Here is a 552,237-nt window from a genome sequence, read left to right as displayed (position 1 = left end):
TTCTTAGCAATATACTGACACCTCACAGCCTTAGCTATTTTGGCACTTAATGCACTAACGTAACCATTCTATTACTTCTCTAGATATCTTGAAATGTGTAGTTTACATTGATCAATTTCATTTCTAATTTACATTGATAGAATCCATCTTCTCAGCTCGGTTCCAGCCTAAACAAGTGTTCTTTAGAAGTCTTATACAAAACGCGTTATCATTTAATATAAAAAAATATATATTAGCAGGTAACAGTTATCTTTGGAATTTGCCGGTTGCCGGACGGCGTGCGCCCTAAGCATGGTCGATGCTAGTAAACTTAACCTCCACCAATAGATGCGAGATTTTTTTTTGCTGTTGTTGTTGTTTTTTTTATTCTCCTCCTCCTCGTGCTAGAAGCGGGATTTTTCTGGTAACGGGGTTGGGGTTCCTGGGCACAGGATTGCCACCCACTGATTTGCACCGACGGACGTTTTTTATTTATTTATTTATTTTATTTTATTTATTATTTTTTTTTTTTTTTTTGCTGGCCTTTAATGTTTTGCTAGAGGCGGTGTCTTGCTATTCCCTCGTTTGGCTTCCTGGGGACTTTTTTTTTTTTTTTTTTTTGATTGATCTCAAACTCGTTTTGGGCTTTCAGTACGGGACAGCTAGGGTCCACAAGAATTACACTTAGTTGTGGCCCACCTCCTCGTGGTATAGACGGACACTTGGCAAGCTTTCCAGGTAATCGCCTTCCTGGTGGCCAAGTGGCCAGAAACAACTAAACAACACAACACACGTACTGAACAGACATTTCAAGCGGTTTTACAGAGTCCTGTATCACCACAGCCTACATCCTCCATATTTCTAGCTATACCCTCCTTTCTTGCGTACATTCTGTACTTCCCCGACTCTACTTTTTTTTTTTTTTTTTTTTTTTGTCTCCGTCCAGGAAGCTCTGGCGACCCTGGCGGAGACAAGCCAGAGAATAATGGGCAGACTGGCTACCTCCTAGTGGTGTGTGCGGGCAACGTGGAGTCCCACTAGGGGCCCTGCGGCCAAATGCCAGGACACACAACAGAACCTAACGCAATATGTCATATACAACACACAACACTTTTCTGGCATTTACAGTAGTACTGTATTCCTTCACAGCGAACATATGGCGCAGATGTGGGAAACCACAGGTGGCGCCTGACCCTAATACTATGCACACTATACACTATGTACTACGGAGGAGTTGACCTAGCGTTCCGAGGCCGCCCTATGTACACTCTCGCCAAAAAAAAGTTTGGAATAACAGAGTATGACAACGATTTTAGGTATTCTTTTATTATTTTTTATTTTATTTTATTTTATTTATGTTTTTGAAATTAGGCGCACAAGTCTCCTTGAATCGTCATGATAATGTGCGGTGCAATCTTAAAAAAAATCTTAAAATACTTTGTAGTGTGTTTTTTATATCAAACAATATAAAAAACACAATACAAAGTATTTTAAGATTTTTTTATTAAGTATTGAAAAATGCTTAGCAAAAAATATTGAAATGATTAATTTTATAATAGTGTTTTTACTAACATTATTTCAAGCGATCTGCAAGGCTTCCCATAAATTTTGTGAATATGAGCAGACCAGGACACTTCCTGACAGTCTAGATCGGGGGTCACCAAACTACGGCCCGCGGATATTTCAATTAGATTGTGAAAATTAATGTTTATATTATATCACAATAAAATTTATGAGAAACACATTTTACAGATTATTTTAACATTCGTCGGTTGATTAATAGTGTTGACGCATCTGTTTTGTCCGCTTAGTCTTGTTAGATATTAATTCTGTTATTTCCACTCAAAGCTATTCTTTGAAACATCGTTAAAATAATTTGTTAATCTTAACCCTGTCATTAAATAGCAACAGTCATTAGAGACAGTAATTAGGGATTTGCACACCAACCGTGATGTTCACAGTATGGGAGTAAAGGTCTCCCTGGGCTTCCACTACACAAGAATCCATAATCCAGGATAAAACCTAGCACCAGCAGCATGGTCTGATGATGGATATCAGTAAGATACCCGAAACGTCACCTTATTAAACTATATTATAATTAATAATATAGTTTTATATTATAATATAAAACTTATAGTTTTATATTATAATAATGTAGTTTATTAGACAAACAGCCTAATAAACTATATTATTAATTCATGTGATATAAGAGTGATATGAATATAATAATAACCTTTGTTAAAATAGTTCATAAAATTTTAAGACACGTCAGTGCTTACTTACTTTAGTATTCACGAGTATTTTTTTTTTTTTTTTTAATTCCAGTGACCCCATAAAAATCGTGTCGAAGTTGATATCGAAAAAAAGAAAAGTTGATGTTGAATGTCCCGTTTTTAATGAGTGACGGCCAATTAATTACTTTTTTGCACTGCTCAATGATATTTGCACTGTCTTATTTGCAATGAAGCCTTGTCGGTCTTCAAGGAATATAATGTGAAACGTCACTACACCACAAAACGTGCCTCAGATTACGATAAATTTCAAGGAGCTTTGCGGCAGAAAAAACTCCAAGAACTAATCCAAACTTTTCAAAGTCAACAGCAGAAGATTAGAACTTTTACTCATCAAAATTTATCTGCAGTCAGAGCTAGTTTTCGAGCCTCCCAAATCATTGCCGAAGAATTCGAGCCTTTACGGTGGAGAATTTGTAAAACGAATTTGTTTGGCAATTTCAGAAGAAGTATGTCCTGAGAAAGTAAAGAATTTTGCGTCTGTAAGTTTATCTTCATCAACTGTAACGAGAAGAATTGAAGATTTAGGAGCCGATGTTCAAAATCAACTCGTAGAAAAAGTTAGTGAATTCACACATTTTTCAACAGCAACTGATGATAGTGAAGATACAAGTTCAATTACTAATTTATATCCGAGGTGTAAACAAAATTTTGTAGTAACTGAAGAGCTAGTTACATTACAAAAATTAAAAGATGCAACAACAGGTGAAAATATATTTTTGAATGTGTCAGAAGCAATTGATGGCCTCAAATTGAAATGGGATTTGCTATCAGCAGTTGCGACGGATGGCGCTAAAACTATGGTCGGTACTAAAATTGGGTTCATGGGTCAGCTTCATAAATATTTTGAGAGTAAAAACATTAAAAAAAAACCAATGCAATTTCATTGTATAATTCACCAGCAGTCTTTGTGCGGAAAATATATTTGGGCGTAGATTCAGTAATGTGAATTGTAATATCAACAGTAAATTTTATTCAAAAGACTGGTCTGAATCGTCGGCAATTTAAAATTTCTATTGGAACTATTTAGGCTGAATACGGTGATTTCTTGTACCACACTGAAGTGCGATGGTTGAGTCGCGGTAACGTATTGAAGCGATTTTTCGAACTTAGGATCGAAATAGATCTATTTATGAACGAAAAATTGAAACCTCTTCCGGAACTGTCAGATCTCAAATGGTTGTGGAACCTTGCGTTTTTAGCAGATATATCTCAATACCTGAATTTTCTTAATATGAAACTACAAGGACAAGAGAAAATTGTCAATAAATTGTATTATACTGTCAAGGCATTTTACATTATAATACAATTACTATAAAACTGGAGTTATTTAAAAGTCAACTACTTCGGAATAATTTTTTACATTTTCCATATTGCAATAATTTATCTAAAAATATGCCCCAGTTGTAATTTTTCCACTGAAAATTTTGTTGAAAACGTTAGTTTGTTGCAGGAAAATGTTGCGACTAGATTTCTGACTTTAAAAATAATTCAAATGTGTTTGAACTTTTTCAAAATCTGTTTGACGAACCCATCAACGATATTGATAAGAATTTACGATTAGAGTTGGTAGATCTTCAATCTAATGATGCACTGAATACAATATTTAAAAATGAAAATCTAATTCAATTTTATTCATTATCCAAAAATTAAAAATTTTGCACGGAAGGTTACATAAATTTTCGGAAGTACATATATATGTGAGCAGATCTTTTCAAAAATGAAATATGCAAAATCAAAAATACGATCACGTCTAACTGATCCGCATTTACATGACTTTTTAAGAATTGGAACTAGTACTTTAAAACCCGATATTACGAAACTTAGTCGCACTCTACAACCACATTCATCGCATTAATTATAATTTTGTTGTATTACTAACTGTATTTTTGTAATTAGTTCAATAAATAAGTAATAATTAATTTTCTTGTATTACTAATTGTATTTTGTGGTTAGTACAATAAATAAGTAATAATTAAAATTTGATATAAACAAACTGGTATATTTTATATTACATATCCATCGATTTATTTTTGAATCTGTAGATATAGGTAGGTATACAATTTGTTTCTCTGCATAACATTAAAGTTATGCAGAGAATGTAGTTTTCAGTAATTATGAATTTTCTCCGACTCCCCAAAGATTCCAAAAATTCATATGTGGCCCGCTTCTCTAAAAGTTTGGGGAAAGACTCTAGATGATCCCATAAAAGCTCTATTGAGTTTAAGTCAGGCGAATGGGATGGTCACACCATAATTTGAAATACCCCCTCCTGTTGTTTAGTTGATAGAAAAGTCCCTGTACTGTACTTTTAGAGCTGCAATTCGCGTCACTGTCTTCTAATATAAAATTTCTTCCACAAAGTCGAAGTCCAGAGGATACTGCATTATGTTCAAGAATATTTTCATAGCCTTCTTTTCTTAAAACGCCTTCAATTCTGACGATGTCAGCAACTCCAGAAAAACAAAAGCAACCCCAGATAATAACAGAACCACCACCATGCTTGACCATAGTCACTACACAATGTGGTACCATTTTTTCTTCAGTTTCACGTCTGACATAAACTCTACGTTTGGATCGAAAAGTTCAAATTTGGATTTATCCGTCCACAGTATGTTTTTCCACTCTTCAGTTATCCAATGTTAATGATCCTTAGTCGAAGCCAACCGTTTCTTTCGATTTTCCGGTTTTAATAAGGGGTTGTCGGACTGCTACGCCAAACAGTCTTGCTTGTTTACGATGAAGTTTTACAGTGAATGTAGACAAGGGAGTTTCTCTGTTCCTATTGAACTCAGCTCGGATTTCAGGTGCAGTAAATCGTTGACTGCGTTTAGAAATCAGTGTTATGGTCTTATCCTGTGCTTCCGTTGTTATGTGCGGTCGTCCTGATCATAGTTTGTCCTTAAACTGCCAGTCTCCTTAAATGGTCGAATGGTAGTTTGTACTCCTTTAAATGAAACACAATTTTTTGTCAATACTTTTCATGGAATAACTTACTTTCTTTATACAGAGTAATAATGGCACTTCTTTCTTCAACACTCAATTCCTTATTTCTTGCCATATTTATCACGAAAGACACAAAAGTTACACCAAATACTCTCTGAATGACGGGTGATCGATTTTTGAAGTTTCTCCTTTTACTCCTCAATTTATATTATTGCAAAACACTAGAATCATCTAAAATCTTCTGTAATATTGAAACAATAACTCCCACTTTCTAGAATATTCTAGAAACATCTACAACGTTCTACCACATTCAGGAATCTTCAACACCTTTCTGGAATTTTCCCCAATATTCTAGAAATTTCTTAAATATGTTTTCAGTTTTTTGATTTTTATACATAATAGAAAATATTTTAATAAAAATTGGTAAACAAGTTGGTAGTATTTAAAAAAACACTTAGAAAATTAAGAAAAATGAAACGTGATTCCAAACTTTTAGCGGGAGTATAAGATATATATACAACGTCTACATGCCAGCAAAGTGTCTAACAGAAGCCACCTATTTTTTTTTTTTTTAATCAGGAAATAAAATCAAATGTACCTTTGATTCTCCTGTGTACCTTTGCCACCAATACTCCTAACTAGCTAGGCTGTATGTTCTGTTTTCATTTCGATATACTATGAATTACGAGACATTAAATTTTGTTTGGCGTTTTAACAGACGCCAGGTGAGCAAAGGCGGCAGGTGAGCTTCTAGGCAGCTCCCGTTCCCACGTGGTGTCAGTGACACCCCAGCGACAGGTGTCTAAACTTGCCGTAATGCTTTGATTTCGCCAGCTAAACGCAAGCAGCTGACAAAAATACAAACGTTCACGTTGCGTCTGCCAGACACCAAGCGATTCTGAGTTTCAATCTAGGGTGTCATTGATCTTGAAAATTCTAAAAAATTACGATTAAAACTTTCTTTATTATTATGATTATTGGTTTCTCTCATTTATTCTCGTTCAATATTTTTAAATGGGTTTAGCAAATCATAATTAATTGATTACCGTTTTCAAATAAGTAAAAAAAGCTAAAAATTATTTTTTTTATAATTAAAACTAAACAGGAGAGTTAAATAGACGCCACGCGAGTGTCCTTGTTACAACTAAGGGTGCGAGTGAGTAAAAGTTAAAAATTTCTTATGGGAGATATCTTAGATTGGAAGTTTTTTTTCTTTTTAGGCTGATAGGAGAACACAGTAAAAATCGGTTGCTAGAAAACAACAATACAGTCAAAAATAAATTGCTAGGAAAAGAACAACACACAGTCAAGAATAAGTTGCTAGGAAAAGAACAACACACAGTCAAGAATAAGTTGCTAGGAAAAGAACAACACATGCAGTCAGGAATAAGTTGCTAGGAAACGAACAACACACGCAGTCAGGAATAAGTTGCTAGGAAATGAACAACACAGTCAAAAATAAGTTGCTGTGAAATGAACAGTGTTGCCATTTTAGCGGTTTTCCCGCTAGATTTAGCGGAATTGCTTCAGGTTTAGCGGATTAAAATATGTAATAGCGGATAGCGGATTTTTTAGCGGGAAGAGTATAAATGTTTAGCATTTTATATATTTTGGCAATGTAACATTTAAATTAAGAAATATTTATTTAACGAATATTAAATTAATTGTTCAATTAATTATTTAATTAACAATAAAAATATTTCATAATTGAAATGTTTTATTGATATACGTCGTAAACATAGTAGGGATATCATATTTCATAGGTTTTTTTGTTTTTTTTTTATAAAGCGAAGAATCGGTTTTATATTATTCTGGAATTTCCCTGAGGAGAACCACAACAATTTTACGTAGTTACGCCCGCGGTCAAACGACCTGACCGTTGGGTCATAGCTTTAATTGTTGAATCAAATCTAAAAATGTGGGAAAAATTCTAATGACGCCTTTTTTTGAAACCGCGAAGAAATGGCATTGAATAATTTTTATTCGTCGTATTTGATTGGCTTCCAAGAAATGCGATCCGAATTACCGACATAACATTAAAAGTCATTTAAAAACTTTCAAACATATTAAGTCAGTAGAAGAACCATTTTCACCTAATAGATCAGGCAACCATTCTAAATTAAATTTTCCCACCAAGAATTTACAAACAGTGGAAGCTGAAGCAAAGTTAAGTTTGTTTGTTTGTGCTCACTCGTCAATACTGGCAATAGACCACCTTGGTGAATTATGAAAGAATGCATTCCAAGATCAAACAGCCAAACCTTTAAAAATGCATCGAACAAAATGCAACGGCGTTATAAAATATATCCTGCACCCCCACTTTCAGAAAGATTTATTATAGTCAGTGCTCAATGGCTTTTCAAATTATAGTTTGTTACTAGATGAATCAAACGATATTAGTGTAACAAAACTATTAGGTATTGCAATTGTGTATTATGATGAGCAATTCGATAAAAGAGTTTCTATATTCTTAGCTCTTGTAGAATTAGTATGTAACGCTGAAAATATTTCAAATTCAATTAAAATAACGCTGGAAAATTTTAAATTTACTTTAAATAAATAAATGAATTTTCTGTTTATACTCCCTGACGACCAAACGGTCAGAGGAGTTAACAAGATACACAGAATACAAGAAACAGTACCGTATTCAGCAGTCCCGGTCATTCAAGGCACTTATGCACCCGCGCGCCTGACCACTAGGCTACGGCATCAGAGCCAGTCTGTTTTCAGTATCATTTAATCTACCTTCCATAATTACAATATACCAAAAATAATATGAAGAATTAGCTGAAACGATTTAAACCAGAATTTAAATAATTTGTGGGCATTGGGACAGATAATGCTAGCGTTATGATTGGAGTTAATGACAGCGTTTATACACATTTGAAGTCCGATGTACCGAAATTGATATTAATTAAATGCGTATGTCATTCTTTCCAATTAGCAGTATCTCATGCAACCTGCGAAACATTCCCTAGAAGTCTAGAATTCATGATCGCTGAAACTTATAATTGGTTTAGTAAATCCACTAGCTGACAAAATCAATTCAAATATTTATACAGTGCCATAAACGATGGTGCAGATCCGAAAAAGATAGTTCATTCGTGTCAAACAATGTGATTATCCATTGAAGTTGCTATAACAAGAATTTTAGAACAGTATATTGAAATAAAAGCCCATTTTGAAATAACTCGTTTGACTGACAAACGTTATACTGCACAACTTCTTTATTCAATGTTCAAAGATGAAAGTAATTTAGCGTATATTTTATTTTTAAAACCTATCTTATCTGAAGTACAAAGAGTAAACAAATCTTTTGAATCAAATTGAAAAAAATGAGCAACAGTATATAAACATTACTCTTGTTAAATGGGAAAACATCAACAATACAATGAAGTTTTGGTCAGAAGTTTAGAAATATCCAGATGCAAGCGGTGAAAATCCATTTAAAGAAATTAGCCAATTTGCATTGGGTATTTTAATTTTGCCATTATCCAATGCAGATGTGGAAAGAATATTCAGCAACTTAAATCTAGTAAAAAACAAAACACGCAACAGAATGAGTGCTGGCATGGTTAATGCAATCTTATCAGTACGATAGGGGCTCAAAAGAGTTGAAAAGTGTTGTAAAAATTGTTTTGCCTGAAGAAGTACTTCGCAAAATAGGTACACAAGAAGCATATGATGAGGAGATATTGAATTTCGAAATTAATTTAGATTTTTAGATATTGATTTCATATTAAAAACAGAAAATAAATAACTATTTATATATACTATTTGTTTGTTTGTTTTTATTCACTACAAAGTACAAACAAATGAAAATTTTAAAAATTTGGCGGGTTAAGTGTTAAAAATAGCGGATTTTGAGTATGCGGCTAGCGGGAAATATTATTAATATTTCCCTTAATAAAATAGGGTGAGCTTGATATCATTTCAAATGAACAACATACACAGTCAAAAATAAGTTGCTAGGAAATGAACAACACAGTCAAAAATCAGTTGCTAAGAAAACAAGAACGTAGGTCAAAAATGTTTATTTCTACATTACAATATTCTTTTATTTTAATATTTTAGGAATTGCTGTGACGCGTACAATTACGATATCTTGCTATTATAGCTCTGTTATCTCTTTACAGATAGTAAGGAAATTGTTTTATTTTGATTCACTGTGATAAGCTTCACGTAATGCAAAAACAGTAGTTGTATGTATGACGAATGGACGTTTATTTTCTGCACGTACAGCATCGTTTAGAAGAAATGCTGTAGTCAAAAAAGATTTTAATTTAAAGCGTGATACTGATAAATGACAAAAGAGAATTATAATGCAACTTTTTTTGTGCTGCAATACGTAAATATCAGCCACGTTTTTAGAACTAGTTATCATTTATTATTTTTGTATTACAATCGCTTTTTTCCATCTCAATTACTGAAATATGCAAATCGTTCATTATTTAGCTGATGCATCATAAATTGGAATGATAACGTCTAACAAAAAGACGCATTCGTTTTCCAACCGGAAGTTGAGAAACAAAAAGTAAAATTGACAAATTGCCTATTCACTGAACGTTGACAAAGAAAATTCTTAGAAAAAGAGCAGCTCCACCCACTTTCTGTGCTAAATTGGATGCCTCGATGTCCATCTCAGCGGTGTTTGTTAATTACGTGCAAATAAAACTTTTTCAAAATAAATAAATAAATAAAAATAAATTTGAACAAAAGGGAAATTATGATATGTATTGTAAATAAATGCAGTTAGTAGAAAAAACTTCGACGGAGGGCATTTGTAAAAATTCATTTCTACTGAACTAAAGCCCTTTTATTATTATTGCTCTTAAATTGATTCTCTCTGATTGGGGATTATTATTATTATTACTCTTATATTAATTCTCTCAATACCCGTTCCACCACGGGACGGGTATTGCTACCAAGTATACAGGGTGGTTGTCGTTATGTCTGGTGTTACTATTGGTCGAGGAACTCTCTGACTATCCTACAAGTGTTCAGGATTGCAACTTTCTGGGGTTCCTTGTAGGTGTTCGTTAGGAGACCTATTGCTGCTAGGCTGTTATGTAGGGTCTTTGGCACCATACCTGTGGTTGACACGATGATCGGGATGGTCGTTACTTGTTGCATATGCCACATCTCTTTGATCTCCTGTCTTAGGTTCGTGTACTTCCTGATTTTTTCCCCAAGGGTGTTCTGCAGGTTGCCAGTGTTGGGTACCGCTATGTCAATCAGATAGGTAGCCTTTTCCTCCTTGTCTACAAGGGTTATGTCCGGTCTGTTGTGCGGGATTGTACTATCCGTTATTATGGCGCGGTCCCAGTACAGCTTGTGGGTTGGGGTCTCTAGTACTGCCTGGGGTTTGTACTTGTAGTACGGTACACGTTCTTCGATCAACTGGTATTTCCTTGCTAGTTTCTGATGTATTATCCTTGCTACATGGTCGTGTCTATGAGTGTACTCAGTCTGGGTGATTACCATGCATCCCGCAGTGATGTGTTGGGTCGTTTCTGAGGCCAGGTGGCATCGTCGACATGTGTCATCGAACACTCCGGGCTCCTTGGCGATGTATTTTCTATAGTTCCTGGTGTTGATTACCTGGTCTTGGATGGCGATCATGAATATTTCAGGAGAGCGTCCCGCTCGTTAGCCATGCATTGGAAGAAATTTTATCTATGTGATCTTGATGGAGATCACTGTAGGTGTCTGCCATGAAGTGTCTTCTCTGCCCTTCTTTCTAGCTTCGTTTGTACCTCCTGGTTGGGAGGGGACTCCTCGCTTAGGTTGAGTGGGTATACCGTTTTTCTATCTTCCTTATGGCCTGGTGGAGTGCTGCTGTGTGTTTCTGGAAATAATCCTTCAGGTTAACTATCGCTGTCTTCTGTTGCTCAATGAGGTCTGTCAAGCCCCTTCCTCCTTCTTCCCTGACAATTGTCAGTCTCTCCACAGCAGATTTCGGGTGGTGTTGGCGGCTCTTGGTCATCATTGTCCTTGTCTTTCTCATGATATCCTCCAGTTCGGTGTTAGTCCAATCTATCACCTCGAAGGAGTATGTTAGCACTGGGACTGCATAGGTGTTTATGGCTCTAATTGTGTTCCCTCCGTTCAGATTTGCTTTCAGTAAGCTTCTGAGTCTCTCATATTATTTTTCGGTCAGGCAAGCCTTAATTTCCTTGTGCTGTAACTGCTGAGCCTGCATCATCCCCAAATATTTGTAGGCCTCTCCCTCTGCCATGGCTTCGATCTCTTTACCAGTCTGCAGCTGGTAGTTTCGGTTGACTAATTTTCCCTGGTGCAATCCGTGGGTCTTGCATTTGTCTAGACCAAATTCCATCCTAATATCATTGCTGAATTCTTCGGTGATCTGGATTGAAGCTTCTGCTGGAGGTGCTTCTCGGTTCCCGCGTAGAGCTTGATGTCATCCATGTACATCAGGTGGGTGAGGGTGTACAGGTTCTTCCTTCCTTCTTTGAGGTTATATCCGTACTTGCTACTGTTGAGCATAGTGGATAGCGGATTATTATTATTATTATTATTAACATCTTTTTATTTCCACATCAGTGGGCACCCCGGAACAGCCTCCTGGTTCGGCTAGAGGGGTGTACATAATAAATATTCAAGGCGATTACAGATTACACTGAGTTAAAAAAATTATGAAAACACATTGTATTTACAAGCAAGCTGAAATAATATAACACTGAAGTTTCAAAGCTGTGAAGGTGGTACAGTCAATAGTTCTACTTTGTACAGTTCTTTCAGGGTATCCTGTCTGTAGCGCTTCGAGCTGCAGAAAGCTGGGGCATCGATTCCAGGGGAGTTATATGGTCCGATCGTATTTGCCGGAAACACTGATCCTAGGTATTGCACGGTTTGTAGTGAAGATCGTGGACAAGGTGTTGCACTGCACCTGGTTCGTTGGATGGTCCGAAAGTTTTTCGTCACTTACCAGATGTCGAGTCAATCCATTCGGCCACAAAGGAGTTGAGCCAATGTGTGCAGATTCCTCTCATTGATGATGGTTTCCCATGGTTTCAGGCCGAGGTTTGCACAGAGCACGCTCCGAGAGATTGTAAAAGGGTAGCCCATCACCCTGTTTAACCATCTCAGGAGACAATACTCTGTTCCAAGGAATCTTTTGAGTTGAGCAGGGGAGGCCCCTGACCAAAGCACAGAGCGGTATAGAGATCAAATTTCTTTGGACGTAATCGAAAAGGAACCCTCGAGGCGTAAGACCGATCAGCTCCTGCCGGATTGTCCAGAGAACAGCAAGCGTTTTCTGCCTGGCCATATTGAGGTGGTCTTTGAAGGTTAGTCTGTCATCTCACTTCAACCCCAAATCGGTGCGAGAGTTAACCTTTTCAATGACGGTCCCGTTGATTTTGAGTGTAAGTTCATTCTTTGTCTTCCTTTTTGTGAAGGTCACCTGAGCTGCTTTCTGAAGATTCAACTTTAGCCCGAGACATCGCAGATATCCTGATGTTCCACCAGGACGTTCTGTGTTTTAAAGGCGACTGCATCTACTTTTGCTTGATCATCTAATGTGACGAGCATCTTGAGATCGTCAGCATATGAGAGGAAGTTTGGGTGCTTCGCAAGGAAGGACTCTAAAGCAGTGGCAAAAAACATGAGAAAAGAACTCCCCCTTGTGGGATGCCGACAGAGGTCGTGATGGTGCACTCCAATGTATGGTTATATTTGATAATAATTTCCTGTTGTTAAGAAGTTGGTTTAGGATAACAAGTAGGTTTCCTTCGATTCTGAAGTAATATTTCAAAATTTTCACCAGCTCTCTTGTGCAAAGTGTGTCAAAAGCTGCTTGTATATCCAGGAATACAATTTCGAGTTGTTTCTTAGCGTTTAGGGCTTTTTGGATTGCTCAGCTAGTCATTAAGAGATTAGACAGTGTGGACCTTCTAGGAATAACTATATGGAAATGCTGTGGTCATCCGTTGAAACAGTGTTCGACTAAGATGGGCTGGATCGTTTTTTCAAAAACTTTTAGCAGCCCGCAGGACATGGAGCCTCTTTAGCCTTTTAGGACATTCGGCTTGTTAGTTTTCGGTACTGGTAGGGAGTGATAGATATTCCACATTGTCGGTGTGAAACCAGACTGGAGAATATGATTGAATATGTTATGCAAAGGGTCGATCACTTAGGCACTACAAATTTTGAGAATAAAGTGTTTTGCTTTTGTATCTGTGCTTTGTATTTTGAGAATAAAGTGTTTTTAAGTGTTTTGCTGAAACAAAGTTCTGCGTTACATAAAAGTTTGGATGCAAGCTAGATTTCCGTGAATTTAAATGCCTTACACTGCTTCGCAGTAATACTTTTATCTACATTTACTTGGAGTAAAGTCGCCGCCAGGAAAGTACTGCTCACACGCTATCATCTGCACACATACACACACAGCCATTAGAAATATGATGAATAGCCCGGTGTTTATAACTATGCGGAACTGCGTGCTTACTTGATGGATTATAAGGAATCCAACTTAGTTGTTTGTAGCATTAAGAACGATTTGAGTCATTACGAGATATGCTATATTTCAATTTCATTTAACAGCGATGTATTGCCAACATCTAAAACTGTTCAGCTAACCTATTTAGAGAATTAATTTCGAACTCTTAACCCACAGTTGGAGTAATTCTGGAAACTCCATCATTTTCTGCTTCTGAAATAGTCTTAAATGATGAAAATGGAATGGCACTTGAAAGGCCACATATCCAGATAAACTAATTCTAGTTTTCATCATCTCTGGAGCATTATGAGCCGGAGATAATGACTCTTTCCTTTTTGCTTTACACCTTGGTAATACCTATTCTTTAGAACTTAGTGACCTAAGAGATACTAATTACTGAAATGTGTTATTGAAAGCATGGTTAAACAAACATGCCAAGTCTGGCAGTATATAAAGAAATAGGCGTATATTCGCATTATAATTAACAATGTACTTTATTTAATTTCCACAATACATATTCATAACTTAACCTGCGTTTTCTAGAAAAATACAGTGCCCTACCAAAATAGTAGAGCATTATATGCAAGCGCTACCTGTCCAATTTAAATGGAATACACCACTTAGAAATGTATAGAAATGTGCTTATCTATAAGTAAATCTGCATAACCATGATGTCACCCTTAATAATATACAATATATTGCCAAAATTGTCTGAACACTCCCAGGATCTGGGAAAAATCAGTCACACCCGCCATTCGCGCGTCATGAACAAATATAAAAGCATCTATATTCACAATAGAATTAAGCAAATCAAAGAAATAAAGTAGATGGGTCGAGGAGTTGACCTTAGAGACTTCCAAAAAGATAGTCAAAGTCATATTAGCAATTAATTTTTTCGTTACATTGCAGCAAAATTACAATATTCTAGATCTAGGGAGACTCGTCTCCCTAGGACAGGTGAAAAGGCCCCCCCAAACTTAAATTTTGTGACAATGCATTTCATTTACAAATTTTGAAACTAGAATAAGGAGTGAGGTAGCAGGGCAAAACTGAAAGGGAGACTATACAAAAAGGTTAAGAAGCCTCTGCCCCATTGGGCGCCGCCAGGATATTTTTCAAATTGGTGCATTTGGGAATAAATTTTTTGCCCACCAAATTTTAATTACTTAATCAAATTTAATTATTTAATTAAAATAAGCTATTTTAATTTTGTTCTTGTTTTGATAAATTATTGGAATTAATATTTTAGGGGGGGGGGGATTGTAGAATTTGCATTGTTTTATTGTTTCAATAAATTAATGAAAATACTAAAAATTGTGTATTACTTCGAAATCCAAATGTGGTGCATTTTCACCAACTTTCACCACGCTGTCGGCGCCCATGATCTACCCTATATCTGATGTAATCGCCAATGGAAACGTCATGGTACTACGGCAGGAGGCATTCGGATACACGGACTTGAAGGCATGGGTATAGCAAAATCTTCATTAGTTTAACCAGGACCAAACATTAACCCCATTGGGATAAACTGGAACGCTAGCTTTGGGACAAGCCAACACCGACAATAGGTAACTAAATTTGAAGGAAGAATGAACAAAAGTACAGCCTTCTGTTATCAACTTACCGACAAGGATAGTATGTAATTAAGGATAGAGTGGGATGACAATTAAATACTGTACCAATGAAAGATTCTTTGAAGAATTCACGTGTCCAGTTACTTTTGATAATACAGTGTACGTCAATATACAAGTTCAAAAGAGGAGTAAGATTGTCGCTGACCGTGAGTTAGGAACATCCCTAAGGCAACAGCGGGGGTGATATCTATCAGTGTAAACTGTATCGATGGTTTATAATCAGCGGCTATCGACCGGAAAAATACCGGCAACAAACACAAGTAGCTGGAAGAGAATTTTCCATGGTCGGAGCCAATGCCTTCTTCCAACACTGGAAAAGCCGTACTCATATCTAGGAATGGCGCAAACTTTTGCAAGGCCAGAAAGAAAATATATTTTGCGAGATAAAAATTGAAAAGCAAAGCAAGCAGGGCGCCCTAGTTTCCAGCCACCTCTGTCCACATTAACTAGTGTCCCATGATGGAAGCTATGGTCACTGCATCTATGCAGTTATACTGGGTTTCAGTAACAGCCACATCCATTTCAGTGGTGCTATGAATGGCGACTGTGGTCGATGGAGCAGTGGAAACTATAATGTGGTCTGACAAATTCTGTTTAACGCTGTTTACCAATTATGTGAAGCGGGAAACACTGGAGCAAAATCGGATTAAAAATAAAAGGTCCTCGAGAAAGAAAAAAAAAAGTATTTTTGTTTGATTCTATGAAAGTACTAAGAGCCTTGGTGTGGTCCCCACAATTTTCTCCGTGATGGACCTTTCTGGTCCAGTTTGACTTATATATAAGTGAGAAAGAAACCACACAAAGAATATCAGCAAGATCGAAAGCCCGATGAAATAATAGCCTAACGATTTTGTTTAAACAAAAAAAAAAAGCTTCCCGAAACATTGAAAATATCCAGGACAGAATTAATAACTAAATAACTACACAGAAAACATATTAGCCAAGTGAGAGCTAACCCGTAGTACAGACAATACTGCTAGTTACCGCGGATTTGATGATAAAGCAGAGACAGGTCATATTGACAGATTCTCCGACATCCATCATAAAGCCCGAACAGTGGAGTCTGAATGGACCGTGATATGATATGATAGAATCAATGTGATAGAATTAGTCAATATCAGTAAAGAATCAGTAATGCTGATGGAACTGATATTGATACTCCAGTCAAGTGGACCTAATTTCGGCAAAGTCCAGTCGGTCTGTGACAGTCAAATCCTCTGCTTGCACCTTCACGATGGTGGGACTTTTAGTAACCCTGGGTATAACCCCCATGTGCAAGTACTGAAAAAAATATTTTTTTTCCGTTTTTTTTTTCTTTTAATATATACATTGCTTTTATATGTTACGCGACGTGTTGTTGGATATTGCTTACGCAGCCACTTATGTTCGTGGTCATCTTATTCTTTTTTTTTTGTCTTTCCTTCTTTCTCCTAGCATTATTTTTACAGTTTTATTTCAAATGGTTGTAGTGAGTGCTAGTTGCTTTGCGCTGCTCGTACTGCCCTCTATAATCTGGTTTTATTTTCTGTTATCAACTTCATTCTTTCTTTCTGGCGGTAGTCAGGTCTAGCGCTGAGTGCTTAAGCTTTTCTGGTCCTATTGTTACTGCATTAGGGCCTATTAGTTAGTGCCTGCCTTCGCCTGTTGCAATAATTTGCATTACGCGTGAAATGCAGTAATGTTCACGGGTGTTGTGTCCAGGGGCCCTCTGAAGAAATTGGGTGCAACGGCCGTCTGTTCTTGTTCCTTGTTTTGTTTATCTTATATCTATTTTCTTTTTGTGGTTGGTGTATTTATGACATTTCAGTGCAGTGGTTTTCAACCGGGGTGCTGCGGCACCTTAGAGTGCCACAACAACATTCCAGGGATGCCACGCAATTTGGGTTTAATTCCTTGAACTTTTTTTTTTAATTTATATACAGTATTTTTTTATATAAATATTTATTTATATATATATATATATACACATATATATATATATACAGGGTGTCTCAAAAATACACGGCATAACTTCAGGAATGAGTTCCTCATATGTTTCCTCAGAAGGCCTGACGTAGCCCAGTGGTCAGGAGCGAGAGTGCATAGCACGCGTTCCTTGAGTGGACCGGGGTTCAAGCCCGTGACTACTAAAATACGATAAATATTTGTATTGACGATTTATTGTAAACTCTACTGACTTGGTTGTCGTGCCGGAGTATAAACAGAAAATTTATTTATTTATTTATTTATTTTATGTAGACAAAAATATTTTATATCAACATAGTTCCGGAAATGCTTGGTTTCCGAGTTTTGAAGTGTCTGTCTAAGACACTTAACTGTTCACATCACCTTATACTAATTGTTCAAAATGTCCACCTTCTGCCTGAATACAGGCCTCACATCGACGTCTCATAGACTCGCGAAGACGATGCCAAATTCCTGGCATGTTTCGTATTGTCTCACAACCTGCCACAATTCGATTACGGAGAGCTTCCACATCAGCTACCGGAGTCGAATACACCAATGACTTTAAATGGCCCCACAAGAAGAAATCTAGTGGATTTAAATCAGTTGAGCATGGAGGCCAGGCAGTTGGTCCACCTCTTTACACCACGGGGTGTAAAGGTCCCATGTTCACAAAGGCGTCGATGGATACCTTCAAACGTTTTCCTGTCTGGACATCTTCGTTCTGGGAACCTTTCGTGGTACAAACGACGAGCCTCCACAGAATTTCCATCTGCCAAACCGTACATAAAGTGCATATCCGCTTGCTCCTGATTTGAGTACATGGTCGGAATGGAAAACCACCAGATTCTGTGAGTACCTTGTGATGAAGGAAATCACCTGCGAGAGATAAGACATTCCGGTTAATAACTCGGGAACCAAGCATTTCCGGAACTATGTTGATATCAAATATTTTTATTGTCTACATATGAGGAACTCATTCCTGAAGTTATGCCGTGTATTTTTGAGACTCTCACACACACACACACACACACACACACACACACACAGAGTGTGTGTGTGTGTGTGTGTGTGTGTGTGTGTGTGTGTGTGTGTGTGTGTGTGTGTGTGTGTGTGTGTGTGTGTGTGTGTGTGTGTGTGTGTCGTTCACTTTCTTATTATACTTTCGGTTTCGTTTTAGGTTCATTTCTCGGCATGTTTCAACTTACATATTTTTATGACTGCCTTTTTCTTGCAATACAAGTTTGATATTAGCTCCCCTTTTTATATTAACGCTTACAAAGCCAGATTTTTCTTTGCTTTTTATCTTTCTGCTACTTATTTCTACCTTTCTTCCCGTTTGTAAAACTATTAGTCTACACGAAGGTAATACGAACGTTCCTACTATCCTATTTCTATCGCTATTTTTCGTCTTTATTTATTTAAATACTCCTTTTTCCCTTCCCTATCCTCAATTTAAAACATCACCCTATACCATGTTTGTTCCAAATTATTGTATTCCAATCTCGACAAAATTACAACTTTTAAATCCTACACTAAACTCTACATATTTATATAAAACACCTTTTCACATTCTGTAAACACTTAACTATATTTTATTCTAACTTGATCCTTATTTTTACCTTAATAATTAACACTACGTTGGGACTACATTTTTAATACTGTATAAAAATGTGCTAATTACATTTTTGTTGCTTTTTGGCCTTTCACCTTTCTTCTACTACTATGGACAAGTATAGAAACGCAGTTCCTGATACATAGTCAGGTGTAGTCCCCTGATGAAATACCTGACCATGTATCAATATTTGCTTCAGTTGACATCAGATTCTGCACATTTGTCTTACTTGTATTCGACCTTTATCTAATTATGTTTCCCCCATACCTGATGACAGCTGTACCACTTTTTATTTATTTTTTATATTTGTTTTATTTGTATTTTACTGTATTAATTTTACTTTACAGCATATACTTTTAGGATATTAACTTTCTTTCACCTTTCACATACATCCATTTACGCATACTTTATTCAATATATTAATACAAACTTATATATATATATACTATATAATCGGATCTAACAGGCAGAAAATTGAGTAGGGGTGCGCCACAAAATAAAATAAATTAAATTGAATTACTAAGGGTACCATTATTAAAAAAACGTTGAAAACCACTGTTTTGGTGATAGCTCACATTTTTTGGCCTCGACATTATCTCAAGTCGGCGCTGGTCTAAATTTATTATTTATTGGCTTATAATTTTGACTATATTTGCCCTATACTTAATATTTTTCTAAAAAATTTTCGACACATATTCCTCCACGTATCTTCCATTTCCACTTTTGTCTTCATTATTTATTTGCTTCTTCGCTCATTTTCCACTTATATTCAGCTCATTTTCCACTTGTGTACTGTATGTATAATATATATATATATTTTTTTATTTTATTTTTATTCTGTGTACACGTTGTGTATTGTGGTTATAGGCAATTGTATAGCTGTTTAGCTAAATTGAAGGCGAAATTAGGAAAGTAATTAGGATAGAAATAGACACACCTGCCCTCGTATCGCTACAGTTACCTGTACATATTTAACGAAATACACAAAAATTTCATTTCGTTTAAAATTAAATTAAGTTTTTTGGCTACAAAGATATATGTACGGGAACTACTGAAACGTTATAGGCTGTATATATGGACTATTTAAGCATATTTTGCTGAAATAGTGAAACGGTGTGGCATTCTGAAAAGATACCGTTTCACGTATATCAGCCAGTTACCTAAAAGTTTAAGATTATAACAGCAAAAGTTTAAGAATAAGGCAATATTGTTAAGTAGAAGCTTAATTATAATTATAAGAATGTTGCATATTGGTATACAAAGAACTGCTTACGGAAATATATGTCTACCATGTCCAGGCCATTACTTACACGAACGGGAAATCGCGCTTCCGGATAACCCGAACACCAACTTTATATTTTTCAATCACATACTGTTTACTTTCCTACAACTAAAATTTTCCACACTCTGGGCTATTAGTGTAATACGATGGCAGGAGTGTTTATTTCTATCCTAATTACTTTTCAAATTTCGCCTCCTATTAGCTAAACAGCTATACAATTGCCTATAACCACAATACACAACGTGTACACAAAATATAAAAATATATACTGTATGTACTTACAAGCTCTGTCTTTGCAGCCAGTCGCAAGATAGGCGAGTAGTTTCACGAAAATACAGAAAACACTGATACAGAAACCTCTCAAATAATATATATATGTGATCACCAGGAAGGCTGCACCCCAGGACCCGTCTACACCACGAGAAGATTGGCCACAACTATTTATGTCTCGTATTATCCTATGCGAGATTTGGTACATTTAATATGTACTGTCCGATGCACTTTCCCTGAGTCAGAAGGGGTATCCCAATACTTTTAATAGGTAAAAGTATCTTCTTTAATTTTCACAGCCCCGAATTTGAATCCTGAAACTATGAAATCATCAAGAAGTAAACATATTCATTCTCGAAGAGAATATTCCTAGTTTCTATAGGACTACGTTCTCTCATATTTTGAGCAGGCCAGTATAATCAAAAGAAATAAAGAAGTTTCTTGAGAAACTACGGATGCAGTAATATACTAGTTAAGCCTGGCACAGGAAGTCAATATAATCCAATAAGTGTCTCTGAGCAGAGAAAAAAGAAAAAGAGAAAAAATGAATTTATTGAGGAAATTGAAATAAGACTTTTGAGCTCCCTCCTCACAGACGTTCTTTCACATTTCTAAACTTTTATTTGTAAATGTATTTCTATAATTTTTGTGAAAGAAAAACTCAAATAGATGAAAGCTTAAGTTGTCATAAGCACAATTTTTTCGAAGTTCGCAAATCTGACGTAACTGGGATTTTCAATGAAACAGTTTACTACAAACAGAAGCACGCGTTGCAACAATGAAAGAAATCGCCTAACCAAACGAACAGAAAGAAAGCAGACGATTCCCTCTGAAATTCATTTGTAAACTGGAAACTGATTAAATATTTAAGATTCGCAATCTTTTTTCTTTTGCCACACAGGAAACAGTATGAAATATGTATTTTTTTATTCGCTTCTCTCGTTTAACATCAAATTCTATAGAGCGAAACACCATCTCAATTTTCCTGTCGCTGGATTTATGTCATAAGTCTTCGTTTAGAAAAAAGAAAGCCTCAAAAAAAAAAAAAAAATGCGGTCATAGATATTTGTTCAATAAATTGTCTTTCCATTTTCTCAAATTAAAATCTTAATAGACAGGAAAATTAAACTATTTTTTTCAGTAAGATGTCCTATCTATCTTATTATTTTGTACAAAAAAAAATTTCACTTAATCACTGTCTCTTTTCTTCTTTGGAAACAACAAACCCACAGTTAGGAAGAGTGAAAAATGTATCGTCCACATTCTCTACAGGCACAAGAACGAAAGAGATTACAAAAGAAATCGATACCATGAACTGTTTCTCTTTGATTGTGTTCTATATTTCAGGAAAAACAAAGAATATTTCTAAGAAATGGATTTTTTTTTCTCCCGAAGTTATTCTTTGCATATAAAATACGGAGTTTCGCTATTAAAGTTGAAAAGGGTGCAATATTTATTAACCTGTATTTTCGACAGGCCTCGCTTTTTATGAATAGCATTACACATAATGCTTCCTATTGCTTCCAGGCTGGGTTATTCAGAATTCACAAACCATCCCTTTTATCATCGAAGATAGTTTCATGTTTATTCGCCTTATCTCTGCCTGCAGTAAGCATATCAATATCCAGAGAAATTACCTTAAGTTATCTTGAACTTTGTTAAATATGTTCTAGTTTACAACATTACTTTAGATTACGTAGAAAACGTGCTGGTGGTCTTTGCCATATAAAGTAGTGGATACTTTAGGAAAGCTATTTCTTTTTGTGGATCGCAATTTATCATCAAAGTGAACTCGCTTAGCTAAAGTTGTCGAGTGCTGTCTTTTGCTTGGGAGAGAAGAGATCCTTTTTATGTTTCAATTCATAAAATATGACAATGGACGATTTGTAAGTGAACTTCATTTGTAAAAGAGAAAACTGATTAAATTTTTAATGCTCTCATTTTTTGTTTGTCTCTTATCTCGGAGGAAGAAGTAGAAAACATTAAAATTTTTCTTTCTGTTGTTTAACGTCCATTTCTATAGAGAAATCGTATTTCAATTTTCTTGTCGTACATTTGTTATGAAATGGGAATTTTTATTTAATGACAAAAAAAAATTTTTTATGATATTGTCAATAACGTAGCGAAATTCAATATGATAACTTTTTTTTTTTTTTTTTTTTTAAGAGAGAAAGTTATTCCTTCTTAGAAAACGCAAAACGACAATCAGTAGCTTATGAATTTCAACTAGCAATAATTGTTTGCACAGTTGTCAGAAGAGGCCAATGAAAATTTTCCTTATAAAATAAGGAACATCTCTTTTAATAAGAAGACAAACATTCTCAATAAGCAAGCTAGCAACTGATAACTGCGCTCACGGTAACCAGATAACGACCTCTGTTCGAAAAGGTTTGGAAATTGTAAAGGGCTTTTCAAACAGTGACTGAGTTAGTTTGTCTCAGAAGGTGGTGTCAATACGTCTCCTCTCGGCAACTGCGGTCTTCATCGCGAAAAATAGGTTGACCATGCAATTTACAGTCGTAATACATGGTACCCACAAGCCAGCTTTATAAATATAAAACGTTATTATGTTTGCTACATGATGCAAAGTTGAAACCACTTCCAGTGCCCCCCTGGCAGGTGATATAGGATATCTTCAAGAATTTCCTTATGGCCCAACTGCATGACGACAATGATTGCGACTTGATTTACCATGTTACCACAAAGAAGTTCGTGTATACCTGAATAGTATTTCCTGGGTAGTAGATTGAAGAAGCCCGATTTTGTGCCCCTCCTCAAGATCCCCTGATCTGGCTTTAGATTTTACTCTCTGTGGATTCCTGAATGACCAGGTGTATATTCCAGCTATGTCAAGAACCGTTATGGAACTTAAACAACGCATTTGAGAAGCAATCGGCAGTATTGACAAGGTTATGTTGTGCCGAATATGGGAGGAATTGGATCATAGGTGGGACACCTTCAAGGCATCCACATCGAACATCTCCACTTAAAACTTGAAAGTATCCTCTATCATCTGGACGTGGTTTCTGGTTTTCATCATTACTATTCACAAAATAATATTTCTGGTTCGTAAAGGAGGTTTTGGACACCAGTTCAATCGTTAAATCACAAATGGATCTTTAAAATAAATTATAAATAAATTAATTAAATCTCTGCACATACAGTCTATAAAAATGTGATAGTTGATAAATTAAGAAATTGATCATGGGGCGGAACTCCCATGATATTTTTCAGATCTTTTAGACTTCTGTTCTTTCATCTCAAGTTAGATTGGTTATTTGTAACCAGTAATTATTATTATTAGCCATATGGTGCAAGCAAGCCTTTTGCTGCACCATCCAAAAAAATTTCTTGGTTACCCTGAGATAGAAAGAGAGATAAAGAGAAAAAACAAAAGTCAGAAGTAGAAGGGAATCACCAAGAAAGAGAAGAATGATGGTATCCAGCTTAGGCCCTGGGTGTGCCAGACCCATACTCACTAGATGTGAGTAATTTTTAATAAAAACCAAAAAAATTTTAAAATATGATATTGTAATCTGTTTTAATGTAACGGACTGATGAAAATAATAATATTTTATGGAAATTAAAAGTATTATTTCAATTATTAATTAAACTAAAAATTAAAGAAAAATAATTTTAAATTTAATATAGCTTGCTAGTAATAAACAGCAGATAAAATACATACAGAATACTTAATACTAATATACACTGAAAGGGCAGAATTTATGGGATTCCTGGGCAACGCGATGCTGCCACCCCCTCTCGCTAGTGGACGAACTCGCCTCTTGGCAGATACAGTACTGTATATATGTACACTGCATTCTGCATTCACGTAGGGTAATTCGGTGTCAGTGTGGATAAACGCCGTGAGTTAACCGACTTTGAAAGAGGGATGACAGTGGGTCATCCCGACGCATGGGTTACTCTATCACGGAGGTGGTAAAGAAACTGCACTATCCTCGTTCGACAGTATCAAGAGTGTATCGGGAATATGCCATTTCCAGAATAACATCTCATCGCGGACAGCGCTGTGGGCGGAAAAAGGTGGTGGATCAACGTGGCCGTCGATGTCTATCTCGCATTGTTTCAGCCAACTGGAGAAAGACAATGGCACAAATCACCGCCGACTTCAACGAAGGAGGTGCCAGAAATGTCTCCACCAAGACCATCAGGCGATCATTAGCCGCAATAAGTTATGAGAGCCGCCGACCCACCAGAGTCTCATTGCTAACACACCACGACACAGGACTCTACGCCTCAACTGGGCGAATGAACATCGGCACTGGACCTTGGATGATTGGAGACGGTTGTTGTTGTTATTTGGTTTTAGGAGCATTAGCAACTAAGGCCATATTGCTCCGGGATATGCGGTGGTCATTCCCTGAATGACCTTTCCGCATCCTCCGTATTTGGTGGTGACGGGCTCGAACCCCGGTCTAATCAAGAAGCGTGTGCTACGCACTGCTGCTCCTTCCCACCTGGCTACGGAGGCGCCGATTGGAGACGGGTCTCCTGGTCCGATGAGTCTCGTTTCCAGTTATTTGAGCGGACGGGAGGGTGCGTATCTGGCGGGAACTTCGCGAAGCTATGCACCCGTCATGGCAACAAGGAAATGTTCAGGCAGGTGGACGGTCGGTAATGGTCTGGGGCGTGTTCAAGTGGCACACGTTGGGACCTCTGGTACGTCTAGACGCATCTCTGAACGGTCCAGCTTACGTGTCCATCCTTGCAGACCATCTGCATTCCTTATGATCATTGTACACCCACAGAGTAATGGACTCTTCCAGCAGGACAATGCGCCTCCCCACAGAACCGTAGTGACTAGAACATGGTTCGAAGAGCATTCCGCAGATTTTACCATGATGGAATGGCTTCCCCGTTCAGCGGACATGAACTCTGTGGTGCATCTTTGGGATGCTGTGGGGGGAAAGGTCCGTTTGAGCTTTGGATCCTCCACCCAGGAATGCAAGGAAATTATGAACAGCGGTGCAGCAAGCATGGATGGAAATACCTGTGGAACACTTTCGTGAACTACTGGACTCAATGCCTAGCCGTGTGACTGCCCTTATCCGGGCGAAAGGTGAGCCTGTGATCCGATGATTTCTGTCCACTCAGTATATATACTTAATATCAACTTTTGATGATTGGATTATCAAACTTAATCACTATTTTTTTTTAATGTATGTATAACATAAAAGTTATATGACAAATCTATTTAACTTAGACACGTGTGTGAAGTATCTATGACTGCTTTTTAAGAGTATTTTACCTGTGAACATATGAAGAGAGTGCAAAATTTAGTATAGCATCATTTAATACTTAGTTTTCTGGAATAAATATTTTAAAGAAATGATTCTTTTAATTCTGTTAAAAGGCCCAAATATAAGATTTCATGAAAATATCCATCAACTGGGAGTCATGTCCGGACGGATACACTGACAACATACGCTTACGCATATATACTAATGCGCCTAAAAACCAGAAGGTTACACTTACACAAACTCATCCATATCGGTTTGTTCGTGATGAAGCTGTCATGACATATTTCCTGTCTGAATGTATATTTGTATCCGAGCAATCCTTTTGTTCAAAATCTTATGTGAACGACAAAACAAAATTTCAAGAAAAATATCCCGATTCACCAGTACCAAATAAATCAGCAAATTTCACATTTTCATGAAACAGGTAACGTTCTTGACAAAAAAAAAAAAAAAAAAAAAACTGGATGCCCTTCGTTGCCAGCTTCATTATATAAATTATGGTTAATAATTACTTTATAATTTAATTAATGTCATAATACAATATTTATTAATTATTATTTAAGTATTAAATTTATTTATTAAATTTATTAAATTTATTTAATAATTAAATAATAATATAATTAAAAGTTAAAAGAAAGGACACATTTTTGATATTTAAAACACAACCATGCACGCAAAAATCCTAGTTACGCTAATCCTTCCGGGTAGGAGTAAAATTACTGCCTTACATATTTATTGTATTAAAAGAATATTAAGATACCATAATATTAACTCCTAAAACATTTATCAGAACATATTTTAAAATCTTTTTGATTATTTTAATTTTCAAAAATATTTTATTACTAAATATGTCAATAATTATTACTGATCAAATAAATATGAACAGCTAAAAATAATATTTAATAATAAAAATAAAAAATGTACATTCATCTTCGGGAATATTGCTTGAATTTCAGTTTAATTTCATTACTAGCTACACCTTTTCACTAAAATACTTTACTTTATAAAGTTTACCAGTCTTTTTTTAAAAAATATTTTCATCGTGTACTTTTCTAAAGGGAGGTTTCAATTTTCAAAACTTTGATACCATTTCTTGAAATTGCTGTAGAAAATTAAAAATAAAGTTGACTATAAGCAAAGACTGAGTTAGGCAGATAAATTACAATTTTATTGAATGACTGACCCAGCGATTGATGAATAATATCACATGCAAATGCTAAACGTTCCACTTCAACAAACCCCTGCTCAGTACAAACAGCTACAATTTTTAATATTCACCACCAATTCCTTTACAGCTGGATCTCAAGCAGAGACAAGAAAACTTAACTTCAGTCGTTCTAAAACTCAGTCCTCTCTACTGCTCGCAAAAAACAGACTGCTGCTTCCATGCCCATCTTCAACAACAACAAAATCACACGCTGGGACTAACCATGTGTTCTAATCGTCCTTGGCATAAACATATCACAAATATTGCTTCCTCTACATCAAAAAACTAAGTTTACTCTTTCGCGCTCAGTGTATCTTTTCTTCTGAATAGCTACTGACTTTGTACAAATCTGCCCTATCATGCAGTATTGTTTCGACATTTGGGGTGGTTCTCCGGAAACTCTTAGATTCCATCCAAAAGAAGGCTGTCAAGTTGATTGATGATTCCTCACTTACAAAATCACTCCACTCCCTATCTGCTGCATGTCTTTTCTACAGCTATTTACGTGGCACTGTTATTCTGAATTAGCATCTGTAATTCCAACTCTTTCTTTCAAACTGATCGGAACATGTGCCTCGATATTCACCGAATATAGTGCATATAAGCACCGTCCTCCGCCCAGCGAGTGGAAGAGGACCGGGTTCGAATCCAGTCAATGTAATTGTTTTTATGTACTTTTATTACAGCGTGCTGAGTTAGTCGGTTTCAAATGAGGGTCGCATGGTTTTTTCTCTAGGAAATTCGGGTTTTCTGTCACGCAAACAGCCATTACCCGCTTGTACCCTCTGGCCAAAAGATCGCGGATAACACTATCCGAATTTTCGTTCATTTTTAAATATAAATTTTTAAATTTTATCCTAAAAATGCGCATGAACTTTTTTGGCCATCTGATATTAGTCGGGGGGGGGGAACTGTATAAGCATACAGAACACATGCAGATAATAAAGGCAGATTACAAAATCACTCCACTCCCTATTTGCTGCATGCCTTTTCTACAGATTAAATTTCCTATAATTTTTCTTTTCCTACTTCCCTTTTATACGCAAAGTGAATTTAAAATGGATTATCCGAAAAAATCGATCATCCGAAATAACCAGGATTCTATTCTACTTGTATTTATTTATGCGAACTTTTCCACAACAAAAATAAATTTACACAAAATAATAAATAAAAACTTTGTTAAGAATCATTGGAAATACATTCAAAGAGAATATAAGAACGAGCGATATTTAAGTAAAAAAGAAAATACGTCTACAATTGTCTTAAATAACAAAGAGATCTGAAATACCACACATTTTTGCCCATTGCTGCACATTTAAGTGACCATTGTGAAGGAGTTTTGCAATGATGTTCCTAACCTTCCCTTAAATCTTAAACACTAAGTTCTTTCCATCAACATAATGTAAGAACTTATGCGATTCTTTAGACTTCAACATATCACTTTAATCCCACAAAGAAAAAAGTTTTCCAGAGGATATGGTGACTGCTATTACGCTTAGGAAAAATCAATGCAGCTTTCTCCTGCGTGCTCAGAAAAGATTACTAATACTTTCTTTTTCGCTTATCGCTGCTGTTTCTAATGCAAAGCATCTCAATAAATAGCGGTTTTCCAGTAATCGGAATTTCGTCTGATGCTGGAGTTATGTCTCAGTTAATCATTCAATGAAGGTGGGATTCGATGCAAATTTTATTAACCAAATGCAAAAATAAGCATGGACCAAAAATAAAGAGATTTATTTTAATCAAGAAATATGACTCTTTAGAAAAATATACTGATGGAAAATAATTAGGCTTATTAAAGGAAAAATCTGATTAACGAAAGGGCAAGCTCTCCATAAACTATTACTGGGAAGCAAATCCTCATGAGTTGCTTCGGTATTGCATCTGCACTTAAAATACAAAATATTGTTCTCTTAGAAGAAGCACGATGCTATTAATATGAATTGTGTACCATTATCCAGGCCATTCCAGTGTTCATAGCCCAGGCTCATCTATTGGTAATTTAGCCACAGCCAGAGAAAGTCAAATAGACTCTAGATGGAGCTGACAAAGATTTTTGTGGTAAGATGTTTCTTTGAACGACATATCCTAAAAAAAGATTGCCAAGAATTACAGTATTTCAATTTTATATTTGCACATTTTTAATATTTTATTTTAAATTTGAAAAAATTTAAATTTTAATACTTCGCAATTTTATTTTAAATTAAAAGTTTAAAGCATTTAATTTAACATTTTTACTTTAAATTTAGATTAATTCGAATTAAAGTTTATATTTTTAAATTAAAATTTTCAGAAATGCATATAAATTTATCGAAATTTCCAATATAAAAACAATTTCTGTTTTGTTTTTAAATTTAAAAACGAATTCGGTAGTTGAAAATTTAGACATTTAATTTTTACATTATTTTATTTAAAATTACGAATTATAATTCATAAAAATTCCGTATTTTTACCACTTCCAGTTGATTGCATAAATCACTTTCTAGCTGGATTTCTTTAAAGATATAAAAGGCACCATTTATTTCAATGCTCTCTCAAGTAATTAAACTTCATAGCTTATCGAAATTCATGGGGTGGTCTTCGAGTAAATGCAAAAAATGCAAGCAATGGCAGTTTATATTCGCGTAATAGCACTACGATACTGTTACTAGTAGCTGCCTAGTCATCTTTTCCATCATTAAAGTGCTGTGTGCCGAATATTTTCTACCGACAACACTACGTGGGGGATACGTGTTCGCTCGTGCGTGCGCTACACGGGAATTCTATTGCTCAATACACTCGAGTTTTTCCGAGAATATCTTCAATACACGGTGCCCATTCCCACGGAGCGGGCGAATCTCCTGCAGAAATGCCTGGGCCCGAACAAAACACACTAGCCCGATTGCTTGGTCAGATATTTACCATTGACACTGCTGATAAATGGAGATATGGTCTGACAAGCTAATATTCGGATTCTGGAAGACGCTGTAGACACCAACAGTTTTAGAAAAATGATGGTAGCATGCGTGCTTGAATCGCTCCTCAGACAATGCACCTCCTCTCTCTCTCTCTCCCCAATTCGCAGGTGCTGTAAGCCCGAAAAACATCGATAAGTCGTCGCGAGGATTTTGATCATCCCGTTCTCCATAAACCAAAATTCACTTAAACTTGCCTTCCATTGCTGAAACACTTGTGTTGTTAGCATGACTGCGCCCTGACAGATTACACTGTTAACAGCGCGCGCTGTGAAAAAACACTCATTACCCATTGACGGATTATACTGTTCGCACATTATAATGGTGTGGGGGTAAAAAATGTCTACGCGTTGACAGAATACATTATTGGCAGATTTTATCGTGACGATAAAAGTTAATGTACACTGACAGATTGGACTTTTGCCCGATTATATCTCTACAATGGAGCTGCTGTGCTCTTACAGATTACATTGTTACCATAAAAAATATCCACTCGCAAATTACCGGCTTGGAATAAAATTTATTACGCTCTAACGTTACACTGCACAGGTTTGTTGGCAGAGTAAAAACTAATGCGTGGCCACGTATTTTCTAAGGTTATGCTGGCGCCGTAAAAATTAATGAGCGTTAAAAATTACTTAGCTGGTGATTAAATTTTGATGTCAACGCGAGAGCATCGATATATTATCTTCTTAGTGGATTATACTGTTAGTGGCACTGTTAAAAATGAAAGCTCAAAAATCAGTTTGTAAGCCACTCCACCAGACGGCGTTGGCAGTTGTTCCGCTTTCTGATTGAATATCGGTTGAAACTGCTCTTAATTTTTTTTCTATCTTCCAAACGCTTCTTTATGGCTTCTGAAAGCAACTGAAAAATCAGGGCCCCCGCCTTTTTTTTCTTTTACCTCGAATTTCTTCTAAATCCCATCCATAAAAGCTCGCCTTCCTAATTCATGTTAGCAGCTCCAGGAGATATGACAAAATAATCAGTTACATTATTCGTTTTTTCAGTCGGTTGCTATGGCAACTGAAAGGCCCTTCGAAAAATTAACATTTATTTACTATCGTCCTATCTATACTTCCGACGTGTTTGTCAGCTGATATATCTCTATATAACAGTCTCCTTTTATCGAAGCCATCTAGTTTATAATCCTCTACCGGTCGAACAAAGAGACTGATACAATTTCAGGTTGAGATATTTTCTGTTTTCTAGAAGCATAAACTTCTTTTTCTCTAAAGAAACCGCTTCGTCTATCGATTTGTTTTGTAGTCTCTCTCTCTCTCTCTCTTTGTTTCCCTGGAGCTTGGTGTACCGGCACTACTGGATGGGAGAGAATAGAATTTTACAACATAACGGTCACACATGCTATCATAAACACACAATTAACTTGGATGCTTTTTACCTCGGCTTGCAGAAGTTGATTGTATTTGAAAGCTGTACCCGGACTTTCATTATTTGCATAAGTGTTTTATTTTTTCCGAAAATTTTATTACTACAGGTAGATTGGATAAGTACTTTTCTTCGGTAAAGATCAGGTTGCTGTCTTTCTTTCTTGAGATAAAATGCAATCTTTATTTTCTTCCTTATATATTTAAAGAGTTGTTGTTTAAAAGAAAAATCTATTCTTTAACTTTGGCGAAAATAAGTACCCAGTGTTTGTTTTTATCTAAACCAATTAGTGCCAGGCCAATTTTGTTGTATTTTTGAAATTTAAGTTCACTTAAAAATTATAACTCGGTAAAAATTCAGATAAATAGTACGCTAATATATGCTTTTCACTGATTATACTTGACTGAGAGAATGCGAAGTCGATCACCAAGTGAGCTTTGAAATATTGGTTAAAAAATATAGAATTTCATTTATCCGGAAATTCGATTATCCGAAAAAAAATTGCTTTTTTTACCCTTGTTCTTTAAATTTTCTTCTGTATAGTCTCTCGATTTAACTTTCCATGAGCATGGATTTCTCTGTGCAGCTCAGTGAATTTTATAATAATTTTTTTAAATATTTTAGTATTAGAATGGCAAATTTGCAAGATAGGACTTCAGCTGCACCCGCAAAAAAACAAAAAAAAATTTTCCCTATTATTAATACTTTCGCCATCGCTAAAAAATTACTGCCCAATTTTGCTTTGAACTTTACCAATCTCTCCGCCTCAACCACTGCAGCAGATAATTATTCCAATGATCTATAACACGCTATCCGAAGGTACACTTCATTAGATTCAGCCTTTTGCTAATCACTAAGATTTTATATTTATAACCCATAGTTCTATGTTCTCTATCAGTGAAAATATATTTTCCTCGTTCATTTTACTGATTATTTCAGTGTCTTATATAACTCAAACAGGTTCCCCTTAAGATGTCTAACTGTCAAGCTTTGCAGTCCGCATCGTCTAAGCTGTTCTTGATGTGGCATTTACATGATGATCAAAACTTAATATTTCCCGAACATTGCTTTAGGTCCCCCCCCCCCCCGACTTTAGAAAATCCAGTAATTGCCACTATCATTCTCTGAACTTTAAAAGCGATGCACAAAACAAAGAATGAACTAATGTAAGCTGTAATTTATTTTCATAATCACCCAGGGTTACCACTTTTTTGATAGAAAATGTGGTGCAACTCGTGCAGCTTTCGATGAAGCGGGACAAAATTTGGTATGACGGTGTACCACATAATAACGATAAAATGAGCAGAAGAGAGAGAGAGAGAAAAACTTCGGACAAGTATAAGGGACATTTATAGGAGTTGTATAAGAATTACCAAAAGATGCTCGAAAATATGGTCACATGGCATCAGTACGGCTTATCATCCCCTCAAAAGGCTAAACACGCCTGATAGCGGTGAGCCATGCTCGATATAAGGGTGCCATTCTATGGCAACAAATCCCACTCTTCCACCAGCGCTAGATCTCCAGATCTTCATTACTATACTGTGTGTATAATAATGAAGATCATTCATCCGCATGGAAGAAGGTTATTCCATCAAGTGACTAAGGAGTTGGCTTTCAAGGTATTCCTCCACCACTTGAGCTCTATGTGGAGTGACGTTGTCGTGCATGAAAAGAAAATCTAAACAAATAACACACCCCCATAAAAGGTCGCATATAGCGTTCAAGGATCTGTTCTCGGTACCTCTGCACAGTTCTGAGTAGTGTGCCTGCGGGGGGAATTGTCGAGGCCACCTTATGTCATGGATCTGGGCATATTCTCACCACATCCAAAAATTTCATACAACATGTCCCCCCCCCCCAACTTTTTCTTACTATTGAATACACCATGAATTGTCAAATTAATAGCGCAAGCTTATCTGTAAAAAGATCTAAACCTCCCAAACGCTTCCTAGTTCATTTCACAAATATACGTGGTCTCAGTTCTAATCTCAACGATATCCATTTCCACTCCAGTCTGCCAAACCCCATGTACTTTTTCTGACACAATCTCAGTTATCGGTTGATTCGACCACTGCTCATCTCAGATGCCCAAATTATTCGCTGTATGATTCCTTTCGCCTCAAAGGCGGTACTTGTGAATATGTCCGTTCCGATATTCCCTGTCAGAGACTTGGTAATTTGGAATCTTCTCTTTTCGATCTTCTCTGGCTCAGAATCTCTCTACCTCATTCTATCAAATTCATCCGTTGTCTCTACCGTTCTCCCAATTCTCCTAATCACTTGGAGCTCTTTGACTTCCTCTCTTTGCAACTTGACTTTCTCCAGTCCAACTTTCCTAACAGTCAGGTAATTTTCCTTGGTGATTTTAATGTTCACAACTCCAGCTGGCTTCCGTTTTCTAGTCACACCGACCCAGCTGGTCGAGATGCTGAGGCTTTTGCAATTACTCATTATTCATTTACCTACAAGAATACTGGACAATCCTAACCATACAGCCAACACGCTTGATCTTTTTCTCACAAACAACCCTTCTAAGTACACGGTCGAAGTGAGAGGTCCTTTAGGCACCTCAGATCACAACTTGGTGATTGTCTCTTCTCCAATGGAGCCTTTATCTCATGGCTATTCCAAACCTCGTGTTGTTTGGCATCACAAGAATACAAAATGTGATGACCTGCGAGATTTCTTTTCTTTTCCTTGGTCGGATTATTGTTTCAAAACTTCTGATGTCAACGTTTGCTCAGATCGTGTCAGTAAAATTATTCTTGTAAGAATGGATTTTTTATTCCATACTCCACGTTAAAATCTCATCCTTTATCTAAACCTTGGTTTTCCTAATACAAATATCTTCTTTCGTCTTCTCAACCTCCAACCGAAGCACGGTACTAAGTACTATAGGTTCTAATACCTCTCGTGTTTGGGGTTTACATTAAAAAAAAGAAAAGAAAAGAAAAGAAAAAAATTTGAAGCAGCAGAACACAGGCATTGGTGAGAGGTGATTTTCTGTCAAGCATTTTTTCCCTGATTCCCTTTTATATGTAGATATACTGAATTTATAATCGATTATCCGAAATATCCTCAGACCCAATTGTTTCGGATAATCTGTATTCTACTGTATCATTAATGTGACATTTATAACTCAGGATTTTGAAAATTACGCCCGTGGGCCGAATTAATCGTATCAAAAACGTAACGTTTATATTTTAGTGAAATATTGGGTTATGTCGGTGTGACTTCGTTATTATCTCATCATTTTTTGTTTTATTTCAAATTTCATATCAAACAGGGAAAACCCCAATTACACAACAACAGATGATTTACAAACGAAAGCCTCTCAATAAATGTTATAATTTATAAAACTTTTACGTAATACTAAATAATTATTTTAAACTGTTTAAAAAGGTATATATATATATATATCGTTCATAAAATAATTTAAAATATATACTGTATTAACAATAAAACATACTGCCGTAGTCGAGTGGTGAAATGGCAGGGATATTTGTACGCGCGTTTCAGTTGAACATTATTCAAACCAGCGTGATTGCTAATACGGTGATGTTCTTGTATTCTTTCTCTATCTATCTATCCTGTAGATTCCTCTGGCCCAATGTGGCTGCCCCAGAGTAAAAACGCAACATTTTTTTAATTAAAATTACTTTTTTTTTTTTTTCATTTGAAAGCTGGGGGCAAAATGAAATAATAATTATTAAATAAAATGAAATTATAATTGATTTAATTAATAATTACACATTTTATTATATAATTATAACGCTAATTAATAATTTAATTAATATTAATTAGATTATAAATAAAACAGTATAAAAATAAAATAAGTATTATACATGGAATTACAGGATTAACCTAGCCTTTCTTATGGTTTCTTTTCTTTGGCAACCAGTAGAATTTAAACTGTTCATTTAATGTAATGGTCTTAATGCTGACAGCAGATCAAACAGCAAATTTTGCTTTCATAAAGAGTTGCACTGATACTGTACTAGTTTCGCGAAAATGACATATAGATTAACCTCTTTGTGTCATTTATGTCAAGAAAATAACACAAAGAGGTTAATCTATCATTTAAAAGATAAGACAGTGGTTAAATAGGAGATTAACCTTTGACAATGTCTTGTCTTTAAGGGACTAATGCTCATATGGACTCCATATGGTAGTCCATATGAGCCGATTACTAACTAGTTTCAAACAAATATGTTTGAGAGAGGGGTAATACCAGGAAAATTCGCTGTGAAGGCAAAGTTTATTCTGAGGTTCGAAGCCAAATTTTCTATAACCTACTTATGCCACGTTCACACTAATGCAGCCATAGTAATAATAAGGGGATCGTTAATCATGTCGAGAGAGCTCGTTCATAATACTGATTGGAAAGAGAGTCTCGAGTATCAAGCACATGATAATTTGCAAATCACTTTTCGGGACGCACATTCTGAAAATCGGAAACATTTCTGGGACAAATAATTTCAGAGGTGGGTAGTCAAATCCAGGAACTGTCTCTAAAATTGAGGCCATGTGGCAATCTTGCCCTACAGTTGTTGCTGTAGGGTTTTAGTAGCATCAGCGATTAAGGCCATTGTAAGATTTGAAAATCTTACAAAAATAAAATATTTTTATTAAGACTTTGAAAGTTAGTTTTCCTTTGATTCTTGCCATTATTAGGATAAAAGGGTAATATATGCAGTTTCAGAAATAAGAATTATTCTGGTAAGAGGTATAAAAATTAAAAGAGTAGTAGGAACGAAAACAGAGCCATTAGCTTTACTTCCGTTAAGACAGGGAACTGACACTATGACAAACCCAGCAGGGGGTCCGACGCTACAAAAACAACTTAAGGTTTATGAGGGGTCACACACCGGAAACGTATTCGGAACAACACACACTAGTTTCTAAAAATAGACGCTATGTCTCCAGTGTCACGATTTGTGGTTTTTTTTGAGTGCAATAGAGACAAGCTGTTATGAGACAGAAAGAGTTGTTTTGAAGTATTCGGCCGACATCAAAGAACACAACGGATGTCAACAGGTTGTAAAGAAAGGGGTATAGAGAATCACGTGCTACTGGGCAGGCTGAACTAGGCCTTCCAACAAATGAAAAGAGAAAAAAGATGGAAAAGAAAGAGTGATTGGAAGAAAACACTTTGAAGAGGCGTGGCGAACTCCGGAGCAAATTGTGGATGGATACGGACACAAGAGGACAGGGAGTGAAAAAAAAGGAAGAGAACGAGAGGAGAATTTTTTTTTTTTGAGCGGTGCTAGTGGAAGGGTGAGTCGGGTAGAGTTGCTTGAAAGATGATGAAGAAATAGCCGACGAAAAAAGTCGAAGTGGGGTTATCAGTAATGTAGTGAGTGAGAAATTAGAAGATGAACTGGAAAGGGGTAGTAAAAGGAAGTTCTGCAAACAGTGAGAATGAGAGAAGAAGATTCCCTTAGAACACCCAGTCCACCGAGGAAGGCGATAATATCCTGATATAGTCTTGAGAGGCAAAGTAACAGCCCTGGAACAGAAGGTAGCCGTCCTGACAGGAAAAATAGCAGATCCTGAAAGCGGAGTAGCAGTTGCGAACGCCATATGATGTTGCCCTGGAAGCTGTAAGATGTTGCCCTGGAAGCTGTAAGATGTTGCCCTGGATAGCAGAAGATAGCAGCTCTGGATAAGGATAGGATAGAAGGCCCTTATGAAGACACCGGATCACAGAAATTAAGTAAGTGAAAGTTAATTTGAGAATACTGTAAGTTAACTGCTAGAGAAAGGACTGTAGGGCGATATTTGGGGAATTCAATAATAAGAGAAAGTTATTTTGAAAATACTGTAAGTTAAATACTAGTGAAAGGACTGTAGTGCGATATTGGGGAATTTAATGATAAAGATAAGATTAGATGGGTGAGCCAAATAGGAGTAAATTCTACTCTAAGGCAATTATGGTTGGTTTAGGCAGTAATTTGGAATAAGGAGGATAGTAATGTAGATGAGAAAGTTAACGGAAGGAATTGTAGTAAAACTAGAAATATTAAATGTGTGGAGATAAAACTTATGTATATTGCCAACCCTTAAAGGTGTGTTTGAATGTGACATTGTATTTTGGTGATCAAGTTCTGTAACTGACAATGGGTAAAAGAAATATATAAGAAAGAGGAATAGGGAATTAAAGAATAAATTGGTAGTTATGATGATACATAAAAGTAATATGATCAATGATATATTTAACTTTAATGATAAAACATGTTATTGACACCTATGAGGTATGATTTGATTGTATTGTAATAGGAACAGAAATAAGGTGAGCATATAAAGAGTGTAACTATTTAACCTGTGTATGCGTAATGAGAAAGGTGAGATAAAAAAAAGTCAAGTCTGTAAAGGAGCCTGTTAGATAGGAAGAGACTGGATATGTTTTAAGTACCTTGGTGTTGAAACAGTGAAATTTTATTCTTAATGAGATTTGTTATGATTTAACTGTAAATATGCATAATAAACTTGTTTTTTTGTATAACATTTGTGTGTGTGTAATTGTTGTACTGGACACAAGCCTAACCAATGGGAATTAAACATATAAGAGTTTCTCCCCTATGAACTTAGAATTTTCTGAGAAGTAAAGTCAGATGCGCAAGTGGGGAGATATTATAAAGGGGAGTTGTTTAAATAGGGGAATAAAATAATATAATATATATACACAACACTTAAACCCCCCCCCCCCCACTCCATATATACTGTCTTTAAATTGCGTGGGTTTTGTGGTCGATTTTCTCTTTACTGGACGAAAAACCCTAGTTTCCGGTGGAAAAAACCATACTACCCTCGCCTGAGATCGAATAACTCAGCCACGTCGTTAAAAAGGCCCATAAAAATTCCTCACGTCATCGACAGGACTAAAGTCTTTTCCACCCAGTGTGGGGAGGATGGCGATTCAACCAACTGCACTACCCACGAGGGCATTCCCTACAGAAACCGTGCTATAAATCTAAACAGCAGCTCCTATCCTTTTCAAAATTTTAACACCTGTTTGTTAATAATGTTCAGTATTTTAAATATTGGATTAGAACATACTACCAGCCTCAAAGAGCACTAAAATTTAATTTGCAGAAAATGCTGTAAACAGAACCTTTAATTTACAAGATTCATCGTTGGACCAAAAGGAAAAAGCGCTAAAAGCTTGATGAGAGCTATAATCAGGAGCGTTATAGTTATCATTTGCAATTGAGTGCTGAATACGCTACTAAGATTAACTAATTAATAATGAACGATGGCCTAATTATTAATAATAACCAGAAAATTTTGAAACCTGGAAACAGAATTTTAATATCGACCCAAACTTTGTCACTCAATTTTCAAATTTTCAATTTTCAAATAATTGCTCTTTCCTTGACTGATACCACAAGAGGGCAGCACGGTATCTGCTCCAACAAGGACAATGATTATGGGGGATGTTATAATGATGTTTTATTGCATGACAGTAAAATCCTTCATAGTGATACAATCCGCTCAGTTCGTGCACATAAATTTAACACACGTAATATCAGCACAGATATATCACAGACTTTGCGGAATTGCAAATGCCGGCTGGATATTCCTTATTTAATCGAGTATTGTAATTGATAACAAATGGCCGAAATAATGTCTAAAGTGATTAAATTATAACGCATACATTCACTGTTTGCGGAATTCTATGGTCAATTAAAAATGGTTCTCGGCGCCATCTAGCGGCTGGCGTTAATCTGCTTATGGGAAAAGGATATTATTAAAGACTAATATTTCTTTGCCACTATGAGCATTAAGCAACTAAATAGATTAAAAGGAACACGAAACGTTATGCGTGGATAAGAATTTTTTAATTCGTATAGATGCACTTAATTCTCAATTTATATTCCATAAAATAGTTCGTTTGAGAAGACGAAAAAAGAAATCGATTTCAGACAAAAGCTTTAAAAAAGCAGAAAGGAAAAATTATTTTAATTGCAATACTGCAGAAGTTATTTGCTTATAGAAAAGCTCATTAATTTTGTATAAAGAACTTCAAGAAAGCAAGAGGCCGACGAAAAATTCTATAACTTAATTAACGTGCAGGCAAAGATTTTGTCTCGAAGTCTCTTCAACCATTCGTAATAGAAATCAGCTCTCAAGGAGAACTTAACGAAGGTAATTCTCACTTGCGAGAATTTTCCCATTTTAAATAACGATGTTGGGATTCTCAAACGGCCAGCCTTTGTTATCAACGCTGAATGCAGTTACTAGATAAGGTAGCTGTTAGACAGTTAAACCTGCCACAAAGTAAACTACCTTTGTCTATTCATACAAGTGATGTTGTACTGGATTAAGCTAGCTTTTGCCATCGCTCCGACCTTTAAACTTACTGCGATTAAAAGCACCGACTTTATATACGATTTTGCCATTATCCACGCAGGTATGTTCCTAATAATATAACAAAAAACAATTATTTTAAGAAATATAATTTTGATGCAGGACTGTGATGATCTTAAATGTCGAATGCATGGTAGGTTTATAGAATCCCTATCTTTGGTCAAAACAATGTTATATAGCTTTGAGGTATGCCTTCTGTGCGAGGTTTGGGTTCTGTGCACCCACTATTCCCCTTCCCCCTTTAGCATGGCTCTGACTGTCTGAATGCACATACAGTACCTTGATTTGGCTTTGCATTAGCAACATAACCCCCTCCCCATGTAAGAATGGGCTGGTGTGTTACTCTGGTAAGGCTCAAAGTTGGGAACCGCTATCGTAGTTCGCGCACGTGGTGGTTAGTTCCGACTTCGAACGAGGAATGATTGTGGGGGAAAGACGTTCAGATACTAGTATTTCAGCCAACATTGTTAAGCGCTCCCGTTCTGTAGTGTCACGGGTTGACCGTGACTGGCTCAACAACTATCCAAATGTCACACGTGTGTGACAACCACGTATGGACTACACCGCCTATGGCCACTGTGAACATCACAGCAGCGCAGTGGTTTCCAAAGTGGAGTGCACGAGATGATCAGCAATAAATCAATATTTATTAATTATGAAAACTTTAGTTTTTCGAAACGTAATTGAAAATAAAAATTATAAATAAATGTTTTTTTAATACTTCGATATGCGCTTTATTTGATCGCGTGGCTTTGATCATGCACGTTCAAGTACATGCATTTTGTACTTGAACTTCAATTTAATTTTGTTTTGTATTTTTTTATTTGTGATCTTTTAAAATTATATGTGATTTTATATATAATGCCTTCCATGTAAATGAGTTATAAATAAAAATATATATATTAAACTTATATATTTAATTTTTTATTCCAGGGTGCGCGCTAGTCCTTTTAAGGAAAATAAGGGTGAGCGACCAAAAAAGTTTGGAGACCACTCGTCTACCCAACCACCCAATACAACATAGGAATAGCGAGACCAAAATCCAATGGGCTATGGCGCCGGACATTAGCTTGTATAGGCTGTGGTAGTCGATGGCTGTCACGATACCCATGCTCAATGTAAAACACAAGAAACTACGCTTTGCATGGGCATGTCAGCACCAACAGTGAACCATGACATATGGAAGTCTGTCGCCTGATTTGATGAATCCCGTTTCCAACTCTATCATGCCGATGGGCGTATCCGCATTTGGAGAAAGAAAACATAAGGCCAAGACACCTAGATGAACTGTTGGTGTTTATCAGACTGAAGGCGGTGGTGCTATGATTTGGGGCGCTGCTTTCGTGCCATGTCCTGGGTCCTCTGATCACCGTTAATCAACGGTTCAATGGGACGGTCTACCTTTCTATGGTCGCCGACCAAGTACATCCCCTTCATTATGACAGTGCATCCGGAGAACTCCAGCGTCTATGAATACACAACGCACCATGCCACAAGGTCCGTCAGGCTACTAACTGATTTCAGGAACATGACAATGAATTGTTCACTCTCCCATGACCGATCTCAACCCAATTCACCATGTTTGTGACCTACCGGAAAAGGTCATGCAATGCTACGACCATCCATCTGCCAATGGATGTCAAACGTGTCCTAACATACGGATTATTTCATAACTGTACTAGTATTATTCTAATGATAACGTAATAAGACCATTATTTTGAAGAATGAATCTCGATAAATCATATCATTTAGGATTAACTTTAATTATTTCTTGTAATAATCTTTCATAAGGCTAAAGTGTTTTCTCCTACGTAACATAGGAGAAAACACTTTCGCTGAATTTGAAAATTTGTCTTGTATTCGACGCAATTTAAAGTTTTTTCGAAAATGGCCAGATTTTGCTGATGTAACTACAAATACGAACGGAAATTTTGTTATACGCTGATTGAGAGACTGATGTCATTAATCTCACTTTAATTGAAGACACTAAATTAGTATTGTTTCTAACTAGTACACCAATTAAATTACACAAAATCACACAACAATAATAATAACAACTACGGAAGACATTAAAAAAATAAAAGTAATTTGCATATTTAGTACTGATAGTATTGCCAGAAAGCACGCCTGTGAACACCAAACTTATAGGATACTGAGATAAATTTAACACGACATTGAGTTTCAATAGGTTCAGAGCAGCTCTTGCTGCTGCGGACTGAACACTTTGACTCCGCTTGCAGATTACACCGTTGTTGGGCAACATGCAGTAGTTCGATTTTTATAACCTAAGGCAGTGAACTCCTTCGAGATTCACAGGAGAATCTCAGCTTATTACAAGCAAACTCTACTTCACAACGAAAGTAGAGAAGAAACCACAGCACTGCCGACCAAGGAATTCAAAACTGTGCCTTCTGTTGACAAAGTAATGTTGAGTTTTCTTTGGGACTTTCAGGTACCCATCTTGGAACACACTACCAAGATCATCAGAAAACTGTTAACAGTGGGCGGTTTTTTGCTCATTAAAAACCTGTTATGCTCATGACACACTGAGAATTGTTCTCAAGAGGAGCTTTTTTTTTTTTATAACGACCAGGTACTTAAAGGGTGGAAGATCAGGCTGCCCCTTGTACGAACCTCGATAGAGAGCCCAGAACACTGCCATACGTAATAGATTGTTGTAGTAGTAGGGTTTTAGGAGCATCAGCGACTAAGGTCATATTGCTCCGTGTATAGTGGAAATTGCGTGTTTTCTGAGGTCGATTTTCTGTTTGTTGGATGAAAAACCCGAGTTTCCTGGAGAAAAAACCATGCTACCTTCGCCTGAAACCGACTAACTGAGCCACATTGTGAAAAACTCTGGTCTTTTCCACCGGTGTGGGAAGGACGGCGATTCTACCAACTATGCCACGAGGACCCATGGTCCCTCAAAACACAGGCTGAAACCATCGCCTCAGATGAAAGGGATTTCAGGGCCATGACCGCTAAACACGGTTTAATAATGATATTCTTATCGATATGATTATTTGTAAATGTCTCTGACCTGCGAAGTTGCGGCAGAGTATAGATAAAGCTTTTTCTGGGCGGGCAGGGAGGAATAATCAAACAATTCACTCATTGGCTTATATCCAAAAACTGGACCGATAAAGATATAGCTCAGAAAAAAATTAATTTTAATTTAAGTATAACAGTATATACTTCAATATTAATTAATCTTGTGTCCGCTTACACTAGCAACACAATCTGGATAAAGTGTAGAGGATGTCTCAAAGGGACCTTATTTTGCTTTTTTTCCATTTCGTTAAAACAATAAATTGCCTTTATTTTACGAACTGCACTTGTAATTTATTCTCTGAAGAATTACACAGTATTTTGTACGTAATTTTAGATGCTCTTCGTTTTATTTATTTATTTTTTGGGTGGAGGGTTTAGCATTGGAGAAAAAACAATTGTATTTTTAGCTTATTAACACTTTTTGTTAGATTGTTCGGACTTTTTTCTTTATGATTATTATTATTTCTAGAACTCTGCAACAACGTGGCCTCCAATTTATAAGAATTACAGTGCATTTTTCTACTTTTTAAGATGTGTAATGGCGATGTTCTTCTTCCTAGCTTTTTATATTTTTATTTTTAATAGTTAGTTAAAGTGAATAGTTGACTAGAGTTATTTAAGTTAGAATTAAAGACAGATACGGGATTCAGTTTATTCTCCTTGTATAGAATATGCAAGTTGAAAAATTAGATTTTGGACGTTTCATGGATTATCAGTGAGTATTGCGGAGGATACACACAAAGGGACCCAGCTGTGGACGGGCAATTTGCTCTCCTCTCCCGAGTTGTAAACCTCCGAATTGGGAAAAGAAATGATCAAAACATCTGGAAGGGGAGAAACCCAAAAATTAGTAAGCATCGGGACCTAGAAATTCATGGCTATATCCTGCACAAACGCATACACAAAAGTCTTAAATCTTAATAAGTATCGATTCAGAGCAATTCGTTATGAATAATATTGACAACATGGGAGGGAATATCAAGCAGAAATTAAATATTTACAAAGATTACTTATGCTGATTTAATTTGTCACTTATAAATAGAATATGCAAATACGATAAGTCATTAAAAATCTAAATACTTGACCTAAATTATAACGATGTCAACTGGGAACGAAGGATAAACTTACGAAACAAGTAATAAACATAAGTTTAGGAAATGAAGAAGAAGATGTTAATTATTTAATGCATTAATGGAAATCTGTTTAGGAATTCACGTCTTGTTTTATGGTGGGCGTTTCCGACTATCAGATAACTTAGTGATATCAGTATCCTAGAAGTCGCATATTTCAATGTACTAAAATAGAAATATCTGGTTGACAGATTTCCTAAGCAGATAATTAGTTTGTTCATATAATTATATCCACTGTGCTATCAGCGAGGGTGAATAATGTGAATCTGTTAGAACGAGTGAAAAAAAAAAAAAGAAAAGAAAAAGAAAAGCACTGGCATTAAGTTAACTGTAACAGCCTGAGGAATGAATATATTTATATAAGCTCTTAATTAACTATTTCAGTGAATAATAATTCTAAATTTTTTTCAATGATAAATTTACTGTTTTGATGATAACGGGAACAATAATTTAAAATGTGAATTGTAAATAGTTTCACCTATGGCCAAGAGAGGGCACCACTCAAATGTTATATATTTGCTATTATTAAATGCAAACAGTAATTAGACTTTGTCAAAAAAAATAGCTTATAACAAAATGCTTTCGGCAAAATTATTTAATTGCTTACCGTTATAATCTTAAAAGAAATGACTTCATGATAAATGGGTTGTTTTGCTTCTCCCTAGTCCTCATGATACAATTCCCGCTTTTTAGTTCAGAAACGAGGATGGCATGCTCTCGTCCACAACCTGAGCAAATAAAAATAAAATACGTTCTATAATATTATACAATTTAAATTATATATATCAATAAATTGATGTTTTATAAAATTTTAGATTGAGAATATACCCTACTTATATCATTAATCATTTTTTAAAAAAACTTTACTACTAGAAAATTGGTTTGTTTTTGCCTAGAATTTTCAACGAATCTCTTAAACGAAAAATCAATAAAGGAAATAATAGCTGCTCCGATATTATTCAGTTTCAGACAGGATATTAAAATTTAGTCCAGTGCAAACAGGATATTAAGGCAGCTTCAGTCCAAGACAGTTAAACATCTCATTTTAATAAAATCCAGAAGACTTTCGACATTGAAATAGTTACAATTTATAAATTCTACGAACTCGCATTTTTTTGATCAAATTTAAGCAGTTGTAACAGAAGCAGCCACTCTTTAGACCCAATGCTTTCAACGAAATTAAGTAACAACTTAATTTTCTACTAGATGAAAAGAAACTGTTTCTTTACAAGAATAATATCTGCTTCAGTGCAAAGAAAGCTTAATTCACAAATTAAGATAATGAATACGAGGAAACTTACTTCAAACGGGATATTTAGAAAACCTTCATGGTATCGTAATTTGTTTATTTATTTACAGAGTTGAAAAGAAGCTCAAGAATTCAGTTTGTCTTCCCCATGCAGTCTTGAAATGTAGAATTTAAGTCAATAAGCATCTCAATACATAATCACGTGGTTTATTTCAGTATTATTAATACCTCAATTCCTTCTGTAACCTAACCTAATACTTATAGATAGAAGATGGATAACATGACAAAATGCGTACTCTGTCATATAATAAAGATAGTGAAGATATACATACATAAAAGAAGAGCTAAAAAAAAATTCTGTGTATATTATAAATGGATAAAATGCCGAGGTCTCGTTTATAAAAACTTTCTCTCTAAGGCCAACTAACCCAAAATGAATATAAATAAATGGTTGTTCCAATCACTGAATATATTAGAATCCTGATCCGACTATTAATTTATGGATGTGATTATTGTCCCAGTTTGGTCAAGACCATTCAGCACCTTAATATTCATAATAAAATCAAAAAGGACTCAAGGTTTATAAACCAGTAACTTCAAATGCAAAATATATGAATAGTTCTGAAAGAAAAATAATAATTATCTATATATCAATACCGTAACTAGCCATTCTTGCACCCTGTTCAGTATTTTCTTTTTGGATATTTTTATTAAAATAAGGCAACGAATCAGATATCAAACCATTTTATTAATATTGAAAACAAGCAAAAATCATAGACATAATCACTATATACAGTAGTATATTTAATTATATTAATGTTACTTTTCGTAATTTATCAAAAATTATTTCAATTTTTTTCTTAATTATTTAATTATTGAAATTATTCTTTATTAGTTGAAGTACAGTATTGAATTTTGCGCCCTTGCCACGATGTGCCCTGTGCTTGTTGCATCTATTAGTTTTGGTACTGATATACGTAGTGTTTCTAATAAACATTTTTGGATACAACCTGTTTTTATGAAAATATATTTGAATCAAACAAAAATTATTTCAAATTTGGTTATCTCTAACAGATCATATAAGCATACATAACGAACAAAATCATTAACAATTACTGCAAATGAACTCAAGGATGAACTGGACAAACTTTTAGTGGGAATGGATGTGTAAAACTGGAGTTTTTTTTTTTTTTTTTTTTGCTGACGCTACTTCTTGCATCATATGCCTCCATTACTACTACTACTACTACTATTATTATTATTATTATTATTATTATCTGTTTATTTCTCTTTCGAGACACCCATAGACAGCACGTGGCTAGAGGGTGTGGTTACATTATAGTATTTACAAGCATGTTTACATGAACTTATTTACAAAATTTGGAGATGAAAAAACACAGAATATGTGGTTAATGAATTAATTGTTAAGTTGGTTTAATTAATTGCAAATGTTAAATGCTAAATATTATTATATAAATTATTAAATTAGTCTTCTTATTATATTTATACTTGCCGATACACATTACCAAAGATTTCTGTCCTATACATTTTGTCTGTACATAGTTTCTCTGGATCTATATTTAAATTATTAAAATAATTCACAGTATTTGCTGGGAAAAATCTCCCCAGAGAGTCCAATTGAGTCAGTTGGCACTTGAGACTTGGTTCTTCCCTCTTTATTCTCGGTCGTATCATCCGGGAGCGAGTGATCACGTTTCCCACTTTCGGCGAATCTATTCTCTCCGTTAGTAGCTTTGCCAGAGTTAAGATGTTTCTGGTTGTGATGATATACTTCCAGGGTGTGATGTCCAGATTGGCAGACAAGACCGCTCTTGAGATGGTAAACGGTTTCCCGGCAATCTTGTTTAGCCATCTCAGGAGCCAGTATTCTACTCCTAGGAAGGCCTTGATGTTGCTCTCAGGGGCTGATGACCAGATAGTCGATGCGTACAACGGAATCGGTGTAACGCATTTAAGGATGTATTGAATTATAAGATGAGGGCTTCGGAGACCGGTGAGTTCTTGTCTAGTGCTCCACAGTGCTGCGTATGTCTTTTTCCTAATGTGTTCGAAGTGAGGTATGAAGTTTAATCCTTCATCCCACTTAAGGCCAAGGTCAACATGTGCGGGGCAATTTTGGATTCTGGTATTGTTCACAAAAATCGTAATTTCATTTTTCTTCTTTTTGTTGGTGAAGGTCATTTGGGCAGTTTTCTTTTCATTAAGTTTCAGGCCAATATAGTGCAGATATTCTTCTAGCTTCTTGATTGCCTTGTTTGCTTCCTCTGATAGATGGGGTACAGTTTCTTGTTCTTTAGATGTTACAAAAAATTTCAAATCGTCAGCATATGTAATAAATTGCTGACTACTACTACTACTTCATTCATAACAATAACCAAAAGTTAATTGGTTAAGATTCTATCTCATTCCAGTTCGCGTCATTTAATTAAAACCCCAATCAGTAGTGGCGCCCTCTTATGGAATTTTTTTTTTTTTTTTTTAAAGCTCTGAAACATACTCTGAAGAAGTGGTTCACAACCGGTGTTTCCCGACCTTCTTGAAGTGTGCCGCAAGATTGGAAAAACTCCATTAAGTTCAAAACACGTGTGAACTATGAATAAAACTTACAGCCCTGCATGAAAAAAAATAATAATAAAAAATTTAAAAAATAAAATAAATTATATAAAAGCATGAACACTACGAACAGTACATTATTGGGAGCTAGTATCATTCAACCATAAGCTATACCTATCTATCTCTGATTGCTACCTACCAATAATAGCTAAGCCAAGAGATTGGCTATACTGCTAGCTAGGTCTACGAGTATATTATATTAGAAACAATTTAAAAGCTTATTGGTGGAAAAACAACTAGCCCAACAGACAAAAAGGCTATATAAGAGCAACCATAATCTATCTATAAAAGGGAGGGGGGGATTTAACAGGGACAAGTATATGCTAACATTAGGCAAAATAAGATGCAGAAATAAGGTAGAAATTGCACCATACTTGCTCGAGTACTCTAATAGATTGTGAGGTATTAAAATTAGGAAGAGAAAGCCAAAAGTATAAAATGCAAGAGATACAATTATTAAAAATAGTACTCGGAGTAATAATACAATTATTAACAATAGTATAATATTACCGAAGTACCAATACCCCATCCCATAAGATGGGGTATTGGTATTTCAGTTAAGAATAGCAGATAAAATAGAATTCTGACCTATACTATTAATGCAGGCTTAATTAACAGTTAATAAAACCTATGAGTGAAATCGGAAGTAAGCTGGTTATGAAATCCAATAGCTTAGCTGTTAAAGTGCTGCTCAATATAGGGCTAAATTACATCGACGTCCTATCAATAGATATCATGGGAAGATCAAGTATCATATGCTATACTGTACTATAACCTAAAAGCATTATGTTATAGCAAAACTAGTTTTCATGTGTATATATAATTTATTATTTTTTTAAATTATTTTTATTTGTATTTATTATTTTTAAGCAGTGTTTCAGAGCATTGTTTAGGCTCATGGCATGCATATCTGGCTGCTCATATGGGAGGTTACTTCTCTATTAGTTTTATACACGTAAACGCAAAATTCAGAGGGAGCTAGCTCCTCTGAGTATGGAGGGCTGACAGAGTGTTTCGCAAGAAATTCTTCAGCGCCGAGTGAACAGCAGCATTGTCATGATGCAAGCACCCTTTCCTGAAGCCTATTTTCTCCAAAAAGAATCACGCAATCGCAGTAGAACTGTTTTGTAATAATTTTTTGACTAGTCAAAAAATATGGTAAACATGATTCTCACGTTTCATCCAAATAGTCTTGCTTTTCTGTGCCTTGAAGAAAGCGAAGAGTCTTCCATTGAGGGAACCTGAACCTCTGTTTCCGGATCATAATCACATATCCGGAATTCGTCACCAATAATGATGGAAGAAACAAAGTGTAGGTGTGGAACCAGTACGTTAACGAAGATCTTGCAGTGCTAGGTGATCACCAGTGAGGGTGATGCGAGGCGCAAACTTTGTTGAAAAGCGTCGCATTCTCAACTGATTGATATGTCACATAAGAAATACCAATTTCACTAACAACTTGGTGGTTGGTAAAGCGTCGATCGCGCCTGATCAGATTACGAACACGAGCAATGTAAACAAATGTTAAAGTGGCAGAAAATGTTGTCATTACTGCTGTTGTTGTAATAGGAGCATCAGCAACTAAAGGCATATTGCTTCGTGTATATTGTGTGTTCTGAGGTCGATTTTCTGTTATGCTGGATGAAAAACCCGAGTTTCGGGAGGAAAAACCATGCTACCCTCGCCTGAGACTGACTAACTCAGCCACGATGTGAAAAAAGCCCATAAAAATTCTTCACATCAACATTGGGACTCGAATTCAGGTCTTTTCCACACGGTGTGGGGGAGTACAGCGATTCTATCAACGTTTGCTACCCATGAGGGCTGTCATTACTGTAACGTCAATTTTAAATACATGCCGAGTACAGACAATATCAAAGAGAATAACAAGGACAAGGAATGTGCATCGAATAAAATATACTTTCGCGTTGGAGGATAAAAAAAAAAAATTTAACTACTGTATTTCTTAAGAAATAATTATAATCAGGTGTGTACAGTCTTTATCAACTTACATGACATCTTAATTTTTAATATTGTACCGTGAAAAAAAAAAAAAAAATCAAGCAATTTCGCACACGTATTGAAAAAGATCAGGAAGTTAGTCTTTGTCACCATTATATAATTAGCCGTGCGGCTGACGAGTTGTATGGCTAGTCATAATGGCTACCAAAAAAAAAAAAAAATGGTCGTGTGGAATTAAACCTATTGTTTGTGCATGTCTGTAAGCCGCTGTTTATGGAAGCATACATTTTTCTAGCTGTACCCACACTGGGCATTTTCTATTGGTCTTCACTACTAAAGTGATGCCAAACTGGCCATTGACTTACTAAGCCACATGGTTGTAATTTGCATCAGCAATTTGATGCTACAGTAATGAAATAAGCGATGGCACTAAAAGAGAGAATTTCATCCGCTTTTTGCATGGATTCTCAAAGACAAATAGGATCGTTGATACGAATGCTGGATTACTACTTCATGATTATATAAATTATTATTTTTTTATTTATTTTGTGAAATGTGTAGATTTTTAAAGAATTCGGGATTTTACAGTTTCCTGTACAAGGTCAGTCCCCGAACTTTTTCATCACACCTGGTATAATACCATGATGATACATTAAACGAAAATATACATTAGGTTGCATTTAAATATTTGCGCTATTTGTTATATTCAAAATATTTATTAATTTAAATATTAATCATTATTCAAAAAGAATTTCCCTTGGCAACATAACGGAAATGACGTGTTTGAAGTTTTCATGATCATTCGATCATAACGGGGAAGAATGTTGGTGAGTCATGGTAAATTCTGCGAATAAACAAAACCACACGGACGCTACTCTGATAGATGTCGTGCCATGCAGTCGTGCTGAATTTTAATTCTCGTGATATACTTACTGTATTTTCAGCCATATGATTAATCTCTATTCTACTAACTGAATGAGTTTCGTGTCGTTCCCAAGCTTTATTTTTTTAATTAATTTATTTTTAATATTGGTATCGCATTATAATTTTCTTATCTTATGTATCTTCTAATTTTATTTATTTATTTTTCCCTATTTTTATTATTATTTTACATGCAAAACATAATGGATACATTAAAAATAGTTTATCATTTAAAAAATTTATTCAGTACCTCGCGATTAAATTTTAAAAAAATAAGACATTTTTAAATATTGTAATAAAACATAAAAATATTTAAAAATATATTACATAGGAAGTAACTATTTAACTGGGCGTAACATAACACACTATTAATTACCACTTGCAATTAAGAGGTTTAGGGCGATTGTTTAATAAACTATATTATTAATTTGAGTGGTTTTAATAAAAATATAGTAATAATCTTAATGGGAAACAACCACGTAACGTCCTTCCCTAACTATATAACACACTGGCCAAAAAAATACGAATCTTTATTCAGTATCCAAACTTTGTTTCGAATAACAGCAAGTGAGCAGCGTGGTATGGATTCTATAAGATGTTTTAGTGCGTTTTGGTCTAATTGTAACCATTCTTCCAGAAAAATATCGCGTAGCTGCGACAAAGTTGAAGGAAGAGGACTTTGTTGCCGAATAGCTCTCTCCAGTATATCCCCATACATTCTCAATAGCATTGAGATCAGGTGAATGTGGGGAACAGGAAAGATGGTAGAAATCGGGGAACGTTCCCGAATGATTCTGGCACGATGCGTTGCTGCATTGCATTGTCATCCATAAAGTGGTCATCACCTTCTAAGTGTAACACTGCAGGGCACAATAGATTTGATACAAAATTCAGGTACCCCATGGATGACATTCGACCTTCTACCGGCATCAACGGACCCAGTCGTGCCAACAAAACATTTCTCCATACCATGATACCACCTCCAGATGCTTGGGTTGACAAGGCAAGCAGGGTCCATCGCTTCGTGAGGCTCTCGCCACACTCTCTGCCTACCACGACGTTCTCGGCACCACTTGCAAGTAGATTTTTTTGTTTTTCTCTGAAATAAGTGGCTTCCGAATAGGCAGGAGACTGCCAATACCCACTTTCTTTAATTTCCTGAGCATGGTATGGGTTGAAATAGGGCAGTTCTGGGCTTGGTTCAGTTTCTTTGCATCTATTTGCATTTCTTCTGTCTGTCTTAGTACAACGGTTCGTATTTTTTTATTTATTTATTTTTTTTTTTTTTTGGCCAGTGTACGTATAAACTAACTTTAAACTTAAAAATGGGGTATAAAGAGACACTTGGGTGTATATAAGTTCACATACTCTCCATTAAGAGTTCGATGTCATCCGGGTTTGAAGAGAACTAGAAAAGGTGACCTCTAATTGCCATGAGCATTGCCAGAATTTTTTTATAGATCAGGGATTTATTATTATTAATAATTTTATTTTATTGCCAAAAGCATATTATTGTTAATATTAGCCATATAGTTCACAGGCCTTTCTTGCACCTAACTAAACTAAAATAATAAAAAATAAATAAAACGATTTACGTAAGGGAAGAAATGTTCCTCCTCTATCTCCTTTCTATGGTTAATGATATCATCAGAGAGAGAGTCTGACTGTAACTCCATTAGTGGCAAGCAGTACATACCTTGGGTGAGTCTGAAAATGCCCTGTGGCTAGAATAGCTGAAGGCAATAAGAATGAGCATTCTTTGGCAAACTAAATGATGTAATTTACACATAACTGCTTCGTAATTTTAGGAACTGTAAAGATGAAATCTTTGGGTGACAGATGTCAGAGTCATTGATTTTATAATCTGTTTGAATACAAGTAGAGTGATCCAACTAGGAGTTATTAAAGCAATTGAGTTTATGTTGATCACGTTGGCTTTGCGTGTTTGAATTATACGACTTCTAGTCTTACAAGTGCTATATATTTTATATAGGAGAGAAACAGGAAGATATATTATTATCGTTATCATAAAAAAATATATATATTAGTATATCGAATTATGCTGGAGATAATTAAATTTCCATAAAAGTAAACAACCAAAGTACTATAGAGGCAAGTTTAAACTTAAAAGAGAAACACAAAGGTTTAAGTAGCAAACAGCAGCGGTTTACATTAAAAAGGCTCTTAAGGTAGAACAGGTAGCTTGATGAAGATCGAAGGGTGGCTTGAATACAGAGTGGGAAGTAAATAAACATTACAAAAGACTTTTGGTACACAAAAGAAGCTGTAAACAAAAAAATTTCAATACTCATAAAACTGAAGGGTAAGAAGAATAGGAAAGGGGAGTCGTTCTGTAGTGACAGTTCTTAGGTTCAAATTTCCGTGAAATAGAGGGGTGTGGAATATGTGTAGAACCCAGAGTTGTGTGGAAGAGAGAAGGCAGACTGATTTTGAGTAGTGAATACGTAATTTTAAAGTTTGCATATCATGCCTATGGTAGGCCCATTCAGTCTTGCCTCAGGATTACAGATAGAAATTAAATTTCAAAGTGAAAGATGCAGTTTTAAGGCACAATTATCCTGTTTCGGCGGCCCTTGAAGTAAAGTTGATAATAAATATAAAGGTTAATATGAAGTTATCGTTGAATAGTGGATCGTCGAGCTTGATGTGATGCAGTGGGAAGATAAGTTTACGTGGGTAGAACAGTGGTATCGTCACCGTTCCCACACCGGGTGGAAAAGGCCCAGGTTCGAATCCCGTCGATGACGCGAGGAACTTTAATGGGGTTTTTGCACTCTGTGGCTGAGTTAGTCGGTTTCAGGCGACTAACTAATCTCTGCTAACTCTTTTCTTAAAAGAGTTAGCAGAGATTTTAATCAATTGACATTATTTATGTTTCTTTACAACATTTATGTTAGGCCAGCTCCAGAATATCCCTCACAGGTCTAGTCTCTCCATGCAGCCTATCAAAAATTATAAATAGAAAATATCCAAAAAAGAGTGTTTGTTTTAAGATTGGATTACAGTATGTTGTTGCTGTAATAGGATTTTAGGAGCATCAGCGACTAAGGCCATATTTCTCCGTGTATATTGCCTGTAAATTGCGGGTGTTCTGAGGTCGATTTTCTGTTTGCTGGACGAAAAACCATGCTACCCACGCCTGAGATCGACTAACTCAGTCACGTTGTGAAAAAGTCCCGTAAAAATTCCTCACATCATCGACGGGACTCAAACTCAGGTCTTTTCCACCTGGTGTGGGGAAGACGGCGATCCTACCAACTATGCTACCCACGAGGGCGGATTATGCTATAATGAGAAATTATATCGAGAGTAGTATGAATTCTTTGGGCTTGAAACACTTGAAGAAAGAAGAGATAACTTCAATTTACTCTTATTTAATAAGTTGTTAAATGGTAATATTAATAGCCCCAACTTAGTCTCAAAAATAAACTTCCGACCAGAGCTTTAAGAAACATCCACTGCTAAAACCATCCTAATGAAAGACAAATTTCAACTACTATAACAGATTAATCAACAAAGCAAATTTGGAGATATTTGATGCCCCTGGACATTTCAAGAAGCAACTTAAATCTAAATACATCTGTTACCTGAGCTTTGAAATTTATTTTAATTTAATTTTCTAATGCGAGTGAATCAAATCAACCGTATAATTATATTCCTCTCTGTACATGTCAGTCAGACTGACACCTCCTTTTCTTTTAAGATTTAAGAGATAGAGAAATACAGCAGAAAGCCTTAAATAAGCAATTAGCAAAGATGAAGTTGTGAAGGTAAAATAAATGTCGAAAATAAATATCAACGTAAGATAAGTTGTAAATGCTGTAAATTTTGTAAGTAAAGATACTGTATTATGCATTCAATACTTTTCGTGCGAAAAGTATTGTGGATGACAGGTTTATGGAATGCAGATATTTCCTAAGATAGTTATTACCTATAATTCATAGATAATTGCAGGTTTATGAATAATAAGTATGTTAAATTTAATAAAAACTTGAAAAGAATTAAGTGTGCAAGTTTAGTGTGAATTGATTCATATTTATTTAGAAAGCATTTTTTTTTCTGAAATGATTAGAGTGAATTTCATATTGGCAATATTTTGCGTTGTACAGTTATAGGAAGAACTGAATTTTAAGCTGGAGAAATACTGTTAGTAATTATAATTTTTTTTTCATAAAGCATTATAGGTATTTTTAAATGAAGTCATGAAAGCTTGAACGGTAGGTATCGATATTATAGGCTTGATTGTAGTGATCAACATTTGATAGTAAAAAACAATCTTACATGTTTGGTTGAATTCAGGAACAGAGGTAGGTGATAATATGAGTGATAATATAAAATAGAGGCGAATTTTGAGAATGATCATTAATTACTAATGGTTGCCCTTTATGTGTTTATATATGTTTAAATATACTCGTCGTATAATAAATGTTTGTTATTCTTTTCAGTTGCTCACGAGATGTACACAATCCTGCCCAACGTGAAATTTGTGAAGAGAATAACCCTCAGCTAATTCTCTTTTGTTAATAGAGAATTAATATAGCTTAGTGCTTTGAAGAGAGTTGTTGTCTCGGATAGACAATTTCCAGAGAACAACGTAACGGGTACAGAAGGATAAATAGAAAGGTAGTAAACGAAAAGATAATATGCAAATAAATCAAAAATAAATAATAAAAAAGTGCCTTATTTAAATACACCTCCCCCTCCCACAGAATAAGTAGACATTTTGTTTTTCCGGATATAATAGCAGAACTTCAAATTAAAAGTTCTTAGTCAAACCAGGACGATGTATTTCGCACCAGAGGCAACTATGTACTCGAAAGTGCGCCCCCTACTCCAAAAGTAATTATATCATATGAACTTAGATCATTAAATCTCTCCTGGTGCCCCTTTCAGTCTTGCACTCTCATCCCGGCTTTGGTTTCCAAACATGGATACCGAGTTGCAGTTTATCGAGTATTACCGAGATGGAATTTTCACACGACAGCTGAATTAACTGACGCAAGATTTTTCACATTTATGAAACACTATAAATAAACCTATAATCGAGGCAAAGGATGTTTTGACATTACACCTTTTCTTGATACCAGTTACGTTTTCTTAAAATCGATTTATGTTTGAGAAGTGGGGTAGTGATGGGCATAATAGAATGATTCATAATCGATATTTCCATTATTAAAATAATCAATTATGAAATTCAAAAAGAAAATTTTAAAATGCCAATGCTTAAGTTCTGCATTACTTTATGCTTGTGTGCGTGTTCCCGCATCTGGTTATCCCTTTATTTGTTTATTGAAACTCCAAAATCCATAGTGGATTATACAAATACCGTAATCGATTATTGGCCATAACTGATTATTCGATGTTTGTGGTTAGCATTATTTCTAGTTAAATAAAATAAAATTAAGAAGACAACGGTTCAAGTGTCTTACTTAAGTAATCATAATACGCAATGCGCTATTTCTAACAAAAACAACTCGGGTAATGTCCATTGATTACCACTCTCTGCTGTATCCCACTCAACGATCCCTTTATCTATAGCAGAAACTTGCCCTTAATGCCACACTGCTCCAATTTGTACAGCAGTCTTTTATGTGCAACAGAGTATTAAAAGCTTTCCTGAAATCCAAGTATGTGATATCAAAAGTAGTTTTTGCATCCAGTTCCTTTGTGACCACTTCGTAGTATCCAATCAAATTGTTTAGATAAGATAGCCCCTTAACAAATCCATGCTGTGACTGCAGTATAATTGCATTCCTGTCCAGATGGTCCGGTATTACTTATTTTTCCAGTGATTCTAGTATTTCCTCTGGAAGAGATGTTAAAGTAACAGGTCTGTAAATACTCATATCACCTTTTGATCCCCCTTTACCAATTGGGGAAGGCCTCCGTAGCCGAGTGGTCAGGGGCGGGATGCAGTAGCACACGCTCCTTGAGTAAACCGAGGTTCAAGCCTCTGACTGCTAAATACGGTCGATCGGCCAATCCGCACTGGACTAGCGTGGCAGATTATGGTCCATTTCCCTCAACATGAATTGTTGAGGAGGCTTCCATCCTGCAGTGGGTTGATAATGGCTGCACTTTTTACGAATTGGGGATATATTCGTACATCTCCAGTCCGCGGGGACCTCCCCTGAATCCAAGGATGCTCTCATAATTATGGCTAAGGATTTGCTTACTTCCTTTGCTGCCTCTCTTAATATATTTTTTTAATTAAATATGAGCAAATCATGTAGCTATCCATTTATTTCGGTCCTTGAAATAAAATGTATTGAAGTATATATTTTATAGAAGTAAGTATTGTATACTCATATCTAAATTTTATGCAAGATGTTTTATTTGCACTTGTTCTGAAACATTGGGAATGCGAAATTTATGAAATATTTTAAGGAGACACAAGGTATAAAAATTTGGAAACCTCTGCAATGTATACATTATAAAATAATTACAATAAAAATAATAATAATTATAATAAAATAAAAAATGTGGCGCATAATGGTCGGTCTATTTTATTTGTTTATAATTATTTGTTGGTCAAGTGTTGTAGTTGGTTTTTGCCTCCGTTTTTAGTGATTTATAAATTGTATATAGACGTTGAGGGCACGTTAACGCCCTCAATGAATGCTTGAAGCGCCTACTGTTTTCACTATGTCAGACTGTCCATCCGCCCGTCTGCATGTAATAACTCGATTCATAGTGGATGGATTTTCATATAAAATTTTACGTTTGTTGGTGATTTCTTGTGACGACGAAAAACTCGAAAATTAAAATCAAAATATTTAACAAAATACAGTATTTAAAATAATAAAACGCTAAATAGAATAAAAAGAAATAAAATTTAAAAAAAAGAACAAAACTCATAAAAGTCGATGAATAAAATCACTAAAATAAAATAAAACAACAAATAGCTTTTGAGGTGGTGTGGTGCCCCTTTATCAACTTAGTATAAATAGTAAAGTTCGTGTGATATGGGATTTTCATAGATTATGAATGACTGGGCACGATAGTGCTTAACATAATATAACATAACAAAACAAAACAAAAAAGAAGAAGAAGAAGAAAGAGCTAATCATGTTTCCGGCCGCCCATTGCTTTTTCTTTCTGATAAAATTTTATACAACCCAAATTTCATTAAAATCGGACGAATATAATCCGGCAGTTATTATTTCTATGTCCGTCCGTCCGTCCGCATGTAATAACTTGACTGCCAGTGAATGGATTGTCATGAAATTTTAATATGTTTTTTTTTTTTTTTTTTTAGAACGATTGTCACGCCTTCCCAATTTTCAAAATCAAACCAATAGAAAGCTGACAATTATTATTAAACTACTCTTAATTAATATCAGTAGTGTGCAAAGTTATAGTGATTACTATAACTTTACTTTGAAAACAACCCAGCATATTCAAATGCACTACTCATACAAGTATATGCTTGTTAAAGAGGAATATTACTTTTTTGCCTCTATTTCTTTTTTTTTTTCTGTACTCTCAATGAGAATACAAAAAAAAAAAAAAAAAAAAATTGCCGCTTATCAAAAACTGCTTGAAAACAATTAGACGATTCCCAGAGCCAAATCAAATCCCGGCAGATCTTAAATTCGTGGTGTGAGATGACTAGCGGTAAAGGAAAGATGATAGCGAGGAGTGTGTTACAGGCCAAGTGGTTCCGAAGAGTGCGATAAAAAATCTCCTTAAGCAACTTGAGTGGACAAGAAAGCGCGAGAACATCATTATTGGCGACTTTAATTTCCCTCTTATAGACTGAAAATCGTAGACATGAAGTATATATAGAGAAAGTAGTTTCTTAAATCATCTAGGTAACTGCGATTTATTTCAACACGTTTAAGAAATCACAACGAGGTCAAATATCCTCGACTTAGTTCTCACAAAGCAGTATTGGATTTTCCGATGACAGTTCCTGACCTGCCATATTTTTGATATTACAATCTAATAATTTTGTGATCTCCTTGTATTAATGATGGTAATCTATTGATACTAATAGTGATCATAATGTCATAAAACTATGACATTATAATCATTAATAAGAAGTACCGCAAAAAGGTTTTTGGGCCCTTTTCAGTCCTGGGCCAGGGCACACAAAAACGTCCCCTCTCCAAAAGAACGGCCCTAATTGTACTGACTGTTAAGATCACTACTTTAGGGCCGTTTATTAGAAAGTCTCCGTTTAAATTTGTTTTTATTTCCATCTTGTAACGTGTTGTGGACACTTTGCAAATCCTTACTACACACTTATACCATTTTGGATTTGGATTCTCAATTGTTTCTTATTTGGATTGTCTCTTGCTTTTTTGTTTTACAGTGGCACAATGAAAGGCAAGAAATTATCCGAATGTGAAACCTAGCAAAATTCATGATTATGGATTTCACTGATAATAACGAACTGCTTCGCTGAAGCACACAGTTTTAAAAAAAGTCCAACATCTTTTAGTACTGTGTCTTCACTTTTCTTCTCTGCTTAATACCGAATGTTCAAAATAAAATTTAAAATCCTTGCAAACTTACGAACGACCACGTTCACCCATAATTTGCTTTATTTCTGATATCACTACTTGTAACTGCACTTGGTACGAGACGTGCTGTTGTTTCTTTGGTTTTACTGGAATTTAGTACTCCGGTCGCCAAAATATTTACAAGGTCTCAACTGTTAGAGGAATTTACACTCTTTTAGGGGAGTTTACATCTGCCCATTGAAGCCACATTAGTACCAGGAAGGAGGGTGGATATAGTGAAGCCGAGTTGAACTGTTGTAATATATGTGACATAACAGCAGTATCAGAGATGCGCCTATCTGTAAAACTAAGACCAAGAGAGAGAGTAAAGCTCTAGGGACGGATGGTTATACTGGAAAAGGAGGTAAGTGAGTGCATCCTACCATTAGCAATCAACAATAAGGTTACTTGAAAAGATGTACTGAACTATTTTAGAATAAATATACACCTCTTCGTCAAAAAAACAGTGCATATAAATAACAAGTTTGCCATGTGATAGAGGAATGAAGACACGATGATGCTCACAAAAAATAAATAAATAAAATAATCAGGATCACGCAGTCTATGACTAACGAATAGGTGCGTCACCTTGAAAGCTACGAAGTTGCAATTGATTTTACCTTCACTTAGGCGATTTTAAAATATTTTATCCCGTATTTAGAGATTACTCTCTTGGCCTGGAGAGGTGCCAATGTCTCCCCTCTCCATAAGGGAGGAGCTAGAGCTAAAGACAAAGGCGGGTAAAACCTTCACTTATGTGATTTGAAAGAACGGACAAGCAATTATAGACTAGTGAGTTTGAATTCTGTGGTTGGTAAGTTTATGGAAGCCATGATTAAATGCGCAATGCAAGACCGTCTTGAAAGAAACAACTTTGATATTCTAGATTTTAGGAAGGCTTTTGATACAGTTCCACATGAGAGATTGTTGTATAAATTAGAGCAGGTCGGGATAATGGGGAAAGTCCATCACTGGATTAAAGATAGGCTTTGTGTATACTATCACAGTTGCTGTAGAGATTATAAAAAATTAATTTAATTCATAATTAATACTAATTTAACTAACAACAATTAAGAATAATATAAACATAAGTTCAAAAAAAAATTTAAAAAGAACCTTAGAATCTAGAATTAAATAAAATAGCAGAGCTGTGATAGATACAAACAGAAACGAGTAAGTAAAAAATGCATTACATCGAATGGGCCGTCAATCCACTCAAAGCCCCCGATGAAGTAGGGGATTGACGTCCACGTGATGTAATACAAAAATGTATAAAAATGTATAAATAATATTATATAGTTATAAAATAGTATTGATAATTGCATATTGCTACAGATATATTAAAAAAAAATTTCATCAATAATTATCATGAAAATTTCTTTAGCAATACGCAATAAGCTTCTAAATCCTAAATGTATAGGCCATGGGAAATTAAGATAACCGAGATAAGGCTAGCTTAAAGACCAGCATTGTATTAACAATAATACCTATATGTAAAAAACACCAGTATTTAAGAAAATCGAACTATTGGAAACGAATATACACTGGCACGTATAATGTTCAATTGGCCAACATGGCGAAAAACAATGGCATTAACGATGCACAAAAGACGGATTAAACCACAATAGAATGATAATACAAAAGAATAATAATAATAATATATATATATGCATGTTATAATATAAAAATTTCCACTGTTTTTAACTCATTGGTACTATATTTGATATTATATATATTATTATTATTAGCTATATGGTGCAAAGAAGCCTGAGGCTTATGCTGCACAAGCCAAAAAACAAATTCCCGAGTTACTCTGAGAGAGAGAGAGAGAAGTAAAAGGGAATCACCAAGAAAGAGAAGAATGATGATATCCTCAGGATCCTGGGTGTGCCAAGCCCATACTCACCAGATGTGACCCCTGGGATATATATATATATATATATATTATTGTAATAACTATCATATATATATATATATAATAGTTATTACAATAATATAATTATAAACAAAATTACGATTCATAATACAAATTATACATATACTGTATATATATAATTTTATTCTTTATATAGAGGTACTAAATAAACATCAATTATTGATCACCACAAAATTAAAAAGATACCGTACACCTTTTTATAATTAAATAAATATATAAATTTTAAAAAAAATAAGTTTAAGTAACTTAAACCCAAATTACGTGGCACCCCTCGAATATTGTTGCGCCACCCCGGTTGAAAACCACTGGTTGTAGCTGATGTGGTCATTCAATTGGCCCACCGCAACAAATCCAGCTATTTGGGAAAACGGTACCAAGAGTATTATGGAGAGCAGAATATCAATGAGGCGAGACCGACCCTATTGAGAAAAAAAAAAAAAAAAAAGGAACGATAAACTGATCATGATGAAGCCCGTATCACACATTGGCCTTCGGACTATTACGCATTTCTTCGGGTGCTATATGAAGGTTCCCAGACCTCCATGTACAAATATTCCTAGACCCCCATATGCGAATATTCTGCCGATTTACATATCCTGAAACATGAAAAGCTGCTTCATCAGAAAAGCACATCTTTTGTAGGAAGCTGTTGTCTTCTTCAATTAACTTCAGTACTGCTGGCCTTTCTGTTGGTAATAACTGCTGCACCACTGTTTATAGGCAAATAATCAAAGCCTTTTATGAACAACATATACTGTTGATTTTGGAATTTGAAATTCTCTGAAGAGCATCGAACTGACTTTCTTGGGCTTCGATGGAATGCATTACGAACGTACAGACGTTCGAAGCCGTCTGCTATCTTTGCCATGCACTAAACTTCCAGTTTTCCGAACACGCATAAAAGGCTGGAACACTTTGTGGATCCTTCCTAAACATCCAACGATAATTACGTTGAATCTGGATCGGTGACTTGTAGCAACAAGCCACAAAATACACTGCACTTTGTCTTGAACAGTAGCCATGTTGTTTTATGGCCTACTGTGGCGCCGCCTTCGAACTAATGATGTATGAAGTAAATGGAAAACAAACTTTTTGAGTTACTCTTTGTAATGGTCGAATATATTATTTCATAACACATCAAAAATTATTGATATTTAAAGGTTTTTCTCGGACCAGCAGACATGACCTTATGAAGTTTACCTTTGGGCAACAAAATAATTGGATAGGCACGTTTTGACTACGGAAATGATATGAGAAATTTTTTATTTATTTATTATTATTTTTATTTTTGGCAGATGCATCATAGTAAGGTTGCTTACTTTCACTGTCATGCCATTTTAATATAAATATCAATGTGCCTTGAATTTGCAATAATATATGATATCGCTAAAAATAATTTCAAAACTTCACTGAAGATGTCGCTCTTTCTCTCCGACAAGAATTATTTCACTTTCTATTAAATACGTATTTGACTGCTGCTGCTCAAACTCAAACCTTGACAGTGATCTGATAATACGTATAATGCCATTAATAAGTAGAAGCAACATGTTACACAATCAAGTAGGTACGCTAAAAATCAAAAATCATCCAATAACACTACATTAAATTTATGATTTAATGTGCATATATTTAACACAACAGGCCGATATTTGTAAGAGATTATTTATTACAATGTGCCTTTTAAATTTCTATAAAAACAATCTTACTCGCAGCAACCGAAATTTTAAAAATCGAAGGGATATCTGATGCAGCAAACTGTGTAAAATAATGAGACGATATTTTGCCACTTTCCTTGGAAAACAATCAATTGTCCCTCGTTGCTATGGTAATTACGAGATAACTAGCGACATCATTTAGATATTCTTGGCCTGTTTTGGAGTGCATTATATTACTTGACATTCGAGATTAGGTATCACACGAAGACTAAGATAAGAGGGCTGTTGATTACAAATGTGACTAGTATGGTATGACAGTTTTACTTTTTATTTTCTAGCCTTCGCCGTGATTTATCTGCCTGATAACAGCAGGGATGGTAGTGATATTTTGCATGAATAGATGCATATGTTTGAAGAAAAGACTTTGAAATTATGGCTCTATACAGAATGGGATGATTAGTTTACGCCAAACAATATAAGCTAATTGCTAGATTTATCTGAAATGCTCCGTCGAACCTTGTGGGATTGACGGTCACAAAGCAGCAAACGAATGAACAAAGATTGCAAAACGAGGTCCTAGAACTTGGTCATCTTCTTTGTGCAGAGAGAAACGCATTAATAAAGTACATAAAAAATTTCAAAAAGCCTGTAAAAATCCAACTTTTTTTTTTTTTTTGTTAAAAAAAGTAACTGAAAACAAAATGTTTACGCTTGAATGTTATTATTATTAAAATACTCTCTTTTTCGTTAATTTATTCAGCTCTGTACGCGTTTCTTCGAACACAATTACTCTTTGCAGAAAGAAAAATAAAATAAATGCTTCTAAAAAGTTCATAATAAACGAATTTTCCATTTAAAAGTAATTTTCCCTACTTATCCTGACATCTGGTGTTAAGCTTTCAAATTAGTTTCGTGACGTTTCTGAAAGCAAACTACGTGCTTGGCACGTGATGTCATTGTTCAGAAGCCATTACATGTACTCTCTTTTGTACAATTTTTATGCGCTTTACTATAAATAAACTATTGCTTAATATTTTGAAAATATATTTAGCTTTATTTTATTGCTTTTTAAGCAATTAAATATGTCAGAAACGTTTTAATAAAGAATTTATTACAGATGTTTTTAACTCAAACTGAACAGCAGCCAGCAATGAATATTGGAAGGATAAACACCCGATTTTTCACATCCAGCAATGTCTGGGTCAAGATATACCCCCACTGACAGGAACACCGCAAAGAGCGGTTCAATGGGCGTACATATCTGCTCTCTGCCCTCCTCTCCCTCTGTCGAAGTCGTCAAAATGTGGTACACTGTGTTTTGAAGTCGGAACGCAAGCTCCCCGCCTCTAGGGTATTCTTATACCCGTAAAAACGGGGAAATCCTGTTGTACACAACACTGCATCTAATAAAACCAGGATTTCAGCAACGGTCTCGCTCTGGAGAGGACCTCGCGTGTTTTAATTTTTAATGAGGTTGTATAGCACAATGGAAAGCAGAAATTACAGCTTAGCAAGTCTGTTACTGTCATGCGCAGATATTTAAAAACTAGCACTGGTAATTATTACTGTTTTTCACTAGTTCGATAAAACTTTATCATTAATTTTAACATTTACAGAACCATTTTTTTTTTCATGTTCTGTTATTTATTAAAAATAAATAAAAAAGAAAGAAAGAAAAAATGGGAGGAAATATTTAATTTTAAACTATAGAACATAAGAACAACGGAAGTAACACACATGTTTTTTTTTTTAATCTGCAATTTGGAAGGGCTCCTAAATTAGTGTCCCAATCATTTATATATATAAAAACTCGATGACTCTCCCTATAGGAGTGAATTTTGAACGTTGGTTTCTGTCAGCAAAATCATTTCCAATGTAATCAAAGTTCGTATTGTGGGTAAGTTAGAGCCGGAATAAGTGTTGTGTAACATCAATACCAAATTTATGGAGACGCTTTCGAAATTCTTTAAAAAACAAAAAATTAGATTTAACGCGGGGCGAGCCATTTTAATGCGTTTGATATAATATAGTGAGGCCGCGGAATAAAGAGCACCTATGGTCTACAAACAGCAAATGAGGAGTACCCAGGACCTACAGAATACAAAAGAAGGCCCGGAGTACTGAAGAATTTTTAAAATTAATAATGCGCGTAATGTAAGTGTTTTTTTTTTTTTTTATATACAAAATAACATTATAGAAAAATGAACTCAATATCGAGAATGCCTTAGAATTTCGGATCCTCTAAATTCTAAGCTCAAGAGGGCTGTTTGCCTGACTTATGCTTAAATTCATTATTGGGCCTATATACCGATATTTTGCCTGCGGCTAACAAACTTATAAATTTAAATTCGCCCCTGATCGCATAATGACAGATCTGGGCTTCGTAGAAGCCAGTGAAGAGGGACAAATTCAAATTATTATTTTAATTATTAAATTATTTCAAATTATTATTTTGATTATTTTGAATTCAAATTTCGAAATTATTATTTTGAAATTTAAATTATTATTAACAGAACTTGTCATATTCGTATGTATGTATTTGTCTGTAGAAGTTCACGAGCAGCTTTACATTTTACAGGCTTAAAAAAACAGGAGAAACCCTACATAGACAAAACCCTACGCTCTCTCTGTCTTGACTGAAGGTTTTATAAATTTCTCCAGTCCTTGATCCGAGTACTTCATTTACTAACTGCTTATCCCAAAATCACATTCGATATTAAACATTTAGTTTCTACTGTACACGTTCAGCATTCAAATTTGTTAGATATTTATTATATTTCAAATTTTATTTTATTTATCTTCAACAATAAAAATCAGAGGTCTGTTTATAAAATCTGACTTAGCCGAGTGGTTAACGCGTGGGTACAACAGTACATGCGTTTAAGTTTCCTCATAGTTCGAGCCAATATAGCTGCTAAATATGGTAATGTTCTTGTTTCTAACCTGTAAACTCCTGTGACCTGATGGAGCCGTCCCAGAGTGTAAGCAGAAAATTTATTTATCTGTACAAGAAATATTTATGTCAAATGTGTTTTTACAACAGAAAAAAAAAAAAAAAAAATATATATATATATATATATATATCTTTCTAAATTATCTATCAGGCCACGGTTCATTGTCACAGGATTTTGTGCACATACATATATAAATATCTCATCCTAATACACGCACGCACAAACACATATAAACACCTTTGCTCCTTTTTAAGAAACTTGAATATCCACGGTCCTAAAGCAAGATTTCGAATGTGCTTGCCAAACCATTTGAGACAAAAATTATGTTTCTTGTTATAGTTATGTAATTTATAAACATTTTCTTCATCATTTTTCGCTGTTCTGAAGTACCAAATTATCTGTCTTCCCCCAATCCTACAGAAATCCGTACTGCATATTCCTTTGAACATTATTTTTCCATAGCTTTCTTTGATGGACTCTTTCTTCCCTATCACGCGGATAGGTAACGTTTTTCCTTGTGATGACAGTTTTGTTCATTACAATAATAATAAAAATCCTCTTAAGTACACCTAAGCAATTCGAATATGCACTGCTGTGTCGCAGAAAAATTTCCCGCGTACTTAGGGTGGCCGATGCTTCTTTTAGACCATCCCTCATCATTCATTTCCTTAAGTACTGATACCACTCTGACTGCTTGCTGTCCATTTTATCCGTAACTAGCTTTTAACTTCAATTTGCTTCCTCATTCCTGAATCCATTTCTACCTGTCATGTTTCTTTCTAAATTCTCTGAGAGGGACCAGCTTGTTTCATTCATACAAGAAGATACTCTCAACAGTGATTCCGAACAACTTTTCTGTCCCTTTAAGTTAATTATCCCACGTGTCCCAAAGGATTCAACTGATACGGACAGATGCTTGACAAACCTAGCTGTCAATTACTCCATTACATTTTTCAAGTTCAATGGGGATTCCACCTACAGAGTTTTTACAAAAAGACAATTTTAAATAAAAAAATAAAATAAAATTATTTTTCCTGTTTATACACTTTTGTTTTTCGGTTTATAAGATCATGATAATTATTACTTACAAGTAAATATTGTTTATATCACGTCTAACCTAAAGAAGTATAATATTATGGTATTTTTATTATGAAAAAGCCTTTTAAATATAGGATACTCTGATTTCTGTTGCCTTTTGTGAAAAGTCCTCACGATTAGCACAGTGAGTAGAATCATTATTCCTCAATACCGTGTAAAAAAGATCCTGAGTTAGAACTCCATAAGGACGAGAAAGCTTTTTATTGACATTTTTTCACGTTGTGACTGACTGGGTTGTTGAGGACGAGAATTGCATGATTTGCTTAAGAAACTTAAGTTTTTCATCCCGCAAAACAAACGCGTAACTTACAAATGCGACAAACTGACACCTCATGATTGTAACTTTTAGGTACCAGTGTTTTCCATGTCTCTTGAAAATATAAGAAATAGCTCGTCTCATTCTGGGTACCAAAGTTGTAAGTACGTAAAAAGCACCGTATGTTCATTCTCAAAAGTTTAAGAAAAATTGTATTTCCGGTAGACCCTCTCCTAATCTTAAAAAATGCGAAACAATACGTTTCGGGAATATTCATTAATCACATAATTCGTTTTTCATTATATTGATGCTTTAATGAAAAGAAGTTTTGTTTCCTTAGGTTAAATGCGAATAAAGAAATTTAAGTTTGCTTTCTTAATTTTAACAGTGACTAAACATAAGCAGTATTGTAATTAACACAGGTTCGCCACTATTTGCTAAAGGACAGCTGTATGTAATGTTAATTAACTATGGAAGGTCGGCAAATATAGTCTTAATTGAATGAGCTCTTTCAAAGCTAACAGAAAGGTATATTAAATACTGACGCTTTTGTTCATAATTTAATAAGCACCAATTATTATTAAAAAATAAAAACCAGCATCAGTTTTTATCGTGACAATTTTGTTATTGAGGATTTTTTAGTTTGAAAAGAGATACTAAAGAATTGAAAAAGACTACTTATAATTACAATAGTATTATAGGTAAACTTAATTAATATTTCTTAATTAGATGTTTAAATTACACATTACAATTTTTGGTATAGTACTTTGTTTTATTATATAAACATAATATTTAATCGGAATTATGAGCATTGTAATCTCATAAAGAAAAATAGGAGTATAAAGAGAAATTTTATTTATTTTATTATTGTAACAAAGAAAAACCAAAACTTAAGCAATTAATTTGAAAATAAGAAATTTGCTCATTTCTTATTTTCATTTTCTTTAGAACTAATTAGTATAGACATAAGTTACAAAACAAGCCCCTCCCCTCCCCTCCCCTCTGAATGTATGTGGTATTTAACCCTTCGGCGAAAAAAATGAGTGATCGTAATTTTGAGCAAAGAATTGTTAATAAATTTTTGGATTCGGTGATAACTGGAGATGAATCCTGGATCTTTATGTATGATCCACAAACCAAGCAGTGGCAAACTCCCTCTAATCCCCGTTTAAGGAAAATAAGAATGTCTCGATTGAAGATCAAGTCCATGCTTTTTGTTTTCTTTGATTGTCGTGGTGTTGTTCATCATGAATTTGTCCAGCCAAATCAGACATTGTACATTGAGATTTTAAGAAGACTTTGTGAAAAACGAAATTTCGAAAGATACTGCCCAATGTATGGCCGGATAAATGGTTTTTCATCATGACAATGCGCCGTGTTATTTTCCTGTTGGAGTGAGGAGTTTTTAACGAAAAACAAGAACACGACATTAGAGCACCCGCCTTATTCTTCAGATCTGGCGCCGTGCGACTTTTTTCTGTTCCCGAAAATTAAAATCCAGCTCAAATGAAAAGGTTACGATTTGAGGACTTAGCAGACATTCAAGCAATTAAAGGCGGTATTTTCCGATGACTTCCGTTGCTGTTTTAGATCCTGGAAATCACCAATGGAGCCCTGAATATGCGTGGCTGGAGAGTACTTTGCAGGGAATAAACATTGAAATTGTTGTATTTAAAATATTTCTCGTTTCTTTTTAGCTGCATCTTGTATAATTGCCAGAATGCTGTACTGTAAAAATAAAAAAGGATTAAATACTATGATATGTACTGTATTTTGCTGCACTCATTGTGGGGAGTAGAAGAGAAATGTTGCATCGTATACTAGCAGTAGAAACTTTGACTAAAGCTTATTCAGTCTGAACAGTCCTCGATACTTTCGTAGGTCCGATTACCCGTTAATGACACCTTAAAAGCTCAGCAAGCTGATAAAACGAGCGAGGAAAGTCATAATATCCGAGCACTCTACTTTTTTGTGAAAATATTTCAGCTGATGGAAAATGCCATCAGATTGTGACATTTATGTCAATGGGTCCCACAGACGAAAAGCCTAGGACAATGAGGTCCGTTGAAGCGGTAGTTTACTGTATAGTATATGAATGTGGGAAAATATTTAATTTGAAAGTAGAATTTAAAGACCACCTTTAATTTACATATTGCGTTTCATTAATTACTTTCTTTTCTATTAAATAAATAATTCAATTAAAAAGGCTAAAAAAATTAATGTTCCGATAATACCTTCTTGGACCTCGAAGACTTTTACATTTTCATTGTAAATGCTTATGTCAGTCAGAAAACGTTCAGCCATATAAGTTTGTTAGTTCACTAAAATTATGAAATTGGTTGGTAATTTTCTAAAACATTATTTTGCCTTTTTATAAATAGATAGCAGTTTATTTTAAATAATTCAGGTATTTATCCACACGCATAATTTTTGATACCGGTTTACTAAATTATTTATTAATAAAACTGAAATCAATTTAATTATTTTTACTTGTTTAACAGAAAGTAGTTGGACTTTCTTACTTTTTATCTTTTAAATTGTTAATGTATTACTTAAATAAGTGTTTTTTCTGTGATGCATCTAGCTCAGAAGATTATTTACGATTTTTTTCTATATTTTGTTACCTGTCGCTTAAGTACACTCGCAAAATTTAAAATCTAAAATTTTAATTCCCAATCAACGTACAAAACAGAATGTTCTTTATGATATGTTTTTTTTTTAAATTTAACCTGCTCTAAAATTAATTATTCAACTTCTGCAATAATACATTATCTTTTCTGTTGGAAGTCTCATTAATAATTAGTGTTTTAGTAACTTTTATGTTTCGATTTAAGTCTAGACTTAATGTAGCCTTAGCAATGTCATGGACTTCATCGCTAGCTACATCTAAAATAAATGAGTGGAAATAACCTGTTGAAGACAATTGGGATTTCTGAAAGTACGCAATGTAGAGAAATAAGAGATGGCAGTTGTTAGCGATCTTTTCTTATTATTATATATCTTCTGCTGTGTATGTGATCTGTGATCAAACTTCGAGCACTATTGTAATACTATTGCTGTATTACAATAGTGTAAAAATCGCCGTAATCCCTACCTATCTTTTCATCCATTAGTGTAGAGGGACCTAAAAATACACGTGTCACATCTCAATGTCCCTCACAACACAGAGAAGACATTGTAAGATCGTATGTAAGACCAAAGCTGTACTGACTCAGGTCTATTATGAATTCGCCTATAGATAACCGTGATGGTTCTCTGGAAGTCTTTCCTACAACAATTCTGCAAGGCCCTGTCTTTTATTACGACCATATCCTTTCATTTGTTTGTTTTAGAATTAGCGTCAAGAAAACTAAGGTCATGAAGCGTCAGTGTATCGTGTCTATTAATTGTTTGTGTTTTATGGTCAGTTTGTTTTTCCATTGCCATATCATGTACATCTTGTTGGGTTTCATTGAGGGAAAGTGACAGCCGGTAGACAGAAAAATGTGCTGCTTTCGTCTATCTTGCATCTAATACTGTAGTGGATGTCATAAAAGACCTCGCAAAGATTCCAGAGCTGTTTGGACCATGGCGATACGCACTTGAATACGTCGAATCCACAGATATTACGGGATACTGCAACTTTTCTACCACTGTGCAATTAAAAACATTTGTTCATTATCTTTATATTATACACGTTTGTTCTCAAGCTGAGACAGTTTCCATATCTGCAGATTTCAGCCAAAATAAAACATATTATGATATTGATAATTCACAACCAACACCTATATTAAGTAATCAATATAATATATTACAAATTGCTGCTTCCAAAGAGTAAAGGTAGCTTACTCCGCCTTCATGAAGAGTTGCATAATGGAGATCTCAGAAAAAGAGTGACTCTTACGAGCTTTTACACACATACATTCAGAGTTTATTAACTCGATGATGCTATCAGTGAAACCTGCACGTCATGACTATCTGGATAACTTATCTAAGGTAACGCATAAAAGAAGTTCAAGTACGGATTTACTACTTTTCTGTTGTTTTACTACTTAAATTAAAGTTCAGGAATTCGTCAGCTCACTAGTTCATTCTTTTGCTTACTGTATGCAACGACTGACAACCGCAGTCAAATGAACATCGCTGTGACACCATCTGAAGATGACGAATAACTTATGATGAGTGAAGTGCCATCAAGTCCTAACTAAGCAACATCCAGAAACACTTCACTCAAAGGAAGAGGAATTATAAAGACACTCTCAATCAGCGACTACTTGAAGTACATTCCTGATATTTGCTAATTACCTTTGTCAAGCATTGAGACTAAAAGGTAGCTTACAAATTCTGCTCCGACTTATCTTGTTAACTCATTTACAAAAAAAATTTCATAAATTTTTAAACACTATTTAAATATTTTTTATTTTAAAATACAGTTATAATTTGACTTAAATTTTATGGAATTTATATTGATCGATATCTATAAGAAATAACAAAAACTAAAACCATGATGAGTATCTCAATTTGCAGGTCGATTACTTCAATTTACAGAGCGTCAAACAAAAAAAAAAAAAAAAAAACCTTGCCTCGTGGGCCTGGGCCTCTTCCTGTTTATGGATCATAAACCACTAGGGCTGTGGCATTTTTTATTTTGCTGAAGGCTAGTGTTTTTTCAAGCTACTTTAAGAAAAAAAAAATAATAAGATGCAATTCCAAGAAACTGAACTCAGCATGAAGTACATTCACGTCTCAGACATACCCAAAACATTCTTTATCCCTAATACCAGCTAGTTAGTTATTTGGTTTTTAGGAGCATTAGCAACTAAGGCCATATTGCTCCGGGAATATGCGGTGGTCATTCGCTGACCTTTCCGCATCCTCCGTATTTGGTGGTGACGGGCTCGAACCCCGGTCTAATCAAGAAGCGTGTGCTACGCACTGCTGCTCCTTCCCACCTGGCTACGGAGGCGCCCCCTAATACCAGCAAATAAACAGAATGTTTGGGACTTTAAAGAGTTTCTTGACAAGATTGCAGAACGAAGCTAAATTTCGCATTTCAAAACTTTTACTTTTGGAAATAGCACGAGAAGATGAAAAAGAAATTACCACCCATGAATCAAATCTTCAGAGAAAACATCAGACTATTAAAGATTACATTTGCGATATCTAAGAAAATATGGCTGAGACGATACATTGCTGCTATCTAAGGAAACATGTGTAGACAAGGAAAGAAATATTTACGGCGAAAACGAATTGCCCAGACACTCTGTCAATGAGTGACAACATAATACTCGAACAAATCATCAGGCAGTCAACTGCATCGAGGAAAATTCGAGGGTAAAAAAGAAAGGGGAAATTCGGGAGAAAAGCAATACACACAATACAAGGAATATGTTAAGTATTTGATTGGAAACGCTAAAAAATAGCAACTTATGATCAAACAGGGATAAAAGTTGCCTACCAGATCGTAAAATTATTCTAATTAGATAGTAGCTCTTTCTTCGCTCTAGGTGTTTCTGGATTTTCTTTCTATCTACAGAAAAAAATTAAGGTCGGCCACTTATTTTTGTTGATATCGTTTGCATAGGTCCAGTTGGATCCCCTGTTCTCCGCTTGATATCAATGTTTGGCTGAGTTTTGAACTTTTAGAACAGTGTGAGATTTCAGACAACGGAAAAGCAACCAATTTCTATCATTCATTTCTATCGGATCTGATTATCAAAATTACAATGTTAAATTGAGAAGTGAACCTGAACTAAAGGGTAACTGAATATTAAAATAAAATATATGAGTTTGATAGGTGTGTATTATTAAATATGCTTATTTAATATAACTTCATTTGACGAATCGGGACTGATGGACACAGCCACACAGTACGCTATTGTCAGTGAGACTTCGGTCCCTGGAACTTTACTGATCTGAAAGTTTGGGAATTACTGATAAATTGTTAATTTAATTATAAGTAATATGATAATAAAAAAAAATAATAATACCTCTTGTTATGGAATACCCTGTACGATCATTCGCTGTACGCACTGTCTGCATACTGTAGTCCTGTTTGTGAAGATCTCCACAACTGGAAGACTGTGGAGAAGAATAATGAATTTTAAATATAGAACTATCCAGAAAAATAAGGTGATACAAAATAAAAACATTACTGTAATTCATTAATTGTATCGGAAGAATATGTTGAAAAAATAATAATACGGTTACATTAAAAAAAATTAACCAGTATATACACTATTAGAAAAAAAAATGATACAGGAAAATTGGATTTTACGATGTAGTCATAAAATGGAAATACATCAGTAATGAAAAAACGAAGTCGATAATTATTTTCCTTTTTAATTTGAATTAATTAATAATTTATATATAATCATTTAATTAATAATTAACAGCAATTAATTAATTAATTAATTAATTATTAACAACTTTTAAAAACCTTTCTGTAGTTGATTAAAAGGTGTGCACAGTGGATTTTAATCATTGCCCTTCCCACACGGGGAGGAAAAGACTCGGATTAAAATCCCGTCAATGACGTGAGGAACTTTTATGGATTTTTTCATTAAGTGGCTAAGTTAGTCTGTCTCAGGAATGGAGAGCAACGCCCACCCCCATAAACTTGGTTTTTCAATCAGCAAAATAGGCAAAACCGACTAGAGAAGACATAATACACACGGTTGATGAGGTATTTCTCGGGTTGTGTTTTTGGATTGAAATATTTTCATGCGAGGGGTTAAGTCTTAAAAGGAAAAGATGTAAAAAAATATTCTTGGAACATTTTCTAGAGATTTCCGCGTAGCATCCACATTGAGAATTCCGATGCAGTAGAGTAACTATCCACCGGTGGTTCAAGTAAAGCAAAGAACTCAAAAATGTTTATACTTTCTAGCTAAGCAACCTTAAAACTGAGCTAAAGCATGGCACCGTAGACGCAGTGAGTTGGTGACTAATTATTGACAGGTAGTTGTGTTCTATCGACCATTCTATGAAACCAGTAGTGTTCTTTGCAGGAAACTTTTCCTAAGGGGAATCGGCACAGTGCTGTTAACATTTCGCCACCCAGTAGTTTATCTTGTTGCTCTACTCATTGCAATAATACCTATTTCATTATGATGCTATACATGCTGTAGCACAGGGACCCCAAGCTCTTTCGGGGTCCAAACTGCGATTTTTTTTTTATTTACTTATACATACCACATAGACCACAAAACTGTTAAAAGTTCTGACTGCACATTTTTATTTGACGAACTGCACACCCGTAGGTTAACTTAGTTTCTAGACACGCTTCAGATTTCTTGGCCATATCACGTGACCACGTGTGAGAGAGTGCGAGGTCCCGTTCTCTAACTATGTGTCAGCGACAGATGTGCGGTTTTTGAATCGCTACCGTTTTTCAACGGTTCTTGTATATCTGCCACACTTCGATATTTTTTTCCCTCGAAAATATAAAATAAATCCCTTTCTTATTTTAAATGCAGTGAATTGTTCACATAGTAATCGAATCAATGTGCTTATTTTCAAAAATTGTCATGCCAAATGAAGAAGCAAAGGTCCTCCGAAACTGTTTCGAGAAAGACTACGAATGTCCAGAAAGCTGACAAGGTAAAGGGACTGTAAGACATAGATCATTAACATTCAATAATAAAACACATGTCCTCCCCATTTTAACGCCATTAATTTCAACAGTAGAAAGAAAACAAAGCAGCTAATAAATGCGGAATTTAAACCCTAATTATAAAAAAAAAAAAAACTGGAGCAGTCAAATATAAATGTATTATTGTACAAAGTACAATAAAATAAACAAACGCTTTGCTCTTGAAATTGTTTTCTTACATGACTGGCATTCTTTCGTGCGGAAAGCAATCTTCAGGAAAACTAACTATGTTTAAAATATTTTTAATGGCTCTGTTTATTGAGCTACATGTAAACTTTAACAGAGCGGACAATGACAATAACTTTTTCTTAAAAAGTATTTGGTGTCTCACCAATTAAGACACCAATTACAAAATTGTAATTGGTGTCTTAAGAGATTACAAAACTTGGTGTGTCTTAAAGTTGTGTTTTTACAACTTTAAGAGACGCCAATTACAGAATTCAGTGGTGGTATCTTTATAAAATCACAATATACAATTATATGATGTAGTCAGGGTGAAAATCGCCGCGAAAGTTCAGGTGAACATGAATGAGGCGGAAATGAGCAGGAGCATTGTTATGGTGTATTTTACTATAGTGCCTTAACCACAGATCAGCCTTCTTCCCTCTAACTGCATCTCACAATAATTTAAAGATTTCTAAATACATAGTCTTCTTAACCGTATAACTTTCTAGTAAATTCATACTGAATTATTACATAACGTTCTAAACATAATTTTACCTTTAGGCCTTGTCGCTCTTAATTTTTCTCCCTTCTTTGAAGATATGGAAGACTTCTGTTCTTGAGGAGAACGCCACATTTCATTTTGAACTGTATACATATTCTTTATTTATAATTATGGAGCCCGGGACAAGAAGCCTATTGAACTTTATTTCATTTTTGTGTTACTATTACATTCAGAAATCCAGGATCGCGATCACAAATTTCAACTAGTTCGTTTGACAGTTCAACTCCTGTTTCAACCTGATATTCTCTTAAAATTTTCGAAACAAAGACGTTGCATAATCTCTTCATGTTTAAAATATCAGACATGATGACGACAACTACCATGTGATATTCCAACCTGACAGGCTGTCTTGAATTGTTATGTGACGAGCAGCACGAATACTGTTCGTAATTTGTTGACGTGTAAGATCTCTCACACCTTGCATCATCTTCAGTTCGTATTCATCTTTGAAGCATTCAAGTATGATACTTCTTGTTAAGCTTCTTTTCACGGTAGCTTCAACAACTATTTCTATAGTCTCTTGTAGCTAATTTCCTCAATAAACAGAAAATTTTACAGATCTTTGTTCTTTGTGTGGTATTATTTACCCTAAAATTTTAAAAATTTTAGGGTAAATAATTTACCCTAAATTTTCTATAGATAAACAATAGAAAATTTACCCTAAACAATAGATAAAAATAAATCTTAGCACATATGCAACCAAAACGACACTTAATATAAAAATTCTACACATTCTGAGTTACAAAACAAAATCAAAATCTTTTCTTATTCGATGTTTAGATATTTTTTATTAAATTTAGTCCTGAAACCTTCTCAATTCTATTTTAAATTTCTTATTTTACATACCATTGATCTGTTATAATATTATTTCCTGTTATACATTAAACTAATCATGTTTTGTGATTACAATATTGCCTTCCATAATAACGTAATGGTTTTGCCAATTGTTACTCTTTTGGAGAGGTCTGGGTTCGAACCCCATCGGAAATTTGGAGGAATTCTTAAATGGGGCTGTAGTCAGCTGATATCAAGTGGAAGGAGTAAAGTTTTTCCAGTGGACTTGTAAAAGCATAAAACACAACAAACTGTATGAACTAAAATACCATAAGAACTGCTGCAGTAGTCGATGAGACAAAAATGATTTGTTTGTTTTATTTATTTGTATTATTATATTTTTTGATAATTCTATAGATCTTTGCACTTGTTACTATACTGTATGATATTTATTTATTTAAATAAATTAGATATATACAGGGGCGGTCCCGGGCAGAGAATAAAGGGGTTATAGTCCCCCCCCCCCTTATAAAATCATGGGACTGCTCCTATTATTTACATAAATAAAAAAAAATAAATAGCCGCACTAATACAATTTACAATTACAATTTTACCATATTGTAGTAATATATTATCACATTAAGATTAAAATATCTCATTCGTTTTCATATATGAAAATACAAAAAATTAAGCTCAATAATAAAACCATTGGTAAAGATAAATGCATATACATTTACATACTTGAAAATTCCACTTCCGAAGGAAAATCACAAACGAATGTAATCTAATCCTGGCAAACTCAGACCCGTGTACACAAAATAATGCAATAAATCAATATCTTCATGCGCATATTCGGGCCACGGTAAGCACAGAAACCGTGATCTCCGCTGTATTACAACGTAATGTAAGTCTCGTTTCCGAAGTATAATTTATCTTAAAAGACTTCCGAATTAGATTAAAAATTACAAGAAAGAGAAATGGGGAAAGGTATCCTGCCTCCGAGTAACTAATTTCATCTATTATGCTTCGCATTTAATAGAAAAGCCACTTAACTTGATACAATGAAAAGAAATTAAGAACTGTAGAAAATATTTAAACATATTATCGCAATAATAATATCACGAATCCCTATTTAGAAGTTTAAACTGCAATTGACCTTCCTGTTCGTACTATCAGCATATTCAACGCGGTGGGGCCCCTTTGAACTCAGGGCCCGCGCTCTTTCTCTATCACCAGCTAATCCTGTGCCGACTCGGATATTAGTTTCGATATTACTCTAACAACAGCAAAAGTCACAACTTATGACGTATTAATATCTATATTAATTAATAACTGCAACAATACTGTGATGTGCTTACGTCACAGTTTCCAGAAATCGATTTTTATTTCGATATTTTTAGTAACTCTCAACGTCAATATTTTAAATATTTCGTTATTATTTTATTTTTTTTATTAAATTAATTAATCAACCGCTTAATTAATCGCCTATATTAATATTCCGACGTGCCTTTGATACGCTAATAAAAATTGCCCCACTTTCAGACCGGTCCTCCGAAGTAGATTACAGAGACATCATCCATTCCGTTTTAAATGTCACAACTAAATATCCGCATGGAAAATAAAATCTTCACTATTAAATAACTATATTCAAACAAATTTGCGCATGGCCGAATGTAGAACAACACTTGTTGCACACGCCAGTGTATTTTATCCATTGATAGTGGAGCGGAGACGCGGGGAATGGAGCGGAGGGGGGGTCGGCCTTAGGGCTGTAGGTGTACTAGCGTTGCGATCTGGTAAGCACTAGTAGCATGTGCGCTCTCGTGTTGTGAGCAGTGGCTGGCTGATCGCGGGCGGTGTGAATTGATTTCTAAATGACGTTTCCACAGTTTGTAGGAGCTCCTTGTGGCCACCATGGCCCTTACACATTTTACAAAGCCTTCAAATATTTCAAAAACGGAAAATACAAGATCTTGACACTAGGAGAATTTTTCTTTATTCGGATATCACCTACGGAAGACCCGTGTATCGGAGAACTGCAGTTACTGTGGGACGACCAAAACAGCGATCAACTGCTATCAAGTATGCGTCTTTATTTCTTACCGGAACAAACACCAGAGGGTCGACAATCGCATCACGGTGAAGTAAGTATTTTAAAATGTTCAATTAATTGAATTTCTTAGCTCTTATTTGACGAGTAGGGGGAAACGATTTCTTGTGGTGCGTTATTATTTTAATGTTTATGATTCGTACAGCGCTTGGGTTTGTTTATTTAGCAACGATATCAAGGCTCAGTGTTACTGCCCTCATTCTCCCAGATAAGCTTGCATATGTATTGCTTTTTATTCGCTCGATATAGTTCACTTAAAATAAGTCGCGTTTCTCCAAATTGGACGTTTTTTGGGGGAAATCTCGATTGATTTATAGATATACGAATCTATTACCCTATTATGTAATTTAAAATTACGATATTGGATGATTTGGATAAAATTAAAGTTAATATTATGTCATATAACTCTTACGCTGCATCGTTATTGAATATAAAATTATTATTATTTGTAAATAATGTTGAAAATTTTAGTAAAATTGACTATTAATAATTTTATCAAATTTTTAATTGTGCTGTTTGTATTAGATTTTAATTTAAACAATTACCGATTTTACCTCTATTCATTTTTTATCAAATTTATTTTTAATAAATTCGATTAATAATTTTAAAATCATAGAAAATGATTTTAATTAAAATCATTCATTATTAAAATTACAGTCGGCCACATAATATAGTATTGAAAATAAACAAGATTCTCTTTTGATTTGCTATTTTACCTCTATTATTTTTTTATCGAATTCAATTAATTTCAAAATCATAGAAAATAATTTCATTATTAAAATTGCAGTCGGCCACAAATTATTGAAATGCAAATTAAAATTAATATTAAAAATAACGCGAATAATTTGATTATTAATATTTCCCAATAGAAATTATTATAATCCAGCTTGCTTGAAAATGTTATGATTAATATAACGCACTGTGATATATTGTATTAAATTTCACAATTAATATTCGAGTGACAGATTGAGATCATCAATGATCTTAATTTCCATAACTTTGTTTGTCATTTATTTTTCTCGAAGCATGTTTAGAAAATTAAATTCAACAATTTTGTCAACAATTCCATCTGAAATCAGCTAAATTTTGATTAATGATGGATAATATTAATTTTAGGTATAATATTATTGATACGCGCGTATTTTTCTCATCACGACGGTAAAATTATGCTAATTCAGTTTGGCAGCTGCATTAATATCTGTGATTACTGCTCATGAATTAAATTGGCATGTTTTGTGTACAGTGATGACGTCATGCAACGTATTCCTAATCCGAGTCTTTTCTGTTATTTCTTAGAATGATTTAGTAAGCAAAGTATAGTTGCTATAAATCAACGAAATATAAGTTGATGCTTAATTAAAATTTTAATTAAATTTGATTCAAAATTAATGAGTTGATAAATAAAAAAAATAATGCCCCATTTATTAATGATAAATGTATTAAAATGTTAATATCGAGGTGTTTGGAATATCAGAACTTGTTCAGCAGTTACTGGTTATGATAATTTTGGACAGGAAGGAAACAGCAGATTATAATGTGTGAAGAGGAAAGAAAGGCGACGCGGGCGAATGGCTGACAGCATGCCGTGCATAGGTTCAACTGAACGTAGCGTTCCTCTGACTCTAACAAATCGTGTACTGGTATATGACATGGGGGGAAAGAGGGGTGCTCGCTGGCTGAGCGGCGCGTTCCTGCTGTTAGCGTTCCACATTGCGCGTCTCTTTAGCTACGCAATTACCCCCAAGGGATTGAATGTCATCCCTTTTACTGTATCCCGTAAGCACAGAATACTTGTCATTGTAACAAATTGACAAGAACACGCTAAAATTTCCTAATCCGAACAGTATTCTCGAAAAGTTTCTATGTTGTATATGCATTTGCCAGCGGTTAACAGATTAAGTGCTTCTGCCCGTGTTTGTGTTTTAAATCTTTGTCGGCTGGTGCACTCTTACCTGCGCCGACATTATCCAATAAGCTATTTCCTTAGATAACTGCTGGCGATTACAGAACAAACAGTCAAAACCCGACTGAGCGAGCGCACGGCTTTTACTTTGACAACTGAGTAGCATACGAGTTACGCTCAATGCTACCCACTACTTTTTTTTATGTGTATGTTTTTTTAGATAACGTTTTCTACTGTTATTGAATTTCTGGGAGGAATTACAGATTATAAAAGGAGACGCGAATAAAATATTGTAATTATTAATGGAGAATGTTTTTGTTAATGTTGTCTCGCGAAAGAGTAAAAATAAAGTCAATTATCCGCCCCCTCTTTTTTTAGGTGTTTTAGTTACGATATAGGCTTAGCGATGAAACATTGTTTACACTTTCTTTCAGCCTACTGTTATTGATAGGTGGCGCCCTGCGTCAACAATACGATGTCGTAATAATAACATTAATATGCAAATTTTCGCTTGGCTATTTGAAATTCTTTTGCAGCCATTTTCAAGCAAATTAACGAGTTCGTGAGTATTAAATGATAAAATGACAGTTAACGCAGATATTTTCTCATATTATTAAGTCTATTGTTCTCTTCGAAAAGGGTTGCAAAATTTTATCTAACATTTCCAGGTAATAATCCGCATTTCCTTAAACTACGTTATTTTACCTTCTCCGTTCTCCTTTAATGTATTCTTATTGTGGAAAATTTCATAATGGCGCAGATGGGAAGTTCACAGAGATGATATGTTTCTGTAATGGTATAGATTACCAGAACGTTAGTTGTCGTGTACAGCTGGTTCTCAGAAATTCGCTCCTCCCTTGCAGCCTTGGAATTATTCCAGCACTTAATGCAGCTATCAGATGGTTTGGAATGCAAGAGAGGGGAAAAAAAAGAAAAAAACGTTAACTTGAATTTGAAAATAATAATAATAAATAAATAAAAACAGTTGCACAAAGCACTGGAGTGGCTGGTTGATGGAAGGTGCAGGTTGGGCGAAATAATTAGAGTAACGTAAAATCGGATTTCGGTGCAATTAAGTCAGGCCAGAGAGCTTTATTCGCACAACGAAATGTAATGCGCCTGAATTACAGGCGCAATTTACGTCACACGCTGGTTGTGTACTTTATATTTGAATAATAAATAAATAGTAATTATTGAAAATAATGATTATGTTATTTAATAACCGTTTAAAATTAACAGAAAACCGTCATTCTAGCAATAACTGATAAATATTTATGTGTTAAATATGCCTTTTCAAATATTTGCATTCTAATTAAATTTTTGCAAATGGTTTGATGTTTGAATTTAAAATAAAGTATTCATTTTGCAGGAAGCGGTATCTTTCTCCTAATTCATTCCACATTTTAATTTTATCTAGATAGAGCAATATGTCGCCGTGTTTATAATAATTTATCTAATTACTTGAAAGCATTCGGATTATTTTATTGATCTATGATCGGTTTTTATCTGTAGTTATGTGCGCATTAAACTTTTAGTTGTTATATAAACTTGCATTTTTCTTTCTTATTTTTTTTTTCTAGTTTTACATTTTCGTCCTCTAACATGTCTTGCTTCTCTTTCCAAGTACGTATTACCTAGCATATTACCCTATTACGAGTTACTTTCCTCTTAATCCCCCCCCCGTCAATGTCAATCAATTGCGTACATATTTCTCAAGTGAGTTCATTTATTATTTATTATTTTATCAAAGGCCAGCAACCGGCATCTATTATGTAATCTTCCATATAATTTGATTTCTAGTACTTGTCTTTGTAATATTTTATATTTTTCCTCTGTATTTGTATATTTAGGATTTTAATGTGTAATAAAAGCATTGGTTACTTCAAAAACGAGATAGTTACAAAAATAATTAAAAATCTATGTAATAATTAAAATTACAGAGGAGTCAGGGGCAGAAGCTCAATAAAAATTTCCGAACCTTCCAAATATATCTATTTTTAATCGATTTTATGCATAAAATAATATTTTATACTTGAATATAAAATCTATCCCTTAAAATATGCAGCTGATTTCATAACATTATTTTGTTACTTAGTGGCAATGATAAAAATATTAACATGTTATTAAAAATCACGTACGTCCGGTGGTTAGCTTTAGCCCCTTTGAATTTTAAAATTAAACGCACTCATCTTTAAATTACACATGTTATCCGCATTTAAATATGTACCTAAATCCCATAATCGTTTTTGAATGTTAAATTTTAAGGTCATTTCATAACTGTTCACTAGCAGAATCAATAATCTTGGACCATCCTCAGAAAAATACGGGTCTTCAAGGTGATGAATAATAATTACTATTATCCATCAAACTGTATTAAGCAAATGCTTGTATAAAAGAAATAAAGTAGATAATTAGTATCTTAATTTTTAATTATAAAATTTATTCAAAAATAAGCAATGGATAATCAATATACTGTATTTTGTAGGACAGCTGAAATAAATAACTGATATTGAATAATTCAATTACTTTAGTTTTATAATTAACTATACGGTACATCTACTATCCTCATAAAGCGAAAAATGCTAATACAAAGTACAGTATTAGAATAAACTTTACCAGTTCTTATCTTTTATTTACTTTACCATTTGTGATCCGTATTGTTAAAAATGATAATTGTCAGTGATAAGCTTGTATATGATTTTGGTTCAAGGCAACGTTCATTATATAGGAAATATATATATATCTTTTTGTTTTGTGTTAGTTAATAATTTTTAATAAGCATCCAACTGACTAAAAAAATTTGTCCCCCACCCTTAAGCAAGCAATATAGAATCGTGAACAGCTTCACGGTGTGTGTGAGAGGAATCAGATGGTGTTTCTTCTAATATGCATATTTTTATATATACTCAGGGCAAGGCTACATGGGGCAGTTACAACTTTTGGGGGGGAAAGCATATTTTTTCTCCAAATAAAAAAGCAAAACAGGAGGAGACATGAAATTTAAGGTTTGCCTCAAGCACCGGGATCATTTTTGTGTATCAATCGTGCGCTGTGTACACGGAAGATTATTTGTTATGGTAGGATTCCATCGCCCCCCCCCCTACCCGACTTGAAGCATACTGTAGCTTTAGGAGACACCACTTAGCAAATGCTATAAGTCTATATATATCGTCGTAAACTATTGACAAAGAAACCAAAAACATCCTTGTCATATCACCATGGAAACGTGAATATGCAATGAAAACTTGTAATACATGTGAGTATTCAAGTAGAACATCAAAGTGGAACTTGGCCATATTGAGGTCTAAATAATGCACAACAACAGAACTGGATAATCCGAGAATGATGCATATTGCTCAGCACTGATCAATAGAAATGCCACCTCACTATTGCTTTCCGTTCTTGTAATGCATGCAGACTTTCATTATATAGTACCTAGAGCGATCCGAAATGCAGCAGGATTATTTGATAATACTTGTATAGTAGGAATATGCTAGTAATATCTAGAAGGCATTCATTGTATAAAAATAATATCAGTATTCTAAGAAAATAGTTTCACCCACTCGCATACACAAATAGAGTACATTTTCTTCCTCTTATATTTATTATTTCCTGTAATTTCAGTTGCTACAAATTGTAGAAATTCAAAATAATTTTATTCATAGAAATTCAAAGTTTAAATTTCGCTTCTCCTTCTCTAGAGAAAAAAACCTGCTGTTTTCAAAATAACTGAATGTGTGTGTTTGTTTTTAGAAACAGAAAACGAGAATATTAAACAAACCAAAAAAAAAAAAAAAAATTAAAGTAATTATTCAAAAGGTTTTAGCGAAAGACATCCAACTCTTTAATGCGTATTGCTTAAAAAAATGTTTAAGCATTTATTTTTCTTAGAAATACTGTATATACATATGTAGGCTGCTACTTCTGTTTTGCAATAAACTTCGATTATCCGTGTGTTTACGTTTCTGAGTTAATCGCTCCTCTTGTTACTCTGAATAATTGCGTCTACAGAACAAAGTTCGTCGAGTTATGAAATAGCTCCAGGACAAGAAAGATCTGGCTTTGTTAGTTTTTGGATAGTTAAATACATATGTTTACTCCTCGATTTCATTTTTAACTTTTTTTTTTTTGTATTTTTATTTTCTATTACTTTTTTTTTTTTTTTTACATTTAGCTTTCGATGGTTTACTTTTTACTTTGAATTTATAATCTTGAACTTTGATTGCTAAACTGGTAAACAGTTCTTCGTCATCTTAAAATTTGTTTCTCTGTGCCGACTAAATTTATTTCTCGCTCCCGATACGAAGAAGAACAGATAAACGCAACTGATTTCCGACTTACTGCATCCAAAGTACACCGCAATATCTAGATTACAATGGAATCTCAGTATTTCCAATTTAAATGTAATCTGTAGTTCCAAAATATAGTTTGCAAATTTTCTCCAATACCTGTTACCCTATCTTTTTAGCGTTTAAAGGTCATACAATTTTCTCTTTCTGCTTTCTTTACCACCTGGCTGCTGCCATAATTCGGTATTTTGATGTTTCTGAGTCATCTTTATTGTTCATTGTTTGCTTTGCCGACCCTATGTTGTGTATTTGGTTTCTTCTTAATTGCCATTCCCCAAAGTTTCCTGCTTTGGGACCATCTGGAAATTATTTCACTGCGACGTTTACTGGTGTAAAAGAACCCAGCTTTCATTGTGTGTGCGTAACACTCCCTGCTATGGAGTCTATTTTTGGTTTCGATTAACTAACCTACTCGATTCGTCGTGCAAGTTTAAATATTCAAAAATGTTGCTGAATGATCCGAAAACCATATGGTTATATAAGGCTTTAAACCAGCTACAAAAAAAAAAAAAAGAAAAGAAAAGAAAAGAGCAAAAATTTAATAATAATAATAGCCATTATTATTATTATTTCAAAACATTTATTCTGACGGTTTGCAAAGTTAGTCCTCAAAGGCTGATGAAGCTTGATCATAAATAAATGGGTAGAGTTTATGGTGCTTAAACCCTCCCCCCCACCATGACATTCCATCAGTAAAAAAAAAATTTCCCTTTTAAACCTGTTTTTGAGCAATTTAATTTCTGTTTTACTGTTTATCACCATGTCTGTCTGCGCATTTATAAAAAGTTTTAAATCATTTATTATTGTTATAACTAATATTTATCTCTTTGGCTGATAAAATTACTATTCAAAAAGAATTTAAATTTATTACAACTTAGAAAAATAATTTAAGAAACACTTATCTAGAACATCTATTGGCCCAACTGTCCATCCCACAAAAATAAATAAATAATATTAGCATTCTGCACTAAAGCTTTTAACATTTTAATCCATTCAAACTAGGTTGAAACCCACTGGTATACTGTGCACACAATTCACTATTTTCATGAATAATACAAATTATCAGACTTAACCAATATCACACAAATTTTTGCCTCAGAACACCGCACTGGACAAAAGTTTTAATAACAGGTATTCTACCGATTGAATTATATAAAAATAATTACGCGATATCGTTAAGATAGAGTAGTAATAATAATAATTAGTGTATTTCTAAGAGTTCTTATTATAATGTAATTCCCATATAAAGAAATAATATAATGAATTTTAATTTTTATATACTATATTTATTCGTGGTAGGTTTTAAAAACTGTAATTATTATTTTTTAATTAATAATTTAAACCAGACCCTGCTAATCACAGAAATGTGAAAATTATGATAATAAATTAAGTGGCCTATTAATATCCTTATTTGAGATTCATGAAAATTAATTATAATCAGCTAATTTCAGCTAAAAAAAAATATATATATATATATATATATATATATATATATACAAATGTGTATATATATATATTTAAATTAAATCATATAAATTAAATGAGAAGATTGGGAGGAGCATAGAATATAAACGGCGATAATAAGAAAGTACTCAGTGCTGTATAACTCATAAGTTCAATGTCGTCATCAAGGGTCAACCATCGAAATCGTAAGAAAAATAGCAATAAGTGGGCCTCTGTTTCTGACATGAATATACGCTCAGAATACGTTGGTGGAGGTATGGAAATTTGAAATTGGCGGTTAAGAGATTAGATGAGCGCATATTTCATGGCCGATTCTATTACATATTACAATTCTTTAATACACCTTTTTAATTTCTTATATATATACTGTATAATTTCAGTCCTCTAAAATGATAAAGGATCTGTGCAACTGAAATCCCTCCCCCATAAATAAAACTAATGATTTCATTTCAGTTAGGTTTAAGAATATATAGATATATCACTTATTTTAATAATTAAATTGTAATTTATATAATGAAATAAAACAGTGCTTAGTGCCTCATAATCGTATAAAATAAAACTGTTGCATTGGAAATAAACAAAAAACAAACACATTTAAAAGCTAAAGTAAATTTAAAAAAAAAATTGTGATACAGCTTTTGAAATGTTATACTTGATTCATTATCTGAGCAGAATTTATGGAATAGCTTTCGAGCTCAATGAAATTATACCACCTTACAGTTAGCTATACATATTCATTGCTAATTAACATTAATTATTGATGGTGCAGGAAAAAATATAATAGTTTCTGATTTACTTGAATTCCTGTTAGACATAATATAGTATTCCAGAATTAGCATAATTTTGTTTTAGATCGATTAGCTTATACTAGCCGCACAGCAGAAGACAATGTTCTAATTGTCTTCTGCTGTATTTATCCAGGTGTTACGGTCTGACTTATTGGACCATTGGCTCTATCTTGTTCATTTTCAGGTTCAGGCTATTGTATCATTTTTGTCATATTTGGGCTAAAATTTTTGAATTTGATATTAAAGTTGGACTAAAGTATTACCTTTAACATTTCTAAATTTAAAATTAACTTAATCAATTGAAATTGTAAAATCTAATCTAAGTGTGTGCGTGTACGTGCGCGCGTAAGGAATTAACTTATTTCCAGGATTTTCTAAATTGCCATTAGAATAAGAATGAGTCAACCGTAATGCAACCATTACCGCTTTTAATGTTATTACTTGTGTTGTATCTCTGGGTGTAGTCCCTACCCACACTCTCTCTCACTCTCTCTCTCCCCGCCCCCTGTTTTCGGGCTCCAATTACCAATAATACGACGATTATGTTGGTATTATAATATAAAGTAAACATGACGATTGTATTATATTGGTATTATAATAAATTCTAATTTGTTACTTTAAAATTTGCTTTATATACAACAACGTTCCTGTTCTCACTACGTAATGTGGGAGCGTTGCCAACTTGTGGATGTAATTGCAGACCAAAACGGGGTGAGGGGGAGGGACTGCACCCTGAGGAACAACACAGGTAACAGGCAAATAACATTAGAAGAGGTCATGGTTGCATTACAGATGACTCATTGTTGATCTAATGGCAAGTTAGAAAATGCTACCTCAAAACAAGTCGATTCCTCGATTTCAACGTAAAGAAGCAATTATGTTGTATATAAATATCAGTTATATATAACGATAGACTGGAGTGGAGATTTTTAATGAGTGCTTAGAATTTTTTTTTGATTCCCAGTAATTTATTTCAGGATACAGTAACATTATCAGTTGACTGTTTGTGCTACAAAATGACTTCAGAAAGGAAACCAGGATTTGAGGGGAGAGGGAGAAAAATTAGCACGATTTCTTCATCGCATTCTAAATTCAGATGTGAGAAATTCCCCGCCATCCCCCAGTTAATGAATTAAAGGAATTATTGCACAGAGTCAGCATTTGAAATAGATAAGAACATTACCGTTAATTCATAGTATCACGTGGATTCGAATAAGCGGGATGGGTACCCTGTACTTTCAAAGGGACTATTTGGCTACGGTCTGGTTTCTGTAAGAGTGATGGGTAAATTCTGATTCCGATCCCAGCTCCAACTATTATGTCGAAATGATACAATTCAAAGGAATTGAACCACTTCAATGATAAACAATTAAACTTTTTATGACCACGTTTCGGGAACCCAATGTTTCCGTCTTCAGGCCTGTTAACGTTACCTGGGAGTGGAGTCTCTTGGTTCGGTTGGGAAATATCCCAGTCTTCCCCAACCGGACCAAGAGCCTCTACCCCCCAGATCACGTTAACAGGCCTGAAGACAGAAAACTGAGTTCCCGAAACGTAGCCATAAATAGTTTAAGTGTTTGGCATTGGGGTGGTTCTATTCCTTTAAATTGTATAATTTTGTTAATAAATTACTTAATATAAAGGATGATATAGTATCTTATCAATTCATTAATATAATTATGAACAATCACGTGGACCCGCACCTATTCCAAGTGTTTATATATATTCCAATTTATAATCTTCATAAATATGGCAAGAATTTCATCCACTGTGAGCGCATCATTTTTTATTATTTCCCGGTGTGTGAATTTATTTAATTTAGCATTTAGAAGATCAGTCAACTTATAGCGCCCAATAACTCGTGGGTTGAGCTAGAACATGGTTGCCGATCATGTTCCAGCTCAGCAAACAAGCAACACTTTTTTAGTTTTGTGGTTGCTAATAGAATATAATTTCAAAGCATTTTTTTTTTTAATACTCCATAGCGTACAGAATGAGCTACACTCATTCTTTATTTCAGTATTAGGAAAAATACAATTCTTTTTTAACTTTCGTAGAAGGTGAATGGAAGAAACTGGAAAAGAGGGAATTTATAACAGTGATTCTCCCCAGCCCCTAGGGTTGATAATTTACGAAATGCATCGACAAATGTGCCAAAGTATAGTCCGTTAACCGGCATTACAGAACAGCCAAAGTAGATTTTTTTCCCTTGTGAAAATATTAAAAAAAAAAAAAAAAAAAAGATACAGTACTTGCTTTTTTTAAACATATTTAAATTGCCATCAACAATATCAGTGTTTGTAAGTCGGCTCCTAAGGTCTATGACGCTGTTCCCTGCTTTATCACTAAACAATACGTGAATGGAAAGTCAGTGACAATTTGAATTCATCCTGCTTTGTGACTCCCCGTCTAGTGATGGTGATCGTCGGCCCCTAGTGTTCAGAACACCTTCACTCTCTCTTTCTCCTTCCCTTCCCCCGCCTCCGGGGAGATTCGGTGCTAGCAGCTGTGAAAGCGTGGTTACGGTACAAGCAAGACCAATCGAACACAAATAGAAAGTGTATTTGTAGGTGTACATTGATAACTGGTGAATGGTGTCCGATGTATTTCAAATGATTATTTCTAATACCTGTTTTCTCTCCTCCCACCGTTCTCTGTAGAAAACGCCATAAAAAATCTTTAAAGTATAAAATGGATCTTGATCTTCACTGATCATTCACTTCCGGGATTGCTATACACAATGACGTAATGGTAAGTTGCCATTATTGTATTGAATATCAATATACTTTGTTGTAAAACAGCCGGGACGCAGATTAAATTAACAAAAATGAAAGACTTCTTTGTTAGATTTTTAATTTAATGACAGTATTCTATATTAACAAGAACATCAAAAAAATAAAATAAAATATCTGAACAACTTAGCCATAGTGTAGATATGTAATATCAAGTTCCACATTCTGATTACGCGGATAATAGTTTGATGGTAGGATTTCTGTTCTCCCCCGTTCGTGTGTCTCCCACTCCTTTTCCCTATTAATAAACTTGCGGAGTTGTTAAAGCAACGCAGTATATAAATATATTGCGTTTTATCGATTTGCGCGTCAGTCTCCGTTTTCAGAGAACGCGCGCCACATTGGCTGTGGCTGACTGCTATTTTATTACATGACATCACCGTTAATATTTTAAAACAGATCAATCCATCGAACATTCTCGGCTGTTCGTAGAATAACAGAATTTACCCAGCCAGAACAAATAAATACAATGGACTCCAATCCTATAAATTGTTACCTAATATCCTCTGGAAAATGCCATTTTCTTAGTATATTTTTGATCTTAGAAAATGCACGGAATCTTGAACATACAAGATGGGATTTAATATTACCCATTTTGTTGCATTAACAGCGCCCTCTCGACGCGAAAGTGGCAATTAATTTGTCAAACCTTACAGGACTGAATTTTAAATATTAATCAATCAACACAAGAGCGCGCTATAATTTTAAGCTGTGAGTAGGACAATCAATCATCAGCACTCTTGACGCATCAATCTGTCAGTCAATCTACCTTAAATTAGCAAATTTTACGTGTATACAGCCGTCCGATGTATACAAAAATAATAAAATTAAAAAATGCGTCTTTTTTTTTTTTTTTTTTTACTTCTACATCAAAAGAAGCTTGCCCCCTAACGACTGCAGGTCCCGCAGCTGATGGACATAACCTAGGAGACACTCACCTTGCACTGAGAAATGCTGCTTTGAAGAGGTTTATGAAAAGTTTTTCTTGAATACTCAAAATGCATTATTGAAATTAAAGTTCCTGGAAATAAGCAACTGAATATCTCTCTGCAGTCTACATAAATACAAATCAAAGTCTTACTCAGAAATAGTAGCAATTTAGTGCGAAGCTATTATCATATGTCACGCAGTATATTTCGAACTTCTACCAGAACATCCCAGATTAATATAGAATTCTTTATGACAAATAATTCATGGATTTTATCGACAAATCATTACGTCGGATATTTTAAGACTCTAATAAAATGAGTTTATTTCCCAACGTCACTAGAAAGCGCTCTCTAATGAATATTGATTGAATCGCCTTGTGGGCACTCGTTTCCAAGAGAGCTCAAAATTACTTAACGACCAAAATAGTTTATTGCAAAACTGGCTTATTTGTTTCTGGCAGTGACTAAGTCACCTTTGCACAGATTCAGAGTGAAGTATTAATGCTCATAAATGAACACTTTCAGTCAGTTCATCGTTAACATAATAAAAGTCTTTGGTACGTAATAAAAGCGTTAGGCTAAATATTTTGCAGCATGAACGTTCAAAACAAATTATAACAACTCATTTCATTTTTAATTGTAATAAGTTCTTTTTATTACGTAATTTAATCGTTTAAATATGATTAATAGATATAATTTAATTTTACACATACTGACAAAAGCGAATCTTTTTGATTTCAATGAGATTGAGATGATTTTAAAGTAATCAGAAACCGATAATAAATCGGATGAGAATACATAATGTTATTCGTTCTTTTTTTTTTTTTTTTTTTTGCAATTATTTCAAAATATTCATGATTAATTTTTTTTTTATATTTAATTTTAATGATTATTTTGACAAAATCGTGCAAAGTATAATCAAGAGATAATAAACGTCAATTCTGGATAATAGTTTAACTAGAATATATGTAATTAATCTATAGAATATCTGAATAAATAAAACGTAAGTCTAAAGTAGAAAACCAAGTGAAATAAATAAAAAATCCTTCCTTTATTATGTACCGCTGTCGGAAAAAGCTATATGGATTACACAATAGACCACTTACGATACACTTTCTTAACCACATACATGAAGAGCTAGCGCAGGATTACAAGTAACTCCCGAGATACTGAGACTGCCCCAGGAAAAAACTGAGATGTCTGGACATCGAAACGTACAATGAAGAGACTGTGCTTCTCGAAGATAAGACTTTCGTCAGCCTCGCGTGATCATGTGTTCCTCGACGTTCTAGGAGTTCTTTGACTCAGCATTCATTTATTGTTTAGTGTTTACTATCAGAGTTTGCTAAAACGACCAGCTGAGATTGCTGCCAGAGCATCGATGTCGATTTTGCAATTAAAACTATCCGTTTTAATTCAATCATACTTATCAAGGAATTATGTAGCAGTGAATATTAATAATAAGTGGAGGACCAAAGTCGAACTAACCATGGTGATGGAGTTAAATTTTCCATTGACGACTGGTATGTGCACTTTTTTTCATAGCCCTCTCTGTTGATGGTGTTCACGTCCCCATAGAAACACTGTACGAATTGAGCGTTTAGTTTAAGCAATACAGGATTCAATTTCAGTTGCTAAATCTCATTTAGACAAGAATTAAATTCTCATTAAAAGATTCAATCTGAAATGAAAATGCTTCCATAAAAAATGAGTGGCCAGATATTTTGTCGAAACTTCAGCAGTTAGGCATATTTAGTTTAAAAAAAAAAATGAGTAAAACTGGCTTAAAACCATGATCTTCTTAAGCTCCTGGTGTAATATTTTATTATTCTAAAGCATGATTAAAAATAATAAAGAAGGCTTATTATCAGAATATGAGCCATAAGAGAAATAAGTTCCTCTGAATGATAGTACAGCTCGAAAGCAGTGGCGGATCCAGAAAAAAATGACAAGGGGGGGCACCATTTTGTGCACTAGAATGGCGATCACATTAGCATCAATGCTGCCAACTGTAGTCAGTTAAAAATAGCTGAGCCACAATGCAAAAATAGATAAAATCCTATGTTAACATTAAAAAATAAAAATTGTAGCTAAAGAGAATTTAAATGATTGTTGTATATTTTCTGAAAAACGACAGGGGGGCACGTGCCCCTACCCCGAATCCGCTACTGCTCGTACGTAATACAAGTGAAGCATTTTTCATGACAAGATGCTTGTTGGCAATTGTTTTTGGCTTCCATTGTAGCACCTCCGCTGCGTATTTATCAATATGAATTATCTAACGAGCATTATTTACCATACGGTATTTTTCATGAAAGGGAAAGGAGTGTTTGATGTAGTTCCATTGACAAAAAAAAGCTCAGCTAATGAACTGCTTCATCTAACACTGGGCCGGAAACTTGGCTGTGCCCAACTATGTGCAATGATGGTAACGATTTTGGCTTTCCAAAGACAGGACATTATCGAGAGCGCAATGCGATTTATCATATTACAAAATTGTATTTGTTCATTATGAAGGTTCGCTGTAGCTTCACATCACTGTAACTTACCGCGATTAATAGCTCTCTGGCGATAATAATTAATCATCGGCCGTGAATTTCTCGCTAGTTTTAATGGCTCCAAAATGGTCGACGCCCTCCGCCTCACATTCCCCTCCGCTGCTGCTCCACGTTTCCCTACGGCATTTTCATTCTTTGGGAAAGGCTTGGCATTCTCCAAACATGGCTTGGAGAGCAGACTCATGAATGTCAGACCCGCATTGTGCACAAACACTGAACATTGCAATGGAATTAATAGCACTCATTCAGATAACCCCCTAGATGTCGTTTGATGACAGCGCCAGCACAATTCATAATGTGCTTTTATTTTATTAAGGCAAAAACAAAACCTTTTATGTATGGTTTTAAAAAAATTGTAAAAATAGGAATTATATTTAATGATGTTTGGTGATGGACTTATATGACAAACAAAACAGTTGAACTGTTCATGTCAATACAGTGAAACTATGCAGACTACTCCAGTGCAGGAGGGGTTCAAAACCTTTTTTTTCGTAGTTTCTAATTTTTTTTTTAATTTTCCTAATTTTTCCCTGCCACCTTACCCTCCCATATTCTATTTCAAATTTAGCAAATGAAACACAGGGTTAGAAAATAAAATTTTTAAAAGTTTTTTTTAATTAAAATTTTTAAAAATTAAAAAAATTTAAATTTTTATAGCCACATTCTGCACATTATAATTACTTGAAAATGAGGTCACCGTTTCAATTTTAAAAACGCAACAACAGCAAAACAAAACAAAAAAAAAATAACTAAATAAATCTTCCAATTCGGGTTCCAAATTTCTCGATTATATTCTAATAATTCTGTTGTACTGTATTAATAATTATAATTAATACAGATGTGTTTTATTCATGAATAAAAAACAAATAATTTAAATTCAAAATAATTTATTCATAAAGTTAGCTACCGACTTGGCTTTCTTTAAATTATTTCTTGTCTACTTTCGTGTTAAACTTCTAAAATTATTTGTAAGTCATTTTTCTTTTTAAACATCCAGTTAGCCTTCAAATTTGATAAAATCAATTTGCTTCTTTTTTTTTTGGCACCAAGTTTTACTTATTAACTTTAACTTGGGTATTCTACAGCTACCGAAAAAAAATGAAAATATCACATTTCTTTTTCTCTTTTTTTACACCCAATTTTTTTTCTCTCCTTTTTATTTTTTGTGACTAGTGTAAATATTACTTAATTTTCCAGCATATCAGTACGTAAGAGTAACGCTATCTATTAATTAAGGATCTCCTCATTATCAGAAATAGGAAATCAAGATGCATTAAGAATTCTAAATAAGCTAGATAAATGATACTCATCAAGTAAATGGTGTACGCAGAATGGGAGTGGTGTATAAAACCCCGAAATATGAAAAAAAATGAAAAGTTTTATACATTAATCACAAAGTATTTGCCTACAGTTTTGAAGGGAAGTTTTGATAGAATAATTGCCAATTTGTTATATCCGTATTCTTCTATGTTTTTCTCAGTCAGTGTATATTTATTTAAACCCCCTTCGAATTAAATTTCCACGTACGCAAAAATTTAATAAATATCAAAGCCGTTAAAATATGATTATTTAAAAAATGCAGTTGAAAACTAGAGCTTCGTTGCTGGATTCATTTTAGTGCGATAGGAGGGAAAAACAGGCGTTCGTGTTGATCCCTCTATCTTATTAAAAGAAAGAGGAGATTGCTGCGATGTTTTTTTTTTCTTTTTTTTTTCTAATCACTGCCGGAGTTTCACTCTGGTAGTTTTTATATTTCTATATTAAAATGTGTTATAAATTCCTGTGTTGCAAGCGAATATCTCTTTAAGTCTATTTTTGTAATACAAGTCTAATTATGTCAAAAATAAAAATGAGGGATATGTAGCTGGCTGTCGTGCTTTAAAAAGAAAAAAAAATAAATAAAACAAAATAAATGTAACTATGCAGGGTAACCATAGAAACACCGGATTTAGTTTCTTTCCATCCTTTCTTTTTTTCCCTACTAAATCGCCCCCCCTTCCCCCATTTTAGCTTTATTCATTATGCTGTGACTCACTAAAAACTACCAAATATATTACGCTGGGCCGTGCTCCCTTATTTATAACCAGTTATTATTTTCGCCACTGATATCAGGCGACCTTTTTAATTTATTTCATGCATTGGCAACAAATGCTACAATATCTAATACGAGAGAATTGAAATTACCATCGGCCATTTCCAAAAAACACACACAAACCTTCCATTCTCACGATTCCTGCCAGCAATGAAGGTCTACCGGTTGTGGCAGATTGCAGTACGATTTGGTGGGAATCAAAAAATCGTGACAAACAGTCCAGTACTTGAAAATGGTTTCCTGCATGAGCGCATTATTGCTGCTTTAGCTTTCTTGTCCTGTTTAAGCCTGTGGGGGTTGTTATGACCTCATTTACTGACCTTGTTTCTCTGTTCATCGCCTGCTCACTGAGACGAAACACATAATTTGTATAATATTTTTTAAACCACCAATTATTCTGTTTTTGGAAAAAAATACTCGTCATAGATATTAGAATTTTATTTATAAATTTATTCGTTATATATTCGACTGTTTTCGTACTATAGGTTATGTTCGGAAATGTGTAATGTCATTATGTGAGAGCAAATTAAAAAAAATAAATAAATAAACAACTATGTTGATCGTTAGTCCAAGGATACTATTTATTTACAATAGCTCCATTAAATTGTTTTGTTTTCCTTTTCTTTTTTAATTCTCTCACCAATTATTTTCCGAAAAAAATCCGGTCTTAAAAAATATAGTTATTAAATGGGTTATTTATTTCGTATACTGTATGTGTTATTTAGCACATTCTATTTCGGGAATCATTTTAAAATATGACTTCGATAAACCTTCATTACGTACAGAACAAATGCAATTGTTGATTTAAGCTTGGATAAATTGTAGTTCGCATTTAATCAGACAATGGAACTTGATAAAATATTCAAAATCTGCAAGCTGAGTTCGCCTAAATGGCCTTGAATAGAAAATCAACATATGAATATTAATATCGAGAAACGGGGTAGGCGAATGCAATATTCATTGCTATTAAGGAATCGGAGTGCATGATCCGACATTACTTTCTCCCCATGTTTCATTTATGAACACACGCTTAACCCCAAGTAATAAACCCAAACATGAAATGCGTTTACCATTCATTTTTCGCATAACCAGTGATTGCCATACGTTACCAGGTGTAACGCTTTGTTAGGGCCATATGTGCGTGTGAATTGTGGTAGAAAAATTCAATTCATTCACCATTGGGAGCTTCGTAATAGAGAATGGGTTCAATGCATCACGCATGTCTCTTGAGCTACCGATAAGGGAAAAAGGAAATTGAAATTATTTCAAGACTACTTTTCTTGAATCTATTTGTAACGAAGTTGCTGGTCCACATTCTTATGGCAGTAAGAGTCATTGCCTTTGAGATGAGTTACACTTGATTCTTCATTGTTAATATTGTGGGATCAGTTGAACATTAATGTTTTTTTTTTCCTACTTAGTAAAGCGTCTCAATAAATACAAAATTTTAATATTCCAAACTTTTTAGTTTTATATGTGAAAATCTAAATTTTAATGAAAAATTTCATTAAAATTTTAATAATTTTAACATCCCATTTTAAAATTTTAATAATAATTTTAACATCCCATTTTAAAATTTTAATGATAATTTTAACATCCCATTTTAGACTTAAATTTTAATCTAAATTTTCACAAATATTCAATGAAATTTACATTCGTCCTAAACTTTTACCTGAATTCTATTATGTACGAAGTTATTTTAATTAAGTTATTATTATTATATTAAATAGTGTTAACTATAGATAAATATATATTAAATTGTCTCAGGTAGTATATAAATGCAGTAAATTATTAATTATACAGAGGAACTGTATAATTTAAGTTAAAAATTATATTGAAATTAATCCTTGTTAATATGCAAATATTAATTATCAGTATACATGTATAATTAATATTGATATATAATTGATTTATAATTTGCTTTTAAATTTCGATAAATAACAAGCAATTTTCAAATCGAAGCATTGGAAATATTTTAAACTGTTTAAAAATTAAGCGTATGCGAATTAAATTGCTAATTATTACTTTGGGAATCGCAATATCTTTTGAATACTTGGAAGTATTTGATCTGATCGTTGAACGAAAAGAGGTTTTAAGGTGAAGTTGGCGTTTCCAATGATCCAGTTCCTTATTCACATGCAAACCTGCCGATATTTGACTGGTTCTGCTTGAAGTGTAGCTGCGAAAACAAATGCCAGGTAATGCTGAGAGTTTAAATAAACTGAGTACTGTTTAATGACCTATAAATCACATTTGTGGGTTTATCAAGAAAAGCTGGCAAGAAAAGCTCATCTTTCATCTCGACCTTCACTCTGTGCTGTTGTGTTCACTAGAATCAGCTTAGTATAACAATAAAATTCTCGTCCGTGGCCTCCTAAAGTTATCAAATATCTCTCAGTGATACGGACAAGCCTACTGAGATGTGTTGGAATGATGTGATCCAATTTGGGTGCGACGTCTTAAATTCATGTTCTTCAAAATCGAACTCTTTGTTGAGATGGTATTATTTAGTGCTTACTGAGGGAGCATTTTGTGCACGCGGGGTCCAGATCTCCTTTCCTTCCACATGAAGCGGAGTATTGTGATGGAAATGTAGGATCGTGAGACGCATTTAACGATGACTGTCCTGCGAGCATTCTGTTTCCATGTCATACTGACGAACGTGCCTTGCGCGCGACGTTCGGTTGAGTTCTATGTAATTTCGAGTCGTTCGTATCCGTTGAAAGTAACCCAAACCTATATTGATTTATTGATCGTGAGCACGAGGGAGGAATGGAGGGGGAGTAAAGGGTATGGGGGAAGAGTGTGTGTGTGTGCGCGCGCGAAGACGAACGCTGGCAAAAAAAAAAAAGAAAACGGCCTTCCAAGAATGGTGCTAAGAGGATTTCCGCCAAACAGTTTCTGTTGGTGATAGGTGGTTGCATTCTTTAGATGGATTTTGAAATTGCCAATACAGACTAGCTTTGTATCCACGTGCTGCGTCTGCGCAAACTCAGTGCTACGTAGGTAACTAGTGAAGATGAACCGAAATGACGTCAAATTAGTATCGAGGCTGAGGAGTAAAATAATGAATGCTTCATCGTCTTAAGATGCGTGTCGCGTGTAGTTTAGACGGATTGATGATCGCGCTATTATCAGCTGGCTCGCTAATATTTCGTTAGCACCATAATGGACGATAAAAGGACACTGGTAGTTAAATTATTGGTGATATCGCTTTTGTGTTCTCAAGATTTGATGCATCGTAGCTCAGCTCGTGATTTAGTTGCCGTAAATATTACTTAAGAAAGCCGATAAAACTTACGACGTAGTTTTGTGCTAAATAAAACCGAGTAATTTCGCTATAGGGTATGAATCGATTGAATTTTATTTTAAAAAACACTAATTTATTGATAAATACTAGGAATATAGTCGATATTAAAAATAAAATTACACGTACGGGGAAAAATGTGAAAATGAACTTTTTTTTCTTTCTTTTTTTTTCCCATACCATCTGTGACTCCAGATGTGAAGTATAACCTGGCATTTGTCAACCTTCTTAAGTTCATTCACACTACACTGCCAGTCAGTTTTGTTAACTTATTGCTTATTCTAATAGCGCATGATACAGCTGTTCATGAAGGTTTCTATTTTCCATAGTTATTCTATCGTTCCTTCATGCGAAGTACGAAACAATATGAGAACAGGAAATCGTAACTTCCTATTGGATTGCATGCTGCACGTACACTTAACACAAATGAGCATGACTGACATATTTTATATGGTTGCAGCTTTTTAAAGCCAATAATGCCGGGACACTATATTGTTGCGCAACAATATTTTTATTTAACAAAGACTTACAACAACGTAACAATTATATTTTTAAGAATTATGTAAATTTTAATCAAATATATATAATTCTTAAAAATATAATGTATAATTGTTACATTTTTAAACAATTATAAAAATATAATTGTTACATTTTTTAAACAATTATAAAATATAATTGTTACATTTTTAACATAAAAATATTTGTTAAAAATATAATCCAAAATATAGATATTTTATAATATTCAGTTTATATTTTATGTTATAATAAGTACGTTTTAGTGTAATCAGATTACACAGTTTTTATTATCAGGGTTACCGGAATTGAGGAACTATAATAAATGAACTGTAACTTATCTAGCAATAAAGCAATTTTGTTTTTCTTTTACGAACACATAAGAAAACATACAGGTGCTGTAAAGTATATTTAGAATACCTCCAGCAGCATGTGTCAAGCAGTGATATGAAATGGGCGCATAATCTAGAATAAAGATAGCTCTGTTTCCGTTGCTGTGAATTTGCGATAAAATCTATTATCTTGTGCAACTAAGTACCTGTACACAGCTATCTCTGGACGACACTCATTATATTATGAATGCATTAAACTAACAGAAATCGTTACTTTTTAATGATAAATATCTTTCGCAACAAGTACACATTGTATAGTAGATGGACAAAATATTAAGAGCGCCACTCTTGAGAAAGTGTAACCCAATGCTAAATTTTAAACATATTTAAGCGATTTGTAAGTCTTGCGCATAGAATAAATAAAGGCCCATTATTTCATTTTCCTTTCCTCTTCCTTTTTTTTTTTTTTTTTTAAAGAGAAATGGAGCATTTTTTTTTCTTCTTCCTTTATTTTTGGAAAATGTCCTCGCATGAAAGTGTTTTTTCGTGAAAAGAGGCATTATGCGATGATATTGAAACACACAGCGCCATCTTTGCAGAGTCTGGCCCGATGCACCACTATATATAGTAACAGACAAGCCTCGCGCTGAGATTAATGACTCATAACTCTCTTGTAGCATCCGTTAATAAACTACCATTTTAACTGCAGCTGTCAGCCACCACTTTTTACGTTATGAATATTCGCGACTGCATTTGAAATATCGGTTCGTAAGGACTTGGGGATAAATGGTTTTTCTTAATTACTTCGGTGACAATAACATTAGAAAATTTAGTGAAGAATCTAATATCACTGCTGAACTTTCTAGTCAGATTTGTATGCTAGGCCGAGAAACGCAACTTACCTAAATTATTGTTTTTCTTTTATTAGAACCTCAGCATTTTAAAGAAGAGAATTATAAAATCGAACACTTAATCGCGTTTTTAAAAAACAAAATCTATGCGCATGTCTCGTAAAGTCACGATAATGGAATATCAAAGGTTCGAAAGAGTTAACCCAAACAACCCCTTTTTCAAAGACGCGTACAATGGCGTTGACAGCAGTGCTTTCGTAGATATAAACACATACTTGTCTCCATATCTGATTGTGATGTCACACATTCTACTATTTGTAGCTCAACTACAGAATCAGTTATTATATGAGAAGTCTTACCAGCTTATGGATATCAGCGATTTGGAGTTACTGATGTACGCTTATGTATTTCAGGTCATGGCCAGATTCACTGAAATACAAGTCCTTGGAATTAAGGATATTTCTTCTCATTTATATATTTATTTGTTTTATTTTTTCTTAGTGCGTGTGGTTTCGAGGTAATTCCTTTTCATGGTTATAGTTGTTTGCGAATTGCTTTGCTAACTGCATTATGGATTTTTATTTTCATATGACATTGTGAATGCTCTAGACATTTTTTAATCATACTGTTCAGCGCGGATTTTTCAGTATTTCTTCGTGTTTGTTATTTAAGTTTAACCACAATAACGGTTGTTGTTCATTAGCATTTTTATCGAAAGAGGAAAGAAAATAAGGTTAGTTATTATAAAAACTATTTTCGGTGGGCAGAGGAAGATAATTATTGGCAAATATAAAACCTCAAGCAAGTGTAAACATATATGGGCTGTTTTCAAGACAGCCCGTCATCAACTGATCACATAAAACAAACAAACAAAACATTATATAAATTTTAGTTGGGATCGAAATCCCTGTTGGGTATGTTTAAACAAATTTAGTTAATACTATTAAGCATTTTGAAAAGAATAAAAAATATTATTAATACTCCTGGCAAAATTTTAAAGGCCGCCATAGCCGAGTGGTCACACACGAGGGCACATCAGTACACGCGTTTGTGGTGCCAGTTTCAAACCCACTTGCCCTCCAAATATGGTGATGTTCTCGTATTCTCTTTACCTTGTGAACTTCTCTGGCCCTATGTGACCATTCAGGAGTATATACAGAAATTTTTATTTTTATTTTTTGCCTTTATAAAAAGTTTATAACGCTTTGAGTTTTATAAAAAAGAAATCCATACATTGCATTATAAAGGATATTTCTTTTTTTATAACTTGTGTATATTTATTGATAATGCCTGCATTTGAATTTTTACTCTCAAGACGATGTCAAGCCTTTTAAGCGCCAGGATGCAAACAGGAAAATGTTGCCCTTTACTGCCCGAAACGATCCCACTTATACTATCATTTTTCCACCCCCGACAGCTCGCGCTTGGATGCGGTCGCTTCCAGGTTTCCATGAACATATACGGTTTAGCCTCCGCGTACAGTGGCCAACTGAAAAAAATCTGTCCCACCTCAAAAATAAATCACTGGTCTCTGGTCTTTAGACGGAAACCAAATGTGTTTTTTTTTTTTTTTTTTTGGCTTCAGGCTCTCTTTTGGATGAAAGTTCTACTGCAAACGGAGTGACTTAGGTTCAAAGTACAAATTCAAATGGAAATTATTATTTTAACGACGCCCGAGCTTGGTGCTCATATCCGTATTCTGTATTTATCTGTCGAAGGGTGTGATGTACGGGCTGAAACACTAGGAATAACTTACGGGGGGTTGAGGGAGATCGGCTAATTACGACTCAGATTAAAGAAACTTTTAAGAATTCCTTCAGTTTCCCATGGAATTAGAACCCGGACCTTTCAGACTATGACAAGTGGCGAAATTTGTAGTGTCAGGGAGGGAATTGGTGAAATAAGATGAGATCCCAGCTTTGCTATACTGTGCATTATTGAACAGTGAAAGTGTAAGTGTATTTTAGGATTTGAAGAACATAAGTAGCAGATCTGTTCGGACTAAAATTCAATATTTATTCAAAATATAATTAGAAAGGCTAGGACCATTTCATTGCAACTTAGACGTTAACAGATCGATTTCAAATTGTTTATGATTTCCATTTATTTTAATTTTTTCAATAAAAACGTAATCACACACGAAACATCATCACAATAATCATTTCCAAATCATCAAGAGACACCAAAAATAGGATTATAAAGCTAATTAATCTTAAACGACACCAATTCAATTGAATATTATTTTTTTAATATATTAGCAAGCAATTCGCTAACAATTTGAACCTCCCTACACCTTCCCATTCTAAATCTTCTATAGTTAATAATTAGGCCTATACAGTACTTAGATTTCTTTTACTTAGATAAAACCACGTCCTGGCAAAGGAAGTTCAATATCAGTCTATTTTTTTTCTTTTTTTTACCTTTGCTTATAAAATGTTTAAAAATTAAAATTGAAATAATTTTATTTTAAATTTAAATTTCTTTAATACATTTTTTGTATAAACTAAACAGAAAAAATCGAAGAAAAAGACTATTTCACATTTTTTACAGAATGATTACTACACCTATTTTAGATCCTTTTGAAGACTTTAAAAGTTTTAACCGTAAGTTAAAATTTATCAGTTTTATAATGTTAAAAGATGGTAATGATATGCTTTTATAGATATAAATAACAAATATAAATAAAATATATTCTCTGAATGATACAGAATTAATTATAACAATTTGTGAGTTATTGTAAGCATTCTTATTTCAATTTTTTATATATATAAATAAAAATCATTATTTAATTTAATTCATTTCGAGGTATAGTTTCCCTCCTAGACAGTGAATGGTAATGGAGAGCCTATTATAACAAATACACTATATTATATTCGTATTTTATAAGGTCATGCCAATTTTAATATGCATATAACATTGTACGTGCAGACATGGAAATTGACATTAAAAACAAAGGGAGTGCGGACATGAAAATTGACATTAAAAACAAAGGGAGTGCGGACATGGAAATTGACATTAAAAACAAAGGGAGTGCAGACATGGAAATTGACATTAAAAACAAAGGGAGTGCTGACATGGAAACTGCATCCAGTTGTATATGTTTAAACCAATAATTACAGCAAATATTACAGAAATATTTTTCTCTTTTTTCCCTTTGTTGTCATATTTTGCATTTGAAGGAAATAGCAGAGAGGTCCCAGACAGAATTCAAAACTATTCTGAATATTAGGAATTGGGATAATTACGACATACTGAAATAGGAATTATCAGAACAGTTACCTTCGTGTGACTGCTTTCTTCATATTTTACTAACCTGTTACAGACACGTTGAAAATAATATTAAACAGTTGCTTAATTAGAAGTTTATAAAATGTTATAAAACGCTAGACGTTATTTATTTATTTAAGAATTTATTATTATTATTTTTTTTTTTTTTCTCCAGCAGATCACTCATGAGTGTTGCTAATGTCGAAACACAAAACCAGTTCATTGCTGAACTTGTCTTCTGATAGCGTGCTCGTTATGCACGAACGAGTTTTTCCATTTCTGCGCTTGTTGGGGAAAAAAAAGGCAATTCTGTGGAGAGAACCAGCTGCCTACAGATACATCACTATTAAAATTATTAATAAATAACAACCGGATGGGTGATGTACTTACAATACAGTGGACAAATGCCTTTGTCCACCAGCAATAAATTATGTGATTCAGTCGAAACTAACCGGGACAGCTAAATACATACGTAATGCATGAATTTGTGTCAAATTGCAAACCAACAACGCATTTAATCGACGCTTATTAAGGGAAGAACAGAGCACGAAACTTCAGAAAGAATTATATGATTGGATGACGAATTAGTTCATCTTATAATCGTATACAAATCCAGTAGAGAGAGTGTTTTATTTATTTGTGCTTTCCTAGCATGAACATTAGCTCTCACCCGTTTCCTTAACCTGATTTTCCAGAATATCAAGTTAGAATTCGAGGAATTTATCGTAATTTACTTCTCAGCATTTAAGAACAAAATATTCCGCATCTATAATAATATAATGCCAAATAATTGTTCCTTAGTTAACACATCAATTAATATTATATTAATATCAGTTATTAAATGTATCCGGCTTAAAATGCTAACCATTTATTTAATGTCAGCAGACATGCCAACATCATAAAATTATTTCCTTTAACTAGTCGCTATCTTTACAGCGCCAATTCCAAAACGTATCAGGATATTCGTTGTACGATGATAGATAATGGGAAAATGCTTTATGTGCTTTTTGGTATTAGAAGCCAAGGCCTTCGGTATGACACAGGCCACAAAATATCTCATGTGCGGTTAAAATCTCTTAAGTGAATGCGAACAAATTGTTATATTTGGCACATGTACAAGCTCCTGTCAACGACGGACTTCGAAATAGCAGCATTTGGTGACGCGACGCAGTAAAATTTCATAGCCGAAGACAAGTGAAGAAAATAATCGAGAAAAACATCATCTTGGAAACCCGAGGGTCTGCTTAGTAACAAATTAAATCCACACCCGACCTTCAACAAGACGAAACCATGTCGCAATCCCATATTACATTTTTCATTTTAGTTCTCTCGTTTGTTTGCAAACATCCTGGTCCGAAAACTATCACTAAGATATATATTCACTATTTTCGAGAGGTTGGAGATTATCTTTTCTATCGGGATCCGCTGTCCCCTTAAAACTTCATCTAACTGTTTTGGTTTTATTCTGGTGGTTACCTAAAAGAATTGCTTCCTTTTGTGAGTCCCCCGTGTATCAGTTCATTACCATTGACTCGGTGCAAGTGGGCTACTTGGTTGAATCCTGATAAAGCTACCTGCGTGCTGTCCTAACTGTAATACTGTATACTGCTGTTCTCCCAGTGTTTATTATGTTGTCAACGCGTTATCTCTAATACAGCGCTGGCACGTAACGTTGGCATATCGTTGTCCACTGCATCTTCATTAGTCTTTTACTATTGAGGTGTCTAATACCTCTTTAGTATTTCTGATGTAGTTTAAGGTATTAGTCGCATCTCTAGTTTATTCTTGCCCATAGTTGAATTTATTGTTCACTGGAGCTGTTTTTGTAATAAATTGCATTTTTTAAACTTCTTTACTCGCAAAGTTAGCCGTATACCCATTTATTCTAAGGTTTATTCATGATAATAATCCTTATACCGTTATTATCAGCTGAATCCTGAATATATTATTGTCTCTAGAATTTATCATCATCATCGGAAAAATCTTGAATTCATCGGGATCTTGTTTTTATAGCTATGTATAATTTTTTTTTTAAATTTAAAAATAAAATCTTCTCGATATGAATATACAATTGTACACATTTATCAGAATACTATTCGTTCATTGAATAATGGGGTAACAGGGGATACATGCAAGAACTTAGAAATTAGCTTATTCGAAAACGATGTTAAAAATTTTTTAAAATTGTTATTATTATCCATCGGATCTCGTTTTTATTATATTATATATCGGATCGTATTTGTATACATACGAGAATACATAACTTTTCTCGTGTCCCAATACTTGTAAAGAACCACGTTGTATTTAATCAACAAATAGTTCTCAAAAGCAGTTTGACAGGTGGCGCTCGTTACTAAATTGAATATAGATCCATCAACTTGTACAGGCCTACCGGAGCAAGTAATTCATACCCATAAGGGTATGAATTATGGGCTAATAAAAAAAAATAATAATAAAAAAGCAGAGAAAAACTAGTGCAGCTTACTGGTGACCTCATAGAATCAGTAAAGATGCGAAGTGGAAGCGAAACAGTAAGTTCTAAAGGGTTGGGAGGGGAGGGGGGTTTAATGTAGGTCACAGCGATGATAATTATGGAGCTGGTTTTGTAAAACGAATTACCATTTGCTAAATACAAAAACAAATAAAAAAAAAAAAGTTGCAATCTTCATTACACGATATTGGCATTGACAGACCGACCGAAGGCTGCATGTGTCATTTACATGTTTTAAAACATAACAAGATTAAGAGATATTCTTCACCCGATGCTTCTCTATAAAATGGCTTTTGAAAAAGGTTTTTACATAAACCACTTCACACGATAATCGTTTTTGAGGGCTCTGAGATCGTCCGTGCATGCATCCAATTCTTTTTCCATTACAGTATTCTAAAGTCTATCAAACATGGTTCGTGAGTACTCTCCCCGCGTGTTTGTGGGAAAGGGAGGATGGTTACGGCGGAAAAATAAGACAGCCGATGTCAGCAGCGTTCTCTCCCTAGTGGTGGGTTCCGGAGTTATTATTTAAGCCCTTTGGTTATAGGGAGTCTTTAAACATGACACGCCGTACTAGTGTTGGACGATGGGGCTACATGATCACTCAAATTTACTGGTGAACTGGGAGATAGAGCGCGTGGCCACACAGGAAGAATACATCGCATATTTCCTAACGGGCTCTCGTGGGAGTTGGATGAGCGTGTAGGAGCATGCTCTTCTACACAATGGCCAGCTGTACGTCAGCTGCTTAATTATTGGTCAACTGTTCTCTTCTAGTGTGCGATGGTTTAACGGATGGGAAATTAAGATTAAAACTATGATTAGGCAGCTAAATTCACAAAAGAAAACACTGATGTTAGTTATAGCTTTATGCATCAATTGAGTCTGTAATTTGCACTAATAAACGTTAGCAAATCCGCCTTAGCGAGGCGTAACTAGAATAGCAGCAGAATAAACAAATTTTAATTTAATTTATTTTTTAAATCAATCAATCAATATTTATTGTTTGAACAAAACAAAAAATGTACATCAGTCTTTCTTTCATTCCTCCAATACAATTGGAATTGGTTGCCGCATTTTCTCCTAAAAGAAGTATCCCCTGCATTACCCATTAAAATTCCAAAGCAATTTCAAACTTTTTTTATATTAATTTTAAAATTTGTCCAGTTTTGTTTCATTAAATTCAAATTGAATATTGCCATAAAGTTGGTGAAACCATAACCTAAAGAAACCATAACTAAAAAACATTTTTTGTCAACGACTGTATATTTTTGAATTATTATCTGTTTTATTAATTATTAATATTGATTTGTTAGGTAATTGCTATTTTTGTTAATTATTATTTAATTTTCGAATTATTAACTATAAATCACAATGCTCCTCAATATGAAAGGAAGGAATTTGGGAAAATTGTAATTACATCAATTTCTTTCTATTCGATCTTAAAAATTAAATGTACACACTTGTAAACAAATTAGTGCGAACTTTATATAAAACTAGAATAACAAAATTTAAATCGTTACAAATCACTTAACTATAATTATTATTTTTTTGGAATTTATCACAGTTCTCAGCTCATTAAAAATAAAAATTTCAAACAGAATTTTTATTTTTTCTCATGCGAACCTACATAATGAGATCATAAAATGTGTGGGATGAGCCTGCCAAAACCCATGAAAACTTATTTTAGAATTTGGTGGAAAAACTATTTATATATGTTATTTATACACAGCCTACGATGGACTGGCCGAACTTTGTCAGATATTTCAAACATTGTATACAAAAATGAGATGGCCTTTGCAAGCATCGGCAACCTAGAAGATTTATATTAATTTTTAATGTAATACAAAACAAATTGTTATAAAAAATATTCCAAATATCTAAGGATATAGATAAGAGGGTTTGCATACGACATAAAATAAAATTACATTTAACTGTATAATTAAATTATATATTGTGGAATTAAAGAGTACACCAAATTTAGTGGCAATTATCACAGAGTATAAAAATAAAATACAGCAGGTATTACTGTAAGATAAATAGACATGTAATTAAAACGTACCTTCAGCTGCTCACAAAGAGAAAACTCGATGGAAACATCCTCTCCAATATTCTTAGTCTACTGAACTGGAAATCAAAATTACTTTACCTCCCATGGGAACATTATGAAGTCTCCTATGTAATAAGTTCAAAATGTGAAGATAATCAACCTTAGTGAATAGAATTTTAATCTTAAGTAATCTGAAAAATTTAATAACAAAGTAAAGACCGATATTGAAAGGAAAATCTTTAAAATTCCACCATCCAGTGAACCAATATTCTGAAACATAATCTTATTAGGTTTGTAAAACTGAAAAACTAAATCAGTGACATATTTTCTTGTAATACATTAATAAATCGTAACCATTAAAGAAAATAGCTATTGTAAAATATATCCACGAAAGAAATAGAAAGGTAGAAGGAAGTTTTAATTGAAATATTTATTTCCAGGAAGTTTAGAATTCAAGTTAATGTTCAAAAGCGAAAAATGTAAGATAGAACGTTTAAAATATATATTTATTACTATACGAAGTGATTCAGCGTTGCATGTCAAAAATTCTACAATAGGCAGATTCATTACAACAACTGAAGTGGCAATGCCCTTAGTTTTTTTAAATAAACGATGTAACTTCCGGCGCTATGCAACACGTCCGATTACACTAGAATTCAGCAAAACACTCTCATGACACACTTGACCTGAATTCAGAAAATAAGATTTATTAAAAAAAACACGAAATGCATATTGATATACAGGACATTGCGTCTCATACATTGTTCCCCATACACGATTGGGAGGAGGGGATAGAGACAATGTATGAAAAGATGGCGCAGATTTCAGCAAAAACTTGCCTAATAATACAATCATTCACAATGGAATGCAGTGGGGAAACATTAGCAAACGCAAGAGTTATGCAAATTAGAAAGAAAAAGTTGTTTGGAAGGATTGCCATTAATGATCCATTTAAAAAAAAGAAAAAATTCAACTGTATGAATTAAGGCAACATCCGGATCTTTAAAGCTTAATTCTGTTTTTTTATTCCCTTATAAACATTCTTTTTAATTTTTAACGCAATTTTTGTTTCCTTCTTATTACATGAAATAAGAGGATTGCTGTCATTCAAATGCATGACTTTTTCGACTAAAGGACCTGCGCCATCTTTCTGAATTCGCATCGATTGTGCCACATGTATTTTATGTTATTTACTGAAGTCCAGTGTAATCGAATCATTCCATATACATTTCTCTAGTACCGGAAGTTACGTCACGAAACATTTTAAACAGATTTATTTTTTAAGTATGCAATTTTGAAAACAAAAAATATCAATTCTTAAGATCATTTTCGATTCCTTTTGTTCTCGGGAATCCACTGTAGAATTTATTACATGCAGTTGTGAATATGAAAGTGGTAATTTCCCTTTTTATACTTGAAGATGCTGATGAAGGCCAAACAAGTGCAAGTTGGTGTAGGCGGATTTCAATTAAATTTGTCAGTGATAAGTTACCGCTTACAAACAATTTTTAAAATAAGAAAGACGAAATTTTACGCTTCACAAACGACTATAAATATTCATAACGTTAAATATAAGCGAAACTTGTGCGAATATTATAGCGACACGAAGCCAAACAATCCATCAGCGATCCATAATTCTTAAGTCCAAACTTTCTATTTTTTCCCCTTCAGCAGCGAAAAATATTTCATTAAGAACGCCTTTTAAAACTGTTTGACGTGTACTTTATTTTTGTTGAAGTCGACGCAGTGTTGTCGAAGTAATAACATTTCCATTCATCTGTTCGATGCACTTGTGCCGCCGATCACTGTGACAGAACATGATTAATCAATCCACTGCTTCGGAAGCTGACACAAAATCAATCTCCACGTCTCTCTACTGCTCCCCCCCCCCCTCACAAAACGCACATCTTACGGAATAAAAACTCAAGCGTGAATTTATCCTGTATCCTTGTACAGTCGCTGTATTTGCCTTCACGGATATCTCTTTGAAATTCCAAATTACATCTATTGTTCAGATGAACAGTCTATCAGTTGTAGCCTGTTAGCTTAAACAAATACAGTGAAAATATTATGCTTTTATTTTTTTTGTTTCAAATAACTGACTATTATTTAGACTTCATTTTCCTTTTACGCACAAGTGAGTAAATATTGATCAAACTACTATGGAACTTTACACAGCTAAAAGCATGAATTGCAGATATTCGTTATTAGAGTATTTTAAATTCTAGATTAAGCTGGTCTACGTCAGAGCTTTGATGTTAGTAATTCCAAAAGGCGTTTATCATTACACGGTATCATTTACTGAATTAGTGAAGTATATAATTATCTTTTCCAAGGAAATATATCTTTTTTTTTTTTTGTTGTTTAAAGTAAAATCAATGATAATTTCCCCTTCTTTTCACGGTTTCGTAAAAGAAACCGTTTGCTTTACGTTTACTAATAAAAATATAAACCCAAGGGAAATTCTTGTCTACATAAATTAAGTGCATTAAATCGTGTTCATTAGAGATCTCGTCTAGTCTCGCCTCTAGGAGATCACACGAGTAAGCTATCGTAATTACCGAAATGGTGAAAACTTGCTCGATTCATCGTGAAATTTCACTTAAATCAAGGATAATTATCATTTACGCATTTTTGGAGTTTTGTTAAAATGCGAAATTTTTTAAGTAGAATTCTATAAACTGTTCGGATTCAATCCAAAGTTAACAAGTGATCTCCACCCTTCTGTAGGCACAGTTTAACACATACTGGGATGCTGAAAAATTTATGTTCAACTTTAGCATTGATCCAAGGGATAGTACATGAATTTGTAATGCAGCTGCTGGACCTTTTGATTTCCTAATAGTTGCCACGTATGATTTGTGGTCCTCTCCATGTAGTTCTATCAATTCTCTAACAGTGGATACCCTTATATATCAAACAGAGAGGTTAAAAGTCCATTTTTAGCCCTGAAATATTAAGTTATATTAACAATATAACTATATAACAATAGTTATATTTATAAGATAGAGAATACAAGAGCATTATCTTATTTTTCGGTCTAAAGTGAGATTTGGACCAATTTGACCAAACTCATCATCACTGGTGGTTTTTTTTCTATTATACCAACGCAATATAACTTATCCAACTGTTTCTTCTATCAACATTAAAGCATTTTGATGATGTAAATTTAAATCCTGTTTACACCATAATTTTTATTTTATTCACACATTTATTTTATTTTGTTTACGTGAGCAAAATTTCATCTTCTAGCCCACGTTCCTTTATGTTGAATTGGCTAAGGATCGCTTCCTATCAACACCGCATGTGGTTTAAATAGGTCCAAGATTTATTAGAGTAGTTGAACCTGGTGTGGTGATAAATGTTTTTCTTTCCTCTTTACCGGGAAATGCTGAACGTAATAATAAACACAAGAATTCATTGCACAATATGTTCTCTTATCTACCCCGGTTTGTGGCTGCTAGTCGTTGCTGGATACTTAATTATCCCCCCTTCCAGTGACGTCACCATCTTTATAATGACCTTGTATTGTGCCGATTCACTAACCATTTGCAAGCTTCTAAAGAAATAATAAGGAACACCTGCTATAATATACGTATTGGTGATAAGCATTTCCTGTATCAACTTGGTCTGGAGTAGAATTTCAGCTTTAAAAATCGGTAATGACAATAGACACGACGATTTAAGGGTAACTGTTCCCCCCCCCGTACACGATAGAAAATTATGACAATTGACATAAATACATATTATGCAATGAAGGAAATATTTTAAACAATTATTTTAATATTAATTTATTACAGTTCATTACTTATTAAATATAGCGAAATCTGTAGTTTTTGGTGTGTTCCTGCACGACGTTACAAAATACGTATTCCTTTGGGGTTACCACAAAGATTATAGTTATAACTTTCTCTTGTTATGTATGGCTCTCTTGGAGTATTAAAATAAATAGTCTTTATTACAATTCAAAATTTTCATAAACGTAACCAGATATGATCAATTAATAAATAGATTAATTAGTAAACTGATTAAATATTTAATTAAATAGCAAAAAGGAAACTGCAAATAATAAATACAATTAATATATCTAGTATAAAATGAATTTATATAAATATCAAATCAAAAGGCAGTTAATAGTTTCCAACTATAATAAGAAGTATTTTTTAATAAAAATGATACTTGAAAGGTTAATGGTATTATATTACTTTCAAGAGACGATTAACAACTACATCATTGTTTTCGTTAAATACGGATCAATGATAACTTAAAAATTACGGTTATTGAATAGAATTGTAATAAATATGTAGTGAATGTGATTATATTCTAAACATAGATGTAGCAGCGTATGCGGGAATTAATAGACACGCAAAGTATTCCATTCACCTCAACTGACCCAAAAAATTGGGTGTAGAAACGTCAAGCATGATGGACTTCAGGAATGCACTACATCGGATACGCCTCACATAACAGTTAGTGGGAGTTGAAGAACGCAGCACAAATACAATTAAGAGCTTCTTGTACAAAATGCTACGTTGTAAGTAATGGCCCTTAATAGCATGCCATAACACTGTCTGTTTACTGTTAGTCTGTATTATGGATAAATATAGACTATGAAGAACCCACTAAAGATTTTATATCAGAATCTCTATTACTACATAAGATAAAATATTTTATAATTCCTTTAACATTCTGTTCTGTTCCATTTTAATTAACTTTAGTTTTAATTATAAATAAAATAAACATAAAAAAGGCATAAACTAGTAGCTTGGGTACGTTTTTAAAGCCCATATATTTCAGATATTCTGTGTATACTTGTTTTATTTTTTAACCATGGTTTCCAAGGTTACACTGACTTCCGGTTGTGTATAGCACAATATTATAGATTATATTAGCATGGCCAATAAGGCACTGGGTCTCGGCCACTAATAAAGAATATGAGGAATACGAAAATATTTCTCATATTTGCTTATTGTTTTACACTGAGTTTTTCCATACGAATTATGTCAAATTCAAACATTTTCCGGAAATGATCACTGTACCACTTTTCCTGTTTGGTCCCCACTCAGCAATCAGATCCCAAAACAACAATGAAAAATACTTTAAAAGGAATTGTAGCAAATGGTGTCTGTCCTAAAGGAAAAATACCTGGAGCCACCAATAAATATTAAAAGGAATCGATATATTAATAATTAAGAATATTGTGAACTTTGTTTGCTGGAGATCCTCAGACTTTCTGAAGTTTCAAAATATCGATCAAATTTAATTTCTTGAATTTGAATATTGCTATAACAACAACACTCGAACGTCCTTAATATCGCTTTATTGCATGCAGTTATTTCGATTACAAGTCATCCAAATCTATCCAAAAATATCTGACAGATGTGTCATAACAAGAAATCTTGACATCCAAGACTTTACAGTACGTGGGCGTCCCCGTGACAGCTTACCCAGCATAATTCGTCGTCTGGCAATAGTTTAGAGAAGTCTGGGTTCGGTTCCTGTCAACTACTGGAGGAATTTCTAAAATCCTTTTCAATCGACGCTGACTACAACCTCGATTGAAAAGGATGAGCCGATCTCAGGAGGAAGGAGTAGAGGTTTCTAGCCCACAGAACGGAATCGACCCATGGACACATGCTTCCACAGACAAAATACACATATACGGATAGAAGCAATGAGATTCAGCGAAAAGAATCCGGTTATAGTACCACTCATTATATTGGGTAAACTTAGGAAATGGCTAAAACTTTTGTTTATGTTCAATTTATTCCCCCCCCCATTAGGAAGAAATTGCCCAAATTTGAGCAAACATCTTTATCAATAAATCCCTTTTGTGCTTTATTCAATAAAAAGAAAATAATAATAATAATTCTATTTTCAACAATACTATTGAAAGTAATATTATTGAAATATTATTCATTCCGGAACAATGTGCACAGCAATGAATCGCCGTTATGTTGTCTAAGAAATTTCAATAATCACCAAGATAAGAAAAAGCGTGTTTTTATGACAATCAGAACATCCCAAAATGATATTTTCTAACAGATAAAAACAGTGAGCTTATTATTTGGTTATTTGTTTTATGATAAATCATTTTATGCAGGATTTGGAGAGATATTCAATGTGATATTAGGAATGGTCTTTTTTTTCTTTCTTGGACTGTCAGCTTAGTAATGACGTGCTTTTATTTGTAGCATTATTATGTGCTCCTTGCGATCTTCAGATTTTTTGGAGTTCCAAATGCGTTCAATGGTCGTTGACTGGAGTTCCCAACTTTGAAACTGTGGTATGTCGCAGACTTTTTTTCCTCGTGTCTTTCTCTCCAGGCTTTGACCCTAATGGCATACATCGTTACAGAACATTATTATGTCGAAAATTTTCGATATTCACGAGTATTCTCTTTTCATCCCTAGGTCTGCTGTACTCTACAATAATAATGTTTTATTTTTCTATACAAATTACCCCTGGTAAAAAAAAAAAAAAAAATGTACTGGACGTAAGAGGAACATTTTCCAAAATAAAAGAAAAATGCATCCATCTCCGTTCCAGTGACTCTCTCTCTAACAGTAGATCCATATAAAAGCCTGGCATTTTTAGTGGGCTGTTTAAAACATTATCATTAAATCTTTCGATTGTTATTTATTTCCGAAATACAATTAAATTCGTTATTAGTTTTATTTGTACACTCAAAAGATAAATCAAGCGATGCAGAATAATCACTCTGGAGTAATTTCCTTTAAATTTATTAAAGATATAACGGATTACGAGAGGTCTCATCTTTTGTCAATATATCTGTAGAGTGTTAGCTTTTTATTACTTGGAAATTTCAAGAAAACAAATCAATTGAGCAATTTTTCTTCCCAAAAAAGGGGGAGGGACAAATTAAAAGAATTTAAGAATTAATTTCTTTAATCAATATCGTGACCAAGTGTGAATAATACTGTCTATTATTTATCGGGCAATCAATATGTTTTGTCAATACAGCGACGCTGTCGTGTTTGTAGGAGTGGTGAAGCTGATTAATGTTTAGACAATTTATTACCGATTACTACAACAAGGTTGTTTCAGTTCGTTATTTTTTGTTTTGGATCGATTAGGGACTTTTATAGTTTCCATTTATCAAAGCTGGTCAAATATATACTCTGGTTTTGCTGGGTTTTTGAGTACAAAAACTGATTTTGGTTGTTAGTTGAAGGATAAGAGTACTTTTTTTTTTTTTTTTTGGTAGTTGTTGGCGCATCAGCTTCTGTGGCCATAATGCACCTCCCAAGGTTTTTGCAGTACAGTACTGTACTTTGATCCAAGCCCGAGGCGGGATTCAAACCCGCGACCTTTGGAAATAATTACCAACATTTCTTTGATTTTTTTAAGATAGCTTACTAAAATAGGTCTTGTTTTTCTTTTATTATTTTTAAGCTGCATATACACACACAAAAATAAATTTCTAGCTTTAATTTCTTGGCTCTGTGTCAATATAAAATTTTAAAAAAATAATAATAAATGAAACTGTGATAATTTTCTTATACCGAAACAAAGCCAGGTCATAATTTTTTTTTTTTTTTCCTACTTCGTGAATGCTGTTATGCCAGAATATCTGAATGTAGGACAATTGAAATCGCTTAACAATGTTATGAGACCCCGGAGGCAATGCATGGGCGTGGCAACATTCTACAAGCACACAAGTAACGATCATCCACTCTAATATTCATCTCCCCCCCAATTCCCTTTTCTCTCTCTCTCTCGAACAGCTTTTACAAAATGACACTTATCGCTAACATAGAAATCCAGATAGCTATTCAGCTCAACTGTCGAAAATGGTGCATTTAAAACATCGAACAAACATTTCAATTGGACACGGTTTAGAATTTAACTGATAAATCCGTTGCTACAGCAACAGCAATTGAACATCCTTATTAGATAAGAGCACAATAAAATAGTAAAATTTCCTTTAAGTCTCTCAGAATCATTAACATGATAATTAGACGTCAACTGTGCGTGCCTTAGTGTTAACTATTGGCAGAATTGAGTTTCCTATTTTCATTCAACTTTTGTTTACATCTTTATACACTTTTTTTTTTTTTTTTCCGGCATTGGGAATAAATGCAATGCTACTGCGCATAACTGTATTAAAATAAATTTTATCAGTATCATTGAAATATCACAACTAACTGTAAATTTTCCCAATGGACCAAAAAATAAAGTAGAATGAAAAACTATGATAGAATTCATAATGAATAAATTATTAAACTATTCCAGAAAAATCCATTAATCGAATTTTTCTCGGCGTGTACATCAACAAAGAAATTAGTAATGAATCAGCGGCGCCACTGTCGTTTTATGATTATATCGAATACCAAACGACATGAATATTAAGTCGGTGATCTCATACTTTTCCTGCATTTTGATTGGAGGCTATTTTTATTGGATACACTTTGTAATTTCCATTTGCAGCAACATTCTCATTGGTTTGTTCGTTTTGGAAGAATTTCCACTTTAGATGATCAATTTAAAGCTTAATTCTGTTCTGTAAATTGATAACATGTCAGAAGAATTGCCATGTCAAAATCTAAGCAGATGATTGCTGTTAGAAAGGACAGTTCACCTGTTACGAGGGAGTTTTTGTATTAAATTAACCTTGTTAGGAAAAATGCTTGTTTATTTAGCTGCAGGTTATTTCCCCACTACGATCGTATCGATTTGCTCAGCGTTAGGTTTGCAGTAAGTCGGCATACGATCGACATAGTCTCTGTTAAAGGAAACAGAATCCAGCCGGGGGTTATCATTAGAGAGCCGCAAGAAAGTAAACTTAAAGGTGCCATTGCTGAGAATCGCACAGATTCCGTGCAGCGGACGAAATAGCCTGCTGCACGAACTGGGATGGAAGTCTGAGATGAAATGATCGCATGAATAAGAAGTAACATCCGCGTAACTTTCCTCAATAGCTTTGTTTACATTACGAGTTAATTAAGATTCGAGGATTATTTTTATCTCAGCTTTGATATTAATAATATAAAACTGATATTAATCGTAATATCAGCAGCTGAAATTGATATCATTTTACGTATTTTATTATCTAAAGTTTTCATAACAGACTTTCTAAGAAATGTCTGCTCGTGCGCCCTCTATAGGGCATCATATCAAGCTTGTAACAATACACTGATTTGGAAATTTATATCTTAATATAACTTAGAGAATCTCTTCTTCGGGATTCTATCCCGTCATTAGACTTTTACCCTGGCATTATTTGATATGAAATTCTGTTTAGATATTCTACACGAAATACCAAAGGTTATCTGATAGAATGCCACTAACTGCCTACAAAATATTTTAATATATTTATTTATTCGTATTTTAGTAGTCGGTGTGAAATAAGCGAGAACCCTTTGAGAATTGTCTTAATAAAAAATTCTTGGTTTTTACTCTCTAAAAAACCCTACAAGCAAAAATAAATAAATAAAACCATAACAAACCCTGTAATGAAACTATGTCGAGAAATAGGTCGCTAGACCTTTCTTGTAATGTTTGTTTTTTATTATTTTTTTTTGTATGTTTTAACCAGTATTCTCTCTGTCTCTTAAATAAACTTTTCTTTTATTTTTTATTCAATATGCTACATTGTAATTTTCAGAGTTTTTTGTCGCTAGGCGGCCAGCCTTTCCTGTGACGTTTATTTCAGTCCATTGTTAGAACTTCCGGTCTTTTGCATAAAGCAAAAGTCGTATGTAGTGAAGTTGATACAACTTTGCCTTTTAACTAGTGGGTGTCTCTGAAGAAAGTAAAAAAAAATGTATATATAAATGAATAAAAAAGGAAAAGAAAGAAGAAAAAAAGCAATAACGTCTGTTGGTTAAATGCACTTTGTTATTTGCGTTGAGTACAACGACTACTCCTTATCGTGTAACAGTTTATCATGTTCCTTTGCAACCATAAATCTCTTTTTATAGGAGTAATGTAATGTGTTTTCACTAGTTGGTTATGACATGTTATCTTTAGCTGTTCCTTTCCGGCGTGGTATTCACAATAAGCGTCTGATGAGACTCTTTCTTCTTCCATTTTGCTGTAAAGCTTGCATCTTATTCCTACCATTGTCACTATCGATCAGGCTACACTGTGTTTTACATTTTGAAGGAAGAAAGGATGAAGACAACGGTTAATTTTGCGTAGAACGTGTCGGAAAGAAAAGAAAAAAAAAAAGCGTTACTCTGTTATGTTTAAAAGAATGAAGAAGTTTTTCAACTACTTCGAAAAGGTTAATTGTTAGGGGGAAAAAAAGATATTCAGAGAATAGAACCAAGAAAGATCTGCCCGTATTCGAGGAAGTGTGGCCACGTTTTAACTAAGCTATTATTATACAAAGCAATTCACATTTTTAATATTATAATGTATAGTCTATAACTCTAAACCTAATAATACTTAATTAATTTATTAAAGCATCTATATTTAAATGCAATAATTATTTTGAGGCTAGTCGTATAACTTATTATTAAATAAACAATTATTTCATAAACAGAATAAATATCACTCTCTCATACTGAATTACAAATCCCACAAAATTTAGAAAATTTCGCAGTACTGCCCTTTCTATTGAATATCAGAAATGGGTTTTATGATGCTGCCGAGCACTGTTTCGCAAACTGTGTACCGCGGCACAAAGGTCTGCCGATGTGAAGAATTATAATCTATATTTTACCTCTTTCTTATTTATTTTGTTTTTTTAATGAACACACTGCGTTTGATATTTATTACTAATATTTTTTCATAATTTTTCGAATAGACTGATCGTTTATTGATAGCTTTATTGTCATTAGCTAATGCGTAGTTGCTTAAAAGTGGAAAAACTAATTTTACGATTTCGTTTTTTGTTAAACAAAAAGTAAGTTGTAATGTTTTAAATTTGGAAAATTAGGCCATACAAAAAAAAAACGAAAAAGAAAAAGAAAAAAGGTGGTGGGGTTCGAAAATAAGATAAAAATAATAATAATAAATTAAATAAGTCATAATCAAATTATTTTCGTTACTTATAGGTTAAAAATTTTTAAATGATTGTTTTTCTCCTTGTCATTATAGATTTTTGATTGTTCAGAGTGGTTGGAAAATAAATTTGTTCGGATAATCGAAACCCTCAATAATCGGCACAATGAAAGAAAAACTCATAAATGTGATAAAAATGTAAATAGTAAATTCATATTTATTAAATTGTACTACAGCGTGAGAAAATTTTGATATAAAATTTAATACAAACATGAAAAATAAAAGTTAAAAATTCTGTTTTTCTCAAGTAATAATTAGCATCATCTTGTCAGTGAGAGTGGCATGTTATAGGTCCATTTGATCGAGTAGCCCTTTACCATCTTTTTTTTTTTTTTTCCCGAAAACGATGCTAAATTGCTATTTAAAAAAATATTGATAAGCTGAAGTTTTTGTTGAGTAAAAAGAAAAACATGTCGGATACACACACAAAAAAAAAAAAAAAAAAACCGAAAAAATGTTAAAATTAACATTCTTTTCCGATTTTTTTTCAAAAACTGAAGCATTACTGAAATATAGAGTGGTAGGCAGAATTGGGATAAAGTTTCTGACTTATTCATTGATCTTTGAACATAAACGAACACTCGTAAACTGATACGACACTTTTTTTTTTTTCTTTTTTTTTTTTTATTATTATTATTTATTTTACAACTCTTCTTATAGTTACACCTTAGAAGTGTCACCTAAAATGGCACTTCCTAAGGTATAAGTTTTTTCATTGTTAATTCTTTTTTTTTTTAATAAAAATTGTTATATAATGAAAATATGGTCTTCTTTCTTGGTCTGCGACAAGAAAGAAGCCATACATGCAAGCAAGCACGATTTATCTCTTATCCTCTCTCTCTCTCTCTCTCTCTCTCTCTCTCTTGTTTAAAAAAAAAAAAAACGATAGTTAGTAGTCGATTTTCTCATCGAAATCAGAAATGTCTTGCATCGGGCCAGAATACGTTTACACCAAATAAACAAACAAAAAAATGACCTTGCTAAAATAAGAAATAATTCTTCCTTTGAACCCTTTGTGTTAGTTCACTTACAACCTGGGTGGCAGAAGATTTGAATGTAACACACGAGAAACCGGAGTGGTTATAGTTTTGCATTGTGTAGTGTGTTTTTTATGAGCTTTAAAAGCCCTGTGCACTTTTACACCTGACCCCCTGACGAAACGTTTTTTATTAAGTAGCCACAAGGCTAAATTATAATCCTCGAGCCTGTTTCAACTACTTAACTTTTGGGGCACCTCCCCTTTAAAGAATAACCCAGGCTCCAGCACAATAACAGTAATTACGATGCCTTCTAGGTCTAAGGGGCATTTCACAAGAATACGTCGATACGATTTTTCCTCAGGGTTTGACGAAACCCTGAGGAAGAAAAACGTCCAAAAATGTATTTCCCAAATCGTACCTGAATAAAACTATATAAAATTAACGTTAAAATAATTGACAATCTAGACTGATTTTAAAATAAATACATAACTCAACAAATTCTGCAGTAATACATCAGTAGAGTAATGGTCCCATGGGTTAACCCCCCCCCCCTCACACACACAGATGATCGAAGGACAGATGATACGAAGTTCATAAAAATGCTGAAACAAAAAAAATATATATATAAATTCAGAGACCTAAACCCGATAATGTTTTTAATTATAAGTACAGCAGAGGATTGTAAAGTGGGGAAGGAACAAGCTAAAATAACATTAGCTATTTTATAATTTCGAAGATTAGATTTTAAAAAAAAAAGTTAAAATAAGCAGGTTTAGTAGTACTGAAACAAATAGTGTTAGTTAGTTGTTTGATATTACCGCCAAGGTATCTGAGATCATGCGGAGCAATATTCTTGTATATGTTTGTCTAGCAAAATAATGTGATCAAAAGCGCGAAATATAGTTTATATATAAATCATATTATATAGTAGCAAATCCATTACCTATAAAATAAAAACATCCGATGTTATTAGTCTCTTTCGAAGCTGATATGAGAATTAAATGTTTTGTAACTTATAATAATAATAATTAATAATAATAAACAGACAATAATAATAATAATTATTATTATTGTCTGTTTATTATTATTAATTATTATTATTAACTGTCTGTTTATTATTATTATTAAATATAATATAATAATAATAAATAATACAGCCCACAACCTGCACAACAGACCGGACATAACCCTGTTGACAAGAAAGAAAAGGTTACCTATCTGATGTAGGTAGGCTACCTACCTACCTATCAGCAGTGCTCAACACTGGTAACCTCCAGAAAATCCACGAAGATCAGGATTTACACCGACCTACAACAGAGATCAAAGAGATGTGTTATATACAACAAGTAGCGACCATCCAGATCATCGTGTCAACCACCGGTATAATGCCAAAAACCCTACATAACAACCTAACAGCAATAGGTCTCCTAGAGAACACATACAAGGAACTCCAGAAAGTCGCAATCCTGAACACCTTTAGGTTCAGAGAGTTCATCGACTAACAGTAACGCCAGACATAACCACCATGTGCACTTGGTACCAGTACCCATCACGGGGTGGAACCCCATCAGGGAGAATTAATAATAATACAATACAGATCTTTATTGTATTGTAATAACAATAATAAAACCTTTAAATGCGGAGCGTTTCCTTTTCTCCATCCACCTCTCAGTATGCATCGGAGACCTTGATTCAATTAGTGTAACGAGACCCGTCACGATAAACCCAAAAACATTTAATCTTCCTTTCATATATATATTTTATTATTATTATTATTACCCTCACTCTGGATTCAGATATTTCTGTGCCAACATTTAACATAAATATAAAATAGTTATGTTACACTGACCACGTGATCAATCTTGTTGGCAACTGCTACGACGTAATCTGGTTGCTTTGCAGATCTTTTCAAACGGCAGGGACGACATATTTCTGGCGGGATGTTGCTTGAAGTCATGTGACTATATGTACAGCAAAGCGTAATGTCAATTGAAAAACGTAATTTAAATGTCACTTGAAATTAAAGCTATCCCCCCCCACCAATGAACTAGAAAGGAACTGGAAGGGGAAAAGAGAGATGTCTTAAGTTTAAAATTAATCCCTGATAAGGAGAATAATGACAATCTCACAGTTCCTGCTGAGTGACATTAATCTCTACAGTTCGCCTGATGTAAGGAGCTTACATCATGAGCGGTGACAATGTATGTGCGTTTGCGCATTGCATGAGAGCAGGACGAGAACGCATTTCCTGAGCAAACAAAAGACTATATTTTTAGCTGGCGAACGAAATAAATCCAAGAAAAATATGCTTAGCTGTCGTTTTGTGTGGTGGCGTTGGCAAGACCCCGGTTCTGGTTGTCTAGTTTGTGGGGGTGGGTGGGGGAATATAACAGAATGAAAGAAATGTTTAAACTAAATATGCCACGCCATGCGCGTATTAAATAACAAAACAGTTTTAATAAGCTACACGAAATATTGTACTTATAATATTAGGATTATTATTTTTGTTCTGTGCGATTGGTTTACTAGCTAAGATTAGATGTTTCAAAAAACTAGTTGACTTGAAAATAATCGGAGCTGCTGTTTCAAATTTATTATGTCTGTGGGGTGTTATGGAATCGGAAATTGGACCTAAACTTTACCAGAGATTAAAAAAAAAGAAGGAAAAAAATGAGCTGAAAATTTTGTGTCAAGCGGACTTTTCCTGTGTGTTTATGAAAATACTTTCGTTAATATATACGATCATCAGGAAATGACTCAGCAATTTTTAATGCCCACATTTTTTTGATGTATTGGTTTGGAATTAATGAGTTTGGTGTCATTAAATGCGTAAGAAAAAGGAGTTTATTATTCAATGTGTGATTCCCTATGCACACAAGACCATTCACAGACCTTGACTTAACCAATGTTTCTCCAGAGATGACCTCCAAAGCAGCTTGGATTTCACCTTTAATTCCTTCAACGATATGCGAATTAGTCCTATAGACATTATCCTTTAGAAATCCCTATAGGAAATAATCACAGGGATTCAGATCCGTCCAGTACAGTCGTCGAGACCATCCAATACCATATCATCCAGGATATCTATTAGAGATGACTCTGTCATTAAAATGTTCCTGAGGAAAATGAAAAACCACAAGACTAATCAAACTTTTTTATTAACCTGGAAATTGGTCTTTCTGGACTTTTTCTACAACCGAATGAATAAAATAAAGTTATATATATATATATTTTTTTTTATACTTCGGTCGGCTAAAGGAATACAAGTACACAAGCCGTAATTGGCAGTTACGTGAGGTCGAAACGCGTTAACTACTCGGCTGCGTCAAGCCTGCCTCACTTTAAACATACGCTGCTCTTTAATAAAACTTAGTTTGATAAAAACTTTTTCACACAAAAAAAAAAAAAAAACCGCTTCTTAGTAGTCTACTCCATCTTTACAGAATTTTCCCACTAGAGTGTATCACTAACTGGCAAAAAATCCTCTAGTGTCTTACAAGATTAATGGCATAAGAGTACCAATGCCAGGTCCCAACAAACACACAAAAGGGCATAAAAAACTGTTGTCTTTTCTTGACGATTCTGTACCTATATAAATTTTATATACTTTCATTTATATATATTTTTTATAATTAGAAATTTTATAAGAAAAAACTGTCAAAATTCTATTGGTCTTAAATTTAGAATTACAGTAAATTCTGGTACAGTATACACACAAAATCTTTAATTTCTTTTGAAACTAATTATATTATTTAATTATCAGATTATATTATTATCATTATATTAAGCTGAAATAACAACCGTTAAATTAATATCCTAAATAATTTTAATTTATCGAGAATTAAAAAATGCTTCTTGTTTATACGTATTACACTGATATTTATAAACAAAGAGGGTACTTTTCATATCTGTTGACACCCAGTATATGAATGCAATTACAGGATAGAGAAAAATGTATTTGTAGGTAATGTAGAAATGTATTTCAACATTAACCTCGCTCGACTTGCCTTGATATCACTCTATTGACAGATGACACTGATGGCGCAACATCCGGTATTATATCTGAATAACGTAAACTATGTGGTAAGTTTTATAATGATAGATTGAAAAGGAAGCTGATACATCGGTATACAATGCCATCATTGCATACGATGAAGATGACAAGACGTTGGCACAATTTATTTTCAAATTTAATAAAGTCTGCGGAAAGTTAATTATAATGGTCGTACGTTATGTGCCATGCAGTATAAAGATCTTTAAAACCTTTTATCGAAGAAAGCACACAGCGCGACCTACCTTCCTACGTGGCAAACACCCTCGCAAATCCATATAATTTCAAATAAAACAGCATCTAATGCGTGCTACTAGTAGTTAAAAGTCTGCATCCATAAGGTATCTTAAGCTAACAATAATGAAAATACAGACTCTCATTACTGATATAAGGGAGCTTATTTTACATCAACCATGCTTCACTTGATTCGTAGCCATCATAGCTATACGCTTCACCGAGAGAGATTTGCATTTATATCTCCGACTGTAGCTATGTTGCAACTGTTTACGGGTTGCAGTTCTGAAGGGGTAATGCGCCATGAAACGCGAATACGAAATCTGGGATGTAAACTCATATGCTACATGAAATCACGGACAAGAAAGAAAAGAAGGGGGGAAAAACAAGATGATATTTGCAAGGCCAAGTTAGTTATGTTTCTCGTGCTTCAATTAAACTTTATTTCCAAGCATGCTCTACACGGCTAACTAGCTATAAAAATTCCACACAAGGAGCGTAACATTTATTTAAAAAATAAATGAATGCAGTAATTGTACCAAATGAAGGCCAGCAGTACGCCTGCGTATTAAGGATTCGATACTAAAGTTATCTTTGCACTCCAGTGGAAAAATAAAAATCTTACTTGTGTTTAAAAGATACGGATATCGGTATCATCATTCACTGTAAACAAAGAAATTGCTCCAATCGCATCACTGAATTCATTCTTGTAGGAAAGTCCAGGAGCAGAAAGCACATTTTTCTTCCATAGCTTCTGTCCTATCTTATTTCTACCTCTTTTAGACAAAATGAGGTGGAAATCTAAACAATATCTATTTGGAATAACCTAAATTTCTAACCTTTATTGGCATATATTACATCTAAGGTTTCCTCAACAAGAAAACCAGGCCTTCGTTATTTTTCCTTGAGAATCTTAGACAAATTCGCACTGTCATAAAATACTTTTCCCACCCCTGTGACGGTGCCCTTTAAATCGTTCCTAAAAGCTCTCGACTCTTAAAAAATAGCAGTTAAGTTAAACAGTGACCCTTCCCTTGTCAATTCGTCAACCAAATCAGAAACTGGTTTTGGATGGGAGCGTGTTGTTGTGGGGGGGGGGGGGGGGGTTAGAAATCGAGTTCAGGTAATGGTGAGTGGAAGGATATGATATAATAAGGCAGTGGTGGCCAACGAGTCGATCGCGGATTTAATTTCGGTCGATCACGACGAATTTTAAATATACAGTCATCCCTCGATTTGTGCAACTTGTGCAATGTAATTTTTGAGATGGTAGATCGCGGCACATTTTGAAGGAAAAAAGTAGATCGCATCACAAATTAAGTAGGCCACTCCTGTAATAAGGTATATTTTTAACATCATATTTTCTGGAGTGACATTTTTCCCCCCCCACGGACTTTTTTTCTACTGTACGCTTATTGTGTCTTAACCTCGTATTTGTAGTTTCCGCGCTTTGAACTTAGCAACGTTTGCGAAGACATCACTTTTCAAAATGGCGTTAGAAACTGTTGGAAATGGAAAATCAAGTGTAATGGACGAGCATCGACCTGGAGACTTGTTCCGCAATTAATAACATCTGATACAATTCAACGTACTGATGAATTTATTCAGAAAGATCGATACATTAATTTGGATGAATTATGTGATAAACGATAGCTAGTAATTAGTGCACAATACGATTGCTTGTCATGTTGCTAGAAGACCAGTGCTGGAATGCATTTAGTAATTTAAATCTGAGACTCTGCCGTCTCTCATACGTTTCTAAAATATCCGATTTCTGATTTTTACATGTTTGTAATCCTTAAAGAAGCTCTTCAAGAGCGAGCGGAAGCACAAAGATGATTTTGAACAACCAAATTATTCTGTAATTGTATTGAAAGATGGTCTACCCATGTTTTTGGAATATGTTTTAAAGCTATTACTGAAATTAATTCATTATTTATTGTCTCGTCTTCGTGTATACGAGAAAAGCATTGTAACCAATTAAATAATACGAATATATTTATTAGTAATATTACTTTGTGTATAAGACCAAACTTTCTTTACATCTGTATTGCTAGCATTACTGCATCCACATAATTTCCATCCTAATCCAAACAGCCCAACTCATTAATTGTTTGCTAACTTGGTTTAGCATCTCTACCAAAACGTCTGGTCACTAATTACTTTAATTCGTATTTTATATTCTTTAATTCCCAAGAAAGAAGAAACATTATTAAATTCGATGGAATTTTGAAATAAAATGAAAACGCATTCATGAACAACAGGGACAGCATGTTGCTCAGAAAGACAGGGAATTAATTTTGAAACGATGTTTTAAGTATGAAATCTAACTAATTTTTCCAGATAAGGATTATAAATTAATTTAAAGGGTTATAAATAAACAAATTTCAAGATAACTTGGGTTATAAATTAATACGATATACCCAAGCAGAAATAAATACAGTATTACCAATGTACTAACCGCGTTTCTTTCTTTTTTTTGCCTTCTCTTTGCAAGCGAATATGAACGAAGCTTTGAGCTGCTCCTTGATTTTTAATATAGCATGAATATGTAATGTTCAAGGCGTCCTCATGCGCGCCCAATCGAATGGGAACGAAAAAGCCGCGGTGCAATGTGTTATGATCGATATCCCGTTTTCATTTTTGCTAGCTTTGCTAATGGTTATTTTTATAGCCTTATTTAAGGGCATAGGACGCAATCAAATTGGAGAAATAAGGTTGTTATTTTAACAAGTCTCCATAGGAAGGTGTGTTTTTTTGCAGTAAAGTGGTACAGATCTTCTCCCAGTGTTACATTTTAGGAAGACTTGAATAATATGTTTGGCTTAGAATGAAACGAGAACTGATTTTGAGGAAAGTCATTTCGATTTCTGTATTTTGCTCACTTCTTTTTAAAGAAAGCAAATCGGTTTGGCATTTTATGCAAGGACTTTTAGGAATATATCATGTATATATATGAAATTAAAATTTTCAAAAATTACAGTTCTGTTTCTGAAGCGCTTTTCAGCTGTATTACAATACGTTTCGATTAAATTTATAAAATATTTATGCAATAAATTTAATGATTTTTAATATCAGCAGTAGTGTCCCTTATCACCAGTTCTTGTATCAGTTATTATAATAAAGATACATATTTAATTGTTGATTTTTTTTTGTAAAATTAAGAAAATTAGTTTTTAAATATTTTATCTTTACTAAATTTTTGTTTTTTAAATCGTTTAAGCAAATTAAATGACTCGTATCATTTTTACTATGGCTAGAACTAAATTATTAGCTGATAAAAATCCTTTACGATAGTTCTTAATAGCTGAATTTTTATTTTTTTTGTTAATTCTGTTAATTTGAATAAGACTATTAATAATTATGTTTCCTTTAATGTCTTAGGCTCTAATACTTTGCAAATACAGTAAACCTCGCTTTAAACGCACAATATGGGTGGTAAGGCACGCTCGCTAAATGTGATTGTCCATTAAATTCCAAATAAATATATATAGTCACCAAAATTGCTAGAATGTTATGAAAAGTGTTGCAATATAAAACAATAACAAACAAAAAAAAACGTTAGATGGTATAATACTGTATTTTACTGCACATGTTAGGCGAAGTAGAAAAGCGTGAAATTTTGATGTCATATATATAGTGGCAGTGGAAACGTTGACTGAAAGCCTATTCAGAGTCTGTTAGAGCTCTCAAGTACCTTCTCTAGAAGTTCAGATGACTCCCTACTGATGTCTGACACGCTCGGCAGGGTGATGGCATGATGAGAGAAATTCTGACTCTCTGACAGTCTACTTTATTGTGAAAATATTTTAATTGATGGTAAATACCATCAGGCTGAGGCGCTTATGTCATTCAGTCCTGTATGGATGAAAGGCCTGTTCAGTGGACGCTATCCGTTATTTCCAAAGTCCTAGGGTGTACCATATACATATTTTACAATGTTAATATAATGCAGTAGAAGTTATTTTAATTTGAATATACGAATAATTTATTTTTATCTATAGACTTGTTATTTTCTTGTAGATAGTATTTTAAATGCTACCTATTTTATTTTGTATTTTCATTCCAAGACTTTGTATCAGTAGAAGCGTCACGACTCGGCACTAGTTCTAATATTAGTTATAATAATAAAGATATATATATTTTTGATTATATTTAATGCAAAACTATTGAAGTTTTAAGTTGAAATAAATAAAAAATAATAAATAAATAAATCTTCAAAGTCATTAAGATGGAATGATTTTTCCAAGGGATATTTCAAGACCTACTTAAAACAAGAGTATTTTTCTGAGCTAATTAATCAGTTATATGATATCTAGGAAATTATCTATAAACCAAAATTGAGTTCAAATTTCATTTCCGAATCAACTCATATAAATATTAAATTTCAGCTTTTGTAGGATGTGTTATAAATAAATATTGGAAAGAAGAAGTACAGAGGAGGGAGGAAACTGAAAAGATGCCTACATTCAGGAAATTACGTTCATGTAGATAAAGCAAGATAAAGATTACGAAATAGAGTAGAGGAGAGGAGAAGGAAATTGGAAACACATTAATGTTGCGCATGAACCACTAGTACACGTACAGTCGGTACTGGATAAAATCCATGCACAGTTTGTAAATAAAATGGAAACGATGAAATAAAATCTCCCTTCAAAATAAGCCTTTAATTTTCAACGCTTTAATATCCTGTAAAGTGACCCGGCAAGAGAGTGGTGTCGTTTTAAATAGCTTAGTAACAGTTTAAATAGATTCCATGTACAGTCTTTCATTGATTCTTTTTGCTCGCTAGTTATTTTCATTTAAGTGCTACGTGAGTAGCAACTTGGTCATGTGACTACACTATCAAATTTCAGCCACCAACTTTTCTCTGGCAGAATTAGCCCTTGGTTGTCAGTGGCCTGATAATGTGAAATGACTTTATTCTCGTAACCTGCAAACAGCTTTTGTGAAGTATAGTGTCCCTTACTGGAATCACAATCTATAAATACCATCAGTGTTTTGTAACCACAGAACAAGTGAGGCTAGTAGCCGTCTTACAAAACATGCCTGTTTACCTAACCTAGTGAAATATTCCTCGTTGCCTAATTTCCAAAGACGCCACGAGAATATATTGTGTAAAAAAAATAAAAAAAGAAGAGAAAAAACTGCGTATATGGAGCTCTTTGAAAGAAGAAATAAAACATCTAGTACTCTTCAGCATTAATTTCTTTTTTTGAGAAATGTCATCTTTCTCAAAATGATTCAACAATGAAAAATAATATTTGACCAAAAGATCTTGAAAGAATAAAGTTAATTGTTGCCTCTATTATTTTGAGAAATGTCATCTTTCTCAAAATGATTCAACAATGAAAAATAATATTTGACCAAAAGATCTTGAAAGAATAAAGTTAATTGTTGCCTCTATTATTAGCTCGAAAATTTATGACCCGTTCTGTGGGCCTCTCGCAAAGTCACAGTTGTTCGGGTGATGATATGTGACTCCATTTGGGATGTATTTACATAATTACTCTCTTGTGCAAAGGTACAAAAGGTACAACAAAGCCTATATTATTTTAAACATTTCCTTATATACCTGGATGCTATTTTCGGCTCTCAAATGAGAATGGGAGGGTATTTTTCATGCACAAACAGACGCATCGTCCTTGATAAACTGCACTCTCTGATAACATATTTGTTTATTCGCGTGCACTGTGAATAAATTGACGGTAAATATGTTTTAAGTGTTGAAAGGTAATTTTAAAATGTCCATATTTTTCAGAACCTCTGAATGTATACATTAGAAGACGCGGCATCTGTACTGTCTGAAGAGTCATTTATTGCAATTAGGGTTTAAAAATGTTAGGAACGGTGTTGTATTGAAAAGGAAGACATTCGAGGAAGTTATTGACAAAACATTCAAAATAATTAGACAATCATCCATCCAAGGATTTCAACAAAAACTAAAGTAGAACAGATGCCTTAGAGCGAATTCACTGTTTATATTCCTCAAAAGGTAAAAATTAGATCTACAGAAGTGAAACCGCATCAAAACAGTGGAACGAGACCTTAAGTACGATAGAAAAACAGTTCCATCTGTACCGGCCCCCAGAGACCTAATTACTCACTATGATTTTAACATTGTTAATATTAGCTAATATTGGCATGTTCTATTTTTTGAGGAATGGGGAAGACAAACACCTCCATACTCTGCCAATCTGGGGAATAAAAGTATTGTTTAAAACTTTAATAAATACTGCTGAGAACTGCGGCGCCACCTAGCGGAATAAGTCAAGAAGTTCGCTTGGCAAATTTTATTTCAGTTTATGGAATTTGAAATTACACGCAGAACACGTATACTTCAGAACGGTGAGTGCAGATAACAACCGCGTGCCACTCTTTCACTTCTAGTTCCGCCACCGAAATTTCCCGCTATGAATTCACCCATCCTATCTGACACATCTCCGGGCTCGCGTCACTGCAGCGTCACACCAATTCCCCCCCAACGCCACCATCCTCCTGAGCGAACTGCTTCTTGGACACGTGCAACGAAATATCAGACCACAGAGACGTCAGACGCTCCATCAGTATGTTATTGTGCGTGTGTGTGTTATTGTGCAACTTACATGTTTCAAACAAGAAATGTTTTTCTTTTTTCCTTTTTTTAGTAGCGAGGGCAATGACCTTAATACTGCGTCTGACATTTAATTTCTCTAAAACATGCTGATATGGACGTTATAAGTAACCATTGAAAGTTCCTGTCTGCCCTTGAAAATTCAATGACTTGATTCTTCCACCCGTCTGATGTACTGGTGTCAATTTTATGAAACAAATATACGAAAAATTTTCAAAAATAAAATAAAATTTAAATTCTCTATATACAGTATTATTCTTCCTATTGGCTAACTTTTTATTTTCGTTTCATGTGCTTGCTCGCCTTCTTTTGTAAAATTAATGTTGTTTTTTCCAAGTGCAGACAGCCCAACATCCGCAATTTCTTTCATAGCTACAAAATCTTTGAGCCGAGCAATAAAATTGCGTTATTTTGCCTTTCATGTATGGCCTCTTTCCGAACGTGTTCAGTCATTGTAAATGTTTGTAATATGTGCGCATGCGCGTACTGCTGCTCTAATTTTAGTTCTTTTGCTATTTTTTTTTTTTTTTTTTATTGACAATCGTCATGTTTGACCATTGATTCATTTTAATTACTAATCTCTTATAAATAACCATGTTTTTAAAAATAGATTTAGCACACATTATAAATTTTAGCAAAAACAGACTCTATTCAGTTATCGGTGAAGTAATATTACTGTTTAATAATTAAATAGGTAAATATTAAAAAAATGATTAATTTTAAAATCATGCGAGATAATATTTAAGCAGACGATTCATAACAATAAAGCGGGTTATTTAATAATTTTTGCAACAATACTACTTATATTGAAAATTTTATCGTACTTATAGCGGACTATAAAAATAGCCAAACGATGTTGAAATCTACAAATAGAAGGCTTTTTTTTAGATGGCAGACGAGAGCGCGCGCTGCATTCATTATATCAAAAGAACGAGGTACGTGCGGTGGCATTTATTAATTTAAAAAGAAGATTGCGCTTCTCTTTCTGTATATATTACACACTCCCTACATTGCTGTATTTGAAAATAATGCTTTTTTTCTCTACAATCATAGTTTGGAATTTAATGTTTGTACATAGCGATTAAAATTCTATGCGTCAGCTTCGCAATATCAGCCGGGGAAATCTGAGCGAAAGTTACGGTTCGCCATTGGAAACATAATGAGCAAGCGTGGCTATTTCCTACAGGAGGTGCTTTGTTACTGATATTAGTGGAGTGAATTAGGGAATAATTTATGCTTATATCAACACTGTGACAGTTAGATTGATACAGCTTTACAGGTAAACGCTTCCTTTCTCCAAGCTTTGCTGGCCGAAATAAGAACTGCGCAAATGGTTGCTTTTGAAGTGAATGCGCAACGCTTTTCATGCACGGCCATCGCTCCATAGCCTCTACATCATTACTCTCTGACCTTGTACAGCCTATCGACAAACAGGAAATGTAAATCGCAAAGTGTTCGCTCATTGGTCGGTTTATTCTTTTTAGGTGGAGTGAAAAATAATTCGCCATTACGTTGAAAATGTGCATGCAATTCATATCACGTGACTCGAGCCACGTCAGCAATTGTTAAAAGGCGAGCTGTTTTGGATATTCTTGATATCCACACAGCCTATGTTGTTTCATATTAAATTACTGGTCGATATATGGGACTGTACGTGTGTGTGTTAGTGGCCCCGCGCGCGCGTTCGCTTCCAATGTAACGGACTCGAAACGTTGAACGTGCTCACCATAAAATTGTAGCATGCATATTAATAAGCTTTAAAAGGACACGTTTCATTTCACGAAGTGGCTTATTGTAATAAAGCTAAGATGCGAATGCATTTTTGGCACACTGCTTTCAATGATTATTTGTCTTCGTTACTTCTGCTCTGAATGCAATTTTTGTAATAGATTTTTCTTGATATCGGAGTTAGATAACACTGTTGAATATTTCCTTTACATTATATTTTACATAAAACTGTTATGTAAAATATAAAACTGTTAAATTTTTATCCCTGTTTTCTCACATCGTTTCCTTTCCTTTCCTTTTACAAATTACAAACAAAACAATAGTTTGTTTCGTATATAAATTCCTTATCCACCGACCGACTTGAATGAAGTTTATTATAAAATATACAAATGAAAATACAGCTGTAGATAAAAGCAATAAAAATAATGACATATTTAATTAAAATAAATTTGTTAAAATATAATGTCTGATATAAAGCTATATGGAACCTTTCTCAACTGGAAAACCAGTTACCATTATTTTAATTGGTACATTTTAATAAAATTACAATTAATTTAAAAATAAAATTAATTCGTACAATGCCTGAACTAATATTAATATGATATTCAAACCTAAATATCTAATTATTTTTATGAAAACAGAGGGCACTATCCATCCCCTAAAATGAATTATGAATATTTTTTATAATAAAATGTCACTGAAAGTGGACTGCGAATAAAAATAATCACAGTAAATAAATTGTACGCAGCAACTGAACTTCATTTAATAACTTGTACTACATTTTTAATTAGTATAAATAATTCATTTTTAAGAATTAAGTTCGGAGATCGGCAGAAATTCTCAGCTATTTTTTAGACTGGGGAAAAATAATACATGAATATTTCGATTTCTTGTTGATAAAGGAGAAATTTTGCTTTTATAGAAAGTGTAGAAAAATCATTAGACCTTTCCAGATAACACAGTATTTCGCTTATTTAGAAGTTAGATGCTACTTTATGTAGTCAACCCCCTTAACTAGCCAAGGTGGTTTTTTTTTTTTTTTTTTACAGTGATATGCAGAAATGCCTGCTAACAACCATCATTTATTGTGAGAGAAAGGGGGGAAGAAAATACAACTTTCCCCCACAGATTTCTCGTTTTCCTCATTTGGAAATTACAAGGTTGCCTACACAACTTGATTATAATGCATACATCGCATATACTGGAAAATCTTGAAATGGCTCATTTGATATCTACTTTTGTTGTTCTAATTCATTTAACTGCTATCGTACTAGCTTGTAGCTTGTCTCTCGTAATTTTTTACTTCTTGTTTTTTTTTTTTTTTTTTTGCAAATGTATCTTTAGTAGCTTCTTAGACCAACTACATTGACTCAAGGATAATATATTAATCGGAATTAGTACAGTGTTCAAATGCAAGCAGGGAATAATTAAAACGTGATGGTGTCCGATGTAGTTTGTGAGGTCATATTACCACATAGCCGAAACTTATTACTGAAAAAAAGGAGGTCATATGCCTCATTTTTACATCCACACAATACTTCCTTATTTGAGATTACACACAATTAGGTCGTTCTTATATTAAAGCGAAACGAATTACAGGTTTTTCTCTATTTCACTGAAATAATGATAAAGAGAAGTTTAATCTTGCACTGCTAATTCAGACATCGATAAAATAAACTAGTCTTCCCCCCCCCCCCCCCCCCACACACACAGACACACACCAGCCTCCTTCGGGTTCGGACTTTATGATACATCACCTCTATAGGTCAAGGTCAATATTAATACCAAACATGGCACAAGCTACATAGAAAACAAGTAACCTTCCACTACACAGAAGTTGCTATGAATGGTGGGAACTTTCCACATTAAAGGTCTTGGATATCCCGGCCTTCCGGTTATATAAATGGTTGATTTGGGAATTATCAGAATCGTTATATAGTTGTGGATGAATTCCATTTTAGAATGAGATGTATTTGGGGAATTTTAGTTGGATAAGGCTTGGCATATTCGAGCGGTTAATACGAAAGTAACTGCTAAATAAGGTGATATTCTTGTGCTCTCTGTTCTTGTTGAACTCTTCCGACCCGCTGGAGTCGTCCCGGAGTATAAAGAAAGTATTTATTTATTTATTTATTTTAAGATTCTTGACCAGTGGATCTGAAATTTTTCTCATTTGCAGCAATCTTAGAGATTAAAATATCATAAAACTATCTGAATGGTGAGGCCCGCAGCGTATAACTGATTCCCTGTGGTATAGTTTCGATTTAGATGATTTGTACTCTCGGATCACGATTTAAACTTGTTTACCCAGTCACTGTTTTAAATTTGGGGTTAGACCACGAAGAGCCCTGGTGAAGGCTTGTATTCAGCAAAAACACTAATTGTACGAGGGTATATAAAATGCCAACCTTATTAAGTTATTAACTGAATTTCTACTTCCTAACGAATTGAAAAATTCTGTAGCCACCTCCCTAAGAAAAGTTCTCAATAATATTCCAATAAGGACTGGTAACAAAAGCAATTTATTACTTCTCTATTAAAGTGCCTTCCAGTTAACGAGTGATATCCGTTTACTCATAAAATTCGCATTGCCAATTAAATTTCATTAAATAATCATATAAAAATGTAGGGAAGGATAAAGAAGTCCTTGACAATCTCGTCAATTGTCAAACTCTTCAGACGAAGCGTTCTTTTATTAAAATTATTAAATCTTTCGAGGTGTCCATTGTATCCGTGCGACAGTCATGAAATGCTTTCGTGTTTCTTATAGAAAACACATTCATTAAGTGTATCTGTCCAAACCTTTGCTAGGTAGAGTATGGTATTATTTCTAGCATTAATCAGCTGCTCAGTTCAATCTGGCGTCTCTAGGGGATCCTGCCAGGCTCCCTCTAAAGAACCCATTAACTGCAAGGGGCCCTTAGGCTATATTCTTCACCGACTTAATAGTATTATGCCAGAGCAGGAACTCACAAGCTTTTTATTTTATTTTTCTTTCTTTCTTTCTTTCTGACGTTGCGTTCTTTTTAAAACGCGAGTGTAGCCTAGCAACAGGATATCCCGAAATTAACTACATTAATTTTTTTTTTTTATTTGTCAGCAATTTCATGTTGATACCAAGCAGGTGACAGCGCTTCTTTTAATTCCAAAAAAAAGATATTTGTTCTTCAAGAGAATTTTTTCTATTATTATTAATTATTTGTGTTCGTTCTTCCGTAAAAGCAAAAATTATTACTGCAGGCAGAGACAGCGATGGATATTTACTGGAATATGTGAACCATTCATTAATATAGATCACGGCACAAAGTCACTGAGAAGAAAATATAAGTGATGTAACTTCTACATAGGGTCACTGATGTTCATTTATCATTTTTTAATTATATACTTCCCACTTACACCCCTACCCCTAAATAACCTCAGAAATATTCAGGAATTTTGATAATTAAACTTGCTGTCTTGACAACCACTGTTATGTTAAGCCTACCTCATGTTAATTCGTTATTTTAATGATATCAGATTTCGTAGCCGTAAACATTAAATAATAATAATAAAAAAAAAATAATAAAATAAAAAAACTCGGCATGGTCGACCAGGTATGACAGTAGTCACTGGAAGATAGTGAGAAAGTTTTATGGCATCAGTTAATTCTTGCAGAGTTCGAATACTTCAGATTCTTAAGATACACTCAAGGGTAGTTCCTTGAACTTTTTAATTTAAGTTTCAATTTATTTTTTAAATAATTCATAAATTTTAGGAATATTAGCCAATTGAGAAGCATTGATTTAGATTTATCAAATCCTTTGTTAAATTTTACAGCGGTGGAGGGAAAGGGGGGGATTCAGTTTTATCCCGGGCTTTGTAGGTCTTAATCTAATAACATTCTGTTTATGAATTTTCTTTCAAATGAATCACAACTTTTAAATTGCAAAGTCATTGTTATCTGAATGAATTACATGACACAGTGAAAACGGGTAATCGCAAAGCGCTGAAATTTAAAAAGGACAATCTGTTCTTTGTAATGAAATTATTTATCCTCCCAAATAGTTTATTTATTATTATTATTTTCTGACAGAGTCATAAATTTACGAGCGGTTGTATTAATGCCCATTTATCGATAATGTTCTAGGATTAAGGTCAGATATTTAATATTATGTTCACTGATATCATAATATGCTTGGATGACAGTACTGTACCACATTACCAATTGTCATTCGTAACATATCATTGGAATGTTTTTAACATGCTTTACCATAAGTATGTCCACATCGGTTCCAGTGTTGCCTCGGTACACTTCATCATTCAAATAATCCCACAAACAAAAATTGCATGGAATGAGGTCAGATGCGCAAGGTCGCAAAGCAATTCCGAGCAGACAGGAAACTGTGGTTTTCGGAAAACATGTCAAGCAGCAGCAGTCCCCAACCGTGGCCAAAAATCGAAGAGCAAAATCTGATAGTTTCTTGGGATCATTTGGAGTCAACTGCTGCACCATGTGCAGTTTGTACAGGTACAAATTCTGCAAGCTTCACAAAACCACGAGGAAAGTTGACTATTAAAAGTTAAAGTAAATGTTCTGCCACTAGCGGACGAATATGAATTACTTCATGCGCTCTCGCCCATTAACGGTTTCGTTAACAAAGCCTACAGAATTCTACTGATCGCCTTCCCCTACCATGGTATACAGACAGACTACTCTACTCATCTTCAAATTTCTGTATCATGTTGCGTAACACAGAGTCAGAGGACCGGATCTCAATGTTTTCTGTCGACACGGTATTTGCGGAGAAGAAATTGCTATCATTTGGCGACAGAGGTTACCCAACAACGATCCTTCAATACAAGTCTCATAATGAGTTTCTGTAACCTTTCTGTTATCAATTATTCTTATAGCGCTTCCACTGGCACACTATCGGAGTATAATTTGCACAATTATCTTTTACAGTTCCTTTTCTCTGGTGGCACTTTACAGAACTTTTACGGACTATTCCTGTCGAAGTTAGCTGATCTTAGGCGGAGGAAGTAGGGTTTATCCCATGCAGCAGCATATTATGACTCTCTGGAGCGTCTAGGTACTAAGATTCTGGAGTAACATCAACAGCGGGCGCATCCCCCCACTTCCTGTAGGGATGGTACCTCTATTATTGAAAGCAAAAATACCCCAGGTACGTGATTACTGTGCCGATTGGGTAATCGGACACTGCCTCCCGGTTATTGTGTTTTTTTTTTTTCAGTCTGCACAACATACGAATCGATTTGTAAACACATACACACTGAAAAACACAACTAAATAATACAGGCGTTTAAGCAACAGGAAATTATCGTATCTTAAACCACCTAAATTTGCGATCCAAGTGCAAATCTGAGAATTTGTCTCGGATCTCAAATTCTCTGTGAAGAAGACGCAACAAGTCACCATATAACCCATCATAAAATAAATAAAATAGTACTAGTGATACAATATCGAGGCAACTCGTTGTGAACTTGGCAAGAAACGAATGAATGCTTTGCTTTTAAGTCACAAAATCAGAAATTATAACCCGTAAGTGACTTAAAAAAACTGAAAATGTATTTAGTTGGTATTAAATACATGCCACATATTAGATAATGTTAATTTGTTTTAATATTAATTTTTCGCTAATGTAATAAGTTGTTAATTTATTATTGTGAGTTTGGAAGACAAAAATACTAAACTGCACATCAATCAATGAGAAGATAAGAATGGTTAAAAAAAAAAAAAATAGCAATTAAAAAAAGCCAATCACAAAAACACAAAATAGTACCGGCAAGACGTTTACCTTTAAAATCCAAAAATGTTGGAGAAGGAGATCATTACTCGGCACGTTGGCTCTCTTTACTCTTGCTTTTGTAATGTGTTGAAATTTTTATATTTTACGTACACTAATATATTCTCAGCACGCTCTTGCGTTAATTCGATTGACTACTGCATTAATGTTATTGCTGTGACATAGTTACTTTTCATTGTGAAATTCATAGAACTCCTTGGGCTTTAGAAGGCAGTTTGTATAATTATAAAAATCTCTACAGCCCTTTCTTATAGTATGAGTAAGTGTACTTGTACAGTGAGCGTGCTGTATGAATTCACATCTGCCAGCTGGGGAACGGACGCGATTTATAATTTCCACCTGAGGGTGTAAAAATATCTAACTATAACACTGTTATTTAAGTAATTCCTATGGAAACGTGTGTATATATATATTTTATTTTTTCTAAAAAATACTGTTTAAAACAGACTGCGTGTATCGGTTTTAGATATCAATGGGCTCTAGTCATATGCTCATTATCCGAAATGTTTACAAGCACACAACAGCAGAATCTATAAAATTGGATTCTGGTATATCTGACTTTTTATGAAACTCTGTCCAATGAAATGCCATTACTATCAAGGGAAGTTCTAAATACAATAGTAGACATCCAAAGTTAAAAGCAATTTTTTCTACTCCTAAGATAACGTTTTAGAACAGAGTACTAAATAAATAAATTCATTTCAATATCTATAAAATGCATGCCACTATCAGTAAAGAGACGAGGGGAATCAAATGTGATAGTGCCGCATTTGGTTTTTTCCTTTATTTATCTTGTTTCCCTTAATTTACAGACAGACAATCAAATTTTATGATCCGAAGGCCATCCGTCCTAAGGAAAATCCACAATATTCATTAAGTCTGTAACCATGGCCTCTTGAGAAAAAGGCGAGTAGTTTATTCTGGTATGAAAAAGTACAATGTCTCTGAAGGAGAAAGCGGCGTCTGTCATAAATGAATAAAGCGTATCTTACATTAAGCGTTGTCTGTCATTTGCCACAATCCCATCTTGGAAAAAGGCATCGAGTCTATCGAGAAATGAATAATTTTAAAGAAGGGGGAATTGTCAAAAATTCCTTAGTGATCCAGTGATTCGGGAATAGAATTTGCGCTTATATGAGTACCAGCAAGAGCTGGTTTGAAAATTTTAAGATTCGGTCTTCAGAGTGTCAGGTTGGTAGGAAAACTGGCGTTAGTTAATCATGAAATTGAGAAAGAGTTTTCTTTTAAATACTCGAGGAGAGACGCTGCTAGTCGGGGAAGGTCTAACTCCAAAGAGACTGCAGTATTCTAGAAAAGGGAATTTACGTGGTTGTTTTCCATTAAGATTATTACTTAATATAATACCACTCTTATACCACGTGAAATTAATAATATAGTTTATTAAGCTATTCATCTAAACTACCATACATTAAGGTAACATTTCAGATATCTTACCGATATCCATCTGATGATGGGTATCGTTAAGTGCTACTGACTGACTCCTCTTGTCAATGATCCCAGAAACCTGATGTGCATACATTACCTTAATATATAGTAGTTTAGGCGAATAGCTTAATAAACTATATCATTAATTTCAAGTAGTATAAGAGTGGTATTATATTTAGTAATAGTCTGAATAAAGGGAATGTTAAATACCACCAGCTAGAACATCACTCTCGAAGACGGAGACATCAACCAGCGTCAAAGTAGCTAAGATCGGAAAAATATTAATTTTTGTCGTAATACTTCAGGAAATTTCATGGTGAAATCCATGCTGATTATTGCTTCTTTAATCTCTGTAAATTGAAAGGGTTAAAAAAAAACAAAAAAAAAACTATAAATAATAATAATAAATAAGTAAAATTGCCAGTCTTTTCAGGGAGATCAGGAATCATTCTAACTTTTTGTGGGCCGATTCAATAAACTGCTTTGGCATTATTATTATTATATCCGGCACAAAAGTTTGCAACTAATTATTCTGACAAGAAAATTAGCATTAATAGCATTTGGTCACGTCACTCTAACCTTGCATAGCTCAGCTCAAACGCTTGTATTACTACAATCCCGCGATGACCGCTGGGCTACATACATTTCTACGTAAAGTAGAAAAATTCAGCTTTCAAGTGGTTTTCCTCATCCTTGAGATAATGCAGAAAGTTACCCAGTATGCTCATCCTCATGTTGAAGTGCTGTTCTTGGCACCATTAAACCAGGGACCTTGCAGCCACTAGACCGCAGGGAGAGGAGATTGAGACATTCTTGGTAGCACACCAGATGTAGGCCTACTTTCTGTCGCATCTTGAATACCGTGGAAAGTTTTTATTCTGCATCCGTCAGCGAGTGTTACATATAGTCCAGCATAATACTTTGCATCACTAAGGTCAAGGAACCAGCAGAAGAAATAACACCTTCTACCGTTAATACAAGTTGAAGAAAAGTATTGCAGGATGTTGTCAGCAGTATCGTGAGAATGGTCAAGAACCTGTGGGGAAGGATAGGAAGGTGGCCGAGATTGGGAAACTCCCTGAGTTGCATACAGAGGAGAGAAACTGGCACAGCTTAATTACCATAAGGAGAGAGCGAAGTGGTAAACTTTCCTTGCTACTATCTTTCTCTAAAACTCTCCAATTGAGATTATAAGGAGACAACGCCGACCAAATATTTAAGATAAACCTTTTCACGGAGAGGAACCAAAGTTCAAGCGACAGCGTCAAGCTGCAATGAATCCCATAAAGAAAAGTTATATAATACCTTACTGGAAAAAATAAAAGTAACGCCATCACTAGATTCCTTCATCCCTTAGCAATTCAGCCAAGACCATGGTAAGACAATTCCCGTCTCCTCTAGAGTATTGGTGAATCTGCCCAATATCATATTTAAGGACCGATGCAGAATTTTATGGGCGCCTCCGTAGCCAGGTGGGAAGGAGCAGCAGTGCTTAGCACACGCTTCTTGATTCTAATGCTCCTAAAAACCAAATAACAACAACAAGCAGAATATTATAAAACTTTTACCAGTGTTTGCAGCGTTTGGAGTAGGCAAAATAAAATAACTCCGAGCACTTCAGTATTAAAAGAGACATTGAAAAGCAAGAATAGTCAAACACAAATATAATCAGCTTGAGAGAGAACACTAGCTACACAACTGTGTCCGGCAAAACACAGATCAAGATGGCACTTACTTAAAAGTGTCATCTTGATCTTCTTAAAAGATCTTTATCTTAGAGAGAGAGAGAGAGAGAGAGAGAGAGAGAGAGAGAGAGAGAGAGAGAGAGAGAAGTCGTGTTCGTAAAAATATTTCATGTAATAATTACATCTTTCGCTCAATCTACAAAAAGATTTCAGAAAAAGCATTTCTGATATGTACGTAGGCTTCAAAATACTCATGTGAGCAGACATTCCTCTGAGATCATTAGCACTCGTGAGGGAAATATTCCACTGCATATTCATGTGTTTGCAGAAGAATTACAAGTATAAACAACACTTGATCTAGAATCTCATGAGATCTTATTATGCAGAGAAATAACGAACTTGTGAAACATTTTATTTTTAAATACCAGTATGAATGTATTGTTTAATGCAATTTTCAAGGAAAGTCGCAGAGGAATAAAATATAATGGGATGTCAGATTTTACTTGCGACATAGGTGATCATAAAAGTAACATAATTATTAGTCACCAAAATATACATAGCACACTTAAACATTCTTAACCTGAAGGATGGTGTAAAATATATACGCGATTAATTGAAGCAATTTATATTTTCGCGTACAGATTCCTGATTCAAAAGCACAGAATAAACCTTAACTCTCTATCATGAGATCTGAAGCACAGAAATGCGGCGATTGTCCAGAATAAGTTTCTAAACTTTAATGGTCATGCAATTGATCAACCCCCATACTGCAGAATTACGGTCAATGCAAGATGGAAAAAAATATGAAATGAATGAGCAAGAATGATAACGATACACATTGTTTACGAGAGAGAGAAAAGGTTCAGATTTGAACTATTCATACGTGATCACCATCACTACAGAGATGTGCTTCAAAAAGCCCATTTATATAGATTAAAGAATCCACGATAAGAATGAAGTGTGCCAACAGTGCCTTGCAGTGCACAATCAAAGTCGTAGTCGTGCAATAATCATTTCGATCAAATCAAGTGGTAACTAATTAACAATCGATCAACAATCAGAGGCGGCTGACTGTTGTAGTTCCAACAATTAAGTTACATAAGCTCAGAGCGCTTATCACGTAATTTGATAAATGGAAAGCAACCATCAAATTTGATAAATGGATTATTTGAAAGTAAAGTTTCGCTGGATCACGAAGCAAACTTTTAAGTTTTATTAGTACAAGCAATAATATTATAACGCAAATAAAATTCCCAGAAGACAAATAAATTATCTGCGAGACTACTGTCCTGGATCTTATACTTAAAAATATATTAAATTCTGTGATAGTCGCAGATGAGGTCTTAAAAAGCTGAATTTAACTAGAACGTCAGGCACAAATTTTAGTCTATTTAGAATTTGAATAAGTAATAAATGTACCAGTTAAACTATTAAAACCTTGCATCTCGAGAATGATAATTAAAAATACTCCCACCTGGGAATTGCGCTAGTCACAAGAAAATGTTTACCCCGTTAATTTAATCTTAAAGAATTCTCCAGTGCAAACTGGTCTATTTTAGTTAAACGGCAGACATGACCATATACATTTGATCTAATATAGAACATCAACAATTTGAACAGACTGTGTCGTTAAGCGCTCTTACTAAATGGCTCTGTTGATGGAGGCGACTGTCCTCCTGACGTGACAAGCCCGAACTTCAATTACGGCCGAGTCGCTTGAGGGAAAGAAGCGAGCTTAAAGAAAGAAGAAACGATAAAAAAAGAAAAAAAAAAATCTCCCCTCAGCAGTTGTTATGGAGACGAGGCAAAGGGCCCCACAAGTGTGCTGGATTACTTCACGTTGCAATAATGCAAGCGAAAGGGAAAAGAGAGAGAGAAAGAAAAAAAAAAAAGACAGCTGAATGTGTTTATTTAAAACAGCATTGTTTTAATTATTAAAATGAGTCTTGTAGACTCAGCGAAAGAAATTCATTAAAATGGCGGTTAAATGAGAAAATGTACAAGAAATGAGAATGCGCGTGCACAAATTGGTATGAAACAAATTAAAATTGCACGATTTTCATGACGTTAATTCAATAAAAAAAAGTATGAAATAGCAGTTAATTGTGAAAATTACCGTATTTTATCGAATACCCAACGCCCTTGAATACGCTGCGCATCCCATTTTTTTAATATATATTTATATATTGTCAGCATAATTTCCGATTATTTTCTGCCTTTTGAATTATTTTCAGTTTTTCACTAATCAGGAAAAACCGCAACTTCATGTCTTTATTTAAGCAGAACATATACGTCGCGTTTTAGGACAAAAGCCTCAAGTTGGGTAGTGAGTTAACATGTCTGCCCATCCACCGAAGAGAAGCCAAGCAGCTCCGAAACGGTGCCGTCTGGGTGGTGGCATCCGCTGAGAATAAGTAACAATAGTCTTCTCTTATGGTGAAGAGTTACTTATTCGAGGTAGTGCAATATCGTGGCAACTCATTGTGAAGGTATTCACAATATGAGATATACATAATGATGCCAATCTTATAACTATTTAGTAGTTAGCTGAAAGCTAACTACTAAATAGTTTTTGGTTCCATATTTAAAAAAAAAAAAGTGTCTGGGTAGTCTGGGACCTTGTTAGGTAAACAATTACATACAAACCGTATGGAAAAAATAAATAATAACTAGCGGATTTATATTTGTCCGATTTTAATGAAATTTGGAGTGGCTCGACAAATCTTTCTAAAAGAACTAAATATAAAATTTCGTGAAAATCTGTCCACTAGTATTCGAGTTTTTACATGTGAGCGCGCCTAATAAATATGAACTGAAAGTAACAATATTTAAAAATTAAACGATATTTATTTAATGCATCAAATAAATTAAGAAATTTCATACACTTTGATGATAATAATTGATATTTTCATGACTATAATACTGCACTGTATTTGAATGAGATTGCCATTCATTAACACGGAGATCTGTAAGAGTATCTTTTGTTTGTTACCTCCAGAGAAGATCAATTACATCATTTTTCCTCAAGATGTGCTCCAGAGGAGAGGTTTCAAACAAACAGCATAAAAGAGAGAAATTCTTGAAATACTTTGAGCGAATTCCTCGCAATCGCTTCAATTCAATTCCCTTGTTACTGTAACAGACTTACTTCTATCAGTGATAGTCGATAGAGGGAGTGAAATGAGGTTTCACTGAAACTGTTATGTTATGGTTTTAATTTCGCAGTGGCTTTCGGTCTAACAAAGAAAGCTGATTGAGTTATCGAATGCGTTTCAAACGAATTTGATGTCAGTGTTTAATTGCAAAGACGGGTGCTCCTTATTAGTATCGACAAGCTAGCCGAATGGAGAAAATGAAGTGGTTTTATTGCATAAAGGCGTGCAATTGGAATACGTCTATAATTCAGAGAGTGAAGAGGTAGTGAGCGAACTGTGTACAGCTGCACTTAATGGGCCTACATATTTCCTCACTATTCCCCCTTCACTGTCTAATTACTTTGACATATTCAAACTAACCCTGATCTTCAAGTGTAATGCATGGCATCCGCATGTCCTGTCGACATCATTTCCATTTGTTCGAGGCCGGCGAGCGATATTTCCATTGTAATCTTATTTATCAAAAGGAAACCAGACAATTATGGAATTCGAACAATTAGCTTGCCAGACGCACAACATTGTTAACAGAACATGCAAACGCATCAAAAATCAAAACTGTTTTAAATGATTTATCAACAATTGTTAGGATATTATTAGTTGTTGGTAATTGGGCATCGCATTTTGCCTTTGTTCCCCCAAAATGACACTCTGTTCTGGTCTTCTGTAATTCAGATATTCTTTGCTCCCTCTTTTGGATGAATAAAGCCACAAAAAACATTTTTGTGACTTTAGTGAGATTTTAACAAGAACATCTGATTAAAAACAAACAAACAAACAAAACACTTATTTGGTGGCCTCAGCGTGCCAAATAAAACATTTCCAATAAATTTCCCTGTCTAAATAGTTTGATCTTATTTCGTCACACAGCAGATCTCTGTCTCATACTCGGCTACAAGACCAAATGCGATCTGTGGACTTGCTGAAGTGTTTACTGGACTTTATCCTATTTCTTTCGGTTCCCCTTTTTGTGTGTTTGTACGTGTGTTTGTGTGCGCGCGCGCAAATTACTTTTAAGCAATAGCAATTGAAATGGGTTTCACGTTTCCTTTCTCTTCCAAAGAGGGTGCGTGACATGAGTAAGTAAACGGAATTTTACAAAGCTGTAGTAGTGATTTTAATAAACAATATCAAAATTAGTCTGGGGAAATTTCATTACGATTCGAATATATATTTTTTTAAATTTTAGAAATTGTTCAAAAAAAATTAATTTGCTCAAATAAGATTGTTCGCTGTGAGCGATTTATCTTTTCGGATTTTTGTTTTATTATCTTGTTTTTGGTCTTCCTAAATGAAAATAACTGAAAATGGATTATTTTATTTAACAACATAAAGCAATTTCCCTTTATATTTATCACAATTTGACCAATCGCATTTTATTAATTTATAAAAATTACATATTTCTATCAAAATTAGACAAAATTTGGAATTTAATAATATTCTTATAGTCGTATATTATCCTCTGAGATGGCACGTTCTATAAAGTTCACTTATAAGCATTTTGATGACCACAAAGAGTCATTTTCTTCTCGTATTTTTGACCACATGGACTCGACTTTTCCCTTAGGGAGGACACCACAATGTATATTCTTGTGTTCGGTTGTTTCAAATCCTTATACCGTTATGTGTGAGGTGTTTCAATGTATCATTTGATTTATTCCGTAGGTTATTTTTGTGACTGTGAGAGTCAATAAACCGAATTCTCCCGATGCCAGAAATTGTGCATACGCTACTGATTGGGATGCGATACAGCACCTTACGTTTAGTATCGACTCGGAACTCGTTATATTGATTTACGATAGAATCCTCTTCTAGTCAACAATTTCGCTTCTCCCGAAAAAGCCTCTCCAATCTTCTTTTTTTGTACAAATGAAGAGAAGTCAGACGGATGTCTGTTTAGTTGGAGTTTAACCCACCCTTAAAAGGTGAACAAACTGCACCTTTCGCACATAGTTCAGAAATTCTCAACTGAAAAACGAGAACTTAAAAAAAAAAAATGTTTCTCGCAAAAGAGGTTATTTGGGAGAGCCACTTGCACTGTTTTCAATTTTGCAGATGCAACAGTACTACTCTGTGGTACTCATTCCTTCTCTATTAACACGGAATAACAAATCATTAGTACTAATTTAATGTGAATAGTATACATCCCCTGTTTATTAGCTGTTATTTTCCATAACGTGTATATTATTAGAATTGTATTTTAAGTTTATTGGAAACATTACTAACAAAGATTATTAAATTCGAAAGATGTCGTCCCGTTTGATGAAGTATATGAACCCATACTCACATGCTTAGTCACGTGCATATAAAGTGAACTGGTTAACAAACCAGTTTACTTTATATCTTAAAGTTAATTTGAATGGTAGTTATAGGGGTTCTCAACCTATTAAACAGTATGTAATTGCCAAATCAGAAACACACGCAAAAAAACTCAGATTGGTAATAAACTCCGTTAATGTGATTTTTTGTTAAAATTCAAATATGCCATAAAGATTCATCATACATTGCTTTATTTAGTTTTGTTTTTTATGACGAATCTTAGTTATAGGGGTTCTCAACCTATTAAACATTAGTAATTGCAAAATCAGAAACAAAACAAAAAGAAAGCAAAGCCAGATTGGCAATAAACTCCGTTAATGTGATTTTTTTTGTAAAATTCAAATATGCTGTAAATATTCATCATACATTACTTTATTTAGTTTTGTTTTTTTATGACGAATCTTTGGCACGACCCCAAGTGTTGGAATAAATAAGAAGTTGAAAATTAGAAGCAGACGTCTATGGCTCCTGTGTCCGATGCTGGGAGGTCCACAAATTCTGAACAAACTTCTTTAAAATTACGTAATCTAAGTAAAAATAAGACTTGCTTTTTTAACAGCCGGTTTAAAAAAAAAAATCATAGCTGAGGAAATGTTTTAAAACAACAGTATTTTGCTCTTACATTAGCTTATCAAAACTTATTAGAGGCGCAAATGTAAGGCTTGTCGAGGGCGCCGAATACCTTTGCGTCGACTCCGAGAGTGTATCAAGGCAACTAAGGCTATCACGCGTTATTATATCGCGCCTGTAAATTGCGCGCATTCCATGGTTGGTTTTTCTTATTTATGGGATGAAAATTCCCCTGCGCTACTGCAATGGTATACAGTACTTGAAAACTCACAAAGAACTGTATTTACTGTAGCTTATTCAAGACATGTTTTACCATGGGAGTCAGGGGGCAGGGAACAGCGTGTTGCCTGCCCCCTGGCTGCGAAATGCCAGACGCAAGCACACACACTCAACAGAACACACATACTCTAACACACCCACATATACACACACTTGGCTCTATGCCCTTACATGGAGATTTCATGACTAATATTAGTCATAAACTAAGCAGTATATTGACCCTATAGAATACCATACTAAATGTGTATTTTAATATTTTGAATAAAAGATCTGAATGACGTCCCAATGTTGGAAAATGGAATCTTAGAAGCACACTGGAAGAGACAAGAGAAAATGTAAAATGATGGGGCTTTTGGAATTCGAAGGATATAACCGGAGGAGGGAGAGCGGTATAGTTAAAATCTTGGCTGCTTCACCACGATAATGAGCCTGCTCACTCAGCACTGCTTGTGAAGCAATTTCTTACTAAACAACATCAAGTGTCCCAACTTCCTTATTCATCTAATATTGCCATATGTAATATATTTGAAATTTCTTATTATTCATTTCAGATCAAAAACACAGGACGCAGGGGTTTTGATGGTCGTTGTTCGACAACAGGGAAACATTTTTATAACGAGATTATCAAGTCGTACCTTTAATTACGCTATACATTAGATAAAATCATATCTAATAATGCAGTTGTTTTACAAATATTGATTTAATTTAAAGCATCATTAAATCTTAATGAGGATGCAGTATATATACATTTTATATCATAAGGAAAATAATTTGGTTGTGTTCATAAGTTCATACTTCGTGTCGTCATAAATGTACATTTGAAAAATGAAGATTACTTTTTGTTTCAGAGCCCTGTAATTATCATCTTTATAACGTAGTGTTACGCACAAACTTAATTATATATGTAAATTGCATTTTTTATATACAGTGCTGCAATGAAAGATAAGTTTCTTTAATCCAGGTAACTATTTCGCGCTTGCATTACTAACATAACCATATCAATTCTTAGGACCTTAATGATCGCTGTAAAAAATAATTATATTTAGAGATTAGCACAGCATTTCTTGAACTTTTAGCCCACCTCGCTCCGTGAATTAAATGCATATCTTTCGTGTGCTCTCTTCGGTTTAAATATTATCTGCATAATTTTTATAGAAGTATAAAAATAATTTCATAAAATTTAATTCGTGACATCATATTAAAAAGTAAAACACTGCCACAGCCATTACTGTTGGAGATGTAAAGTATAAACACTGGTTTAACGTTGTCTAAAACGTCCAATTACATTCATTAATAAAAACGAATTATTTATTTTTTTTCCTCATAACATTTCCCTTTTTCCTAAATAATCACCCCAACCCTTCCAAGGGTGAGCGTTCCATAGTTTGGAAATACTGAACCAGCAAATGAATTCGCAGAGAAGAAATGCTTAGGTTACGTTAACGAGGAGGTTCTGAAATTCTGTGCCTCGGTACTCTCGTGTGCCGCAAGAATAAGAAAAATTCCACTGAATGGCAGCGAGTGGTCAGTCGTCTGGCTTTGATATGGCGTAGGAATACAACCTATGTGATAAGGTTTTGCTAAGATAGGTTGTCTTCATGTGTGGTCGCTATTGTTCTGTAAATCTGCATAATTTTCTTTTGAATCCAAATGCTATTGTAAATGGCATTTGGATTCAAATTCTTTGTTCAGATAAATTCTGTTCAATTTATTTTGAACAAAATTTATCTGAAAAAAAGAGTAGGAAATAATCTTGGTTTTCTTTCAGATACTGACTAAGAATCCCTTCAATGCAGGAAGGGAAAAAAAAGACGAAAGTTTAACCAAACTTTGTCTAAATTATCGAAAATTTCTTTTTTTGACGTGAAATAAAAGTTGTGATCTTCACGGCGACACTGCCAACATTTTTCGTCTGTTGAAGAATGCGAAACAGGAACGTGGTCAGTAAATTATTTGAGTAAAGGAAGTAATGCATCATTAAGATCAAGAAGCAACATTTTGAAGTCGCGCAACCACTGACTTGACGTCCCATATGACCTACTTACATAGATTTGTTTATTTGATGTTGTATTTAAAATACGGGTTCCTCCCTTATGAATATGTCGTGTACTTCGAAAAAACGAAACACATAAAGCAGATTTTTTGGGCAGTTCTCTTTAAGAGCCCTCTTTTGAAACAAGTGCAAAAATGAGCTGGAATTTTAAATTTATTCTCCCGGTAATGCATTCTACTGCGAGTTAACGTTCATGACATTTATGCTGTTTCTTCAAAAAAGCTGAGTTGATTTTCAAAACGTACTTACAAGAATGATTTCAACTAGTAAAAACTATTACATCGTAATGACACTGTCTCTGCTACTGGTTCTCTTCAGCAGTAGACTACCCTTATGGGCATTCTAGATTTCCAATAGAATTCTGGGGGCCCAGAACATCACATAATTCTAAAATTTAGCTGGTTCATTTTTCTAATATTAAAAATAATTTTCCACGTTAGCTTTAACATTAAAATATTCGTGTAAAAGAAAATTTCTATCGAGAGCGTGTTTAGACATGGTGTAGTTTCTAGTTACTTGTAATTTGAATAATTAAATTTTATATTTGTAGTAACTTAAAAGTTCGGTTTATATTCAGTTGCAACCTATGGAAAGCAGAGTATTAACAACTTTATTAAGGAAGTCATTACTGCACTCAGTTAATAAATATGAACAGTTAATATATAAACACATATTGAAGGCAGACTGAGTTCTCCATCAAGGAAAGTCTATCAAGAGGTTTTTATTAAGCAATTCATCCTAGAGAGTTCCGTATAAGATGTTGATGGATCCAGGAGGTCCAAAATGAACCAGAAATTTGACCATCTTATTCAAAGTAGGGACATCGTCAGCTTTCTGAAGACTCTTGCCTGGCTGGGGTATGGTATAATGGAAACCTATTGAGAGGAGGGCGAGAAGAAGACCACGAAAAATATGGATGGATGAAGCAGAAAAGGACTTAAAGACCATGAGAATAAGAACTTGGAGAAGTTTGACTTCTGGGAGAACTTATTGGTGGAACATCGTCCAGAAGGCTAAGACCCACCCTGGGTTATAACGCCAAAAGAGAAAGAATAATTCATTCTAGGGAAAGATGTTGCCAATAACGAAACTACACTAAAATTCAAGTATTGTGCATAAAGGTATTGCTAATTCTATTTAAATAACTTGCATTATTAATTAATAATAATTACTCATATATCTTTAATTTGGTAATAACATATTTTTGAAAAATTGGCTTCATTAAAAAGTTTAAAAATATTTTAAAAACGGAAAGATATCGATTTTAATGTATTACACTTCGACGTAAATTATAACCACGATAAAAATATTCATCCTGATCATTTTAAAAGTGAAAGAGCCCTTTTAATTCGCAAAACAGAGCAAGATTTATGAGGAATAGAAATCTATTAGTGTAAATGTATCTCCTTCCTGTTTCATCATTTTAAATGGTTGCCCGGCAGTGTATATATTGCTGACTCAGTGTCTTCTCTGTGTAGTTACGTAAGCAAACAATTGTTAAGTTAAAAGTAGCTACATAGTCGTGGGTCACATCTAGTTTTCTAGTCGTTAAGGAAATTGAGAGTGCGATGAAGATGTTGCGCTTCCTCTGTTGTCATGGTTACTGTAGTCATTCTCTTATCGACAACGCCGACTTTCCATTGTTTGTTTGCTAGTGCTAATAGGGACGTGACAGTGTTCCCCTAACTTAGATTCTAGTGAGAAGCGATGACTTCAACTCTTGTAAGTTTTAGTCCGTTTGAGTTAAGTTTGTCCATTTACTTTTCACAATTTATTATGAAAAGTTTGTTTTCAATGTCATTTAGTTCATTTTTGTGTCAGAGACAGGATTCAATATAATCACGATCATCACTGATGGGGTCGGGTTATTTATTTACGGATAATATATTTAAGAGGTTCATAGCTTGTGACAGAAGTCTCATTCTTCCCCCCCCCCCCAATTCCGTTTATTGGTGGCGACTGAAGGCACTATAATTTTATCTCTACGACCTAACAGCCCTTTGGAATGTGGTAGGGTAGTTCACCTCTATATTGAACCACTGTAGCGTCGAAAATGAAAATCAATTTCCCGTCTGGAGAAATTCCGTACTGCACAGGTTTTCCGATAACAGAGAGTAGTTGGAATATAAACATCGAAACAGTTTTTAACAGCTGCACGTGAACACACTTACGTGAGCGTTGATAGGGAAAGTCATAACCCAGTTAACAAGATCTCGTATTAAGCGAGCGTAGTGGGCATTCTAAGGTCAATGTCTTAGCTAGCTCTGCGTGCCGAAGTCTTTTTAGATGCATAATAATGCATCTAAAAGTAGAAGCAAGTCTGACAATGTATTCATTATGTTTGCTTAAATCACACTGGAGGGCATGTGGACCGATTGAATTGATGTGATTATTCTAAAATTTATATGATATTTGTATACATGGAGGTTATGATAACTTTCTAGTTTTTAACTGAGTTCGTCACTTGTTAAAGGGCAGCAGGAGCCATTTGTAATGCAGGATGAATTCTGTAGAGTATCTAAAGTCACCCTGAGAGATTAATGGACTCGTGTGCGAGATTAACGTTATGGAAAAGGACAGCAAGGAAGAGTTCTTGTCTCGATTGAGAATCCTTCACTTTTGTTGAGATTTCGGGCCCTTTTTTAGTCCGGGTACGTTGCACCTGCTGCACTCCCTTATATAAGGGCCGATCTTGAGCATATGCAATCATGAGCTACAGTAATTCAGTAGACATTACTGCACGTGTTATTGGTCAATCTGCATTGATGTTATCATTAACACTCCCCCGTTCATTCCAATTTCAGTATGAGGTTCTGTATACTGTATTTGGAAATCTGACCTTGAAGCCAATTGCAGAGCATTTTCTTATTTATTTCATTATTAACCAGGGGTTGGCACCTTTTCCACCATATGAGCTACTTTAAAAGTGAACAAGATTTCGCAGTCAACCAATAAGTTTTGTGCAAGCGTATCTCTTTCTTAAATACCCTAGTTACAGAATTTTTTTAGTATAAAAAGCACAGTAGGTTAAGTCACAAATATTTAAAATTTTGTAAGTCAAATTAAATCAGGCAATTAAGTAATCAAATTTCTGGCATTTGTGTTTGCCAGGAAATTCTATTTTTATTTCTATGCACTGCGATCGATCCAACAAATATGCTTTGAGATCGACCAGTCAGTCGTAATCAACTCCTTGCCGGCCCTGCGTGTTTTTTTAACTCGCGGTCCATGGAACCGTATTGTTCTGCGAAATGGTGCCTCTATATTAAAATAAATAATTTTGTTTCCAGTCATGAAGACATTTTTTTTTTTTCTTTCTGTTTTGCACCAAAAGTGAATGAACGAAATGAAATTTGTAATAAATTTGGTTCCGCCAGTTTCTTACCCATTCCAAAAGAGGGTGGGGAAGAGACGCGTGCTACGGACTTTAGCTGTATAAGGTTGCAGTTTTATTTTGCACCAAAGCAACTAAAGCTATGAGGCGTCAGCGTATTGTGCCTGTAAATTGTGGTTGATTTGCTTGTTTTGTTGGGTGAAAAACCCAAATTTCCGACAGGGGGGGGGGGATTACAATCCTCGCTGGAGACCGGCTAAAAATTCCTCTCGTCTTAACTAGATTCGAAACCACACGGTCTTTAGGGCTTATTAGTTTTAGGTCTTTCCCTCACAACAAAGGGAGATCAAGTGACAGGTTAGTAATGAATAACTTGTCAAATGTTATCTGGTGGTCTAAAAATTTTAATACCCAGACTCCCTGTTTGTCGTTTTCAATAATATGTGGAATTACTGCGAAGTTGGGGCCCTGCAGTCTTTTTGTCCAGTTTTATTTTTCGCATGCCTCACGAATTAACATTTCGTAACTCACTCCACTATGCTGTATCTCACTTTCATCAACGTTCTTTCTTACCTTTAACATACGAGGGCGCTGCAGTCAGCTTCCTGGCTCATTTACATATCATGCATGCACGGAGAAACTGAAGTTAGAGTGGATAAACGTTTTTAAGACCAAGGTCGTGGCAGGCTGGAAGAAATTCATGTCCGGGCCGCATTCTGGCTCGTATCGTAAGTTGCTGGCCCACAGTGAGCAGCGTGTCCGTGAAACTACCGTAAACAATGAGGGGCTTTCGATTGTTGCCGTAATGAATTGTCAGTTTCATCTTCTCCGATCGTATGCTGCATAATTGCTTTATTTAACTAGGCTAAAAAGGTAGTGGGTAGACGAGAGAAGAGGGGTCACGAGTTCAAATTTTATCCTTGGTGGATTTTCCTGTTGCTTACCAACTAACGCAACAAACAAGAAAGCTGTAATGGCCTTTACGCTGCATGGTATTGTTCCATGGCTTCGCGATGGCTAAGGTGTGTTGCAGAACGAGTTCTACATCTGGAGTTACACCGCGGTCATATCAAGATTACTTATGGTGTTGTCATGTCGTTACTTAACGTGGGTGGAGAGCCTTCCGTCAGTCGAAATGCCAGGTCGTGATTCGAGGGACGGGATCATTTAGACGCCTCTGATTCATTTGGAAACTTGACACTTCTCATTCTCTGCATACGTTAAACACGTGATCATTTAACGCTGTGTATTTATTTTCGTGGCTATCTGTAAATTTTCTTTTAAGATCTCCAAACGGTGTCACTTCAGGCCTTCAGAGAGACTGCGCTGCGTTAATTATTGATAATTATTACAATAGTAGGTGGCGCTGCTGTAGTAAATCTGATAATGAATTAAGGAAAAACACCGTGTACGTATGGTCGGTGAATAATAATTTGTATACAATGATGTAAAAATAAATATTTCATATTTTTTAATGGTTGAATTTTAATCCTTTTGGAAGATTCTTTACAGCAGCTGAATACTGCGCCTGCATATCGTTTGTAGAGCGACTACAGTTTCTTAGATAATCTCCAAGTCTCCGGTGTCATTGATTTTATGTCAACCATAAGTCAAGATTAGGATCTTTCTTGACTGGATGGGATCATGCACGGTGGGCGTTTTGTTTTCTCTAACAGAACTAACTAAACTTAAGTCTCGTTGATTAATTTTGTCCATTTTAGTGTTGCCTTGTTTAATATTTAATAATGTTGCGTATAATCAGTGATTAAAAATCCCCGCTGAATGTCGCATTCTCAAACTGTCGTCTGCAAACCTTCTCAACATATCGACTGTTTGATATTTTATTGTTGCTAAAGTGTACATTCTAACAATAGATTTCTCTGTTGTTTTTGATCTTTAGCTAAACTGTCGCGCCCTCTGGCGTCACTTATCTGTAAGTAAACAAAATGCGTCCAAAGTACGTTGAATTAAACAGATGATTTTAGAAACAGATTGTGGGATTTTGTACTTTAAAAACACCATATCTTAACTTTATTGCAAAACAGATAATATGATAAACATGCCTCAACTTAATCCCCCCCCCCGCTATGAAAATCATCCCAGATATGCAAATCACATAACTGTAGTAGAAAAGTGATAATTCAGTAAGATTAGTTTGTTTTGATAATCGCGACAGCTCTCGGGTGCTAAACAACGATTTTTGATGGCTGCCATTTCTCTGGAGTGTCTTTTACAGATTATAGCTTTAAGTAAATTGGTTGGACTTTATGTAAATAATGTGCAAGTAGCAATGCTCCTGTAAAATACACTGTAATGAAGATAAGGAAGTCACCTGCAGCCAATCTCTGTAACTATGATAAGAGAGATTGCCGTCAACGATGTTTATATTGTAAACAACACTATAACCTCGCCAATTCGTCCATTGATTAGAGGCCACACATATAACATGGGTGGGCTTGTGCGCACGTGCAGGGTGCGCAGTGAAGGGTAAACACTGGTCCTTTGTTACAGTTACTATTTAAACACAAAAGGAGCTGTGTATGTGAATCAAGTTTCAATACAATGGAAATCCATACACCGATTTCTATTTTCCCATAAATGTGTGAATAGGCAAAAATATGAAAAGCCTAATAAGATGAATGAAATATTTTAATAGACGCTAAAAAAGGAGTAAAACGTAGCGAAAGGAAGGGGAAGAATAATGATAGCAATATTATTTTTAAGTTAAATATAAACTCAGATGTTGGATGTATTTAATAACCGACGTTTCGGGCAGTTCTTGTTTTAATATGAGCAATAATTGCATTTATGGCGCAGTTATTAACTTTGATTTTTTTATATATAAATTATCTTTCAAGGAAGTAACTGGTGTGGCCAATATAAACATTAGTACAGTTCTCTTGACACAGAATCAAAGAGATCAGTGCCGTCTACCCACTGGGCTAAATACACTATAATCCAGAGGCGCCAGCATTTTAGAGCACCCCTCTTTTGTTTTTTATATTTTCCATTTTGTTGTTTTAATAAGAATTTCTATTGCTTTTATTTATCAATAATAAAATCTATATTTATTTTTAAAATTTAGTATTACTCACTCAAAATATGTATTCTACCGACTATATGGGGGGGATGCATCATGTTATTAAATGGGTATCAAAATTTCTTAAGATGGCCCTGTGTAAAGTGATATGCACTCTTGAAAGTAGTTTTACGTTTTATTCAAGAGACTAAATATGACAGAAGAGGAAAAGGACAGTGTGAATTTTTTTTTTTTTTTTTTTGCAAGCTTAAGGGACATGCCGAATCGTTTAATATACAATATCAAGGAACCATGATTCAGCCATGTACAACCATGATTCAGAGGTCTTTGGTTAACTGAATTTTAAGGGACAATTATTAACCTGGATAACATCGTTTTAAGAAGCGGCATTTAAATAAATGCATTTCAATGTTTAAATCATTCTGGTAGGAGGAAAATCTATAGGTACTATTAAATTAGGGTTTTTTTAATTAGTGGCCTATGGTTATGGAAATAAATATCACTTTCCATGCTGTGTTGACTTATGCAAAAACCTTGGTTTTTCACGTTCTTGTTATAAACATTTGAACGTCTCATTATCCACTTAAATTTAACAAACTTGTTTTTCTTTTTTTTTTTAATATCACATAATGAAAATAGTTATTAGTTCTTTATTCATTGCAGAGATTGTAATCTGCGCTTTCGTTACGTTATAAGGTGTGAAAATGTGTATCGTTTATGAATTTTTAAAATTAGGAGGAAATTTTTAGATTTAAAGACATCCTACTGCTAAAAACAATTTATCAGATACACGTATTGTGGAATCTTTTAAAAGTTTTATTGAGTTTCTGTCACAAAATGAGAAGAACTATTTAGCCAGACGATAGATCTCAATACTACAGAATAAGAGATGTAATATATAAGATTGTTCGTTGGGTGAACTAAAACTCCAAATTTGATAGTTGTGCCTGTTTACAGCTCCCCCCCCACCCTCACCTCACCAAGTGGAATGTGGCTTCGTCAGCGAATACGACTTTGCTCAGTCGCTTGAAGATACGACATCCATCTTTATTTTTCTTTTTCATGCACGTCAGCGTAGTAAACTCAAAGAAAGATTGTCTATCAGCTTCGCTATGTGTTGTACAACCTGCAGTTTATGAGGCTTGTATCGCAATACTTTCAGAACCTTATAAAGGCGCTTCTGAAACTCTTCATAAGCGTAAACTGAGGAATATCCATTTATAAATCTGTACGGGTAATTGACTTCTTGGGACTTGAAGAATTTCAAGGTTATACCCTCCCCTCTCCCTTTTTATTTAAACACTTAACTACCCGTTTTTTATGCGTTTTTAAATAGTTTACTAAGTCCCAAAAATTAAAGAAAATATAAATTTTATATATAAAATCTCTTTCCTACCAACAGGCATATTCAGTATACTAAATAAAAATGTAACTAATGTCGACGTTTCAGATCCAACTTTGGTTATCCATTATCAAAACAAACTTTCGAAAGTGACTGCAACTTGAAGACACCAATGATCTTCAAAATGACTTTATAATGAATATCCAAAGCTGTATCCGAAATGTCTACATAAGTAGCATTATTATTTGGTATATTGAACACGCCTGTAGATAAGAAAGAAGTTCAAGACAATAAACATTTTAAAATTGCATAAAAAGCTTTAGTCAAGTCTATTAAAAAATGACTGTCATCTCACGTCATGCCTTTCACACAGTGTACTCATGATTACAATTAACAGCTTCCTCAGATGTTCCTGGACATCGCCAAGATGGCCAAGAAGAGACTTGGCTAACGTTCTCGGCCATCTTTAAATGTACATGAACGCTGGTCAACACATCTAGTCTCCTTAAAATAAGCCCAGAATTGCTTGACAGATTTATCATAAAATGTATTGGCTTGATACGTACAACCAAATTTAAGAAGCTTTTGGATCAGTGGCTCAAATTTAGTGTAATACAAAACACCGCGTTTTTCCGTTGAACTTTCCCTATTTTGAGGCTAACTACCCAAAACGCCTAACTGCACAGGCTGTCAGATGTTGCCCGCATGCGCATAAATCTGTTTCAATGGAAAGTACAAGTCTGAATCTACGACGGTGGGACAGATATTTAAGTCTGAAATATCATTATTTTATTTTATTTTTTTAAGGAATGCCCTTGCAAATATAATTTTCTATAGTTAATGCAGCCTTAACTAAACAATACCACTCAGCTACGAGATTTTTTGGTACGGCTTTGCATTTTGAATCAAATATTTTTGGTTAAAGTTAGCAAATGTCGCATTTCCATATGCACTATACTTGATCGCTGTTTAAAGATTTGATGGAATTTCCTACTTCTAACTTAGCATCAGCAGCCATTGTTGGGAATTTTTACTGTTAGAAACATTGCACGTGTCAGCAACAATAAGCTAGGTCCATTGTTAGTCTGGTGCCGTGGTGTGTAGAAGGCGCTTCCACTAAAGCCTTTTATATGAATAGAGGCGAAGCAGTAAGATACTAAAGCCATTTCTGATGCATTCTTCCTGTTTCGTATATCAGCGATATCAAACCATGCTTACTTCTCAAGTTCTTGTTGCTATAACGTCTTCGCTTCCTTCTCCTCTTAGTCACAGATAAGTAACTATCGATGAGTGAAGTACCGGAAAACTGTGGCACACGCGAAGCAAAAGCCTGGAAAGCTATCAAGGAAGAAACTTGGAAGTTTCTATGTGGATGTTGAAGAAGTGTTTTTGAGGATTCTGCAGAAGCATAAAGTCCAGCAAATATAAAAGTTAAATGAACACAGCGTCAGATATCTAATCCCAAACGATGGAGGACTTGTGCCCAATTTATACGCACCTCAGTGAACCGTTTGACGAAATGGAGTTGATTTTACTTCCTGCATCTCTAAATTAGTGGGACGGGACGTCTGAGACGGTTCTTTCTCTCGAAGGTCGTGTTTCTTATAAGCCCAGCTTTGTTATGCAAATTTGACCAAAACATGGTGAATGTTTTCGGAATGTGCCTGCAAATTCAACATGCTTAATAAGTTTCGGTGAGACCGATTTAAATTCATATCGAAGTTGTTGCGGCCATTGAAAAATAATTTCGATCAATCATTGCTTGTTAAGTGCTATTTATTGGAAACAGCATAGCGGGAAGATAACACCTACTTATTTTTCTGCCTGTATTTCATTAGAAGGATGCCCGGTTTATAAATGAATGATGAAAGCTACTGAACAAATAACGGTGATGAATCTTCCAAAAAAAAAAAAAAAAAAAGAAGAAGATATTAAAGGTAACAGACAAATAAGAGCAAGGGAAACAAGAGACCTTGGATGTCGCTTTTTGGAGTGACTACGAACTGGCAGAGGACATACAACATATAGGAGAGTAGTTTTGCATTAAGAATATCTACCAATAACTGGTTGCGCCACCTTTACTTCGATGCATCGCAGCATCGAGGTGCTAGAGGATGTCCATGGTGTGGTAACTCATGCCAACCACATACTTGACTATCCCACGGGGCTGAGACTGGGAGAGTTTGATGGCCACGGTAGTTCGGAGAACTAGCCGTCGAATCCTGTTGCACGTACTCTGTCTTGTTGAAAGATGCCTTGGTAGTCCGAGAAGCCGGTTATACGATAAACGGGTGCACATGGTCAGAAATGATCGACCTGTACAAGTCTCTAGTGAAGCGCTGATCGATAGGTAGCAGGGTTCGCAGGGTCTTCCATCAAACGTTCCCAAAATAAACATGCTGCCTTCGCCAGCCTGTACAACCCTTCCCTTGCGCAGAGGGGTTTAAGGGCATGTTGAGTTCGTACCCCTCCTTCCGCAGGATGCCGTTGGAAACGCGATTTGTAGGACAATAAAATCTATTTCCAGTCATCCGCCATTCAATGGCTCCCCACCCTTGTCCACTGTAGTCACATCTGCTTGTAATTGGCTGTCATACGAGTACTTGGTGCACAACGCGCAGCTGACTTGCATGAGACCTCTGGCTGGTGGTTCTTCCATGGCTGGTCCACTCCTGATATATATGGTATACGGCTATAAGGGAATATAATTCTAGCCCCTACTCAACAAACTGTTGTAGGTGGTGACTTCGATATGCCAGTCCCAAGACATGTAAAAGCTCTACAAGACTTAACGTTAACCTTGAATTCTTTAGACCTCAGGAGACATATCACACCGCCAACGAGAAATGGTCAAGCTTTAGTTAGACCTAGTATTCCACAACTTCCCCAACTGTAATAACATGCCCAACCCTTTCACATTCTCATCAGATCACTCACCTATCACCTGTACCTTTTTCATACCAACGTTATCGGGAAAGAAAATTAGAAATTACTATTCGGATACTCACTCTGATCTGATTTTTTTTCTCCAAAATTCCTGAAACAGCTATCAACCATCTCTCCACTATTAATTGGGATAATTTATCTTCACTATCTGTTGAAGAGGCAATCCAGACCCTAGCTGAGCAGTTGAGATTGCCACGATCGGAGCGTCTAAACAAGTCAGAATTACTAGAGAACCCAGCGGTGGTCCCATTCGGATATGAAAATTGCCTTTAGAAGTAAGCAGAGGGCATATAGAAAATGGTTAAAATCGAGAAGCAGTACAGACCACGAAACCTTTGAAAGAGAGAGAGCTCGTTTCCTTCGCTTCAAGAGAGGGGCACATCAACAGTATATATTATCCCAAATTACAAAAACCAGAAAAATTTTTCCAAAGCGCAACAACCATCTCAACATGGATGAAAATCTATTTGAGGAGTGGACTCGCATATCTTTCGATCATCAAGATGCGACCATTGAAGTTTCAACCCTACCTAGTGTAAACCAGAACACTATTTTCTGCCATGGATGATGTTATTATCACTAAGCAGCAGCTCATTGAAGTGATAAATGGCCTGCCCAATAAAGCTACTAAGGGCCCTGACGGTATACCACTATTTATAGTTAAGGTGTGCTCTGTGTACATTGTGGATCTTCTCTTAAACATCTTCTAGAAGATTCTAAAGACAGGCACCATACCGGAAATCTGGAAATCTTATTATGTAAAACCAGTCCCTAAAATTGGAAATCCCAAGATGCCTAAGGACTTCCGCCCAATCTCCATAGGATGCACATTATTAAAGATATTTGAAAAACTCATACACCCAGTGATTATTCAACACTGTTTTTCTGACCGACCACCCTACCTCCACACAGTCCTGCACCATAAGTCCACAACCTCTAATCTCCTCGATACTCTCTTCAGAGCACAAAAAGCCTTGAATGACAGAGCCCAATTGGACATAATCTTCTTCGATATCAAATCTGTCTTCGATACTGTCTCTATTCCTACTCTTATAGGCATCTTAATAGAATATTTCAAAATATCTAACGAAATTGTCAGCATTCTGAAGTCCTTACTACAGCGGAGACACTTAATTATAGCCAACGGAAGTCACCAGAAAACAACCTATGCAACAAGGGGTGTACCTCAAGGTGGGGTGATGTCGACAACCCTCTTTTGCAATCCTACTTGAACCATTCCTCGCAAAAAATATAAATTTTAGTTCCTTCGCCGATGATCTAAAATTCTTTATCAATTCAAAAGACCCCAAACAGATACAAAAAATTAATAATGAAATCTCCAAGTAAATTCAACAGTTAATTGACTTTTTACAGCGAGCTGGACTCCAACTCAACAATGCCAAGTCAGCCCACATGACAATCACGAAGAGGAAGGTCAAGAATGACATTCGAGTTACGGTTATTGGTGAGTCAGTCCCCAAAGTTTCATCTCATACTGACGTGGGACTAACGTGGGATGAAGACTTGAACTTCAAGGAACACTTCCTAAAGGCAAAGAAGAAGACCTATGCTGCTTTCTGGGGTATCCGCCAGGAGCTCGCAGACTGTTACAACACCAAACTGATTGGACAATACATTAATAGATGTCTCACACCCATATCACTATATGCCTCAGAAATCTGGTCCTCTGCATCTACTTCTCGATGTAATAAATTTCTGTCAATGGAATATTGGATTCTGCGGTGGCTGAACCGTCTGGGAGGGAACCGCCTCACCATCTCGAAATCCATTCTTCTAGTCAACCTAGGCATGACCTCCTGGAAGCTCATTGTCCTCAAAAAAAAATCTGTCAACGCTTACCAAGCTGCTAACTCGCCATATTGATGCCCCAACAATAGAAGATATCATCGCACTAACAAGAGGAAGAAATAGAAGCCATCACCCACTTAGGATGAAGTTATCTAGCTAGGACTCCCTAAAAGGAATGTTCCAATGTAACACCAGTGAACACTTCAACACCTTCTCCATTGATCCGATAAAGATTGAAGTCAATAAAACCTACAGAAGCCAAATTATAGACCAAATCTAGATTAAATCACCAGGATTGCTGTGAAACCTGAGTAGTTTTTATTAGAAATTTGATGATATGAACAATTAAATGCAATAATGTAATGAATATAAATAAATCTGCTAAGTTGCTCATAAAGAAGTCAACCTATGTATTTAACTCTTCAGTTATCAAGATCTATGTATTTCAAAGTGAATACAATTAAGCAAATGTATATATCTATTTAATAATTATTATTATACAATAATTATATTGTAAAGATCTGAAAATTTGTATAAAAGTGTATAATGTATATTTTAAAATTTCTGTACACCCTCCTACCCACTTGCTGTACAGAGGATGAACCTTGTGTTAATAAACTGATAGTAAGTAAGTAAGAATACTAGATAAAGGTAGCCGTGTTCGCGTACTTGTCCCGCTGATCAGCCTCAACGATCATCCCCCGTTGGCACTTGGTTAAGTTAAGTCTCCGACGCATTCATCTTGCAAAATACCAGTATACTAAATGCTGTAACACCAAGCTATGCCTTATATATTGTACATATACTGAACTATGTGGAGGCAAACCGCGCATGAAGTCACCGTTGGGAGCATTCGAATGCAAAGATATCTCAGTGTAATTTTCCGCTGGTATTCAAACGTCTATCATGCCAGAGAAAGAAAGTCCAGTGACTGCGAAGCTCTTTCATTCAAAAAGGTTCTTGCATCATCCTTGAACTTCTTTTCCCGAAGTGCATCTTCAGGTGGCCAAAATATGTGAAAATCGGAAAAGAGGCAAGACTGGCGTGACGTGCCTTGCTTTTTTCCCTCTAACTGTTAGCAAGCATTCAATGATCATAAATTTTACACAAACTGATGCATTTGATGATTTCTGAATAAATTAATAAATTTAAAAGCATGCTGAATAGCATCAGGCGTTATGGCTCCAACTGGTCTTTACCAGGACGCTTTCCCACTTCACAAGTTGAGCTGCGATTTCTAATCATTTTGAGCCATTCGTAGACGTTTCATGATACAAATGGCATAGTGTGTACGCATTCTGTCGAAAATTAACTTAATTTTTCTGCTCCAGATAGTAATGATCGAATGACTTCGTTGCTCAGGAACAATGAAATCTAAAAGAGCAGCTGCCATTTTGAACACCGACTTTCAGCACTAATATTGCGGAAATGACGTAATAAGGTATCCAAATAGGACTTTTGTCAGGAAAAATTTATATTCATCTTACTGACTTACAACCCTCTTATTACAAGTACCACTGATTGCGGAGTTAATTACAGCATTACCAGTAACACTGAATATGGTTGGATTGGGTTACTTAAAGTAAGCGCTGTGGAAATCTAGACGAGGTGTCAGTAAACTGACCGTATTCTAAACAAGTCTGCATGTAGTAAATAAATAAATAAAACAGAGGTTTATGTGTCTTACGTATTTATTAAGGGAAAAAAATCAACACTTCCGCCTGAAATAGTTTTTTTTTTTTTTTTTTTGGAAACATTTATAGAAACTTTCTTAGTCCCTGACAGGAATCGAACCACATTTCCCCTAACGGGTAAAAGATTTGCATATTGATAATTATATTCAATTATTTCTCATACCATTCGACTATGCCTATCACTACTCAGAACAGCCCGAGTCATCGGGTATGGACTCCACGGGTTGCTGAAGGTATTCCACAGAGGTGCTGGTCCATTCAGACGCGATCGCATCCCGCAATTACCTCGGATTGGACGATGACGGATCTCTACCCGAAAAGCTTGGTCCACCAAACGCCGCAGACGCTCAATTCGGTCGATGTACTGCCGTAACCATTCTCGAATGATTCGTGCCTTGTGACATGGTACATTATTCTGCTGTAAGTAACCGTTACCAAAAGGATATATTAAGAGCGTGAAGGGATGCACCTAGTCGGCAACAGCGTTCAAGTAGGCCGTAATATCCAGACACTAATCCATCGGTATCAGAGGATGTAACGTGTGCTACGAAACCACTCCTCAAATTCCTACCACCCTGCACTGTTGACACAGGGCACTATGGGTACGTTGATTCATGTACCGTGGTTCTGTTGTGAGCATGAAACAAGTAGAATCGGAGTTCGTAGGACCAGACAACTTTTCCCCCCACTCTTATGTCCACTGTCTGTGTTCTTCTGCCTTTAGCTGCTTGGTGGGATTGTCTGCTGCTATTATCTTATCCTTGATAGGGTCAGATGCATTGTGTATCCCAGTGTACCTCTTTACACTGTTATTTGACCGACTGTGGCCCGTTTCTGTTGGAATGCATGATTCTTTTCACCATCAAAAAATATTATCATATTGTAAAATTGCTCACATGACGTTTTCGGGTAATTTTTAAGTTCCTTTTAGCTTGCATGCTGCTCTCTCGAGGAAATCTTGTTATATTCATACACAGAGCCAAATTCCCCCATATCTAACTACCTGCTTTGTATAACCTGGCACGGACACGTAACACTGTCTCTGGGGAAGCAGTGGATTCAATAGGTGACGGGAGTGTACCTAATAAACTGCCCACTCAGTGCAGCTCTGCATATTACTGAAAACTATGACATAATTTAATCTCATATGTACAAGGATTAAAAGAGTGTATGAGTTATGAAATTCGATGACTCTGATTAAAGTCAACATTAAAATTTAAGGTTTTTTTTTTTTTTTTTTTAATTAATTCTAACCTAAAACTCGAGGCTTTGGCGAATCTGAAACTTCCGGCCCAAACCGGGAAGTAAATAAAATTTTGCTTCCGTTTTGAAGACTTCCGGTTCTGTTCTGCACTGAAAAGTAAACTAAATTGATTTTCCTCATTAAAAGAAAAATATCGATATGGCAAAACCATTAGGCTTTCTTTGCCAAACTCAGGTTCTGAACCTACCTCAATCATGAAAACATCGTTGGCATAAAAACATCCTACCGTCATATGCAGATAACTTTTTTTTTTAGTTGGTTACTCGCAATCTTCGCGAACTTTAAAACCCGTATTATTTTCTTGCTTTTCTCTCGGCAAGAAGGAATGAAAAAAAGAGTTATTTAAACAGTTTGCCGTAATCCCGTAGTTCCTGAAAATTACATCCCTTCTCGCCACATTAAAGTAATTACAGACAAACAGGTGTTTTGGAGGTTCCTACTACTCCCGAGAGATGGGTCTTGGGGAAAAACTATGGAAAGCTAGTTACATTTAAATACGGAGTTAATAAATTCTGTATTAACATGTTCACTAGAGCAAATTTCGTTCTTGGAAGGCACCAAGTAAAATATTATTAATTTCTTCTGTGGAAAATGAAGGCGGTTACAGACAGTGAAGTCGTTAATAAAATTAAATGGAGTTTCTGGATCGTGACTGAACACGCTAATGTCTTTGGCTGATATTCGGTTCGCATAATTATCTCTCTCAGCCCCTCTTTTCTCTCTCTTTCGCTCCCCCCCCCATTTCTCTTTTAGCTAATTATTATTTTCTTATGTTTTCAAAGAGACAGAAGTTTTAAGAACAGGTCTTATCTCACAAAACTTTATATGTATAATTTAAGCTGCTTTAAAAACAGCTGAATTGCCAAATTTTTGTATAATTAAAAACTGTAAGCATTTTAATGAGTATCTCATCATTAATATTTGCTCATTTTACGTTATAAGGCATCGATATATCATATTTACAAACAATTTTGTTCGGGAGTTGGAAAACAAATTATTTACTCTCTGGAGAGGTAAGAAAAAAAAAAAAAAAAAATATATATATATATATATATATACAATGACACCTGTGGCAGTTGAAACGGATAATGAGAAGAAATCAAAAAGCACCCGGTACAGAGCTAAATCGAGAGACAGCTGATAGAATTGAGATATAAAGGTTGGCCCCACGGCTATCAGAAAAGTACTCAAGCAGAACGGTACACCATTTCACCCAAGTTGTATCCCAGAAATGCATAGCACTGCCTGGACTAGTGAGAGCGGTAAGTATTGGGCATCGCAGCAGTGATGGAAATCACACAACACAGTCCAGGCATGGAATGGACGCACCAGGTTATGCCGCATATCTAAAGAGCGTTTCACTAAGATTTGAATGCAAGAATTATGAAGTTCGGTAGTGGTAATGTGATGGTATAGGTCTTTCTTCGGTGGTAAGGATTTTTTTCCATGGTTGTCATCGATGAAACCATGAATGCAGCTCGTATATCGCAGCTTTATTCATAGTATACCTAAAGAATAACTACCACTGAACTCAAGAGCTTTTCCTAATCTCGCGGCACTCCCAAGTACTAGGACGCAGTTTGGGAACCACTAGTATGCTCTAACATTCTGGACAATTTTGTCTTATTTGCACTGTGGCAGTTCTTCGGCGAGGGGACATATTTGTTTCGGCTCCGTGCCACAAAGCATGGTCAGTACAACAGTGGTTTGATAATAATGTGGCGAAACTGCCATTTCTAGTCCAAAGCGCAGATCTGAATCCAATTGGATACCATTCGGTTTAACCTTCTAACCTAAGATACCTGTATGCGCTTTTATATATCTTCTACTATAAGTTCTTGGCACTTCGCTTTAACTGGTATTATATACTAAGTTCCTGTATCCTTTCTTCAGTTCATAATAAAGATCATAAATTCATTCTGGAACAACAATCAAGAACCGTAACAAACCATCCTAGTTTAAGTAGAGAACTATCTGCGGCCTTACAGGAGCTAGACAAAATTCTAGTCTCGACATATAAAAAACTGGTAGAAAGTAGCCCCAAAAGGTTACTAATGTCAATAAAATTCATAGGTGCCATAATCGATATTAAAATTATATTTTTCCGAAATGTTTTTCATTTAGCATATCAGTATACGTTGAATGACTGTGGATGTCAGCACGATAACAAGCAGTTTATTTAAATATTATCTCTATCAAACACCTTAAAATAATATCATAAAGATAATCGATAAACCATCTAATTTTTAATTTTCTAATCAGTGAAGAAGAGGAGGAGGAAGAGGAAAAAATCTGCAAACCATATGAGAGTTAAGAATAGATTCTTAGAAAAAAAAAATTGCACAGGTGACGTATTCAAGTATTCCAGAGTGTTCACAGTTAAATTAGCTTAAAAGTGCAGAACGTACCTTACAGTTTATAGATGAATTAAAAAATCAGCTACGTTTTCAACTTGTTTTTCAGTATATATAAAGCGTTCTTTCGTATAAGACGGTTGCTCTTCCTTAAACAGAAACCCTTTAAACAAACAGATAAAAAGGAAATAGCCTGTTGATTTGTCACTTCCAACTTAATAACACTAAGGTAACATTTTCACTTGGGTTGCGCTTACCTACTGTAGATATAACTGGATTTGCACAGAAACGAATTTCCTGTTTTTCTTTTTATAGTTTTTCTAGCGGCGTTTATGGATCCGAAAAGAATAAAAAATAATTATATTTTCTACTTCGAAGGAACAAGTGTATATTTAAGTTCTTCAACGAGAAATTTTAAACAACTAAATATGTGAGAAATGTAGACCATTCCTGTGTTGTTTGCTGTTAGTCAGCTTCTCAAGGGATCGCTTATTATTTTTTTTTTTTACATTAGCTTTCATAATTTTTAAGTGAATAATATTCGCGTTTGTTAAAATGTATAGTGTCGTTTTTATTATTCCTGCGACGATACTGTGTACACTCTGATAAATAAGTATCTATATTTGCATAATAAAATCTTTGCAAAGAATTCATCATTAAAGATTCTTTGGGGCAAAAAAAAAAAAAAAGAAAGAAAAAACCTACGCGATATTGTCGTAAAATTTCTTGAAAGAACCAAATGAACTTAATTTTATTATGCTGTTAGTTCTGTTTTCTAACCCTTTTGGAATTCTTATTATATATTTCAAAAATGCTCTAGAATATATTTTTATTTTACTTTCAATACGAGAAAGAGTATAAAGGAATTATCAATTCCTAAAGGTAATTTAAAAGCGAAGCATATTTATAATGGGAAGAGAAGACCTTGGATGGATTTTCAAGATAGCAAAATTTTTCTGTTTTATTTAATAAAGTAATTTCTGTTAATCAGCAATATTTGGTTATATGTGTTATATTATTCTCACTGCAGGTAACTGTGGAATTGGGAAACTTCAGAATTGAAGTAAAGTTTAGAAAGTTTTTTACTTTTTAACATATCTTTAATCACGACTTAAGTACAATGCTACTTCAAAAAATAAAAAGGATCACATTTTCTTGAAATGTACTGTATATTTATTTCTTATTAAAAATAATTTTAGTTGAAATTTAAAATTTTTAAAACTTAATTTGAAATAAAATAAAAATTTTAAATTACAATTTAAAGCTGATATTTTTTAATAAAGTCAGAAACCATTTTGAAAGAAGAAATTCGCTCTGCATCTAAATGAATTTTAATTATTAATGATTAATTAATTATTCTCTTTTGTGTGGCATGGAGAAGTTCACATTGCCACAAGCTTAATTAAAGACGCTTATATTATCAGAAAAAGTCGGGTTACTTCGAAATAAACAAATTCTTCGTATTTAATCAGAATTAAATCGAACTCTTGTTGGAGCTGTAAAGGAAAAGACACTGAAATATCGCAGAAAACACACAAAAAACAAAACAATCCAATTAAATATTCCGCAGTTTATCGTTACAGTACGTTGGTTAACTAATTATCAGAAATATCTTGGGGTTTGCTGCTCGTCTCCAAGTAATCTAAAGTATTCGGCTACACTTAAGTGAAGCAGTGGTTCTCAAGCAGTACGAAATTATATATACATTTTTTGTTTGCGTTTTTATCTTAATAAATGAAGCGTGCAAAAAGCAATCACGTACTGAGTCTCATTTTTTTTCTCCCAAGAAAATATTATACAAAAATATTATAGAACCCCGTTAGCTATCGTGTACGTGATAGCAGATGCTGCCGAATGTCCGTCACGCAGTCTTCCATGACACAGTGAGTTTGCCAACTGTTGGAGAGGTCTGGATTCGAATCCTGTAGGAGAGTGGAGGAATTCTAAAATGTCTTTTAAATCGGGGATGTAGTTGGCCGATCTTAGGTAAGAGTGGGGTTTTCCTCGTGAGTTATACCGTATTTTTCATCCTATACAACATAACTGGTTAATGAATAAATTAAAAATAAAACATTGACAAAATTGAGGCTTATGCCATATAATAATAATACACTGTTTTTTTTTTTTTTTTTAACCCCGAATTGCAACGAGTTTTACTGCGTACGTGGCTAGTATTCGAAAAATAAAAATTGAAATAAGAAACTGAATTGAAACCTGTAAGAAAATCTAACTACATCCAGCAATTCCAGAGTATCTCTTCTAAATACTAAGCAAGGTAAATGCCCTCCGTCGCATCCAACTAAGGAGGTGTATCGGATGCGACGCACTCTGATCCCCGACACAGAAGAGGACCCTAAAACGTTTCCTAAATGGTTATAATACAGCTTTATCAAAACAAAGGATCGCCAAAACTAACATGCATACGGATCACCATTGCACAGTCCTGATCATGAGAGGTAGTCATTTATTCCAATTCTAAATGGTTTTGTTTACGATGAGGCTCTTATCGTAACGATTTAATTTCTTTTCTGGACTCGATTCCGTTCACTTTTTGAAAAATATGAACATATCCAGGCTGGATTTCAAAATGGCTGATGAAAGAATCATCATGTTTGATCCACTTTATCGAACTGCAAATAGCGTCAAACGAATAAAGTTAAATCAGAGATTGATAGCTTTTACTAACAGATTTTAATATACAAACATATTAAAGAGTTGCCAACATAACGAACTGTACGTTTACTATTTGCAATTGGAAACAAGCCAATATGTAATTGTTTATTGCCAATTCAGATAATGTGTCATTTTATAATTTAAAAAAATAAAGCGTCATTAAATCACTGCGATTCCTGTGCGGCACTAAACGAAACTAGCCAAAAATGGCCTACACCTTGACAAGTGTTCTTGACCTCTTTCACGATAGGAATACTTCGATGCCCTTCTTTTGTAGAGGTTATTAGACCATCAGATAAACGACCACTGGCATGAAACGTAGAATACGAATTTTAAGGGTGTAGAAGATCAGCCTTAGATTGCAGTATTTTTACATAAAGCTGCATCAGCACTAAAAATAAGTAACCACTATACGAACATTCAAAATTATTAGAAAATATGAATTTATAACAAAGGTCAATTTCGAGAGAAGAGCCAAATACAGACTTTCCCGTGAAATAATGATCTTTTCGGGTTTTTGAGACAAATATAAAAGCCGACCGGGCTAGCCGGGTGGGTAAAGTGCCTGCCTGGCAACCCAAAGGTCGCGGGTTCAAATCCCGCCTCAGTACTTAGATCAAAGTACTGCAAAAACCTTGGGAGGTGCATTAAGGCCACAGAAGCCGATGGGCCAACAACTACAAAAAAAAAAATATATATATATAAAAATACATTGAATATATACTTGCAGTGAAAAAAGGATAAATAAAATGAGATAATAAATCAAATATGTAAACTACATGAAGCAAATTAACTGGAATAAATTTAATTAATTAATTGAAATAATTAAAATATCGGTTTCAACCCAAAGTAATAGTATTTCGTTCGCGCACTCTTTAGAGTTTAGAAGACGGAAACTAATTTCCTATTTCGTATTATTCATCACTTTCTTAGTTAATGTTACTTCATTGAAAATTTATCATTTAGCATTGCTTAACTGTCAATATAAAATGTAAATTAAAAATTAAATTTAATTGTCAAATTTCATTAAATTTAATTCGTTAATTTCTCATTAAATTTAATTTGTCAATTTATCTTTAATTTTAAGCATAAATTTTTAGTTATTACTTATGGAAAATTTCTCATTTAGTGTTATTTAATTGTCAATGTCTCATTAAATTAGAACAGTGACCAGTAAGAACGAAATTCAGTGACCAAGAAGTCAGTGAATGTCTAACGAATAGCAACCTTTTGGTCACTGTTATTTAACCAAACTAAAAATAAATAAATAAAATAAAATAAAATAAAATAAAACAATATTTATCCTCTCCCCGACAAGAATATATATATATAAAAACAGCGCTTGTCTGTTTGCTAGGGACATTGCTAATGTTTACTGATGCAGAACATCGATAACAGCTGAAGAAAAATAACAGGAACATTATTATTTATAAAAATTGCCTTTTCTCAGCTTTAAAAAATCGTAATTCTAGTTATTTCATTTTGCGATTCTTGTTGGATACAAAAATCCTCTTTCTTGCTACTGATAACGGGGTATAGCAGTTATGAATATAAAACAAACCTTCTCTTTACGTTATCAAGAAAATGGGCTCTCTCTCTCTAAGTATGTAAATAAATTCTCGAAGATAAATAGCAGTTATTTTTCCTCTGCACAAGCTGTTATCTTCGTCTAGATACAAATGATTAATGTTCGCCCTGCCATTAATGATGTTTTCCCAGATAAAACTAGGCACCTCTTTAGCTCTTCGCGGGGCGCCATATTCCCTTATCATATTCGACACTGTTCTTCTAGCAACTTTCAGCTAGTCGCTATTGATCGCGAGCTCAATGAAAGCACACTGCATTACAGATGTGTAAACCACATCTCTTTGCTAGGATGAAACTAAAGTCCACTCCCCATTTTCTCTCTCTCTCTCCTTTTCCCCATCCCCTCCGTTCTTGTGAAAGAAAGAAAGAAATACATTCATTGCCTCACCGAATACTGCGGATTGGATCGTTCGATTTAGAATTTTATTACGCTGACTGTATTGTGTCCTGAAGATACAAAATATAATATGAGGATTTCCAAGTGTCTTCCTTCTTTCGAATCGACTTTTGTGTATATACAAATCACAGTCGCTTTTGTAATCTGTTTGTATTATTTAAATAGCTGCATAGTTTTCACCGGAGGACTGCGTTGTGTAACTATAATTTTTGTACTTGCTCGGGAGCGAGCTGAAAGCTAAAGATTAAAAACTAAACTGTCAGCATCGCACACGTTTTTATGTGTGCGTTATCCTCAGAGGACACTTGTTTTGCGATGCGAGATTTTCGCGTTACTTAAATTTCGAGGAAGATGAAACTTGTACTGCATTATGCATGCACGACATTTTTAAATAGGGCTAACTGCTTTCTATATTAACTATTTGTTGGAAATTTAAGTTTGTTTTCCAGCTTTACCCATTAATATTAAAGTATTTTTATTTTATTTTATTTTTTTATTATTTAATGAAAGAAAAATCAAGATAATGGCGTGGATATTAAAGGTGAAGACTAAGACAGGTGGCTAACTTTTAAGGATGATTAAAATGAGCTAAATATAATTATTAAAATTATTTTACTACAAAATGATTTTTTTTAATTAAAATTAAGTTTCTTAGTAAAAGTTGACAAAATTTTTCGCACAGTTTTGCTAAAACAGCAAAAAAAATAATAATTTAACAAGCATCACATTTTAACTGAGACTGTGAATCTTGTTTAATTAAACTGAAAAATGGAAAAGCTTTCTTTAGCCCATAATTAAAATCATGATACGCTAATAAAAAAATCATGGAATTATGTACTGATCATAAAGTTCGATAATCAATCGAACATTAATGTAATTTATCTAATTTAACAAATAAAGAAAAAATAATAAAATAAGAGAAAAATATAATAATGACAACATTAAAAAGGACAACAGTGATAGACGAGTACTCAAGCGGTTAGAATAAGCCTCCCTCCCAGTGAATTTTTCTGGTTTTACAGTCAGCACAACGTACAAATCGGTCATACAAGTATGAATGCGTCACATTATAACCATAGAATCAACTTTTGTATTGAAAACACTCATAAAGCCAGTTTCTGTAAAATCACTCTAATGAACAATTCTATCCTCAGAATATAAATAAACCAAACACATGACGATGTGACAACAAATCAGACTTGACTTTGCAACTTTCGTTGCCAAGCAAGTCAGCTAAAAATTATATAAATTTCTGAAACTTCGCAACTATTTTAATTTACAGAAAGTTTTATTAAAATTACAGAATTTTTTAAAATTAAATAAAAAAAATTCCATCGTCCCCCCTAAAATTAATTACAGAACTAACGGTATGCATAAAAACTTTTTAAAATAGACATAAACAGAATGTAGAAATATTTTTACTTTTGTGTGTGCAGTTTTTTATTTAAAATTTTATTGTAATGTTCTATTGTATTATATATAATATTGAGCATATGTTAATATGACAATGTCATTCTTTTCAGGATATCTAAGTCGTTTTTTTTTTTTTTAATAGCATAATCTTTATGTTCATGTCAATGCAATTACGTAGTCTCTAAGAATATAAGATTGAAATAAAATGGATTATAGATGCACTAGCAAACAATGTTCGTAATTTAGGATGTAATTCGATTTTAAGGGGGGAGGGAAGGATATTCTACTGTGGTTCCAACTAAAGCAAAAAGTTGCCGTAAGGGAAAAAAATGAAATGCAGTATTTTAATTGATTACTTGTCAAACCGGGCAACGATAAAATTAAGGCTGGAAAAAATTTACGTCAAATGTTACACCAGCCGGAGGTTAGAGTAGAAATGTCAGAATTCACAAAGAAAATCGTATTTAAAGCATAATAAAATTATACTAGTCAGAAAGTATTTCTCGATGAACAGTTATTTGTATATGTAAATAGTGCGGTAATTTAATCAAATAGTAATTTGGCAGGTGTTGGGATTATATGCGAACCATTCCTTGTTAAAATTCAATAACTTCAAAAGTACTCAAGGAGTAAAAACACAGAAAATCGATATAGAATATTTATTTTTGTATATATTTATTTTGCGTTTTCTTTTAAATAAATGTATAAAATTTTAAGGATATTGAAAACGTTATTTAAATATCGTAAACTGGAGGACGAATCTTTAAAAAAAAGGAGACTTCTAATAATCTCTTTGAATCAAATTTTATCTACATGAACTTTTCAATCATTTTCGCATCTCGTGTTTTTCTCCTTTATACAACCCGTAAGCGATCCCTCATTAGAGCTACTTGCTTCCTTAGAAAATTAGTTTTCGGAATACAAAATGGTGCTTTTTTTAAAAAAAAAAATATTAAACTGCAACATTAAAAGAAACGTTTCATTATATTTTTAATGAAATTGACCGATTATTCTTTCTAGTGCCATCAACAACACTTTTAAGTGCTCACGTTCGTATCCATGGAAACGCAGATGCTGTGGGTGAAATTAAATTAGTGGAACGTGAGCAAATATTTTGGCTGAATTCGTGTTTTCCGCGAAAGCAATTTATTTAAACATGAACGTTGATTTAAATTGTAAAAAATCTGATTATACACACTTCTAGTTTACTGTTTTAAAGTGAGGGAGATGCTGCAAATCAGAGGGCACTATCGATTTCTATGAGCATTTGTTTTGTTGTTGCTGGAAAGAAATTAAGTCGAACCATTTTAAAAATTTATTATTAAACAAGCTGTGTGTGTTCGTAAATATTAATTTAATTCGATGGAGTGAACCTTGCTTCGTTTATTAAGCTAAAACTCAAAAATTAATTTTACTTTTAATTTTTAAGCAGATTTAGTCGTTTATTAGACGATCCAAAAGCTCTTATTAATGAACTTATCTCTGGATATATTGTTACACTTGGAGTTAAAATCGTCCAAAATTTCGCTCTCATATTGATCTAGGGATGACTTAGAATTAACCATTCAGTTTATATATAAAGTAGCTGCAGAAATACAGTGTGAGTCAAGTGTTTGAAACCAATGTGAAAGACGCTCCTGGATAGCCTCGAGGTTAGAAGGGTGTCGGGTAGAGTTACCGTAGTTTTAAATTTTGAATCGGGATCCACAGCGGAACTCTGAGAAACATTACATCAAGGAAGGGTTGTAGCATGCGGTGTTAACGTCAAACATGAGTATTGTGAGCCAAATCAAGAGAAATCTTACAATCCAATCCCCCCCCACCCTTCCAAAATAAAATAAAGGAAAAAGTCTGTTATATTTTATAAATATTATTTATTTTCGACATGTATTATACGTATTATCATTAGCAAAATTGACAAATATAAATTTACCAAAATTCGTCCTTTAATTTAATTTGAAACACACACAAATTTGAGCAATTCCCCCCCTTCCCCCACCATCGTGCGTGTCAAGATAAAATCGAAATTGTTTCACTATTAATTCCGCTTCTAACGTATTAAGAATCAGCGTATTTCTTCGCTTCGCCATGCGTTTTTAATCAAGCTAACGATTCGCTGAGTCAGAGCATTAAAATGTGGAGCTGACAGAATGAATTTTTTTAATTTAATCAAATTAATTGATAATGTGTCAATCAGTTAAAAAAAAAAACTGAAAGCAGGATTTTCACTGTTCCTGCTTAACAAAAAGCAAGACGCGGAATTTGTATTTATAAATCGGGACGGTTGGCAACCCTAGAATGGGGTTACATTAATTACAGTCCACAATAATTGACACATTATTACTGACATTAACTGACATAATGTTATTGACATTGCACATGCTATTGACATTATTTATATTGTCATGTTGACTAATATTAATTTATATTAGTTGACTTACTGTTAATGACATAAATTTACATATTGACACTACGTTAGCACTAGTATTGGCAGGTGGCATTTTCACAAAAACCAGATAGTAGATATCCGGTTTCACATATGGGCAATTCCGGTTTTGCGTATTCACGTCAATTACACCTTACTCTCCGTATTCACAAATCATGAAATATTTGTCAAACTCCAATATGGAGTTTGACAAATCTATAGTGAATACGAGGGAAAACAGTAGCAACACTGTGCAGGAGTTCTCGAACTTTGCTATACCTCTACCCGCAAAAATGATAAATGAATTTGTTCGATCCCATCCCTATGAATAAAACTAATGACTTCATTTGGTTTAAGAGTTGTGTAAGAAATAAATATACAACTTACTTTTAATAATTACATTTTAATCTATATATCAAATAAACTAAATAATAGAACCTTACTTCATAAAACTTTCATCAGAAATAAAAAAATAATAATAAAATAAAATAAAAGAGGCCAGATTAAATTAAGAAAGACTAATCTAAAATATAATAATGAACTTACTTTAAACTCTTTGAATTTTGATTTTGATTGCGCAATTTTTTAATTTTTTTTTATTTTAGAGAGAACATCTTTTACATCCAAACGAATTAAAAGTATATTCACTTCCTTCAGAATTCAAAGCCAGTAAAGATGCCATCAGCATTTAGTTTACTTAGCTATTTAAAACCCCTTATATACTTCAATTAGGTCACCACACAGATACCTAATTATATTTATTAATTTTCTGCTTATACTCCGGGATAACCGCACGGTCAGAGGAGCTCACAAGATAGAGAGATTACAAGAAACAGCGCCGTATTTAGCAGTCGCGGATTTGATCCCCGGTCACTCAAGGCATGTGTACTTATGTACCCTAGCGCTTGACCACTCGGCTACGGCGGCCTTCGTTTCCAGAGACTGCGAGTTACTGAACCGTAGTCTTTCTTGGCTGCTGACTCGATGGGAAAGTTGTCTTTAACTGCTCTTGTTTAATTCAACAATTTGCCTTTGGGTTACTTACACCCACATGTAATTATTAATTGTATTGGTTGCAGATACAGTAATGAATGCGAAAGAACCAGTTTCTTGCAAAGGCAGATTCAGCTAGATGGAATAGTTATACTGAAGTTGCTCCTGATACTATCAAATCTTAAATAACTTCACCGGTCTTTTCTGTTGTAGTTACGTTTCGGGTGGCATTACTGGCAGAATTACAGCATCTTGTTTTGACGTTGCATGTATACTGGCAGAATTACAGTATCTTGTTTTGACGTTGCATGTGTATACCCGAGAGCGGTGATTCGGAAACAAAAGAGGAATGCAGTTACCGTCTGAGAACTGGAATAGGGAAATTTCTGACTCTATTCATAATTTAGTGATCAATATAGTTTTTTTTTTTTTTTTTTTTTCCACGCACGCGGGACTAGAATACACACGCAATCCTACAGATGCTATTATATATATAGTCTGAAGCTTCGTGGCCTGAGTTGCCTACTTGCTGCCCTTAAACTCATCATGGTGCAGCTGAATTGAATGAAGGTGAAATCATGGAATTACTCTCAACTTCTGTTTTAAGTTAACGTTTTGCTCGTATTTATCCATCTGTCATTAAAAATTCATTTCAGAAATTATACCGCCACATCAGGCGAACTATTCATTATTATTCTATCTTTTCGACCTTCGTGCAAAAAACACTGGAGGGGAATCCATTACGATGTTTGTACGTGTCACGTGAGCATTTTCCTTTTACTTTTGTTAAGTTTTAATAAATTTATTGAACCTCTTGCTTGTTAACTTAGATATTTCCAAATTTCTGCCACACATTTCAGTATAATCTTTTATAGTCTAATTAGGGAATAAATATTTATTTAATGCTTTGATACTTCACTCTAAGAGGATTATTTTCTGCTGAAAATCACTGAAGAGTAAAAAGAACAGACGGGAACAATGAAAAACTCTGAATAGATTAGTACCGAAATGAAGTTCCAAAGAGGCATCTACACAAGAGAGACAATTAGAGCTGTTTAGTTTAGCCAACCATTCATTTCTGGAAGATTAATAATGTTCTTGCTTTTACCTGCTGTCACAATCGTAGCTATAATTATGTTACGTAACGTGGATTCAACTGGCGTCGAACACATGGAAATAACAATGGCAAAGGCCATGATGGGATGTCTTTCCACCTAACCGCAGACCGATGCAATGGGCTTTGACAGCCGCTACGAAGATAAATCTGTCATTTACACAAATAAAATCTCTCTCTGTTTCACCTAGCCTGATTTTATTTCTTAAATTATCTTGTCGCTAAGCTGTATGAAATTGGATTAGTGGACATGGTGTGTCGTTTTCGAGTCTCTATGTTGATGCACTACCGAGTTATTCCACTAGCAACGTTCTGTCTCTTTCCCTAATACAGAGAAAAAGAAGCGCGAATTATCTGTGGTGCTCCTTCAAATCAGAGTTAAAAATTCACACTGTCTTTGGTTCCATCTTCACGAACAAATATATAATTAGGTTATGTTAGGTCCCAGTATATTGTATCCATAATTGCATGTATTCTTCGATCGATTTGTTGTTTACTGACGAAAGACTCGAGTTTCGAGTGGAAAAAACCATTGAATTCTCGCCTGAGACCTACTAACTGAGCCACGATGTGAGGAAGAAAAAAAAAGCCTATAAAAATTCCTTGCGCCATTTATGGATTCAAAATTAGGTTTTCCCACCCGGTGTGCTACCGCGAGGGCCCATGAACTAACGACAGTGAATTGTCGGGGTTTTTCAGCTTTTATAAACATTTTTTTTTTAAAATAAGAACCATTATCGTAATGATTTTCAATTTACAGTGTAAATTAATCGAAATTATAATTTACGTATTATTTCAAATTAGTGATAGATATTAGTATGTGGTCACTTAAAAATTACCTGTGCTTTAGTTTGTAATTAAGGTGTGTGAGCCAGTTATACCCTCACTACGAATTAATGTAGATTGGATATAAGCTGGAAACTGTCGGTCTGGTTTAAATGAGGCAATCTGAATCCCCCCCAAACAAAAAACAACAGTTTACCAACAAAATTTTTTAAACATTGCACTATAAATTGCAAAGAAAAATTTTGGCACAGAAAAAGCATTTTGGTAACTTTTTTTTTTGTCAGCCCAAGGACAATCGACCATGCAGAATTTATAATGTAAACTGCTTTGCGACGAGAGAGAAACAAGATTTTTATATTTTGTTCATGTTGCCCCAGAAAAAAAAAACCTACTGATGATTTCACCTGCTCTAGCCTCTAAGAATTCTAATTAATAAATAATTGTGACTACAAAAGTTTTAAATTACTGTTTTTTTTTGTTTATTAAGCTTCCTTTTATGATTTTATCAATAACTTCTCTCAGCCCAGACCTAAATGAATTATCGTATCTCTAAATAGCATACACAAAGAAATTGAATCCATTTTTCTAACTCAGTAATATATGCACACATAATGAATAGAATAGTTAACCTGTACGCTAGTTTGCTATTTGAAAATGCGAGTTGGATCCCTTTGCAGTAAAAATACCATTCATAGCTTAAATGGAGGGCTAAGCGGATAGGGCACACGTTTTGCCTATTGTTTTCGCCCAACCCACTTTTTTTTTTTTTTTTTTGCCCTCTGTCATACGGGATGGATAATCGGATTCACAGTTCGGTTAATTAAAGAAGTGCAGAACAAAGTGTTAAATGTTCGACTAGGCAGGAAGCAAGAAATTTCGTACGTCAATAGTACCGATCACGAGTGACTTACGCGACACTACTGTGGGTCAATGAGCATGTCATTCTCAACCAATGTTCGAATTGGAAAACAACCCGAACGACAATATCTGGCAACTGAAACCAGGTCAGATATCTTTTGTCAAAAGTTTATCCAACACTCGAAAATATTATACGATTACTTTCTTTGATTCTGAGATACCGATGTCACGATTAATTACAAATGTCCTCGAACTTCTAATCGACAATGCCCATCCTAACATTTTGGAATTTTTTTGAAAGAAGTGTAACAAACGGTCTGTGCTTAATTTAAAACGTAAACTTATCACAATTGGATATCACCCAGTGAACTTTGTTTAAAAATAATAACAAAAATATTAAGCGTTGGTTGAAAACGTGAGAATAATCACTGCGTAGAACTGGTGCCAAAGCGAAAGGAATCTAGCAAACAATGAATTCACACATGAACTTCGAAATATAGATTGAACTGACTCTACAGGAACTAAACTTTTGTGAGCCTATTAAGTGAATATAAGAAAAGTGAAAAGAACTCCGCCTAGTGGCAGAAGGTGTAATTAATCTTTATTTACTAGTACGGTTGAGTTGGTTTGCGGAAAGTTTCTAGTAAGAATGCTAATTGCTACAATAACTAGCTAAAATTCTTGCTTTTATCTAATTAGGCAAAACATTGGAGAAGCTTAATTTTATCTCAATAGCACCAGTCCAGTAAGAACAAACTCCCGTCGCCATTCCGGCACCAATTTAACGCGTTCTCTAGATATTCTTCTAATTTACCTAATTAAAGTGTGCTATTTATTGTGTTGCTTCACTATTCTCTGTGATCACCTCCATCGTTAATTTTTACGCCATCTTTTTGTTGCTTATCAGGAGGATTCTTTACTGCTAATAGTGTGTATGCCAAGATATATACGAAGGCCACGGCAGCTGCCGCCTCTTTTTGCTGCTACTTAAAGTGGTTTTTTTTTTTTTTTTTTTAAACATACGTCATTCGTCTTCTCACTTTCTGTGTTTCCCTGTTCAAAGACTGCTTTTTTGCTATTTATTCCACTTGTCTAATCTAATTCTCTCTTTCCTTCTGTAATTCTTTCACTAATTATCTTTAATGTTGTCCATTTGCTGTAAGAGTGTTTGGTATGTCCACATTTTATAAATCAATTTTTAGAGCCCGATAAATCGATATAAACTTAATAAATAAAAACAGTACCATTAATCTTTATCTGATTATTCTTTTTAAAAAAATAATTACTGTTATCATTTAACTTTTAGAAATCGTACTCTTACTCTGGAAACTTTCTCTAGTGTCTCAGTGTTTCTTTTAGATATTATTAATAATAAGCAAATATTGATTAATATGACAATAAATAATTAATGCGTATTAATAATTAATGTATATTACATAACAGGAAAATTACGCATGTTCTTATGAAGTAAATTCCGTTTATGTTCTTTGATCCCCATCTCTCTGTCAATTATATAGTTCGAGTAAAAGTTTTAATCTTATCTTATCTTGGATTTAATTGCGGTTTTAATAAAGTAAATTCTTTAAAATCCGGCACCTTTGGAGATTGAGAGGTATATCTCGTGGTTGAGTACTTTTAATTAAAGGAACACAGTTCAATAAATGCAATAAGCACAAATAATTGAACTTATTTGTCTGTGAATATTTATAATGACTAAAAGAAGCACTAAGGCCATATCCCGGAGCAATATGGCCTTAGTTGCTAATGCTCCTAAAAAAACCAAAAAGCAACAACAACCTAATTCTGTTTCAATCCATATTACTTCTCTTGCGGTAGTGGCTAAATTATCACTCTTCTCAACTTTAACACGACGCCATCCATTTCGCTTGGCCACAACTTTAAGTACGAAATAAAAGTTATTTTATATATATATTTTTTTCATTTCAAAGTATTGTTCTGTTTTCTTCATTTTTAAAGTTTTATTATGGAGAAAACAGAATATATAGAAAATAAATCAATCTTCAGGTGAGCTGCACGTTTCCAAAATCATTTTAAAAGGAAATAATTAAGAAATTTCCTTAAAACATTTCAGATAAACTATACAAGTATACAAAGGGCAAATGAATCGCAGACTTGGAAACGCTGCTACTGTCCGAAACAAAATCAAAATCGAAACCACAGTAATCACATTTTCTCCATGCACTGTGCTCTGCGATAAAGATTAGCAGAGCCACGCCACCTAACACGGTTTTGAAGTCCTTATCGGTAAATTCTTTAGATCCTTTTTTTGGAAAATATAGCACATACGTATTTAAAAAAAAAACAAACAAACCATAAATGAAATCCGGGATTTCAGTAAAGTAAACCTTAGTAAAACTTTCTGTTACATCCAGTTCAAGATGTTTCCCAAGGGTAATGTATATACAGTACTGTAATGGATTGGAGTTCCGGGGAAGTTAGCCGACGTAATATGAAGCACTCGTAAGTAATGAAACTAAAGATTTATGTTTGCAAACAGATATGAAAAGATATGACAACTACAGTCCATCAGAGATACAATTAGGTCCTATCAAACAGTGGCACACGGACTCCCTCCCCCCTTTGGGTTAGGCTGATTATCGGAGCAGCTGCTTTGACCTAGAGAAATAATTTCATTTTATTTTATTATTTTTACGTTTGTTTGTTTTGATAGAATCTCTCTGGAGGTAACTGAAGCCTGCCAGCCTTGGTGCGCCCCTTTAGTGTAAGATGTACTGTTTTGTTATCGGCGAAGGGTTAACATGATTACAAAGATCAAGTTGAATTAGTTCTAAGTATTATTGGATTGAAAAAATTGGAAAAGAATACCAAAAACTCAGTAAATCAATTTGTTCGAAATAAAATTTTAAAAATGTTTCCTTTTCTTTTATTTTAATGGTCGAAATTGCTGATTTATCTTCACTATATTCAATCGCAAAATTGGCATCATTAACGGCTTTCTTCAGTTTTCAAATGATGCCAATTTTGTCATTGATGGATAGCTCTACGCGTTTACGTTTTACAGACACTCCTACAACACAATGGATAACACGACGCCATCCTTTCACTTGGCCACAATATAAATTGTAGAATAAAGTAGCGTGAATTTTCGATTAACGTCACTTTAGTTAAAAATATATATTTACATTTTAGAAATCCTAAACGCAACTATTTTTGTGTACGATACTGAATGCATAAGCCATTTCCGAGAAAATACGAGAAAGTTTTCATTCCGCACACGATTTCACCACACCTTTATAAAGTTAAATCATTGATTGGTCTTAGAAGAGAATAAAAATACTTCGCGTTTAGCACTTCATATTGCTAAATGAAACAAGCGAATGTTGTTGACTGTCTTGCTGGTTCTCTGATTATTCGGATAATCGATGCTTTAGAAGTTTAGATAATGTTCAGATAGTCCTCGTTCCACTGTAACTAATAATTTCTGAAACGAAGCCTGATCAAATGAGCGTTGCAAGTTCTTTATCTTTTCGAAAAAGAAATTAAGTGATGAGGAAAGTACAGTAGTGCGATACCTGCAATTAATTCATCCGACTTCTTCAATCGATTGCAGTGTGTATAGCAACCTTCCTGCTCTCAGTCCTACTTACTCTAGTATTTACCCCGAAGGCCCAAACGTCACTATTTTTTGGGGTGGGGGTGAGAAACTAGAGGAGCAATGCCACCACAATTCTGGTTTTCACGAACTATGCTACATAATTGGCTGCCAAGCTTTATTTGTTGAGACGGGTGGTTCGATAGGGGTTTACGATAAATCACGTAACAGTCGATCCGCTAACAAGATTGGATGTCGAAAGAATCTCGATCGAAAATATCCATATGGTAAATGCGGACATAATATTCGCTTATCGCTGCCAGATACTTTCCCCTTTCTATTTTTTTATCCTTATATGTAGTTCTGCATTTCTTTTATCCCGTACCGGATACTGTTACGACACAGCACACCTTGAACTGCATATTATTTTCGGAGCCATTTTCTTTCTTATCATTAAGCCGCCAGAACAGTGCACAGACGCCAATGGTCTAATACACTCAGACAGTCACAATACTTAGAATAATTCTGCCCATCCCTATTCTTATCTCTAATCCCATTACGTACCGCTCAGTTTACCCGATATTATTTGGTTTAATGTATTTTCCTCGTTGAAAACAGACATAAAAAAATTGAAGCGTAAATTCATATGTAGAAAAACCTGAAATTTCAGCATTGTAAAAAGATCAATATGGAGGGGTGGGGACGGGAAATACCATTAAAAAATCGAGTGAGTGTTGATATTTGATTTAAATCTGATTGATTTTAATTTGATTAAAACGCTATGCATATGTTTCAATAATGGTCATATTACTGAAATATGTTTAAATATAAATCATTATTTAATTCAATTTCTAATTAAGTATTTTAGAGACGATCAGAGAGATTTTATTGGATTACTTTTCGAAAATGTTTTATTATTTTTTTTAATATCAAATAAATAAAATATCAAACTTCTTTTTTTTTTTTAAAGAAGTTTGATATTTTATTTTAAGTTTAGTTTAAAGAAGTCAATGTATCTAATTTATATTTTATATGTGAATTTTTTTATATATAAAAATTAAAAACAAAAAAAATGTGTATATTGTTTCTAGGGGGGTTGAACAAGCTAAAGTTATTTTAGGTAGGTGAAAAAAACAAAAGCAAAAAAAAAAAAAAAATCGTACTGGTTTAATAGCTAGAAATCATTCACAATGAACATATTTTGTGCTACTTCGAGCAGCCTTAAGAACTTTGGCATTATTTTTGATTTTCTCAGAAAAATCGAAACAATTATCTTTAAAATTGAAGTCTATCATTAGTTCGCCTTTTATGAGTGAAGCTGAACATCTATTTCGCCCATCCCTCCACTTCGAGTCCATAACACTAAAAATCCTTTCTGAATTTGCCGAAGTCCCCGGCACTGAAAAAAACATACGAAATGACCTTGAAAATATTTGAAAGCTCGCAACACGTAGAAAAATTAAATGCCATTGACTCGAAGTACTCGAACAAGTTTTAAACTTTTCAGAGGTTGACACAATTTCATTATTTGTTTTCAGTACTGAAACCTCATCAAATAAATCATTCATATCCAACTTTAGTTTTTCTATTAATTTAAAATATTCTGCTACTTCAACAAATGAATCATAGTTAGGACAACCATTTTTAAAGCTTAATTTGCTGAGATTCAAAAAAAGTGCTTTAAAATTAAATTTCTTTCCTAAATATTTCAACGAAGCATTATAAAATTCTTTGAAATAATTTATTACTGTACTTTTAACTGCAGGGTCTAATTTCTGAAAATGCTGATGAACTTGATACCCAAAAAATTCTTGATCAAGACGATTCTTCAGTGAATTTTTTAGATCATTCATTATATAAAAAATATCACTGGCACACGTTTCATTCTTTTCAAATTGCTTTGCAATTTGCTTGACAAACAGTTTGACGGGGTTTTTTTTGTTTTTTTTTTTAGCATTCCACGATTTTTAAAATTACTAAAATAGTGTATATTGAAAAAAATTGTCATAATCGGTTTTATGATATTTATTGTAATATTCATACTTGCATATAATTAATTTTAATAATAAGTAAAACGAAATACAAATTCAAGATAAAATTACAAAAATACAATAACAAAATACAAACACAACTCCAGTAACAAAAATCGCAATATTTTATTTTTATAATATTTAATGAGAGATTTGAGTTGATTTAAATTTACGTCAGAAATTCTATTAATTCAAAACTATTTATAATAAACGGCGGGATAATTACGCACGTTCGCGGGACGGAGGTTGCCCACCCCCTGCTTTAGACTAAGAACATGTATAGACTGATGATTTGAGTTTCCTCACCACTGGTGTAAGTAAAACCATCACTACTACTATTAGACAGTTTATATTAAGCGACTTTGTTGGAAAACTGAATATTAAGGAACAAGTAACTTATCAATTAATTCAAAATAACAGAAAACAAAAAGATAAATGTAAATTAATTTGCATGGAAGCAATAAATGTTGGAAGTGACTTGATTCCAGTGCTCCATCCTTGTGATCTAGCGAGATCTTGTCACCTATGCCTGAATCGGATATTGTGAGTAGGATCATTAGCTGTGATACGTGATAATGGGACATTTACCCATTATACTGCATGCACATGCCTCGACAAGGTATGTTTCATATAAAATGACGAAATCCGATATCGACTGTACTAATATCAATATTTCATAGCATTATCACGCGATCCTATAAACGTCAACGGCAAGCTATTTATAATCTTTCGTTGTATTTTTTATTTGGTCTTTTTTTATACGTTGTCGTGTAGTCATTGTTCCCTGCGTGCAGTAGATTGGGCGCGTCTTGCTTAGCCATTATAGGAAATTAGTTCAATGCAGCTGCTTTTCGTAATTAAACAAGTGAAAATGCCAACAGGACAAGTCTCACGCGTACAATTGAAACTCGCTTTATTTGTACAGAAGTACGTAATTGTTTAAATAATGTGCCACTGTTTTCAAAATGCTGTCACGTGCCATGGTCCTGTTTTCTAATCCGTTTTTCGCTATTTAGAAAATTCTTGTTAATCTGGGAAAGTTTAAAAGAAAAACATAAAAAGGAAAAACTACATCCAATAAGAATTCCAAAAAGGACGCGTGTTTGTACTTTTTGGCATTGCGCACTACTGAATATTAATTTCACCTCGCGAACTAAAATGTAATGGGCATTAGAAAAGGCGGAAGATCCATATTGTCAAAGCAAATGCTATTTTGATTTCATATAATGAGCTTTCCTTTCCTATTATGGATGCAAATATTTCTACTTTTTTATAATTACCGAAGGATTTAATGTTAGGTACATAACATTCCTGAAGGAACACTTACACGTAAATTTAGGTAATTCACGTTTTTCCCCTTGCGCCCTCTACCGGAATTTGAGCTTATCGCACATATAGTAGAAAATAGCATTCCTTGCCTGGTAGTTGTAATTAAAAGACATTGAGGAGTTTTCTCTCGTAAAGATAGTATACGCACGGAACACAGGTTATGTACCAAGAGAAAAGAGGGACATAGTTGCCACGCGCGCAAGCTGCAAAATTACTTTGGTATCTTAACTATTTTCATCGTTGCTGCTAGCACAAGCTAAATTTAGTAAAGGTTACAACGATTTTCCCGACATGCGGCAACTTATGTCAGAACTGCATTCAGAGGTAGTCACAATATTTCCTTAAATGTTACGATCTTCATATCAAAGAAATGGAATGCATTCCCGGTTGATAGCAACAAAGTGGAGCCATAATCCTTATTGGTACACGCGAATTAATGGCTGATTCACAGCCACAATGGTACTACAATTATAATAAAGATCCATGACGTCACTATCGCTTCAAATAGACAAGAAAATTGTACACATCGACAATTACAGCCTGGAATAGAGAAGATTTGTTAATTGTTATCTCATTTAAATTGTTTTTTAATTTTTTGTTATTTAAGGTTTTAAGTTGACTGTTCTACTCATGTTATGTTTTTAAAGAATTGTCCTCCTCTAAAGTCGATTGCTACAAACGGAATACAGTAAAACGCGTACAATCTTTTAAAGGCCTTAGAAACTAAAAAATGCAAGCCATTTATACATCACGCAAGAGCTGATACACACATACAGATTACAGGAAATCCCCACTTTTTTTTTTTTTTTGCATCCTCTGAAAAATATTTGTTCCATCGAAATACATTATGCGCAGTCTACATCTAGAAAGAAGCGATTGGCGTCAGACTGACACTTAGAAGCGAAGTGCGGACGTGACTGAACTATCAACATAACCCTATGATGTCTGTCGAACGTTCTTGTAGCCTCGAGAAAGTGACTGACTGCCTGACCTACACAGAGTTGATGGCAACAAAGCTCCCATCAACTCTTCACGTAAACTGTGAGCAATACATAGTTATTATTAATTTATGATAAGCGTAATATACATAAGTAACAACCAGTGTGCAGTTCTCAATTTATCAATAATCACCAGAATTATATTTATATATATATATATACTGTATATACAAAATAAATTTAAAATAAATCCTCAGAATTTACTGTTTAGGCCTAAGTTTCACTGACGCTACAGAGGGCGCTGATGATTTGGGCGGTTGGATTGTTCTAAACGGTGTCATTAATTAAAATTCTCCGCGTTTTTCATAATTATATGTTTGGTATGGTGTAATATATTTCTTTAAAAATGAAGTATCTGGAATTAACTTTGAAACACCACTTTTACAATTGACGGCTGTGTAGAAGAAACTAGATGGGAGTCGCCCTTTATGACAACAAAGTAAGCACCCTCAATACCTGTGACGCCCCTTATTGTTAGGGAAACCTTGTCAGAAATTAGTAACAAACTACATTAACATTTTATCGCCAATGCCAAGTGTTGGGTGGAACGTGTTTTTGTTTGATTTGTTGATGTACTTTTTCGCATTTCTAATGTTTATCAAAATCAACGAACTCTGCAAACAGTACTTCGCTGATCTTGGAGATTAAAAATAATAATAGTTTAATAAAAAAAAAAAAACATATCTGGGGTCAACAGACATGTTAACAAAACAATCAAAAAAAAGTTATTATGCAGGTGTCGCCAAATAATAATAATAAATAACAACACTAGTCAGAATAACAAAAAAACAAGTTTTCATCATCACGAAATGGCTGCTGTTGATTCGTACTGATAAAACCTAATCAGGAAGGATAAATGTTCGCGGTTTTCGGAAATTATTTGGTTCACCCATCAATTTTTATCTTCTCCAATTGCAAGAATCCATTTTTAGTCTCAAATTAGACCTACCACATAATGGTCAGAGGAGTTCACAAAATAGAGAAAATTAAAGAAACAAATAAAGCTTTATTAAGGTGTTCGCGTTTCTAGTGTTGGAAAACCCACTCATGCGAGTAAGAGAATAAAGATGATAGCTGAGCATACGTTTCCCTTCCTTCTTTCCTATTTACAATATAAGCGTTCTTAGTGGTGTAGATTTTCAGTGTATCCGTTGTGCCATCCTGCAGAGGCACTCTCCTGTGGGCTAAAAGACAGAATACCACGTGCGCAGTGGATAGACAATCTGTTTTGTGCGATGGGACAAGCTGCCTTGAAGTTTCCATTGATTTTGTTCAAAGATGCAATGTTATTTTCATTACTAGTTCGTGGAACGTGGTTATTTTTAAAACTTTGTTCTTTAGATGTATAACAAGTTAACACATTCAAAAAATCGTTGGTTAAGTTTATACTAAGCAATTGCATATTAAAAAGTTTCGAAATATTGAGGCATTTTTATCTCGCAGAAGAAAAACCCCTGAAAATTAGTGCAAAATTTTTTGAATCATCATTAAATGAAGGGTACTTTCATGTTATGCATAGTGCGCTTGGCATATTCAATAAGCAATTACGAAAAACTGAATGCTCTGAAAACTGCATAATGGTGGTCACGGGATATGAGACGAAAGAAATACTTAAATCACGCATTGAAGAAAAAATTTTTCCCTTAAGAGCTTGAAAAAAATTCAAGTCGTCACAAATTTATGGTGGAGAAATTATATCATGTACACCAGTTTGGTGAATTTTCAAAGTCACCATACCGTTCTTTCAGAATATCTGAAAGAACGGTATGGTGACTAGTTTAATAGATCATGTTAAGGTTGGGGTCAATGTTTGTATTTCAGGAGCAGACCTCAAAAGTGAAAAAAATATCTGGCTTTTTATTTTCCATTCCGGCACATAATGGAAACGTTAAATGTATATTTCGGAATTTCATGAATTTCCGGTTTGAATTCACAATTATTGTAATTGACCATATCGAGATCTTGATTAGATTTGAGAAAAATGTCATTTATAACCTACTATCTACTAAAAGCTGTTTATATTTTCTTAGAAAATAAATTTTTCCAAGAAATTGTAATTATTTTCCTGAATGCTGCCTAGTGTGCAGGGCCGGCCCTAGCACATGTGAGTTCCAATTTCGACCATTGTCTAGTTCTTCAAGGAAGAACAAAAACTATTGGAGGGGACGGATAGGTGAAACTAGACATACTACTTGTAATATGTTATGTAAATTTAACATAAGTATAACATGATATTGGTGCCTTAGGGAAGATTTTTAACCAAAATAAAAAATCTTTTGATGTTATTAATCTTCCCTAAAGCACCATATCATCATGATACCTTGGAAAATTTTTATTGACTGGTCTCTGTACCACCTTCCCCCACAGATTGAACCGCGGAATCGGCATAAAAATGGAGTCTATTTCTACACCATGCAACGGATACTACCATTTTAAAATTGGATGTAATAAGTATGGGCCCGCGCCCTATATCCTTTCTCATTGCTAGTTGTGGTCTTGTTAATTGTAGGTTAACTTTTACTATGAAATTATTCTGGAGCTACTGAAGCAATGTTCTGACACAGAATTGCTTCAGTGACAGTATGCAGGCAAAATAAAAAAAATATATATATATATAATAAATAAAAAACAGTTTGAAAACCGCTGTTAAGGATTATTATAAATTAACGTAATTTTATTTTATGTCTGAACGTTATAATTAGTACTTCTCAGCATCTGAGATGGCAAGTAACTGCAAATTAAGAATGCAATGAAACTCCGATAAGGGAAATTGTTAAATAACAATAGCAAGCGCATGAGCAAAAAAATGTATAATTAATGATTGGGTTTACATCTTGATAACCATTTGATGAAACACTTCAATTGGAATTACCTGGCTGATCCTGCATGAAACTGGCCACAGAATCCTAAAATTATCGTCCACATTCTGAATTGAAAAACAGTGTTTCTTTTATTATATAACTTTTTTTTTCTTTAAGGAGAAATTCAAACTGAAGCAGATTTTTTAAACTTTTTATTTATTTTTTTATATGGTGGGGGGTTGGTCAATGCGCGACTATTTCACGAATTGAATTATAGAACTGACTGTAAATCTATAGCCTATGTACGGACTGTGTAAACGTTCTGCAACCAAATTAAACGATTAGACTTCCAATCAACATTTTAAAACTGGTCCCAACTTGCAAGTATTAAATGTAAATTTTTAACCTATCCAAAGAAATATCTGATATTTCTAACGTAATGATATCGTGACTTGTCTGAATCATGCGTAACCTGTCATTATTCTGCAAGTACCCAACCCGTAATGGATGTAGTTATTCCTCAGAGTCATTAACTCTGCACGCTATGAGCGCCACACTGGAGTTAGGGACAGATTTTATTGCCTGCAATAACAACTGCATTTTATTAAAGCATCTATTTAGGTTCCTTTTGTTTGGAATTTTATTCTTATTCGAGCGTGTGAGTCAGGAATATCTACCAATCTTTTATAGAAGAGTTAAATCTAAATTGGAAAATCGATGATAAATGTAAAATATTCGGTCTTTTGAAAATAAATATTTAAATGAAAACAAAAAACTTGAATATTTTCACAAATCTTTTTAAAAATATATTTTATAGAAGCAGGAAAATCTGCAGTTTTTTTAGATAATTCAAACCGCCACCCGACATATTTCTTCATGGGATGTTTCAATCACTTGTATATTTTCTTCTCTTTGCTCCAAAATTGTGTAATGCTGCGCTGTGATATGGATTTCGCAATTTATGTGTGATGGAAGTATAATATTATCCACAGTGTCAATATGTGCTTCGCGTCGATACGATATAGCCAATCTTAATGGGTTATACGCACCGAACGATTGTAGTCAAAATATTGTCACAGCTATTTACGCACACTGCTGTTTCAACAGAATGACCCATTTTCGTGGAAATTACACTATAGTCTTGGTGGACAACGCGACGTTCTTATATTGCAGCCTTTCCCACTAACAGCGTCTCCTTCTGCTTGTCGTTTTGTATTTGAAGAGGAGTCAGGTGCAATTTTACTTGTTGTGGACCAGCACAATGTCTTTTTCTGCCTTTATTTCTCTCTTTTCTTGGAGAAACTAAAGTGCTTCATTTCTTCTCTATACAGGCAAAAAAAAAAAGAGAGAGAGGGAAAGAAAACTATTCTAGAAATGTTGATATGTTTATAATATATTTTTAGAAAGGACATGTCTCCATCTTATTTGGGGAAAGAGGAGGGAGGAGCTGAAAACTCAGTAAAGCATATCTCGATTCGTTTGTTGTTTTATAGTGTACTGACCGTTACTTAGGATCATGCACGCGGTCGCGCTGTCATCCGTTATAACTGGTCATGTTTCATCTCATGTCATGGTCTCGTGCGCACGCTATAACAGAGAAATGTGAAAGATGCCAGTTAATATGTTATTTTATCCATGACGTTATTCAATTATTACTTATCCAACCAATTGCTATACTGTACGCTCAGATTAAATGAAAATAAATAATTAAAATCAGAAATACAAGTTTCTGCTAAATATGCAGAAATTATTGTAATAATACTTGAATTTCTGATGCCGGTAATATAAAGAAGCGAACTTTTATACTTACTTGATTATTTAAACATATAACTTTGTACTTTTAATATTCATACACGTGTGTATACTGAAATTTACAATTTTCATTTCATGTCACGCTCTCGCGCGCACACTATAACAGAGAAATGTACAAGATGCCAGTCAATATTATTGTATGTATGACGTCATCCTATTATTACATATACGCCCAGAATAATAAGAAATAACTCAGAAATAAATACAACTGCGCACAAATATCTGCTCATTATATATATTGTAACGTTCTGTTTCAGGTAATATAACGCATTGAATGAATTTATCTATTTGTGTTTACATAACACGTTATTTTAAATGCGCATGCGTGTTCGGCACTCGTCCTTGCTGTTTGGAATTTAGTGCTTATTTGTGCGCATTCTTTCCTAAATGACAAACCATTGACTGTATACTGAATAAATGTATTGCGTATTTTTCGACATTCCACGCTTAATTTATAGACATAATTTAATCGCTATTGTCGCTTGAAAATATTAATGGCGCCCGCTTTCTCGCAACAATCTGGAGAGTTAAAAACATGCAGGTTTTATTTGAGTCATTGCGGTAAAAATGAAGTGTTGTGGTGGTATAAATCACAGATATGACTAACCTCTTGGCCATGCACTTCTAGCCTCCCCCCAGAATGTATACTCTCTAACCACCACTAGTATGTATGTCTGTTGTGTGTGCTTGGCGTCTACCGAACTATTGAAAAAAGGATGTGGGCCGTTAAGGTCGAAATACATAATAAATTAATGGCAACATAGTTTGCCTCCGGCCTCCACACACGCCAAGATAAATGAAAGACCAGAAAAATCGTAAGTAGTTTTCTAAGTAAGGAAAAGCGGAAACCCTTCCTAAATGTTCTTTTGGCAAATACCTTCTTACCGAAAATTACTTAGTGATTTATTAAACTTTTCCCTATTTTTTTCTTATGCTATGCAGAAAAATATATTTGATTAAATTTTAAATGTATTTTATCCATTACGTTAATAAAAATTCAGATTTCGCCTTAACAATTTTTTATACCTTATGATTTATAATTCTGCATTAAGAATTATTCGATAATATTCCATTTATAACGACCCTAATGTTTCATTTGCAAGAGAGAAAGAATTAGCATAAAACATCAGTCATAAAACAGTAGTAATACATTGTATGGAATGCGCTTTTTATTATTATTTTTTGTCTCTTTTTTACTGCAGCGTTTATTAATTCATCCCATTTGAACCCCCTGCTGTGTACATATTTATACGAAACGAAAGCAGTTTTTTTTTTTTTCCCTGATGACGGCTTAATGCAAAATACCATTAGACAATTTCTTCGAAAGGAACACGCATGCGCTAATGCCTTCCACGCTAGTATTGGCAAAAAGCTAATTTCTTTTAGGGGCCCTAAATGCTTCACTCGTGTCGTACAGGAGAATATTTTACTCTGCACACAAATTTTCTGTAACAAGGAATTTTCTTTAAATAATTATTACCACCCCATTGTCAGGAACTTATGCTGATTATTTGCTGTTACAAATTACTGTGCAAATACAAATTGCCTTTAGCTGCGCGGATATTTATTATTGTAGGCAAACTGTTGTACAGACTTGCAACACTTAAACGAATGAAGATCGATTACCCTGGGTAGCCTTTGTGCCTGTGTGGCTAGCTTCCTTTGCTATATATCCAATTGTTAAGCGTGTCCTTCTATCGTGATTCTGATGGATATTTACCTTGGTCTTTTCCGTGTTCAGTCAAGCCGGCAATTGTAAATGGGCTATATGAATCGCTTCTATTGTAAAAGCTTTCGATAGTTCATTTAAAATAAGAGATTTAGAAATACGTTTAATTTCAAATAAGTGGTCTAATGATTACATTTAAATTTTATAGGAATTGTTTACATTTTATTTAGAATTGTAATAACGTTTCCTGCAGAGAGTAAATATATTTGCAACATTCACTTTAAAGAAATTATAAATTTAAAAATCGGTAAAACTCCAGAACACGGTGCCCCTTTGAAAACGACGAGCCTAACCTGTTATGGTTGGCGTTAGTTAGAGTGTTTATCCCGCTCTTTCCGCTGTTTTAAAATCGGGAACTCGTTTTCCTATTTTAAAACAGCTGGAAAGGGGGGAATAAACACCCCAAGACCATGGCAGGCTGAAGGTGCACCATGTTCTGGAGAATACCGGAAATTCCTAAATGAGTAAAAATACTATATTAAATTTCCAAATTAATAATTTCGGGTTGTTAGCTAACCAATTAAGATAACATAATCGGCTATTAATTATTTGATTAGGCTTTTTTTAAAAATAAATTACAATAAATGGATATAAATAAATATTTTATTTATTTATTTTTAAAATGACTATCCAAAATCTCAGCTAACAAAGATTACTAGATATTTCTATCTTCCACTAAACTTAATTGCTTTTGCTAAATTTTCAGTATTTCGTTTAGTAAATTCAAAGAGCGTAGTCACATTTACTTTTGGATTATGTCCAACATCCTACTCACTTATGTTTACTGTTTCTTCTGACTCCATCTACAAATCTATAAAGAATGTTAAATCTCTGCTTGCATCCGTAATAGCTTTACGACAAACCATTTTTGTTCCACTTACGGATTTTATATTCTGCTCTAAAACAACTCCAAAGTTTTAAAACGTTTATTATATTATTGTGTATCTTCATGGAATTTAAATCTTCCCATTTGAAATTTTCAAACTTTATCCCATTATTACGTTAATCTTCTTTTTTTTCCTTTTTTGTTGCTTTATGATATAAAATGCAATTTCAACTTTTAAATTAAGAGCTGAATGATTCGATTGTAAAAATACGAAGCAGTAATAAAAAAAAAAAATAATAAAAATGTGAGCCGTTTTCTCGTATAACACTGAGCTTCTTCCCCCCCTTTATTATTCTTTTTTTTAAGATGCAAGTTTATTTCTTGGAATCATTTCCTTTTCATTGTATAGACGAGCCTTCTTCACCTTGCAAGGAAAACGTTAGACTCTTCTTGCATAACTGTATTTCGATTACGTTCTTTTTGATGATAAGATAAAAATAATCAGAAAAAGGAGTGCGGGGAGGAAAGGGGGGGGTTGCGACAGAGAGAACTTGCTGGGATCAATCCTATTCTGTTTTTCGTTTCTGCTATGTTTTTAAGGTAAGGTGCGTTCAAAGGAGAGAGTAAAGTTGGAAGTTTGCCAACAAAATTGAGGCCCGTACAGAATCAGGTGGCTATTCAGAAAAAAAAATAATAATAACAGTAATAAAAAAGCGTTGGCAAAGTAACTACAAAGAGAAGAAATAATCTGTTAATGTTCTTTCCTATTCGGAAATTGATATTTGTATCCAATGCATGAGTCATGAAGGAGTAGGAGGGGGGGGGGGGGGAAGAGAACCCTGGCATCGAGATTACCGTTTCGTCTGCCACGAAAAAATCGTCTGCCACGAAAAAAGACAGTGATGGACAAATCAACAATATGACACTTTATCTAAAGTAACAATGCCAAGAAAATCCTTGTAACTTTTATTAAGCAGCTGTCGTCTTCTCCGAAGGGGGAGAGGGGTGAGAAAATCATGTTTTATTAATGTATTTCTTTCAAAATATCCTACAGTAGTTACGAGGTAAGGAGCCACCGATATGATAATGTCACAAGGAAAGAAAATAATGGCGTCCACACCATTTCAAGAATTCATTATAAAAAAATAATGTGGCATATGGAAGAAGATAAGCCTACGAATGAGGGTTGTAGCGGGTCATTAGCCGGGAATGTTAACGGAGATTCGACAAAATAATTTGCTTCCGCTGAAGCGAAGATGTAATGAAGCCCAGGTCTGAAATGCTAAGCTAAAATACTGCTTCCGTTTTGTCATTAAGTAAGAAATCGAATAGCAAATGATGCAAGCTTCGTTAAATCTACATTATGATATATTTATTGTCATTTGATTACTATTTATGTAGTAAAAATATATAGTTACGACATTATTAAAATATAGTTTCAACACCGCTCTAAATTTTCATTCGTATTAATGCTACGCAACTTTTGAAGACAGCATCTTAGCGATATATAAACAAAAATATATCTCATAAGTAGTAGTGAATATTAATATCCCAATAAAGAGAATCCATTTGAATTTCCAGTACACATTGGCTTATATCCTCCAAGCCATTGTTCATTCTTGAAGGGCGTGGCTAGTCATCGCTCCAAAACATTGTTGCTATACCAGTTTGAGGCGAACGAGCTGTGTGTATGTGTGTAATAGATGCCAAGCACGTCAGAGGCCGGTCTGTTAGATAATTAGGTTGTTCGGTGGGAAATGATACACTTGGCAATATACTGTAGTAGCGCTCGGCCGAACAGAGATAGTGGTCTTAACCCACGTGACATTACTTTTTTTTCTTCTCTTTTTATTTCCCTTTTGTGCGGTTAAATATTAATATTTTCTTAGTTGATAGTAACATATTTCTGACGTGTGCATATTTTAATTCTGTTACGTTGGGAGATAAATTCTTGGAATTTGTGGTTGTTATTCTGATTCGATTTCGTTTGGAATTAATTTATTCGATAATTTATTTTGCGTTATGATAATGCTATTTACTAATTCAAATCGCGTATACTGCAAGTCACAATCATATTTCTAGGTAGGCAGAGCCATCCAGCATATTTTGTTTGCCTGTATTATATCGTCTCTGTTCCACATGTATGCTAGAAAAGCGTCGGATTTATTTTATTTTTTATTTTACGATTGGGTGTCTGCAGTTGATTATTAACAAATTATTCAACCGCGACTGTCGTTCAGTTTAATGAGCATAGTAACTGCACTTCACCGTTAGAGGGCGAGCGAATACTTTTTTTTTTTTTAATGAACCGGATTAAATACTGCCATTACTGTATACCATGAAAGTAAATCACAAAGGCTTACTATGAAATTAGAACACACTAAAAGCGAGAAATTCTTAAAATAAAAAAAAATCGCCTGTGTACCCCGTACGCACGAAATATGTTTTATTTTATGTGAAAACATGTTTGACGAAGATCAAAACCGTTTATATTTTTAAAATCGAACAGCTAAAACCGAAGTTATGAGAGATGTAACGTTTTATGCTCACACCCGCAACTTACTCTCCCGCATTAACGTTAGTAATTGAGTTTAGGGTAATTTTGGAAGTGGCGTCAATTCCGTCTAGCATTTTCGTTACCAATCAGGGTTTTTTTTTTTTTTTTTATTCTGAAATATTTAGTATGAACGATATAAGGTTTTATGCTGACGCCTACTATTTACTCTACAGAATCAACGTTAGTGACTGAGTTAGCGTAATTTTGGTCGTGACGTCACTTCCGTCTCTCATTTGCGTTACCAATCGGTTTTACTTCAGTCCAAAGAATGTAGGTGTCGCCAAAGATGTCTTCACATCAAAAATGAATATGGTAAAATAAAATTAGAAATAAAAAAACGAAAATCATACGTAATATAAAAGGTTGTAGCGAGATGCTAATAATTTCGTCAAGGTGACTGGCATCACAATAATCCATTATGATTGTTTCCGTCCACTGAAGGCCAATAACAACAGGAACCTCGTTGTGCTACCCCTATAATCCAACAACAAAAAAGTACCGTACACGGTCACCACTGCACGAAACAAGGAAAGGCAGAGAAAAACAGAAATTACTCATATCGGATGAAAACTTTGTCTTCATTTTATTTAATTTAAACTTTTTATACACGTACGGAGTATTTTACCATAAATTTTATTATTTTTGTGTTGCAATTTTTATATTCAGTCTGTGATATTTTTTTATATACGTCAAGTAGCTGCAGGAAGCTGCTCTCATATGGATTTTTACTAACGTATAATTAATTAATTAATTTTATTTTGGTTTTTACTTGAAATCTGAAGGCGTGTAATGAATAGTTGAACTACATATATAAAATGGGTGAGAAAAGGAAAGAAACTAAGACCAGACAATGTGCAGAGTAAATTGTTGAACATCCGTATTGTCAGGGATACCGGAATTCGATCTAAAGGCAAAGAAAAAATCCATTGAGTTCAATGGCAATCACTATTTCGGTGTGCCGTTAATATCCGTCTTTTAACTTAAAGTGTGACGAGTGACAAAAGATTGGGAACCACTGCCTTACCCACGTTCACCACGTACTCAATAAATGAAATTGTTCAATCATATTAATCAGAGATACAGGCTATAAATTAGCTATTAATCCAGAAGTTTAAGTTATTTTGGACTGATACCTTCTATTAGACGGAGGGCAATTGGTTATGGCAGTTGGTACCTTGCTATAACAAGGTGGGGGAGTACGTCCTCGAAATTCCACTAAGTTTAAATCTTGTATTTTGTAGACGTTATTATGTTATCTTTAATACGGATAACTCTAGTCACTACTATTATCTGAAGCAAAACACTGAAACGAATGATTGGCAATGCACTGAAATAATGAATTCATTACTGACAACGTGCTTAGCTTTCCAGTAAAAACTTGTCCACTTTGAGAGGTGATACTAGTTTCTTTGTTGGAATCGCCCGGGGGAGGCTAAAACCGGTAATAATTAGCTGGAAGCAATTCACGTTGAATAAATCATTATGTAATTAATTTTAATTCCATTTCCATACACTTAATTTCGAACTATAAACAACCATAGACTTTTTCTTCGAAATATAAATTCTGTTGTAAATTATCTGATGGAAAATCGCACTATTAAATCCATCAAAAATCGGACTATCTGATGACTTTTTGTCAATCAGGCCGTTTGATCACAGAAACAGGACTTGTATGAACCCATGATGATAAAGGGTCACTATAAATCACTTCAGGAAGTAGAGCGCAAATGGATGCGTATGAGAGCGTATTGATGACCCTTAAGGCAGCTTATGTTTATACGTTTTTTTTTTTTTTTTTTCAGGGCATGTTTTCATCCATGATAAATCGAAATGAGTAAGACATTGGATAAGATGGAGATTAATTTCAAACAACAGACAAGCAATTGGTTAAGCTACAAAATAACAATGGAAAGACAGCTTAATAAATGATAAAAATTTAACAAATTGACACTTTGATTAAAATCATCTGCGATTTTAATAAAAAAAATTATATAATTCAAAATAATAAAAGTATAAGATTTTACCAAGTAAATTTTTTTAAAATAATTATTACACCTTACAAAAATCTAGATTTTACCGGCCTCCTTTTATTTATTTTTTTAATAAAAATTCTCATTTTCCCCATTTTAAAATATTTATGATTTATTTTTGCATATAACATTATGGTGAAATGGCACGATTGCTAAGTTAATTAGGTCCATTGCCGCCAGGGAAAGCTAAGAGTTTGCGAAACAGGATATATTTAGCAGCTGTTAGCGTCGTAAACGGGTTGATTAGAATACGCGAGTGCGGATAGCCCGTAGTTCATACACCTGCTGTTGCTGCTGCCTTTGAGACAACCAGCTGAAACCATAATAGATCAGCTGGTAATGTCAATAAATACAACTTAAAATAACATTCACTCGCTCGTTAATATTTACTTGAAAATAAAGACGAGCGGGAAACGTTTAAAAAATGTAAAGGCTTTTAAAGAATAGATGCTATTTACTTATTTTTAAAAACTCCTTTCCTTACCTTATGCTGACAGAACTGGTTTTTGTAGGTAGGTATTATTTTCAGAACTGGACTTCGCATGCTAATTTCGCCCGTTGTTGACCCAAGAGCCAGATATTCGCATTCAAGTTCTTAGGAATGCCACTAGAGGGCGATCACTGTCGAAATATCTCGGCCAAGCTGAACATGCACAAAGGAAATATCAAAGCTTATCTGCACACCACTCTTTTGGCTTTTTCTTATAAGCTCACCTTAGCTCTATTTCTTCGACAGAGATGAATAAAAATGCCCGCACAGAAAAACTTAGCTCCATGAATAATGGAATTTCTGAATTCTTTTGGAATATTTCCCACTTTTAGTCTAAATGTGATATATGTATTGCGTTTTAATTTTATATACCTATCCATCTTCTGTAGGTAATGTTCCAGCTTCTGGAATATTTCTTTTGATGTTTTCATCCGTTTCTAAAAATAATAAGATTGATTATAAATAATCTAAACTTATAAACGAATTAATAATATATTTATAAAAATAATTAATAAAATGAAATTTGGTTTTCTGTTTAAATGAAAGAAGTTTTAAATATATACTGATAGCCTTTTCATATTAAATTCGCATTTTCTTCGTTTATTTAATGTTAGCAGTTATCTATTACCTGTAACAGTACAATCAAAATTCTTTTTATTTTATTAATTTTTTATATAAAAATATCCATCCATCAAATACGCCGACCCAGAGCAGTTATTGTTCACTTTGCTCTTAAGCTCTAAGAACTGAGATTAAATTTTAAGTATTGTTTTTAAGCCACCTTCACTATACTTTAAAAAAAATTATATATATAATAATAATAATAACACTTTATCAAATTAAAATGCCAACACGAGGATGGAAATATTTATATTATGAACCTACGTCATGCTCCTCCGTGAGTAGTGCAGCATTGTCTAATATTTTCCAGTACAGGGGCCATATTCAAAGTTAAGATTTGTTTCGGGGGCCACACTGAATAATTCGAGTAAAATTAGTCTGTTACATATAAAAGGAAGTTTCTATTTTCATGTTACCGTTTTTTATTTTCAGGCTATATATAAAAAATTCAAATTCCCAACACTTATGTGCAACAAATCTGTCAGTGATTTATTTTTTAGATTTTATTAAAATTATGAAAATATGACTTACTTTTTTTTTTTTAATACCTTAGTTTTGCTTTTAAATTATCACTTTAGAAAATTTATAACCTGAAAACGATCACTGCTTTTCAATATTAAGGTGAATAAATAAATATAATTATACACCTAAAAATGAAAATATTCGAAAACTTTGTACAATACACAATAACATTTACTGTTATTTGATAATTGAAAATGCTGTTTTAGTTCCCTTTCCGCGCGGGCCGCATTCGGCCCGCTCCACCGTAATAATATTATTACCATGGTGACGATTCAGCCCACAGGTTGGACACCATTGGTATAGTGGGTTTACCACAGAAAGATCAGTTTTCCACAACATATAAAACGGCCCGTGAAGATACTTTGTACCGACATAATGTACACGATAAAGTATCTGTCCAAAACTCGCCAAGCCCATTTCTTTTGTAATGGAATACTTGACGAATTTTGAATCTCAACTAGTGTTCGACTTAGAGATAGATTTTTGCATTTAAACTAAAATTTTGCATTAGATTTTATACTGGACTTGAATTTTCCAGCTTTTCAAGTAACATTTAATATATTTTAACCAACGATTCATGTGACACTGATAACACAATTACAAAAGAAATGGATTTGGCAAGTTTTGCATCTAGATACTTCAAATAATGATTAATGTACTGTAACCAAGGTGCTCCCACCTCCCTCTCATCTAAAAAAACCTAAAGTCTAACCCCCCCGCCCCAAATTCCTTGGCTTCGGGTGATTTCCCGGTTTGTACATGTGAAAATAAGTTGAACTTTCATCAGATACATCCATCTAGGCATTTTATGATTTTGCGCTATTTCATATTTTATTATATTTAAAAAATAATTAAACTATTTTTCAAATCTATTATTATATATTTTTTTAAATTCATTTAAGTTATAATCTCATTCCTGAAGAGTATGTATTTTTGGGACATTTCAGTTGTTTATTCCTTGGATGTTCTAGAACTGATGTTTCAAGTCCTAATAAAATAACACCAGCAATCCTTAAACTGAGTTTTGTTACTGTTTGTAACTACAAACTTGGCTGTTTGCCAAATTTCACGTAGCGTATAGATGGCTCTGCATGTTTGTTTGATTTTTATAAAGTGAAATACAACTCAGACTCTTTTTTTCCCTTCAATTCTTCATTTCATCACATCAAATAAAAATGAAACATTCATTTGATATTTATTGCGATTTTTTATATTTATTGTGTGCGAGTTCGATTTATTATTTTAATAATAGGAAAGCGAACTCTCAAACAATAAATCTCGTGAACCAAACAATCATATCAATTATTTTAATTGTGCCAACAACAACAAATATTTTAACAAAAAAAGCCTCATTAAAAATGAACTCATGTTTTCTGTTTTACCTTAAACGATTCAGTCAAAATCGGATAGGTTTTGATAACGGTTCAATTAAATTTAGAAAAGACATTCCCGTTTGTTAAACTACTTCCTAAAATATGTTAGCTATTATGTAGGTCACGCAAGGGGGGATGAATCACAATAGGCTCTTCCACTAGAAGCTCATAGGAGACGGTGGGTAATGGCAAGCTGTTCTGACTCTGTAGTTGATGTTTTTCCGATACCCCCACCCCTCCTTTTAGAGTACCGTAAAATAAACATTAAAACGCCTGTTCCAGAGCATTTTTTTTTTTTTAAATAGATGTCAGCGTTTTTATTTCATTATTTCCCCCCCCCCTTTTTTTTTGTTGCATTCGGTTTAAAAATATTAGCTTCTATAGACTGCAAAACAGCTGTAGTTGAACCGTTAGAAATTCCTAAATGCTTGTAAGCGTATAACTTCTAATAATAGCTATTAGTTTTTCTACATTTGATACATGTATTAGCAAGTTTGACAGTTGCTTAAATGTTTTTATTCTTCACTACCCCCCCCCCCCCCCGTATTTCGGCAAAGCACTTATTTAGGTAATCATTTTAGTTTGAAACGCTAAGTCACGTCCACCAGAACGATAATGTCTCAGGCTGTATTTTGCCCTTTCCTGTCCATAGGTTTGTATGCCACATGTTCGTGTTTCAAACCTTTAATCAAATGTATGACAGAGAATGGAATTGGCTTCTTTTTTTTTTTTTTTTTTTTTTATTATGTTCTGTGCGTGCACATGAGTTTTAACATCGATGCAGCATTCATTGTAGCTAAACCAAACACGAGCCGCGTGCCTAAAATTTTTTAGGGGAATATTTTGTGCAATATTCTCGTATATTTTAAATTTTAGCGAAAAATAGCTACCCAGATTACATAGAAGTACACATTTTTGTAAACGAAACTGCATTTGTAGTATACATTATTTTATTTTTTGGGGAATTAAAATACGAAACTAAATTGGGATACGAAATTAAAATTTAATTGTGACAACGAAATAAAAATGTCTTTAATATTTGGTGTGTAATGTTGAAAAGCAAAACATTCCTCATAACTAATAATATAATAAAATCCTAGTAATGCATGTGCTTATATTTAGCTCTAAGCAAACAGTGTACTAACCGGTTTTATCTTTCCATCATTTCTTTCACTTTTATTAGCCTTCGCTCTGAAATCTTAAAACCTTTGAACTGTTGGCAGTAGTAGAATTGGCAAGAGACCAGTTCTGGCAAGCAGTGAAGTATCTTCAGGTGTGTTGTGTTGTGTTTATATAAGCGTCGGGGTTTCACAACTCGGCTGTCAAAATATGGTACTACGGTGGCTGTATTTCTAATATAATACATCTGAGAGGAATTCAAGAAAAAAAAAAAAGTTAATATTTAACATACGGCTAAAAAAAAAGGTAATTAATCTCCGGTATAAATTTTACGTATTCCTCTGCCAATAAAACAAAAGTTTACAAGGAAAATGTTAAAGACCACTCTTGATTAATTATTGATCGTGTGGAAAGTCCTGAATGAATTCTTACCAAAGCCTTTAGGTAGATTTTTTTTTTTTTAGCTAAAAAAAACTGTTCAAAAGCTTTTTCAGGGGGTTACAATTACAAGTACGAGCAAAGATGCAGTATCGGGGTCTGTACGTTTCTGATTTCTGAAGTGTCCAATATGTCATGCGCATTATGAGTGTTATTAGTTTCCTCTCCATTTTTTTTTTTTTTTTTCTCTGTTACCATCTGCGAATGAGTGTTTTTTTAGAAGACTGGAAAGTTTACGCAGTTATTCAATCTGTTATGAATAAAGCTGTTTTTGCCTCTTTGCTTAGTAATCGATTTTTTTTTTTTTTTTTTTTTTTGAAACGTGAAATAATTGTTGGTCTTTACATTTTTACTTGACCTCTGCTCAATGGCGTGTACAGAAAAAGTGCGGGCCCTCCGCAAAATTTATAAGAATATATTTTAAAAATTTCAAAACGGCAAACAATATTGGTATGGAAGTTTTACAACTAGCTTATTTACTTTCTCCTTCACCCTTTTCGGACTTGGTTTCTTTTGTTGTTGTTTCTTCGCATCTCCGCGTCTTCTCCGTCTCCTTTACGTGTTACACGTATTTCGTTCGCATTTGTAGCGGAGTGTAACGCTGGTTAACACATTAAAACCGTAAGTCTAAAGTCCAATATGTCCCTCCTGTGAACTGTGATAAACAACAGAAAACAGCTGCTGGTATTGCAGCTGAACTAATGGGAAGCTTGACGTTTCTTCATTGTGTAAACATCGCTCGTGGCACGAGACATCGATGCATTCACTTTGTATGAGCTGACAGCAGGCGGCGCTCGAAGCTCGTTTATTGAACAATTCGTTGGCTAACGCAGCGAGCGATATTGCGGACTAACGTTTATTCGCTTGTAAATTCCGTTTACGATTACGGCGTTCGCTTTATCAGAGCGCTTGCAATTCATTAACTCGAAGCCACACCTAGTTTAATAAATCATCAGGAATAATACAGTTGATATTATCCGGAATCCAAGACTAATATTTGTGCTGCATTAACCTCAAGGAACAGCTATTTCGTTATTCGTGTCTTTTTAGTTACGTCACTCTAAACCCCCCCCCCCACTTCACTCACCCCGTACGAAACCAATTCAGATGGATAATTTTAGACTTCCGGTTTAAGGTGTGCAATGTTTCCACAACTTTAAAGCGAATTGCAAGTAAAATGTATACCAGATGGTCCCTATTTCTTAATTAATGTTTCAGAAATCGTTGCTGAGAGATTTATTGTCGATAAAATTCCATTATTCCGGGTTACTGTAAGCAGACATTTCTCGTTCAACGGATATTTATTAATGGCAGATGAGTGTGGTCTCGTTTCCTGTAAACTTCCTACGTTTGTAACCGAAAAAGGTGTCTCGAAGGAAGATAAATTTTTTTTGGTATTGCTGACTTTGTGCGTAATAAAGTAGGTGTATTTAAAAATGCCAGAACAATAAGAAAAAATAATGCTATTTGTATGTCCTTCCGGGGATTAATGGGGCTTGACCTTTCTTCTGGATTTCTTATTCATAACTGTTTTTGGATTCGTATCGGGGTTTTAAGATAACAATCAAAAATAAATAATTCCATTCAGAGCAGAAGAAAGCCAGTAATCCTAATGGATATTTACTATGGGTTTAATTAAACCAAATATTCTTTTAAATTTTTTTATAATTTGTTCAGTTATAATTTCTCCCTCCTCTGGTTTTATAAATGCCACAGCCAACCCTACTTTTGAAAAGACTTAAAACAATTCCCATAGAAGGTTTTATAGGCTTTTAAAATAAATATCTGAATATATAATTTTTATATTGTTGTTTTGTTTTTATTACCAAGTCAGAGATAACAAACACTCAAATACAATAATAATATATAAATATACACTAAAATGAGAATTGTATTACATATACAGTATTTAAGGGTAAAACGAAAAATTATACTTATCAACGTTTAATAATACGCATAATATCAATATTTTAAATTCGTAGTTTACTGTTTGATTACTATTATGATCAAATAGTATGGAGCCAAAGTGGAACACTGCACAAAAGAAAAGTTCATTATTCTATATGTACATACAACGAAAAGCGAAATTGTATATTGTCTTAAAAACGTATATTAAAAATTTAAATAAATTATTTAAAAAAAAAATTATACTCTTAACTCGTTAAAAAATTATTAAAGCAACATGAACTTCCAGAATTTAAAAACGTAGTCTTGTAATAACATCGTGGTATTCGAGGGGGGGGGGGAATAAAAAAGGTCGACTGTATTAATTAAAATTTTATCTATGTCAAAGGGTCAACCGCGATTTTGTTTTAAAGGTTCTGCGAATTTCTGTAAACCGAAGAGTTGTATTTATTATTATCATTAAAAATCTTCACGTGAGAAATTAATACTGCCGTATGGATTTGATTAAACTGCACTGTACTAAACAATTTATCTTTTGTGTTTCAAAAATAGAAAAAACAATATGAAACAGTGCTTTATATAAAAAAGTAATAAGTATTTTTTTAGTTTATCTTTAAACGATATATAATTGAACCACCATGTCTCTGATAATAAAAAAATCATAGTAATTTCTTACTTAGTTTTTCATCACTTTGTGTAAGAAAAAAAAATGGAAAAGACTAAATTCAGCAGTATATTACTTATATGGTTCCTGGAACAAAAAAAGATTTGACTGTAGTGCTTTTCAACCCTTTTACAAACTCAAATTTTCTGTGGAATTTCAACGTTAAAAAGAGCAACGAATATATGAACACATTAAATAAAAAAATCAATAATTAAAAAATTGAGGAACCGCCTAGAAACCTTTTGACGTACGTAACTCTAGAGTTCACTGAGACGCAGGTTGAAAATCCACTGGATTAGAGACCGCTAGTTTACATAATTAAAATAATAGTTATCGTCGTAATTAGTTTCTAAGGATGGAACAACCATCTCTGTATTACAAGTGCTTACAACAAAAGAAATTTTTGCTAGAATTTCAAATTATTAATATGAATTGTCGTATTTAGAAATTGGCAATTCACTGTTACTGAATTTTAATAAATTCTTATTTAATTAAATAGAGAATACAAAAAAAAATTGCAACAGCGAAAGGTCATATTTAGATATTTAAACAGCACTAGTTTACTATTGTGATATGATAATACAGATTCCATAAAATGCCCTAAACCCATAGACTTTATTATCTTCATAGAACATTCTGTATATTCTCAACTGCAGCGTTATCCTGTAAATATTTTCCGTTATGACGACTTGGTAATATCTTACGCCTAAGGAAGTATTTTCTGATAATTTTGTAGGCCAATCGGTATTAAAATCGATTACTATTTCTGATTTCAAATGTTTTCTTTATTAACAGCACGAAGTTCTAGCGGCTTCCGAGAAAGCTATTCTTCGGTTAGAAGACTTAGTGGAGTGGATCACGGATGAGGTGGAATGGGCGCACGGACTATTAGGTGTATGTACAGATGACGTCAGTCCACCTCCCTCCGGTTCTCCATTGAATTCCGAATCTTTACCGGATGACAAGGAAAACAATGGTGCTACTACTGGGGTCGATGCGTATGTAGATAAGAGTGGATTGGATGTCAAGGACATCAAGAAAGAGAAAGAAATCATTGGTGAGTTGCAGCAAGTCTGTAATTTACGATTTAGTGTAACTTGATGCTTGCGTACGTACTAATACTTTTGACACTGATTGTGAATAATAACGTGAAATACCTCGTAGCCAAAAGGGATTTAATTTCTTAATCTCATATAGTGGTTTCTGTTTAAAAATTAATAGGTCCAAGCACATTGTTATTTATTAATAGGCCTTATCTAAGTAATCCCCAAGAGAGTTATCACATTAAGTGCGGAAGCGATTGCTAGGCAACCCATAGATGGAAGATGCAGAGAATTTGTGGAACATATGTTAAAATAATCCTTGCAGAGCGTAAATGTAGCAATATTTGCAGCTACGCAGGTTTTCAAAATACGCAGTGCTTTTTAGAATTTTTCAGAGTATTTAATATCATATCTTTAGTTTTAGTTAAAAGGAATAAAATTACAGCGAATTTTATTCGTATTGCACCTATTAAAAATGGACTTAACTAATTCAGTTTTAGATTAGGCCTACTGCTGAAGAAGATAAAAATATAAGTTACAGTACAGTAAACAATTATCAATATTTCAGTTTTCTGATTTAAAAGTTTATAATATAAAAGACATTACATTACAGTACTTCGTGCCAAAAACAAAGCTCAAATTAAATTAAACACCATTATAAGTGTGGCTTAATTCACCACGAAAAAAAAAAGGGGGGAGAAAAAGTTATTGAATCATGACTTGTTTAGTTACAAAATACTGTGAACCTTGCTCGAGAAGTAACCAGTTTTCTTCACCCGCCCTCGCATCTTTTCTGGTCTTTAATCTATTTTTATCTCTCCCGAAGATTCCCAAAGCTTTGATATCTGTAACATTTACACGTGGATCTGTGGCTGTTGTAGCAGCCGACAAATCGTTTGTCCATCTTGAAAGTAGAGTGTGTGTGTGTTCAGTGACAGCCCGAAATAGCCACAGCTTAGCTTCCCCATCACAAATCCCCTGCGCATGTTTTTTTTTTTTCTTCTTTCAGTTTAACAAATTGAGTTTTTTCACTGCTTTAGGCATTGAATTTTCCAGACAGGATTCCGCATTATTTGTAGTGTTTATTTTAATTTTAACTGGGAAATCACTTGTGAGTTCGCTGAATTCTGAGAGATGGGAGTTATAATACTGTGTTCTTTTTTTCGTTTATTTCAAGGTGCCGATGCAGTATCTATCCATGCTTTAAATAGGTTTTTCAAATTCAGCTGTGAAGGTCTCTGACGTTGGAGTAGCTGTAAAAGGAATTTATATCTCTAGCATCGCTGTCAATTTATATTCTTTCTTATCATGCTTCTCAGCTGTATGAAGTGTCTGACATACCACAATCCTTCGGGCGCCTTCAAAGCTGTTCTATTCAAAACGGAAGACATGCAAAAATCTATTGGTTGTTGTCTAGACTGCCTATTGATTTGTACCATTCTGTGGGCAAAAGGCATCAGTTCGTTTTGCAAATCATATATTCATCCACTTGAATGTATGTATATTAAATAATACGCACATCTTTGCTTAATGAACTCATTATTCTTAATTAATGCGGGTAGAACACTTGTTTTCACAGGGCTAGATGATTATCAAAAATTTACAGCGGGCACCAGATGGGAGAGAAGTGGAAGCTAGCAGAAAATGAACAATCTGCAAAGTGTGTGAAGACGCCAGCGAACGTTATAAAAATTCTCCCTACATGCAGTATTAATTAAAACCGAAATAATTTGACCAAACCGTAAAAATACTGCATTCTAAATGAAGTTCGAAGAGAGAGAGAGAGGAAAGTAATTTTATCCTACCCGTAAAAATCGTTAAATTGAATGAGAAAACCAACTTTGCTTCTTTGGATCGTGTTACCGACAAGTTGCCTGTTCAAACGGCTCTTTTACATCCGCTATCAGTAATTAGAGCGTGATTGATAATGGCCGCCATTGTTTAACTTGTAGTATTTCTATAGAACTTGTGACATTTTGAGGCCTTGCTTGTTTTCGATTGCATTTGCAACGAATACAGGACAATCAGGGTTCAATTAATTTTTTTTTTAAATTAGATTGCTATTGTTATAAGACCGGTCTTTGTATAGTTTAGGAGTTATTTGTCCCAGCTGATTGTGCTTGCGCTTTCCGTGAATCTTTTTTTTTTCCCTTTAATGTTTTTAAATATTTAGTTTTTTTTTATGTGAGGCGCCACCTATGATTAGAAACATTACTGAAAAGTAACGGAAGCATTGCTAAAAAAAAAAAAAATTAAATAATCAATTTTATTATGGAACACGTGTAATGATTATAAATTAGTAAATCTGTCAACCAGAGCAGGGTCGATTTAATTTTTAGATTTCGATCCGCTATACATAATGTGTCTTCAACAAACATTGTTGAATTAAAATTTTCCAGGAGAATTTAAATTGAATTAGAATTTAAATAATGGTTAGGGAAAACATTGTTCTGGCTACCATGTTACTCTTTAAATCTGTGGATAAAAAGGCTACTTTGAAGATATTCAAACGAAGTACACTAAATGAAATTAAGAAGAAGCAAAATAAATAAAAAATTTATAAGATTAAATATAATGCATGATCTTCAAAAACCTTTATGCTGTTACAAGAAAGCTTTTTTTTTTCTTTTATTTCTTTTGTTTTTAACTTCACTCGGTTAAGGTGTGCAACTTCAGTACGAAGCCAAAGGTGTGCTAAGTGCTGTTGTAAAACCACTAGAAATTGGAGCATCGAAGGGAAATAATAAAAGTCAGATGACTTAGGACAAGGTAATAACTTGGAAAGTAGTTTGTATGCCGGTGAGAGCTGCTGTGTTTCTAATGGGCCATTACATCAGTGGAGGAGTTTCTGCTCACTGAAAGGAGACAGGCATTTTCGTGAACTCCCCTAATCCAATTTGGTACTTGTGCATTAATATCACATGAAGGAACTTTCTCCTCATTTTACTAAAATCACTATAACAGTGCATGTTTAGAGACAATCTGATGCTTTTGCCAAGAATATCGGAGGAAGGATATCAGCCAAGTTCACATTCCTGCTTATTTGGTGTTTAGTACTACCTCATTGTCTCTGCTTTTGTGAACAGGGTTCCAGCAGACTGGTTTAGTTAATCAAAAATGAAACAACACACAGAAGTTTCATAAAAGGAAAGACCAAATAACTGCATCCATTAGTTTTTATTTTACGTCTCCATTACGACACTTGTTATATCTGTGATGGCTACAGTGAATATTTGATAGCGTTAGCCACCAACATCTGAAACAAAGCATGAGTTGGGGGCCTACGGGAGAGTTGATCCATGGAAAACATAACTCTGATGGCCAGAAAGATTAAACGTTCAACAGTGGGCCATGTAACAGTAGACAACAGTAATAAAAAAACAGTCTCTATAGTCCCATATAGATGTAATGAGTGTACAGTAGAGACGACATGATACCGGAAGTAATCAATAAACAGGAAGTAATCACTAAGATTCTGGATAACGACACTCCCATCTGAGAAATACCAGTGGCGATTTTCACTCTTATTTCTAGGCTAGTCATTTATGATATCTGTAGACTTTATTCCCTCGATTATTGCGCTCACTATTCGGAATTGCAAAAAATATTTAAAGATTGTTTCCGGCAACGAAATTTTAAGAGATAATTTTAGGTTCTTTGATTGACTTAAAGATAACAAGAACAAAAGCATTCCTTATATGAATTTTATTTTATTTTGGCTCATTCCCTAGTGTTATTTAAACAGACATGGATTGGATCTATTTTTCTGTGCTGAGAAAAAAAAATCTTTAAAGATACTGTATATAATACTTATTATATAATACTCGCATTTAGGGCAAAAGCCTCAAGTTGCGTAGTGAGTTAACATGCATATGCACTAACTTGTAAGCTTATTACATAATAGTAATTCATTGTGTCAAGCAAAAAAAAAAAAAAAAACGAACGCAATCTATCCTGTGAACAACTTTTTTTTTTAAATATTCGTATAACATAATATTCTTATAAAATGTTATTGAAATATGGTACCGAACAAAACATATACAGAAATATAACCTTTACTACTACGCGTTACTATTACAGTGTACACAAATGAGACAGCCAAAAACTTTCCGAAAATCATCCATATCTGTCAGAAGACGAAAGATTGTTTATGAAATTTAGCTGATGAGAATACACTTCAATCGTGAGCACAACTTATGCAAACTTAATAATTAGAAAATAATAATACTTAAGATAGAAAAATTGTTAAAAAAAACGACACGCCTATTTTTTCATTTAGGAGGATGTCAGGATATTATGCCAAAAACAGGAAGAGAAGAATGTAAGCTACCTTAGAATTACGCCTTTTCGATCAAATTGAGGCACCGTTCCTCCTGAATAAGTTCAATAGCACATTGAACAATAAAGATATCAGGTGTTACAACTCCAATAGGACAAGCTGCATCCACTATACTTTAAAATAATCATTCTGAAGAGTTTGCGTTATTTGTACACGTATATTTTCTATTTGGGGAGCGTTACTTTATTCCAAGTGTAAGACTAGGCAAATCGTTGTGAAGGATTCCAAAATATGAAATGTAGTAATGATGCTGTTTTGAAAACTTTGTTTTCTTTATTTTTGTTATATAGTATGAATCAGAGCTGTACTACTCAATATGTTCTACGTTGATAATAATATTAGTAAAATAATAAGAGGAGTTTACCTCAATATAGTACGTAGAACACTTCCGTATGATACCCTCCAGAAATTAAAACGGAAAAAGCGAAAAAAATCGACAACTTACCGGTACATTAGAGTAAAATATAAATAATTAAATAATAAATTTAACACAATTCAAATCAATTTAAAACAATTAAAAATAAAATTAACGCAATTAAAAGAATCTAACGAAAATATTCAAAATATTCAGGAATGAAAATACATTCAGGTATTTTCATTCCTGTGATCACGACATACGGTCGAAAAGCGTTGTCAGCTTCAGGAAGGAAAATCGTTTTGAATATTTTCGTTAGATTCTTTTAATTGCGTTAATTTTATTTTTAATTGTTTTAAATTGATGTACCGGTAAGTTGTCGGTTTTTTCCGTTTTAATTTCTGTAGGGTATCATACGGAAGTGTTCTACGTACTATATTGAGGTAAACTCCTCTTATTATTTTACTAATATTATTTTTGTTATGTAAATTCCGAAGTCAGAAGCCTTAAAGGCTGTGAATGCTATGTTACACCTTCTAACAACAAAAATCGAGCATGACTTCTCTGTTCGACAGCAGTGCGATTTGTGAGAGTGGCTGTCATTTTGAAAAGTGACTGCCAGCGCGAATATTGCCAATTTTATATCACGAAAACTATACGCTGAGACACGAAATAATTACAAATAATATCTGTGTTAAATAAATAAAATTGTATGGTAATAACAAGGTTTTATGAAACAATTCGGTTAGTGATCTTATATATAATTCTAGAACGCATAGCGATGGCTAAAAGATTGTGAGCAAAGCTTACGAAACAGCTTTTGAGCATGTGCACACAAGTTTTAGCTTGTTATGTGACAGTCTAGTGAAAATCTGCTTGGAATGATGCTTGTTTTTCTCATTTGACTCGTGTACTAAAAATGAAATCTGGACAATGCCCCTTAAATTCAGATAATTTCACCTCGAGATCAAAGACAGTATCGAGGTCCTCGTTTCATATGAGTTCCTCGAGCAAGCTGTGTAGGATTCTGCATTTCTTTTAACAAAAATTATAACAGTTGATGAGGCTTGAGTGTATGAATGAGTCAGAGACCAAAGAGTCAACGCTCTCAATGGAAAACGTTGTCACCAAGGCTATAAAAAGGCATGGCAGTTAGATCAATGTGTGAAGGTGCTAATTCGGCGATTGTAAATTCCCGTAACAGAGTAAGGAGAGGCTCCCCTAATCTTAAACAAGTACCACGTTGTACTGTTGTAAATTTCCCTAATTTTAAATTTCAGAACCATTTCATGTTACCTAGATGATTTTTTTTTTAAATTTTTATCTTCATTTATATATAGTACTATATTAAATATTTTTTCTTCATTTACTTTTTATTTTGTTGTACTACTTTTTACTTCATCTGTTTTTATTTTAAGTCTTTATTACTTTTCCAGTTAGAATAGTCAAGACGTGACATTTCTCCAAAATTGTATTTTTCTATCAACTAAGTCAGTAATTCGTGTTGCTTTTAGGATTTGAGATCTTGAAGTTTATGATTTTTTAATACTGTTTAATTTTACATAAATTTCTCTTTTTAAAAATATCCAGGAAAGCGTGTATAATGGGATGGCTGTGGTTACAATTCGCATTGGAATGGGAATGAAATAACTAGCGTTTTAAGAAAAGTCAGCAGAAACTTCAGCCCATTCTCAGAGTTTTCTTCTGCCTCGTCGATAAAAGTAATGATGACATAATCGCAGCTTGGTTACTTTGACCTGATGCATGAATGCTGGGGCAAAAGGCAGCAAGGAGAAGTTCTCCTTGCCCGAATTGAGCTCCCTCTCCTCTTTGTTTAGATTCGGGACTTTTTTCCCAGACCCGGGTGCATTGTATCCTATTAAAAAATGCCCCCCCCCGAATAACGGAAGTACCTTACTGTAAATACATAATTTAGGTTTTTCACAAGCATTCAAGTTGTTTTACTTGAAAAAAATTACTAATCTGAAGTTCGCATCGCTAATCATTAAAAAGTCTTCTTTCGATTTGTTTTTATTTTCATATGTTGCAGCATGGTGTGAGCACTTCCGAAACCTTACTAGAGGAAACAAATTTTACGACTTGCGTTATATGCATTTATTTTCAAGCACTCGATACACAAGTTCCAAGTTACTCCTTCTCGACTCACTTAAACAAGCATGTAGGAGTTTACTAGTTTTCACATTCAGATCGTCTCTTTGCTATTGCATACATTTTCTGCCGTTTCGAAAGTCGCTGAATGCAAGGTTCATATTTATGCGTGTCATTGCTAATAACGAAATGTTTCTGCACACCCCACACTTATAAAAAACAGAATACTTTCTAATTCAGTATCTCCTTCTTTCTTCTCCACTTAATCCTGAATGTTCAAAATAAAATTTAAAATCTTTGTAAACTAATTACGAACGACCTCGTTCATTTATAATTTTCCTTATTTTGTTTATTTATTTGACAACGAGAGGTTGGTATTATCAGAATTCGTTCAGCACCTGTCTTATTCGTCTGATATGGTACCTTGCGACTTTTTGGCTATCCCAAAAATTAAAGCAAAACGTGAAAGGAAAACTATTTGAGTCGATTCAAGGAATCCAATAAAACGCGACGCACCGTTAAGAAGCATTCACAAAATACTTCCAAAAATGTATTGATCAGTGGCAAACACGCTGGAACAAGTGTGTACGGTTGTACAAACAGGTGACGAATATTAACTATGTGAATATTTATCACTGAATAAAATGAATTTCTTGCAACATTCACTTTATATCCATTATTATGAATAATAGATATTTCATTTATATCCATTATTTTGGATATAAAAACAAAGGATTGAAATTTTCCAACGAAGAAAATACACAAGCACCAATTTTTGGCATCATCAAAATAAGTAATTTCACTTTAAATTAATCGTATATCAGAATTTCATTATTTATAAAGAATAAAAAACAAAATATACAAAACGCTTTTTTTTTTTGAAGATTGATATGCCATTTAATTGAAATTTATTTGATAGTTCAGTTGGCAACTTTTATTTAGACAGTTAAAAAAAAAAAAAAAAGGAAGAAAAAGAAAGAAAAACTCAAGTAAACTAAAAATGCGAAATATATGAAACTTTCTACTATGGAGGCTGCGTTGCAGGTTTTTTTTATTTTTTTTATTGGAAGTGCATCTAAACGAAGACAGGCGAATGAATATTCTTAATTATGCATAACAACGGAACTGTAAAAATTTAACTTAGTAACGGCTTTTATTGTGTGCTTCATCATTACGAAAGGAGTTTTTCTTTTTATCTTTATTTTTTTCGTGAATTAGCAAGATGGATTGAGTTAAGAAATATTTACCGAAAGCAAATGTACAGTGGATAATGCACCAGGGAATTACATGCGCTAAAAAGAACGATGTTTACAGAAAATTCACTCTATAGAAGTAAGTGGATGTTAAAATTGGAAAAGAGAGACGGGAAATAATGAAAAGATTTCCTATCCAAACAAATTAAAACACGCTATGATAATGTAGTATAAAGAAGTCAGGCAGAGGGGGGAAAGGCATGCTAATGAAGCATTACATACGGAGAAAGGTCATTATGGACTGAATATTCATGAACGAAGAATTAGCGTTCGAGGAAAAAGAAATATTCAGAGCAGTTACTGATTGTGCAATCCCACGAATTTCAACTAACTCTTGAAGTTAATTGATTAGTGAAAAATCAAACTCATAATAAGACATCTGATGGAAATAAACTTTTAATGCTTTTCCTGCATCGAATTAGCACGAAAAGGTTTTTTATCATTATTTTATTAATTATCTATTTTTTGTTTGCTGAAGAGCTTCCAGTATTGGAATTTTTTTCTTTTCTTTTATTGTAGAAAAGATAAAACTCCTACAGGAATTCAACTCTTTTTGGATAGCACGCAATATGCTCTTTTAACGATAATGCGTTGCTGCCATATACTTTTATCGCAGATGCACCTCTGCGCCACCTAGTGACAGCATTATGACAGGGTGTTATTGTGTGTGTAAAACAATTGAATGTTGTTTTGATTAATTCAAAATTGCACAGTTTATGCCATATCCGATGTAGGAAACTCTATAAGGACGATAATATATGGAAGATTCATATAAATCGCAAGCTTACATATTCAACAACACCTTGAAAAGAACATTTATTCGTAGCACATATTTCTGCAATTTTTCTATTTCAGCCTTATTAAGTGGGAAGAAAAATGAGAGATGACGTAAGTGGGGCGGACAACAGAGATATTGGTCATTTATTATTGATGCCGACTAGAAGAGAGGATAAAGTTTCTATTTATTTCATTGATCATATATCACATAAATGGCATGCTATTTCTTTTCATGGGCACTGAGATAATAACTTTGTATTCTTTTAACGGAGGATTTGGGATCTGTTTGATGTAGCAGAGTTATTTCCTTGCTTGCTCTTATCTTTCATTATTAATATCGGGCGCAATTTCTTCCGATTACCTTTTGTGGGGGAGCGACAATAGATGCGGGAGTGATTTGTTAGTTCCATTCGTATCGTCGGAGTAAAAAAAAAAGTGCATGATTAGGGAAAGACAGAGGAACCACTTTCTGGAGACCTGCGAGGGATTTCTCACTTACAAAGAAGCAAATTAAGACTGATGGCTTTGAATGTTACAGCCAACGAAATCATCAAAAAAAAGCAAAACATATTATAGAAACCAACCTCTCGGCAACTTAGTCCTGAAGCGGAGCGATTTCATGTTTATTCCAATCTCGTGTGTATCAAGGTTTTTATTTTAATTCTGTAGTCAAGATAAATGCAGGTTTTTTTTTTTTTGTTTTTTTTTAATTCTTGCATATTAAGCAACACACTCACTAAATTTAGTTTTGGGTTTTATTTATTTATTTTTGCCCGAATGCTTTGAATAAACCCATTTCGGTTTTCATTAGATTGTTCCGAGGCAAGAACATAAGTGTCTGGTGGCTGGATAAAAAAAAAAAAAAAAAAAAAAAACCCGATTTTTTGAAAGGGAATGGGGTAAGAGCTACACTGCTGTCGAGGATTGGCTAAGTACATCTTCTGACTGGGGGGGAGAACCTTTCTAGAAAATTTCTTTGACCTGCACCAGAATCGAACCTGAGATCTTTTCAAACGAGCAAAGAATTGTATCTAATACAGCCTTTTTGTTTCATTGAAATCTTAAAGCTGTTTCCTTTTTTCATGGCTGTTTTTGACTGATGGATAACTAAGCTTATCAAGAGGTCAAGAACATGAAACGTCGCAGGACATTTACATGGGGCGACGAACTTTATAACGCGGGGAAACAGCCGTGCGTTATAAAGTTCAGTGTCTGTCTATGTCTAGTAAACGGTATGAAGTACTATAATGTAAAAAGGTAATATTGTCTTACATTACATTTTACATAAATGGAGGGGGGGGGGAGGGATTCCCATTCTGACAACGCTCTTAGCAAAGAAGCTAAGTAATTTATTTACTAAGCAGTTATATGAGAGAGTGAGAGCGGTAACTTATTTTAACTTTAAATATTTTATATTTAATGATATAATTTTAATAAAAGAATTAAATAAAATATTTAAAATATAACATATATTATATATTAAATATTTTTGGATATAAGAAAAAATAAACATTTTATCTTCAAGTTTTCAGATTGAATTTTCCAACAAAGAAAGCAGACAAGCAATAAATTTGAGTATCATTAAAATAATAAGTTAATTATTTCATTACTTATAAGGAATAAAAAAAATATATACGACCCCCCCCCCTGTTTTTGGCTTCATCATTTGGCTTTACTGTCTGATTTATACTATCACCAAGACCTTAAGCAAAAAGAATTTTCACGGCCCTTAAAATTATTTACTAAAAATATAGTTCCATCTAGTTGGGCGGTTAATAAAATTAAATACTGTATGCTTTCTAACCAATAAATAAAACAAAACTGGTTTCGTTATTCACATGATTCGTTTTTTCTTTTTTTTTAAACTAATAAATTTAATAATTTAATTTTAAATTATTAAAAATTTAATAAATAAATTCATCTAGAAATAAATACCAGAAATTAATATAAATACCGCAATACAAAATAGGAAAAAATAAATCAAAAAGAGATATAATCATTCTGTTTGTTTACTCCACGACAGCGAAATTCGGATGATGGACGACCGGGTTAATCGGTCCTTGCACTAGGAATGAATGGTTTCCCCTCCCTGAAATTCAGGTTGTTTTATCCAACAAAAAAATAAAACTGACCACCGAATACACACAATTTACAGACAAAATGAGGCACTTATGGTCTTCACGCTTAATTTAAAACAACCAAATCCAACTCCTGAATATTTGGTAGATAACGGATGTTCTACGGACGCGCAGTTAATCTCGTGCACTACAAAATTTCAAGACCTCCCATTTCAAATATATAAAAATAAATCTATTTATTGAACTTTGACCAAAGCGTGGATCATTGGTCAAAGAAACTGTAAATTATATCTGTAATAAATTTCAGAAAACATTATAATAAACATTAGAAATCCAAATTAATAGGAAATCAAATTTTTCAAAAAGAAATCCTTAAGAAGCTTACAAAATTTTCTGGGCGACTAACGTACTGATATAACAAGCACTACAGAGGAGGAGGAAACTATAACAGCACAAAGAGAAAAAAGTTGAGATCTTTTACGAAGTGGAAACACCAGATCATTTTACAATAACAAATTTTATATTTAAAAATTAAAACTTGAATGTTCTATCGATTAAATGAATAAAGTCGCCTAAGTTAATGATTTAGATAGATAAAAAGTTAATTAAAAAAAAAAAAGAAGTGAAAGGTGTATCTAAGGCTTTTCAAAATGTTAGTTTTAAACAGCGTTGATGTGATGCCTTACGTGATGCATAATCTAGCCTTCAAGGATTCATATGATGATTACAAAGGATTATCCGATTAAAATGCAATCCAGTTATAACACAGCAACATTTTATCAAAAAACGAATACAAAATTTTATTAAAATTATCCTTTTTATATGTTTGATGCAAACGCTGCAAAAAAGATGTTCATGAATGGCGCAAAGAGCCTGCTTGGACATTTATTATTGAATAGCTCTTGGCATTGCAAAAATTATTTGGATGCAAGGTAATTAATTCCAGCACGTGTAATAATTATCATAATTATTCTGTTAATGATATAGCAGGTATTTAACGCCAACCAGACATACACACCTGTAGGTTATAACTAGTTTTGGGAATGGCCATCCTGGAATCTCACTGACATCAGCAGGAGCTGTATATTAGGTCACGAGATATTAGCTTAGAATATTGCTATCGATAACTTTGATAATTTTCTTAGTTCTCTGTTAGAATGAATCGAAGTACGGATGGGGGGGGGGTCGATAGCAGCCAATTACGAAGAATCGTGGAAATATCAAAAACCTGGCAAAATTAAATTAAGAAAACACGCAGCTCTTGTTGAATTCATTTCTGCAATATTTTGATAGGTCAGTGCACGGTAAAATAAAAGAAATCTGGTGTAAAATTTTTTTTCATCTGTAATTATTTTATTCGAAGAAAATGAAAAAAAGCAGAAACATTGTGAGTTAATTAAGTATTTTCCCCATTCGGTTTTAAAAATTACGGATGTTTAACATGCTGTTGTTCAGCCATATTTTAGTTTTTGTTTAGTGCACAAAAATTATCAATTACTACTGGTCGGCCACAATTTAGTTTTAGTTTGTTTGTTTTCTTTTTGTATCTACTTTATTTGTTCCTGTGCTGTTAAGTATTGGAAACAGACGAAGTGAAGATGTCAAAAATAGCTGAGACATATCCAAGAAAAAGTGACAAAGACGTATAGTATTTGGGGATCGTTAACTGGGCGAGTGGGGAAGGTATTAGCATGAAGCGGTCGGGCTTCAGTGAATGGAAACTAATAGCATTCGTAGCTTAGCGTACATTGCAGACAAAATAAGTCATTATGGCTGCATCTTCTCCACACGACGGAGGGACGGCGAGCGATGCGTGACAGGAGACCGAGGATGTTTGACGTCAAAGAATCGATGTGTACTACCTTTGTAGGGAAGGCTCATAAATGAATTAAAGAAGTGCTCTAATACCTGACAAATGTACTCGACAAATTAATAAGCTGTACGCGATTATTTATGAAATATATTTGGTGACTTATTTATTTTTCAATAATTCATGTAAAGAATGAGAATTTTGTGACTGGACGATACTATGAAAGACAGTTAAGAGAAACTTCATCTTGATTCGGACCCAACTGTAGTAAATAGACTATACTAGGAAAGAAAATATCTTTGCAACAGAAAAAATCGTGTTTCAAAAGGGGGAAACACAATAAAATAAAAATTATATTTGCGCGCATTCGTCATATAAGTTCAGCTACTGAAATTATTGCAAAGAGAAAAATTTCATCGTGGCCTACTTTTCAGCTTGGCAGAATGCCCGCTTTAAACTTATATGTATGGGTTGAATCGATCTCGTACAAAGAAATTATACAGGCTGATCGGAAAGTAACGGCTCACCATTGATCCTTAGATGTGTGATTACCTTTTGGATCATAACAGGTGCTGTCAAGGATCGCCCGTATATCCAGACTTTTAAGAATTGAGAAGAATTTCAGTAGAATGCAATATTCTTTGAATTCTTCTGAAATTGGTATTCCTCCTGGAGTTCTTTGAACTTGTCAGCACGTGGAAATAAACAAGTTCTTTTTTTAACTTGTATTTATTTTTATAAACCTGACCTTTCCAACTCCCTCCCCCTTATCTAAGAGGGATAATACAGTGATTATATGTGGTTGACAGTAATTGAAAATTAAATTCACAGATTTCCTACAATTTCATTAGCCTCTGGGGGGCATCGCACCTCCTGGATTCGCCACTAATATGTGACTCCATTCTGTCAGAGGTTTATGTGGGTAATATTTGTTTCTTGCAGTGACGGAGTTCACTGTCCCCAAAACATTGAGAAACTTTACAATGTTAAACAGTGGTTCTCAACTGGTCTTCTGAAATCTCTGGAAATCGAATTATTAATGCTTAATATTGCAGAGATGCATACAGTGGAACTATAAATTCCGAGTGTCTTAAATCTTAAAAGCCTCTAAGCCGATTTCGGGTGAAGGGAATAGGTTTTTAGTCTTAAATAAATCTGAGTTTTTCATTTCGCACAACGTGCAAAGCGGCCCATGAACACACACACACTCCTACAAACCTGATACAATACGGTATGGCCTAAAAATCAACAACCAACCTTCTAAGTGGCTAACAAGCTAGATTTGACAGCTATCTGCGTAGCATAACTCCCATGACCAGTGTTTCTTTTATAAATGTTTTATAAAAGAAACATTTTGTTTTTGTCTACTATGCGTTCACCAGCCTGTTTGTATGTTTTGTATGATCAAAACACACACTCTCTCTTTCTCTCTATTCCATGTGAGGTCTTTACGAAATTCCAGTCATCGACGGGATTTGGCAACTGTTTCAAAAGAGTGAACAGCGGTGAAACTACTGTACTGTCACGGAAGTAAACATCCGACAGCACGCTTAATGCCCAGAATCGTGTTAACATGGAAACTTGGAAGGAACCAGTTCTCAGGGGCGGCAAAATTAATACCTTTTACGTCTGGGAGGAAGGGATGCCATTTTCTTATTTACATACAGGTGCTTAGAAACCTGTAGAGGGCTCTACTTTTATATTTGTGGGATATTTTGAAGGATACGGTAAGTAACCAGCTATATTTCAAGAAGGTGTGAACTCAAAGAGGTCTACTATCAGCGGTGCTTGAATGTTAAATAGTGAACACGTAATGATAGTGAATTATTGCTTCTCTACAAGCTAAACTTATTTTTCTGAGTTCTATAATGTACATACAGTAGATAGACTCTTGATAACTCAAATGTCGACAAGTCGAATTGCCTGATATCTCGACAATCTCCTCTCAAAACTTCAATAGGAATATAATGCTTTAAAAAATCTTAACTCTCAGTGTATCTAATGCTATTGTCGATAACTCGACATATTTGTGATTGTCCCATAAAAATGGGTCAACACAATGTTTTTGTGTCGGCTAAATTCAAACAGAAGCGGCAGGAAGTACGTAAGCGCCACGTCCATTACATCAATTTACGAGACGTTCACGTATTATTTCTCTTATTGAATCACTTTGAAAAAAAAAAAATAATAATAATAAAATAAAAATCATATAATTTTTTTGTCAGCAAGTCTAACGTGTAGTATACATCTGCAGTAATTCTGCTTGTTCATAATTAACTTTTTTTTTTAGCAGTTTTCGAGTGTTACATAAAGATCAAAGTTAAAAGTACTGTACATATGTACAGGAGAAGGATCACATGATTTTATCATGTGAATTGACGCATTCCTCTAAGCGGGATACTTATTCAGAATTAGTTATAGCCGAGTGGGCATGTCAAAGGATACAAAATACACGTGCTTTGAGAGACCGGAGTTCAAGCCGGTGACTGCTAAATATGCTACTGTTTCTTGTATTCTTTCTATCTTGTGAACTCCGTGTGATCGATCGTCTTGGAGTATAAATAGAAAATTTATTTAATTATTCGAATAAAGCTGAACAAAATTCTAAAAATCTTAATCATAAAGAATTTACGGCAAATAGTATATGGCTAATAAAAAAACTCGCATTATATCGTTTTTCCTAAATATTTGTGAAGAAATGAAGCTGTAATGAATGGCGCAAAAATTCTGCCCAAGTGATGTATTGAACATAGGTGAGACATCCCTGATAACACTTATAAAACAAACCCCGGAATACGGTTATTTTTACAAGTGCTCGTCTGAAAGAGCAACCATATAGTAAAATCCTCTCACAACGAATACCGTTTTAAAGAAAATTTCACTATATCGACAATATTTTGAATATAGTGAATATTTTCCTAACTTCTCTTATTATTAGTGCTTTGCCAGTCTCGTTTTGAAGAAAACTTTAATACGAATTTTTAGTACAAAAAAACTATTTTTTTAGATAAAAAATATAAATCTAAATTTTAACCACTTAATTTTAACTAATAAATGATAAAAAAAAAACGTGGGTACAGGCATGCTTATTCCTGTTTATTATTTTTATCGCTGAACTCCAATGGTAAAAAAATAAACTCCACAGTTTTTTTTTTTTTTATTATTAATTCAAACAGCCATATCTCCATACCCATTTAGAATCGAACACATGTTTATATGACTTCTTTCTCTTATTTTGTACCGTAATATACGTCCTGAAAATTTTTGTACATATTTTTGAAATCTTTAATTTTCAGTTTGTATACCAGAATATGTTAAGAATAGCTTACAAGAACTTTACTGTATTTTGTAGTATTCGTGGATTCTAATATGCAAAGTGATAACTTTATACTTTTAAACTAACCATTCGACTATACTACCCAGTCATTTTTTTAATAAGCTTCCATACAATACGTAACTCGAAATAAATTTCAAAAATGAAGTTATAAAATCAATAACAAAGACATTTTCGTGTAAAGTTTAATTCACACTTCAATAACAACTTCACCATCCCGCATATGATTTCTTAATGTGAAAATAATGCAATGCTCGATTTAAAATTCTTTAACGTCACGTCTGTTTTTTGTGACTATTTTTTATTATTATTTCAGTAACTGCCACACCTAATAGACCCAATGAGAAGAACACGGTAATTCGTAGCAAAACCGGTTTTTGTATATTTAAACGCACCAAAAAGTGTGCCATTGTCTCGCTCACTTAAGGACATATTATGTACGTGGTGCGAGCTACACTTATTTTCACAATGGACAACGTCAGATCCGCCATGTTAAATGGCGCAACTGTGTTTGTATTGATTGACTACTGCGAGAAATGTTACCAGATGAATAAGTTTAGTCTCCAGTGTTTCCTAAGATTAATACAATAGATATCGATCCGCGAAGCCTGTGAGTGCAGAGGAGTATGGAAATGGCTAGACTCAATGTAAGTGTTATCTGCCGGTGATGCAGTGCGGTAAAGTGAGGGGGGGGGGGTTGAAAAAAAAAAAAAAAGAAGCAGCAGCAAAGACCACCGCTTCTCTTAAGTGATATTAAATTATTACGACGTTGCTATTGTAATTAAAAATAAAAAATGAATCTACAGTGGACTAAAGAAACACACCACTTTTTTATTTTTTTGAATAATCGCACTTTTTTTTTTTTTTTAACTTTTCTTTCCAGGCGTTTATCGACTTTTTGTGCAGCCTTTGCGAGAGAATAATTTTTGCAAATAAAACTAGGGCATTTCTTTTATTTTAAAAAGAATTGTATTACCAACGCAGGCATTTATTTGATTCATTTGTTGTTTTTACGTCGACGTGCAGTGAAAGAAACCAGCAGAATCAATTTATATTGTATCCAGAAGGTTTTTTCAGGAGTTGTTTTTGGATAGCTTTTTAATTCAATTTCTTTCTCTTCTTTGCCAGCTATTTTAAACTGATGAAAGCAATTATTTTTTCCATTCCGAGTGTATTTATTTCTTTATTTAATTAAACTGAGATATTAGACTCCCCAAGGTCAAGAAATCCTTACAATTTCTGTCTTATGAAAATAATAATAATACTTCAATTTCAAACTTGTCGACTCTTTTTTTACATTTCGATATCTTTAATAAAAAACTTGTCGCCGGAATATTATTTTATATAACACTTAAGGAACTTGAAGAAGAACGGAAATTACGAACTAGTGTTTCTTGTATTTTTGAATTTAAAAATCTTTTTATTTTTAAATTCTAAAAAAAAAAAAATAATAATAATCAATAAATAAAAATAGGCTACAATTGAAACTTTTATTTATTTATTTTTAATTCTGTTAATAGGCCTATAATAAGTAATCACAGCTAAACTTTACCAGAGAGCAAAAAAGATTTTTTTTTTTTAATTACTGATTTATTTGCTTGTATATATGTCGTCTTGTCTTTGTCTAATTGGAGAAATAGTAGTTCATTAAGAAAAAAAGTTGTAAAACACCCATTCAAGTTACGCTTATTTATTACCGAAACACCATGTTTAGTCATACGCTTATAAAATCTAGCAAATTTCTTATAATTCTAAAAAGTTAATTAATAATATACCCCTGGGAGTTCATACCTCATTATACAGAGTTGATCAAAAGCCAGGACAAACTAAATTTTTAAGATTTTTACTTTTTAATTTGGCCAGATCCATTTACTGATGATAATCCAGCAACGACACTCAACTAAAACAAAACCATAAATTTAAAAAAATAATAATTATAATAATATTTAATTAATAAATAATTTGGCTCGCTGTTGATTTTAGCTATGCGATTATTTTTATGAACAGAATTTTGGATTCTTTCAGATTGTGAACAATAAAATAATAAACCCAAACAACGCTGTTATTAACTTAGGTTCGTCAGTTAAATACTGGAAAGCGAGCTTCGCTGAATTACATTATTCGAAGTCTTAAAAATAAAAATTATATTTAATATTTATGTTTTCAGTTTTTAAAACATATTACTTTTTAGCTTTAAAGATATCCAGACTTATTATAATTAAAACTACATATATCTACAAAAGTATTATTGAATCCTTTTTAAAAGGATGCACATACGCATACTCTTAAAATAAAATAATCGGGAAATTTTGAGTAGCTATAAAAAAATTAATGTTATATCAACATGGATAAAGGAAAAAAGTATGTTTTGAAGAAGAAAACGAGACGATTTTAGCGCCATGATAGAAATCATGGCTAGTCCTCTCTCACTATTCTATTCACTCGGAGAAGTCTTTTTGCACGAAGATAGTTATGGAGAGCACCAAGAAGAACTACAATGATGAATGATGGGTAGCGAGAATACAGGTGCGATAAAAGACTTCAAGAATCCCGTCTGGGCAAACAAGAAGAATAGCGGTGACACGAGAAGCATATAAAATACTAGTGAGCTAAGACATACGCCTTCAGTGCGGGAACAACGTTCAGTTAGAGACATCAATAAAGCGCCCGAACCCGCTTTCAGATTCTTCATAACCACTTTACTATTAAACGTAAAGAACGTATCACTCCACCGTGATAGAGATATGCAATTCGTTTTCTTCTTCTTTTTATCGTCCTTGAATTTGGCATTGGATTGTTGCTTAACTCATGTAGCAATGGTCGATTGGTGTGTATAGAATAGGGCTTGAAATACGAGTACATGCGACAGGTGTGGGAGTATGTCGCTGGGAAAGGGATTTTTCGAGGTATGATGGTTAATGATCGGAAGGTTTATAGCTGGCTAGTTTATGACACTTAAGGAAACAACTCTATACCTATATTTCATCTATTCCTATTGCATTGCATGAACTAGAACTGAACTGAACATTCAGTGTTGTGCAGGAAGTTAATCGGCTCGCCACAGCTCTGATTATTCCTAGGAAGGAAGACAAATCTTTGCAAGCCAATTATCATTCAGTTGCACTTAATTTCAACCGCTTTCAAAGTAATGGCGAAGTCGATTAACTGCCGCCTCTTTACATTATCTCGAAATCTGTTTGATTAATGGTCAACAATATGGATTCCATCAATGTCGATCTACAGGCCTACAATTCTTGGCCTCATAGCGCTCATCCCTGGATAAATTCTACAGAAAAATACTGAAAATTAAAGCAGTTGTTTATGACACTTCAAAGACAGTTTGAATAGATTTCGCATGAAGAGCTAAGCAAACTCTTTGCTCGCTATATACGAGCGCTCTCCTTTTTTCTAAATCAATGCCGGAATACCTCAAAATTCTGTCTTTTTACTTATCAGTATGTACACCACACATTACTTTTCAATTTGACAAACCTAGCTATGCGCAAAGAATGGCAACTACTTTTCATATACAGTATTTTCATATCTTCCTATAGTTTCTTAAATTATCTCCAGTTCATTTTCCATTGGGATGTGGAGTGGACTAAGTAAACTTCAATTCTTCTAAATCTTAAACTTACCTTTCTTCTCTCAAAGAAACCATCTGTTTACCAAGTCCGACAAATTTCTAGACAAAAAAGTCTCTTTACATAAATTTTTCTTAACATAAACATATCACAAGTATTGCATCTTAAAACTAGATTTTTCCCTTTCGCTCCAGGCTTTATTTTTATTTCTAAACAGTTAAATCTTTACAAATCCATCTTACACTGGAATATTGCATCTCACATTTAGAGTAGTGTTTTTCATCCCTGCTCTAAAGATTAACCAGTGATTCCCCACACACAAACTCATTTCTCCCTCCATCAGGCAAACATTCAATTTCTATAATATTCCTTTCCACAGATATTTTCATTCATTTAATACATAAATAACTAATACAATAAAATTATGCTATATTTCATTACTTTATAATTTTAATTATAAAATATAATAAAATTATTATCGAAAATCCAATTACTTTTATACATATATAACAACAATCGTTGTCATGACCACTAGGCGCTACCCTTGATGGTAGCACAGTGCTCTCAAAAGTTCTGTCACATCGCCCATTCATTCTTCCAAGCAGAGCAATATACTACAGTATATTGTAGCTGAATTGCCGGATTTCTATTAGTCCTATTTTAATGAACTTTGGGAAGGATAGCCAAATCGTTCTTTTCCGGATTGTTATTGGTCCGATTTTAATGAAATTTGAAATGGCTCGACAAATCTTTCTGAAGGAGTCAAAAATAAAATTTTTTGAGGATCCATCTATTCACCAATAGTGGAATTATTACATGCGTAAGGACGGACAGACACCGTACTGATTCCTCATAGTCTTAGTTTCTTTGGTGCCCGTGCAGAAGGCCATATTAGTCGTACTGTAGTTACATTGGTATTCTGATTTGGAAGCTCTGGCTCCATGCTTCAACGGCATTACAAATACTAATGTTAGAAATATTTTAGACTGATACAGCGAAAAATTAAGACTTATTTTTCCCTTCCAACTTCAGTGGCCTCATGAGAGTCCGAGAATTACTCGAACAAGTTTATAAACTTAACCTCACGAAAAGGAACCAAGAATGTTGAGTCATCTGAATTTAATTTCCTTCAGTTTTTTATTAGATGGAAGTCCTCTGTGACAGTATACAGTAGTGGTTTCGCCACTTGTCACCCGTTTTGAAAGGTCTGAATTCGAATAAAGTCGGACTGGAGGAATCTCAATTCTGATGCCCCATAAAATCGATAAACATAAGGTGAAGGATTAGGAACACTTTTAAGTATTGTTATGTTGGACTGAGATTATATTTGGTTGGACAGAAGAAAAGAGAATTATCAATTATATGAATTGAAGAATTTAAAATGATTTTCCCCCCTCAACAAACTCGTAAAGAATCTCTATTTCTTTTGTATAAAGAAGACATTGTCCACACAGCACCTTCTGCTATTCTCTGACATGTTTCCCTATCCTGTGTTAATTTGAAAGCACCACGATTATAGTTCCAAAAAAGTTCCATTAGCGAGTCATGAACGCGCGATTTGACGTTATCTTAAGATTGCTAATGACAAAGGTTAGGGAATTAATAAGATTTTCATTCCTTTTCATCCTTAATACGAGTATTAAATTCAAACAGCTGGGCGGAGTTTTTATTCAGTACTTTATAAATAAAACCTTTCTTCCAATAGTCACGGTAATCCTTTAAAACCTGAAGGCTTTCTCAGTGAAATCTGGCCGGTACAACCAATCAATGTTGGTCTGCGTGAGTGTGTGCGTGTGTGTGCATGCGCCAGCTCTTCTCTCCGCTGATTTCTACACTCCTATTTCGATATTCGCATTAGGCAAGAGACATTCTCAGGTAAATTGCATGCGTTCTTAAAATAACTACGTCAATAGAAATGAGAGATTATCGATCGATTATGTCTGGAATCGATGGTACTGTCATCGATTTCCTGCCTCGTTTTAACATTTTGTGCAAGACATCGTCTTTCTTGAAATATGTCTTCAACGATTACACACAAAGTTGAATGTTTATGCTCAAAAAACATAAGGTGTGCTTGTTGAAGCATCCTCGTAATTAAAAATGGGTTTTTGATGCGAGAGACTGACGTATATTTATGGAATTATTTCATCTGGAATTATTTCATTAATTAATTTATTTCCATTATTATTTCTCATTGCTTGCAAAAAGCTAATAAAAATAATTCCTAAATTAAATAAAAACCATTATTATTTTTCAGTTAATAAAGAAACAAACACTCAAATAGAATTGCAAGTTTTTCCAGTTATCAGTATGAATAATTTCTATGATAAAAGCCAGTTCTGCTTTCTAAGTACATATGAGAGACCTTTGCTCTTTTGGTATACGTTCTTTCCGAAAGAGGGCGCATGTGACTCTGTATCATGAAAATATTGCCTTGCTTAGCCAGTTTAGGGCATCTCCAGCTGAATTTATATATACGCGTATTTTTTGTTTTCAGTTGTACATTATCATCAGACATAAATGGCTCTGTCGTCAACTGCATTTGTTAACATTTAAAAAGACCGGTTTCATTTTATAATTTACGATCTCTCTCTCTCTCTCTCTCTCTCTCTCTCTGTTTTCCAAAGGCGAATACTTTGAGTAAGATTATCTGTGTTATATTTAGTAGTTCTGTCGACTGATGGATTCATTCAAATGTAACTTGAAATACATGCCTCTTGAAACAGCAATAGTATAATACCCTGCCAAAATATTACAGAATCACACATACCTATATGTTACCTTCTGTCGAATCTAAATTGCCCATTATTTATACAGTAAGATATTGTAGCAGCCCATACAAACTGTGTGTGTGTCGGGGGGTTCTAAGGGCAACAGCAGGGTATTTGCGGATTTTTAAATTTAGAATTTAGAAAATATAATTTAAATAGGATTACTCCACAAAAAACAGGGTTGTTTTTTGTGGAGTAACGCCATTCCTTGTTTATTAAAGAAACATCAGACCCTATAACGAAATATGCGTATACATTCCGATGAAATTTAATGATCATATAATAAAATATATTGACCCTCATTAACAGATATCAATGTTACTATTTATTAAAGTGCTAATTATTCACTGGATTTTATTAAATAAAACAGCGAATCCCTAACAAATTAAATTGAAATAATTAAGGAAAGCAGGGATCTAATATAAATAGAGAGGGATCGTGAGAATTGGGAGTGTTCCGGAGCTTCTTTTTTTATTTATAAAAAATAGCACTGTCTATGCGCAACCTAAGTTTTAGTCCCTATGTCAGAATTACTATTTTCCCTCTTTTAGAAAACTTAGTCATATTGGAAATAGTATTACTAAGTTTACTCCTCTCCCTAATTGTGCTGCAGTATTGTATTTACATAAGCGTAAATGTGAAAAGAAAATAATATTCGGTTTTATATTATTACGTTTTCCCCTCTCAAATTGGTACAAGATACGCCACTGAATACCAAGTTTCTTTTTGTCATTTCAGCGGCGCTGGTGACTCCAATTTTGAGACGGAAAAGAGTAAAATACCTAACGCAGATAAATTATGTACAGTGGCATACCCATACTATTATGTGGTTTCAAAGTCATAATATAACTAATGCTCAGAATGAACACACGTTTAGCGTTGTACCTAGCAGCTGTAGTGCTTTCATAGCTGGCTGAGTAATTTGGTAAAATAAAGAAACGTGGCATTTATTCTATTTAAAAAATAATAATAGAAAAATAAATAATAATAATAACAATGATTACAAAAAATGTACATTTTTTTTCGATAACGATATTTAATCAGATTGGTTATTTTTGATCATGTGAAAAAAAAAAAATAATAATAAAAATCAGCACAATCTTCATTTCTTTTATAAGCTTTCTTGTTTCCTGTTCAGATAAAATCATTATTTACAAATTACGGTTTATATTATTATACACGAAATAAATAGATTTAACTCTTTTATTATATAATTTTTTCTTTTTCTTTTAAATTCATAGAATCGATTAGTTGTATATCGTTTGCTAACAGAAAGATAGTTGGCGCATGCGTGTTATGACGAAAGATATAGATAACAATTGACTCAAAATTTATCAAACAATACAAATACTAAAACAATCATTTTACTTTGCTGTGTAGTTAGCTAAAAGAGGTAGTCGGTAGTAAAACACTGTTTTATAATTAGGTTATTTAGTATTCAATTATTTTAATCCTGAATGCGCGAGTAGTTTATGACTCATCTGATCGAAGTTATCGATCGTTTGTATTTCAGTTACACTTTATTTGATCGTAAAGTTTTTTTCCTTTTTTTGTTTCCTATCAAACGGAATTTTATTTTCCGATTTTTTATTTATTTTATTTTTTTATTTCTTTTTCTGTGTGTATGCATGTAGTCGTTTACAGATTTTCTTTCCTTCCCATCCACTCTATAGTGTACTATAAATTCGATATTCCAGGCACGGAACCGTCAAATAAAACCTTCCGTTTAATGGGCTTATTTCTGATCGTGAATTCTACGTTACGTGTTTGTAGTGTTAGAAGCCGTCTTTTAGCTGGCTTGACAAATGGGATTTGCTTCGGGCACTTTCGTCTTGCCTTTGCTATTCTCGTTTGCCCAGAAAACGAAATAGCCAAAAAAAAAAAGTCAGAGCAACTTGTAAGGAGAATAGGCTTGCCAACTGATAGCAGAAATGTAATTCAAGGATGATAACAACACTAGTGGAAAAAGTTTCATTTTCCAGTTGTTTGGATTAGCAGATACAAGCAGTATTGTTTTTGTAAAGTCACTCAGATCAATGACATTTGTTGGCGCTGGCAGAATACTCTGGTATGGAAGGATGTCTAGAAACGAATAGAGAGCATTCAATTCTCGCTGGGCGGAACGAATTTTGAGATGTGGTGCACACGGAATATTATTCATCGTAGAATTTACTAAGCTGCGTTGTCTATCCCGTAAAATAAATTCAGTTCAACTTCATATTTATTATCAGACTTATAATAATAATAATAACCGCGATCCTGAACACCTGTAGACTAGTCAGAGAGTTCCTCGACCAGAGTAATAATCATAATATTAACCGGACATAACTAACCACCCCATGCAATTAGTTGTCAGTAGTTCGCGTCTATAAATGTGTCTACGGTTGGTTTTTGTTCGTTGAATGAAATATATTTAGATTAAAGTGACCAACCAGACATCCCGGATTTAAGTTTTTTGAATTATTAAGAAATTTTCACTTCGCGGAAAAATTATTTAATTTCTGTTGTTTTTATTGTTAAAAGAAGCATGTATGTATGTTTTATTATTATTATTATTATTTCACAGAAATACCTATATTGTATAGGTATTTCTGTGAAATAAAACAAATATATGTTAAAAAAACATACAAACAAAACAAATGTAAAATCGATGCCCGCATTGGAATACTAAGGATCTGGTCACTTTAACTTAACTAGACCATCTGAGTTCCATTCAGTTGTGCACGATTCCCCAAACTCAGTCTTATATAATAAGACTAGGAGGATTATCCTGTAAAGCTGTACCACAAACAGATAATTATATTATTAATTACATAAGCCTACCTCAATAATAACAGAATACAATACAATACAATACAATACAATTTATTCATCAAAAGAGTTGTTTCCAATAAACAAACTTGTTAAGAAAATTAAATTTATTGACAAGTTATATAATTCATCACACCTTGAAATTAATCTGCGATGGTTTACTTAGGAAGCGTGGTTAATGTTTAAGTTGAATTGTTGAATTGAAAATTAAAAGGGAGGGAAGTAGATAAAAGTTGACTGAGTTAAATAGGCGCAAGGAAATAGAAGTGTACACATCCAATCCTTGGTTGTCATCGAAATAAAGCTTTATTTCGATGACAACCAAGGATTGGATGTGTACACTTCTATTTCCTTGCGCCTATTTAACTCAGTCAACTTTTATCTACTTCCCTCCCTTTTAATTTTCAATTCAACAATTCAACTTAAACATTAACCACGCTTCCTAAGTAAACCATCGCAGATTAATTTCAAGGTGAGTACCGCTTTTTAAGCTTTCGCTATTCCTTTCTAGTCCATTAACACGGTACTTGAAGATTTCTAAAAATTTCGTATAATTCATCACATTAAACAGTTTTCCAAACAAATTTGTTATAAAAAAAAAAGAAAAAAAAAAAAAGGAAATTACTACAGATAATACATTCCACACTGTAAACAAATAAAAAAAAAACTGCTATGGTGGGCCTCTGTGTATAATCTGGAGGAGGGAATAAACTAAACAAAAAAAATAAATACCACTAAATAAAAAATCGCGATACTGTAATACAGATCACCTTCCATAATAAAACAATAAGAATTCTTCTCATATTCTCTGGAATTATTACACGCGCTGCTAATAGTGAAAAAACTCAGGTGAGAAAATGAATTGAACCGAGAGAGAGGAATAAATCTACTGCACTTATAAAAGTGGCCGGTCGCCTTCCCTCGGTATGCTGTTAAACTTTAGCGATTCAAAAAAAAAAAAAAAAAAACACGAACAAACTCTGTTCAGAGTTAGTAAGAGATGTATGTACCGAAATTCGAAAGATCTTGCTCGCTTTTTTTTAGTATTTACGGTTTTATTTCCTTTTATTTATTTATTTCATAGACTCGAATAATTTTCTGGGAAGCCTGTGCTGAATTTTAAAACGACTTGTGAAAGAATCGACATTCTAGTGTGATTCCGACAAAGACATAAATAACATGTATGGCTGGCTGGACACAGAGGGATTTTAGTGTAGCGATAGTCAGGCATGTCTTGAATTGGCATCAGTACGAACATGTGCTGCAACCAGTCAGCATCCATTCACTGTCCAACTCCATAATCACTGAACCAACTTTTACTCATTTTCATTTATCCCTTCTACTTCTGTTTTCTGGAACAATCTTCCTTCACATGTATTTCCTGAAAATTATAATCTACAGAAATTCAAAACTATGTCAACAGGTATCTTCTGTCTTCTCAGCCTTCAACCCATGCACAATACTAAGTACAGTACTATACGTTCTAATGCCTTTTATTTATTTATTTTTTTTTTTGGAGTTTTCATTAAAAAACAGTTAGGAGAATATGATTTTTTTTTTTTTTTTTTTTTTATATACAAACCAAAAATAGGCATAGAATCTGACTAAAAATTTTCTTTCTTTATAGCATTGAATACGAGTATAATGTCGACCAGGAAACAGTGTACAGTGAAAATTTTCTATGTGTAGCCTTCACAGTAGGATTTTTTTAATACAAAACAGTATCCATTTTAAGTAACGAAAGAGAAGTATTTTCAACATACTACATGAAGGCTTATATGAAAATACTTCTAGTGGTCATCGTACTGCTGAAGGTATTTTAATTTTTAAATATTCATTTACATATTAACATTAGTAGATATCCATTTATTTTCTTGCAAATACTAGTACAGTATGTCTGTTCCTCTCTAATCTGCTTTGAACACAAGGACACGCTCCCTGTTGCGAGCTCGTGACGTATTTTATTCAAGCTTTCCAGCTTTTTTTTTTTTTTTTTTTTGATAAAATGCAGGAAACAGTTGAAATGGTCCACTTTATAATATTGTTATTATTATTTTAAATTCCAACACCATATTGGATAATAAGAACAAATACCTTCACTAACAAGTCTTGTATCCAAAAATATTATATATACATGTATTTCCCGACTACCTTAAGTTCAAATCTCGGGGTAGTGAAATTTGAATGAAAGGAGACAAAAACTCTATGGAATATTAAATATTATCATAAATTCTTCATCTGTTCTCCTTCCCCTTGTCAACAACAGCAACCAAAATGCATCCTATAATGCTATTCTCAGACAGTTTTGAACTGCACTGACACCGGAAAAAAAGTTTCAAAACAGGGCTTATCGATCAGTTGAAAAGGGAATCGGGGAATTAATCTGAAAAGAATCTGAGGTGGTACTCGGAAAAGTTTTCAGACTGGTTAAAAATTACTTTAACTGATTAAAAAAATAAATAAATAATACGCAGTTTTATAAAAGTTGATACTGTATGAAATGTTTATTATTTTGGAATTTATTCACTTTCCCGAAAAAAAAAAAAAAAAGTTTCAGCTTTCCTTTATTTACATGCCAAATATATTTATAACCAACTTTTATTGTGTGCTAAAGGTAGTGACTTATTTGGATTAAGCAAGCACGCTTAATCCTCATTATTGACGGTTTTGTGCAACGAATTAGCAATTTAAATAAGAAACTATTTTAAGCACTGGAATTTTGGTGGACTATGGACGAAGTATAATTTAATGTGAAAGCACTTAGCTACTTCATTGGCTAGAAATAGGATTGTGGGTTTGTTGCTATAGCAGTTGGCAGATTGCCAACAATCCTGTAACAGCATTACTACCTGTTTTGTTCACTATTTTTATGTTGCTATTTTGTATAATGTTCAATTCAGGCACTCACTGCAACCGTTTCGTTACTGAATGATGCCCGCTAGCGATCCTTCCTAACTCACTTTCAAAAAAAAAAAAAAAAAGTGTCACTAAAGTTGGGTAGACCTTCCCACACACCTGTCTCACGGCCTTCTGGTGCCACATCTTAGCAGACGATCAACTAATCGGTTGCTCAGAATAACATTGAATGTTTAATTACTACTGCGCAGAAAAAAAATGTTTTTTTTATGTATGCCAACACCTAAATTTGCTTGTCAACTGTCGCCATGTTGTAGTAAAAACGATAATATTGCTTAAGTTACGACATTTTCACTGAATAAAATGCAATTATGCCTACCGATTTATGTATCATAAATCCGATTGTTTTTTTTATATTTTAAAATTAAGTAAATAAAGCAAATTTAATTAAAAACACATTTTAAACGGATTAATTAGTTATTTCATCTATTGATATTATTATAAAATGTAAAAAGACTTAGAAATTATAAAATCCGTTTTTTTTTTCTTGAGATTAAAATAAAATACAAGATTGTTTTTGATTTCATTTAATATTTTCGTATTTTTCAAAGTTTTAGTAACTTTTTTTTTTTTTTTTTGTAAGATATATTATAATAGTTGGGGAATATTCTCTCACGTGAACCAGCAGAATACACTGACAAAATACAATTTTTATAACTAACGTAATGCTTCTGTTGAAAGGTATAAATAGCTTTATTTATACTAGTACCGCCCTAATTCAGTACTAAATTAGTACCGAATGTAACATTTTCTTAAAATGATCTAACGTAAATAAGTCCGTGTAGTTGTCACATTAGATCTCTAAGGATAAAGGACTGAAAAGAAAGAATTTCTTGGTGTCTGCAGCCAATCTGACAGTCCTGACTGCGTTCATTTACTTCCTGGAAGATATGTGTTTTCTGATTCCAGCTATTTGTGTGCCGTAGTTTCGGTGCTATGAGCTACTATACAATATGTTTTCATCAACTGGCTATGTGATAGCAGTTGCTATTGCGAAATGTGCCTTAAATCTGACCTGACTTAAAACTCTATCAAAGACTACGGTATTGACTGAAAACACCATTAAGCGCATCATTGACCAATGAGATAAACGAAATCACATGGTGAGGTTCCTTTGTACCGTGAGAACGGCACCATTGGCATCAAATTTGATCAATCATACTCAGCAGCTCAGAAACCCATTTATTCGCGCCATTCAAAATTGATAACTCATCGGCTTCACCCCACTTGAGGTTCGTATTATCGATTACCAAATTTTTCCTTCCAGGTTCCCCATTTCTGTCAATAACACATATGGGCTGAATAAATAAAAAACAATTTTGTTTAATTCACCAATGATTCTCATGTCAACCATTTAGTTAACTCATCCATCCACTATTTAGAGAACAACGGTTGTTTTTATTGTCTGTAATGAGTCTAGACACCACAGTGTTGGATCTGAATGTATTTTTTTTTTTTAGGTTAATAATTTCGAACATTTTTTTTAGAAGATTTAAATATCATTAACTTGTAAAACATTACGTAAACACTAGTTACTTTAAACAGTAAATACTATATTAAATTCAATCCGGTTGAAACTCATGTGAGGAAACCGGCATTCCCGTGTGTGTGTGTGGAGGGTATATTTTGAATCTTACTATGAAAAATCGTTTTTTTTTTTTTATTCAGAAAAAAAAAAAAAATAAATAAATAATAATAATGAGGTCACTTCTAAACATTAAAATATGATCATTACATAGCACTATACTCGTATATTTTGCTTCTATATTATGTACAGAGTGCTTCAAAATTGTACCGAACAAATGTTGGCCCATATTCTACAGATAAAAATATAATTAAAAAATCCTATAAATATGTTTGTCTTTATTTCCGAGATAACAAACGTAAATAATCGTAAATTACAATACATAAAAAGAAACTGAAATGAATCTCTGAAAGGAAAAACACCTAATGCAAGTTCGTAGAGAGATTCAGCGAGCCAAATCCGCGATTCCCTGTCGCATATTATCGTTTTAGAACTATTCGTTAATTAATAGTAGCAGCAGCTTCCAAAATGCGATTTCTAAGTTCGTCGTGAGAAGAAATACGCATAGAGTAAACTATGGATTTCGTATGACCAACACAAATTAATCTAAGGGTATGAGGTCAGGTGATCGTGGTGGCCATTTATAAAGGGCTGTTCCAACCACCCCGAGAAAGTGGGCTGTTGCATAAACCACATCCTCTGCCGATTTATTTTCAAAGGGCATGTCTTCCAATAGTTACCACAAATCGTTCCTCCGAAAATATAAACATGCGGTTCCTGAAAACCTTGTTGGTAAAAAGAATAATAAAAATAACATCAAAGGAAAAGGTATACTGTACTGATAATGACTACTGACAATCGCATGTGATTCTTTTTGGCATATGTATGTATTCTCAAGAGTCAAGAATTCCATTTCATCTATAACGCTGGCTCAAAAATTGAGGTTTTCAAGTGTACACTGCAAAATGAGTCACTGACAAACGTTTCCGCGTTTATTGATATCTTTTGGCAACACTTGTACAGGCGTACTGTGAAATGGCTATAATTGCTGTTCATGTAATGGCCTCCATATGCTTGCAGACAAAACATTTTTCAATCTGACAACCTTCTGGTATTCATGGTAAGAGATACTTATACAGCACGAAGTATTTGCAATGAAACATTTGTAGTTCGTCGAAATCTTTCTCTGCAGCGTTTACTCGTAATGGTTAAGCGTATCTGTTTTTCTAAGTCATTTCTCCATAGCAGCAAATGTTTTGCGATTTGGCACTCGTCGAGTTCGAAAATTTTCAGCTTATCTGCTTCTGCAAACAGAAGCTATGGAATTCTTATGACCTTACCATAAATTAAAATCATATGTACGATTTTAATTTATGGTAAGGTCAGTTAACTCGACAAAAGTAAACAAATGCCGTATTGTAAACAAAGTGGCAGTCATCATAGAACCTGTAACTCAAGTAAGAGACATGTTGACAGTGCAAGTATGTACTGTGCCACTCTGGTTACTCACCATTGAGTAACTGTTTTGACTCTTGTAGTAAACACTGACACGAGTCATACTCATGTGTGACTCGTGTCAGTGTTGGTATATGTTCAGTATTGTTTAAATTCCATTTTATAATTATATTTTTGACATATTTGAACATAAAAATATTTTGCCGCTTTACATGGTTTTGTAAGATATTGTTTAATACCTCAGAAACAAAGACTTTAGAGATAGATATATGTTTATAGGAACTTTTCTTTACAACTTATACAGTTTTACAGCCGTTTACAACTTATACAGCCCTAGTTGTCAGCTCGGTTTATTAAATAATGTAAAACAAACCTTTTTAATACATATGCAAATATGAGTTCATCGAAAGCTCCCTCTTTATTGAAAAGGTATTCATTTGTGAGATTGCGAGGATTATGTTTATCATGGATTAATTTCAACTGTTTGCTGCTGCTTAGCTGCGGATATAAAATGTCTGCATATGTAATATATTTATACGCATAATAACATTTTTAATATACTGTATTTTTCATTAGGGTCGCGCCCAATTTAATAGGAAAAATGTAACTCACCCTGTCCTTCAATAAAATATTATTTTCATTCAACACCACAACCCAGTAGTTTCCATTTTGTCGTTCTAGCTGGAATAATCCATTCCAGTTAGTCATGAACGCTACCATGGCCCTTGAGTATAGAGAAAGGAGCGTTTTATTACACATGACTACTCCTGTAGATTTGATTATTTTGGCTTCCGAAACCTTTAGCAACGATAAAAAAATAATAATAATTAAAAAAATAAAAGGGTCTGCATTGCATTTAAAGCGATTATGGTGTTCCAACTACCTTCTGATCTCATTAGCATATTGTAGGCTACTTTAACCTAGATATAATATAGCCCTTTTACAGGAGGGACGGGGGGAGACGTCACTAACAACTGAAAACAGTTTGTCCCCTGATAGGGTAAAAAAAATAATAAAATAAATAAATTAAAAAAAATAATAAAATAAAAAGTTTACTTATATTTTGAAAGAGTCATACAAGAGAAGGGTACAATATTGATAATTCATTGTATAAAATTCATAAAAAAAAAAAAAAAAAACAATTTCAAACTGACCTGTGCTCTTTTAATAATATTAAACTTAAACGAGATAATTTTATTTAAGCTGAAATCCATAATACTTTTACGAAATAATTGTTGGGATGAAATACAAACATGCATCCTACTGTTCTATCGTGTTATACTGTGTTTTTTTTTTTTGGCCGATGCTGTATAAGCTTTCTTGCATCATTAATTGCCATTACCACTACTGCTACAAGGTATGTGAAAATACTATTGCACATACCTTGTAGCAGTAGTAGCAGTTCATGCAATTATAAAAACAGAATTAAGTTAACTATTACCCTGAAATATTATTAAGTGCAAACTTATTAAGCCGAGCGTTAAAAATTAATTTTAAAATCTAAAGACATTAAAATCTTTTTAACTTCTTTCATTGTTATTTAAAATTTTTGTAAACTCCTATTTTTACTAGGCAGTATGTTTAAATCAACATTTTTGAAAGGAATGAATTAACTTCTAAAATTTAGCAAATACAGTTAATTCAGTACTCATATAAAACCAAAAGAAACCGCTGGTGAATGAAACTGGTCGGTGCTGCCCTCTATCACGTGGCGTTCAGCTGCTTTTAAACGCGTTTGTCAGATTTAAAAATATACTCCGATAAAAAGTATAATAATAATCTGCGCAGGTTGTCAAGGTAGAATCATTATCGAAATAAACGGACGGAGTTGTTATTACGGACAAAATACGGAATCGTAGTTTTCTCCCCTCCTTTTACATCTTCCACATCTTTGTGCAGAGCGTTCCGTCAGCAACTCTTGGAGGCGCCACGGGCACTTCATAATAGAAGAATGACTTATTTAATGATCCCTTTATCGGAAAGAATTACTGAGTATTCTAGTTGAAGCTCTCTCTCTCTCTCTCTCTCTCTCTCTCTCTCTCTCTCTCTCTCTCGTGAGCTAGGGCGCACTCTACTGACATTTCTACGCGTTCGGAAATCTGCTCGCTTTCTTACTTAATACGTATCATTGGAATGAAGAGAGAGAGAGAGAGAGAGAGAGAGAGAGAGAGAGAGAGACGCAGCCCGCTGGAGTCGATCGATTTTAATAATGGCTGTAGTAAGGTACAATATCGTTTGGCACACAGAGTGGGTGTAACATGCTCTTCAATATCTTAGATGTTGCAGTAAGAAAGTAAAAATGTGTATTTGAAATCTTAAGTAAGTCGCTTTTGACAAGATAAGTTTTGTTTACTCTAAATTGTAACCAGATACGGGATGAACGATGGAAAGAATAAAGAAAAAAAAAAAAAAAAGATATTTATCACGGCCTAAACTGCCGAATCTCTAGGGATAGTCAGCTAGCGTAAGTTTTCCTTCCGCTAATGAAATTGGCTTAAATTTTATTTTAGAAAACAGATCGCACGATTCTGCACAGCATTAATATTAATCAGTAACAATAACAGGCGTCACATTCTAAACGCAATTGAGCTTGTAAGGGAAAGAGTTTGCGTGGTTCTCCTGATAATGTTATTACTCTGATGAAAGATTATTTCTGAGTGAATCTCTCAGACCACTGTTTATGATGCTCAACTACACCTTAAAATATTACGCTGTATTGGGTGTTATTTTAATGTTCCCATTTCTACTAACGACCAATAAATCTTTCTTTCTTGCTAGTAACAGCGTACGTCCGTTGAGACACCTGGTGTCCGTTTTAAAACTAAACTGGACCCTATATAGCAAAGCAGAAATTAGATTCGGAAACTCGTCCCTACTGAACCAGAAATAAGAGAAGGGGAGGGTAAACTTATAAGCATAAAAAATTGTATGCAAAATGTATTTTCCGATCTATTTTTAATCGGATTACTAAAATTAATGTTAAATTACTCTTTTTAGTTCCGCTTAAATCAGGACACTAATTCAGTTAAAACGAAATATTTAATGTGCAAATTAAATTCATAATAAAATATAAGCTTAAGAATAGTGCCGCTAATTTCTAACATAATGGAGATTAATATTTGCATGTTTAAGCAAGAGTTTAAATCAAACTAGTTTATTTTCATTAAAAAAGCGCTTTCTTTTATATAAAAAGTATGCTCTTTTATTTGGCCAGTTTGGTTCTTTTTAAAATTTCCAATTATACAATATTAATTTATTAAAAAAATAATACAATTACTTTGTTCTACAGTCAGTCACTCACTCTCTTTTAAATATCGTTCTTTCTCCCTCATTAAATTCCCAGCAACTCCTTCCTTTTCCGGTTTTACAGTAGGCTACAAGTATTATCCTTCCGTAACAGTTTTGCGGAACTTCTGTCAAGTGGTTGTATTTCTTCTTCGATTCAGAGAACAGTATTCCTAACCTGTTTACAGTTACTCTTTCTTATGCCAAAGGATGTTGAAATTGGATAATAACACATAATTAGAAATGAAAGATATTCTGGTTTTAAGTGCGCACGTAATAAATTAAATATGAGTACAGCGATATGAAACTGATTTGCACTGTCTTGTGGACATCGAAGTTGTGAATAAAACTCCCAAAGCTGTTATTTTAGTTAATCTTGAGTCAAGTATAAACATTGGTATTTGGTTACAGCAAGTAGTTTGGCAGTAACAGTGGAACGTTGATCTGACTTCTCCCATATGCAAAGAACGGTAAAGGTCAAATAATAATAATAACAACTTCAGTGAGAGCACTGATATTTAAACAAAAAAACAATGCATATATTTTTCCATTTCCCGTTTAGGCAAAAAAAAAAAAAAAAAAAAAAAGTGAGAAAACTTCATCAGGCAGAAAGAGCTGCCAGTCGGTATACAACAGGATAAGGAGCGCACATGACAGCAGGTTTCACGGCCAAAAAACCTGAGTCATGATTCGCTAAGAAGACAAAGCTGAATAACACACTAACGACAGTCTACAAGAAGGCTCCATCCCTACATAAGTAATAATTGTCAGCGTTTGTCACAGTCAATAAGGCCAGTTCTTTTTTAATAAGCGATATCGTTGCTGTTTGCATTACAGATAGGAAAAACAGGTAAGAATAAATGTTTCCACTTTAGCGATAGTTACTTTTATTTACTTTATTTGGAAATATATACAATGAAGGAAAACGTAATTTAAGAACATGTAGATTAAAGCGATAAAAAATTACTGCATTTCATAACCAAAATGAATATTAAAATTAATTATTTATGAAGCTACAGTTTTTATATTGCCTTCTGTAATGAATGATCTTCAAACCAATCTAACTCCCCCCCCCCAACTAAAAAAAAAACAAAAAAACTCACTGCCTTGTTACAAAATTAAAAGTCGCTAAATAATTGGATCAAGTTGAGATGTTTTATTATTATTATTATTATTATTATTATGATTTAATTTCTTTATTATTACTTTTTTCTTTAATCAAAATACACACTATACTGTTTAGTGTCCAAAATTTAGGTGACGTACGGAAGGGTAATTAAAATAGTTTGCAAAAATCAGGAAGAATGTAAACCTCGTGAGGAATTTTAGGCCCAATAGTTTGTTATACCTGTGTATACAGAAGAATAAAGTTAAATAAAATAAATCAAAACAATAAAGGGGAAAAAATTAAATTCTGATATCGTCCGTATATCGTTTTTAACTCTGGCAAGTATGGCGAAGCTGCCAAGGAAAAGACACCATGGAATTTATACATATAGAGTTAGGGAAAATTGTAAAATTACAACGCTAGACAGCTCTGTCACAAATCATTCAAAGAATCTTTAATGAAATTACATATTGTGACATTTTATTGCCAGGGGATGGTTGCCATGACGACAGCAATGAAGTTTCAGATCTACAGGATTCTCCTCTCTTTCTCCCTCTTTTTTTTTTATTTTCTTTTTTCTTCTCTAAGGAATTTATCATGTTTCAATGTGACGCCATATTGGGTGTGTTTTTCGTTGCTTATTTCTCATTTGGTCGCATGCAGCGAGTAAAAATATTGGAAGCGGAGTGCAATATCTCAAATGTTGCTGTTTGACGCACCAGAAATCTCTCGTTTAAAATTCCTTACGAAATAAGACGGAACATCTATGACTGTCGTTTTCTTTACAGCTAGTTTGAATTCAGAGAAGCTATAAACTGTTGGCGCACGAGAGGACGCGAGATTTATTGAAGTATTATAAACGACGAGCACTCCTTTACGGAACTTACGTGCGTTTGGGTCGTTAAAGTTTATCGAAGTTTACTAAACCATGTATCTGTGCTCGTTTTATACTCCAGGTACATCTGAGGCCCTGGAAAATACTTTTCTTTAGAGCAGTGTTTCTTAGAATTTCAATGCCTACATATTTGTGTGTGGGGGAAATATTTCTTACGAACATAAAAATAACTTCTCTTTCGTCTTTTTTCGTATGTGGGAAATGGCGATGTTTATCATTTAAGAAACAGCATAATCGCTTCTTTGCTGGCATCGTAGACATTATTTTACACAATTTCACATGTGCACATATAAAGATATAAATCTGGGCAAGATGTTTCTTAAATTACCAGCTATGGGGGTTAAATGGTGGTAGAACCTCATTCTCTTTACATAAACATCAAGATGGATGTCTCAATATTAGCTCAAAGGTTCATTCCAGTTACGAAAATAACCCATTGTGTTCCGCATGTGAGTCAAACCAACATCTGTGTATAGAAATGTTTTAAATGGATAAGATGAAAACAAGAAAATCGCTATACATTAATGGGTAGTAGTTTTTCTTAGAATTGAGGGGAACTCCTCGGATATTTGCAGAAATTTCCTCTGAAAATCGCATTTTTTGATATTACTACCAAACAGTTAAACAAAGAAAAAATTAGACTTTAATAAATTTTAAAATTGAAAAGTATATTAATAAAAACAACAAGTTAGTGCGCGCAGTGATTTACATTTCAGACGCGTTATATTTTTCTTTCTTAAATTAATTGAATTTCTTCCTTTTCCTGTGAAAGAAGTGAAAAGTAAATAACTGATTATCTTGTTGCCGATTAATTACTAATTTATTAACTAATAATATGTAAAAGTAATTGAATTCAATCCACGTTTTGTAACACCGAAATCAACAGTGCATGAAATTCAACAAGAATTTCAGGCTTAGTGACGTAATTAAATTAAACAATTATAGTATACTGTTAACAGCAGTTCCTAATTCATTTCACAAAAATATATGTGGTCTCAATTCTAATCTCAACGATGTCCATTTCCACTTGCAGTCTGCCAAACCCCATGTACTTTTTCTGACAAAACTTCAGTTATCGGTTGATTCAACTACTGCTCACATCAGATGCCCAAATTATTCGTTGTATGATTCCTTTCGCCTCAACGGTGCACATGTCCGTTCTGATATTCCCTGTCAGAGACTTGGCAATTTGGAATCTCCTCTCTTCGATCTTCTCTGCCTTAAAATCTCTCTACCTCATTGTGTCAAATTCATCTATTGTCTCTACCGTTCTCCCAACTCCACTAATCACTTGAAGCTCTTTGACTTCCACTCTTTGCAACTTGACTTGCTCCTGTCCAACTTTCCTAACAGTGAGGTAATTTTCATTGGTGATTTTAATGTTCACAACTCCAGCTGGCTTCCGTTTTCTAGTCACACCGACCCAGCTGGTCGAGATGTTGAGGCTTTTGCAATTACTAATGACCTTGCACAGATTGTTAATTTACCTACTAGAACACCGGACAATTCTAATCATACAGCCAACACGCTTGATCTGTTTCTCACAAACAACCCTTCTAAGTACACGCTCCAAGTGAGAGGTCCTTTAGGCACTTCAGATCACAACTTGGTGATTGTCTCTTCTCCAATGGAACCTTTACCTCATGGCTGTTCCCAACCTCGTGTTGTTTGGCATTACAAGAATGCAAAATGGGATGACCTGCGAGATTTCTTTTTTCTTCTTTTCCTTGGTCGGATTACTGTTTCAAAACTTCTGATGTCAACATTTGCTCAGATCGTGTCAGGGAAATTATTCTTGCAAGAATGGAATCCTTCATCCTATACGCCACTTTAAAATCTCGTCCTTTATCTAAACCTTGGTTTTCCAATAAATGTGCTAAGGCTGTTCAAGAGAAGAACATTGCATATTGTAATTGGCTTGTTCTAATTCTTCAGTTTCATTTTCTGCCTATACCAAAGCTCGCATAAATTGTAAAACAGTTATTAATCAGTATAAACTAGAGTTTGAACAGGCTAAGAGTAGAAAACTTGCTTCTTGCCCTAATGGTAGCCGAGCATTCTGGTCTCTTGCCAAAGCTATTGGCCACAACTTTTGCCCATCTCTGCTCCCACCTCTGTCCAAACCAGATGGTTCTGTTGTCACTTCAGCCAAGGATAAAGCTGACCTGGTAGCATCCCATTTTTCTTCCAACTCATGTATTAATGATCTTCGTGAAACACCTCCCACAATTCCCAACACGCTCCTTTCAATGCCTCCTGTGGTCTTCCGTCAAAAGGAATGTCAGAAGAATTTTGACGAATCTTGATGCTAAGAAAGCTCCAGGTCCCGATGGTATTTCTCCGCTTGTTCTCAAAACTTGTGCTCCTGAACTTACTCCTATTCTTTGCCGCCCTTTTTCACTTTCTTATTCCAAAGGTGTTTTTCCTTCTGCTTGGAAATTTGCTCATATCCAGCCAGTTCCTAAAAAGGGTGACAAATCCCTCCCATCCAATTATCGTCCCATTGCAATTACTTCCACTCTTTCTAAAGTAATGGAGAAATCAATTAACCGCCAACTCTTAAACTACGTAGAAAACTTCCGTCTGATCAATGATCGCCAGTATGGATTCCGTCAGTGTCGATCCACTGGTGATATTCTGGCTTATGTTACCCGTTTATGGACTAATTCAATGGAAATATTCGGTAAAACACAAGTAGTTGCTCTTGACACCTCAAAGGCTTTCGATCGTGTTTGGCATAAAGGTCTTCTAAACAAGCTTCCATCTTATGGTTTTCCAAATTTTTTTTTTGTAATTGGTTATCCAGTTTTCTCTCTGATCGCTCACTGAGGGTGATGGTAATTGGTTCTGTGTTTTTAACTTCTCCACTAATACCGGTGTCCCCCAAGGTTCAGTTCTTTCCCCCACTCTTTTCCTCTTGTATATTAATGACCTTCTTCCATTGACTGGAAATCCTATCCATAGTTTTGAGAATGATAGCACATTGCATTCCACTTTCCATTTTGAGAAACCTTGCCCTGCTCAATCAGCTCCAACTTCTCGATTTCTTAAATGCCGATCTTCAGGTAATTCTCCAGTGGGGCAAAGACAACTTAGTTGATTTCAAACCTTCTAAAACTCAATCTTGTCTTATATCTCGCAAAAAGGATTCTTCTACTCATATGCTTATCTTTGGCGGCACTCTGATTTCTAAGCAAAATGATATATCTCTTTTGGGGATTACCCTGACTTCTAATCTCTCTTGGCACAAGCACATTACAAATATTGCTTCCTCTGCATCTAAAAAACTTGGTTTTCTTTTTCGCTCTCGGCGTTACTTTTCTTCCAAACAGCTGCTCACTCTGTATAAATCGAAAATCCGCCCCACCATGGAATATTGTTCCCACATCTGGGGTGGTGCCCCCAAAACCTCTCTCAGGCTTCTTGATTCCATTCAGAAGAGGGCAGTTAGATTAATTAATGATTCATCTCTAACAGAGTCTCTCCACTCGCTGTCTCATAGACGTACTGTTTATGATGCATGCCTCTTCTACAGATACTTCCATGGGCACTGTTCTTCTGAATTGGCTTCTATAATTCCCGCTCTCTCTTTCAAAACAGTTCGAACACGTGCAGCCACCAGCCAACATCCATTTACTGTTCAACGTCTCATCTTCCTCGTTTATTCATTCAACTGCCGTTTCCTGGAACAATCTTCATTCATACGTATTTCCTGAAAATTACAGTCTACAGAAGTTCAAGTCCAAGTTCAATGTCAACAAATATCTTCTTTCGTCTTCCCAACGTCCAACCCAAACACGGTACTAAGTACTATAGGTTCTAATACCTCTCGTGTTTGGGGTTTACATAAAAAAAAAAAAAAAAAACGCTTTCGCGATGCAGTTCATCTATTCTTCCTGAATTTTAATAACAATTGAAATTTAACACGTATTTAACATTTCTGCTCTCATTAACATAATAAGCATTCAGATCTCTGTATTTAGTAAATTGATAACAAAAAATGTTAATTTTTTGTTAAAGAATGGAAACAAACATATTATGCGGTGGTTCAATTAAACATACAATATATGGATAGCCGATGTGACATGTATGAAATAAGGAAATAAGAATTGCCGGTATCCCATTTTTCTGATTTCAATGAAATTTAGGACAGCTCGACAAATCTCTATGAAAGGATCAAATATAAAATTTCATGAAAATCCACCCAATGGGAGCTGAAGTATTACATGCGTTCGGACAGACGGACAAACATGGTGAAGATAATAGGCGCTTACGCCTAAGAATATTACAAACGGGTATAGAAAAGGGTTTAAGATAAAAAAAAAAAAAAAAAAAAAAAGAAAGTACAATTAAACAGAAATATTGCTGTTTAATTTTGCAATATTGTTATTTAACAAAGGGCTATTTAAAAAGATTATATACAAGCATTTGTATAGATTCTATTAGGCAGTGTAAAATAATCAAGAAAAGGTGTACGCTTAAATTTTCACTTGACTGTTAAATTAGCAAAGGATATGAGCAAGTTGATAATGTCGCATTTAAAAATCTCTGTCCAATCAAAGTAAAATAAATGTCAGTTTAAATACTAAATGGATCTCCACCAGAGGTTAAGGTGTTTCTGTAAGGATGTTATTCTTACGGGAATAAGAATACGTAAACGTGGTGATCGTAAAATTCAGGTTTTTCTGTAAAGAATATATATGAGAGAGAGAGAGAGAGAGAGAAGAGCTACGAGAAGTCCGAATAGACACTGGTCGGTGTTACCCGTCTTATCATGCACAAAATCAGGGAATTGCATCGTTTAGATAAGTTCCATTTTCTGATAAATAATAGAAACTGGATCGACAGACAATACAATGATGTACAATAATACAGACACTGGACAAATTAGAAAATTATGAATAATTAAGGGCAGTGGTTAGATTTTTTTTAATTACGGAAACCAGAAAAACGCAGACAATGGAAAATTATTAACATTACCAATGCAAAAAGTTAAAAAATTATAAAGTTTTTTTTTTTTTTTAAAGAAGTGAATAAAAACGAATATTAAAGGAGAAAAAATAGCTAAGTAAAATATTGAAGAAAATGTATTCCTAAAAAGCAGTACTGATGAAATTCTTTTTAATTCAAAATGCCAGAATTTTTGCTAATTATTTTTTTTCCCTTCTCCCAATTCATAATCATTTGAACGTGTTCGTATTTTTAGTTTCGATTGTTGACTGAAATTCTCTGGTCAAATAAAAAGAAATGCTTGCTCAGATATCGTGTTTGCTTTTTCTTTCCAATACCTTCTAAGTCTTCTTGTGATGGACGTTAATGTTTTTCTTCATTTGTTAGAACTTTGCTGAAGTAATTTCGCTTTACCTATCGCACATTCATTTCGTAATTCTGTTTTGCCTGCTATCCATTCAAATTACTCGGTGCATTTCTGTTAGTCGAGCAAATGTAATTAAGTTCGAATCGTGAGGGGAAGGAGATTCTTTAATTTTTCTATGCTAGTTGGATATCGTCAATTTAGTAGTTTAATTTTTGCCCTATAACAAATTCTGCTTTTGGCGAGATTGCATTTGGCCTTTCCATTGACAATCATATTTCTTCATTTTTATCCAAAGTGTGTATACGAGAGGGGGGTGGAGGCGATTTGAAGAGCCAAAAGTGACATTACACAGACGGTGATGACTTACCTCTTTGTTGAAGAATGCACGTCACCAAACTTAAGAGGAATGCGCAGTAAAGAAATAAAATATATTAAGTGATCCCGTCCAGCATTTTTATTTTGTGTGGGAACGATAAAAAAATCCCTAAAAGTATCAATGTTGGGAAGCATTCATCTGGTTGCGCTGATTTATTAAAAGGCGCTTTGAGGATATCGAGGAAATGGTACCACTCTAATGGAAGATGCAGGTAAGTCTGAACGAGAAGGGAGAGAAAAATTTCGTATAGAGAAAGAAAGTGAAAAAAAAAAAAAAAAGAAAAAGGAAAAGAAAAGAAAAGCGGAGATGTGAAATTTGAGCAGAAGGATGGGAGGGGAAGAGGTATTCAAATGTAGGAAGCTGGGACAAAAACTTAAGATATAAACCAAGTTTACACTAACTTTTTGGTATTTAGCTTATGAATCCCCCCCCCAAATAAAATAAAAGATACCAAAATGAAGCGACATAGAATATTTAATACGATTTACCATTTTTATGATTTTTAATACGAATATTTAATACACAGAATATTAAATTTTAATATCTAATTTAATTAATTTAATTTAATAATCAACCAAATTAAATTTTTACTTTTATTTCAATTTTTACTGTATAACCCCCATACTATAATAACTGAGCACTGCAATTTTCGCTAGTATCCTTAAATTTTTCGCTGCACGGGTTTTGTCCATTTTTGATCTCTGAATTTGTGTCATGACCCAATTTTTAAATATTAAGTTTACATTCAAACATTGTCGTTCGCGAAGTTTCTTTCGAAGAAAATCAAATACAGTAGGAATAAATGCTTATTTATTTTTATTTGTTTATAAATTTCTTATTACGTTTCCGTAATTTATCCCTTAATTTAGTTTTTTTTTTTTTAAATTAAAACACTACAAAACAAACAAAAAAAACTATAATGCACTTGAACTTTGTCAGATATTTCATCTTGTTTCTCCAATATGGCGTATTGAATTGGTGTACAATATTTCAAACGTGAATTGCGCTGGTATTCGCATACTAGCATATATTTGCATACTTTTTCCTGAGGAAAATTGCATTTTTTTAACTTCATAAAACAAGCAAATATTAAAATAAATACACATTACCGTACGTTTATTTCAAGTAAATGTTATAATATTATTTGTTATATTATCGTACTATAATTTCACTCTTTTAAAACAGCCATCTTATATCTCGCAAAAAGAAGTTTACCTTTGATGACACAGATCTCTAGACAAGATAAAGATTACCCAGACGTCTCAAGAAAATCTCACTTAACATAAGCACATCACGAATATTGTCCAGCATCTGATAAACTAGGCTCTCTTCCGCTTTTAGAGTTACTTTTCTTCTAAACAACTACTCACTCTCAAATTTCAAATCCGTCCTGCCATGGAATATTGTTCCCACATCTGAGGTGGTGCACCGAAAGCCCCCTTAGATTTCTCTACTCTATTCAAAAGAGGGCAGTCAGGTTAATTAATGATCCATCTCTTTACAAAATCTCCACTCTGTCAAATAGACGTGCTGTCTCTGCTGCATGCCTTTTCATAGATACTTTCATGGGCACTGTTCTTATGAATTGGCATCTATAATTCCTCCTCTTTCTTTTCCAAACCAGTCCAAACACGTGCAGGAACCAGTGTGAATCCATTTACTGTCCAACTTCGGACTCACAGAACTAACTTTTCCTCGTCTATCCCTTACTTCTGTTTTCTGGAACAACTTTCCTTCACATGTATTTCCTGTAAACTACAATCTACAAAATTTCAAGTCTAATGTCACAAAAGGTATCAGAACCTATAGCACAGTACTAAGTACTATAGGTTCTGATACCTTTTGTGTTTGGAGTTTTCATTAAAAAAAAAAAGAAGGAACACTGAACTTTTCTAAAAAAGACAATACAATTAAATTCCGGTTATCCGAAAATTTTCGCTTTTTTATTTCACTTCAATAAATTGACGCATTTAATATTTAACTGTAAGAAACAAAAGTATCTTTGTAAGGGGAACTAAATATTCTGATTATACAGACCGGGAGTAACTGAAACATTTAATCAGTTCTACAGAAAGAGGCTATTACGATTCCTGCCAAAAAAAAAAAAAAAAAATTAATCGATAAAGTATAATAAAATATAGTATCCAATAATATAATGTAACAATATAGTATTCAATATAAAGTATCTAATCTAACTATCTAAAAAGCATCGATAAAGAAGAAATGATAAGCATTTTTCAAAAGAAATTGATTTTGAGGAGTATACTTTTGCACAAGTGAAGACAACTTGGAGAAAACTTATTGAAAATACCAATGCTGGTCAAACTGAAACAGAAGAAGCATAATCTCTTGAAGTTTTTGCAGTTGGGCAAGAAAATTATGTTTCCAAGAATGACACGGATGATATTGAAATATAGCTGAACAAAAATGTAAACAGTCTAGATCAGTGTTTCCCAACCTTTTTTTTACCATGCCCCACCTAAGTCTTTCTAAAATTCTGATGCCCCCTATGTAACGTTGGGAAACACCGATATACATATTTTTTATATTCAAAAATTGAATTATTTCCTAAATGAAGCCTAATTACAACTTGTTCAGGACACAAAACTTAGGTTTTAGGAAGAAATCATTAGGAAATTATTAAGAAAAAAACAGTAAGTAAATTTTCAAAACATATAATGGACAACTAAAATTCAAGTACAAAATAATTTATATGAAAGATTTTTTTATAATATTTTAATTTTTAGTAATTATTATTTAATTGTTTAATAATTTCAACATTCCATGTGAAGTCACTTCTAGATGAGTGCACTAAATTTAGTGAGACCCTTGTGCTTGATGCTTGCCGCAGAGAGATTTTATATTGGGCTCCAATTTAGTCAGCTTCAGTCTCAAAGCCGACCGGGCTAGCCGAGTGGGTAAAGTACCTGCCCAGCAACCCAAAGGTCGCGGGTTCGATTCTCGCCTCGGGCTTGGATCAAAGTACTGCAAAAAGCTTGGGAGGTGCAATATGGCCACAGAAGCCGATGCGCCAATAACTACCAAATCAAAAAAAAAAAAAAAAAAAAAAAAAATCAGTCTCAAGTCTCCCCGTTTTGTGATATCCAGTCGATTTCTTTTCTTTAGGAACAAATCATGTATGGCACTAAATCCACATTCAGCTAAATATGAAGATGGAAACGGTAACAATAGCTCTCTTGCAAAGTTGGTTGAATTTGGGTATTTAATTTCTGTTTCATCACAAAGCCATGCCATCGCTCCTTTTATATTGAATAAAGTTTTAACTGACTCATCATTTTGCATTTCTGAGAGTTCTTCTTGGTACTGCATTGATACATCAGACAAATCCACTAACATTGGTTGCATAGGTTGGAAAATCAATTTGTTTTAAATCAGAAAACCTTTCTTTTAAATCAGCGGACAGAATTTTCAGATGATCGACAATAACAAGTACAGCGGTATCAGTCACTTCACATTTTTGCAGCCAACGAAACTGTTCAAAATTTTTGTTACAAATATATTTTTGACATAATTCAATAAATGTAATGAAACCAAATATCTTCGCTTTTGCATCGACGAGAGTTTTATTTGTTCCTTGAAGTTGTTTATTTAATATATTTAGTTTTTCAAAGATATCGGCTAAATAACTCACAAATGCTTTACCATCGACCGTTAACAGATGCTTCATTTCAGGTTTGTCACTTAAAAAGTCACTAATAGTATCAAATAGTTCCATGAATCTTTTCAAGCAGTTCCCTTTCGAGAGCCACCTTACTTCAGTGTGAAGTAAAAGTCTCACATGGTCTCCATTTTGTTCTTCACAAAAAAGCTTGAAGAGACGCTCACATTTGGCATTAGCTTTAATAGCATTGACACATTTTATAACTGATTTTAGTACTTCATGAAGAACAGGCGAAATATTTTTAGCTACCAAGTTTTCCCTATGAATAACACAATGCACAAGAAGCATTTCTGGATTCTCATCTTTCATCAATTTTAAGCAGCCATTTTTCTTGCCCATCATATTAGGAGCACCATCTGAAGCGCAAGATGTTATATTTTTCATTGGTATATTATTGTCATCTAAGTAATTTTTTAGCTTATTATATATATCTTTGGAGGTAGTGGTGCTCTCTAATGACTTACAGAATAACATTTCTTCAGCAAAATTACCTTTATCAATATATCTCACATAAGTTATCAGTACGGCTTCACTGTCTCTCAAAGTTGATTCATCCATTTGCACTGAGAATTTTCTTGTTTTCAGCTTTCCAACAAGTTGTATTTCAATATCTTCACTCATTTCATCTATTCTTCTGCTAACAGTATTGTTATTGAGTGGCATAGCTTTCACGTCTTTGTCATCTTTTTCCAGAACTGTTTTAAGAAATGCTGATATTGATGGTTTGATTAAATTCTCTCCTATAGTATGATTTTTCCCAGATTTAGCAATGAGTAAAGAAATTTCATAACTAGCCTCAAGAGTACGATTGACAGTTGCAGTATGAGCAATAAACAGAGACTTTAATGTTGCTCTTTTTTCAAAATTCTTCTTTAAAGTTTGAAAGTAATCTAAATCTGAATTTACATGAGCATTATGTTTCGCCTTCAAATGCGCCTCAAGACGACCTCGCTTCATTGATTCGTTGGTCAAGCATTGTTGGCATAAAAGACAAAAAGGTGACCTTTGATCGTGGATAGTGGGTATGAAACCAAATTTTAAGTATTCCTCTGAATACTGACGAACTTTTTTTTTTACTTGCACTACTCATTTTACTGCGCAACTGAAAGAAATAAATATAAGATAAATCAAAAACTAAAAATAAACTATGCATTAAAGTTAATTTAATTTTATTTTAATATATCAAAATTAATTATTAGTACGCTTTTTGAATGAATAAATCACACGAATTACTGAATTCGGGCTATTAAATCTGTGGTCTCTGTGAACAAGCAGATAAGTCTAATTTGTCAAAAATGAGATAAGTGCACTATAATAAAGTATTTATTATTTACTATTATGTGACACGCAGCTATCTTCGTTATTGTAGTTTTAGCGTGAGTAATAAATATTTGTATATTCGAATATATGCGTGTTTATATGAGTGTGAAGTTTATTTTTCCTCTCCTGCAAATTCGAGTTTTTGGACTTATTTGCTTATTTACTGAGACCACAGAAATACATATATGACAAATACATACCATTGTATATCACGGTTCTTCATTAATAATAATTCTGTGCGTGGACAAAGTAATTTTTATTTTAATCTGAGATCGTCAAACCTATCCAAATGTACAGTCACGATGCCCAAACGAGCGTTTGTATGAAAGGAATTACCTATTTCATATAACATGCTGAGTTTGCGGTAGGCTACAGTAGACAACCACTTTGCTTGCACATTGCATATGCCATAAGCAATCGTCCAATACAGTATGTACTATTCCTTCACTAGGCATAGTAAGCAATACTCTCCGAGCAAACTGTAGTTGATATTACTCCAAACTTTCAAGTGCAGCTCTATAGAAAGTACAACATTTAACGAATGCTTATTTAAAATTGAGATACCAACAATTCTTCTTTTGTACAAGTTAAATCATAGTAGGCGGTTGTTTTAAACTCTAGACGAGCAATTTTTGAATTGCCCCCCTGAACAATCAAATTGCCCCCATGTGGGGCGTGGGACCCACGTTGGGAAACACTGGTCTAGATTATCGTTGTTTGACAGATGAGGAAACAGTTTTGTCATTCAATTCTAATCCGAATTGAAATCAATGATGAATATTTTTAAAAACTATTATTTTAAATCTATGAGCATGGTGTGTAAACAATACATGCAAATTACTGTAGTTTTATCTCATTAAATTATTCTCTTTACTCCTTTTCTTTTACATTGTAGATGTACTGTACTGTATTTAAAATCGATTATTCGAAAATATCGACCATCCGAAAGACTTTTGGTCCCAACTGTTTCGGATAACACGATTCTACTGTATATGTAAGTGCAGCCAAGAAACATATATACGATCTCCCCCTTATTCTAATTTTCTCTAATAACAATGTTTTCATATGCGTTTTATTCGATAACAATTGTATTTCGATATCAAACTCTGACTGAACCAAGTTCAGTCTAAGGAAATTAAGGAAAACCCCCAAACAGTTTACTACGTCATTTCAACTTTAGATTTTTATTTTTATTTTTATTATTTCGTAAACAAAATGTAAGGCTGAAATTGGCTGCAATTTAAGGTTTTATTCATTCGCTTCTATATGCAGGTAGCTTGTTCCGAATTCTTGTTCCATTTGGGTATTTATAGGAGGCGCTCGTAATTGATCACGTCTTGCGTGCGAGAAAAACTAACACCACTTCAGACGGTAAAAAAAAGAGAGCGAGCAAACAGATAACAGAACATACCGATAAAAAACTTTCTACAGAATTAGATATAAAAGAAAACGTCAATTTGAATTCCATTTTCAAAGCAGCGCTGATTTTTTTAAACTGTAATTTTAGAATAACACAGTGATGAATTTTTTAACTGTAGTTTTAGAATAACACAGAATATCCTCTAGTTAAAAGAACGTTGAACTATCATTGCAGTTAATATTTGTTTTGTTTATGCAGTGTCAGTGTTGCTTTGTTTCCTGAAAATAATATCAAGAGAGTAACCGGTGTGGATGGCACAATCCTGCGCCTACTTTTCTAGAGCGTATTATCTACAGGAAGTATTTACATTATGTAGAAATGTGTTGCTGAATTAATAATAACAGAATTATTTAGTTAAGTTATGAATTGTCACGTATGTGTGGACACCTTAAAAAGAGATTTCCAAATTCTGATCTAATCATTTTCTTACTTCAAATGTGAACTGATGGATATTTTGATGCCTAAAATTTAGGAAAGACGATTATTTAGCTGTCATGCGAACTTATATTTACTTCGGATTATAAAAACAATGCAGTACAGTTTCTATAATCCGAGATAAACGGGACCAGAATTAATTCTGATTATACAGAATTATATAGTGTATTATCATTCTAGTTTGTAATTTTATTTACGACTAAAGTTTACTATCTTTTCTTAGAAGAGAAAAGATAATAAATTCTTTCCTATATAACTTTCCTAATGAAAGAACTGAAATTCCTTCCTAATGAAAGAAAAGATAATAAAATTGTGTAATTAAAGAAAACACGTTCAAAAAAATTCATACTTTACTCCTGCTTTAAAAGTTATGTAAAGTGCTTCATATTTTTTCAGAAGGTTTAAGCAGTTTTTAATGAAAAAATTTAATTTTCATTGCCTTCGAACCCACGAAGCTATTACATATGTATAACTTTTTATTTTTTTTTCGCTGCTACAGTTGACCTCGGTTTAAACGTAACTTCTATTCCATTTTAATATATTTATTTCGCTGCCTTTTAATTTATTATATTGAATTATTATATTTAATCACGAAGGCCAAAAAAATCCTTATTAAAAATCTTCCTTTTCTTGCTTGAAATTACAATCAGCTTCATTTTAGGAAATGTGTTTACAATTTCTGTAATTTATTCTGCTTCCATTTTCTTCATTAATTTTTCTGTATTTTGTTTCTATTTTCTTTACTTTATTTTTATAAATAAAAATAAATAAATAAAATAAAAAATAAGATTTCGGGGATTCTAAAAACAGTGGCGCTGACAAAGCATTATTGGATAGATCAGCCATCCGCAATTTCTTTCACTGGCAGCATACTATTTGCAATCAATTTTTTGTGACACCCTACTTGGCAAATATTTTCTTTTCTCCATTGTATAAGACAGATAGCATACTTATTTTGTATTTTTTTTAAAGTGTGTGTCATTTTTTTACCTTCCGGTTATTTAAAATAGCTTTGTGTGTCACTTTGGTCCATTTTTCAGAATTGTTACGTCAACTTTGAAAATGCTGGAGTATATAAACAGAGGAAGATCAGAGGTATAAATAGAATTTAAAATGTATTTTCACAAACAAAACAGAACAACAATATGATTAAAATATTAAAAAAATATATTTTTTAAGTACACTATAGTTTTTATTTTCTTTATTTTTTTTCTAAATAAAAAATTAAGATTTGGGGATTCAAACACGGTGAGAAGGGAACACAAATTTTTGTATTATTTTTTATATATTGATTTTTAAATTTTTTTATTTATTCATTATTATTATTATTTATTTATTTTTTTGGCTAGTGCAGAAAAAGCCTCTGGATGGCCTGCACCTAATGGCTAATAATACATATTAATTAATCAATAACAAATCATATTCTTTAAGATTATAGGATATTTAATTAATATATACATATATTCAAAGAAATTTGGGGATAAAAAAAAAGTAACATTACAGTACTGCATACGTGTGAGTTTTTTTTTTTTTTTTTTTTACGAATAGATGCCTTTGCAGATGAATCAATGCAGACACAATTTTCCCCCATCCCCAAACAATGTTGGAAGTCCCGTACAACAGACCAGTAAGCCGTCGTACACCACCTTCCGACCACTAGTTTTACTGGGCCTCAACCTACTAAACGCATTTATTAAAATCCTCAAAAGCGAAAAAGAAGTTAATTGCTGTGCAGATTTGTGAACACCAGCAAAGGCAGGTTGTTCGTTTACTTGCTTTAAGTCGGTTCTCTATATGAGTAGGTTTGCGATTGCCGCGTCGCGTGTGGCTTCTTGAGGTTTACGACCTCTTTATCAACCTGTTGAAGTAATATAATGGTTATTAAGGGCAGGTTGCGGGTCAGAACTGTATCAGAGAACAACCTATATTTCTAGCAGGCATCTACCAGAAGGGCGGATGTGCGAGCGGCAGAAATAACTGTAGACTGACATCAATTAAATGTCTTTTGTTAGTTGGACGACCTCGCCCTAAACACTGCTTCAAGAAAGCCTTCAGTGAAATAATTACAAATTACAGATGCAATTTACAAACATTGCATTGTACCACGGAGGCCAAATACCTGTATTAAAATATGGCTGCACAGCCAATAATTTAACTAAACATGACTCAGTTATGGATTAGAACTCTGCCTTTACTAAAATACTGTAGGCGTTTCTTCTTATTTCATTCCGATGACCTTGAAACAAGGCATCTCCCTTTTGTATTGTATCTACTTTCCTTGTTTTGATCGTTTGCAACTCCTGGCGGCAAAATGAAATATTAAAATATTCTGAGGAACACAATTGCTTACTTTGTTTCGCTTCTAAAGTATCCTGACTGTATCCACCTGGTGTCACAATAAAATAAACACAAATGTAATTTTAAAATGATTAAAACGTAACATATTTATGTTATTGTATCTTATTAAGACTAAAAAGTAATTATACTTTAAACTACAGTCGGGGTTGTTTTTATCTCTAATAGCCTGTTTAACAAGTAACAAAAAAAGAAGGGGAAGGGGGAACAGTTCATGCTTCATTCTGGTGAAACTGCACGCAATGACGCTATTTGAAATTAGGGTTAAAAAACTGGCAAATGCATATGTAGGACATCTATAAAGATGTTCAGCTTCTCGAAGAAAGGAAGGAGTCTAGAAGAGCGATAATGCTTACATAATAATGTTGTTATTGATTTGCAAGATGTTTTGTTGTGCTTTGTTATTTCTTTTGTTCAAAATCAGGTGGAGCTGCTGACAACTGGCGTAATATGATTCACTGTTCTTTTCAAAACCGATTTTCGTAGGGTGGAGAGGGAGAAAAAATCAAATCAGATTTAGTCAGGAGTGCGTTGGAACTAGTTTCAGGACACTTTACAGGTTAACCTCGATATATAGTATTTATTCCATTCTTATGTTTAGTACTTTATTCAGACTGCTGTTTTTCATTTAATTTCGTGCTTAATTTAAATAGTGATATTTTAAATTTAATTTCGTACTAAATTTAAACATTTCCGTGTTTCACATTGAAGTACTTTTGGAACGGTGGGTTGAAAAAATACTCCAGGAAAAGCCCCCAGAAAAAAAAAAAATAATAATAAATAAAAAAAAAATTGGAATAGCTCTTCCCAAAGAAATAATAAATGAAAATTGTAATAAGCAATAATAAAAGAGTTTTGAATTTCTATGTTTATGGTACTTTTTGATGTTTGTGTCACAGTATTTTATACTTTTGTCCTGTACAATTATTAAAGTTTGAAGAGACTATAAAATTATGCACAAACGTATTTAATGTGCGAAATAGTTATTTTATAGAGATATTAATATAACACGAATATTTATCGACGATGTTATAAGTTATACATTTATTAGAGTATTGCTATTGCGATGGTAACATACAGTATGTCATACATTGTACGACAAAGTACAACTGAAGAGAAGGAAAGTTAATATTTGCACTATTTTAATGGTTAATATGACCAGTTTGGTTATGGTATATCTATTTAGGTTAGAGTATATATATTTTATTTTGTTTTTTTAGAAGTGCCACTGCGTTAAAGCTATGTGGCTGCCTGCCATTTTGTAAATAAAAAAAAAAAGGAAATAAGTATTTATTTACTGCTAAAACTGCAAAGTTTTAACAGTAAATAAAAAGCATTAAAAAATTCATTTGGCGTTGCTACATTCTGGTGCGAACTTCTTATTCCTATTAATGTGCATATAGTTACAAAATTAAAAAAAAAAAAAAAAAAAAAATCTGTCACAGTTTCACACAAAAGCTGACACAACAAATCCAATAAAAGCAGTTAAGATTGAAATTTCTACGGTCCCTGCGAGCTACCACCACAAGTATTGACCAATGCCGTGGTTTCAAACCGGGGTACCGCAACAACATTCCAGGGGTGCCACGTAATTTCAGTTTCAGTTACTTAAACTTATTATTATTTTTTAATTTATATGTTTATTTAATTATAAAAAGGTGTACAGTATCTTTTTAATTTTTTGGTAATTGCTGTTTGCTTAGTACATAAAGAATAAAATTATATACTGTATATATATATAATTTGTGTTATGAAATGTAATTTTTATAATTATATTATTGTAATAAATATCATATAACATACATTTTTTTAATATTATATATATATATACACTGAGAGGGAATCGGATCTAACAGGCTGTTGTTGTTATTTGGTTTTTAGGAGCATTAGCAACTAAGGCCATATTGCTCCGGGGATATGCGGTGGTCATTCCCTGACCTTTCCGCATCCTCCGTATTTGGTAGTCACGGGCTCGAACCTCGGTCTGATCAAGAAGCGTGTGCTACGCACTGCTGCTCCTGCCCACCTGGCTATGGAGGCGCCAATCTAACAGGCAGAAAATTGAGTAGAGGTGCCGAAAAATAAAATAAATTACTTAGGGATGCCGTTATTATAAAAAGGTTGAAAACTACTGGACCAATGTATCACTGACAGAATCATTTGTATAAATTGTAAAATGAGATGTGAATCAAAAATATTAAACCAGTAAAAAATCATTATAATAAAATAGTTTATTGTTAACGTTAATATGGCAATGATTTTATTCATTGTCAATATAGTTAATTTTAAACTTCTTTGACATAGTGGTCGTGCCGGAGTATAATTTTTTTTTTTTTTTTGATGAAGTGCCACTTCTAGAAGGCAAAATGTATCATAACTATTGTTACATTATCACTCAGCATATTAACAATTAAAATAGTGTCAATGTTCACTTTTCACATCATAAAAAATGCATCACACAAACATAATTTGATAGAGAAAAAAAAACCACGCTTTCTTCCCTTACGTTGTACTTGTCATACAAAGTACAGTGCCACTGCGATACATTTATTATAGTATGTTGCCACTCAAGTGGCAACATACTCTAATAAATGTATAAGTTTTATGACACCGCCGATAAATATTCGTGTTAAATTAATATTAGTCTTTTTTTGGATACAGCTATTTTACTCATTAAATGTGTTTGCGCATCATTTTATAACCTGTTCAAACTGTACAGGACAAAAGCGTAAAATACTGTAACGCAACATGGAAAAATATCGTAAACATAGAAATTCAAAACTTTTTATTTATTTATTATAATTACAATTTTCATTTGTTATTTCTTTGAGAAGGGTTATTCCTGAGTATTTTTGTTTTCTTGGGGTATTTCTTCAGGGATTCGTTTGAAACCTCAAGCATACTATGAAACTTGGCCCTCACCGTCTGTGTGCACCCCATCCCATTTGAGGAATGATAAAATGATTTGAATCTAGCTGTTTATAGCATACCATCACAGTAATGTAAATTTATATACATATTTAAAAAATCATCTGTTTGCACATGGAGTGTAGTCTTGATCTCTCCATCGATCTGCTTACTCCATGGTTGAATCTAGTTGCTTAGACTTCTGCAACCAAGAAAAGAACTATCACTACAAGAACAAACTGGTGGACTCCGCAATTATTTTATTTATTCAGGCTTAAGCAACACCTTCACTTATTATGGAAGGCCTCAAATAATTCACAGAATAGATCGGCATACGCCAAAGCAAGGGTGGTCTTCAACAGAAAAAGCATGAGCCATCAAAAACTACCTTTAGCAAAACTCTGCACAAAGGGAAACCACCTTATACACAGGCTTCAATGGAACTCCCCACCTAAGCTAATCCTTAGCCTATCTTAAACATATTACTAGATTCCAAGCAACGTTAATTCTTAAAATTCACAATTGGAGAATGACGTGGACATTCTCCAATTGTGAATAAACATAAACATTCATATCTCGAAGAAAACAACTCATAATTGCCATCAACTACGGAGAGGATTTTTTTTTTTTTTTTTTAGTTGTTTGCGCATCGGCTTCTGTGGCCATAATGCACCTCCCAAATCTTTGGATTGCCAAGCAGGCACTTTACCCACCTGGCTAGCCCGGTCGGCGGAGAAGATAATGTCAGGCCACGCTGAAGTTCTGCAAATTGCAGTGTCTGGAGACTAGGCATCTTGGAGGTTATCTGATTGAGGTGCATAAGGCCTTGAATGGGTTGAGCACGCTGAATTCTGATGGGATTTTTCCGCTTACTCGGATTACGAACCTGAGGAGGCACAAATTCAAATTGAGGAAAGACAGTTGTAGAATAGATTTGCGGAAATTTGCCTTTACCGAGCGGGTGGTTAATTGCTGGAACAAACTTCCATCTGTCGTTGAGGAAGCTGATAGCTTATAAATTCAAGAAGGAACTGGACAAACTTTTAGGGAGAATGGATGTATGAAATTTGTTTTTTTTTTTGCTGATGCTACATAGCTCATACGATTGCTTTCTTGCATGGCATGTCTCCATTGCTATTTCCTCAGTTTCTTTTTAAATGTCAGAGCCATTTTATAATAGCTGGTCTTCTGAACATTTATCATTATCAGCTATATGGTGCAAGGAAGCCTGAGGCTTTTGATGCACCAGGCAAAAAAAAAAAAAAAAAAAATTCTGAGTTACCCTGAGAGAGAGAGAGAGAGACCAAAAAAAAAAAAACAAACAAAAGAATGATGAAATCTAGCTGAGGACCCTGGGTATGCCAAATCCATACTCACCAGATATAATATAATAGCATTTAAAAAACTATTTTCCTGCTCAATGGAGTATGTACTGAGTCACACCAGTTCCAAATGTTAGTATGCACCAAATGTCATAAATCATTTTAGGCCAACTCTCAAAATCTCAGCAAGTTTTACTCCCAATTTATTGAACCAGATCTTTCCTTAGGTTATAACGGTTTTGGTTCGAAAATTCAGTGAACCCAGGAATATTTGATGGCATTTTCACTCCAGCTTGAGTTAGCTGCTTCAAATGGCGGAGTGTTCCCTCGACAAACAAGCAAACGCTCTTTTCACATACAGCTCAAGGACTGCACGCACGGCGTGGAAGGCATTGGAAAAAATTACTAAATTACTTTGTATTAATTGCAGAACACTCATAGTAAATGAATATTTACTTTGTTATATGTGGAAACTCGGAATTTAATGGCAACAATGGCGCATATCTGGCGCCAGATGTTGGCGAGACTTCATTATTATTTAATTATGAACTTGACTTGTTCAATTTAATAAATAAATAAAAGAGAAACAATAAAAAAACTAATCATTATTTATTTATTTGAGAAAGTTAATAAATAAATAATAAAGATACTATGTCTGAATTCGAATATTAACTTCGTTTGTATGTGGATATGTATATATGCAGGTACGCTTACCTTATTTCAATAAACATTACCACAACTGACGCCATATGTTGGCTAAACTATTCATTACTTAACTTGAGCAGAGTAATGTTAATTTTGTTTTTAATCGCATAAATAATTTTGTAGAAGATAAAAAAAAATTCAAATATTGTTTATATTTATTAACTGAAAGTCAAAAAATAAATTTAATAAAAACCCTAAATTTATACGTTATTTATATTCTGTCATTAAAATGGAATGCAGTATATGAATTTTACTGATTGTTTTAAATGTGATAATTTACTAGTGATCAAAAGTTTTCATTGTTTGATCACTAGCACACTTCGAGTATGGCAGTGATCAAAAGTAAATTTTACTCAGTAAAATTTCTTTTTGTTTACTTTTTATATGGCGAAAGCCATTTCTACTGATCTAAAACAATTCAAAACAACTCTTAGCCTCTTTCTAATACATCATCCTTGATGCATGCATAAGTTTAGAAAAAAAAAAAAAAAAAACAATATAAAAATGTTCTCTGTATATGCCTTTGAATATCTACAGTTGGCAACTGCATGTCTTATTGCCAAACTATAGAATCCTGTACTATGCTAGTCGCATGCGAAATTGTACAGGCTCGTTCTCACTAAAGGGAACTACAGCCACATGGGGAATCACTCACCAACCTGAAGGAAAAATCAAAATTCTACTACACTGAGAAAGCAACGGAAATTCAATGTTTGTTTCGTGTGCGCCACCTTGGGGAAAATCGAGCTGGTAAATGGAAAGCGGCGACTTCGGAACAGCGAATCAGTTTATTGCGGTCACTTTAGTTGAATGAACTCAACAGCTGACAGATGACACCTAATAATCCAAAGTCTGTATACATATCGTACTGTTTAGTTCTGGCAAAATCTGTTTAATTATTAATAAAAGTAATTCATCCTTTTTTATGACTAAATACACAGAAAATTTACATAAAAACTTGTTTAAAAGAAACCGTGTATTTTTGTTTCTCGTCAGTAATCACAACCTGACTTGAGAAGGCACGGGCTGAAAGTTTAATGTTTTCCTACGGGAACTCCTTTCTCTAAACAATAGACATCTTTTTGCCTTTCTTAAAAGATCGCTTGCACAAATGAGAGTTCAAACAGCAGAACTGACTGAAAAACAGTTAAACAAACTCCTCATTAAAAAGAAAAAAAAAAAAAAGCTGCTTGGCATAACGTAATATTATCAGTATCCTCACCAATGTAACTTCTCTATTAATATCCTTTCTACCGATATTAAATTTACGAAAGCGACACGGTAAATGCGTTTAATTTACCTTCCTTCTATATTTATCATACATCCAAATATTTAAATTGTCCTTCAAAAAACAAACATCTTAAAATAATTCTGAATTTTAATTTACGGTGCCCCCTTGCGGCAAATTCCACGAAACTGTCTTTGCATAATTCAAATCATTGTTTACTCAACTGAAACGCTAAAAATAATAAAATATGAAAGTAATTAAAAAGAGAGAGAAAAGGGATGGGGAGGAGGGGGGGAAGAAACGAACGTGGAATAGCTGCGTTTAAAGATAAGTACGGCAAAGTGTGCTGTAGTTTGAAAATGAAAGAATAATAACTAATGATGGTAATTTATCTGACGATGAGCACCGGGCGTTCTGTTTTTCCGTACTGTAATTACGAACTCAGAGCACGCGCATACAGACGGATGAACGATGAAGAATAACAAGTAATATGCTAGGATGAAGTATGTGTAGCCTTTAATTAAGTTGATATGACAAAAAGGTTTAATAAAATTCCTTATCATTAAAGAAGAAAAAAAAATTAAATTATGCAGTGAAATACTGCAGTTGACTTACAGGTAACAAATACAAAACTACGTTCAAAATTGCTCATTAAATTGGAATGAAAGAGAAAATTACACATGCTGGTCAATTAATTTTTTTTTTCCCTTCCAAGGACGATAGAGGGCTCTGTCTCTTAGGATTTCTGCTTACGAAATTAGTTTCAATTTAAACGAATATAAAATGTCTCCATTTCCCTTAGCAGATGATTATACATTGGATGGCAGTGTGACGTCATTATTCTGTAGCCTCCAACTCAGTAAATGCCAATTTCAATAGGGAAGCACTGCACACAGCAGACAAAATCCTGATATCTTCCGAAACATGATAATCATACTGAGTTGAGGATTCTGCGTAATCTTCCATCCATTTCGGTTTTTTTCCCTCCCTCTATTTAACACTAAGAGCATATATGAAATTCAAAGTATATATTATATAAATTAATCATTATTTTGAGAAAGGAAAAATAGACTAGAGGTATGAGAAATTTTACTATGTTGAAGACTAAATTCACAAGGCATATGTTATGGGTTGAAATTAACTATATAATATCGGTCTAAATACACCATAGTTTACCCATAAGTTTAATAAAAAAGTAGTGTAACGACATCATTTAATATTATCTCATACTGTGGCTACCTTCACAACGAGATACCAGGTATTGAACTACTTCGAATAAATAACGCTTTTCTAGTAGAGGAAGCTACTGTTATTTATTCTCAGTGGGCACCACCACCCAGACGCGTTTCGGAGATTGTTTGCATATGTGTGTGATAATAACTCTACTATCCACTTGTCCCTATTAGACTTAAAAAAGCAAAAAGGAGAGGGAAAGTTATAGTAGGGGTGAAGAAGAAAAGAAACGGTGTAAAAGATGAAAAGGACAGTAACTCCTTCAACTCACACCACTCAAAAACTCATAAATTCCTCGAATAGGCAAGCTCCCCCAGTAGAGAAGGCTGTTGTTACCTATTCACGGAAACTCCGTGAATATCAGGCTTACCCTCCCCCCTGGTGACCGTTTCAAGGATCGGTGGGTGGGCAGGTACCCTGATAATACAGACATGCCATCACGGTTGCCAAGTTAATTCCACAATATGAGAGATGCCAAATGCGTGAAGGTAACCACAATACGAGATAATATCAAACGATGCCGTTACACTATTTATATAGTTAAACTATGGTGTATTTACACCGATATTATATAGAGAAATTTTACGTTTATAAACATGGTACATACACACAGACTGGGTTATGACCATCCCATCCGTAATGGACTATACCAGCAGGTCACTATGCGACAGTTGGCATCACAATACAATATGGGGACATGCAAGAACAATATCCCAAATGACGATGCACCGCACACTCAGACGTATGGGGTTCCACAGCAGACGATCCAAGAGACACCCTATCCTCACCGCTGATCATCATCGAAGGCAAATGCTGTGCTGTCAACAACATGCTGGTTGGACACTGGAAATGAGTATACTGGTCGGATGAGACCAAATACGCCGACAGCCGGCGTGTATGGCGCAAGCAACACGAGTTCATGGACCCATCGTACATGGGTCCATTGGCTCCTGATTGTTCAATACGGGACATGTTTTGCTGGCAAGAATTAGGACCTCTGGTGCGTATGGAGCAATGTTTTACTGGTCAGAGCTGAGGACATGTATTGTGTCCTATGTACGGTGGCACCTAAATGTTAGTTCAACTCCGCCATGGTACACTGTGGTGAATACAAAACTCTAAAATGGCCAGATATGAGTATATTATTATATCTCCGATGTGTGTATCTTGTCCTGTTGTTTCTGGCCACTTAGCTACTAGGGAGCAGCGCTTTCACCAGGATGGCTGTTCTCTAGTCTACCTGCAGCTCTTAAGAGACCATGTGTACCCTTCCATGTTGCATTTTTTTCTCGGACAGAAATGGGATCTTCCAAGATGATAATGCGCCATCTCATCGTGCCCGCACTGTGCACGGGTGGTTTGAGGAACAGTGAATATATCTTGAGTGGCCTCCAAATTCGCCTGACCTCAATCCAACTGAACACCTGTGGAATGTTTTGGAACGGGAAGTGAGGCGTATGGACACGCAACCGTCATCTATTATGACACCGTGGAAAGCCTTGCAGGCAGCATGGCTGCAGATCCCTACGGACGTCTTCAGACGTCTAGCGGGGTCAATGGCTAGGCGACTAGCGGCTGTTATCAATGCGAACGGTGGCCCAACACGGTATTAGGCAGGTGGTCATAATTCAGTGATCATTCAGCCTATATGTACTGTGTTTATAAATGTAGTTATTTATGAAGTGGCGTACACGTAGTATACGGAACCTGCAGTGATACTATGAGAAAATTCAGGAATCGGTACATTCACAAACTGTATAATATTGGTGTAAACACACCATAGACAACTCTTAAACAAAAAACTACGTTAGTAACTTAGCAGTGTGAAGGGCATCATTTTATCTGTACATATCTCATATTGTGCTCTTCCTTCCCAACGAGTTTCCATGTATTGCACTACCTCGAAAAAGTAACGCTTCACTAAAAGAGAAGACTATAGTTACTTATTCTCAGTGGCCACCACCACCCTGGCGGATGAAAGGCCAGCAAGCCTTGAAACGGTGCTGTATAATAATCTATATAATATTGTTTACACCAATATTATATAGATTATTATACTCTTAAAGATATGATGCCTTGTTGCATTTAATTTTACTTAAATATTCAGAAACTGTTTATTACAGTATATATTGATTGATTTATTGGTAAAATGCACACTTGATGTAGATATAAGAAAAGAAAGGAAAAAACCGACTCGAGTAAATAATACGAAGGTCTTTGAGATAACAGAAGAGGAGAAAAAGCAGTATGAACTGGAACTTAAGAACAAGTTTGAGCTTCTGTAGACTGCTCAGGACCAAGATATCGACAAGGAATATTACAACTTTCTGAAGGTATAAAGCCCAAGAAACCTATAGGTAAAAAGAAATCCAAAGAAGAAAAAATTTGTCAAGAAACACTTGTCATGATGAACCGAAGACGACAAATGAAGAGCAAGATAAACACTGACAAGGAGAAAATTGAGTATACTGAGTTATGCAAAGCCATTAGAAAGAGACTCAGAGAGGACATAAGAAGATTTAACACAAGAAAAGTAGAACAAGCATTAAGGAAAAACAAAGGACTTAAATCAGCAGCCATGAGCAGTTATACAGAAAGACAAATGATACTGAAACTGAAGGATATTAGCAGAGGGGAAGATGGATCGCAAATTAGTAACATACGACATACCCGATATCCTTCCTGATGAGGTAGAATATGCGTTGAAGAAAATGAAGAATCAGAAAGCCCCGGGGGAATATGAAGTTACTGTAGAGTTGTTAAAATTGGGAGGAAGAGACATGGCACAAAAACTGGCAAGACTCTTCACAAAATTCATTAGAAAAGGTGTGACGCCTAAGGAGTGGAATAATGCAATCATAGTTTTGCTGCATAAGAAAGGAGATAAATCAGAAATCGGAAATTATAGACCAATTAGCTTGTTATCCCACATCTACAAGTTGTTCACAAGGGTCATCACTAACGGATTAGAAAGAATACTTGATGAGAATCAACTGAAAGAGCAAGCTGACTTTAGGACAGGATTCTCAACTATGGATCACCTTCATGTAATATCACAGCTAATGGAGAAAGCAAATGAATATAAAACACCATTATGCCTGGCATTTGTGGATTATGAAAAGGCATTTGACTCCATACAGAATAAGGCAATGTTTCGGGCACTGGAAAGACAAGGCATAGATACCCCATATATTATGATTTTGAAGAAAATATATGAGAACACTTCCTCCTTTATTAGACTAGACAAAGACAGTAGCAAATTTAAAATTGAGAAAGGAGTTCGACAAGGAAACACAATATCTCCGAAGTTGTTTACTGCTGCCCTTGAAGAAGCTTTCAGAAGATTGGACTGGTCGCAGAAAGGAGTCAATGTGAATGGAGAGTACCTAAACCATTTACGATTTGCAGATGACATTGTGGTCATAAGCCATGATCCCAAAGAATTAGAGGAAAATCTTAATCAGTTATGCACAGTTAGTAAGGATTTTGGCCTAAAGATGAATATGGCTAAAACAAAAGTAATGATGAACAAGTATGCCATAGAAAGGGATATAATGATTGAACGAGCAGTAATTGAAAAGGTGGAGTCATATACTTATCTCGGACAAGTCATTAGCTGTAATAATGATAAATGGCTGGAAGTCAAGAGAAAAATAGATTTTGGATGGATAGCATTCAGGAAATATAGTCACATACTGAGGAGCAATATCCCAATTTGTCTGAAACGTTAAAAAATGAACCAGGGTATACTGCCCACCATGACATATAGAAGTGAAACTTGGGCACTCACCAAAAGAATGGAAGAGAAGCTGAGAACTACACAGCGAAGAATGGAACAAATTATATTGGGAATCAGACTGCTAGATAAGAAGAGAAACACATGGATTAGGCAGCAAACTCAAGTAAAGGACATTCTTATCAAAACTAAAGAACTAAAATGGTCTTGGGCAGGACACATAGCGCGAAGACAAGATGGACTAAGAAAATAACTGAATGGTATCCAAGAGGAGCTAGAATAAAACCTGGAAGAAAACGACGGAGATGGACAGATGAAATTCATGAGTTTGTGGGTAGTAAATGGATGGCCATTGCACAAAACAGAAGGAACTGGAAAGTTGTTGGAGAGGCCTTCATCCTGCAGTTGATTGAAAATGGCTGACGATGATGATTTATTGAATTTTTATAGAGTATGAAAGCAATATTAGTTCTGTGAACGGATTGAATAATTGTTTATATTCAAATACTGCGCGCCCGGCATGATGCATTTTTCAAAAGACAATATTTTAATATGGTATTGTGCTGATATAAATCCTCCTTAAAGAGCTACAGAGGTTTTAAATATTAATAATTATTATTAAATATTAATTTTTTAAAATAAATATTTAAATTTTTGTAAAAAAAATACGCCTATGATATTTTAAATAAGTTCGATATTTGCATTTATATAGCACAACATATTATCGTATGTCCTAAAAAAAATTATTTTTAAGTGACACTCACTCATCTTGGAATCATTTTTGTACCATTTTTTTCCCTTTTCCTACCTTGTAAATACCTCCAACAACCGTTATTATTTTTTTTTTTAAGAGCATTAGCAACTAAGGCCATATTGCTACGGGGATATGCGGTGATCATTCCCTGACCTTTCCGCATCCTCCGTATTTGGTGGTTACGGGCTCGAACCCCGGTCTAATCAAGAAGCGTGTGCTACGCACTGCTCCTCCTGCCCACCTGGCTACGGAGAAGCCTTTCCAACAATTATGTGGCCGTCCAAAATACAAAAAAAGAAAATTTAAATTTTTATAAAATGACAAATTTCTCACTAACTGGTATATAAAAAATACCATAAAATAATGTAATGGTAAAATTGATAATAAAAGTAGAATTCATAATAAATATTGTAAGTAAAACATAGTAAAATTGGAATCAATAATAAAAATTAAATAAAATTGATAACTGAAATTAGTAATAAATTGAAAATGATATAAAATATGCTAGGATAAATATTTCTGGATTCGAACCCATACGATTTTTTTTAATGCATGAAACTTGCATGTAATTTGAAATTGACCGCCGTTTTAGTCGTCTCTGGCCTAATTACTAAAGGATTTTCCAGAAAAAAATTTTCAAACACTTGATAGTTGCCGACACCAGCAGAAATGATTTTTTTTTAAATAAGAAAAAAAAATAATAAATAAAGTAATAATTCACACGCACCCATCAACTTTTTTTCCCTTCCTTATTTTTATTTTCGCCTTATCCGACAACTATTAACTCCGCACAACCTCTCACATCCAATAGTCCTTATTCGTTAGGCAATGTTTCTAAATTTTATTTTCACATCCATTAAGTTAGTTCCACGTCACCTCTCCTCCCGCAACTCACAAATCCTTATCTCTGTAGTCTTTTGGGTTCTCTAAAAATTTGCCACACTTCTCCCACACCTTCTCCTCTTGCTTTTTCTTTAAATGTTAACTTTTAATGCTTTTCCTGAGAAGTTGTCTTTCCTGCATGAATGGGGAAAGAGTACTGTTTGGTATGTTACTTTTGACTGAGTAACTTGCTTGTTTTTCTATACCAGATGTTGTTCGGACAATTTTTAATGTTAGAAAAACTATAGATGTTATAAAATTGTATAAAAGAGGTCTCATTAAGTAAAGTCGTTCAATGGGTTATTTCTGAAGAAAATTTTTTCAAGGGTCACACACACACACACCAAAAGCAAAAAAAAAAATCCTTTGCTTAACATTTATTTAAAGTAATTAATGGTAGGTTTGCTTGTGTCTACGTTATGATTTCCAAATTAGTATCTACCAACAAACTTCGACTTACTTAACAAATTTCATTTTGGAAAACGGTGGGGGGGGCGGATTCTACCATTCTTGCAAAATTCATCTGTAGGCCACGAAGGTCTGCATAGTAGCACAGTCACCGTCCTCCCCACAAGGGTGGAAAAGGCCCGGGTTTGAATCTTGTCGATGACGCCAGGAACTTTAATGTTTGTTTTTTTCACTGCGTGGCCGAGTTAGTCGGTCTCAGGCGTGGATAGCAAGATTTTTCGGTCCAGCAAAACGACCAGAGAACACACGCAATTTACAGACATAATACATATATGGGCATATTAAGAAATTATGGGTGGCGCTAATATAATTGTGTGAGTTGTTTTTTTTTTTTTTTTTTTTTTGTAGGCTGCGAAGAGAAAATCCGAAAATAAGCAATGAATAGTTATATTAACTTGAAATCATTAAAATTTTAAATTTCCATTCCCATTTGTATCGTTAAAATTGTCCCATTCCTTAAAATTAAGTTCTTATGAACTATTTCTCTGGGTCATTGTCCTTCATTAACGTCGCTGATTCTACTTCTAATACTGGTGAACCACATTGTGTAGCACACCATTACTTCTACCGCATTTTAAAAACGAATTTATTAGAATTTTGCTTTAACAATTGTATTCAAAGAGAACATTTCTCTTTTCTCTGCTGTCGAAATAAAATTAAGCGCATTATTATAATCTCATTTAATTCCTGTTACTGAAAGTGTTATTCTTCAAATTGTATTATTGGACTCTCATGACTGCAAATCGCATTCCCCAATTCTTATTGTTGCAAACACTTTTTCCCCTCTCTGCTAAAGGGCAATTTGATTCTACAAATTTATGCTGTGTTTTGCTTTATGCGCAGGATAACACGTTGCTGATGCATTTATCGTTTCTATCACTTTGCCTTAGTCACTTAATATAATTAAGTAACGCAGCTGAAAAAAAAAAAAGAAAAGAAAAGAAAAAAACTCGTCTGACCTCTTTTTCTGAGGATGTTGTAAAACCTACATAATACAGCTACACTGCAGCTTTTTCCATGAAGCACTGACTAATGAGATTTTAAGTCATAAAAACCTGAAAATGGCGTTGTACGTTAAGTCCATTATTCTTTCTCGTGCTTTTAGCCGGGCCACTTGATGAATTATGACACTTGGTACTTTCTCGGAATTTTCTTGCCTTTTATAACTGGTCATTGTTTTTATGGAGATAAAAATGAGCGATACGTCTGTGGATTTACACGAAAATTAATTTGTTTCTTAAAAATGACGTCCTTAATTATTTCGTGGTTGTTTTTTGGAACATAATCGTACTGTGTACGCAAAAATCCTCTTGTGTGCACGCGTCATTATTTTAATTGTACGTCATTATTTTAATGATTTTGGTTTGTAATTTGAAAAATGTTTGTAATTTCCTATTATCTTAAAACTGTTCTAAGAAACAGTGGAGTACATATTAATATTAATCAGGCAGTAAAATTGATTATTATTTTTTTTAACTCACTATGGACAGAATTTGATAATTTGCCATTAATATGGAGTCAGAGTTTTTTTAAAAATTATATTTAGTTATTTTTTTAAATATTAATTCAAAAAATAAATTAAAAAATCAGGATTAAATGCTGCAGATCGATTGATTTCAATTTTATTTAATTTTCTGTGAAAAAACTTTTCCTGTAATGCTTTGAGCATTTGATTATCTGTCCTATTACCAGAATAAATTATTCCAATTGAAAAAAATAAAATAAAAAACAAATGCTTACAGAAAATTCAGATGGTCTCATGTGATTTTTTTTTTAAATTTCATAAATACAGAAAATAATAATGAAAATTTTAAACATTATTAATAAATCCGCCATCAATTAAAAAAAAAAAAAAAGCACGAAGTGAAAAAGAGCCAGTAAGGATTTAGGAATTATAACATTAATTCGATTAAACAACAAAAAATAACAAACCTGAAAAAATGTGATCGCCAATACTCACAGTGGTTTTTTTTTATGAACTTTGTAAATCCATCACACAGTAAGAGGGCGCTACGATCTATTGGGAAAAAGATTTACAATAAGATTTACGTATTGCAACTAAATTCAACAATGTATTTGTATCTTAAATATTTTTATAGGGAACTCTTTCGTGCTTTCCTCAAAATATTTGAAATATATTTCTAGCATATTCTATTCGGGTATAAATAAAGGAAACTTCTGCGTAGGTCAGTGGACTTTTCAAGCTGATCAAGTGCAAACGGAAAAGAAAAATAAATACAGTACGAGGAAATTTTTACTCACAGTGCTATTTATCAACAGTACTTCGAATAACAAATGTGATATTTATTTAATAAAAGCTAGAATAAAATTTAAGCTTCTCAAAAATTCAACTAGTTTTCATTCTCCTCCCCTTTACCGTATTTACAGCATTTTCCGGTCATTTTATGATTATTTATATGTAATGTATTGGTTATATTTAATAATTTTTCCAGAGAAATCAGAACCAAAGTGCAAAATTTATTAATTTATTACAAGGATGCAAGAAACTGTAACGCTTTTTTTTTTTTTTTTTATTTAAATAGATTTTAAGGATCCTCGTAATCTCGGCACCTAACTCTTTAAGTACAGCTTGATTTATTTCGAAGCTCTTTCTACCTGTGCACAGGTATTTTCACCTGGGCGATCCCCGACAGTTTATGGACATAATTTGAACACCATTGTGGCTGCTTTACAATGTAACATGACAATCTTACGTTCTGATTAGATGAATAAGTTTACAGGACCGCTAGTTAATCTAATTAGGGCTGCTCAAGAGTTTCTCTTACCACTGGTTTAACCTATTCACCAAGTTAACAGTGAAAACGATTACTAGCACAATACAGAGGAGACTGTGACATAATAATTCTCCACATTGTATCAGACCAAGGATTACTTAAACAATTAAAAGCACATTTGGGGAAAAAAAAAAAAAAAACAACTACGTTTGATAAGTACATTTTTAATAATTTGGTAAAATAAGTTAACACATTTAATAAATTAAAAAACACGTATCTTAATTTATTAAACTTTAATGATAAAAAATTGTTGTAATAGGCATTTTTCCTAATCTCAAAAATTAAAATTTAATGCAATGGAACTTTGGTAAACGGCCATACCGTTAAATAAGTGTTCAAAAATCGGAATGGCTGACTAAATGTGGGGACATTTGTTTCTTACAGATTTTTATTTGATTTTATGTGGAAAGTATTTTATTGCATAATTTATAATTGCACGATATAAAAAATCGAATTATGCATATATTTAACGAGCTGCTTAATATTTAGTATTTACTGCACTCCGAATTCCAAGATAAACTCAAACGAACCGAAGGTCTGCACACTTTCAATTATAGGAATATGTATTTGCACGATACAAGCAGAACGTCGCTATGTTAATTAGTCATATTTACAATCTGAATGGATTTATAGCGCTATTTTCTAAGCAGATGCCGAAAAGCATTTGGAAGACATTAAAATTCTAGAAGTTCGGTAAATGGACTGTTTTAACGCTCAAACCTCCCTCTCATCGATCGGGCCATTAAATAGCATGGCATTCACGGTGATTCACCTCGTAAGCCTGCAAGTGGCCAAAGAAACATTTAAGTAGCTTAGATGTAACCGATGAAGAGTACTTGAGAGGTATCTAGTAAAATTCTCTGCCATACACATCCATTTTCTTAATTCCATTTTCAGTAAAGTTTCTCCCTGTTTTCGGGCGTTTGTATGTGTGATGCGTTCTACAAATACTTTTGTTAGTATACTCTGCGGTATTGGGGGTTATCAAAATAAATCACTTAGAAGAGATCCTTTGAGAATTTTAACACTTGTTCGCTTTGTGTTGGACACACTTATGGTTAGTAACATGGTTAAACTTCATTACCATATAGACTACGGTTGTTTCAGCCACCGTACTTCTGATTTCGAACTATGTTATTTGTTCGACCTAGTTCGAACATGCAATATGAATAAAAACATTAAATATGAAATATTATTATGATGTAGTTCGGGTGTACTATTTTTCATCATTCCCTTAGGATAATTCTATGATAATCTGTTAGTATCTTTTGGAAGAGTTGTCGAAATTATGCAAACCGTTGGTGATTTGTTGTTGAAATGACATTTTGAAAATCTGCGTGAACAATGGAAACTGTGTTTTCATGATATTGTTGAAATGATGTTATTCAAACAATGCAAAATGATTTGTCGATTTGAACTGTTAAAATTAGAATTGCAAATTTTATATCTGTTGCAATTTTTCGTGCAGTTACCACTCCAACACATGCTAAATTCGGTTGTTCCAGTTAATATTAAAATTTTTATATATTGCAGGTCGTTACGTATACGATAGCGAAGTCCAGTCGTTTAATGGATAATTCAATTTTATATGCCGTTCATTCAATGTAGTTCACTTATGTAGAAAGCCACTTTCCGAGACCAAAATCACTTTCTTTTCGTGGTATATGGACCAAAAATTTGTAAAAATAATTACGTAATAATAATGACACGTTTTTTGTACGTCTTTATTATTGGCTAAGGATCACCATGTTTCTAGATAAGCAATTGCTTATGTATTTTATGATATCACAGAATACAGGTAAAAATATAAGTGAATGCAATATTTTTATCTTTATATGGTTTCCATTTTGAGCATCAAAAGATAACAAGTGTAAATATTATATCATTAGATATGGAGTGAAATTCTGATTGGAAAGTTTCTAGCGCTGTGGTTTTTGACCTTTTTTTTAATAACGGCACCCCATACTCAATTCTGCTTGTTAGATCCAATTCGCTCTCTGTATATATATATAATTTTATTCTTTATATAGAGGTACTAAATAAACAGCAATTATAGATCACCACAAAATTAAAAAGATACCGTACACCTTTCTTTTTATAATGAAATAAATATATAAATTTTAAAAAATAAGTTTAAGTAACTTAAACCCAAATTACGTGACACCCCTGGAATGTTGTTGCGGCATCCCGGCTGAAAACCGCTGTTCTAGCGGTTTCAATTTTATACTGTCATCACTGATCCTGATTCTAAATTTCACGCTGTTCTTTCTAATTTTTTGTAATTATAAAAAAAAACATGAATTAAATACTCCGGTTCTCACGAAGTAATTCCCTTAATAAAACAAGACAAACATTCATTTCATTTTGAAAATGTAATACTTCTAATTGCATCTGATGTTCAATTGTTCACTTTCAGTTTGAACAATATTTTGTAACGTAAAATTTTGGTAGTTCAAGATCAGAGAAAAAGTGATGACTTAAATGTTATGGTCATTATCTAAATTAGATATACAATGTCCTTTTAATGACTATATTTAAAAGTCGAATTATCCACATTTAGATAGAATAAGTTCCACTAGTGTAGGTTGTTGGATTTATATATAAAGAACCAGCTGCTTTCTGCAGCACTTGACCTGCAAACGAATGCACAAAGAATGTTATTAAAGCTTTAACTTTCATTTCTTCACCGAATCTACTTTAAAATTCATTGTAAAGAATTAGTGGGCCGGAAATGCTATCACCTGTTCATTCTACTAAGAACCAGGTAAATCACGTGCAAGAGAGGTTTTGCCTGTCTCTTCTTGATGACGAATCGCTACGTTGCTGTCAGACCTGTCACTCTTGAACATTCCGTGGACACCCCACTCACACAAAAACCAGCAAAGATAATGAAAGCATCGAGTCGGACTGCAAATCCCAGTTTCTGTGTGACAGCTCCGTGCGAGAAGCACATCAAAGGTGGGGTGGAGCAGTGACAACAGATATGCACTTCCCGATTGGTGTCTATAGCGTTTTCGATGCGATTTTAAACCGCCCCGTTACTTGCGATGCAACGATGGAAAACTTTGCGCTGTGTTAGCTTCAATTATAGTCAGAAATGAAACACCAGAATTCTCTAGTAACAAGATTCTCCTCCATAATCACATTACGCTGTAGTTTCCATGGCGATTTTCAATGAGGAGATGCAGATCACTGTGTGCCCAGCACGTAATTGAGATATGTTTAATCCCAAAAGACTTATCGATCAAAAAAGAAACGGTTGTAAAAACTCTATTTACTAGAGCTTGCATCACTGTCGAGACATAATTATTAATAACGTCAAAATGCGAACCGGCGTCTACTAGAGAGAGAGAGAGAGAGAGAGAGAGAGAGAGAGCGTTCTACTCTGTTTCTTGCTCTCCATGGAGACCAGAATGTACACTGCCTTGCTAAAATAATTCGAATGTAAATTACAACTGACCGAACGCTTCTGTTAGTTTAGCTTTTGTTGCTGTGTAGTGAGATAAATACGAACAAATGAAATATGAACAACTGAATTGCGCAACACGCCATCTTTTCAAAATCTGTGAATTATAATTGTACCTGATGAGTTCTGCCCAACCTCCTTGGATTTTCCAGTTTCGCCCTCTTACAGAGCTCAATTTAAAAGTAAACCAATGGAATGTTGAACCAGTCCGCTTCCCTCCTAACAAGGGGGTGTCGAAATGGTGAAATAAAATAGCTCTAGTTTTTTTATCAGCTGCCTTTCACCATATACAGTGGTTGCCAAAAGCATCACTGAGGTCAAAGTTCACCTTATTGTGAACTCTGATGGTAATACTCTGTGTGAAATCTAAAACGAAAAGTGATTTATACCGTGAGTACAAGTGCCTTATGAAGATGATGAGATATTCTAGGGGAGGAGTCTGCAGTGTGCGTGACCTAAGGTCTGACGGCAGAATAGGTTTGTATCTGTCTTCTTCCGTGCACACTTAGAAACCATGAGTACCCATGAGGAAAATAAAACTCGTTTTTATTTCACTTCACATCTATGTATTTGTGAAAGAGCAGGTAGACGAACTAGGAATTGACAGACAAAATAAGTTCATGAAATGTTATTTGAAGTGTGGGCTTATCTATCTTATATTTTTTAAGACTTCGATAAATAGTCATGCACTAGTGACACAAATGCCAATAAAATCGTTCATTTTAAAATAAAACAAAAGTAAAATTCATAAAAATATCAGTTAACAAAATAATTAGCATAACTAATTATTAAGAAAATATTTGACAAAAACAAGGTTAAATTTGAAAGAAATGCACTAAGTAGGTTTAAACATATTCGTAAGGATGAAAAATTATTACTTTTGTATCATTTTCAATTAATATTTTGTGATTATTTAGAAATATCATTTTGATTTCTGGAATCAAAATGGCTACTCCAAATCAATCATCATATACAGCAGGAGGTGCACAACATATGGCAACGGGCCTGACGTGGTCCCTTGCTATTTTGTGTTGCCCATTGCTTCTGCTGTATTTTTATTTCCTAATTTTACGTAATTAATAGATGCCAGAGCTGCAATGGCTTTTCTTAACTAATTTCTAATTTTACGAATTAATTTTTTACTTTTAAAATGAAAATATCGAAGCGCAAAATTTGATATGTTAAAACATGAGGAAGCAACTAGACGTAATTTTAAATTATAAAATAATGCTTACCGTGGCTTCTCCGGTTAAATGTGTGGCTCGCGAGCCCAACCTCGGGATCAATTTTGGCCCACAAGTGACTTTATACACCACCCCGATATACCGGGTACTCTGCGGTTTAATGTTATTTAACCTTCAGGAGGTTGTTAATTAGGTGATTTTGGGTCTGAAATATTATATTAACATGTATCATATTCTCAGGCATTATAAAGCATTTAAAGTTCGCACATAGTTTTTACTGCCAAAAATGGATATATTAAAGGAAATACAGAAATCCATATGAATTTATAATTCTTTTTAATAGTTTATAGTAGTTAAGAGCAGTAGATGACAATAAGTTTTGTTATACAGCATTGTTTAAAGAAAATTAATACATTTTATTTTGTTAAATAAACTTCTGTGATTTCTCTTCCATTTATCCACTTTTTTGCAACCACGTTTACAACTTTAGTTTGCATCTCTTGAAAATGGGATGTATTTCCGTAAAACATTTTAGATTCAAAATTGCTTAATGATCTCTTGAAGTTGGATGTCGTTTCTAGGAACAACCCCCCCCCCCCATAATACATGTATTATTTGAAGCCCTTGCATGTTTGTTCATGCATTATTTGAAAGATAAATTTTAATTTTCTGTTTATACTATGGGACAGTTACACAGGGTGAGAGGAGTTCACAAGATAGAGAATACACGAACATCACCATATTAAGCAGTCACGTGACTTGAACACTACGGAACGAATGTGCAAACGTACCCGCGCCTTTGTCCACTCGATTGCGGCAGCTATCGCGACGAGGAATGCAGTTTATGATATTATCCAGAACTAAAGTCAATAGTAGTGCGTTCCCCCCATCATAATCATATCAACCTTTTAGTGTACTGTTGGTGGTCGGTTTGTCTCTTTTGCTGGATGATCCCCCCCCAACCCGAATTTTCGCTGAAGAATACCACGGAACACTCGCCCGAGACTGACTAACTGGCCTACGGTAGACACCTGTACTTGTAGTGGGTTCAGTGTTGCTCAACTTCTTTTTCAGAAACTGACCACATTTATATTTGAAGTGAAATACACAGTCCACTTTTATATTTGAGGAAGAGACTAAGGGCCACAAAAAATATACAGCATATGCAAATATATTAATAACTATTTTTTAAATAGAGCATGTATTCACTGATAGTATATATTAGGTTTTTATAGGCATACCTATGTTTTCCATCACTGTTAATGGGATTATTGCTTCCCCCTCCCAAAATTCCCTGATCTATTATTAAGTCCCACGGACCACAGGTTGAGAAACGCTGCTTTAGTCCTTGCGAGAAGTACTGTATAGTGTGGCGTAGTGGGTAAGGGAGTTTCGTTCATTGCTGTCGTCTCTTGATATACATAATGAAATCCAACTGTGTTCCCCGTTTTTTTTTTTTTTTTAATCTTTTTGCAAAAAGTTCAAAGGAAGCTTTTGATACTGTTGCACATGGAAGAGTGAATTGGAGATGTATGGCATTAAAGGTAAGTTGCTACAATGGATAAAGGGATGGTTGAGTGGGGGACGACAAAGAGTGGTAATCAATGGACACTAGCAAACGTGAAAGATAGCAAGTCCAACCTTCTTTCCTTTTATTTTTATTACTTTACTCCAGCTGGATCTAGACAAATTGGGCAAATGGGCCGAGAAGTGGCAACTGATGTTTAACATTGACAAATGCAAAGTACTGCATATGGTAGCAATAACCGAAGAGAACCGTACCAACTTTGTCGTACTACACTCAGGGAATTGTAAAGTGAAAAAGACCTGGGGGTAATTGTGCAGTCAAATATGAAGTTCGCTGAGCAGTGCAGACGGGCTACCAGGGCAGGTCATGGAGTCTTGTCAATGATATATAGGAATTTTGCTAGCAGGGACAGGGAGGTGATTATCCCGTTATAGAAGGCAATGGCCAGGCCACACCTAGAGTACTGTGTACAGGTCTGGAGGCCTCGTTTTAGGAAGGATGTAGAGTTGCTAGAACAAGTACAAAGAAGGGCAACAAGATTGGTGAGGTGAACAAAGGGGTGCTCTTACCAAGAAAGGCTTAAGTTCTGCAAATTGCAGCGCCTAGAGTGTAGGCACTGCGAGGTGATCTGATTGAGGTGTATAAGGCCTTGAATGGGTTGAGCAAGCTGAATGCTGATGGGATTCTTCCTCTTGCTCGGATTAAGAATCTGAGGGGGACACAGTTTCAAATTGAGGAAAGACAGTTGCAGAACAGATGTGCAGAAATTTGCCTTTAGTCAGCGGGTAGTAGATTGGTGGACTAGACTTCCATCTTTTATTGTGGAAGTTGATAGCTTAAATAAATTTAAGGCTAAGCTGGACAGGCATTTGGAACGAATGGAGGGATGAAATGGGAGGGTTTTTTTTTTTTTTTTTTTGGCTGATACTTGATAAGCTTGCTTTCTTGCATCGTATGCCTCTGCTAATGCTAAGTCATACAAAGGATAAATACTTGAATAAATGAGAAAGACTGTCATCGAAACCAGCATTTATGGATTAAAGAAGTTAACCACTGAGTCACAATACACATAAAAAGAAATCTAGAAAGCAGGTTTATTTATTTTTTGTTTGTCAGGAAAAAAGTAAAGTTATATGCTTTCAGGTTAGCTGAAAATACCGCAATGTTCATTGGGAAAAATTTTAAGAAGATTCGAGATACAAGATTTACATTCCAAAATTGCATCACGCATTTAATGAAGATAATCCATACAGTAGAGTTCAATATGTACGAAAGTTTCCCAATATGTGATAAAATAATGAAAATTTGCCCAATGAAACCCTATGGTCAGATGAAGCGATTTTCAAGATCAGTGAACATGTTAGTCGATATAGTTGGATGCACTGAGAACCATAATATAAAAAGTTGAAAGGGAGTTAAACTTTCAAATGTGTTTGTGCGGAATTTGCTCTGATGAGACTTTTGGATCTCCCCCTCATCCCAATTTCAGGTAGCTATTTATAAATGTTACAACACTTTTCTTATCTTGTAAATTTGAAAGAAAAGGCCTCTTTTGCTTGAAAGATAGTACTCGTTCACGCTATTCCTCCGAATTTGGAAATTCCTAAATATGTAGTGTGAGTATGTATTACATTTTACTGCATATAAATATTATATCACTATAAAATGATCCAGAAAATAAGCTAATGAGCACAGACAATATTTGTAAATAATTTATATAAAAATGTATTCCTCAGCAAGTGATGTTATTGGTTTTTAAGTGCATTATGACTTAGACTACATTGCTCTGTTGTGTATTATGTCTGTGCAAATCTGTGTACAGGCTGAAAATCCCAAAATAACTTATGGGAAAAAATTGCCTCCACATGAGATCGCCTAACTACGCTCTCCATTAAAAAGACTTTCAGAAATTCCTCCAGTCATCGACGGGATTTGAACCCAGATCTATCCAAAAGAGTGAAAAGTGGCAAAACCGCTATAATGTCACGGATGACAAAAATAAATAAAAGTTTGGTTTCTATTATAATGTTTGTATAGTTTTCCAGACAAATAGAAATAAAAGTGAAATCCACACTTTTGCCTCACTTTTTACTGCTTGCAGTCTAATAACAAACCTCACAAAAATTATGGAAATTTTGTGAGCAGCCCAGTGCATCCAATTAACTCCAACAAAAAAATAATTATATTCATATCCAAGCACATAACAAATATGTAGCAAATAAAAATTATCTGATTTCTTTTTGTATCTAAGAGTCAATAAATATAGCTTTCAAAATTTCTTAGAATTATATTGTTGAAATTACAAATTATATTGTTTAAATATGCATGAAATAATGCCGAAGTAGTCATCTCTGTTGAAATGCGAGTTTTACCACCGCGTAGACGATTTCTATTGTCTACGTAATTTACTTGAAATAATTTTAGATATTCATGCTTTTTCTTCTTTTTTTTCCTGTTAATATTAAAATTGTCTTATTGACGAAGCATTCTACAAAGGGACTTAGATCAGTCACGTACAGTCGGCTCTTGATTATGCTACTGACAAAAAATTTAGTTTATTCTCGAAACGCTCAGGTGAGAAGACGAATGAATCAATTAATAATCTAAATTTTATACATGCTGTTTAGTGGAAATAGCCTGTGTGGTTATATAAGAAGTTATTCATAATACTGTACACTTAATCAGTAACATTATAATAAAATTATATTAATGTTGGATTTCAAAGATCGAATTTATTATTATTACAAAATGGCAAATTTAAATAATAAATAAATTGTTATGAGAATTAATTTTTATTCTGTAAAAGTTACACATCTAATGTGCGATATATACAAAAATTAAATGTCGTTAATTAGGAAGGTATGTGAACATTTTCATCACAGTTTCATTAATATTTATTAGTTAATGAGCATCACCACCAAAAAAAAAAAAAAAATAATAATAATAATAATAATAAATAAATAAAATTATTATGTGAAATTAATTTGACATGCTAAATATGCACAAAAAATTATTTTGTTAATTAGGAAAGGGAGTATGTGAATCCTCCTCATTACAGTTGCATTAATATTTGCCAGTTAATAAGCATCAGTAAAAAGTAAGATATAAAAGAGTCTAATTAAAGTCTTGAACTCCTGTGCAAAGTAGAAAAATACAGCGATGTATAACAGAGATGAGCAACCTGCATGAAGCCAGCGTATATAATTCCACTAAGCACAAATTAAAACATTAAACTAAAAAGTATTTTCAAAATATTTAAAAATGAAAATTCTCTGAAGCAGTGATCGTTAACCTTTCCTCGACGCTGCGGACCAGCCTTCAGTTGAAGAAATTTTATGTGGGTTGCCAATATCTTTTACAGATTTGGTTTTTATTAAATAATAACAATACTATTAATATATTATTATGGAATATCATTATTAAGAACTGTAATAGATACTGGCCAAGGAAACATGTATGCAATCAAAATAAATAAAGAAACCTAGCCTATTTTTTAAAAAAAATAGGCTAGCTTTACTGATATTTTAATTAGTTTAATTATTCAGTATATAAAAAGATTAAAAAAATAAATAAATAAACACAAATTCCAGATTTCATTGACTTGTGTCAAATATTTTGATAACTATTGCACTTTTTGTCAATCACTCTGTATAGCTGAAGATAGTTTATTTCTGCCACACTTTTTTTGGATGAGGCAAGCGTTTCCAGGCTCTTCAACAAAGTCATGCGAGTCTTTCCACGCACGCTTTAATTGCACATTTTTATACGTCACATCCCTAGTTATACCAGTTTGTAGAAATATTTAAACAAGACCAAAGAGACAGTTACATTAAACAACAAAACATATCCATATCGATGCAAAATAGATTGGGGGGAAAAATTAATCAAAAATAAAACAATATCAGACTTCGAAGGAAACAAAATCAGATTACAAAATGAAATATATATTAAAAAAAAAAAAGAATTTGTTCAAATATCTTCTTATTGCATATGCAAAGATTATTATTATAAAATATAATATCTTATTATTTCTATCATTATTTTGTATTATATATTTTCAAAGAATAATAAAGTATTTCAAAAATTATCCAATCTGCGTTGAAACAAGAAAGAATGAAATTGTATTGCCAAGCAGGAGGCAGCCCTGCTTGGCAATACAATTTCATTCTTTCTTGTTTTCTTAGAGATGGAGATTTTTCATGTAGAAATATTTTTCTAAAAATACAATGTTTGATAACTTTAAATGAAAGAAATGTTAATGAAACAAATAAAAGGTATATCAAAGTGTAACTTAAAATACTATTAAAATAAGGAAGCGGTAGAGATCCTCAGCGTGCATAGTTTAAATTTCAATCCTTTTGGATTTCTACAAGTATAATAACGTGTAGAAATCTTGTATATATCACTGTGGTCCCACAAGCAAAAAAAAAAAAAAAGTTCTCCACTGAAATAGATTAAAGGAAATATACAGGGTGTCTCAAAAATATTGGTACAAACGTTTAGGGGAGGTAGGTAACATCTAAAGGAATGTGAATCGCATAGGAACCCATAACCGGAAACGTCACCGTAAGTCGGTAGTCGCCGCACGAAGAGCATGCATCGGTATACGAACTGTGAGCTGGCAGACATGCACCTAGTGTATGGATTAGCTTGTTATTTGGTTTTAGGAGCATTAGCAGCTAAGGCCATATTGCTCCGGAAATATGCGGTGGTCATTCCCTGAACTTTCCGCATCCTCCGTATTTGGTGGTGACGGGCTCGAACCCCGGTCTAATCAAGAAGCGTGTGCTACGCACTGCTGCTCCTTCCCATCTGGCTACGGAGGCGCCCATATGGATTATCAGAGGGCAATGGACGAGCCGCTCAACGAATTTATGGAGAACGCTTCCCACACAGACATGTACCAGACCACCGTTTGTTTGCGCGTGTGCATCAAAATTTGTGCGATTATGGGTCATTTAAAGGTAACATGAGTAGTGCGGGCAGACCACGTGCGACGCGAACTCCCGCCATGGAAGAAAGTGTGTTGAATGCCGTCCAGAATAATCCTACTACCAGCACACATGCCGTTGCCTCAGGAGTGTCTCGTTGCAGTGTACAGCGTGTCTGGCGCGACGATTCCTTACACCCATTTCATCTCCAAAGGGTTCAATTACTGCTCCTCCAAGATCATCCTGCACGTGTAGCTTTTACGCAGTGGTTTCTCCAAGAAAGTGTTCAAGACTTGAATTTTCCAGCCTATGTTTTGTTCACGGATGAGATTTATTTCACTCGGGAAGGCTTATTCAATCAGCACAATGCTCATGTGTGGGCACACGACAACCCACACGGTGTGCGCCCCCATGCGGCACAACATCGCTTCGCAATAAATGTGTGGGCAGGTATGGTCGGTGACTGCTTAGTCGGCCCACACCTGTTACCATCCCACATGAACTCCGCTAAATATTGGACCTTTCTTGAACAAGTTCTACCAGGGTTACTTGACGATGTTCCACCAAATGTGAGACCCAACATTTCGTTTCAATATGGCGGGGCGCCTGCCCATTACGGAAGGTGTGTTCGCGACCATTTGAACAGGCGTTTTGGGCGTCGATGATTGGCCGTGGTGGACCCGTTGTCTGGCCCCCATGCTCACCTGATTTATCGAGCCTTGATTTCTTTCTGTGAGGACCCTCAAATCTGTCGTGTATCAATCGCCTGTAGAGACTCGTCTGCGCTGCTGCTACTGTCAAAGAAACTCCAGGTGTGTTCGACCGTGTCTGCCAATCCATGCTGCGTCGGTGTCACGCATGCATCGCGTCTCATGGTGGAACCTTCGAGCAGCTGTTTTAACATCATGAAATGCATCTATCTCGTACTCCATTGTTAATATTATGTCAAATAAATGTTTGCCACTAATTAGTCTTGTGTCGCTGCTACTACTTTCCCGTGACGTTTCCGGTTATGGGTTCCTATGCGATTCACATTCTTTTAGATGTTACCTACCTCCCCTAAACGTTTGTACCAATATTTTTGAGACACCCTGTGTATATATATATATATATATATATATATATATATATATATATATATATATATATATATATATATTCCTTTATTTCAGTGGAGAACAGTCTTTTTTTTTTGTATGTATATATATACACCGATGAGCCAAAACATTATGACCACCTACCTAATATGAAGTTGGTCCTCTACGTCCAGCCAAAACAGCTCGTACCCAGTGAGGCATGGATGCTACAAGATTTCTGTGTCTTGTGGTATCTGTTACCAACACATAACCAGCAGATCTTTTAACTCCTGTAAGGTTCGTGGTTGAGACGTCGCAGATCGGAGTTGCTGTTCCAACACAAACCAAAGATGCTCGATGGGATTGTCTGGGGAATTTCGAGGCAGGGCAACCGGGCGGTGTGGCATGTCGCATTATCCTGCTGAAAGACGGCACCGCCAGAGGGGAAGACTGTTGCCATGAAAGGATGTACCTGGTCAGCAATGATGTTTAGCGAGCTGATAGACGTCAGAGTGGCCGGCACATGGATGACTGGACCCAGGGTATCCCAGCAGAACATCGCATGACATCGCCACCACCGGCTTGTTTTCGTCCCATGGTGCATCCAGGCGCCATCACTTTCCCAGGTAAACGACGCACAATGCGCGGCCGTCCACATGGTACAACAGGAAACGTGATTCATCGGACCAGACGACCTTCTTCCAATCACTCAAGATCCAATTTCGATGCTCGTGTGCCCATTGTAGGCGCTATCGCCGGTGAACCGTTGTTAGCATGGACACTCGGAGCGACCTGGGGGTATGCAGCCCCATTTTCAGCAGAGTTCGATGTGCTGTCTGTCGTGACACGTTACTTCCGTCACCAGCATTCCAATTACCGGCGAGTTGCGCCACAGTCGCCCTTCTGTTGCCACATACCATCCGGGTGAGTCTTCGCTCACCTGGAGCATCGATGAGCCGTGGTCGTCCAACACCGTGCCTGCGGTTTGTGGGTTTTCCCTCCTTGGACCACTTTTGGTCGGTAACTAACCACGGCTGACCGTGAACATCCCACCAGCCGTGCCGTTTCGGATATGCTCTGATCCAGTTATCTGGCCATTACAATTTGGCCTTTGTCAAACTCGCTGCTTTTCCCATCTGAAGAACAAGAGTAACACTGATTAACGGAGCTCAGTATCAGGTGTTTTTTTATACCGTGTCCCGACCCGCGCACGCGCCGGAGTTCACCTGCAGTTGCTTCGATTTGCATAACGACTCGCTGGTCATAATGTTTTGGCTCATCGGCGTATATATATCCACCTACGCTAGTATTAAGGTAATTAAGACTATGCACTCCACAAGCTAAGGTAAAATTATGGTTGGTTATTCAATTATGTTCTTTTGTTAGTACAAGCGGTTGCATACAGCAGGAACAGATTGTCAGATTGCGTTACCAGCTTTGTCTAATGCATAATCGATTTCATATTTTAGTTTTGCACAGCTGAAAAATATCCCGTCACTTTGTGGTTTGTAGTCCTTACTGCCAACGGTTTGTTAATGAGAAAGATGAAAGCAGAATACCAACCAAATTATCGTGAAAATTCATTTCTCGAACACCACGCTCCAAAAACTAATATTGAAAATCTCCCTTATAAAAACCACTATTTTTATTAATCTTTTTTGCTTCATTTTATTTTAAAATTTTACATCTAATACGTGTGCATGGTTGTGTTTTATATATATATATATAAATCAGCTTCTATTGCCAGTTCTGGTTATTTTATTTCACTGCATATAATTTTTCGCATATGAACTTAGGTTTTTAATATTACCATAGTATTCGAAATTTACAAATTATTGTATGATTTTTAAAAGATTTAAGGTAATCTTTAGATTACCTAAAATGCACCATGTTTTGTGCAACGTGGATTACCTATATTTCTTAAGTTATTTTTTTTATCGTATGATATGAGCAATACACGAAGGAACTAGTTTTTTCCTGCTTCATTCGTGTATCGGGGCCGTGAAGTCCAACCGGACAGTGCGGCACCATCGTAATATCCAAGCCCGAGACCTTTGGGTTGCCAGGCAGGCACTTTACCCACCCGGCTAGCCATACGTTGTCTATTATGTACTAGGACACACATCGCAGAAAAGGAGCGATATGATACAGGTACACAATGTATGCACACCTCTTTTAATGTGTCTCTTTCAGGAAAGAGGCCTCCGTAGCCGAGTGGTCAGGAACGGGAGTGCAGTAAATAAATAAATAAATTTTCTGTTTATACTCCGGGACGACCAAACGGTCAGAGGAGTTCACAAGATAGACAGAATACAAGAAACAGCACCGTATTCAGTGGTCACGGGCTTGAACCCCGGTCACTCAAGGCACGTGTACTTATGCACCCGCGCGCCTAACCACTAGGCTACGGCGGCCTTAGCACACGCTTTTTGAGTAGACCGGGGTTCAAACCCCTGACTGCTAAATACGGTCTGTCAACCCGCACTGGACAAGCGTGGCAGATTATGGTCCATTCCCTCAGCATGAATTGTTGAGGAGGCTTCCATCCTGCAGTGAGTTGATAATGGCTGCAGTTTACCGGTTTTTTTTTTTTTTTTTACCCTTCCAAGAATTCCCGTAGCTCAGTTAGTTTTGGGTGGGGTGTCATTAAACGAGTCGTTCTCTTAGGCACTCCGGTTTTTCATCCTATAAACAGGTAAATCAACAAGAGAATATATGCAATTTGCGAGAGACTCCTGGCGCAAAATCAAAAACAACAATTCTAGAAATCAAATAGTATTATGTGGAGACTGGCCGAGTCTTATTAGGGAATTTCTATTGAGGTCCTGCAGTACTCTTTTGTTTAAAGGTACTTTCCTATTCCCATATGTGGACAACAAAAAATATTTTAACTTGTTTCATTAACTGATATATGCACAGCGCGTGCGAGTGGATTCATCTGTGAGTTCCTTGATTTGTTCGGATAATTGACTCTTTGGATGATCTAGCTGGGCCCACTTGGCAATAACCGGCTGTTCGAGAAGCACATGCCTTGTAATCTTCCGATATATGTACTGTAGCTTGAACAAGTCTGCTCACACCTCACTAGCCCTCTTTGAATATCTAACATTACGTTAAGTAGCTTAAAATAATATTTTCTTTTTATGAAACGACTGTGTAAAACGCTGGGGTTTCTGATAAGTTGTCCTGTACAATTAGCCTCAGCTAAAGGATGTCAGGTATGATTTTTTGATGGAAAACTTGGGTAGCTGCGTGGGCCTCTTGAAATTTTTATCGTTCTTTTTTCTGTAAAGCGAACACAGAAAGTGGCCTTATTTGGATTCATATCTAAGGTGAACTCGTATTATATATTAATACGCAGGAGCGACGATGTTCTGTAAATAATTCAGCTTGCACACGTTAAAATGCAGATGGCAGAGGAAAGGAAAAACAAATTAAAAACTTTGGTGCGGAATTTTTACTGAAAGTGGAACGAAGTTTTCATTTTCTTTTCTTTCTTTTTTTTTTTCTTTTTCAAAATTATTTTATGGAACTTTGTTCGATTTTTGGTCAATATTTACAAAATACCGACAATAGTGTCCCCGCACATATTAATAGGGATCTTGTTTATTATTATGGCAATTTAAATAAAGTAATTTATACACCAACATCTGGTTCGTATTACCTAATTCTCTCTTCTGGGATTGTAATATATTTTAATAACAATCGTTGTGGGGGGGGGTCCATTTTAATTAATTTTTGCTTCCTAAGTTTTGTAATTTTATAGCTGGAAATCTCATATGTACAACATAACTGTTGTTTGCTTTAGAAAAGCGTTCTGTTAATGGGATTTGCGTTTATAATTACTCTCTCTTTTCCCCCCTTCCCGCTCGCATTTAATATATCAAACTTTAATACTATAAGCATGTTTTCCTTAAGGGTAAATTAAGAAATGCACTAAGGTAAACATATTCGTAATGATGAAAAATTAGTAACAAAATGCTAAAATATTCTGTCTGAATATTCTCATTAATTCATTAAATTAAAACCTAACTGATGCAATGGTTATAATATTTAATTAGCCTTCGCTGTAGTGATACAAAATTTTTTTTCTCCCATTTTCGTTATTTTCGAAATATTTTATATTTGCATCCGATTTTATTTTTTAAGAGTTGCCTTTTTTTTTTTTTTTTTGAATAAAAATAACTTTCATTCTCAACTGAATTAAGCTAAATTCAAATAAGCTAAAGTTACAGCCGAGAAAATCATTTCCATTGATTTTCTGAACTACATTGTCAGTTTCACTTGCGGCTGGCTAGCAATTGTTGACAAATCTATTGTTGATAATTCAATTGTTACCAAAATTAAACAAGACTATGTTTAATGTAATGTGCATAATGCAACTAGTTATATTCCATAGACATCTTAAATTTTATTTATTTATATATTTAAATATAGAGTATATCAAATTAGTGTTGGATTATTTGCCTGCGAGTAAAAAATAGCTTAATAAATCGCACTGACGTATATAGGCTATTTTCTAAAATACAATCCTAATTTATTTTGTTAGGCATATCACGACTTTTGACATTTTATCAAAGATTTATTTGAGTTTCGATCATGGACATTTCCTTAAAATTTCGCTACGTGGAACACATAAAATCGCGCTTGTTTTATTTAACGGAGATTGCTCTAATTCCGAACAGAAGTTGCATGTTATTTCACTTTTGAAACTTAGTGTCAGCTATGCACCGAGATTATACCGAAAGCAAGATGAATGTTCTATGTAGGTTTTTAAGTATATTTCTGCTTTTCCATTTCTTTTCAAATATTGATAAGCTATTTAAATTGGAGATGTTTTATTTTCGTCGGCAATTCTGTGTATCTTTTCATTCGCGACTGACAGCTATACCGGGATGAATCGCATATTGGCTATCATTTCTAGGAAAATTCCTTCCGCTCAATCCTGCTCTCTGTACACTGATCGATAAAAGCGATGGATGAAGCGTTATCGTAAAGAGGCTTGATGTCCATAGACTCGACAAACAGCCGGCTTTTTTTCGTTCTTTCTTTCCTTCTTTTTTTTTTTTTTTTTTTAAATTCTGAAACGTAATCTGGATGATTGCACATTAGAGGAGCTAGCCGAACTTGCAGTGACGTAATCGCCAGTAGGAGCAAGCTATTTATTGCGTTTAGTAGTAAACGTGAAAGATAGCATGTCCAACCTTCTTTACTTTTATTTTTATCTTTTTTTATTATATATATATATATATATATATATATATATACACTATTGCAAAAAAAATATGCAGCAGATAGTGGTTTTTATTCCTTACAATACTGATTAAGCTCATGTTATCAGTATACTCTTAAAAATTTGGGTTTCTTTTAAGTTTCTGTCAGCATTGTTGTCTATAAAAAGTGCGGCCACGATCGTTTCCCGAGAACACAATAAATGAATGTTTTCTATTACAGCCCAAACGACAAAACCATTTACCATTAACCAGACGAAACTGGCATTATTGCCCTTGTAAGCTCTGAATTAAATGTTGTCTATACAAACAATGAACCAGCTGTAATTAAACTTCAAACTATGAACTGTTTTACTGTTTTTTAGAAACTGAAAGTAGGATTGTTAACATTATTTATTGTTATTGACATTTTCTTAACGATAAAATTTTAATTCTTATTTAAAAGTGGACAAATTCGATTTGCACGCACAGTTCCAAACACCGAAAGGTTTTTCACTTGTTCCTTGGAAATAGGATTAGTTTCTTGTGTTTAGGGGTCTATACAAGGAACTAATCCTATTTAAATTGTATTTAGGAGTCTAAATTACACTCGTAATTATCCGTAGTAAAAAAAACTTTGGCGTAAAAAAAAAAAAGCTTAAGAACAGGAGGGAGAAAAAAAAAAAAAACGTAGAGCTCAGCGTAAGAAACTCATTTACTGAGAGACCACTGTGTTGTATCAGTACACAGTTTGCGCTCGCTGGTGTGAGAACGATACACAATCATGTTTTTATTCGTTGATTTATTAATGTTTATTTTTCGTATATACACACAACTGTTTAATGTTCTTTTATAATCTTTTATAATGCATAAGTAACTGTTGTGAAATAAGTATAGTGTAACCTTACTCTTTTTTTTTCCCCCCAGATTTTGTAATTACATGGATTTACTACGTGCAGTGACTTGTTTTATGTTCTTATCTGCTGATAAAAATTATCAATTTCCTACACGTTTCAACGTAACTGAAAGCTGAGAACAGCAACACTTATCAACCAATTATTAACATATTTGAGAACGAGAAAATTGTTTCAACATGAAATGAAACAGGCTTTGCATTCGCGTAGTCGAGAAGTACGAGTACATTAGAAATATATATATATATATTTACCGGTTAATAGAATGCTATATGTTTCACTGAAGTAAAGTTTTTACTGTAGGAAAGGCTATTTGAGAAATTTTCTTTATATATTACATTCTGATATTTTTAATTTTTTCATAAATTTCAAGTTTTCACTTATTTTTCTCCTTTCAACCGAAAATGTTAATTACGAGTATTTGGAACGAACCTAATTTTGCTTTAGGCTTTTGTAACTGTGTTCCGTTGCATGATCTCTTAAAAAAATAGTTGTTGCCTTTGATCGGTCACAGTTCGTGATCATGTGGGTTGCTGACAACAATCATATTACATTACACAACAAGAGTTGATCAAAGGACTCAACAAGTCCGTAAACCTTGAAAATATTTGAATAAACTAGAAAGGCTTATTAAAGGAAAAATAAAAACGCAATCGTTAATTTATTCAAAAAATACAATGAAAAAAAATTTCAATAGAAATGTGAAGTTAGTGTATTTTTTAACTCTGATTTTAAATGTGCAGCCCGTTTTTTCCCAGCACCCTCAGTACGCAAGATTTTAGTTTACACGTGATTAGATTTTGGACTATTTGTTCATATTAGTTGGATTATTGATTAGTTTAGAATTAGTTTAAATTAGTTTAGATTATTGATTAGTTGGAATTCTGGAGTCAGTCTGCAGTGGTCAGCTTCTGGCAGTTTCGTGACTATTCTACCCCACCTATATGGGAGGTTTACTTTATATATCCGTCTGCAATGCGGATGGATATATAAAGTAAACCACCCATATAAGTTAATCAGTCGGAGCTTTGTGTGAATTGACATTGTTACATATTAGTAAATTTGTTTTTATAATTTTTGTCAGCACTTGCAATTAAATATGCTTTTAAAATGTCACGTCAGTGAGTAAATTCAATAGATAGCTTTTATGTTTGCAGTAATTACATCTTATATACCGTATAATCCATAAAGCCCCTAAAAAGGATATGAACGTTATTTTGGCTGCAAATTAGGTGGTCAGGACAAGAAATGCAGCATAATGAGGAACATCAAGAAACTTTGTGAACATTGTTTGGACAACAGAAGAGCAGAGAATTATAAACCTTGAGAATTTAGTACAAAACTACAAAAAAATCGTGTTTTTCAATGTTTCTAAAAATACATTTCCTCCAATCCCGTTTAAACTTTTCTCCGATAACACGGACATGTTAGTGAAGAACAGGGAGAACGTTTTCGTCAAGATACTGCTACAATGAAGACTACAGAGAATAATTACCTAGGAAAACGGAAATCCCAGTTGCTGGTGGACTACTGATGGATATTGATCAGAGAAGCTCCTGATCATTACAAAATAAAAAATAAAAAATTAAAAATGACTATTTTAATGTTTATTGTAACGCTTGTTAAAATTTCAAGAAGCGTAACCTGCTTTCTTATCTAAATTTATGGGTGCTATAGGCGATATCTGGCTTCATATTTTAGTTTCACCTCAAAATCCACGATACATACCATATTTCGGGGGGAGGGATAATCAAAGGCTAAATTTGTGTCCAGTGTTATCATTTGTTATATATACAGCAATACCTCGCATAGCACTGATAATTGGTACCGAAACTGTTCCGTGTTATGTGAAACCGTGCTGATTGAGGTATAATTATAATGGGTTTTAATTGAATGCGTACCAGAGAAACAGTCTATAAACAAATTATAATAAATCTATAAACAATTTGCGGTTGATAGCCAATTAAAAATATTGCAAAAATTTTATTAATGAAAGGTAACATCATTAGAGATGAGAAAAAAGCTTTATTGTTTATCTAGGTATTTCAATAATAAAGTCCGGTGAAGTCGTCTCTTCTCTTTCTCGGTGTACAAGTTTTTGAGTGAAGCAGTTTTGTGGCATCAAAACCCATCTTGTAAAATTTTCCGTAACTTAATGCTACGTTCAGCATCCGAATCTCCATTCATAATTGCCTTGCAGGCCATGTCACCCCCCCCCCCGAAAAACTTTCTTCAATTCTTCTGTTGAAATTTTTTTTGGTGCCACTTCAGTGTTATCCACTTCAGAATTGTTTTCCTCTTTTTCATATGCAGTTTTCTCGTCAATTTCAAGGAGTTGCATCGTCTAAGTCATTTGCATGTGAGTCAATGCAGTCACGTACATTGACAGTGTCAAAAAGTTTAAAATCACAAGTCTTTTCCGATCTTCACAATGTCTTTGGCAATTGTCTGAATTCCTAATTCAAAACCAGTGAAATAATTTGTCAAATGGGGCAAAACATGCTGCCAAACAGAATGCATGTTGTTGGCTGCGATTTCTAGCCAAGATGCAAATATATTTTCAATCGTATTTAAAGGAGTATAAAATAAATTGTGAAATGAAAAGCTATCATGTCGTCTTGTCAGGATGGAATCAAGAATACTGAACACTTGCACTTTGCTAGTGACTGCCCGAGGGAAGCTACTGGTGCATGTGAGCCAACAGGGTTGGCACTGCAGCATATATGTACGCGTTCATAGGCTACAACAATACAACATATATATAGAGTACATGTCTAGACTATTGAATGAGTTTTAATATGTACAGTAAATTTTTGACTTAAACTTAATTGAAAACCGTGTTATAGTGAAACCCGTTCTAAGCGAGGTATTGTTGTATAGCGCTCGTCGGAGTGCGGGTCCCATACGTTCTATGTATGGGACCCGTCCAAAACCATCCCACCTGTTTGTTAGCCGTAATTTTGTTTTCCCAATTTCGTAATAAAGCCCTCCTTAGGCCTTTTGCCCACCTCACACCACAGTTCTTTACAATGAGGCAGGTACACTGGTGTCTGTCTCTATTGTAACGGTAACACTTTTCACCATCCTGAACCTATAAATGCTATCTAAAAATTCTTATACCACTACAACAGCTAAAACAGTAGCGTGTGTGTTAATAATGGCCGTATGTGATAAGTGAATTTATTCCAAACGTAACAGGACTGTACAAATGACTCTGATCTCTTTTGAATAAGATTATCAATTAAATTGGCTATATATTTAATTCCCATGTCAGATCTGTTTACACGGGAGTCATTTTGAGATATTTTTAAAAACGACTCATTTGAAATGCATTTTTTAATTCATGAATTAATTTTTTTTTTCATATTTAATCACTCCATAACCTGTTTGTCTTATCTGCTTGCGTATCTGTCCGTAGTCTCATTATGGAGTCTGTGTGGGTAGCAAAGGGTCATTACTTAGTTGAAGTCGTAACAAACACACCGATGTGATGTGCATATCTATCATTGGGTTTTGTGACCGGGCAGCTGGCTTGAAGAATACATGAAATATACCCTCGAGCAAATACATGTCTAATCCTTCCAACTTGGCATATTTTTAAAGCCAATCATAATGTGTTTCGGTTGAAATTAAAAAGTTGGCATCTAATGACTCACTTGCGATTGAAGAAGAAGAAAGAAAAAAAAATTCTAAACCAACACCATATTTTTCTAGCTTACTGAAATGTCAAAGTAATAATTTATAAAAGTATGTATTTAGGAGAATAATAAATATTAAACGCCAGTTTGAATGATTAAATCATCACATGTTTGAAGTACATGAACTAAAAATGACATTGAGTAAATTTTTAATCAAACTTGGTTAGATCATGCACATACAGTAAGCACGTTACTGTAAATATGCTGTTATTTTTATAACACACACACGTAATATGCATATCCCTAGCAGAACACAAAGTATTATTCAAATATGAAAATTAAGCTGGAAATTTGGAAAATCAATACAGGGAAAAAAGTTAATTAAACAAAAACAAAATTAAACCGACGTTTTAATATGTGAAAAGTAACAATAAGTTGACTATATTTCTGAATGTGTGGTATTTTTTATAAATAAAATATTCTCTAAAACATTCTCTGAACGAAGTTTTACTTTTGTAGTACAGGTTTTTTTTTTTAATTTATATATTATTGGTTTTAAAGTCAATGTTTAATAATAACATAAAACTGCAAAGCTTCTTTTTTCTTTTATTTAGTAGGATGCAGCTTTATTTTGCTACTAATTTATATCTACTAATTAGCACAACAGTTAAGTAAAATAAAGTAGAAATTACTACTGATAAATATTAGAAAGACGCAGCAGAATTTATTTATATAAATAATGATTCTTTTAAAATAATTTTCAGCGATATTGATTAGAAAGAAATTTCAGTGCAACGAAATAATTCCTACACCTCCGTGAATTGAATTTTATTGTATTATGTTAATGATTCTCGCCATCCTCTACAAATATAAAAAAAAAAAAAAAAAAGAAAGAAAGAATTACTGTATACAAAATAAAAACGAGCGTGTGCGCACACACACACATACTGCGAGACTCAGCTAATCGATTAGTTGATTAGCTTAATTAAGGCTAAGAAAAAACAGGATCAGAAGCGCAGAAGACATGGCTGAAATCACGAAGCCCTTGTAAAATATTTTACATAATAAACGTCGCAGTGCACTGTTACTTCGAATAATTATACACTGTATATTTAGAATCACTGTTTCAACTTTAACATTTCCAAACAAATGGAAACTTTGGTGCATTTTCTTTTATGCTCTGTCCTCTGAGTACATTTCACCATGTGTTGTATAAAATCCAAGTGCCACTTTCTGTTTCTTATGTAGCTGGATATCCCTGAAACTGCAAGAGCGGCAAGCAGTTTAAAAAGAATCTGCATTCTTTATATGTTTTTGTTTATTTTAGCGTCATTTTATTTGCAAATTTTCTTTTCTAAAAAGACAGAGTTTTATGCTTCAAAAGTCTGTTTTACGGGCACTTATTATTAGTGCTACACTCTTTAACACTCCGGATAACGTAGTCTAATTTTATGTAAGAAAAGCCTTGCATTCTAAGATTTTGTAATCAGTTTTTACCAAGCATAAACACTGTACGTTTCTTTCGCGAATAGAAGCGTGCATGCTAAAACGCCTCTGGAAGAAACCTTGAGATCTCTCATAAACATTTCTTTTCAAGCGTGCAACTCTGCAACTTGTTTCAGCTTTATTATTAGAGAGAGTAACGCTGAAAATCAATATTCTGAGCACACAACCCCCGTGCGCTGTTCTAATAATAATGGATGTGCGCAAACTGCGATTCTTATTTATTTCACGAGCGAATTACATGGTGAATATATTTTTTTTTTACCTCTTCGCTTTCAGTTGCCGAGAAAATAACAAAGCATTACTTGTAAGTGTAGACTTCGTTAAAAGTTGGCATTATAAGTGAAGCCTACAATCTTCAAGATTATAATCTTAAGTTAATTTGCGTCACATTTTTTTTTTCTTGCATTTTTTTCCTATTCATTGATCAGAATAATATTTACAGTGTACAAAAAAATTGATATCCTTAGGCGCTTAATGAATGTACAATTTGTTTTTTAAACTTAAAACATTTTAATTATCTATACTGTCAATTTTTACAGGGTGGAAAAGCTATATATTTTAACTTTGGCATCGTTTTTTAAAAAATTAAATATATTTTTTAATTCGCTATAAAATAAAATTAGTAATAATAGGAGTAAATTACGAGCAGAAAAATTAATTTAGCTTTTTACTTAACTATTACAGCAAGCAGGGTAGGAATTTACGATAAAGTCAGTTACTTTTTATTATCTTATTAGATATTTGTAAATCAAATATTTATTATACGCAAGCAATTAAATTTGTATATGTTTTTATAATTACGAACATAAATTGCACCATAAGTTTAATATTAATACAGTACAATACCAGTATTTTCTAAACGGCTTGCAGATACATTCGCATTTGGGCACGTGCGCGACATCTACCGACCAGCTGGGTTACATACAGATTATATCAGCAGAGAAATTTGTTATTTCAAATAAAATCCTTCTTTTAAGAATGAGGAATGTAGAGATATGACTATATAAACTTTTTTTATGATTAAATTTTTATTATTTCCACCAAACTTCAGATCCTGTGCATACTGTAGGTAAGTTCTTTTGAAATATTGATTTTTTATTTTTATTTTTATTTTTATAAAAATTATCTTCTCATATTTTTGTGCATCGACATAAAATTAAGACTTCAAAAGGCGTGGGCGTTAGTAGTTCTAAAGGATAAAAAGAAAGAATACTCAATAAAATAAATTAATTAAATAAAAGTAGAATGAAGCACCACATGCTCAGCATTATAATCACCTTTGAGTCATAACTTATTTAGATAAGGAATGGATTAATAATAATACAACGCAAGCTTTCATCCTCTTGGGAAATTTGTATTTTTAATATGAATGAATCAATCCAAAGTAGTTCGCTACGAGCAAAAGTAAGCTTCGTTAATACCAGTATTATGAATTGGAAGACTACAAGGTAAGAAAAGAAAGTAAGAAAGAAAAATACATCCTGTTACTGTTTTAAATGATATACGAAACCAGAGCCGGTCTCTCTCTTAACTCTATCAGTGGGAAAAAAGCGATGTTACCACAGATTTCTACACTTGATATTCTACCTTTAAATAAAGGTGAGAATTTTTTCTTTAGTAGCAAACACAAAGCAATTATTATTATATTTTTTATATATATAACAAAGCGTGCTCTGCCACGTAAGAAAACAGGTTTTCGGGACTGAAAGGAGAATACACCCTAAGTTTGTAGATAAAAGATTAGACTGACCTATGAACTTCCGTCAGGATTTTATAAATGCAAGCAAAGGGTTGTGAACAAGTGTAGAACAATTTGAAGCAAAGCGATTTTTTTTTTTTTTTTTTAGGTAGTAACACTGTTTTAAGTAACCTTTGCTCACTTCCTATGGTATCAACAAACGTTTAGAACTTAAAATTCTTTTAAGTGGAAAAATATGTAGGAATTGCATGATACTGGCAAAGATAATGAATTTTGTCTTTTTATCACGGAAGAAATAATAAATTCTAAATGGGAAATTTTTCTAACGGCCTCTGCACATCTTCAAATCGGATATTAAATATGATAAAAATTAAAAACATCTCACGTTAAAAATTACAAATGATAAGCAAAATTATGATTAAAAAAAAACATTTATTGAACGTGAGTTTAAATATTGTTTGATACACATTGTTTGAAAATACTAGAAACAGTAAATGGGTGACATAATTAGTTCAAAACTTAAATATAATCAGCGCATAAAAAATTAAATCATATCATAATAGTTTGCATAGATTTATATATTTTTGTAGGGATGTTTTCAGTTATTGCTTCGTTTTTTTAAATTTATTTTTCGTCGATCAGTAGGTATTACTAGCCTCACTAACAGAGAAATCCACTGGGATAACTACCCGCGGTGTCAGTAAGGGCAGTCCGATTCTGCTTTTTATACAGCACATAGTTCTAAGACGACTAACTTAAGAATATTCAGGGAGCCAGTTTTAGGGGCATTATGCGTAAAGCGCCTGTTGTCTTCGCCATGTCCATCCGTCCGCATGTAATAACTCGACTATCAGTAGATAGATTTTTCACGAAATTTAATATTTGATTCTTTTAGAGTGATTTGTCAAGTCACCCCAAATTTCATTAAGATCGAGCAAAAAAAAAAAAAAAAAATCAAGTAATTATTATTTATTTTTTGTATACCCCATAAGGATGGAAAAAATTAAAAGTAATTTTTTTAATTTTAAGTTTGTAGAACTTTTTAACCGATTATTAAAAATTGATTTAATTACTTAAAAATGCAATATTAAGGTCTCTGCCGAAGCCCTCTTGAAGAACTGCGGCACAGATACTGTGTACCCTTTAAGATCCCCCTCATATTGCATCGTGCAGACATCAATTAGTTTTCATCGCGGTCCGTATTAGAAAAAAATATCTTAACGTGGTCCGCATGCTTGAAATTAAAATAAAATTAATAAAACGTCTAAATATACGTCGCTATAAATATATATATATTTTTTTTTATGAAAACCCCAACACGTAAGGTATCAAAACCTATAGTACTTAGTACCGTGCATGGGTTGAAGGAGAAGTATGGGGGGAGGGGGATGCCGGAAACTTTGCTCTAGAGACTAAACATGGGTTTTACCACTTCAAGCCTCCAATAAGCAAAGTGGTGGTATTTCACCGGTTGATGAAAGTCATCTACCACCTTAAATATTAGGTGATATTTGTATTTATTTATGCAATTACTATGGATACAATGTTAAAATTTATGTACATATACATATTAATGAGAAAAATGACATTTTTTTCTAAAACAATTTTTGTAAAATCTGGAACACACCTTGTACTTTATATTTGAAGCAAATTTCGCAGATGATCGTTTGTTAGCCGAGATCGAAACTTGTTCTTAATATGCTCATTTTTGAAAACGTTGATTCACATATACGAGTATAGGTTGGCCTGAACATTTTACAAAATTGAGTACACAGTTTCCTTATTTCATGATATTTTTCACGTTGCACATATTTTCTCCCAAAATGTTGCAAATCACTCAATCATTCATTTTTTCTTTCGAAGAAAAATCTTGAAAATCGGTCATTTCTAACTACAGTGCAGTTTTATTACTTTTAAACCATTTTGTTGCCTCATTATTTCTAGTCCATTCTCCATTTGGTTCAAGTGAAAATGGATATATGAGGAATTGTGTTAATTTTCCTATTTTTTTTTTTTTTAATTTACAAACCTTTCGTCGAATTCATGTTTTAGTTTTTCTAGAAAATTATTGTATTCGCCTTTATCGAATTGTATAATAAGGCCGCCGTAGCCTAGTTGTCAGACGCGCGGGTGCATAAGTACACGTGCCTTGAGTGACCGGAGTTCAAGCCCGTGACTGCTGAAGACGGTGCTGTTTCTTGTATTCAATCTATCATGTGAACGCCTCTGACCATTTGGTCGTCCTGGAGTATAAACAAAAAATTTATTATTTATAATAAGTTTCTCAATCAATTCTTCCATGCACGGAAAGTGCAGGGCCTCATTTAAATCAGAGGAAAATACGTCGAGTTTCTTACGAAATGATTATACAACTTACAGCAATTCAGATATAATAGAAAAATTCGCTATAAATAAGTTCGTTAAACAGAGGTCCGACTGTACATTTAAATTAATGATTTAGGTTCATTTACCTCGCGGTCCGCAAAAAAAAAAATTTTAAGGGTCCGGGGATGAGGACCGCTAATTGGTGATCCCTGGTATAGTGTAGCCGAAGCACTGGAATTACACATATAAATCCAGCGCTTAGTGCCACTGGGTATTGCGCTGTTTTGCGCAGAAACGAAATGTTCTTGGCGCACAACAGTCGTTATTTTTTGTTATAAATCATATACAATTACTGTAATAACTGAATTATAATTCAGTAATAATTATTACTATTTGCTAACGCGCCTGAAATGGAAACGCATTGCGTACGTTAACTAACATGTTCTCATCATAGCGGCTGGACTGACTAAACTGAAAGCATTTCAACATAAGATTTTAAATTATAAAAAAAAAAAAAAATCCATGCTGATTATAACTCAGATTTTATGGCCTATTTTACTATACCCAAACCTTCGTATAATCCATGTAATATAATTTATTTTTAAATAAACTGAGATGTTGAAAATTTTTATAACATTTACGTAACTCATAGCACTATCATGGGCATTTCCTATGTATAGTATTTGATTATTGATAATTGAATCCATCTTTTAACTCTTATGTAGCTGACTATTAATATAAATGAAAATTTATAAAATCTAAAGTACCCGGAATCGCGCAGCTTTGAATAAAAATTTTATGTAGGTTTATATTTATAGTAAATAACCTGCCTTAACTCTGAATCATAGGTAAACCCCGAGCTATTAACTAAGCCAAAAAAAAAAAAAAAAAAAATGATGAAAGTTAAACATTTAAATGTATTAAAAAAACTAAAATTGCAAATAAAGTATTTATTATGACGTTGAAAAATATTAACGTTCTTCTTTATAGGCAATGTTGCCGGTTTTCCAGTTTGAGGTCAAGATGAAAAGGCTTTTGCTCTTAACGTCTTTTTTTTTTTTTTATTTATTTAGAAACATAGAGCTCGAATGATGGAAAAAAACCAAAAAAAAAAAAAACCATGTGTTTTGCAGGATGATGGCAACAACTCTGTTTATCCATGTGCTTTATTGATGCTCATGCAAAAACTTCGTCAAGGCACTGGAGTCACTTAAATTGAAATGTCAGATTAGAGTTCTGTAATGCGTAGAACGAATACATTCTGACCTGCTGCATGGCGATGATGGTGGCTTCAAAGACATGTAGTAAGAACTTCTTGACAGCCAATCGTGTTGGTGATAGATCCTTATGAATCACAATGGGAGCACCAATCTTGAACCTAACTTTTATGGAAAGCACACACCCGACAGCTGCATAAAATTATGATATTCTGTTGGTAGTTGGCAACTAACAACAGAATAAGTGGCCTTAACGATGTTTGGTACAATGTCTGTAATTTCGCACAGTACCCGGCAAATGAGAATGCTCTTTGTTTGTGGCATCGGTTGCATCTTTTTTGGCGCTAGGACAGCACTTTGGCAGAGGCACTTGTGGACACAGAAGTCATTTGCAATACAGTACAATATATCATACTTCAGTTTGTGTATTTTCTCAAAAGTTTCTATTGAAGTCGTATTTTATGAGATGCGATTACTATTTTTCGGGATAAAAAAAAAACCCGGATTAAGTCCTGAGAGGGGCAGACCAAAACCTAGACAAACGAGAGTGACGTCGCAAACGACTATACCACCACGGAGAGCACTAGTTAGATGCACTTGCATGTTTGTTTTTAGGTAAGCTGCTGAATGTTCTTCTATATATACGAAGCTTTAAGTAGTATGCAGAATGATTGGCAGTCTTTGGCAAAGTCACTAGCCAACACCAGAGACACTCCTCCAGTTCTTTTGTTATCATATGGAGGGGTCTTGATCGCACTATGAAATGGAGCCTGTAAGGCAGCTTTATCAGAAAGTGACACTCATCCCAGGCAGCTGGCACTCCAGAAGGACCTTTGCTTCCCCCACGGAAATGTTGCAAATTGATGCAACATTTCAGCAATGCTGACGATACCGATGGAAGACCAATCATTTCCCAAAGAAATTCGTTTGACGCATTCTTTTATTTACCTTAGTAAATTTGTAGTATTAGAGAAGTTGCTGAACTAGATTGACCTGTTCGTACATCTAACACGAGTAATCAATCAAATTAAAGTTTTCGTTCATTTACGTTATGGAATCTTTTTTTTTTTTTTTTCATTTATAACACTGACATAATTAATATCACAACATTTCCAAGTTCCATTTAAAGCTTCTATCTCATTGGATGCATATTTGGTTAATTTATAAAATTGACATTAATATCGCAGATTTTCCAAGCAAATTATTTAAAGTTTTCTTTCAATTACGAAAGTGAAAGAAAGCAAGCTGGAAAAGTGACATTTATGACGCGTTCTTTCGTTCATAACATGGTGACTTTTAATTAATATTGACATCGATTACGGTGCCAATTACAAATGAAAAATTTTAATAACTCAGAAAAATTTAATGCCTTTAAAAATAATAAGGTGCACAGTCCTTCAGCAGACATGAAAAGCTTCACAGGCTTCGAGCTAAGACCTATCCAAACACGCATTCTATTATTATAGAATAGTTTAAGCGCCGATTACGTCATGATGGATGCATTTACATTATGCTTAATACACTACATGACGTTGAAGACGTTTCTCCCTGTAATGGGGTTATGATGATTATATGATTTGTACATAACATCGGTACTCTAGTAAATCCCTGGCCCGGCTCCACATGCCAGGGATGGAAACTAGCTTGCTACGGCAAGCTAAGCTAAATGGCCAGTCACTCAACACAACACTGATTGGCAGTACAGTAGCCAAACATATAACACGCGGAGTTTCCATAGTTTTGTTGGGGACGCATACCACAATAAATAAACAAATAAAATGCTTAATACAAATGGACCCACGCATCCTCATTCCTTCATTTCATGTTAGAACCTTTTCTCATGCTGCTGCTGCCGCCGATTTTCGTGAGCACATTACCCCTTTTACAAAAACGGGGAATTTAAGAATGATGATATGGCATTTCTTTGACAGTTAACGTTTGGAAATACCCTCGTTATAAAGAGATTGTTAGAGGATTTTTTTTTTTTTTTTTTTTTTTTTAAATAGCATTAACAGATTCACCACCTTCACACACTCATATAACTGGAAATTTACGAAACGTAAAGGACATAAATGACAGAGTTTAAATTACTTTCACTGAATAGAAATATCATTGTCTCCGTTGTGGATGACAATGATATTTCTATTCAGTGTAGGTTAATTTTATACATGAAATTTTAATAAGAGGAAATTACTAACCTTACACCATTAAACACGACTTCAAGAAGAACTTATCAAAATAGGAATAAAGCACTTTTAACCTACGTAAGGTCGAAATGCAATATCTATTTTTCGATTGGAAATTATATACAGATGGAAATCAGACATTTCTTGATATTTTATTACACTTCATCAGCGAATGCTGTCGTTGATACTTCATTGTTACAAAGAGCAGAATGGTGAAAGGTTTGACTTACATAGTCTCATGAGACCAACTTTCACATGGGTTGAAAGTTGTTCATTCCTCTTTTAATAACTGAATTGTTTGAATAAAAAATTGAAATGGAGGAAAAGAGTAAAACTCGGAAAACGTTCTTTAGGGACATTGCTCTCTTACAAGTATTACTCAAAGATCGAAAAAACGAAAGGAAATCGGCTTCCAGTTGATCCAACCCACGGCCTGTCCACCAGATTTAGCTTCCAGAGGCGATTTTTTCCCCACAACCGCAAAAATGTTTGAAGAGACCAAATTTCAGTCTGATAATGGCGGCATTACAGCAAAAAGAGAACTGGATTGCAGGATAAGATTCAGACCTAGCCTAAAAAATTGGAGGAATGATATTACAGGTGCACTTGTCTTCGGAAAAAGATTATTTTGGATAAAGTACAGTTTTAGTTACCTAGCTTGTTTCTTTATAGGGCACACTTAAAATGTATTAATATATATTTATATGAGAGTACAGTATTGGCATTTTAAGCATATATTTTTTTGAAATAGAGTACTAACTGAAGATTTTTTTTTTTTTTTAGGCGCATATGTCTATGCTAAACGCTTATTGTCTTCACTAGGTCCGACCTCATGTAGGGACTCTCAGTGGATGGATTTTCATTAAATTTTGAATTCGAGCTTGTTAAAAATATTTGTTGAGCCAAACCAAGTTTCATTAAAATCGGACGAATAAAAATTCGGCAATTATTATTATTTTTTTTGAAAATGGAAAAAAGAAATTTAAAAAGAAATAAAAAAAGTATAACGGGCACTGTTATACAAGACTCATGAACGTGGTGTCGCTTTTGAAGAGATACATATACAGAGAGAAAAGGGACCTAAAAAAAAAAGAGTAATACGGGAGGAGAGTAATAAATATTATACAGTTGTAATTAAACTAAATGACTAAGTTTAGAGAACGTAAACCAGAAGAATTTTATTAAATGTGCTATAAAGTTATCTCAGTAATTATTGATAAGGCGATAACTATATTTACTTTTTTTATTACTCACAGAAAAAGAAAACATTTTAAAAAACGCACCTGAAATGTAACGCTGTGCGTACATTAACTTGTTTAAACTTTAAATATGCATTACTTCGTTTGCTTTTTATTTTTAACATAAACGAATCAAATATTTATCCAACTACTCTACGTTAATAACTGCATCGAAATTAATTTTATCAATAAAGTCGGACTGATAGAAGTCACATATTTTATTATCGGTTTATGTAACATGATCCAAGATCCATCTTAATGTAAGAGTTATGTTCGCCTAATTGTAGTGTACTTTGTGTTTCACTTTCAAACTAATTTCTGCCAAGCCAATGCACTCATTGACAGAACCCGAATACGGAAACAGGCTTTAATGGTTTATCCAATGTTTCGTTGTTTTTATGATCGTGTTAATATTTGTTACTATAATAGATACTCAGCTGGTATGAGTTTTCCGTTGAACATAGCAATTCTTGATTCATGAAATTCAACACACTACCCACTTATATTCTTGTTAACAAGTTCTATTGTCTGAGCAAGATTAATCGTACACACGAAGTATGATTGTTTTGGCTCGTTTAGTTTAGTTATGGCAGAAAAAGAAAGTGACTAAAACGCAAAGGTGTAGGTCAGTATACTGACCTTCAACGCAACAGCTAGGCCACGCGGCCAACTTTTCATGATTTTTGGCACGCTTCACTAGAAATATTTTGACATTCCTCACACAGGAAATTTTTTAACACTGCTTGTGAAGTTGTCTCCATTTCTATTTACTAAACGCCTCTATACATCCTACAGATGTTCAGTAAGATGACGATTAGAGCTGCGAACCGGTATTAATCTAAATGGAAGAAACGGAACGATCGTCAGGGTAAAAAAAAAAAAAAAAAAAAGAAGCCAGTTATCGCATACACCGATGACCCAAAACATTATGACCACCTACCTAATATGATGTTGGTCCTCCACGTGCAGCCAAAACAACTCGTACTCGGCGAGGCATGGACGTTACAAGATTTCTAAATGTGTCTTGTGGTATCTGCTACCAACACGTAACCAGCAGATCCTTTAACTCCTGTAAGGTCAGTTTGCGTTGGAACAGCAACTCCGCAGATCGGAATTGCTATTTCAACACAAACCACAGATGCTCGATGGGATTAATGTCTGGAGAATTTGGAGGCCAGGGCAATACCTGGAAGTCTTCCTCATGTTCCGCGAACCAGTCTCGAACAATCCGGGCGGGGTGGCATGGCGCATTATCCTGCTGAAAGACACCACCGCCAGAGGGGAAGACTGTTGCCACGAAAGGGTGTACCTGGTCAGCAATGATGTTTAGGTAGCTGGTAGACGTCAGAGTGCCCGGCACATGGATGACTGGACCCAGGGTATCCCAGCAGAACATCGGATGACACCACCGCCACCGGCTTGTTTTCGTCCCACGGGGCATCCAGGCGCCATCACTTCCCCAGATAAACGACGCACAAGTACCAGGCCGTCCACATGGTGCAACGGGAAACGTCATTAATCGGACCAGACGACCTTCTTCCAATCACTCAAGGTCTAGTTTCGATTCTCGCGTGTCCATTGTAGGCGCTGTCGCCAGTGAACCGTGGTTAGCATGGGCACTCGGAGCGGCCTGCGGCTATGCAACCCCATTTTCAGCAGGGTTCGATGTACTGTGTGTCGTGACACGTTACTCCCGTCACCAGCATTCCATTTACCGGCGAGTTGCGCCACAGTCGCCCTTCTGTTGCCATGTACCATCCGGGTGAGTCTTCGCTCACATCGAGCATCGATGAGCCGTGGTCGTCCAACACCGTGCCGGCGGTTCGTGGGTTTTCCCTCCTCGGACCACTTTCGGTAGGTGCTAACCACGGCTGACCATGAGCATCCCACCAGCCATGCCGTTTCGGATATGCTCTGACCCAGTCGTCTGGCCATTACAATTTGGCCTTTGTCAAACTCGCTGAAGTCCGCTGCCTTCCCATCTGAAGAACAAGAGTAACACTGATTAACGGAACTCAGTATCAGGTGTTTTGTTATACCGTGTCCCGACCCCCGCACGCACCGTAGTTCACCTGCAGTTGCTTCGATTTGCATAACGACTCGCTGGTCATAATGTTTTGGCTCATCGGTGTATAATGCATCATAACCGATGTGTATGAAGAACTAGAATGGAGTTTCGGCATCCATTCCGAGTCCTGAAGAAAAACCATACTATGTAGACCAGGGTCGGCAACCTGCGGCTCTTTGAACATGTAACTGGCCCTTTAACTTTTAGCCCACATGTAGCATAATATGAAATGGAATTAGATGACTTAAAAATCAGGGAGTTGTGGATTGCAAGATTAAATGCCTTAAAACTGAAATTGAGGGTTTGGAAAGGCAAAAGGCTGCCCTTGCAAGCGCAAATATTTGAACTTCTCTTAGTTTTTGGTTTGACGTATTTCTGCGAGCAAATATTTTCGAACATTAACTATGTTAAAAATAAATCAAGAAATCGTCTGAAATACGAGTATCCCAGCATGTTTCAAGATGAAAATTTCGGTATACTCGCCTGATGTTGAGAGACTCGCTCAAGAAGTTCAGCAGCAAAAGTCATATTAATTCGTACCTAATTGGATGTTTGTTACGTTTTTTCAGTATTAATAAATATTTTTTATATAAAACACCTTTTTATGTATATTTTTTTAATAAAACACCTTCCATTTTTTGAAAAAAAACTCCCCACCCCCCAGCTTGAGCTGAGGTGCGGCTCTTCGGATTCTCTCTCTTTTTTAATTAGATCAAAAATGGATCTTCACACAGATGACATGGACATGAGTGTTTGTAAAGGGCGGCTCCTAGAATGTCTGTTCAACTCCGCCTCGTATCTCTGAAGAACAGTATCACTACAAATGGGCAAGATGTGTGTGTGACGTAGGTTTGTGTGTATGGCCGCTTGGCTACCCAGAAGCATCAGTCACCTGGACAGATGATTCTGGATATTTGTCCACATCACGGGAAAGTGGGCCAGTCCAAGTAAAACACGTGCCGTCTCAAAAGAGACTCTGACTCACCTGATGTTGTCAAAAGGTGGGCCAAGTTCCTCTGAGGGCCAATTCCAGAGGAAGAGAAAAAAAATCCGTGGTGTAATAATAATAATAAAAAAAAAAAAAGAGAGAGAGAGAGAGAAGCTGCACTAGTGGAGAGCGGGGTGGGGAAGAAAAAAAAGTACGTAGTGCAGAGCGCGAAGAGAAAATGAGAAAAATTTAAAAAAATAATAATAAATAAATAAATAAAATAAAAATTAAATTAAAAAAATAATTAATAAAATAAAAACAAATATAGATAATTAAAATTTTTAGATCAGTCAAATAAAAATTTTAAGCTGTTGTCTGGGGATCCCCATTTGTAGCCTGTGTTATTCTGTAGGAGGCTTTCCTGTGCGTGAATACATGCGTCGAGAAGTTCTGGAATGCAGCCAGGTTCTCTGGTGTCTGTAGCAGAATGTCCAGTTGATTTTCAGTGAGAGGGATGGTATTTGCTAGGTCTTGCCTCAGGTCCTCGTAGAGAGCGCACTCGAAGAGATTCTCCTTGGCACCGCAGTAGCAAACGTCTATGGGTATTAGGCCTAGTTGGAAGAGCTTCTCGTTCAATGAGCCATGCCCAGTGACTAGGAATGATGTCTCAAGAGTTAGAGAGAGCCACTTCTGCACTGACTTAGAGGAGGGGAAAGTTACATCCGGCAGGAATCTCCTTGTAACTGCTCCCTTGGTGGAAGTGCCCCATCTTGTCTGCCAGATGTTTATCATCACAGCGTGTTTTCTCTGCCTTAGGGTCAGTGTCCAGGTTTAGCTCAATGTCCAAGACCTTGGTCGAAATTTTCTTGTTGATTCTAAAAGTCAGGCCACAGCAGGTTGCCGACCCCTGATGTAGACCATCGCCATACCATCAAACTTCCATCAACACCGTACTTCACAGTACAGAGATGAGTAATCACGCCGACAAGTCTCTCCTGAACTTCTTGATTGATTTCGCTGCAGCTGTAGTGTTTATTTAGTTTGGTGTTCGATCGGATTTAAGTCTGGTCATCGTGCTGGTTATCCAAGGCAGTCGTTGGATATCTTCAGTTTCAAGATATTCCTCCACCACTTGAGCTCATTGTGCCGTAGCGTTGTCGTGCATGAAAAGATAATGTGGGCCAACCGCACCTCTAAAAACGTTGCACACAGGGTTCGGGGATCTGTTCTTAGTACCTCTGCGGTTAGAGTTTGTTAGTTTGTTATTTGGTTTTTAGGAGCATTAGCAACTAAGGCCATATTGCTCCGGGATATGCGGTGGTCATTCCTTGACCTTTCCGCATACTCCGTATTTGGTGGTGACGGGCTCGAACCCCGGTCTAATCAAGAAGCATGTGCTACGCACTGCTGCTCCTTCCCACCTGGCTACGGAGGCGCCGTACGGTTAGAGTACCCCTGTCAAAAACATGAAGCGGGGTGCGGTAGTTGATCATTATTCCGCCTCCGTAAGTGTCCCTTTCTCTGATGTTGAAGGGATGGTAACGAATTCCTCGTTGTTTCCAAATGAAATAACGTCTAGAATCTGTTTGTAGGCTAAAACGGAACTGTACCCCATTTATCAGGGCTCCAAGTCACATGATCATGGCACTAGTTTCGACGAACTCTGCAGTGGTTTGGGGTTAATGAGATACAAACCACTAGCTTCCTTGCATAGAGTCCTCTTGAATTAAGCCTTCTTAACACAGTACGGTTGGAAGTATTCACCAGTGGCCGTAGCAACTTCAAGAGACAGTTGATGGTAGGACAACTAGGGTGACCCTGGCTAGCTCTTCTTGTAATGGTTCCTGTCTCTTAAAACTGCTTCCATATTGCCGAGACGACACTGCGTGACACATTAAGCCAACGTGTTTCCTCTGCCTACGACTGCCCGGCTCCAAGTCGTCCAACGGCTCGCCACCTCAAAGAATCATCTAAACGATGATGACTTGCCATCCTGAGTACTGGAGATGTCGCTATCCACTGAGCAAGCCAAAAAAAAAAACAAAAAAACAAACGAACAAACACGAATGAAATTATGAGGTCGCAATCCATGTTTTCACAGGCATGAAAATTTTCATTATGTGCAGTTCTATATGATAATAGATTAACTTCTATTGGACACTCGGCATTTGCATGCCAGGGTGCCTATTATATCAAATATTCGCCTTCAGCGACAACTGTTCATAATAAAATATTCATGAAAAACATTTTGCTCTGTTAATTTTGTCGAGCAATGTATTTGTGCCAGTGTGTATATACACATGTGAACATTTTTCAAGGGACAAAAGTCTACATAAAAAAAAGAAAAGTAACGTGACACGTGAACGTTTCAGATCCACTGAAATACGCAGAACAGTGGAGTAAATTCTGATCACAAACTACAAGAAATCACTTGCGTTAGGGATCAACGTTAGGGGTCAACAGGTTTCAGTGAGTGAAACCTGTTGGAGTCGGATTCCAAGCTTGTCATATTTATTAATGACAGCGAATAGCTGGATAATAATATCCAAATTTGCATTTCAACCTGGCATGATTCTTTGTTTCCAGTTACAATGAAATAATTAATGATAACGTTACATTGATTTGTAGCCCATGTTGCTGAATAATAAATATATATAATCGAAGCTAGTATTGTGTTGAGGTTTTCTACAGTAATATGCATTGTTTATCTAATTACAGTTTTCAGTGACGTACCTTATGCTGCATTTTATCCGAAATATTGCTGGTTGGCAAAATATCAAAGGCAGTAATAAATTTATCTCAGGTCTTTCTAGCATCAATAGACAACCAGGGTGCATTCAGATTGTTTTTCTAGGGGAAGGAAGTAATATTAAAAGGGTAATATATTTCTTGGGGGGAGGGGTATTAACAATGATGATATACGTGATTTATTATAATTGAAAATTAAGCTTGAATTTATACACGAATTTTATTCTAGCATAACATTATGCTTGAACTCGAATTTTTAACCAGCCGAATTATGATTATAATAAAATTATAATCATAATTTTAACCGCGCGTTCATAACCGTAAGTGTTATGTCTCTAGAAATATGTATTCACGGCTCAATTTACAATGTTATGCGGGCTGAAAAACCCGGAATAACTTACAATAAAACCAAATACCCTTCGCCTGAGATCTGCTAACGAATGATCAGTCTCGAATTAAAAGGACTTCAGAAATTCCTCCAGTCGTCAGCGCGAACCGAAAACTAGTGATAGGCGTAATCATGGTATTTTTCATAATCGATTACATGCAAATTAGGTGATTACGAAATCGATAAGAATAATAATAAAAAAAAAAAAAAAAAAACACGACAGCGGAGGGATTCGATTTGATATTATCAATATTAAAGATAAAATGGTTACCACCAATAATTCCGTCCTGCGCAAATTTCATATATAGAAATCCGATATTTCATAATCGATTATTAATCATTCGATTATACCCATCGATACTCCAAATAAGTAGCAAATGGCGATGTATCGTGCCGACCAGGTTACCAGAGGGCTTTATATAACATTACTATATAATTTTTATATAACATATAGATACAGGACATGTACCACCACATACAACTGTAGAAGTTTCCTGATTGTCTCCTTCAGGATGGAATCTTCGTTGACTCTACTTTGCTGAAGAATTAATTTGTTTTAAATTATTATTATTTTTTGGATGTATAAGTGTTAGTTGTATATATTACGATACGTATGCATTTATATGTCTCTACCGTTTGCTTGTGTCACTGTATATATGTGTATGTGCTTTATTTGTTCGTATTGGATGTTATTTGTAGTATTACTGTATAGAAACTAATGTTTACATATGCGTAATTTATGTACGACTTCTATGTCTGCTGTCTAAGTTATAATGTACAAATGTATATAGGCTCCCTCCTAGCTGAAGGCTGTTCAGGGGTGAAGCATATACAATAAATTGAATGCTCAGGTGGTCTTATTTTTATCCCATGCCAGAAAAACGTCTGAGTTTTGTTTTTTTTTTTTTTTTTAATATAGATTTCTGTTCATTTTGGAGTGGGTTATGCCGTTCACGTAATCTTCCCCACGGTCAACTCAAGCGTGTGTACTACTGTACCCTCTCGTTTAACCCCTCGGATACGGCGGCCTCCGGCACTAAATGATATTTTAAGGTTTCATTGAGAATGCTTTTAAAAGATAAAAAAAAATCTTTTTCTCATAAGTACTTTAAGTCCAAATTACAGTATTTAGAAAGTATTGAAAACGTTATTTCCTAAGCATTTAATAACAAAAAAAAAAAAAAAAAAATATTAAAAAGGGAGGGTCCGGGAACGCTTTTGGGAAAATCAAGATTTTCCAGGTATTATAGCTAATCATGTATCGGTTTTCAGATACATTAAAAATTATACTTTCAGAGAGAAATCCCCCTTTTACGGTTTTTTTTTTTTTTTTTATATCGCATGCAATTTTGTCACTTTCATTATCTAAGGTTATTTTCAAGTTGATAAAATTATGTTCATGAATTAAATGTGCGACGCATAATTTCATAGCAAGAACAAGAATTTGTATAAGAAAAACTGCATTCAATTTTGAAAACTATTTCAAAGGAAATCGAAGTGGAAGCATCATAAACAGAACGTGTGTATTAACTCCACTGAACATCGCCTTAATCCTACTGCTAGACATTACGTCTGGTGCAGTCTTCCTTCATCTTTATCAAGTTTTATAAGAGTGACTCCTGAGAGATTTTCTACTTTCCTAAGCATTTAATTCATCACCCAACTGAATGAAAGAACGAAGAGAGAGAGAGAGATTACGGGGAGCTGCACATAGTTTATTCGCTATAAATGTAACCTTTGTATCTAATGGGCTACAAATCAACAGTGAAAGAGGGAGGAAGAAGAAAGAGATATGAGTTAAGGGGGAGAGGGAAAGAACACAATTCGTTCCATCGCATTATCGTTTAACAGTTTCTTCATCGTGATTTTATTAAGACTAATAAATAACCTAGGCTATACAATAATTACTTATCTCTGCCTCAATTACTGATCGCCTCAGTTCCATTGCAGTTAACCTTATCGGCACACAAAAATATTTTCGAAGTACAGTTTAGTTTTGTAGTTGCGCTTTCGTCTATTTATAAATACATGTAAAGAAATAAATTGTACAGTGCGCTTCCGTACTATATTATGATAACGCTATCTGTACTGGAGCCTCGACGGTAAATTAAAACATTGCGTTGCACAAGTGTTTTCTTTAAGATCTAATTAAAGAGAAAAGAGAATAAATGATTTACATTTATGTGACGAACGCTGTGTTCTCCATCCTTCATCGACGCGATCAATAAGTTCGTATCTCAGTGTCCCCCTACCCCTTCCTTTTGCCCCGTCTCTCACAAGAACAACATCGTTACCATGCTCCTTACTTGCCACGGTAATTCGCCTGCAACGTTAATCAAATATGAACAATGAAGGAATGAATTCCAAGAAAATGGAAACTCTTCGCATTACGGGAGGAGCAGAATTAATCTTTCAAAGAAATGTTACTGAGAAAATAGCTTTTCTTTTAAAAGGGGCAGAGGGGGAAAATAACGGAATTTAAAGTTTATTAATGGAAAACTGCCATTCGCTTTATTCCGGAGGCCCAGTCATCTAAAACCTTTTATTATTCTAATATTTGCTCAGTTAAATTTCTCTAGCATTAAGGGATGCAAATCCTTTTCTACGATTGAAAAAAAAGGGAGGGGGGAAACTTGCCCTTTTAATGATACTAGAATATTTATCTCTGAAATGCTCCTCGGGGATAGCTTCACTGCAGTGCATTCTTATTACGTCAGAGAAAAAAATGAAATGCGACAAATATTTTAATTCATGCTCTCGTGCGCTTTTTTAATTTATTATACTGAAAGTTGAATTGATTATCTAGGCTGCCATTATATGCATTCAAAAGAAGTCGTATTTAAAAAAAAAAAACTTTTCTGTATAAAAAATGGGCAATATTTTCTTTAAAAAAATATCATTTTTTTTTTCCAGTGCCCTTTCGAATAGTGCCCTTCATAAAAAATCGCTTGACAATTTCAAAATACGAATTTGATCCCCGTTTTATAAATCCGGTCGATCTATTGATCGAGAGAAACCGTTTTCGTCAACTCTCTCGCAATAACACGGAAAACTTGCGCAGTTCATAAGCTGCAATTACCCATTTGTCATCTTGGCAGTATCATTTTATTTCTCGCTACTCCTGTTGTTAAGACTGAATAGTGTATCTTTATTTGAAATTGCATTCGCATTATGACTAATATCACGCAATATAATTATCAAGTAACTGGCAACGTTCACTTTGTGAGGCTCAGCTCCTTTTCTCATTGTTCGAATTAACTATGGCGACCGGTTTGTTTGTTTGTCTGATAACGAAAATCATCCGAGTAATGTCTTTTATGTCGTAATGTAATATAATAACCTGGAATTTCATATATGGAATATCTGTTTAAATTATCTCCAAAACGCTTTGTTTATTTCCCGCTGCGCGTGAAGATTACTTAGTACATAATGCAGGAGATTACCCATGTTACTCTAATTAAGGCTCCTTAAATTACAGCTACCATTCTCAGTAAAGAAGGACGTGATGGGGGGGGGGGATGTGACACGAACTTGTTTCATTCTATCGATCTACCTCTTCAGCAGTTGGATAAAGCATGAGAGTTATTTTATTGAATGTTGCGCGGACTTTTATTTTCAAATGCTATATTGCGGACGTTTTACCAGACAAGCTTAGTGAAACAGAGCGAAGAATGGTTACGTCCCGAGTCTCTGCCTTCCCCCCTCTTAAGATTGACGTGTCGGTTTCCAAGGAAATGGCGCTTTATCCTTTTCACATATACCGGTCTTGATCTCTAGTTTTGAGTGACGTATATTAGCATCATTATTGAATAGTGTATAGTCTATGGCAAGAATTTAATGAAAGAATTGTTGTTAGAATTCGATTGTAATTGCAAACCCATGACATTATACTTTGGGAAGATTGTAAAATGAACGATAAGCGACTTTCATGTTTTGATTTTTAAAGTATAATTCTCGCCAAAGTTGAAATTGTTGCGCAGATCGAATATATTGACAAATGCTATTTTCTACAGATATGTGACGGTGAAGCCATTGCGCATCTACCGTTACTGGAATTATGTAAAACATGTTTTGAACGATGGGGAAAGATAAAAGGACAAGAATACAGTTATTTTCCAGTATATGTAACACAAAGCTGGGGACACAAAAACAGTATTCAAATATAGTAAATATATAAATAAAAAACAAACTTAAAATGGCTAAATAAATACATTTAAAAACCATTTCTCATTATTCAAAGTACTTCTCGATAAACAATACTAAATTCGGGGAGGGGGGAGGCATTTTTACTACTGGGGCATTGTGTCACGTAATTAACTTTTTAATCCCTCCTAAAGGTATGTAATACTTTATTTACTCCCCTACAAACTCCTTTATTATTAAATTAAATTAAATTAGTGTCAGTTCATTCAGAAATCGCAAATAACGTTATTAATTCTCTACAGCTTAATGTAAGAGCGCTACGGATATCGATAACTCCGCGAAGTTTTATCAAATTAATTTAGAAAAATGATTCTCCACTGCAAAAACTACTGATAAGTAATTTTATGCAGTGGAAATAAGAAGATAAAACATTATTTTAAGGAATAAATATTTTTAAGGTTAAATATTCTGAAGAGTAAAGAGATTAGCGCCATTTCATTAACTCATCAACCGAAGCGTTTTTCTCGGTCGATCTTAGCTTGTTAGGCGCCTCCGTAGCCAGGAGCAGCAGACCGGGGTTCGAGCCCGTGAACCACCAAATACGGAGGATGCGGAAAGGTCAGGGAATGACTACCGCATATCCCCGGAGCAATATGGCCTAAGCTAATGCTCCTAAAAAATAAAAACCAAATAATAATAATTACCTTGTTACAGTTCTAGTATGAGTTTAACAATTAATTCTAGCATAACAATACCAGCTTAAATAGAATTCATTTATTTTTACATAAACTGTAGTTATGTTTATATATTTTTGTTGTTTATGTATGTTTATGTATTGTATAAATAAAGATAAAAGGAAATAAATTACTGTTATAACAAATTTATCTTCTCGAGTTACGGCCAATTAGGGTTATGAGTTCAGGCCTGTGTAGAAATTTGACTGTGTGAGGAAGGGGAGATAATTCATCTAAAATACTTTTCCAAAATTTCTGGAGGCGGATTTAATTCTAATTATATTGTTATTATATGTATAATTAATTTTAATTTAATGTTTAAATTAGTAAAAACGCATTCCTTATATGTTAAAACATAAATATAAACATATATATAATACATATACCATCGAAAGCTACTATATTCTAATATGGAACGGAAAGTCTAAGCCAAGATCATGGCTCAGAAATCGCTCAGATCAAGGTAAGGATATAAAATGCTACATGGGGGGGAATCGGCAGACGTGGATAGCTTTTTAGCCTATGATAATTCCAACTTTGCCAGTAGTCACAAGAATGTTTTACATTACTATTACTAGAATAACCCTCTAGATGGCGCCACAAGTAACCACATACATTACAAGGATAAATTATCGTTTTTAATTTAATATATTTGAGCTTTCAAGTATCGTATTATGAATATAATTAATTAATAATTTTTGGATCCCTCTGCAAGAGAGGAGGATCAAACGTGTGTGTGTGTGTGGGGGGGGGGGGTGAATTGTGTATAAAATATACTAAAAATATGCCTAATCCATTTCAGATAGACGTTAAAAAGTACTGTATTTAAAATTTTGAACATTACTAGATATTTTCGTGTCTTTTATTTACAGAAAAGGTGCTTTTTTCCTCTTTTTTTTTTTTTAAACAAATTCAAGAATAATACAATGAACGTTGAGATGCTTCGCCCATAAATATTGCAAAAAGTATTTAAAATTCACCAAAACATGAGAATGAAATGTCAATTTTAATTATACTACTTCATTATGTATATATGCAACATTTTTTTTTTTTTTTTTGCAACATTTCGTGCAATGCTGTGTTTGTTCTTTTTTGTTTGTTTTTAATGATAATTAATTTTTTTTTTGTTTTCGTGTTGAACAATAAATAAGTTATTGTGTTTTTTGTGTCTTAAACCTAAAAATGCTATAAAAGTAATATTTTGTAGGCTCAAAAACTCGTTTTTTGATGTTTGTTATCTTGTTTCATTTGTTATTTTTATTATTTAAAAATATAATGCATGTATAAATGAGTAGGTTATAAGAAAAAATCTCGAAATTAATTAAAAAATACTGTTTAATATTTATGTTAAATATCGTTTAAATACACGCATATCAAATATTTCTTACTATGCGAATACTATATAACTCACAATTATACGTTGATTCTCAATTATTTATCAAATTTCTCGACTAACATTAAATAAATAAATGAATCGAATCAGATAACTGATATTTTTAAAAAAGTAAGAAATGAACTCAGATCTAAAGCTTCTTTTTACTTTCGTACCTTTCTTTTTTTTTTTTTCACGTTTGATTATTATTGTTATATTTAATTTCCAAGTGGAAATTATAAAAGCACGAATATAAATATGGATTCATTACGATACTTGTATCGTCATTATACACAATCTTATCCTCAGCGCTTGCACTTGGAATAATATTGTCCGTGACAATTGCCTTCATATTTCCATTTTCAGAATCTTTTGTTACCTCCGAGAATTTATTAATTAGAAACACAATGGTGCCTTCCTTTAGTTGACAACTGTTTGAATACAAATCGAATTGCCCGCAATCAAACGTAAACCTCCATAAGAGATAATGGGATTAGCTTCCACTTTCATGCACATAAACGCATACAACGTTTATGTATGTGCATATTTGATGCGCATTTTATTCAAGAAAATAACATATGTACATATTAAAATGTTGCTGTGTATGGTGTGCAATCTGTCTGGTCACTGGGAGCGTGCTTGCAAACTTGCACATTTTATGGTTTGCTTCTTGAAACCGATCTAATGTGATATTTCCTTTTAAAAAATGACAAAGTCCAGATGTACTTGAAAAGGGATAGAATTTTCACATTTCTTTTCAGCAGCGCAACAGAAACGTCTTATACTGGCTGATTCAACTGAATACAAAAGGAAAGAAATAGGTTACGAGAATGATAAGAATCCCAAGCGCAAGAGGAAAAAATCGATACGTTCTATATTTATATATAAATAACACAAGCCTCGAAAATCAATAATATTGTACTATGTATATATGTATAATAAATTATGTGGCATTTATTCCTTCCTGGGAGGGAAGGGAATATTGGATTTGCGCGCTTGTTTTCTGCAAAATGGATTTCGAAATTCGACGAAATGCCCAAGAAAATGTAAGGAGCTCAAGTAGTGTTATTACATTCGACTCCTACGTACACTTATGATGGAAACTTCGTTGTAACGATTCCATAGATTAAAAAGAAAAAAAGAAAAGAAAAAGAGAACCTCTTCCAATCGATATTGGAATATCTTTCTTATTGATACCTTTTTAAATTTATCTGAGATTTTTTTTTTTTTCTTTCTCACCGAACAGATTTTTGAAGGTCCAAATAAAATCATGAGAAATGTTATTACAATTTTTCTGATAAAAAATAAAAGCATTTTTGGTTACGGATAAAAAGTTCCGCTATTATTACCGAAAGTACAAGTAACTTCGCAATTTATGATTTGTCGTTTTTATGATAATCATTTTTATTTCCTTTTATAGATCGCGATCTTCATATGACAAAATTAAAACTATTTTATTTTTACAATTTTTACATGAATTTTTTCACATTTAAGTTTTTTTTTTTTTTTTTACTTACGTAATAATCTACTTGGATTTTCTAATGAAAAATGGCTGGCGTTTCTAATAACCTATTGGCTCTCAAGCTGTTTGTTGCGATGGAACCCGGATCCTTTCTTTTATAAAATTTTGGCGAAACCCTAAGAATTAAAAATTCTATATCTCGTGGAACTCCAATATTATAATTTTTAATGGAGATTAATTACTGGAGGATTAATTAATTAATTAATTCTGGTTGTAAAATAACCGAAAAGTGTGGATTTTTGATAACGAAAATTGACTTGATTTAAGTTCACATTACATTATTTGCTATCAACTTTACATCGATAAGAGAAATGCCGGGTCGAGGGAGCATGGCCAGAAGAGGCACAAGAGTTAATCAGTTTAATGATGAATGTTCATAGGATGCAGATGGTTGTGTAGTATTCATCATCATCATCACGTCATATGAACATATGATGTGACGGTTGTGTAAATGCCTCATGTATCTCTATGAAGAATAAGTTCTCATTAGTGACGCGAACGTAGATCTCAGAATATTTATTAATGAATGTCATTTGCCATTGCAAAAATGATTTGGATGCATGCAGTGTTCCAAAATAAGCACTAACAGATGCTTAACCGCAAATCAAACACTACTGCTGTCACAATGAAACTGCCTTCTGCCACCACTTCCAAAAATATCTCGCCATATCAGATGACAACGTATGCTCTTTGCCATAGTTACTTAGGTACACATACATAACTAATGATTTGGACAAGAAATTAATAGCGTCGTCTATGAAAACAGCTGACTTCAAATATTGATAATAATTTCATCCAGTTCTAACAGGCAATTCCATACTATTGAAAGACTAGCTTTTAACACAATGGAAAACTATCTGTTGGAATCGGAGAAAACTGCTCACCTACTTGCAGTTTCACACAAAGTTTGAGATTCTAAGTGTGGCACGTTTCACATCCTTTCTTATACTGTGGTCCCTGCGATGTCTTAAATACAAAATTTTCTTGAGGTAGTTGCTCAGTTATAGCTTGCCTAATGCTAATTTCAGAGCCCATTATTATTTGTTGGTTCTGATCCGTTATTCTTTGGAGCAGAACAATAAAGAAAAATTTAGCTGATCGAATGAAATGTTAAAAAATATAGAAATCATATTCCCATATTTTTCGAAAAATCAAACTACACGTTTATGGTAATTCGTCTATAACTGATGGATTTCTATTTTTAATTTACCTGTAGAAGCTGGGACTCCTTAAAGTCGCCCTTGTGGGTAGCACAGTTGGAAGGATCGTCGTCCTCCCCACACCGGATGGAAAAGACCTGAGTCCGAATCCCGTTGATGACGGGTGGAATTATTATGGGTCTTTTTCACAACGTGGCTGAGTTAGTCGGTCTCAGGCGAGGGTAGCATGGTTTTTTTCTTCCAGAAACTCGGGTTTTTCGTCCAGAAAAACAGAAAATCGACCTCAGAACACACGCAATTTACAAACAAAAAGCGGAGCAACATAGCCTTAGTTGCCGATGCTCCTAAAACCCAACAACAACCAACCAATCCTTAAAGTTGAAGACTGTGGGCTCATTCTTACATACAGCCCTGTTTTTGTCTCTTTCTTTAATTAAATTAAATTTTCTTTTAAATCATAACCAAACCTATATTGGGAAAAATCATTCTTAACATCTCTTATTAAGATATTTCTACAAAGCAGTAACATTAAATTGGGTCGTGTATTTCAAAACGTAACATACGAATGTTTCTGTAATTACAATTGCAGAAGATTAAATCAATTCCAGTTTTCTGCCGAAATTACGACCAAAATCCGCATTTTGAAAAGTGATTTATACGTCTCTAAAGAGAGAGTATATTAAAGTTATAATCTCGGCGTGTTTAACTATGCACACGAAGCAGCAACGCGGTCTCTAGGGATCAAGATTACCCTTATGGAGAGAGAGATGCTAAGCATCACCAGAAATGGCAAAGGTACAGAGGAAACAGCTAGCATCATATATTAATTGCTACAACAATCATTTGCTGAATATTAATTTATATATACAGCGAGAAATAGATGCATATACAGTTTAGCAAGATGTATTCTTGTATTTGAATGATGCGCTTAATTGCCATCTGTGACGTCTAATACCATTGAAATATGAAGGATGATCTAAATGAAAGCACCTCTTGGAGTCGTTAAGAATTCAGGTCAATTTCCCCATTTATGCTGTACGCATCAACTCCTTTCTGTTTGGACTGGCATTCCTGTCATTTATGCCTGTTTTCGCGTTATTAATGGGATGTCTTTTAAGAAAGTGCACACTACATCAAAGCTGTAATCAGGCCGTGCCATTTTCCTCACTCAATAATGACGAATCTATTGTGTCTTTAGCCTTTTGCTCACTTTCAAAAGTGACTTGTTTAAGTAACAGCAATTCGCCGATTGCTATTATTGAATTATGAAATGCGAATTAAATTTGAAGTATCATTTTCTAATTACGAAGTTACAAATAATGCTGAGAAAGGTTGCTATGACAAAATAAAATGGAGAATTTACATGATGAATATAATTAGATTAATTAAATTGCGATCATTGCCGTAAAATTTAATTAAATTTATACCACATGCCCACCAAGGAATCTCATAATCTGAGCCTTTAATCGTTGTATATATAATAAATGCACGGTTTATCTATTTATCAGTTACTCAATATATGAAGTGGACCGTCCCTCTGAGCTTCTTGGATTAAAATTTAGAATTCAGATTTTCAGCTCCCATTCATTTTTAAATACTGGTTAATGTTACCTTCGCTACCTTAACATTTCTAAAATTATCGTTAGACATATTAAACGTTTTTTTGAGAAAAAAATCAAAAGAAAATATCTTTCCTTCTCTTACTGCAATGAGCAGTAAGAGAAGGAAGGATTCGATTTTTTTCCGTTTTTTATTTTTCTTTTTTTTAAAGAAAAAGAGGCAAATAACGTAATCTGGGATAAAAGTTTTTGAGATAAAATTGACGATATTTTGATATGGATAAAAAAAAATAAATAAAAATACACAGGATCCAGAACTCTATAGAGTAGTGGTTTTCAAAGTGTGTTCTACGGAAATCGCGACTTCTGAAAAATGTTCTTTTAATTTTTTTATTTATTTTATATGTGTATTACTGCAAAGATTCTGCGGCCAAAACAGAATTAAAAAAAAAAAAAAAAACCGTAATTCAAATTGGCCTTATTAAAGTTTTATTTATTTCACAAAATTAAACGTTTTGAAATAGCTTCAAAACTGAAAAGAACATTAAATGGTTGAATAAAAAACGTAATTTCTGCTTTGGCGATGAAGTTTCAACCCCCCCCCCCCAACTTCCCGTGCCTGATATACAAACAGCGTGTAATTATAGATCTAATTACAGCATTGCAAATCACAGAGGAGGATAATCTTTTCAGACATGCGTAAAGGCTTGTAATCAAGGTGAATTGTAAAGAAAAAGTGGAAAGATATCAGAGCTAAACACAATTATAAACAATAGCTGGAAACAACAATGCACGAATGTTATTAATATTAAAAACACTAATATTAAAGGCCGTAAACTGCTGCTATCTGCCAAGTCTGGATTAGAATTCTGCAGCAGTTATCTTATTTTACTTTTTATGGCATATCCAAACTTTAAATATACAGTGACCAGACTTCGGGAGCTCACTAATAAGGAAAGGTGCCATTGCTTATTTGTTTGTTAATTAATTGATTAATATTTTCACGTAAGTAATGCTCGAAATCAGCAGGATGTTGCAGTGAGAGTTTAGATCAGTTAGGGCCCTAAGACAATGCGAACTTTGTTGCTCCCTACTGCAACAAAATTTTGTCTATTTAGATGTAGGTTTCAATTTTGGGGGTCTTAGCTGCGCACCTAGTGCGCCTTTGCGTAAATATGCTACTGCCGTGTTGTATATTAGAGTTTACAGGTGCACTATCGTTTAATTTATCAAAAAAAAAAAAAAGACATTTTCGTGTCGATTCTCTAGCACGCCACCGAAGTTTGGCAGGGCAGTCAGAACCCCCCCCCCCTCTCTATATGAACCCCGCGTAGTAAATACCATATTTCTCATTTTCGCTTTTTTTTTTTTTTTGCTTCTGACGAGCCAAAAATTATGGATATTTTCTGCATATTAGACATATTAGTTATAATAAATACAAAAGAGACATTAATTTAGCATGAAAAGTAAAACAATTACCAGCACTCGAACTGTAAAAATATAGTTATAAAAGGTGAACATATCGAAAGAAAAATGGAAAGTCACGCTTGTTAATGAAGTAGCTTATATTTATTCATTCTCATCGCAATGCGTTAGATTTCCCGCATTTTTCAAATAATTCCCTAGTTGATGAAACAACCGAAAAACATTAGGAATTCTTTTGCGTGTCCTATATTTTTCAGAAACCTCATTTGCGCATAAAATGCATAGATAGCATAACTTCCGACCGAAATAAAATTGTCACAGCTGGCGCTAAACTTTAGATTCCATTGTTTTATATATGTCATTTTATCTTTTTGGATATTATTACCAAAGAAATTCTTAGTTAGTGCTTGTTCAGCGCATTTAATATCGCGATAAGTATTTAAAGCACTTGAAAAATGCGCAGTAGTTGCAAACGAAAAGAAGTTTTAAAAAATTGAAAGAAAGAGGGCCCATTAATGTAATTGCAACTTGACTCTCTCTCAGTTTATTACTCCCTTCGACAATTCATTTCGTCCCTGTTCTCGCTAATAATTCGGCAAGCTCAAAGATTAATCAAAAATTGCGGACTACAAATATAACATGATGCTTCGGAACACGATTTATCGATAGGAGAATTCTACGTAATTAACAAATAAATAAATAAAACGGTTTTCTTTAGCAACTGTAGATGGTAAAAGAGAAATTTTAGCAGTAATAGACGAAAAAATTTTAAAATTTTTTCGTCTATTACTGCTTCATTTTATTTTAGGGTCATAAAAATGCTCTAATTATTTAACTCGGTAATTAATTTTGTGTTAGGTGATATGTAAAACCTGTGTTTGCTACTAGCCCGTGGTGCCCTCTGGAGGGATATTCTGTAAGTAGTCACAAAAAAAAGCCCGACACTACTAAGCGGCGTGTGTTTTGTGTAAAAAAGATTTATCAAGATCCAACCGCAGAGAATGTTCATGAAGCTCGGCAATTAATGAGTTGGTTAATGTTTGAAGTGACTCGTTGCACGTAAGGAAAATTCTGTACTCGTTTCTTTAGCGAACACTTTCTGCATTGGATCATCTGAAACTGGTGTCCTGGACGCCTTACAGTTGGAGGGCCTAGCCCTGCATTGACTAGATTTCAATCTGTGATTGTTTCTTTAGGGGATTTGTTAAGATACAAGGTGGTTAGAAAATTTGATAATTTTTCAAAAAAAAAAAAAAAAAAAAAATTAAGCCCCATAAATACAGTATATGATTTCCAACATAATTATACAATTATATGTAGTTAGTACTGGAATTTATTATTATTTATTTTATATATTTTTAGGCGAAAAAAAGTCACTAAAGGGCCAAGACTTATATTTATCAAATCCAGTACACATATCGACATTTTAAAACGTTCACTGTGCCCACCAGGCTGGATGGAGAACGACGTTGACACTCTCCAAAGGAACGTCTGTGTGTGTGTGTGTGGTGATCAAGTTTTACGAATGTGGACTCCAGGGATTGGAAAAATTCCTGGCGATTATCGAATGTTGCTATACAAACATCAATGCTTGCGTCATTACGTATATTTTTACTCCCTAGTGGTAAAAATATATGTAGTTTTATTTATTTATTTTTTTTGCTGGCTCCCAGGTACACTGGGGGCGGGATCTGGTACCCACCAGTATAGCACTTTTTCCGGTGGCTGCAGGCTTTTTTTTATATTATTATTATATTTTTAAATTAAATTATATTATATTTATTTATTTTTTTTAATGTGGGCTCCCAGGTTGGACTCCAGGGATTGGAAAAACCAGCCCTGGGGCGGGCTGGTAGCGCCCACCGATATAGCACTTCCTCCGGTGGGTGCGTTTCTTTTTTCTTTTCTGGAGGTTTTATCCAAATACAGTATATACAGGTGGAGTTACGCGAGAGCCACGGACACATATACCCCTGGTGGTGAAATTTGTAACTTTTTTTTTTTTCTCATAGATTTGAAGTAAGATTAAAATTTAGATATTATTATGCATACAGATTACCATCAAAGAAAAATGTCAATAAAAGCTGACAAAGGAGGGAGGGTGCGTTTCTTTTTTCAACATCGCTCTTGTTTAAAAGTTGCGATGTTCGTGCGGCTTTTGATATCACGTGATTTGAATATGCGGAGTGAGTAACTCTGACCCTGACCATTCGGTTATGGTAATTTGTAGAAATACCTACATGGTGACTTCTCAACGAGGCAATGAACCATAAAACATAGCTTTAGCAATCAGAAGTCACTGTATTTAATTAGCAAATACATGTATTTAGTTAAGCGACAAGGGGGTGGGAGGGAAAGGTTTTTAAGTTTTTTTCAGACATCAAGCATATTCGTTATATATATGCTTGATGTCAGTTAAAGCATTTTTCAAGGCAGCGTATGGATAAAAAAAAATAAAATAAATCGATAGATAGTACAACCTCCCCCCCTTTTTAATATAAATGTCCAAATGTCTAGATCCATCCCTTCAAAAATTTATTAATACACATTAAACAACTACAGTATTTTACCCGTGTGTGTGTGTGTGTGTGTGTGTGTGTGTTGTACTGTGAAATCAACGATAAATTCATACATACACCATTTTATGAGTGAGAATTCAATTTCGAATTCTCTCTAATCCATGGCGTTGTGCAAATTTACTCGAATATCTTGATGTGTGTGATAAATGCCATCATACGGAAGCATATCGTGATGAATTTCGGCTGATTGAATAGACATGCTTCCATAAATATGTACATGATCAAAATGCTGCGTACGTTGGCAAAGTTTTAATATAATATTCGATAGACAAAGCGGAGGAGTTGAGGAAGAGTGGAATTTTAAACAAAACGATGCAAAGCGAATGTGAAAATTAAAAGCGAAACCAGAACAATTGCAATCGATTAAGAATTTAGAAATAAGCAAAATTTTACAAGAAAATACAAAAAGAGACAAAATATAACTGCAGTTAGAAATATTTTCACGTTTAGTGGTTCTCTAAACTATGGATTGCTAAATATTTTATTGGGATTAAATAATGAAAATGCAATTTATACTTACAGTTTTTTTTTCCTATCGAAAGCTTTGAGAACCAGTGAGTATTGAAATGCACTATTACAAACATCTTACCACAGCTGGAATAAAACATACCAATTAATTTATGCCCAAATTATATACAATTTATATTAACTAACAAGTTTTATATCAGTTTATATTATTACAGGAATAACTGCATTTCAGTTAAACTATTAGTCAACAGATAGTAGTAATAATAATAATAGCAATAGTTTATAGAATTATTGCCAAAGCAGTTCAGGCTATATGATGTCATCTACAGTGTTTGTAAAATGTGTGTGTTCTAAAAGCCGGTTTGTCAGTTTACACGCTGTGGAGGAAAGAAATATCCGGAATAAAACCTGCACATTGATAAAAATAAATAAAATAAAGACCTTCAATAAGCTCTGCATGTTACAGTGGAATTCGAATACAAATAGGGGCATAAAGATAAATTTAATGGATAGGGGGGGGGAGATATCAATTTATCAAAGAAATAGCGTTGTTTTTTTTTTTAACAAACGTATTTATAAACTATTTTTTTTAAGTAACGAAGAGGAGATCATCCCATATTTTTTCTATAAATCAAATCGCACTGCGCACGAATAAGGTTCCATTTGAAATCCATCTATTCACATATAACAGTCAGCACTTAACATATAACAGTGAGTGCGAAATTATTTTAATTCCTCTTCAATCTTCTCGGAGGTTGGAATATTTTCTTTCCTTTTAGGCAATAAGAAGTTTTTTGACCGATCTGGTTATCCCCCCCCCCCAAGAGAAGAGTAGGAAGTTGTAGCTTCTCGTCTTTCGGAACTGTCAAGTTGTGTTTTATTTTAAACTGCAATACTGTTTTGTCACTATCGTTACTAAATACACTCTCACTTTCTCTTCAATCATTCCAACTACGATGGGAGATGCCACTCAGTTTCACAAATTCAGACAGACTGCTGTTTACTTCAATTTCTTTCCTGTGTTGAGTTCGCTTATCCGCGTTGTCCAAAGGGAAGGACAGAGTCCCAGTAGGAATTTGAGAGAGTAACAATTAAACAAGGAAAAACTACTTTATTTTATATAACATTTAAGATTATTAAAATTAATACTTATCAGTAAATGAAGATTTTAAATACGCGAAACTTTAATAATATATATATTTTTAGACGCTGCAAGATGCTACTGAAAATTGGTTTATTCCTCCTCCTTAGATAATTTTTTTGCGGATACGCCTGGTTTTTTGGCCACAAATTTTTGAAGTTTATTATGTAAGTAATTTCCCTGCAACAACAGCAATCATCGAGGCAACACTGGTTTTTTTTTTTTTTTTTTTCAGCTAAGATTTTTTCGTGTAAAAATAAAAAAATGGAGGGTTCATTAGTATGCAGCAAATTGGTCAAACTTTGTTTTGCGACGTCTTCCTACTGAGCTCCAAAATCTAGCAAATAACACGATGAAGGACTGGTGAAACTCGTAGGCAAACCTTTAATTTGAATAACTAACATTCGCCACTCTACTGCTCCATGTTCAAAATAATTATTTATTACGGAATTGTATTTACGTTTTTAATTTTCCATTTCAGAAAGTAGATGATGACATCTGGTGAGTAAGACCAGATATTCCCTGCTGCAGTTTTAATCTTGCTCTTTAATAGTAGTAGTTAATTTGATCGTTTGCAGACAGAAGCAGAACTCGTACACGATACAGCTTCTGATTAATTCATTTTCCCGAACAAACGTCTTGCGAATCGTAGAATTATATCTGGGATGTTAACAAACCAAATGTTATTCTACAGTCTCTGAGGTCAAATATTTGAATCCTAATTTACATATTCTAATCTATAAATAGTTTGCAGTAAATTATTCCTTTCATTTTCGAAGTCATCGATAAACGCTTTTATTTGCGAATCAATCCAAACACAGAAAATGTTTGGGGGAAAAGCGGGACGGGGAGAGCAAAAGGTCAAATTTGAACTAAGTACCTATGTATTCAGTTCAAGAATGAAAGAAAATATAAGCGCTGCCATTTTTTTTTTAAGCGAAGCATGATCAATACAATTTTAGTTTTTGTGTCTACAAAGGAATATTTGCGTTCCCACATTATTTATGGAATATGTGGACTATTTTTAAAAGTTGTACGCAATATGATTAACTGTACAGAATACATGCAGACCTAATATTAACCTAATTTGGGTTCCCATACTGCCTGTACATGACAAATTATATTTAAAAGCAAGATTGCAGATTAGAAAAAAAAGCTTAATTTTGTCTCTCATTTAAATAATGTAACAACAAAGATTAAAAGATTCACTTGTGCTACTGTAAAAATTTCTCGTTCAGACTGGGGACTTTCAAGACGTACCATGAGACTATTATAACGCCGTATTCCTTCCTATGATTGGAAGATCTAGTCCCGGGAGGAAAATCCCTTCCCAATTTTAAACCAGCGCCAAAAAGGGATAATTGGGAAAAATCCCCCCTTTGCCGCTGGTTTTAAATCGGGAAACGAAATTTCGCGAAAGAATAGGTAGCAAAACGGCATTCACTCAAACTCTGTGAAGAAGTGGGAGAAACTAGATCTGCCACCACTCACTGTCGCAAAGATCCATGGGTAAGAACCTTGTACTGACGACGAACTGAAAACATAAGTACTGTATATTCCGGCATATAAGTCGACTCCTTTTTCTAGTTGTCTTTGAATCTCGCGAAGTGTTGTATTACAGTATAATCTGTATTAAGAATCAGTCCGTTTTTTTTTTTCATTCCTGATAATTCGTTTTTTAATTAACAATATGTTAAAATATGAATGCTGTTCTTGGCATTGTATTTCATTTGAATTCGCAAAGAATTACTAATTCAGTATTAAGTTTTTATATATCAGCGCATTTTTTTAAAACTACTTTTTTTCGCAAAAAAAAAGAGACACTGGTTGTCAGATTTTCTTGGCGTATCAGCTACTCCGATCATATTGCGCGGGTTCCAACTATCTTTATCTTTCCTTTTCCTTTCTTTACTTATTTAATTAATGTGTTATACCTTCCTTTTTCTTTAATTTTTACGTCAAGTATCAAAGAAAAATATAATATAAATATTGGAGTATTATCTCATGTATATGGTTATAAATAAAATAAAAAAAGCTATATATAAACCCTAAAAATAAGAAAAGTTTAGTATAGTAATTTGCCTTTCTGCTATAGTGAAGATGATACTTGGTAAAGACCAAGAATTAACGGTATTGCAAAATTTAAGTCATTAAAGTCAAGAATGCGAACACAGTTTCAATAACTAAAATAAATACGTTTAGTAAAACTTGGTACGAACATATTGACGTCTCATAAGATACACAATTACCGCAGGATAAAATATCTTAATACATGCTGTATTTAATTATACCTCCCCCTCCCAACTGTAAAATTTTAAAGATTTTAAAGTCGAAACATTTCTACCAGCTCAACTTTTTTTTCAGAAACCTTTCAACATAAGCAGTTACTGCAAATTTAAACGTAGCAATTATTTTTCTAATTGTGAGTGCAATTAGATTTCTAATTGCACTCAATAAATTTTGGGATGGTTGAGCCTCCAGTTTAGAACATTAGAACACAAAAAAAAAAAAAAAAATCCTACCTGCCATTTTCTTTGATAGTGAAGAAAATTGGATAAAATTATTTTCTTACCAATCCATCCAAAAACGAAAACTAGCTACGCTGGTATTCATATTTAAATAAGAAACAGAAATTCGCAGAGGAATATGCCATTTTAACTTCCGAATGTTGTAGCGTTAAAGCTTTTGACCTTCAGTAAAGTCAATTAAAGCAGACAATCCATACGCTAGAAAGTAATACGTTCCAACGAATATAATTTCCAACTTCACAAGGAGTCGTAAATATAACTGCAATTTGCGTGGAGGATAACTATGTTTAACAACTAAAGTATAATATAAAGCAGCATAAAAGATAATTACCATTAAAATCCAAAAAACTTTTAGTTTTGAAATTACCGCCCTATGCATACTGTATACAAAATTCCCGGCATAACCATTTTAGCTTTCACTGTGTTAACACGCAAAAGCTGCTGCTTCGCGCTCAACGTAAACGCAAGTGGCGTCCACAGCGGCCAAAACTTTAAACATGTTCTATGTATAATTATATTAATTAATTAAATTATAAAGTGATTATCAATAAATTATTATCTACGAAATGGCACTTTTATATAAAAAAGAGAAGATTTTAAAATAATTGATTTAGATAATAACAATGTCATATTTTTAAAATAAATTATATATTCAGCTATTCTATTAGATATTCAGCTTTGCTTTAACTCTATTCGGCATATCCTAGTTATGCCTCCGCTCATTGGTAATAAATAATGGATAACGAGTGTCTTGGTTTCACGATTCATATTGAATCATTAAACTGAGGTAACGATACTGTAAACACGTTTATTAGTTAGTAAATGTTTTCGGAATTTTTAGATTGTCAGTTGAACAACATCAACACAACAGCTCTCATCCACTTGTATATGTCTATATGCTGGCTTAAAAAGAATGGGGGAGGGGAGGGGAGGAACCATACTCGCCTAAGTTGTTATTGTGGAAAACGTATCGTCTCAAACGCCCGACATTGGGACTTCAGTGAAGCAATCAGTGGAACTTTTCACTTTTCCCCTTCCAAAATATACCGTATTGTGTGCAGTACATTTTGGAAGGGTGGGGAACAGAAACATTTTACTGTGAAAGGCAAAGGTGCATTTCTGATGTTTGATGAACTTCTGCTGATGTTCATAAGAGAAAAAATCATAGTTACATCAAGCAACAGTTATTTCATTTTCCAAAATACACCTTACTGTGCAATGTGTATGATTGTACTGTACAATGTGCCGTATATTTACTGCACGTACCATACGTTACCCCCCTCCCCTCTCTCTCTCATACACAAAGCTATATTTGTATTAAGTAATTTTTTTTTTTTTTTTTTTTAATACGTGACTATAATATAATAACCCAAAACCAGAAAAATTCCAAGGTCCGGCGATGATGGGATTCTGACGTTGCTAATTATATCGTTTTTATGCTTCACCATTACTGATTATTTTTTATTTTTACTGAACCCCGCACTTGAACGCGGGGTTCAGTAGCACACGCGTTTCAATTGACCGTCGTTACAGTCTTATGTGACTACTAAAACAGTAATAATTGTAAAAATAATTGTATTGGCATTAGCTGTAAGCTTCTTTGACTTGCGACAGAGTATAAACAGAACATTTTTATTTTTAAATGTACAAAATACATGGAATAAAAGGTTAAATAAATAAAGTATAAATAATACACCCCTACATATTGTGCTGTCAATTTGTTAAAAGGGGTACGCTCGAGGAGAAAAATGGGCCATTCCTGGTTAAAATAGTCTGTTATTAAGCTTTATATCATTTTTTTTTTTAAACAAGGAGGTTCAGATAATCCCCAAAAATTTAACGAGGTGTTCGCGCGAGGCGATCTCCCTGCAGTACACCCGATATTATCTGTTTGGTTGTTATTTGGTTTTTAGGAGCGTTAGCAACTAAGGCCATATTGCTCCGGGATATGCGGTGGTCATTCCCTAACCTTTCCGCATCCTCCGTATTTAGTGGTCACGGGGTCGAACCCCAGTCTAATCAAGAAGCGTGTGCTATGCACTGCTGCTCCTGCCCACCCGACTACGGAGGCGCCGTTTGTGTGGGCTAAAAAATTCAGAATAACTCACGATGGGGAACCATACTCCCTCTGCTAATATATAGGTAGGCTTTGAATCCAAACTTATTTAAAAACCTTTTATTTTTTATTTATCCATTTGAGGAAAGGGAGGGGTGCCTCGCTCACCTGTCTTCCGCACCTAATAATAACTATGTTCCAGTTAATTAAAACTAATTAAGCAGTCGTATTCAGGTACAGACAAACCACAAGCCAGCAAACGAAGACTAGAAAGCAGGAAGGGGGGAAACACGCAAAAAACGAGAATACGAAAATTTTCAATTAATAAAAATGAGAAATAAATAAATAAATTTCGTAGCTCATTATACATTTTCTTGTCGTCATGGTTATATTAACTTCTGAGAAAAAATGTTTTCGTAACTTTCGTTAAAATTGAATTATTTTGTGTCAAAATTTGTAAAAAAAAAAAAAAATTATAATAAGATAAATTATAAATATATATAATTATAATTTGTTTACAAATGGGGTGATCATAACTTTAGATATTTTCCTGATGAGAAGGAAAACATTATAATAATATAATTATACTCTCTTATTATTATTATTACTACTATAATATAGATAATATAAGAATATTGCGATGAATTTAAAATCTTGTCAAGAAATATGTACGAAAGTATAATCTCACGGGGAATGAGTTTTGTAATGCACATTACTCTTTTGTATTATTTAAAGATTTGAATTCTTAGATTAATCAGCCAGCTCGAAAAATGCAAATACAAGTTGTGATTTCAATTTGAATAAACGTATCTTGGAAGAGAAAAATCTAAATCAATATTTTATACGAGCCATTTTAATTAATAATTAGTTACAGCTTTACGATTCGCTTTAATACGTAATGCGTTAAAGGTCATAAAAGTCTTGGAAACTTCTGCATTTAAAATACGTCAGCTAAAATTACTTTCAAAATTATTACAACCACGCTATCTACCGTATAAATAAATTTTATATGAAAATTAGATACATATTTTAGTCTTTAAACCGAGGCCTGGAAGATGTGTGATCATAAGTCTTGGATAAATAGTAATGCAGAAGAGAGCTGCGTAAGTTCTTTTCCGCTTGCTCGAAATAGAAAACGATAATGAGCACATAAGCTTGTTGTTTGAATATCGTGCTAAGAGGCATTAGAATGGCAATTTCTCCTCCTGCACCGTTTTCCATCACATTAAAAGCACTTCCAAATGTTTATGCAACAAAGTATGGACTTGGTACTTTACCTGGATAGCGCTGGTGCTCTGGGCCACTAAGGATTACTTACTGTAATTTTGGCTTGCGTTGTGTCGTTGCTGAAGCATGAACACCAAAGTTAACGCGCTCCTTCACTTTGACGGTTGAAGTGTTCGAAAGGAAGAAATAACGACATTCGTAATACGCGCCGTGTGTTTCAAACGTTAATCACGAAATATGTATAAACCATTTTATTAATCGGATTAACAAATATTTTCGAAACCGAAGTTATAATAATAGACATCAAGCTTAAATCCCGTTATTAGCTGGATTGTTTAACGGTTTCCATAATGAATCTGTGACAATTGCTCGTGTTGGAGAGTTAAAATAAGTTTCATTTTAATGTGAATTTAATTAAAAAAGTTTGCCTAAAAAAAACAACTTAAACTTAACTATCGATTTAGTTCCATTACCGGGGATGGGGATGTCTTTAACGGCTAAAGATTAAATAGCAAAGCATGAATTCTTCATGAAATTTAATATTTTCTTTATTTAATTCGATTTCGATTTTACGCAAGTTAACCCTCATAATTCTGAAATGACGGAGGGAAATCGTGGACTCGTCGAAGTTCCAAAACTTTAATGTTTACATCGATCATTTATTTTCCTACTTTAATCTTCATTATGAGGGGAGGAATTGACCTCCAATGCAATTATTTTTAATGAAAATATGATTTATGGCGATCTTCGAAATTGACAAGGAGTGTGTTGGAGAGTAATGAAATAGTGTTAGGTGAACATGAACTTCTTTGATTAACCCATTTGATTGTTTCTAATATTTTCGTAAACATTCTGAAATAAAAGAATATTATCGACATTATCTTTAACGAAAATCTGCTGTTAGCGTTTGATAAAATGATAAATATCCTTACTAGATCTTAACTGGCAAACTTATCAATTAATGATATGCTACCTGACCCAGTCATCTTTCATATCTGATGATTTTCATAAAGCTATAATTGAAGTTATTGATCAAAGAGTAGAATCTAATAATGCCCATGGCATTATTAGATTAGATAACTTCCTTTAGCCACCAGTTAATAACAATAACAGATGAATTTTATATTAAACAATAACAAAAATAAAGATTGCTGAGAGAGAGAAAAGAATTATGAGAGGCATAATTTATTTCCTGTTTTTACTAATGATTCTAATGTAATCGACTTCACATAAATGATTTTTATGTTGATATGTTTTTTCTCCTTCCTTTCATCTAAAGTTCAAATATATTTTTCCTGGAAATTCGGATTTTAATTTTATATTCTACCATTATGTAGAAAATGTATGGGAGACCACAAAACTTAGTGGATGTAGTGGATTATTAGCTGAGAGAGTTTCATAGCATTACAAAAGTAGAATGCGCAAGAATTTTATATAGAATGAGGAAAGATAAAAATACATAATTTACTGCAGAATGAAGGAATGGATATGGAGAAAATTTCCAAATGGGAAGAGTGGATGTATATATATGTACCTACACATGAACATACAAAACTTGCACATTATAAAAAAAAAAAAAAAGACATGAAGTCAGTTTTATGTGATATAGTATTTAATATATGCTTGAATATATTTATGCTTTGTTGTCAGCTGTCCTGGCCGCAAAGAAATAAAAATATATATATATTTTACATGAAATCAATATTATTAGTCTTTGGATAGAAAGACTGGCATAAATGCAGTATGCCACATGGTTATCAACAGAAGTGTATCAGTAGGGGAGGGCAGCTATATGGGGTCTTTGGGGTTTTCTGGCATTAAATTTCTTCTGGAAAAGGGAAGGGAAACAGAAATTATTATTTGATCCTATTTACTACGATTTTCTGTGCAACTGATTTTCATTTAAAGGTGCCACAATTATTGTTTAATACCAAATTATTTTTCTCCGTTAGTTTAGAAATTGTTCATGATATAATTTTATTTACATATTTATTTTTGTTCTTTTCATTAGGGGACCAGAAAGATCCAAGTGCTCCTGATGTTATAGTTCTCTCTTATCCTCGCTACTGTCGCTACAGGAGTATACTAAAACGATTAGATGGCATGGCAAAACTCTGGCTAAGGAATGCCCTTGTAGTAGCATTAGGTGGTTTCACATTGTCTGGTCACAATACATGCATTCTGTTTTGTAGAGAAACATTTGATCATGAAGCACTTGCACATAATGATCTCAACTGTGAACATTTAGGTGTGTGTGCATTTTGTATACTCCAGTTTTTAAATTTTTTTTTTTGTTTTTTTCTATTGAGAACTTTCTGCAAGAATATGTTGTACACCAGTTTTGTTGGATGAAACAGTAAAATCATTGTTATAGTTTATATAAAATTCTCTATAACTGCTAAAGTTTCACAGATAAGAAGTGTTTATAGATTACAATTATAATTAAAATTAAAATACAAAGATGAAAAAAATGATGGTATGAATTTTGGCAGAAGTATTTTTTAAATAAAGGTGGTGCTTTGTTCATCAAAGTATGAAGAAGAATGTTGGCTAATTTATAAATGTGGTTGAGATAATTTCCTTGTGAATGATTAAGTCAGCATTTAAATACTATTTAAACTATGCATTATTTTTGCATTCGGAAATTATCAGTGGGGTAAGCAAGGAAGTTACAGTTTGTATTATTATACAGTATACCTGGTGGGGATATGTTATTCACTACTTTACATACTGCCATGAAAAGAAAAGTGCATCAAAGAATTAGAAATTTATTTTATTAGAAAGAACAATGCAAAAAGTTTTTATTAAGACATTATTATGTTTTCATATGGGCACTGTTTTCAGCCCGAAGAATGTTGAATCGATAGTAAATTTCACAACTGCTGTTATCCAGCTTCTGTGACAACACAGATGCTGGATAATAGTTGGTGTGAAATGAACTTTGTACACATGAACAGTTGGAATGAATGAGTGCACATATCAACACAGTTGATTTCTTTTTGAACTCCAACATGTGTGGCTAGTTACTAATTTTGCTTCATATGTTTTGTATGGTTGTCAGTGTCATTACTCTGTGAAAGAAAGTACTGTATCTGTCTGACTGTTTTACAGCAGAGCATTAACCCTTTTCTAATTCTTGATTTTAATCAATTATTATATGGATTTCTAGAAACATTATGACAGTTTAACTTGGAGGCCATCAAAATAACATTGGGAGGTAGAAGAACTAGAAGTTAAGAAACATTGGTCTTCTGATATTAAAAAAGTAATGCAAATTTTCATGTCAGGATTAGCCTTCTTCTTGATATTGGTTGTAATGAAAGGGTTTTATGTGGGGCAGAACTCCTTGATCTGTTTAGTGCTACACCAGAGTATATTTTGGGGTAACATTGCAATAGCTCTGTACTATACCCAGTTATACTCATAGTAGTACTTTTTTTGACTAAGCAATGACACTGCCTGTTCTTACTGCCAAAAAAAAAAAAAAAAAAAAATTAAAGAGGAGGAGGAATTCTGCTCTCTTAAAATGGCCTCAGAAAAATTGATATGTCTGCTTTTACTTAAAATTTGTAAGCAGGTTGGGATGTAGGCTGCACTTCAAAATATCAAGTACTCTTCTGTGGGGGCATTACAGTTATATTTTGCATATTAGCATTAGTAGTGGCATATGATGCAAGAAAGCAAACTTTATAGCATCAGCCAAAAAACCACACTTCCTATCTCACCCATCCATTCCCTTCAATAGTTTGTCTACTTCTTCCTTGAATTTATTTAAGCTGTCAACTTCCACAACAACAGATGGGAGTTTGTTTCAGCATATCAATCACCTGCTGGCTAAAGGGTAAACTTCTGCACATCTCTTCTGCAACCATCCTTCCTTAATTTGAATTTATGCCCCCTCGTGTGCATAGTCTGAGCAAGAGGTTGCTGAATCCATTCAAAGCCTTAAACACCTCAATCAGATCACCTCGCAGGTGCCTAGTCTCCAGATCCCACAATTTGCAGAACTGAAGCCTTTCTTGGTAAGAGCACCCTTTTGTTCTCCCACTCACCAATCTCATTGCCCCTTTTTTTTACTTGTTCCAGCAGCTCTACATCCTTCCTAAAATTAAGCCTCCAGACCTATATGTAGTATACTCAAGATGTGGCTTGACTATTGCCTTATACAATGAGATAATCACTTCCTTATTCCCACTAGTAAAATTCCTGTATATCATTAACAAATCCCCATGAAGTAGAACTTGATAGTTCCTGATCAGAAGAGGTGCAGAACGTTCTGAATAGTTGTGTTACGTGCTTTGAAAATCGAAATGGAATTCCAAACAAAGTTGGACTTCCATTTCAGTTTTCTTTTATATTTTCAGCAAAATGCATTATTTTTTGTATATTTTAAATCTTCTCGCTCTCTCTTGACTTTCATCTGCTTAAAAAAAATACCATTACTTCATAAAGTTTCTGAAGTTTTTTAAAAGTGTTTTCATAAAGAATAAGGCTTATCTTCTAAAAATAACTGCTATCAGGAAAAAAGCTTTAGTATTAAACAGGTTAAAGTTAAAGGTAACAAGGCTGTTTTGAGAACAACCCTTCTACTTTTGTTTCACACAGTGAAGTCAGTGATTAGAGTCCAATTAGAATTTTTTAAGAAACATGAAAAATGGAGTTCCAAGTGGTATCTATTCATATATTGTATTACTCATTTATAGACACTGGTTATAATAGCAAGAGAAAAAACACAGGATGGCCTGCTGCTATTACAGCAGTAATTGAGTGTATTTTGTGATTCTTTTGTTTGTGGTAAAAAAAAATCTGTCTCACTAGTTGTGAACCGAAATGTTCCTCAACCAACTGTTTGAAGTGAGGTTATGCTTCATTCTTTGTCCTTAGAAACAATAATTGGTGCAGTATATCATAATGGATGCCATATTGTAGCATTGTTGTTGTTGTTATGGGAGTTTAATGGCGCATAAGCTACTATGGCTATAATGCACCTGTGTAGCATTGTCAGTTTTGTTGTCTGATAATAGACTTGCTTATGATTACCTACTTGTCTAAATAAATGCTCGAAATGGAAAATTTTATGAAACTGAATGCTTGGCAGGATAATATGTGCAGAAGGCAATTAATATGTGTACACAATGTTACCAATATGTTTGTCATTCAAATCTCTGGTCTAAATTTTATTTTAGTGATGAAGCAACATTTATATCTTATTGGAAAAATAAACAGATATGATGTTTAAATGAAAATCTGCAGACTTATGTTAAATATCTCTGAGGTAGCCCTAAGTGAATGTGTTTTGTGGTGTCATTGCTGATAAAGTGATAGGAGACACTTGCTTTTGCTGAGTAGACAATCACTGCTATTAACTTGACATGTTGAAAGACATTTTTACAATATGTGAATACTGTACCTATTTGCTGTTTCTAGCTATAATGGAAATGTCAAAAGAATATTTTCTTTAATGGAAATACAGTGAACTGGTGAAAAAAATCGTCTTGCCACCAGTATCCTTGAATGTGTTGTAAATTTTGATTACAAGTACTGCAAAACATTGGATTACATAATGAAAGATCAAACAAGACAGGAATGCTATGTCTATTAGAAAGTATGAGTAGATATTTTCTCTTTTTATTATTAATTTGTTAAAATTTTTTTTGTTTTATTTTGTTTGTCCAAAAAGGAAATGTTTGTTAATTTTATGCTAAATGATAAATAATAAGATAAACTCATTTTGCTTTATTAAAATGAATACAGTATGTACAAATTTTATATACATTTATGTGTATTGATCTTGAAATAAAAATAAATATATATTCGGCCAGTTAGTCCATCAAAAAATTTGGCAGATATGGTCGCAACCTTGTATTAGGATGGTGTACTACCATATTTTCTGAGGCATTTTCAACATTCCTAAATGAGCAGCTTCCTGTAGATATCTTATATCTGTAATTGCTGGTATATATTTTATATTTAAGGATATATAAAGTTACTGAGAGCTCAGCATAATGCATGGCAGGATACCAAATGTCACTTGACATCTGCAGAGCCATAAAATAAATATAACTTGCTTTATTGCTTTAGTCACAATAAACTTGTGAAATCAGGAAGATTGTTTTTAATTATGCTATAATTCAAAACATTTGTATTGGAATTACTCTGTATTTTAGTAATCGTGCTTTTTTACAGCCTGTTTCTTGAAGTGAAACTTATCATACTTCCCAGGATCAGAGCTGTTTGAAAAAAGGAAGACAGTTTCTTTCTGAAGTTTTTAAATTATTTTATTTAAAGAAGGAAAACAAATGTTGGTGTGATTTTAATTCTCGTAAAGTATTTTTGTTGATTGCTGCATGTCTTAGTGTACTTTCAAGTAACTTTTAAACTGCTTAAGATTCTTTTTATTTATTTCTTTGGAATGTTATCAAGTTAATATAGGGAAAGTAAAAAGGAAAAAAAATCAAATTTCAAGAAAATGAGATTTATGGTTTCTATAGTTTTTTTTTTTTTTTTTTTATATTTCTTTGGCACGCTCTCTAGTTAATCTAGGGAAATTAAAAAGGGGAAAAAAAAAAAAAAACTCTACTTTAAAAAAAATTAGGGTTATGGTTCCTATTATTGTTCAGAAGCTGTATTACTGTTTGACTGTGTATTTTCTCTCCAAGGAAAACAAGTTTTTTAACATCATTCTTAGAAAGAGAGAGAGAAAGACAAGGAAAGGTTAAAATTGCCTAAGCTTAAAATTTTTAATTACTCTAATTGCAAGAACTTATCATGCACTTCTAACTATTTCTGATTAAGCATGCAACTGTGTAATTTTTATTTCCAAGAATACAAATTATTTCCCAAAAAATTTCAATTACCAAGGTTGAATTTCAAAAAGGTAATTTAATGTTTCTGATTTCACCAGAATCCAGAAGTATTATAAGAAACTGCAGACAAATGCAGTTAAGTAATTAATTAACAGTTACTGATATTTATATTAGCTAATTTCTGTTAATGACTATTAATTAATAAGTTAATCTTTAATAGACTAATGCAAGTATTATAAAATATTATATTATAAAGCTAATATTATAAGGTTTAGTAATGGTGCTGATTTAAATCAGTTGATTTCAATATAACAGTATTTATGCACCCCTATCCCCTCATAAATAAACATAAATTAACAAGGAATAAATAAATAATGAAATACACTGTAAAATGCATGTTTCAAAGTTAAAAAAAATTAAATAAATAAATAAAATAAATAAAAATAAAATAAATCATACCAACAATTTATAATTTTGTTATCAGATTTAGTTAGCAATATGTAGTTTTATTGCTATTGCAAATCAATTAGCCATTATTGTATCTATATCTTTTCTCTTTATTTGGTATCTAACAGTACCCTGAATTATGGTTATTTGCACTGGGACATAGCACTGGGGGTTCCAGTGCACTGTAACCTGTAGGAATCCACCTTATCCAAAAATTAAGAATATCCAAATTACAGTGTAAAATTATAAACAATAGATTAATTGAATTTAAAGTGATTTCCTTCTGTACGTTATAGGTACACTTAGATTTAGTTGGAAGATGTAAATAGATTACTTTTTTGCACTATTGAGGGCTGTTGTAAGAAAGGTTATATTGCCTTTGCTCAGTTGTAACATTTAATAGTAAAGTATGTTTTAGATTATTTTACATAGGCATCATTAGGTTACAATTAGCAACAGTTTAATTGTATTAATATTAATAGCTGTATTGTTATTTATGTTAGACTACAAAAATTTTTCCTAATTATTATTAATCATGATTTAACCTTATTAAGGTAGAGAGAGAGAGAGAGAGAGAGAGAGAGAGAGAGAGAGATGACCATTTTACTAAAATAATTTATTTGGTCACTAATTAACTCTCAAAACAGTAATATATAGTCCCCATTAGCCACCACTCCAAATTTATAAGTAAAACTAATATGGGTATGCATGAGCTATTTATTTTGATTGGACATTTGTCTGTGTAAAGCCCATGTTGAATAATAGAGGAGTGTTCATATAAGATGAACAGAATTATTAAAGTAGTTATTAGGTAGCAATTTAATATATACATGGCATATAATGCTCATAATGTACTAAACAACTCTACATCATTAGTTAGCAAAAATTGGCGTAAATCAACTGGAATGCAACTGTTAACCATTAGATATCACACACAATTAAACAGATATCTAGTTATAAATCTACTGAAAATCTAATAAATATATGTGTATATAAAAAATAAAATAAATCTGCAGCCATTGTCAATCCACTGTAGGATGGAGGCCTCAACAAGTCATGTCGAGGAAATGGACCATAATCTGACACACTGGTCGTTCAGTGTGGGTTAGCAGATTGACCATATTTAGTAGTCAGGGGCTTGAACTCTGGTCTCACTCAAGGAGTGTGTGCTATTGCATTTCCACTCCTGACCACTCAGGTACGGAGGCCATATGTATATATATATCATTTAAATCCTGCATTTTTGAATCTCTGGTTTTGTGTGTTCTGGGGAAAGTGTCTTGCTTGCCCCTTTCTATTTATGACTTTGAATTACAAACAACAGAATCTAAATGAGACATGCAAAAAACGTGAATAATATTTTCAATTATCAAGGATTTTGAAAGAGTTATTTATAGTTTTTCATACAGTCAACCACTTCAGCATCATATTTCATTGAAAGGCTGCAATATAATGATTAGTTAGCTGATCTTTAAAATTCGAATAATATCAGCAAAATTGAAATGGTTTTTCTCCTTTTTTTTTTTTAATATATGACTTTTCCTTACAGCACCTAACTTGAAAGGACGACCAAGGAAAAAACGCATCAAAACAAAACGAAGTCTTTCACCTAGTTCAGAATCTAATGCATCCGAAGAAAACAAAGAAATCATAGGAAAGGTAATGTTCATAAAGTCACATAAAAATGATTTAATATTTCTTTTATTAATTTTTAAAAATTTCACATGGTATTAAATAACATATAATCTAATATATGTAAACAGTATCAGAAATTTAAAGGACGTCCAAAAATACATTCACAGCTGTGAATGTATTTTCCTATTCTTTTGAATGAAACTTGTAAAAATTACCAGTTCTATAATTAATCCTTTAAGAAATGAGTGTTATTGTTATTTTTTATTTTATTTTTTTTTACTTTTCAAGCTCCTGGAAGCCAATTGTTTTCAGAAAACAATTTGCTGGAAGCAAATTGTAGAATTTTAAAAAAGAACAGTTCTGATGATCTGATTTTTAACATGAAATATACTGATATATTTGTTCTAATCACCAGAAAATTCAAAATACATTGACACACTACAGATTTTTAAGAATGGCTATAGCATAGAAAGTGAGCATAGGCCTTTGTATAAACAGCCTTTCCAGGTCCCTCCCCCTTTTTATAACTTTTAAATAATAGATAAGACCTGTGCCTCACCCAATGCAATTGCCAGTACCTGCTGATATATTTGTGCTCTATATGACTCTTGCCAATGGTTTATGTTGCTCAAGGATTACTGTAATATGCATTGATTAAGTGATGTTTACATTTCAAAAAGCATTTTGCATTCTTTTGTATTATTTAGCTTTTATTCATTATACTACAAATTTGATCCTTTTTTTAAAGTTATTATCATATTTATTTTCTATTCTCTATTGATGTATATTAGATTATTGCATTTTATATAATATATTGTCATTATTTGAGGACTTAGTTACAGAACACAAGTCTGATCTAGAATCTCTTTAATATATTCTAAGTTTAAAAAAAAAAAATGCTGCATTTAAAATTGTGATTGTGAACTTGTGCAAAATGTTTTAAAATGACTTTTTTTTTTGTTGCCTTTCTATGTTGAGCTGCGTCATGTAAAATACACTTTGGATTTAGAACAGTTATTAGCTGGATGAACTGAGCTGATCACATTGTTGCAGATTTAGTTGAGCTGAAAGACATAACTCATAAATAATGGATTTCTCTGAAATAAAGGAAGTGAATAGAAATGAGATGCAGTCTCTTGCAGCTGCTGCAGCTGAGTGATAAAATTAAAGAACCTTGTGTGCTGTATTGAGAATTTGTTTCTAAATGAGGCAAACTTTACTCTATGTGTTTCATACAGTTTCTTTCAATCCACAAATTCAATTTTGTGTCAAGTAAAGGTGGAAAATCATTTTCATACCTTTGAGAGATGGAAGAGGAAGTAAAGAGGAAAAACTGAGTTAGAGTGACTAAATATGTTTTTTTCTGAATAAATTTCACTATTTATCCTAAGGAAATTTGTACAAACCTGCATTTTTATCATTGCTATCTGTAGAAAGCTTACCTTTATATAATTTTTCTTTCAAAGAAAGAGTTATTTCTGGAAATGGACATTTTTATGTGTAAATTTTAGTACAGCATATTGAGTTATAATTTATTTTAGAATTAAAATGGAGAGTAATATTGAAGTTATGTTAGAAAACTAATATTAAGCAAGCAGATATCTGTGGAATGCTGACAGCAAATTTATTTCAAGATTAATTTATATGAAAATTTTTTATGTGGTATTTACCAAAAGTCGAGATTCACAGAAGGTGTTTCTTGCGGGAAGATTTATTTTTATTTTGATTTGATGTTTAAAATTGCTTGCTGCAAACTTTCTCACATGTTAATTTTGGCATGCAGTCTCTTTTTGAATATTTTTTATACCTCTGTTTAAAATTTACACTAGATTTCATTATTTAAATGAATTAAAAATAAAAAATATTATTTAACATTAAATTTAATCAGAGGCTTCAGGCATATGAGCTGTAAAATATTAATCTACATGTTGGTAAAAAGCCTCGCTAAGAGCAATATTGCTGTAGTATGACATAGTCTAAATAAATAGCAACATATCTCTCCTTAGGAGTATATTACTGTTTACTTGAAGTAGTTTATTAGGGAGCAGTTTATTTGAAGTACAATACCAAGCAATTGTGGTGATTTGTTTTTTAATATGAGTTGGATGCATTTTGTAGCAACTTAGTTGAAACGCACATATGCATGCATGCACACAAATGAGGCTTTTGCCAACGCATGTTGCTGCTATGTTCCACTTAGTCAAATCTTTTGTTGTATTCTCTTGTAAGAATCCTAGTTGTCTCTTTGATCCCATCCAATCATAGCCATTTCTTCCTCATCCTCTTCTGCTTCCCTATGTCTTGCCAAGCATAATTCACCTTCTCTGCATTGTCGGTGTACATTACATATCCAAAGCATAATAGCTTTTGCTTTTTTTTTTGTTATTATTGTAATTTATTATTTTTTTGTTTGTTCTTTTGCCTCAAGGTTACAGGCAGTATTTTGATCCAGGCCTGAACCATTAGTTTTTTCACTGTTAGTAGTATCTCAAGCAGTCTTCTCCAGTTTGTTAATTCAGAGAACTGTCTTTTTCTTTTGTTCTTTCTCCATGTCCAGCTTTCATGCTTGTATATTACTACAGGAAAAACCAATACTTGTACTGTTCCGATCTTAGTTAAAAAACATCTTTTGTGATATTGGTCAGGTCTATCATTGCTTTTCTGCCCAAAATAGTCTTCTCTTAATTTTTTCCATCTTTATCTATTCTGAAGCCCATGGAAAAAAAGAAGAAAAAAAAGGAGATATCTGCTACTTCCACTTGATCTGCATCAATGCTACCTATGCCCAATTCATTTATATAAACATTACATTTAGTTTAAATTAACATTTAATGTTATTAACAGTTATTATATTTAACAATTAATAAAATTTAATTACTTGAAAAATATCCATGAATCTTTATTTTAAAAAAAGTAATGTAATGCTTGTGCACAAATACTATAATGAAATAGAAAAAAAATATTAAAGATAAATATTGAAATTTTTTTAGTCCATGTATTTATTGTATATGATCCTGTATTTAGATATGTATTATATTAGTATCAGTATTAATAGTAGCAAATTATGCAAGAAAGCAAGCTTATACAGCCAAAAAAAAAGCTAGCACATTCCATAATACCTGTCCATCCCATCTAACAGTTTATCTAGTAGTTCTCCCTTGAATTTCAAATGTACCCCCCCCCTCTGCAACATCAGATGTGGATTTGTTTTAACACACTACCACCTGCTGGCTAAAGGCAAATTTTTGCACACTTACTCTGCAACCATACTTCCTCAGTTTGATTTATGTCCCCCCCCCACTTTCATGTGGGTAGTCTGAGCAAGAGGAAGGATTCCGTCAGTATTGAGCTTACTCAATCTATTCAAAGCCTGTCAAATCTATTCAGGATAGTCCAGTTTGTAGAACTGAAGCCTTTCCTTAAGAGTAGCCTTTTGTTACTCTCTTTAATCTTGTTGCTCTTCTCTGCATCTGTTCCAACAGATCTATAACAAAAGTTAAAATTAAACTATGTATTACCATTTAGACTTTAAGATTTCTAAATTTAAATTTTGCTTAATCAACTGCCTTTTTCACTTTTCAAGTTTTTATGGTTGTTTGAATAAATAACTGTCGGTCAACTAAGAGCAATCAATGATCAACTGTCAATCAACTAAGAGCAATAACATAAGCAAACCATGGAAAAGTTTCCAGTGGTTATATATAATTTATAATAGCTGAAAAAACAATAATACTCAAAACACAGGAATTTGAAGTGATTGCTAGATCATTATTTTTTTTTTTTAGTAGAATTTAAAAAAAAAGTGACAGATTGAGGTTTCACTGAGTATAACTAGGACACTGGCCCACAGCAGTTTATGAAATTTTCATCTGGCATACACTTGTCTCTCATTTTGCCTACAATTGAACAAAGGTTGTTCAACTGTACTTGTTAACAGGAGAGATTGCTTCTACAGGGATGGGATACACTTAAATAGAAAGGGTGCAAGAATATTTGCTGATGCTATCGAGGCAGTGTTAGGTGGGTCGGAAAACTGCTAGCTTGGGGGAGACAAAGACTAATGGATTAACAGTAGCCACGGGCAGAGGTGAAAAAGATTCTTGCACTGCTTCTATTGGAATGAGCAGAAGCCTGAAAAACAAGATGCAGGATATTTCAGAGACTGCTGGAAGTCATTGCGGTACAAGTAAACACATGGGTTGTGTTAGGGTAGCTAAGAATAGAAACAGGTGCATGTATACTTGCGTGTACACTAATGCTAGGAGTTTAGTAAATAAATTTGATGAATTTGAGGTATTACTCAAAACATCAAAGGCAGATATTGTTGGGATATCAGAGACGTGGTGTCACACAGATATAAGGAATGCAGAACTGGAATTTGGGGAGTACAACGTCTACAGAAAGGATAGACAGGATAGGAAGGGAGGAGGGGTTATGCTATTAGTTAAAAAACACATAAAATCCAAGGAAGTGAAGCCAGTTGACATCGCTGGACAGTGCAGTGTTGAGTCAGTTTGGTGTGACATAAGCATAGGTAAATCAAAATTGAGAGTAGGAGTGTGCTATAGGCCTAATGACTCTGATGAGTATAATAAGATACTGTACAGGGAAATAGAATGGGCCAGTAAATCAGAGAGTCTTATAATGGGGGATTTTAATTTCCCAGATATTGACTGGAATTTGTGGGTTGGTCACTCACACACTAGCAAGGCTTTTGTGGATTTACTGGATGATTGTTTTCTACACCAGCATGTTCGGGAGGCAACTAGAGGGAGTAATACTCTTGATCTGATTATCAGTAGTGATTCTTCATGCATTAGGAATCTGCAGATAAATGAACCACTGGGTGGCAGTGATCACAGTGTGTTGAAGTGGGATTTACTCAAGGAGGTAACTACCATCAGAGGTAAAGGGAAGGGTTTTTGCTTTCGTAAAGGCGACTATGCTGGTCTGAGACAGTATTTAAATTCTATACAGTGGGACCAACTGATGATGTTACCAACAGCAAATTCAAAATGGGAAGCATTCAAGGAACTAATCTTGGAAGCTACCAGGCTTTACATACCAACCAAGAAATATTGTTCAAGGTTCAGGCCTAAATGGTTGTCAGATGAACTAATGAGACATATGGCAGAGAAGAAAAATGCATGGGATACATACAAATTAATGGGTGACGTGGAAGCCTATGATAGATATAAGTTGGTCTGTAACCAAGTCACAAAGGAGATTAGGCAGGCAAAGGCAGATTATGAGAAATCCTTGGCAAAGGATGCAAAGAAAAACAGAAAAGAGTTCTTTACCTATTTAAACTCAAGAAGGAAAGGGATGAATCAGATTGGTCCACTGGATGTTGATGGTTCAACAGTTGAGGATCCAGCTCAGGTGGCTAACAATCTAAACGAGTATTTTGCATCTACATTCACACATGAGGAGTTATTCAGGAAGGGGAATGTCGTAGGTGAAGTAAACATTGGCAGTGAGCTAGATGATTTTCTAATAACTGAGAGGAAAGTGGAGGAGAAATTGTTGAGGATAAACATAAAAAAGGCACCCGGGGTGGATGGGATCTATCCAGTTATATTAAAGGAGGCAGCAAAGGAAGTAAGCAAACCCCTAGCCATAATTATGAGAGCTTCTTTGGACTCAGGGGAGGTACCCATGGACTGAAGATGTGCAAATGTAACCCCAATTCACAAAGGAGGATCAAAGGCTGACACAGGTAATTATAGACCTGTTAGTTTAACTTCGGTTCCAGGTAAATTAATGGAGGCACTGGTTAAAGAAGCACTGCAGGATCATCTGGACAAGAATTCAGTTATAGCTCAGACACAGCATGGGTTTGTTAAGGGCAGGTCTTGTCTGACCAATTTGATTGGATACTATGATGTAGTCACAAAAGAACTGGATGCAGGGAATAACTTTGATATTATATATTTGGATCTTAGAAAGGCTTTTGATACTGTTGCGCATGGAAGACTGCTGCACAAATTGGAGAAGTGTGGCATTCGAGGCAAATTGCTGCTATGGATAAAGGGATGGTTGAGTGGCAGAAGACAGAGAGTGGTAATCAATGGATACTGCTCAACGTGGACTAATGTTATTAGTGGAGTTCCTCAGGGTTCAGTGTTGGGTCCATTGTTGTTTTCTGTATTTATAAATGATATTGATGATGGTGTATCAGGCTTAATGTCCAAGTTTGCAGACGATACAAAGGTTGGCAGGGTTGTTAAGGACACTACTGATACTATGCTGCTGCAACAGGATCTGGAAAGGTTGAGCAGATGGGCTGAGAGGTGGCAAATGAAGTTTAACATTGACAAATGTAAAGTACTACATATGGGAAACAGTAACCCCAGATCAACGTATCAACTCTGTGGTACTACGCTGACAGTGGTAGAGAATGAAAAGGACCTGGGGGTAATTGTGCAGGCAGATATGAAGTTCTCTGAGCAGTGCAGACGAGCTGCAAGAGTAGCTCATGGTGTCTTGTCAATGATATACAGGAATTTTTCTAGCAGGGACAGGGATGTGATTATTCCCTTGTATAAGGCATTGGTCAGGCCACACCTTGAGTACTGTATACAGGTCTGGAGGCCTCATTTCAAGAAGGATGTAGAGCTGCTGGAACGAGTACAGAGAAGGGCAACAAGATTAGTGAATGGAACAAAGGGTTGCTCTTATGAAGAAAGGCTTAAGTTTTGCAAATTACAGAGCCTGGAGACTAGGCATCGCCGAGGTGATCTGATAGAGGTGTACAAGGCTTTGAATGGCTTGAGCATGCTCAATGCCGATGGGATTCTTCCTCTTGCTCAGAATAATCACCTGAGAGGGCATAAATTCAAATTGAGGAAGGACGGATGTCGGATAGATGCGCGGAAATTCGCCTTTAGCCAGCGGGCAGTTGGTTTGTGGAATAGACTTCCATCGCTTGTTGTTGAAGTTGATAGCCTAAACAAATTTAAGGCTCAGCTGGACAGGTATTTGGAACGAATTGAGAGGTGAAATGGGAGTATTGGTTGTTTTTTTTTTTTTTTTTTGGCTGATGCTGAATAAGCATGCTTTCTTGCATCATATGCCTCTACTAATGCTAATGCTAATGCTAACTGCAGGCAAAAAAAAAAAAAAAAAAGATATTTTTAAATAGGAGTAATTTTCATTTGAATATAGAGTTGAACTACCATTAAATTACCATCTAGGATTAATCTTTTTTTACTAATAATTTTTATTTATTTATTTTTTAGCTTTCAACTGTAAAGCTAATTAAGAATGGGTTGAAGAAACCAGCATGTAAAGATGAACAAGAATTTCTTCAGAAACTCTTCAAATTCATGAAAGAGAGAAATACACCTATTCACAGAGTGCCTCATTTAGGCTTTAAGCAGAGTAAGAGCAGAGTTCATATTCTACTAAAATGCAGTTTCAGTAGAATAAGTTATTTATTTAAAAATAAGTGATTTTATTATAAATTAGTGAATCTTTCTAATAAGCTATCATTATTCATCTCCTGTCAAAAGTCTCTTAGTTTATCAAAAGCCATTCAGACTTCATTTACATTTTCATCTTTCTACTGAAATGCACATAGTATGCATACAGTTATGAAAAGCAGGGGGACCTGTCTTATGCATTTTGTAGCCATCAGTATTTAAAATGGCATGTTAGAAAAATAAAATGAAGATTGAGATTAAATCTTTTATCCAAACCGTACATAACTTAATACATTATTGGCTTATGCTCTGGGTAATCGAAAACCAACTTGAAAGTTTTTGTTGAATGTCCTCAGAAAATTGGTGCAGGAATGTACAGGAATCAAAACAATATTATTTTTGAATTTCTCATTTTCACAGTGGATGCATAATCATCATCAGCCATTTTCAATCCACTGCAAGATGAAGGCCTCTCCAGCAACTTTCCAGTTTCTTCTGTTTTGTGCAATGGCCATCCATTTACTGCTCAAGAACTCTTGAATTTCATCTGTACATCTCCGTTGCTGTCTTCCAGTTTTCTTTTACCTCCTCTTGGGTACCATTCTGTTATTTTTTTAGTCCATCTGCCATCATGTCTTTGAGCTATGTGTCCTGCCCAAGTATATGCAACAGTTCTTTAGTTTTGATAAGAATGTCCTTCACTTGAGTTTGCTGCCTAATCCATGTGTTTCTCTTCTTCTCCAACAGTGTTATTCCTAATATAATTCATTCCATTCTTCACCACATAGCTTTCTTCTTCTCCTCCATTCTTTTGGTGAGTTCCCAAGTTTCACTTCCTTAACACAAAATTGTACTTTTTTATTTTTATAAAATAAAATAATATCAGGCTATGATATGACATTCCAGATTCAAATTATGATCTCTTGCTACAATTTCCCAAACTTTTGCAACTGTCCTCATTTTGAGAGGTTGACGGATGCTCACTTCTTGGGTCATAGTGAACATACCCACACCCATCTTTTAACTGCTTATACCATTTAAACATACTGGTATGACTTAACATTTAATCACCATAAACAGTTTTTAACATTTCATATGTTTCTGTTGCAGATTTTCTCAGATGAAAGCAAAATTTGATATTTGTTCATTGCTCCATTGCAAAATCATGGCATGAACATTAATGCTACAAAAAAAACTGGTTGTTACTTGTAACCTGTCAGCTTAGACAATCTCTGTACCACTATCTGTTGAAGGAAGTATGAATTTCAACACGTCGCTTTGTTTATTTTCATACCCATCAACCAAGATTGCAATGGCACCAGTCAAAGAATTTTATTGCCATACCTCATATATGCCCCAATAATATTATACATACTATAAGTTAGGAACTGCTGTACTAATTAAGTTGGTTCCAGCATTCATGTGATAATTACAAACTTGAAGTTTGAATTTGTTGTTTTTCATTATTAAAAAAATTAACAAGAGTAATTAAGCATGTATGCACGAGAGAGAATTTTGTATGTAAATCTTATTTGTCCTAACGTTCCAAATGTGATTCTAAACATAGTTTCGAGAACTTTGAATTTCGTAGATGACAAGATCGTGATGAATGCTAAAAAATTGATTATCTAAGGATGGAAGTTGTAGCTGGAAATGTTGCTAGATAAAATGGCTTCTTTGGACAAGGGTTGCTCTTCTATCCCTTTGAGAAATATGGTTATGTACCTTTAATCATTTGTACATGTGCCACATGTCATATATTAGTAAAACTTTATTGATCACTCAAAAACAGTTGCATTTGAAGATTAATCTCTATATCTCCATATGTGTTTCATGGAATGTGCACAATAAATATTTTATGAGGCATAACTATAAATTTCAAATGTATTAATTGTAATGAGAATAATAAACCAAGTTACTGAAATTGTATTGCTGAAACTGTAAACTAGCCACTTAGTGGCACAAATAGATTGATTGCTAATATGGTATCCAATGGTGATTCCTCATTGCAGTTTGCTAAGTTCAGTACCTTGACCAGTCTATTGAATTTCATTGATATTCTTGCTTCTAGTGTGAATGAGTTTCTTTTATATCTGTTCCTGACACATGGATGGCAAGTATGGGACATTTTTCTGAAATCCCAGGCATGTCCAGATACTTTTGGCATTATAGTGTAATAACAAAACCTTGAAGGCTAGGATTGGATATGATATAAATTTAAACATAGACATTCTTTTAAGAAAAATAATAACTGATTTTGAATTTAATTTATCTATTTCATTTGAAATAGATGATTTATCTCTTAATAAACATATGAAATTTTTCTTGCAGTTGATCTTTACTTTTTCTACACGTATGCTCAGAAATTAGGAGGCTATGAAAAGGTGAGTTATTATAAAATACAGAATTTTTAGGAAATTTCATTGTTCTTCTTTTAATGGAAACTGTATTTGTAAAGGAACACAACCATTGAGGTATAGTAAAACTCTCTGTATTTGTATTTTTCTGGGGACTGGTGAAAATATGTGCAAATGTGGGAAAGTGTAAATTCTGGGAAATGAAAACAAAGTTGATTTTTTGCTGTAATTCTTTTAATACACTAAACATTATGAGAGCTTAGAAACATTATTTAAAAGGAGTTAAATCATATTTGCTCACTTATAAGAAATATAAATATATGTTTTCAGATTTTAAAGTAAAATACAATATACTGAAAACACAAATATATTCAGTGTAATTAGAAATTGTGAATAGTGAAAAAAAAGAAGAAGAAGAAGAAGATATTATATGTTGTTGTTATTTGGTTTTAATGAGCATTAGCAACTAAGGCCATATTGCTCTGGGAATATGTGGGTCATTCCCTGACCTTTCCACATCCTCCGTATTTGGTGGTGACTGCTCGAACACCAGTCTAATCAAGAAGTGTGTGCTATGCACTGCCACTCCTGGCTACGGAGGCACCAAGATATTATATGCTTAATTATATCAAGTTAAGAGGACTAACTTGTCCTTTAGGTGTTTTGAAGCCAGCATAATTCTAACCTGCATAGTTAATTCAATGGCCTAATTGCTCACAATAGAACAAACTTTGCTTTCACAATGAGTTCACAACTGCAAATGTATGTCATAGAAGTCAGTACTCCCAACTTTGGGTAATTCAATAAAGCCAAATAAAATTAGCCCATGTATTGCCTAAAAGTTAATCTGCCATTTATTTAAAAGTTGAGAGATACTGCTGTGGCAGTATCTCTCAACTTTTAGAGGTAAAAAGCTCAAAATATCAAAAAGGTCTCAAATAGAGAGTAGAAAACAACAAAGGAAAGTCTGAAATAGAATGCTTTGCCTTTTGGTATTGCACTAATTTCAAACAAATCTTTTAAGTAAATGGCACATTAACCTTTTGGCAATGCTTTTTTTTTTTTTTTTTTTTTTTCTGAAAGTAGTGCAATACCAAAAAATCAGTATCAAATGTTTGAAAGTAGTACAATACTAGGAAAACCTGCTTGAAGGTAGTTTGTTCTGCTGTGAGCAATAAGACTACTGTATTAACAAGGCAGTTAAAATCCTGCGGACTGCAAATGTATGCTATAGAAGCAGTCAATACTCTCAACTGCGTAATTCAGTAAAGCTCATTATCTTTGTACAGTCAGATATGAAGTTTTCTCATCAGTGCAGACAGGCTGCAAGACTGCAATAATTAAAGTCAAACACCAGCCAAGGAATTAAAATTTTACTATAAAAATAAAAATATACAGAAATAAAATATATTAAAATACTGTGATACACTATTGGAAGACTAAAATATTACAATAAATTACGATAAAATAAACTACAATAAAACAATTAAAAGCAAGGCTAAAATAGTTAAAAATATACCGAAGCTTTCGGAGACTGCCGTCTCCTTCTTCAACAGTGTACTATTATTGTAATGACACATCCTTAAGTAGCAGGCCCATGGCACTCATGCACGTGATCCATCAGACACATGGTCGGCATTCCCCACGTGTGCGCATCGGAAACGGAAGTGGCTCGGGAGCGTGTCAAACAGAACCAGTCATCCCGTCTGAGGACAACCGCCTCAAACAGGGGGTGTAAACATATCCCCCTGTCCCTGTTAATAGTATTACGACTGGATGAACCGATTCGCAAGCTCCTGAGCCACTTGTATTCCCAAAATCCATGGGCACGGTCCGTGATGACTGCGTTTTCAGGGGAGATCCAATGCTGCTTCTCCCAGAAATGCTCTGCCACAAGACGCAGTCATCATAGACCATGCCCATGGATTTTGGGAACGCAAGTGGCTCGGGAGCTTGCGAATCGGTTCATCCAGTCATAATACTATTAACATGGACAGGGGATACGTTTACACCCCCTGTTTGAGGCGGTTGCCCTCAGACGAGATGACCGGTTCTGTTTGACACGTTCCCGAGCCACTTCTGTTTCCGATGCGCGTGTGGGGAATGCCAACCATGTGTCTGATGGATCACGTGTATGAGTGCCATGGGCCTGCTACTTAAGGATGTGTCATTGCAGTAATAGTACACTGTTGAAGAAGGAGACAGCAGTCTCCGAAAGCTTCGGTATATTTTTAACTATTTTTAACAATTTTAGCCTTGCTTTTAATTGTTTTATCGTAGTTTATTTTATCATAATTTATTGTAATATTTTAGTCTTCCGATAGTGTATCACAGTATTTTAATATATTTTATTATATTTTATTTCTGTATATTTTTATTTTTATAGTAAAATTTTAATTCCTTGGCTGGTGTTTGACTTTAATTATTGCAGTATGGAATTTCCCAGCCCCATAGGCCTGTTTGAAGATATAGGCTGCAAGAGTAGCTCTTGGTGTCTTGTCAATGATATTCAGGAATTTTGCTAGAAGGGATAAGGAGGTGATTGTCCCCTTGTATAAGACAATGGTCAGGCCTCATCTTGAATACTGCCTGCAGGTCTAAAGGCCTCATTTTAGGAAGGATGTAGAGTTGCTGAAATGAGTATAGAGAAGGGCAACAAGATTGGTGAGTGGAACAAAGGATTGCTGTTACCAAGAAAGGCTGAAGTTCTGCAAATTGCAGCATCTGGAGATTAGGCACCTGTGAGGTGATCAAATTGAGGTGTATAAGGCCTTGAATGGTATGAGCAAGCTCAGTTCTGATAGGATTCTTCCTCTTGCTCAGATTATGCACTTGAGAGGACATATATTCAAATTGAGGACAGACAATTGTAGAATAGATGTGTGGAAATTTGTCTTTAGCCAGTGGGTGGTTGGTAGTTGGAACAAACTTTCATCTGTCATAGTGGAGGTTAACAACTTAAATAAGTTCAGTACAGAACTGGAGAAGCATTTGGAGTGAATGGATGGGTGAAATGGGAAGGTATTTTTACCAATAACATATATAAAGGTAGTAACTATATTAAATAAGCTTGCTTTCTTGCATATGCCTCTACTAATGCTAATGCTAAATAGAATTAACTATTTTATAATTTTGAAAAAGTTTAAATTATGCTTGCTTTTCACAAAGCAGTAAAAATGCAGTACCACAGAAACAATAGACCCAGCTTCCTACAAATCAACCAACTTTTATTACGTGGTTGTAGATATTGAATTGAAGATGATGAAATTAGCATTAGCATTAGCATTAGTAGAGGCATATGATGCAAGAAAGCAAGCTTATTCAGCATCAGCCAAAAAAAAAAAAAAAACCCCACTCCCATTTCACCCCTCTGTTCGTTCGAAATACCTGTCCAGTTGAGCTTTAAATTTGTTTAGGCTATGAACTTCAACAACAAGTGATGGAAGTCGGTTCCACCAACCAACCACCCGCTGGCCAAAGGCAAATTTCCGCACATCTATCCGACATCCGTCCTTCCTCAATTTGAATTTATGCCCTCTGAGGTGATTATTCTGAGCCAGATGAAGAATCCCATTGGCATTGAGCATGCTCAAACCATTCAAAGCCTTATACATCTCTATCAGATCACCTCGCCGGTGCCTAGTCTCCAGACTCTGTAATTTGCAAAACTTAAGCCTTTCTTCGTAAGAGCAACCCTTTGTTCCATTCACTAATCTTGTTGCCCTTCTCTGTACCCGTTCCAGCAGTTCTACATCCTTCTTGAAATGTGGCCTCCAGACCTGTATACAGTACTCAAGATGTGGCCTAACCATTGCCTTATACAAGGGAATAATCACCTCCTTATCCCTGCTAGAAAAATTCCTGTATATCATTGACAAGACACCATGAGCTACTCTTGCAGCTCGTCTGCACTGCTCAGAGAACTTCATATCTGCCTGCACAATTACCCCCAGGTCCTTTTCATTCTCCAGCACTGTCAGTGTAGTACCGCAGAATTGATACGTTGCTCTGGGGTTACTGTTTCCCATATGTAGTACTTTACATTTGTCAATGTTAAACTTCATTTGCCACCTCTCAGCCCATCTGTTCAACCTTTCCAGATCCTGTTGCAGCAGCATAGCGTCAGTAGTGTCCTTAACGACCCTGCCAACCTTTGTATCATCTGCAAACTTGGACATTAAACTTGATATCCCATCATCAATATCATTCATAAACACCGAAAACAACAACGGACCCAACACTGAACCTTGAGGAACTCCACTAATAACATTAGTCCACGTTGAGCAGTGTCCATTGATTACCACTCTCTGTCTTCTGCCACTCAACCAACCCCTTATCCATAGCAGCAATTTGCCTCCAATGCCACACTGCTCCAATTTGTGCAGCAGTCTTCCATGTGCAACAGTATCAAAAGCCTTTCTAAGATCCAAATATATAATATCAAAGTTATTCCCTGCATCCAGTTCTTTTGTGACTACATCATAGTATCCAATCAAATTGGTCAGGCAAGACCTGCCCTTAACAAAACCATGCTGCGTCTGAGCTATAACTGAATTCTTGTCTAGATGATCCTGCAGTGCTTCTTTAACAAGTGCCTCCATTAATTTACCTGGAACAGAAGTTAAACTAACAGGTCTATAATTACTTGTGTCAGCCTTTGATCCTCCTTTGTGGATTGGGGTTACATTTGCACATCTCCAGTCTATGGGTACCTCCCCTGAGTCCAAAGAAGCTCTCATAATTATGGCTAGGGGTTTGCATACTTCCTTTGCTGCCTCCTTTAATATAACTGGATAGATCCCATCCACCCCAGGTGCCTTTTTTATGTTTATCCTCAACAATCTCTCCTCCACTTTCCTCTCAGTTATTACAAAATCATCCAGCTCACTGCCAATGTTTACTTTACCTACATCATTCTCCTTCCTGAATAACTCCTCATGTGTGAATGTAGATGCAAAATACTCGTTTAGATTGTTAGCCACCTGAGCAGGATCCTCAACTGTTGAACCATCAATATCCAGTGGACCAATCTGATTCATCCCTTTCCTTCTCGATTTCAAATATGTAAAGAACTCTTTTCTGTTTTTCTTTGCATCCTTTGCCAAGGATTTTTCGTAGTCTGCCTTTGCCTGCCTAATCTCCTTTGTGACTTGGTTACAGACCAACTTATATCTATCATAGGCTTCCATGTCACCCATTAATTTGTATGTATCCCATGCATTTTTCTTCTCTGCCACATGTCTCATTAATTCATCTGACAACCATTTAGGCCTAAACCTTGAACAATATTTCTTAGTTGGTATGTAAAGCCTGGTAGCCTCCAAGATTAGTTCCTTGAATGCTTCCCATTTTGAGTTTGCTGTTGGTAACATCATCAGTTGGTCCCACTGTATAGAATTTAAAAACTGTCTCAGACCATCATAGTCGCCTTTACGAAAACAAAAACCCTTCCCTTTACCTCTGATGGTAGTTACCTCCTTGAGTAAATCCCACTTCAACACACTGTGATCACTGCCACCTAGTGGTTCATTTATCTGCAGATTCTTAATGCATGAAGAATCACTACTGATAATCAGATCAAGAGTATTGCTCCCTCTTGTTGCCTCACGAACATGCTGATGTAGAAAACAATCATCCAATAAATCCACAAAAGCCTTGCTAGTGTGCGAGTGACCAACCCACAAATTCCAGTCAATATCTGGGAAATTAAAATCCCCCATTATAAGACTCTCTGATTTACTGGTCCACTCTATTTCCCTGTACAATATCTTATTATACTCATCAGAGTCATTAGGCCTATAGCACACTCCTACTCTCAATTTTGATTTCCCTATGCTTATGTCACACCAAACTGACTCGACACTGCCCTGTCCATCGATGTCGACTGGCTTCACTTCCTTGGACTTTGTGTTTCTTAATTAATAGCATAACCCCTCCTCCCCTCCTGTCCTGTCTATCCTTTCTATACACATTGTATTCCCCAAATTCCAGTTCCGCATTACTTATATCTGTGTGACACCACGTCTCTGATATCCCAACAATATCTGCCTTTGATGTTTTGAGCAATACCTCAAATTCATCAAATTTATTTACCAAACTCCTAGCATTGGTGTACACGCAGGTATACATGCACCTGTTTCTATTCTTAGCTACCCTAACACAACCCATGTGTTTACTTGTACCGCAATGACTACCAGCAGTCTCTGAAATATCCTGCATCTTGTTTTCCAGGCTTCTGCTCATTTCAATAGAAGCAGTGCAAGAAATAAACACACATGATCAAAATATGAGAAAGTTGGCTAACAAGCACATTTTATTCACTAGTAGAAATTTTAACACACACAAAAAAAAAAAAAAAAAAAATAGGAAACTTGGTTTTTCAAAGGCATTTTGAGAGGAAAAGTATACTTAGAAATTAGAGGAAAATAAATGGGAACAAAATAGAATGTTATAAATAGTGGGAAAATGTAAATACCAATAATAAATATAAAGGGAGTTACTATATTAAATAAGAAAGCAAACTGCATATTGCTGGAAGAGAAATTTCATTTGTAATATATGGTAATTATGTAATATTTTTTAGCGTGAGAAAATAATGCCACACTGTGTTAGTCTTGGCTGTCTGGGGACACTTTTGTACCCCTGTGACAGTGACAGAGCTTGGACTTATGCTCTTTAAAATAACCATGTTTATCCCTAAGGCCAACCAGTAGTAACCAATATCATTTTTAATTGATTAACATCACCAGTTGGTAAATCTGTTATTATAAAAACCTTGAAGGCATAATTTGATTATATCATTCGTGTGATTTTCCATTATCGAATGAAATAATTGAATGATATAATTTGATTATATCATTCAAATGATTTTCCTTAATCGAAAAATCATTTGAATGATGTGAATATAATCAAAATAATCAAATGATTTTCTGTAATTGATGTAATTGATTATGACTTCTCAGTTATGTCCATCACTACGTATATAATATAATTCCTATTACTGAGCTGCATTGGCTCAGTGCATCATTCAGTAAAGAAGCAAGGTACAATTTCAGTAGTACTTTGCTCCCACGACAGTGGCAGTTTGGAGTGTATACTATTTAGAAATGGTTACGTTTAACCATGAGTCAATCTAAAGTAAATAATATCTTTTTTTAATTGAATAACATCACCCATTAGAGGAATCCATTATTCGTTAAACATTTGAAGGCACTTGTGGCCAGGTTCAGACCTATTTGGGTCACTCATCAGACAAGTAGCTTCAGTTAGCAACTTTTTGTTAAGCTCAAAAAACATAACATGTGGTATTATTTTTTTTAAACTATTTCAATATCTGTATTGATAAAGTACACTGCTTCTTTACTGAAATAAGATTTTGCGGACTGGTGCCTTTCATGCTGAAAAGATTTTATATATAATTGCCACATATATGTTGTTTATGGAACCTAATATTCATTAGCCAACCCCTTTGTTTTATTTTTATTTTTTTAGAACAAGCATGCATTACTTTGGCTTAATGAGAACTAATTTTTCTTAGTGTTGCATTCTCAAAAAATGATATTAAGCATAGATAATGCAAAATGCAGAACCAAAGTTGAGTGACTAAAAGAATTTCAGCAGCTCAACTTTGGTTCTGCAATGTCCATACTTAAAATACTTAAAGTATTTTAAGTATGTAAAATACTTAAATTCTACATTTAGCCAACTGTAGACTTGGTGTGGACATTGATGTTTCTTATCCTCTACATTTTGTAGACTAACTTTTTATGTAATTTAAATAATTGATTTAAATCTACATGAAATTTCAAATTTGCATTCAATTATGTTCTACAAGGGTCGCTTTTCAATTTATCTTTCAATTTATTATGAAATAATATTAGAATTTGTAAATTCTTATCAGGTGGAAAAATAAAGCAAAATTTTGCTTTTATTACTACTTCAAACTTTTTTTATGATAAGGATTCTGCTTTTTAAGAAATTTAAATTCTGAAAAATTTAAATACTGTATTTTGTTTTTTTCCTTATGATTTTATGCCACATAAAAACACTTTTTTATGCTACATAAAAAAGAATAGCTATATTATAATATTATATACACACAAATTAATTAATTGCAAAGATGTTTTCACTAATCTAGTAGAATTAAATGTTTTTTTTTTTTTTTAAACTCCAAAAATTAGTTTTCATCAGCAAGCATCATGAATAAATGATATAATAGCAGCTAATAAAAAAAACAAACTTTCTACAACTATTAATTAAAAAATAAGGTAAATGAACAGGGACTATTTTTTCATGGTACAATAATTAAATGAATAATGATAGCTCTTTTAGGAGTTCCAGAAGGCTAGAAAAGATTATAATTTGCCTACATTAATATTTTATTATTCTTCTGCTATCAATCACTCTGTGCTTGCCTTTCTGACATAAAAGTTAATTTAACTTTCAAAACTTGACCTGCATGAAACAAAAGCAGGAGTAAAAAGGAAATTTTCATTAATATATAATATGCTTAATGTTCTTTATTTATGCTTCATGTGATGCTACTGAAAGTTAGTTTCCATTATAAAATACTTCTGTTCCTAATGGAGAGCACTCATGCACAAATTCAATAAAGACTGCAGTACTATTTACGATATGCAGCAAGCTGTTTCTTTCTTTATTGCTCACAAAGTTTTGTATATAATGAGCCTGTTGTTGTTTTTTTGCTTTTTTTGTAAATATTTAGCTTTATTAGCCTCAAAATTTTATTGATATTATTTTGCTGTTCTTATTTTGAAGTGGTAGATAAATAATCTGATGTCTTCTACCATGAAGCATGTTTTTTTTTACTCAAATAAGTGATTATTTTCTTCATAAATATATTGTTTAATTGGTAAAAGAGATCTCTATCATTCTGCTCCACCCCACCTTTTTTTTTTTAGTTGTAATATTTTATGGCTTACTATTTTTTGAGTGTTATCACCTGTGGAATAGAAGAAACAAAAGAAGCAAAGTTAGGGTGGGAGTGGTTGAAAAGTTTTAATAAGAGGAATTTAAGTTCTAGTTTGCTATAAAGGAATAGAATAATTTATATATATATATATTATATATATATATATATATATATATATATTTGCTTATTTTAATGTGGTCAATTGGAAAAATATATCAACTCTATAAATTTATAGAGGGGTGGCTGGAGACAAGGTTGATATTCTGTTTGACGACAATTTTCTGAGAAACTCTTGAAACTGTTCTGTGGTATTTTCTGATAATGTAGTATAATATTGATTTTTTTTTTCATGTTTTGATTTGAGCACTTTAAATTAAACTTAAAGGAGAATTATAAAGGTTTGAAACTATAAAGATAATTTTAAAACAGCTGTAATTTCATCCAACTTTGATATATTCATTATCTCTTCTTGCTGTAAATTTCATTTTATAGTGTTATAGAGACCTCCATGTTAAACAGTCTATGGTTTGTAATTGGTACAGATTCTGGCAAACATCTGATTTAATCTAAATGTATGTAGTATGGCAAAAACACATTTTTATAATATTAAATGATGTATTGTTATGTTTTATTTATATTATTATATTATTTCCAGATAACATGTAAAAAACTTTGGAAACATGTATATGATGAAATGGGTGGTAATCCTGGAAGCACAAGTGCAGCTACATGTACTAGAAGGCATTACGAAAGGTAAGGATACTTTAAAATAATATACCCCCACCAACTATTTTCAATGCGACTCTTGTTATTTTAGTCTCTGCTTTAATCTAGACTCTTTACTTTTAAATGTATAGATCAAGAAATAATTACTATATTTGAAAATAACAATTTATTTGTTGATATTTACAGAATGATATAACAATAGATAAATAAATGAACGTTATATAAAGTTATTCTGAGGTTCAGTGCTGTAGCAAGGAATATTGATACTTAGTGCAAAGCTTAACAAGTTAGTCACAATTCACATGTGCAATTAAAAAATATAAACATCTGGAGTTGCCTTCCATGTGCAAAGAAAACTATTTATGTATTCTTTTTTTACAGCAAAATCCATTATATTACAGATTTAAATATTAAGAAGACTAAAAGTAAAAGAATTTGTTTTTACACTTATCCATATAATAATAGACATATTATTCAAATGTGGTACAAATTAAATATATTATTTTACAAAAGTTGAGTAACTGGGTAATCATGAACATTTAAAATAAGTATGTTCATGAAATTAAATTTATGTCATTTCCTTGAAAATGACATAAATTTAAATATCTTATGAAAAGCAGCCTGAGTGCGACGAAAGCTTTCCTGGATTCAGACATTTTGCATGCTAGTGTAGAATCTGTATAGTGTGAGATTGTTGAAAGCAAAGGTATAATGAGAGTGGGAGTAATCTACAGACCAGGTGATTGCAAAGATTATGATGAGAGCCTCTACATGCAAATGGAATGGGCAAGTAAGCGTGAATGTCTTATTATGGGTGATTTTAATTTGCCTCTAATTGATTGGAACAAATGGAAAGGAAACTACACATGGGGGACAAAATTTTAAAATCAACTAGATGATTGCTATTTGTATCCACTTGTAAGGAAAAGTACTAGGGAAAAGAATACTCCAGACCTCATCATCACCCATGAACCAGATGACATAATAGGGCTGACAGTAGAGGAACCAGTAGCAGGAAGTGATCACAGAGTTCTATGGTGGACGATGAAGAGAGAGGTAGCAGTAGTTAAAGGCAAAGGAATGGGTTTTAATTTCAGGAAAGGAAATTACGACAGCTTAAGATGCTACATGGCCTCTATTAACTGGGTAGATATCTCATAGAGAGCAAATACAATTGAATTATGGTATACCTTTAAAACATTAATCACAGAAGCCATGAATGCGTATATACCATTAAAAAAAAAACTCCGCGAGGAGGATCCAAGTTGAATGTATAATGAAGTTGCTAGATTACTTGAGCAGAAAAAGACGGCATGGAAAAGTTACAGAGCAATAAAAAGTACTGAAGACTATAACAGCTACAAAGTGATCTGTAATAGTGCCACAGAAAAGGTTAGACTGGCAAAGACAGATTATGAGAAATTGCTGACAAAGAGAGCAAAGAAAGGGGGATATGGAATTCTTCACATATATAAATGCAAAGAAAAGGACAAACCAGATCGGACTCTTATGTAATGGATGTGGGATAGTATTAGATACCCCAGCTGAAATTGCAGATGAACTCAACAGTTACTTTGCATTGATATTTACAGAAGGAAAACCCTTTATGTCAATGAGAAATTGTCAAAGTAAAGTTGAAAAAAATGTAATTAATGATGTTGAAATTTCACAAAAGTTTTAATGAAAAACATTTTGAGCCTACAGGCTGGTAAGGCTTCTGCAGTTGATGGCATATACCCTATAATCTTAAGGCAGGCGGCAAGTGAGTGCATTGAACCATTGAGGCTAATTATGAGAGCATCGCTGGACTTGGGAGTGATTCCGTTGGATTGGAAAAGTGCCAATGTATCTCCAATACATAAGGGCGATTCTAAGAGTGAAGTGGAAAATTACTAGCTGGTTAGTCTAACTGCAGTATTTGGGAAAATCATGGAGACAATGATCAAGGGTGGAATTCAGGATTATTTAGATAGAAATGGAATTTTAAAGGATACTCAGCATGGTTTTGTAAAGGGAAACTCATATTTAACTAATCAGGTTAGCTATTTTGACAGGGTAACTCAAAAGCTGGACTTAGGGAATAATTTCAACATTGTTCATTTGGATTTTAGCAAAGCATTTGACTCAGTCCCACATGAGCAGTTACTTTATAAGCCGGAACAGGTTGGAATCCCAAGGAAAATCCTTATATCCTGTGACAGCCAAATCCTCTGCTTGCACCTTCACGATGGTGGGACTGTTAGTAATCCTGGGTATAACCTCCATGCACAAGTACGTGGTGGGTGACCATCCAGGTGTGAACCAACGTAAGCAGGGGTCGAGGTGTGGCACCCACACCACATGGAGGAATGCTGCCCCTCTATGTTACCAGGCAGTACTAGGTGGTAGATGACTCTCATCAACCGGAACCCATGTTTAGACTCTAGAGCTAAGTTCTGGTCAACCCTTCCCCATCTCTTCCTCATGCAGTATGATTGATGACTTTTGAGGTTATGATCAACATCGTGGTGAGATCCAATATTCCTTACATTTCGAGGGTACAGCTTTAAAACGGTGTTCGCAGGCCGGCCGCTAGTTAGTGCACCGGACCGAACCTATTGGTAACTCTCTAGGAGGCTTCCGGATCAGCTAGTGTATAATCTTGCTACCTCTACTCTGCCAGATAGTGACTGGAGGGAATCCAAGTAGTGTGTATGTGGGAAGCATTGTTGAGGCCACGTTATGTCAAGGATCTGGGCATATTCTCACCATGTGTACGCACTATCCAAAAATTTCATTACTTTATACAGCATGTCCCATACACTTTTTCTTACTATTGAATACACCATGAATTGCAAAACTAATAGAGCAAGCTTATCTGCGATAAGATCTAAACCTCCCAAGCACTTCCAAATTCATTTCACAAATATACGTGGTCTCAATTCTAATCTCAACGATGTCCATTTCCACTTGCAGTCTGCCAAACCCCATGTACTTTTTCTGACAGAATTTCAGTTATCGGATGATTCAACTACTGCTCATCTCAGATGCCCAAATTATTCGCTGTATGATTCTTTTTGCCTCAAAGGTGGTACTTGTGCATATGTATGTTCTGATATTCCCTGTCAGAGACTTGGCAATTTGGAATCTCCCCTCTTTGATTTTCTCTGGCCTAAAATTTCTCTACCTCATTGTGTCAAATTCATCTGTTGTCTCTACCGTTCTCCTAACTCCACTAATCACTTGGAGCTCTTTGACTTCCTCTCTTTGCAACTTGACTTTCTCCAGTCCAACTTTCCTAAAAGTGAGGTAATTTTCTTTGTGATTTTAATGTTCACAACTCCAGCTGGCTTCCGTTTTCTAGTCACATCGACCCAGCTGGTCGAGATGCTGAGGCTTTTGTAATTACTAATGATCTTGCACAGATTGTTCAATTTACCTACAAGAATGCTGGACAATCCTAATCATACAGCCAATACGCTTGATCTTTTTCTCACAAACAACCCTTCTAGGTACACGATCGAAGTGAGAGGTCCTTTAGGGCTTCAGATCCCAACTTGGTGATTGTCTCTTCTCCAATGGAACCGTTATCTCATGGCTATTCCCAACCTCGTGTTGTTTGGCATTACAAGAATGCAAAATGGGATGACCTGCGAGACTTCTTTTCATCTTTTCCATGGTTGGATTACTATTTCAAAAGTTTTGATGTCAACATTTGCACAGATTGTGTCAGTGAAATTATTCTTGCAGGAATGGAATCCTTTATCCCACACTCCACTTTAAAATATCGTCCTGTATCTAAAGCTTGGTTTTCCAATAAATGTGCTAAGGCTGTTCAAGAGAAGAATGTCGCTTATCGTAATTGGCTTGTTTCTAATTCTTCAGTTTCATTTTCTGCCTGCACCAAAGCTCGCAACAATTCTAAAGCAGTTATTAACCAGTCCAAACTAGAGTTTGAACAGGCTAAGAGTAGAAAACTTGCTTCTTGCCCTAATGGTAGCCGAGCATTCTGGTCTCTTGCCAAAGCTATTGGCTGCAACTTTTGCCCATCTCTGCTCCCACCTCTGTCCAAACCAGATGGTTCTGTTGTCACTTCAGCCAAGGATAAAGCTGACCTGGTAGCATCCCATTTTTCTTTCAACTCATGCATTAATGATCTTGGTAAAACACCTCCCACTATTCCCAACATGCTCCATTCAATGCCTCCTGTGGTCTTCCGTCAAAAGGATGTCAGAAGGATTTTGATGAATCTTGATGCTAAGAAAGCTCCAGGTCCCGATGGTATTTCTCCACTTGTTCTCAAAACCTGCGCTGCTGAACTTACTCCTATTCTTTGCCGCCTTTTTTCACTTTCTTATTCCAAAGGTGTTTTTTCTTCTGCTTGGAAATTTGCTCATATCCAGCCTGTTCCTAAAAAGGGTGACAAATCCCTCCCATCCAATTATCGTCCCATTGCAATTACTTCTACTCTTTCTAAAGTAATGGAGAAATCAATTAACCACCAAATTTTAAACTACCTAGAAACCTTCCGTCTGATCAACGATTGCCAGTATGGATTCCGTCAGTGTCGATCCACTGGTGATATTCTGGCTTATGTTACCCATTTATGGGCTAATTCAATGGAACGGTTCGGTGAAACATAAGTAGTTGCTCTTGACATTTCAAAGGCTTTTGATTGTGTTTGGCATAAAGTCTTCTAAACAAGCTTCCATCTTATGGTTTGCCAACTGTTTTTAGTAATTGGTTATCCAGTTTTCTCTCTGATCGCTTACTGAGGGTGATGGTAGATGGCTCTCTGTCTTCTAACTTCTCCACTAATGCTGGTGTCCCCCTAAGGTTCAGTTCTTTCCCCCACTATTTTCCTCTTGTATATTAATGACCTTCTTCCATTGACTGGAAATCCTATCCATAGTTTTGCCGATGATAGCACATTGCATTCCACTTTCCATTTTGAGAAACCTTGTCCTGCTCAATCAGCTTCAACTTCTCGAAAATCTGCTACCAATTCCTTAAATGCCAATCTTCAGGTAATTCTCCAGTGGGGCAAAGACAACTTAGTTGATTTCAACCCTTCTAAAACTCAGTCTTGTCTTATATCTCACAAAAAGGATTCTTCCGCTCCTATGCTTATCTTTAATAACACTCCGATTTCTAGGCAGAATGATATATCTCTTTTGGGGATTACCCTGACTTCTAATCTCTCTTGGCATAAGCACATTACAAATATTGCTTCTTCTGCATCTAAAAAACTTGGTTTTCTCTTTCGCTGTCGGTGTTACTTTTCTTCCAAACAGGGCGCCTCTGTAGCCAGGTGGGAAGGAGCAGCAGTGCATAGCACACGCTTCTTGATTAGACCGGGGTTCGAGTCCGTCACCACCAAATACGGAGGATGCGGAAAGGTCAGAGAATGACCACCACATTTCCCGGAGCAATATGGCCTTAGATGTTAATGCTCCTAAAAACCAAACAACAAACAAACAAACAATCTTGCAAACAGCTGCTCACTCTGTATAAATTGCAAATCCGCCCTGCCATGGAATATTATTCCCACATCTGGGGTGGTGTCCCCAAAGCCTCTCTCAGGCTTCTTGATTCCATTCAGAAGAGGACAGTTAGGTTAATTAATGACTCATCTCTAACAGAGTCTCTGCACTCGCTGTCTCATAGAAGTACTGTGTCTGCTGCATGCCTCTTCTACAGATACTTCCATGGGCACTGTTCTTCTGAACTCTCTTCTATAATTCCCGCTGTCTCTTTCAAAACAGTCCAAACACGTGCCGCCACCAGCCAACATCTATTTACTGTCCAACTTCAAACCCACAGAACCAACTTTTCATCTTCCTCATTTATTCATTCAACTGCCGTTTTCTGGAACAGCCTTCCTTCATACGTATTTCCTGAAAATTACAATCTACAGAAGTTCAAGTCCAATGTCAACAAATATCTTCTTTCGTCTCCTCAACCTCCAACCCAAGCACGGTACTAAGTACTATAGGTTCTAACACCTCTCGTGTTTGAGGTTTACATAAAAAAAAAAAAATATATATATATATATATATATATATATATGGGTAGCTGAATGGCTTCAGGGCAGGAGGCAGAGGGTTGTGATAAATGGTTATTCCTCAGATTGGATTGATGTAAGAAGTAGGGTTCTCCAAGGATCAGTATTAGGACCACTGTTGTTTTTGATTTTCAGAAATGACATCGATGAAAGGATAGAGGGCATGATGCCTAAATTTTCAGATTATGTGCTTTAAGGCAGCTATGCTTTAATCCAGCAAAGTGTAAGGTATTGCACCTGGGGAACAGTAACCTCAAAATAACTTATACACTTGGCAGAGTTGAACTAAAGCCAGTAGTGAAGGAAAGGGACTTGTATATTACGATACGGTCAGACTTGAAGTTCTCCAAGCATTGTAGAGTGGTTGCAAGGAAGGCCTATCGATCATTTATTGAACAATTGCGAGTAGAGATAAGGATATCGTAATCCCATTATATAAGGTTATTGTTAGACCACGCTTGGAATACTGTGTTCAAGTATGGAGACTAAAGAAAGGCATTGTGCTTCTTGAGAGGTTCCAAAGATGGGTAACTCGCCTGGTGAGATTGTCAATAAGGTGTCCATATGAGGAAAGACTTCGAATATATGGGTTGCAGAGCTTGAAAACTAGGCACCATAGAGGAGACTTGATTGAGGTGTTTAAGGCATAAGCAAAATGGATAAGGATGAAATTTTCATGGTTATAAATGATTCTAGAACAAGAGGCCATAATTTCAAATTATGAAGGGAAAAAATGTTTAGACTGGATTGCAAGAAGTTTTATTTTAGCCAGCGAGTTATAAATTACTGGAATAAGTTACCTACATGGATGGTAGAGGCTGACAGTTTGGAGTAATTCAAAGGTCAGCTGGATAATTACCTACAGGAGGAGGGAAACACATAGATTGTCTATTTCCTTTTCTTTTTACCTTTTGTGATTACTACCTACTGGTAATTATTACCTACAGGAGGAGGGAAACACATAGGTTGTCTATTTCCTTTTCTCTTATTATTATTTATTATTATATTTTTTTGTTATTTTATTATTATTTTTTTTGGCTGGTGCAGCATAAGCCATATGCAGCATAGGCCATTGCTAATACTAATACTAATATCATAACCAGATAGGTTGTTTGAATGTGTGGCAAATGTGTTGTACTAGTGTAGAGGTATACCCTTGAGAGTGATATCAGTAGGTTTCGTGTTGTTCCATGTTTTTAGAGTCCATGATACCACAAAAAAAAAAAAAAAAAGCCTGAGCCATTTGGTAACTTCCTGTCGGTTGATACACATAAATATTTCTCACAAAATATCTATAAAATGTCTAGTTCTGTTTTCATTTACACTGCATTATAGTTCACACTACAATTCCCTTTCTAAAATGCTACTGTGCAATTATTTTATTTCATACTACATCATGCTTTTCACAGCTAGAATGAGCTGAAGTAAAATGAGTAGCTTTCCTTCCTGTACATGGAGAAATATAAGATATATCTCGTGTTACTTTCTTGGCCTCTTCCTTTCCTTACATACACAGTGCATTTGCATCAACCAGTTAACCTGTCTTCAGCCTTTGCCAACACTAGTTTTGATTTTTCCTTTTTATTCTCTTTTCCTTTTTTCCCCTTTTCTTTACTTCCTTCTGTCTCTGGTGAGCAACTTCAACCTCAACACTCATCCTCAAAGAATTTCAGTGCTCTAAACTGGCTGTTATATGTTCATGGCACAGTTCTTCCAATCAGTGAAACTTGTAATAGGAGTGATAAGATGAAATTTTGTGTTGGTGATGTATACATATTCAAATGATACGGTTAAAGAAACAATGCGAATATGTTACTTGCAATAGATGATAAGAGGGCATGGTGTGAAATAGGAAAGAACATCCTTGTGCTCTTTCATGTTTTACTTCGCCTCATAGTAGATTAAGCTTGAAATTTTAAAGGAAATTTTAGAAATGCTCTAATTTTATCCAACTTCTTTTATAGTACTCTTTTTTTTCTATAAATTTCATTTTATGATGCTACAGACTCCCATTTAAAACAGTTTACCGTTTGTGGCTTTATGAACAATACATAACCATGCATAATTGTACACATTCACTGATACAACTTTAAAAGTTTAGATTAATCTGGTATGTATACATATTGGAATTAATATAAATGGATTTTAGGAAAAACTTGTTTATTAATTTTGTAATCATAAATGATATTTTGGAATTATACATTTATTTCTATTGATATAACAAAATATTTATTCTTTTAAAACAAAATTTTTAGGCTTCTGCTGCCATTTGAACATCATATGAATGGTGAAGATGATAAGCCACTTCCGCCACTCCCCTCTCATTGTACAAAATCTAGGAAAAGTATTTTAATGAAAAAAATGAATAAAGCTAATAATGTTCTTTCATCTGGTAGTCCTGTTTGTGGTGATGCAGCTGAAGAAAGTATTGAAGGAGATTTGAAAGGTAATGGCATAAAGGAAGAAAAGGAGGAAGAAGAGGAGGCTGAAGAGGAAGATGAGGAAGAGGAGGAGGAAGAAGAAGAGGATGACGATGATGATGAAGAGGAGGAGGAGGAGCTTTCTGATGGTGATGCCATTTCAGCTCATGTCATAGTGAAGGAAATCTCATCAAAAGAAGAAGAGCCATTAACTCTCAAAGTTAAATTAGAGAAATTACCAATTATGGATAAGAGAAATGAAAATAGGGACTACTATCAGCAGAAAGCAATTGAAGTAAAAAAGGCAAGTAAATTTTCTCATAAAACATAAATGCTTCTAACTTTATTTTCAAGTTTCTTATGCATTCTCATCAAATACCTGAAACCTGCTATTTGTGAGAAGATATATCTAATTAAGCTAAATGATTATACATTTATCCTGCTCCTACTGAAATTTCTAATGAAACTTTTAACTCATTTTCCTAACAAATATTATAAACATTAAATTTTTAAGTTTTGAAAGTTTCTTTAGGTGCTTTTTTGACACTATAATCATTTTATATCATTAAATAAACTTTATATTTGTTTAGTGTTAGTGTTTAGATCTAAGGTTATCAATACAGAAGACTCTCCCCCCCCCTTAAGTCTCAGTATGCTCTCATTTTTCAAAATGTCTATTATCCATGATGTGTTGCATTGGTTTTTAATTTGAACATATGCCCTTTTAATTGTATCCAGTTTCATTTTTGAGATCAGTTTGGAGATTTTGATATTATTCCCTTTTTTATTTCTTTTCCTTTTTGATTTAAATTAATGTTTAGAAATATAATACAGGTAGCCCTTGTATAACACAATAGTTTGGTTCCTACAAAATCTTGTGTAATGTGAAACCGTGTTATACGAGACTAAGAACCAGTACAAAAAGAGGGGTTGTGTTCAAAAAGCTAACAAAAATACACCATTTTTTTTATAACTATCAGGAACTTAATTTTTATAGTAATAATAACTTAATATTTTGACTTTATTTCTATAATAGTAGTAACTTAAATAGTAATAACTGTACAAACATCTTACCTTAAAAACTGTGATACTTATATGTCAGTTAATGTACGTTCATTTAATTTTCTTCCTCTTCATCACTGCTAAGCACAATCTGTTCTGCAGCATCTGGATTTCATGTACCTTCTGCTCTCTTTAAAAGTCATAAACTGCACGCTTTGAAGGCGCAATTTTTTATGGACTCAAACAAGGACAAGTTCAATAGCACAGAACCTGACCCAGGGATCTCCCAAAAAAATACAGTGGACCCCTGTTTAGATATAAAGCACAAATTTAACTTCATTACCTTACCAATTAACAAAGTTAAATGGCAGGTGAAAATTGGAAGAATATTTTCCAGTTAGCAAAATAAAAATAATTTTATACTTATGTACATACCTTAATTAATACGCACTGTATTAATACATACTAACTAATTGATATTTCTGTTCACTGGCTTTTTTTTTTTTTTTTTTTTTGGTTGTAACATTTAAAACAGTAAAAATGATAAGCAATTAATAACAAAGAACACAATACGCACAAGTGAGATATGGAGTAATGAGTTTCTGAATGTTTATTTATGTTTTTTATATGATTGAATATTTCATGGAAGGGGAAACACATTTCACCATAGTAATGCGAAAACCCACAGAATTCCAGCTATCGATACAATAGCAAATGCAAGAAGATCGAGTTGACTACCCATTTATAATTGATTACACTAACAGAAAAGACCAATAAACTGGAAACTCCAAATTGTTTTTATTGTTTTATGGTCGTGATCTCCAGAAATGTGCTTTAGAAAAATATCACGACAACAATAATGACCAGAGAGGCAACAACAGGGATTCACAAAAAAGGAATGGAAATATTGAAAATTACATCTAACATAATAACCATAATAGTTCAAAAATATCGTGTTATGTGAAATTTCCCGCAATTCTCTAACCATGTTATTCAAGTACCACTGTGTTGTGTGAGGATTACCGCAATTTATCAATCGTGTTAGAGTGAAACCGAGTTGTAGAAGTACTGTGTTATACGGGGGTTACCTAGTTTAGTTCTAATGTTATCTGAATGCACTTTCACGATGGTGGGACTGTTAGTAATCCTGAGTATAACTCCCATGTGCAAGCACACTGTGGGTCACCACTCGGGTATGAACCAACGTAAGCAGGGGTCGAGATGTGGCATCCATACCACATGGAGGAATGCCATCCCTCTGTGTTATCAGGCAATAAATACTAGGTGGTAGATGACTCTCATGAACCGATGCAATACCACCACTTTGCTTATTGGAGGCTCGAAGTGGTAAAACCTATGTTTAGTTTCTAGAGCTAAGTTCCGGTCAACCCTATCCCATTACTTCCATCATGAAGTATGACTGATGACTTTTGAGGTTATGATGGACATCGTAGCGAGATCCAATCTCCCTTACATTTCAAGGGTACAGCTCTAAAATGGTGTTCGCAGGCCAGCCACCAGTTAATATACCGGACCGAACCTATTGGTAACTCTCTAGGAGGCTTCCGGATCAGCTAGTGTATAATCTTGCTACCTCTACTGTGCCAGATAGCGACTGGAGGGAGTCCAAGTAGTGTGCATGCAGGGGGCATTGTCAAGGCCACATTATGTCAAGGATCTGGATATATTCTTACCATGTGTATGGCATATCCAAAAATTTCATTACTTCATACAGTATGTCTCCCCCACTTTTTCTTACTATTGAATACACCATGAATTGTCAAACTAATAGAATAAGCTTATCTGCAAAAAGATCTGAACCTCTCAAACACTTCCTAGTTCATTTCACAAATATACGTGGTCTCAGTTCTAATCTCAGCAATGTCCATTTCCACTTGCAGTCTGCCAAACCCCATGTACTTTATCTGACAGAATCTCAGTTATCAGTTGATTCAACTACTGCTCATCTCACTTGCCCAAATTATTCGCTGTAAGATTCCTTTCATCTCAAAGGTGGTACTTGTACATATGTCCATTCTGATATTCCCTATCAGAGACTTGGTAATTTGGAATTTCCTCTTTTTGATCTTCTCTGGCTTAAAATCTCTCTACCTCATTCTATCAAATTCATTTGTTGTCTCTACCATCCTCCCAACTCCACTAATCACTTGGAGCGCTTTGATTTTCTCTCCTTGCAACTTGACTTTCTACAGTCCAACTTTCCTAACAGTAAGGTAATTTTCTTTGGTGATTTTAATGTTCACAACTCCAGCTGGCTTCAGTTTTCTAGTCGCACAGAGCCAGCTGGTTGAGATGCTGAGGCTTTTGAAATTACTAATGACCTCGCACAGATTGCTCATTTACCTACCAGAATACTGGACAATCCTAAACATACAGCCAACATGCTTGATCTTTTTCTCACAAACAACCCTTTTAAGTACACGGTCACAGTAAGTGGTCCTTTAAGCATCTCAGATCACAAGTTGGTGATTATCTCTTCCACAATGGAGCCTTTATCTCATGGATATTCCCAAATTTGTGTTGTTCGGCATCACAAGAATCCAAAATGGGATGACCTGCGAGATTTCTTTTCTTCTTTTCCTTGGTTGGATTACTGTTTCAAAACTTCTGATGTCACTATTTGCTCAGATTGTGTCAGTGAAATTATTCTTGTAGGAATGGAATCCTTTATTCCACACTCCACTTTAAAATCTCATCCTTTATATAAACCTTGGTTTTCCAATAAATGTGCTAAGGCTGTTCAAGAGAAGAATGTTGCATATTGTAATTGGCTTGTTTCCAATTCTTCAGTTTCATTTTCTGCCTACATCAGAGCTCACAACAATTGTAAAATAGTTATTAATCAGTCCAAACTAGATTTTGAACAGGCTAAGAGTAGAAAACTTGCTTCTTGCTCTAATGGTATCCGAGCATTCTGGTCTCTTGGCAAAGCAATTGGCCGCAACTTTTGCCCATCTCTGCTCCCACCTCTGTCAAAACTAGATGGTTCTAGTTTTGAACCATCTAGTTTTGACAGAGGTGGGATAAAGCTTTATCCTTAATGGTGGAATATACCATTAAGGATAAAGCTGACTTGGTAGCATTCCATTTTACTTCCAACTCACGTATTAATGATCTTGATAAAACACATCCCACCATTCCCAACACGTTCCATTCAATGTCTCCTGTGGTCTCCCATTAAAAGGATGTCAGAAGGATTTTGATGAATCTTGATGCTAAGAAAGCTCCAGGTAGGTGCTGATGGTATTTCTCCACTTATTCTCAAAACTGAACTTACTTCTGAACTTACTCCTGTTCTAGAACCATCTAGTTTTGACAGAGGTGGGAGCAGAGATGGGCAAAAGTTGCGGCCAATTGCTTTGCCAAGAGACCAGAATGCTCGGATACCATTAGAGCAAGAAGCAAGTTTTCTACTCTTAGCCTGTTCAAAACTATATCCAGTTTTGCCGCCTTTTTTCACTTTCTTGTTCTAAAGTTGTTTTTCCTTCTGCTTGGAAATTTGCTGCTATCCAGCCAGTTCCTAAAAAAAGGGTGAGAAATTCCTCCCATTGCAGTTACTTGTACTCTTTCTAAAGTAATGGAGAAATCAATTAACTGCCAACTCTTAAACTACCTAGAATCCTTCTGTCTGATCAATGCGTGCCAGTATGGATTCCGTCAGTGTCGATCCACTGGTGATATTCTGGCCTATGTTACCCATTTATGGACAAATTCAATGGAAAAGTTCAGTGAAACACACGCAGTTGCTCTTAACATCCGAAAGGCTTTTGATTGTGTATGGCATAAAGGTCTTCTAACAAGCTTCTATCTTATGGTTTGCCAACTGTTTTTTGTAATTGGTTATCGAGTTTTCTCTCTGATCGCTCACTGAGGGTGATGATAGATGGTGCTCTGTATTCTAACTTCTCCACTAATTCTGGTGTCCCCCCAAGGTTCAGTTCTTTCCCCCCACTCTTTTCCTCTTGTATATTAATGACCTTCTTCCATTGACTGGAAAGCTTATCCATAGTTTTGCTGATGACTGCACATTGTATTCCACTTTCCAGTTCGAGAAACCATGCCTTGCTCAATCAGCTTCAACTTCTCAAATATCTGCTACCAATTCCTTAATTGCCGATCTCCAGGTTATTCTCCAGTGGGGCAAAGACAATTTAGTTGATTTTAATCCTTCTAAAACTCAGTCTTGTCTTATATCTTGCAAAAAGAATTCTTCTGCTCCTATGCTTATCTTTGGTGACACTCTGATTTCTAGGCAAGATGATATCTCTCTTTTGGGGATTAATCTGACTTGAATCTCTCTTGGCACATGCACATTACAAATATTGCTTCCTCTGCATCTGAAAAATTTGGTTTTCTCTTTGGCTCTCAATGTTACTTTTATTCCAAACAGCTGTTCACTCTGTACAAATCGCAAATCCTCCCTACCTACCATGGATTATTGTTCCCACATTTGGGGTGGTGCCCCAAAAACCTCTCTCGGGCTTCTAGATTCCATTCAGAAGAGGGCAGTTAGGTTAATTAATGACTCATATCTAACAGAATCTCTCCACTCGGCATCTCATAGACGTACTGTTTCTGTTGCATGCCTTTTCTACAGATACTTCCATGGACACTATTCTTCTAAATTGGCTTCTATTGTTTCCGCTCTCTCTTTAAAAACAGTCTGAATATGTGCCACCACCAGCTAACATCCATTTACTGTTCAACTTGAAACTCATAGAACCAACTTTTTATCTTTCTCGTTTATTCATTCAATTGCCATTTTCTGGAACAACCTTCCTTCATATGTATTTCCTTAAAATTACAATCTACAGAAGTTCAAGTCTAATATCAACAAATATCTTCTTTCGTCTTCTCAGCCTCCACCCCAAGCATGGTACTATGTACTATAGGTTCTAATACTTCTTGTGTTTGGGGTTTTCATAAAAAAATAAAAATAAAAATAAAAATAAAAAATTAGGTGTTCATGAAAAGATTTATTAATTAATTGAAAATTAGTAATTATTAATATATTAAATTAATGCAAATAACAGAAAAATTTATCTGTTATTTTAATTACAGTTCTAAATTTTTACATAAATAAAAAAGATTAAAGTTATTTAAATGCTTTTATTATATTCTTAAGTATCTCATAGTGGTATTCTGGTTAAAGTTGTGTATTTTGGATTAGTGCAAAAGACAGTTCAATCAGCATGCCAGACAGTTCAATCTGTGAACCGTACACGTTCTAAAGTCCATCTGTCTTATTTGCAAAGTGAATAAACCAATGCCCTATCTGTATATAATGTTTATAATTTAGTTTATAGGTAAAATTAGCTTTTCTGGAATTAAGAATTTTCAGTGGTGTTGAACAGGTTAGTGGATAATTGATTACACGAAACAGCTTTTACAATATTTTGAATTAATGTTTTTTTTTTTTTTTTTTTCTGTTAAGAAGTGGCATACTTCTTACAGGGAACCAGGAGTAAATTTTTAATAGATATAATGCAAATAACAAACCTTTTAAAATGGTTTAAGCGAAAGATTCTCAAGCTTTGTGATATCATGTTGCTCTGAAATGATCAATTAATTTGTGTGACTCCATAAGTAAAACAAATAATTTCATTTGGGTTAAAGTTTGCAAAAAAAATAAATATACCACTCACTCTCAATAGTAAAATTTAATATATATATATATATATATCAAATAAAATAATGATAGAACTATATAGAATAAAACTTGGAAATATAAACATTGGCATTGGAAATATAAACACATTGGAAACAAAAAAAAAAAAAAAAAAAAAATCATATTTCTAACCTGTGGTAAAATTTATAAAAAATAGCAACCCCTTGGTGGGGTTATGACACACAGTTTAAGCAGTTTCAGTTTTTGTTATAATCTTCATTTAAAATTTGATTTGATTTTATGTCAGATTTACAGCCATTCAGTGTAACCATTATCACTAACGTAACAGAAAGGTTATTAATAGTGAAATTTAAAAACAAATCTATTTTTAGGTTGCACCTGGTAATGTTTTGTCAGAAAAGGAGCACAAGTGGAATGAAATACGGAAAAAGAATGCTCTAGCAAGAAGCTGGGTAAGCAATATTTAAATAACTGCAATAATAGAGTTCCATTATACTTATAAAGTTATTCTAGCTCTAGTTGTCTGAATCTTCTCTTCATTCCTATTCCCTTAATACAATGGTGAAGGGACCAATAGAAAGAGCAAGTGCTGGCAGTGCTAAAAAACAAAACAAAAGTGATTTAAAAATGAAGATGATTAATTAAGAAGTACGAAGCAGGGCAAAGTTTGTCATCTATTGCATGGAATTAGGTCTCACTGCTTCAACAGTGAATACTATTTTAAGGGACAGTGCACGTATAAATGAACATGTTAAAGGACCAATGCTTTTAAGATCAACAGTGATCACAAAACAGTGTTCGGGTGCTATATTGAAGATGGAAAAGCTATTTATTATATGGATGGAAAATCAGATTCAGAAGTGAGTGCCCCTGAGTCCAATGGCCATTCAAGCAAAAGCAAGAAGTATTTATGAAGATATTAGGGATAAGTACTTCGAACCCCAAGCCAAGTTTGTAGCGAGCAAAGGGTGGGTGGTTTAATAGGTTCAAGCATCACGCTGTGAAGTCGCCAGTGCCGATTCTGCAGCTGCAGAGAAATTTTGTGATGTGTTGGAAAGAAAAAAAAAATCCTTATAAATCTCCTCAGCCCTCAACTTCTGCAGTGGCGTGCTTATCAGCTGGAGAATTAATTCTGGTAATGACGCTCGTAAAGTAAAACTTGCTGACATAACGTCAGCAAGTCTCCTCTCTCTTTTTGTAATTTTATATTTTGAAATTTTTGTAATTTTGTACACATTTGTGATTTTTCCTGCACGTGAGATAAAAAAATTTAATAAATAATTCTATTTACATGTTTGTTGAACATTTATTTTTTATTTCAATCAAATTTGCGAGTGCTGCATAAGCATTTAGGGAATTTCTGACTTACGTAAAATATTGATTTGCGTAGAGTTCCACAGAACCCAACCCTTGCATAAGTCGGGGAGTGGCTGTAATACATTAGAAAGCATTAAATATATTAAATTAGATAGCATACAGATTCATTTAATGTGTTTTGTACTTATTGTATGTAATAATGTATTTTAATAGCTGATTACACAAAAATAATAATTATAATTTCAAGAAGAACACTTAGAGCACTTAAAAATTCATGATTAATATAAGAACGTGATACAAATTAATAAATAGAAAAAGGATAAAATTTCAGTGTGTGTGAGTGAGTGTGCATTCCACAATGGCAAAACTCAGCTGATGCTTAAACAGGGTAAATGTGAACTACTCTGTGGATGCTTGGCTGATCTGATAAAGAGGTAATCACATGAAGACATTTTATGGTGGCAGGGTGTTTTTTTTTTTTTTTTTAGGTGCAGTTCTATGCAATATATGTTATTCAAAAAAATGTGCACCTAGCTTTAATTATTTAAATATATCCAGAATATTTTGCATCAATATAAAAATCCCATAAAAATGTTTTGTACAGCTTGTGCAGTACTCAGAATTCCTTGAAAAATAGTCCCAGTAATGGGTGAATTACAGATTTTCATTAACTTTAAATGCATGGTATTTTTTGAGTATTATTCCAAGAATGAAATTAATTAGTCCTTTGAGATATGCATTTATGTATACATAAAAATGCTTATCTTAAACTTGTGTGACTTAAGGGTTACTTATATTTAAGTTAAAATGCTGAAAATCAGAACCAGATGAAATTGCTGAGGGGCATACTTGTATTACATACAAGTAAATAAAACACCACAGTTATTGATGTTGTTCTTGGTTTCTTAAAGAAGGTGCATTTTCAGCAGAAATGGAATAAAAAAAAACATTAGAGAAGGGTCAGTCAAATTTTCATTTTTATTAGTCTTTTAGATAAAAATCTCAGCATATTCATTTCTCTCAGGCTCATCATCATTTAGAGGCATTATTCCAAGAATGAAAAATGTTTGATTCAGTTCAAATGATAGTTATTTTGCTGAATTTTGAGGATTGTTCTAGAACTTTAGAACTTCATTAACTCATATGGCAATTAGTAATCTAAGAATTACAGAAATTAGGATCTAGAATATTCTCAGTATTTTCATCTTGTAAACTGTTTAGTAAATTATTGGTTTTGATGGTGGGGCTGAGTCAAAATGTGTTGGGTGTTCTCTTCAGATAAGGGTCACAATACCAAATTTGTATAAAAGCTTTATTATTAGAATTCTGTTTTTCTTATCTACTTACTGAATATTTTTAAGAAATTTTAAAAGATTAAAAAAGAAAAAATTATTATACCCTGTGAATTAAATATTTAGTGATATTCAATTTTAAAAATATAAAGTAGCTTATGACTCTCACCCTATATATGTATGTGTATATATATATATAAAAATTTTTATTTCTTTTTGTGGATTCCATATATCCCTGTTAAGATGTTAATTTGCCTTTTCAATTTTTTAGGCAAGACAGCTGCGGTCCGCAAAACCAGTTTCAAAGACCACAATAACGCCACCTCCACCACCGTTACCACCACCTCCACCAGATGTAGAAATAATTTCTCAAAAGCAGATTGTGTCCAAGAAGGAGCAGGAGAATGAGTTGTTGCAGCAACCTGTTTCTGTAGTTTCTTTACCTTCATCATCATCTGTTGCTGTATTTAGTGTTTGTGATTCCCCAAGGAAATTGGTCACTGGTAGAAACAGTTACCAACAGATAAATTCTTTGCCTGTGCCAAATACAGGCAGAGCAAATTTGACAACAACAGCAACCACAACAGTGTTTTCTACATGTGCTGATCGTCCATTGACAGCGACCCTTGGCATTAGAGGTGTTGCCTCTGGCAACACTCATAACTTGTATATAGATAAACTTTCTACTAAGCACCAACCTATAAATAAATCAAACCAGGAAAAGAAATATCCTGATACTACTTCATCAAACTTAGCTACATTTGCCAAGAATTCATCTCTTAATACTTGTGCAGTTAGTGTTAACAGTATAAACAGGAACATAAGTCAGCATGAGAAGCCTAATTTAATACCAGTTACATTTTCACAACCAGTCACACCAAGCAGGGTAAAATGTGAAATGAAAGATGAAAAGACTCCTGTAAGATCCACATTATCTACATGGTTGCCAAGAACAAATCATATGGTATCTGCTTCACCATCTCCAGCATATAACTTTAGTTCTTCAACTACATGGAATGGTGAAAGTAGAACCCCAGTTCAATTTCTAAAAACAAGTGGTGGTGCCAGTATGCTACCAAACAGCAAAATGTCTGAAAACATTCCCATAATACCAGATAAGGATGCAAAGCAGTGTGTTCCATGTGGACAAGAAAAAGCACAACGAAGACCCTCTGTGATTCTACATACAGAGCAAATGCGCTCTCCACCACAGTCCAATACTCTTCCATTACAGTCCACAAAATCTGAATCTGTGTGCATCCCTGCAGTACCGCATGTTGCTTCTACCATGTCAGATGAAAGGTTTTTGCAAATGCTAGGACTTAGGCAAAATAGGTCATTAGTAGATGCTTCAGTTGGTAAAATGAACAACCCTCCTCTTAGAAGGACATTAGAACCACCTGTTGGCAAGACTTCAGATATAGTCAATTGCAAAGTGCCAAGAGTTATCCCTGAAAAATCACACTTTCCTCAGAATATGATGACAAGAGTTAGGGAACCATTAGGTGGGAAAACTCCTGATATGCTTTATGGTAAAATGCCGTATGCTGAATGTGCTAGAGGAATGGATTTGGCAGCTATTAGAGTCGAGGATATTTCTAATAGAAATGGACAAGCTGTAGCTGAGAGTGTGCCACTTCATCCATTACCCACATACAAACACCAAAAGAGGTCTTCTCATTCCAGTAATATGTATATTCCATCCCAATTTGGTGTTCCTTCTGAACACAAATCTACCCCCTTGCCACAAACTACAGTGAGGAGAAATGTAGTGGATAGTAAAGAGCCATACTTTGAACATTCTAAACGTCCAAAGCACAATATTTCTGTTCCAATACTTAACCCTCATTCACGAAATTCATCGCTTCCATTAAGGCCGCCTATATCCAGTTATGTTGCTCCCTTCCACCCAGATTTTCCTAAAATGTCTATATCTGCATATTCCCATAATTATGAGGAGGAAGTGTTAGACTTGAGCATGAAAAAGAAACCACAACAGGAAATCAATGGCAGGACATTGCCAAACCCAGTCCTGGTATCTGATATTCCTGTGGATGGTGAATGCTTAGATCTTTCTATAAAGAAGAAGCCATCTGTAGATTCAGTTGACTTACCAAGTGGGATAGAGAATATTACGCCACCTCCTCCTCCAACATGTGAAAACAGTATTCAGTCACCTGTAACATCATTATCAGGAGCATCATTAACACCATTAGGGAACACTAAATTTTTTAGTGATTTAGCAGCAGACAGGCTTTTAGATAACAAGAGTTCATCACCTCATTTAATATCAATTCTGGACCCTAAATTATCAGCCACACCATCCCAGGAGTTATCTGGAGTTCAAATGTATAATTCTCATATGCCATATAGTGTGAATGGAACGTCGAAGACTATATGTGTGACAGATTACAATCCCCAGCTGCCAGCTTTCTTAGGACATCATCAATTTCATCCAGTGAATTCACAGTTATGGACATCAGCAATCAATCCAAACACCCAATGTCCATCCACCCGGCCCTCCAGTCCACCATACAAAGAACTTGTTGATCGAAGAGTCTTTCCAGATTGTCACTCACAGTCATTTCCACCACACCTGTATCCATACTTGTACAACGATGGACATTTTTATTCATCATACACCAAATAAGCTATTACTGTAAATTACATGTAACTTAAAAACATCACTGTATAAAGTTCTGTGTGCATGTTGGCATTATAAATGTTGTTCCTTGTGTGCATGATGTGACCCAGCTGCCATAGTCAGAGAACAAACTGTTCACAGATATTATTTTCTCAGGTTAAACACAGTTTCCTGTTCTTGTGGTTGTAATGCATTCACCTTTGGTGTCTCTAATCGTGTACCAAAGAATTGTTTTATACACCATTTTAAGGCACTAGTATTTAAAATAATGCAGAAACAGAAATGAAAAACAGTGGATTTTATATAAGGAATTTCATTTCCCATGTTGTGCACATAGTTTTCAATTAAGCCAATTTAGCTTGGAAGGAGGTTTGAAAGTTCAAGAACTAAAAGTTCTCTAAATCTTCTCAACTTGTTAACATTCCCATGGGAGCTGTGCAGTAACAGTTGTAAATATTGTCAATATTGTAATTTTTTCATGAGTAGTTGAACAAATGGTAATCTTCAAAGCTACCTTCATAGAAGGATATTGACTGAACTCTGAAGTAAAATGTTAGCTACAAAGCCTTCTATTAAACTGTACAAAATAATCAAATACCTGTAAGGCAATAGTAACTTTTAAAGTTTGTTTGGCAGAATATTTGTGAGACCTCATATGGGTTAAGGAGTTTTTAATTTCATTGTGAATTTTTTATAAATTTGTTGGCTGTTTGCTCTTATTATTATTATTATTTTTATTATTTATACTCAGTGGTCCAAAGTTAGCTGTTTATGTTATATTTAATGGAACATGTGAAACAAACCAGTGCAACCTGCTTAGGAAGAGAGAAATTTTAGCACTTTTCACTAATGCATAAGGTATAGATAATCATTTTAGGTTGGTTTTTTTTAGTAATTGGCAAGAGCAAATGTTTTATTAAGAAAATTAAGCACACTGTATATTTTAAGTTGAATTGCTCTAATTTATTAGTTGAGATGGCAAGCTGCACAGTTTTTATGCTCATCTTGTTAAAAACCATAATTTATTTGTCCTCTACTTGAATTTTTTATCTGCATAATTTTTTTATATTTTTCAAAGAGAATTTTCTTTTAGTTGAATGTACTTGATAGATGCTAAACTTGTTGTTAGCTCTCATTGAAAACCGACATGGCATTTTCAATTTGTTTTATTAATATTTAAGGTATTAAGAAACTATTCTTATGAAAAAATAATTTATACTGTAACATTCCACACATCTGTGTAACTATTTTTTGGAACTCTTCATTAATAGCAGTATGTATTCATTTCAGAAGCATCTTTTTTGTCTTTCGTCATAACGTGACAGATGAGACTATTCCACATTTCTTGCACTAAATGGTGATACAGATTCATAAGAATGAGTTAAAATTGGATGTCACTTTTTGGGAGGATAATAAGTGTCTTTATCATGATTTGAAAATTGTTTTGTATTTCTTAACTATTCCCCCCACCCAAACTTACACATTTTTTGTTTCATTTCTCTCTTTGCCTTTAGAAATGCATATACCATTGTTTGACAACTATCTTTAGATAATCATTTATGAATTTGATTTAATAATTCTAGTAAAGAATAATAAGAGAAAAGTGACTAGTATTCATGTTGTTTAACAAAAATTCAAGGGTTAAACTATGTTCTATGTGAAAGGTAATGAGTAATCAGGATTATAAATAACTTAGAACAGTAAAAGTCAACTAATGCTCATAGCCACATTTACTCAGTTTGGTCAGGGACCAGACTTGGATGTGAAGTAACAATGCACAATAATAAAATATTTAAATATAATGAATGTGTGATCTACTTAAAGTTCAATGACATCAGTCTACAAGATTGAAAAATTTAAACCTATATAAATAAAAATAAATAAATATTTTTATTTATTTATTAATAAATTTACTAATAAATAAAAATTAAATTGTCTTATAAAATATACAAAAAAATTTTTTTAATTTTTTTTGTGGTGAATAAAAAAACAATTCATTTATTTTTTTGTAGTAAAACAAAATAAATAAAATTAAATGAAATAAATACAAAATATAAAAATTATAGTTAATAGCTTTCTAATATAAAATAAATGTGAATTTTTATAAAAATTATAAAATTCAACAGTTAGTATTAATTTTGGGGTTGCTTTGATTCAGTTATTGAAATTAACCTCACTCTCAGTTGATACTATGTGCATAATATGAAATTATGTCTCATCTGGTTGAATTTTGTTCTCTGATTTTACATTTTGTTGCTGAGAAATTACTCTCATAGTGCTTATTTATCTCATAGTGCTTAAATAGCATATTTACAATGACTGATGCATACTGGAAGCATTTTGGAATGAAATAGTGTTATGGATCTGATACAGACTGATTTGGGAACAAAAACAATCTGCTAGTTGGCCATCACTGATTAAAAACATTAAATATCTCAGATTAGAATATAATATCAATATATGTGAGCATTGTTATAATCCTGAATAAATTTTTAAGTTTTTTTTTTTAAGTTTTTATATTACATATTTTAAAAAAATCCTCATTTTATTCCCTTTAGAATGACATTTAATTTTTTTTCTTTAAATGACCTGTCATTATTTTTTTTTTTTGGAGGGGATGTGGAATAGTCTCAACTGCCAGCATAGAATAAACAGAACATATATGTTTACAAAGAGAAACATATTGCTTTAACTTCTAATTCCTATTATAAAAATAAGTGAACTACTTATAAAGATGAAGTGTTTATCGATGTAATAACTGTTGTTTGTTTCACTAAATTATTTTCAGGCTCTTCCTTCAAAGATTTCATTTCATATTTCATGAGCAGTTTCATTAAATTTTATCTAATAATAATGTGTTAGGACTTAATTTACACAACAAGTTTTCTGAAATGAATTTATAAATATTTGGATTATTTAAAAGAGTTACTGTACTTCATAATAAATAAATTTCCATTTATTCTGATATGGTTTGGACCAGAAGAGTTTACACATTCGTTGTGAATGCAAACATATTGAATTAATTATTAACGGCAGCCATGTTTTTGGCACCACAGTAAACAGTGGACTGCATATTTTTCATGGCAATGGATAATTTTTTAGTTGTGTCTATGTATGCTAACTTGCTGGATCATGACTGGCCCATATAATTAATAACACATTTTGAAACTTTGCACAAAATACAAGTTTTGATGCCATTTTCAATAGGAATGTAAATGTTCCAATCATTTCACTATACATCTTACTTTTTTGTGACTAATGCACTGCAGCAATAACAACAAAAATAAAAAAAATGAAAAAATGTATCATTGAAATTAGAAATACAAAGTATTTATAATTTCAGTGATACATTTGTGTTACAAATGGAGATTAATTTCTCTCAGTTATTCCCTTAATCACACTTGTTTATTGTGCTTTTGATAGTACCTCACCCCAGAAGCATAACCACAAATTTTGTACTCCAATATGAAATTTTAAAATGGGTTCCCCTACTATTTAAAACCCAAACATTCGAACCATCAAGCACCTCTTGACTCTTTACTCCACCCCACAATGGTGGATCTGTTGGCATTTTGCATGAGATATATTAAAATATAAATAAGAGTCAAAGGGTAACACCGGATGGAAAATTTAAACTTATTTTTGTCATTTTTTAAATGAAATGTGGTGTTCTTTATACATTTTTCTATGCTGAATATGAATTCAACATTTTCTAGAACCTGTGGCTTTTGAGATGTATCATACATCAATTTATACAATGTACACAATTGGAAAATGATATATGTGAACACATTTTACTTTAATATTTAAATTCCTTGAATGATTGGTGTTTTTAAACATGTTTCTCTCATCAATATCCAGCAATAGTCAGATAACATATTTGGGTTGCTTTCTCTTACAATGTTTTTCATTATTTACAATGTCCTGTTGTAATCTTTCCCTGTGCTTATCATTAATATTTCTGAGACGTACTGGGAAGAAATCTAGGTGAGAGTTAAGGAAATAAACCAGCAGTGACATGTTGCACCCTAGATTTTGATGTCTGTAGTATTGTTCAATCATAATTTTACAATTTGCATCCATTTTGTTTCCTAAGAAATTTTCTGTAGTGTACTTGAAATATTTTCAAGTTTCTAGTTCCTGGGAAGCCCAAGTTGTTTTGAAACATAAGTTTTAAATAGTTCCCTAATTTTTGGGCCAATAAATATACCTTCTTTCAGTTTCATCTAACATACTGCAGAAAAAAATAATTGCCCTTTATTATCTTTTATCCATGGCTTTACAGAATTCTTCATTAAGCCCAACTTTATATGAAGGAGATCTTTGTTGCAAACCCAAGATAAGTCCTATTAATTTGATATCTCTGCATATTTTCTGTTTGTGTTTTTCATTCAGTTCTTTAGATAAGAAAATCCATATTTATGTATGTTTCCTTCAAATGTAGAGCATGTCCATTTGGTATAGAACAGGGGTAGCCAACTCATGGCACACATTATACAACCAATTTGAAAAATCAGAAGTGAAGCTAAATACATACAATTTAAAATCCACTTTTATGCCAGAAATTATGAACTGGGTTTCAACTCATCAGGAACCTATGGTTCATACTTATTGCCTTTTAGCATTAATTTAGTGCTGCAGGTAAGTAGAGTTGTGCCAATGAGCTCTTGTTGATTTTTGTGAGGGTGAACATTTTACTCATTCACCTTTATTAAATTTTGTCGTAAACATAAAAAATGTTTTATTTTTTTTTTTTATTACAAGCGCTTAGCATAAATTTTTTTACTTAGTAAGCAAAAAACATTTGGTGGCATCAGGTGTTAACTAGTAAGGGGAGTGGAGAGTTATTAAATCTGGTAATTCTGAATCTGCCCCTAGGTAGCATATGGCGCATTTCCAACATGAAAAAATTAGCTATTTGTGGTATAGAAAGATATATTCCCAATATATGGCAATATAGACTTTAAACTGTTTGAAGAATAAATAGTCCCCATCCTTCTGGTTTGTCCCATATCTTTCAATTAATCCATTCACTTCATTACAATAATAAAACATTTTGCTTGTAGAAAAGAATTTTGAATACACTTTGTCACCTTCAATATATTGAAATATTTGTATTTTTCTTAAGTAAATTCCAGCATTTCAGTCTAGATCCCAAAAGACAACGTTTGATAAATTCAAATCACAGGCAAGATCCTTTGTCACACCAGATGTGTTTCCTTCATACCATATTCTACCTCATTGTCCACATTTATGAACAATGAGGTAGAAAGTGTTTGGCTGCATAGTGGAAAGAAGGCTTAGATCTTCAGTTGTTTTCCACTTTCTAGTTTTTGTCTTATTACATTTATTAGGCAGAAGTAGCAGAATCCTTTGGCTCTCTCAAGATCATCGGGATTGTGAATAGCAATTTTTTTTTTCTACTATTCAACCAACCTCTCAAGTTTACAGTAACCCATACACTCTGACATCCCGTACATATCAAAACAGCATTTATGAAGGGGTTCTGTTCTCTTAAAGCTCATCTAAAATATAAACTGTTATACATTTTTTTAATATAAGAAATGATTACTTTCTTCTCTGACTTAATAGAACCACTCCACTAACTGAGTGCATCCAGATAATCACATTTTTAAATGATGACATAATGAAAGAACGAAATAAAAAGTATAGCTGGTGTACCAAGTCCTAATCAAGTTTTCAATTACTGGTTTGTTTCTGAGTTATTCCATCACTAGCTTTAATGCAGTTCTATTTGTAATTCAGTTTTAATTTCAATTCTTTGCCTGTTTTTGTACTTTTTTTTTCTGTCATCTTGGTGGAAATTTTTCATGCGTTTTGTAGAAGATGAGTCTGATTCTTTTGCCCCCCCTTCAGTATTTAAATGCAATCCATCTGGATGAGCAGAATTTTTCAACCATTGGACAGTCTCATTAATCGTGTAAGCACTATCGTTGGCACCTTTCCTGCTTCCTTTACAGCTTTTAATCCAGTTCAAACCTTGTTCAAGCCTTATCCCCATAAACTTGGCTTAACGTTTGAATTGTTTTACATATTTCCTCAAATTTGTGAAAAATTTTTATGTTAAGTCTTTATTTTTTAAACATAAAAAATGTGGCTCATTTTTACATGTATTGCTTTCACTCTGACAGAAGTGGACAATCCAACATTTGGTAATGCAAAATAAAACATGTACAATCATCCTGTAGAAGCTGCACATTAAAACTGGTCTCACTGTTTTATGGTCACACCTCTTAATATTCACATTTTTTAGCAACTTACCTTCAATTCTGTAATTACCAGACACTGTCCTTCACAAATATCTGTTGTTGTTATTTGGTTTTTAGGAGCATTAGCAACTAAGGCCATATTGCTCTGGGGATATGCGGTGGTCATTCCCTGACCTTTCCGCATCCTCCGTATTTGGTGGCTCACGGGCTCGAACCCCAGTCTAATCAAGAAGCATGTGCTATGCACTGCTGCTCCTGCCCACCTGGCTACGGAGGCGCCTTCACAAATAGTACAGGATGCTATCACCTAACACTGGGTGGAAAAGGCCTGGGTTCAATTCCTGTCGACAATGTGAGAAATTTTTTATGGGCTAATTTTTGCAACGTAGCTGAGTTAGTCTATCTCAAAAGAGAGTTGCATGGGCTTTTCTGCAGGAAATTTTAGTTTTTCATACAGAAAACAGGAAAATCAACCACCAGAACACATGCAGTTTACAGACAATATATACGGTGCATATGGTCTAAGTCGCTGATGTGCCTAAAATCCTAAACAACAACAACCAGACACTGATCTAATGTGTTCTATGGTTAATATCAACACTGACTATAACTTCTAATGAAAATTCGTTACTGTATCAGTACTCCATTTTGGTCACATTGCTTGTAAACTACATGAAATATAACCTGCTTGATATATTAACAGCAAATAATAGTGGAAAAGAACTACAGCTACAGTGATTTCACTTCCTACCCCACCTGTTATAGGAATCTTTAATTTCTGTTTATTTGTACTTGTTTCATCTTTGGTCAAATTAGTATTCTGCCTTTTTTCAAGATTTCCATTTTTTTAAATTAACCGTGGGCTCTAAAATCTAAATACTTTATAAATAAAATAATCTTACTGGTTTCATTAGTTACTGAATTGCAACCAAATGTAATGCTAGCTATTAGCCAATTTCCCAGAATTGTGTTTTCTGCTGTTAATGCGTGGAAAAAAAAAAAAAAAAAAGATTCATACTGTTTCATGCAGCAAAGTTTGGGTGCCCATAAATTTTTTCCATAAGGTTGGTAAAAATATTTTCACAGATTGGTAGCTCTGGGGATGATTTTTGTCATAAACTGCAGTCACAGTTATCAGTCTATTGTATTTTTAATTTGAAACATAAACTATTGCATTATTTTCATGTAATTATGCAAGTAAAATGTGTCTGAAATAAAATTATGAATTTTATTTCAGACACATTATTTACCTTCTTCTTAGCAACATTACAAAAAAGAAAAAGAAAATTTATTCAAATATATGGTCTAGCTCATTTTTTATTTTTGTACATGTCATTTTAATTTTAAAGCTACCTAGGTAGCCCTATATATTTTTTTTTTTTTTTTTTTTTTTACTTTCTGTGTATATTAAATATAGCATATAATTTTACAAAGTGAATTCTTTGTTAGTGGTTCCTCATATTATCTGAGTACATCCAGTGATCAAGGAAAATGGGTCCAGGGTTTTTTTTTTAATATAAAACCAAGAAAGGGTCTTCAAAATTTATTTGGATATCAAAATAATTTCTCAAGCTAGAAAAAATATTGGAAACTCATACTTTAAGTGTATGTTATTAAGTCATACAATTAGATATATTGATCTCCCTGTGGTGCGTGTGCTAGAAAACTATTCAATATCAAAATTAAGAAATATTAATGTACCAATCACCTGCAGCTGAAGCAGGGTCAGTTTTTCACAGAGGTCTAAAGTGGTCAGGTAATTAAAGCAGAAGTTATTTTGTTATGCTTGTATTGGTTATCCCAAATGTATCAAAGTATATATCTGTTTCTTCAGTATGTATATATGTTTTCTTTTCCTCCCAAAGTGCAGTTTTAGCACAATGTAGTAATAAAGAATAATTCTGAATCAATTGCATTTGGCATATGAGTGCTAAAACTGTTGTTAAATTTTGATAGAAAAAGAATAAAAATGCAGTTCTAAGCATTTACTGAGCTGTTATGTATATATAATGAAATTTTGTACTGTGATTTCTGTTAAAGCTGTTTTAGAATACTATCAAAGTTTAATGATTTGTGTTGAGATTTTTTTTCCGTGTTGGCCCTTATTTATGCCAGATGTATAATCATGAATGAGCTGCAAATCAGTAAGTTGACTAAAAAAAAAAAAAAGTAGACTCAAGGTTTTTGTGGCTTTGTTAGCTTCGCCAGGACACAGTTCTGAATCACGCACAAATAAGTAATTCAAAATTGCTCCCTTTCCTGATGAAAGCTGATGCTGTTAAAACTATTTGGTGGAATTCTGCCACATATCTGTAGCAATGCACTGAAGCTAAAGCTTGGAACTTCCTGTAAAGTTAACATATTCAACAAATGATTTGTGCACCTTTGCAACAAAAAAAAAAAAAAATAATATTCCGTTGTAAATAGCAAATGAGTGAGAGAGAGAGAGAGAGAAAGGGAACTTTATTTCATTCACAAATGTATGGATTAAGTGTATTTTGTTACTTTTTTATTATTGTTTCCTTCATATTTTTAAAGTAGGTGATGGCATGTAGATATTCATATTTGCAGAAAAATATTTCCTGCTGCATAAGATGGATGTAATAGTTTTTTAACATTTACATCTACTGGTGCAAAGGTATTGCTGGATAGAATATATTAGAAATACTTTTAATAATCTTGTGTGCCTGCCTAGCTTTCTGTAAATTTTTCTAACCTTGCCATTTCTGTAATATAACTGCTGTGACACTCATTTATCTGCTCAGAGGACTTCTTCAGTTACCAAGATGTGAAATGTTGTACAATCATTATCTCCTTGCCATCTCTAAACAGTTTGTTTTTAAAATGTTGCCACAGTTTTTCTTAGTTATTTTACAACTCCAGCTAGTCACTGTGAAATAAAAATGCAAAAAAAAAAGAAAAAATAATAAAAAAACTGCCTAAGATTTAGTGAAGTCTTGTTATCCAGTTTACAAATGCTTGTCTGGAAAATAGTTTTTGATGTTTTTTTTTTTGACAGCAACAGTAATGCAGCTACTTTGTTTTAATAAAATGCATTTAATTGTTTTATTGTGTCACACAACCAGATATTAAATGAAAAGCATAGATCTCTTCTTCTCATTAGGCTTTACTGGTGTATTGCATCTGGTATTATGGGTGTTTTTCTATGTCACCACCACTAATACTGACAGTATTGTGTACTGCAGTGATGATAATGTGAAAACGTGTACACTAGCATCCCATTTGTTTTATTTGTAAATAACTGTGTTTCATACTCTTCATTTTGAGGGCCGACTTGCCTCAGAATGGCTACCTCTCATTTCTCCAAAGCAACTGTCATATGTAAAATTATCAGTTTGTCATGTTTGTAAACTTGCAAAAGAAAGTATCGAGTGGAAATAAAGAAACTTTCAGGTTCTTTTGTTTAGCATGCTTTACTGTTAGGTTACTCTCAGTTAAAAATCTTTTTAATCAAGCAGAAATGAAAATAGTAAATCGCTATATAGTATGATATGTCACATTAGAAATTACCGTTATTTTCCTGTGCTAGGTGAAGTGGTAAATATTTGGCAAATGTTTTTTTGTTATTCCCTGATTGTGGTTTTATCTTCAGCAATTTTTCCATGACAGACTAAGTCTATATGGTAATTTTTTAAATCATGAAAACTGTCATACTTCACAGTGGATGCCAAGGTTTATTTTACCATGTTTTCACTTGGCAAAACACAAAACAGTCACTACACAATATTGCCATATAGGTGTTCTACTGTTCCATGTTGCTTTTACTAAGAAGCATGGCATGTCGTAACTGCTTGCTACATTATCTTCACTCATCAAAGGCTGTCCTATTAATTCTAATTAATGCAATGTGCATTTTTACACCTCTCACTCTGAATAGTTTTTTCCAGTACAGAATTACTATAAGGAAATATCCATTGAAGTTAAGTCTAGTATTTCACTTTAATGTTTAAAAAAATGTCCATAGCTTAGTTATTCTTCTGTTTGTCACTCTAGGTATATCAGAATTTTAGGAAAATTTCCTTAATATATTTCTCTAGGTATTATAAATATTTCTAATTTCACTACTCATTACCAATTATATTATAAACCATAGCAGATAAATTTATTGCATCATCAATAATTTTTATCTTTCTATGCTAAGTTGCTCTGTTTGCTTGAAATTAATATAAAATTATGTACAACTATAGCAATTTTTAATATACATATCAAAGACATTTTTTCACTTATTATTGATTTCTTCAAACCAATAACAGGATAAATATAGGTCTGTAGCATATCTCTATGTAAGTGAATTCCTTCTGCAGCAAAAATGTCAGACAAGTTATCATGGAAGAAATTCAGAAGACTGCTGCCCATAGAGGATAAACAATGAGGTTCTCAGTGGTATTTAGGTATTGATAATGCTTTTGTATGCACTGTGAAAAAGTTCACAATTTCACTTTCTTTTTTTATCATCTTGTTTCTCTGCCATCAATAACTTTCCAGCAATTTTTAATTAGTGTAAACTTTGGAATGTTTCCAGGTTATATCAGAACTTCAACTTTCTTATCCTTTTAATATTATATAAATAAATATTGATATTAATGGACTCCAAGCATGCACTCATAACCAGAAGTGTATTATTTTTGTAGAAGTGTGGGTGTTCATGGACCAGTTGGCATGTTGGGCAACTGAAAAACCCTTGGGTAAAACTCATACATCCTCTGCCTGAGATTGGCTACCTTTGGCCCTGAATAAATAGGACATTAGAAATTCCTCCAGTCATTAACAATAACTGAACCTAGACCTCTCTAAACAAGCAGAAGATGGCAAGGTATTGTGCTGACCAGGCTGCCACAGAGCAGTTCTGTTATGAACAGGTTAACCTATATTAAAAAAAAAAAACGTGGAAAAATGAATTAATATATGATGCTCAGCTAATGTGGTACAAAGGAAATTTCAAGCCCACAAATACTGAATCACTGTTTTAGATATGTAGTAAAGATACATAAGAAACTGGAATCTGATATATAGTTAACACAGATTCATCTTTCAGCGGAAATGTCATGGATTGTTTCTTACGATATTTTTTTTGTTTTTTGTTTTTATGAAAACCCCAAACATGAGAGGTATTAGAACCTATAGTACTTAGTACCATGCATGGGTTGGAGGTTAAGAAAACAAAATAAGATTAACATTAGACAAGAAGGTTAACATTAGACTTGAATTTTTGTAGACTGTAATTTTCAGGAAATGCGTATTAAGGAAGGTTGTTCCAGAAAACGGCAGTTGTATGAATAAATGAGGAAGATGAAAAGTTGGTTCTGTGAGTTTGAAGTTGGATAGTAAATGGATGTTGGCGGCACGTGTTCGGACTGTTTTGAAAGAGAGAACAGGAATTTAGAAGACAATTCAGAAGAACAGTGCCCACGGAAGTATCTGTAGAAAAGGCATGCAGCAGAAACAGTACGGCTACACCGAGTGGAGAGATTCTGTTAGACAGGAATCATTAATTAACCTAACTGCCCTCTTCTGAATGGAATCAAGAAGCCTGAGAGAGGTTTTGCGGGCACCGCCACAGATGTGAGAACAATATTCCATGATAGGAAGGTTTGCGATTTGTACAGAGTAAACAGCTGTTTGGAAGAAAAGTAATGCTGAGAGTGAAAGAGAAACCCAAGTTCTTTAGATGCAGAGGAAGCAATATTTGTAATGTGCTTGTGCTAAGAGAGATTAGTTAATTTAATCTCCAAAAGAGATATATCATCTTGCCTAGAAATCAGAGTGTTACCAAAGATAAGCATAGGAGCAGAAGAATCCTTTTTGTGAGATATAACACAAGACTCAGTTTTAGAAGGATTGAAATCAACCAAGTTGACTTTGCCCCACTGGAGAATTACCTAGAGAACAACATTTATGGAATTGGTAGCAGATTTTCGAGAAGTTGAAGCTGATTGAGCAGGACAAAGTTTCTCAAAATGGAAAGTTTAATGCAATGTGCTATCATCGGTAAAACTAAGCATAGGATTTCCAGTCAACAGAAGAAGGTCATTAATATACAAGAGGAAAAGAGTGGGGGAAAGAATGGAACCTTGGGGGATACCAGTACTAGTGGGGAAGTTAGAAGACAGAGAGCCATCTACCATCACCCTCAGTGAGTGATCAGAGAGAAAACTGGATAACCAATTACAAAAAAATAGTTAGCAAACCATAAGATGGAAGCTTGTTTAGACCTTTATGCCAAACACGATCGAAAGCGTTTGAGATGTCAAGAGCAACTGCTTGTGTTTCACTGAACTTTTCCATTGAATTTGCCCATAAATGGGTAACATAAGCCAGAATATCACTAGTGGTTGACACTGACAGAATACATACTGGCGATCTTTGATCAGATGGAAGGTTTCTAGGTAGTTTAAGAGATGGCAGTTAATTGATTTTTCCATTACTTTAGAAAGAATAGAAGTAATTGCAATGGGATGATAGTTGGATGGAATGGGTTTGTCACCCTTTTTAGGAACTGGCTGGATACGAGCAAATTTTCAAGCTGAAGGAAAAACACCTTTAGAATAAAGTGAAAAAAGGTGGCATGGCAGAGAACAGGAGTAAGTTCAGGAGCACAGATTTTGAGAACAAGTGCAGAAATATCATCAGCACCTGGAGCTTTCTTAGCATCAAGATTTGTCAAAATCCTTCTGACATTCTTTTAATGGGAGACCACAGGAAGCATTGAATACAGTGTGTTTTACCAAGATCATTAATACATGAGTTGGAAGAAAAATGGGATGTTAGCCCATCAGCTTTATCCTTGGCTGAAGTGACAACAGAACCATCTGATTTTGACAGAGGTAGGAGCAGAGATGGACAAAAGTTGCGGCCAATAGCTTTGGCAAGAGACTAGAATGCTCGGCTACCATTAGGGCAAGAAGCAAGTTTTCTACTCTTAGCCTGTTCAAAATCTAATTTGGACTGATTAATAACTACTTTACAATTATTGTGAGCTTTGGTGTGGGCAGAAAATGAAACTAAATAATTGGAAACAAGCCAATTACGATATGCAACATTCTTCTCTTGAACAGCCTTGGCACATTCATTGGAAAACCAAGGTTTAGATAATGGAGAAGAGACCATCACCAAGTTGTGATCTGAGATGCCTAAAGGACCACTCACTTCGACCGTGTACTTAGAAGGGTTGTTTGTGAGAAAAAGATCAAGTGTGTTGGCTGTATGGTTAGGATTGTCCGGTATTCTGGTAGGTAAATTAATAATCTGTGCAAGGTCATTAGTAATTGCAAAAGTCTCGGCATCTCGACCAGTTGGGTCTGTGTGACTAAAAAATGGAAGCCAGCTGGAGTTGTGAACATTAAAATCACCAAGGAAACCTCACTGTTAGGAAAGTTGGACTGGAGAAAGACAAGTCGCAAAGAGAAGAAGTCAAAGAGCTCCAAGTGATTAGTGAATTTGGGATAAAGTTGAGGTAGAGAGATTTTAAGCCAGAGAAGATCGAAAAGAGGAGATTCTAAATTATCAAGCCTGACGGAATATTGGAATGGACATGCATAAGTACCACCTTTGAGGTGAAAGGAATCATACAGCGAATAATTTTGCAGCAGTTGAATCAACTGATAACTGAGTTTGTCAGAAAAATTAGATGGGGTTTGGCAGACTGCAAGTGGAAATGGACATCATTGAGATTAGAATTGAGACCACATATATTTATTAAATGAACTGGGAAGTGTACATCTTTTCGCAGATCAGCTTACTGTTAGTTTGACAATTCATGGTGTATTGAATAGTAAGAAAAAGTGTGGGGGGGACATGCTATATGAAGTAATGAAATTTTTGGATATGGAGTATACATGGTAAGAATATACCCAGATTCTTGACATAACGTGGCCTCAACAATGCCCCCCCCCCATATACACTACTTGAACTCCCTCCAGTCACTATCTAGCAGAGTAGAGATAGCAAGATTATACACTAGCTGATTCGGAAGTCTCCTAAAGAACTACCAAGGGTTTGGCCCAATGTACTAACTAGCGGGTGGCCTGCGAACACCGTTTTAGAGCTGTACCCTCGAAATGTAAGGAAGATTGGATCTCACCATGATGTCTATTATAACCTCAAAAGTCATGCTCTCCCTATCTCTTCCATCATGCAAGATGGAAGAGATGGGGAAGGGTTGACCATAACTTAGCTCTGGAGACTAAACATGGGTTCCACCACTTCATGCCTCTGATAAGCAAAGTGGGGGAATTGCACCGGTTGATGAGAGTCATCTACCACCTAGTATTGCCTGGTAACACAGAGGAGCTGTATTGCTCCATGTGGTGTGGGCACCACACCTCGACCGTTAGGTTAACAAGTTGATTTACTAGTGGTTCAAATCGGGGAAGATCTCAAGATTGATGCGTTAGCAGCTGCATGCCATGCACTGCCAACTCCCGCAATTTTACAGCCTGCCAAAAGTGCATAAGCCAGACATCTCTCTCCATCCATTGTCTCCTGTTGCAATTCGCTAACCTACAAGCTATCAAAACATGTCGCACGTCTTCTAACGCCCCTAGTGGGAAATACGGTCCACACTGTCTCCAATAACGAGTTCCTTCGTCTCATCACCTTACAGTTCCTGCCGACGAGATCATGGTGTCCTTGGATGTTGTCTCCATATTTACCTCCATTCCTTTTTCTTGGCACAGTATAACCGTAGTCGTTTTTGCGCCAGTAAAATCAAAATCAAACAATCAACCTCCGTTCCAGTCCATTCTAACAGGCCATTGTATGTGCCAGCCAGCTTTTATAGAATGACCGCAGCCTATCGGATAGAACATCACTATCTACGGAAGATATCTGTGCGTCCTTTAACCTGTGTTTGTTAGTAGTGTCATCACATTTGGCGATTCTCTCTACAAACATATACGGTACGGCTATGGGTGCCCCTGTCAACTCTATGCGTGCCCCTGCCAACATCGCAATGGAGCAACTAGAGGAACATATATGTTGCTGATCCCACGGTACCAATCACCATGTGGTGCAGCTATCTGGACCATATTTTCAACGTCATCCCTGCCGACCGGGCTAGCCGAGTGGGTAAAGCACCTACCCAGCAACCCAAAGGTCGCGGGTTCGATTCCCGCCTCGGGCTTGGATCAAAGTACTGCAAAAACCTTGGGAGGTGCAATATGGCCACAGAAGCCGATGCGCCAACAACTACCAAATCAAAAAAAAAAAAAAAACGTCATCCCTCGATGACAGTGCGCCTCTGTTAGAGTACAGATGCGCCTCTGTTAGAGTACCTCAACTCTCTATCCCCCTTCCTCCAGTTCTCTTTGGAATTGGAAGTAAACGGGACACTTCCTTTCCTAGATGTTTTGGTAAGGCGGGTGGGCTCTTGTCTGGAAACCAATGTGCTGCAGGCCCATTCACGTACTACAGGTCAGCCAATGCACCTTGTAATTTAAATAGCACTGCACGCGCTCTATTCTCTCGAGCTTGCAGCCATTCCACCTCAGAGGAAGCCAGGCGAACCAAGATTTCTAGAGTAAAATCTGACCTCACCAATTGTGGATACCCAGCTCGTGTGTTAGACAGGTGCTTATTACAAGCACAAGAATTTGCAACTCATCCGAGGCCCTCGTCGCCTCGCAACAGTGACAGTGTACCTATTGCTTATATTCCGTATTATCTGGGCATCTCAGACCAGATTTCTAAGATCCTGCGTGAGTACTGCATGAAATGTATACAACTTCCTAGTAGGAGTCTACGATCTCTGGTCTCGAGATTAAAAAACGCCCATCGCCCCTCTCTTACGCAGTGGTAATGTATACCAGATTATTTTCCACAATTGTGGCAACTGCTATGTAGGGGAAAGTTCCAGACGTCTTTAGGACCGCCCAGCGGAACAAGACAGGTCCATCCGCCTGAGTGACTCTGAGCACTCTGCAATCACAGAACATTTTTGGTCAACTAATCATGACCTCAACCCCAGGTGCGATAGTGAGGTGATCGACCAATCAGGACACTATTATCACTGCGTATGGTTAGATTCCTAAATATATCCAGCTGACACAAAGTTTTAAATCACAGTAGAGGTACAAGACTACACCCAATTTTGGAGTCAGTAGTTTTGAAACCCAGCAAACGCTAGCAGCAATCCCATATGCGCACTAACAACAATCGCCTGATCTGGCCAAGTGAATGACTGAACACTCTCGTGTTCATGTATATGCTCTCCCAGTCATCTGATCACACACAGCATATCTAGTATAATTTATTCCATTCCTAACGTTTTATGTTATGTTTGCATTTCTGTGTGTATGTACCTTTCTTGCTGAAGAAGGAGTTCGTTACCCCGAAACTTCATATTTGACTGCACAATTACCCTCAGGTTTTTTTCACTTTCCACTTCCCTGAGTGTAGTACCACACAGTTGGTACGTTTCTCTTCGGTTATTGCTACCCATATGCAGTACTTTGCATTTGTCAATGTTAAACTTCAGCTGCCACATCTCAGGCAATTTGCCCAACTTATCTGCATCCAGTTGGAGTAGCATACTGTCTTTACTGTCGTTAACAACCTTGCCAACCTTTGGATCATCTGCAAACTTGGACATTAAACCTGATATACCTTCATCAATATCATTGATAAATATACAAAACAACAATGGACCCAACGCCAAACCCTGGGGAACTCCACTAATATTTGTCTACAAAGAGCAGTGTCTATTGATTACCACTCTGCCTTCTCCCACTCATCCATCCGTTTATCCATTGTAGCAACTTGCCCCATCGCCCCTCTCTTACGCAGTGGTATTGTATACCAGATTACTGCTATGTAGGGGGAAACTCCAGACGTCTTTAGGACCGCCTAGCGGAACATGACAGATCCATCCGCCTGAGTGACTCTGAGCACTCTGCAATCGCAGAACATTTTTACTATACTGTTCCAATTTTTACAGTAGCCTTCCGTGTGCAACATAACAAAAGGTTTCATGAAATCCAAGCATATGATGCAATTAAATCGGTTAACAAACCCAGTATGTGCCTCAACTATTACTGCAGTCTTGTCTAGGTGATCATGCAATGCTTCTTTAACCAATGACTCCGTTATTTTCCACGGAACAGAAGTTAAACTAAAAGGTCTATAGTTACCTGTGTCACCTTTTGAACCCCATTTTTGAATTGGTGATACATTCGCGCACCTCCAGTCCATGGAGACCTCCCCTGAGTCCAAGGAAGCTCTCATAATTATGGTTAAGGGTTTGCTTACTTCCTTTGCTGCCTTTAATATAATTGGATAGATACCGTCCACCCTAGTTGCCTTCCTTTGTTTTAACTTCAACAATTTCTCCTTTACTTTGCTCTCAGTTATTACAAAATCACTCAACTTCCTGTTAGAGTTTGATAAGCTTCTGGAATTCCCCTTATTGAATAACTCCTCATGTGTTAATGTAAATGCAAAATACTCATTCAGTTTATCAGCTACCTGAGCATGATCATCAATAGTCAACCCATTTATGTTAAGTGGTCCAATCCAATTAGTACAGCAAAAGACAATAAAAAACTTAGAACACAAATAAATGGAAAATTTAATGATATAGGTAGTGCTGATGAAAATAAAAAAAAATATCACTGTAGAGCCTTTATTTAAAAACTATAAAAAGACAATACATTTATCCATTGATAGACGACTCAGTTGTACTTGTTTTTGAACATAATAACGTAGGTTTGAAGAAACTGACAAGTTTTGTGTGAACAGACCTCTGTTGAACAGATCTCCTTCACAGTTCTTAACGCCTTCACAAAATGCGTTGCAATTTTTGATTTGTTGAAGAGTTCACATAATTGATTACTGCATCAATGCCATCTCTTGCAGAGCTAAGAAGCTTCTTCTTAATTTCAGATTCTTTTAGTTCATCTAGTTCATTATCTGATTCTTCTTCCTTAGCAGAATCCTTAATAATATCTGCAGCAATTTCTTCCTGTCTGAAGCTGAAATCCAGGATTTCCTTTCAGTTCAAGCAAATGTTAGATACTTTCTTGCATTACTTCACTCAGTTAAGGCAGTTGTGTTTGGCGGCAAAACCAAGCACTTTATTTTACCATCCATACTGGACATATTTTCAATATTTGGATGTGCGGGGGCATTGTCAGGGATTAGAAGTGCTTTAATCTGGTAATCTCAAAATTTCAACGCTTCTTTTTGGTATGAAGTGGTTTTGAAACCAGTTCTTTGTAATTTATTGTGTGAACCAAGCATTTTGCAAGTTGTAGTAGACAATAGGCAATATGCAAATAGTCTTTTAATGCCCTTGGATTCTTAGCCTTGCCGACCACAACAGACTTTAGCCGATGAAGCCCATTTGCATTGGCACAAAGTGCTGAAAACTTCTCCTTCCTCTTTTTCTGCCCTGGTGTTGTACGAGTGGTTTGTGTATTTTCTGGTAGACCACACCAAAAAAATCCCATTTCATCAGCATTATAATTTGAGAATAACAAAGAACTGATTGTATTATTATTTCATTTAATTTTTTTTATAATTTGCCTAACATTTTCAACATCACAAAATTTTCAATTCCTGATGTTGTGCTTTTCTAAATCGCCGCAGCCATCCTGAACGGCAAGTAAAATTGTGCAACTTCAAATGCTTTGCAAACTTTTCTGCTGCCGCCTTTAGCTCAACACTATGCACGCCAACGCCACTTGATCGTTGTTGTGAATACCACTAAAATACATCTTCTTTTGGCTTTTTTAATTCCTGTCTATTTGATACACTGCTTTTATCACTCACCACATCGAATTTTAAAGCAAATGCCTTTAAAACTTCGAGCATTTTTAAGTTTGTTTTCGCAATATCTTGAAAACTATAAAATGTTAGACAAAAACAGGAAGCAACAAAATTGTTGCCCTTTGAGAGCTCTATAAGGATATGTATAACTAATTTCAAACACGGTTTTTAGTTTTCGAGAGTTGAACAACTCGTGAAAGTAACTGCTTCCTTCAGTTACTTCGCATTTGTCGAACAGTGCGGTTGTGTTTCATTTAGTTAGTTGCGACAATGCCGAAAGTTACATCAACTAAACGTGTTCAAAGATTTCGACAAAATCATAAATCTAACGTTGAAAAGCAAGCACCAAAGTCGGCGGCGGAACGCAAGAGAGAGAGAGAGAGAGAGTCATAAGCAAGATCAATTAGAGGGTCAAGATCAATTAGAGAGTCATAAGCAAGATCAATCCGGCCATCAACATCGAAAAGAACAGTGCACAGTGAATGAAGATCGTCAAAAGTGTTATACGTTAGCTTCAAAAGAATTTGAAAGAACGTTTTTGAATAACTAGTTCGGATATGTCTGCAGTGTTTGCTCCAGACTATGGTTTCAGAATGATTTGAGATTACCAAAGCCAAACCATATACAAATTCTTGAAGATGAATTTCCAGAAGTAGAGAACGTGGCATCGTTTATGCTTTGCAATGCATGTTTCACAAGCTTAGAATCGGGAAATATATTGTAATTATCCAAGTCCAACGGCTTCAAATAATCATCTATTTCCATCAAATTTACCGCTGCTCGATTGTATAAGCGAACGGTTGGTTTCGGCTAGATTGCCATTCATGCAGTTTCGACTTTGATATATGAAACTGGCAGTTATGGTATCGTCGGACAAGCCATAAATGTTCCAGTCGATGTGAATAATATGGTTAGAGTTGCTTCGTGCTTTAGACGACGATTATGCATTAAACGTTCACATCAAGAAACATTTGATTCATAAATCGACTTACTTGCAAGGATATGTGAGAAAAGAAACGGTCAAATCGTGGTTAAGGTATTTAATCAATACTCCTCTGTACAAACGTATTAACATCACAGTCGATCGTCAGTTGCTTGCTACAGTTTCATCGAGAGTTACCAATAGCAAACAAGTAGACAATATAGAGATCACGTCGTCTGAAAATGACATCGAATTACTTATGGCACAGCAACACAGTTTACTTTGGAATGAAGACAAATATCTTGCAATTGCTCCTGGACAACACAATCAACCGACGTCGATAGTTTACGATGAACATGCTGAAGAACTGTTGGTTATAGCGATATACTTAGGCCATCCACGAAACTTTAAAGATGGATTACACGTTAGTCTGTTTATGATGGCAACTAGGAAAATAAGACGAAAAGATCACCGAGGAGTAACGCCACATCATATTCTGTACATGGCGATGAAGATTTTATGCTTAAGAATAACTGACGGTTTATATTCCACTTTCAAATGCGTCGGAGAAACTTCCAACATAACAAAACGTATGATAGAAAACCAAAGATTTGGTTTTTAAAAAGATTTACGACACACTCCAAAAAGATTTACAGTCCTTTTGAAGAAGGCGTCGAACGCAACTTGTCGTACCTCAATTCCATTCCAAATTCTGTATACTACTAGTCACAATGCAAGAAAGATGTCTTTGCTATGATCAGACAACTTGGTAAACCCACCATGTTTCTGACATTGAATGGGATGGAGGTTTGCTGTCCACATCACTTGAAAAATCCACAGACTAAACAGTAGCAAAGATACAGAAGTTGACGATCCAATGAAAGAATTGACAGCATTGCAGCGTACGAAGCTAGTCAACGAGGATCCAGCCACATGCGTAATATACTTCAAATAAGCTATTTGACGTTATGCTTATATTGCAATCGAAAAGGTACAATTCTTTTGGGAAATTCAAAGTAATCGATTTCTTCAAACGTATAGAGTTCCAGCATCGTGGCAGTCCGCATGTCACATTTTGCTGTGGCTACAAAGCGATCCTAAAGAATTGGTTTCGGAAGATAAGCCAAAGCCTGTAGAAATAAAAGATGAATCGTGCAGCATCAATGCTTCGGATCTTGCAACGTCTTACTCATATCAAATGCACAAGTATACATTTACTTGTTTCAAGAATGATCGATGCAGATTCAATATTCCATATTGGCCTATGGATCAAACTCGAGTTTTAATACCGATGAACATACAAGACAATCGACGTTCGAGTTTCAAACGGCGTTTTCAACAATATAAGAAAGATTTTGAAGAGTAACATTACGATACACTCGAGCAGTTTCTATAAGAGCACAAGTTGGATATGAAAACGATGTTATTCGATCAGGATTGACGAGCCCTACCGTTCTAATGAAAAGAAATGACGGATGAATACCTTCAATCCATGGATAGCTGGTATATTAAATTCGGACATGGATTTGCAGTTCATATCTCGAGGAACATTCACGCGCATCATACGGTGTAGAATGTTAACAAAACCAACAGAGGCATAAGCCATTTGCATCGAGAGTTGATCAAATTGCAAGAAGAGTATCTGGATCAAGACTACCCCGACTTGTCAACACGCCTTAGATGAAGATATATCAGGCTTAGCATTAAAATGTTGAACAGCGTTGAAATGAGCTCGCAAGAGGAAGTTTGGTATTTGCTTCGCCAGCCAATGTCTGAGGCTAGTAGAGAAGTTGTGTACATTCCAACTATTGGCCTCACGAGCGTCAGAACAGTAAGAAGAGCAAGGAGCGAATGGATGAAGAAAATCTCGATGATGATTCTATCAACATATGGAATGAAAATATATAGAAATATGAGAAGAGACCAAAAGACGGAGAGCTCGGTCAGCTTTGCTTCGCTGATTTTGCAGCAAATTACAATGTTGTGAAGGGATAATGTAAACCTAGAAAACAGATGCGAGTCATAAATGACTCGTGAAATGTCAAAAGCCACTATGAAAAGTCTGAATTGGCAGAATATAAACGTGAGATGGTTTAACTTTACTGGCCTTTCGAAAATGAAATGGTTGAGGTCTTAGATTCAAACAAGTTTCTTCAGATATACGATGAAAATGAAGAGTAATTTATGAATTGCCGCAAAAAGTGCGAGTCGGACATCGATATTGACAAAACATTAGAGTATTGTAGAAAACTTTGCATCGAAACGGATGATAAAGAGAATGCTCAAGTTAAATGCGAGGAATATGTTCAAAGTCGAATCGCAGAGGATGCTAGTAAGACTTCAAGAGAACAATGATGATATTGAAATGATTTCGGCAAACTCGCTATCTGCTGTGGTATGTCGGCGAGATAATGTCATGACCAGCAACGATTAGTGCAAGTTGGTTCGAATGACGAATAGAGAACAACGAGAGTTGATTCTTGAAGTTATACATCGAATAACAGATCGAGCTAACACCGCTTCAAATATTCTTTACTGGTCCAGCAGGTTGTGGCAAGACCTTGAAAATTATGATGGAAACTTACAATCGCTTAAGTCAGGCGCACAACTCGCTTAACAATGTATTCGTCGTCTGCTTATCAACGGGGAAGGTGGCCGTAGCAATCAACGGTACTACAGTTCATTCGATGACGCGAATACATGGTCTTGCTCGAGAAACTTTGCACCTCTATCGCAACACGTTTCAAAACGTTCAAGCAGTATTCATCGATGAAGTTAGCATGATCGGAGCTGACATTTTGCATACGATCAACGCCAGACTGCAAGAGATCACCGGAGAATTTGATTGAGAGTTTGGTTTAGATATATTTTGGGGAGATTTTCGTCAGTTGCCACCAGTGAATGCAAGGCAAATATTCAAGCCTCATAAGAATTCCGTCGTTGGTGTAATTTTGTGGCAGTCTCAGTTTCTTTCTACTGGTTCAAGTAATGAGACAGAGTGACAAAGTGTATTCTCTGGCATATTAACTAAAATTGGAAACGGCAAAACGTTAAAGAAGTTAATCGAAAGTCGGTTTAGAACACGAGACTTTGTCATGGAACAAGCACCAAATGCTGTTCGCTTGTTTCTCAGAAACTGGGGTTTTTCGTCCAGCAAACAGACAAATCGACCATAGAACAAACGCAATTAACAGACATAAGACACAGCACGGAAGGTGAATTTAATTATTCGGGTGGCCTAAATATAATAGTTTCTTTCATCGTAACAACGATGTTGTTCAATGTAATGCTGAAGCGTTGGAAGGAAATACCACCATCGATTGTACAGCCGAAAATCACTTCATCGGTTACAAGAGTCATGAACAATTGACTAGTATGGGAACAAAACTCCATCAAATGAGCATAGCAGAGACTGGAGGTTTGCCATACATATTGCATCTGTCGTCTGTAAAACTTTACGTGATCACTACAAAGATCGATGTTGAAGATGGTTTGGTCAATAAAGCGATTGGAACTTTATAGCACGTTGAGATGGAAGAGTCGTTTCAAGTCTCGCCCGCACATATTGTCGCATCGTGGCATATTAAAATCTGGCGGGACTCCGATTACGAGACGTTACATCATAGTATCTTTCAAAAGCAAAATAATCCAATTTCCTTTGGTTGAAGTTTGTGCCATGACGGTTCATAAATCTCAGGGTGGAACTTTCAAAGAAATCATATTCGATTATGATAAGTCTCGAACAGCAACTGGTTTACGTTGCATTGTCGAGGGTTAGAAGCAGATGGCCTGGACATCAGAAATCAGAAAGACGACTTTACATTCTACCATGCTCACGGTTGTAATGCACCTAAGATGCAAGATCTTCGAACTGAATTGAAACGTTTAAATAACCATCGTTTGGAAACACTACAACCGCATTACAATTTTGGGATCAAGTTGAATACAGTTTGAAACTTCATAGTGAAGACATTGCAACCGATCCAATTCCCATGGAATTGAATATCTTGGCATTAAATTAAACATGGCTTGAAAACGATGAAAATGTTGTTGTTCGAGGATACAAACGTACACAATTCAAAAGACCTGTGTGATCTGGTGGTGTTGTGATATACAATAAAATCGAATCAACAATATGTACGCCACATATTCTCATTACCGTAGATGCAGACTCGCTATGGCAAATGACTGATACAGATAATTGTGGAGAGATTTGTGCAGCTGAAGTTGACATAAATGGACAGAAGACTTTACTAGTAACATTCTACATCTCATCTCATTCAACATTGGAGTTTTAAATTAAAGTTTTAACATTAGTATTAGTAGAGGCATATGATGCAAGAAAGCCAGCTTATGCAGCATCAGCCAAAAAAAAAAAACTCCAATTTCACCCTTCCATTCGTTCCAAATACCTGCCCAGCTGAGCCTTAAATTTATTTAGGCTATCAACTTCCTTCCACAAGGGATGGAAGTCTGTTCCACCAACCAACTACCCGCTGGCTATTGGACATACAGGCTGCCTTTGATGCAGTTGATGTAACTCAGCCTCTGTAAAGAATACAAGGCAAATTTCCGCACATCTATCCTACATGTCTTTCCTCAATCTGAATTTATGCCCCCTCAGGTGATTATTCTGAGAAAGAGGAAGAATCCCATCGGCACCGAGCATGCTCAAACCATTCAAGGGTTTATACACCTATATCAGATCACCTCGCCAGTGCCTAGTCTCCACACTGTAATTGGCAAAACTTAAGCCTTTCTTCTTAAGAACAACCCTTTGTTCCATTCACTAATCTTGTTGCCCTTCTCTGCTATCCTTATCCTCCTTATCCCTGCTAGAAAAATTCCTGCATATCATTGACAAGACACCATGAGCTACTCTTGCTGCCCGTCTGCACTGCTCAGAGAACTTCATATCTGCATGCACAATTACCCCCAGGTCCTTTTCATTCTCTATCACTGTCAGCATAGTACCACACAGTTAATACGTTGCTATGGGGTTGCTGTTTCTGATATGTAGTACTTTACATTTGTCAATGTTAAACTTCATTTGCCACCTATCAGCACATCTGCTCAATCTTTCCAGATCCTGTTGCAGCAGCATAGCGTCAGTAGTGTCCTTAACAACCCTGCCAACCTTTGTATCGTCTGCAAACTTGGACATTAAGCTTGATATACCATCATGAATGTCATTTATAAATACAGAAAACAACAATGGACCCAACATTGAACCCTGAGGGACTCCATTAATAACATTAGTCCACGATGAGCAGTGTCCATTGATTACCACTCTCTGTCTTCTCCCCCTCAACTATCCCTTTATCCATAGCAGCAATTTGCCTCCAATGCCACACTGCTCCAATTCGTGTAGCAGTCTTACATGTGCAACAGTATCAAAAGCCTTTCTAAGATCCAAATATATAATATCAAAGTTATTCCCTGCATCCAGTTCTTTTGTGACTGCATCATAGTATCCAATCAAATTGGTCAGGCAAAACTTTCCCTTAACAAAACCATGCTGTGTCCGAGCTGTAACTGAAGTCGTCTAGATGATCCTGCAGTGCTTCTTTAATCAATGCCTCCATTAATTTATAAGCCCAAAGTTTGGGCTTATAAATTAATATAAATTCAACTTTCAAAGGATCCCAATAATTTTAGTGGGCGATTTCAACATTGACGTTAAGGAACCTGAAAATGCTCCAATACTCGACTTCATGGAATCAACATTCGATCTTAAACTCGCATCAGATCCTACAAAATCTACTACACATAGTCAATCATGTATTGACTCAGTCTTCAATTGCAATGTTAATAGTTTGAATTGTTTCAACTATGTATCCTACTTTAGTTACCACAAACTTTTATTATTGATTGTAAATGAAAATACCAAATAAAATAAAACTGATTTTATTAAGCTTAAATTGTATTTTTCGTTTCACATGGCATTATTCACGGATCCACCTTCAGCTCCATGGAGTCAACGTTGATTTTTATATACATAATATATAAAATATGTTAACTTATGTACATATATACATATAAAGTATGCAAATGAAATGATATAAGTGATAACACCCATTCGACTCAGAGTCAACAATACTGAACAACACACAAGATAATGTATGTTCCAGTGTGCAGTCAGAGTGATTTATCTGCCTTTTCTAATCAGTGTCTTTCAAAATACTCAACTGTGAATAGAATTTTTCATATTTCGTTCCGGATTAATTGGATTAGTGACGGATTACTATACTTGGATTTCAGGAAAGCATTTGATACTGTTACATATAAAAATCTGCTGTATACATTGGAGCAATGTGGCATTAAGGGACGTCACTGCTTTGGATAAAGGGATGGTTGAGTGTGAGAAGACAGATAGTGACTATTAATGGGCACTGCTCTTCTTGGACTATCATTATTAATGGAATCCCACAGGGTTGAGTGCTGGGCCCATTTTTGCTTTCTGCATTTATTAATGATATTGATGAAGATATATCAGGCTTAATATCTAAGTTTGCAGATGATACAAAAGTTGGTAGCGTGGTTAATGACAATAATCAAGGTAAGGGGCGGTGAGGACTCCACTCCATCAGGAAAGTAAGCTATTTCTATTTACTTCAGTTTAATCTTATTTAATTTCACACTAACCTTAATCTTATTAAGCTACTGCAACAAGATCTAGAAAAATTGCCAATAGGCTGAGAAATGGCAGTTGAAGTTTTAACATTGAAAAATGCAATGTACTGCATATGGGTATCAGTAATCCCAGATAAAAAAGACCTGGGGTTACTTGTGCAGTCAGATCAATCTGAAGTTCCTTGAGCAGTGCAGACAGTTCTTGGGATTTTGTCAATGATATACAGAAACTTTGCTAGCAGGGATATGGTGATTATTATTTTCTATAAGGTCAATGTTAAGCTGCATCTTGAACACCGTATACAGGTATGGTTAGGAAGAATATAGATCTGGTGGAATGGATGCAGAGAAGGGCAATACCAAGAAAGGTTTCAGTTCTGCAAACTGCAGTGCCTGGAGACTAGGCTCCTCTAAGGAGATCTGATTGAGGCATTTAAAGCCTTAAATGAATTGAGTAAGCTCAATGTTGATGGGATTCTTCCTCTTGCCGAGACTATACACACGAGGGACCATAAATTCAAATTGAAGGATGATAATTGCAGGACAGATATGCAGAAGTTTGCTTTCAGCCAGTGGGTCATTTGTTGGGACAACTTCCATCTGTTTTTGTGGAAGTGGTAATTTGAATAAACTGAAGGAAGAACTAGATAAATTCTTGGAGATGGATGGGTGGGTGGGTATTAAAAAAAATTTTTTTTTTTTTGGAGGATGTACTATTGGTCAGACAAGCCTGCTTTCTCGCCTCATTTGCCACTAATAATATAAATACAATGAAAAGGCATTCATATGGTTTGTAGTTTATTTCTGTGATTTGTAAATATTTCTAAACATCAATGCACAACAAATTGGAGCCTATATTTGCAATTTTGGGAGAAAATTTAAAGTGATGCAATTTATGTGGCCACTACTTTATATACATATTGATTGATTTGGTTACAACTTCTGGATCTGAATTCCAGGATCTTTAATTTCAGCTTGTGTAAACCCACGTCATCTTGAATCTCGTATTGCAAACCTTCCTGCAGTGACTTCCAAATCTATCAAAAATATAAAAATGGCTGCTATTACTTGTAAACACAGTTAAGAAATGGTAGCAATCTCTGTAAAATTTCAAGACAACCTGTACATTTACAGATGTAATTTGTTGTTGTTAATGGATGAAACAATTCAAAACACACACAAAGGTCATTCAAATGCAATCTGCAAAAGTTAAATAAAAGTCATATTAAGAGATTTAAAAAAAAAAAAAAAAACACGACATAATCAAATATTATTATAAAATAAACACTATTATACTACACTGGAGAGATAGCTGCAACTGCATCAGTAATACTAATGAGATGCCAACTGACATCTACATGCAAGTAAAAATTAAAATAAAAATAAAAATAAGAATCAGAAATAAACAGATGTAGGTGTACTCCTCAGGAGATTTTTTTGATTTTGATTTGGTAGTTATTGGCGCATCGGCTTCTGTGGCCATATTGCACCTCCCAAGGTTTTTGCAGTACTTTGATCCAAGCCCGAGGCGGGAATCGAACCCGCGACCTTTGGGTTGCCGGGTAGGTACTTTACCCACTCGGCTAGCCCGGTCGGCTTTCTCTCCTCAGGAGAGCAAAGCAACAAGGTTACTTGTAGTCGCAAATGTCTCTTCAACATGGGATAATAAGAATATTATTTTGATTTCATAAAAATTATTAAAAGTTTATTTCACAAACAATATTGAATTTATGCATGACAATCTTCAATATAAGCTTTACATTTGATACACTTCCCTCTAGTGCTTCACTAATGCATCACTTTAAGAAGTGTGTCAGCACTGGATCCGTCAATAGAAGTTTTGTGTTCAGTATTGAAGCCATTCATTCAACAGTCTTTTAACCTCTTCTTCTGACGAGATGTGATGTCCTCGAAGTGTATCTTTTAGTAGCCAAGAAAGGTGATAATTACACGATGTTTTATGAATATGGAGGATGGGGTTAAATACCTCAAACTTCATCTCCTGTATCTGATTCACTGTAGAATGGATGTGAAGAGATCATTATCATGCTAGACACACTCAAGGGCAGCAAACTATTTATTTTGAATTGCTAGCTTTAATTAATTAAGTTTCACATTACAGTATTTGTCACTCACCAATACAGTGGACCTCCACTTTACAACTGGTTCACTGTACGATCAAATCACCTTACGATGGACTCTCCATAATAAGATACCGTTCACTATACAATATGTAGTAAGTGGCAGTCATTGTGATCACCTTTGTGAATTGAATTTTAATTCTATTAAACAGCAATTTTAATAAGCAAAAATACGAGGAATATTATCCACAGGATATAAAAGTAAAGATATAAAGCACAAATTTACACTTTATTGCCTTATCAATTAAACAAAATTAAAAAATAAATTTTATGCACAGCTTAATTAATACTGTAATGTACATGCTAATTGATATTTCTGTTCACTGACTTTTTTTTGGTTGCAAAATTTAAAACAGTAAAAAAGATAAGCAATCAATAACAAAGGGCACAGCACGCACAAATTGCACAAGATACGTAGAAGTGATATACACAGTAACAAGTTTATGAAGCTTAAAAAATAGAAATGAAGAGAAGATTCTGAAAATTTCATGGAAGGGGAAACACATTTCACCATAATAATGTAAAAACTCACAGAATTCCAGCTATCGGTATTATTGCAAATGCAATAAGATTGAGTTTACTACCTATTTATAATAGATTGCACTAACAGAAAAGCCCAATAAACTGGAAACTGTAAATTGTTTTTATTGCTTTATGGTAGTCTCTAAAAATGTGCTTTAATAAAATATCACAAAGGCATTCAAAAATTGATTCTTATAACTGAATATATAACAATAAAAGTGTAGTGCATTATGTTCAGCTATAAGAATCAATAACTGTGTAGTGCATTTTAATGATTTGATTTAGTTTTTTGAAATTTGATTCTATCAAGTGGCTGATTCTACTAATCAGTGATCATGTTAACTGGTGCCTACTTATTTCTTTATGATTTGCTCCGACTGGACCACGTGGTCCTTCCTCTCAATCAATAGCAGAGTTTTTAAATGTGTTGGCTGCGTTTTGTTTTGCATCCTTTAGTCAAAGTGATATTTTCAATTGTGCTTCTTTGACATAAATTTACTGTATTGAATTCGTGTATGTATGTTGTGCAAACTGATAATATGGCCACCAAAGAGTGCAGTAAGAAGAAAATTTCAACTTCTGAGGTCTTGGAACGAATAATCAAAAAACAATATGTTATTTGGTTCACATTATGATATTTCTGCGATACAATGGTGTCTCTGGAACAGATTAATATCAAAAAGTGGGAGGAGGAGGCACTATTTTTATTCTCTCCAGATGTTCCAGAATCAATCCTTTATGATCCCAGAACAGTGAATAACACTTGTCTAGCTATTGCTTGTGTATGGACTTTCTTTAGTTAAGGGGTGGGTCTGTAAGGGGCCACTCTGAACTCAGTGTTTGTTTAATGGCATGTAATACTGCACCATTATTTTGTGTTCTAAGAAGCATCTCCTTTACAGTTATAACATCCAAAGAAGCACAGAACACAAACTAAGTTTGGAAATTTCAAATACCAATTGACAAAAGGTGCTAATTTCTCGGTTCTCATGTTAGTTGCAAGGAATCCATCAAGCACACTTTTTTTTTTTTTTTGAAAATGGAAGTCCTTGATAATGACAGTATACATTAAACGAACACCAATCTTGCACACCATGGCAATTCCTTCAAAAGTAATGCAACAGTTTGCTCATATGTTCTTCACTGCCACTATCACGACATAGGCTAATCCTTGTTGAGGAGAATCTTCAACACGCAATATTGTTCATAAACTTATTTCAACCAGTCATAGACTTGCCATTCGTGCTGCAGTTCCCAAACTGTGTAGTGCTGCACCCTGGGATATTTTATATTTTCAAGGAAAAATAAGTTAGTAAGTGACTGTGGTTATTTAAGAATGAAATAAAAATATTTTTCCTTTCAATTTATGTGTATTATTTTTTCAAACAGCTACTAAGTTGTTAGGACCTAACTAATGAATAAATGGAACTGTTCGGTATTTCTTTTGGCCTAGAGGTGCTGAAAAATTTACTGAGAAATTAAGGTTGCTGTGAACCGAAAAAGTTTGGGAACCTCTGCATTAGTGCATGCATTCCTCACTGTACTGAGCCAACATTCTTAGATAAATTTTAGCAGATTTTATTCCTTCTGTATTCAGAAATCAGATTATGAATTGTTGTATCTCTACCTTGGTGCATAACTACAAGGGAGCTGCCATCTTGAAAATGGAATATTTCCAAATAATATCAGCTGATAGTGCCATGTGGACGCTCAGTGTTGCCAAAAGACTCTGTTCAATAATCGGATACAATATTAACTTCAAGTTTTCATTCAAATGCCCTCTGTATATAAAGACTTGCTCCACAATGCCAACACACACAAACTCTTGAAAGGGTTAAAGCCCATCAATTAAATATAAAATTATTGTTCAAGTCATGTAGTTTCTAACATGACTTGAACAATTTTGTTATACATGTTATTACCTACAAGAACTATGTTAGTTAAGTACATTATGTACACATCTTGCCAAACTAAACACAGGCTCCATATGTGATTAAATGTAGTGTTAAGCTGTCATAGGTGTGAAAATTTATTGATCTAAGTGTATGCCACACACTGCCTAAATCTGTTTCAACATGATGTACATACAATACTTTAATAAAGTACACTGTATCTTAAAACTAATTGTATGTGTAAAAGATTGAATTATAAGATTGTACAGTTAAAATGTAAGTTTAGTTTAGTGTTTTATATTATTCCATTTCATTTAAGTTTGATTTCTAGAAAAGTTTCATAAACCATAGTACAGATCTCATATAACTGGCACCACTCATTTCCTCATGGATGCCAAATTATGCCATATTTAGTAGTGCAAATATAATCAACTGTCTGTTATAGTCCAATAATACAGCGAGGTATATAAATACACAATTCAAAATAATACAAAATGGATATGTTAACCATAATATTTTAATTACTGATCTGAATACACAAAGTGCTATTTACAAGTGGGAAGAATGAGGTTAGGATAATAAGAATTATTACACGATGCATTAAAAATTATTTCATACAGTCAAAAAATATATTTTGTTCTGAAGTGACCATAAACCACAAATTGACAAATTTTAAAACCATTTGGTTTGAAGAAATTTACACATTTCTTGAAAGAACATGGTACAGTTACTGGCAAGGCTTTAAATGGACAAGCCATTATGCACGTTTATAGGGCTTTATGTTGTAATATTTTCTACAAAAGATGGCAGTTTAACTTTAGCTTAGATTTAGAGGACACTTCATGAAAATTCTGACAGCCGATGTAAAACTTTTAATTAACCGTGCACTTCGTGCCACTTTTAAACTGATCTGAATATTCAGCTTACTGATCAGAACAATAGGACTGCTATGATACAAACATATAACTAAGATATTCCATAATTGGGCTAAATATTGAGAAAAATATTAAAATGATTGTAGGTTGTCTCTAATACACACAAAGCAAGGGTTGAGGATAAACTTTGGTTAATGAAGTAATTCATCTTAAATATAAAGTAAGGCTATGAATTGCACAATGTACAAATACTTATATAAGATGTAAGAGAATGCTTAAATAAAATACTTATCTGTAAAAAACACTCCAAGTACATGGAAATATACGAAGAAAGAAAAGTTTAAAACATGCATCTGATTACCTGTGAGACATTTCTATCATGTAACTTAATAAGATTAATCATTTGAATACCACAATGTTTCATGTGATACACAAGTTAAAAATTTGAAGTTTTTCTCAGGATGAAAAGAGGTGACCAACTGAAAAATTTCGAATGTATTCTATAAATGTTTCAACATAGATATGAAATTAATACTAATATATAAAATTCAACGCAAAACATTACATGGAGTGAAAATACAGTTTATCTGAAGCCAGTTCTAAGCATTTGATAGGGAAAGGCAATCAAAGATGAAAAAAGGAATCGACAGAAAACACTAGTGCAGAATGGAAGGGGTATTTGGTGACAAAGAAATGACAAGCTACTGAATAAAATCCCAAGCCAAATGATGTTTTCCATGCATGCATGGATCTTCATTTTTCCTCACTGGAAAGCTATGAACATCAACAGTAATCAAAGAATATTCAACTGATTTGAATTTTTTTGTTATTATTAGTTTGGTATAAGTGCATAACTTGCCACTGATGACAAAGGAGAAAGATACTTGGAAACAATATCTACCTTGCAGCTTTTACCCAACAGAATAGTAGTTCCATTAAATACTGTTTCACCCTGAATTAGTGTATTTTAATCTCTACCAGCTGTCAGCTACTAATTACTGGAATTAAAATCTCATATTTTCCTTCCATATAGTGTTCTGCATTGCATTTTATGCAAAATAATTTCTTATATACATTTCATTGATTATTATAGGACAAATTTTGGAACAGTTAAAAGTCATGTATGGATAAAATGAATATGAAAAACAATGGTACTCTGAAAACACTATAAGAACCTGGAAAATTTTTTTGTGCTTTTCACACTGTTCCATAAGTATATGGAATCAATAAAATTAAATATTTGTGAAAAACACTAGTTACAATTGTAAAGAAATAAGAAACATGAGCAGTCTTTAAACTTTTAGGGAATTAAAACTTTTAAGGAATTTAAGGAAGACTCAAAAATATATAAAAACTTATTAATTATAGAAATTAAAAAATGAACTCACATGATTGCAAAGCACTTAATATTATGACATATTATGTAAAAGATTTCAAAGCATAATTTGAAACTTCAAATTGATAAAAATTATATGATCGCCTACCAAGCACACAAAGTGATGTGCACAATTTAACTTCACAAAGGCTTTTGCAAGCAACAATCTTTAATTATAAAAAAATAAGACAAAGGAAAAATTGAAGAAATAATAATAATAATAATAATAAAAAAACTAGTAAAAATGATATTTTGGAGGGGGAAGGGGCTAAATTTCAAAGAATGAATAAGGCAGTTATGGAAATATTCTGTACCAGCTTAAATGTATTTTCTTTTTTTATGTGAATAAATAATAAAGTCCAGTCACTATATATAGGACTAGAATCAATCTCTTCCAAACAATATCCTATACTACAGGGAATCAGTCAGTATATACTGGTAAAGCAAAATAATGGAATAAACAAAGAGAAGGAAAACAAAAAAAATTTCTCAACACAGGAAATACAAAAAAAGGTTAATAAAAAGGGAAAGTTTTCGTAAAAAGTTGTGCTTATATAAGTTCCATCAATTTCTTTTGTTATTTTAAACTAAAATATATCTGACTAAAATCTAGGAAAAGAAAAGAACCTAACCAACTATACTTCTCTGCACAGTGGTCGGGAGGGGGAGATAATGGAGCCATCATTAATGAAATGGACAAAGACATTTTCACTAAAATTTCAAATTATTGCACATGCTAACAAAAATGCCGAAGATGATCTCTGTTTAATTTTTTTCATGTGCGTACAAATTCCTGCAGTAATTTCTCAAGTAGTCTCAAAAGTGATAAATATACTTCTACAGTTTTGCCGAATTTGTTTTATAAAATTTCTATAAAAATACTTTCAGCATCAAAAAAAAAAAAAAAAAAAAAAAAAAAAAGAAATAAAAAGTGATGCTGACCATTTTACATATACATTTAAAAGAAGTGACAGGTACTTTATAATGTATATTACCAACAACACCGGTCACTGCAAATATTTGAAAACAATATTCATGTAAGTGCTATACAGATGGTTTTGTATTTTAAACTAATTAATCAAACCGGAATAATGAAATGTTTGCCACACTGTTGGAATTCACCATAAGCACATTTTGTGATTTAACAAAAATAAATAAAAAAATTCCAATTGCTTTTAATGAACAATGTTGGCTCTAAATCAGATGATAACAAGGGATAAGAGGCACACATATACAGCTTGGATTCTGTTGAAAAATGTACATTCAGAACTTGAGGATTAGTCACAATTTCTGTGAAGAGTCAATATAGCAGTTCATAAAACTTATTAAAACCAACAGGCCTAAATATTATATATAAAATATGAACAGTATGAAATGATAATATGACACGAACTCTGTGAACTATGAAGTTTTGATACACACAAAAATTGTGCAGATAATTTTACAAGAAATGTTAGATGATGTTTCATCAATGAGGTGTGAATGGCACACTATTCTTCTATGATCTTCTGTTGAAGAAGGGGAATCTCATTTCCTTTTGTTTTCTTTTGTTCTAAGAGATCATAAAGAAAATACAAAAATTAGTGTAAGAAACTAAGATTATACAAATTACATAATTAACGCAAAATAAAACTTTATAATAGTGGTCTCATTTATAACTTTTCTTTTTCACAACTCCCCAACCAAAAAAAAGACCACACCATTTCTCTGGTTGTTTAAATTTTCTGGTCATTGGGATTATACTATCAGGAGCAGTGGTTTTCAAAACTCTAGTGACATTACGACCGCCCTCCCACACTCTTTAGCTTAAACCTTCTCATGGAATTCCAAGCTTAACAAAATTTTTTTATGCTCTATATTTTTTCACTTTTTAAATATTTATAAAAAATTTCATATATTATTCATGGATCCTCTGAAGTATTTCTATGGACCACAGTTTGAGCAATGCTGGCCAAGAAGTTTTATGGTATCTAAAATACATTCTCCTCCAATATGTATTGGGACACCTCACCCTTGGGAAGTAATGGTTAATTCCAGATTGAAAAAAAATTCTTATAATTTTTAATGAACTACACTGGTTGTACATTTCACCTATGTTAAAACTGGTATTGCTGTCTATCCCTTATCCCAGTTTTAAAGTAGGGATATAAAAGGCACTATCTACCTTAATGACAGACAGATGCAAAATTTCCATTATTATAATTTGGGCTTATAACTACATCCAAGTTATAATAAAAATACTCTATACAGCAGATCAAACACAAAAAACATATTAGCAAATGTTGTTTATGCAAATCTGCACATCACTGAAAAAGGCAACAGAAAAATGTTATCAGTTTGCACTGGATTTGTGATTTGTCCAAAGGTATTGAAAACAAACTATATCACTTTGCTGCTCAACAAGAATCAGTGCAGCTTTTAAATGACCATTAAGTGTTTACAAACTGATAACTGATAATCTGTTCATAAAAATCCATATTTGGATTTTTTGAAAATCCAACATAAAATAAAAATTTTCTAAATAAATATTACATCCACTATATTAGTGTTCCTTAACCTTTAGTAAATCTTGGAGCATCAGAACAAATATGTATGTGTGTATAATAACAATACTAAAATATAAAGTGTAAAAAATATAAAAAGTTTTAAGGATGTGAACAATATTAATGATTTTAACAATGTAATAATATACAGGGTCATCGAAAAAAAGGTGTCCGTGATTTCCCTTTTAATTATCTTCGGAAATATTTGATCGATTGCAGCAGCAAACAGTGTTCTAACTCACTAAGTTTTATTTGACACCTCAACAATGACCTTGGCTGCACCGTGAGTGTGTGCAGAATGACTCCTACGTGCACTGTCTCAGTCAGTGTCAGTAAGATGGCCACCGCCAATTTCCTTAAACCGATTAAACCATCATATTATAGTCTTGTCTGTAAATACGTCAGTATTAACATTGCACTGTTATGATAGGTTTAAATTCAGTGTACCACGGCACATTTTCTGTTGCATGGTCGCCATCTTACTGACACTGACTGAGGAGGTGCATGTAGGAGTCATTCTGCACACACTCATGGTGCAGCCAAGGTCACTGTTGAGGTGTCAAATAAAACTTAGTGAGTTACCACACTGTTTGCTGCTACGATCACAGCAATTGATCAAATATTTCCGAAAATAATTAAAAGGGAAATCATGGACACCTTTTTCGATGACCCAGTATAAAATATTTGCAAATTTTTACAAATAATGAGCAAGTATTCTTATGCAAGGCTTGGGGTGAGTGTTAATAAATTACAAAACATCAATACTGGAAGGACAGTAAAGTAAAATAGAACGTCACAGCAAACTTTGTTAGGGGACTAACCATAAAATTTTTTACATCTCTGTCAAATGCAAGACAAATTTGGAAAAACACGATTGCAAAATATTTATAAATTTAGAGTATTCATTGGCAAAAAACAAATAAATAAAAAAACTGTAAATAAATAACACTTCATAACACATGCTATTAAGCTACTAGGCAAGTTGAGGAGACCATGCAATTTTCAGTATGTGGCATAAAAAGTAGGACAAAAGGTTCCATTTGGCATATTAACATAAAGCTGCATTACTTTGTTGTTTTTCTTTACTAGTTTTTACTTACTATTTATATCCTCCCATGAAGTATGTTTTATTTTGTTATGCAATAAATCATACATAATGTACAGCATTTAACCCTTTGTTACTTGAGTGCAATCCTTAATTTAACTTTTGAGTAAAAATGCAGGACTCGCATAACAATTACAGTGACATGCTATAACATCTGGTGAATATACAGTCTGCTAAAAAAACTTAGCAGATATCTTCCACCAGCAAATTAGTTACAAAGAGAAAAGAATGGATTTAGTTATTCCCAGAGAATTATGCTTCCTTATTAGAATGTGAATAAAATGATGAAAAAACTGCACAATGCATGAAATCAACAATCATTTATTGGTTTATGATAGTTAATAAGTATCCTGTTATAAAGACAGGATACTTATATAAATCTTCATGAAATAAATATAAGAATATGCCGTGTTTTGGACCGAAACATATATGCTTTACCATCTGCATGATTAAAGTTTTAAAAAATATCCCCTAAAATAATTAACGAGATAAAGATTCAACTTCCAAATCAAAATTACATATTTAATAGAAATGGCTCATTTTATTCAATAAATAAGTCCAGTGATCTTCAGACACAAATTCTTCAGTTTAGACATTTTGCTCAATGTATTTCTTAGTTTTTCAACATTTGCAAGTTTGAATGATACATTCTCACATGAATCCTTTATTAGTTATCTGGTCATCATCATCAGCCATTTTCAATCCACTGCAGGATTAAGGCCTCTCCAGCAACTTTCCAGTTCCTTCTGTTTTGTGCGATGGCCATCCATTTACTACCCACAAATTCATGAATTTCATCTATCCATCTCTGCCGTTGTCTTCCAGGTTTTCTCCTAGCTCCTCTTGGGTACCATTCTGTTATTTTCTTAGTCCATCTGTCATCATGTCTTCAAGCTATGTGTCCTGCCCAAGACCATTTTAGTTCTTTAGTTTTGATAAGAATGTCCTTTACTTGAGTTTGCTGCTTAATCCACGTGTTTCTCTTCTTATCTAGCAGTCAGATTCCCAATATAATTTGTTCCATTCTTCGCTGTGTAGTTCTCAGCTTCTCTTCCATTCTTTTGGTGAGTGCCCAAGTATCACTTCCATAGGTCATGGTGGGGAGTATACATTGGTTCATTATTTTACGTTTCAGACAAACTGGGATATTTCTCTTCAGTATGTGACTATATTTCCTGAATGCTATCCATCCAAAATTTAGTCTTCTCTTGACTTCCAGCCATTTATCATTATTACAGCTAATAACTTGTCCCAGATAAGTATATGACTCCACATTTTCAACTACTGCTCCTTCAATCATTATGTCCCTTTCTGTGTCACACTTGTTCATTATTACTTCTGTTTTAGCCATATGCATCTTTAGTCCAAAATCCTTACTAACTGTGCATAACTGATTAAGATTTTCCTCTAATTCTTTGGGATCGTTGTTTATGACCACAGTGTCATCTGCAAATCATAAATGGTTTAGGTACTCTCCATTCACATTGCCTCCTTTCTGCGACAAGTCTAATCTTCTGAAAGTTTCCTCAAGGGCAGCAGTAAACAGCTTCGGAGATATTGTGTCTCCTTGTCGAACTCCTTTCTCGATTTTAAATTTGCTACTGTCTTTGTCTAGTCTAATAAAGGAGGTAGCGTTCTCATATATTTTCTCCAAAATCATAATATATGGGGTATCTGTGCCTGAAACATTGCCTTATGCTGTATGGAGTCAAAAGCCATTTCATAATCCAGAAATGCCAGGCATAATGGTGTTTTATATTCATTTGCTTTCTCCATTAGCTGTGATATTACGTGAAGGTGATCCACAGTTGAGAATCCTGTCCTAAAGCCAGCTTGCTCTTTTGGTTGATTCTCATCAAGTATTCTTTCTAATCTGTTAGTAATGACCCTTGTGAACAACTTGTAGATGTGGGATAACAAGCTAATTGGTCTATAATTTCCAATTTCTGATTTATCTCCTTTCTTATGCAGCAAAACAACTATTGCATTATTCCACTGCTTAGGCATAACACCTTTTCTAATGCACTTTGTGAAGAGCCTTGCCATTTTTGTGTTATGTCTCTTCAGTAACTTCATCTTCCCCTGGGGCTTTTTGATTCTTCATTTTCTTCAATGCATGTTCTTCCTCATCAGGAAGAATATTGGGTATGTTGTATATGTTGATAATTTGTGATCCATCTTCCCCACTGCTGGCATCATTCCCTTGCTCTTTGTATAATTCTCTATAGCTGCGGTCGCCAACCTTTCGGACCTCACGGACCACTAAACTCAAAATTTTGAATCCCGCGGACCACTACCATGATTTTTTCCATAAAAGTAACATTCTAAATATGAAATGGTACTTACACTTGTTTTTGCACTCCAAGTTATTTGCAAAAAACTGGATATCATTAATGTTAATATAATTAATAATATAATGACCTTATAATGATAAAAAAAAGTATAACAAATTATGCAGATATATTCATTATGAAAAATGCAAAAAAACATTTTAAATTTCATTTTATTAAAAAAAGAATTAACAGAAACAATTAATATTAACAATTATCAAATATCGGTGCACCTCGACATAGAGGTGTATAAAGGATTAATTATAGCAAAATAATCAGTGTGACGTTTGTTGCTGCTTGTTTGAAATAAGCCGTTGGATTCTTGGCTCCAGTGACGTCACTGCAACACGGAGAGCCGTTTGTATTTCTAGCCGACAGCGGTACTTGTTTTTAATTGCCGTAACTGATGAAAATGTCTTTTCAAACATATATGTAGTTGCGAATGGAATTAAAATTTTGATGGCCTTTTCACTCAACACTCAGTAGTCACTTTTTACAGAAAGCCAAAAATGAGATCTTGTTAGGGACGAGTGGAATTTACCTTTGAGACTCGTCGGATGATAGATCGATTAGGCTTTCTTTTTATTTCATGTTCAAATTACTATACTCGATTTTCACCGAAAATGGATCTATTATCCACGTATTTCCGTGTCTGGGGTCCTCTTCCTTTGGGTAATAACGACCAAAAGAGTCAGTGAGCGACTGTAAGTGCAATCGAACAAGAGTTATTACCTGTCGGTTGACATCCTCCTGTTTCATATAATCATCAAAATTTGGGAACATCTGCAGATCTTCTTCAGCCAGCCGCATTTGCCACAGCAATATCTTCCTTTGAAATGCATCCATTTTGCCTCGCAGCGTGAACACGTCGGTAAGCTGTCCTTGCAAGGACGTGTTCAGCTCGTTTAACAGAGAAAAAATATCTGCCAGGTATGCAAGCTTGGCTAGCCAATCACTGTCGGACAAGAGATCATGGAACCTCGAATTATTTTGCTGCTGTAAGAAAAACTTGACTTCGTGGTGTAGGTCAAACAATCAGGTTAGTACTTTGTCCCTTGACAGCCATCTCACCTGAGCGTGAAGAAGAACACGAGTATGCTGACATCCCATTTCTTCACAAAGTGCCACAAATATTCGAGAATTGAGCGTTTTGTGGCGAATTTCGTTTACAAATTTAATTACATTAGAGAATACTTTGTGCTGTTCTGGAGATAATCTTTTCGCCACAAGTTGCTCACGATGTATAATACAATAAGTAAACAAGATGTCTGGGTGTTCAACGTCTTTCACTTTTGCAACAACTCCTGAACAATGTCGAGTCATGCTTGGGGCACCGTTTGTGCATATCCCAACACATTTCTTCCATTCAATACTGTGTTTCAGGAAATAACCATTAATTGCACTGAAAATTTCAGAGCTTGTTGTTCTACCCGACAAGATTAGCGAACAGAGGAATTCTTCCTTTAATTCTCCTTGGCAATCAAACCTCACAAAACAAAGAAGAACTGCCTTGTTAGTTATGTCTGTTGATTCGTCAAGTTTAATTGAATAAAACATAGAATTTCTCACAAGTGCAATCACTTTATTTTCAATATCTTAGGCCATGTCTCCAATTCTGCACTTCACAGTGTTAGCGGACATAGGAATAATGGCCTTATAATGACAGGCTGTCCAGAAACTGAAAGGTCAGTTTCTGGACAGCCTGTTTAACCAAAACCTCTTCACAGGCTTGTAACAAGCAAGGCTTAATTAATTCTTCTCCAATTGTATACGGCATTTTACATCTTGCGATTTGAAGTGCTATCAAATAAGATTTTACTAAGGACTTATCTTCAACAATCATTGTTGCTAATGAACTTTTTTTGCTTTTGCAAATTTTCACGCATCCTTTGGAAGTATGCGTGGCTTTTTAGCTAAATCTGGGTGTTTTGACTGCAAAGTGCCTGGCAAGTTTCGAAGGTTTCATGGCATCGTTGGATAAACGCTCAGAACATATAATACAAAGCGGCCGTGGATCCAGTTCACTTCCAGGTTCTTGAATGAATCCAAACTTCAAGTAGTCCGCATCATATTTTGAAACTTTGAACTTTTTCTTCTCTCTGCCTCCAGTTCTAATGTCCTTCCTGATGTCCTAGCAGTGGCTGCGGAGGCTCTGATTCATTAATCAACTCATGACAACGCAATGTATTACCTAAGAAGCGCAAAATGCTTGCTTGTTTTTTCTCACTCATCAGGGTTATTTTATTTGAATCTAAAACCAAACAAGAAATAAGATAGTTACCAAACTCAAGCTCTTTGATGCCATTAAATATCACACTGTGCACAGTTAAAATAAAAATATCACTGGTCACTTACCCAAGAACTGAGAACCGTGCCGTGCCCAGGCTAGGCCATCGATAAGAAATAGAAATAGCTTTCTATATTTTTTTACAATAAAAGCATCGCTAATACCGGATATTGCACTGGGCCTTTTATAAACATGCAACGTAATAAGGCGAAAATTGCAAATATATTCAGATTACTCTGCGGCCCACCAAAATTCTCTCATGGACCACTACTCTAGAGTAGTGGTCCATGAGAGATCTGTATTACTGCTCATGGCTGCTGATTTAAGTCCTTTGTTTTCCCTTAATGCTTGTTCTACTTTTCTTGTGTTAAATCTTCTTATGTCCTCTCTGAGTCTCTTTCTAATGGCTTTGCATAATTCAGTATACTCAATTTTCTCCTTGTCAGTGTTTATCTTGCTCTTCATTTGTCGCCTTCAGTTCATCATAACAAGTGTTTCTTCACTAATTTTTTCTTCTTTGGATTTCTTTTTCCCTGTAGATTTCTTGGGCTTTATCACTTTCAGAAAGTTGTAATATTTCTCGTCGATATTTTGGTCCTGAGCAGTCTGGAGAAGCTCAAACTTGTTCTTAAGTTCCAGTACATACTGCCTTTTCTCCTCTTCTGTTATCTGAAAGACCTTTGTATTATTTACTCGAGTCAGTTTTTTCCTTTCCTTTCCTACATCTATATCAAATGTACATCTTACCATGCTGTGATCACTTCCAACATTTACCTTATTCAGGACGGTAACATCATTCACGATATATCTTCTGTTAGTGAGGATGAAGTCGATTTCATTAGTTGTTAATCCATTTGGACTCTTCCATGTCCACTTTCTGTTCACCCTTTTCTTGAAAAAAAAAGTGTTCATTATTGACAATCCTTGAGATTCTGCAAATTCCACAAGTCTTTCACCTCTTTCATTTCTTTCACCAATTCCAAAATTTCCTATAGTTCCCCTTTCTGCGCTGTTTTGTCTTTTTCCAACCTTAGCATTGAAGTTCCCCATAATAATAGTGTAGTGGGTTTTCTGCTCATCTAGAAGACTCTCATTTCGGTGTACATTTCTTCAACCTCTTCATCATCATGGCTTGATGTTGGTGCATAAATCATTATAACCTTTAGCTTGTACCTCTTAGAAATCTTGAGTATCATTCTTGACACCCTTGGTGATGTACTTTTGAATTCCAAAATGTTTTTTTTTTAAATCTTTATGGACCAGAAACCCATCTGGTCGCCAGACTCAAATACTATGGAATTATTCCTCTTCATTTGCTGACTGCCTTTGCATGTTATGGATGCTCCTGTAAACTGTTGAATTTATTAATTCAGTTGCAAGACAGCTTTTCTATAAGAGAATAATCAATATTCACTTTCCTTTATCTGTTATGAATTATTTATTTCGTTTATTTACAGCTTTAATTATCTTAAAAAACACTATACACCAGATCAGTGTTTCTTAACCACCAGTCTGCAGAAAGGTTCTGCCAGTCCAGAGAATTTTCTATTGCATGTGCCCCACCTATAATACATCTTGAGTTCAGATGCACTGTTTGTTTGTTTGTTTGGTTTTTAGGAGCATTAGCAGCTAAGGCCATATTGCTCCGGGAAATGCAGTGGTCATTCCCTGACCTTTCCGCATCCTCCGTATTTGGTGGTGACGGGCTCGAACCCCGGTCTAATCAAGAAGCGTGTGCTACGCACTGCTGCTCCTTCCCACCTGGCTATGGAGGCACCTTTCAGATGCACTGACCTAGACAATGACATCACTCTATGCTTCTATAACAACTCCCAGCAATTATATATTTCTGTTGCAAAACTCAGTGTACACATTAACACTCACAACTAAGGTTATATATAAAATTTTTTCACTATAAGAGTAACAGAACAATTCCTTCATTTTCCCTTTAGGTTGGTGGCTGGTGACAGTCAGTGATGTCTCTGTAATAACACCTTTGCTGAAAGGTAGGAATGCCCTGACAAATGCGGAATGTTGGCAACTCCAAACCCCCATTAGTGTAGTACAGTAAAGCAGTGATAAATACATGATAAGTCAAACAGTGGCTAATTTGCAAATTTAAAAGCTCCATGTCTATGCTAAGATAGTTTTTTTGGTTTTGGTTTGGGTTTTATTGGCGCATCATGCTAAGATAGTACTATATAAGTAACAGAGTAAAAAGAATTTACACAAGACTTACTTTTGAGTAGGAAGTTTTTTGGAGGCACGGGTTTGTCTCTTGTTAGGTGAAATCACATTCTCCTATTAAAATATGTAAATACTGTATTGAAGCCACTAATAATTTTTTTTAGCTATTTAGTATTAATGAAATTTAACTTAAAGCACAACAGAAAGTTTGAAATTTCTTATAAGATACAACTAAATCTTGCCAGCTGTGGAAAAATTTTTTTGAGACCATACATCAGCATTAACAGATTAAATGCATAATCATTCACCAACACCAAAACTACTTTTCCTAACAGATTAGATATGTATACACATGTATAGGTATATGCAGCATTTACTATATCATTATTCTTTCTATATTAAAAATTACATTGCTGTTTTATTTTGTGATAGAAGAAATAATACTGCTGTGTGCTAGGATTAATAGTATTTTATTCAAAAACAACTTGAATTATAACTGACCATTTCTCACTGAAACTAATGCCTGAAGCAAAAGGAACCATTTGCTTGCACAAACTGCTAGAAAATCGAAAAGCGATTTTTTGTTATGCTGATTGGAGCAGAATCACTATTTGGATTAAACGGAGAGATGTGTCTGGATTTGGGTTCTGATTAGCTGGACTGGTTTATCTCTCAAATTTATCTATCAGCCCTTCCCAAAATTAGCCCCAGGAGCTAATTGGGGAAGCACTGATAAAATGAGTGATTGTAGAATCTAATTTTGTGATTGTTTACAAATTTTTGAAATTTCTATTTCACTTACAAATTTTGTTACATGAGTTGTACTAATCAGTTGTTAAGGTTAGCCCTACTTTCTCGAAGTCTGGGGTGGCCAGTCAGGGTGAATCCCCTGGCTGGCTAAATGGGTATTGAGAAGCAGAAGGTTTTTTTTTTTTTTTTTTTAACCCTATTTCTGTGCCCTCGAGTTTTTGGCTCCCGGAACCCTCAAACGTTAAATATGGGCAGGGAGGTTTTAGTGGTTTCAAATACAAATTTTTAAAGCATTTTAGTTTCCATTCGAAGTACGCTGTGCGGGCTCTTGATCTTTGAAATTGTAAAGTTGCAAATACAGTCAGTCCTCGTATAGCACGATAGTTGTGTTCCTAGAAACCCTCGTGCAATGCAAAATCGTGCAACATAAACAACAGGCCCTATGGAAAAAATAGGGTTAGGTGCCGACCACCCAAGATTGAACACACATTTGTAACCAAAACATTACCAAACACAATAAACAATCGTAACAAAACACTTACGCTATTTAGCGTAAGTGTTTTGTTACGATTTTGCTAGGCATTAGCAATATTTTATTACGACCATGACGTAATAAAATATTGCTAATGCTTTTGCTTCTATCGTAAGCAAACTTGTTTTTTGTTTGATTTTCTATCCAAACAGATGACAGCCGTTCCATCTCTTCCAATTCTTTGTGTCTTAATCTAATGGATTTTAATTACAATTTGATTTGTTCCTGCTATGAAAGTTGTTTTAATTTTCTCTGCATTCTTTGTAATTCTCTGCGTTGCCTCATTTAGGTCTGTAGAACGTGCAATACCACATGGTCTTTCATTTTGCTCAAAGCGTTTCACAATTTTTCTCTATCGACAGACTGGCCATTCTGTCGATAGAGAAAAATTGCATTCAAGCCTTACTGGGGAAACCACGGTGGGCCAGAGGCCGGTGTGATTTTGGTCATAAACCAGAGTATGAGGCCACTATAAATTTTCCCGGGTAAGAATTTTTGATCCAGTCCGCCTCTGTTTATTGATATTGCTTTTCTTTTTCTCTCTGAATCTGTAGTGTCTTCACCAGGACGCTTCCTTTTCACACCTTTTAAGTATTTTACTCATTTTTAGGGAACAAAGCACAATTACAAAACGAGGAGGCACACTTGATACACGTAAACAAAGCTGCGCGCGTGTAGCAACTGAATAAACAACACCGTAAAGGCAGAGACACACTATTAACACCTCACTGGCTCACATTTTACTAAAGCACATTTCTGGGGGTTACTACCAAAAAACAATAAAAACAATTTCCAGTTGCGTTCCTGCTAGTGGATTCTGTTATAAACTGGTAATAAACTCGATCTAATTGCATTTGCGATTATACCGATAGCTGGAATTGTGTTGATTTTTACGTTATTATGGTGAAATGTGTTTCCCCTTCACTGATATAAAAAACATAAATACATTTTCAGAATCTTCTCTTCATTCCTATCGTGTTGCATTCGGTTGGGGTGATTCTGTGTTCGACTGCCATTTCTTGTAAACACAAAGGCGAATCGTGCATAAGCGAATCGGTTCGTGTTATATAAGATATCGTTCCCCTATTTATAAATCGTGTAGTGTAAACACGTGTTATACGAGGACTGACTGTAGTTGTTTGTTTCTCATTGTTTTGAGATACAACTTTTAGTTGTACATAGTATTTATTGTTTTTTTATATATTGTATATGAAGATGGCAGAAAGTACTGAACCTGAAGAAACAACATGTGAAGAGGAGCTACAAGAAGCAACCTAAGATGTTACCAACGATGAATGGGAAAAAATTGATAGGGAGATATTGTCAGAAGTATAGGACTTAACTGAGATAGTGGTTTTCCCAGGAAGAACTTTGCAAAGAATTCCCCCTCAAGGTCCTGGGTCATCGTCATCATAATCTCTCTCTCTCTCTCTCTCTTGAGGGTTGGAAATAGTGCTAAGAAAGATTGGTCTGATAGTAGAAGTTCAGGTGGATCAATAAAAAGGAAAAGAATGGATCACAGTAAAGAAAGATCAAGATTCCAAGAATTCAAACATGTACAGGAAATAAGAAGTAGGCTGAAGGCATATATTTGTTTGATACGCATAGCAAAATTCCAACTGCTGGAATGCAGATAATCTTTGAATTATGGGATGTGTTGGAAACTAAAGCAGTTGATGTGTATATGGAAAATCTATTGTTGAAAGGAAGATTGCAAGAAAAAACGTGGATGTGGTTTCTTATGCCAATGTAGTGAAAGAAAAGCCAAAGGAGAAGAAAAGGGGTTCTAAAGTTGTCTTGATCAAGTCCATAGGCAAAAAGTTTAAAACCAGTGAAGAAGTAAAAAGAACTGAATTAAAAGAAGTGAAGAATGTTACTAAAGAATATAAAAGTGAGGAACATTAGGACTATTAAAGATTGTGGTGTTCTAGTGGAGGCAGAGGGAGATAAGCAAGATCAGGGGTTGTTCACGAATTCAACACGTTGGACTTAAATTTAGCATACCAAGAACAATATATCATAGAATTGTTATTTTTGATGTGGAAAAGGAAATTGAGCAAAAAGAATTCCCAGACCAGTTATGGGTTAAAAACTGTAAAGAATATGGTATATCCAAAAAAGGAGTTTATGAAAATATTGAAGTTGTATCTATAAATAAGTCTAAGAATTCAGAAATGATGAATTGGGTGCTGGAGGTCAGGTCGAAGGTATGGGATGAAATTAAGAATAAAGATCGATTGTATGCCTTTTGGATGGCGTATAAATATCGCGAGATTTTCTCTGTAACTCAGTGCTATAAATGTGAATTATGGTCATATATCAAATTATTGTCAAAGGGATCTCGTATGTGGACACTGTGCCAACAGTGGGCACTCTTATAAAGTCTGTACATATAAAAGTGAGAATCCATCTTGTATTAAATGCAAGTTACGAAATAGGCCAATGAACAATGCTGTAGTGGACAGGAATTGTCAAGATTTTAAGAGAGTGCTAGAGTTGTACAAACAAAAATAAACTATGGTTGAAAAACTATCTATTGTCCAAATAATTGCACAAAAAGCAAAAAGTGTAGTAGCACAAGTAACTTACGAAATGGAACAAAGAAATATTGATGTAGCATTGGTCCAGGAACCTTATCAGGTTGCGGGCGTATGAGGGGATATCTCATCAGTTATAGGAAGATCTCAGAAGGAGAACATCCAAAAGCTGCCATATTGATAAGGAATACAGAATTGGTGGTTACCAAACTGATGCACATATCAAGTGAGAAATTGGTATGCTGCGAAATAATTGGTGAGCATAGGAAAGTGTATTTTGTCTCACTGTACTGTCTGCCCTTGGAGGAGATGGAGCCATATGTGGCTCATTTGGAGAGAATTTGTCATTTGTTGTTACCAAATGATATCATAATAGCTCTCGATTCAAATGCAAACTCTGGGGAGGTGTGGAGTCTAACGAGTGAGGTGCGGTGAGGTTCTCGAAGACTTCCTCTCTGCTTCAAGGCTGGAGGTATTGACTGTGCAAGGACATCAGCCAACATATTCCACCACATGGAGAGTCCTTAACAGATTTAACTATGTGTCAGTTGATATTCATAATAGGATAGAAAGCTGGAAAGTAGTGGAAGATTTCTCAACAAGCGACCATAGAGCAATTCTTTTTGAATTAAGAAGCACCGATGTTGTAAGAGAGGATAAAGAGTTAAAACGGTTTGCAGTAAAAACTGCAAACTGGGAAAGATTTGATGTGGCCTTTTGTACACAAGTTGATGATGTAAACTGGGATGTATTGAGTGAAGTTCAACATGTACAAAAATTGCAAAGTATTCTGCATGCTGACGCCAAGTGCAGCATGTGGAGGAAGAAATTTAGGAAAGGACTAGTGAATTGGTGGAATAATAGTTTAAAAATACAAAGAAGAGAAGAGACATCGGAAAACAGCTAATTTCATTGTTGAGAATGTAACCCCTATTTTAACCTTATGTCTATGGGAAATAATTCCCACTTTACGAGTACGCACTAGGAACGAATTAACTCGTAAAGTCGAGAACTACCTGTATTTTGAATCAACGTTCACACGTGAAGGTGTGAATTCTTCACTACCCCCATTATTCTTTAGGGAAGTGGAGAACAGAAGCTTATTAAACGCTAATAGGGAGCTAAATGATTTTGTAATAACTGAGAGCAAAGTGGAGGAAAAATTCGCATTAGTAGAGGCATATGATGCAAGAAAGCAAGCTTATTCAGCATCAGCCAAAAAAAAAAAAAAAACACACACCACTCCCATTTCACCCCTCCGTTCGCTCGAAATACCTGTCCAGTTGAGCCTTAAATTTGTTTAGGCTATCAACTTCAACAACAAGTGATGGAAGTTGGTTCCACCAACCAACCACCCGCTGGCCAAAGGCAAATTTCCGCACATCTATCCGACATCCGTCCTTCCTCAATTTGAATTTATGCCCTCTGAGCTGATTATTCTGAGCAAGATGAAGAGTCCCATTGGTATTGAGCATGCTCAAACCATTCAAAGCCTTATACACCTCTATCAGATCACCTCGCCGGTGCCTAGTCTCCAGACTCTGTAATTTGCAAAACTTAAGCCTTTCTTCGTAAGAGCAACCCTTTGTTCCATTCACTAATCTTGTTGCCCTTCTCTGTACCCGTTCCAGCAGCTCTACATCCTTCTTGAAATGAGGCCTCCAGACCTGTATACAGTACTCAAGATGTGGCCTAACCATTGCCTTATACAAGGGAATAATCACCTCCTTATCCCTGCTAGAAAAATTCCTGTATATCATTGACAAGACACCATGAGCTACTCTTGCAGCTCGTCTGCACTGCTCAGAGAACTTCATATCTGCCTGCACAATTACCCCCAGGTCCTTTTCATTCTCCACCACTGTCAGTGTAGTACCGCAGAGTTGATACGTTGCTCTAGGGTTACTGTTTCCCATATGTAGTACTTTACATTTGTCAATGTTAAACTTCATTTGCCACCTCTCAGCCCATCTGTTCAACCTTTCCAGATCCTGTTGCAGCAGCATAGCGTCAGTGGTGTCCTTAACAACCCTGCCAATCTTTGTATCATCTGCAAACTTGGACATTAAACTTGATATCCCATCATCAATATCATTCATAAACACCGAAAACAACAACGGACCCAACACTGAACCCTGAGGAACTCCACTAATAACATTAGTCCACGTTGAGCAGTGTCCATTGATTACCACTCTCTGTCTTCTGCCACTCAACCATCCCCTTATCTATAGCAGCAATTTGCCTCCAATGCCACACTGCTCCAATTTGTGCAGCAGTCTTCCATGTGCAACAGTATCAAAAGCCTTTCTAAGATCCAAATATATAATATCAAAGTTATTCCCTGCATCCAGTTCTTTTGTGACTACATCATAGTATCCAATCAAATTGGTCAGGCAAGACCTACCCTTAACAAAACCATGCTGCGTCTGAGCTATAACTGAATTCTTGTCTAGATGATCCTGCAGTGCTTCTTTAACCAGTACCGCCATTAATTTACCTGGAACAGAAGTTAAACTAACAGGTCTATAATTACTTGTGTCAGCCTTTGATCCTCCTTTGTGAATTGGGGTTACATTTGCACATCTCCAGTCTATGGGTACCTCCTCTGAGTCCAAAGAAGCTCTCATAATTATGGCTAGGGGTTTGCTTACTTCCTTTGCTGCCTCCTTTAATATAACTGGATAGATCCCATCCACCCCAGGTGCCTTTTTTATGTTTATCCTCAACAATCTCTCCTCCACTTTCCTCTCAGTTATTACAAAATCATCCAGCTTACTGCCAATGTTTAATTTACCTACATCATTCTCCTTCCTGAATAACTCCTCATGCGTGAATGTAGATGCAAAATACTCGTTTAGATTGTTAGCTACCTGAGCAGGATCTTCAACTGTTGAACCATCAATATCCAGTGGACCAATCTGATTCATCCCTTTCCTTCTTGAGTTTAAATAGGTAAAGAACTCTTTTCTGTTTTTCTTTGCATCCTTTGCCAAGGATTTTTCGTAGTCTGCCTTTGCCAAGGATTTTTCGTAGTCTGCCTTTGCCTGCCTAATCTCCTTTGTGACTTGGTTACAGACCAACTTATATCTATCATAGGCTTCCATGTCACCCATTAATTTGTATGTATCCCATGCATTTTTCTTCTCTGCCACATGTCTCATTAGTTCATCTGACAACCATTTAGGCCTAAACCTTGAACAATATTTCTTAGTTGGTATGTAAAGCCTGGTAGCCTCCAAGATTAGTTCCTTGAATGCTTCCCATTTTGAGTTTGCTGTTGGTAACATCATCAGTTGGTCCCACTGTATAGAATTTAAACACTGTCTCAGACCATCATAGTCGCCTTTACGAAAACAAAAACCCTTCCCTTTACCTCCGATGGTAGTTACCTCCTTGAGTAAATCCCACTTCAACACACTGTGATCACTGCCACCTAGTGGTTCATTTATCTGCAGATTCTTAATGCATGAAGAATCAATACTGATAATTAGATCAAGAGTATTGCTCCCTCTTGTTGCCTCATGAACATGCTGATGTAGAAAACAATCATCCAATAAATCCACAAAAGCCTTGCTAGTGTGCGAGTGACCAACCCACAAATTCCAGTCAATATCTGGGAAATTAAAATCCCCCATTATAAGACTCTCTGATTTACTGGCCCACTCTATTTCCCTGTACAATATCTTATTATACTCATCAGAGTCATTAGGCCTATAGCACACTCCTACTCTCAATTTTGATTTCCCTATGCTTACGTCACACCAAACTGACTCGACACTGCCCTGTCCATTGATGTCGACTGGCTTCACTTCCTTGGACTTTATGTGTTTCTTAACTAATAGCATAACCCCTCCTCCCCTCCTGTCCTGTCTATCCTTTCTATACACATTGTATTCCCCAAATTCCAGTTCCGCATCCCTTATATCTGTGTGACACCACGTCTCTGATATCCCAACAATATCTGCCTTTGACGTTTTGAGCAATACCTCAAATTCATCAAATTTATTTACCAAACTCCTAGCATTGGTGTACACGCAGGTATACATGCACCTGTTTCTATTCTTGGCTACCCTAATACAACCCATGTGTTTACTTGTACCGCAATGACTCCCAGCAGTCTCTGAAATATCCTGCATCTTGTTTTTCAGGCTTCTGCTCATTTCAATAGAAGCAGTGCAAGAATCACTTCCACCTTTGGCAGTGGCTACTGTTAATCTATTAGTCCTTGTATCCCCCCCAACTAGCAGTTTTCCGATCCACCTAACTCTGCCTCGACAGCATCAGCAAAAATTCTTGCACCCTTTCTATTTAAGTGTATCCCATCCCTGTAGAAGCAATCTCTCCTGTTAACAAGTACAGTCCAGGCTGAAAAAAATTCTACCCCTTGAGCCTTGCACAATCCCTCCAGGGCCGAATTGATCGACAAGGCTCTCATCATATACTCCCTCCTATCGTGTCTGGGCAGAATTGCAGACACTTTCAAATTCAACCCTAATTCACGGCTTTTTTGCAACAGTGACCTGTACTTGCTAAGTAATTCCACTGGTCTCCTACTCTTAATATCATTAGTGCCAACGTGTACAACTATATCACCTTTTGTGCCCTTAAAAGATGATATCCGCTCTACAACGTCATTGTTGAAGTTATACACAAGAAAGGCACCTGGGGAGGGTTGGGATCTATCCAATTATATAAAGGGAGGCAGCGAAGGAAGAAGCAAACCCTTAGTCTTAATCAGTGCTTTTTTTGGGACGGTACGCAACGGTATGGCGTACCAGCACCTTTATTAACAGTGACTTGCGACATTTGGATGCTGTACACTTTGAAATTTGTAATATTCCGTAAATTTTTTCACACTTTTACCTACTTTTCAAATAAGCTTAGTTATTTAACTAAATTTGCAATTTTCATTGTCTATTGTTAAGATATTTTCTTTATAAAACTTTATAACCATTTTTAGAATTCTAAATTACTCAGTCGGACTTCTGTTTAACGAACTTCATTTATAGCAAATTTTTTTTGAATTCCCCTTGGAAATTACATTTAAAATAGTTTCTGTTGAGCGAAGAAAATTTTCATATAACGAACAGCTTAGGAGAGACTTTACTGGGTATGCACTGTTCGCACTTCTGGCCTTCAAGCAGCTTAGGAAATTAGTGCTGCTGCTAAGCAAGAATTGAGAGAGCTAAAGGGATTACCACTCTACAACTTAGGGGTACCTGGTAAAACCTATCCGACCACCTGTCCCACATATGGAGAAGTTGCGCTGGTCAACAGTGGGCAGATCAAGGGATATTCCCAATGGGCTCTGGTTCACCTTCTACTGCAGTGGCATCCAACCTTTTCCTGTACAGGGGCCATATTCAAAGTTAGATTTTTTCAGGGGCTGCACTGAGTGATTCAAGAAAAATTAGTGCGTTACATTTTCCATATCTTGTTACACGTAAAAGGACGTTTCTGTTTTCATGTTACCGTTTTTTATTTTCAGGCTATATACAAAAAATGCAAATTCCCAATACTTTTATGTGTAACAAATCTATATCACTAATTTATATTTTAGATTTTATTAAAATCATAAAAATATGACTTTCTTTTGTTTTTCAAAAAAATGCCTTAATTTTGCCTTTAAATGCTCACTGCTTAAGATGAATATAAGGTGAATAAATAAAAATAACGATGAACCTAAAATTGAAAATATTCGAAAATTTTATCAAGTGCAATATATGATTACATTTACTAAACAAAACATTTAATGAGAAATTTTTTTTTGGTAATTAGCAAACTTTAAAATGTTGTATTCACTTTCCGCGGGGGCCATAGGTTGGACACAACTGTGAATCAACTGTAAGCGCCCCATTTGAGAATTAGGAGAGAGAGAATGATTGAATTTTACTTTGACAAATAATCATCTGTTGTTTTGCGGAAGTGCGTTATCTACATTTTTCCGTAAATTTCCCTATCTCTGTTTACATAGTCACAGTATCTGAATATCTGAATGAAAATTACATTTTGGATGGTTAAAAAAAAAATAAATAAATAAAAAATTCAAATTTAAAAACTAGTGACAATATCAATGACAAGAGAAGGAAAATGAAGATAACGAAGGTATTAAACCTTCTAAACGTGAAATGTTGGCACCTGTTGAAAATGAAGTTAGAAAATTGTCAATTAGGCTTCAATTAAATGAAAGAGATACAATTCGTGGATTTCGAGAATACCTAATCAAAAAGACAGTTTCAGAAAAATTGAAGAGCATTTAATGAATGCTCTGAGTACAATACCAATTTCATCAAGTGAATATGAACAAGGATTTTCACAAATGAATCTGATCTTCAGCCCAACCAGAGCTTTGTTGATGACAAAAACAATTTCTTCGCTACTATTTCTTAAAATTGTAGGCCCACTGGTGACACACTTCGATCCAGCAAGTATGTTGATTCATGGCTGCTTCAGAAATGTTACTCATAAACAGACACAAACAGTAAGAAAAGAAGTTGGCATAGTGTGTTAGATGAGAACTCAATAAAAATTTGGAATATTCTATAAAAACTTTATTATGAAATTATTTTTACCTATTATTTTTTACACATTTTATTTATTTTTTTATATACTTGAATAATAAATTTATGCTTAATAAAACTGTGTTAATATACTTAATTTGTTGTTCTTATTCAAAAAACATTACTACTAAAGTAACAATATCAGGAAATACTTTTTAGAGTATTGTACTTTTCATGTCCTTTTAATTTTCAATTTTTCCTGATAGCAAAGAATGAGTACCGGCACCTATTTTTTTACAAAAAAAAAAAAAAAAAAAAGCACTGGTCTTAATTATGAAGCATTCTTGGACTCAGGGTAGGTCCCAGTAGACTGAAAATGTATGATCATATCCCAGTTCACAAAGGGGTATCATCAAAGGGTGACATGAGTAATTACAGCACTGTTTGTTTAACCTCTGTTCTAGAGAAAATAATGGAGTCACCGGTTACAGAAGTAATGCAGAATCATATGGACAAGGCTGCAATTACACTTCAGACACAGCATGGGTATGTCAAGAGGAAATCTTGTCTGACAAATTTGATTGGATACTATGATGTCACATACAAAGGGTACTAGGAAAGTTTTGCAATATGACGCAACAATGAATCACAGGAAGCTGCTTGTTGCTGCATGTTGAGACATGTTCATACGTGCATAGTAGCCGCCACGCCAAGTCAATGGGCTCAGTTATTCATTAGTAGTGAGAGTGTAAAGTGCTTGCGATGGCATCGTGGTCACGAAATGAGATAAGGACAGTTTTGCGGTATAATTTCGTGCGTAGTTTAACCATAGACCAGTGCTTAGAAGAAATGACTCTTGCACTAGATGATGATTGTCCACATCGTACAACGATATTCAGGTGGTATAGAGAATTCCAAAGGGGAAATTTCACTCTGGAGGATTCTGAGAGGCTGGGAAGGCCACGAACGTCAGTTACGGCGGAAAACGTTACTGCTGTGAGGAAAATGCTTGACGAAAACAGGCGAGTGACCTACCAACAGATAGAGGATATTTTGGGCCTAAATGCACCAGCAATTCGTTAGATTCTGCAAGATCATTTGCACGTGAAGAAACTTTGTTCTCTCTGGGTGCCGCATCAACTGACTGAAGAGCAGATGACACGACGTGTGACTTGGTGCCGGGAGATGTTAAAAAAGTTTGATAAGGGACAAACTCGGTATGTGAACAACATCGTGACAGGTGACGAGACTTGGCTGTACTATTACGATCTGCCGACCAAGGCTCAAAACAAAGTTTGGGTCTTTGATGATGACGACACACCCGTAATTGTCAGAAAATCCCGATCTGTAAAGAAGAAAATGATAGCTGTATTTTTCAAATCGAGTGGAATTGTGGAACGTGTCGTTTTGGACACGCAGAAGACAGTCACAGCTAAGTGGTATACTGAACAATGCCTGCCTAAAGTCATTGGATCTATGAAGAACCTGCGGCCAAAGTCAAGAATGGACACCTGGTACCTCCATCACAATAACGCTTCAGCTCACCGCGCCAAAGCCTGCACCGAATATTTGACCACGACAGGACTGAAACTTCTCGAGCACCCTCCCTACAGTCCAGACCTTGCTCCCTGCGACTTTGCATTGTTCCCGCATGTGAAAATGAAGTTAAAAGGGAGGCGGTTTTCCAGTGATGAGGACCTCCTACGGGCTTGGGACAACGAGTGTGCTTTACTCCCTAGTGAAACTTGGCAGAACTGGTTTAAAGATTGGTTTCGGAGGATGGAGAGGTGTATTGAATGTAGAGGAAATTACTTTGAAAAAATTAAATAAACAAAGCTGTATTGCAAAACTTTCCTAGTACCCTTTGTACTTGGATTTCAGGAAAGCTTTTGATACTGTTGAACAAAAGACTGCTGCAAAAATTGGAGTAGTGTGGCATTAAGGGCAAGTTACTGCTATGGATGGTTGAGTCGGAGAAGCCAGAGAGTGGTAATCAGTGGACAGTGCCCTTCACGGACTAATGTTATTAGAGGAGCCCCCCCCTGGGTTCGGCATTGGGAACATTGTTGTTTTCTCTATTTATCAATGATATTGAAGAAGGCATATCAGGTTTAATGTCCAAGTTTGCATATGCTCAAAAGGATGGAAGGGTAGTTAGCGACAGGAATGATGGTATGCTACCACAACAGAATCTAGAAAAGTCGGGCAGCAGGCCGAGAAATTTCAATTAAAGTTTAATATTGACAAATGCAAAGTACTGCATATGGGTAGCGGAAAATGAAAAAGACCAGGTAACTGTGCAGTCAGATATGAAGTTCTCTGAGCTATGTAGACAGGCTGCCAGGACAGCTCATGGGCTTTTGTCAACGATATACAGGAATTTTGCTAGCAGGAATAAGGAGGTGATTATCCCATCGTATAAGGCAATAGTCAGGGCACATCTCGAGTACTGCTTAAAAATCTGGAGGCCTCATTTTAGGAAGGATGCAGAGCTGCTGGAATGAGTATAGAGAAGGGCAATGAGATTGGTGAGGGGAATAAAGGGGTACTCTTATCAAGAAAGACTTCAGTTCTGCAAATTGCAGCATCTGGAGACTAGGCACCTGCAAGGTGATCTGATTGAAGTGTTTGAATGGATTGAGTAAGTGCAATGTTGATGGGATTCCTCCTCTTGCTCAGACTACACACGAGGGGACATAAATTCATATTGAGGAAAGATGGTTGCAGAAAATAATGTGTGAAGCGTTTTTTTTTGGGTGTTGTTGTTATTGGGTTTAGTGACACAGGAGATACTTAGGCTAAATTGCGCCTGTTCATAGTTTATTTGCATGACCACATCGTTATAGTAGCCTGTATAGGCCAATAAGTGAGATATGACTTTCATTACAATCTCATAAATCAACGTGGAGAGTGGCTGAAAAGTGTTTGATCACATGGTTGAATGTAAGGGATAGTCAACCAGAAAATGATGGACCGTAAGTTGACTGTGACAGAATAAGCACTGGGGTGGGTTTTCTCCCAATAATAGTAAGAGACGAGTGTGTCCAATTCTCAGTCTTGCCAATACTACTTCCTCTCATCTGTTTTCTTGGAAGCTAGAGAGCCACAGCTTTGGATCTTGTTTTATCTGGTAAAGTTTATTGTTGGTGTTACTTTTCCAAATCTGTGACAATTTATTGTGTAGCATGCTTTGCTACAATAAATTTTGAGGTGAGCGGACACGCTTAGTCAGGTCTCCTCAGTTAAGTGGTTTACTTTTGGATAGCGCTTTTAAATATTTGAATTATTTAGATTGTTGGATTATTTTGTTATAGGTTTTCCTGTAACAGTTTGATTTTAATAATATTATAGATATAATTTTGTAAAGTTAACTTTCATTGATGTTTATTTAATTTTATAATGGTAGTTAGGAGATCTGCCTTAAACACGTCACAGGGTATCAAGACTCACATGGAAATAGCTGATGGCGATTTACGGGTGAGTAATGATTTAATCCGTTGTGGAACCTGTGGAATGTTTTCCATGGTCGACCCAGTGACTAATCCTACCTCACCTGGGGATTCTTTTCTTTGTGATCGATGTAAGGAGTGCACCGATCTTAAATTACAATTTGGTGCACCGATGGAACAATTTGAAAAAACGGGTGCCTGCCCTCGAGAATAATGCATCTGGGAGCTCGTCAGGGACTCAAGACTCCAGCAATCTACCAAGTGATGCACTCCCGATTGGGGCCCAAAACAGAAAAACCAAGTGCAAACTACTCTGGTTAAAAAGGACATTGTTTTATTAGGAGACTCCATTGTCAGGGAAACGGGGAATATTTTTTGTAATAAGGATAGGTGGAGGAAAACCAGGGTATGTCTGCCGGAAGCAACTATTGATAATGTCACCAACAGATTGTCAGATTTTAAAGGGGGGTAAAGAGAATATTATTATTCATGTGGGGACTAATGATATTAAACGTACACGATCTGACGATTTCTTGGAAAAATACAGGACCACGCTGAGGAAATGTCACGAGCCACGCCACAATGTCTGTGTATCTGAAATTCTGCCAAGACACGATAGGAGGGATTATATGTTAAAAGCCTTGTGGATTAACTCAAGACTTGAATGCCTCTGCAAGGCTTTAGGGGGGAAATTTCTATCAACATGGCCCACACTTGTAGGTAGAAGGAATTTGTTTTGTAGAGACTGGATACACTTAAACAAAGGTGTTGAAAATGTTTTTGCCAGTATTACTGAGGATACCTTAAAGGTTCAGGGAAACTGCTAGTTAAGGGGGGATATGGGTAATACCGACACGTGTTTATCTCATAATATTGGTCAAAGTAACTCTTGCACATACCTCAAGAGTTCTTATCTGTTACCCCAACTGGACATATCATCTAGATGTTCTGGGGGCAGAAACGTTTCAAGTGAGTGGGTAGCTAATGCCAGGGAAGCGAGCCTAAAAAACTTCAAGGGTTGTGTTAGGGTTGTTAAATATACAAGAACAGTAAATCTTAATTGTTTATACAGTAACGGTAGAAGTGTCGTCAATAAAATGAGTGAATTTGAACTGCGTTAAAACAAGTAACGTGGACATAATAGGGCTTACAGAGACGTGGTGCCACCCGGAAATTGGGGATGATGAGTTTAATACGGCTTGTATAATGTATTTAGGAAGGATAGGGTAGATAGAAGAGGTGGTGGGGTTATGCTTCTTATCAGAAGCAGCCTGAGTGCAACGATAGCTTTCCCGGATTCAGACATTTCACATGCTAGTATAGAATCTGTATGGTGTGAGATAGTTGGAAACAAAGGTATAATGCGAGTAGGAGTAATCTACAGACCAGGTGATTGTGAAGATTATGACAAAAGCCTCTACATGCAAATGGAATGGGCAAGTAAGCGTCAATGCCATATTATGGGTGATTTCAATTCGCCTCTAATTGATTGGAGTAAATGGGAAGGAAACTCGACATGGGGAACAAAATTTTTAAATCAACTAGATGACTGTTATTTGTATCAACACGTCAGGGAAAGTACTAGAGAAAAGAATATCCTAGACCTCATCATCACACATGAATCAGATGACATAACAGGGCTGACAGTAGAGGAACCAGTAGCAGGAAGTGATCACAGAGTTCTACGGTGGATGATGACAAGAGAGGTAGCAGAAGTAAAAGGCAAAGGAATGGGTTTTAATTTCATAAAAGGAAATTACGATGCCTTACGGTACTACATGGCTTCTATTAACTGGGTAGATATTGTGCAGAAAATGAATACATTTGAACTATGGTACGCTTTTAAAACATTAATCACAGATGCCTTGAATGCGTATATACCATTAAAAAAATACTCCACGAGGAGGGTTCCAAGTTGGATGAATAGTGAAGTTGCCACATTACTTGAGCAGAAAATGTGGCATGGAAAGGTTATAGAGCAATAAAAAGTACTGAAGCCTATAACAGCTACAAGGTGATGTGTAATAGAGCCACAGAAAAGATTCGACAGGCAAAGGCAGTTTATGAGAAATCACTAGCAAACAAAGCAAAGAGGGGGGGGGGGATAAAGAATTCTTCACATATATAAATGCCAAGAAGAACAGGACAAACCAGATCGGACCTTTATGTAAGGGAAAGGGGATAATATTAAATACACCAGCTGCTGTTGCAGATGAACTCAACAGTTATTTTGCATCGATATTTACAAATGAAAAACCTTTTGTGGCAATGGGAAATTGTGGGAGCGAAGTTAAAAAATATTTAATTAACGATATTGAAATTTCGCAAGATTATTTAATGAAAAAACTTTCGAGCCTACAGGCCAGTAAGACTCCTGGAGTTGATGGAATATACTCTATAATCTTAAGGGAGGCGGCAAGCGAGTGCATTGACCATTGAGGCTAATTATGCGAGCATCACTAGACTCGGGGGAGATTCCCTTGGATTGGAAAAGTGCAAATGTATCTCCCATACATAAGGGTGGCTCTAAAAGTGAAGTTGGAAATTATCGACCTGTCAGTCTGACTTCAGTAGTAGGGAAAATCATGGAGGCAATGATCAAGGGTGGAATTCAGGATCACTTGGATTGAATTGAAATTCACAAGGATACTCAGCATCGTTTTGAAAAGGGAAAATCATGTTTAACAAATCTTGTTCGCTATTTCGAAAGGGTCACTCATGAGCTGGATTTAGGGAATAATTACAACATTGTTTATTTAGATTTCAGCAAAGCTTTTGACTCAGTCCCACATGAGCGGTTGCTTTATAAGCTGGAACAGGTTGGAATCACTATGAAAATCCTTAGATGGATAAAAGGATGGCTTCAGGGCAGGAGGCAGAGGGTTGTGATAAATGGCTATTCCTCAGATTGGGTTGATGTAAGAAGTGGGGTTCCCCAAGGATCAGTATTAGGTCCACTGCTGTTTTTAATTTTCATAAACGATATTGATGAAGGGATAGAGGGCGTGATGTCTAAATTTGCAGATGATGTTAAAATTGGTAGAGTAGTTAATGATCACTGTCAAGCTGAGCTTCTTCAGAGAGACCTAGATGGACTTAGGAATGGTCAGAAAAATGGCAGCTATGCTTTAATCCAACAAAGTGTAAGGTATTACACCTGGGAAACAGTAATCCCAAAATAACTTATTCACTTGGTGGAGTTCAACTAAACCCAGTACTGGAGGAAAGGGACTTGGGTGTTACGATACGGTCAGACATGAAATTCTCTGAGCATTGTAAACAGGTTGCAAGGAAGGCCTATGGTGTCCTATCGATGATCTATCAAACTTTTGCAAGTAGAGATAGGGACGTGATAATCCCATTATATAAGGCTTATATTAGACCACAATTGGAATACTGTGTTCAAGTATGGAGACCACACCTAAAAAAAGACATTGTGCTTCTTGAAAGGGTGCAAATACGGGTAACTCCTGGTGAGATTGGCAAAAGGGCGTCCTTATGAAGAAAGACTTCGAATATGTGGGTTGCAGAGTTTGGAAACTAGACACCTTAGAGGAGATTTGATAGAGGTGTTTAAGGCTCCGAGAGGCGTCAGTAAAATGAATGAGGACGAAATTTTCAAGATTATAAATGATGCTAGAACTAGGGGACATAAATTCGAGTTACGGGGGGGGGGGGGGGGGGAATGTTTAGATTGGAACTGCAGGAAGTTTTATTTTAGCCAGCGAGTTATAAATTACTGGAATAAGTTGCCTTTGTGGGTGGTAGAGGCCGACAGTTCGGGGAAATTCAAAGATCATCTGGATAGTACTTTCGGGTAAGGGAAGCGCATAGGATGATAGGTTTAATTTACTCTTTTTTTAATTAATTATTATTATTTATTTTTTTGTTTTTATCATTGTTTTGTTCGGATTTTTTTTTTTTTTTTTGGTTGGTGCAGCATAAGCCATAGGCTTTCTTGCACCACGCGGCCATTACTAATACTAATACTAAATAGTCACATTTTGTATGTCTGTTTGCTTGTTTGTTATTTGGAGCATTAGCAACTAAGGCCATATTTCTCCGGGGATATGTGGTGGTCATTCCCCGACCTTACCGTGTCCTCCGTATTTGGTGGTCACGGCCTCTAACCCCAGTCTAATCAAGAAGCGTATGCTACGCACTGCTGCTCTTGTCCACCTGGCTATGGAGGCGCCCATTTTGTATGCAAATGATAGATTTATAGTCAGTGTAAGGAATATGAGGATGTTGTGAGAGAGTGGGTTGAAGATGTTTAATGGCAAGGTCAGCACTTTCATTTCCTGGAATGCCAGAATGACGAGGGATCTAACAAAAACTGATTGGACATGCTGCAGGAGAACAGCTGGGAATTTCAAGATAGGATGAGATGAGAAATTCTTCCTTATGGCACTGAGGGAGCCGGTATAAATTACAACAGGCAAGATGGAAAGCTCAATAATCTTATTAAGTGCTAACTTAATTGCATATAATTCAGCAGTAAAGGTGCTGCATGCTAACAGTAGTGTGGCTGTAATTGTACATGGAGAAAAACTGCTGCAGCACCTACCATACTGTCAGTTTCAGATCCACCAGTATATAATTTACAGGCACGGGCATTCAGAGTAGCACGATGTTGTTGTTATTTGGTTTTTAGGAGCATTAGCAACTAAGGCCATATTGCTCCGGGATATGCGGTGGTCATTCCCTGACCTTTCAGCATCCTCTGTATTTGGTGGTGACGGCCTCGAAACCCCGGTCTAATCAAGAAGCATGTACTACGCACTGCTGCTGCTCCTTCACACCTGGTTACGGAGGTGCCAGAGAGTAGCAAGAACTGAGTGTAACTGTGATATTGCAGGGAGGTATAGTATTCTTCCTCCACTGGAAAAAATGTATATTGTGAGAGGCAGAAATATACATCCAAAGTGAAACAGGTGCAGCATCCTGAAAAATATCACTTAAATTCACATTCTAACTCTGAACAAGAACTTTGATCCTGAGTGAGGCAGGTCGATTTTCATTTGGTTTACTCTCACAGAAGGAATCCAACCAAGTATTATAAAGTCCCAAATGGGGTGCGATGGAAGACTCTGGATCTTAGCAGCGTAGTGGAGCAGTAGTGTTTTTCTACAAAGATGTAATGGGAGATTATGCACTTCAATATAAAGACTGGATCGGAGAAGTCATGAAAGCTCCCAGTGCAGTCCTCAAAACATTGTGCTGGATGACATTTTGCCATTGTATAGCAGTGTTCCTGGCAGAGTCATATACTGGGCAATCATAATCTAGGTGTGAACGGATTAAAATTCTATTAAGATGCAGTAGAGTATAACGATCAGCTTCCCAAGGCATGGACGAGACTGATCGAAGTATATTCAAATTCTAATATATTCATATTAGACAGCAAGCTAAATATCAGTCCAAGAAATCTAATGGTATTAACAAGTGGGATTGGAGTATTGTTTATTTGTAGTTAAGGATCAGGATGGAGAGCTCGTCACTTGCAAAAGTGAGTGGCAGTGTATTTCTTTTCTGATAGTCAGTAACTGTTCAGTGAAGTCCAGGAATCCATTTTGGTTACGGTAAGTTGGAGCTGCCATTCGATTGTATTCATACTTTGAGACTGACAAGAAATGGTAAGGTCATCTGCATACATATAAGTTTCAACAGTTTTTGGGATATCTCGTGTCATTCTGCTAACTTCGATTGCAAAGAGTGTTGAACCAAGTAGCAATCCCTGCAGGACTCCTTCTTGAATGTAAAATGCAGAGAGTATGTTTTTATATTGGACCTGAAAAGAATGCAATTGCAGGCAATTTTTAATTATTTCAGGAAAATGGTCCCTAAGCCCCAGATGGTAACGGTCCATAATAATAGCATGACACCAGGTAGTGTCAAATGCCTTTTCAAGGTCTAAGTTGATATGACTAGTTCCTGGTCCCACAGGAACTAGTAGTTGTTGGTGACTCTATTGTCAGGGAAACGGGGAACATGCTTTGTAAAAAGGATAGGTGGAATAGGACCAGGGTATGTCTGCCAGGGGCAAAGGTTGATGACGTTGTAGAGCGGATATCATCTTTTAAGGGCACAAAAGGTGATATAGTTGTACACGTTGGCACTAATGATATTAAGAGTAGGAGACCAGTGGAATTACTTAGCAAGTACAGGTCACTGTTGAAAAAAAGCCGTGAATTAGGGTTGAACTTGAAAGTGTCTGCAATTCTGCCCAGACACGATAGGAGGGAGTATATGATGAGAGCCTTGTCGATCAATTCGGCCCTGGAGGGATTGTGCAAGGCTCAAGGGGTAGAATTTTTTTCAGCCTGGACTGTACTTGTTAACAGGAGAGATTGCTTCTACAGGGATGGGATACACTTAAATAGAAAGGGTGCAAGAATTTTTGCTGATGCTGTCGAGGCAGTGTTAGGTGGGTCGGAAAACTGCTAGTTGGGGGAGGATACAAGGACTAATAGATTAACAGTAGCCACTGGCAGAGGTGGAAGTGATTCTTGCACTGCTTCTATTCAAATGAGCAGAAGTCTGAAAAACAAGATGCAGGATATTTCAGAGACTGCTGGTAGTCATTGCGTTACAAGTAAACACATGGGTTGTGTTAGGGTAGCTAAGAATAGAAACAGGTGCATGTATACCTGCGTGTACACCAATGCTAGGAGTTTGGTAAATAAATTTGATGAATTTGAGGTATTGCTCAAAACATCAAAGGCAGATATTGTTGGGATATCAGAGACGTGGTGTCACACAGATATAAGTAATGCGGAACTGGAATTTGGGGAATACAATGTATATAGAAAGGATAGACAGGACAGGAGGGGAGGAGGGGTTATGCTATTAATTAAGAAACACATAAAGTCAAAGGAAGTGAAGCCAGTTGACATCGATGGACAGGGCAGTGTCGAGTCAGTTTGGTGTGACATAAGCATAGGGAAATCAAAATTGAGAGTAGGAGTGTGCTATAGGCCTAATGACTCTGATGACTATAATAATATATTGTACAGGGAAATAGAGTGGGCCAGTAAATCAGAGAGTCTTATAATGGGGGATTTTAATTTCCCAGATATTGACTGGAATTTGTGGGTTGGTCACTCGCACACTAGCAAGGCTTTTGTGGATTTATTGGATGATTGTTTTCTACATCAGCATGTTCGTGAGGCAACAAGAGGGAGCAATACTCTTGATCTGATTATCAGTAGTGATTCTTCATGCATTAAGAACCTGCAGATAAATGAACCACTAGGTGGCAGTGATCACAGTGTGTTGAAGTGGGATTTACTCAAGGAGGTAACTACCATCAGAGGTAAAGGGAAGGGTTTTTGTTTTCGTAAAGGCGACTATGATGGTCTGAGACAGTATTTAAATTCTATACAGTGGGACCAACTGATGATGTTACCAACAGCAAACTCAAAATGGGAAGCATTCAAGGAACTAATCTTGGTGGCTACCAGGCTTTACATACCAACTAAGAAATATTGTTCAAGGTTTAGGCCTAAATGGTTGTCAGATGGACTAATGAGACATGTGGCAGAGAAGAAAAATGCATGGGATACATACAAATTAATGGGTGACATGGAAGCCTATGATAGATATAAGTTGGTCTGTAACCAAGTCACAAAGGAGATTAGGCAGGCAAAGGCAGACTACGAAAAATCCTTGGCAAAGGATGCAAAGAAAAACAGAAAGGAGTTCTTTACATACTTGAACTCGAGAAGGAAAGGGATGAATCAGATTGGTCCACTGGATATTGATGGTTCAACAGTTGAGAATCCTGCTCAGGTGGCTAACAATCTAAACGAGTATTTTGCATCTACATTCACGCATGAGGAGTTATTCAGGAAGGAGAATGATGTAGGTAAAGTAAACATTGGCAGTGAGCTGGATGATTTTGTAATAACTGAGAGGAAAGTGGAGGAGAGATTGTTGAAGATAAACATAAAAAAGGCACCTGGGGTGGATGGGATCTATCCAGTTATAGTAAAAGAAGGCAGCAAAGGAAGTATGCAAACCCCTAGCCATAATTATGAGAGCTTCTTTGGACTCAGGGGAGGTACCCATAGACTGGAGATGTGCAAATGTAACCCCAATTCACAAAGGAGGATCAAAGGCTGACACAAGTAATTATAGACCTGTTAGTTTAACTTCTGTTCCAGGTAAATTAATGGAGGCACTGGTTAAAGAAGCACTGCAGGATCATCTAGACAAGAATTCAGTTATAGCTCAGACGCAGCATGGTTTTGTTAAGGGCAGGTCTTGCCTGACCAATTTGATTGGATACTATGATGTAGTCACAAAAGAACTGGATGCAGGGAATAACTTTGATATTATATATTTGGATCTTAGAAAGGCTTTTGATACTGTTGCACATGGAAGACTGCTGCACAAATTGGAGCAGTGTGGCATTGGAGGCAAATTGCTGCTATGGATAAGGGGATGGTTGAGTGGCAGAAGACAGAGAGTGGTAATCAATGGACACTGCTCAACGTGGACTAATGTTATTAGTGGAGTTCCTCAGGGTTCAGTGTTGTCTCCGTTGTTGTTTTCGGTGTTTATGAATGATATTGATGATGGGATATCAAGTTTAATGTCTAAGTTTGCAGATGATACAAAGGTTGGCAGGGTCGTTAAGGACACTACTGACGCTATGCTGCTGCAACAGGATCTGGAAAGGTTGAACAGATGGGCTGAGAGGTGGCAAATGAAGTTTAACATTGACAAATGTAAAGTACTACATATGGGTAACAGTAACCCCAGAGCAATGTATCAACTCTGCGGTACTACACTGACAGTGGTGGAGAATGAAAAGGACCTGGGGGTAATTGTGCAGGCAGATATGAAGTTCTCTGAGCAGTGCAGACGAGCTGCAAGAGTAGCTCATGGTGTCTTGTCAATGATATACAGGAATTTTTCTAGCAGGGATAAGGAGGTGATTATTCCCTTGTATAAGGCAATGGTTAGGCCACATCTTGAGTACTGTATACAGGTCTGGAGGCCTCATTTCAAGAAGGATGTAGAGCTGCTGGAACGGGTACAGAGAAGGGCAACAAGATTAGTAAATGGAACAAAGGGTTGCTCTTACGAAGAAAGGCTTAAGTTTTGCAAATTACAGAGTCTGGAGACTAGGCACCGATTTGGTGATCTGATAGAGGTGTATAAGGCTTTGAATGGTTTGAGCATGCTCAATGCCAATGGGATTCTTCATCTTGCTCAGAATAATCACCTCAGAGGGCATAAATTCAAATTGAGGAAGGACGGATGTCGGATAGATGTGCGGAAATTTGCCTTTGGCCAGCGGGTGGTTGGTTGGTGGAACCGACTTCCATCACTTGTTGTTGAAGTTGATAGCCTAAACAAATTTAAAGCTCAACTGGACAGGTATTTCGAACGAACGGAGGGGTGAAATGGGAGTGGTGTGTGTTTTTTTTTTATTTTTTTTTTTGGCTGATGCTGAATAAGCTTGCTTTCTTGCATCATATGCCTCTACTAATGCTAATGCTAATGCTAATGACTAGATGTTTCAAGACAAAGGCATTGTGAATATGAGATTCAGCACGTCTAGGGTTGATCAGTTTTCCTGAAAGCCATACTGATGATCTGGAAAGAGATTCTGTTTTCAATTTTGCGTAACAAAAAACGCACATCCTTCTAATTTTCTTGTTGTTTGTGTCAATTTTTGTCATTAGTATATCAGTGTTACCACATTTTGGCTTTTCACATTTCTCTTTCCATTCTATATTTAGCAAATCCGTAACTACCCCTTCCTGAAAGCTTCTTATTTTTATTTGTTTTCGCGTGGCACCCTTGTGTACCATGTACACATTGACAACTGATATTCCGAGTATATATTCTATTGCTAATTTCCTGTACCACTTTACCCCCCCCACTTCTTGGCATTGTGGCATACGAACCCATTTGATCCGACAACTCAATGCCTCTCTTTCCCTTATTATAAGCTAGAACATAAAGTGTTTTTTTTTTTTTTTTTTTGCTTCTTTCCATTTTCCTTTACTGGTGGAGGGTCCATCAACCATTTCTGGTGCATGATTTGTTGTTAGTAGTCTCACATCTCAAGCATCTCGTCACTTTAGAATAATAATTCCATTTTTTTCTTCCTTGGCAATCATCTCCCATCTATTTAGCTTTGAATACATGATTTCTTTGGACATAAATTTTTTATTCGCTTGTAATGTACCAACAACGTGAGTTTTTTTAATGAAGAAACGATAATGGCAGATGGTAGCTGGTATAAAAATTGTCTACGTACAAGGTGTGACCTTCATTTAGAAGTCCTTGCGATAAATCTTCGCAGACCTCTGCAGCTAAACCTATAGATTTCATATAATTTTCAGATTTACCTGAATAGATCTTGCTCGACCAGGTATATCCTTCAGTAGAACATAACTTGAACAGCTTGATTCCATATATGTGTGCTTTATTTGGAATATACTGTCGGAATATCAGCCTGCCCCTGCAAGGAATAAGTTTCGTCAAAGACAAAATCCTCTCCCAGGGAAAAATATTTTCTCATATTTCAGCTGCAAAGCATCTATCAGGTGTTGTATCTTACTGAGCCTGTCCCCTGGAATAGCGGTTTCATTGTTTTAAAAGTGAATGAGGTGCAACAACAATTCAAATCTGTTGCAAGACAATTTTTGTTGCTAAATTATTTTTATAGATAGGTTTGGTTGACCAGTAAGATGCAATACTGCCCAATATTACTAGTCCCATCCACATAAGAAGCCCGAAAAACTTTCTCATCTCATCAGCAGTTGTTGAAACCCACTTTTTTGGACGGGTACTCTGAATTTTCTGTTCGGCATATCTGTTTGTTTCCGTTACAATAAGATTTATTACTTCATCAAAAAATAATGAAAACACCTCAAGATGAGTAATGTTTCTTGATACGTCTATTTGCAGTCCCGATTTGCCTGTAAAATCAAATCTTTTTTGGTGTCCTTCGTATTCAGTCCATTCAATAGCTTCATTTGTTTCAGTCACGTCAATCTCAGATTCTTCGGTCTTTTCAAATTGCTCATCTGTGTTTTCTTCTTCCATCCAGTCTTGAAGCACTTCTTCAATATTTTCTGGTATTTCAGTATCCCCTTCTTCATTTGAAGAAATATCACAGTCAGGATCTTTTACCGAATCATCAGAGTCGAAATCTTTTTCATCTTCAGAACTACTACTAAGATATTCAGCAATTTCTCTTCTTTTAGTAATTTTATTTTAGCTGTTACTTTTTAGATTTTTTTTTTTTTCACAACACATTTCTACAAACTTGCGGAGAAACACAACACAATAATAATGGGGATAATACAGTGCGCTAATGAACTTGTTTTCACAAGTTCGTCAGCGCACTGTATTATCCCATTAGTTTTCACAAGTTCGTTGTCAGTTCTAACAATACCGACAAACTTATTGCAACGTTTGAGAGTTTATTTTATCGCGATTAGTTTTATTGCAGCGCGTGCAATAAACTAATTACAATTTTTATGGCATACATATGAAGGTATGTATGCCATAATAGCATCACACGTATGTGGCCGACATGGCATCTCAAGAAATAAAGTAACCTACTGGGCCACGTTGGCCACAGATATGCGACATATAAAAAAAACTGCATAACACTGACTTTTTGATATTTATTTCTGAATTACTAATCAAATTATTTACTAAATATTTTTTGGCCCCGGAGAGTTTTTTTTCTTAAACTAGCTTGGCAGTCAATGTGTTAATGTAAAGGGTTGGTTGTACGGGAATGAGCAGTGTGTGTGAAGAAGTTGATTTTATACTGTTCTGGAAGGAGGATGAATAGGAGACAGAAGTAGAGATTGTAGCAAACGATTCTGCTGGTGCATTAGCAACTTCTTCAGCTGTAGATAGGTCTTTCCCTTTCCAGTAAAGTACTGCAGAGGGCAGTCGAATGAATTTATCATTTAACACCCGTATTCTTTTCTAGATGAGCCGCTGGCGCCTCCATAGCCAGGTGGACATGAGCAGCAATGCATAGCACACGCTTCTTGATTGCCGACCGGGCTAGCTGAGTGGGCAAAGTACCTGCCCGGCAACCCAAAGGTCGTGGGTTCGATTCCCGCCTCGGGCTTGGATCAAAGTACTGCAAAAACCTTGGGAGGTGCAATATGACCACAGAAGCCGATGCGCCAACAACTACCAAATCAAAAAAAAAAAAAAAAGCTTCTTGATTAGACCGGGGTTTGAGCCCGTGACCATCAAATACGGAAAGGTCAGGGAAAGACCACTGCATATCCCGGGAGCAATATGGCCTTAGTTGCTAATGCTCCTAAAAACCAAATAACAACAACAGATGAGACGTGTGTTGGTGTCTTTGGTGATGGTTGAGGTAAAAGCAATCCACAAATCCCATTTTGCTTTCTGTCTAATTTGTCTTGCTTTAGCTTTAAGTCTTTTATAAGCAATGAGGGTGCTAGTGGTAGGATATTTGCAGAAATTATTCCAAGTGCAGTTTTTCTCCTGTTTGGCATTAAAGCAATATGTATTCCACCAGTGATTTCGGTAGTGCAATATGTCTGATTTTGGAATGGAGGCATTAGCCGCAGTCAAAATCTGATTGGTTATGTAAGTAGTTCATCATCAATAGGCTGTTTTTGAATGTAAAGTCAGTCTAGAAGTATTTGGGCAGGATAGCTATCCCAATTTGCCTTTTTAAACTTTCAAGTGAATCGTTGGTCAGGATTTGGGGTTACCTGTTTGTAATGAGCAAATAATTGGAAAGCAATCACAGTTAAAGAGTTCAGTTAATACCAACCATGTCATTATTGGAAAGATGCATGGTGAACAAATTGACAAGTCAGCTGCAGAAGTAGATCCTGTAGGTAGGGGATTCAGAGTTAAATAAATTAAAATCATTATTATTCATAAATTCCTCAATCAATTTGCCTCCTGTGTCCATTGTAGTGGACTCCCACAATGGTTGGTGTCCATTAAAGACAAATTGGAGTTAGGAGTTGTGTAACGAGATTGTCGAGTTCTGAATAGGGAAGTGGTAGAGATGGTGGAATATAAACGGAAACAATGGTAACTGAAGTACCAACTACAATACGAGCGCCACAGCTTCCAGGGTGATTCTTAACTGTTGTTATTTGGTTTTCAGGAGCATTAGCAACTAAGGCCATATTGCTCTGGGGATATGCAGTGGTCATTCCCTGACCTTTCCGCATCCTCTGTATTTGGTGGTCACGGGCTCGAATCCCGGTCTAATCAAGAAGTGTGTGCTACGCACTGCCGCTCCCGCCCACCTGGCTACGGAGGCGCCTGGTTCTTAATTGAATCAGCCTGGATGGAATGTTAACGTTAACAAGAATAGCTCCTCCTCTATGGGAAGAAGACCCTGAGCTCCTATCTTGTTTGTATATCATATAATTTGAGAATTTTGTGAAACTTGACAAGAATGTTTCCTTTAAGTATATACCTAGATCATATAGTATGAACCAGACTTGTAATGCTCAATACGTTCTACGTTGATATCAATATTTGTAAAATAATAAGAGAAGTTTACCTCAATAAAGTATGTAGAGCACTTCCGTATGATACTCTCCAGAAATTAAAATGAAAAACTTACATTAGAGTAACAAATAATTAAAAATTAATTTAACATAAAAAACACAATTTTTAATTATTTGTTACTCTAATGTAAGTTTTTCGTTTTAATTTCTGGAGAGTATCATACGGAAGTGCTCTACATACTATATTGAGGTAAACTTCTCGTATTATTTTAAAAACACCTAGATTATGCATGTTTTTTTTAAGTCATCAGAACAACTGCTTAGTCCTCTACAGTTCCACTGTATGATGTTATGCATTATTTAGGTTTAGCTGAAGATAATTCATCTGACTGGGTTTTGTATGCAGGGCATTTTTTCCAGTCTTTTTTTTTGGGAATATGGGGCATCTAGTAAACATCTGTCGTTGGCAGGAAGTTCTAGGATGGGTTCCTACGGTCTTTAGTAGATTATTTCAGTGTCATGCGAGACTGTTGGAGTTCAGTTGGGATACTAAAACTGGAGTGTTAGTGGCATCGCTGGTTTTAATTTTAGAACTATCTTTTCCAGTGGTTGATAAAGTTGCTTTGACCCAGTCAGCTAGTGAGGTTTTGGGTGGCATCGACACAACTGTTTGAATAGCAGTTGAAAGATAGCTTCAGGTGCAAGATACACAGAATTAACTAGGCATGGCCATCATAATTTGTATGAGTGCCACAGGATACGCGACTTTATGTTCTACTTTGTATTTTTGGATTTTCCTTTACAGTTGCGACAAATGGGAGTTGAGGCTGAACAATCTGCTTGCATATGATCCTTTGATCCACAAATAGGACAGATAGTGTCACCTCTGCATGCCTGCTGAGAATAGCTAGCTTTTACTGTGAATGGCAAATCAGGAGTGCTGAAAGTTAAAATGATGGATTGAGATTTCCATCTTTTTTAGTCATTATTCGTTTCACACTGATTACTTTTTGATTGCTAAGTTCCTAAACTAATACCTCCCGAGACACTGTAAGTATGTCCCATTTTGTGATGATGCCTTTCAATGAATTTGAGGTATTGTGGGGAGTAATAGACACCGGCAACCCACCAAACGTTGTTGTCTTTAATAGCCACTCAGAATGTTTGGATGTGGCTGTTTCAACCAGGAGGTCTCCAGATTGTAGTGACTTCACCATTTTTGGTGATCCAGCAATACAGTACAAATATTTTTGGATCATAAATGGCGATAACTTGCCCATAGGCTGGGTGGACAGAGAGTATATCACCAGAAAGTTAGGTATGTCAGGATGCTGTGCTTCTCTTTGAAGCCTTTTAGGTTGATTAAAGGTTTCCTTACAATTCGTAATAATACATTAAAATATAATTATTTGAAACATAAGAAAAATTTTCTAAACGAACAAGAACTGTCGCAGTGAAAAAAACACTCTACAAATAGCTCAGAGAATCACTTGATCACAATAACACTCGGCACCCAGGGCCTTTTTTTGGCTGTATAAGTCTGTGTTCTTGCATCATTTGCCACTACTAATACTAATTCACTATATTCACACTATATACACTGAATATACTTCCTTTTCCTTATCAATACTTGATAAGAGAAAAGGAAAAGTCAGCTCAATGCCAAATTTTCAGTGTATGGTTTATTAGTGCTCAAGAAGATTTTAGAATCAGTTCTGCTTCAATAGCTCCAAGTTCCTTCCCAACCATACAGTTTCACACTGAGGATTACACAAGAAAAACTCTGACACAAAATTTTAGTGTTTCACCAGTCTTTGTGAAGGTTATAGACCCAATTCTGATTGTACAGCAATCCCACCCCCCCCACCAAATTTATTCAAAATCACAAATTTATCAGTTATTTATTTTCGCCCTTACCAGAATATTTATCGGAAAATTCAAGATGCAAAATTTACAAACTATATATGCCAATCAGAATTGAATTAGCTAAAGAAATATGTGTTATTGACTTTATTATTATCAACCGAGCAACTAAGTCATTATGAAATATTGATGGACAACTTTCATCCTGAAGCAGCAGTTTAAAAATACTTTGGGAAGAGTGTGGCAAGGAACTTCCAGAAATAGCTAAAGTAAGACACTACAATCTGGAGACCTCCTGGTTGAAACAGCCACATCCAAACATTCTGAGTGGCTATTAAAGACAATGACATTTGGTGGGTTGCCAGTGTCTATTACTCCAACGAAAAACTGCGTGCATTTATTCCATCAATCATTAGTGGTTGCAAGTTGTGAATTTATTTTGTTTCTTACAGTATTTATGTAAATGAAAGTGATTTTTGCTTCATTGATGCTAAACATCTGAAAAATTTACGAATTGTTAAAAGTTTATGGGGCCTCTCAATATCAGAGGGACAAGTTCTTGAGTGGCAAAAATCGTTTTATGAAGGAAGAGAGAATGATGATCCTACAGTTGGCTACAACAACTGTCTAATAAGCTCATGAAAATGTGTTGAAAATGAGCAGGAACATGTTTATACCAGAACTTATTTGTGATCGATGTAAGGAGTGCACCGATCTTAAATTACAATTTGGTGCACCGATGGAACAATTTGAGTCACTGAAAAAACGGGTGCGTGCCCTCGAGAATAATGCATCTGGGAGCTCGTCAGGGACTCAAGACTCCAGCAATCTACCAAGTGATGCACTCCCGATTCGGGCCTCAAAACAGAAAAACCAAGTGCAAACTACTCTGGTTAAAAAGGACATTGTTTTATTAGGAGACTCCATTGTCAGGGAAACGGGGAATATTTTTTGTAATAAGGATAGGTGGAGGAAAACCAGGGTATGTCTGCCGGAAGCAACTATTGATAATGTCACCAACAGATTGTCAGATTTTAAAGGGGGGTAAAGAGAATATTATTATTCATGTGGGGACTAATGATATTAAACGTACACGATCTGACGATTTGTTGGAAAAATACAGGACCACGCTGAGGAAAAGTCACGAGCCAGGCCACAATGTCTGTGTATCTGCAATTCTGCCCACACACGATAGGAGGGATTATATGTTAAAAGCCTTGTGGATTAACTCAAGACTTGAATGCCTCTGCAAGGCTTTAGGGGGGAAATTTCTATCAACATGGCCCACACTTGTAGGTAGAAGGAATTTGTTTTGTAGAGACTGGATATACTTAAACAAAGGTGTTGAAAATGTTTTTGCCAGTATTACTGAGGATACCTTAAAGGTTCAGGGAAACTACTAGTTAAGGGGGGATATGGGTAATACTGACACGTGTTTATCTCATAATATTGGTCAAAGTAACTCTTGCACATACCTCAAGAGTTCTTATCTGTTACCCCAACTGAACATATCATCTAGATGTTCTGGGGGCCGAAACGTTTCAAGTGAGCGGGTAGCTAATGCCAGGGAAGCGAGCCTAAAAAACTTCAAGGGTTGTGTTAGGGTTGTTAAATATACAAGAACAGTAAATCTTAATTGTTTATACAGTAACGGTAGAAGTGTCGTCAATAAAATGAGCGAATTTGAACTGCGTTAAAACAAGTAACGTGGACATAATAGGGCTTACAGAGACGTAATACATAATAGGGCTTACAGAGCCACCCGGAAATTGGGGATGATGAGTTTAATACGGCTTGTATAATGTATTTAGGAAGGATAGGGTAGATAGAAGGGGTTGAGGGGTAATGCTTCTTATCAGAAGCAGCCTGAGTGCGACGATAACTTTCCCGGATTCAGACGTCTCACATGCTAGTATAGAATCTGTATGGTGTGAGATAGTTGGAAACAAAGGTATAATGCGAGTAGGAGTAATCTACAGACCAGGTGATTGTAAAGATTATGACGAAAGCCTCTACATGCAAATGGAATGGGCAAGTAAGCGTCAATGTCTCATTATGGGCGATTTCAACTTGCCTCTAATTGATTGGAATAAATGGGAAGGAAACTCGACATGGGGAACAAAATTTTTAAATCAACTAGTTGACTCTTATTTGTATCGACATGTCAGGGAAAGTACTAGAGAAAAGAATATCCTAGACCTCATCATCACCCATGAATCAGATGACATAACAGAGCTGACAGTAGAGGAACCAGTAGCAGGAAGTGATCACGGAGTTCTACGGTGGACGATGAAGAGAGAGGTAGCAGTAGTAAAAGGCAAAGGAATGGGTTTTAATTTCAGAAAAGGAAATTACGATGCCTTAAGGTACTACATGGCCTCTATTAACTGGATAGATATCGCATAGAGAATGAATACAATTGAATTGTAGTATGCTTTTAAAACATTAATCACAGATACCTTGAATGCGTATTTACCATTAAAAAAATACTCCACGAGGAGGGTTCCAAGTTGGATGAATAGCGAAATTGACACATTACTTGAGCAGAAAAAGTGGCATGGAAAGGTTACAGAGCAATAAAAAGTACTGAAGCCTATAACAGCTACAAGATGATCTGTAATAGAGCCACAGAAAAGGTTCGACAGGCAAAGGCAGTTTATGAGAAATCACTAGCAAACAGAGCAAAGAAAGGGGGGGGGATAGGGAAGTCTTCACATATATAAATGCTAAGAAAGGCAGGACAAGCCAGATCGGACCTTTATGTAAGGGAAAGGGGACAGTATTAAATACACCAGATGCCGTTGCAGATTAACTCAACAGTTATTTTGCATCGATATTTACAAATGAAAAACCTTTTATGGCAATGGGAAATTGTGGGAGCGAAGTTGAAAAATATGTTATTAATGATATTGAAATTTTGCAAGATTATTTAATGAAAAAACTTTCGAGCCTACAGGCCAGTAAGGCTCCTGGAGTTGATGGAATATACCCTATAATCTTAAGGGAGGCAGCAAGTGAGTGCACTGAACCATTGAGGCTAATTATGCGAGCATCACTAGACTCTGGGGAGATTCCCTTGGATTGGAAAAGTGCCAATGTATCTCCCATACATAAGGGTGGCTCTAAGAGTGAAGTGGGAAATTATCGACCTGTCAGTCTGACTTCAGTGGTAGGGAAAATCATGGGGGCAATGATCAAGGGTGGAATTCAGGATCAGTTGGATCGAACTGAAATTCTCAAGGATACTCAGCATGGTTTTGTAAAGGGAAAATCCTGTTTAACAAATCTGGTTCGTTATTTTGAAAGGGTCACTCATGAGCTGGATTTAGGGAATAATTTCAACATTGTTTATTTAGATTTCAGCAACGCTTTTGACTCAGTCCCACATGAGCAGTTGCTTTATAAGCTGGAACAGGTTGGAATCACTATGAAAATCCTTAGATGGATAAAAGGATGGCTTCAGGGCAGGAGGCAGAGGGTTGTGATAAATGGCTATTCCTCAGATTGGGTTGATGTAAGAAGTGGGGTTCCCCAAGGATCAGTATTAGGTCCACTGCTGTTTTTAATTTTCATAAACGATATTGATGAAGGGATAGAGGGCGTGATGTCTAAATTTGCAGATGATGTTAAAATTGGTAGAGTAGTTAATGATCACTGTCAAGCTGAGCTTCTTCAGAGAGACCTAGATAGACTTCAGGAATGGTCAGAAAAATGGCAGCTATGCTTTAATCCAACAAAGTGTAAGATATTACACTTAGGAAACAGTAATCCCAAAATAACTTATTCACTTGGTGGAGTTCAACTAAACCCAGTTGAACCCTTTCCTAAACCCAGGAGGAAAGGGACTTGGGTGTTATGATACGGTCAGACATGAAATTCTCTGAGCATTGTAAACAGGTTGCAAGGAAGGCCGTGGTGTCATATCGATGATCTATCGAACTTTTGCAAGTAGAGATAGGGACATGATAATTCCATTATATAAGGCTTTTGTTAGACCACACTTGGAATACTGTCTTCAAGTATGGAGACTGCACATAAAGAAAGACATTGAGCTTCTTGAAAGGGTGCAAAGATGGGTAATTCGCCTGGTGAGATCGGCAAAAGGGTATCCTTATGAAGAAAGACTTCGAATACTTGGGTTCCAGAGTTTGGAAACTTGACACCTTAGAGGAGATTTGATTGAGGTGTTTAAGGCTCTGAGAGGCATCAGTAAAATGAATGAGGGCAAAATTTTCAAGATTATAAATGATGCTAGAACTAGGGGACATAAATTCAAGTTACAGGGGGAAATGTTTAGATTGGACTGCAGGAAGTTTTATTTTAGCCAGCGAGTTATAAATTACTGGAATAAGTTGCCTACATGGGTGGTAGAGGCTGACAGTTTGGGGAAATTATAAGGTCACTTGGATAGTACCTTCGGGTAGGGAAGTGCATAGGATGATAGGTTTAATTTCCTTTTCTTTTATTAATTATTATTATTTTTTTTATCATTGTTTTATTCGGAGTTTTTTTTTTTTTTTTGGCTGGTGCAGCATAGGCTTTCTTGCACCATGCGGCCATTACGAATACTAATACTATTAAAGCAACAGCATTGATAGTTCAAATAAAAGTAATGCCAATCATATTTTTGACCATGTTTTAGCTTTAACCCTTAAACAGGTCCGTGTAAAGGTAGTGCCAGAAAACTTGGCTCATGATAAATGCCAGGCAAGAATAGGCGTGCAATGGCCTTCTGGAAAAAAAAAATTCATGTAGCACCAAATTTTATAGATAATGTCATCCGAGGAAATGAAGAAATGAAAAAGAGGAAATAGTGGAAGACGGCAAGTTTTCCAAATTGAAAAAAGTAAGGATGAGAAAATTAAAATTGTTTAATTGTTTTTCCCCACAACAACTATGCAATTCATGTACTATTGCTACAGATGTGTAAATCTAGCATGGTTTGTAAATGCTCATTGTTGTTTCTTTTTGTTGATTTTATAATTAAAATTTTTTATAACACTTTAATATAATACCTAATGAAACACTTTTTTTTTTATACTTCATCAATCAGTTTTTTGAGAAAAAAAGGCAAGAAATAGTTTAAATTGGGAAACTAATTTCTTCTTAACTTTGACAATATACTGTATATGATCAGAAATATCATTAGAAACAGCAATTTTGTTATTAAAAAAAAAAAAAAAAAAAAGTTACAATCAACTGTACAGCCAAATCTGGGGGAAGTAAGTGGGTGACAAAAAGAAGGAAACTGGAATTGAATGTAAAATTAGCATAGCAGTGGGTGCCATAAAGATTTTTCCTTTTAACAGTCAAACTTTTCCAATTAAAAAATAATTAATGATGGACACCAAAAATGAATATTTTACTGGAGGAATACTAAAATTCATACTGGTGTAATTCTAGTATATATTTAAAATTACAAGTTCTACTGTTTTTTAACTAGTGTATTAAAATACACAATACGAAACAATCTTATTATTTAATTCAATGCTTAAATAAAATGAAAAGTAAGTTATATTTATCATATGAATTTTACTTACCACCTTCTTTTGCCTAGAAGCTGTTCTGCTGTTCCTTACTGAAGTATCTGTTATGTAAAGAAAACAATGATTTGGTTCACAACTGAAAAGTACTTCAATATTATTATTAGTAATAGGTGAACATCTTATGACAGAGTTAATTTAGAACAAGGGAAATATATAATAAAAATTAATAAAGAAACAGGGTAGTATTTCAACACAGGCATTGAATTAATTTGAGAAAATATTGCAGAGTAATGTTATGTTTTTCTGTTTTCATTAGAGCATAAGCCCAAGTTGTCACTATCAATGGATACACATGTCCCCAAACAGTCAAAACAGAAAAACACAATGCAGTGTTCCATTATATTTATAAATAAATAAAAATTCTGTAAACTGACTACAGTTTAAGGGTACTATGCTTTATGTGCATAACCGTTTACCTCAGGGGAGCAGGATATGTACAAGAGGGTATTTAAAAAATAAGGCACAGATGGGTCGTAGCAGGAAACAGATGTGAAATAGAAAACATCTCTACTTTTTTAAAATTTATTTTAACTAAACAAGCACCTCCATATGCGTTCAGGTGCAAGTGACATCAATACAAATATGGCAGCAATGAAAGAAATGTGGCTAAATGATGAGATCAAAAACGCTACCCAGTTTTTGAATTGTCTCACACTGGATAAAGTAAAGGATGTTTTTCAAAGTAGACCAGGACCGCTGTTAAAATTCACATCTCTTTTTAACAATGCCATGCAAGCTTAGCAATGGCTCAAATACTATGGGTGGGAAGTTTCAGCATACTGACCACAGTAACTGACTTTGTTCTCTTTTCAATGAAAAAAAAGAGCAATCATCTCTTTTCAATGAAACAGAGCAATTGGGCAGGAAAGAAATTTTCAACAGATAGTAATGTTACACAGGTAGCAATGGTCTGGTTTACCCAGTCGCTCACTCAACCACCAGTAGGACTAGTGGCTAAACTATGATAAAAAGTATACTGAAAAATAATGTTATAATGATATGAGCCCTACTGTATTCCTACATTGAAAAATTATCTGACAGAAAGCTGCTGTGTTACCTATCATTTACTAAGGTGGACTCGCCGTAGTAAATCATAATGCTTCAGGATGCCTGGAAATATTTAAACCTATTTACTTTTTATATTAAAGAACTACTGTATACGGAAATAAATAATAATAATAAAAACAAGAATCAAAAGTTATATTTTTTAATTGCAGATTGGTATCTATTTTTTAACTCTTAAGTTTTAAATCAAAAAATTAAATCAATTTAGTAACAAAAAGATTAGATGCAATACTCCATTCAGAGATGATATGAAATATACTGGATGCTCTGCAAAATGATACAGTCAACCAGGAGGTTGATAATCAGGTGATTTAAAGTGGAAAACATCACATGATTGACATGTAACCCCATTCTCAAACATTATAAGAGTATTTAAATTTATGCAAATAGTTGTTGAGATGTGGGTGAATGAAAAGGAATTCATAAATGTTTTCAATTTCGTTTAATAGAGCAGTGACAGTAATTATTGGATAAATACTGCCAAGTCTTCACTGTTTACTTATGCTAAGAAGAAATGTTTAAAATGACTACTATTGTCCATTAAACTATTAATTTATCTCAAGTTACTGTCACCTACTATAATTGTCTACTTGCATATGTAATATTTTTGACCCAGAATCATCTAATTAGCACACTCTTCTGAAGTTTGGCTATTATTTTGTGGAATAATCTGCATATTACTTTTTTTTTTTTTTTGATTTGGTAGTTGTTGGCGCATCGGCTTCTGTGGCCATATTGCACCTTCCAAGGTTTTTGCAGTACTTTGATCCAAGCCCAAGGCGGGAATCGAACCCGCGACCTTTGGGTTGCCGGGCAGGTACTTTACCCACTGGGCTAGCCCGGTCGGCTCATATTACTTGTATACTTATACCCATCAGTATAAGGTTCCACAGCCAATGAATTCAGATATTACTGTGAGAAATTAGATTCTAATCATATTCATTAAAACTGCATTCAGAGAACAGTTCTTCCAACCCACTTACCTCTTTACTATCCAACACAACTTCCCATTGTTCAACAGTAGAAGGTTAATAAATAATAAGAGGAAAAATTAAAATTCTCACTGCATTATGCCAAACAACAGATTAGTCCTATAATAATATAATACATATATAAAGTACCAATACTGCAAAATGCTTTTATTAATACTTGGAAATTCATTTTATCACAAAACATGACTGTCACATAAAAGTGTTATGTGACAGTCATGTTTTGATGTTTTGAGTCAAGATATGATGCAAATTAAAATGAAAGTAAAACAATGGGCTAACAAGATAAGCAGGAATTCGTTTTCATTAAAATCATGCAAATTTGCATTTGTACTGACAGTTATGAAATTTGAAATGACTTTCTGCAATCATTTAAAAACAAGACTGAATTTAATATAGGATTGTTGGGATTATATATTTTACTGCATCTCTGAAGTCTGGCTATTGTTTTGTTGGAATAAACCATATATTGTGTTCTTATATTTACCTACAAGGTTCCACAGCCAATGAACTCATCTATCACTTCAGGAAATAATTCACAATTCTAGTATACAATGCAAATAGCTGAAATCAAGTAAAAATTGGATGTCATATTGCATTCAATTTAGATTACAGGGTGATCTTTGCTACTAATAAAGACCAAGGGCCCAGTTTTCAACCACCAAGGCTTGGGTTTATGTTCAACTTAGAGACAAACACCATTATTTATAGTTCTATCTAAGTTGCTAACATCTTTTTAAACTGTGGAGCATCACTAGAAAAGGTAAAAGTGCTGTTCAGTCAGCTGTTTCAAAGCTTACTAGTTTCTCATCAGCTGGTAGGTAGTTTCTCTATTAGCAAACTTATGCTGCTCTGTCAATAATGTATTTAGTCTAAGAACAGCCAAGACACATACATAAACAAAACTCTCATTTAGGCTCAAAACAATTGTATATGTACCTTTAACACCAAAACTTGGGACATGTTTACTATACACAATAACACAATATACGGTTTCAGGGTTATATTTCAATGTGGTAGTTGAGAACAAACAAAATTCATGTTTTATACAGTTAGTCCCCGAGTTACATAACTTCGCGCTTACGTACATTTTTTTGGTAAAATTGTAAAGATACTTTCTGTGTAATTTTTAAGGTAAAGTCGAATGAAGGAACAGTAAGTTTTCATTTTCACTCCCATACAAACTATGTTGGATAATAACCTGTGGCATAACTAGAATCTAGGTAAATAACTGGAGTTAACATTTCATTTTCTGCTTTAAATATTCTGAAGAAATATTCGACAACACGCGTTCGGGACGGGTGAACTACGCTGAAGCACTTCAGAGAAACCCCCGCAACGTTCAAGCCACATGGACTGTGGTCCCATCGGCTATTTCGTCGGAGAATTACACTCTAGCCCTTCGTCTCTACATCCTTTCCTTTCTTTCTTTCTAGATTGTACAGTCAGTACAGTTTTGTTAGTGAGTGAAGTGGGAGCTTTTGTTTGCATTTTGTATGTAACATTTGTTACACATCGGGTTATTGTGGTGAAGTTGAAATTCACATTGTTCAATCATTTTCAACGACTTCGGGTCAAACCATCATCGTGTATCTTAGGCAGCACCGTGATAACAGTAATTTTGACTGTTATCATGGTGCTGCCTAAGAGAATAAGTGAAAGCAGTACTACTTCACTGCTGTCCCAAGACAAACAGACTTTCTTCTTAACTATCTTTCTTCACTCTTCTGAGGATATTATGTGGTTTTTTGTAATTTTGGCATATCAGGGATATAGCAGCAATACTTTATTAGCCATTTCTGAGTCACGTAAAACTCAACTTACGTAAGGAGTCCTGAAATGTATCTTACACGTGTCAGGGACCAGTGCTGAATTAATCAATAAGCAAAATAAGCACATGCTTAGGGCACCACAGTTTTTTCCCTGGCTATCATGGTAACTTTAACTATTTCACTGCAACATGCTACTTTAGTTGATTTTTTGTAACTATTCTTATCTGCCGTGTTCGACTTTTCTCCGCATTGTTAAAAAAAGTTTTCTTCCAAAAAAATCACTCTTGTCATGATACTGAAGATTAGACAAAACCCACTCTGAATTAGTGTATTTATTATAAATTTAAAATAGTAGCTTTTGCGAGTTTCATGTGTATTTTTTTACATTTATTCTTTTGTAATTTTCAAACCCAAGATGAAATGTGTTTCAATTAAGTGGTGCAAAAAAAAAAAAAAAAAAACTGGCTAAAAATAATCAACAAAAGGCTTTGGATTTAGTGGCCAAGACTGGAAAGCTGACTAATTTCTTCACAGAAGTTACACATGATCTTCCAAATCAAAACAGATCCCCACCATCAAAAGCTACTTGTACTGTATCTGACTACGACAAGATTGAAGCTGAACAAAGCTCCACATCTATCAGTATTCTTAGTCAACTTCAAGATCAGAACATCATGATGATGTTGAGGTGTCACAGGCTGGCTTAAGTGGCATGAGTCTCACTACTGATCACACTTTGCCAGTAAATTCTCTCGATATGTCCAGTGTAAATGTTGAGGCAAATTGCTCTACAAACTGTCTAAAGTTGAAAAGATTGCTGAAAATGAAAACCTACTGGACCAAGGTGAAATGATTCAGTTTGCAAAAGATGAAGTAAATAAAGCAAAAGATACAGGGTTGCGGCGAGATTTTTTTGCTGATGATGTGGCTTATTGGATTGCTTGTGGACACATGACTGTCAACACCACAATGAGCCACATGACAAAATCTTGCTGAACTTTCAAAAGTGGCAAACAAACAAGATACTGCTCACAAAAACATTTCTTTGGGGTAAAAGCCAATGGCAAGCAATATAAGAAAGAGTGGTTATTGTATCACCATCAATAAGATCAGTTTACTGCTCTGTTTATAAACCTTTTTGCTCTTAAATGTTCCTCGTATTTCGTTGAAAGAGAAGAGTTCAGTAACTGGCGAAATGCTAGTGTAATTGCTCATCATGAAAGAAGCACTACTCAACAAGACTCTATGCTAACATAATTAACTTGCAGGTTTGGGCTTAGGCCAAGAGTTGGAAAAAAAAAATTAAAGAGTGAAATTACTGGGAACATGTTTTGAGTGTGTAATAGCTGTTATTCGTATGTTAGCTGAACATGGCCTAGTTTTTTGAGGACCAAATGAAAATTTTGGTTTGCTGCAGAATGGGCATTTTTTATGGCTGCTTGAGCTCATAAGTCAGTTTGTTCCATTTTTAGCAGGGCACATTTTGAAATATGGAAATTCTGGAAAAGGAAATCCTTATCTGTCCAAAACCACCTGTGAGGAGCTCATTGTACTAATGGCTCAGAAGGTCCACGAGTTCACTGTTGATGAAGTAAATTCTTCTGGTTATTTTATCATGTCAGTTGATTCAACATCAGATCTATATAGATCAGTTAAGTGTTGTACTTCGATACTTAAAAAATGGGCAGCCTACCGAACACTTTTTAACCTTTTTGGAACTGAAAAACCATATTGGTGAGGAAATGGCAAACCAGGTATTGCAGTACTTATGTGAAGTTTGAACTAAATTTTTCAAAATGTAGGGGTCAAGCCCTACAACAACACTGCTATCATGTCTGGTCATTATAAGAGGATGCAGCAAAAGATTTTAAAAGAAAATGAGTTTGCCATATATGTGCCCTGTGCAGTTGACTGATGTCAAGTGGCAGTTAATTTTTTCTTTACAGTGCATTTGCTCTATACGTTTTTTTCAGCCTCAACCAGCCTGTGGAAAATTCTTAAAGCTTGTCTTGGAAATGAACCTGTGTTAAAATCCCTCTCTAATACCAGATGGGAGGCATATGCAATGGCAACAGCAGCTATTTTGAAGTGTTTCTTTAAGATATTGGAAGCTTTAGAGTGTTTAGCTAAAGACCAGTCACAAAAGAGAGATACTAGAAGAGAAGCAGACAATACTGCAAATAAGATGCAAGAGATAGAATTTGTTTTCATGTTGATCATGTGGGATGAAATTTTGCAAAAGTTTCATAGAGCAAATCAAGTTCTGCAAAGTGAAGATGTGAACTTAAAAACATGTGAAGATCTGTATGGGTCATTAGCTGACCAACTATGCCTTTTAAGAAATGACTGAAAGATTTGAAGCACTTATAGAGGATATACTGCCAGATGTTGATTATAAGGCCATTCAAACTCACAAACGTATCAAAAAGAAGGTACCCAATGACGAAGATGCACACCAGAGATAAATTTTGTATCACTACCTTTAACCCAATTATTGACAAACTAGAAACTAAGATGAGAAGAAGAGGAGAGGTGTACAAAAAAATAGCAGACATTCTAATTTTGACGTGCCAAATAATGTCACTTCATCTGCTGAAACTGAAAGGTACTCTCACTGCTTTCAAAAACTAATTGACACTTACCCAGAAGACTTGGACAATAATCTCTCTGCTGAGCTTCAGCAGTTTCACGCATACATGCACCATAAGTTCAGTGAAACAAAAAGTAAAAACCAGATTCAATAATGCTAAACTTTATATATAAAATAATTTGGAAATACACAAATTGATTGAATTTCCAAATGTGGATATTGCCTTGCATATTTTTTTAAACATTAATGGCTATAAATTTCACAGCTGAGCATTCATTTCCTCAACTCAATCACATTAAAAATCCCAAGAGAACAGCTAAGTGACAAGACAGACTAGATGCCTCGTCTCTGCTAAGTATAGAAGCAGATTTGTTATGCCAAATTAGTTTTGAGGACTTGATCAAAGACTTTGCAATTTAAAAATCTAGAAGAAAACGTTTTTAAAAGTAAATAAATATAAACCTATAGGTAAATCTTTGCTTATATTTTTTACTGCTATTTATTGTTTTTTTTTTAAATAAATAAAAATTTAAAAAATCAAAAGTTTTGATTTAATATAGTTGTGAAGCCTTGCCTAGAAGAAAACTGAAAAAGGGTTCTGAATTTTCAAACTCTTATTTCACATTTAGCACTTACTTAGTCTTAATGTCTTGTAAGTTAAAGCAATGGAGAAGCTGAGGCTAAGGGGGCACCACTGTTGGGCTGTGCTTAGGGCATCACTTGGCCTTAATTCAGCACTGTCGGGGACAGACTGTACTTGATTTCAATCACAGAGGGACTTTCTGTTCCCAGTACAGACTGAAGATAGACTTTGACTTAAGTTTAACTTAGAGGCACATATCAATAAATTTAAAAATCTGAGACACCACCAGAACAGCTGGTCAAAGCATACTGGCTTCTTATTACCTGGTGGATGGCCCTTTATTAGTGTATGCTGAACTCTGATGTATTTGTCTGAGTGAGCAACTAAGCAGTGTATGAAGTAATGCGTTTGTATAGCTGATTCTCCTTTTCTGGTGATACTATTATGATTTAAAGATATCACCAAGGCAGAACTGAAGACAGCAGCAGCATGTCTCTCTTGAAGTTGAACACAAGCTTAGGTCTTGTCAGAAAGTCAGCTCTTGATCTACAGTGGGAGTAGAAATCTCTGTGTGATTTAAATCAAACGCTGACAGTAGATGATTTGTATTCAAGCTTCTTGAAAGGGCCCCGTAGCACAATTGGTATAATCATTGTCCTCACCACACCGGCTGGAAAGACCCAAGTCTGAATCCATCGATGACATGAGGAATTTTTATGGGTATTTTTCATGTGACTGAATTAGTCAGTCTCAGGTGAGGGTAGCATGGTTTTTCTCCTGAAAACTCAGATTTTTTATCTAGCAAACAGCAAAGTGACCACAGAATGCGTGCAATTTACAGACATGTTATACAAGGTACAACATGGCCTAAGTTGCTGATGTGCCCAAAACCCTACTACTACTACAATCTTGAAAGAGTCCAAAGATGTGCCAAAAGGTGCCCTTATGAAGAAAGACTTCAACTCATGGGCTACAGAGCTTGGCAAACTGCCATCTTAGAGGAACCTGAATGAGGTCTATATGGCTGTGAAAGGGAATAGTAAAAAGGAACGAAGGCAAAATTTTCACTGTTATAAATGATTCCAGATCTAAGCGACATAAATTCAAATTAAGGGGAACGAGATTTCAGATTGAATTGCAGAAAGTTTTCTTTTAGGTAGTGAGTTATTAATTAGTTAAATAAGTTACCTCCATGGGTAGTTGTGGCTAACAGCTGGGGAATTTAAGTCAGCTGGATAGTTAGTTAGGTGAGGGGGGGATATGTATTTTATTTTTTTATTACTTTTATTATTACTATTTATTTTCATTTGGCGCAGCAAAAGCCCATGGTTTCCTTGCACTATATGACTAATACTATTTGCATTAAGACCATTTTATTTCATAATGGTCATTAATGAAACGTTGTAGCAAAGACTAAATCTGGTCTTGCAAAGGAAATATTTTGATGCATCTGGGGAAATACAGTTTATTAACCCAGCAGTAGTGGTGGGGCATCTGACATGTGAGGCCGACCGGGCTAGCCAGGTAGGTAAAGTGCCTGCCTGGCAACCCAAAGGTCGCGGGTTCGAATCCCGCCTCGGGCTTGGATCAGAGTACTGCAAAAACCTTGGGAGGTGCATTGTGGCCACAGAAGCCGATGCGCCAACAACTAACCAAAAAAAAAAAAAAAAAAAAAATCTGACATGTGCCCCGCCACCATCTTTTGCTTGATGAGTGGCAAGCTACTAGACAAGCGCTGATGTTATGTTTCAAGTTTCAGGTTACTTGTTTTCCCTCTCCCACTAGTTCACTCAACCCATTCAAGGCCTTATATACCTCAATCAGATCACCTTGCAAGTGCCTAGTCTCCAGCTGCTGCAATTTGCAGAACTTAAGCCTCTCTTGGTAAGAGGATCCCTCCATTCCCATCACCAATCTTGTTGTCCCTCTCTTTTTACACGCTCAAGCAAATCTACATCCTTCCTAAAATGAGGCCTCCAGACCTGTATGCAGTACTCAAGGTGTGGCCTGACCATTGCCTTATACAAAGGGATAATCACCTCCTTTTCCCTACTATCAAAATTCTTGTATATCATTAACAAAACCCCATAACCTGCTCCTGCAGCCTGTCTGCATTTCTCAGAAAATTTCATATATGACTGCACAATTACTCCCAGGTCTTTTTCATTTTCTACCACCTTAAGTGTAGTACCACACAGTTGGTACGTTCCTCTGGGGTTACTACCATATGCAGTACTTTGCATTTGTCAATGTTACACTTCAGTTGCCACTTCTCAGCCCACCTGCCCAAATTTTCGAGATCCTGTTACAGTAGCACACTGCCATTACTGTCATTAACAACCCTGCCAACCTCTGTATCATCTGCAAACTTCGACACTAAGCCTGATATACCTTCATCAATATCATTGACATACAACAACAGTGGGCCCAACACCGAACCCTGTGGGACTCCACTAATAACATTAGTCCACGAAGAGCAGCGTCCATTGATTACCACCCCCTGTCTTCTCCCACTCAACCATCCCTTTATCCATTGTAGACTGGTGCATTATGACTCGCGTAGTCCATGCGCCATTAAACCTCAAACCAAACCAAACCATTGTAGCAATTTATACACTACTATGCTGAGAAGTCCAGGTGGTCAGCTGTTCACAGCCATTGGCAAAGATTAAGGCATATTCCCGACGTGGGCATTGGCTCTGGCCAACCTATATTCTACCGTAAGCATCCTATTAGAGAATTAGGAGAGAGTGATTTTCTTTTATCTTGGAAATTTGTCTGTTGTTTCGAAGAAATCAGTTATCCACCGTACACACTTTCACCTGTTTCCGTTTACATGGTAGCTACAAGTGGTTCCTAATTTCAACTTTGTTTTCACTGCTGTGCAAGTAACTTTATAGTGTCTAAGAGGAAAGCCTTGAGTGTAGTGTGAAAAAGTGGAAGTGCTTAATAGTGTAGATCGAGGCGTTAAAAAAAATTGCTTTAAAATTTGGTATTCCTGCCAGTAGTGTGTTGACCATTCTGAAAAACAGTGTTTAGAATTTCAAACTGTTTGAGGAAGCGGGACCCGATCGGAAGCACGCAAAATTATGCCTGTATGAAGATGTAGATGAAGCAGTTTTAAGTGGATGAAGTTGATTTGAGACCAAGACGTGCCGATATCAGGACCATTAATAAAAGAATAGGCTACGGAGTACGCATCTTTTCTGGGACAAAAAACATTCCAAGCCAGTTCTGGTTGGCTGGACAAATTTAATAAAGAGCATCATGGCTTGCTCAAAAAAGTTATTTCTGATGAAAGTGGAGTTGCAATCGAAGAAGACTATACCCATTGGAAAGAAACAGTTTTGAAAAAAATTATGGAGGACTACGAGTCCAAAGACATATTCAACGTTGCTGAAACTGGTCTATTTTTTAAATGTTTGCCTAACAAGACACTGACTTTTAAAGATTATGATAAATGGCGGTAAAAAAGAGTAAGGAGAGAATTACACTCTTGGTTGCAAATATGGCTAGTAATGAAAAACTGAAGCTTTTGGTAATAGGCAAAAGTAAACAACCCGATGTTTCAATGGAGTAAAGTCATTAGAGTTGAACTACAACAATAAACCTTGAATGACAAGCGAAATTTTTGAGCAATGGATTTTAAATTTCAATAGAAAGATGACAAAAGAAAACAGAAAAATCGCATCAATTGTCTACAACTGCCCTGTCCACTTTCACTCGGTAATTTCGAAACTTACAAGTGTGAAGCTTGTTTTCTTCCCTCCAAATTTCATGTCTAAACTGCGGCCAATGGACCAAGGCCCATTTTCAAGAATTTGAAAATGCACTATTGAAGGCACATACTGAAAAAAATTATACTGAGAATAGAAACCAACCAACCTATAGGTTCTGTTATAGATTTGCGGATGTGCATATCAGAGTTGGCAAGTGTGGAGTGAAGTGACAGAAACAACGATTAAGAATTGTTTCGCAAAAGCAGGTTTTGCTAAAATACTAATTAACAGAGATGAGAGGGATGAACTACTAGAAGACATTAAGGAATCTTGGGAAGGGTTCCAAGCAAGGTTTGATCAGTGGAGAAATTGTTCTTGATGAACTTTTAGGAATTGATAACAATGAATATCCGAGTGATTCCAACATTTTGGAGAGTATTTAAAGAATGAGTGACAATATCGACGATGAGTTGGATGAAAATTAGGGCAATATTAAACCTTCCAAACAAATGTTGGCAGCATTTCAAACATTGCATCGAGGCCTTCAGTGGGAAGAAAATGTAACGGGAAATATATCTGAATGTTTAAAGTTTAGACAAATGAGAATATTTTTATGAGCGGTGTACAGTAGAATCCAGTGTACAACAAAAAATAACCAAATATTTTATGATATAATTCTTAAAAGTGTACTAATAAATTGTGCGCATCATGTAAGTAGCCATTTCTTAATATGTATGCATTAATAAATTGTTTTAAAATGTTAGAAACTTGATTCATTCCCACTTTTTTCCCATCTTTTACTATATTTTTGAATTTATAGTATTTTTCATTGTTGAAAAGGTCATATTTCTTTATACCAAAATTTCTGTATAATGAATTTTTTCAAGGGAACGATCAATTTCGTTATATAGAGATCCGACTGCATTTTCACAAAATAAAGATGATAACACAAAACCTGATATTCTTTCAAAATGGCTGCTACTCTAGCAACATATGTAATTTCAAATTTCGTGAGCTATTAAGAGCACTAAATTTGAAATAAACCTAAAAATGGTAGTAACTAATAGTATCGAATATAGATATACAAAATTTTAAAAAATATTTTAATAATATATTCACATGCACAATATCTATATTTTATACTATCTTTGTGTGTTCTCTTCTCAAGAAAAAAAAAAAATAATAAAATTAATAAACTTGTTTACCTATTGACACAGATCTATGGAAAATAGCCTGTAAAGGAGATCAACAGAGAGACGCATTGTAAAAATTTGACAATATTTTTGTATAAATTGTAAACCCCTTAGGTCAGGGATAGGGATACTATGAAGTGATATTGTCACATTTTCTTTTTATTTCTTGTAATTATTTCCAACTATTTTGTATTTAGTGGACATTAAGTCAAATTTATATACAGGAGCAGCCAAAACAATGGAAACACCAGCAATAAGAGCTACAAGTATGCAGTAATATGCATACTTGATCACTCAGAATATCAAGGTAATCAGTGGTAGTAATTCACCCATTCAGGGTGATAACAGGATCTAAAGAATACCAAGATATTGCAACCCAAACCATTGTTGATCCTCTAACATGTTTGACAGTTGGCATAAGACAGGAAAGATGATGTGCTTCCTTTCGCATTTGTCAAATGTAAACTCTTCCTGATGTTGGAAAAAGTTTGAATGATGGTCCAACTGAAAGTATAACGTTTCCAATCATCAAATGTCCAGTTCTTTTGTGCTCTGTAATATGTTTCTGAGTTACAGCCTATTCGGTGTTCCTGATACACCATTGCATCCTCTTTCTAGCATTACAATCAGTAACATGTGGCTTGGCAACAGTGGCTCTGCCATAAATTTGAGCTTTGCGAAGTTTTCACCAAACTGTTTTGCTAGAAACTGGACTGCTGAGATTCAAATTAAGTTCTGCAGTTAATTTTGAGGTAATAACTTTATGTTGTCAAGAGGGCTACAATCCTATTCAGTGTAAAACAGTCTCTTTCAGTCAGCTTCAATTTTTCTGCCACAATCTGTCCTATCAGATTTTGTTTATCCATATTTGGTGAATGCAGACATTACTTTCGACACAGTTGTCTGGATACATTAAAAAATCAGAGGTTTTAGTCACCCTGCTTAAATGTACATCAAAAATTTGTTCTCTTTGGAATTCAGATGAGTTAGCATTAGCATTAGTAGAGGCATATGATGCAAGAAAGCAAGCTTATTCAGCATCAGCCAAAAAAAAAAATAAAAAAAAAACACACACCACTCCCATTTCACCCCTCCGTTCGTTCGAAATACCTGTCCAGTTGAGCTTTAAATTTGTTTAGGCTATCAACTTCAACAACAAGTGATGGAAGTCGGTTCCACCAACCAACCACCCGCTGGCCAAAGGCAAATTTCCGCACATCTATCCGACATCCGTCCTTCCTCAATTTGAATTTATGCCCTCTGAGGTGATTATTCTGAGCAAGATGAAGAATCCCATTGGCATTGAGCATGCTCAAACCATTCAAAGCCTTATACACCTCTATCAGATCACCAAATCGGTGCCTAGTCTCCAGACTCTGTAATTTGCAAAACTTAAGCCTTTCTTCGTAAGAGCAACCCTTTGTTCCATTCACTAATCTTGTTGCCCTTCTCTGTACCCATTCCAGCAGCTCTACATCCTTCTTGAAATGAGGCCTCCAGACCTGTATACAGTACTCAAGATGTGGCCTAACCATTGCCTTTTACAAGGGAATAATCACCTCCTTAACCCTGCTAGAAAAATTCCTGTATATCATTGACAAGACACCATAAGCTACTCTTGCAGCTTGTCTGCACTGCTCAGAGAACTTCATATCTGCCTGCACAATTACCCCCAGGTCCTTTTCATTCTCCACCACTGTCAGTGTAGTACCGCAGAGTTGATACGTTGCTCTGGGGTTACTGTTTCCCATATGTAGTACTTTACATTTGTCAATGTTAAACTTCATTTGGCACCTCTCAGCCCATTTGTTCAACCTTTCCAGATCCTGTTGCAGCAGCATAGCGTCAGTAGTGTCCTTAACAACCCTGCCAACCTTCGTATCATCTGCAAACTTGGACATTAAACTTGATATCCCATCATCAATATCATTCATAAACACCGAAAACAACAACGGACCCAACACTGAACCCTGAGGAACTCCACTAATAACATTAGTCCACGTTGAGCAGTGTCCATTGATTACCACTCTCTGTCTTCTGCCACTCAACCATTCCCTTATCCATAGCAGCAATTTGCCTCCAATGCCACACTGCTCCAATTTGTGCAGCAGTCTTCCATGTGCAACAGTATCAAAAGCCTTTGTAAGATCCAAATATATAATATCAAAGTTATTCCCTGCATCCAGTTCTTTTGTGACTACATCATAGTATCCAATCAAATTGGTCAGGCAAGACCTGCCCTTAACAAAACCATGCTGTGTCTGAGCTATAACTGAATTCTTGTCTAGATGATCCTGCAGTGCTTCTTTAACCAGTGCCTCCATTAATTTACCTGGAACAGAAGTTAAACTAACAGGTTTATAATTACTTGTGTCAGACTTTGATCCTCCTTTGTGAATTGGGGTATGGGTACCTATGGGTACCTCCCCTGAGTCCAAAGAAGCTCTCATAATTATGGCTAGGGGTTTGCTTACTTACTTTGCTGCCTCCTTTAATATAACTGGATAGATCCCATCCACCCCGGGTGCCTTTTTTATATTTATCCTCAACAATCTCTCCTCCACTTTCCTCTCAGTTATTACAAAATCATCCATCTCACTGCCAATGTTTACTTTACCTACATCATTCTCCTTCCTGAATAACTCCTCATGCGTGAATGTAGATGCAAAATACTCGTTTAGATTGTTAGCTACCTGAGCAGGATCCTCAACTGTTGAACCATCAATATCCAGTGGACCAATCTGATTCATCCCTTTCCTTCTTGAGTTTAAATATGTAAAGAACTCTTTTCTATTTTTCTTTGCATCCTTTGCCAAGGATTTTTCGTAGTCTGCCTTTGCCTGCCTAATCTCCTTTGTGACTTGGTTACAGACCAACTTATATCTATCATAGGCTTCCATGTCACCCATTAATTTGTATGTATCCCATGCATTTTTCTTCTCTGCCACATGTCTCATTAGTTCATCTGACAACCATTTAGGCCTAAACCTTGAACAATATTTCTTAGTTGGTAAGTAAAGCCTGGTATCCTTTAAGATTAGTTCCTTGAATGCTTCCCATTTTGAATTTGCTGTTGGTAACATCATCAGTTGGTCCCACTGTATAGAATTTAAATACTGTCTCAGACCATCATAGTCGCCTTTACGAAAACAAAAACCCTTCCCTTTACCTCTGATGGTAGTTACCTCCTTGAGTAAATCCCACTTCAGCACACTGTGATCACTGCCGCCTAGTGGTTCATTTATCTGCAGATTCTTAATGCATGAAGAATTACTACTGATAATCAGATCAAGAGTATTGCTACCTCTTGTTGCCTCACGAACATGCTGATGTAGAAAACAATCATCCAATAAATCCACAAAAGCCTTGCTAGTGTGCGAGTGACCAACCCACAAATTCCAGTCAATATCTGGGAAATTAAAATCCCCCATTATAAGACTCTCTGATTTACTGGCCCACGCTATTTCCCTGTACAATATCTTATTATACTCATCAGAGTCATTAGGCCTATAGCACACTCCTACTCTCAATTTTGATTTCCCTATGCTTATGTCACACCAAACTGACTCGACACTGCCCTGTCCATCGATGTTGACTGGCTTCACTTCCTTGGACTTTATGTGTTTCTTAACTAATAGCATAACCCCTCCTCCCCTCCTGTCTTGTCTATCCTTTCTATACACATTGTATTCCCCAAATTCCAGTTCCGCATTACTTATATATGTGTGACACCACGTCTCTGATATCCCAACAATATCTGCCTTTGATGTTTTGAGCAATACCTCAAATTCATCAAATTTATTTACCAAACTCCTAGCATTGGTGTACACGCAGGTATACATGCACCTGTTTCTATTCTTGGCTACCCTAATACAACCCATGTGTTTACTTGTACCGCAATGACTCCCAGCAGTCTCTGAAATATCCTGCATCTTGTTTTTCAGGCTTCTGCTCATTTCAATAGAAGCAGTGCAAGAATCACTTCCACCTCTGCCAGTGGCTACTGTTAATCTATTAGTCCTCGTATCCCCCCCAACTAGCAGTTTTCCTCCCACCTAACACTGCCTCGACAGCATCAACAAAAATTCTTGCACTCTTTCTATTTAAGTGTATCCCATCCCTGTAGAGGCAATCTCTCCTGTTAACAAGTACAGAGTTAGTTATATTCTTCATGTACTTTATAAACATCGGCTTTTATCGTCTTTATCACTGCATGTTCATAAACATTTCATACTGGCCATACAAAGATTACTATTTTAACAACAGGTATTTTCATTATTTTGTCCATGTGTGTGTGTGTGTGTGTGTGTGTGTGTGTGTGTGTGTGTGTGGAGCATTTCATAACATGTGGGCCATACTTTCAGGTTTGACCCAGGGCCTAAAAACAATGAAAAAATTTTAGATAAATGTCTGAAATTACTGTTTCTGAGTTACAGCCTATTCTGTGTTCAAAAATTTATAAACCTTAGTTTTAAAGAAGTGCACAAAATGATTGTAGTAGTGGCATGTGATGCAAGAAAGCAAGTGTATGAGATTATGCAGCATCAGCCAAAAAAATCACACCATTCCCTCCAAATGCCTGTCCAGTTCCCTCTTAAATTTATTTAACCTATCAACTTCCACAACAACAGATGGAAGTTTGTTCCAGCAATTAACCACCCGTTGGCTAAAGGCAAATTTCCACACATCTATTCTACATCTGTCTTTTCTTAATTTGAATTTATGTCCCTTTAGGTTTGTAATCTGAACAAGTGGAAGGATCCCATCAGAATTCAGAGTGCTTAACCCATTCAAGGCCTTATACACCTCAATCAGATCACTGTGCAGGTGACTAGTCTCCAGCCACTGCAATTTGCAGAACTTAAGCCTCTCTTGGTAAGAGGATCCCTTCATTCCCCTCACCAATCTTGTTGCCCTTCTCTGTACACGCTTGTCTTGTCTTGTTTTTTTTTTTTTTTAGGAGCATTAGCAACTAAGGCCATATTGCTCCGGGATATGCGGTGGTCATTCTCTGACCTTTCCACATCCTCCGTATTTGGTGGTGACGGGCTCGAACCCCGGTCTAATCAAGAAGCGTGTGCTACACACTGCTGCTCCTTCCCACCTGGCTACTGAGGCGCCTCTCTGTACACGCTCAAGCAAATCTACATCTTTCCTAAAATGAGGCCTCCAGACCTGTGCGCAGTACTCAAGGTGTGGCCTGACCATTGCCTTATACAGAGGGACAATCACTTCCTTTTCCCTGCTGGCAAAATTCCAATATATCATTGACAAAACCCCACAACCTGCCCTGGCAGCCTGTCTGCCAGGGAAGGCCATGATTGTCTTTTGCTTGAACACACCTCATCATAGACTACATGATGTAGTCAAAAATTCCAAGTATTGTTTGGATTTGCCAGTATCATTTGTTATTGTTATGTTATTTGGTTTTTAGGAGCATTAGCAACTAAAGCCATATTGCTCCGGGGATAAAAAGGCAAAGTGCAGCCATTATCAACCCACTGCAGGATGGAAGCCTCCTCAACAATTCATGCTGAGGGAAATGGACCATAATCTGCCACGCTGGTCCAGTGCAGGTTGGCAGATCGACCGTATTCAGCAGTCAGGGGCTTGAACCCCGGTCTACTCAAAGAGCGTGTGCTACTGCACACCCACTCCTGACCACTCGGCTACGGAGGCCGGGGATATGCGGTGGTTATTCCCTGACCTTTCTGCATCCTCCATATTTGGTGGGCACAGGCTCGAACCCCTTGCCAGTATCCTTGTTCTATGTGTTGGCAAAGCATTCCAATGTTACCAACAGATATTGCGTAAATGATGGATTTTAAATGACCTCACAGGTAAAAATCAAGTGAATTCAGGTTTGGGAGAAATGCTAATCCCATCTAGATAACCGACAATGTTTTTTACTTTAGAGCCTCGACTTTGAATTCCCTGTTTGTCCTTTTGCACGCGTGTGTGTGTGGGGGGGGAAGAGATGCACCGTCAAAAATATCTGCAGAGATCTCTTCCTGATAAAAACATTCTTGAAATATTAAATTCCATCTGTCCATTCTTCAGACCAATAAATAATGTTCTTGTTTATACTCCATCACAACCACCAGGTCAGTAGAGTACAATTAATCATCGATACAAATGTTAATTACATTTAGCAGTAATGGGAACGAACCTCGGTCTGCTCAAAGAGCACATGCTACTGCAGTCCAGCTCCTGACCACTTGGCTGCATCAGGCCTAATTTGTTTATATCAATTTTTCATTTGTCCCATGTTGATAATAACTCCAAAAATATCCTTTAGTTAATTTGGTGAAACCTAAACTCAGTCACACTACATGAAACAGTCAGAAACTATCTTATTTGTAAGTTTCTTTACCCCCCCCACCCCAGTTTCTTCAGAAAGGCTTAACGATTTCTCAATAACAGGTATTTTCATTATATAGGGAAAAGAAAAGCTTCAGAAAAGCCCTTTACTAGATCTTGATGGCAATGTCTAAATACTTCACTGTAACACAGAGTATAAGTTACTTTGGGACTTTTACAATAAAAAAAAAAAAAAAAACAAACTCCACCTGCCATTAACTATTGAATATAAACATTGATTTAGTTTTTCAGATTGTTTATGAGAAGTATAAATAAATGACAATATACCAGACAAACAAATTTCCAACGTTCTTTGAGCCAAACATCCAGCTGAAAGAGGACTAAAAAAATAAAAATAAAAACAACAAAGTGCACGCACATAAATTTAGCTTTTCAGATTGTTTATATGAAATGTAAATAGATGACAGTACAATGATTTCACCAATAGAGCTGGAAAACAAATTCCAAAAAATGACATGCAACCTTCTTTTTATCCAGTCAGGAATGTTAAAAGTGATGCCAGTCTCATCAAAAATCAATGCTGAGGTTAGAAAAAGATCATGAGCACATTGTTGTAGGAATCAAGTACAAAAAGCTTCCTGTGTGGAAATCAGATTCAAATTCTACATCGCAATCTCTGAATGTGACTCTCAGACAAAAATGTTAATTTCCACAAAATTTTTGTGTATCCTCATGCTCCCTGCAGCTTTTACTTCAGGTGCTGTCACCAGAATTTTCTTCTACATGATTCAGAATCATTTCTTCCAAGTTAACAGTTCTGGTGGATGATCCTGCTTCTCCAAGACATTCGTTTATTCTCTGAAGCGTCTTCTTATCCAGCAGTTGATTCAGAAACTTTTTAGTGTACAGGCATCTTGGTGGGGTGTTGTTGTTTGGGGTTTAATGGCACAAGAGCAACTTCGGCTATATTGCGCCTATACACATCTTGGTGGGGTCACAGCAACACACACAGGTGTCGTGCTGCAGATTTATTATACTTGAGATGTCTGCACAAGATGTCTTCCTGTCATTTCTTGACTTAAATAAACCTCCATTCATGCATACTATCACTTAATTGAACAAAAACTTGAGTCTACCAAATGAGCTGCACTTAGAACTGCTCTTACAATTCTGAACAGTAAAAATACCATTTCAAAATAAACTCAGAATACGCACATGTTTTACTGGATAATTTCTAGAACACAAAATGGGGCTGTAACTCAGAAACAAAGTGATTCTGTGCATATGTATAAATAAAAAACAAAACTGTAATAAAATACATTAAATTAGGAAGATATAAGAATACAATACTTATATGGTACATACACTAAAGAGACTAAAGAACACAAAAGGCTCTAAAATATTTAACCTCTTTTTTTTTTTTTTTTTTTTTTTTTAAATATTTGAACAGCAATATGTGCCAAGGGATTTTCAGTACTGTATCTCGAGATATAATATTTGTAAGTATATTTCAACTTCTTGAAATATACTTACAAATGCACAAAATTTCATAGTAGGGATACCCAGCTAATATAAACTTATGAGTGAATAAGAAACACAATTTTAGACTGTCAAATTGCTGCACTTTTCAGCAATTGTCTGTACCTCTCCTGAGAAAATTCTCTCGCTTGAAACTGAAGTTACAAAATCTGCTTAGAACTAAATTCAAAAAGCTTGGGATATGTGATACTTTCTTTCCAGCAAATTAGTAGATTTCTGTGTTTTGACAAAAGGGACTGATAATTCAATTGTTGTTCTCCAGCAATGGTGTATGTTCAACAATTTTATATTTGAACAAGATGTGGCACAACAGAATCAAATTAGTGCCAAATTTTAAAGCTTGGGACAATGTATATAGTTGGATCTGGTCATTTTTTTTGCAACTAGCGTACTGGTATAGCAGTAGTTTATATAAGTGCAAAGGTGGCTGTGGCTCTGTTCAATGATCCAACTCATTAGATTATTGATGACCTCAAGTCAGTCATTCAACTATATGACTTGAGTCACTGAATTAAATCACTCATTCACTAGCCATTACCACTTTGTAGCTCTATAATTCTGCACACAATTACACTTATGGTTTTCACTGCCAGATATGGCTGACAGACTATAAAACAAATTATGGGTGGCTTCGTGTACATATATTTTTCTATGTTCTATTATACTAAAGCATCAATTTGTTTCCTCAATCTTGTCTAACAGTATACTGAGTTTTAATTTAAGGTGGTACCACTCCCTATTTGCACAAATCTCCACCAGCCAGCAAAAATTCTGCATACACAAAACAGCAAATATAAGCAAAAAGGCAGTGACTCAGGAGTTACTTGCTGATGAAAATTCCCCTACCAAGTTACGACATCCTGACATATACTACGTTTACCTTTTCTAGTTGAAACCATATTTACCTTTAAATAAACATTGAGCACTATGATCTACCTTTGAAAATGTTCCATTTAAAAGAAACTTGAAATTATATAAATACCAGTGGCATGTGTAACTAAAGCTGCAATTTTATTTTATTGTATTTAAATTTTTCTTTTATTCCAAATGTTATTTTATTATTTTATTGCAAAACTTCATCGTATACAAAGTTTTTTGGCAATGTCCTTCATAATTCCAAAACTGTCACTGTCCAGTAGGGGGGGGGGGTCCATTTTAATTTTGACTTCAGCTGCAGAATGGGCTCTGCTGAATGTGACAGTTGTTCGTTGTTGTTATTTCGTTTTTAGGAGCATTAGCAACTAAGGCCATATTGCTCCGGGGATATGTGGTGGTCATTCCCTGACCTTTCTACATCCTCCATATTTGGTGGTCACAAGCTCGAACCCCGGTCTAATCAAGAGTCTACTCTTGGGTCTAATCAAGAAGTGTGTGCTACACACTGCTGCTCCTGCCCACCTGGCTATGGAGGTGCCGAATGTGACAGAGCTGGCTATGAATAAATATGCACTGGGACAGTTAGGCTCCCAACTTTTCAAATGTTTGCCCTTGGGACTTGTTGATAATAATAGCAAAAGCATAGGCGAATAAGAAACTGTTCTTTTTTTAAGGTAAAGGTAAGTATATATTCCCTGACCTTTCTACATCCTCCATATTTGGTGGTCATAGGCTCGAACCCCAGTCTAATCAAGAAGTGTGTGCTACACACTGCTGCTCCTGCCCACCTGGCTATGGAGGTGCTGAATGTGATAGAGCTGGCTATGAATAAATATGCACTGGGACAGTTAGGTTCCCACCTTTTCAAATGTTTGCCCTTGGGACTTGTTGATAATAATAGCAAAAGCAAGGCGAATAAGAAACTGTTTTTTTTTTAAGGTAAAGGTAAGTATATAGTAAGGACACAATGGGCGTGATTGCTACATCACTGTAGGCAGACTCCGTAGCCAGGTGGGAAGGAGCAGCAGTGCATAGAACACGATTCTTGATTAGACCGGGGTTCGAGCCCATCACCACCAAATACGGAGGATGCGGAAAGGTCAGTGATTGACCACCGCATATACCAGAGAAATATGGCCTTAGTTGCTAATGCTCCTAAAAACCAAATAACAACAACAACAACTGTAGGCAGAGAAAACAGTGGTACAGCAAGTGCAACCTAAAGCATGTTAAATTATCCTTTGTGACAATTTTATGACCAATTTTTAGAGGTGGTGCCACAGTTCCCTCCTTCCTCACCTGTTGAAAGCCATTGTTAAAGGCTAAATAAGCTAAGATCGTTCAGCCTAGAAAACGATCAATAAAGAAATACTGGCCATTTGGCCTACGTTTCCTCCCTAAAGAATCTTATCCCCAATTGAATATTAGCTTCTACCAACCCACAGAAAAAAATCCAGTAGAAACAGGCTCAAACTTTTAAAATACCGTATTTGTTGGCTTATAAGACACTGCGGCTTGGAAGATGCACCCTAATTTTGGAATGGTAAATTAGAAAAAAAAAAAAAAAAACTTTTGAAAAAAATTTATTGTTATTACAATGGAAATTTAAAATTCAATAAAAATAAAATCCAAAAGCCAATAATGAAAGGTATAGGGTCGTTACTCTTATTATTTTGGTATTATTCAACTTCAGATACATTGCTGACTTTGATCATCATTATCCTCTTCACTAGTATCACTGTCACTCTAATACAATAAATGATCTTCAGTGCCATCCATTGCATAACTTATACCTGATAATTACTGAAAAGTGTACTAACGTATAGTAAACTTTCCGTTAACTCTCGGTTTTGCACATGTGCTGTATTGCCGATTTCGGATTCTAAGACGCAGGGCGAATTTTTAAGGTGTTTATAAGGAAAAAAAGTGCATCTTATAAGCCAACAAATGCTGTATATTGATTCTCAGTTCAAACTTTCCAACAATGGTGCTAAGCATAGTTAGCCATAGTGGTAGTTATGCTTTGAAAATGTTTAAACTGAGACAACCTAAATTAGTATGTATTTGCTATATATTTACCAGTTCTTGAATAAATTATGCAAACAATATAGCTGAGAACTCTCTAGATAATTTACCTATTTCTTTTACCTAAGTATTTTATATTACCATTCAATTAATTTTACAAAATATTAGAGCAGCATAATTCATGACCTAACCATGGCAAGACAAAGCATCCTCTTTTTATAATACAGCATGATCTCTTTTATAGAACATTATTATTATTAGCTATATGGTGCAAGGAAGCCTGAGGCTTATGTTGCATCAGCCAAAAAAAAAAAAATTTCTGAGTTACCCTGAAAGAGAGAGAGAGAGAAGTAGAAGCGCATCACCAAGAAAGAGAAGAATGATGATATCTAGCTCAGAATTCTGGGTGTGCCAAGTCCATACTCACCAGATGTGAGCCCCTGCTGTTCTAATACAATCAGTGAATTTTAAGATCACTTTTAGGGGTTGACAATATCTTTCATGAAAAAAACTTTTATTTTTCCTGACAGTTAAGCTTTAAAATGAGTTGCATGTGTCTACAGCTGCTTCCATTTGCTCCCAATTTTTATAACAATAAAATGGCTTACAAAACTGTTTTATGCTCATTAGCCACATCTAGCAGTGAAACTGTGCATAATTGAGAATAAAATTATACAGAAACAGAGTTTTCATTATACACTTTCAAATACTGTTGCCTTTTTTATAATAATATAAATAAAAACTATTTACTACTTTTAGTAATTTTTTTCCCTTAATGGCACACAAAAATTGTTATATTTTTTTTCCAGCTTATTTTTGATATTGCAGGTTGGTTGGTAAATATTTGGCATCATTAGCATACAGGCAACAATATATAATGCAAGATGGGATACTTTTTAGATTAACTAGAATTTCAAAATTTCAGTTAACCTATTCAAATATCTAATTAAAGCAAATTTAATTCACACGAAACAATATATCCAAAGATTTTATCACTATAATTACTCAAAAGGTTAGTTACACTGCATGTGAGTAACATGTACAAATGTCAAAGTTTATGAATCCATATCACTTACCTAATTTTCCAACATCTTTTTTTACTTGCCTTGAAACTTTACTATCTCCTTGTCCAGCTTCCTCAATTTGTGATAACATATTGCGCCTTGTTCTTTGTCCTTTATTTCTAGTTGCAGTTACAGAATTCTTGCTACTCTCATCAGAAACTGGGTGACTTTTATCTTCTTTAGCCTTTTTTTGTGTATCTGTTCTTTGTAAAGGAGACTCAACATTTACTGAATCACGCAAAATCTGGACATTTTGTTTACTGTTTTTTTTATTTTGTTTTTTGGTTCTATACAATTTCTTTACAGGTGTTTCTTTTGATGAATCATCTTGGTGGAGCATCATTTCACAGAGTTCTTGACCAATAGCACTTTCATTAATTTCTGCTTGGATATTTACACTAAGAACAGATTTTTTAGAGGTTGTTGGTGAGACTCGTGTCTCTGCTTTACGTTTTTGACCTCTGCCTTTATCCATTTTACCTACTAATGTTACGTGAGGCAAATCATCCTCTTCCATGATGGTTATTTGTTTTCTTTCTCGTTTTGGTTTAGATTTAGCATTACTGTTATCAATACTAGTATGAAACTCAACATCTGCATTTTTCGTCTTTAGTTTCTGCTTCTTTATTTCAGTTGCTTCTTTTTTCTGGGTTTTATTACTTTCAGAGGGTGTTGCTGATAACATATCTTTTGAGAGACTCTCATTGTCAGAATTCTGGCTTGCCTTTCTGGCTTCATCTAGTGGAGAAAGTATTCGTTTGCCTCTTTTTTTCAATGGCATGGCTGATTTTTCAGTCAATGATTGCTGAGTCCCATATTTTTTATTTTCAATTGGAAGTCTAGTATTCCTGGTATTGGGAGTGTTATTTTTTCCTGATAGATGTTGAGGGGATGAGACAGGTTTATTAATTTCTGATTCTGAAACTTTACCACCGTCCTCTGATTGCAATAATGACAAATTCACCTTTTTTTTCTTGCCTCGTGTTTTACGAGTAACAATGCCAGCTGGTGATACCTGTACACGGGCTACACCTCTACGTCTTTTTGCTGGAGTGGATATCTGAAATGATTCTGTTGAAGATAAAATTGAATCTTTCAAATGAGTATCAGTAACAGTTACTGAATTTTGTAAAATTTCTGTATTTACAGGGGAAGAAATTATTATTTTTTGGCTCACATCAGCTTCATTATCTTCTTCAATATTTTCACCTTTTCGCCTTCGGCTCTTTCTAGACACTACTGGAGAAGCTGATATTTGCCCATTACCTTTAAGTTTACGTCCTTTCCTTACTGGAGCAGGTACACAAAGTGATTCTGTTGATAAAACCGAATCTTTTAAATGATTATTGACTGAATTTTGTAAAACTTCCATATCTACAGGAGAAGAAACTAATATTTTTTGGTTTGCAGCTGTTTCTCCATCTTTTTCATATATATTTTTGCCTCTTTTCCTCCGACCCTTACAAGGAATTACAGGAGAACTTGATATTTGTATTTCATCCACTTTTCTTTTAGGTTTACGCCCTTTTCTTAGTGGGGTGAGTACTTGAAATGATTCTGCTGATGATAAAACCGAATCCTTTAAATGAGCATCAACCGAATTTTGTAAAACTTCTGTATTTGCAGGAGAAGAAATGTGTATCTTCTGGTTTGTAGATGTTTCCCTGCTATCCTTTTCATTTGTATTTTTGTCCCTTCTCCTTCGGCCCTGTTTAGGAATGCCAGGAGAACGTGGTATCTGTACATCATCCACCTTGCCTTTAGGTTTACGTCCCTTTCTTAATGGAGTAGGCATCTGAAATGATTCTGAAGATAAAATTGAATCTTTTAAGTGAGTACTAACAGTAGTCACTGAATTTTGCAAAACTTCAGTATCAACAGGAAAAGAAACTAATATATTTTGGTTTGTAGAAATTTCTTTGATAACATTTTCATTCCTTCTCCTTTGACCCCGTCTAGGAACTACAGGAGAACTTGAGACTTGTACATCACCCACTTTGCCTCTAGGTTTACGTCCTTTCCTTACTGGAGTTGGTAGTTGAGATAATTCTGTTGAAGATAAAACTGAATCTTTTAAATGGATATCAACAATAGATATTGAATTTTGTAAAAATTCAACATTTTCAGAAGAAATTAATATTTTTTGGTTATCAGCAATTTCTTCACTATTATTATTTTTGCTCTTTCTTCTTTGGCTCTTTTTAGATGCTGCTACAGGAGAATTTGATATACGTACATCACCCATTTTGCCTTTAGGTTTACGTCCTTTCCTTACCGGGGTTGGTTTTTGAAATGGCTCTGTTGTTGATAAAACTGAATCTTTTAAATGAGTGCTGACTGTAGTTGCTGAATTCTGTAAAAATTCTGTATTTACGGGAGATAGAAGTACTATATTTTGGTTTTCAGAAGTTTCTCTACCATCTACATCATTTATATTTTCACCTCTTTTCCTTCGACCTTGTCTAGGAACTTCAGGAGAACATGATTTCAGTACACCACCCACTTTGCCTTTAGGTTTATGACCTTTCTTTACTGGTGTGAGTACCTGAAATGATTCTTTCATAGATAAAATAGAATTTTTTAAGTTAGCATCAACAGAATCTGTTGAATTTTGTAAAAGTTCTTTATCTACAGGAGAAGAAAGTAACGTTTTTTGTTTTGCAGAAGTTTCTTCACTAACACTTTCATTTACAACTGCAACATATTTTCCTCTTTTTCTCTGACCTTGTCTAGTAATGACTGGTGAAACTGTGTTATTATTAGATAATTCAGAAGAGATTGGAGATGAAACATCTTTTTGGGCACGTTTAACTTTTTTACTTTGTACAGAAATAACTGGAGTGCTAGAAAGGGGTTCTGATGCAGAGTTTGTTTTTAACCCCTTTCTCCTTTTTGATGTTAAAGTATCAGCTATGCTAGTCTGGTTGGAAATATTGTTAACTTGCCTCAATCTCCTGCCTTGTACAGCAGGAGATGCTTCAAGAACAACTGAGCCAGTAGCCTGCTTTCTTTTTTTACCTCTTCCAGCAGTAGGCACTGATTTCTGAAGTAGTTCAGCAACTTTAATTCCACCAGTCTCTTCATCTGTTTTATCTGCTATTGAGTTTAGTTGTTGTTCAACTGAGGATATCTCAGATACTATTGTTTCCATTTTTTTCCTTTTTCCTCTACCTCTAGAAATTGGCAAGGATTTAACACGTGCCTTAACTATTTCTACCTCCTTTGATTTGGCATTTATCTGATTAATGTCCAATGATAATTCCTCTTGCAGCATTTTGCCACTATCAGAAATAGTGATATTATCTTGGATATTTTTTGTTTTATTAGTGTAAGTTTCAAGAGGTACAACTGGTTTGGGCTTTCTGCCTCTTCTAGGACGTGGTGTACTTGGAGTGCTAATTATAATCTGTTGATTTTCTTGGAGAGATGTGGCAATTTCTCCACTGGAATTCTTTGTGTATCCAGGAGTATCTGTCACTGCATCCAAAATGTTCAATGATTTCCTTCCTTTTTTCTGAATAACTACAGTGGATGCCACTGGATGATCGGGAGAACTCACAGGTATCTGATTCTGTTCATTTTGTTGAAGTGAATTATCAGAAAACCTCTTTCTTTCTTTCCTACCAGATGCAGGCAATGTATCTTGCCCTTTCAAATTTGATACACTAGTAGACAACCTTATTCTGTTCTCATTACTGTCTTTTCTAGTTGATGGAGATTTCTTGGTAGTACTTTCTGGTGTTTTAAGTAGAGAAGCTTTTGGGGATAATAAATGTTTTTCTTCAACTGGCTTAGTGATTGAAAGGAAGCTGTTTGACATGTCTTCCAGTGGCACCACCGAATTTGATGGTGTGCTTGCAATCTGTAATATGGAATTCCTGCTTCTCCTAGGGGTAGATGATGTACAAGAATATCGAATTAATTTTTTCTGATTTTGTATTTCTTCCTCTAATGAAATATTAAATGTTTTATCTTTATACCTATCTGAACCAGGAATAACTAACTCGTCCCGAGATGTTAAACTCCTTTTCTGCTTCTTTTGTTCCTGCTCAGGTACATTAAATGTTCTATTTCTGCCTTTTCTATCTGAGGTAGGTGTGACCAATGCATCCTGCTCTTTAAAAGTTGGCATACTAGATGACAATCCATTATCATAATTATAAGAAGCAGACTTCTTACTATTATTTTTGGGTGATTTAATAGAGGACAAGGATTGTAGTAATTGTTTAATTTCTTCATTTTGCTTATCAGAATGGGGACGCTTAGAAAATTCTGGAACTGGTGTTATAACATCTGATGATGATGATGTACTGCAAGTAATGTGTAAAATGGATTTCCGCCCTTTTCTGGGAGTAGGTGACGTGTAAGAGAGATTTTGTGGAGTTAGAGATTTTTCTTGGTTTTGTTCAGGGGAAATATTTTTACTTCTCCTAGAGATGGGAGTAATCACTGTATCCTGAGGGCTTAAAGACATTTTCTGCATCTTATTTTCTTCATCAAATGACTCATTTAACAATTTATATGCTTTATTTCTACTCTTTCTACCTGAAGCAGGAGTTGCGAACTTATAATCACTAGACGGAGATGCTTTTCTATCACTTCCTGCTGTTTTGAGAGTGCATTTAGGCAGTGATGATGATTTGGTCAATCCATCTTGATTAGAAATTGGACTGGGAGTTTTGAATAACGTTTCCGGAACTGGTGTTATAATATTTGACAATGAGCTTGTGCTACGCAATACAGATTTCCTACCCCTTCTGGGAGTAAGTGACAGCAGTACACTAGGATAGTCTTCAGGGCCAAATGATTTATTTTGGCTCAGCTTTTCTTGCTTAGATAAAGCACCAACTGATATATTCCTACTCCTTCTACCTGTCACGGGGGTATCTGGTATATTCTGATCTGCCATTTGTGGACTGATTGGTGAGAAAGGCAAATCCTGATGGCTTATCTGTTTGGGTGAAATACTGTTTTTTTTTCTACTCCTCTGAACTGATATTGATGTATCTAATCTCTCCTGATCTTTAAAACTTCTTAAAGTAGTCAAGCTTGTTTCAAATTCACTACTCATTCTTTCAACTGGATGTACTCTATTGATGTCAAATTCAGAATGTAATGGTTTGGGCTTTCCATCTTGAACAACAGTACGTTTGGGAGTTGAGATTACTTGTTCAAATGGAATCGTCACATTTTCTGGCAGTAATACAGTGCTTAATAGAGATTTCCTTCCTTTTCTTGGAATGGATGACTGCTTTTGATTAGGTGAAACATTTTTCCCTCTTGTTTTTTCTGAAGCAGGAGTAGACAGTGCTTCCTGACCTTTCAAACTCTGTGCACTGTCTGTTGATTTAATTTTACTTGCATTTTCTGGTATTTGAAGATTTGCAATGTGTTCAGAATGGGGAGATTGTAATGAGGGTGTTTCAAAGATTTCTTTCAGACCTGTATAACTAACATCGTGGCCTTTCTTTGGTGATTTAAAAATGTACTGCAGATCTTGTACACTAGTATAATCAGAAGGGTTCTTAGCAGAATGCATTAATCTTTTGACTCCTGCAAGATCAACATAGCCAGGACTTGGAGATTTTGGTGTCTTTAAAAGGTTTTTGATTCCTTGCACGTTACTATAGTCAGGAACAGGCGAAAGACAATAAATATTCTTAAAACCAGCTATATTTCTATAGTCCACTCGAGGGCTTTTTGGAGACCTAAGTAACCTACGAACACCTGTCACATCTGTGTAATCAGATTTTGGTGGTTTAGGTTTATCAAATAGTTGCTTTACTCCTACTATGTTTGAATAATCCACTCGCGAAGCACGGGGAGACTGAAATAATCTTTTTATTCCTTCAACTGGCGTATTTTTTGCCTTTGATGATAATTTTGGCATTCTCATCAGTTGTCTTACACCTTTAACATTAGAGTAATCAGGCTCAAGGGTTTTTGACATCAGCTGCTTTATACCGCTTAAATTAGATTTTCTTCCTCTTCCAGAAGATTTTGGTGTGTCGAACTCAATAGCAGTAGAACTCACAGGTGACTGAGCTTCATCCAGAGGAGGTAATATATTTTCACTTTCTGCCAAATAAGCATTCACCACATGGGAATGTTTTACCCTTCTCGGTGTTGAAATAGGTGACACAAAAATACTTTCAGAAATATCCGGTGTTTTTACAGCAGAAATATCTAATGACGTATCACAAGAACTACTAGATCTTAACCCAGATTTCTGACTTTTTTCTGTTTGCTTTGGAGTCTGCAACATCTCTGAAACGCCTGTAAAACTCACGTCTGATATTTTGCTTTTATTTTTTGGATTTAATTTTATTTTTGTCACCATAGTTTTGTGTGGTGTTTTTCTGCCTTTGCGAACTTTAGGGGTTGATGGCTTCTGCACGCTTAGTTTTCTTCCTATTACAACGGTAGCTGGAGAATTAACATGGCCAGTGCCAGACAGCGACGTGAGAAACTATATATGGGAAAGAAAAAAAATTATATATAAATATACAAATATAAATACACATTTTTTTTTTTTAAATTATCATAATTTTAAAAAAAATTTTGGATTTGCAACAAGATTTGCAGGGCATATATCTTTTGTGTTTATAACTAGTTTAACATTGCGATCATTACAGTATAGCGTAACGTATATTTCAAACTTATTAGCACAAGGTATGACATAAAACTAGATAGTGTAATACGTATTGCTGCATCTAGGAAACTATTAGCTTAGTGTAGTATTTTCAATTAGTTAAGTAAATTCAATAATCTTATTAATTTTCATTGTTAATCAATTACAGTCAGTCCTCGTATAGCATGATAGTTGTGTTCCTAGAAATCCTCGTGCAATATAAATAACAGGCCCTATGGGAAGAATATGGTTAGGTGCCAACCGCCCAAGATTGAACACACATTTGTAACCAAAACATTACCAAACACAATAAATAACTGTAATAAAATATTGCTAATGCTTTTGCTTCTATCATAACAAAACTTTTTCTTTGTTTCATTTTCTATCCAAACAGATGACAACCATTCCATCTCTTCCAATTCTTTTTTTTGTCCTGATTTAATGGATTTTATTACACTTTGAGTTGTTCCTGCTATGAAAGTGTTTGTCTTTATTTTCTCTGCATTCTTTCTAATTCTCGGCGTTGCCTCATTTAGGCCTATAGCACGTGCAATATCACATGTTCTTTTATTTTGCTCCATAAGCCTTACCGGGGAAACCCCGGTGGGCCGGAGGTCGGTGTGCTTTGTCCATAAACGCTAGTATGAAGCCGCTACAAATTTTCCCCGGTAAGAATTTTTGACCCAGTTCACCTCTGTCTATCCATATTGCTTTTCTTTTTCTCTCTGAATCTGTAGTGTCTTCACCAGGACACTTCCCTTTCACACCTTTTAAGTATTTTACTCATTTTTAGGGAATAAAGCACAATTACAAAATGAGGAGGCACACTTGATACACATAAACAAAGCTAGCATGTGTAGCAACTGAATAAACAACACCGTAAAGGCAGAGACACACCATTAACACCTCACTAGCTCACATTGTACTAAAGCACATTCCTGGAGGTCACTACCATAAAACAATAAAAACAATTTCCAGTTGCGTTTCTGCTAGTGGAATCTGTTATAAACTGGTAGTAAACTCGATCTAATTGCATTTGTGATAATACCGATAGCTGGGATTGAGTGGGTTTTTACGTTATTATGGTAAAATATGTTTCCCCTTCACTGATATAAAAAACAAAAATACATTTTCAGAATCTTCTCTTCATTCCCATTGTTGCGTTCAGTTGGGGTGATTCTGCATTGGACTGCCATTTCTTGTAAACACAAAGGCGAATCGTACATAAGCGAATTCGGTTCGTGTTATATATGACACTGTTCCCCTATTTATAAATCGTGTATGATCAAATTCATGTAGTGTAAACACATGTTATACGAGGACTGACTGTAATTGTATTCAAATGGAAATCATGCCCCAGACTAAAGCAGCAAAGCAATGGACACAAAGTAGCAGGGGTGCTGCAGCTCAGGGGAGAATTGAAGGGGGTGATTCTCCAATGCATCAGAGCTGAAAAAAAAATGCAACTTGTGAAATGTTAGCAGACTTTCTAGAACAGGACATGATCTAGCAAGGAGGATGTCCTTGTGTATGTGTGTGTGTGCACACGCGCAAAGAGTGTCAAGAAATTAGGCATCAACTCAGCATTCTGATGGGTGTCTACAAAGAGTAGGGTAGATGCCCTTGAAGGAATTAAAATGAGGGACCCATCAGGGTCTCAGCTTCCCAACTCAATGCCAGAGCTCATTCTTGTGCATCAAGCAGCACAGCAGCAATCTACAAGGCAGAATGTGCTGGTCCCACAGGAGCTAGTTATTGTCGCTGATTCTATTGTCAGGGAGATGGGGAATATATTATGCAAAAAGGATAGGTGGAACGGAACCAGGATAAGTCTGCCAGGGGCAAAAGTTGATGATTTTGTACAGCAGATATCTTTTAAGACCACAATAGGTGATATTGTTGTACAAGTTGGCACTAATGAAATTAAGAGTAGGAGATCTGGAGATTTACTTAACAAGTACAGGTCAATGTTGAAAACAAGTTGTGAGTCAGGGTTAAATTTGAAAGTGTCTGCAATTCTGACAAGACACAATAGGGAGCATATGATGAGAGCCTTATCAATCAATTCGGCCCTGGAAAGACTGTGCAAGGCTCACAGGGTAGAATTTTTTCAGCTTGGTCTGTGCTTGTTAACAGGAGAGACTGCTTCTACAGGGATGGGATAAAATTAAATAGAAAGGGTGCAAGACTATTTGCTGATGCTATCGAGGCAGTGTTAGGTGGGTTGGAAAACTGCTATTTGTGGGGGGGGGGATTCACAGACTAAAAGATTAACAGTAGCCACAGGCAGAGGTGAAAATGATTCTTGCACTGCTTCTATTAGAATGAGCAGCAGCCTGAAAAGCAAGGTGCTGAGATTTCAAGGACTGCTGGGAGTCATCATGGAGCACGTAAATACATGAGCCGTGTTAGGGTAACTAAGAGTAAGAACAGGTGCATGTATACTTGCATGTACACCAATGGTAGAAGTATAGTAAATAAATTTGATGAATTAGAAGTGCTGGTCACGACACCAAAGGCGGATATTGTTGGGATATCAGAGATGTGGTGTCACATAGATATAAGCAATGCAGAATTAGAATTTGGGGAGCACAATGTGTCCAGAAAGGATAGACAGGATAGGAAGGGAGGAGCAGGCTATGCTGTTAGTTAAGAAACACAAAATCTAAGGAAGTGCATCCAATTGACATTGGTGGACAATGAAATGTTGAGTCAGTGTGGTGTGACATAAGCACTGTGTTTGTTTGTTTGTTTGGGGATTTACAAGTAGTATTTTTACAAGATATATTTGACTTGATTAGCCTTTAAATATGCCACCTGAAAGAAAGAAAAGCCAGTGGGTGAGAGGATTACGACAGTTCAGGGATACAGGTGACACTGTTTTAGAGGATAATTTTGCCCCACTGGCTATTTTTATTGTGCTGTGCCAGTTCACATGGTGCCTCCGTAGCCAGGTGGGAAGGAGCAGCAGTGCATAGCACATGCTTCTGGATTAGACCGGGGTTCGAGCCCATCACCACCAAATACGGAGGATGCGGAAAGGTCAGGGAATGACCACCGCATATCCCGGAGCAATATGGCCTTAGTTGCTAATGCTCCTAAAAACCAAAACAAACAAACAGCCAGTTCACATGATATTATATGTGATATATTTTTTTTTTATCATCTGTCATGTATAGTAAATAAATTTGATGAATTTGAAGTGCTGATTAAGGCATCAAAGGCAGATATTGTTGGGATATCAGAGACATGGTGTCACACAGATATAAGAAATGCAGAATTGGAATTTGGGGAGTACAATGTGTACAGGAAGAATAGATAGGGTAGGGGAGTTATGCTGTTAGTTAAGAAACATAAAATCTAAGGAAGTGCATCCAGTTGACATGGGTGGACAGTTCAATGTTAAGTCAGTTTGGTGTGACAGAAGCACTGGGAAAGCAAAAATGAGGGTAAGCGTGTGTTTTATAGGCCTAATGACTGATGAATACAATGTTCAATTGTGCAGAGAAAGAGTGGGTCAGTAAATCAGAATGTCTTATAATGGGGGATTTTAACCTTCCAGATATTGACTGAACTTGTAGGTTGTTCACTTGCACACTAGCAAGACTTTTGTGAATTAATTGGATGATTGTTTTCTATAGCAGCTTGTTCGAGAGGCAATCACAGGGAGTAATACTCATGATCTGATTATCAGCAATGATTATTCATGCATTAAGAATTTGAAGGTAACGGAACCACTGGGTGGCAGTGATCACGGTGTACTGATGTGGGATTTATTTAAAGGTGTAGCTCCCATCAGGGGTAAAGGGAAGGGTGTTTGCTTTCATAAAAATGACTACAATGGTCTCAGATAGTTTTTAAATTCTACACAGTAGGACCAACTGATGATATTACCAAAAACAGCAAATTATAAATGGGAAGCATTCCAAGAATTAATCTTGGAAGCTAGCTTTTTATACCAATTAAGAAATACTGTTCAAGGTTTAGGCTCAAATGGATGTCAGAGGAACTAATGAGGCTCGTGGCAGAGAAGAAAAATGCATAGGATGCATATAAATTATCAGTCAACACAGAAGCCTATGACAGATATAAGCCAGTCTGTAATCAAGCCACAAAGGAGATTAGGCAAGCAAAGGCAGATTACAAGAAATCTTTGGGAGGATGCAAAAAAAAAACAGCCAAGACTTCTTTACTTGTGTAAACTCTAGAAGGAAGGAGATAATTAAGGCTGTTTCAGGCTTAATCACCTCATTAACCTCATAAATTACAATTTGTTAAATGTTTGGCCTCACTTGGTTGTCCAGTATGAAATTATCAAAATTCAAATTATAATTAAAAAAAAAAAAAAAAGTGAAAGAATTATTAAACAATATAAAAAACCCACTGTTGCTTTCTTTTACGCAGTAATATTCTCTCATTCATTGAAGTATCATCTTTTGTAAGGTCAAATTGGACAACTGAAGCTAACAGGTGTGAGTTTTTCCTAAAGATTTTCAAAGCTATTTTTTAACTGTCATCTATTATAAACTGCATCTATAATTATTTGGAAACACACAAAACACATGACAGCACCTAGTTTTCTAGTCTAGAAATAGTTGAATTACGACAGCAGAAAGTCTTAAAGAGCCTAAGCAGAAAGAGCCTAAGTGAAAAATGTGAAATTTCGAACATTGTGAAAACGTCATACTTTGCCAACACTTGTGAAAATTTGCTTGTGAAACACTGAAAATGATGGGTCAGGTTTATGGAGAGGATGTCCATCTCATACTAAAGATCACATTAGAAGACCTTTAACTGCTTGAAATGGCCTAGATTACTCATGCATAAAAGCCGCTGTGCGACTACTGATAAACTAGTAGAAGCTTTATACATTTCATGTTGAAGCTGTCATTACTTCAAATATTTCACATGGAATTTTAAGCAGTGATTTTAAGATATGTCAGATTGCTTGGCACGTGGTGTCTCAGATGATTAGGAATGATCAATATGAGAAGCAGTTGACAATTTGTGGTGATCTCACAACGGGATCTGATAATGATCTACTGTTCCTAGAGTTCATCAGGGAAGACAGTGTGATGGAGACTGTGTCTAGTTACACCCACAACCAAAGCATGACTCACTGACTTGTAAATTACCTCATTTGCTGCAATCTGAAAAATTTTGGCAGCAGGTCAAAAGAGAAAGGGTTATTAGAAGTATTTTTTTTCATCGAAATGGTACTGTGCATTGCAAATCATTCCTCAAGGCTTTCCTTATTCACAAGCACTGCTGTGAATAAGGAAAGATACAAACAAGTGTTTGCCTGTCTATAAGAGGCAATCCACCAAAACAGTCCATAATGGTAGGTAGTGAAATAATTGAAGTTGTTCAGAATAATGCTTCAATACTGCTAATTTCTCACGCAATAAGAGCTCACTAAACATAATATTGTTGTGCTAACACATCCTCTCTTACTTGGCCTATCAAAATAAAAGTTTTTCTCTTCCTGAAAATGAAACGAGGTTTACAAGGCTGCCATTTCTGCAGTGAACAGGAGGATTTGATGCAACTTAAAATGCCACCATGATATCTAGCCAATGGTGGCAAAAGTACATTACCATTCAAAGAGGATACTTTGAGGTGGCTGTGCCTAGTTTAGTTACATTTAATATTAGTATCAGTAGTGACATATACTGTAATAAACCAAACTTACACAGGATTAGTACCAAAAAAAAAAAAACTTCCACAACACAAATGCCATTGTTCCGTCTAAGAATATGTCTACTTTTTCCTTAAAACTATTCAAACTGGCCACTTTCAAAACACCAGATGATGTTTATTCCAGTAATCAACTACCTGAAAGCAAATTTCTACATATCATTCCTGAAATCATCCTTCCTCAATTTAAATTTGTCTGTCTAGAAATAGTTGAATTATGACAGCAGAAAGTACAGCCTACATGAAAAATGACAAATTTGGAACACTGTTTCAAAGTCTTCTCCCAGCAGTAATACCTTACCACCAAACTGCTGATCACCCTTCTAACTTCTTTTAGCAGGAGATCGATGCATCTCAGAACATTTGATAACATGGATGTTTCGTCAATAATAAGCAAGCAAACATTTCTTAATTTTTGAGCCCACAAGGAGTTCATCTTCATGCTGGATATAGAAGCTTTGAGGATCGGAAATGGTAATTTGAATTTACTATGTGCAGTTCTTCCACCTTTCAAAATGTCCACTGCAATTCCAGTGGTTGCAAATGGAAGGACAATTTGACTGTTCCCTCTTTAGTAGCTCATGACTGTGTGCCGTACAAATAAGTTTTTCCCGATTCTTCTGGTCCATCCAAAAAAAAGAAATGACTCATTGCCGTTTCATTTTCGATAGCAGCTAAAACTCTTTTGAAAGATTATTACATTTCATCAAGACTTCTTATTCTTTCTACTGCCCCTCTAGAGCTTCCATCACCATGTTGAAGTCATGCTGGGAATTCATAACTGGTTCCAGGATCAGGTAAACCAAGGGATGAGCAATGGGAGACATGAATCTTCAGAATTTCCTCGATGTCTTGCAATTGCTCTGTTTCTGGATATTTGCTTGTTGAAATCTCACCTGTAATCTTCCATCATATTATCCGAAAACTGTTACCATAAAACCAAAGGATCCCTTGGTTGATTAAAAATGCAGATCATGGCAAACATTTGTCACAGTCAAGCCATTCTCCGTCATCATCAAGTAAATTAAATCAGCAAGCTTCTTGAAATGATAAACAGTTCCATCAATTGTTCTTAAGCTAGCAAAACTTTCAGCTCCTTTGACATGTAAAAGCAGCAGACAAAGGTAAAAATGCTCAGCATCTTTTGGACTCACCAATACATTCTTAGAATGATCTTATCTGCTCCCCGCTGTCATCGTTCCCATTTTTTTAAGCTATCCTGGAAAGTGAAGTAGTAAGGAATTTCAATATAAAGATATTGTCATGCTTCCTGATTTTCTGCATCCAGTTTAAACCAAGCAGTCAAGTGAATATCTGTACTCAATGCTCGTTGCAAGGCTTCACTTTCTTGTCCTTAAGCAAAATACACCAGTTTCTCTTGTTTCAGAAGGACAGCTAAACGAATAATGTTATGTGATTGATCATGCATCTTGTTTTCCAGTAATCTCCACATTGCTTCTGGTGCTGACACATATCAGGCATCTAGGTAATTTTTCATCTCATCATGAACAACATCATACTGATTTTCCTGGACCCCAAAGTTTACGCAGCCATATCCTTTGTAGCCATACTTGGAGATATATTTGACTAACTTGAAGGAAGTGAAGACCTCAACATTGATGTGGCAGGTGAATTTTCAGCTCAAGAACTTGTTGTATGAAATATTACAATTATCAACACGATGAATACCAATTTGAGCCGAACTTCCTTCTCATTTGTACAAGGGGTAGCCATCCACATTTGCTTCTGTTGTGTCTCTGAAATCCTTTGAAAAATTTTTGGTAGATTTACCATCTTCCATGCAAGATGAATTTGGATTGAAGCCTCCATACGGTCCATGGATCATTAATGTGGTGAAAATCTGGAACAATCTAGGCTCAGATTTCAAATCTGGAAGTTCAGCACAAACTATTTTGTTGATCATTTCTGGAGTATCGATTTTGTGTCTTCCCTCCAGAATGAGTAAGATATGAGCATGTGATAGTCCACATTTTCAGAACTCAATTGTGTTGTGTATACAAAGGCAGCATGCTGTGCAAATTAAGTAGAGCGTTGAAAACCTGAACAAGCCAGCATTTATTTATTTTTTTACACTGATGCCATAAAACAATTACAGTAAGCACCGGTTATTGTGATCACGTTTGCAAATTGAATTTTGATTCTATTAAATGGCAATTCTAATAAGCGAAAATCAGATGTATTATACACAGGCTATAAAAAATTTACACTTTTATTAGCTTACCAATTAACAAAATTAAATGATACGTGAAAATCAACAAACGAATGCTGAATCAACAAACTGAATGCTATCCAACTCAACTATTCTTGCTGAAAAGAGTGAGAGATATGACAGCAAAGAAACGAAGTTCGAAAAAGGTGCAGAAAAAATTAAGCAATTATTTTCATTAAAGGCTTATACACGTATTACTGTGGCTGAATGTTTCATATGTTTTGTTACCTATGAATAAAAATATGCAAGTACAACTTAGTTTTTTTTATTTCTAAACTTACCAAACTTTTTTTTTTTAAGTCTCCAGAACAGTATTTTTGATAAGTTTGAAAATACAAACAAATTGGAAGTCTGAACTACCCCCAGTCCAAATTAGTTCGAATTATCGATGCTCTACTGTACATTTTTCCCCCAAAAGGCATCTAAGAGTTCTGCTAATTTTATCTTGAAGACTGGCTAGCAAATCAGGTCTGTCAGATGGCTGCTGTCCAGGAAAAAGGTTGGATTTGATTTCTGGCCAGTACTAGTACTGGTTTCCCATATTTATTCAAGATGGCCATCGCTTCATGATACCTTTCACGCGTGTTCCTTGGCGATCTTCGGAAAGATGGTAATATCACGACTCATCCGACTTGATGCCCTGAATTGTTGGCTGCATCATTCAAATGATCCACCAAGCCGCGATATTGTTCAACTCTCAACTTGCTCTGTTGTGTTCTTATAAAATTGAGGTTGTTGGCGTCAACTTGAAGATAAGAACCACCAGCCCACCATTGCTGGAACAGCATTCTTCAAAACAAAATAGGATTAAACAAACCTCCCTATTGGCAGTTTGAGCAACTTTCCATTGTAACACGTTGATTTCTATATTTAGTTGCCGTCCAGCTTGACCGTCAAGAAAAAACAAAACATACATCATTGGATCAAATTGAGACCGGGAATGTTCAAACTGAACTGAGCACTCTGATTGGATTGTGGTCTTGGATACTTTGATTATCTCTTTCAAATGTAGGCTCACTGTCATTGTTACAAAACATCACTACAATCTCATCAGCTGATGGAAGATTACATCTCCTTCTGTCTCAGTTCCTCTCTCTCTGCAATAGGTCAGATTGACTTTTGGAATTGGGGAATGAATGGATGCAGCTCTCTCTCAAATTCCTCCAACTCTACTTCTCTCAAAGCTTTGTATAGCTGTGCAAATGGATTGATTTGGCAGATTAAGCTGTCAAGTTTTTTCATAACAGCTTCATTGCAGCTCCAATTGGCCTGATTGCTCAAATGCTCCTTATTTGTTTCTCCAGAATCAACAACGTACAACTGGGTATAACTTCTTTGATTGCCAGCAGATGAATGAATATGAGAACTATGATGATATTGGCCATGCATTCAGAAGCAGAATGGATTATTTCCAGGTGGAATCGCAAGATGAGATTCCACAGAAGCAAATGACAATGTACTGTTGAATGATCTGATGTTGTCCATAAAGGGGGGGGGGGGGGGCAGCACCCAGGTGAGGACAAACAGGCAGGGGTCAAGGTGTGCCCCCCTCTGTGTTACCAGGCAATACCAGATGGTAGACAACTCTCATCAACTGGTATAATACCACCACCTTGCTGGAAGTGGTGGAACCCATGTTTAGTCTCCAGTAAATCCTCCCCATTTCTACCACCATGCAGTATGATTGATGTCTTTTGAGGTTATGATGGACATCATGGCGAGATCCAATCTTCCTTACATTTCGATGACACAGCTCTAAAACAGTGTTCGCAGTTAGCACACTAGACCAAACCTATTGGTAACTCTCTAAGAGGCTTCCGGATCAGCTAGTGTATAATCTTGCTACCTCTACTCTGCCAGGTGGTGACTGGAGGAAGTCCGAGTAGTGTATATGTGGGGGCACTGTCAAGAAGACAGGCATATTCTTGCCATGTCTATAAAAGAATAAGAGAAGTTTACCTCAATATGCCCCCCAAACTTTTCTTACTACTGAATACACCATGAATTGTCAAACTAATAGAGTAAACTGCGAAAAGATCTAAACCTCCCAAACACTTCCTTGTTCATTTCACAAATATACAGTCTTAGTTCTAATCTCAATTATGTCCATTTCCACCTCCCATCTGACAGAATCCCAGTTATCGGCTGATTCGACCACTGCTCATTTCAATTGTCCAAATTATTCGCTATGTGATTCCTTTCGTTTCAAAGGTGGAATTTGTATATATGTCCGTTCTAATATTCCCTGTCACAGACTTAGTAATTCGGAATCTCCTCTGGCTTAAAATCCCTTTAGCACATTCTGTCAAATTTATCTGTTGCCTCTATCATTCTCCCACTCCACTAATCACTTGGAACTCATTGAAATTTGACTTTCTCCAGTCCAAATTTCCTACCAGTGAGGTAATTTTCCTTGGTGATTTTAATGTTTTGAACTCAGTTGGCTTCCATTTTCTTGTCACACAGACACGGCTGGTTGACATGCTGAGGCTTTTGCAATTACTAATAATCCCGCACAGTTTGTTTACCTATATAAGAATACCAGACAATCATAACCAGGCAGTCAACACTCTTGTTGACTTTGTTCTCATAAACAACACTTCTAGATTTCTTTTCCTTAGTCGTATTACTGTTTCAAAACTTGTAATGTTAACATCTGCTCAGGTCGTGTCAGCGAAATTATTCTTGTAGGGATGGTATCTCTTATTCCACAATAAAACCTGGTCCTTTATCTAAACCTTGTGTATAAAAATAAAATAAAAGTAGTATAAAAATCATCTGGCAGGCTTGGCCAACCTGCAGCCTGCCAGATGATTTTTATACTACTGACTACATCAGTGGGAAATCATTTACTAGATGCACTAGGCATGATAAATAACTATTTCATGTTGACTTCTCGAAGTACGCTGATGAAATAAAAAAAAAGTTCAGCAGCATTTGATTGTCATTTCTCAGAACTCACAAAATATGATAGTGTTTGAGATATTTTGTTCTTCATTTCTCATTGATGTTTCCACTATCCCAGAAACTCTGCAGATGGAAGTAACTGATTTACAGTGTAACAATAAATTAAAACACATTCACCCCATGATATCAAAAATCAACTTTTACAACACGTATGTGACAGCAGAAAAGCATTCCAAATTAAGATTTTTTGCACAAAAAATTGTGAGCTTCTTCGGAGCCACATATATTTGTAACATTTTTTTCCCCAAAAGCGAAATTTATTAAAAGTAAATCTCGAGATTCAATAAGAGATGAAAAAAAATATGGAAAATCAATTAAGATATGAAACTACCAATATTGAAGTAGATTTAAAAAAATTGAGTGATTGCAAATAAAAACAAATATCTCACTGATGTAGATATATAATAAAAATGAATGAATAAAAAATTTTTTATTGCATTTTATTTTTTATTTTTAAAAGATTGTTATATTTTATGTGTAGCCCACGGAAAATTGTAGTTTGTCAAGGTGGCCTGCAGAACGATTTGGGTTGGCTAGGCCTGATCTAAACCTTGGTTTTCCAACAAATGTGCTAAGGCAGTTCAAGAGAAGAATGTTGCATATCGTAATTGTCTGGTTTCCAAATCTTCAGTTTCATTTTCTGCCTACACCAAAGTTCACAACAATTGTAAAGCAGTTATTAATCAGTCCAAACTAGATTTCGAACAAGCTAAGAATAGAAAACTTTCTTCTTGTCCAAATGGCAGCCGAGCATTCTGGTTTCTTGCTAAAGCTACCGGCCGCAACTTTTGCCCATCTCTGTTCCAACCTGTCAAAACCAGATGGCTCTATTGCCACTTCAGCCAAGGATAAAGCTGACCTGCCAGCTTCCTATTTTCCTTCCAATTCCTGTATTAATGATCTTGGTAACCCACCACTCCCAATACACTCCATTCAATGCCTCCTGTGGTCTCCCATCAAATGTACATCAGAATGATTCTGACAAATCTTGATGCTAAGAAAGCTCCAGGTACTGATGGAATTTCCCCACTTGTTCTCAAAACTTGTGTTCCTGAATATACTCAGTTCTGTGTCGCCTTTTTTCACTTTCTTATTCTAAAGGTGTTTTTCCTTCTGCTTGGAAATTTGTTAATATTAAGCCAGTTCCTAAAAAGGGTGATAAAACCCTTCCATCCAATTATCGTCCCATTGCAATTACTTCTGCTCTTTCTAAATTAATGGAGAAATCAATTAAATGCCAACTCTTAAACTATCTAGAAACCTTCCATCTAATCAACGATCGCAGGTATGGATTTCGTCAGTGTCGATGCACTGGTGATATTATGGCTTATGTTACCCATCTATGGACAAATTCAACGGAAGAGTTTGGTGAAACTCAAGCAGTTGCACTTGACATTTTAAAGGCTTTTGATCGTGCCTGGCAATAAAGGTCTTCTAAATAAGCTTCCATCTTATGGTATGCTGTTTTTTGTAATTGAGTATCCAGTTTTCTCTCTGAGCACTCACTGAAGGTGATGATAGATGGCTCTCTGTCTTCTAACTTCTCCACAATGCTGGTGTTCCCCAAGGTACAATTCTTTTTCCCACTCTTTTCCTTTTGTATATCAATGACCTTCTTCCACTGACCGGAAATCCTACTCACAGTTTTGCTGATGATAGCACATTCCATTTCACCATCCAGTTTGAGAAACCTTGCCTTGCTCTTTAGCTTCAACTTTAATTGCAGCACGATATACATAGAATTAGTCCAATCATGTCATGGTGGTGCCAGGGGTTTCTCAAATATTCACTACCAATTCCTTAAATGCTGATCTCCAGGAAATTCTACAGCGGGGCAAGGATAACTTAGTTGATTTCAATCTTTCTAAAACTCAGTCCTGTCTTATATGTCACAAAAAGGATTCTTCTGCTCCTACGCTTATCTTCGATGACACTCTGATTTCTAGGCAAGATCATATATCTCTATTGGGGATTACCCTGACTTCTAATCTCTCTTGGCACAAGCACATTACAAATATTGCTTCCTCTGCATCTAAAAAACTGCATTTTCTCTTTTGCCCTCAGCGTTAGTTTTCTACTCCAAACAGCAGTTCACTTTGTACAAATCACAAATCCACCCTACCATGAAGTATTGTTCCCATATCTGGGGCAGTACCCTCAAATTTTCTTTCTCTCAGGCTTCTAGATTCCATTCAAAAGAATGGCAGTTAGATTACTTTATGATTCATCTCTAACAGTCGTCTCTCCACTCTGTCTCATAGATGTTGTTTCTGCTGCTTGCCTTTTCTATAGATACTTCCCACGAGTGCTGTTCTTCTGAATTGGCTTCTATAATCCCCGCTCTCTCTCTTCCAAAGCAGTCCGATCACATGCTGCAATCAGTCAACATCCTTTTACTGTACAACTTTAAACTCACAGAACCAACTTTTCTTCTTCCTCGTTTATTCATTCAACTTCTGTTTTCTGGAACAACTTTCCTTCATATGTATTTCCTGAAAATTAGAATCAACAGAAGTTCAAGTCTAATGCCAACAAGTATCTTCTTTCATCTTCTCAACCTCCAACCCATGCACGGTACTAAGTGCCATAGGTTCTAATACCGCTCGTGTTTGGGGTTTTCAAAAAAAAAAAAAAAAAAAAAAAAAAAAAAAACACGGTTTGGTAAAATTTTTATATTTTAAGCTTCCTTGTGCACTTGTCAGTCACCCAAACAAGGATTCTGCACATCAAATCTTTCATCACAATAGCATCTGGTAGTTTCTCAAACTGAAACTGACAGGGCTGATGCTAAAATATATTTATCTTTAATTGCCACCAAAAAATAAATGTTGAACGTTAACCATTGAAAGCTAGTCAAAATTTTTTTTTCAAATATTTGAAAATGCACTGTCAATTGATGAAATTCATGCCACCTCAGCATTTATAAGAACATCATTTTTCAATGGGAACTTGTGAACCAAGTAGTCACATACAGCCATAAAATACATCCTTATTGAATCCTCTTTTCTTGTTTTAGACTCTCCATGAACTTGGCAGCAGAAATTACTAAGTGAGAATCAGCATTCTGGTTTAGTCTGCTATGGTAATCAATTTCCAAAGTGGAAGTGAAGATTTGTAAACTACTGGTAAAATAAATTTGCTCATAACATTCTTCAACATATATAAGAGTAATAATCCCAAATCATGGATGGAAGGGCTACGTTCAGATTTTCACATATTGCCATAACATTTAAAAGAAACAAGAAAATTGCTTTATTCAAGCTCGAAGAGAGAGAGAAACATGTACAGACTTTCTGCAAGAATGAAGATAATATGCTTAGAATTATCAACTTGCTTTTCCCTGAAGTTTGCAATTCAGATGTTCTTTTTCTTGAGTTTATCAATTTGTCTTCTTTCAAAACTTTTGGATCATGAACTGGATTTGAACACAAAAATCAATGCCATTCACTAGCGATAACTTGTTGCACTTTTCCATTTGATAACTCTGAAAGTGCTTATATTGTTTTTCTCACCATTTCTATCCTCTTTAAACAGACTTCTTTTTTCTTTTTTTTTTTGGTAGTTGTTGGCACATCGGCTTCTGTGGCCATAATGCACCTCCCAAAGTTCTTGCATTTTACTCTGATCCAAGCTCGAGGCGGGATTCGAACCTGCGACCTCTGGGTTGCCAGGCAGGCACTTTACCCACCTGGCTAGCCCGGTCGGCAACAGACTTGTTAAAGGGTGCCACTGATTTACCAGTCTAGTTACACATTTAACCAAGACAGCCAACAGGTATATAAAATTTTCAAAATCTTTTTTCATTTCAGTGTCATGTATCTGTTGAAACTGCTTAAATCTATCTTTCCTTTTAGCATTTTTTTCTACATAGTAAATTTTTATAAAGTATTCATCCAATTTCACAAGGTGGCATGCAGCTCCCTTTTCAGCACAAAATTGAATAAGATGACAAGCACAGCCTATTACCGCCAAGTGCTCAATTTCCTCTTTTAATGCCCTTGCTATTCCAATTTTTAGGCCTACTATAACACTGGCATTATCAACACTAAGTGCTAGACAGTTTTTAAAGGAATCCCTCCTGCTTTCAGAAGATGTCTAATGTTGTTCCCTGTAACTTTACCTTACATATGTTAACAGTGAGTGAAAACTGATTTTGATTTGACAATTTTTATTATTATTTTTTTAAATTAAAAAAGATCAGCACAATGGGATACAGCTTTGATTACTGTCACCTGTAGCAATCGAAAGTGATCCATTTTTCAGAGCCATCATGCATCTCACTTTCCTATCCATGCAATTTCACTAACAATGCATGGATAGGAAAGTGTCTTCTTTCCCAATGTTTTTGTTCTTCAACAACCATATTTTTTTGCTATTTCACTATAGGGAAACATTTCTGAACAATGCACTGCATGATCAGCATAACTCAGAGGAAGATACATTCTGTAACAAAAAAAGCAGATAAACATTCGACAGGTGTGACATCATCATTCCCTATGAAATGCACCTCTATGTTTTCATTTCTTTCTATATACTGCATGCTGTCTTTATGCTAATTTGTTTGCAAGTGTCTGATTAAGTCACATTTCCCCATTTTAAATTGAAAAATCACTTCTACATATAGTATATAAAACAAACATGGAAAATCTTGCATATATATCTTTTCAAATTTTATTTCATATTTTTTTGGCCTCATACTGAAAGATACTGTGAATTATCTTTGCACAACACAAGCAAATGACTGCTCAGAGAACAATGCTATTATCACACGTTTCTATTTTGATGTAGACTACCACAAGTACACACAGGCCCAATTCACTAAAAAAAATAACAAATTCACAAAAAAAAAAAAAAAAAAAAAAAAGAAAGGGGGACAGAAAAACAATTTTTGCAAAGAGACAAAGAGGTTAATTTAATAAAAAATTATGGATTTTCCATTGCAAATCTGGAGGCTGGCAGCTATGATTACGTTATCTGTGATCCCCACTCTAACACAAATAAAAGCTACTGAATTATATTTAACACAGGTAAAATATAATTCACTTGGTTAATTAGTGTTTACATTTAACTTTTACAAGATACCTTGAAGATCAAACATGTTTTACAGAATACTGCTGTACTAAACTTTCACATTCGTTACTTCTAGTTTCATTCTTTGGAAGAACCTTTTTTCATGTATTTTCTGAAAATTAGTTTACCAAAATTTCTCTCAGTATTTGTTGATTTTCTATCAGTTTAGTGTTCTCTGTAGCTCACTCATTGAGGTCACTATGATATTATATTTCCCTATAATATGTAAAGGTCATAATTCCAACTCCAGCCAGCTTTTCAGAGGATGTTTGAGGATATATACAACAAAATATTAGAATTGCAACAGACCTACTATGTTTATTCCTTTCTATACAAAGGGTACTAGGAAAGTTTTGCAATACAGCTTTGTTTATTTAATTTTTTCAAAGTAATTTCCTCTACATTCAATACACCTCTCCATCCTCCGAAACCAATCTTTAAACCAGTTCTGCCAAGTTTCACTAGGGAGTAAAGCACACTCGTTGTCCCAAGCCCGTAGAAGGTCCTCATCACTGGAAAACCGCCTCCCTTTTAGCTTCATTTTCACATGCGGGAACAGTGCAAAGTCGCAGGGAGCAAGGTCTGGACTGTAGGGAGGGTGCTCGAGAAGTTTCAGTCCTGTCGTGGTCAAATATTCGGTGTAGGCTTTGGCACGGTCAGTTGGAGCATTATCGTGATGGAGGTACCAGGTGTCCATTCTTGACTTTGGCCGCAGGTTCTTCATAGATCCAATGACTTTAGGCAGGCATTGTTCAGTATACCACTTAGCTGTGACTGTCTTCTGCGTGTCCAAAACGACACGTTCCACAATTCCACTCGATTTGAAAAATACAGCTATCATTTTCTTCTTTACAGATTGGGATTTTCTGACAATTACGGGTGTGTCGTCATCATCAAAGACCCAAACTTTGTTTTGAGCCTTGGTTGGCAGATCGTAATAGTACAGCCAAGTCTCGTCACCTGTCACGATGTTGTTCACATACCGAGATTATCCCTTATCAAACTTTTTTAACATCTCCCGGCACCAAGTCACACGTTGTGTCATCTGCTCTTCAGTCAGTTGATGCGGCACCCAGAGAGAACAAAGTTTCTTCACGTGCAAATGATCTTGCAGAATCGAACGAATTGCTGGTGCATTTAGGCCCAAAGTATCCTCTATCTGTTGGTAGGTCACTCGCCTGTTTTCGTCAAGCATTTTCCTCACAGCAGTAACGTTTTCCTCCGTAACTGACATTCGTGGCCTTCCCGGCCTCTCAGAATCCTCCAGAGTGAAATTTCCCCTTTGGAATTCTCTATACCACCTGAATATCGTTGTACGATGTGGACAATCATCATCTAGTGCAAGAGTCATTTCTTCTAAGCACTGGTCTATGGTTAAACCACGCACGAAATTATACCGCAAAACTGTCCTTATCTCATTTCGTGACCACGATGCCATCGCAAGCACTTTACACTCTCGCTACTAATGAATAACTGAGCCCATCGACTTGGCGCGGTGGCTACTATGCACGTATGAACATGTCTCAACATGCAGCAACAAGCAGCTTCCTGTGATTCATTGTTGCGTCATATTGCAAAACTTTCCTAGTACCCTTTGTATTTATGACCAATGTTACAGTGTTTCTTCTTGGTTCTAAAACATTCATGGTTATAGAATAATACAGATTTCAACAATATTTTGTGTTTGCGATAACTATTAAAAAAGTTTATAAATATTTCTTGAGATAAAAAATTCTTTAAGAATTTAATAAGTCTATTGATCTATCCCTGCTCTGCTTAGAGCAGGGATAGTTCAAACAAACAATTTAAAGTGTTTAAAACACAGTTGCATGAGTCCAAGCAGCTTTAAAAAAAAAAAAACGGATATTTCATGTTGTTTTATAAGTATTACCACTAACAGAAAGGCAATCCTAAAAAAGTACAATTTAAAAAATAATATAAATGAAAAGCTTAAAAACTACTAATCTGGGTATAAAAAAATATATGAAAAATAAAATCACACATTCACCTTTTTTGGCTGTACAGAATGTCTAGCCTTTTTTCCCACTTGATTTTTTGGTTTGATTTTTCCTTTAGAGAACTTTTTTGTACCTCTGGAAACAAAAGATTTCTTTTTCATCATCATTAAACCTTTCTTCAAAACATCAGACCACAATGGTTTCTTTGTGCTCCGTGGTGTTTTTGAAACAGATTTTTTTAGTGTTTTGGAAACAGAAGGCTTTCTGGATGACGTGATTTGTGATCTTAACTGCGAAGCATGAATTGTATAAAGGGCTGCAGATTTTTTACTATCTGGTGAATCTGGTGCTTTTATCTTCGGAATTGGTGTAGAATATCCTGCATTATAACTAACACGCCTTTTTTTAGCACTTAGTAACTTCTCTGTGCTGATGCGTTTTCCTTTGTTTGCTTGAGTGCTGTGTTTTGGTGGAGCAGACTGAGAAGTTTTTAACTTTGCTGGTGAGAGTAAGGGTGTGGTGACCAAAGATCTCTGGGATGGTAGTGAAATACTTTTTCTTGTTTTACCTCTGGTACAAATTTCAGATACTTTTTCAGGAACAGGTGATTCTAGAATGAAACTGGAAACTGGTTTCCTGGTATTTTGCAAAGAAGAAAGTTGAGGAGAGGCTAAATAAGGTAATGTTTCAGATGATTTCAAACGAGAAGAAACAGTTGATCTTGTTACATGAACAGGAGTCCCACGGCTCTCTTCACAGACAGAGACAGGACTTAACTGCAATGATTTTTCTACAAAAATACCAGAACTATCGATATTTTCACTGTCCCTAGAAGTCTCACCAGATTTTTCAGATGTGAGATTCTGAAGAAATTTATCTTCTGGTGGAGAGCTTTCTGTCAAAAAGTTGGAATTCTGGGAAATGCTTCCATCTGCCTGTGAAACAAGTGAGTTTGGTGATACCAAGCTTTTAATATTTGATTTCTGCTTTGTAAAATATACAGATTTTATACCCGCATCCTGCTTTTTTTGTCTCCTATACAAATTTGGAGATGCACCAGTAACAGAAGCTCTTCTTGGAGACCTTCCCACAGGCTTTTGCTTGACATTTATACTTGCCACAGGAGACAAACTAAATTTTCTATATTCTCGCCTATTCAACTTATTTTTCTCTAATGAGGCTATATTTTTTAAAGATTCTGAAGATAAAGCATATTTAGTAATATGAATGATGTCGTCATTATTTATATGGGAACCAATTCCTGGGGACATATCAACATTTTCACTTTTGTTGGAAGGAAATGCAGGCAAAGTTTCTGATAACTCAGGAGTCAATGCTATAGAGTGCTCCACAGGCTCCTTAATCACTGGTACAGATTTTGGTGATGAAACAACATCCATAGATTTTGAGTTTCTCTTAATTTTTGAACTAGATATAGGAGTTTCAGGGCTGATTTTAGATTTTGAACTTGATACAGAAGTTTTAGGACTCATTTTAGACTTTGAACCTGACACAGGAGTTTTAGGACTGGCTTTAGACTTTGAAACTGATATGGGAGTTTTTGGGCTGATTTTAGATTCTGAACCCAATAAAAAAGTTTTAGGACTGATTTTTACTTTCAAACCTGACAGAGTACTTTTAGGACTAACTCTAACTTCTGAACCTGATATAGGAGTTTTAGGACTGATTTTAACTTTTGAAGCTGATGTAGGAGTTTTGGGACTGATTTTAACCTTTGAAAGTGATATAGATGTTTTAGGACTGAGATGAACTTTTGAACCAGATATAGGAGTTTTTGGACTGATTTTAATATCTGAAAGTGATACAAAACCTTTAGGACTACTAGCCTTACCTTTTGAACCAGGTACAGATGTTTTGGGACTGATATTTGCCTTTGAACTTGAAGCAGATATTTTAGAACTGATTTTAGATTTTGAACCAGACATAGAAGTCTTAGGAGTGATTTTAACTTTCAAACCCAATTTAGGAGTTTTAGAAATTATTTTAACTCTGGAACTTGATATAGATGTTTTAGGACTAATTTTAACTTTTGAAGCTGACAAAGGTTTAGGTTGTCTTTTAATCACTGAACCAATAGGTGTTTTTGGGGTTACCCTAACTTTTGAAGTTGACACAGATGTTTTTGGGATTCTCTTGAATGTTTGCATTTTTTTAGGACTTCTTTTAATTTTTGAACTTATTAAATGCACTTCAGGGTATCTTTCAGTTCCTGTACCCTCAGAAAGTTCAAGTTTTTGTGCCAATTCTTGCAGAGACTTGTTTAATACAGATTGATCTGTGGTACATTCTAAAGAAATGTTAACACCTTTCTGCAAATCCTCTTGAATATTTGTTGATGGAGACAATGGTATTGAAATAGTTCTCAGAGAGGGAGGTGATATACGATTACTGTATCTTTTTCTTGCAAGTGGACTTACAGGTACCATATTGACTTCAGAACTTTCTTCAGGAATATTATCTTCTTTAGGAACCATTGACCTACTCTTCTTAACACTTGTAAACTGAGTCATAATGGGGGAGCCAAAATAGTCAGGAGCAGAAGTTCGACGTGGTGGTAAACCACCTCTTCTCACAGGTGTTGAAGGAGGTAAGTTTTTATCAAACTGCTCTGGACTAAGTGCTGGTCCAAATGAAACTCTCTTCTTCTTTGCATCAGGACTTGCTGTCTCCAAATTTAATCTTTTCCGCTTTTTGTTTGACTTTTCTGTTGACGATATATCTGAAAAATAAAATCATAACTAAAGAAACTGCAAACGAGTACACAATCATAGATAGAAAATATATTTATTGATATTCCACAATATAAAAGTTAGAATATCAATTTTTACTTAAATTATAGCAATATTTTCTGTAAATTGCAAATTTGCAATAGCTTCCTTTTCTATATATAATAAGCAAAGACTAAATTTTGCTTTATTAAAGTTTATTATTAAAGGAGATTATAACCATTTCATCACAGTTATACACTTTTGCAATAAGTAGTTAGATTCTTTTGGACGTGCATTCAACACTGAAGACAAATATCTGCATAAAATGTAGTCTCATCATCTCACCAGGTGTGTGCACTGGAACTTGTAATAATTTCCTGTTGATGATTAAATGATAACTGTTCATTACAGCAGTACAGATTCAATAGACTGTAAACATCCACAATGCAATGAATACAGTTAATATCAGACAAAAAGCAAATTCCTATATCTCAGGTGAAATGTTTAACATCCCTTGAATGACTGCTTACTTCAAATCCAGCAGTATTACCGGGCACCCACAATACACATGTGACATCACATTGTAGATATCAGGTACAACAAACAAGGTGGCCATTGACAAGAGTGAAAAATGATATATAACACATTGCTAATATGTGGGAAAGCACCACCACCCAGCATATGGGTTATCCATCCATTTCATTATGACATGTCTATTTAATTTCATTTTATGTGATGATCCACCCTTTTTATACGATCCCGCCATGAAATGCTTGATGGTTCATCAAATATCTGGCATTTCCTTTTCAAAAAAAGTGAGGTCTAAACACCACATACACTATCAAGCAGATTACAGGACACTTTCTCATTGCGAAAGGATGCCTTAGATGCTCAGCATGTTCATGCTTCCAAGGTAAAATGCAACTATACGTCCACAGGATGTCAACCATTGCTCATCCACTATCAGAAGATATTTGTTTGAATACACACTCAGATCAAAGGTACTGGAACATTTTCAACATTATCCAACAGACAGCTGTAGGACAGCGTGATTTGTCCTTGCATTGCACAGATCACCTCTGTTTTCTATGTACACAAAGGAAGAGTTATCCCGTGGTTCGACGTGGTGGTAAACCACCTCTTCTCACAGGTGTTGAAGGAGGTAAGTTTTTATCAAACTGCTCTGGACTAAGTGCTGGTCCAAATGAAACTCTCTTCTTCTTTGCATCAGGACTTGCTGTCTCCAAAACATGTGGCTTGTCATAAGTGCAACAAGTTCCTTCAAACTGCTTTTATCAACTCATGTACAGAATGACACTTGCACATGGTCCAAAGCAGAGCAAAAGCTATACAGACATCAAAATATATAGTGCCTCTTCTAATTTGCAAATCTGTCACGTTGCATTCCTTGGGTTAATGAATATACTCCATGTAATTTCTGCATATACAATCTAGTTTACTGAATTTTAAGTAATATCAAAAATTTGTGCACCATTTGCTGAGTGAACAGAAACAGAACTGGCTTTCCATGTGCACGGACCTGCAAGCACAGGCCAGAAACTTCCTTTCTAAGATCATAACATGGGATGAAATCTAGGTTTATGACCCAGAACCAAAGCAATAGTCCTTCTGGTGGAAAAGTCTATCTTCATGTTCAAAGAAGGCAAGACAGGTCATTAAACATCAAGAGCATGCTGATTATTTTCTTCAACAAGGGGGAATCATTCGTGAAGTGTTCCTTCCACCAAGTGAAACTGTAAATCACCAGTTCTACATCGGGATCTTAAGGCATTTGAGGGAGGATATCACGAAAAAACATCCCGACAAGTGGCACACTTAGAATGGGCTTCTGCATCACAACAACATGCCAGTCCATTGTGCAGCAGTTTTAGCCAAGAACAAAATGATGAGGGTCCCATACCCTCCCTATTCTTCCGACCTGTCCCCTATGACTTCTTCCTGTTTCTTTTCCCAAAATGAAAATCTAATTAAAAGGATAAAGGTTCAAAGATATTGCAGAGATTCATGTTGAATGACAGAAAGAGTTGGATACCATTGTGAAACAGGTCTAGAGCTCCTTCAAAGAATGGGAGAATGCTGGTATCAATGCATAAACTCTGGAGGGGACTACTTTGAAGGGAATAACACCAACACATAACTAAATTAATTATATTTCACCAATCCAGAAACTCTTGGCTCACACCTTATGTTCATGTCTGCAAATATCTCATTGCATCATGTTTCTCATCACTTGAAACAAATATTATATCATCTACATATAGTGCACAAAGCAAATGTGTTACTTTTCCAGATTTTATGATGCATGAAAAATCTCGTGTGCATGTGTCTTCTTAAACACTATGTTGTATTTCTATTTCTTTTGTATTTTGCTGAAGGACATTGGTAGATTAATTTTAACTCCACACACAACAAGGGAGGAAAGATGATTTAATGTTATGCATATTTTATGCTTCATTTATTTAATGCATTGCATATTCTACATATATTTTATGCAACACAGAGCAGAATAACTGAATGCCAATTCATCAACTAGAGATGAAGATTCTTAGCTTAATTTTACAAAAAATTTCATATAATATTTAATTATTTTTCTCTAGCTGCCTCTTGAACTTCTCTGGGCTCGGCATTGTGCTGAATTTAAAGTTCCACATGCTTCTTTTGAAGCCTCCACTCAAGTTCTCTTAAATTTTTGGCTTTTTTCATCTCAAGTCATGTTTGCACCAGGAAAGCCATTTAACTTTTCAGCAAGAAGGTATCAATATTTAATGGTTGGCAAATCTGACAATCATTTTTGTTCTTTTTAACATTTTTGTGTTGCATTTTTTGTACCAATTACCATTTGCTCAATACAAGGTGACAGGAGCTTCAATTTCAAATCCTCTATATACCTTTGTGTTTTCAACTAGTTTTATGATCCCTTTTTCATTTCTATTATAATCCATCCACATAAACTTGTAGCTCTTTTTATGATGAAATACTATGTTCATAATTAAAATTACATGCTTGTGAAAAATTCTAATATACAATTACCATCATTGCTAAGTTTATCTTTCATTTCAAATTTTTCTAAAGTAACTCTGTAGATGTAATTTTGTTCAATACAAGGTGGTAAGCATTTCAATCTCAAACAAAGTTTACCCTTGTATATTCAACTAGTTGTTTAAGATCCTTTCTCATTTCTATTATGCTCCATCCACAAAGTTGTGTTACGTGGGCAGAGCATAATATATAATTTTTATTCCTTATTTGCTAAAAGGAATTCAAATGGCAGACACGAATGATGAAACCAAAGTAGTGTTATTCATTCTACCATTAACTATTCATGATTTTTGTTTTTGTTGTAAACAATACAATTTATGTATGTGGATATTGAAAATAATTGCTGCGCTGAATTCTCTATTTAAATCATCCTCCTGAAACTATATCTTACTTCCAGTTAAGAAAGTTACCTTAAATTATTATTCAGGGACATCCTGGTTCCAATGTTACCTATTATTGCAATATCCTAATGACCTAGTTCTCTTGCTAACCTTTTATTTGCCACTTATCTTTAAACTTTACCCTGATGGTATCCACCTTGAAGGTTGTTTAGTAGCATATTAAGCACAGCATATGTCCTGGGGAATGTGTCGACAAGTATAAGTTTAGATTGCTCTGCCCCAGCGGTAAATTTTAATAAATATGTGATATAAAGTAGATATATTTATGCAGAAATTGTTTTAAAACTATATTTTATTTTTTAGAAATACAGTACAGTATGTATAACTCATTAATTTTTCATGTGTACAAAAATGATTAAAGTGCATACTATCTTCACTATTTCTGTCCCCATGTAACGACTTTACTCCCAGTGAATGGACTCTGATGAATTTTATAATTGGACCTTTTAGAAACACTTTCTGAGCAATCTCAAATTTAATTAAAGTTTAACAAATAGAAATTTGGCAATTGTTTTTACCCCATTAAGTTTTAAGTTAATCGCTGTACATAAATCAAAGTATTTTCTGACATCTACTTGATGACGAAACATTCAAGTGACACCAAATTTTCAGTGCCTGTTCTATTAATCCCTGGGAAGGTTTTAAGATCAACCAATTCTGATCTGACAGGTCCCCCAGCCCCATAAGGGCCTATATTAGCTTCAGATTTTTCAGCATTACTTTAGAAGGAAAAGTCAAGTGTCAACACTAACATGTTTTTTAGTCTCTGGAAAGTTTTTAAAACCAATGACAAGTCACCAGGCCTTTTCCCCCAACAAAAATCTATATAAATAAAAATACATTCAGACAAATTGAGAAGAGGAAAACTCAAATAGAAACAAAAATTTCAGTGCATGTTTTATTGATCCTCTATGGAGGTTTAAGGTCTAATTCTAATTTCATAGATTTTGTAAATTAATACAGAAATGCAATTTTCATGCAATGTCTAATTTCTGGGTGTACTAAAGTTGAGTTGATAACTAATGTTTTTTTTTTTTTTTTTTTCAAATGAGTGGATATCATATGAAAATAATTCTCCAGCAAATGACCTGAAATCATGCAAACAAGATTAATATCACAACTCAGGTTGTGAGTCCATATATCCTTTTCTCAAGTTTTCTTTAATTTTAGTAGTACATTCTTTCCCTTGGATTATATAAACAAAAGTAATTTGGTAACAATATCCTTTTTTAAATTAAAAATTTGAAAATGTTCATTTAAGGATATGCAAAACAGACTGTAATAGGCTAGCAAATTCTTTTTATCACATTCTTCAAGGCTTCAGTTTTTTTTTCTTTCAAGTAACTCACTGTGTGCATGTTTTTTTTAAATTCCTTATTTACAATTTAGTATGCAATCGAAAGATATGTCTGTGAAAACAAATTAGTATTTATTCATGGTTTTCACATACAGTTTTGTTTTCTTTGTAAACAAATACAATTTATGCATGAGGATTTTGAAAATAACTGTTGCAGTTTTCTGTCACAACTTAAAAAGCAGTAATAATAAGATAAATTTTGTTTCAATTTATGTGTTTGTATCTGTAGTACATCAAATAAAATTGTATTATTTACTTGAAGAAATATCATCCTTGCTAGGACTGATTAAAGCTCACTTCAATGCCTTCAAAGCTTACATTTAGTGTAACGACTTTAAAGTTTCAAGTTATCAAAAAAAAAATAAATAAATAAAATAAAAAACCCATTTACAACTGAAAGGACTTACTAGTTTTATCAAATGGCTCTTCACGTTGATTTTCCAAATGTCTTTTTGACGATGATAATGAAAGGGATTTTTTTTTTAAGGACTGCCTAGATGGAGTAAAACGTGATGACACACTAGGTGATGAGCTCAATTTTCTTTTTGGGTCTGTATCTGAAGATACATCATTAATCATGGGTAATGGAGGCTGGAAATAAAAATTTTCAGTTTCAGTTACTTTTTTTTTTATTATTTATTTATTTATTTTTTAAATAAAAAAATTACATTTAAATTTTTTGGTGAAATGTTCATATAATCCTGATAATGCATGAGAAATATGCTCAGTGATCACTAAATTGTGACGACTTACCCAGTACCATGTTGGGCCACCATTGACACAGTAACAGCCTATTTGCCTAGGCATTGCCTCCAATAGATGTCTGTAGGGATCTGTAATCATGCTACCTCCAAAGCTTTCCACAGTGTCAGAATAGATGACTGTTGCAGGTCCAAATGCCTCACTTCCTTCAAAATATTATCCCACAGATGTTCAATTGGATTGGAGTCAGGCGAATTTAGATGGGTGATATCTGTGTTCCTCAAACCACTTGTGCACAGTGAAGGCCTGATGACATGGTGCATTATCATCTTGGAAGATCCCATTTCTGCCAGGGAAAAACATGCTACATGGTAGGGTATACATGGTCTCCTAATAGCTGCCAGTAAACTCACCAGTGAAACACTGGTTCATATGCATCATGGGTCCTAATTCCTGCCGGCAAATCATGCCCCATATCAAGCAACCACTGCCACCTGCCCAGATAGCGGACACCATGCACGATAGGTCCATGGACTAGCATTATTTGTGCCATGCATAAAGGCATTTGTCGGCATGTTGCACCAGGTATTTGGACTCATCCGACCAGCACACTCATTTCCAGTCCTAACCAGCATGTTGTTGACACCACAGCATTCAGCATTGAGGAGAGGATGTCTCTTGAGTCATCTGCTGTGAAACCCCAATGTCTGGGTGGGCAGTGTATTGTTATTTGGGTTATATTGCTCTCCCATTCTCCATATTACATTGTTGCACAGTGACCTGTCATTGAGCCTACAACGCACTGAACCCTTCACTCACCCTGAACATCCACCTTGCGTAATCCTTTACAGTTCTATCGGCAGGGGGGGTTGTTTGATCTGTTGAATACCATTCTTTGTACACCTTAACCGCTGTGAGCAACTGACAAGATATGCTGTTTCCAACATGGAAGCACCTGGTCCAAGAGCTCCCACAATCATGCCCTTTTGAAACTCTGTGATATCTTTACTATGTCCCTAACTGCTACTTTAACGCTTTGACTTACACTACCAGATGCAAATTACCACTGCTCTAGCATACAAACAAAGCTGTTCAGCTTTTTATACTGCACAAAGTGCAATAGTGGCTTAGTCCAATATTGATGGGGTGGTCACAATTAAGTGATCACCGAGCGTATATCACAATAACATGTTGGAAATATCAATCTGAACATTAATGCAAATTAGAAACAAGCTTTAAATTTTCATTCTAAATTGTAGCCCAAGTGCAAAAGAAGCGATATATAGTTATTTAATTCAATTAGCTTGTGAAAATATTTATTTTATTTTTGTTTTACAGACTGAATAAAATAACCCTTTTGCCATTAGTTAAAATAAAATGGAGTAACCAAAGGAATTGTTTAACTTAACTGCCCATAAGCATTTAACATGAGTACAAGATGAGCAACCAATTTACTCATGGTTAAAATAAGTTCAGTCAATAAGCAGTGCATCATTACAAGTTGTGTAACACACCACATACAATGGTCAAGTTGTTAATAATTAGGTGCATTAGCAAATAGTAATGATTCACATTTCATTTCTACACATCCACCATATTGTGCATTCAATCCTCCAATCAGTACATGGCAACAAAATAATATTCAGTGCTCACTGCTTCAGCTACACTATATAGGATATGTATGAAAAAAAAAAAATAAATAAATAAATAAAAATGCTGGATGCCAATGGAAATCCAAATTGTTATAAAAGAGCTAAACAAAATTTTTTATGAAAATCTATCCACAGGAGTAGAGCTATTACACACACACACACACACACACACACACACACACACACACACACACACACACACACACACACACACACACACACACACACACACACACACACACACACACACACACACAGTGAAGACAACAGGCATTTTACACATATATGCTAATGTATAAAACAGCATTGTATTCAATGAAAGCAATAATGCTTTACACAATTGGTCAGCAGGTAGAAATGATACCATTACTGTATGCTGATAACAAGATGTAATATGTTAATGAATGTGCACTACATTTTAAAACTGGCTGAAGATTAACATTAATAAAGGAAGAAGAGAAATGATATTTTTTAAAACAAAGTTCTAAAATAAAACAGGAGACATTAAAATTTATGAACTATTCAGAAAAATGATATAAAATATCAGTTCTCTGTAAAGAATGAAAAACAAAAATTTAAGGAATTTTCAGAAATGGATCAGAAAAAAACTATCTAAAGAAAATAATAAAACCCTGTATATTTGAGGAGCGATCAGTTAGAATAACTAGCCTGATTAGAAGTAACACGATATGTATCTATAGCAATACAGAGATTGTATAGGTTTCAGAACTTGTCTCCAAATTTTCATCCATCATCACCAATAATGAAGAATGAAAATTGTGGGTGTGTATCAGCAGCAACACACTGATGAAGATCCTTACACACGAGACAAACTTGGTTCAGCTGAGTCACATTAAAATTGATTGACAAATCCCATAAGATATACTAATATCACTAGAAACTTCGCAGATAGTTAAACATCAATCATTCCTAATCAGATCACAAACATAAGCAACTGAATCACTGGTTTTTGAAGTTGAAGGGCAGCCAGAGCGAGGATCATCTTCAACAGACAAGCAGCTCTCTTTAAACTCTGTGAACAGTGGTTCACAAAGTTCAATTTTCAGTGGAGAAGTCTCTGAACATAGCATCTACTCTGATAGTTAAAAATCAATATCACTCCTGATCAGATAGATCACAAACATAAGCAACATAATAAACACATCTCTGAAAGCTGTTTTTAACAATCAAGTTTAAAAGAAGTGATATGTAATTGTTGAATTCAATTAGTTTGTGAAAATATTTAATTTCTATTTGTTTTTCGTGGTATTTTTTGCGCTTTTTTCCCAATTTGAAACTAAATTTGATGCTCAGTAAAATCACTCATTTTAACACAAATTCAGAGATACTTATAGCACAAGTAAAGGACTCTTACTCGTGAGAGTCTTTTACTTGTGCCTTGGGGTGCTGGAACAAGTAGTGTTTTTTAGTAAATGGATTTCATCTGTGTAGAATCATCATTCTAAGTAACGCCAGCATCTGTTGTTTATAGCATTCTAACATCAACGTATGCATTTGAATGAGATTCAGAATCCGCATCACTTGAATGGAATTCTATTTCAGTATCAGATGACATAAAGAGTTGATTCAATGTCATCAGTTTCAATATATTGTTCCATCACTGTTCCTTTTCCTGATATCTCGGGCTGTGGATCCGTTATAACAACCCTTTAGGGTAAAATTTTACAGGAAACCACTTTTTATGCAAAAACTGTTTTCCTGTATCAGTAGACAAACTAAGGATGATGTTCATTTTTCATAAACTGAAGAATTAAAATTCCGCAAGCATAATCTTCAAAAGACTTATTTTTTCTTCTCGTAGAAAATACAGTCGAACTTGGTTATAACGAGTATCAAGGGACCGAAAAAATTTCCTCACTATAACCATTACTCACTATATCAGTGATGAGTTAAATCTGCCTCCTATTTTTTTTTTAATTCTCAATAACTTGATAAAAATATAGATTCAAAAAACAAAAGAATTAGAGAGAAAAAAATTATACAGTATTAGTATATACCTACATATTATTTGTATTAATATATTTGTATTCAGTTTTTAAATCGATCCAACCAATCGTTGTTACATACAAAATCGTCATGTCCAAATTGTTTAGCAAATTTTTCCGCTTGGGCCTCCAAGATCTGACTGTCTTATTGAAAATCCAGCACTTCTTTGTGTGGTGAACCATTCAAGTGAAGCAATGCTTCATTGGCATTTGTAACCTCACAATTTCTATTTTTTTCCCCTTTTTTTTTTTCAAATTGGTTATGTGCTTTTCCAGTGCCGATATGTAAACATGTTTATTCTTCCACAATGTCATTACTGTTGAAGAGGACAAAAACGTTTTACGCACTTCAAACATTTTTTTGCACCACGTTCTAACTCACGAATAATTTCGAATTTTTTTTGCAAATCGAGAGACACTTTCTTTTGTTAGCAGACATGTTTCTGATTTTATTTAAAATAACAGTAAAGTGATCTGCATACAAAGTTCTTAGAAGTCCCAAAATGCATACAAAGTTCTTAGAAGTCCCGTAATAAATTTATGGTTCAGTGAATACAAGACAATCTGTAAATAGCGTAATGCGACAAGCAGAATGCCAATGCACTATTGTATAGTTCCTGTCTCCGAAAGGACAAGGTCATAAACTGGTTGCTAATCCAATGCGATGAGGGTGTTCATAGTTACCCTTTTCATTTTTGTCTATTCCAAGAATTGGGTTTTTTCGACCCTGAGCAATTAAGAATGTTTGCATAGTTACCAAAATTTGTACGGTATATCCGTGTAGTACGCTCATTATAACAGTGAGTGATTGTATGGGAATATGCATAAATTAAAATCATTATGGCTTTTTGCTTGTTACAGCTGTGATCTCATTATTTCCGTGCTCGTTATAACCATGTTTGACTGTACTAAGCTAGATAAAATAACTTCGACGTAAACAAAGAACATATGAAACTTGAACCAAGCATACAGCTTTTATAGCACTTTCTAGATAGTGCAATTGACAGTAAAATCCCAGTCATAACGCATTAGCCTGTGGTTCAATCAGTATGCCAATATCGCTCAGTTTTTAGTTTTATGTGTCTTTCTTTTTACAGCACTCATTTATTTACGCAATTGAATGGACACATATTTGCATTAAGGCACAAAAATTGCAGTTTGTTTTGATGCAAGTTTTCATTCCAGCAGTGAACGTGTTAATGCAACAAAACAGAAAAAAAAGCTCCTATTCAATGGATACTGATTTGGTGACCGCAGATAAATGGCTGTTTTGGGCATTACTATATCTAGATGAATCACTGAACATGTTGAGAAAAGTGACAACTTGCTATTATACTGCATTTTTAAGGTCCAAAGTCTGTCCCCAAACTTTTTTTTTGGTCATACCATATATAATGCAATAGGTTAGAAGCGTATTTTAACATGCTAAAAGCATAATTTTATGGCATTGAAGGTATATAGAAGTTTATCAGGTGGGAAAATCTATTAGCATCAAAAGGCTAGTATGCACTAGCATACAAGTGTTTTGTTTGCAGTTATGTCAAAAACGATAAAATATAGTGGGTTAGAGGAAAGCAAAAAGATATTGAAAGCGAAGCAGAAAAAAAAGTGTAAACAAATCCCAATATGTGGGCCCTGGATAGCATTTGTTTAGTCTAAGACATATGATTTACAAAAATGATACAGAGTTAAACAAAACTAAAGTAAAATAACTAAAACAAACCAGAAATTTTTTTTTAACAAACTCACATTGTGCAATTATCAGTTATCTACATTATTTTCAATGTTCAATTCATGTTTCAATGTAACTCTGATTTACTGGGATCCTTGAGTTTCCAATATTTGGACCCTGGATAGTTCCAAGAGCTGGGACTAATGGTAATGAGTAAAGCTTATCTTGATGTATTTAAGGTTTAACTGTTTACCCGGTCACCATTCCTGTCCCAAAGCTTGTTTGTTTGTTTGTTATTTGGTTTTTAGGAGTATTAGCAACTAAGGCCATATTGCTCCGGGATATGCGGTGGTCATTCCCTGACCTTTCCGCATCCTCTGTATTTGGTGGTGATGGGCTCGAACCCCGGTCTAATCAAGAAGCATGTGCTACGCACTGCTGCTCCTTCCCACCTGGCTATGGAGGCACCAACATCCCAAAAGCTGGACCCTTGGTAGGTCCCAATAGTTGGGACCTATGGCAATGAGCAAAGCTTATCTTACTGATGTGTTTAAAGTTTAATTGTCAGACATTAAAATTTAAGTTGTAAAATTGCAAATCCAGTTATTTTAGCAGCAGCAACTACCTTAATTTTTAGTACTGATATTCCTGTAAATAGCCAATGTTTAGTGGGAAATTGTAATAACTGTTTATCTAAATGGATCCTAAAGGAACTAGTTCATTTACCTTTGAATCTACCATTATTTATTTATTTTTTTTAATAAAACAAATTAGTTTTATTATGCACATAATGTGTTACATTTCAGGCACATTTCGATTTTTTTTCTTCTGAAATTAAATTATTTGTTTTCATTTTTTGTGATTAATAGAAATGAAAAGTAAACACAGTTATCTCCTTATCAATTAATTATTAAGTTAATAAATTATAAAACACTTGTTTTCCATACAAATTACATGGAAAAAAGAAATAATAATTGCAAGATTTCTATTTGTCTGATTTTATTCTGATAGTATATAACAGAGCTGTGGTGCTCAATATGTTCTACGTTGATATCAATATTTGTAGAAGAATAAGAGAAATTTACTTCAATATGAAACGTAGAACACTTCCGTATGGTACTCTCCAGAAATTAAAACGAATAAAAAATTAATGCAAAATGATTACCGTAAAAAATCAATCGAACACAATTAAAAAATTAATTAAAAATCAATTAAAGTTTAAATGTAAATTTGGAAAACGATTTTCCTTCCTGAAGCAGACAATGTTTTTTGACCATGTGTCATGATCACAGGAATGAAAATTATGGATTGAGCGAGCTTGAATCTTAAATAGAGAGATTATTTGTCCTCACGCATGCGCATGAAACACCACGATTATCTGTCTTCGCACATGCACACAAAAGACCACAAATCGGAGATTAGGTATGGACGACAAACGTTAATAGAATTCTCATGTAATTTAATTTTGATGGTTTCTGCAATTGATAGTCTCGAATAATTACGTTGGAGACTAAGTATTTTGGCCTCGTTAAATAAAAATGTATGTTTTTCGTTAAAGGCATGGAAGGCCAATTCTGACACTGCTGAACAAGATGCACGAACTGAGGATGCATGCTGTTTAACATGGACAATGAGAGGAAATTGCATAGATCCTTGGTAAGACGAGTCGCAATCACTGCAAATGTTGTAAACCAAGTTATTTATTTGTGTCGCAAAAGAGGAAAGAACCGAGTGATTGTTCAGTATAGCGTCTAATTTCCATATTGGTCTGGTAACAATCTTTCCAACCTTGTAAAATTTTGCTAATGCTAACAAAGACCCGCTTTCTCCCTTTGAAAGTCTGTTTAAAATTTCTGCTTTCTTTTAAAAGAAGAAGAAAACTACAGTATGGTAAAATAAAACTCCATGAAAACTGCCCAGAATTTTTTTACTCCGTATCTCACTTGCGTGTCCAACATGTTGTGTTAGTTGCAATTTATGCATACCATGTTAAAAGAGCATTGTTATTGATTGATGCATATCTTTTTTAACTGTTCTAGATTTTACAGCCAAAAAAAAAAATGTCAGCGAACAGAAATATCAGATTACAAAGTGTTATGTTTAGTTAGTATATTAATTAAGCTATGTACATAAGCATAAATTTATTTTTATTTTTCTAACTGGTGTATAATATTCTTCTGATTTTCACGTATCATTTGATTTTGTTAATTGGTAAGAGGGGAAAAAGGTGTAAATTTGTGATTTATATCTTAATTTTTATAGCCTGTGGGAAATATTCCTCCGATTTTCGCTTATTAGCATTGCTGTTTAATGGTCAAAATTCAATTTGCAAATGTGATAACAATAACCAGTGCTTATTGTAATTATTTTATGGCACCAGCATAAAAAATGTATAGTAAAAAATTGTATAATATAATGAACAATTTCTAAATAATCTAAATAATTTTATACCTTCCTTTTAGGGGTTATAATTTTCAGTTCTTCTATTGGCAAACAAGTACCCTGCCTATGGATAGAATTAGGTGGGTATTCAAAGCGAAAACTTCTATCCACCACTGTAATAACATCCATGTGGTCCACAAAAATGGTCCCATTCACAATAACATTGTTGAGAAATGTTGGACTGCAATCACTGAGCGGTGTTAAATAAACCTAGAAAAATAACAAAAAAAAAAAAAAAAATGATGTCCTTTTCAGTGAATTGCAACGAATATAACAGCTTATGATTACAAAAGGTATTGTAGTTATGCATTTCAGAGGAATAATTTTTTCTTACCTCCACGAGTATTTATTTATTTTTTGATTTTGTACATATTTGAGCCTATATTTCTACCATCGGTACATTTTAGGTATTCAGTTTGCTTCAAGGACAGAAGATTCCCAATCGATGAGGAAATTATCATTTTCCTGGAATAACCCTAAGAACTTTCCAATACGCATTCCTGGGGCAGCTCTGAGACTATCCCACGATAAGCCAAGAAACAGCATAACCCTATTCCTCAATGAATGTTAATATATTACTATTAGTAGTAATTAGTATTAATAAAGGAAATCAATGCAAGCCAGGCTTATTCAGCTTTGGCCTTAAAAAAAAAAAAAAAAATCAAGCCTGTTTCCTCTAGGAATCTGTCCAACCCGCCCTTAAATTTGCTTAAGCTCTACACAATTAGGTGATAATTTTTTCAAACAGTTAATAAACATCTAGCTAAAAGAGAATTTTCTTATATCTACAATTAACCTTCCTCAAATTAAATGAACATCTTCTAGTTTGTACTATTAAGCACCATAACATCGACAAAAAAAAAAAGTTGGTGGTCCAGATATCAATTTTTTTCTTTAAGCTCCTATCTCAAGCAAATTGCCTCAAGTCAGAGAGAATTAATTATATTTTACTTACATACTTATACTTTTACATATAATTTACAATTACACATACGCACGATTGCAAAACTTCTTGAGAAGCAAAATGGAATCTGAAACCTTTTTTTATTGCTGTTCTACAACCAAGAAATAATGGGTTTGCCTCTTTAAAGATAAAAAAAACAATTTAATATTAAACACATGTGTATGCAGACAAAGATCACGCAGGTAACTGTATTCCATTCGATCACATACGATAAACATCTATATCACCATGACATAGCATCAGCATAGATTTCTTTAAAAACTCAAGACTAAACACTGATGTCAATTGACAAAGAACTAGAGTTCATCTATCAACAGCATTCTAAAATTTGTACTCCACTATCTGGTAGGTAACTCTGACTTTATTCTTATGTAATTAACACCTTATGAAAATATTATAACTTCTGTTTATATTTGAGTTTTTACTTAACTCTGCAGCTAAAAGAGCTGTATGAAAGCTAACACTACCTCTATTGGCATTTAAAACTTCCTGCTTTAATTACTATACATCTCAGATACCTAACAAACTAAATGAATATTTTGCATCGACATTCACACATGAGGAGTTATTCATTGAGGGTAATGCCAGAGGTGTATTCAACTCTGTCAATAAACTAGATAATCTTGTAATAACTGAGAGTAAAGTGGAGGAGAAATTGTTAAGATAAACACAAGAAAGGCACCTGGGGTGGATGGGATCTATCCAGTTATATTAAAGGAGGCAGCAAAGGAAGTAAGCAAACCCTTAGCCATAATTATGAGAGCTTCCTTGGACACAGGGGAGGTACCCATAGACTGGAGATGTGCAAATGTGACCCCAATTCACAAAGGAGGATCAAAGGCTGACACAAGTAATTATAGACCTGTGAGTTTAACTTCTGTTCCAGGAAAATTAATGGAGGCACTGGTTAAAGAAGCACTGCAGGATCATCTAAACAAGACTTCAGTTATAGCTCGGACACAGCATGGTTTTGTTAAGGGGAAGGCTTGCCTGACCAATTTGATTGGATACTATGATGCAGTCACAAAAGAACTGTGATGCAGGGAATAAGTTTGCTATTATATACTTGGATCTTAGAAAGGCATTTGATACTGTTGCACATGGAAGACTACTGCACAAATTGGAGCAGTGTGGCATTGGAGGCAAATTGCTGCTATAGATAAAGGGGTGGTTGAGGGGGAGAAAACAGAGACTGGTAATCAATGGGCACTGCTCATCGTGGACTAATGTTATTAGTGGAGTCCCTCAGAGTTCAGTGTTGCGTCCATTATTGTTTTCTGTATTAAATAATATTGATGATGGTATATCAAGCTTAATGTCCAAGTTTGCAGACGATACAAAGGTTGGCAGGGTTGTTAAGGACACTACTGACGCTATGCTGCTGCAACAGGATCTGGAAAGGTTGAGCAGATGGGCTGAGAGGTGGCAAATGAAGTTTAACATTGACAAATGTAAAGTACTACATATGGGAAACAGCAGCCCCAGGGCAACGTATCAACTCCGTGGTACTACACTGACAGTGGTAGAGAAGAAAAGGACCTGGGGGTAATTGTGCAGGCAGATACGAAGTTCTCTGAGCAGTGCAGACGAGCTGCAAGAGTAGCTCATGGCGTTTTGTCAATGATATACAGGAATTTTTCTAGCAGGGATAAGGAGGTGATTATTCCCTTGTATAAGACAATAATCAGGCCACACCTTGAGTACTGTATACAGGTCTGAAGGCCTCATTTCAAGAAGGATGTAGAGCTGCTGGAACGAGTACAGAGAAGGGCAACAAGATTAGTGAATGGAACAAAGGGTTGTTCTTACGAAGAAAGGCTTAAGTTCTGCAAATTACAGTGTCTGGAGACTAGGCACCTGAGAGGTGATCTGATTGAGGTGTATAAAGCCTTGAATGGTTTGAACATGCTCACTGCCAATGGGATTCTTCCTCTTGCTCAGAATAATCACCTGAGAGGGCATAAATTCAAATTGAGGAAAGACAGATGTAGGATAGATGTGCAGAAGTTTGCCTTTAGCCAGCGGGTAGTTGGTTGGTGGAAAAGACTTCCATCCCTTGTTGGGGAAGTTGATAGCCTAAATAAATTTAAGGCTCAGCTAGACAGGTATTTCGAACGAACGGAGGGGTGAAATGGGAGTGGGGTTTTTTTTTTTTTTTTTTTGGCTGATGCTGCATAAGCTTGCTTTCTTGCATCATATGCCTCTACTAATGCTAATCTTTCTCTTCCTTACTAGCACTCTCCACCAGCAGCAAGTAAAAACTTCAAGAGATTATGCAGAATTTTGAACAGTGTTCAGCAAACGTAATGTGGATACAATGTAGAATTAAACTGGTTTAAATGATAAAATTATTTTAAAATTTAGCATTTCTCTTGGATAATCATGTTCTAGAAGTTTAATTTCACTCATCAATGTTCTGTTAACTTAAAAAAAAGTGTAACCTGGTTTTTTTTTAGGAAATGTTTTTTTAGAGACAATTAGGCACTAGCTCGGATAGATCAAATGTTAACCCAGTCTGTTTTCTTTTAACATATTCTCTATGAAAATTGAACAGGTGTATTAATATTTGTGTATGACAACGTCCAAGAATATTGAAATGATTCCAAAGAGTGAACAGGATATCATGGTTCCATAAACTTTCTCATAGTCCTGATTTATCTCCCTTGAATTTCTTCCTCTGGAGATGCAAAATCTGTTGTTTAAAAGTCTAGATCACATAATTAACAGTTCAATTAAGCTTTTCAGAATGACTGCACAAGAGGTGCTCAAGGCATTTTTAATGCCAAATAATCTCTGTGAGATGGAATCATCACATGCAAAATTCAAAAGAAGAAAGGTAAACAGATTTACGGGTTAACTACTTGACAAGTGGACTGTTAGATAAAATCTTTACGACTCACGTGGAAAAAAGTTAACAATCCACACAAACAAAATAAAGTTCTATGGCAAGTTGATTCATGACATTCTTGTAATCAGCAACTCTTCAAAATTTAAACTGCATCCATAATGCACAATCTGATTGATTAGATTAGCCCTTCTGAACTTTCGATATTTATAAATAATTTTTTTCATTCCCTAAAAGGTTAACCACTAATAGAATTTAAAATTTAACCATTATTAGAAAAGAATCCTATCTACGTACACCAACACTTTATACAAAAAAAGAATTTAATAATGAAAATCATTTACATTTTCTAATTCTATTCATTTTCTATCGATAAAAAAAAGATTGCTGATTAGGCATGGTTTTGTAAAGTTAATTTTTCTTTATACAGCTATATTAATGCAGCAAATAATTTAATATACAATTATTTACCTTTCCATCTTTTGCAACTGAAAGAGCACAGTGCTCTCCTGAAACTGCAGGTAGCTGAACTCTAATGTCACAACTCTGGCTCCTGAAAGAATTTAAATTTGAAAAATTAATCCTTCACATGAAACAAACACATAATTATTTCATAATTATTAAAATTCAAAGAGAGAGAGAGGGAGAGGTGGGGGGGAGAAGAGAACCTCTGACATCCATTTCTTTTCTTATAAAGCTGAACTGTTAACACTGTAATTGAAATATGAGGGTGGTTCAAGGTTGTCTTGAAGTATTTTTTAAGAGAATAACAATATAATGAAACTGTTATACTGGTTGTGGCAATATTGCTCATACCTCTTGCCATATGAACCGTGAGCCTGTACGGTAGACACAATACAAGATGGCATTCAATTCTGTCATTGATTGATTGTGGAACATCACATTTTTCTATAAGTATCTGCAAGGTAGACACCATCCTTACAGGTGTCTATAGAAAATGAAATTATGGAGAATCATCTGTATAAAATTTTTGGTGAAAGTGAACATACAGACTGCTGAAAAGCTTCTACTACAGACAAGAGTGTATACCTGGTTCAACAAGTTTTCAGGAAGTAGAGAACCGATTGTATGTTCATGTTCAACCAACCACTGGTTGAAATAGATAGAAACGTTCCTGCAATGATTTCATTTTTTTTAAATTCTTAAATGACAGTCCCAAACATGAAAGATTATTGGTACCTATAGTATTCGAGAATTGTGAATCCAAGTTGAAAAGTCAGCAGGTACTTGTTGATGGACTTGAAATTCTGTAAATTATAATTTTTGTATATGCTAATTGAAAAAAAAAAAAAAAAAAACACCCTTATTTTTGTTAAAACAGGTTTTTTTTTTTTTTTTTTTTTTTTTTTTTTTGCGGTTTTAGGAGCTTTAGGGACTAAGGCCATATTTCCCCACGTATATTACCTGTAAGTTGCACATGTTCTGAGGTTGATTTTCTGTTTTGCTGGACGAAAAAAAAAACGAGCTTCTGGGAGGGAAAAAGCTCGTGCTACCTTGCCTGAGACCAACTAACTCAGACACGTTGTGAAAAAGGCCCACAAAAACTCCCCACATCATTGACGAGACTTGAACCCAGATCTTTTCCAATCGGTGTGTGGAGGATGGCAATCCTACCAACTGTGCTACCCATGAGGACTGTAAAGCTGGAAATCTACATATATAAGTAAACACACTAACCTAGATTCTTTGTTTAAACATAAAATTTATTATATATGTATAATTTAGGTGTGACAAGTTACGGGGGGGGGGATGTTTAGCCTGGATTGCAGGAAGTTTTATTTTAGCCAGTGAGTTACAAATTACTGGAATAAGTTGCCTACATGGGGGTAGAGGCTGACAATTTGGGGAAATTTAAAGGTTAGCTGGATAATTGGCATCAATTACCTATGGGAGGAAGAGGAAAACGCTTAGGTTGTCCATTTCCTTTTCTCTTATTTATTAATTATTATTATTTTTTATTTTCTTCTTATTATTATTATTTTATTCTTATAATTTTATTATTATTGTTATTTATTTATTATTTTTAAATTTTTTTTTTTCGGCTGGTGCAGCATAAGCCATAGGCTTATGCTGCACCAGCCGAAAAAAAAAAATTAAATATAGGCTTATGCTGCACCAGCCGAAACCTTGCACCGTGTGGCCATTGCTAATACTAATGACTATGAATAAATACAGAAGCAACCAAGTAAATTCAAAAGGGCTAGCCATGATTGGATAATGAAAAACAGGCATCTGTTAGGTCCCACAAGTTAAAAATATCTACAAGTAGACATATATTTAAATATTTGCAAGCATTGGCCAATTAGAAATACAGTTGATTCCGGTTATTTGGAACACATCGGGACTAGTGCATTTTGGCCGATTAAGCGGCTGCCCCAATTATCTGAAGTTTCACATAAACAGTTAAAAATATAATGGACCCCCGCTTTACAATTGGTTCACTGTACAATCAAATCACGTTACGATGGACTCACCATAGTAGAGTATCATTCACTATACGATGTGTACATTATACGCCGGTCATTGTGATCACGTTTGTGAATTGAATTTTAATTCTATTAAACAGCCATTCTAATTAGCAAAAATAGGAGGAATATTATCCACAGGTTATAAAAGTAAAGCACAAATTTACCCTTTATTACCTTACCAATTAAATAATACGTGATAATCAGAATAATTAATACATACTGTAATATGTACATACTAACTAGTTGATATTTCTGTTCACTGACATTTGTGGGTGGGGGTTAAAATTTAAAACAGTAAAAAGATAAACAATCAATAACAAAGAACATGGCACACACAAATTGTAAGTAACACGATATGCACAAGTGAGAATGGAGTAACAAGTTACGAAGCTTTAAAAATAGGAATGAAGAGAAGATTCTGAAAATTAATTTTTTTACATGATTGAAGATTTCTTGGAAGTGTAAACACATTTCACCACAGAATTCCAGATGTCAGTATTATTGCAAATTCAATAAGATCGAGTTTACTATCCATTTATGAAAGATTGCACTAACAGAAAAGCCCAATAAACAGGTGACTGCTAATTGTTTTATGGTTGTGACCTCCAGAAATCCGACCGAACCACGTGGAAAGTTGGAGACAATCATATGGTAATCTCCAGTGCTGCGATCCCCTGCCCCGATTAAACGGCATGTTGACCCAATTAAGTGAAGTAAACCCTGGCTATTTTCTCAACTGGGTTCTGTTTTTTAAGATTTGTCCCAAATAAACAGCTGTCCCGATTAACCAGTGGCCCAAATAACCGGAATCCACTTGTACATGTCTAAAGCACAAACATTCTAACTGTGCTTATCTGTGGAATTTTTATCATGCAGAATCTAATAAATGCCTGTTTTGCATTATCCAATCAGAGCTAAGCCCTCCTCATTGCATATGACTACTTCTATATTTATTCATAGTCATCCTTTCACTTGTGTATTCTTGGCATCAATAATGGAATACTTTCTGATAATTACAGTCAAATCATAATTACATTCACCGTATAATTTATTGGCCTACTTCAACTGAGATTTTGTTTTGCTTAACTCCTAAGATGCTAGCCGAGTGGGTAAAGTGCCTGCCTGGTGACTCAAAGGTCACGGGTTCAAATCCCACCTTGGGCTCAGATCAGATGAGAAAATGCAAAAACCTTGGGAGGTGCAATATGGCTACAGAAGCCAATGCGCCAACAACTAACAAAAAAAAACAAAACAAAAACAACAACAAAAAAAAAAAACCCTCCTAAGATATGCACGGCTCAAGCCACGAGCTTCATTTAAACTCAGCTAAAAATACAGAGGTAAGTTACTTAAATTCTATTTTAAAGATATTTATTTTAAGACAATCATCCCTGATTTTTGCTAACTCATTCTTTACACCCTGAAGCTTTAAACTATTACTTCACGTAGTCAGCAACTAATATGCTTTAGAGATAATTCATAAATAACAATGGTCCAGAACTGTATAAATCAAGAGTAGGTGACAAAGGCTCGCATGCAAGCCTTTGTTTATTTGTTATTTATAAAAATGAATTCATTCATTTCTATAAATAACAAATTTTTTAAAAATATTTATAAAATTATATATAAAATAAAAATGGGGAAAAGAGGTACATAAAACAATACTACCAGAGAATACAATATGGCAACAATCTTACTTATGCCCCTACTGCTCTGACATCAACAAATCATGACTGCTTCAAGAACGACACTGTAAGAATTGCCCCATCAGAATTGTTGAGTCAAAGCTTTGTTTATAATAATTGCACTGCTGTTCATGCTTGACTCTTAAGAGCATTTCCAAAACCAGACCAGAAAGCGATCTGAATTCAGTCCCTCCCCCATCTCTATTGGTTGAATATTCGCTGACACCCAGCATTGCTATGAGGAATTATTAAAATGCCAAGAATGATTTGGGCTAATGGGTTATATTTCATGCTCCCTTGTGCACTAGTCCGGACATAATATATAATAAAAGACCACATAAATTAGCACACCATAGTCCGAGTAGCTGATGTGCAGAAATGCCCATGAACAAATAAAAGGACAGAATTCTGGAGGGACCATCCAAAGAAACTGTTAATAATGCCACGCATATACACAGAAAGCCAATACATTAATTACTGTCCAGAAAAAAAAGTAACATTCATTAGAAAATAGGCACTGGAGAATGAATTCTGGCCTTTCCAGTTGAATAGTACATTACCTTTCTACCTTTATTTTTATATTTACAAAACAGAGCTTAAAGAAAGAAAGAAAGAAAAAAAAAAAAAAAATATATATATATATATATATATATATATATATATATATATGTGAGGTAAAAGTTAGGTAAAAGTAATAAAAATAAATAAATATGGCTATGTAGCTATCATTAGAGGCAGCAAATGCACATCCTCCACATGATGCCTAATTATATCTGATAATTAAAATAAATATGATATTTAAATAAAATCATCAGCCAGTAGTACGGCAATAATGCAGAGCGAAATGAAACGCAAAATAATATAAATAAACAAACAGGGAAGGGAAAGTAGAGATAATAGGACAAAAAGGTAGTCGATAATCCCCTATATAATTTAGTCAATTAAGTCATTAAACCCAATTAATAAAAAACGATATAAATTTAAATAATGCCAATTATAAATAATTTAGCGGTACCGCCCTTGAAGGTACCAGTTCCAAAAGACGTGAAATATCACCAAAAAAGGTTAAAGAAACTACCAAAAAACTAAAATATCAAAATAATAGACTGACCATCATGCCCCATATCGACGGAGGACCACGAGGCCAATAATGGTCATGGAATCGCTGCATTTCAATCGTCATACAAATCATCGCAAAGGCAGAAATATCGAAGAACCAAACCACCCCTCCATTCTCCGATAGATCAACCAATGCAGAGGATTTGCATGGCGGTGGTCCTTATGCAGCGAAAAATAATCTATAGAACAGACAGCACTCTTGATCAGAGCCACACCACTGACATAATGCAAGCTTAACCAGCTTATATAATAGAAAGGAAAAGAATAGATGGCGGCACAGGTGCTGCTTATTTAGCATAACAACCCACTACTACCACTCATATTATGTGAGGTAAAAGTTAGGTAAAAGTAATAAAAATAAATAAATATGGCTATGTAGCTATCATTAGAGGCAGCAAATGCACATCCTCCACATGATGCCTAATTATATCTGATAATTAAAATAAATATGATATTTAAATAAAATCATCAGCCAGTAGTACGGCAATAATGCAGAGCGAAATGAAACGCAAAATAATATAAATAAACAAACAGGGAAGGGAAAGTAGAGATAATAGGACAAAAAGGTAGTCGATAATCCCCTATATAATTTAGTCAATTAAGTCATTAAACCCAATTAATAAAAAACGATATAAATTTAAATAATGCCAATTATAAATAATTTAGCGGTACCGCCCTTGAAGGTACCAGTTCCAAAAGACGTGAAATATCACCAAAAAAGGTTAAAGAAACTACCAAAAAACTAAAATATCAAAATAATAGACTGACCATCATGCCCCATATCGACAGAGGACCACGAGGCCAATAATGGTCATGGAATCGCTGCATTTCAATCGTCATACAAATCATCGCAAAGGCAGAAATATCGAAGAACCAAACCACCCCTCCATTCTCCGATAGATCAACCAATGCAGAGGATTTGCATGGCGGTGGTCCTTATGCAGCGAAAAATAATCTATAGAACAGACAGCACTCTTGATCAGAGCCACACCACTGACATAATGCAAGCTTAACCAGCTTATATAATAGAAAGGAAAAGAATAGATGGCGGCACAGGTGCTGCTTATTTAGCATAACAACCCACTACTACCACTCATATTATGTGAGGTAAAAGTTAGGTAAAAGTAATAAAAATAAATAAATATGGCTATGTAGCTATCATTAGAGGCAGCAAATGCACATCCTCCACATGATGCCTAATTATATCTGATAATTAAAATAAATATGATATTTAAATAAAATCATCAGCCAGTAGTACGGCAATAATGCAGAGCGAAATGAAACGCAAAATAATATAAATAAACAAACAGGGAAGGGAAAGTAGAGATAATAGGACAAAAAGGTAGTCGATAATCCCCTATAATCCTCTGCATTGGTTGATCTATCGGAGAATGGAGGGGTGGTTTGGTTCTTCGATATTTCTGCCTTTGCGATGATTTGTATGACGATTGAAATGCAGCGATTCCATGACCATTATTGGCCTCGTGGTCCTCTGTCGATATGGGGCATGATGGTCAGTCTATTATTTTGATATTTTAGTTTTTTGGTAGTTTCTTTAAACTTTTTTGGTGATATTTCACGTCTTTTGGAACTGGTACCCTCAAGGGCGGTACCGCTAAATTATTTATAATTGGCATTATTTAAATTTATATCGTTTTTTATTAATTGGGTTTAATGACTTAATTGACTAAATTATATAGGGGATTATCGACTACCTTTTTGTCCTATTATCTCTACTTTCCCTTCCCTGTTTGTTTATTTATAGTATTTTGCGTTTCATTTCGCTCTGCATTATTGCCGTACTACTGGCTGATGATTTTATTTAAATATCATATTTATTTTAATTATCAGATATATATATATATATATATATATATATACATCAGATCATAATGTCATTAATTATCACCTTTCCACACTTCAACATTCTCTTCTGCTATCAGCCCCATAAAATATGTTTTATGCTTATACAAGAAAAGAGTTGGGAATTATGACTTCATTTCATGTTTATTTACCAGTTTTGGTCTGATAGTCCAGTTGTTATGAAATAAAATGCACCTACTCTTTAAGAAGAGAATAGCAAATTCCCAATTATCTATGCACAATTTTTCAATTCTTCCCCCTTTAATTTCATTACTATAAAAAAAGAATAAGAGATTACCTCAATTTCTTAATCTTCTAGTCATTGCTCTCCAAATGTAAATGAATAAAATAATTTAATGAATTCTTTTGATCACAGTCCCAAATGACCCGATGCATCCCAGAATCGAAATCTGAGAGCCCCAACCTGACCCAGGAACACATCAAACCAACCCAATGAAACTATGAGTACGAGAAGATATTGAGTCAAAATAATTAAAATGGAAGAACTGATTACAGTAATAAATAAAATCACAACACAAAAATTTAAATGAACAATACTTTTCTTCCTATGATAATAAATAATTAAAACCATGACAATGAAATTTGGATGAACACATTAAATAAAATTTTATGGTACTTCCCTTTCTTTTATTTGTTTAAATTTGGAGAGCATTGACTAGAAGAATTATATGAAAAAGATCGAGGTAATCTCTTATTCTTTTTTTATATATCATTACAACATAGAATTCATTGAGCCTTGTAGCCCTGATTTTATATTAATTTCATTACTTTACATAATGAAATTTATGTATTTCTTGAAGGCTTGCATATAACACATATACAAAACTAAACTAAACTTTCATTTCCCCTCCACTTCATCCTTATAAAACATCCTAGCTGGGCATTTTTAAAAAAAATACTTAGCCAGGATTCTTTATAAGGATAATGGTGCTACCAACTTTCACACCTGAGTTACCAAAAATAAGTAAAATAGGCCGGTTTTCAAATGGTTAAGCCTATACATTTTGGTCAGTTTAGACTTAAAAATTCAAATATAAGCTTGTCTGATTTTAATTTCCATTTGAAAATTAGTTTCATTCTCTCTGCCTAAACTGACAAGCATTACATATCCTCTTGAGAACATAAAAATTCAAAATAAAACAATTCCAATGATAACTATTGGCTTCCGTCAAAGAAGATAGAGAGTGGTCAATCAATGGGCACTGCTCTTCTTGGACTAGTGTTATTAGAAGGGTTCCCCAGGGTTCAGTTCTGAGCCTTGTTTTCAATATTTATTAATGATAATGATAAAGACATATCAGGCTTAATGTCTAAGTTTCAGGTGATACAAAGAGGTTAGCAGGGTGATTAATGACAGTTTGCCACTGCAACAGGATCAAGAAAAGTTAGGCAAATGGGTTGAGAAATGGGAACTGAAGTTTAAAATTGACGTAATTCCAGAATAACATAATAACTGTGTGTTACCACGCTCAGGATATTTGAGAATGAAAAAGACCTGTGGTCAATTGTGCAATCACATATGAAGTTCTCTGTGCATTGCAGATGAACTTCTAGGATAGTATGGGGTTTTATCAATGATATACAGGAATTTTGCCAGCAGGAATAAGGAGGTAATTATCCCATTATATAATACAATGGTTAGGCTACCATGTGGAAATTTACTTTCAGCCAGTGGGTAGTTTGAATAAATAAATTTAAGGAAGAACTACACAAATTATTAGAGGGGATTTATAACATATGTATAAAGTAGAATTAGAAGCAATAAACTCAATAAACTAACTTACTTTCCAAATAAACAAGTGTCTGCCGAAAGTGGAAATGTTGATCCATCTTGACCACTGCGGTTAATTATAACAATTTTTCCATGTAATGGCATAGTGATTCCTTTTCACATTCACAAAACTACAACAGAAACGCAATATAATTTTTAGAAGAGAATACACTTTTTAATGATACGATAATTTATAATTTCTTTTACTAAATAAATATTTATATATTCTGCAAAATATATTTTGCATTATAATTTGGTTGTTATCGAAAAGAAAAACAATAACAACAAAAAACTAACAAACTAAAACATCAGAGGAAAATATCATGATGAAATCAACAAACCTGCCTTTCATTAAATATGAGATTTCATTATATATATAAAATAAGATCTAAATAAAAATTATAATACAAATTATAAATAAATAAACAAACAAACATTTGTCATTTGACTACATGCAATGCACAGATGTCACAAAATAATAATAAAATAAAAAATAAATACAGTAAACTCCGCTATTCGCGGGGATTACGTTCCTGAGAAATTCCGCGAATACTAAGTTATGGCTCCCATAGTAATAAAGGGGTTCCGTTCCAAAGTATGAAATATATAAGAAAAACTAGTCTAAAATTTTGTCTATGTATGTATTATATGTACCTTAATAATATGACTATGTACATTACATAGTGAAATGCAAGCATATGGCATCAAAATGAAAATAAGAAACAATTTAATATTAAATGTAATATTTATTAGAAATTTCAAACCAGCACCTTTGCCAGCTAAAAAACTTATCCCGCCAGTGCTATCATCAGTTTTGCTCAAGTGTTGATAAAGGAGTTTTGCCTCTTCACAAATGATGAGTGAACTTAACGGAATTTTATTTTGAGTTCGGTCTTCTATCCGCAGATTTAAAGCCTTTTCCATTTTTTCTAATTTAACATCACGAGTTACAGAGCAAATTTTTGAAGCAATTAGCGCGTTTTCACGGACACTACGGTGGGATTTTTTCTTCCAATTTCTTGATTGATCGTACCATTGACTCATTGATTTTATAATGTTTTGCCACCGAGGAGACATTTTTACCATTAGATATTTTATCTAATAACTCAATTTTATTCGCTAATGTCATCTTTGATCCTTCTTTGATCTTTTCACATTTCCCTTGTTATTCGTAGCCATATTTTTGTACGGGTTAGAAAGAACTTGTCCACAATAAATTCACTTTCTTCTGTTAACACACTCGAAAAAGTCTGTTTTACACTGCAAAGCGGTAGATTTATCACTTTTGTAAGCATATCAATTTATAAATTGATAAAATTTATTCAATTTATAAGCATATAAATTAAAAGCAAACAACGAAACCTTCCATGACAAGCGCATAACACATACTGAACAAGGATTAGCGAGAAACATCCACGCTCACGATTTTGTTACCCCTCTCCTCCCACTCACTGAGCGCTGTTTTGACCGGGAAAGATAATTTTAGCCACACCCATGTTTTTTTATGACAAAAAACGTTCACGGCATTTTAAAATTCACATTTTTTTAGATTTCATTTTATATTAAATCAGCGACCACGAATACAGATACCGCAAATAGCGGGGGTTTACTGTAATAATAAAAAAACACCTAAGCCTTTCATATTTTCAAACAATTTTTAATAAAAAGTTTAAATTATTTCTGATAATTTGTTCTTGCACAGTTTTTATTAACAGTTCTGAATTTTACATATAATGAGTCAAGAGTCATGAAATCAATATAGAATGGTAGTCAGTTCTGCTATAACGAGTACATGTGTTCCTAAAAATCTCTGTTATGGCATTTCGTGCATTAAAAACAACAGGGCTTATTGGGGAAAATAGGGATAGGGGCAGAGCACTCAAAAAAAAAAAAAAAAAAGAAAAAAAAAAAAAAGTTCAGTGTGGTAAGTAAAACATTAAAAAAATTTAGAAACCCAATAAAATTGCTAACACAGGTTTAAACACCTTAAATTTCTAATAAATAAATAAATATAGCACTGAAATACTAATTAATATTTTTGTTCACTGACTTTTTTTTTTTATTGTAAAATTTAAAACAGTAAAAAAGAAAAAACTTTATTTTTTTATATGATTGAAGATTTCATGGAAGGGGAAACACATTTCACCATAATAAAGTAAAAACCCACAGAATTCCAGCTATCGGTATTATCGCAAATGCAATAAGATCGAGTTTACTACCCGTTTATAATTAGATTGCCCAATAAACCAGGAACTGCAAATTGCTTTTACAGTTTAATGGTAGTGACCTCCACAAATGTATCCTCTGCTCACGCTATCACACCTCACGAAATTTCTGTTGGAACTAAAAAAATGTGAGTTCCTGAAAACATGAGTCAGCCTACAATATCTTGTGAATACAGTGAATGACAATAGTGTGTCTCTGACCAATACAACTACAGTAAATGGTAAATATAGCTCTCACACATTTGACATTTTTTAAGCTTCGTAAACTTATATGTATTGCTGCGCAGGTTGCCATGTTCGGCTTGGTGTCGGATTTTTTGCTCCCTTGATGTTACTTGCAGACAACATCGTGCATGAGCCAACGCAAAAATTACGTTATACCCGCACTGTTCCCTAATATATAAGTCACGGTTGGGCAAATTCGCGTTGCCAAAATGTGTGTTATAGCAGAGCTGACTGTACTTTTAATTTTGTCAGTATTTTTAGGAGATATGCAATTTTTTAAAAATTAACTGCTGACTTTCTTTTTCATACAAATGAGCTCTGACCTATATTATTTAGATAAATGCAAACAATGTAGGTCAGAACTTGACAAATCAGCTCACCACTTGAACCCAGCAGCCGTGAGGTTGAACTGCTGGTTCTTTGTTCTATGATCACTGTGATCTGTATCTTGCCAAGGAATGGCACAACTTCTGACAAGTTTACAATATGATGAAAGACACTAAACTATCAGCAAGATTCAGTTACAAAACGAATCTTATTAGTTGAAGGAATGTCACACTAGAATAGCACAAAAACCAAAGATACTGGATGGCATTTTACAACTAGTTTTGTTACTCTTGCTTTCAGTAAACTGAACAAGTGAAATTATTATACAAAATAAGATTATTCTTATATTAACTCAGCTTCCTTACGAACACTTGTATTACATTGAAGTGGGGAATCTACATACAACTGTGTATATATGGGAACAAAAAAACAAAAAAAAACACCTACCTCTCCTTTCAAGTCTGACCGATGTGGGGATGATCCTTAATGATTATGGCACTTCGTTCTCTGCATTAAGCAAAACATGAATATATATATATATATGGGCCTGCTTCTGCTTTGGTGGGCTATCAGCAGCAAGCTATCAGATTCTACAAACATGAGATCTGCAAAAAAAACTAAGCCTGTATTAGAGAAAATATTTATTAAATGAAATACACTTATTTTGGTCTAATTATTAATGTGACACCAATAGTAATGATTTTTATATTAACTAATTTTAAATATGCTGTTTGAGAAAATCTATGTAGAACAAGCAGATTTAAGTATGTTTCATCATTCTGGCCAAGAAACATTAATGTTTCTTTTACAGCAAAACAGAACTAAAAACACTGAATGAATAAAAACTGTAAGGGCATCAAAAATATAACTAAACTATTACAAAGTACACATTAAATTGGTGCTGTACAACTGTAGATCACAATTCCTTTGTGAGTTGTAGGGTATTTCTGGTGGGTTGTAAGAATGGAAAATAACAGAAATGTGTAACTTTTCAAGTTCATATGAAATGGATATTGAAGTTTTTATATTATTCACTTAAACTACTAATAATATGCAAAATCATTATTAGATTTTATGTTAACTTTACTTAATAAATTGATTTCACTGTCTTTAGATAAGTATCCTGAGATACAAATATAAGGACAGTAAATTTGAAGCAACAGTAATGTTAGTAGTTTGGTTGGTGGTACAAAAATATCTAAATACCACCATGTTAAACACAATTTGAAGCTTAATATTTGAGGCTATTATACAGGAACATAAGAGGTATAATGTAACTTCTTTCACTAAGAAAACTTTTCCAAACCAAATGATTATTGGCATCAAAGTTAGTATTAGTTAAGTGGCCAATATTCTAATTCCACAAGAACTTGCTTTGCATAATTCACCCTTCACCCCCCCTTTGGTACGTGAATTTTTTTTTCATGATCAACTCTTTGTTGACATTACGATGGATCTGTTCACCAGATATGTTTAATGCCTTTGTTATGTACTGTAACCCAATGTTTCAAAATTATGCCGCAAACAGCATCGATATTTTTTGTGTTTGACAGCCACGGGTTGCACAGACAGGTTCTCCTTTGGTGACTCTATAACTCCTGAATGAAGCCCCAATCTGACTTTTCCTTTATGGAGTAATGTTCAAACACCTGAAATGCATTTACATTTATATATAGAAAGAATCTGAAAGTTGAAGGTAGTGGGGTGGGGTTATAAAATAAAACAAAATTGCCAATTTCTATCAGTCTGATTTAAATGAAATCTGGAAAGTTTAATAAATCTTTCTAAAAGACCCAAATATAAAATTTCATGAAAATCTGTCTAATCAGTGTTGCTACATGCAAATAGGCGGAAAAAAAAAAAATAATAAAATAAAATAAGCACTTTGAAAATATAAATGCTTCTAAAAATTATCCATTAAAAAAATATATATATAAAAAAATTATGTATGTAATTTCTGTCTATCCTACATTTTCCCTATAATTTCATTCACCTTTTTTTTGCCAGAAAACATCCACTTTCCCTACAGATCCATAATTTGGCATTCATAGATTTGCTATTCATGAATAGCAAATCAAGAGCACAATCTCCACAAATTGCAAGGTTCTACTACATATGTAATTCCTTCAATGTTTTACCAAATGCAAATCCCCCCACAAGTTCACCCATCAAGTTATTAATTAAAGTAATTACAGTAAATTCATAAACAGACAAAAAAAAATAAATAAATAAAAATAAAATAAATAAAAGAGCCTTAATTTAAGTATGACAATTTTTTTCAAAAAAAAAAAAATTATATATATATATATTTCAATCTAATGGAATTGCAGCAGGGCACTATTTCTATCAAAGTGATATCAAAATTTCTGATATGATGTTTAAAGGGCTTCTTGATATAAACAAATCAGAGATAGAAACAGTTCTTAAAGAAAAAAAAATTTAATTTTGAATAGTTTACATCAAACTTAGATTTGAAAAAAGTAGCTATATAGTTAAAGCAATGTTTCTTGTTCTTTAAGACAAGAAAAATTCTTCTGGCAGGTGCAATTGTGTCATGTAAAATAATTCCATTAAATTAATTATATTTTATTAATAAGGCCACTATAGAAGGGAAAGAAATATTTCTTCAAATGAGTGGCTAATTTTTAAGTCTTGCTTTAATGTACATTATTCAAAATTAAAGTTTTTAAATCCAGTGATGTGTTTCTATCTTTAAAATCTAAATTTCTTCCATCTCGATTTTAAGCTGTACTTTGGTTTAGATGTAGGAGCTCATGGACGTGTCCAACAGTTCTCCTACAAGCAATGAAATCTCATGTTTATTTTAGTAAACGTCCAGAGGGATATGAAACACTTATTTTAATAACTTGAACTTTAAATAAATGCATAATTGGGATACGGTCATTTTCTGAAAAGATCAGATCTAAATGTCAAACAGAGTGGTACAGCATCATTTCCAGATCCAATATTCAGATCCGACAATCTTCTTCAAAGCATCTTTTTTCACACATAATGGTGGCCAACAGTATATGAAGGAAGCAATTTGAAACACTGTCAGCTGACAGTGTTTCAAAACAATGGATTTCTGTCTTGCAAACATAAGTCTAATTTCACTAGCTGCCCAATTTCTTAACAAGTATCATCTGAAAAAAAAAAAAAAAATTTATTTCTAATCTACCCACTGGAATTGAAAGCAGTTCACCTGTGTAGTTGTGCCGACCGGGCTAGCCGGGTGGATAAAGTGCCTGCCTGGCAACCCAAAGGTCGCGGGTTCGATTCCCGCCTCGGGCTTAGATCAAAGTACTGCAAAAACTTTGGGAGGTGCATTATGGCCACAGAAGCCTATGCGCCAACAACTACCAAAAAAAAAAAAAAACCTGTGTAGTTAACAGTAAAAATCGTTTGTGTTGGGAATTTATTGATTCCACCACTTCTTCTGTGGTCTTGCTGTTGAACTAGCACAGAAAACATCAAAAAGAAGAAACTAACAAATTTAATTTCATCTGAATAAGAGAGAGAATTTGACTATTAATAATAATATTTTGAGGGATTCCATTATTAGTCTGGGGAAAAGTCACAAGTTTTATCTCCTGAACACACATCTCTATTATGTCCTGATCGAGTAGTATGACACAGACAAAGAGATCAATCAGATAATCAAAAGTGCTCATCTGTCTTTGCACAATGATATGTATAGTATTGAATAGTAACCAATTCCTTAGAAAGAGTTATGCCAAATTATTGAAATAATAAGGAAACAAAAATAGCATTAAAACTGTACATAAAATATTAGAACAGATACAATAAGCTAAATTATTTGATAATTATACAAAATTATTGGCATAGTTGTTTAACTATTTTTAAAAATGATCTACAATCAAAAAATCTTGAACACTTTCAGATAACAATTAACGTATATCATTATATGTAAGAATAATTTATATGATTAACTAAGGTGAAATGTTATTTTAGTTTCTGTATGAATTATCTGTTTCTATTAATAATTAAGTTTTATTGTTTTATAAAAAACTAATAAAAACAATAAATGAAGAAAATGTTTACATGTGTACAGGTTGAATTCCCTGATACTTTTTAATGAGGGCCAACGTAATTAGAAATTTATTACATTAATTTTCCAGCTTCTCTCGATTAAAATAAGCAGCATTTTTAATGAACAAAAAAAAAAAAAAAAAAAACCCATAGAATGGCTGTGGTATCCCCATACCTTCTTGTGCGGTAATTCCGCACAAGACGCCGATTTTTTTTTTTTTTTTTTTGGATCGGCAAAACTGAGGGGTCCGATATAATAACATTTCAAGATATAAACAAATGTTTTCAACATGTATAAAACTAATAACTGTTTTAATGCTTTTGCGTAATATTCATTAAGTTAATGAAGTACCCGAGACACTCCATCCCCTTTCCCATCTTCGAAGAAGAAAAAGATGAGGGGGTTCCTGTCAATAAATTGAAAATGCACAAGAAAAAAGTTCCTGCTACTACATTTGCTCCATGAAAGTAAGATAATAAATATTTCATCTGAAGAAATGCACATTTGACCAAATCTCGAAAGTAAAAAAGAACCTCACCACTTTTATAAGCAAAGTAAATGTTGATGAGCACAAATGGTCCCAACAGTTGATTTTTAGATGTCACAAAGAAAACAAATGGACCAGCGAGAGGCCATTTGAACTTACAGAACTCTACACCAATCAAATTCCTTTTAAAAGGTATACCCACCACTAGTCACTTCAACGGAGCTCACCCGGTATCTCCAAAATTATCTTGAATGGATCAACACGTGGGTAAACAATATCAGCACGTTATTGGAATTGGTATCAGTTATAGTAAAGCTGATGGCAAAAATTTTATTTTGGTGAACTGAATAAAGTTCATGAATAACAATAATTTAATACTGAATAAGATAATAGCCTTTCTGAAGAAAATTAATATGTGTGCCTAAACATCATAACATTACTACCACATTACTAATGAAAGTTGAAACGTGACGCTAATGCAAAACATAAAACATTAAAAAAAAAACCCATCATTACCCGAAAATCAAATTTCCAAATCGTAGTTACGTTAGAATTGCATGCAACCTGTTCCTTCTATTTATGATTATTTATGTGTTGGCCTTCACTTATGAAATAATTTAAATTTGATGCTTGACAATAACACAAGCAGAATATTCACTGGACTAATCATACAGTAATTTTCGATAACTGACATTATATATATATTTTTTTCAAATTTAAAATGCGATACACAACAGCCACCTCCGGATTACAACCACAATCGAACAAGGCGGTTCGATTTGCACAACAAAGCGTGCGAAGATGTACACTACCGCGCCTAGCAACATAGTAACATCAATCCAACACCATTCAAACTTCAAATGAACTTAATAAACAATTAAATTGAAATATTTACCGCAGGCCAAAAATAAATCCAAAAAAGACAACATAACCCTTTCCAAAAAACAAAGTTTAATTTACCTGTTTCTGCACTTCCATACTATGGCGTTGACCACATGTAACGGAATACAAACTTCACGTACTTTCGCAAAAAAAAGTAGTTACGAAATTAAAACTATTAATTTGGTTGAAATCTTTATTAAAAAATTCAAAGAGTGTGTTTAAATTTTTTTGCCATTAAAAAGTTTAGAAATGTTATCGTTTTTATGTACAGCTGGCTAAATCAAAACAAAAAAAATTCATAACAGCGCATTAATATAAGATCTGTAATATCGAATTTGAAACGTTTTGCCGGGAGAGGACTTCATTGGTGCATAACTGAAAAAAATAAGGAATTCTCCCATTTGTTCTTTCATTATCACATGATAACATTTTTAAATTAATTGCCTCTGGCATATCTCTTATCCACCTTAAAAAAATATTCTGATGTCAAGAAGCATGAGGCTTTTAAGAACAACCGAAATCGAGATATATTCAAAAATTAATGTATTTCCGGAAAATTACAAGCGTCTAAAATATTCTTTGCAATCAACCCACGCACTGTATTAAGAACGATAGGTTCTAAAGGTTCTAATACCTTTCTTGCATGGGGTTTTAATTAAAATAAAATAAATATATATATAACTGTATGCATGAAAGAGGATTTTTTTAAAAAATATATTAAATATACTGTCGTATACAAATGATCAAATTATTACTTTTTGATAGTCTATCACACAGTTTCATTTCTAGAAAACTGTTTTTCGCCTGATAAATGGGCCAATGCGCACAGCTCAGAGGCAAAAAATTCATTTTGGATTTGGTATAATTGGGCCAACCCATACAGCCTGAGAGTCAGAGAGAGTGTGTGTGTGTGTGTCAGGTTTTCTTTGAGGTGGGAGTCACCTCAGCATCCAAAGAGCCAATTTTCTTTCCATATTAACAAATTATAACGGTCTCCATTTTAACAAAAGTTCATTGATGTTTTACTGCTCATAAGAGATGTGAACTAGTTTTTAATGAAAATTTCGAAAGTTACTTGAGATATGTGCTATCATATCAGAATTTTTTTACAAACAACTGGTGGACATGTTTTTGGTTTTCATTTTACTTTTACCGATTTTACAAATCGGCTATTTTTTATAAAAATACGTAAAAACAGAAATAGCAAAGATTACATCCTCTAATCCCATAAATGGCCTATATTTCTTATACAGAAAACTAGGTTAAACTTTCTCCTTTTTGGCTTACTCGGGCAGCTAGTTTCGGTTGCCGTTCCTCTTTTTAGCATCCAACAGTAGTCTATCATAATATCAACATGACATACCACTTGATACATTTTTCTCATTTCTTTTATATCCTGATGGAATCTTTCCTCATGCTCTTCACTTAAAACTATCTAAATTTACTGGGAAATAGCAAGAGTGCAAAAAAATGTACCTTAACACTCATACTGCAGCCGAATTTTCCAAACTTCTCCAGCACGTCACTCACGATCATCTTACAATCCGGATCTTCATTGTTTTCCAAAATATTGCGTACTACATTTTTAAAGCCAATACACACTTCGCTTTCTGTTTGGTTCATGGATTCATTAAGCACAGAGTGTAGTAGCGGCTTGCAGATTTCAGGTCCAATAAAAATTCCTGCTTTGATTTTTTTCTTACAAGCAACAGAAATGTAGTGCAAAACATATTTGAAGTTATTTTCTTCTTTATTCAAGGCTTAGGCTAACTGTTTCAATTAACCTCATTTTATATGCAGAGAAGTAAAGTAACAGTACTTGTTTCGATCTAGTATTGTCTCATCTTTAATTTTCTTTGAGGTGGGTGTCATGTCAGAAGTCGTCATGGTGGCCACACTTTACTTTCCCAATGTTCACTTGTTGCTATTATAGGAGTTTAGGTGTATCAGCAGTTTAGCCTTAAAAGCCTGCGTTTCAGAGAAGAAAAAAAAAAAGACCATAAAACTTACTCTCGTCATTGACAGGATTAGAATCCAGGGCTTTTCACCCGGTGTGGAGAGGTTTGTGGTTATATCCACAATGCTAACTGCAATGGCAGTGTTGACCTGGCCCGAAGTAGACGGTCCACTTTCAAAGGTGTTCAAGATGAGGGTTTCGGGTAGGCGAATAAAGCATTTTATGCCTGTGTCTTGAAAATAAGTAACGGAGGCTGTGCGCTGTAACATTCTGTACCTTTAGACTGAAAACAGAAATGGCCATTCCATGCTGCTTCCACTATGTACGAAGAATTGAATTTTCCAAAAAAAAGAAATTCAAATTATTATATTACGGGTATCCGTAATTGTTTACATAAACCCATATTTGTGTCTGCAAATTGCGTGTGTTCTCTGGTTGATTTGCCTATTTTGCTGGGGGGAAACCTTGCTATCTACGGCTGAGGCCGACTAACTCAACCACGGAGTGAAAAAAGTCCACTAAAGTTTCTCGCGTCATCAACGTGATTCTAAGCCGGGCCTTTTTCCACCCGATGTGGAGAGGACGGCTACAATACCACTGTGCTACCGCGCAGGCAGCTGAATTGTCCAGTGTCAATATACATATACATATGTCTGAGAAAAGATTACCGATGACCCAAATCCCCTCTCCTGCCAGGAAAAAAAAAAAAAAAAACGCCAGACAGTTTTACAGAGTTTGGATAACACACTCTAGTAACTGATTATTATTATTATTATTATTATTATTAGCCATATGGTGCAAGGAAGCCCGAGACTTAAGCTACACCAGCCAAAAAAAAAAAATCTGTGTTACCCTGAGAGAGAGAGAGAGAGAGAGAAATGGAAGGAAATCACCAAGAAAGAGAAGAATGATGATATCCAGCTCAGGATCCTGGGTGTGGCAAGCCCATGCTCAACAGATGTGAGCCCCTGATGTTCTTGGTATCCAGAGATCGAAATACGAGCATCATTTCGGGAGGCGGTATACCACGATTCTTCACTACATAACAGCTTTCAACGTTCTATAAAACAATTAACAGTGAGTTGTGTATCAGGCAAATCCAACTTGTGCAGGACATGTTGTGCCATTCAAATTCTCATATGCTAACATCGCCCCGCCGCCCACCCTCTTCATACACATATACAATAATTTTTAAACAAGGATATATGGGAGATATATCGACTAATCTCCCAAAAGTAGTTGGTTAATAGTCCAAAAAGGGAAGTCACTTTTCTGATTTTGAATCAAGGGCATAGAGAATATATCCACTATGATCAGTTATTCCTTCTCTCTCACTCTGGATATTTTTCCTTTGGTAGCTTTTACCACTGGGTATTAAAAATATCAAAAGATTAGAAGAAATATAAAATAGAAAATAATTTTTATTAATTTAAAATGCAGCCAACTGTTATGATCAGAGTTTAATGAATGCAGTTCGCTCACGTGCCTCTTCATGGGCGCCAAACTGTTTGCGACCTTTTTGCAATTTGAGTATACACACTGATACAAATTTGGTTAAGTGATGAAAAATAACTTTGTACTGAAATGTGCAATTAGGCAATTTCATTTTAAAATCATATAGCGCACACACAGACCTACTCACACACAATTATTTTTAAACAAGTGCGTATTGGGAGAAATATATATATCCCTTGCTCCAGTTATTTCCTCTCCCTGAATAATTTTACAAGGGCAATTTTCTGGTACTACAAGCAGAAAGCTAATGTAGATTTTACTCGATTACGGCCATAATCTTGTAAAAATATGCCATTGTTTTAATTTCTACTAATTCATAGATTCAGATATTCTAAGTCTTTAACTCCATTCAGTGCCTACGATGAATTGGTGCCTGTGAAACGGGCCAGCCGATTCTTCGCATTCCCTAGTTACTCCTCTGACCATAAGCCCCGAGGTAGCAAACATTGTCCATCTATGTCAAATGTAGTTTATGATTGGTTAGTGCTTGGAACGGACTAGAGCATAAAGGTACGCTATTGTCATACGCTTCGGTAAAGCCATTTGCGAAAAATATCATCAGGTTGAAAATAAGACATTTTATTAATGAGTGTTCCGGTTTATAAAATTTCCCATTTCGATCACACTCAGGGTTCTAAATCCGAAATTTTTTTTGTTAATTCGTTAATTGTTTCTGGATGACGTACGAATGTTCGTTTGTCAGTAGGTTAATAATCTTGTTCGGGAACAGCAATATCATATGACCTTTGATTATGACATAGGAGTTTTTTTAAGGCAATACAGTTAGAACTTTTACCTTCTAGTATGAAATCTATACACCCACAATGAAGGAAATAAAAAAGGAAAGAAAACTGTGTATTGGGGGCTGGGTTGCACTGTTATATAATAATATGCACATTTATAACTTTGCATATTACTGTATAGCATTAGCAGAGGCATACGATGCAAGAAAGCAAGTTTATGCAGCATCAGCCAAAAAAAAAAAAAAAAAAAAAACCTCTCCCATTTCACTCATCTATTCACTCCAAATGTCAAATCCACAAAGTCTTGCTGGTGTGC

At 34.8% G+C, this 552,237-nt stretch overlaps 2 protein-coding genes across 2 annotated transcripts; one reads left to right on the top strand and one right to left on the bottom strand.

Annotated features, from left to right (window-relative positions):
- The first annotated feature begins 77,965 nt into the window (after window positions 1–77,965).
- Window positions 77,966–384,369, top strand: LOC150087386 (uncharacterized). The gene is made up of 10 exons (XM_090371164.1): window positions 77,966–78,258; window positions 207,498–207,759; window positions 337,261–337,497; window positions 344,052–344,161; window positions 351,379–351,520; window positions 353,893–353,945; window positions 363,506–363,603; window positions 371,875–372,343; window positions 379,063–379,143; window positions 381,572–384,369. Exons 1-10 carry the CDS (start codon window positions 77,989–77,991, stop codon window positions 383,948–383,950), a joined length of 4,101 nt encoding a protein of 1,366 aa, XP_090227290.1. The 5' UTR covers window positions 77,966–77,988; the 3' UTR covers window positions 383,951–384,369.
- Window positions 384,370–418,793: 34,424 nt separating this feature from the next.
- LOC150087385 (uncharacterized) lies at window positions 418,794–542,808 on the bottom strand. The gene is made up of 11 exons (XM_090372462.1): window positions 542,734–542,808; window positions 539,523–539,640; window positions 531,033–531,114; window positions 526,762–526,962; window positions 518,686–518,869; window positions 510,782–513,471; window positions 488,345–492,647; window positions 486,191–488,227; window positions 462,437–462,483; window positions 427,822–427,883; window positions 418,794–418,869 (listed from the first exon to the last, which is right to left on the bottom strand). The coding sequence occupies exons 2-11, from the start codon at window positions 539,612–539,614 to the stop codon at window positions 418,845–418,847; spliced, it is 9,723 nt and encodes a 3,240-aa protein (XP_090228588.1). The 5' UTR covers window positions 539,615–539,640; window positions 542,734–542,808; the 3' UTR covers window positions 418,794–418,844.
- Between the last annotated feature and the right edge of the window lie 9,429 nt (window positions 542,809–552,237).

This window comes from Mastigoproctus giganteus, chromosome 4 (genome assembly GCF_048544385.1).
Source record: "Mastigoproctus giganteus isolate SK-2022 chromosome 4, ASM4854438v1, whole genome shotgun sequence".
NCBI lineage: Eukaryota > Metazoa > Arthropoda > Arachnida > Uropygi > Thelyphonidae > Mastigoproctus > Mastigoproctus giganteus.
This window is presented reverse-complemented; position numbering and strand designations above follow the sequence as displayed.

Coding starts and splice junctions, on each gene's coding strand:
- LOC150087386 (XM_090371164.1), top strand. CDS start 77,989: ATGACGTTTCCACAGTTTGTAGGAGCTCCTTGTGGCCACCATGGCCCT. Junction 351,521..353,892: donor TCATTTAGGCTTTAAGCAGA/GTAAGAGCAGAG, acceptor TTTTTCTTGCAG/TTGATCTTTACTTTTTCTAC. Junction 363,604..371,874: donor ACTAGAAGGCATTACGAAAG/GTAAGGATACTT, acceptor CAAAATTTTTAG/GCTTCTGCTGCCATTTGAAC.
- LOC150087385 (XM_090372462.1), bottom strand. CDS start 539,614: ATGCCATTACATGGAAAAATTGTTATAATTAACCGCAGTGGTCAAGAT. Junction 526,963..531,032: donor CAGTTGCAAAAGATGGAAAG/GTAAATAATTGT, acceptor TTATTTTTCTAG/GTTTATTTAACACCGCTCAG. Junction 513,472..518,685: donor AGAGCCATTTGATAAAACTA/GTAAGTCCTTTC, acceptor TTTATTTTTCAG/ATATATCGTCAACAGAAAAG.